The sequence below is a fragment of the Syngnathus typhle genome, linkage group LG1 (assembly GCF_033458585.1).
Source record: "Syngnathus typhle isolate RoL2023-S1 ecotype Sweden linkage group LG1, RoL_Styp_1.0, whole genome shotgun sequence".
In the NCBI taxonomy this organism is placed as follows: Eukaryota; Metazoa; Chordata; class Actinopteri; order Syngnathiformes; family Syngnathidae; genus Syngnathus; species Syngnathus typhle.
Genome location: NC_083738.1, coordinates 26,745,185 through 27,308,029, shown reverse-complemented (window position 1 = coordinate 27,308,029; position 562,845 = coordinate 26,745,185). Strand labels below are relative to the sequence as shown.

The window sequence follows — 562,845 nt, the reverse complement described above, 5'->3', positions numbered from 1 at the left end:
GCGAAGATGTTTCTGTGCGAAATTGCTCGTTTCTTTTCAAGACGAGTGACCTTTTGCGCCATTTCTCGGGAACTGTGCACATCGGTTGCGAGATTGAGAAGAACATTTCGGCGACAAATAAGACGCTTCGGATGCTGTGCAGCCATGGAAGGCAGTCGTGGGAAAAAGAGTTGACAGAGGTTGTTGTGGCGTCCCACTAGAGAGCGTGAGCCGCCGCCGGCTGTCCCAACGCCCTTCAATAATCTCATTTGGCCGGCTAGTGCTTCAAAGTTGGGAAATATTGACCTCAGGGTTCCCCTTTGAGTCCCCAAACAAGCAAAGTTGATATGGTCCTCCACCATGTTTGGTGACCTGAGATGGAAGAGGCCTAAAGAACAGCGGCGAAGCGGGGCGGGGTCGCTCTTGGCCGTTCTGTGCCTTCTTTGTTGAGCAAGGTAGGAAAAACTTCAGCCCCCCTCGCAACGCCGCCGCTGCCCCCGTTTCCTGCCTGATGATTTTTGGCAGAAGGACAAGCAGGTAGGGGGGAAGTCAAAGAGAATGTCAGGAACACAAGTGTAGAAGAGGAGGATGAGCCCCATTTTTTTTTTCGAGCCGGGGGTCGTTTTTAAGGGAACGCGGCCATGTCCTCCGTGACGCCCGCCGCTTCCTCAAAGTCCTTCTTCTTCATTTCCAGACCCACATGTGGAACACTCTGAAAACGGATGCTTAAATTTCAGAGTTTTTTTTTTGGGGGGGGGTTAGTGCGTCTGTAATTTACCGTAATTTTCGGACTTTAAATCGCGGTTTTTTTTCACAGTTTGGGTGGGGGGGGCGACTTATACTCAGGAGCGACTTATATAGCACATTGGGCATTTTATGGCTGGTGCGATTTATACTCCGGTGCGATTTATAGTCCGAAAATTACGGTAATCTTTAATCTTTTTAATCTTAATGCGGTTCTGGGTTCAAATCTCCTCCATTTGAAGATGATGCAGATGAAATGATTTGGTTCGCAAAATGTCGAGCCGTACCTGCCGGACGCTCGTTTGTTTTTGGGACTAAACACATTCAATGCACACACTTAAAAATCCAAATTGGTTGAGGCAGAGGTGATCCAGCTCATACAGAAGAGCTGAGATGAGAGCCCACTGTGAGGGGAGGGCTAATTATCGGACATGTACGTAACGCGGGGGCCCTCGAGAACAACGCGCCACTTGTTCCCGCTGGCGTTTTCAGTTAGCACCGTTGCAACAATCCCAGTGTTGTTTTGCCGTTAGCGTGATATGAATAGGGATGGGGCGGCGGCTTTGTGGAGGGACCTCCGCCAACACACACACACGAAGCCCCGGTCCTTCCCACAAGGGCCACGAGCTCTCGCGCAACATCTTGGACTGCATCCGAGGCCTAAAAATCTGTTTCCATATTTTTGGAAAAGCATTTTGAGAAGAGGCGTTGTTATTTTGTAAACTTTTCCTTTTGCTTTCTTATTATACAATATTCATAAAACCAATCACAACGTGTGTGAGAAACGCGACTCGGGCGACGATGCGCTTTGCGTAAAGTCCGGAAGTATCTGCCAACTGAGTGGCCGACTTTTTGAAAACAATAATACTCATCCTTCTTTCTCGTCCGACAGTCCTGGTACCTGGGCGAGCTTAGTTCCATTCCAAGTGCCGAACGGGACGCCGATTCTGCCAACAAATGTCCACCAGAACTACAGCATAAGCATCATTGGTGAGCCGCTGGTGCCCGCCGAGACCGGGAACTGAGGCTGGAGCGCTGCTTCGGAGGAGGTGTGCTTTTGGCTTTGGGCTTTTTTTTTTGCCGGGGGGGGGGCTGAAACCAGCAAATGCAGCAGCAGCTGTACAATCTTAACACTCTTCCCAAACGACCCCCTCGCCCGCTTTTGCCTGGGCCGTGATGGATGCTGAAGGAAGGAAAGAAGCTTCAGGTGCCCCCCCCCTCCTTCCCCCCCCCCCCTCCTACACTCACATCACACACACACACACACACATACAGTATACACGCACCAGCCAGTTGTTGTTTGCAGAACTTTGCGATGCATTCAAATACTGTGATGTACAGATGCCTTAATGTTCTACTGCATGACACTCAAAACGTGTGCTTGGGATGACAAAACAAAACTTTCAGAGTGCTTCGTGGTGGAGCCGGGAGAGAAGCAAAGTGTCCATTTGTTCTTTTTCTTCCAACCGTGACGAGCGTTAACTACTTGAGATTGGAGCCCTCGCTAAAAAAGAAAAAACAAAACAAAAAAAAAAAGATGTTTGAGCCCTTTCAAAAAGGAAGAGCGATTTCCATGGAGGCAAGTGCAATTGAATTTTTTTTTTGAAGGGAAGTTATCAGTCTGTCCGCCCTCAGACTCTAAAGGAAAGGGGGAGAAACATGCGACGGTTGTAGGAGCAAAATGTTGCTTTTTTTTTTCTTTTCTTTCACAATTTGAGTTCAGTCCCATGCAATCCCAGCAGCAACACCAGCACTTGTTTTTTTTTTTTTTTTAATTCCGTGCCCCTCCCCAATTGTACAGGGACACATTGCATTGTTTAGCCTTTTCTTATTTATATCTTGGAAAAGGGGAGACGAGCCCTTAGAGAATGAAATGAACACATATACTGTGTTTACAAAACAAACAAAAAAAAAAACACACATTTTGGACGGTTGGCTTTGAAAGCGAATGTTTACAAGAGGAAGAAACCCGTACATTGACGGAAAAGTCCGGAGAAATTGTCAATCAGTCAGGCGGTGGCAAAAAAAAAGAAAAAAGTGGCGCTGACGGCCATCTTCACTTCATTTGCACGACGATACGTGACGTCCACATGACGTGCCTTTTTGCATATCTCCCCATACACACGCACACACACACACATTTTGCTCTTTCATCATGGTAGGAACACACAGAGTTGACATTTGAACGATTTTGTACTTACGTTTTTTTTTCCCCGTTCCACCGCATAACCCGGCTGTGTATAGTCACGTTTGTAATCGCTTTGGGTTGTTGTTGTTATTTTTTTTTTTTTTTTAAATGTTTTTCATCCCTCCAGTATTCCCCCAACGGCTTTTCTAATAACCTATCATCTTTCTCTCCCCTTTCGGCGCTCATTGTCCTTGAATTGAGAATGATGACAATTATGCAATACCAAGTTTTGCCTATGTAGGTAGTGCTTATAGACGACGTCAAATATTAGAGGCTAGTTTGGAGATAGACGCTATTGTAATGCATTTATTTTCTTGATCTACTTGTTGATGTTGTTGTTGTTGTGGGTCGTTTGGCCATTCTTTTTTTTGGGGTGGGGGGGGGGCTGCTGTCTATGCAGTGTACGACAAGCTCTTCTCTTCTAGCTTAGCTTCAGAACATTTTGATTCCTTCACGTCACGCACGTCCGTGCTGTTCCTTCAGCTGCAAAGTCAGTCACTTGTCATTTTTCTATTCGCTTCCGGAGAGACAACTCGACTTGAGGCCAGGACAATCACACTAAGACATCACACACACACACACACACACTGGTCATTTGGATGCAATTCCCGAGTAGATGCCTTAGCGGTGGCGAGCCGCGGCCATGCCACCTGCGCAACAATCACTCACAGCGACCAATCCTGGCGAGGGCCCGTCTCGATGGGTGTCCGTCGACTGTACAGACGTACGTCGTCCGTGCACGACCTGCGCCGGGAAAGCAATTCCACTTCCGAGAAATGACGATTAATCACACTTGTGACAGTTTGTCCGCTTGATGAAAATCTGGACAAAGTTCCGGCTGTGTCGTTGATGCGCAAGTTTTGCCTTCATTTGGTGCTTTCATTCATGTTTGGTAACAAATGAAAAAAATCTAGGTCGGCATTTTTAGGATATTTCTGTCGGTGGTGTGAATGATTTTTTTTTTTTTCTCCAGTGGGAAATATGTGCCTTGGCTCAATCAAATTTGGGAAACACTGCTCACCGACATTTGGCCATCCTCCTCCTCCCGTCGAAGAAACATTTGGCACTTAAATAGCATCTGGGCAATCCCTCCTCGGTGTTTCCCAGCCAAATCTTTCGGGCCTTACGGGGCCCAAGTCAATCAGCGCAACGCCCGTTGACACCTTTTTGCACTCCTCCCCCTCCCAACTGCGAAAGCAGGACGACAAATCCTCAAGTCGAGCTGCATCTCCCCGACTTTTTTTTTTCTTTCTCCCAGTGACGGTCGTTTGTGTGTTTGTGTGTGCGAGTGAAGATGATGGTCTTCCTATAGACAAAAAAAGTTTGTACACTGTAATCCTTCCTGACAGTTGAACGCCCTTATTTGTAAATCTTCCAATCAGGGCGTAAAAAAATGTGTCAATTCCATTTTTGGAAAGGAAAAAAAATATCCCAGCCTGATTTGGAGTTAGAACTCCCTGGATGAATCCAATGTCAAGTATTGATGTCTTAGTGTCTGTAGTTTAACGTAAGGGGGTTCTGATCGTATAGACCACAGGTGTCAAACTCAAGGCCCGGGGGCCAGATACAGCCCGCCACATGATTTTGTGACAAATTGTGCATAATATTCGTGTGTCATGACTAGAATTGCAAATTGTCTGCGCTTTTAAAAATCTCTTTTTTTTTTTTTTTAAATATTTGACCAGTTTTGACTCGTCTGATTTGAAAACGAGTTATTTGTCAGTTTGTTTTAGAGCTTATACTGTATATAATACGAGGTGCTCATACATTTATTTGGGTTGACAGTCATAAAGGAACTATGAGTACAATGCGGCCCGCGAAAAAAAATTGTTTGACACCCCTGGTATAGACGATGAGCCCCTGACTCTTGCCGAGTTACTGACCCCCCCCTCCCAATAAAAAAAAAAAAACCATGAAATAAATGCCACGTGGTGGCGATAAAGCAACTTCAACTAACTTCCTTGGCACCAAGAGAGTGGCAAAGCACTCTTTTGGTCCAAATGAAACTCCTCAACTGATACGAACATAGTTCCTTGGTACTATAATGCCACAAGATGGCGGCAAAGCCCTATCTTTGACGAAGCGAAGCTCCTCAATTTCATGGCAACAGTTGTAAACTGTGAATACGAGCTGGGGTTCACTGTATCAAACGACAATGAAGTTTTTCTCGAATGACGATTTTTTTTTTTTCAACTTGCTTAATGCTGGTCGATCTTTCAGTGTAAGAATTGTTCATTCCTGTGGGTGTGATGTGTTTCTTTTATCATGGGGGGAAAAAAGGGTGCGATTTCTTATCCGACCAGACGGCGGCGTGGGTGTGTTACCAGCTCCCCCCCCCCACCCCCACAAGATTGTACGAAAAGCAGGGTAAAAAGTAAATCAAACGTCCTACTATCAAATAGTTGCCGATGTTTTGTTTTTACGGAATCGGTGCGATTTCCCCATTGGCTCTTGACAATGTTCCTTTTTTTCCGACTCGCCGGCCCGCCGCCGCCGCCTGCCCCTCCTCTTTCCCGTGATGCACTTTTTTTGCGAGAGTGAAAGCATGACCGCAAGGTAGCGTCCTTTCCGGTTCTTTGGAGTTGCCGGGCAGGGTCTGAATGTTGATCAGTGTTCAGTGGCAACCTTTCAAGTATTAACACGTTGGCCGCCGTAACTTTTTTTTTTTTATGCAAAACACGTGCAATCGCCCTCATCCAACTTTCAAGCCACGGCAAGGGCTTGTACCTGCAGGAAGTCTTTCTCTCTCTCTCTATCTTTCTCTCTTTGCGCTCTCTCATCAACCAGCATTTTCTTTTTACCGCCAAATCAAGACGAGCAATGCAGTGCCTGTTCCAGCTGTGCGACTTGTACATACATGTAAAATGTGACATTGATTTTCTTTTTTGGGCGGAGCTTCTTCATGTCCAAGCATGTCAGCGCACATGAAGCTTGCTTTTAGTTTTGAAATGAGAACAAAGTTTTGTTTTTTTTTTTGTCATTTTGGTAGTTGTTTGGGGCATTCTTTTGAAATGCAGGGCAGGACTTGTGGCACTTTTACCCCCCTCCCCCGCCCCGCTGGCCCCGCCGGCCCCGCCCCGCCCCACTGGCCCCGCCCCCTCTTGTGCGCACGCAACAACAACAACACCAACGAGGCGTTCCGTATTCCTATGTATTGATCGTAATTTCGCTGCGAGTGTGCGCAAAAGGTCTTTGTATGTATCTGAATGTACGTTTTAGAGGACTTTTTTTTTTTTGCCCTTGTTTCATTGTAGGAACCACAAGGTGTCCGTTGTGAACTGTACAGGCCTTGATGCCTCCCTTATCTTTTTATTGATTTTTTTTTTTTTTTTTTTTGGAAGCGACGCCTTTCGGTCGGTTACATTTGGTGCAGGGGTTAAAATTGCCACAAGATTAAAAATCAGTGTAAATAAAGGCTCAACTTTTTTTCTTTTTTTTTTGTGATTGTTACTGTTATATCCAGCCTATACTGCTAGCAGCTGTTCTTACTGCAGTCAATTACTGGAAGTGGATATATTTCCTATGCAAAAACTGTTTAAACAATAAAAATGAGCTATGCTACAACAAGGAATTGTCTGCGTCGTATCTTCTGGCATGCTTTATTTTTTTTGTAATGTCATTTCAGTGCACGGATGATTTTTAAAATGAACGAAAATGAGATCAATATTCAAATAAAACGCCGTTTGTTTTGTGGACGCATTTTTCTTGTCCCTAATATTTTACGAGTTACCAACGGGCCCATTATTTAATGAGCAATTCAATTGTGATCATATGACGTCTTAGTCAAGTGTGGCCCTCTGATGCTCATCTTTGATCAAATCAAATCAGCTTCGTTCGGCCTGACGGAGATGTCGAAAATAACGCTTATAATAATTCATGGAATCATCTAAAATATCAAATTAATTACACAGCATACTCCAAGTAGATGTCTTTTTCTTTTAAATCCAAAATGCCTTTTTGAAGATGCCTTCGCTGATGACGTCTCCCGCTAATCGGATTTCATGGCTTCTCCGAATTGCGTCTGGTTTTCCCCTGAGAGCGGGCGTGGTTTTACTTTGCTAATCTAGCGTAATGCGTCAATGCCGCATAGCTGGCTGAGCATCTCAGGCGGCACGTTGTCTCTCGCTCGCTCTCTCTCTCGGTCAGGTGGCTTGAGGTGAAGTCCATGTGGGTCACGGTGTCAAGTTGAGCCAGCTCTGATCTCGTAAGCCTTCTTAATGGGATGAAGGCGGCAAAAGTCCGTCTAAAGCGCCAATTAAGGCTCATTACGCCATGGCCTGGGATGCACCGACGGCTCGCCCCGACGGGCCTCCGATGGCGATATCGAGCGACCCCAACTTGACTGGCGCTCGTTCGGCATCTGGCTTCAATAGGACTCGGCGAAAGTCTTGGCACCCGCTTGTCTCCGCCATATTTTCCCCCCCTTCTTCATCGAGGACTGCTGCTGTCAGTGAGTTAAGGAGGCCAAATAGATGATGATTTGCTCCTATTATGTTTCGCAAAGAGGATTTGTTGATTGCCTTTGTGCCCCTCCCCCTTCCTTCTCTCCCCATATGGATCCACACAAGGGTGTGTGTGCGTGTGTGTTTCGTGCACACTACTTTCACACGCAGCGGTAAGTGCAGAAGTTGGACTGGACCCGCGCCAGTGCCGAAACACAAAGAACTGCGCCAGCTGCTTTTTGTGTATCTTGTTGAAAATGTATGTCGAGTAGTTAAGAGGTCCCGAAACTCCGTTGCCAGCTTCGCGGTCCACATGAAATGAGCTGGGCGTTAGAATTGAACGCAAGAACAGAAAGTCAGCCATTTTGGTTCGAAGCAACCACTTTGGGTCCACTTTGCCACGGAAATCGGGCCTCAGAGAAAACGAGCACTTTCTCCAGTCGTGCTCAAATTGGACACACCGAAAAGGAACAGGAAGTCGGCCATTTTGGTCTGAAGCAAAATGGCCGAATCCCAAGAAGAAGAGGCTTGGGAAGTTTGTGAGGGTTGGGGAATCCCTTTCAGCGATCAGTCCCAAGGAGCCATGCCCTGTGATTGAACCGTTTTGCTTGAAAGCAGCCATTTTGGGTGAGTTCCAGGCTGCCACTTTGAACTCCTTGACAAGACATTTGTTGGCATTTTGCACACTCGGCCCGCCGTTGATGAAAGCAAAAAGACACAACAAGCTCTTTTGCAACTCAAGAGGTGCCGAGGGGGGAAAAGGCCTTAAATGGTCTTCTCACCGCCGTGTATTCCCACACGCATTTGCATACATTTCATAGTCTTAAATCGCAGATTGGGACGGGAGCGTTATTAGTCCGCGTTGAGGTGGCGCTACCAGCCCGCCGCCGCACTGAGGCTCCTTGTTATCGCGCTGAAAGCACGAGCCGGGTCTTAAGATCGTGGGATTTGTTCCCATATTAAAAGCCACGGGATGGGCTGGAAAAAAAGAAACAGGTGTTGGCTGTTTGTGCGGCCGTCCGTAGGTTGCAAAAAAACACGCTGTTCATCTGTTGTGTGTGTGTGTGTGTGTGTACATGTGACAGAGGGGCTTCGCGAGGGAAGGGGGGCTTTATTGAAAAGTGCGCCTCTCCTCCCCTGTTCAACATGCTGGATTAGCACCAGCAGTTTCCCATGGAGCAGCCCCCCCCCCCACACACACACACACACAACGCCCCCCCCCCTGCCCCCACAACACCCCCCTGGACATTTGCATAAGGCGCAGACAGGCAGAGATGTGACAAACAATCGTGGCACACACACACACACACACGAGTGGCCGCCCGAGAGTAGCTCCTCCAAAAGGGCCACCTTACGACATCTTTTACCGGAGCTCTACAGCTCGGCTCTCTGCGCCGCCGTCCGGCCGCCAAGTTCCCATCAGGCGGCTGATTTATGGCGCTGGATGCATTCCTCAGGCCGCCCCAGCTGAAATATGAGCCGAGATGCCGAGAGGATATTCGTTCTGCGGCTGGCGCAGCCTCGCCTCGCCTTGCTCTCACACGAGAACGCTCAACGCGGCCGTTATTCTGTCGACGGCCTTCCCTGGGCTTCCAAAATGGCTGCTTGGAGCAAAGTAAAATGGCTGATTCATTTTGGGATTAGATCCTGGGATGATATCTTGACATTTTTCATGGCCTACCCAATGCATCCTTAAGACTTTATGTGACCTGTAAAGACTTTCCCGTTACCCGGTGAAACTGGTGATAAAGAAGTTTTTTTTTTTTTAAACGAAATGGCCGACTTTTGGGCTATGACAGACAGGTCCGCCCAATTTTGCCAGCAGTTTGGTCAAGTTTATTGGAAAATACAAAACAATCCCATTGCTTGTCATCAAACGCTCAGTAAAATGAGTGAGATCCTTTTAAATAAACAAGTGAGTCGATTCAAGTAAATACGACAACATGTATTTTATCATCTTATTTTGATGTTGTTTGTATTTCATTTTGCTCATGCCTGTAAGTTGAAAACATTCTTCTACTGGCAGTGTTAATCTACCAATCAGAAATTTGTAGGCGGAGTCAAACCCCTCATACTAAACCTTCTCTAGCCACCATGAGGTTGAGAAAGTGAGTGACAAGCTCATTGACCTCAGGTAAGTTTGCTCATTGACCTCAGGTAAGTTTTCTCTTATTTCTCATCTTTTCATAATGTTTGTGTCCCCCCCCCCTTTTACTCATGTCATCACAAAAAGACGCATTATTGAAGTATTTCTCTTGACAGTATATCGACGCTCATTACCGTTAGCAGTTAGCATAGTAGCCAACACAGCTGGCGAAAACAAACATTTATTCATTTGCAACATTTCACTGTAATTACAGTAACGTGGAATGAGTATTCAAAGTCACCCAATGTCTTTTTAAAGGATTTACTGTAGCTAGTCTTTTCAAAATGCTGCTTTAGTATCTGTAACAGGGTCGAACCAAACAGCAAAATTCAACGATACCACAAAATGTCATCAAACGTTGCCCCGGTGGAGCCCAGCCTGTTTTTCTTGGAATTCACAAAAAGAAGTAGTCCGTCTTCCTGGAGGGAGCGCGTGAAATGTCTTGTCATTGTGGAATGACCTGCGTGTTTGCTTGAAATAGCTTGAGGTAGATGTGTGAAGGAGATGTTGGGGCACAATTTATCGCAATGGCACATGTCGGCTGAAACATCGCGTTGGTGCCATCTTTTCGTGGAATACTGCATGTGTGTGTTCTTTGCAGTGTTGACACCCAGCTGATGTTTGAGCAAGCAATTCGGCAACCCCCGACATGAAGGCCTTTTTTGTGCCTGGGCTCTCCTACGCTTCGGGTTGCCGGGCGGAGGGAGAGTCCGGCGGCCTCGGAGCGGGCGGCGCCTTTTAGGCCCCCGGGAGGTGGGTGGGAGGGCTGCCGCTTTATTGGCGTGCTGATTTTAAAATAGCCACGCAGTCAGATAGATTGCTCAAAAAAATATATATATATCGATGAATGAATTAAAAATAATAAATGTTCAGATAAATTGAAATATAAATGAATACATAAAAATGATACATTTTCAGATGAATAAATAAATAAATAAATAAATAAATAAATAAGATGCTAATACATCGTGTTTAAAAATAATAATAATAAAAGCACATTTAAACACTTCATTCTTTCAGGTTGCACAAGTTTTGTTGTCAGATAGATTGCACCAAAAAATATATATGTATGAAGGAATTAAAAATAATAAATGTTCAGATAAATTGAAATATAAATGAATACATAAAAATGATAAATGTTCAGATGAATAAATAAATAAATAAATAGATAGATCGATAAATAAATAAATAAATCAGATGCTAATACATCGTGTTTAAAAAAATAATAATAAAAGCACATTTAAACACTTCATTCTTTCAGGTTTCCCAAGTTTTGTTGTAAAGCAGATTCATTTTCTCTCATTTTGTGCTCTGCTTCCACAGTCAACTGGGGCAGCTATATTTCCCAGCCAAAAAAATACTTGTCTGAGGAGACAAGACAATTTGGTTCAGCCAATCAGAGGACAGAAAAAAGGAAAATCTTCCCTAAACATTTTTCATAAAACTGCTGGAGATTATGTGTGCAACAGTGCAGCTAATTTAGCAAACTAGTGACTTGGAGGCCAGGCCGGGGAAGATCCACCACTTTCAAGCCACGCTTAGAAAACAATTTATAAGTAATTCAGGTGTCTTCCCGAGTCATTTCCCAGACAATTTCCGAGTGCCGAGATTCGGCGCACATCTGCAAGCGCGTCGAGCCATTTGAGGCTCGCTGCCGTGGCACTTTGGCACCTGCGTGCCATTAAAACGCTAAAGGCTCCCATAATAAGCTGCAGGTGCAGCCCTGTCATAGGCCAGAACGGGATAGGAGTGTGCGTACGTGCCTGCGTGCGTGTGAGTTTAAATTCTGTAAACCTGTGTCCGTCAAAGCCAGCCATCTGCGACACCGTCGATACGTATTGACGTCAATTAGCATGACGATTTGTTTACGCAGTTGCTGTGTTGGCATGTATGGTGCTCTCGCCCCCCCCCCCCCCCCCCTTCGCTGGCCCCGCCCCCACGTCCACCTGCCAAAGAGTGGAAGCGGCAGCCAATAAGGAGGCAATCTTCTTGCGGCAAATCTAATGAACTGATGAATGGCGCCATGTATGAAGCGTGGCAGCGTAATATGGCACGCCCACCTGCCAAAATACACGCTAGAATAATTGTTTGCGTTTTGTCACCGCTCGGCCGCCGCCTCGGAGTAGCTTCCCGCAAACGGAAGCCTTGGAAAATTTGCTGACTCAGCGCATTTTTTCCAGAGTTGCAGAAGATTGATGATCGAAATTGGCATCTTTAAAGAGTTGGGATCGTTCACCTGCGGAGCATTTGCGTGTCTGTCAAGCATTTCTACATTTCACTGGCCGCTTCTTTTCTTTGAAAATGGCCGACATGCACGTCACAATTGAGGCGACTTCTCTTCATTCCTTGTTTCTCTTACGGGAGAGCCACAGATTCTTCGCGGAACGATTGGATGGGCTCCAGCGGGAGTCCGATTCGATTCGTTCGGGCACGCCTCATGATGCAACGAAATGTGGCTTTTTGTTTAGGGTCGTATCCATAAATTCATGTCAACCCAATTATTCACTTTTGACTCTTGCCAAATGAGTGCACGAATCCCTTGGAGGTCAACGTTCAAGACGGCGTTTGCATTGGGGCGGCAGCGAGCAGGTGAAGATGGAGGCACATATGGCTGGTGCCATCAAAGAGATCAACGGTGATTTGTGGCAAACAGGATGGACCGCCCACAACCCCCCAAAACAGTGAATAAGTATAACCTTCACTTTCATGTGCCCATGGGAGTGAGCAAAACAAGAAGGGGCTTATTTTTTTTTTTTTTTTATTCCTTTCGTTGACTGGTACACTTTCCCCCATATGGCGCACGGATCTGGGATGCAAGGATGCGGCTGCTAAAAAAAAAAAAAAAAAAAAGAGAGAGACAGAAGAAAAAGGAGTCCCATATGCGCGTCTGTTTCTCTTCATTAGCTGGCGGCCGGAACAGAAGTCGCTCCTTGTCGGCTTGACTGAAACGACTGGCGATGAATCGGTTCCAACAAGGACCGGACGCCATGGAGATCTGACATTCCCTCGAGGGCCGTGCTTGAGCTGCACCGACGTTGCCTTGAAACCAGGAACAGATGATGATGATGATGACGATGATGATGAGACTTTGGGGTTCTTCTCATCCCCCAATGTGAGACCATCCGTGCCTCGGCTCTGCTTAACTTTTGGTTTGACGTGATAACAGCCAGGGGGAAGCCACTCTGACAATTTGGAGACAAGCAAAATCTTTTTTTTCCCCCGAATTTGTCCCTCTAAGTGCAACAAATGCTAACATACCAACACTGCCTTTTTTTTTTTTTTATCAAGCAAAAAGCGCAGACCCCCCTGCCCCCTCCTCAACTCCTCCTTGGGCCAAGAGGCGAGGAATAAACTGATCCCGTGTCAGACGTTCCCAGGATAGTACAGTGTAGCCAGCAGCGCTATTCAGGTTAAAGAGCATTCTGGAGCGCTTGGAAAGGGGGGGGGGGTGATGTAGCTGTGAGGAAGTGATGCCGGCGGAAGAGCGGCGGAGGGGGGGCAACCGTGCGCCCCTAGCCACCCTTCTCCGACTGCCATCTGATGTGAGCTAACATGTGAGGGCGAGCATCCATCTGTCTGCGCTATACGCTAGCAGAAGGTGCGGCTAATGAGGCTTGATTTGCCGCTGCACCTGCCTCCAATCTGGGAAGGGGGGGGGGCGGGGGGGGCGACTGTGTACGCATGTGTGTTTGCGTGCCAGGGATGGTGCGGCTCGACAGCCGCCCTTCAACCCACGGAGAGCTCCATCTCCAACCCCTCCCCCACCTCACCTCCTCCCTCAAGGTGTAATCATTGCTAAGCTGGTACGGGAACGCCTGCAGGTGGACGCGGCCTGGGAATTCATTAGGAAGTAGGTGAGACCCCGGCCTGACCCGCCTCCCGAACATCCTCGTCTTCTAAAAGCAGCGGACGGATTCCCAAAAGAAAAAACAAAAATGTGAGAACGTGTCCGTCGTTCACATTCCGAAGAAAGAAGAAAGTCAAGATTGAGAAAAGCGCTGGCGTAACAAAAAAGAAATTGAAGGGCTGTTTTTTTCGCCTTATAGGTCCCCGAGATCTCAGTCATGGTCGAGCTCAACGGCGCTTGACTTTATCGCTCTCGATTTGCCTTTTTGACTTGGCGGCAGTGGTCGGACAAGATTGTGAGTGAGCAAAGAGTCGAAATGACACGTTAGCGCAAAAGCCTTTGCCCGACATATTCCAGTAACAAAGTACCGTTTTTTTCCATGTATAATGCGCCCCCATGTATAATACGCCCCCTAAAAAAGGCATGTTGATGCTGGAAAAAAGCCTGTACCCATGTATAATACGCACCCAATATTTTGACTCCTACTTAAGTCCGTCAACGTAAAATTATTTCAGAAAAAAGATCATCTTTGGGAACAACCGGATGTTATTCTGCCGGTCAGTATCACTGCGCATGCGCTAGCAAACTCGAGAGCGAAGAAATGTTTCGGATTTGTGTCGGGTACATTGTGACAGCAAACGAGCAGGTGATCGAGCAAGCCTTGTCTGATACCAGAGCATTGTGTTTGAAGTGAACAGCAGAGAAGAAAGAAAGCGTATCTGTAATGGCGGCCTCCGTATCATATCCGGATTAAAAAATATATATATATTGTATCCATGTATAATGCGCACCCCAGATTTTAGGACATTAAATTAGTTGAATTTTGCGCATTATACATGGAAAAAAACGGTATTTGTTCCGTGTTACTTGTCCACGTGTTAAATGCGTCGTGCATCATCCCCCGCCCCTCGGCTCTGCACCCGCTCACAGATAGCGTTTGACATAAGAGCTCTTCGGGGGCCAGTTATTCCGGACCATTGAATCCAGATCAAAACCAGCCCATTGGTGTTCCCCCGTCTGCTTCTGTCTGCAAACCGAAACCCCGCCCGAATGGTCCACCGTGAATATGAGCCAAGTTATTATCGTCTGCGGTGAGACGCACTCAAGAGGAGGAGCTGAAATTAAAATCAAGGCGGCAGACAAAAGAACGGATTGGCGGGGGACTGTACACCGCCATGAGGACTTCAGAATTTAGCAGTCTTGTGCGGGACAAACTGGATTTTCAAAATTTCAGGCAGCTCTATTGACCAAGAGGTAAAAATGAATGACGGTGTCACCCCCAAATAAATCATGATGCGGTGCCACGGGAAACGGAAGCGGCGTGAACTTTGAGAAGGCCGATCGTCCTAGCAGACTCATCCCTTTGCTTTTCTGTAGCCAATAACACTGAAGCTGAAGATCAGGAAGCTTCTGGTGCGGGGACCCCGATCAGCTGGCCGCGGTGGGTGAACGAACATCTGCCACTTTGATTGTTCTTCTTCTTTGAACGGATTTGAATTAAAACAAAGAAGACGGTTGTAGGCAGGCAAAGGGAGATGAGCGTAGACCAGGGAGTGATCATCAACTGGCGGCCCCGGGGCTGAATCCGGCCCACCGTACCGTCCGGTCCGATCCGACCCGCGACTGGATTCCATGACTCAGCCTGACTCATAAAGGCTAAAAATGAATTTGTTCTGATATCAAATAACAACGGTCTCCCCCACCCCATTTGTGTTTGAGGGTCCGGCCCCCAAGACGACTGTCAGTTAAAATTCCGGCCCGCTGACAAACATGAAGTCAACATCGAAGCTTCTCACTTGAGACGGCACGCTGCCCTCTTCTGGTGCTCCCTCGCCTTTGACTGTCTGCGCCTCCCGCCAGCGATGCCGGTGACGTGATCTCAATTGCCATTGTTTTTGCCGTCCCAGTCAAGACACTTAACGAGCGCCGTAAATGGTTGGTTGGAGCGACGTGTGAATGCCATATGCTGGGAGGCCAGCTCTCTCTCGTGTGTGAAGGTGCTCCTCCGCGGCTGACGTGGGTCAAATCTCCAGGCAGGTGGCCGGGAAATGCGGGCAGATGGGCCCAGTGGGCCCGCCTGCCGAATCTGTGAACCCCCTCTCTCTCTCTCTCTCCAGTTTCAAGCGGCACTGATGGGCCCTTGAATTATTACCGGGCCCCCCATTCATAATTACCCCGGGCCTGGTGGGGACCAAAGCCCCACTAATGACGCCTTTGTTGCCGCTGATCAACGGCACACAATCAACCAGAGAGGACGTATGACTGAGAGAAGCATTGAGCGCTAAACGTGCCTCGAGGGCAGCCTCTCCAAAACAATCACGCATGCTTTCTTTTCGCTCCCCTCGTTAAAGAGCGCTGTTCACAGGGAGCGTGAGACTCGCTGCGTGTCGTGCGTGCGCTCGTGCGTGCGCTCGTGAGGGCCTCCGATAGGCCGCTTCCCACAGGCAGCATCCAGCGTGTTGTTCGGAAGATGCCTTCCAATTGTCCGGTGAACTCGCACGGAGTGTATCCAAAACAAGTAAACGACCTTCCTTGAAGAATGCCCCCGCTAGCTTAATGCTAATATATAATGGAAAAGGATTAGCTTCAACCATTGTGCGGTTTGCAGCCATATTCTTTATCCTCTGCGACTGGATTATACTGCCCCCGGTGGTCAAGAATAAAATCTTGAACTGTTTAACTCTTTAGATTCTGTTTTATCGAAATGGAGCATTGCTACACTAGCGCAAATACTTTGGCCTAGCACGATAGCTTAGCGTCGTTTGCGACAGGCCGTCGTCAGCGTATGGCTTGCGTGTGAGTTTGGCTTTAGAAGATGTCTCGATTCGATGGCGGAAATCAGACGGAGGTCCCGGCAGAGCTGGGATTCCAGAGGATTCAAGGGTTTGCGGTTTGGAAAGCCAAGTGGAATTGATGGCGACAACGTTTTGGTTTTCCAACCCAAGCTTTGGGTTCGACGTGGCGTTAGAGGTTAGGGGTTTGCTCTAAGTTGTCGTTTCAAAGGATGAGAAGGACCAAGATGAAATGCACCTGCTGTCCTTTCTTCTTCAGCGCTTTTGAGATGCTCACCAACGGTTTGCGAGTCACCCTTTGGCAGATCGGCCTCGTCTTGGCGGCAACGTGGCCGCGCGAGAGCATGTGTTTTTCGAAGACAGGAGGGAGAGGATTTATTGAGCGCTTTGCTGGAACCTACAGAATGTTTCTCGGCCATCATGCGTCTGCCTCAGAAAGACTTGACGGTTAGCTCCCTGCCGGTGCGTGGGCGGACATCGATCTAAGATGGGTGGATCCCGGAGTCGGGAACTTGGCTCCTTTTCAAATGAAAAGTGGATCCGCGCATTTTTATTGGGCTGCTTTGACAGCTTCGCTCCCCCGCCCACCCGCTAAGTCACACGCGCGGGGTGGGGGGGGGGGGGGGGGGGCGTTCTCCGCAGCAACAATTGAGGCTACGACTCTTGCGACAATCCCACGATGCGAAAAAATAAAAAATACAAAAAAGGTGTTTGTATTAAAGAGTTCCGATGGTCTGCCCTGTTAACACGCAGCAACAAACTCAAAAAAAAACCAAATAAGGTGTTTTGATTGAAGGGTTCTGATATTGTTTGCTGACAATAGACAAATTCTGTTTCTGTTTTTTTTTTTAAGTACGGCTTGAGTCTTGGGCAGCCACCACCCGCAGCCGCTCACATTTTGAATTCGCGATCGTCCTTTTCAAGCCAAAATGATTTCCCAAATACAATTTCCTCCTCCTAACAGGACATTCAGGACACAAATGACTCTTCCTCTTCTCCATTCTGGGAACGCCGCCACGCAAGTTCCCCAGCGCAGCTGCCGGAGCTACCCAAAATTCGGGTGAGGAAGAAGGCTCCCGCGGTCGCCTAGCAACGCGCGCGTGCACGTTCGGCGGATGTGCGGCCTTCTGCTGCCAGAGGCGGGACGGGGGGGCGCCTGGCTGCAGCTCACCGGCAGATGACATTGAGCCAAACCTGCCGTTGGGAGATTAGAGGATCAGATCCTCGCAGTCATGCGAAATGGAAAAATGTGTGCTGGGGGGGGGGGGGGCAGATGTACACAGACGCGGCCCGTGCGCCAACATTGCGCCAAGTCCCCGCCTTCCGTCAACACTTGCAGGAAGATGGCGGCGAGTGCCAGATATGCCACCATTGTCGCCCTTTGGTCCCGGACGGTGTACCTGGACATGGAGCGAACCAGGGTAGAAAAAAAAACAAAGGGAGGTGGCGACTGACACTCGCACATTGAGCTTCTTTTAGGGCCGCCATAAGAGATATCACGGAAGAAGACGTTTTCTTCAGAGCGAAGACTTGAGGTGGGAATAAAAGAAGCATGGACCATATTGAGAGTCAATAACAGGCGCTGCAATTCCAAACGAGAGCGCTAATCCGCTTTTGTACGGGCGTTGCTTGTTCCTGAAGGTTTGAGATGACTTTGAGTAAAATTATGAATGAGAAGAATTGAGACAGTTTGGCATTTTGCAGAAATGCCACGACGGCCGTGTTAGCCTGTCGTTCATTGCGTTATGTGTTACTAATAAGCTAGTGGGGGCGTTTTGCTAGCTATGAACACCCATGGTGCTGAATGCGGAAATAAAGCCGCAATCAACAATTCGACGTGAAAGCGCTCCGTTGAGCCAAAAATAAAAAGGTTAGAGACCGCCGGCGCCGCCGCCTCGAGACAATCCGGAGGGCTGGTCGGCCCATAACCCCGGGACGTGTCCTTCATCTCAAAAAGGCTCGAGCGTTTCACCGGACCCCCTCGCCAGGGGGATTAGGGCGGGAAAAGGGCAAGTGGGACGACTCGGAGAGCGGAGCCCAAGCGGCGGCATAGTTGGGATTCCCGATATGTGTCCGGGGAATCTGTAGCGAGACCAGATGGCACGGGGCTGCCGGTCTTTGGGAACAGCAGCAGAAGGCAGCGGGAAACGGCGGCGGGGTCAGCTCTTGATGTCGAGCGCTCCCCGCGGCGCTTCCTTCCATCCCTTTGAACAAGAAGGAACGTCTCGGAGCCGCAACTGTTGTGCCCGTTCCCCACTCGGCAACGCGGCCGGCGCGGCTCCACTTCAAAAGCCGGCCCCCTATTCCCTCCTGCCCCGAGCCTCGCCAGTTCCCAACATATGTTCCTGGCAGGCCCCAGCGCGCCAGCCGAGAGCTCGCTCGCTCGCTCGCTCGCACCGACATATTGTGCTCCTGTTGCCGCTTTCATCTGATTCCGGTCCGCTCGCAAAGCACGACGCGGCGGCGGCGGTCGGCCAATTATATCGCCGGGCACTCGGAGGCAGATGTCCGACGTAACCTGGTTAGCCCTAATCGACGGCGTTTTGAAAGCCGAGCAATTATTCAGCATTCAGGCGGCGCGAAAAGATACGGGATGCGCGTGACAGGTGTTTGCCCTCTTCGGCCACCCGATAACAACGCTTTGCAGCGCCGCGGAAAGAACCTGGACCATCTTCCTCCATTTTGGTCCGAATGGCAGCTTTTGAAAGGTGCCATCTAGACAAAGAGCCCCCCGTTCTTCTCATTAATCCTCCATCTGGCCCGTTGGCAGAAGCTCACCCTGACCGAGCGCCGCGACATTCAAGGGGCATCATCCCGATGAAAGTGGACGGAATCGTGGATTTTTTTTTTTTTTTAGCCTGATTAGCCTGCAATTGTCTTCAGCATTTCGATGAGTTGGACATTTTTGGGTTGGTTTGACAAAAAGAGAGAGAGATGCTAATGCTCACTTTGGGGGGCTTACTCGCTGAACATTTTAAGTTTTTGGTGAACTGGTGGAGACCCTGAAACTGAACAACAAGAACAAGATGCTGCATCTGTTCTCAACGCGATTGTGCCGCTCTGGCCTTCTAACAGATGCCAAGAATTGCTTCATTTTGGATGCTTATTTCAAAAACATCTTTCCTTTGTTGCTAGCACATCACATTTTGGAGATATTTTCCATTTTTTAGTATTATGACTATGTTGGATTTTACAATTAAAACATTTTTTAGCATGCGTTGTCATTTATACTTGTGACTTTTCAGAAAAGAATTCCACCTGTTCCTGAAGCCTATCTCTGAATATTGCTCAATATATTTTTGTAGGACATATTATGATTATGAAAACCTGATGTGCTATATTCATTTAAAAAATGCAAGTGCAGATTTGGAATCAGTCCAAAAACAATTCACCTAAACAACCTTACTTGGCTCTCTGATTGGAAAAAAAAGATTATAAGTGTTGGCCAGTGTAATTTGGACATTAAATGTTATGTACATAGATAATATTTATCCAAAAAGCTGGGTCGTTTTCCTAACCCCGGCTGTGGAAACAGTTTTTAACTTTGTGTCTGCACAATTTATTCCAATTAGATTTCACAGAGATGATTAAATAAAAATATAAACCACATAATACAATCTAAAAATGATTTCCATCTCCTACCAGCTTCAAGTCTACATGCACAATTTGATGAGAACAACTTGATTGAATTCATTGAAAATCCATGTGTGATTTTTTTTATTAGCATGAATCAATTCAGATTTTTGTTTGTTTAAATTAATGAATTTCCTCAATTACACTTTTTTCAAATTCATGTCATTGTGTACACAAAATTTGTGCATACTGTGCTTGCCTCTTAAAAAAAACGACATTGTGTGTGTGTGTGTGTGTGTACAATTTTAATTGTTTAATTTTAATTTAATTACCATGAATAATTATTGGATAAATTATATTTTCATACGACAATAAGGGTACAGATAATGGATGGATGGATGAACAAATTATTTGTATGTTTATTGATGCATATTTATGTTTATATATATTATGAGTGTGTATATGTACATTTATGTAGATACATATGTGTAGATATATATACATTTACATATCATTTAATTTTTTTGATTTTGTAGTATCCACACACTTTATTATACTATTTTAAAATCCACTGCATATGAAAAGGTGGTTGTGTCTCGAATGAGCGTGTATAGTGTTTGTGTTTGTGTTGTGTGAGGGTGAGTGAGAACTGGCACATTGTCGCCACTGGGCTGCGTTCCAACTGCATGACGGGACGGGACGGGACGTGACGTGACCCTCTAACAGAGAATCCAAACTATCTTGTTCCGATCACTATCCCAAAAAAATGAAAATGAAACCTACGTCTATTCATTTTCCTTCCCATGCCAAATATTTTGCAAGCGCGCGCACACAAAAAGCTTAAAACAGCACATTTGTCGCAATGTTAAAAAAATATATAAAAAAAAATGGCGGTACGAGACGAAGCAGAATGCATTTCTCCATCCATCTTGTGCAAATCAATGAATGGACTCCCATTTGCATTTGGTGACTGGGCTCGCTACTGATCGTACAATTTGTCTCGAGGGGCGACCGGGCCCATTGATTTCCTTTGCGCAAATAAAGTGCAATGGAAATCAAAGATAATTAAGCTGCGAATAAAGCCCCCCGCTCGCCATGCAGGACTCGTGACTCAGCCAAAGCGGCCAGATTATACTTTGAAACGAGAATGGATTTTGGTGTTGTCGTTTGAAATAGAAAGATGTGCGCCGCCATGCAATCGAGGAAGCCATCTGACCAATAGCCAAATGCAAACTAGCTTCCTCCGATTTCTTGTTTTGCGCCCTTCGTGGAGCCATGGAGCACATTTAACACGAGAAAAAAAAATCTCGTCTCGCTCGGGCCCATACAAGGACATGGCCTTTTCTGGAAAGACGCCCTTCGTCTTTGCTATAGCTAAAAATGCACAAAGCGCCTTTTGCTGCTCTTCTTCAAAAACAAAAGCGTGGGGAACAGGAGAAATGGCTCCGTCCGCCGGCGTCGCCATGTTGGTTTCCAGCGGCCGACACAAGATGGATTCTCAGGGTTTTGTCAAATCGAGAAAAGTCTGCTTGCAGACGAGGTTAGTCACAATGAGAAACACACGAAAGTTTTAAAATCTGTGAATCGGTGTGTTTTTATTTATTTATTTTAAATTGCTGTATTGCTGACCAAAGGATGTGATCCTCATAATTATGGAATCCAGTCGCGGGATGGATTGGCCAGTCAACGATCACCCGCTAAAAGTTTGACAAAGTCCAGTAAGATAGCTGGGAAGCGTTTTAGATTGTAAAATAAAGCTCGAGCTGGACACTCGGGCCAATCCGAAGTCGTCCTCAGTTCAACGTTCCGTTACGCAATCAGACGCTCACGCGCCGCTCACGTCTTATCTCGCCACTCAGACCACACAAACATGAAAGCGCCGCACGCACGCGCAATATCGGCATGTGGGACACAGCGCAGCACCTTAATTGATTTGTTCCAAATCTGCTCTATATGCCCCGAGATAAATTTAGAGGCGGGGGCCGGGCCGTGCCGGGCCGTGCCGTGCTGGGGGTTGTTTATTTGGTTTCGCTTTGAAGACAATCCAGCGATTCTGTTTGGTATCTGCGGACCGACGCCATTGTTTGCGGAATTTGGGGTCGGAGCCAGAGTCCCTCACGGATGATTTATGTGTTGAGCCGGGATGAGGGGCGGGTGGGCGAAGCGGGCGAATATCATCTGGCTGGAGAAAGGCACCGCCCAGCAGGGCGAGAAGAGGCTTAAACGGGAGCAGGACGGCTGCCAGGTCTTCTCCTCCACCATTGTTGCTTTCATTAACCTACATTGGAGCTGATTGCCTAAATGTGCTGCCATAGATAACCGCATGGTTGATTTATTTACTGCGCATGCACACTGGCGATTTCCACAACACTCCAAACGGCCCCGCAACCTGCGCTCGCTCGCGTGACCGGATGGTCTTGCAATCGGAGGCGCATCCTCTCTCGACCACTTGCGGGAGGGGAGGACGCGCAAATAAACTTGATGAGGCTCTTTAAAAAATCTCCTCTCCTTCATCACCAGACGTGGATTTTCATATAGTGAACCTCTGGGGCAGGAATAATTCTGTACTTGTTATATAATGTCCAAATGAAACTCTTCAATGTCCTAGACTGCCACAAGATGGCAGCAAAGTAAGCTAGACGCAAAATGAACTTGTGTTTGTCTTGATCATGTTGCTGCTTGTGTGCATTGTGGAATAGATACTTTGAATCGGACATGATTCCCAAAACAGCCCTGAGAGTAGAAACGTGTCCATTCGTCAGCTCAACTAGGCAAACGAGAGCGAGGCTTTCCTTTCTTTGTCGAGCATCGTTGCGCGCGCTCCACCTGCGCCTCTCGGATACATGCGCAGCCGGCAACCATCCTCGCGGATCGCCAGTTGCCATGGCGACGCTGGAAGCCATCACCAAAAATGGGTGAGGGGCGCTGGAGGTTTGGCTGTAAATCTCCACTTTTTGTTGTTTTGTTTTCATTTAGGAAATTGGCAAAGGAAGTGCAGAAAATGAATCCCTGCTAATAATAATTTGCATATGTGACAAAAACATCATTAGGCCGCTGTTTTGGCTACAGGCGAGGTGCGGGATCTCATCTCAGAAAAGTGTGCAAAATCCTATCTGGTCTAACATGACGCATGGAGGCATCAACATTATGATGTCGGCTCACGCAAAAACTTGACGAGATGTCCTCGGAGACTGAATTTTAGCTCACCTTGTGTTGTTTTGCCATAAAAAGTCGAACAGAGGTGAGCAGCCCAACTCTCCCGCTGCTTTTAATAACCCATGGCCACTGTCCAACTTCAGGCCAACGCCAGGATTGGCTGAGCCCTTCGCACTCTGGACCGGGGGGGAGAGAGAGCGTGCGCGTGCGCGCGTGTGAAGCCAGCCTGTTATTGGCGGCTGCACCACTGGAGGCGCGACACGGCGCCAATCAAAGGCCCTCACCTGCAACAGAGTGAGAAGCAAAAATCCTTCCATGGCCGCCGGCCAAGCAGCCCTTGCATACGTTTATTAAAAACTTCTTTCATGTGATGAAACACTAAAACGGTAAAGCTGCCGTCCTGCAAGATTGCCCCCACACCGCCGAGCGCCCCCCCAAGCCTGTTTGCGTATGATTAGCAGGCGCCGCTGCGGAGCGGCTGCGCAAATACGATATGCGTGTTTGCACGAGCGTTGTCGTACACTTCGGGATTAATCCATCATCTAAACGAAGACGGACGCGCGTTTGATTGCTCAGCTGTGGTTGGAGGAGTCAGCGGGGTGTTCATCGTAAAGCTTTGGGTCAAAACATTAGCATCGGGGCAAGTTATTCCGCCAGAGTCAAAGTAAGGAAAGGGATTTTTACCGACATTGTTTCTAGGTAAGCGCAAACTCGACAATTCAACAACTTTGTCATCAGAAGGCTCACACTAACACAAAACCGCCGTGTTAAAACTTGCGTGTAGAATACTGCCCCTGGTGGCTAGAACGGGCACAGCAGAGGGAGCACAACAAATTGAGTTGGAGCATTAAATCCTTGAGTAACCTCACATTAAACCCTCACATGAATTCAAAAAAACTTGAAGGGAAAAACACAAAATTGTCATAATCTGCAAATGCAGTTTTAGCAACAAAAAAATAAATAATTAAATATGGCGCCTTGTTAACTAGCCATTGTCTACATTTGTCCACTTTGTCTTCTTGGTGTTAGCATGTCATCCAAGTGATGATACCCTCAGTTTGAGCTGAGCTCAATTTGGGATTGGTGCGATGACAGCAGGCCGCTCCGCTCACTGTGAAATTGCTTTTTTTTTTTTTTTTTTTTGTTAGCCCTACGGCTGTATACAACCTGCCGGTGGCGCTCAACTTTAAACGCGCTAATCCACCGGACTCGTTTTACACTCGCTTCTTCACCTCCCGACGCCTTCCGAGAGAGAGGCCCTCCCTTACTACTTAAGAGGCGTGTCCTAAAAGCAACGACTGGATAATCTGCCTTCACCACCATTTGAACCAATTTAATCCCAGTTGGATGCGCAGATTAAAAAAGAGAGATTGTGTTCTGAAGGTTTATCTGTTGAGTTTCGAGGCACTGCATTTTCACATTTGCGCGTCGTAGACTCGTAGCTGCGTGAAGACTTTATGGAACTGTTGCGAAACGACGCTCTTTGGCCCAAAAAGCAAGAAAACAAAAGCGCCACTGGGTTTTGCCATTCACCTGAAAAATAGCATTCTTGGTCGTGCCTTGGTTTCCATTTCACTCACGAGATCACGATGGCATAGCAGGCTTTGAAAAGCGGCCAATCTTTGATGCCACCCAAGCGCTGGCATCATTTGCATATAGCGCGCGTGAGGCCTCCCTTCAGCCAGCCAAATCGACTCGGCAGGTGACGGCCAAGCATATGCCTTCAAATGCCACGGGGTCCTGAAGCGGGATCATCTCCAAAGGCACTTGCGGTTTTTGGCACGGCATTTTTTTGATGTCACGTTGGGGGGCGCATGAAGGAAAAAAAAGGTGGTGGGATCAATCCCCAAGCTTGGTGATCACGACCAAGAGTCCTTGAGCAAGACACTGAGGTTTGTTTTTCTCCAGGTAAGCAGCAGCCGTTGACTTTTCCTGTGTCTCCACAGGGTGTTTCCACCAAATTTAAATCGGTTGCCCCCCTCACCAGGTAAATTCTAACAGCAGCCCTATTCGTCAACACGTCGAAATTTTCAGATTCCTAGCCATCAGTTTTTCGAAAGAATGGTGATTCAAGCCAGATAGTATCGTTTCACAGAGTGCTTTTGTGATAGAGAGATAGACTCCCACTTTGAAGGTGGTGGGTACAATTCCCTAGGTTGGTGATCACATTGAAGTGTCCTTGGGGAAGAAGCTGAACTTCATTGAGCTCCCAGTATGACTTGGTAGCGCCATTCATGGCAGCATCAATTTACTTGTTCTGGTAGGAACTCCTAGTTGGAAACCCTAGCCCCAGTTGAAATCCCTAGACTTCAAATGTGAAGGTGATGAGTTCAATCCTCAAGACTGATGATCATTGAGGCTTGTTTTTCTCATGGCAGCATCGATTTACTTTTCTCTATCTTCTTGGGGTGTTTGTAGCAAATCTGAGCAGGTTTACCCCTCCCCAAGCCAAGTCACAAGAAGGAATTACGACCCGTAACACTTTCTTTAACTTTTCTAATGAAATGCGAGCTATTACGGGATTGCATTGCTTTGCTGCTAGTGGATTTCCTGTCCTTCGATGGTAATCAATAAAGCACAATATTGTTGAAGTGTATTGCGGCAGTTTGGACGGTCTGAGCACATTGTGTCCCACTGTTGTCACCGTACGATCCGATGGCGCCGTCTGCTGGATACAAGAGGAAGTACTGAGTCAAACTGCTAGAATCAGCCTTTTCCAAACTAAGGCGGATATTTTACATGAGACAAAAAATTCACGGCACCAGTTACGCCCATTTTACTTTCTAAAACCGTTGATGTAACTTGAATGATTCTCGCGGCGTTTTCACGTTGTTTTTTATTTTTTTTTTTGTCTCTTAGGCATAAATGCCACCGTGTGTGGTTGTTCCAGTCCTTTTGGGGGAAGAAGCGTTACATGCAAATTTCTTTGGTAAGAATATGATTTTGAATTTCGTCCAAAAGGTAGCTATTAGTGTTGGCTCGCGAGTGAACGATCCGTTCAAAAAAACGAATATTTTCAGTGAACGAATCACAGTCATGTGAACGTTCTTTTTTCAGTTCATATGACTTCAACCAGTAGGTGTCGGTCATGCGCATTGAAGCTGGTGCCACCTCGCCGTAAAACAAAACGAAGAAGAAAATGACGTCACTTCCTGTTCACGAAGGAGTCGTGAATTGCATTTTCCGTTGACCAACGGAACGGAGCTGTGGGTGAACGAGTCAGTCATTTGCATTTCCAGTTCATCGCGAGAACGGATCAGTGAGGGAACGAATCCTGACTTTCCCGTTCGCGAACGAGTCATTGGGTCAACTGGGTTCCGTCCCGTGCATCAACGGATCAGTCAGGGAACGTGTTGCGTCTCCCTCCTGGCGTGAACTATGGAAGCCAGAATGTAGATTTACGAGTTGCCATGGAAAGGAAGAACCACTCACTAAAACACTTTTATGCACGTTTACTCCAAGCTAACTGCTAACTTTATTGCGCCGTTATGCAACAACGGAGAGATGATGCTTCTCTTTGGGTAATCTTGATTTTATAACACTTATAGTAGTTTTTAAATAACGTGTATGCATATATATGCCTAAATATTGTTATCTAATATATCTACTGCAATTTCACATTAGATTGCTGGTTTGAAATTTACTTTTATTATTATAATTATTATTTTAATAAACATTTATGTTAAAACTTGTCTGGTGCTTTACTCCTTGTTTTTATATTCGCCAATCAAAACATAAAACTCAGACATTTGGTTAACTGCTTTATATGACAATATGTATGTGTTTTACGTTGGTATATGAGTTGGTGTTCCCCAAGATAACAAATGTCGGCATAACGAATTTTTTTTTCAACCTTTTATTCAAACACAAACACATTCGGTATAATAACTTCATCAACCGCAATCCAACAAATGCAAAATTAAAACATCAATGTCGGCATAACGTGTGTCGGCTGGCATAGCAGCAATGCTATCTGTCACTCAGGAATCTTCGTGAACGAACCTGAAAATGGTGGTGTACCTAATAGAGTGTCCGAATGACGTCACAGATCAAACAGCCAATTAGAAAGTGGGGGTGAGAGCGGGTGTGGCACTTTTCACTTGAGCTTTTTCCCTAATAAATTGGCCTGTATAGGAACACCTGAAAATGGCGGTGTACCTAATGGAGTGTCCGAGTGACGTCACAGCTCAAACAACCAATCAGAAAGTCGGGGTGAGGGCGGGTGTGGCACTTTTCACTTCAACCAGGGGTGTCGACCTCCAGTCATCGAGGGGCCGCGTTCCAATATGTTTTCCAAGTTACCCTCGTTAAACACACCTGCGTGAAAAGATTTTGGTCATTTTCACGTGCTACAGGAGCTAAAACTTTTCACGCAGGTGCACTTAATGAGGGAATCTTGGAAAACATGTTGGAATGCGGCCCCGAGGACTACAGCTTGACACCTGTGACCTTTGACCATGATATTTCCCTAATAAAATGCCCTGTTATTAGGTACGCTTGAAAATGGCGGTGTACCTAATGGAGTGTCCGGGTGATTCCCTCGTTAAGTGCACCTGCGTGAAAAGTTTTAGCTCCTGCAGAACGTGAAAATGACCAAAATCTTTTCACGCAGGTGTGTTTAACGAGGGTAACTTAAAAAACATATTGGAACGCGGCCCCGAGGACTACAGCTTGACACCTGTGACCTTTGACCATGATATTTCCCTAATAAAATGCCCTGTTATTAGGTACGCTTGAAAATGGCGGTGTACCTAATGGAGTGTCCGGGTGACTCCCTCGTTAAGTGCACCTGCGTGAAAAGTTTTAGCTCCTGCAGAACGTGAAAATGACCAAAATCTTTTCACGCAGGTGTGTTTAACGAGGGTAACTTGAAAAACATATTGGAACGCGGCCCCGAGGACTACAGCTTGACACCTGTGACCTTTGACCATGATATTTCCCTAATAAAATGGCCTGTTATTAGGTACGCTTGAAAATGGCGGTGTACCTAATGGAGTGTCCGTGTGACTCCCTCGTTAAGTGCACCTGCGTGAAAAGTTTTAGCTCCTGCAGAACGTGAAAATGACCAAAATCTTTTCACGCAGGTGTGTTTAACGAGGGTAACTTGAAAAACATATTGGAACGCGGCCCCGAGGACTACAGCTTGACACCTGTGACCTTTGACCATGATATTTCCCTAATAAAATGGCCTGTTATTAGGTACACTTGAAAATGCCGGTGTACCTAATGGAGTGTCATTTGACGTCACAGATCAAACAACCAATCAGAAAGTGTGGGTGAGGGCGGGTGTGGCACTTCACTTTCCGTGTTGTTTGGACCATGATTTTTGATTATTTGATGTATAAAAAAAAAAAAAAAGGATCAGTGTGTGTGCGGGTGGGGCTACGATTCATTGAACGATTCGTTAGAACGATTCGTTTGAACGGATTTTTTTGAGTGAACTGATTCTAAAGATTCAGTTCACTTAATAGTTGCTCTTATTTATTCCTTGCTCTTATTTATTCAATGTATGTGCCTTCTTATTTTTACTTTTTTGTATTGTTTACTTGAATGTGTAATATGTCACCGTGGAATAGTAGGCAACGCAATTTCGTTCTTTTTGGATGTCTTGACATGTGAATAAATTGACAATAAAGCAGACTTTGACTACTAGCTATTCGAGTGCATCTTGTTGTCATGGGCAACGTAAGATGGCTTCCCTCTGACTTCATCGCGCCGCGCTGCACTGATCCCGTCGGCGGATAGCGTCATCTTGTGGCCAGATGTCACATGTTCCTCTTTTTCAAACGACCAATTGAAAAAACAAGACTATGTATAGAAAAGTGTCCAAGGGTATAATAAGACTTTTTGTGAAAAAAAAAATATATATAAATATCGACCTGTGCGACATCGAGTTAATCTCTATGACCCTTGATCACAGTAGCAAAATATGACAACACAACAGACACACAAAACACAGCATTCTATATATAATCCTTTAATTCAACTTTTTTTCATTTTTCTTTTTAAATTAAATAAGAATATGAACAGCTTGTAAGCGGGTCTCGGACCGTTCATTCCCTTGAAAATTTCAATCACAGCAGGAATTCAGTTGAAGTGCTTCAAGTGGCAATCTCTAGTGCCAATACAGACTGAAGAGCAACAAAAACAGCCTAAACAGTAGGCCCGCACACACACGCACACACACACACACACGCGCACACACACACAACCACACACACAAACAGTGCACCGTACAACTTAACTTAAGACTTAACAGCACCAAATATCCCCAAAATAGGATTGTTGCGACAATAATACTAAGCTTGACATTCCTCTTTGAAATCGGTGGTTTTGCATCGTGCGACGACTTTTCATGCTGGACAGGTCAGATGGGGAGGAGGCGGAAGGGGGGGTGGGGGGTCTGGTTTACCATCGACCCAGCAGAGGGCGGCAGGCAAGCAAAACCCAAGCAAAGACCCGAGCCCATGTGGAAGCATTCTGGTGTCAAGGAAATTTCGACAGAGCTTAGACACCATCTTGTGGCATCTGGATGCAATTGCTGGGGTTACATCAATTTGGGGGGGGGGGGATTTTTACTGGCGGGGTTTACAGATTTAGGCTTGAAAATTGCAACGCTTCCATGGAAATTAATAGAATAAAGCAGAAACTTAACAACACAGAAAAAAATCATGGTAGAAACGCTAAACGTGACACTTAAAATGACTTAATTCCCATGCAAAGTTTACAATTTGAAATTCAAATGGTTGCCGTAAATGTATGGAAAGGTCTCCACCCTTCTGCAACCTTCCACTTTATATTGCTGCATTAAAATCTGTGCAAATTCCAAAGGTGCCTGCTGCCTTCATTCGGGCTCCCGGTGGGCGGCGCCGGCCGGCGAGGGCGAGGCCGGCAGACTCTTGGGACACAGCAGCCCACGGGAAGCGGTGCGGTCCCTGTTCAGGTTCTTGTAGACATTCCGGTGCGGCGTGCGGAGACACGCCGAAGGGAAGCGAAGGCCCGCCAGGCAGCACGCCGGACACGAGATGGCCTCGTCGTGGTCCAGGGACTGGGCGTCGGCCTCGCTGGGAGGTGAGCAGCAACCGTTGTTGTTGATTCCGGCGGGGGCGGCGCTCCAGACCAAAGGTCCGCTCAGGATCACTTTGCTGTTGTCCAAACGCGGCCACCCGTTAGCGAAGGTCTGGGAAGGGGTGGAGGTGCGAGTCGGGGGGGAGGACAGTTTGGAGTACGAAGACGAGCTGTCCAGAGTATCCGGCGAGCTGGTGCAGTCCATCGGCACAATCTCGCCCTTCTCTTGATCCGGGGACAGGGGTTCCGCACACTGAGGAAGCCCAGAGTCGCACTCGCTGTGCATCTCCCAGTCGCACGGGCGGGCCAAAAGGTAGGGCTGGGGGGTGCACAGCAGCGAGTGGTAGGGCTGCGGCGTGCACGGCAGCGAGTGGCAGCGCCGCTGGCGACCTGGCACCAGCTCACAGCAGAGTCGCGGGTCAGGCGGCGGGGGCAAGGCGAAAGTGAGGGAGATGACAGACTTGCTGGGGGTGTCGTACAGCTTGATCTTGCCGCCTTTGAGGTCGTCGCGGCGCGAGAAGGGGTTGACCCGCATGGGCGTCGACTCGGCGGCGGGTCCTAGCATGTCCGACTTGCTGCGGGAGAGCCGGACGTCCGGCGACGGGACCGAGGAGCGCCTGCGCGGGGGGCCGGCGGCCGGCGAGCGCTCGGCGGTCGGCGCGGCGTCCGTTCGCTCCAGGTCGACGGCGATCTGGGAGAAAGACGGACGCAGCTTGGGGCTCATCTGGTGGGACGGACAAAAACAGAGTCAGAGCCGGTCAGGCCCGGGACGGCGAGAGTGTCGCCTTTGCGTACATTACAGCAGACGATGGCCAGATTTAAGAAGTGGGCGGGGCAGTCGCTGACCAGCTGCGTGAAAGCCTCCACGTGCAGGCCAAAGTCCTGCGGGGAGAAAAAAGAAAAAAAAATCAAAATAATCCAGAATTTTCAACTCCAGTAGAAACAGACGTCGTTAAAAACAACTCATGAGGAAATGACTGTACCTCGGTGCGTGGTAAGAAGTCAGGGTCTGCCTTTATCCTGGCAATGACCTCACACAAAATGATGCCGTACGCAAACACGTCCACCTACACAGGCCAACAAAGCACTTTTAAAATAAAAATAAAAAAGCAACAAAACAAATTCTCCCTACATATGTATCCCGTATTTCCTAGACTATGAGCCGCTACTTTTTGCACGAGTTTATCGTCCAGTGTGGCTTATTATGGTTTTTTTTTATGATTTAAGTGACATTGTTGATTTGTTTAGGTAATACAGGTAATTATAGAGGTAAGGTTATTGGTATACTGTTTGGTACTTACTTATAATTCCCAACCGGAACCCTAGTTTGAAACCCTAGCTTTAATTTGAAACACCCCGTTCGGAAAAAAAAATCTCAAAAATTCAATACATTTTCAAATAAATTTAAATGTTTTTTTTTTTCTCTAAAAATTTTTTTTTAAATAAATTAACCTTTTTTTAAAAATAAATTCAAATAGTTTTTTAAAATAAATTTTTGATATTTACCTTCTCATCGTACAGCTCACCGTGGAGTACCTCTGGTGCCATCCAGTAGGGGGAACCCACCACAGCCAAAGGTTCCTGGTTTGAGTCTCCACTATGCCCAAACAAAACAAAAAAAAGTTCAAGACAAAGCTGGGAATGAAAAAAAAACCCCGTTTTTGGGTCATTCTGTGAGAACACTGCGCAACTGCGAGCTTAAGAAATAGGGAAGGAAAAACACTGGCGACAAACAAGCAATTTCTCGGCACTTCACTTTTTGCCACACAAAAGAACCCCTCGTGGCGCTCGTTGCAACGGCCATGTCATTCTCGACTGTTTTTTTTTTAGTTCACTTTCATTTGGGCAAAATCAGAATAAAGTGGGGGAAAAAAGCTGTGACCATTTTCTCCATCGCTCTTGGTGCCACTTCTGAAAGCTTCCATCAACAGGAGTAGTAAGGAGCCACAAGAGGCAGACTGCCATACTTTGACCTTATTTGGAGTCATTAGATTCCACGTCCCCTCCCACGCAAACATGCCAGCCGCGTCAACAGCTGAGGTCCGAAGTGGTCCCACAGTATGTGTGTGTGCTTGTGAATTTTTTTTTTTTTTAAATGACACATTTACTGCACATTTAGAAGTTCACTTCCTTGTTTAGTGGGGGGGGTCAACAGGCACGTGAAGATAGGCAAGATAAGAAGGACGTAAATGACTACACTTTTATGGAGGGCAAGGTTTGGACCATTCACACACGTTACACTCACACTCAAGTCAACACACACACACAGTCACTCTCCATCAGCCGTACCTGTAATCGGGTATTTTCTCGGCCAAGCCAAAGTCTCCCACCACGGCGGAGCAGACGCCGCCTTCCCAGCGCACCAGGCAGTTCTGAAAGAAGCCAAATCGGAGCGGCTGCCTTTGAGAAGACGGCCGCGTCGGCACTCACCTTGGAGGTGAGGTCTCGGTGGAAGATGCCCTTGGCGTGCAGGTAGCGCAGGCCGCGGGCGATGTCCAGCGCCAGGGCCAGCCGCGCGCCCCACGGAAGCGGCACGTCGCTGTCCAGCAGCTGCTCCAGGTTGCCGCCGTTGATGTACTGCAGCAGAGGAGGACGCGAGCCCTGAGCTCCCATCCAAAGAGTGGCGAGCGCACGCGCCCGGCCGCTTTCCTACCTCGGTCAGCGCGTGGAGTTGACCCTCGTGGACGCACACGCCGATGAACCTGAGGGGGAAGGCGGCGTGGCGTCAGGCAAGCGCCGTGGAAAAAGCTGCAGAGTCGACGAGAATCACCTGAGGATGTTGGGGTGCGACAGTCTGTTCATCAGCTGGACCTCCCTGAGCATGTTGGCCCGGTTGCTGGCCAGGATGTTCATCTTGAGCGCCATCACCTGGCCAGACACGCAATGCTGCACCTGCGCGTCGGCATTTTGCACACGTTAGAGCGCTGGCAAAGTGAACCCAAATACGCACACCTTGCTCGCACACACGTACGACACAACACGTCTCGCACACTCGCACAATTGTGACACAATTGCAACACTTCACAAAAGCACACTGTGGGGTTCCCCAGGGGTCAATCCTGGAACCCTTGCTGTTCAATCTGGACGTGCTTCTTAAATCCAGACGTACAGTTTCAGCAGCGCAGTGTTGGGATTAGTACTTTTTTAAAAGTGCATTTAGCTTGTATTTATCCTCAATAGTCGAACCGGGCCAGTTATTTTTGTTAGCTTGACGTGAGGGAGCGCCTTTCCCAGAAATCGAGCCTATACGTCACCCGGGTCAAAATGATAGACCGCAGGCTTTGACGACACGCAACGGGGCAAATATTGCAAGATTGTAAATAGCGACACCTCGTGCGCTCGCCTTCGCCGCTCGGTCTGCCAGTGAAGGCGCTGCTGACATTTGCCTGTTCGTTTTGCTATTCGAAGATGAGCAACGCTTGAGGGACTGGGCCTCTGTAATGGGGTCTGTCTAATGGCACATCCTTTAGAGGTCAATTGCATGGCGAGTCATCCATCCGTTCCTCTTCTATCGGGCTTGGACTCGACCGGGTCGCCCCTGTGCTGTAGCCTTCCCCGGCTGACTTTGGCAACTCGAATCGTGCTTGCAGTTTGCATGGGCTAGTTCCAAATGCTGCTTGCATGGTTACCATGGCCTTACCTTGAACACCTCAGAAAAGTACCCGGCGCCGATCTTCTCGCAGCTGAAGTCGTCCAACCGGGCCAGGCTGGACACGGCGCTGCGCAGGGCCCGGTAGGAGGATGGCCGAGTCCGGTTGGAGCCGTGCACGCTGTGCATGGGCGGCTCCGTTTCAGCCTCCGGTTCTGCTTCCGGCTCCATCCTCTCCATCGTAGGACAGAAGCAGGAGTGCGGTTTCACAATTTGGTTGGGCTCAGGTTAAGACGCGCCATGACAGCTGCCCTCTGCGGTTGCGGCCCGGTCCAGTGGAGTGCTGCAAGACGTAAAAGTCGGTCAACTGAACGACATGAAACATCAGATCAAGTGGGCATCTTGACATCAAGCGCTAGTTTTGTTTATAAGGTGCATACAAGTATCCTCCATTTCCCATCTCAATGAAAATCAACAATGAAAATCAACATTCGCATGAAGATGCCAGCAAAGATGGCAGCAAATACAAGCCGCAGAACTCACTTAAACATAGCGATTGGGCTCCAAGATCCCACAAAGTGGTGGTAAAGCACTAGTTTTGTCCAAATGAAGCTCCTCAGCATTTGATCCAGTCTTAGTTTCACAACTGGGAAACATTAATTTAGCACCCCGCCTTGCCCCTTGAACAAATAGTCATCTCATTAAATAATTGCTTATAGTTATTCACGTAAACACTGCACAATACTAACATTTGAAAAATGCTACGGTGCTCTTAAATATTTCCCTCCATTTGCTTTCAACATCCGTGGAACATTTCACATATGTATACTGGACAGTATTAAAAGAAAAGAAGAAGAAAAAAAAAAGCGATTGTGTAGTCGCTGTTATCTGCACTCTGCAGATTGTTAGCAGCGGCCGCATTCGGCGCGCATGCGCAGATACAGACACACTTTCAAATTGATCCAAATCGGTGAGGGTGATCGGATTGATTGGACGAAGCAGCACCTTCGTTCTAACCAACAACGCCCCCCCTCCCCCGCCCCCCTTCCGAATGGCTAGTCAATTGCGTAGCCCGGTCAACGTAAACTGCGACGGAAACGGCCTGAAGTCAGAGAGGCGGCGCGGGCATGGAACGTACCCCACTTACCCGCAAGAAAATCAATTCCAAGGACGTCGTTGCACCGATGTTAGCTCACGGCAGTGTCCCCGTCCCTTGCTGTCGTCCATGCGAAGGCCACGGAGGTCGCTCGGCCCCGCTTGGTGTGGCGTCGTTTGCACACGAGGAGGGGAGCGCCGGCTTTTACGGAGGGGGTGGAGCTGCTGCTCACGTGACCCTCACACCCCCTCAAAGTTAATGTTACCTGCACGCTTGAATTGCAACACGTCGGTCGGAAATGCGTTAAAAGCAAATTAAATTAGTATTTCTGCCACGGCGCTTGTTTGTATATGAAGGCGCTTAGTGTGTTTGCTTTGGTGCCACTTCCGGGTAGGAGAGCTGCTGATCACGTGATCACATACGGGTAAGAACGGAACGGTCTATTTTTACGTTCCTTTACGATATTTAATAATGATATAAAAATGTTGTTTTTCTTACATTTTTTTGGGAGGGCTGTTTTCATTTCTGTATACATATATAGTTTTTTTCCATGATGGATATTAAAAAAAAAAGAGCAATTAAAATTATTTTTTGCCGGTTGTATCCATTTTGGGGGGGGAATTTAATTTTTTTAACGATAAAACTTTTTTTAGGTTTAGATTTTTCAAACAAAAAATTGGACGGGAAAAAAAATCCATGCTGCTATCTTGTGGCATTTGGGAGGATTGGTACGATGTTGAGGGTTAAAACGTTTCATTCAGACATAAATAGTGCTTTGCCACATCTTGTGTCATCTCGGAGCCAAGCAAATATGTTGAAGCGAGAAGCTTCGGTTAGGCAAAAATTGTGCTCTGCCGCCATCTATACTTTTAATTTTGATTGGGCAAAAGCGCATATTTTCTCATGAACTTCCTCCCATCTCGTGGAAAAGCCTTAAATTGTTGGTTAAATATTTGTACAACTTGGCAATCGGTTGGCGACGAGACAAGTCCATCTTAACCTTGAATTTTGATTGCCACTTGCCCAAAGTCATCTGATAAGCTCCAGCACTTCGAAACCAGCAGCAGATATTTTAATTTGTAAACGCGACAACTGTATTTTAGTTGCGCTGTTTCCGGTGTCACCGAGCGACGCTACGCTGACGTCACAAGCCATAAGCAACGCTCAACGCTGATTGGCTCGTTAATTCGATTCTAAACGTGCTGCTGAGTATGCGTCCGTCCAGCCGGTCTTACTGGACTCAGTTGACAGCATGACTCTGAGTACAACCGAACGGCTCCAGAAATGGCTCTTCGACGCCTTATTGATCTTCTGCTTCGCTTTATATCGCTTCGTGTATTCCCGAACCACCGAGACTAGGAGGAGGGTCCCGCCGATCAATAACCCGCTCCTTTGCGTGTCAGCGACGCAACTGGCTGGGAGAATTCGACGACGAGAGGTAAACACTGAGTGGGTTCAAGTCTCGGTTCTGGTGGTGGATGACAATTGATCCATCAGTCCAAATGTCATACGAAATCTGGCCTGGTCTTAAAACTGTGAGATTAATTTCCCATAAACCCGAACGCATCTTTGTGCGTACAGGTGTCCAGTGTGGAGGTGGTGCAGGCTTACGTCGACCGCATCCAGCAAGTCAACCCATTGGTGAACGCTGTGGTCAAAGACAGGTAGGGTTCTTCAAACACCTCTCCCAAGGAGCTACGCATGTCTTTGCTAAATCCCGATTTAGGCATGGAATAGATTCCGTCAACATGCACGGGTCGGGTCGGGCGGACTGAAGTTTCGATAACTGATTAACTTCATCTTCCATCCCCGAAAGTTAATTCAAACTCTTATGAATAACATGAGTTTTTCTTTGGTATGCTTAACACTTACAATAAAAAGATGAATTGGATGCAGAACATTTGACTGTTTTAAAACATTTTCTGTAGGGAAGGAAATGTTCGAATGCCATTGTTGTGTCATCCGATGACTCAATCGGGATCAATTCATAAAGTTTGATTCCACTATAAAAAAAATTTTTTTTTCAATTTCACCATCCAGGTTCTCTGCCGCGCTCCAGGAAGCGGCGCAAGTTGACAAACTGATTGATGAGGAACCGGGAGGTGAGGAGGTGCTGGCCGATCGGCTGCCTTTCCTCGGCGTGCCGCTCTCGGTCAAAGGGTCCTTCGGTCTCCAAGGTAACGTGTTTTAATCCCTGAAAGAAATGTTCAGGTTAAAAAAACATGTTCTACCTAGATTTTTTATTTATTTATTTTTACATCAATGTGTTTCATCTACAATTAGCTTAAAAATTAGCGGCAAGAACAAACAAGAAGGGAAAACGCTTAGATTGTAAAACAAATATTGTTCTTTCTTCACTGTTTATTTTTGCTTTAATCCTTCATGCGTAATATAACTCACTGTGCTGTCATGAATGTTTGACTTATTACGGTAATCTTCGCTCCGGGCTCAAAGGCATGCCCCACAACACCGGCATCGTGTGCATGCGAGGAAGGGTGGCGGCGGCCGACGCGCCGCCCGTGGCGTTTCTCAAGCGGGCGGGCGCCATCCCGCTGGGCGTCACCAACACCAGCGAGGGCTCCATGTGGTCCGAGTCGCATAACCACCTCTACGGCATCACTCGCAACCCCTACGACCTGGAGAGGATCCCGGGGGGGAGCTCCGGTCGGTGGCCTTTTTATTTTCCTCAAATTTCGAGCGCACCTTCGCCAGGCTCGGGTTTTATATTTGCACGAGTTAACGCTGAAAGAGTTTTCCATCCGGTCGCAATCGATTACAATTCCAGTGCCGTACTTACGCTGTATTCAATTCCGCTCAAATCATCTCACAAAAATGTCTATTCGATGTTCAAAAGGTGGCGAGGGCAGCTTGCTGGGCGCCGCCGGCGCCGTTATCGGCCTGGGCTCCGACATCGGCGGCAGCATCCGCATGCCGTGCTTCTTCAACGGGATATTCGGCCACAAACCCACACCAGGTAAGACGAGGCTCTCTGAAGCTCCCGTCCATTTGGATTTAATTGTGCGGCTCACGATGGTCTCACCTCACTCACAGGTGTGGTGTCCAACGATAACCAGTACCCGCCGTACACGGGCAGACACGAAGAGTACGCCAGCTCGGGGCCTATGTGCCGCTACGCCGAGGACCTGCTGCCTATGCTGAAAATCATGGCGGGTCCAAACGCAGCTATGTGAGCTGCCGAACCGGAGCGCTGGCAACCGGTGTCGGGCCCGCTAGCTCGCTGACATCTTTCGCGGCAGGTTGTCCCTGAACGAGAAGGTGGAGCTGAAAAAACTGCGTTATTTTACCACCCCTGACGACGGCGGTTCTCCTCTGACGTTCCCCGTCAGCCAAGAACTCCGACAAATCCAGAAGCAGGCGAGTCAAAACGTCCGCGTCGTGAAGATCGATATCTCGCCTCGACTTCAATGCGGACACGTCTCACCTCTGTTCTCTGTCAGGTGGTGGAGCGTCTCAAAGCGGAACTCGGGGTGTCTGTCCAAGAAGTACGCTTCCCCGAGCTGCGCTACAGCTTTCGCATCTGGGACGCCTTCATGGCTCTTCCCGACAAAGAGGGCAAGGTGCGAGGAGATACCGGCCGGCCGCCCGTGCATGTCGCATGGCCCGCCCGCCGAATTACCGCCATTCTCTCCCGCAGCCGCCGGTTCCGTTCGCCGACGAGTTGGGAGAGCCGGGTCGGCCGATATGGCCCATATGGGAGGCGGTGAAAAGCCTCGTGGGAAAATCCGACCACACCGTGGCCGCCATTGGTGAGCGTCAACAACTGCTGAGGTGCTTCCGAACTGCAACTCAAAATGTTGACCTGTGCAGGTCTGGCCATTTTCGAGAAGATGTCTTCGCCCACACCGTCCCCGTTCCTTGTGGGCTTGAAGGAGAAGCTACAGAAGGACGTGGACCAGCTGTTGGGAAGCGACGGTGTGCTTCTTTACCCGACGCATCCCAGGGTGGCCCCAAAACATCACCACGCGCTCTTTCAACCGCTTGACTTCGCCTACACCGGTACGCAGTGACGCCGACGATCCGTCGCGTCGCCTAACTTCGCCTTTGCCTCCTTCCTCAGGCATCTTCAATATTCTGGGCCTGCCGGTCACCCAGTGCCCCTTGGGTCTGAACGAGGAGGGTCTCCCCATGGGCGTGCAGGTAGTGAGCGGGAAGCTGCAGGATCGGCTGCCGCTGGCCTTGGCGCTCTACCTGGAGAAGGCCTTCGGAGGCTGGAGAGAGCCTCCCTCCAACATCCGCCGGATGAAGATGATCTAGGCCCTGGTTGCCAGGGACGCTCGGGGAAAACAGATTTGACATTTCCCCTCCACTAGTTTTAGAAATGTTCAGAGATCAGGGTGGACTGAAACAGTGGACAGGGACTGCAACTAGTAGGAAGCTAGAGGAGGGAGCAGCTTTATTAGCGCTTAGCCTGGTTAGCGCAAATTGCGGACGTCACCGCCGGTTGGGTAGGTATGAAAAATCAACCCGTTTCATTTGAAGAGGAACCTAAACGAGATGATGCTTGGGAGTCGGTGGTTGCTTTATATTGACATTTTTTAGGGGGAGCGATTCGGCAAAAATTTCTGGCTTGGGCTGTTTTCTATCCTTTTTAACATTTGAGACCTTTTAAGCGATTGTAGCGCTGACAGTTCCAAGTTAAACTGTCATGTTAACACAAGACCTTTTGTGTAAATTTCTGCCAAATGTTCAAACAGATCTCAAGTGACAAATTTACAGAGGTGGTGACTAACTTTAATCTGCTTAGCTCTTTACACATGAGCTCATCTTTGTGTCAATTTCCTCAGAGCGTGTGCGCAGTGAGTTCTTCTGTTCTCGGAACACAGATTGAGCGCTATATCTGGGTTTTTCTTTCCGTTAAGGTGTCAAACTGGATCTGTTGCCTTCGTAATCCGTTTTATGATGTTTGCGTGAATGTTAAACAACCATCGGGACTTGTGTGCCACAAATCAAACAAATGAAAAGATTTCAAAACCAAGGTCTTAACAGTCGGTGTCATTCTATTTTATTTCCTTTAGTCTGGGGGGGGGGGAAAAAAAAATGGGGGTGGGGCGACGATAAACGGCACCATCGTTATCCGCTAGGCGCGTTGCGAAAAAGTCCCGCTGTGACCAAAACTGAACGAGAAGGCCAAACGAATGAAACTATATTCTGCACGTGCGCAGGAGGAACCACCTTCTCTCCCCGGGTGTTCGTTTCGGCCCAAACGGCAACTTGTGAATGTGATCGAGTGGAGTCCAACTGTGGCGCCTCTCAGGAGGTGTTGGTGATGGGCTTGTACTTTTTCAGTCGGGTCCATTGACCTGTGGAGTAGTTCATTTCGAAAACGGTGTCCACCAGCATGGTGGTGCTGCCCGTGCCGTCCGCTTTGGGCAAGACCTCGGTGTGCTCGCTCAGCTTGATCTGGATGACGTCCCCCTGCTCCGGGCATGGGTTCTCTACAAGACAAAAGATTTCATAAACAGTGAATATTTATTGCCACACACACACTTTCAACATTCAAACATTGCTAGTAGGAAAGCAATGACAGTCTTGGTAAGCGCCGTGCGCTGGGACTACCAATAGATGGCAGTAGAGTGCAGAGTTCCATACTCATGTACTAATTGTGTTTCATGTTTTCACAAATGTTAATAAGACCATCAGAATCCCCATAATTTTTTAGCATACAGTATTTTGCTAGATCAACAAAGTTGGACAAAATTAAACACTCTGATTCGATTTCTTTATCATGACAGTGATAAATAAAGCACGTAGGCTTTCGAGACAAATATAAAAAAATGAAAAACGGACTTATGAGACCCCTCGGTTGCGTCCGACAGCAACAACGTTTCGAGAAAACTCACAAACTTTCTGTTTTAGCATCACAAAGGCCTAAATGCGTCAGAGGAATTATTAAGTCAATCTGGTTAATTAACCACAAGCAGAAAAAACACCTGTAGCCAGTAGGTGGCGCTACCACCACGCAGAACTTTAATTGGCCACCTTCCTGTTAGTTTTAACATATGGCGATGGAAACCGCGGGATGTTATATATAGCCAACACATTTTTTTCGATTGAGGTGAAAGGTACAACCAGGGCTGCTTTTTTTTTTTTTTTTTTTTGGCACCAAGGCCAACCAACAACCAACCAACGTACCTCTGGATCCCGCCATGAATCCCAAGATAAGGGCCTTCTCTGGTCTGGTCACCTTGTTGGCCGTCTTGAACATCTCCTGAGCTGCATACATCTGGTCCCTCTGTAAAATAGCAACTTTGCTTCAATATGCGAGTCGGAGTCAACACACAAGTGACGGCCGTACCGTCAGCGAGAGATTCTTCTTGGGCTGAGGTTGCAGAGGCGTGGGCGTCTGAGGCGCGGCTGGGTGCTGAGCGGGAGTCTCGGGTTGGCCGGCGGTGGCGGCGGCCGCCGGCCCGTTGCTGGCCGGCGTGGAGGCCGGTGTGCTGGGAGAGGCGGGGGTGGCCGGGTTGGCCGCCGTGCCGGCATTGTACATGGGCGTCCTCTGCTTGTACTGAGCCGGGAGCGCGGCGGCGGGGGCGCCTGCGCCCGCCGCCGCCGGCTCCTCGGGCTGTCGAGCCGACTGCAGCGCGTCCCAGCCGGACCCGGCCGCGTTCGCTTTGGGCGAGATCGGACAGCACGGTGAGCGAGGGTACTGGTTCGGCGAAAGAAGCATCGCTCACCTGGCTGAGCCTCGGAGCTGGGAATGTAGGAGGAGGAAGGAACCATGCTGGGCGTGGCCGGGAGGTAGCTGGTCGACGGCAGCGGGTTCTCGTTCAGCGCCCCGAGTTTCTGCGAAAGAAAATGACCTTGATGGCTACCTCTTTTGATTCACACAATCAGATTATTTTAGCTGTGCACCAAAATGGCCGTTCCTCTGCAGCAGTCTCGACGATCAACCAAGCATCGGCGTCTGTCTGCGGAAAAACCGCAAGTACCTGTGCGGAGACGAGGCCCGCGGCATAATCGGGTGTCGTGTTCTCCACCACCGCTTCTTCTTTGGCCGCTTTCTCTTCTGCTTCCGCGTCTACAAAAAAAAAGGAACGCGTGAGGCACCAGCCGTTCCAGTCCGGTGAAACTTGACTCGGACTGCGGCGCTTACCCAAAGTTTTCCGACGCCTTTTGGCTTCCCTTCCGGCTCCCACCATGTTGAGCTCTTTGATGTCCAGCAGCTGCAAAGCAGAATGCAATGAGGCCTTGAACTACGGAGCCCGACCTCGATGTGAACAATAGGTGCTCGGCAACGACGGTAGCGAGATACCTTGACCCCGCGCTCCTTACGCAGGGGCGTGCGCACTGGTGCGATGGCCGCTCGGTTGCTGGGGGGGCTGAACATGCTCGGAGCCGTGGGGCTGCGAAATGGGGCCTTGGGAATCCCCTTGAGAGGGGCTACAATGAATTCAAACAAATCAATGAGTCCCAGTAGGTGGCCGAGGGATATTTGCTTTTTGGATTCCCAACAACCCAAATGGCCCAGAGCGAGGCAACACACTTACTGGTAGTGTCAATCTTTTTGACCAAGCCTCTCCCTTTGGCGTGGAAAGGCACCCCGGCAGTCTTCTTCAGCTGCTGTGCCGTCTCTGTGGCTGGAAAAGACAAAAGCAGTTTGGCGCCACCGCGCTTTGGCAAGCGAGAAAAGACGACTTACATTTCTGCAACAGCTCGGCTCGGAGGGTGGCGCTCTTGGGCTTCCTCTTCAGCTGGAAATGCTTCACGGGGGGCGTGAGGGGTCCTACCAGCGTGGTCAGCGCGCTCTTGTTCAGGTACTGGCATTCCAAGGGAAGCATGGCGGACGCCTCGCACTCCGCAACTACGCCCAAGAGAGAGACATTCAACCCAAAAATATCGAACAAAAGAAATCTTGCAGCAAAAAAATCCATTTGCAAGCAAGCCTTTCTCTTACCTTTCTCCCTGAGCTCGCCAAGGATGTCTTGCACGTTTGGATTCTGTTCCTCCAAATCCAGATTGAGGGAGCCTGTCTCCGGGAAGGACTTGAGAATGTCTGCGACCATCAGCACCCACGGCTCAGAGTCCACCGTGGCCAGCTGGATTATCTCGGAGAGAGCCTCCTTCATCTGGCAAGCGCAAAAAAAAAAAAAACATTTAGACTTGGTCGTTTTATCAGACAGAAGCTTCTTTCATCAACTCACTCAATATTGGAAAAAAATTCTAGTGGCGTACACGTAACATGAGCAACATTTAGTATTGTAGTGACATGAAATCTACTGTGAATGATACGCGACGACGTGGAATTACCGTAATTTTCGGAGTATAAATCGCACCGGAGTATAAATCGCACCAGCCATAAAATGCCCAAAAAAGTGAAAAAAAAACCATATATATGTATATAAGTCGCTCCTGAGTACAAGTCGCCCCCCCCCCCCAAACTATGAAAAAGAAACGCGATTTATAGTCCGAAAATTACGGTATTTTCGACGGAGTTCTTGTTCTTCCTGAAACAAAACATCGTCCAATTTTCAATATCGCTTGTGTGCTTGGTACTCCGGTTGAAGCGACCATTCCAAACAGTCTGGGCATTGGGGAGAAAGTTCAGATCAACTTTCAAACTCTTTGCGTGTCTTGGCATGTGAAGAAATTGACAATAAAGTAGATTTGGATTTTTTGAAATACTGAAAGCAAAGTTTGAAAAGAAACTTCAAAAGAAAAGAAGCAGGCGTGAGATGACACTCATTTAAAAAACGCGTGCCTCGGCGCAATAAAGGCTGGGAAACAAGATTCCAGGGTCGGTACCGCCCCCTCGGTTCTGTTTTTCCCCCCCAGTCCGTGAATATGTCTGAACGAGAACCGCAGACGTTCGGTGATAAAACGCCCACAACTGGTGGATGGGGTCGACCTCAGGAGTGCGGAAAGTACCGGCTGCCTCAGGAAGAGAAGGACGCGTCGCGTTTTCGGTTTAAATTCGCTGGTTCTCGTCATCGTCCTCTGTGTCGGAAGCTAGCGTGCTAATGCTAAAGCAGCCGACTAGTGTTTTTGCAGCGCGCCGAAGGACAATAGCGACGACGCGTTCGGGAGACGAAAAGAAGGTAGAGCAGCTTCTTCTCCTTGGAAGACAACTTGGCCGAGGATAAGTGCGAGCGAAGGGTGTACGAGATGTTGCTGGAGGTCGCCCACCTCGTCCACGGTCCGCCGGGGGAGATGCAGCATCCCGAGGAGCAACTTGAGCTTGACGGGCGGCGACAAAGTCGAGAAGCAAAGGCGAATGTTGTCGATGACGGACACGGTGAGGAGCGAGGCGATGCTCGGCGGCGTCCACAGCTCGTCCGTAGAGCCCAGTTTGTTGTGAAGCCACAGGCCAGTGTCGCTGTCCTTCATCGACGCCATCTTGGAAAAAGAAGTGTTTTGAGTTCGGGCATTTTAATGGACTACTAAGAGAACGACAGTCAGGACCCCGCCCACGTCTGCGTGGAGGCCGTTGAACAGCATTGAAAGAAAGATAAAATTGGGAAAAAAATATATAAAGATCAAAATATATATGTTTGCACTATTTCTCTTTATTGTTATGTTACAACGTGTCGGGAAACTTCACTTTATTTAATATCATTAATGTATGTGTGTGCGTGCGTGCGCGTGAACACATTTAAAGTGCGTGTGTGTGCGTGCGTCTATTGATAGACAGATATTTAAGAAATTTTAATTTTGCACTTGTAATTTTCGAATTTACTTGAATCAGTACTTCGACTTTTAGCAATGTTATTTTTACAAGCATCTTTTAGTTATTTGCTATTTGCCTTTCTTTACATTAGAACAGAATGGATCATTGTGTGTTTTTTTCCTCACCGTTTCTCGATGGACGGTGTTGATTCACAGGTCCGATCATCTCAATTTTTAGTCTGAGTTCCTGCGGTTTTGCCCTCTAGCCGAGCCATGCGCATGCGCACGGCTCGCCTCATCAATAACATCTCCGCGAGCATTTGGCACTGACCTGGTGTTCCTAAAAACAAAACGTCGACAGATTCGGGGTAGGTCAACGGAGCTCGCGTTATCGTTGGCTGCGTGCAAAGAATAAACAAAATCCACACGCGTAGGTATTGGATGATGGCATCTGGAGGTATGAGGCAGGCAGCGATGCTCCTGTTGGTGGCCCAGCTCGTCCTCTGCCGCGGCGGTGCTGCGGATGCGGACCGGGAGACGGGGACAGTCATCCCCGCGGAAAGTAAGTGCCCGATCTATTTGGGTCCCGATGGCGAGTTCCGACAAATAACCCTTAACGACGGATTTCCGTTCATACAACGACGTCATAAACCGTATTTTTTTTTTATTTTACGTAACGTAAGTCGGAAGGCGCCGTCGTCCATGTCACTAAGTTAGGTCCTGATTACAATTAAATATCGATTTAGATCTGTGAAAAGCAACAGATAAATCAAAAGACGCGGTACGCTGATTGACAGCGCGCGCCTGCTTTTGCCTTGCAACGACGTCATTTTTAGCTGCCACTTACCTAGGCCAATGCAGTGGTCTCATGTCACTTATGTACGCCCCCCTCCCCCAAAGCAACATGTCAGTGATTTAGCTGATGACTATTGAGGACGAGCTAAATGTGTGAATAATGAAGGGATGGCGTCTTTTTTTGCAGGTCGCCCTTGCGTCGACTGCCATGCGTTTGAGTTCATGCAGAGAGCCCTGCAGGATCTCAAAAAGACTGCTTTCAACCTGGACGCCAGGGTATGGGGGCTATTTTCATTCCTGCCTTGAGATTGCTTCAGTGACCAACGCTTTTTAGGGAAATGAGCTACGAGTGAGCACAAGCGGCAAAAGTATTGACAGTAGAACAACCGGTAAAAGTTGAAGCACTGATTCAACTTCTGGCTCATTTCAAGCCACGCACATTCAAAGCCACAGACAGTGTAGAATGCGAAGACGGCAACCCCGACTGGACAAAATTACACCTGCGCATTTTTTATTGGTATTATCCTTTACGTAAATTTGTGATATTTATCCAACCACCCGACAGGTAAAAGAATTTGTAATATATTTAATAGTTATCGCACAACACTTGATACGCAATGAGTGATCACATTGAGTGTCAGGTGAAAGGTAAGCTAGCTAGCGTTAGCTTGCTTATGCTATCAGAAAAACGCAGCTCCGCTTACTGCGCGTGTGCTGTTTTTGCGGCGCAGACCGAGTCGCTGGTGCTGAGGGCGGAGAGGAGGGCGCTTTGTGACTGCATGCCCAGCTCGCTTCGCTGAATCCTCAGAAGGTCCACGACTCTTTCAAAACAGCAACTTTTGACTCCCAAGCCGCGGACACTTTATTTTAAGCTCTTCCCATATCCATAGACCAGTTTGCTTGGAAATCTGAAACACAAAAGGTGGATATGAATGAGCAGTTTGTGTTTGTTTTCAGTGAGAAGACTTGAGAGAATCCACTCATATTTGTTGGGCTTTTTTTTAGCACAGTACTGTAGCATGAAATCACAGCACCTTTTTGTAAGCGTAAAGTGTATGGATAGAATTTTAGGTGACGTAAATATTGACAAGCATTTATCCACAAATGTGACAAGTGAATAAGTTCTTGGTGGTGTATACAGAAGGGGGGGGGGGGGGTCGGAAAAATAAAATGTGCGTACCTACTGTTTTGCATTTGAATGTTTTATATTCGTGGGCGAGAAGTGTTATTTGAAGAAATAGACTGGCAGAAATAAACTCTGTCAGAGATGACCTCTAGTGGCCGGAAGAAACCTCGACATTTTTCATCACCATCAGAATCGATTTAATTGTCGTTGTACACAGTACATCGAAATTTGAGCGCTGCTCTCTTTGGTGGAAAAAAAAAGAAAAAGCGAATTAAATAAAAATTTAAAAAAAGCATTTAGAGCACGTAAGTTAAAATGTAAAAAGGATATAAAATTTACCGTTTTTTTCCATGTATAATGCGCCCCCATGTATAATACGCACCCTAAAAATGGCATCTTGATACTGGAAAAAAGCCTGTACCCATGTATAATACACACCCAAATTTTGACTCCTACTTAAGTCTGTGAACGTAAAATTATTTCAGAAAAAAGATCATCTTTGGGAACAACCGGATGTTATTCTGCCGGTCAGTATCACTGCGCATGCGCTAGCAAACTCAATAGCGAAGGCATTTTTCGGATTTGTGTAGGGTACATTGTGACAGCAAACGAGTAGGTGATCGAGCAAGCGTCTGATACCAGAGCATTGTGTTTGAAGTGAACAGCAGAGAAGAAAGCGCATCTGTAATGGCGGCCTCCGTATCATATCCGGATAAAAAAAAAAAAATTACCCATGTATAATGCGCACCCCAGATTTTAGGACAATAAATTAGTTACATTTTGCGCATTATACATGGAAAAAAACGGTACTGTAAGAATGGCTTGAGCACTGCATGCATAGATTAATTGTTATGTGATCGTTCTTGTCCTGCGCTAATATGTCCTCCTGGTGGGAGGACTCAAAAGAAGAGCGTCCCGGTCAAATGCGCCAACGGCTGTGCGTGTGTGTGTCTGGTTGTGTGTGTCTGGTTGTGTGTGTCTGCGCTTGCTTCTGTGTGAAACATTCTTTGAGAGAGAGAAAAAAAAAAAGTGATTTTAGTGAGTTGGCCTTGAATCACATGGATCTCTCCCACACACGCACATACATGCTGTCGTAGGCGGTGCTTGCCTGGGTTGCTGTCTGTGGGCTGTGTTCGGTTCTCATCAGAACTTTGAGGTCGTCATGAAGTCCGTGTTGTTTCTGTTGCGTTGGGCTCCGCTCGCCTTTGTGCTGTGCGTCCGGGCGGCTCGGGAGTGCGGACCGTGCGAGCCAGCCCAATGTGCGCCTCTGCCGGCCACGGGATGCGCCGTGGGTTCGGTCATGGACGCGTGCGGCTGTTGCACGTTGTGTCTGGCTGCGGAGGGTGAGCGCTGCGCAGGCGGCAGAGGTGGCACGCCACGCTGCGGCGCCGGCATGGAGTGCGTGCGCGGCGACAAGAAGAACAAAGTGGGTGTGTGCGCGTGCAAAAGCCAAGATGAAGTGTGCGGCAGCAACGGCGTCACGTACGCGCACGTTTGTGCGCTCAAGAGCGCCGACGCGCAAGCGCAGCGAGAAGGACGGCCGCAAGTCGCCGTGCTCAACAAAGGGCGATGCGCCGCAGGTGAGGAGACTTCAACTCCTGCTCAGCAAATAACATGGAAAACGTCAATAGCATCAAAAACAAATCAACATTTCATTTTCTTGCTGTTGTTAATGCTAAGCGAATAGTTTGGGGTAAAAAAAAATAAAAAATCATGGTTATGCTACAAGGGCGGGGTTGGGATGGCTAACCCAAGTCGACCAGGGGAAAAAAAAAAAAATCTGTCGGAACTAACCCTTAAAACGGTAATTAATCAAATTATTCAACAGGGCAATCAACTCCAAAAAGATCAATTTGTGACAGCCCAACAGGCCACATTTGCAAATACCGTTTTTTTCCATGTATAATGCGCCCCCATGTATAATACGCACCCTAAAAATGGCATGCTGGAAAAAAGCCTGTACCCATGTATAATACGCACCCAAATTTTGACTCCTACTTAAGTCGGTCAACGTAAAATTATTTCAGAAAAGAGATCATCTTTGGGAACAACCGCATGTTATTCTGCCGGTCAGTATCACTGCGCATGCGCTAGCAAACTCGATAGCGAAGAAATGTTTCGGATTTGTGTAGGGTACATTGTGACAGCAAACGAGCAGGTGACCGAGCAAGCGTCTGATACCAGAGCATTGTGTTCGAAGTGAACACCAGAGAAGAAAGCGCATCTGTAATGGCGGCCGCCGTATGATATCCGGATAAAATAAAAAAATAAAAAAAAATTACCCATGTATAATGCGCACTCCAGATTTTAGGACAATAAATTAGTTAAATTTTGCACATTATACATGGAAAAAAAACGGTACATTAAAAATGTTCAGTTGTCTTCTGGTATGTCTGCAAACATTTCAGCTGAAGTGATTAAGCCTCACAAAATCTAGTTATGGTGACAGCTTCACCAAACAACATTTTTGTGGTGGTCACGCTACACTCCGCTCTCCCACAGTTGAAGAAGACCAAACACAGATTTTTTTTTTTTATCTTTATCTGACACGTTTGCTCATGCAAAGCTAGCAACTAGTTTGAGCGTGCACATGCTCACAGTTGACATAGCGGCTTTATCATCCTGATCCACCCGCCTCTGGCCCAAACACGGAATTCCTGAGCCAGCCAGCCAGCCAGCCAGCCAACCCAAACAGAATTCCTCTTCTTGTCTCGGCAGCTCCCGTCATTGTTACCCCTCCCGCTCGCGTTTTTAACGTAAGCGGCGCTCAGGTTTTCCTCAGCTGCGAGGCCATTGGCGTGCCCACACCCGTGCTTACTTGGAGGAAGGTAGGACCAAAAAAAATAAAATCGAGCAGCACTAACCATGAAGAAGATGACGATGCCGTTCTCCCGCAGGTGATTGGGGGCAGGAAGAGGTTTTCCCTCCTTCCTGGGGACCGGGACAACCTGGCCGTCCAGACCAGAGGAGGCCCGGAGAAACATCAAGTGACAGGCTGGGTTCTGGTCAGTAGCAGCGAGTGAACACGGACCATCCTTAGAAAAAAAACTCATATTTGTTATCACCTTCCTCTCTTTTCAGATCTCTCCGCTGACTAAAGACGAAGCGGGCACCTACGAGTGTCATGCCGCCAACGCCAAAGGCGACGCCTCGGCCGTTGGTGAAATCCGCCTGGTGGATGATATCCGCGACGTCAAGGTGGAGGTCATTGGGGATGTCATGATCAAAGAAGGTAAGCGCCCATTGGCTTCCCGCGCTTCAAAATAAAAACCTCCCACTAACGATGTCATTTCCCGTCAGCGACGATGGAGGAAGAACTGTGAGGCGCCGATTGGCCGCCGCGGGAGCCCCGTATTGGACCTTTTGCTCATGCTGACCTTTCACCTTGACGTATCCCAAGCATGCTTTTCTCTGTCGCTTCGGCTTTAATGGTAGAAAATAGTCGGTGCTCGCAAAAAGTTTCTTAAGTGCGAGATGGCAATAAAGCTCACCTGCAGCGTGTCATTGTGTGATGACGTCACTTTTATTGTGTACAAAACAAAGATAAATGAAAACATCTCGAGGGGGTGGGGCCGATACGCTCGGGCTACGCCGTCATCATCCGGGGAGCGATGCTCATTGACATCAACTCCTGGAAGAGAAGCTTGCACGCGTACGGCATACGCACCAACGAGATCTGAAAAGAACACACGAGGCCCATCACGCATCATCAAAAAGGGTTTGAGGCCTATTCTGCTATGTTGGACAGAAAAAAAAAAGAAAAGCCACCGAAATGTGAATTGCAGGCAGAACATTTGACATGTTTGCATTTATTAAACTCTCTGCCTCCCTCTAGTGGACGAAAGGCGCAAGTACATTCCGAACGATTGCAACACGGAGCAGCGCTTACCGCTTCTTCGCAAACTACGAGCAATACGCTGATCGTGTTTCACCGGCACAATCGTGAAAGTGTGGCTTTTACGGTACCTGCGTCTTGTTCCGGCAGCCGCGACACTCGTACGTGTGAGTGCGTGTGTTGGCGATGGCCATGAGTCCGCACAGGTTGCACACGTGCACCTGGTAGGGATCGGACGCCTCGAAGAGACGCTCGCGAAGGAACTGAGCGGCGCCGTGAGCGATCTGGCAGTCACGCTCCATCTCGCCGAAACGAAGGCCGCCGTCACTGAAAATCACCCGGCGGGCGACAAGGCGAAATATTTTTTCTTCTTTCAGGTGGGATGATGCAAAACAAACGGCACCATCCGCAAGACTCACCGCGATCGTCCCTCCATGGGCTGCCTGTTGAGGATCTGCACGGGTCCGCGAGCCCTGGAGTGGATCTTGTCGTCCACCATGTGCTTGAGCCGCTGGTAGTACGTTGGCCCGATGAAGATCTGCGACGTCAGCTTGCGGCCCGTGAAGCCGTTGTACAGAACCTGAACGCCGGCCGCCCGTCAATGAAGTCAAAGGAGAGGCGGCGGCGGGCAACGGGAAGCGGCGCTCACCTCATTTCCCCTCAGGTGGTAGCCGTACTCCGAGAGCAGGTTGGAGACCTTCTGCACGTTGACGGCGTCGTTGAAGGGCGTGGCGTCGCCGATCTCGCCTTTGTTGGCCGAAACCTGCAGGGGGAGGGGGAGGGGGAGGAAGCGGCGCCACCATGTCTAGAGCGTGAGGCAGCGGGACATGCCGGAGGAACCCGCGGCCAAAGTACCACACTCACCTTGCCCTGCAGGCACTCGATAAGATGGCCGACAGTCATTCTGGACGGGATGGCGTGTGGGTTGATGATGATGTCAGGCGTGATGCCCTCACACGTGAACGGCATGTCCTGCCAAAGAAAAGCAGCGTGACGAGGACGCCAGCTCACCGCCCGGCGTCTCCCACCCGCCGGCCGCCCCTTTACCTCCTGCCTGTACTGGATTCCGCAGGTTCCTTTCTGTCCGTGCCTGCTGGCAAACTTGTCTCCAATTTGAGGGATCCTCACCGAACGGACCTGCCGTCAAAAAAGACGCGCCGGGCGTCAGGCGGCGCTTTTGGGCCGTGGCGCGGCGTCAGGAGTTACCCGTATTTTGCAGAACTTGTAGCCCTCCTGGTTGAGCGTGACCATGACCTGGTCCACGATGCCGGTCTCGCTGGTGCGGAGGAAGGTGCTGCAGTCGCGCTTGGTGTAGCGTCGGTTGCTGCTATCCAGCTCGTCGTCGTTGTCGGGCAGCGTCACCGTCTTGCCGATGATCACGTCCTCGCCCGACACGCGCACGCCCGGGGCGATCAGCCCGTCGTCGTCCAGTTTGTCGTAGATGGCGTGGCGCATCCCTGCGGACCGTGACGCGTGACATTCACGGGCCACGTGACAAAACGGTGTCGGAGGAAAGTGGCGAGTCAGCGCTCACCCTGGCAGGTCTCCTTGGTGGGCTTCTCGAAGACCTCCTCCTGGTCGAAGCCCTTCTTGGACTCCTGCTCCTTGTAGGAGCGATAAAAGACGGACCTGAAGAAGCCTCGGTCCACAGCTGAGCGATTCATGATGACCGAGTCCTCCTGGTTGTAACCCGTGTACGAGGCGATGGCCACGATGGAGTTGATGCCTAGAGACGGTGAGCGGCTGTTAGCGTGTACGGCCACGGCGAAAGCGGGCGGGCGTGCGTACCTGCCGGCAGCTCTCTGAAGCGCAGGTACTCCATGGAGCGTGTGGTGACCAGCGGCTTCTGAGGGTAGTACAGGACGTGCGCCAGCGTGTCCATGCGAACGTGGAAGTTGGTGATGTAGACGCCCATGGCCTGCTTGCCCATAGCCGACTGGTACGTGTTCCTGGGGGACTGAACACACACACACACAAAAAAAAAAAGTAAATCCCACGCGCCGAGAAATGTTCTATTCTCTCTGTGAGCCGACCCAGACCCACCTGGTTGTGATCGGGGAAGGGGATGATGGAGGCGCACACCCCCAGGATCATGGAAGGGTGGATCTCACAGTGGGTGTAGGTGGAGCAGTAGGCCACGCCTTTCTCCTGAAGGTCATCGGGGGTCATGGCCAGCATCACCGTCTCCTCCTCCAGCGTGTCGATGTACTCCACCACGCCGCTTGCCACCAAATCCTGCCAGCTGAACGCCAGCCAGAGCAAGATGAAGCCTCAAGTCGTTTCCCATCATTTCAATGATATGGAAATGAGCCCGTGCGCGGGATGTCAAATTGCTCCGCCCCCTTTCCCGGTCACCTGTAATTGTTGTACTCTCTCTCCTTGAGCTGGTCAATGTGACGTCTCTTGAGCAAGAGTTTCTGCTTCTCGACAATCAGAAGCGGTCGGCAGATGCGCCCGGCGTCCGTGTAGATCCGGATCTCGCGCTCTCGGATGTCTCTGATCATAGACACCTGCGAGAGGGAAGGGCGGACCAAAGGGCGAATGGCGAGGAGCGAATCGGCAAGGGATAAGCGGCCTCCCGCCATGCCGGCGACCCACCTCGGACACAATGATGTCCATCTGGCGCCGAAGCTTCCGCAGCGTGTTCATCAGCTGCTCCGGATCCTTATGGATTCCGACCCAGCAGCCGTTCACGAAGATCTTGGTGGCACTGCCGTGTCAATAACATGTCACAAACTGTGGCGTCGAGATAAGTTGGCAAGAACGACTCCGACAGGTACGATATATCCCAAAAATAACTGAGTGAGTGTGTGAGACTGACTCAGCAATGGCGGCAGGGGAGATCTCTTCCAGGTTCTCCATGCTCCACTCCTCTAAGAACTCCAGGATGGGAGAAGGCTGCGATCCCACCGAGATGTAAGCCATCAGGGCCAGGTTCTTGACCAGGCCCACAGCGTGACCCTGAGGAGCGCACGGAATCAGTCAATTGGGTCAGTCTGGCGGCAAAGGTTGGGCGTGGCGGCGAGGAGCACCGACCTCGGGGGTCTCGGCGGGGCACACCATCCCCCACAGCGTGTTGTGCAGCTGTCTGGGCTTGGCCAGTTTGCCGTCGCGCCCGATGGGGGAGTTGACGCGGCGCAGGTGAGACAGGGTGGAGGCGAAGGTGAGACGGTTCAGCACCTGTCGAGTGACAAAAGCGGCCGCTTGATCAGGCCTGAAGGAAAAGAACGCTATAGCAGGCGCGTGACGGACCCACCTGGGACACGCCGGCCCGGGCTTGGTGGGCCTTTTTGACGTCGCCCCAGTTGCCGGTAGCCAGCGAGTACTTGAGTCCGTCCGAGATGATCCTGGTCTTGATGGCCAGCTCCAGGTTGAAGTCTTTGCTTTTGTCGATGAACTTCTGCGCGTAGATGCGGATCTCCTTCAGCAGGTTCTTAAACATCCTGACGCGAAAACGGGAAGCTCAAGCGCGGGCCGACAACGGGCAACGCGGACCGGGCGGCGAGACCGACCCTCGGAAGAGGAAGGCCAGGAGGGGCCCGGCCAGGTCCAGCCTCTTGTTGCCGTAGTGATCTCTGTCGTCCAGCTCTCGTCTGCCCAGAGCAGCGAGCAGTAGCCGGTGGACCATGTACCTGAAAACGAGGCACAAAGCGAAACCCAGTCGTGAAAAAGGTCATCATCATCATCTTGAGGGAGGCGGTGGATAATTGCCTCCCTCAAGATGATGATGATGACCTTTTGCTTTGCTCACCCGAGGAAGTAAGCCTTCTTGGTTTCGCAGAAGTCGCTGACGCCGACGTGCGGCAGCATTTCCTTCTGCAGGACTTCCTTCGCATACTTGATCCTGCGCTCTTTGGTGACCCCCGGTTTGGCTCCCCTGGACCCGATAAAGTTCAAGGCCACGTTTTGCTCTTGGATGACAAAGGCTTCGTCCAGCGATGGCTTGACCTGAGCGAGCGCAAGCGCGTGAGTCACGAGACGGCGCCGTGCGGAACGCCCGGAAGGCACGGCACGCACCATCTCCATCATCTCGGGGTCGTCAAAGTCGTAGATGATGTGCTCCAGGATGTCACGGTCCGACACGAAGCCCAACGCTCGGAACACGATGATGATGGGGACTTCCTGGCGAATGTACGGTAGCGTGGACACGATCCTCTGGCCGATGGCGCTCTTCTTTACGCCCTGAGACACAAAAACACATCGTCTGTGGCTTGTCGGCGGTCGCTTACGCTGCCTGAAAGGTGTCATGGCAACCAATCATGAAAATCAAATGTCCCTGAGTCTCACACTCGAGGAGCGTGGGAAACAAGGGGCTTGCTTTTGACCGACCTGTCCTCCTCGCGCCATCATGCTGACCCAGATGGTGCTGGTGGGACGCGAGGAGTTCTCCAAGCAGGAGCGGCACTCGCCCGTGAAGGCGTACTTGGAGTCCTTCTTGGCGAACACGTACACCGTGTTGGTGGCCATCTTCTCCTGGGCGATCAGCACCTGAGCACGAGCACACGTCACGTCAACATTTGGAGTTATCATTGGAAGGACACAAAATGACAGAAAACCATCTTCAATGCGAAACAAAAAAAAATCTTCTTAAAGAAAAAAAAAAAAAACTTTTAACAAGTAGCGCGTGGGAACATTTTACAAGGGCCGCAACTCGCCCAGGCACCTTTTCGGAGCCGTTGATGATGAAGTAGCCGCCGGGGTCCAGCGGGCATTCGTTGAGCTCGCACAGGTCACGATCAGTCAGGCCGCTGAGCAAGCAGTAGGTGGAACGCAGCATGATGGGAATCTTCCCGATGAAGGTCTTCTGGTGCTGCGTCTGAAGCTGCTCCTCGCCCTCCTTGATGATGGTCTTGGTGATGTCCACGTACAGAGGGGCCGAGTATCTGGGGAAGGGAGGGGGTGGGGTTGTGAGCGGCCGGCCGGTGGAGGAGATGGTACAGCGGCGGCGGAGAACCTACGTGAGGTTTCGCAGTCGGGCCTCGTTTGGCATCATGGGGGAGGGGGCGCCGTCTCGCTCCCAGTGGGTGGGCTTGGACAAGTAGATCTGCTCAAACTTCAGCAGGTAACGCGGCTGCAACGCACCACAAGTCACAGTTAAGCTTGCTTGTCGTGTCATGAAACCAGATGCCCCAATCTTTTTTTTTTTTTTAGAAAATATCAAGCTCCACTTGGTCACTTGGCTGCTGACAGAACAACTTACAGGCTCCTCCACCTCTCCGGAGGTGTGCTGGGCTTCGGCCTGAAGGTCGATGGGCGGCGCGTCTTCCACGATCCTCTGGACCGACATCTGGATGAACTCGTCAAAAGAATCCAGCTGCTGCCGAACCAAACCCTTCTCGTCAAAATAGGAGCTGGAATCAGATGATGCGCATCCATCCACACGGTTTAGAGGACAACGCAAGCTATGGGAGTTCCCACGACAGCCAACAAAACCTTGACCAGAACACACCTGATGACGATCCAGCAGGCTTCCTGCCACAGATCCGGCGTGATTTCGTCGTCGTCCTCATCATACTGGTTATCTGTGCACACACACAGGAGAGTGAGGAGCTGGACTTGCTTGACAGATGGCTTAACCAAACACTACCTTCAGTCTCCAACTCATAGTCGTATTGTGATCTACTTGAAAACGACACGGAACATTTCACTTCTTCTTTGACTGCACTTGATTGTCTTTGATTTGAAAAAGTTTACAAAGCGTTGGTTCACCTGCCTGCTTGGGAAGATGCTAATCCTAACTAAGCTAACGCGGTTAGCAGGGGGGACGCTATTGTGTTGATTGTCAAGAGGCTAACGTTAGCTTTCTAGTTAAAACGCGTGCGACCCGATCAAATGTTCAAGTTGAGGAGCTCACCTTCGTCCTGGTCGTACATTGGAAGTCTCAACTCAGGAAAAAGACGACCAAATCGAGATTTGATACAGACGACAATGCGACTGCGCGCTTCTTCTTTTTTCTTCTTCTTCTGCCTCAGTTCTCTTCTACTCCAGGGGAGCTGCTTATTATGCGACAGCGCTACCTATGGACAGAATATGAACTGCACCTACATTTTGTTTTTTCCCCCCCTACTACTTCTACAGGTGGCAGGCAGATACACCGGGGCCCCTTCAGCAACCTGTGTACAGTCGCCCCAATGAACTCCCCCAGAATTATATTTAATATTCTGGAATATCTTTATAGAACGCTAGCACAATTTCACAATATATTTCAGGAAATATTAGTTAAGCCTTTAGAACTGCAGATTTATTCGGGATGAGCAGCAGCAGTTTGATGCTCTTCTGAGAGAATCCAGTCAGACCGTTCGAATGCTTATATATGTTTTCCATTTAGCTCCAGTGTTTTCAAAATGACGGTTTGTTTTTTTGTTCTTTTTCTCCATGTCTCTCTGAGAGCATCTCAGTTGAGACCATCTGGTTTGGGAATACGAAGGACTTTTTGTTGTTGCTAACGAATCCAACTGGACGTGACGCCTTCGCAAATGCGACCTTCCAAAGATGATACCGATGTCTTCCCATGATGTGGTTGGAGTGGTTTGTTCCAAATACCGCTGTTCCGTGGATTTGTTTGATTTGAATATTTTCAGTAACAGTTTGATGTTTGTTTGTTTTTTAAGAGAAAAACACAACACTGACGTAATTTCAAACATTTTCTTTTTTAAAAAAATCAACAACACTTTGATTGGCAGTCTAACAAAGATAAATAAAATAAACGACTCTGATTTGAAATGATTTGGAATCTTCGACATCGTTCCGTGGCGGCCGCACGCTGGCACCGCTTCAAGTTTTTTTCTTCCGCCGTTCGGCGAGGCCAAGCCCACCCACCGCCGGCGGCGGAAATAAATTTGCATTGCGTGGCGACGAGCGTCCGCTTAGCCCGTCGCGTGGACGGGTATCAAATAGCAAGTCACGTGATCCCTCTCCTGATGCGGTCACATGATGCTCTCTTTGCTGGGGTCCGCATGAGAAAGGTCCACGCGAACTGCGTTTCCGGCCCGGCGCCGCTTCGTTGAGGAGGAAGACGAGGGAGCATCTTTCAAGTGATAGTCGTCGCTTTGGTCCTTAGCGAAGTTCACGAACACCTAACAGGTAAAACCGTAAGCATGTCATGCCCATCTGTGTGTGTCCGTGTGTGTGTGTACCTGGTCGAGTGTAGTCTGCGTGACGGAGTAGTCTTCAATCTTGAGCGTGTGTTTGTTGTTGGCGAGGGTGAAGAAGATGTGCGTGAGCGAGCATCGTGACGACGGCAGCTGGTATTGGAGCATGTTTCGGTGTTTCTCCTTCAGCGTGCTTCCGCTCAGCTCGCTCTCGATGAACTTCATGACGGGGACGAGATCGGGGTCGGGGCCCGCCACGCGCAGGATGATGGTGTAGCCGTCGCCGAACCTGCACCGAAACTCATGTTTAGCCAATCCTGCAGGGAGAGTCTAAATATTTTTGAATGCCCAACAAATCCAATACGAGCTGGTGATTGTTTTAATATTTTCCGAGGTTGACGTGGGCAAAAGATGTGAATTTTGGTGGCCATTTTGGTGTGTGCGTGCACGCTGTCGTACCTGCTCTTCAAATGTTGCACGCTGCCGAGACATTTGAACCTGCCGTTCACCATGATGGCCATGCGGGTGCACAATGCTTCACACTCCTCCATGCTGACACACAAATAGGGCACATAGTTTAGAAACAGGAGGACGAGGAACGACTTGACGGACGACGATACGAAGGATAGCGGCAGGCACCTGTGCGAGGTGAGCACCACCGAGCGTCCCTCCTTGATGACGCCGAGGATGCAGTTCCAGAGGGCTCGTCGAGCTTTGGGGTCCATCCCCGTGGTCGGCTCGTCCTGTTACCACAGCGACAGCCAGGGTTAGCTCCGCCCACAGGCGCAACAGGAAGCAAAGACAGAAGGCCGCGAGGACCAGGACAAGTGGCATCCTCGCCGCGGCAATTCAAATGAGTCCTCCGTGTTGCCTAACCCAAAGCTTCGCACCGATTGGCCCCGCGGGTTGCTAAATCTCTTGTGTAACCTCAAAAAATCTGATTAGCAGCTTCTTGTAGATTAATTGATCACGAGTTGATCAACAACAGCAATGGAGCCCCACGCGTAAACGACCTCGCATTAGCAATCGCCTCCAAATATAGGAAAGCTTCAAGCAGGACTTTGTGGAAGAAACTTTTTTTTGGAACACACTAAGGTACAACAACAAAAATCTCAGTGCTCTCCATTTCAGCAGGCCTTCAACTTCTAAATGTTCCTCTACCAGCAGATCAAAATTTCATCCAGTTTCCAAAGCTCATCTGTCAGCCATTGGAAAGACAAAGGGACTCAAAGGGGATCCCTGATGCACTCCCACCTCCCGTCTTGCCTTCATTTGTGTCCTGTACTATCCCAACCTTAATTTAATTTAATTTAATTTAATTTAATTTAATTTAATTTAATTTAATTTAATTTAATTTAATTTAATTTAATTTAATTTAATTTAATTTAATTTAATTTAATTTAATTTAAAGCTGCGGCAATGTGGCTAAAGGGATGCTAATGTAGTAGCTAAGGTTAGCTTGATGCATCTCCCCGCATTGCCTCACTCACCAGGAAGACGACGGGCGGTGCTCCGATGAGCGCCATGGCGGTAGAAAGTTTGCGCATATTGCCACCGCTGTAACTTCCTGCGGCTTTGTCGGCGTACTTGAGCAGGCCCAACCTCCTGATGCCCCACTCGGCCACCTGTGGATCACATGGTCACCGTCTTCTCAGAACTCAAATGTCTCAGGAGGACGCCTGGCAGGCCCGTCACTCACGTCGCAGACTTCCTTGCCGGGAACCCCTCTGAGGATGGCGTACAGCTCCAGATGTTCTCTTCCTGTCAGCAGTTCGTTGATGGCATCAAACTGGGGGCAGTAGCCCATGTTCTGGTGGACCTGATCCAGCTCCCGCAGGATGCTAACGAGCAGTTAGCTTGTTAGTATGACAGCGCGGGACCTTAACAAGTACCATCAACTTTGACCTCACCTCTTTCCAGCCAGGAAGGCCTCCCCGCTGGTTACCATGGTGTCGCCCGTTAGCATTTTGAAGGTCGTTGTCTTTCCGGCTCCATTCACGCCCAGCAGACCGAAGCACTGACCAAACATGCACACTTAACACTCACACACTTGTGCGTGTGTGTGTACGAAACAAACCTCGCCAGGAGGAATTCCAACACAAAGTCGATCGACTGCCGGCTTCTGTTTCCTTTTGAACACCTGCGGGGCGGAAAGGAGCAAGTGAGGACAACCGCAACTTTATTGAAACATCACTGCTGCGCACAAACACACAAAAACGATAACCTTGGTGAGTTGTCGGAGCTCCAGGATGTGTCCTTGTCCGAGTCCATGTACGATGCGCTGCCTCTCCCGAGCCACGTCTTCGTCCTCCTCTCCCAGAACTCCCAGTTTGGTCATGTGACTCACTGGCCTGATATGAAATTGTGTGAGCGAGCGCACACGCGTGTGTGTGTGTGTGTGTGTGTGCGTGTGCATTTCACCTGGGTTTGACACAGAATCTGTATTGTATGAGGACAGTGATGATGAAGAAGACGGCGCCCTCCACCGCCATGGCGAACAAATTCTTTCCCACCATGTCCCATTCCAGAGGTGAACGCAACCTGTTCTCTCCTGACACACGCACACAACCCGTCACATTCTGATGTCACACTGGCGTGTGTGTGCGCGTGTTACCGAATCTCTGCAGCGCGTCGGCCATGGCCTGGTTTTTCACCATGTCGATGAGGCCTCGCCCCAAGCAGAAGTGAGGGAAGATGAGCAGGACGTTCTTCAGGATGTCGTTGATGCCTCCGATCTCCTGTGGCCGTGTCAGCACGTTAGCACGCTAGCAACGCGGCGGCGGTTGGCGAACGTACGCTCGCTCACATGATCCCCGAAGAGCTCCATGACGAAGGTGGAGATGCTGCCGTTGATGCCGATGAGGATGTTGACGCTGGTGAGGACCACGTAGGCCGTGCTGGGGATGCTGAAGAGGAACGACGCCGGGTACATCAGCGGCGTGATGGACCACCTGAGCACACGCGACACCGCCGCACCCGCGTCACCGCGCGTGCGCAACCGCATGAAGTCGTCCTCACGTGTGTGTCGTGCGTGCGTGTACCCGTAGAGCAGAAGAAGCAGCGCAAGCACGGGCAGGTTTGTGGAGGAGACGTAAGCTTTTTGTTGGAAACACACGAAGATGAGAACGACCAGCGTCGCCGGGACGATGTAGTTGCACTGCGGGGACGCAACGTGGCTTAGTTAGCCGGCGCTAGTTAGCCGGCGCACGGACGGAAGGGCAGACGCAGACGCACCATGTCCCAGATGAAGTTGGTGGTCCAGTAGAGGAGTGGGTGGACGCCGCTGATGAAGTGCATGTGCTTAGCCTTACTCACGCGCTCCTGAATGAGGAAGACCACAAAGCTGGCCGGGACGAAGGACATGGCAAAGATCACGCAGATGGACACCAGCACGTCCACTGAGGTCGTGACCCTGGAGAGCAATCATTGATCGTTGACGCGTGGGACAAGCCGTGCGTGCGTGCATGCGTGCTTGCTCGCTCACTCACAGCGCCACCTGGGACAGCTGCTCCTTGGTCAAATTAAGTGGATGGTTGAAAGCTCGGATTCCGAAGCGGCTGGCGTCTTCGCCGGGAGGGAGGTTGGCCCTCAGGATGGCGTTGCTCATCACGTTAATGAAGGAGCCCATGCTGTGCCAGCCTTTGTTGTTGAACCAGATCTGATCCCCCCCGCCACGCTCCAATCAATCCGTCCATTAATCATTCAAGTGTGTGTGTGTTGCTCACCTTGACGTTATTTTTGGTGTCCAAACCGTTGATGAAGCCCGACAAATTGTCAAGAAAGCGATCGGCGGCGCCTCCCTGTTGAGTAACATTCAAAGGTCGGCTCATCGTCACACCTTCAAGATGACTCGTAAAAATAAGCGCACGTCGGGTTGACCGGGTTGCAACAAAAAGGATGAGAGCATACCGTAATTTTCGGACTATAAGTTGCGTTTTTTTTTATAGTTTGGGTGGGGGGGGCGACTTATACTCAGGAGCGACTTATATACATATATATGTTTTTTTTCACTTTTTTGGGCATTTTATGGCTGGTGCGACTTATACTCCGGTGCGACTTATAGTCCGAAAATTACGGTAATAACAAACAAAAAAATAAATATATAAATAAATAAACGACTGGGAGAAGACAATTTTTGTCGAGTGATGTCTGACAGCTCGGTTTTCTCATGTCAAATTCAGTTTTAATCGACATAAAAAACAAAACCCAATTTTTTATTTCTTTTTTTAATTTGTCTCCCAGTGTAACGACTCGGAGGGAAACGAACCTTGGCGAGTTCAAAGATTTTCCGGATGCGCTCGATGGCGTCGTCGACCTCGCCGGCCGGCGGGAGGACCTGAGTGCTCCTGGCACCCAACGAGAAGCCTCCGTACCTATCGGTCAAGGGACGGCCGGGTCAGTATGGATTGAAAACATCGCCGGCGATCACGCAAACTCACCTGAACTCGTTGACCCAAACTTTGTTCTTCAAACTGAGGATGACACAAACGCAAAGTTTTGTGCGCGGCTTGTACTTGCCGTGTGCATCGCGCGCCCGCTACCTCTTGCCGATGATCTGCGCGTACGTTTTGACCAGATAGTCGGAGATGTTCCGCCCCGTCAGGTTCTGCAGTGTGTCGGTGGAACTCAACTTCATCTGAACACAAAGCGCACGTCACCGACTCCGCCCCCGCGAGGGCACGGCGGCGACGTCACGGCTAACCTCGGGCGGGGGCATCCCTCCGGCGCCGGCGGGGCAATCGGGCAACATTTTCTTCTTGCCGTCGCAGCTGCAGGAACAGGCCGGGGACGGGTCTTCCATGGTCCAGTTTCCGAAAGAGAACAGCTGCCTGACGCTGTCGGGGACTTCCGGAACACTCCAGTCGTCGTCCCCCATCGTGCACGGCGCCTCTCTGAGATGGCGGGAAAATGCCAAGACAAATGAGAGGAGCGAAGACGGGAAGAAGACGACGAGTCGGGGCGGGATCTTACGGGACAGGATGTCCCAACATGCAACGCGTCCCCAGTCCCGGCGGATCCAAAAGGGAAGCCAGCAACTTCTGCATGGTGGCGTCTCCCGGCGCGTCGTCACTGCGAGGCGAGTAACAAACGTGTTTGGCGTTTTCAGGAGAAGCTCAGAACGTTTTGCCGCAAGTACCTGAAGAAAGTGACCTGGTCTTCGTACATCCAGGGCTGCAGTTCCAAACTGGGATATTTCCCAAAAGGGGGGACGATGAGACTGAAGACGAGCGCGATGCAGACAAAGACGGCGGGGAGGACGATCTGCGAGACACCGCCACGTCATGGACGGAGAGTTCTTGAGGAAAAAACAGCAGCCGACGGGAGCCCACCTGAGCGAAGAATCCTTTGCGGGAGCGCCGGGCGTAAAGGAATCTCTTCCACATGAGCGCCACAAACTGTTGTTTCCTCAGATTCCAGCCACTCGCTTTGGCCGATCCTTTCCCACCGACGCAATTCAACCTGTCCGTTTCCCGACTCTCTGGAAAGCCACACACCCGTACGGACGGTTTGAGCACACGCGTAAACTCGTGGTCATCATCCGAGCGTACCGAAATCGCTGTCGGACCCGTCGTCGTCGTCCCGCTCGTCCGTCAGAGGCCTCAGGCAGCTCTGAGGGTCGCCTCCTCCGAAGGCGTGAGTCCGCCGTCGTCGCCGGACGGGGAGCGTTCCATCTGCACACGCCGAGGAGTCGGCGGTTGAAGCGGCTCGAGTACGAAACGCATCAGGCGTGTCGACGACGGGACGTTACCTGAGGGCACGTCCGTGTCCACGCCGTTATCTTCGGCCACTTTCAGGAAAATCTGCCAGAAAAAAAAATGGTTGAAAATGATGGGATGAGTGCAAAATGGTTCTTTAGACCTTTTGCACACATAAACGAACGATACATCATCGGAAGAATTGGTTGCGGGTCGGAGAACATCTCACCTCCTCCAAGGTGGTGTCGGACACGCCGTAACTGGAGATGTTCAAGTCGCTCAGCTTGTCGTCCATTTCTCGGAAAAGCTCCACGAAGGCTCCGTCCTTGGCGGCCGAGTAAGGCAGGACGAAGGTCAGCTCGTGCCCGAGGTCCTCCACCATGCGGGCGGCGGGGATGTGGCGCAGGATCAGTCCGGTCACCTGGGAGGTGTCAACCGGGGGGAGCGGCGCGTCGCAGACCGACGCTGCCTGACCGTTTTCTAAATCAGGAGACAAAAGATGAAGCGTGATTCTGGAGCAAAGCCAAGAAGGCGGGGCGAAGCGGGGTGCTGCTCACCAATGGTGGTGGCCTCACTCTCCTGCTCGCTGCCCAGTCCGGCGTCACTGCTGCTGACGGAACCGTTCTCGTCCTGTAGCGGAGACAAAGTGAGCCCTGGGAGATTTGATATCATTCTGTGAGCGTGGTGCTACGGGACCTTCTTGGTGAGGGAGACGGTGCTGGATGAGTTCCTGTAGGAGTTGAGCGAGGGTTCGGGGTCTTTCTTGACCAGGGTCAGGTAGTAGCCCGTCCCCAGCTGGTTTTTGAGGTAGAGCGACGAGCCAACGCAGCATAATTTCCCGTGCGAGATGATGGCGATGCGGTCGCCCAGGATGTCGGCCTCGTCCATGTGGTGCGTGGACAGGATGATGGTGCGACCTGAGGGACATATCTCTCAAATGACGCCTGGTCCTTTTGGACAGCGTCAACAACAAGAAACTCACCCTGGCGGTATTTCAGCAGCAGATCCCAGATGCCTCTTCGGGCGTAAGGATCGACTCCAGCCGTGGGCTCATCCAAGATGACGACCTTTGAACCCCCGACAAAGGCCAAAGCGACGGATAGCTTCCTCTGCATGCCGCCGGAGAGCGTGCTGGTCTTGGATTTGCGCTTGTGCGGCAGGCCCGTGTCGTGGAGGATCTGCTCGATCTCGCCTTTCACCTGCTCCTTCGACAGGCCTTTGAGTCGAGCGTAGAACCAGATGTGCTCTTCCACCGTCAACCTACAGGGGGCGCCAGGGAACTGTCAGCGGCGACCGCGGAGAGGTAGAAAGCGGCCGAGCGCTTACATGCTGAAGAGGACGTTGTGTTGAGGGCAGACGCCCAGACTTTGCCGGATGGCGCTCAGGTCCGTGCGGATGTCTCGGCCCAGAATGTAGGCGGTACCGGAGGTGGGTGGGAACAGACCGGTTAGGATGGACCTGTAACGATAAACAGCTGAGCCGCTCCAACTTCCAAATTCTCTCCAAATCTAGGTTGCGGTTGTCCGACTCACATGGTGGTCGTCTTCCCGGCACCATTGTGTCCCAAGAAGGAGGTGATCTGTCCCTCGTAAAAGCCCAGAGTCAGTCCGTCCACCGCCGGCTTCTTTCCGTGTCGGTAGACTTTCACCAGATTCTCGATGTAGACGCCGGGCTCAATATGAGCGGGTTCCTCTTCCATGCACACGGCTGCATGGCAACGCCGCAGACGTGAACATTCTCAAGATCGCTTTATTTTATTTGTCGAGTATGTTTCTTTGCATTCTCACCAACAGGGTTGCCTCTGTGGTTCAGAGGGATTTTGTTGGACTTGTCCTGGTCTCCGAGCCAGTAGGACTTGGTGAAGGGGAAGTACCACGGCCGAGGAATGCCGTATTGGCCTGCCGCGCAAAATCAAGTCACGACCAGAGTCTCATTTGGTGAATGGAAATGATGTCACGGGCCGGTTGCCGTAGCAACAAAAGCGTTCCTTTTCCCCACCTGGAAAGACGGCTTCGATGTACCAGGTCAGGAGTCCGTACAGGAAGGAGTCAAAGTACATGATGATGATGGCAGTGCGCAGGCTGAAGTCGTCTTCCTCCAGGGGACTCGCCACCAGGTTCTTCCATTGGATGCCGACGCCCTGCTCTTCAAACAGAGCAAAGTACTCGCAGCCAAACCCGAAGGCCACGGGGGACAGGAGACTCTGCAGGAGTTAGCGAGGCAGACTTGGTGATTCCATCTGTGAAGAAGTCACCCCAAATGCGTTCTTACCGCAAAGACTTTGGCGGCAAAGCCGATGTGGTCCTGCCAGGCCACGCAAAGTACGTAAGGCAAGTACAGCGTGAAGTAGATGATTCCTCCGCAGGCTGCGGCCAAATTGGCTCGAGCAAATGCCGTACTGATGAGAAAGCACTGCATGATGGTCACCACGGCAAAGGAGGCCAGGAAGAGGAAGACCACACCGGTGTCGCTGTACGGCAGCAAGTTTCCTTTCTGGGAATGGGATTGATGAGCGTAAACATTGGCCCGCTGACTGCTGCGAAAACAAATCGCCGGACCTTGAGCATCAGAACCAGCAGCCCGGCGCTGATGAGCAGCGGAATCAGGCTGCTGATGAACCAACTGAACCACAGGATGCCGTTGTCCAATCCCATGATCCTCATGGTCTCCTTCAGACGCGCCTCCTTCTCGTACACCACGCTCTTCAGGATGATGGAGACGGAGAACATCCAGGCCAGCGTCATGAAGAGCGGCATGGAGCGGCTCATCACACGCAGGAAGCTGAAGGGTTGGGACAACGAGACCCGGTGAGCACACTTTTCGGCGCCCTGCCCGGCGAGGGTCGACCGGCGGCACACTGTACATGTCATCCACGTAGCACGGGTAGGGCATCTGCTGAATGTAGACGCCCATTTTCTCCTTGGTGCCCGTCATGGCTCGGACCAGGGCCTGCTCAATGACATCTTGCAGGTAGGAGAACCCGCCCCAAATATAGCGCATGTCCTCAAAGGGGTCGGCACGAGGACCTGGGTCCCAGTACCTGAGAAGAACCAGACCAACCAGAGCGAAGGTCTCATCACACGTTCTACACGTCGCAGCTCGGGTGCGGCCTTACGCGTCTTTGATCTTATTGGTCCGCTCCACGTTGTCGATGTCCATGCGGATTTTGTAGCTGACGTTGGAGGGAAGCTCAGTGGCATTGGCGCCAACGTCTAGGAAGACGATCCCGGCCCAGAACTTCCTGTCCTCCAGCAGAACCATGGAGTCGTTGATCATGTGCTCCTCAGTGGGGACGGGCTCCAGCTTGTCCAGATTCACACACTGAAACGGATCATCGTCATGTGACGCTGAAGTTAGCGTTTGAGCCTTTGCGTGTTTTAACCTCACCTCCATGAAGCGAGCGATGCCAGTGACGGCCTGGTCCGTCTCATTGAAGACGTCCCTCCAGGTAATGGCGCCGCTGGTGGCTCGCCGCTCGTCGGCGTGCCTGGACAGGAAGTTGGAGACGTCGGCCACCGTCCAGTCGGTGTCGGCCAAGTGAGCGTGGAAGTATCTGGCGGTCACGTTGTTTTTCAGCAGGGACTGCAATCCAGGCGACATTTATTGGATTCCCATCTCCAGAAAATCAATCGTGTGCCGTTCGTTGAGCCCGAGCGACGGCTTACCCGGATCAGGTTAATCTGTTCACTGTTCTCCAGGAAGTTCCAAACTTTGGGTCTCATCTCTTCCCACATTCCTTCCAAGTCCCTGAACACGCCTAGCTCCTGAAATGTCCGGTTCACCTACGAGAAAACGCACGTCTTTGGGACGCGCCTCGTCCAACGCATTGGGGGACTGGAAACCGGACTCACCTCGTGGATGACCCGGCGAGTGGCGGGCGTGTCGGGAGTGTAGAGAATCTTCCCCATCAGCAGCGGCTTCACGGCCTCCCAGATCATTCTGGACATGGGATTGGAATCCATGTCCCTCACCAGACTGTTGCAGAAAGGAGCTGTGCGCACACACGAGCAAACGCAATATTTCGAACACGACGCGAAAGATTTCCAAGATGACAAATGCGAAAGTGTATTTTCAAAATGGCGCCCGCGTTGTCAGGAATGCACGTTTTTCCCAAGACGCTGCCACTGGAAGTCAATTTCAGACTACCGTAATTTTCGGACTATAAGTCGCACCGGAGTACAAGTCGCACCAGCCATAAAATGCCCAAAAAAGGGAAAAAAAAACATATATATGTATATAAGTCGCTCTTGCGTATAAGTCGCCCCCCCACCCAAACTATGAAAAAACCCGCGACTTATAGTCCGAAAATTACGGTAGTCGAGCACTTTGGCGGCCATTTTGGACAGTAACGGAGTGTTGCCGATCGGAGAGGAAGCAGCGTGATGCAAACAGGACGAGAAGCTTCGTCGCGTGGACTTGACAGGAAGCGCAACGAGAAGGTAGGACAGGACAGGAGGCGGTGGCGTGAAGACATGAAGCTGGCACTGACTGGAGGAGTTGTCGTAGTGCTGCGCGGCGTCGTCCTCGCTGCTGTTGTGGTTCCCGAAGAGCGCCTTGTAGTTGCTGTCCTCGTACCAGTTGAGGGATTTGATCTGCAAGCCGCCGCCCTCGGGATGGCCGCAGGCGATGCGCGACACGGCTTGGTACATGGCGCTGGGCGAGGACGTGGCGTTGCGCGTCAGGAAGATGATCTCGTTCCTCAGATCCATCCAGCTCTTCATGCCGGCCAACTGCCACACACGTACAAAAGCGCAAACTTGAGACTTCCATCGGTGTCCTTCCCTCGTTTTTCAGCCTCGCCATTTTGCATTTGCGTTATTATTACGGGCCAGGCTGTGTAATAGAAAATATAGGCCCGCGTCATAATGTCCGCTGCGGCGCTTCCAGATGTTTCTGCCGACTGTACAAGTCAACGAGGGCGAGACAGCTGGTGGCGCGCGCAAACCGACCGCGTGTTTGTTGGTTCTGATTCTTTGTTCAGCTGGGACGTCGGGTGTCCCGACTGTGAAGGGGATAAAATGATTTGTCACGTTTTGCTTCAGTCTCACTCTCGCAACCCAACGACCTTTGGTGCGAAGCGAAAATCAGGACGACGGACCGCAAGACAGGACTGAGTATGTGGTGACATCCAGGGGAAGTGTCTTACCTCCACAGCCAGGGAGCTGAGACTGTCCAGCAGTTTATTGGTTGCCACGGAAACATCCTGAATGGCTTCAGGGTCTGATCTGACGTCCCTCTGTGACAAAAACAGACATTGGCTGTGTCAAGAGTTTGATCTTGCAGATCTAGGTGGTGCGTGTTGAAAATACCTTTGCAGCAATTAAGGAATCAGGAATGAGTGAAAGATTGCAAACACGACCTTTCGTCACTCACAGCTCCCTGATCGCAAGACTCAGTGGGATATTTATATGTACCGTAATTTTCGGACTATAAGTCGCGTTTTTTTTCATAGTTTGGGTGGGGGGCGACTTATACTCAGGAGCGACTTATAGTCCGAAAATTACGGTATGTATAAAATTGATTTAGAATTGATTATTTAAAAAAAGCACACCATGCTTTACACTTCCCACGGCAAGCTCTCCCACGCTCATGTGCCTTGGACACCAAGTGCTGACTGCTCATAAAGCTCCAAAGCTCGTTTTTTTTTGTTCCCGTCATTGTTTGGCTAGCCCTAGCACGTTGCTATGGAAATGAGCATTCGAGAAGGCAGTGAGCGAGCACGTGGAGGACCCGGGTTCACACACGTGGACCCGGGTTCACACGCTCGGGCCGCGCCCACTCGCTTCCCGTTTCGTAGGAAAGGAAAAGAAAGAAAGAACCCTCGGGCGACACAAAAAGAGACTGTTGACAGAAGAAAAAAAATGTGTCGCAACACGCCTGCAACACGCACCCCCCCAGTTGAGCGAGGCGTGTGCGGGTCTTACCACGATAGGTTTGAGGAAGTCCACGTTGTCCAAGAAGTTGCGCTCGGCGTGGTCGAGCCACACGGTCGGGGCACCGCACACCACTGCCTGCACCATCATGGCGGCTTGGGGGTCCGTGATGTTGACAAACTCGTGCACGCTGCGGCCGCCTGGCCTGTGAGGACAGGCGTCACGCAGGTGGACGCCGAAGCCTTTCAGGAGGACCTGAACACACGGATGGATGGATGGATGGATGGATGGATGGATGGATGGATGGATGGATGGATGGATGGATGGATGGATGGATGGATGGACGGACGGATGGACGGTGTGACGCTGACCTTCTCCAGGTCGACATCAGCCTCCAGGATGTTAGCCACCACAGGCGGAGAGAAGGACACGTTCCTGTTCCTCAACAGGAAGCTGGACAAAGTCTCATCATCTCGCAGGAAGTGTTTTAACTTGAAACCTGAGAAACGCACACCCACGCACAACCAAGTCACATCAGGTGATGTGTAGCTCGCTTGATGATGTCACAGCCTCAAGTTGTCACTTGTCCGGGGCTCTTGCACAAGCGGTCCACCGCCGACCAACTATATATTTTGATCAACTATACGAAGGTTGGGTGAGCAGCGATACCAACCACGTAGGATGATTTCAAGGTATGCGTGAAGCTAGTCGATGATATCGGCCACCGATCGTGAAGCCAAAAGAATGGTTACCGTGGTAACCATCTGCCATTACACCTCGCCACCGTAGCGGGTCAACGCCAGCTACTATGCTAATATCCTGCCGCCCTGGCAACAACAATGTTTGTTGCCAACTTTGAACAAGTGAGGAAAAAAGTTGGCCTTCAGAATGCTAATTGGCTCGCCCACTCCAAATATTCATTCTTGAATTCAGAAGTTCTCAGTCGGAGAGGTCACCTGAGCGGGCGCGTTCCCGCCACAATGAAAGCAGGTCAGAGCAGGTTGGAAACTCAACACGTTGAAAGACAAAGCAGCGAATTCCATTTGTTCAACGGGCAAGAGGACAAAAAAAAAAAAAGGGCAGGACAAGGACAAATGTTCTCCATTCACAAGCACATCAGCCAGCGTGCCAAGTTTGCCAAGAGTCCAAAGCTTGCACCCATTTTCCTCGGTATAAAGACAAAAAAAGAAATTGCCGATTGCTACATTCCGATGAGCCATTGGACTTTTTTTTTAATGGACTTAAGTGGATTGGATGATGGTGTGTTGCGGGCACCTGTTCTGCTGCTCTGAAGCTTTCGGAGGGCTCGCGCGAGCTCCTTGAAGCCCTCCAAGTTCTTGTCATTCTGACTGTACAGAAGAATCTTCTTGGCGTCGGAGAACAGACGAGAGATTCTGCGGGCATAAAACCTGGTCAGGATGCTCAGGCGGGCAAAACGGAGAGCCCGAACCAAGCGTGGCGCCTCACATGGAGTCGTTGAAGTTGCCGACCACGCCCGGCGACTCGCCCGGCGTGGGTCCGCGGAAGCACGGGTTGTTGGCGTTGCAGAGGATGCCCTGAATCCACGGCAAGGTGCCCGCCGACGGCATGGCCTTGTTGGGGAAGTGACCTGCGGACGGCAAATAAGAAGTCAGGCGGGCGCGGCGGGAGCGGCGCCGAGCGACCTTGACCCAAAGCCAAGGAAGCCGTTTATGGCGGCTGATTAGAATCAAACGACAACAAGGTGACCTCGGTCGTCTTGACATCTCTCGTTTCTTTTCTCTCAACTGAACGCTGACGATAAAACCGAGAGAGACTTTGATTCTCCTCAGCGAAGATGAAAATGGGACGGGATGGCGGCAATTTCTCGCAAGGACAAAATGAAGAGCGTAGCCGTAGCACGTTTTGCCGCGGGCTCGCAATTTTGGAGCGCGGCTGGCTTGTCAGCGACAAGTTGCGACAGGTTGCAAAGCTACAAGTCGCTGAATCACCGCGCTGCGCATTCCTCAAATCACCACACACACACACACACACACAGACACACACATTATTGAGCATTTAGATGGCCCTGATGATTGCAAGCTGGCACACTGGAGATCACTAGATAGCGATTGCGGCACTTCCCGACTCCCTCCTCACTGTTTTCTCCTTGTTGATGACCATTTTTTTTTTTCTTTTGAGGCCCCACCCCTGACTTTTGCCACTTTATTCATATTCTCCACAATCGCCATTCGTATTTTTCATTTTTATTGCATTTGTGCTTACTGGAAAGTTGACATTGCGCAATATCGCCGGATCTTATGAGCCTTGAATCGTCCGATTTTTTTTCTTTTTACATTAACTAGTCAAGTAGACAAAGTGCATGTACAGCGACTTCGTATTTCATGATTAGGAATTAAGTTGCGCAAGAAAACGAGGAAGTTCCTTTTGCTTTCCTCTTCTTTTTTTGCAGTCAAGTGGCCTACTCAACTCGATAAAAGGAGCAAAGAAGAACGAAAAGCCAACCACCGTCAATCGCATCCGAGGACTCCGACTCGTGGCGGCCGAGACCGGGCCGACCTTCGGCAGCTGACATCACCCGATTATGACGCCCATAAAGACAGATAAAACGTGAAGAAAAAGATAAAAAACACGAGGAGGGACTCACATTGGTGCTGCTCGTACGGCGGGTAGCTGAGGCGCACTCCGATCAGGATGAAGAAGATGAGCAGCGGCCAAACGATCTCGACCAGCAGCTGGAGCTGAAAGGCAAACAAAAAAGACGTCGACAACTTGATTTCACCTGGCGTCAGCAAGTTCCACAAGAACGTATTTTCCTTCCCAACTTCCTCATCCTTTCAAAGGGATTTTAGTGGAGCTATAGCCGAGTCAATACCATTTTAGGCAGAACTTTTCATTTGTTGGAAAATTTGCCACAGTGACAAATTTAGAAAAGGTCAAATGAAGGTGACCTATATTTGGGGTCCATGCTAAAATGCCACCCAAACGTCCAAGACCCCCAAAACAAGCCTTGGGAGTCTAATATTGGCTCTTTCAAAAATAATCCCAACTCAAAGCCGCTGTAGTTTCCGTTTCTCTTGAAACTGTTCAGCACTGAATGACGATTGGTCCACAAGAGGGCGCTCTGCCGTTAACAAGCTGAGATGACTGCTTCTCACCGTCGGCAAAAGTGAGGAACGCGTCTGGCCCCCATCGAATAATGTTTTTTTCTCACGTCCTCGAGTCTTTCTCGACCAAACGCCAGCTCTTAAGCGATGACAAAAACGAGGGCGCCTCTCACCTTCTGCCTACGACGGTACGTCAAGTTCTTCCAGAGCAGCAAGGCCAGCTGCGACCACTGGGACATGGCGGCGGCGGCGGCGACCACCTGACGGGAAGGACGCTCAGGAAAGGCGGCGAGCCTCGACGACTCTCCGGGATGCGCCAACGCACGTCTCAAAGGGGAAAGGTCAACACAGCGTCAGTCAGTCAGATAGCGAAGGTGCTGATCACGCACACACTATCATCACCCCGGCCACTCACTTTATTAGAAACACCTGATAATCTTCCGCTGATCGCTAATCAATAACCAGTGTTGACCTGAAAACGCTTCCTAATATTCTGTCCTTCAGGCCAAAGCGATTTCCACATCATAAGGAATGTGAATAAACATCAATAAACCACGTTCTTGACTCTTCACGTTGGGAAGGTCCAACTTTTGGCCAGCTCACAAAAAACACACTCACTCGCGCACACTAAACATTAATTTGCATATTGATGCGTGTGTCATAGCTAAACAAATGATACATGCTCACATGTTATAGTAGATATTGATTAGCGTGTGCATTTCCAATGCTGAGATAAAATATTGATTACCCATTGACGTAGGTCATGTTAGAAATTGACAGATAGATAGATAGATAGATAGATAGATAGATAGATAGATAGATAGATAGATAGATAGATAGATAGATAGATAGATAGATAGATAGATAGATAGATAGATAGATAGATAGATAGATAGATAGATAGATAGATAGATAGATAGATAGATAGCATTAAATGAAATCGGTCAAAAACAATCATCATTAAAAACGTAATTAGATCAGGAGCAAATCAATCAACAGGTTGTCAATCATTGACAGACTTGATCGGAGAACTTATTTTGTGTTTTTATGAATCTGAGAAAATGAGATCAGTACACACACCGCAAAATGATGAGGAGCTGATCGATGGATAGACTGATTGCATGACCGTGTCAATCAACTGCATCAACCTAGTCCTTCTCATTTTTGTTGTCATGTGTCAACTTTGGGAAACTTTAGGAAATGACGGACTTTCCGAAGCCCACCTGAGGGCAGGCCAAAATACGTCACGAAAAAGTTCACTTACCGTCAAGTTGTTCTTCGTCTTCAAGTCGTTGTTGTCTTTGCGGTTGTGGTTGCTGTCGTCGTGGTCGTCGAGCGTTTCTGCGTCGGAGCGCTTTTCGTCCCTGCGGCCAGTGAGTGAGGCAGAGCTCCGCTGAAAAAGTCTCGGAATTCCAGAGCGTACCGGGAGAAGTAAGGAAACAAGGTGCTTCCGTTCAAACTTCAAAATAAAGGTCGAATTCGCCCGCCTCCAACTTTTGCTTAACATACATAGCATAAAAAAAAAAAAGTCAAATTGACAGCAAAATAAGGCACAACACAGAATGTCAATGTTGCCATGAGTAGTAAGAAAAGTAGTAAAATACGTACCGACAAAGAACTATGGCTATTACTTTGTAAAATCATTCTTGCTCACTTTACTTTCGGTCATACACAATTGATTTCCGGTGTCCTTCAGAATTAGAGCTTTTGCACAAAACAAGTACAATTTCTGCTTGGACTTAGACACGGACGACACGGAACACAACAGCACCAACAACAACAACTCCCAGTATTAACTTCTGCACTTTTTGGTCCTAACTATTGTTACTTCAATTGCTCAAAGTACTAATACACAAACTACGTGTAACTTTAGACAAAGTGTGGAGATAAGATCAATATGACAAGATAAGATAGCTGGACTAATATGACAGCTTGACATTAGATACAACGGGCACCGATATACTCAGCGCGTGACTACTTCACAAATACATGTCATTTGGTACACGTAGGAACTTACTGAACTCGATTCTGTGCAAGAAAAAGTACGACACTACAGAATATACAGCCAAGAAAAGGACAATAAAAAACAACAACACCAATTTGGGAATTTAATCCTACTTGGAAACTCCGGGGAAGAATCCTTGAATGGATACTTGGAACAAAAAGGACTTTTTTAAAATGTGGAATCTGACTCAATGGCATATGGAGTCCCTCAAAGGTCCACTTTTGGGACCTCTTTTTAAATATAGGCCACTTCGCCCAGTCAGCTGGAGAACAGACTTGAAAGCTCCGCTACTGGTCTCCAACTTACTTTTGGTCTCTGGACCGATTGAGGAATTGCTAGACTGAGCGATATAAACCACGACAAGTCCACACTTAGTGGAGTTTGGAGTTCTGCATCGTAATCGATGTATCGAAATTGGTGAGAACTCAAGATTGCATACTTGCATTGGTTTGCTTCTGGGGAAAAAAGTGCTCCTGAACATCCCTCGTATGATTTCTTCAGTCATGCTTTGCTAGTCAAGTTCTAATTTGAAACAGGAGCGCTTCAAGGGTTGAATGCGTTGACAATCGACGACTGTGTAGTTGAAGTTCTCTGTATTGGCCACAGTCACTGAGAGCGAAGGCCCGAGGCGGATTCACATTCGCCTGGCAACAAAATACAAGCTGAAATCGGACTGGACCCAAAACGAAACGTCCTCATCCAGCATGAGGACAGTGCGTGACTCTACTCACTCCCACGCTACGTACTCGAGTGAAGTGGCTGACCGCTGTGACGACAGTGTCAAAGTTCATCCACAGAGCCGGTAGAGGTCGCGCTCGCCAAAGTTTTCGACCATTCATGAATTGGAAGCTGAAAACAAACCACAATCACTTCAACGTACGAGTTACGACGAACATGATTCATTTTATTCGACATTTACTTCAGTTGCTTCCCATTTACATTTTGAAGATAAAGCGTGCTCATCGAATAAATCAATGAACTGTTTGTCTCGTGTGCACACATTCTCTCACACGCAAACACACACACAGCCTGGTACAACAGTAAACAAAAGGACAAAAGACATCTGTGTGCACATCAGCGCAGAACTCCTTCTCTCGTGACCGACCAGATCGTCTGAGACCTTCCAAGTCGCTCCAGGACCTTCCAAATCCTTCAAAGTTTGGCTACAACCAGCTTTTTCGAGTCACTCCAGGGGCTTACGACTCTCCAACCCACCGGGAGGATCTGCGGCCTTCCGAAATTTACCGAGACCTTCGAAGTCTCCTCGGGACCTTCTGTGTGTCTGAAGGCACAGCCATCACGATGGAGGCCAGTCGTCCGGAGGACCAACCTCACTACAGGTTGAAGGTAGAGAAAATCCGAATTGAGGACATAACATTGCAAAGATGGCGTGATGTTTATTCTTTGTGTCATTACAATGACCATTTGGCTTGACCTCTGCCTTCGCTACCCGCTTGTGATTTTTGAAACCTTCCTAGTTGAAGACATCGCTCCATGACACGCGGCCACCATCTTGTTTTGCGACATGATCACGTCACGTGGTGTCATATTGTATAGTGTACACTCATGTGATGACATCATATTGTACACACTGGTGACATCATTATTCACATATACTCACATCAAATGTACTTTTTTTTTGTATTGCTGATCTTTAAAATTGCATGATAGAGCCGTGTGTAGCTAATCCCTGGGATGCACCATGACGATGACATCATACTCTAGAGTGTGGACTCAGTCTCCATGATGAGATCACAGTCCCCTTTACCATGGTGACCTCATCACAGTTTTGGTATGTGGAGACATTTGCATACTAGGCGCGACGTCGCCGGGAGCATATTTTCTTTTTATTATTACATTCAAAATCGTGTTAGCGTCTTCAAGCAAAAGGCTCATTTGAAAATGGCTTCATCTTCTCCGCTCAATCTTCTGATGGTTGATTTAGTGAAGAGTCCAGCAGACAGCCTTGGAAGACAGCCGCCTTGGTGCGCGCGAGGAGTCCCTCTTGTGGCGGCGTCGAGTATTGCGTCGCGTCGATAAGCGCCTGAGCGGGCTTTGTTGTTGTGGGAGCGCGCATGCGCAGTGACATGAATGGCCGCTGCGCTGACAGTCCACCAGGAAGTGAGGCGGCGACCAATCGTCCGACGTTTGAACGACCAGGCAGGCAGGGACAGACGGCGGCCATCGGCCCGGATTGCACCCGCTTCCGCTTCCGGCTTCGGCCTTTTAATGCGGGCCGAATAACCCGCCGCCGCCGCCTGGCCCCCCACTCCCCCACCCCCGGCCGTCGGTGCCGCTCGGTTCGAGCTCCGTCACATCGCGCGCACGTCCTCCCCCCCACCCAGGGATGAGATGGGATGCTGCGGGAGCGCGGAGGTGAGCTCGGCCCGGTTCGGTTCTGCTCGCTGCGCGTCTGCAGCGTCGAGTGATTCCATCCCATAATCCAACAATACTGCTCATGGTCGCTCTTCATCCTATTAGCCGCCGGGTCACTCGGCCTGCTAACGGTGCGCGCGGTTGCGTGCGCGCGCATATTGACGTGTGCCTTGTCTACGTGCGCGCGTGTTGCAGAGGACAAAGAGAGAATGGAGACCACTGGAGGATCGAAGCTGCACTGACCTGCCCTGGTTCCTGCTCTTCATCATCTTCTGTGTCGGCATGGTAACGGTCCTCATCTTCACCATCCTAGATCCCGCTAACCTGGAACAGGGGTGTCAAACATGTGGCCCGCGGGAAGTCAGATCCGGCTTGTGGGGGGATAAAACAGTTCATTTGTCGAGTGTAGAAAGAGGTGTGGCTAATTTTGTCCACCGGAGGGCGCACCGACAACCACGGCAGTTTGTATGCCGCCATGAGTCGCTTGTGGTTGATTTCCACAATGCTAAAAAAATTCTCGATCTGAACAAAAAAAAAAAGGGACCCCCACGACATGGCCCCTGATCGCCGATGACACCCCTGACCCAGAAGTTCTATGCGCCGCAAGTGCTAATTGTTGCGGTGGCGTCCCTCAGGGCAGCGTGTGCGCCTTCACGGTGGTGTCGGGGGGCGCGGCCCGGCTGGTCCTGGGCTACGACAGCTACGGCAACACGTGCGGACAACGGAACCCACCCTTGGAGGGCGTCCGGCTCAGTGGTCTGGACCACACGGAAAGGAAGTCGGTGCTCGTTCACTCGTTCACTGGCGCCCGCGTTTTCCGTGACTAACGTGTTGTGGCGTCCGTCCTCTCAGGTTCGTCTTCTTCTTGGATCCTTGCAACATCGACATCGTTCAGAGGAAGATGAAATCAGTGGCGCTCTGCGTGGCCCTCTGCCCCCCGCACGTCCTCCACACGTACAATGACCTCACGACGTTTGCCACGCTCAATGGTGACAGCAGCCCGCCCACCCGTGCATGCACACACACTTGGACGGCCTGTGGTTTTCAATGTCATTTTGACGGAGACACGACATTATGCTAGCAAAAGAAATGCTAGGAAAAAGCTTTTGCTGTTCATCCAAACTAGAACATTGGTTGGTTTCACCAAAATCACAACATTGTGACCAAAAAGCAGAGAAAACGAGCATCTGTGCAATGAAACATGTCAAGTAGAACAGTGACTTGAAGATTTTTTTTTTGTGTAGAGTTGCTACAATTAATCAGATAAAACCCTTTATCTTTTGCGCCATCTATAGGGGTCTGTTGGTAATTACAACGGTTAACATGTGACAGCACACGTGATGAAAAAAATGAACTGCAGATGAGCAACAAACGCGTTGGAAACGAAGCAAATGTTCGCTACAGTAGCAACAATGAAGAAGCGGAGCTAGCATGAAAAGCTAGGCTAACATCCGCTGGAAAAGACAACAAAGGAGAGCCATCGTGATGACAAAAGTCTGCGTGTGTCTTTCAGGTTCCGAGTTGTGTTCCTACGAGTTAGCGGGTCACAAGTACCCCAGTCTACCCGAGAGGTTCACCAAGTGTCCCAAACTACCTGTCCCGCCTAGGTAATCACAAGCGCAATCTTGAGAAGTCGTCAAGCATGTCCAAGACCTTGTCCAAGACCTTGTCCAAGACCTTGTCCAAGACCTTGTCCAAGACCTTGTCCAAGACCTTGTCCAAGACCTTGTCCAAGACCTTGTCCAAGACCTTGTCCAAGACCTTGTCCAAGACCTTGTCCTCTGACCTGCGACTGTTCTCCGCATGCCCAGCAAGCCTTTGCCGCTCTTCAACCGCTGCACGCCCGTGGACATCTCGTGTTACTCCAAGTTCGCCGAAGCCGTGGTGACCTTCGTCGGCGACGACTCCTTCCTACACCGAGTCATCGCCGGCGTGGCGGCCAGCAAAGAAGTCATCGTAGGACTTTGTCTCCTTGCGCTGGGTCAGTTCCCAAACGCTTCCCCAAAGTCCGCCAACGTCTACGACTCCCTAACCTCCGTGTGCGTGTGTCTTAGTGTTGTCGATGACGCTGACGGTGATCATTCGCTACATCTCGGCGGTACTGGTGTGGATCCTCACCTCGGTGGCGGTGCTCGGCTCTCTAGGTGAGCTCATTTCCCGCCGGCCTTGTTTTCAAAGTCGGAGCATTGGCGTGACGAGTGTGTTGTCTCAGCGGGGACCAGCATCCTGTGGTGGTTCTACGTGGACCACCGTCTCCACAGAAACGACACAAACGCCGAGCCGGCCGAAGAGGAAGAACCGGGTCAGGACGACGACCAGACGCTGCTGGTCTACGCCATCGCCGCCTCTGTCTTCACGGTACAGAGACCGTTAGTAGTACTTGGTGGTGTTGGGATTTTGTTGCGAGCTTTTGTCGCCCTCAGGTGATCCTACTGCTGTTGATGCTGTTCATGAGGAAGCGCGTGGCACTTGCCATCGCCTTGTTCCACGTGGCCGGAAAAGTTTTCATCCACCTGCCGCTGCTGGTGCTGCAGCCCTTCGTGACCTTCCTCGTGCTGCTCCTCTTCTGGATCTACTGGGTCCTCGTTCTGCTCTTCCTGGGAACCAGCGGTATGCGCAACAAACATCTTGCCAGCGCTCGGGCAAACGCGTGTCACGTCACGGGCGGGTGCTCGTCAATAGGCCGTACTCGCTAACGCTAGCTAGCCTCAGAGTGAGCTGGTGTCTGCCGCCGCAGGGGAGGTGGTGCACAATGAGGAGTCGGGCCTGACCGAGTTCCGTCTGACGGGTCGCTTGGAGTACCTGACGTGGTTCCACGCCGTGGGCCTGCTGTGGATCACCGAGTTCATCTTGGCCTGCCAGCAGATGACGGTGGCGGGCGCCGTGGTCACTTACTATTTCACCAGGTCAGTTTAGCAACCGGACGTAGCGCTAGCGTCAACACGCCACTATGATTAGTCCGTCGTTCTTCGCAGAAGATAAAGAATGCGGTATGTGAAGGCACCTGCGAGGATCGTGACTATTGTGACTATGCGATGGCGCCTTTGCAGGGACAAGAAGCGCCTTCCGGCGTGGCCCATCGTGCGTGCGGCCTTGCGGCTGCTGAGGTATCACGTGGGCACGGTGGCCAAAGGCTCCTTCATCATCACGCTGGTCAAGATCCCCAGACTCCTCCTCATCTACGTGCACAAGCAGCTCAAAGGGAAGGTAACGGCAGCGACGGTGGCGTCATCTCGAGGCCCGGCGAGCTCAGTTAACGCGTGCGCCTTGTGTTTCAGGAGAACGCGTGCGCTCGCTGCGCGCTCAAGTCGTGCATCTGCTGCTTGTGGTGTTTGGAGAAGTGCCTCAATTATCTCAATCAGGTGACTTCTTTCAGACAGGCAAATCTTGGGACACCTTGGATAATCAAATCTAACACCGTAATTTTCGGACTATAAGTCGCGTTTTTTTCCATAGTTTGGGTGGGGGGGGGGCGACTTATACTCAGGAGCGACTTATATACATATACATGTTTTTTTTACTTTTTTGGGCATTTTATGGCTGGTGCGACTTATACTCCGGTGCGACTTATAGTCCGAAAATTACCGTAATAATAATATCACAGAACATCTCACATAGTCTTGTCGGAATACAAAAGGCCACGGCTCATTGGTTGTTCGGTTGTTGTCGTCAAAAATCCAAAAGACGAATCAAAGTTTTTGCCCTTGGCCAGAACGCGTACGCAGCCACGGCCATCAACAGTACGGGCTTCTGCACGTCGGCGCGAGACGCTTTTGTCCTGCTGGTGGAGAACGCCCTGCGAGTGGCCACGGTCAACGCCATAGGGGACTTTGTGCTCTTCCTGGGGAAGGTGAGCGCTGGCGGACTTGATGCCGTCCAGATACGGGCTAAGCTCCTCTTCCTCCACCAGATCCTGATCGTCACCACCACGGCGTTCGCCGGCGTGGTGCTGCTCAATGCGCGGCGGGATTACGCCGAGTGGGTGCTGCCCCTGGTCATCGTTTGTCTGTTCGCCTTCCTGGTGGCGCACTGCTTCCTGTCTGTCTTCGAGATGGTGGTAGACGTACTCTTCCTTTGCTTCGCCATCGACACCAAGTACAACGACGGCACGCCGGGAAAGGAGTTCTTCATGGACAAAGCTCTCATGGTGAGTGCCGTTCAAAAAGAATTTGCCGCTTCTTTGTGGCTACATTTCCAATGTGGCGGCTTGCGCGCAGGAACTGGTGGAGCGCAGCCGGCGCACCGAGCGGGTGGTTGGCCGGGGGCGGAGCCGAGTCAAGGAGGCGCCGTCGGAGGGGGCGGAGATGAAACCCATGGTGAGTGCGGGAGGTGATCCAGGGGGTGGGGCCAGCATCAGCGTGTATGTGGAGTGGGAGGAGCTGGAGGAGTTCCAGGTCTACTACCTCCTGGTGGCCGTCTTCCTGGACTGCGCGTTGACGCCACACGCCGACTTCCTGTTGTGCCTCAGCCACGACGTCTTCCTTTTCCTGTGCGTCTATCTGCCCACCTCCTCCCTCTTCCTCTTCGGACGCCTGCTGGGCGAGCCCGCCAGCTCCGCCCCTCCCATACCGACTGGCTCCGCCAGCTAATCGCAGTGCGCTGACGGAACCGACCGCAAGCACTGATGTGCACGAGCTAACGGCTACGTGCTAACTGCCTTATCGTCATCTTCATCATCATTGCCATGGTCATCATTACCGTCATCTTCATTGGGGGTGTTCGATACCAGTTTTTGTCAGCCTTGATACCATTTTGCCCATATATCAATCGTGAGTACCGAGGAGGACTTACTCAATTTTTGCCTTAAGTATCGGCTTCTGGTATCGGAACATGGGCTGTATCGTCTCAAGAATGACACCTGGTATCGCTGCTCTCCCATCGTTTTTCATCATCATCAATTCATTTGATCCTTTTTGTGGTTTTCCATCACTACCTCTTCATCATCATCATCGCAACACCTTGCCGGTATGCCACGTAGCCGCTAGCTAGTCCACGATTAGCCACAATGTTCGCGTTTCACCGCGTCTTTCTCGTTTCAGGCTCCCGGGACGAGTTCGGCTTGACCAATGGAAAAGCAGCCAGTGGGACTTGTTGAAAGAAAAAAATTATTTTTTAGCAACGTGTAACTTGTTTACTGTCTTTTCACTCCAGGAAAACAATATTTTAATAACAATAAGTCGACGTAACAAGCACTTTATAAGGAAGCACTGCTCCTTTGTTCTTGGTTTGATCCTTCTTTTGTGAGACTGACGTATCTTCACTTCAAGGACACTTGTTGGTTTGTTTGTATTTTCTTGATTTGGACATCGAGACGCTTAACCATCTGACTGACGATGATGATGTCATCGGGGACTCCGGTTGCGACGCAAATGTGATGAGTGGCGGGGGCGACGGCAATAAAAAAAACTAAAAAAGGCTTCCTATTGGAGACGCTAACTTCTCAGGAAGTTCAAGTGTTACCAGGAAGTGCCGTCGTTTGTGCTGATGACGCTCGCTAGTGATCGTAAGACAACCACCAACAAACGGGACAGGAAGTTCAACTTCTTCGGATCACTCCACCTGTAAAAGCGGAACCCTTCTACAGCGTCCACTTTCGATTTGACGCCAGGATCGTTGAAAACATTTGACGAGGCCATGTGCTGGTTGGCAAAATTGTGACATCACAGCACACTCCCAACAGGTCGGCAGGAAACAGGCATGCTGTCATCTTCGTCGTCATGGCCGTCGTGGAAGTCATGTGACTCGAGCGAGCGTTTTGGCTCACTCAACTTTTCTGTTCCTGGAGGTTTTTTTGATATTTATGCTTTCTTATATTCTGTTTTTTTTTGTTTTTTTTTTTAAGAAAAATAGTCGAATAAAAATCATCACCCGTGGATTGTCATCCTCTACCTTTAATCATTGTGACACGGACCGTTTTAGTCATTTTTCTTTCCCGGGGCAAAAGGTGGGTTACACTGACAAATACGGGGGCTGAGAAATTATTTCGGAAAATATTTGGTTCAGATGATGAATATTTTACAAATAGAAAATATGTTGGATTTAAATGGGGGTACAATAACAACAAATATGATCATCTATATATTATATATATTGCATAATATAAAAAATATATTTTTTAGAAATCATGTATAATAGAGCTTGTGAAATGCGTTTGGGGAAAAATTTAAAACAATTTAAATACCCCAAATTCTTTCACAGAAAGATTGATGGGCAATATACATTTACAGAAGAGAAATTGCTCAATTTTCCACAGTGGGTGCAACTGAGTTTTTTTTTTTTAAAATCATTCTAGACACCCCAAATATACATCCATATATATATGCAGGAAAAAAATGGAACTGAAAATGCCATGATCATGCGACATACAAATAAAGTAAAGTTGATCAACATTCATTTTACTTACATACAGAATTTGTTCTGAAGAGGCTTCTCATTAAATGACGTGCAAATTCAAGGCTATAAGGCCTATCTTTAATTTAATTTGGCATTTGTACATTCAGTCGTTTTTCCAAACTTTCGCCTCATAGAACTTTTTATGAGCAACCACGAATCTTTTGAACGGACCATGCCAAACCTTTTGTTGTTTTAAGTGGAATTTAAAAATGTTGACTATCTTACCTTCAGTGATCTCCAAAGTCTTCAAAAGTGGCGCAAAACTGGCGTCACATCAGGTACCATCGAGATTAGAACCTTGTCGGCAAATAGACGTCTAGCTGCCCAGAAATTTTTGCGCTCCTTCATTCCCAACCATTTAAGAGCAAGTCAGACTCTCTTGACTACATCAGCTGGACAAATTCAAAGTGAACAACATGACTCCCAAGCTAACGGCTAGCTAGCCAGGTGTATGCCGAGAAGAAGAACCCGCGAGCTCTCGTACGCCCCCTTTGGTGTGGCTGCCCTCTTTGTCTGCCACATTTTATACACACACAGCAAAAGAAAATGTGCTGTATGACAGAGAAAATATTCAACACATGAGCCGGACTATGGAAAATCAGAATGCGTACCGTTTTTTTCCATGTATAATGCGCCCCCATGTATAATACGCACCCTAAAAATGCCATGTTGATGCTGGAAAAAAGCCTGTACCCATGTATAATACACACCCAAATTTTGACTCCTACTTAAGTCCGTGAACGTAAAATTATTTCAGAAAAAAGATCATCTTTGGGAACAACCGGATGTTATTCTGCCGGTCAGTATCACTGCGCATGCGCTCGCATACTCAATAGCGGGTAGGGTACATTGTGACAGCAAACGAGCAGGTGATCTAGCAAGCGTCTGATACGAGAGCATTGTGTTCGTATGGAGTGTGTTTGAAGTGAAAAGCATCTATAATGGCGGCCTCCGTATGATATCCGGATTTGGAAAAAAAATTAATATTTTTTTTTTTTTTTTTTGTAACCATGTATAATGCGCACCCCAGATTTTAGGACAATAAATTAGTTAAATTTTGCGCATTATACATGGAAAAAAACGGTACTTAAGATGTGAGGCTCGCCAACTGTTGCAGTACACTAGATGGCGCTGTTGCACTGTGCCAGTATATTTCTTTGTGTGCCAATAAGTGCAAAGAGGCACTTCCTGTCTCACCATCTTTTGGAACAGCAAAGAACCGCAAAGAAACGGCAGAAGTCCCGAAGTCATGGACATGATTGGATTCAAAAAGAAAGTCATTGTAAAGAACAGGCTAGACAAGTGAAATTGGAAGACAATTTTATGTAAACATTAGAACACATTCCGCTTTTAGCTCCAAAACTAGCCTGGGTATTGACAAACTTTTAACCATTACCCGTCAGCATTTTATTGATAATAAACCCGCTTTTGGTGAGCTAAAGTTAGGCGTCAATGAGGCTTGTGTGTCTTTTTGTCAGATATCGTTGTTGTTGGCTCTTATCCATCATGAGGGCACTGCCCCCCCCCCCCCTTCCCGAAATATGACGCTGGCCAGATTACAGTGACTGGCTTTAACTCATCTCCTCGTCATCCTCGCTGGCCACATTGTCCATCTGGTTGTCCTGCTGCTGCGAGCAGTCGCCGCTGAGCGCCGCAAAAGCCTTCTGCTGCTCCTCCAGCTCTCGCAGTTCCCTTTGCAAGCGTTCCAGATGAAGCGCCCGTCGGTTCTTCAGCAGGCGGCCGGGGAACGGGTTCATGTCGGCGAAGGCCATTCCCATCAGCTTCCTGCACGCATGCACACGCGCAAACCCATCGGACCAATGCCAACACGAGTCAGTCAAAACACAATCAGCGGTGGTCATAACACGCCAGTAGAGGGCGCCCTTCTTGCACAGCGCTCAGAGAAACAGTGTTGACCATAGGTTGAGAACAAAACGACTCTGCTCCACTGGCCAAGATGCCACCAAACTCCGCCTCCTCTCTCATCTCGCAGCATTATGTCGCCTCAAGACCGACAGGTGGATGTTCATTAGACGATAGCGAGTTTGACGATTAAAACCGACCAGGGTTGTTGGACCTCCTTGCTTCGGTTTCCCTTTCATAAGAGGTTAAGTGTGACCGGTGCAGGTGGTCCCAGTACCTGGCATCTGTGATGGTCTTGGTAAAGAAGCGAAGGTACTGGTAGATGTCCACGCTGTCGTGGATCTTCAGGATGTCGTCTTCTTTGTATTTGAAGAGAGCCAAAGCGTACCTGAACATCACCTGTAGCGCAAGAAGACTTATCGATGAGTGTGCGTGAGAGAGCGTTGCGCCTCCGTACCTTGGTGCCCTCGTACAAAAAGGCATCCCAGAGAGGCAGCAGGATATCACTGGGAAGACTCTCCACAAAAACCACCAGGAACCAGTTGAAGGAGACCAGAGACACGTCAGTGCCGTGAAGGTCAAAGTGGGCCGCCAGTCGGGGAAGCTTCTCCACCAGGAAGTCCTTCAGGACATGCTGGTCCGCCTGGAAGTGGGGAACTTGATCGGTCAAGCCGCTCCGCGCTCTACAAAGTGAGATCATTGCGGACCTGCGCAGCCAGCAGGTTCTTGGTGTAGTAATCCTGAGGCATGATGGTATCCACCACGGCCACCACGCACCAAAAGGCGTCCTCCTCACTCTGGAGGACCAGAAGAGCAATGGCGGCCAACCTGGGACATGCGTCACAGCGAGTCAAGCTGATTCTCCACGAAACGAGGCGTACGGAAGGTGTATCGCGGTATTTCTGGAGCGGGCGTACCTGTTGAGACCCTGGCAGTAGCCGATGGAGGGATTCTGCCAAGAGAAGGCCAATAGGATGCGCTGCAGCTGCTGGTGGGCGGGGCTAGACGGGGAGGAGAAATTGCGGTTGCTGGTTAGGGTTCGGTGAAGGTCCAACTGGATCTGCCTGGAGGCGGGATGAGGACACGTGTGACTCTTGTCACACAACTGGAGACACACAGGAAGGACGTCAGTCAGACCCAACGTGAACGTGACAGTTCGCGAATGGGCGGGGCCTACCTCCTGGTATCGCTGCGGGTGGCGCTCTCTGGCAACCCTGGTCCTGATTCGGACCAAGCAGCGCCAGACGCGCTGCCGGTACTCTGGAGGTATGCCGGCTCGTAGAAGACCTTTGAGTTCCGGCGAAGGGAAAAAGTCATCATCGGACCTGCCGGCAAGGTACTGAGCCCAGCGGCTCAATAGGGGGCGCTCTCGACCCTCCTGCAACAAAGACGGGATGAAGTTTGGTCCAGTAGACCAGAGGCCGGTGTCAGGTCAGACCTGTCGCCGCAGGTTATGCGAGCGGATCTCCAGCGCTTGTATCTTGGCCAGAAGCTTCACGTCTTCAACCTCGTAGTCGGGGACGATCTTGAATCCGTACTCGTCATGGAGGCTGTTTGTGGAGGTTTTGATGTTCTTCGCCTCCCCCTGCAGAGCGTCCTCTACCATCTTTTGAATCGTCCGCTGTTGGTCCGGATCCAGACTTCGGTTCTCCTGGAGCTTCCGCAAAACTCCCAGATAGCGACTCTCGGCCTGGCACTGCCACGCCTCTAGGTAGGCACACTGCGGCGGGAAAAAACGTCAGTCGGCCGAGACACAGAAGAAGCTGGCCTGACAATCCCGCCGACCCACCTTGACCATCAGACTTCGCTCCTGCTCCGAGCTCTTCCTCCACAGTTTGGTTAGCTGGAAGATCTCAGAGTTGAGAAACTGGTTCTGCGTCTTGTAGGCTTCGATGTCGTCCTGAAGTAGACGCAAACAAAGGTGACTTTGTCAGCCCGACATGTCGGCGACCTCTCGAGAACATTTTCCTGACCTTCAGGTCCTCCACGCGCTGCTTGATTTGTCTGAGCGAGTCCGGAGCGCAGGTGGGTGCGGTCCAACTCGGTGGAGCGGCCACGCATGCGGCCACGTGCTCCGACAGCTTGATGATCACCTAAGCAGGCATCAGACGGGTTTGCTCCCTCGGTTCAAAAGAACAACGGGAAATTGGACACAGGAACTCAGCTCACCTCCCGCTTGGCTCGGTTCTCCTCGGTCAGCTTCCTGATCTCGTCCTGCAATTGCGTCACCTGCAGGTCTCTCTGGTCCAGATCGCGTCTGGTAGCCTCCGCCGCCGCCTGCGCTCGCTCGACGCGTCCCAGCAGGTCGGCCGCCTGGCGCTCACGATGCCGCAGGAGTTCCAGCCGTTCCTGCTCGCCCTCCGCCGCCATGAAGTCCGCGCACGTTCGTTTTTCTCGCTGGGCCGCCTCCAAGGTTTTGTGGAGGAGCCACACGAGCTCCTGTGGAAAAAAAAAAAAGTGCCGCGGGTGTTTTGTGCACGATATCGTGCAAGCTGAGCCTCCCGACCTTCTGAGCTTTAACTTCCTCCGCCAGCATCTCCTTCTCCCGCCGGAGACAGGACACGGTCTCCGAGGACATGGCCGCCGTCCTCGTCGAGGAGCTCAAATTCTTCTTCCTCCGTGGGGAATCCAGCGGAGCTGCGCCGGCTCCATCCTCCGCCGCTCGTCCGACCAGCCCGGCAGGAGACATCGATGCGGTAGCTGGAAGAAATGACTGAGGGTGTTCTAGTTCGGGACAATTCATCCAGGAGACCAAGAGCACATCTGCAGCACTTTCAGATAATCCTACATCCCTCTCACAGGAACCCAGCCCAGTGGCAAATAAAAGAAACGTGGCAAAATATCGTCAGGGAATAATTTGGACTTAAGAAATGACGAGGTGGGTTTTTTTCATTTGGGGGCGGGGCTTTTCAGGGAAGCTGATCTTTCAGTCTCATAGCAACAGGTACATACCGGTGCCATTGGCGGCGGAGGCCCCTCCGGCTGGAGCTTGCACGTAGAAGACACTTTGGGGCCACTCTTGAGATGACCTCTTCCGAAAACTGTGGACCGTGTTCCTGCCATAGGACACAAAACAGTTGTCGGCGAATCTCGCTTCCTCACTTCCTTCTCTCCATCCTCACTCTTTGAATGGAAAAGGAGACTCACTGGATCTGGATGAAAGGATGTTTGATGGACATGTTGGCGAGCGGCGTCCTTTGAGGCGACTCGCTGGCGGCCTCCTCCCCCACCAGTCCTGCGGGACTCTTCAGCATGGGCAGGAAGTCATCTGCGGCCACAAGCAGCCGATTAGTCACAAGCGCTTTCGCACTAGGGGGCGCTCTCATTCATTTTCACATGCCTCGATAGAAGTAGAGGACAAAAAGCCACAATTGAACTCGTTTTGTATTTTTCATAAATTAGGAAGAATACATTGCCTGTGTGTATACAAAAATACTCCCAAGTGTGATGTCATAAAAAAAAAAAAAACTTGAACTTGACTGGGCTGTGACTACTTGCGTAACGTCTGCGAGACGGGAGGGTGAAACTTTTCGATGCTCGGGCAAGTTACGACAGAAGCTGGATTCCTGATGAACAGGTCAAATCGTGACGGGGCAAAACACACAAACACACACTTATATTATATATAATATTGTGTATTGTGTATATACTGTCCATATTTTTTAATTATAAATATCTTTTACTTTTTTAAATCTTTTACCCCCTTCCCCGCATGCGTGTGTGTGTGTGTGTGTGTGTATATGTTAAGTGTACTGCTGCTAACACAGGAATTTCCCCATTGAGGGAATAATAAAGGATTATCTAATCTAATCTAATCTAATCTAATCTAATCTAATCTAATCTAATCTAATCTAATCTAATCTAATAACGCCATACTGTAACTACTAAGAGGATGGGGGGTCCTGATTGTGGTTTATTTCGCTAATGATGTCACCAAAGAGGGGTCCTCAGCAACAACAGGAAGCTCCTGAACAAGTCACTTCCTGCTTCCTGCCACCCCGCCCAGCTGCACAACATTCCTTCCCCACACCAGCTGACCTTCACCGCTGCTCACGGCGCTACAAACACCGGAAAGCACGGAAGTCACTGTCGGACGACCCACCTGTGCTCGTGGCATCGGGGCAGGCGTTTGTCTGGTTATGTCGGTGTTGCCAGCGTTTGAGCTGCAGCTGCTGCAGCCAGTACAGCATCAGATCTTGCGTCACCGCCTGAGGAGGGCAGAGCAGAACGCGGGTAGAGTGGCGGGACGGGATGTTTGCGACGGGTCTGTGCTGTCAGAGTTGTACTTTTAACGTGTAGGTACGCTCGGGCGTCTCGATGTGGAAGGTGCCCATCTCGGCTTTGAGCGGGTAGGTGAAGGTGGCGGAGCTGAGGTCCACCCGGCCCAGCGGAGTCACGTCCTGAGGGGTGCGGTAGTAGAACATCTGGTTCTGCTTCTCCTCATAGGTGAACCAGCGCCGCTTCCAGGCCCGCAGAGGGCCCCCCTGCTTTTGCAGGAAACCGCAAAGTTTGGGCTCTTCAGAACTACCTGGAAAGTCCGAGTGAACAGGAATCTGATGGGGGGCCAGGTGAGCGGGTGGAGGAGCCTGATGGGGGTCATCAAGATTGGCAGGTGGAGGAGTCTGTGCAGGGGTAGGAGTGGGATGGAGGTCCAGGTGAGGAGAAAGAGGAACCAGTTGGGGGTCAAGGTGAACAAGTGGAGAAGCTTGAATGAGGTCCGGGTGAGCAAGCACTAGCGTCTGATTGGGGTCTGGGTGAGCAGGGGTAGGATTGTTGTAAGGGTCCAGTTGAGCAGTGACAGGAGCCTGATGAGGGTCCAAGTGAGCAGTCTGACAGTGGTTTAATTGAATGGAAGGCTGAAGGTCAAGGTGAGCTATGGGAGGAGTCTTACAGGGGTCCAGGCAAGCAGGGTAGTCTAGGTGAACAGGCGTATGAGTCTGCTGAGGATCCAGGTGAGCAGAGGTAGAAATCTGATGGGGGTCCAGGTCAGTAAGAGTAGGAGTCTGACGGAGGTCCATGTGAGCAGGATGAGGAGCCGGATGAGGGTCCAGGTGAGCAGGAAGAAACGCCTGCTGATGGTCAAGTTCAGCAGGAGCCGGGGGTTCATTGTGAGCAGGGGCAGGAGTCTCGTGGGGGTATGGGAGAGCAGAGGTAGAAGTCTGATGGGGGTTCGGGTCAGTAAGAGTCTGAGGGAGGTCCAAGTGAGCAGGAAGCTGGGGTTCAAGGTGAGTAGAGGTCTGATTGGGGTCCGGGTGAACAGGAGGCTCGAGGTCTCGGTGAGCAGTGGTAGGAGTCTGCTGAAGGTCCGGGTGAGCAAGAAGAGGCGCCTGATTGGGGTCCTGGTGAGCAGGAAGTTGGGAGTTCAGGTGAGCAGGTGAAGGAGCTTGATGGGGGTCCAGGTGAGTAGAACTCTGACTGGGGTCCAAGTAAGCAGAAGCAGCATTCTGAAGGTCGCCCAGGTGACCAAGAAGAGGGATCTGATGGGGGTCCAGCTGAACAGGAAGCGAGCAGTCCAGCTGCCCAACAGAAGGAGTGTTCTGAGGGTCCAGCTGAGCAGGGGTAGAAGGCTGATTGGTGTTCAGGGAAGGAGGAGGAGTCTGAACGGGTGAAGGTCGATGTGAATCATTATCCTCTTCCATCGTCAAATCCAGGTCTGGTTCTGGTGGTAACCCTTGGCTTTGCTGGATGAAGTTTTATCAAGATGGCAGGTTTGTTTTCCAGGATTCCGAGGGCTCTCTTGAGAACTTCGCTGGGAACGTTGCGTGTGGATCCCTGCAGGACTGTCCGAAGCTTCTGGTGGGTCTCTGAACGACTCAGGAGGACTCCGATGAGTCTATCCTGTAGTATGGTTGGTCTTATGCGTCTCGAGAAGACTCCGGAAGGTCTCTGGTAAACTGTGGCGGAACACAGATCGGTAGATTTGGTAGTGGCGGTCTGACGATGACATCACAGCACGTTGATGCAATCTGAGCTCGGCAGGAAGTGACACGGCGGATGAGGCGGTGATGTCATTTCCCGTTAAGTGCTTTGCGCCTATCCTGAAGAAAGCACAAACAATTGCTTTGAGTGCAGATGCTGATATCAGATCATGCTGAGAAGCTTCTTGACAGGAAATCACTCACTAAAAAAAATAAATAAAAATGAACGCAGCCGAGGAGAAAAGAACAATGTAGACGCAATGGCTGACTTTATGTTCACCTGCCAGGAGCATTTGGAGAGGCGTCAAAATGGCGCCGTGAATTAGCGGGACATCTTTTCCCAAACGAAATGTTCATCTTCGGAGGTTACGGCCAAATTTCAGCTCACCCACGTTCAAAAAAAGTTTGGATGTGTCAAGAGTTTTACGCTTACCCTTAGATTCCAGTCAAGTGCACTGGTACACTTTGTGAGTATTCTAATAAACTCGAATATTTCTAATGATCACACTAGTGTACTTTGAGTACTGCACTAAGTGTCACTTCTGTAGTAAACTCGGTTGGAAGAAATATAAAGTTTTGACTCCAAAGCAAAAGCGTCTGTGAACTCACCGTGGGGCGTGGCCTGAACACACCTGGATCCCGTTTGATTGACAGCTGTGGTAAACGCACCAGGAAGTGGCGTGACTTCTTTGGTTTCTTTTGGTTTTACTTCTTCTGACGGTTAGATCCGCTTCTTCTTCTGTGTCTAATTGTGTTTGAGAGTCTCAGACGTTCTCATTTCAGATTGTTCCTTCGCTTTTTTTTTTTTCCCTGTCGTCTGTTCTGTCCCGCCTACAAGGTTAAACCAGTAACTTCCTCGTTGGACTATCAAAATAATTGTCATTGGGTTAGTTCAAAATAAAATAGTCTTCAATTTGATCACTTCAAAGTTGAGTACAAATACTTGTCGTGTAAAACTAAAACAAATACTTTCATTTCACCAGAAGTGGGATTTGTTTAAAAGTTCGTATTTCTGCCAGGAGATGGCAGCACACCCACACGGAGAAGGACACACACACCGACGCACACACGAACACAAAGAAGAGCGGGGCCTCGGGGTCTCCAAAAGGCTGATTGGTTGGGAATGTCTAAAAATAGCCTCACCATCATCACGTCAATTTTCCCCAATCACCCATTTTTTATCATCTTCTTCACGACTATAGGTTATCAGAACATATATATTGTCGTCTTCGTCATTTTCATCATCTTCCTCACTACCATCTTCAGTACCGTCCAAATTTGAGCGGTATCGTTGTCGTCCCTCCAAACTTGTCATCATTGCAGTCTTCGTCACAATCATTGTCATCATCATCTTTGCTGTTTTCATCTTCAGCTTCATGACCCCGACTATCATCATCTTCCTCATGATCTTCTTTCTTGACGGCTTGTCGTCGCCATGGTCACATGCACGACTACTTCCAAGTCCCATCAAACTTTTCCTTTCTATTACTCTCATATCAATGTCAACAATTTTATCGTGTGCGTGTGTCGTCACTTTTGTCAAACTGAGACTGTGCAGCCATAAAAAAAAAAGCCCCCCCCCCCACACACACACACACAGTGCCACCCCCACCTTTCAGATGCAAAGTAAGCAGACATATGGAGAGGAGGTGTGGCGGGGTCCTAAAGATTCTGATTGTATGACAAATCACGTCCGAGGACAGCGTCCCCCCCCCCTTCCCCACCCCCTCCCCCCTCACGGCCGCCCTCGGACAACAGCTTCATTAGGCTGAAAGAAAGTTTTTGCAGCTTTGTCAAGTCAAGACTCACAGCTCCTCGGCTCCTTTTCACCGCTTCTTTTGTTGCCACCAATTCAAGTTATTGCTCTCAAAAACAGCCCCAGAGACACCCCCCCCCCCCACCCCGCACCCCCTCAGCCATAACACACACATACACACGCGCAGTCCATTGTGGGTCCGTGATCTGCAAGCACGTTTGCAGTCCAAGCGGCAGCGTGTCTTATTTTTTTCCCTGATATTGAAAAAGGGAAAACTGAGCCACCCAAATTGGGGACAGTTAACTTGGATGGGCATCTGTGTGCTTGCGTTAGCTAAAAATCATACGAGCCGGGGTTGATTCTTTACTGGTGGAGAAGGAGAACTAAAACCAGTCTGGACATCGATACCAATGATGGCCTTGCATTTTTGCCAGACAGCTGGACCTACCAACCGTTTTGTCTAAGCTTAGCCAACTGTCAAGTTAGCGCAGCTTACCTGTTTGTTTTTTAGTGGCCTTTCTAATGACGGCTCGAGTCAGAGTCGTACTAGCAAAGTTTGTATGTGGCTCTTTTGCTATCAAAACCGGAATCCTCATCTGAATCGTTGAAACTCGCTCGTGAGATGATCTTCGCCACGCACATTTCGTCAGTAAAGTCAGTCGGGCTGTTCTGGTTTCAATGTCGCGTCTTTCTGAGCGAGGACATTAAACAAAGGACTGTCTTACGTCTCATCAGATAATACCGTATTTTTCCATGTATAATGCGCCCCCATGTATAATACCGCATTTTTCCATGTATAATGCGCCCCCATGTATAAGACGCACCCTAAAAATGGCATGTTGATGCTGGAAAAAAGCCTGTACCCATGTATAATACGCACCCAAATTTTGACTCCTACTTAAGTCCGTCAACGTAAACTTATTTCAGAAAAAAGATCATCTTTGGGAACAACCGGATGTTATTCTGCCGGTCAGTGTCACTGCGCATGCGCTAGCAAACTCGATAGCGAAGAAATGTTTCGGATTTGCGTAGGGGTACATTGTGACAGCAAACGAGCAGGTGATCCAGCAAGCCTTGTCTGATACCAGAGCATTGTGTTCGAAGTGAACAGCAGAGAAGAAAGAAAGCGCATCTGTAATGGCGGCCTCCGTATCATATCCGGATTAAAAAATAAAAAAACAAAAATGTACCCATGTATAATGTGCACCCCAGATTTTAGGACAATAAATTAGTTAAATTTTGCGCATTATACACGGGAAAAAAACTGTATTTTTGATCTGAGGTTTATTAAGGCCGCACTTGTCCCCTTGATCGGATCCAAAAAAGGTCAGGCTGACAATTTGAAATAATCAAATTTCCCACCAAAAATCTTCATGTCCTTTTCAGAAACAAGCGTGAGTGTAAGATCTTCTCGCCTTTTGTTTGGTTTAATGATGCAAGATTTCAACCTGAGAGGACACACAGCACGACAAAAGCTGTTTCGCTTTAACATAAGCGCTCTTTCCAAAATTGAAGATACGTGCCCATGTCAAATAAAGTCTTTGACAAGCTTTAGATTGACTCGCCGTCGCCAATCGTAAAAAAAAGTGCGTCAACAAAATGACGCTCGTCCCTCATTTGGGACAAACCTTGGCGGCGCTCTGGCGGCGTCCATCACGGCATCTTTCGCGGCCCCTCGCCATTGTTGCCTTGTTGCCCAGGAAGGTTTTAATGTAATGGTGTCCGTCGTCAATCACAGCGCTGAATGCGCGGACGCGCACGGCCACCGCCTCTTCATCAATCTGCTATTGCATTCTGGGAGCCGCTCCCTTTTCACTTGTCGCTCGCTGTTTGCTCGTCTGATAATTTAGCTCAGGACGAGCGGCGCCGTGGAAACGCGGACGCCACCCGCCCGTACCTCGCGTGACGGCGGCAACCAGATCGTGGTCCAGGTGTGGGAGCTTCTTCCAAAAAAGTGTCTTGCTCGTGAGCACTGCTTGCATGCGCCAACACAAGCGCTGTCATTGCTGGCAACCTGCTCGCTGAATTTTACAGACTTCCCTCTTCAGTGACTTAAAAAAACAGTCTTGCCAAGAAATAGATGCAATGAGCTGAATGGCTTTCGCTTTGTGCGCACAAAAATAAAATAAAATGAAAACTGGATGTGTTTTAAATGATTTAAATCAGTGGCCCCCAACCTTTTTTGCGCCACGGACCGGTTACATGTCAGAAATATTTTCGCGGACCGGCATTTATATAAATAAATAATACATTTATATAAATAAATAAATAAATAAATAAATAAATAAATAAATAAATAATACATTTATAATAAATATATAGTAAATACGATGAAATTAAATGATACGACTGACATAAAAACAAGTACAAATGACAAAAATAAAACTCACTATTACGTTGAATTATTGGGAGCGCTGAGTTTGTTTCTCAGAAACGAGCCGGTCCCATCTAGACGTAATCGGAGACAATGACACCCGAAGTGATTCAGGTTTGTCTTTTATTGCAGGATGCTTGGTCTCCATGTGTTGAAGCAGTTTTGAATGCTTCATTGCCTGGTTAGTTAGCCTGTCGCTACATATTAGCTTTGCGGCCTCGACTGGGGAAACATGTCACGTGACCGGGACGAGTGTCTTGACCTGAATTAATTGATTAATTGATATATATATATTTTTTCTGTGCGGCTTGGCGGCCCAAGTGACCCACGGACCGGTACCGGTCCGCGGCCCGGTGGTCGGGGACCGCTGATTTAAATGATCGATTCTAACGTAATAATTTATATACCGTGTATATATAGTGTGTTTAAATATTGCATATTTTGTAATATTTATTGTGACTCGTGTAAAAAAATTAGGTTCAACAAGTACTTCGAATTAATTGAAACAAGCCAATGATTTCAAGTGGTCCTAAATAGAGCTGATAAAATTGTCCTTCATGCAGTCTCGCCTGTATTTTTTTTTAACTTCTTGTAAACCGCATTTGGATCTGCGGAGCAGCTATCACGTTTCACTTTACATTGCGGTAAAGTTATAAAAAGAGACAACCATCTCCGTAAAAGATAGAACGGTTTTTTAACAATTGCAGTAAAAAAAAAAAACGTTGTGTTTTCTTGCGCTTTTGCCTCCTCTGCAAATTTGCACCTTCCAATTGCGTCTCCAACGTGCTGGCCTGCTTCACGTTCGCCCCACAAATTAGCATAAGGCTTCATTTTACAAGTTGAGGGCGCAAACATGATTTGCGGCAGCGCCTCACTCGTGCGTAAACTGCCGACGAGAAGTTGGGGGGGGGAGGTGGGGTCTCGTGTCTTAATCCCGCCCAAGCTGCTCTCCACACACCTCTCACTCCAGCGCTTTTCTCTTTCACTTGTTTTCTTCTTTTCGTCTTTTCTTTCGCTCCTCTTCATGGGGGGCGCTTTTAAGGGGGGGGGGGGGGCGGTGTTATCATCAAGTGTACACAAAGCAAATGAAAACGTCCACAAGGCAGCAAAGGCTGAAGAAGGAAAGCTGAAAAAAGGAGAAAGAACACATAGCGGCATATCAGCATTTTCACTCATCTCAATGTTTACACTGATGGGACCAAAACAAGCCAACGATGCCCAGACAATTTTCAACCCAGCAATTTTAAGACTTCGCTTGAGTTTCAAAAGCACGCTAGGGCACCCACGTCACGTGACGCTGACCGTTGTCGCCAGGCAAGACCAGGCCTGGTCAGGCACACTTATTAATGACTGTCGTCGCGTGTGCGTGGTTGTGCGCGTGTGCCACCCACTTTTAAAATGCACTTTTACGTGCACGAAGACAATCTGCTCCCACACTTTGAAGTCAACATGCCGTAAAAGAAAAAGAAAAAAAACTCATAAACTCCTCCCTCTTGTAAAACAGCCCACTTGTGCCCCCCCCCCCCCTCCCCTCCCCGCGCAACTAATTGTATCAATCCATACAGGTGCATCTCGTGAAATGAGAGATTTAAAAAAGTTATTTTGCACTAGCGTGGACCGACCTGAGAATTATGGACGCTGCTTGGTGCATAAAAGTGCGGAAGTGTGCAAGTGAATAATTCAAGCAAACATCAACCACTTCGAAGAAGGGAGAAAGATATTGCGCAATGCGCATCTAAATAAAAATGTCAACAAGACAGCAAAACATGGAGAAACAAAAATCCGGCGACTTTTATAAGTTGATTTATCAAAGCGCATTTCACTTATGTTGCCAATGAGTTCCGAATATTTTGAGATCGGGAAGCTTTAAGCAACACAAAATAATGAAGACAATGAAAAGAGGGATGTTGAGCTCGAAGGGTTTTCTTCTTCTTCGGCCATGTTCTCTTAATAATGCACACACTTGGTTGGTTGATTACTTTGCCCGTTTATTTTATTGTCCGCAACACAGGAGGGTGAACATATTCGCACATCGCGATTTGTATGCAGTTTTCGCTACATAACCCGGAACAGGAAGTGAAGTCTTCCATGACCACAAAACAAAATCACCTCCAAAATAAAACGACAATTAAGAAGAACATCTTTCCACAACAAAAGATAAACCAACACATTCACACAGGAGAACATAAATCCAACACCCCCCCTTGTTCTCATGCTGTTAACCCATAGCATCTTGTGCATTTCCAAAGAACCATTTTTGAAACTTTTTGAGTCTCACTTTTGTAACTGGTTTTGTTAGTATGTCTGCAGCCATTTCTTCTGATGGACAGTATTCAGTGTGGATTTTTCCTTCATTCAACGCTTCCCGAATGAAGTGATACTTCACATCAATGTGTTTCGACCTCTGTCGGTTCACTGGATTTTTACTCAAAGCAATGGCCCCTTGGTTGTCCCCAAACAGTTTGACACACGTGTACCTTTTTCTGTCCATCCCGTTTAACAGTTGGATTAAGTACATGCATTCTTGAGTAGTGGTTGCAAGACCAATGTATTCGGCTTCACATGTCGAGAGTGCCACTGTAGGCTGTTTCTTTGACTTCCAGGATATTACTGGTCCCTCTTTAGTAAGTGCAAAACAGTACCCTGTTGTACTGCGTCTATCTTTTACAGAGGATGCCCAGTCAGAGTCACTGTAAGCAATTAGATCTAGATCCTCACTGCTTTTCTTAAAGATCAGTTCAAAATCATTTGTACCTTTTAGGTATCTGAGGACTTGTTTTGCTGTTACTAAGTCCTCTCTCGTGGGTTGAGCTAGTGTTTGAGATAGTCTGCTAACAACCCAGCTTATATCTGGTCTCGTACACGTCATGGCATATATCAGACTGCCCACTATTTCTCTATACTCCCTTGGGTTAACTGTCCCATTTGTATCACTTCCTCTACATATAGTAGTGTCAGTTTTTAATTCACACGGTGTGGATCTGGGTTTACATTCTGACATCCCAAAACGTTCCAACATTCTTTGAATGTACCTCTTCTGACTCATCCTGATTTCAGCCCCTTTTTGTATAAACTGGATACCAAGAAAACTGGATATTTTCCCCAGGTCTTTCATGTTAAACTTTGACCTCATTGTTTCTTTGAATATGTTCAACATGTTAATATTGCTAGCCGCAATGATCAAGTCATCTACCCAGATGATAACCAGCAGAGTTTCATGGTCAATGTCTTTCCTGTATACACAGTGATCAGAAAGGTTTCTTTCAAAGTCATTTTGTTCAAGGTAGTCATTCAAGAGTTTGTACCAATTTCTCCCTGATTGTTTTAACCCGTAAAGGGATTTCTTTAATTTGTACACCAAATTTTCTCCTGACTCTGTTTGCTCAAAACCTTCTGGTTGGTCCATGTATATTTCTTCCTCAATGGGAGCATGCAAATATGCAGTTTTAACATCCATTTGGTGGATAATAAGATCATTCTGGACTGATATTTGCATTAGGGTTCGTACAGATGTCATGTTTGCTGTTGGTGCAAATGTCTCTTGGTAGTCTATTCCTTGTGTTTGGTTGTAACCTTTTGCTACAAACCTGGCTTTAAATATTTGTCCTTGTTCATTTTCTTTGAGGGCGTAGACCCATTTTCCTCCAATGGTATTTCTACCAGTAGGTAAAGTAGTCAGTTCAAATGTGTCATTCTCTTTCAGAGATTTGATTTCTTCTGTCATTGCCTGTTTCCACCTTGTTGCCTCTGGTGACATCAGTGCCTCTTTATAGGTTTGGGGAATTCCACATGTTGCTCTGTAACAATAATCAACACTTAAAGAATTTACATTATCTAGCACTCTGCAGTTAGATATGTAATCCTCTAAATATTTAGGAGGTTTTCTTTCTCTGTTAGGGTATCGTTCAGTTTGGTTTTGATCATCACCCTCATTTCTTTCTGTGTCAAGGTTTGGTTCATTTGTGTTGATTTCTTCCTCTCGAGGAGTTCTATTCTCTGCTGCATTTTCATTTTGCTGTTCTGTACTTTCCTTTGAAGGCACTACATGCTCATAAGTCTGAATTTCTGTGTCACATTCATCAGTCTGTGTTTGTTGTTCAACCGTGTTCTTTTTGATAAATCTCACGAGTCTGTGTTTTGACACTTTTCCGGTGTGGGGGTAATAAACCAGGTATGCTGGGCTATTTTTACTATACCCCACAAATATTCCTTTTCCACATCTGGGATCAAGTTTCTTGTGATCATGTATGTATGCATAACAGTCTGACCCAAATATCCATAGTTTTGAGAGATCTGGTCTTTTCCCTGTTAACATCTGATATGGTGTACTTTTAGTCCTGTTACTGTAGCATCGGTTGCGAGTGTGTGCTGCATTTTGAATGGCATAAGGCCATAGTTCTTTTGGCAGCCCCTTTTCTAGTAAAAGACACCTCCCCATTTCAAAGAGAGTTCTCCATTGTCTCTCAGCTGTGCCATTCTGATGAGGAGAATATGGTGCAGATGTCTCATGCTTTATACCTTTTTCCCTTAAAAGAGACTGGAAGGAACTGCTTGTGAATTCAGTGCCATTGTCAGATCTAATGCATTTAACATTGCCATATGGTGCACAGTCAGCTAGAAACTTTGCTGTGGCCTCTGTGGTGTCACTTTTCTGTTTTAGAAAGTAAACTGACACTGCCCCTGAATAATCATCTGTGAATATTATAGCATATTTGTGACCACTTTGGCCAATTGGTTCAATGGGGCCGGCTAGATCAGTGTGCACCAACTGTAATGGCACACTCGCTTTTGGGTCACTTTTTCTGTTTCTGTCGTTAGTGAATTTCCCTTCTGTGCACACATTACAATCTAACATGTCACTGCCTGTGATTTTCATGCCCTTCACAACATCAGGTAGCTTTAACACATCTCTAACATTACAATGTCCTAAAATTTCATGCCATGTTTTCACATCACAAGTCAGATTAACAGTGTCACAGGACATCATGTCATTGAATGATGTTTCATTATTTACCGTTTTCAAATAGTAGAGTCTGTTGTATTCTTCGATGTAGAAGACTGTCCCATCTTTGTTCACCAGTTCACTCTGTCCCTTCTTGAAGATCACCTGTGCTCCATAGGTTGTAGCTGCCTTCACTGAAAATATGCTCTGAGGGTAGGATGGGATGAACAGAGCATCTCTCAACGTGATGGTGGTATAGTGTCCTTGTACGTCCTGTAGAGAGACGTTGGCATCTCCCCTCTTGAGTGCGACGTTATTTGTCCTGGATCCATCAGCAAGCTCCATGTAGTGTTTCTCAGGATCAAAAGTCTCATCAAACTTTATGAACTTGTTCTTCTCCGTAATGATGTGTGAAGTAGCACCACAGTCCACCATTAGTCCTTCTCTTATTATGTCATTAGGCAGAAGTCTTTGACTAACTTTAAATACAAAAGTCTGCTCTTCTTTCTTGTCCTCTTGTTTTTCTACAGTTAGTTTTGCATCATCTGTGTACTTGGTTTTTCTTCTACATGTTTCATCACTGTGTGTCGAGCTTCTATGGTAGCTACACCATTTAGGTGTTCCCTTTTGGCGACAATCTTTTACAAAATGTCCTCGGTTTCCACATCCATGACAGACGATTGAGGTTAAATTAACCTTCATCACATTATCTGTTTTTACTTTGTTGTCGAATTTCTCGGTTTCCTCATAACTTCGCAGGTTGCTTTTGAACTGTGTGAATGTTAAATCTTCACTGCTTTGAGTTGTGTGAATAGCAAATGGCTTGTAAGCTTCAGGAAGCCCCTTTAAAATCATAGCGATAATAAGTCCATCACTGATGACTTCTTTTGCATTTCTTAGGGAGGTCACTGCTTTTTCAGCTCGGATAACATAATCTATCACTGTCTCCTCAGGTTTCTTTTGTAAAGACGTTAGCTCTGTGTACAGTGCGATGATTCTAGGTTTGCCTTTACTATCGTAGTGGTCTCGGAGTATTTTTAAAGCTTTTCTTCCGTCGTCAGTTGCATCTCTCATTACCAGTGAAAGGCTTTTATCATCAAGGAACTGAATCAGTTCAGCGTAGCATTCAGCATTCTTCTCTGCATCTGGATTAGTGTCCGATAATATAGTGTCCTTTAGGCCAATTATCCGCATGTGGCCTAGCAACTTTGTCTCCCAGAGTTCGTAACCGTTTTCGTCTCCGTTGAACACTAACCTCTGCCATCTTCCTCCTGTTGTGTCACGCCTGGGCCCATAACCTGTTGAGCTCGAAGGGTTTTCTTCTTCTTCGGCCATGTTCTCTTAATAATGCACACACTTGGTTGGTTGATTACTTTGCCCGTTTATTTTATTGTCCGCAACACAGGAGGGTGAACATATTCGCACATCGCGATTTGTATGCAGTTTTCGCTACATAACCCGGAACAGGAAGTGAAGTCTTCCATGACCACAAAACAAAATCACCTCCAAAATAAAACGACAATTAAGAAGAACATCTTTCCACAACAAAAGATAAACCAACACATTCACACAGGAGAACATAAATCCAACAAGGGAATTTTCAAGAATATAACAAGTCGCACACGTCCCAATTGGAGGCCGGTTGGTGTCGCGCACGTGCGCTGCGCGTGCATTACAATGAGAAAAGCCGCAGCAGCAGCAGCAGCAAAAGAAAGAAAAGCAACACAAAGCGTGAAAAGAAGTGCACGGCGCGCGCACACAATGGTGCTATTCACCTTTGATATATTGCGCGCGCACGCGCACAGTCTCATGATTTCTTAATGACGACACAACGAGCGCACGCACACGCGGATTGTGTCTAGTGTGACGGACTTTTTAGCGTCACGTGACCTGGGGTAGAAACGGAGGGAGGGGGGGGGGGGGGAGACTCGCGCGTGGCTAGCCTGTGATTGGTTGGCCGTGATTGGTGGCACGCTCCTCGTGCCCGCGGGCTGGTTATGCAAATGAGCAGCTCCCGCGGCACGGGGCAGCCTTCATTCATCTTCTTCATCCTCCCCAGGGGGGCAAAGGATCGGGGGGGCACGGCAGGGACCTGGGGGGCGAGGGGGGGGTCCATCCATTGTGTGCGTGCAGTATAAAAGGCGGGCTGAGGTCGGTCGTGTGCCACACTCGCACGATCTCGCTCGTCCTGAGCCCTCACGCACGCACACGCACGCACGCACGCGCTCGCTCGCTCACCTGAGCCCAGCCGCCGCACACATGGACGCGTACGCCATGCACGACTTTTTCCAGCTGAGCGACGACGACGATGACTCGCGCGCCAGCACGCGCTCCTCGTCGCCACCGCCTCCGCCACCGACGCAGAAGAAGCGGCGGCGGGGGCGCGCGCGCAACGAGGCCACCGTACGCGTGGTCCGGAAGAGCCGCCGGCTGAAGGCCAACGATCGCGAGCGGAACCGGATGCATAACCTCAACGGCGCTTTGGAAGAGCTGCGCCGCGTGCTTCCGGCGCTACCAGACGAGACGAAGCTGACCAAGATCGAGACCCTGCGTATGGCGCACAACTACATCTGGGCCTTGGCCGAGACACTGCGGATGGCCGACCGCGGCGGACCCCCCCGCGACGGTGCCCTCGGCGACGGCCCCGGTTCGGGCTGGTTCTCCTGCTGCACAAGCTCGCCGTCCTCCTCGCCGTCTTCATCATCTTCCTCCTCCTCCTCCTCGCCCGCCTACAGCCCGGGCAGCCCGCTCGAACACGCGCACGAGCACGCGCTCTTTGGCCGCCCGCGGGGGCTCTTCTGACCGTTGGAGTGAACCCCCCACCCTCGCCTTCACGGACCTCCCGGCGCGAGCGCGAGTACAGGTGCTTCTCGCACTCCGATGGAGCCCTGCATGCGCGTGCACGAGCGCCCAAGCCAAGTCGAAAGGTCAACTCTCCAATTAGTTGTGTGAAATTTCACACTCAAGACTCATTCATTATTCATGAAGACTTGGCTTTATTTATTTTTGAAATGTTTTGGAACTATTTGTACATACAGAAAGATTTTATCCTATTTCCTCACTGACACTTTTCAGCACAATAAAGTTTTTACTTTTATACAAAAAATACAACTTTGTGTGTCTCGCATACAAGCACAGAATGGGGGAGTGGGGGCTTGACGAATGATCACATTGTAACTGCATGTTCCGTGTATGTTGTGTGTGTGTGTGTGTGTGTATCCTCATGCTTCAATCAGGGTTAGGATTCTAAGCATGATTGTGTATTTATTTAAAATATGTAATGTTGAAATCTTCGACATCAAGCTCGTGAAGGTAGCAAAAGTTAACACGCGACGGGAACAATGACTCAAAGTGATCACATTATCATTTCCAATCAATCAGCTTTTTTGCAAATAAAAAAAAGAATGCAAAATGAATCTTCTCATCTGCCAGACCTTTCAAAGCAACCAGAATATTTTGAAATCTTCTGCTCCGAGATAAAGTATTTGTTTTGAGCACAATGCGACTTTAAAAAAAAAATTAATAAAAAAGCCTTGTCAGAATTCTCCCAATCAACGACGAGAATTCTTGATGATGCCTTCTCAACAGCTCGTCCGACTTCAAGCAGCAATTAGCTGGCGGCTAAGCTTCTGTTTTTGCAACAAGTCTTTCGTCTGGAGGGGGCGGAGCCGACATCTGCTGCTCACTTGACACCTTAACGCTTCACGCTACGCGTTCACAGCAGGGGAACTCCTGGACGCAAGTAAATCGGACAAAAACTATTTGCAGGGCTGAGGTGGGAAGATGAGATGTGGAGACGGAAGAGCAGCCAAGGAAAGCGGAAAAAGTCCACAAAATGCCAGGGGGGGGCGGAGCCTGAGTCAGAAGGTCTTCATTGACACAAGTAACCTCTAGAGTTCAAAGGTCAGGGGGTCGACAGGTAGAAGTGTGTGCTTGAGGCCTCTTGAGCACGCACACGCACGTTTTTACTGCCGTGCGAGTGTCTCTATGCCATAGTCCAACAATCAAGAGTGATCGAGACGAGACAAAAGTCCTATTCTGCAAAACGACCCATTTGAACGAGTCATCAGCCCAAACTGTTTCAAAAAAGACAAAAAGTCACAAGGCTACTGACGCTCACAAAGACAACACACAAAAATACACACGACATACTCGATGGTCTTGTACCTCACACACGCACACACACACGCACACACACACGGCCTCAGGGGTGATTGGGGCCCGCCCACTAAGTGACAGGAAAGTGTCAATCAAGAGAGCACCCATGCAATATGAAAACACACCCGCACATTGCTTTTCCCAGCATTGAGATGGAAGTGAACATTGTAGAAGTTCATGTGGAGGCCTTGCATGGGGGTGGGGGGGTGTCGGCGGTCTGATAGGATCATGAAAAGTGAAGCAGATGGAAGTTCTGTGCCCTCTGCTCCTCCAGATAACCTCTGACTCCTCCCCTGGGACCCCCACACTCCACCTTGTGCCACTGATTGCACCTGTAACCCCCCCCCCAGACACACACACACACACGCACACCTCAGGGCAGTCCTGACTAATTTGTTGAACTATCTGAACCGGCTGCTGGCTGACAGGAAGTGAAGCGGTCATATGACAACGACAAGCGCGTCTCGTTTTGCGGATGAATGGAAATTCAGAGGGACATCCGGAAATTCATCTGCTCAATGTTGTCTATGCTAACGAATCGCTAGCTGAGAATTAGCGCCCACCCAAAAAAGGTGGTTGACCCTCGTCTATACGATGGCCGACTATGCAACGTCATCGCAGTGCACATTTTCAGTTCTCGCTCCAGTTTGCCGAGACGTCGTCACGGTAACCGGCATCCTCCTAGTTGCGATGAGCTCGTCATCTTTAGCGGACCGTCTGCCCTGTCGCTTGGCGGTCGCTCAACAATTAGCATGAAATTTATAACGAGCGGCGCAAAAGTCATCCAGAGGCCGAGGGGCTCCTGGCTGTGACGTCGACCCCCGAGCGGGACCCCCCGCACCCCACGGCCCATCGTATCCTCGCCGAACTCTGACCTCCTCAAAGACTCGAGCAATTTCCACAGCAATAAAGTGTTTCCACGGCGACCGGACCACCGAGGTCCATGACACCCGAACGTCTTGAGCTCCGACGCTGCGGCGCGGGGGACGAACGCTCCCGTTCTGAGCTCTCCGGTCCGACGTAGGTCTCGGGAGGGGTCGGTCCCGGTCCAGACGGAATAATGAAGAACTTGTACGGCTTTGAGAGGACATTGAAAAGCTTGCGACGCGGCTTGAAGGAAAGGATAAATCAGGCGGGAAATACAATGGCAGTGAGGTTTTGGGGGGGGGGCAGCTGGGGGGGGGGGCTAAGGAGCAAGCAGGGGTGCAAGGGAGCAGGAGAGCGCCCCGATGTAAAATAGTTAAAAGCTTATTAGAGGCTCTTTCAGGCTTTTGCTGCTTTGGACTTTGTTTGGGGGACACCCTGAGCTCCTTTCAAGTGATTGTGAAGGGGCCCATTCAAAGGGGGGCTGTATGTGTGTGTGTGTGTGTGTGGTGGTGGTGGGGGGGTGGATGGATTGGGTTGGGTTCTCTGAAAGCCCTTTTAGAAGCTGGCCAACTCCCCACAGGCGCATGCCCTTTAGCTCCGTTACTGATTGACCACAAACGCCCCCTTCTGTCGCCTTTGTCCAGCTGACCTTGCTGGGACCACAACCGGGACCAGGACCGGGACCGGGACACTGACCGACACCGGCAGCCCAGCTTGAATGGAGCCGTTAAAAAAAAATAAATAAAATGTCCGGGCGTGAGGGTGTGTGTCGGGCGGGCTGTGGGGGGCGAGGGAGGGGGGGGGGGCTGTTAAACACGGCCGGTCTGAATGAGGCGGGCCCGCCGATAGAAAAGGTGGAGGCCTGATCCCTTCTCTCTTTTCTTTCTCTTTCTTTGCCCCCCTCCCTCCCCCGCCCCCACCCTCCATTCACATAAAGAGGAGAACAAAATTCCAAGTGGGCCTATTGGTGCCGTACTTAGATTAATTAGAGGCTCCTTTAGAGCCCATTCAGAGCCCCTCTCATACGGGGGTCCGGCTCTAAACTTCTCACATCCATTTGCATTTGTTTGTGTGTCGGGGAGGGGGGGCAGGCAAAATATTCTTTTAATGGCTTTTTCACGACGTTACGCTTTTTACTTTTTTCTTTGGCCGGCTTTTTCACGACGTTCCGCTTTTTAGGCCACTTTTTCTGCCGCTTTCAACAAGATGCGTCAGCGGCGCACCCGCTGCGCACCACAACAACACAACACTTGTGTGCGTGTTGAAATGTTGATTGAAATTCCCTCACCGGCATGAATGTTGACGATGATGACGAGGATGTGTAGTTTTTGTGACCTTTAACCCTGAAAAAAAGTCGTATTTAAAACATCATAACACATTTCACAAATTCAATCAAGTCCAATGCGGAAACACTAAGTGATTGTGTCAACGTGCACAGGACACACACATAGGACACACACACACACCCATAAGAGCAGGTGGTGCACACTTTTATCATTAAACAAACTGACCTGAGAGCAGCTTTACGTTGCTGTTCCTGCCGCACCTGTGTGTGCACGCGTGTGTGTTTGTGTGCTTGCAGATATGTTGAGATAAACAAAAGAAAGTGTCTGCCAAAGTGTGCTCCTCCTAATGTAGTTTGCAGTTGAGTCTGATGAGCTTTGTTTACTTGTCAGCAGCACGGTGGGAAAGTGGAGAGCGACTCTGCCTTGCAGCCGGAAGGTTCCGGAAAGTACTTGTATAATCTATCAGCATCAGTGTTGTTTCGACTAGAGGGTGATTATGTGTATTTTGTTGGCCGCTTGTCGGTTGATGACGACAGTTTTCACAAAAATAAATACCGTAATTTCCGGACTATAAGTCGCCTTTTTTTTCATAGTTTGGGTGGGGGGGGCGACTTATACTCAGGAGCGACTTATATATTTATATATATATATACATGTTTTTTTCACTTTTTTGGGCATTTTATGGCTGGTGCGACTTATACTCCGGTGCGACTTATAGTCCGAAAATTACGGTAAATAAATAATTTTCTGCATTTCTTCCAGCAGCACCTTCGCAGATTTGCGCTTGTCCATTTTCAATAACTGGATGACATTTTGGATCTTGTCTTTGAAGGCTCTGGAGCAGCCTGTCTGGTCAAAGGTCAAGCCAACCACTGGCGGCGGTCGTGCCGCTTTGACCTCTGACCTCTTCTGAAGATCAGCTTTCCCTCTCATTTCATCTTCTGGCTCCGCTCTCGTTTCCTTTCTTTCTCTTGTCGTCAATTTTACTCTCTGCTCCAAGACGTTTCAAAATGCGCCAAGTGACCTGCTGGGGACAAAAGAGAGGGAAACATGACGGAAGCACACGTCGAAATCGATTGAAGTTTTTGTCCGTCGACCGCACCGCACCTCCGTGGGCTTGACCTTGGATTTTCTTCTGTCCTATTGCCGCAGCCATCTTCCGCTTCCGTCAATCGGCAGACAAAATGTCCAGAGAAACGTTTTCAATTGTCATTTCCCGCGGAAGGAAGTGATGCGTCCAGGCCCCGAAGTAGCAAAGCAGCCCTAATTTAGTAAATGTCAACCCTGAAATTTTTTGATGTTTGCTACCTCCCCACATCCATTCCTTTTGCTTGACGTCTCACCTTGACTGGACTCTCTTAGCTCTTCGAGAGGTTTTATTCTTTTATGGTGTGTCCAACAAAATGATGTGCTCGGCCACCATTTTATTTCGAGCTCGTTTCAAAGTCGTTGCATACTTTTCCACAACTATATAAAAATAAGAAGTGGAAATGGGCACGCACAGAAAATAAATGTAGTAAATGATGTGTTTGTCTGTAATTAGGGTTGCAAGAAAGGGGCGTGGCCCAAGACCAGACCCGTAACTGGAGCCGTCGGCGGTGCCGCCTTCCGAGACCTTCCCAGACCTTCCGAGACTTTCTTTTGTTTCGCTTTTTGTTTTATTTTTACTTTTTTTTTTTTTGTGGGCAGATTATGTTGAAACGAGGCCACGGGGTACTAGGGGCTGGCCTTGCGGTTGCCATGGTTACCTGAACAAGACCATGCCTGGCACCTCTTGCACTTTCATCCTTTCTAATGGAGGGCGGGGCGGGGACCCGCGGATATTTCCGGCCTCCTCGCAGGCTCACCTTGTTTTACCTTCAGCTGCCGCGCACACACGCACTCACACAAGGTCATCTAGCCTTGTTCCAAAAGTGTGATGTCATCGGGTCAGCACCACCTTGCTATCACTTCATCACATAGAGAAATATTCATCTGCAGGTGACCCAAAACATGCACCTCACTCCACTTGAGTGCGTGAGAGGTGACGACACCGATCATCAAAAGACACACACCCGACATTTTGAATGGCGTGTCAATCACTTGAGTGGTCTCGTGCGTAATCCTCCCTCAATGGTAGCCAAGGCCCGCCCGCCTCGCTGGCCCTGGCGCTCCTTTTGAGGATCAGCCAGGATTTTGCAAGTTGACATCGTGACTCTACACACACGCTGACACCCATGAGCACGCGAGTTGAGCTTTCCTCACACGTTCGCCGCCGATGAGTCCACGCCTCAACAATGGCGAGCAAGTGTTTATCTGCAGATGTCTGAGCTCTAGCGTTACATTGTCCAATCAGATGTCGGCGTGTATGCGTTGCCATGTCAATGTAATCTGCCTTCAGCATCATCGTGCGGACCCGTCGGCGAGGGCCGCTGCTCGAGTGTCAATTTGACGACTTGGAATTTCGTTTTTCTATTTAGAGAAATGCAAAATGTCATCTCACTTGCGTCTTTGCGGCGCGTCAGCAGAGGAAGATCCGCCGGTGCTGTGATAAGAAAAGAGGAGAAGGTCTTTGTCCTGATCACAATGGCGTCTGAGGGACACTCGGGGCTGTCACGAGACAAAAAGAGCAAATGACAAAAGACAAAAAGCATCTCTTGAGAGTCCAACATCAATCACCGAGTCCACTGAAGGAATTCTGGCAAGGTTTTCATCGCAAGCCAAATACCAAACGTGGCTGCGATGATGTCGCAATGATGTCACATGACCGTCAGGACGACGTCTACCGACGTTGACGGTCATCCGGCGAAGACAACGTCTTGGCTGCCCTCGTATTTCGTTTCCATCACGTTCCATTATATTCTCTTGAGTTGTCGAGGGGCGCCGTCTAATTAATCGACAACTCGTTTGAAAATCGATTCATCATTCCGAGAAGTGCTGTCATTTTAAATGGTCCAAAATTTTTAGAAAATGTTGTGCAATGATTTCTACAACAGATTAGAGAGACGTTGGCAGATGAACGATCAATGCAATCGAGTGTCGTGATCAATCGGTGCTGAGTTGTGCTAACGCTGCTAACCGATAAAAGTGCGTGTGCAAGCCCGGCTTCCCTCAACCCATCTGTCCTGTCCCGGCTTTCTGGGCTTCTTTGCTAACGGGACCCCGCGGCCCCCAAACACTGAGCTGGGGGGGGGGGGGGTGCACATGGCCCCCACCCGTCGGCACTCAATTGTGTCTGTGCACGGCAAGGCAAAGCAAAGCACTCTTCTATAGCTTTTTGATTGGCTTTCAATCCTCTGACACCCACACCGTTCTGCATGGCAGCTCTGTGTGTGTGAGCGTGTGTGTGCGGCTTAGTGAGGAGATTTAGTGGGGGGGGGGGGCACAGAGGTGATTTTTCACGGGGAAGTAAAACGGGGCCAGATGGGGCTGATTGTTGCTTTCTACGCAAATTAAAAAGAGACATCTGCACTGAGATGGACGACACAGGCAGTTAACACACACACACACACACACGATAGTAACAAGTGTGTGTGTGTGTGACAGACTTGAGCATGCAGACATCCAGCCAGGTCCACATTACAAAGACTCGTGCGTGTGCATGTGTGTGTGCGAATGAGATGACACATTTGGCAAAGTGAAGTCAAAGTTGAAGACGGAAAAAGAAAAAGAGGACAATTCACAGCTTCAGCCGAGGTCAGAGGTCATTGCATAGAAGAGCACAATGAAGGATTTCATGTGAGGAACCCCTCGACCCCGCCCCCCCCCCCCCTCAATACATATACACTCACACACCAAAAGACCTCGTGTGAGAAAGCAAGGTCAATATGAGTATTAATTCACTATGAATGTTTTTTGCTTCTTACAAAGACTTGAGATCAGCTGAGTCCATCGTCGTAATAGACGAGAACCAAATGTTGGTTTATATTCAATATTTTTCAAAAGTAGATGACCAACAAACGGAATCTCAACCGATACAAAGTGTTTGTGTGCACGTGTGTATCACCCTGAGGGCATTCAGTCACTTAGAGACAGATTTGAGTGGTTTCAGTTTTCCTGCAAAGGGTCTGCTTTTTTTTGTGAAGAGGGGAAGGGGGGGGGGGGGGCAGTCACATAAAGAGGTCACATCCAAACGTCCACTCAGTGCCAGGTGTCCGACCTGTAAAACCCGATGTGACCCCAATTCCCGCACGTCCTTAACTCCAAGCCAGAGCAGTCTCACGATTCACCTGGACAAGTGTCAATACAGGAAGTTGGAGACACACAGGAAGTCAGGAAGAAAAGTCAGGAGAGCTCATGTCAATCATTGGTGGCAACAATACCTGTGTGTCGGTGTGTGCTTGTGCTGCCACCTGCTGCTGGCTCTGAGAATTGCAGCCTGCAAAAGCTTCTTGTCCCCCCCCCCCAAAAGAGGGGAAAAAAACGCAGATTGGAATCATCAAATATTTAGAGCATTCGAACCTTTGATCACCATAGAAATGATCGTCGCCATGACAACCGTGCAAAACAGCCAAAGGACAACATAAAGATTCTTTGGTTCAAACAATAAAAGTTTTTAGTTGTTTTGTTAGCAAGGTATCAACAAAAATCTTTTACTGTCTGAACAAAAGAATCTGTCTACCGTAATTTTCGGACTATAAGTCGCACCGGAGTACAAGTTGCACCAGCCATAAAATGCCCAAAAAAGTGAAAAAACATATATATGTATACAAGTCGCTCCTGAGTATAAGTCGCCCCCCCCCCACCCAAACTATGAAAGAAAACGCGACATATAGTCCGAAAATTACCGTATATTCATGAAGTAGAATCTCATCGAAATAAGCCTAAGGACAACTTGTGCATGAGTTCGACAGCCGCAACATTTATTATGCAATTTATGAAGTGTCAACTTCTGACAGACAATGTTGCCTTCATCCAAAACAGTCCCCATGATGAGTGTGTGTGTGTGTGTGCCTCACATTCCACAGGTCGTGTACATTAAGAGTGCAGCAATGCCCTCTGCTGGCCACCTTCTGCCATCACAGCCGTTGATATGTTTCTGGTGTCAGTCAAATGACTCTGAGCTCCTCCTCTCGTTGCTCCTCCCCTTCATTTTGGTCGGCGTTCCTCGCGAACGCCGACGTCATTTCCTGCAGCAGGAGCTCTTGAGACGGCGTGCAGCCGGCCTGCGGGCAAGACGCCGTTTGCGCGTCGGCGACTCCGCGAGGGGCCGGAAGCGGCCGGACCTCCGGCGTGTCCCGGGGCTCCTGCTTGTGGCCGTCGCCGCTGGACAGGAAGCTGTTTTCCAGGGATTTGAGCACCTGCAGCCCAAAGTCGCCCACCTCCTCGTAGAGCGGCTCCGGCGAATCAGAACGCTCCTCGGCGCTGTCCTGCTGGACCTTCATGGGCTGCGGACGCAAGCGCGCTAGAGTCAAGAGGGCTCGAGCCGCAGTGTCGGTTGAGTCAGAAGTTGGGGAGAGACTCACAAAGTACATGGAGAGCGTCCTGCGGTCGTGAAGTTTCCTCTGCGGACAGCCAAAAAATTCAGCTCAAAGCCGAGCGAAGGGATTTTAAAGTCGGAAGCCGCTTACTAGTGTCTGATTGGCCGAGAGCATGCCATGGTTGCTGTCATCTCCTCGAATGGGCACCAGCGGCATCGTGCCGAACTTCTGCTTGGCGATGTCGGACGAAGAGTGGCGGCGCAGGACGGGAGGGCCCGGCTCGTCGTTCTGCCCCGAGGCACAGAGGTGGGAGGTGACCACGGGGCGGCGGCGGTCCGTCGTCGCGGCGATAGAAGCGGGAAAAACTGACCTGAGCTTTGAGGAAGCTGCCCACCCAGTCCCACAAGTCGGCCTCACTCTGGCAACAAAGGAACCTGCGCGCAGGACACACGTCCATATGTTCATCCGCCGGCGCAAATAGGCCCGGGCCGGGCGCTAAACGTGCAACTTACAGTTGATTTTTGTGTGACATCACGGTGAAGCCCCATCTATGAGCGCAATCAAATGTTAGCCGAACTTTGCATGAAAAAAAAAAAAAAAAAAAAAAAAAAAAAAAATGGATCCGCGCGTCGCCAGTCACCTTGTTGGCGCTTTGAGTTTCCTGCGGACCCCCATGTAGACCTTCATGGTCTTCAGCGGCCACTCCTTCTCCGCTTTGAAGCTCTGAAGTCCAAAAGTGAGGCGACAACACGTTGGGCCTCACTCAAACGTCCCTCAGTCGGGTTATTCGGTACCTTCTTGTCTTTGAGCAACAGTAGTTTGTTGTTCTTGATCTGGAAGCTTCTCTCCTGGAATTTGTTTCCCTGAAGCAGTTTGGGGGTCTCCTCGCGACACCTCAGCACGCCGACCTTCGTCAGGTCGCTCTTGTAGGCTAAAGGTCACGCAAGGAGGTCAGAGCCGTGCCGCTTTCGTGCATGCGCGTGTTGACGTGTGCGCCGCCTACAGGTGAGGATGTCGATGCCGTCCCGTTTCGGGACCCTCTTCGCCACAAAATAGGCGGAGCTGGGGTCGTCCATCTTGCACCACTGCAGCGCCTGCTCCAGAACTTTCTCTTTGGGATGCAACGGACGCTCTGTGGAAGCAAAAAAAAAAAAAAAAAAAAAAAGACACCTCAGACACAAGCATGCACGTGTTTTTTTTTTCGTGTTTTGAGGACGCACCCAGCTCTCCATCCTCGATAACCTCAAATGTCATCCAGACATCTTTGTCACCAGGTGGGACGTTCCTCATATAGAGAACCTGATTGGTCAGCTCCTCTGCACACATGCTGGGCGACACCTGAAGCGACAGCGGAGTTAAAGGACGGCTGTTACCGTGGCAACAGGATATCCGTGTACGCGTTACTTTAAGGGTGATGCAGCTGTCGGGCATCTTCGTCTCCAGGTAGACCTCGATGATCAGATCTCCCGCCTGAGACAACTGAACACACAAGGAGCACATTGACTCATCCCGCTTTACGACCGACTCCGCCCACCCCGAGAAGCCATTGAGCTACTTGAGTGTCCTTCCAGGAAGTGATGAGACTGATCTCCAACTCCATCTGATTCTGGTGCTCTTCATCGATCTGACGAGAAGCAACGAGTCCAATCAGCTGCGCACTCCGAAAGCGGGACATTTGGACATAGGGCCTACTCACGTCAAAAACATACAAGTAGTTGTCAATGAGATCTTCCATGATCTTCACTTCGTGCTCTCCTTTGCCGTCCGTTTGGAAGAGGCTGGGAGCAAAGAGCAGCGACAGGTTCTTGGTGCACATCTGGTTCAGGTCGGCGCATTTCTGGACCCTGGCGGGAGCGACCGATCGTGATTCCGTGACGCAGGTGACACGCCACGCTGGGCCAATCGGGACTCACCTATAGAGGTGGCTCACCAGGGCAGCCAGGGTCATCCGGTTGACCCGTGGAAGGGTCCGGATGATCTCCTTGTAGCGCTCTAACCTGGAAACCTTCAACTGGGTTTCTGAGGGGCAAACAGGAGAGTTTGCAGATGCCGGCGGCTCTTCCACGCGAGGCGGGAAGTCGACTCACTGGCGGCTTCCTGCCACAGCGGGTGGAGGTCGGCCATGAAGACGGGGTCGTCGATCTCCCTGAAGAAGCGCTTGAGGACGTCGGTCACGTCCTCGATAAAGTGGTCTCCGATGCGCAGTTTCACGTTGCGAGCATCTTTCCGGAACTGCTCCATGAGCAGTTTGATCCTGGACTTGGCTCCGTTCTTGCGGTAGATCCCTTCGTGGCTCAGACCTGCGGACGTCCACACCGTGGTTGGAGACGCCGAGCCCCGCCCCCAAACGGACGCCAGCCTACTGACCGTACTGCGTGATGAAGGCGATGCAGCTGTCCACAATTATGGGGATGTCGTTCCTGCTCAGCTGCTGCTCTCGCAGAGCGTTTCCTTTCCCGCCGCCGGCCCGCTGGATGTCCGAATACCACAAGCTGAAGTCGGTGCGGCCCACGCCCCGCAAGTGGAACGTCCTGACACAACGGCAACATCAGAGCTCCCGAGAGCAGCTGAAAGAGGAGCAGCTGATGCCAAAGGTCCGCTCACCTGCCCTTCTCCACCAAAACCAGAATTTCTTTCTTCTCGTGGCTCTGGCCTTCCGAAGCGACACCTTCAAAAGAAAGGATCGGAATCTGGACCTGGTCTCTGGAAGACTGTTCTCATAGACACCTAACTCAGCTCCTGGAGACGCTTGAGGTTGATGATGTCTTCTGCGGCGCCGTCGTTTTGCGGACAGATGAAGAGGTTGGACTTCTGCAGGACAAAGTAGGCCTCCTTCCACTGCTGAGGGTCCAACATGGCTCGGTACTGCAAGCGTCCGATGCGTTCAAACTCCCGGGTCAGCAGGCAGTGACAGCTGAGCGGCGTCGCGGCCTGGAGAGCAAACACGACACGGCGCTTCTATCTTCGGCCCATTCCGTTTTTGGCCGAGGCAACATCAAACCTTCCCGATGGCACTGGTCCAGGTGTGCAGAACCTCGGCCGTCTCCACACCAAACTGATGGACTTTGTCCGAGGTTAAATATAACTCAAAGGTGTACCGGAACCTGAGCGGGAAAAGCGGTCCGTTGATCGCGGGTTAAGTTCTGTGCCACGCGGCGCCGACCGAACCTGTCCACAAAGCCGTTGTTGTTGTTGCTGCTGTTGGACGAGTCGGGTCGGCCCACTCCCAAACACACGACGTCCTTCAGGTTGAACTCCACGCACGGCTCTGCCGATCGCGACGTCTGGTACAGGAACAGCGACTGATCCACCGAGCACCAGAACTTCTGAAAGTCTGCGGAAGTCCAGAGGACAGGATGTGAAGGGAACAAAGAGCTGCGGAGGAACATGGTTCCGTCAGGACGACAAGGCCAACCTTCTCGAGAACGGCGAGACAGCGTCCCTCTGCTGGTGCAATTGGATTTGAAAAGGTAGCCCGAATGAAGGATGGTCTTCATGATCTCGTCGTAGACGCCTGGATCTGGGACCAGACCATAGGAAGTTCTATTGGCCATCTCTGTTCTACAACACTGCATTGTAGTAGTATTAGTAGTAGGACAAGTCTGACCCGATGCGGGGTAGTGATCAGGTAGATCTCTTGTTGGTTGCTGTCCGTGTGCTGTGGCTGTCAGGTAAATGGATCGGGCCTCAGAGAAGATATGAGTGACAGTTTTGAGGAGTGTGTGCTCAGAGACCGCCGAACACAGAACCTGAAGGGAGACGCAAAAAAAGCACGGTAAGGAACACATAGCGTTGCCAAGGACTTGCTATCGTCACCCACATACATCTCCATTTGACATGATTCCATTTCACGCGACTTTCTGTCTAACGCGGTTTAGTCGTGGACCCCCTTTCTTTTGGGGGGAAGAGTCATAAATATCGTTTTAAGGTAAATGGATGATATAAGGACCATACAAAGATGAACGGCTGGATGTAGGTAGATGGGTAGATGGGTAGATGGGTAGATGGGTAGATGGGTAGATGGGTGGGTGGGTAGGTGGGTAGGTGGGTAGGTGGGTAGGTGGGTAGGTGGGTGGATAGATGGGTGGATAGATGGGTGGATAGATGGGTGGATAGATGGGTAGATGGGTAGATGGGTAGATGGGTGGGTGGGTAGGTGGGTAGGTGGGTAGGTGGGTAGGTGGGTAGGTGGGTGGATAGATGGGTGGATAGATGGGTGGATAGATGGGTGGATAGATGGGTGGATAGATAGATAGATAGATAGATGGGTGGATAGATAGATAGATAGATAGATGGGTGGATAGATAGATAGATAGATAGATGGGTGGATAGATGGGTGGATAGATAGATAGATAGATAGATAGATAGATAGATAGATAGATAGATAGATAGATAGATAGATAGATAGATAGATAGATAGATAGATAGATAGATAGATAGATAGATAGATAGATAGATAGATAGATAGATAGATAGATAGATAGATAGATAGATAGATAGATAGATAGATAGATAGATAGATAGATAGATAGATAGATAGATAGATAGATAGATAGATAGATAGATAGATAGATAGATAGATAGATAGATAGATAGATAGATAGATAGATAGATAGATAGATAGATAGATAGATAGATAGATAGATAGATAGATAGATAGATAGATAGATAGATAGATAGATAGATAGATAGATAGATAGATAGATAGATAGATAGATGGATGGATGGATGGATGGATAGATGGATAGATGGATAGATGGATAGATAGATCTGCATTCGTACCGCAGTGTGTATGTATTTAAAAAACATCCAGATGACACGACTTAACAGGCTCAGAGAAAACTCCAAATGAAAGCTATGTGTGTCAAACGATATCAAAAGCAAAGCAACAAAGAAAGTACGCTGTGTTAACCAAGGAAAGAATCCCGCTGCCAACCAGCGCTGGTAATTTGATGAATTTCCCTGACCAATTTAAAGGTGTTTGACAGATCTTTATGACCACTTTATATTAGAGGTAGCTACGATTGGGGTTCGCAGAAGCGTCTCATCCACCCTTTTTTTTTTCCCCTCCTCTCTTCCACACCGATCGCATGGAAACGACTTACTCAGTCCGCCTGACATTGTCTTGTGCGTATTGCTTCTCTTTTACTACAACGTCAACAGACATTCACGGTGACTGACGGCAAACGGATGACCAGCGGTCACGGTGACTGATGGCCCCCTTCGGCTGCCCAACAACACGCCTGACCGAAATTAAAAAACACCAAAGGAACCCTTCAGCTGCCTTAAAAACATGCCTTACTAAAAAAAAACACAAAACTTTCTATACAATGGACTTTTGGGGTTAACGCGATCCCCAAATTCTGGACCCCAAAATCTGCCTAGAATCGAGATTTACTGTCAAAAGAACGCCAGCTGAAATATTCCCGTGGTTTCCAAATGCGCACCTTGAGCAGCTGTTCCTGGCTGCTGAAAGCGGGATGGGCCAGTCGGAAGCGTCCTTCCCGGTACTTCTGACCGATGAAATCTCGCCGCTGACTCGGCGACGCGTCGCAGTCCAGCTCGTCGGACTGGGACAAGTGGGCGGCCCAGAACTCGTTGGCGCGATCGTTACCCAGCATGATGAAGAGCTGCCACGCGAACAACGAGTACATAAAAGACGAGTCAAACGGATTCCGGTCGTTTCAGGTCTTGAGCCGATTCAAGACTTACTTGCACAATCTGGTTGCTCCACACGCTGGTGTCCAGTTTCAGACTCTGGACTTTGGAAACCATGGTGCCCAAACCTCTGTGCTGACCTGCACTTGAGAATTGAATGACATCATTATGAAAGTCCACCATACCAACATGCTAGCATGTCGCTAATGCGGGCGTACCGGCACAATTCTTGCAGATGACCACACACAAGTTGATGGAAGCCCAGTCGGGGTTGACGGCCTGGCAATCGGCACACGTGCGGTTGGAGCGGTTGGACCAGATCTTCTCCGCCACCTCGTAATCCGACAGGGTCTCGGCGATGGCCTCCTGCAGCGCCTCCATCCAGTCCCGCTTCTCCCGGTCCGAGTCGGCCGTGAAGCTGGAGAGGCAGAGAGTTGATGGCAGGTCGCCGTGGCAACGGACCAGCGAAGGTGACAAAGGTGGTACCTGAAAGTTCTGTAGGGAGTGATGAGGTCGAAACTCTTGTTTTTCCCATCTCGGATCGTGGCGCCGCGGGCCTCGATCACCGTGATGCCGATCCCGGTACGAAAACACTGAAACCGACCAAAAACAGATATCACACACACAGCTGGAAGACACGGGAAGTTGCGTGCAGAAACGTGTCGGCATTGCGTGTGGAAAAACATCTAGGTTCCGCACGGCCCAGATGCTAACGGGTAGCGTCTGTGGTGCTACGGTGTTAGCCTGTTGTGCTAACATCACCTGCTGGCTTTTGTGGAGCCAAATCTGCTCTGTGTTGAGAGCGACGTAAACTTTCGACTTGGTTCCTTTCAGCTCCAGGAAGCCGTGTTTCTGACAGTGGGGACCGGGACCCAACCAGCGCCGCCCGAATACCAGCTGGTCTCGGACGTGGTCCTGCAGCGTGGACACCCAACGGCGCCTCAGCACTGACGCGGGCACATCAACACAGTTGGTGCAAAGTCAACAATGAATCGCTTCCCCCCCCCCCCGTGCACGTGCGTACCTTCGTTATCGGCCTTAAAAACAAAAATCCGCTGACTTGTCACAATTTCAAATTTGTTGTCTTTGGAGGGGCGGGCCATCTGGATGGCAGCCAACGGGACAACTCCTTTGGGGTACGCGTCCTGCCACAGATGACGATGACGATGACAATGGCGGCAACGTCGCGGATGGACTCCGACCTCACCTTCTCGTTTCCAAAATACATGAGATTTTTGCCGTCAAACTTGACGAAGCGCTTCTGGAAAACGTAGTTCCTGGAATGAAGCACAAGTTGGGCATGGTCAGGCGAGCGGGACAAAGTTGCGCAACGTGGGGGGAAAAAAGAGAAAGACACACACACCCAGTCAAGAAGGAAGAGGAGAAGGACGAAGACGACGACGACACACAGGACAGGACCACAATGACGACACGCACGACGAGAGTGCGTGCGGAACTTTCAAGCCTGACACACACACACGCGCGCACGTTTAACGTGTGCAAAAGCGACCACGTCGTCATCGCCCCAGCTGGACCCGCCCGCCGCTTCGATCAAAAAAGTCTCTTCTACTTGCCGTTCCCAGCGACATAAACCAAACGCACCCCTGCGGCGACAGCTTGTCCAGCCATCCACTGATGACGGGCGTGGCGGCCCTGTCGCTGAGGGAGGTGTAGCTGGCGTACGGCGAGATGGTCTGGTCCTCGTCGCCGTCTGGGGCGCACCTGCAAAGGGGACGATTATGGTCTCGCGGCACTCGGCTGACACGTCAGGTGACGCCCGCTTTACCCATGGTGCTCGGCAAATTCCCCCTCCCGCCTCCTGCTTTCGCCGTCTCGTCTGATGTCGATCTGAGTAAGAAAACAAACACATGAGATCACGCGTGGGCGCCGACATCGAAACGGCGGCGCGGCGGACTCACTTCGCTGCCAAACGTGTTGACTCCGCCTCTTTGGAAAAGAGTTTCACAGTAGGGACTGATGACGTCGTCAAGGTCGACAGGGTCGTCTGTCGACACAACCGTGTCTTAATGGCTTATGACATCACACATGACGTCATCGCGTGATGACATCGCATATGTTGTCATCGCGTGATGACATCACACATGATAGAATAAAGTGATGACGTCACCTTGCACGCTCACCTCGGACCGATTCTGACGAGTTGTTGCTTGAAGTGCCGCCACTGCCAACGGGATTCAAATGAATTGATCATTGATTGACTGATGGACGAATTGATTCGTTGTCCAAACCTGTTTCTCTGCTCCCTACGGTTCTTGTCAGCTGCGTGTCGAGGCGGCGTCGGAGGGGCAGACCCCACGGTGCCCCAGTAGATGTCATTGGAGATCATCTCCATCCTGCTCGAGCCGGACCACCGCGAGGATAAGGACGTCCTGCCATCGTCATGGCAACCAAGAGACGTAGGTGAAGAGGAAGCGGGGCGCGGTCGGTTGTCGTGCGCTTGTGTGGGAGGAGAGGGCAACGGGGGCGGAACCGGACGGACGACCCTCGGGGGAACGGGCGGCAGGGAAACGCCCGATCTGCCGACGGGCGTCGACTCGGACAAAGGTGAGTTGATGCCGTCTAAAAGCGGAAAGCAGACGGACTCTTGGGAGAGTCTCCTGTGCGGCGACAGGACGACGTCAGGCGCAGGGGGGTGAAAGTGAACCGGCGCAGTGCGCCTCCGGTTAAAAACCGTTCTGGGTTTGGGCACCGGCTTCAGCATGGCGGACAGATCCGGAGCTGAGTAGTTCCTAAACGCTTCCAAGCCGTAGGTCGTGTGCGACGATGGGGGCGGAGAAGACGAGGGCAGGTCCGTCGCGGAATGGTGTCGCTCAGGCGCCGCTCTCTGATTGGCTCCCTGAGCTAACCGCCTCTGGACTTGCGATAGAAGTCTCAGGATCCGTTTGCGATGTCCGGTGGCCGTGATTCCCAGGCTGACCAGCGCGTCGTGATCCAAGTGGGCCACATCGGCGGCCAATAGGAGCCCGGCTCTCTGGAAGGAGGCGTGGTACCTGTGAGGAACGACATGGACGCAAGAAGTGGGCAAATGATCGTAAAACGGCCCCTGCGTTGCTTTGTGCATCGGGTGACTTCTGACCTCTCCAAATGGATGGCGGCCAGAAGCGTTTCCACCGCCGTGTTAGCATCTAGCGTCGCCATGACCACCATCGCCAGCGCCATCTCCTGACGCCATCACGCGGCCATCACCGGTCACAGCGGCCCATCGGTAACAGACCTTCAACAAAATTAATTACCGTTTTTTTGCATGTATAATGCGCCCCCATGTATAATACGCACCCTAAAAATGGCATGTTGATGCTGGAAAAAAGCCTGTACCCATGTATAATACGCACCCAAATTTTGACTCCTACTTAAGTCCGTAAACGTAAAATTATTTCAGAAAAGAGATCATCTTTGGGAACAACCGGATGTTATTCTCCCGGTCAGTATCACTGCGCATGCGCTAGCAAACTCAATAGCGAAAAAATGTTTCGGATTTGTGTCGGGTACATTGTGACAGCAAACGAGCAGGTGATCGAGCAAGCGTCTGATACGAAAGCATTGTGTTCGTATGGAGCGTGTTTGAAGTGAATTTTTTTTTTTGTACCCATGTATAATGCGCACCCCAGATTTTAGGACAATAAATTAGTTAAATTTTGCGGATTATACATGGCAAAAAACGGTAATTCATTCATGGCATATATTAATGTCAGGAAATGCCCCCCCCCCCCCCGCCCAAAACAAAAATGCTGCTACTATGATAGTGTAGGAGGAAGTTAACTAATGCTAGCATGTTAGCATAGCAAGAAGTGACGAAACTATATTGCTTATATGTGAAGTGAAGTCTTCAAAATATTTAATAAACATGTTAGCGTGTTCAAATGACAGGTCTCCAACGTGTCAGCATCGCAACAAGCAGTATTATTATTATTATTTTTTCATCTGCATATGCACCAAAGTGTATGTACTTTTATAGAACAGCCTATTTTGGACATGTTTTTTTCAAACTTCCACATCCATTTGGAAAGATTGACAACCTCGAGTGACTCATCGCAGCATACCAATGCCAGTGGGAACTTTTCAAAAAGATGTCTCAGTCTGCCATGTAAACTCATTCTCTTCACATAGCTCGACATTTTCATGCAAGCGTCATCTTCATGGTGTGAAGATGCCACAATCTTCACAAGTTGGCCTCAGCGACAGCCACTTTGATTGTGTCATAAAAGTGGACGTCAGTGCGCCTCCTAGCGGACAAAATGGGCAACAACACTTACTTTTACAGAACCTGTTCTCCGCTGGGACTGGAGGCCCTGAGCGGCCCAAGCGACTTGGCACAGTTAGCATAGCAGCAAACGACCACCAAAGCTAACACGCAAGCATCTCAGGAAGAACTGGGAGTGGCCCAACAGGAACACGTTTGTGATCCTCTGCAGGGAGTGACCGCAACATGTTGCTAACAACATGTTAGCATAGCAGCAAGTAATGGAAATAAGAGGCCAAGTTGCTCTTTGAAGGCCTAATTGATGTTTTATTCATCACAGTCGAAGCAGATGATCGGGCTGCATTGATTGCAACGGATGATGACTTCATGCAGGCGAGCACAAGACGACTATTGTTACACGCACACAAGCGAAGCGTTGTTATTCAGCATGTGCGTCGGGCTGACCTCGGCCCTCCCGAGGACGACGAGGGGGCGCGTTCCCAAACAAAAGGAGTTGTGTTCCTTTCTGTTCCATTCCGGTCTGTTCTGCTGGGCTCTGCCCGAGAACGGCTCGGCCTCGTTTGGTCCGAACGCTCACGTTTCGCCGCCGGCTCAACACGTTACCGTAGCGACGGCGGACAAACGACACCGCCAATCGGTGCAGAACAGGTCATGTGACTTAGCCGGACCCAAACACACCCAAACTTCCTACATGCACAAGTGTGTGTTTGCACGTGTGCAAAAGAATAAAATGTGTGTGGGTGGGTGTGTGTTTCCTCAACAGTCCTGCGTGTGCGTGTGTGTGTTATGTGATCGGTCAAGTGGACTTGGAAGCTGCACATCCGGTTGTTTGCCCCATGAGAACTTGACGCTGGACAAATTGCATCCACCCCCGAATTTGAAGGTACCGTAATTTTTGGACTATAAGTCGCACCAGCCATGAAATGCCCAAAAAAGTGAAAAGAAAACGCGACTTATAGTCCGAAAATTACGGTACTCAGAGCGTTTGAACATGCCATGCTAATTGCATGTCACGTTTGCCCGAAGAAGCCAGCAGAGCAGCACGGGTAGTCGCATGAGTGCTACTGATGAAGTCCCATGATGGAGTCCAACTCCAAGCCATGATGATGTGCTGACTCACGCTACAAAATGACGTGCAGATGATGTCATCACGCTGTGATGTCATGCTGTGGTGCTACGCAACAGATGTGAGGCCGCGACCCCCGTGCACACGCAGCGAGCCTTGAGGAAGCGGCCAGAGGAAAGGAAGGGCCCAGCGAATGGCCGTGACATCACAACAGGAAGTTTTCAACAGGAACATGCCGCCTGACAACATCCTCTTTGTATGTGCGTCTTTGTTCGACAGGACGACGGCGCCCCAAGGTCAGAAAGGAAACAAACACCTCCTTTTCCTTGACTAACACACGCACACACATTTCTACAAACGAGAAAGGAGCAGATAGTGATACCAGGCATCGCCCTTCTTTCAAAGTATCGGGAAGGCTGCCAATACCGGCCACCGATACTTAAGGCGAAGAGGGGCAACCATGAGCAGTGATATTTGATGCTCAACAGCTACCAAATCAACAAAAGACATTTGACAAAAAAATAAAAATTCTATGAGTCTGCTACACATGGGCTCCCTCTGGTGGTATGCAAAAGAATTACTGAATTCGATACAACAATGCACATTTACAGCATGACTTCAATCCAACATACCGTAGTTTTCAGACTATAAGTCGCGTTTTTTTTCATAGTTTGGGTAGGGGGGCGACTTATACTCAGGAGCGACTTATATACATATATATGTTTTTTTTTTTCACTTTTCTGGGCATTTTATGGCTGGTGCGACTTATACTCCGGTGCGACTTATAGTCCGAAAATTACGGTAAGTGAAGCTAGATGAAAATACATTTTGTGCCTCTTAGGACTGAAGTTTGTATTTTAATATCAACTATTAACCATGAAAAGTCAATTTATAGCTTTTTTGTTGTTGAGAGGTGTGTCAAAGTCCCACGGTGTCCTACCTCCATGATGTCCAAAACAAAACAACATCAAGAAATCCATCAGTAGAAATTAGACGCAGAACCATCATGACAGACGTGAAAACCAGGTCAGGTGCACGAGAACTGCTTTCTGCGTCACAGCAACTTTGGGGGTAAAATTTAGGAGGAGACGTTGCTCGTCAGAGTTTGGATTTGCAATTGAGCCAAAATTGCATGAATTTTGACCAACTGGACCAAGCCCACAACCACAAACCAGAAGAACCAATAAATGCTCATGGGAAACTTACCAATGAAAAAGCAAAACAGCTAGAACCAGTCCGACCAGAGGAACCGGCAAAACAAGCAGAAGCGGTAGAACTACTAAAACCAGTAGAACCAGATGGACTAGCAAAACCAGTACGCAGACCTGCCAGACCAGTCAAGCAGGACGAGAACAAACGGTACGTGCGTGTGTTTCCGGTTGGGTCCAATCCTGACAGAACCGAACCGCGACCGAAACAATTTGACCCGTTGCGGTCACTCACTTGACTCGTGCTCCGGTTCCTTTTCCTCCCCGGTTCGGTTCGGTTGGGCTGACAAAATCCGCACGCAGTCCGGGACCGTAAGCAAACCCACATCCACTCTGTGCTGAGACTTGTGAGAGTTGCGCGAGTTCTGTTGGATTGCAGACGTTCAACACGCCCGACGTTCACAGTGTCAAGGCACAGCAAGAACAACGGATACAACTTCCGGGTTGCTGTATTTCAAAACAAAAGTTCCAAAAGTCCCGATTTCCTGTTGTAGACTGACGCGACATTCTATGTTAAAATCAATATTTAATGTTATTAATAAACACGCAAGATATTAAAATACGCAAAGCAGATTCGCAATTTAAATATTTGCTTTTTTTTTCCAAAAGAATTATGATTTAATCATTATCATCACATGCTACTCATTTTATTAAATATGTATTTGGAGTTTAAATATGAACATTAAATAGATCATTATCATATCGTATACTTTTATTTTATTTATTATATTATACTGATTTGGTTTTAATCGTGATGTATAATTGGGGGGGTGCGTCTCTCCAATAAAAACATTCCATTTAAGTAGGATTTATTTTAAAGTTGGATAGCAATTTGATTCAAAAAGTTCAAGACCGTATCATGCAATGAGTTGCTTGTTGTCATTTTACAACAATATAAATGAACCTGTGTCCGGTTGCATGCGTTCATTAGCATACTGTAAATGACAGAAAAAGAAATGTCATGATGCGTTCATGTCCGAGGTGATGAGGGAAGGAGTAAGGTTTTAGCTTTTGCTGAGCTACCGCTGCTGCTATGCGGACAGGAAGCAAGCGCCTCGGCGGGTGCCCGGGCGCTGGTGGAGTTTCCTCTGCTCTGCTTTCCTTTCCTTGTCCTTGCCGCTAAAGACAATCAGAAGCCAGCAGACAGGAAACAGGAAGCATCTGAGACAATATGGAGGCGGACATCAAAACAAAGTGAGGAAGTCCACTTGACCGGATGCCTTCGCGCTGACACCTCGGCGTGGTGTTAGCCCCACCTCAGCAACATGTTAGCATGAGCGTAGTTTCACGTGAGAATTGCTTTAGTATCAGGTTGGCAACTTGTCAGTACCATATTATCTAAAGTTAGCATCATGTTAACTTTACTTGAAGTCTATGGTAACATCACCTCACCTTGACATTTGCATCATATTAGCATCATTCTTTGCATCACATTAGCATCACTTCGCACTATACGGTAAATCAATAACAGTAGAGATCTAGGCCGCTGAATTTCCTTGAAGATATTACCGTTTTTTTCCATGTATAATGCGCAACATTTTACTAATTTATTGTCCTAAAATCTGGGGTGCGCATTATACATGGGTACAATTTATTTATTTATTTATTTTTTAATCCAGATATCATACGGAGGCTGCCATTACATTTATTCTCTGCTGTTCACTTCAAACACGCTCCATAGGAACACAATGCTCTGGTATCAGACGCTTGCTCGATCACCTGCTCGTTTGCTGTCACAATGTACCCAACACAAATCCGAAACATTTCTTCGCTATTGAGTTTGCTAGCGCATGCGCAGTGATACTGACCGGCAGAATAACATCCGGTTGTTCCCAAAGATGATCTTTTTTCTGAAATAATTTTACGTTTACGGACTTAAGTAGGAGTCAAAATTTGGGTGCGTATTATACATGGGTACAGGCTTTTTTCCAGCATGCCATTTTTAGGGTGCGTATTATACAGGTTGGCGCATTATACATGGAAGAAAACGGTAATCAAACAATCCAAATGTTGGCAGTTATCATGCCAAATACTGTTATTGTTTCTTAGAACATAAGCACATTTAAGAAATAATTTTCACACTTTTATTGCCGAAATGTCCGTTATGTGTCCCAAATGAAATGAAAGCAACAGGTCAGCATGCTAGCATGACGTCATCAAGCATGCAGCTAACACATTAGCAAGGCAGAAAGTGAGTGCAATGCATCAGCATGTTCACATGACTTTATCAATCATGCGCATAAGATGTTAGCATAGCAGAAAGTGGGCTCAACACGTTGCCTTGTTGACATGATGTTTATTTCATTGGAGTACAATTTGTCAAGTTAATATTCACTCTTTTTGTTCGTCTTCTTGCACACGTAATGAGAAAAAGCTGGCAGAAAAGTCGCTGCTCTGATTTAAAGGAACGCCATGAAAAAATAGACAAACGTGTGCACGTGTGAGTAGTCCGTGAAAAAACACACAAAGATGTAATGTCATCAGCAGGGGCCATCCTTAGTGATCACAATGTCCAACTTCTTCTCCCTGCACACACATACACACACACACACACACACACAAACAAATACATGAGGTCACATGACCGTGAGAATGCTGCGTGTTTGTGCGTGCGTTGAGGTGTAGACCAGAATGTTCTCCAGCAGGCTTAGTATAGTTTGACTTTTTTTTATATTTTCAGATTTTTGTTTTGTTTTTAAATTGTGTTTTTTTCTTCTTCTTTTTTTTTTTTTTTTTTTTTTAAATTCTTAAATATTTTCTGGAACGTGTTTGGAAAACATTTTTTAGTTTAGCTATTTATTTGTGTATACATTTTGGGAAGTATTTGTGGACTGCAATTAACATAACATAACACAACAAAAGGTCACTAAATATTGTCAAATAGAAAGTAAAGTGCAATAGCCAAACAACTGATATAGATATATATATATATATGATGTTTGCAGAACGTCTACAAATATAAAACATAATTTTACATACCGTAATTTTCGGACTATAAGTCACGTTTTTTTTCATAGTTTGGGTGGGGGGGGGCGACTTATACTCAGGAGCTTATATACATATATATGTTTTTTTCACTTTTTTGGGCATTTTATGGCTGGTGCGACTTATACTCCGGTGCGACTTATAGTCCGAAAATTACGGTAGTCGTTTTTTTTTTTGTTTTCTTAAAGCGTCATTAAATTTCATCCAGTTTGTTCATTAATTCTAATCACCAGTGTAAAAACAGTGCTGTCGCTGCACCCTTAGAAATTCTTAAAGCACCGCGACAAAGATGCTAATTAGCATTAACATTAAACAAGCTGACCTGAAAAGAAAGGTTTTGTCTTTCTTTACTGTATTGTACTGATATAAAAATCAGATTGCAGACTCTTTTCGGGAGAGGTTTTCTCAATTTTCCAACGCGCTGCTCACGTCCGCTTCCAAGATATTTTGCCTTGCGCGTACTCACAGTCGATGGATGCAAAGAGCGCATTCGTTGGGGTAGGTGACGCCGTCGCTGCCGCACACGGGCGAGTAGTTGAGCGGACACGCTCGGGTCGGAGTGGTGCCGCTGCACTGGGGCTGCCAATGAAACACAAACCGACAAACGTCACCAGGTGCTGAGAAGCAAACGCAAGGCCACATTCTCGCGATCATACCCTCCTGAAGGTCCTGGCTTGGTCCTCAGCATCTGAAAAGATGAAGCATCTTTAATGATGAGCAAGGCCAGGGATGTTTTTTGTGTATGAAGGGCAACTCACTTGCATAGAGGACAAGCGTCACGCAGATGAAAAGCAGCCATGCGCGCAACATGCCGTCCGCCAGAGCCATCCTGGAAGTGGGTCACGTACACACGACATGTATACATATAGGCTCCCGCCCGCACTACGCACACGTCCACCACGCGCACTCATGTTGTGACGGCGCCTTTGTCCGCGTCTAATCTCGGGATCAACGCCGCTCGCAGACTCCGCTGTGTCAGCGTAAAAAGGCGACAACAACGGCCGCAGGGACAAAAGACGCTGCCGCCGCCGCGCGTCGTCGGCTGCGTGTTGACCGGCTTTCAACTTGAGTGTGCGTGCATGTGTGTGGAAAGGGCAACAGTTCATCTACCGTTTTTTTCCATGTATAATGCGCCCCCATGTATAATACGCACCCTAAAAATGGCATGCTGGAAAAAAGCCTGTACCCATGTATAATACGCACCCAATATTTTGACTCCTACTTAAGTCCGTCAACGTAAAATTATTTCAGAAAAAAGATCATCTTTGGGAACAACCGGATGTTATTCTGCCGGTCAGTATCACTGCGCATGCACTAGAAAACTCAATAGCAAAGAAATGTTTCGGATTTGTGTAGGGTACATTGTGACAGCAAACGAGCAGGTGATCGAGCAAGCGTCTGATACCAGAGCATTGTGTTCGTATGAGCGTGTTTGAAGTGAACAGCAGAGAAAAAAGAAAGCGCATCTGTAATGGCGGCCCCCGTATCATATCCGGATAAATTATAAAGAATTTTTTTTTTGCACCCATGTTTAATGCGCACCCCAGATTTAGGTAGGACAATAAATTAGTTAAATTTTGCGCATTATACATGGAAAAAAACAGTATTTTTTGTCAGTAACTTTTGCTTTTGTTTGTAATATTGCCTGATGACAGAATGGTTAATGTCAGCACATATGCACAAACTTTATTCCAGAAGTTTATTATTTGGAAGCAAAAAAAAAAAAGTGTCCTGGTGGTGACAGCACTACACGACTTGGGATCGACGGCTCAATTTTCTGACAACCCGTCAGGAAATCACTTGAGCGGCGAGAAGGAACACGGGAACATCACTTTGGTCTTCCGGGACTCCACCAGGCTCAATCCGCGGCCCGCTAAAAGACACGTTTAGATGGCACTCACCAATTGAGCTCCGTTTTAAAATCATGATGATCTCATGGCCTGCCGGCGAGCTCTCACCTTTTGCTTCATTTTCCACTAGCCGACGCTCGTCGGCGCTCTTGAACCAACGCAGGGCGTAAACTGGCGAGGAAAATGACGTCACGTGTATTGACAAACACACCGGCGTACCCACATTGCACTGACCTGTATCCATCTGGCCAATGTCGCTTTGGAAAGCACCGATTAAGTGACTTGGTCCGCATGAGTCACGGGAGGCGACGGCGTCCTGAAGAGACGCAGACAAAACTGAGGCGGCGCCCACACGAGTCCTGAAGGAGGCCAGTTCAAAGACCCCTGAAAAACACGCCTAATGTCACGGGTTTACAAAGATATAAGACACCCGGACCTCACGTCATGAATTATTGGTTTGACATGTCATAGAAATTAGGTCACTGTTGAAGAGCACTGGCGGAGCTGGAGGGGGGGCCGCAGGGCACCCCTCCCAAATATACCGTAATTTTCGGACTATAAGTCGCACCGGAGTATAAGTCGCACCAGCCATAAAATGCCCAAAAAAGTGAAAAAAAAAACATATATATGTATATACTAAGTCGCTCCTGAGTATAAGTCGCCCCCCTACCCAAACTATGAAAAAAAACGCGACTTATAGTCAGAAAATTACGGTATTTGAAACCAACACGTGCCAGGCCAGACTTTTGGGTATTTCTGATTACTCCAGATTTTTTTTCACCATTCCCATGAGTCCCCGGCATCAGACAGGCCTGATGTGGCGTGGCATGCTTGATGTGACGTGGCGTGACAAAACACGACATGGCGGCATGACGTAAAACAAGGTGATGCCGCGTGACTGACCTCCCTGGTGCGGTGGCGAGCTGATGCGACTCCAGGGCAGCAGGACGGCGACGTGGTTGTCTTGACACATTAGCATGGGCATGGCCTTGCTGATGTACTCAGCGATCCAGCGCTCGTCCTGAGCTAGGGCCGCACGCACCGCCGCGCGATGGCCGAAGGAGTCTGGAGCGAAGGGATGGGCGGAGCTTATTCATCAGTCCCAGAGGTGCGGGACCCCTGCGACAAATGGACCGAGACTCCTCACCGTATTTCCAAATATGTAAGACCTGATTAATGGCCCCATACTCGACATTCCAGTAACCAATGAGCTCTGAGTGGGCGGTCCTGAGGTGGATCTTCTCATTGGTTAACTTCAGGAAGGCGGAGCTTTGGTCCGGACGAATTTGGTAGGTGCGGAACTCGTACAACGCTTCACCTCCTTGAGTTCCTGTTGAGAGGCCTGCCAAGCGCTGATCACAAAAAAAAAACACACACACATTTGCATTCTTAATCCTGAAAAAACATCTTGAGATGTTTTTTTGCGTGTTCCTAATGTGCTTTTGAAGAAAAAAATATTTTAAATCTGTACTGTTTGTTCCCACAGGGATCGCCAGCCGTCATGGTGACTTGGTTAATTTTCAACCTGAAACATTCCACTCCATCTTGTCCAAAGATCAACTGAGTGTGCGTGTATGTGCATCTGTCGCTTCCCCCGAACTGTTCCAGAGAACTGTTCCAGAGTATGTTTTAATTGAAAAATCAAACGTTGCAAATCGATTGTCAGCTGGACCGTACGTGACACAGGTTGCCATGTGTGAACACACAATGTCACGTGATGCGAGGAGCACACAAAAGTACACAATGAAGATTACTTTTAAAAAAAGTGTCAAGTGTCAAGTTCGGTTGGGTTTGGTGAACTCACTTGAGGTTCCGGCGAGTGACGTAAACGGGCCAGCAGGCGTGAAAAGCGGATCATTTTTTCAAAACGTGAAGTGGACGAGGGCGTAAACCAAAAATCCTGCGATGGAGTTTTTCTGACGTCATCAGGCAGCGTGGAGGTCACGTGTTTTATTTTGCGCTTGTTTTTCTTTTTTTGGGGGGGGGGGGACTTGACATTTCAAGATTCAAGAATTTTTATTCGCCATGTTTGACCGTGCCAAACAAGGAATTTGACTTTGGTACATCACAGCCTCTGTTCAACATTTAAGTGACTAACAACACTCAGGACGTGTGAAAAATATTCTCAAACATCTTGACCGCATCCTAGCTGTGACGTCAGTCATTTAGATTTCCAACTAAATCTCTAAGGACAACTGGAATACACGCAATAATTATTCTATACTAGAAATAGTATACCCGTTTTTCCCAAAAGACATTGCAGTTACCATGGCTGACCATTAGGTGGCAGTATTTCACTGCTTACGTTCACAAACCGCTGTTACACGCAGCAAGAAGAAGAGCAACAGCACTTCGGTGCAGAAAAACAAAGTGACGTCACGCCGTACAAGAAGTATGTTGAATGTGCGGCGCGTGGCCACGAGGTTGGGGCTAGCGCTTCGGCGGACGACTCAATGGACCGTGTCACTTCCATGTTCGTCAAGACGCGTCTCGAGCGGCGACACTCGCGGCAGACGCTTGCGTGAACTCGAACGGAGTTGCACCGTGGACCCCGGCCAGGAAGAACGCTTCTGGTTCGAAGAGCTCACAGGTCAGCACTGCGCATGCGCGGTTGTTATAATGTCCTCTATCGATCGGTCTAAAAATAAAAGTCCAATCTAAATAAAAAATATAAATAAAGCTCCCAATTTTTGATTATGCCTGGCTTTGAACCCTCCCGGCAGTTTTCTTGCATCAGCTTCTTCTTGAAGCGGTCTCGTGTCTTTTTCAGATCCGGAGGAGGAACCAGCTTTGACAGATGTTGGTCCACAACACACTTCAGCTCATCCTGCGCCTCCTCCTCGTGCTTCTCAGCAGCAGACTCACGGCAGCTCCCTTCAGCGTCATTTAAAGGATGCAAACGGACCGGGCCTCGAAGCAAAATCCCTCATTCAGTTGGAATCGCTCATTCAGTTCCACGACGCGGATTTCCCGCTGGTCCCGAGCGTTGTGGCTTCCAAGAAGAAAAAGACGGCGGCGCTGAAGAATGAGCACAAGATCTACGGGACACCAGATTCAAAGGAACCCGTTAGTGAGAGTCACTGCTCGGGCTGCGGCGCCATCTTGCACTGTGCTGACATCGCTTACCCGGGGTACCTGCCCAGCGAAAAGTACAAGGTTCTGCTCCAGGAGGACCGCCTCAACAGCGCCACCTGCCAGCGTTGTCATTTGCTGCGCCACCATCAAAAAGCTCTCCGCCTGAGAGTGTCCAAGGACGAGTTTCGCAACGTGGTGCAGAAGATCCGCTCCCAAAAAGCGCTCGTGCTCCTAATCGTGGACCTCCTGGATGTCCCCGACTCGATTGTACCGGATCTTCCGGACTTGGTGGGTAGCAACAAACACGTGGTGGTTCTGGGCAACAAGATTGACCTCCTTCCCGCCGACTCGCCCAACTACTTGCAACGAATCCGACGGCAGCTGGATAGCTTCTGTCGGGATGCCGGCTTGGGGGATCAGGTGAGCGACATCCACCTGATCAGCGCCAAGACCGGCTACGGCGTTGAGGGTCTGATCTCCAGCCTGCAAAGCGCTTGGAAGTACAAAGGTGACGTGTACCTGGTGGGAAGCGCCAACGCGGGAAAGTCCACACTCTTCAATACGCTGCTCCAGTCCGACTACTGCAAGTCCAGAGCCTCCGACGTCATCGGCAAAGCCACCATCTCCCCGTGGCCCGGTGAGCTCGTCGCAAACGGCGCGACCGGTCACCATCCCGCTTGACTGCGCCATCTTGTCCGCAGGGACCACTCTGAACCTGCTCAAGTTCCCCATCATCAACCCCACGCCGTACCGGATGTTTCGACGACATAAGCGTCTGGAGGAATGTCGCCGGCAGACGGAAGACGAGCTGTCGCCCGACGAGGCCAAGAGGCTCAAAGACCTCCGCCGGCGGGGATACTTAGTAGGTATGTGGCGGCGGGCGGGGCCACACACACACACACACACACACGTCGGACGGCGACGACTCTGCTTTTTGTGCTCAGGTCGTGTGGGTCGAACATTCCTACCGAATGGCGGCGAACAAGGAACCATCGACTTTGATCCCGACACTTTAGCCTTTGAAGAGTACGACGGCAAAGGGAGCGCGACGACGGGTGAGAAACTTGATTGGTGACTCGGCGACGGTCTCGCTCGGTTTTCACAACCGAGTTTTGACAGGAAAACGAAACGACTCGCCTGGCGAGTTGACGTACAACGAGCTCAAAGATGCGCATTGGCTGTTTGACACGCCGGGAATCACCAAGGAACACGACGTGAGTGCCCGCTCGGCCGTTCAGTCGCGTTTTCCCGAATTGAAGCAAAAGTCGACCGGTGTCCGCAGATCCTCGGCCTGCTCAACGAACAGGAAGTGAAAGCCGTGGTCCCCACGCAGGCTATTGTTCCTCGCACGTTTGTCCTGAAGGCCGGAATGAGTCTCTTTGTCGGCGCTCTGGCCAGGATCGACCTCCTGGAGGTCAGTTCGAGTGGAGAAGTTGTCGAGGAGAAACACTGCGTGTCCATTCGAGGGCGTTTAACCTCATTCGGAACATATTCCAGGGGGAGAAGTCCTGCTGGTTTTCCGTCATCGCTTCCGCTCATGTTCCGGTTCACATCTGCAGTGTTGAGAAAGCCGACTCAGTGTATCAGAAACACGCCGGACGTGAGCTGCTTGGGGTGAGCGGTCGGTCACCTTCGCTTCCGTGGAGACAAAGGCGGTGATGGCGTTCTTGTGGTTTTTGCCGCAGGTGCCAGCGGGAGGAGCGGAGCGCATGAAGAACTTCCCGGCGTTGGTGCCTCAGGAATTCCGGCTGGAGGGTCGAGGTCATCTGGAGGCCGCCGCCGACATCAAGTTGTCGTCCGCAGGTACGCCGCCCGCCGGCCTGGGTTTTACGGTGACAGAACCGTCGACTGTTTCCAGGTTGGGTGGCGGTGACGGTGTTGGAGGGCGAGGTGCCGCTGCTGAGGCTTCACGGGCCACCCTCGGCGGCTTTCGGCCTGAGAACGCCCCCACTTCTCCCTCACGTGGTTTCACTGAAGGGAGCGCGCGTGCCCAAGTCGGTCGCCTACAAAACGATGACGCCGAGGGTGCTGCCGGACGTCCGCCTGAAGAGCGCCAAGGTGAAGAAGAAAGCGCCTGGGCACCGATGAAGACTCAACAACATCACATCAAGACAGCTTTATTTCACCAACGTCGAATTTCTGTAAGGGTCCACATGTCGGGAAGCTACAATATCCGGCGAGCGTTCATTTATCGTTGCCGATTTCATAATATTCATCTAAGCAGCCGCAGGATCGGGAACGCAATGTATTTCTAATATGTTGACGTAATCCATATATAATATTAAACCATGATCTATTTAAAAGTGACTGTCAAATATTGTAAAAACTGATAGAAGAGCTGAAGTGAGTTGCCGTAACCCAAATGACATCACGAAGATCAATATTGCACACGGAAAAAAAAATGTTGAGTTTGCTGAAGATGATCAAGAAACGGATTGTCAAACGCTGCAGGGAAAGCCAGGAAGAACCTTCCGCCCCATCTCTTAACGGGTCCTTGCTTGACGAACGGCTGGAATTGTCTGACGGCTCGCTCAGTCTGGCAGCGGCTCGCCATCAGTTGCTCTCCGGCGCGGCGTCCATGTAGTACACGTTGACGAGATGGCGGTTGAGATGGCGGCGATATTCGGCCTCCTTGGAAAAATAGCGGTCGCAGAAGATGCACATGTGACTTTTGAGCTCAGTGGGAGTGGGAACTTCACAGGTGGGCGTCTCCGGGTTGTCTGGATTTTTGCCGGCAAGGTTTCCGTTGAGTCCAGAGTCATCGCTGCCTTCGGAGGCGCCGTCGCTGACATCGCCGCCGCTTCCTTCGTGGCTGCTGTGGACGCCTTCGTCATCGTCGTCGGGGTCAGAGGCTTTGCCGCACCGCTTGGGAATCGGCGCTGGCGCCACGGAGGCGGGTTCAGCCGGGGGCGCCGGAGCGGGTTGCGTGTTTTCCGCCCGCTCGGAGGACTCCGCCGGAGGCGACACCACCTGCACGGGAGTTGGCTGCTCCGGACGGGCAGATTTTTCCAGTACGTCCGGAGTGCCTGATCGGCCTTTCGCTGGAGGTGGCGAAGACTTCCTGTTGGACCTTCTGGCCCTCTTGGCGGGCGAGCTGGACTGGAGACTGTCACCTGTTCGGGTCCGGCGGGCCTTGGAGGCGGGCAGGAGCGAAAGGTCGAGCGCTTGTGCCGTTTTGCTCTTTTTAGATTTTTCTTTGCCGTCTTCTTGAAGTCCTTCGGGGACGCCGATGCTCCCGGCGAGTTCTTCTTGTTCTGACTTGCCGGATCTTCGTGGCTTTCTGATCTTGTTGCCATCTCGCTGAGCAGTTGTTTCGGCCGCTTGCGACTTCTCTCTCTGGTCCTTTATCAGTTGTGGGTCATGTGGTCCGTCGTCTGTCATCTTCTTGACTCTTCTCTTGGCCTTGGTGGCATTGGCCGTCTCCTCCGGTTTCTCCTTGGGCTTCTTTTGTCTGGTTGTGATGGTTTTCTCCTGCTCGCCGTTCTCCGCCGAGCCATGCCGTTTCCTGGGACTCTCCTCTGGCTCCTTGTCCCCCGGTGGCGCTTTAGCGCTCTTTGCGAGCGACAGATTGATGGGGCCGGACGGCTTGTCACCGGGTGGCTGCTCCTCTTTGACCTCCCGCTCGTTGATGTCCTCCTCCACGTTGGCTTTGGAAGGCTGGTTGGGTTTTTTGACTCTGAGTTTGACTTTGGAGACGTCGACGGCGACGTTGCAGCCCAAGTGTCGAGATTTGATGTGGTACTGCAGGTTGCACTTCTTGGAGGCGGCGTACTTGCACAACGGGCAGAGGAACTGGCGAGGGTTGAGGTGCAGCTCCACGTGCTTCTTGAAGTTGCTGCGGTCGGCCGTCTTGTATTCGCAGTAAGGACACGCCAGCGGTTTGGGACCGTTGTGGACCTGGCGGGCGTGCCGGGTCACCTCGTGCTGGTTGGCCGCCAGGTAGTTGCAGCTGTCACACTTAAAAGGCCGCTCACCTGCACACAAAGTCCAATCCGGCCGCAAGGTCAAGCAAACGCATGAATTGAACGTTTGCACAAAACAAACTGTTGTTGCCAATTTTGCCCACTGGAGGTCGCACTGAGATAATATAATATACAACTTGGATGTATTTGAAGGTTTACATTTACAAGGCAGGCAGACAACCAAGTCTACAAAACACAAAGAGAAACACACACACAGACACACACTGAGTTTACCGTGTTGCTGCGCCATTCGAATGCTTTCGTGGACAAACAAAAGTCACAACAATGAAACCTTGTCAACGCCCGCTCATTGTTAGCATTTCGATGACAACGGCGACGACTTGGCCTTGACTGATTTCGCTCCAGAGAATACACAAGTGACACTACCGTATTTTCCGGACTATAAGGCGCACCTAAAATTTTCTCAAAAGCGGACAGTGCGCCTTATAGTCCGGTGCGCCTTATATATGGACCAAATTCCTAAATTGAAACTGGCCCGAAGCATTGTCTCATGAAATCAATCATAAGTGGCCCGCTGAAGACTATGAATCATGAATCAAAAAGACTATGGATCATTATTTTGTGATTACAAAGTAATTGGTTGCGTCTGAAGTTGAAATAAAAAAGATAAAATGGAGAACGATTTGATTTGGATTAAAAATCTGACATGATGCATTAATGGTGCGCCTTATAGTCCGGTGCGCCTTATATAAGGACAACGTTTTAAAATGGGCCATTCATTGAAGGTGCGCCTTATAGTCCGGTGCGCCTTATAGTCCGGAAAATGCGGTACTCACCCGAGTGCGTGCGCATGTGTCTGGTCAGATGGGTCTTCTGGGAGCTGGAGTAGTCGCAGTACGGGCACCGGAAAGGACGCACACCTGCGAGACGGACACGCACGATGACAACACGTGGTGCACAGGGCGGGCAGAAGACACGCCCTCGGCCGGGCGGCTCTCACCCGTGTGCGTGCGGATGTGCTGGATGTAGTTGCTCTTGCGGTCGGTGAAGTAGGAACAATACGTGCACGTGTGCAGTTTGCTGGGAAAGTGATTGCGCAGGTGTTTCCTCCAATGGTATTGACTGACAGTGCTGTACGCGCACAACGTGCACTTGAACACCCTGCAAAAGGACACACACGCGTCAAGGCGTCTGCCTACGGCGGCAATCGTGAAGGAAGGTGCGCGTGGCGGCGGCGGCGGCGGCTGACCTGTTGTCGTCGCCCTCCTTGTTGTGATGCTTGAGGTGCGCCACGTAGTGGTCGTATCGGTTGGTGTTGTAACCACAGCGCTCGCATCGAATCAGGCCTTTGGCGTCCCCCGATGCCGCTTCGGCCTCGCCTTCCTCGGCCGTGTCGGCCTCTTTGGCCTTGCTGCGACCCTCCACGTGGTTGACCACCACCATCTTGCTGACAGCGTGCGTTCTCAGGTGCTCCACAAAATCTTTCTCGTCATGAGCCAGGAAGTGACACGGCTTGCAGTGGAAAGGCTTCTTCTTCTTGCCGCCGTTGGCCGGGACGGCAGTCGGCGCCTCTCTGCGCGGAGGCGACAATGGCGGCGAGGGGCCGCTCGAGTTCGGAAGCGGGATTTCGCAGCTGGCGTTCCGTCCGCCATTTTGCACGAGCCCCGACGACTCAGGGAAGTCGACGATGTCGTCGGCGCTGTTGTCGTAATCGTAGCTGCGGGGGAACGACGGGTTAACGTCAAGCTCAGGGCAGGCGGCTCCGGCACGCGTCGTTCACCTGATGGCGCCCTCGTCGTCGTTGTCCGAGTAGCCGCACGGCACCGTCTGCAGCTCCATCATCTCTTTGTCGTCCGCCACGCTGCCCTCAGCAGCGTCCGCTGCCGCCACGGCTGCCACGTTGGCCAGCATCACCAGTTGAGGGGCCGGCGAACTGCGGATGTCGTCATCCATCAGCGGAAAAGGCTCCATGGAGAACACGGATGCGGCCGCCATGTTGTCTTCCTGCCCAGAACACATTTTCCCTGGTTCTTTAAGCTTGACAAGAACAGAGCTGTAGCGATGCCCGCTCCAAATATCAGAACAATCGTCCCCAATATTTGGGATTGTATAATCGATTATTTGGTCTATTTTTACACTGATCATGTGACCCTGCTCCTTTAGTGGATTTGAACCCAAAGGTAAAAAAAAAAAGATCAAGACCTCTGTGGTTTGCAATCATTTTCTGCTAGTTAGTGTGAACCGCATAACGTCATTGTTGCGCGAAGAATGCGCTCGTGAGAGAAAGTTGGCCAACTTCGGGAAAGGCCAGTCGGCCATTTTGAAACAGCACCAACCTAGTCGACAGCGCCCGCATCGCGTCCGCGGAAAAAAGAGAAAAAAACTCATAAAACAACAACCACAAAGCAGTCGCAGAGCACATCCAAGTTTAGACACACTCACGCCATTGCTCATCGTTATTTTCAAGTCTTCCGGTGTCGAGCACAAAGTTTTGTTCAAATTCCACAAACTACTTTCGATATTTTGGCGACACATCAGTTTTCCGAACACATGTTCGCTTCAAAGCAGAACGTCGACCGATCAACGAACGCGTTGTGATTTTTTTTCTCTTTTTTTTTTTTTTTTGCTGGGCCACCATTTCACTTTTCTGAGCAACTTAGCGGAAGCCAAAAGAAGCCGCGAGCGAGAAAGCTTAACGATCCGTCAAAGTGGCCCAAAAGTGGCAACGAGGCCACGGAAGAACGAACGAAGGCAAAAAGTCTGCCTGGCAAAGTGTTAGCCATGGTCCTGAATCGTGATCAGCGGCGGACAGCGCCTGGGCGGCTCGTCCGTAGGTCTTGTCGTCTTGTGCGGGCCGCCTCCATTTTCCAAAGTTTGCTCGGACCAGGCGACGCCGAGTTGATTCGGAGCTCCGCCAAAGTAACCCGCTGTCCCGTTCGCACTCACCCGCTGTCCTGCGGCACCGACTCGTCAGGCGATGCACCGTCTTTTTGCAGAAAAACTCGTGAAAGCGTCGTCGAGGCCAAACCCGAGGAGAAAGAAGGAAAAGTTTGCGCACATTCCTCCACAGCCAACGCTGAAACGCATCGGCGGCGTGACGTCATCACGTTGGCCACGCCAAAAACATTTTTTTTTCCGACTTACTCTTCTTTCCTTTGTCTTTCTTCACTTTTTGCCGATTTGTTCATATGATAGAAATCACTTTTTGTTATATATTGCAAGAGATCTTTTTTTTGTAATTTGATTTTCAAAAAAAAATCGACTACAGCAGCTCATATTAGTTTATCCTACGTTTTTGCACTATGAAGCATTTTGAAATCTCTTTTTTTTTTAATGTCACTATACTACGTTGTTTTACTGCAGTATTTGTAATGTATCACGGTATAATCAACGTCACTTTCCACATGCTTTCATGTGGGTCACCACCTCTGGGCGCCTTCTTTTTCTTTTTTCCTTTTCAAACATTTTGTTTAAGTATATTCTTGGCAGTTGTAATGATGAGCCATCTTGAGGTGGCACATTTATTTGTTTTAACACTTTTACTATCGCCTTCTGCTGGGAACTTGTGGCACTGCACCCAACTCCAAACATTTCTATATGGAGGTCGTTCTTTGATCCCAAATTTTGAACCAAAATCAGTCTATAAATTAAAGGATGGTTTAATTTGTGAATGCGTTAAGAAAATCAGGAAACAATGGCTAATTGAATACCAACCCAGTCGATCTCCGAGCTCTGCTGTCAATTAGTGGAGCCCAAAGTTCAAAGCAAAACCGGGGATGCAGAGTTTAGCTGTTATGCTGCACACAAACGGAATCAGCTGCCACCAGAAGACAAGTCTGCCCCAAATGTGAACATCAAACATGCGCTGGCAACTCCTCAAAGTCCAAACGTCTAAGGTCATCATCTCCTGTGTCACTTCCTCTTTCCAACCAGCGTCCATCCATCTTTGTCTTCATGAGGAGGAGGAGGAGGAGGAGGAGGATTTGTTGTGTTGACTGATGCACTTTCCAACTCCATCTCCTAAAAACACCAACACACACTTATAATAGGCCATTTGCAAAAGCTCGTGTAAACGAAGACCGGCTAGTGACACAGCGGAATATCGCGCGTGAGCTACCTCACCTGAGTTTCGCCATCACTGTCCGAGTCTGACGGCTGGGCCGTGACCTTTGCTCTGGACGTCTGGTTCAGGGTCAGCAATCGGATGGAGTCAGACAATTGCTGTAGCGCCCCCTGCTGCCACTGACTGAACATCTGCATCAGTCGGACGCACACCTGAGGACGCGCTCAAAGTTAGCTAATGCATCTTAGCAGGATGCAATACTTGTCAACAACTAAATAATATTCACCATTTTTTCTTTTTCTTGTGGTACTCTTTGTATATTTAACGTGACAAATACTCTGCGTGTAACGGTCAAATTTCCAAAGCTTCCGTATTCAATTGATACGCGGTGATCTCGTCCAAAACAGAACCAGTACTGCCATCTGCTGGCCATAGTTAACATTTGTACATCATTTATTATACGGCGTACACACGACACGACAGCTTTCGCCGTGAGGTGGCCAACACTTTTCTCAACCCATTCCCATGAATAAACGCCGTCAAGTCAAACTATTCATTGTCCTGTATGAAATATTAGGGTTTTTTTAATTAAAATTATTTTTTTTCAAATTCATTAGATGTGTTGATTTGATTGAAGAGTTTGTCTTTAATGACTTGAGACATCAGGCCGTGAATGGCTTCGATGGTCGTCTTACAACTGTCCCGGGCTAGGCTTAGGGCTCTTTTCATTTTGTTTTGTTTCTGTGTTATTGTTTTTTTTTGTGTTTTTTTTTTTTTTTTCACCTTCTGTGGATACTTTTGTACTGAATATGATGCATATTCAAGATTCAAGAGTTTTTTTATTCGCCATGTTTGAGCGTGCCAAACAAGGAATTTGACTTCGGTAAATCAAAAATCAAATCAAAAATATATTTTGTTGATCGAAATAAACTAAACTAAAAAAAAAGTATTAAGTTGTACTCCAGCATGGGTTCATATTTGCAACAATTACAGGTGCGTGTAATGAAAAATAATAATAACAGCGACAACAACTGAGAAGTTGGTGAAGATGGCAAAAGTGTGCGCACCTGGGGTAAACTTCCATCGTCCACCACAGTCTGAAACTCTTGATCCATGAGGGTGCTGATGAAATCTTCCACTTCATCTTGCGCCAGGTCATCTGATGGCATGAGAAACAAAATACGAAACAGCTAAGGTGTTATGTTGCTTGGATTGGTTTGATTCTGTCAAAAGGTTGTTGTCCAGTGGTTGACAGGAAAACTCATTCACCGTTGTCATGGAAATACTGCTGGACAACATCCACCAGCCAATCAGCTTTCTGTTGCCCGTACAAACCTCCAAAACCGTTATCCACTGCAATCTGAAAGCATCATGTTGTTTGTCAGTCGCATAATTACACAACGAAAAAAAAAAAGAACTTGAAAAGACAAGTAAAGGAAAACTTACATGCACACAAATCTTTGAAACATAGTCGAATTTCCTCACCTACTATTTTTTAAAATCAATTAAACGCCATGTTTGATGGCGGGAGGAGCCCCGCCCCCCTCCTCAAATTGTTCCGGTCTTGCTGGTTGCATTGAAAAGCAAAAGACTTCAGGAATCAATACAACTTCGATTATTTCGCCTGACAATTTTATTTAGCGTCTTCCACTGTTGCATGTATAAGTCTTTCGCGAAAAAGTTTTAGAACGCCCAAGAAGCTGCTGTCCTCGATCGTCTCGAAAGAGAGCCGCAGATTCGTCTCTTCTTGATGACAATGCGCTCCCACGTTCACGATTTCATAAAATACGCACATAAGGACTAAAGTTAGCTAACGTGAACAGAAACATTTCAAGACGATAACGAGCCAAGTGGCGGCTCATCTCACTCGTCGCTCAAACAGCGATCGAGTTCGTCTTGACGTCATCGACGGTATATTACGCATCCCCGTTGAAGTGTATTCTGTATGCACGGAATGTACCCGGTATAAAAAAAAAAAATTAAAATACCTGCAGAACCGGCCAAGTGTGCAGGACCGCTCTCACTCCGTCGGTGAAAAGCGCACGCGAATCTGCGGACGCCGCCATGTTGGTTCGACAGACATCATCAGTCGATCTCGACGCGTTGATTTGGCTCAGACATAAAAAGTCGATCATTGCAAACCCATCTGAACGCGCGATCAGTGCCATCGATCGAATAATTCTCATTTTATTGGAGTGCTTCAAGATAGAAAACGAGCCGATTTATTTGGATAATAATGATTCAAATAACTTTCAAATGTTGTTGTTTTTTCTCCACTCACACAAACCGAAAAGGCAAAAGCCACGATAAAGCGTGGACACGATCAAGTCTCGTCGTCGTCATCGCTGTGCTTGCTCTTCTCCTCGCTCAGGCCGCTCTCGTCGATGTTCTCTAACGAATCGGCGCGTTGCAGGGTCAGCTCGGACAAGCTGATGCACGGCAAGGCGTTCTGCTCCGGAAACGTCCACGGCTTCAAGTGAGGGTTGTGCTTACGCTTCCATTCGGGATACTTCTGAGAAGCCTTGTAGATCTTCTTCATGGCCTGAGAAGCCAAACGTCACACTTGGTTCAACCCTAAAACATGTTCACCATTCTATACTGGACTACTAAAGAGTCCGTCACGTTCCCGTAAACTTTCATTTCACCTTGGGCGCCACAAACTGAGAGACTCTGTTCACCACCCACTTTGGTAAGGAACCTGGAGACACAATCAAAGCCTTCAACCCCCAGCTCGGTCCTCACACGTTTTCTGGAAATTGCGATTCGGATGTTTGGGTTGTCACCTCGAGGGTCCAGCTGAGTGAGGTAGTACAGAGACGAGCCGTCGGCTCCGCTAGACTGGACAAAGTACCCGGTCAGCAGGGACACTGCGCGGACAAAGTCCTTCTTCGGGGGATGTTCCTGCCGACACAAATCCATCATTGAAGACATGACACGAGCTTCTACGTTTGGATATTTACCGGGTGTTTGACAGAATAGTTGATGATCAGGTAGTCGCTGCCCAGAGGGAGCCACGACCTCAAGGTCACAAAGTCTCGATTCTTCAGTGGACTGGGACACCTCCCTTCGATCGAGAACAATCGGATTCATTGATTAGTCATCAACCGGCCATCCGTTTCCAAAAGTCTTCGAGCTGGAGTTGAGCTTTAAGCTAAGATTCGACAGGGACGGATTGTGCAGCTCACAGGAATAATAGCCCACGTCGGCGTTGACGGTCAGTCTGCCGATGTCGTACGTGTCGATCATGCTGGTGTCCCACTTCCTGCGGTAGCTGGTGTCGTGGAGGACGTCGTACAGCGTCTCGGCGCTCACGCCCTTGCAGACGATTTTCATCTGCGAGCGTCACAGCGAGAAGGCGATACGCGTTTTCCATCCGGCGTGAAACTCGAAACCGCGGCTTCATTCAAAATTGACGAGTGAGCGTCGCGGCGTGCGCTTGGCTCGCTGTCTGCGTTTCAGTGCGTTTGTGTTGGTTCGAAACCAAATTAATGGGGGTTCTTTGACCTGAAGTACCACATGGCCAACAGTAGAGGGCGCAATTGAGTGGATTTGCCGATTATATTACGCTAAGCGAAAGTATCATTGCAAAAAAAATAAATAACCGTGCGCTTTGTCGATCGTCAAACTAATTCGGCGCGGCCGTTTGCGTGTGCTGAAATGATCACCTTGATCTTCTGAACGTTGTCGCTGTCGTCGGGGCGGCACCACACGGTGACCCCTCCCTTGTGGTAGCGCCTGGACCAGCCTTGGGTGCCGAGGCACTGATCTTTGAAGGAAGAGAAGTCCGAGTCGTCGGGAATCTGAACGGCCATCTCGCACGGAGCCGGGAGGAACGCCTCTGCGGAGGTTTTCCGCGCGGCGCTTGGCGAGCAGGTGTCGCTTTCAGGTGCGTTTCAGGTGACCTGACGTCACGGCCCAACGTGATCCTTCGTCCCGCCAATCCGCTCGCCCGACAACAAAACCCAACGGGTGGATCGAGGACTTTGGTTGCCGGGGAGACTTCAAACTTGACAGCCATTTTGTCACCTCCCTGTCAAATATACGAAATAGGCGAGGCGCCAGCTGGAGCCGACCAGCGAGAAGGATGGTCATTGGACACGTGCACACGATGTTTAGTTGTTTGTTTCCACCATGATGATGACGTAGTACTCGAGTAAGGAGGTTTGGCGTGTTCCTGTTAGGGCCACGCCCTGGTCATGTGACACCTGTGCTTCAGGTGAGCTGTTGGGCGGAGTCAAATGGATCTTTAGGGGTCTAAATTTGAACTCGTGTTGGCAAATCAAATGGCCACTAGGTGACGCCATAGGCAACTGCGGCCCGGTTTTCATATGGGACAAGCTGATGCTGCAAGACAGGACTGCTGATGTGTGTGTGTGTCAGGTAGATTGCAAATTCTTACAGGTCAAAAGTCACGCAAAAGATCCTATCCGGCCCGCGGGACCATTTCACCAGGTTGTGTGAAGAGTCGACACGCACGCACGAGAGCAGCCGCTAAGTGGGTTAGCGTCGGAAATTCACTTTCATTGCACGTCTTCCTTGCGTCGATATAACGCCTCGTCAGTGTTGCTATGGCAACATCTCATTTTGATATAATCCGATTAATAACGGTAAAGACGCTTTACTTTCTTTTTTCTACTTTTGTCGTTTTTATCCTGCCGCCTTAATGCTGAAAAAGCCAGGTGCTATATTTTAAAAGTTTTTGACGATTTCAAATTTGATGTTGTACGCACAGCCACCCCTCACGGAAATGTTTCTAGCTACGCCCCTGGAATTGCGAGTCCCTTCTGTGGATGCTCGTGCTTACTACCATGACACACTTAATTGTCCTCACATTCGTAATAACATTTTCGACACGCTCAGAAATTCATACGTACATAGTTGAGATTGCAAGTATATCGTGAGCATGAACGTGAAAGATGCCACGCGGGACTACCGTTTTTTTCCATGTATAATGCGCAAAATTTAACTAGTTTATTGTCCTAAAATCTGGGGTGCGCATTATACATGGGTACAATTTTTTTTAATATTTTTTTTTAATCCGGATATGATACGGAGGCCGCCATTACAGATGCGCTTTCTTCTCTGCTGTTCACTTCAAACACAATGCTCTGGTATCAGACGCTCGCTCGATCACCTGCTCGTTTGCTGTCACAATGTACCCTACACAAATCCGAAACATTTCTTCGCTATTGAGTTTGCTAGCGCATGCGCAGTGATACTGACCGGCAGAATAACATCCGGTTGTTCCCAAAGATGATCTTTTTTCTGAAATAATTTTACGTTGACCGACTTAAGTAGGAGTCAAAATTTGGGTGCGTATTATACATGGGTACAGGCTTTTTTCCAGCATGCCATTTTTAGGGTGCGTATTATACATGGGGGCGCATTATACATGGAAAAAAACGGTAAAAGCGAAGCAAAAGAACGCCAGTTGTTTGAATATTTCGAGAGGTTGAATGGGCCTGAGTTGTCATGCACGTGAAATTTGGTGAGCAGTTTTCCCAGATGAAGCGACGTAACATTTTTCCGTCCATGAAACGTTTGAGACTGTCCCCTTTCTGGGAGTATTTCAGAGAAATTTGCCACCTGTGGAGGGATTTGGATTTTTCAGATCTGCTTTCAGCATGCGCACAGGACGTGTGTTGAAAGGGCTCAAGATGGGGTCAGCAGGAGACTTGTTGACTTTTCCTCAACACCGCCGCCTTGTGCGGCTTCGCGCATGTGAATGTTGGAAAAAGTGCAAGTGTGCTCAAGCACGAACCTCAACTCGCGCCAGGAAATTCGTCAAGACTCCTCCATCATTTCTCCACATGTCGCCTTGCTCGCGTGACGTCATCAGGCGCTTCAGCGAACAAAGCCAGCAGAAAAGTTAAACAGGAGACGGCGTGTGTGTGTGTGTACGTGTTGTTGTCATTCGCTTGGATGACGTCATCACCCATTGACCATACAGGTTGACCCATTTCTAAATGAACTTCAACCGAATGAAACAAGCAAACATATTGATGGTGACGAATGAAACGAATAAAGAACGCTCTTTTCTCGCTCGATGCATTAGCGCAAGTCTCCGCCCAGTGAGCTGCAGACCCCCTAAGCCCCCCCACCCCCGCCCTCTCTGGCATAAAAGTGAGCAAGCAGAAGCCGTGCAAGCGCAAGAAAGACAGAAAGAAGCAGCCAACGAAAGCGTGAGAAGGGAAATCGAGAAATTACGCAAGGATGAAGTCCCGTTGGCCGCTCGCCTTCTTCTTCTTTTTATTCTGGGGGAGTCCGAGCGCCGCCCGCTCGCCGTACCAGGCCGTCCTGCAGCACAGCCGCGTCCGGGGACGCCAGCAAGGGTGACAAACAGTGAACACTTCTCGTCTCGTGCAAACTAACCGCTCACTGCTCGCCTGGCTTCACTGACTAACACGTTCCTGTTCTGAGCCACAAACCTCTCGCATGATGCTCAAAGGCTCTTCGGACTGTCTCTAAATGAAAAGTGTCGGCCAGGGAAGCAAATGTCACTGAAAGTTGGTCAACGAAGCAAAAGTGGACAAAAAGCCCGTCGAATATTACTGCAACAGCGACGACTTCGTCCACGTGTGTGTTTCTTTAGAAAAGAAACGCTGCCCAAATGACATGAAATGCTGTTTTGTGTGTCGCCCCCTGCAGGCCTAACGTGTGCGCCATGCAGCAGCCGCGAGGCAGCGACAAGAAATATTTCGCCAACTGCAAGCAGTGGTACCATCGCAAGATTTGCAACCAGCCCACGTGAGTAGCCACGCCCCCTGGGAGGCATGCCGTGCTGTCAAATGGCGACGACTGTCCTTCATTTACAAAATCAGAATTACAAAAACGCAAAAGGGGGACATTCCCGTGGTTCTCAAAGACTTTACCATCAGTTAGCACGCCAAAATTATTTAGCACTCCAGGTAGCACCATGACGACCGACATTTGAAAACGGTAGCATAGTAGACCCAAGTGTTCACGAAAAGAATCTGTAAAATCGAGGTTTCGATCCGAAAGAAAAAATTCGAGTCCCTTTGCAACTGTCGTCATCATTTCTATTTGAACCACATCCATATGTGGCCAAATGAAGTAAAGTTTGAAAAAAAACAACAGAAAAAGCTGCTGGCTCTCCTTGTGCTCATGACGGCCCCCTGGTGGTGACCTCTGGTATTTTAGTTCTTATTCCAAGTGGCCGTCTGGAAAAATCATTTTGATTGGCTGCGTTTTTGGTGGACGAGGTCAAGTGAGTGCGGCGTCTGTCACGTCTTGGTTTGCATCCGACCCTATCTGGGTCTGTCATCACGCGCACACACACACACACACACACTTTTTGCGCACTTTTTGTAGCCTTTGTTTTCTTTTGTGGCCGTGCGGTTTTGCTTTCATGAAAGACAAATTGAGATTTTCGCACCGCAGTTGCTGGAAAACAAGTCGGACTTCCTGTGGGGAAGTGCCGGAATGTTCCAAAACCCAGAGGAACGTGTCGCGGGTCTGACACAAAGGCTTCAACAAGGCTTCACTCGCTTGAGCCGGAAATGAAGACGGAAAAATGTCTTTTCTTTTCAAAAGGCTGTCAAATCTTCAAGATTTTCCTTTTCTTGGATTTTTTTTTTTTAATGTGCCGAGTCTCTCCAAGGATAAGAACTTCATGAGGCTCATTTATGATGGAAATCTCAACAGGAAGTCAAGAGCCAAGCTTTCAGGCCCGGTGTCAGCTCTGGCAGCTGGATCCGATCTTTGCGCTGATCCGCTTCCCTTGTAAAGTGCTCGCTTGCGTTGGTCTCCTCACTACACACACACGCACACACACACAGGCGTGCACACAAAAGGCCGACTCTTATTTACTAACAATGTGGAGGGGAAAAGTACACACGTAAAAAAAACATTTACAAACAACTTTTACGAGAAGACAAGAATTTCCGCATCTGCTAAGCTCGATGAGGTGGTCCAGTGGAAAAAATGTTGTTTATATGGATCAAGGCATTCCCACCTCAACTTGCATTTCCACCAACAATCCAATTTGAAGGGCAGCGAGTAGAGGCTGGTTCTGATTGCATGGAGCATTAGTCATGTGACGTAATGTCACCGAGGTGATGATGTGTGACCCGGCGCAGGGTGGTGACATACGAGTGCTGTCCGGGTTATGAGAAGATTCCTGGAGAGAGAGGCTGCCCTGCAGGTATGATCTTTGACCTCTGACACCAAATGCAAGTGAGTTTTCCTTTTTGGTCGTCGAGCTTCCCAGGGTTGAGGTTCTTGTCGTGTTTACAGCGCTGCCTCTGGTCAACATCTACAACACGGTGGGGGCGGTGGGCGCGTCCACCACCAAGATGTACGCCGACAGAGCCCAACTCAGGGAGGAGATCGAAGGTCCCGGAAGCTTCACCTTCTTCGCTCCCAGCAACGAGGCCTGGGCCGCGCTGCCCACGGTCGGTCCTTTCGGGAACCTTCTTCTTCCCTTTTCGTTTTGACCAAGCGGACTTTCCATCCCCAACTTTGATGGTGCGTGCAGGAGATCTTGGACGCGCTGGTGAGCAACGTGAACATCGAGCTGCTCAACGCTCTCCACTATCACATGATCAACCGCCGCCTGACGTCAGAAGAGCTCAAGCACGGCTCCTCCTTCGCCTCCATGTATCAGGACTTCCACGTGCACGTGCACCACTACTCCAACGGGGTAACAACGCACACGCTAGCGCGCACGTGCACACACACACGTGGAAAAAAATTAATATTTTTTTCGCGTTCAGATCATAACGGTGAACTGCGCCCGTCTGATAAAACCGGACCAGCACGCCACCAACGGCATCGTGCACGTGGTGGACCGCGTCATTACCGCCATATCCAACAACGTGCACATGCTCATGGACGTGGACGACGACCTCGAGACGCTGCGCGTGAGTGCCGCCCGGCCGGCTCTCGCTCCGTGATCCGACGGTGCGTCACGCTGACGAGAGCGAACCGTTTCCTTCCAGACGGCCATCGCCGCCGCCGGCCTCACCAACCTTTTGGAGAGCGAGGGTCAGTATACCATCTTTGCTCCGACCAACGAGGCCTTCCAGAAGATCCCGACAGAGACCCTGAACCGAATTCTGGGAGATCCCGTGTCTCTTCGAGGTAGAGGGACGCCACGTCTGAAGGTTCCGCTGTTCGCATGCCGGCCTCGCTGACGTTGTGGCTTTCAGACCTGCTCAACTACCACATCCTGAAGAACATGCGCTGCGCCGAGTCCATCGTGTCGGGAACGCCGATGGAGACGCTGCAGGGCACGGTGCTGGAAGTGGGATGCGACAAAGATCGGCTGACGGTCAACGGGAAAGCTGTGGTGGTTAAGAAGGACCAGCTGGGCACTAACGGCGTCATCCACTACATCGACGAACTGCTCATCCCCGACTCGGGTACGCTGGAAACTAGTGCTCGACAGCACTGCTAGCTAGAAACTAGTCAAAGTGGAGCACTGAAGAAGCTAAAACTTCCAAATGAGCAAAACAAGTCAAAAGCAAAAAAAAAAATGTCGTGCAGCCAAAACTCTGCTGGAGCTGGCCGAAGGCTCCAACGTGGCGACGGCGATCCGAATGTTTGTGGAGGCGGGCCTGAGCCACCACCTGAAGGGCTCCGAAGCGCTCACCATGCTGGCCCCATTGGACGACGCCTTCAGAGGTGAGGAACCGGTCAACGACCTTTGTCGGGCCCGCTCTTGACCCGCGTGCCGTTGACAGGGAGCGTGAGCGGCGACACGCGGAGGGTGATGAGCAATCACGTCGTCAAGGAACAGCTGTCGTCCATGTCCTTGTATCACAATCAGGAACTGGAGACGCTCTCGGGTGTCAAACTCCGAGTCTTGGTCTACAGAAACGTAACGTCTCAACTTTCCTTCCCGCTGATTCTTTTCTCACTTCCTGCGCCGTCAGTTCGGCTTCACGGGTTTTTATCCCGCCGGCGTAGAACTTGTGCATCGAGAACGCCTGCCTGGCCGCCCACGACAAGACGGGACGCTACGGCACCATGTTCACCGTGGACAGCGTTCTCACGCCCCCAACGGGAACCGTCATGGACGTGTTGAAGGCGGACGATCGCTTCAGGTGAGTCCGGTGCCGTCGAGACTCGGGGCCGAACCGCCACGGCGAGCCTCTCGTGCGCTCTTTTCAGCGTTCTGGTTGGCGTCATCCAAGTGGCCGGGCTGACGGAGCTGCTGAACCGACCGGGCGCGCTGACTTTCTTCGCTCCCACCGACGCCGCTTTCCACGCTATGACGCAGCCGGAAGTGGGCAAGCTGATGCGTGAGTGACGCCTTTTGTTGGCAGCGAGCAACCTTTTTCAGCATTTGCCGGGCCACGACGTGTTGACTCGACTCGCTGATTTAAACGACAAACATTTGCACTGCGCCGCTTCCAACGGGACAAATATTTACGGCGTGGAAGTAAATGTCAACCGCTGCTCTTCAGGAAACCGCCAGGAGCTGGCAGCTTTGCTCAAATACCACCTTGGTGAGGGGATGGTGGTCCGCGGCGGCGTGGGATCTCACACCAGACTCAAGCCCCTGCTGGGCGACAAGCTGGAGCTGGGCGTGGTCAGTGCTCGCGACTCCCTCGCGCTTTGCGTTCCCCTTAACGTCTGCCACCCGCAGAGGAACAACACGATCTTCGTCAACCGAGTGCCGGTGGCAATCGGCGACCTGATGGCCACCAACGGCGTCGTGCACGGCGTCGACAGCATCGTCAAACCGCTGCGTGAGTCCATCCGAGTTGCTCGGTTTTGTCGCGCCCGGTAAAGACGCCCGTCTGTCTGCTCGTAGCTCCCAAGGTGGACCGAGAGCAAGCTGACGGCCCGCTGGGTTCCCTCAGGTCTTCGTTTTCTTCCGCTACCTCTTCCATGGTGAGAATCGATGACATCACAAGTCCCATGACAAAGAGTCTCAACATACCGAGTTGACTTCCGAGCACCATCAGCACGAACGAGGCTGTTTTTTGCTCATTTCAAGAGTCCACTAGGCAACGAAACGGAACTACCGTAATTTTCGGACTATAAGACGCACCGGAGTATAAGTCGCACCAGCCATAAAATGCCCAAAAAAGTGAAAAAAAACATATATATATATATAAGTGGCTCCTGAGTATAAGTCGCCCCCCCACCCAAACTATGAAAAAAAACGCGACATAGTCCGAAAATTACGGTAAGTGAAGCCCAATTAATGATTGAGGAGAAACCACCACGAGCTACCAGGCGATTACATCCAGGCGTGGCCGAGCATCCGCGGTGCGCCCACCAACATTTTCGGAGGCCCGACGTGCCGATGTGCGGCCGATTATCGGCTCGGTGTGTTGATGGCGTTTGTCAATTTGCTCTGACGTCGTTCGTGTTTTTGTCTTCTGCCCAGAGCTCAGATTCTAGGAGCTTCAGGAACGGTAAGTTGATTTTTTTTTTTCTATTCTAAGCAGACCTCATACGCTGGACGACGCCCTGATTTTCCTCTTCTTTTTTCAGACGAACTTTTCAAGAAGGTCATTCAAAGTCGCTCCAGCAGGACAATGAATGCCTCTCAGTGATGTCACAATTTTCTCGTGAAACATTTGCAATGTTTTTTTTTTTCTTCTTTAAACTAGTGGCTCACATGCTCCCTGTTGGCAGCCACCGGCCGGCACGCCATCAAACAAAGAATTGAGCTTTAAAATCCTGAATAGCGCTTCAAAACCAAAATTTGAAAGCAGTCCAAATTGGAGGAAGCTTTCCTTGCTTCTTAGCATTGTTGCTAAATGCTAACTAGCTTATTATCATTGCTAACTAGCTAGCCAACGCTTGCTCTCCGCTAGTTCGTTCACTAACAAAAGCAGATCGCCACAAATCAATCGTCCGCTTTTGGACGTGGCCAATGTTGCATGGTGGGAAACGGAACCGGCCCGCAATTCAATCAAGACACTGTTGATGATGACGTTTTTCGAATCATGGTCACGAAGTCGACCAGTATGTTTTTGTAAAATAAAGCTCCGGAGTGGCGAGTGTGTGTGTGTAAGTTGTTGCACACCAAGCTTTTGAAAATTTGTTTCACTCATGTTTTATAAAATGTGTCACATTGATCCCAAGTTTTATGTTGGAAGGGAAAATAGAATTTCACATTAAAAACAATTGTGCAATTACTGTGAAACTGAAATTGTTTGGTATTCTGAACACTTCAAATGGATCCAACGCAAACACCTCAAGACTAATCAACGTTTCTCACCAGGATTATCAAAATACATCCAACACACACACGCGCACGCACATCGGCGTGATTAAAGCTGATCAACGCAGGATCCAATTTGAGATGACTTGGACAAAAAAAAAAAAAAAAAAACTCCAGCAAAATACAAAAACAAGGTCAAAGATTGATTGATTGATTGATTGAGGGGACCCAGTAATGAAGAAAAGCAAAGTCCAGCATAGCAAAAAGCAGCCAGGGTGAGCGAGCGCACAGCCGGCTGCTCGTCACGGTTTTCCGATGTCGACCGTGATCTTGGTGTAAAGCGGCAATCTTTCCTTGGAAACCACCTTGTAGGACAGAGACTTGATGCCATCCTTGTTCATCGTCTCCCGGGTGTGAGCGATGCGGTCGAACCTGGCGATGTGGAAAGCAAAAAAAAAAAAAAAAAGAGCGGGCGGTCAGTATTCCCGAGAGACCAGAGCAAGAATTGAGCGAGCAGGGAGAGCAAAAAAAAAAAAAGCAGGCAAGTAGAGAGAGAGGTAGAGGTGGAGAGAGGTAGAGAGAGAGAGGTAGAGGTGGAGAGAGGTAGAGAGAGGTAGAGGTGGAGAGAGGTAGAGAGAGGTAGAGGTAGAGGTGGAGAGAGGTAGAGAGAGGTAGAGGTAGAGGTGGAGAGAGGTAGAGAGAGGTAGAGGTAGAGAGAGGTAGAGGTAGAGAGAGGTAGAGAGAGGTAGAGGTAGAGAGAGGTAGAGAGAGGTAGAGGTAGAGAGAGGTAGAGAGATGTAGAGGTAGAGAGAGGTAGAGAGATGTAGAGGTAGAGAGAGAGAGGTAGAGGTAGAGAGAGAGGTAGAGAGAGAGGTAGAGAGAGAGGTAGAGAGAGAGGTAGAGGTAGAGAGAGAGAGAGAGAGAGAAAGAGAGAGAGAAAGAGATAGAGAGAGAGAGAGAAAGAGAGAGAGAGAAAGAAGCTGACAAGGGAGAACAGAAAAGGCGAGCAAATGGGACAAGAGAGAGACAGGGCAGCTACAAGAAAGCGCTAGCGACAGAAGCTAAACATCCAGCCACCTACTCGCCACCGCAACTGCCAGTTCAAGTTTTCTAGAAAGACGGGGAGGAGAAAGGATCTTCCGGCCGAGGAAAAGCGAGAAACGCGGAAGGAATGACGACACTGGACGCTTCCCGAAGACTGGAGCGAGATCATCGCACGGTGAAATATTTTGCGTGCGACTCTGAGAGCGAGCGAGTTGGTTGCGATAAAGGCGCGGTGAGGGAACGCTCGGTGGGGCGGACGCGCGGCCGGCAAAAAGTCAGCAAGCCGATCTTCTGCAGCAGTGGGAGAATTCACGAGAGGAACCAAACATCGCACCTTGAAATACATTTCATCTTGAAATAAAAACTCTTCCATCGGTCGCTGTAGCATCGAGACTCGGGAGTTCCGGAAAAAAATCCTGCTCCTTTTCTTTCCGATTGTCACAATTTTTGTTGGCGTATGTTTCGTACTTGAGCTTTTTCTTCTTATACATGCGTGAAATTATTCATTCATCCACGACTGTAATGGATTACCGTTTTTTTCCATGTATAATGCGCCCCCATGTATAATACGCACCCTAAAAATGGCATGTTGATGCTGGAAAAAAGCCCGTACCCATGTATAATACGCACCCAAATTTTTACTCCTACTTAAGTCCGTAAATGTAAAATTATTTCAGAAAAAAGATCATCTTTGGGAACAAGCGGATGTTATTCTGCCGGTCAGTACCACTGCGCATGCGCTAGCAAACTCGATAGCGAAGAAATGTTTCGGATTTGTGTAGGGTATACATTGTGACAGCAAACGAGCAGGTGATCGAGCAAGCGTCTGATACCAGAGCATTGTGTTTGAAGTGAACAGCAGAGAAGAAAGCGCATCTGTAATGGCGGCCTCCGTATCATCTCCGGATAAAAAAAATAAATAAATAAAAAATTTTTTTTTGTACCCATGTATAATGCGCACCCCAGATTTTAGGACAATAAATTTGTTAAATTTTGCGCATTATACATGGAAAAAAACGGTACTTTGCGAGCCAAAGCGCTGTGTCGGCGAGAAGAGCAGAGAGAGACGAAGTGAGACGGAGGAGGGAAGGAAGGGGCGTGTTACCGTACCGCTGAGGGTTGGGTTCGTTCTGTTTGTCTCTCTCGTGGCGGATCATGCGACATTTACCCACATCGCCGCTGGGCCTGGAGATGGTCATCCCTTTGGACGCCAGCCTGGCAAAAGACCAAAGTTACAAACATCTCCCCCACCTTCACTCTTGTTTTTTCAACAGTGATGGTTGATATCAGCGAATAATGCCGACCTGTTGTAGATGTCGTCGTCCTCCCCCCCCCAGCCCCAGTAATTGTTGGGGAAGCCGTTGATCCTCAGGTACTGCTCCTTCATCATGGACGACACGCCACCAAAGTACTGATTGTACGGCAACCTGCACACCAGAGTGCGAGTGTGTGTGACTTCTACAAGCGACCGATGCACAATTCTGTGCAGGGAACGGGAAGCCTGTCGCTCCCTCGCAGGAAAGAGGAAATGCTGATCGTGATAGTTTTGACAGCGCATCACTTTCCTCTCAGCCGTCACTGTTGCACAAATACACACACGCGAGGTCTGAAACTGTGAAAAGATTGGATTGCGGCTCAGGTACCGTATTTTCCGGACTATAAGGCGCACCTAAAAACCTCAAATTTTCTCAAAAGCCGACAGTGCGCCTTATAGTCCGGTGCGCCTTATATATGGACCAAATGGAGAATGATGGATGGATGGATGGAACTTTACCTTTTTAAGTTTACTGATCTGACTGTTTTGTACTTATTAAAGTAAGCTTTACATGTTTATTTTGTGTGTTGTGTGATATTACCATTATTGATATATGCTTATTGTTTTCACTATTTTAAGTTATTATATTGTGATTGCATTAATGGTGCGCCTTAATAGTCCGGTGCGCCTTATGTATGGACAAAGTTTTAAAATGGGCCATTCATTGAAGGTGCGCCTTACAGTCCGGTGCGCCTTATAGTCCAGAAAATACGGTAACCCTCTTCTTCCAATCGAGCTTCGGTGCAATATTGTCTATTTACAAACTTGACGCAAAATGACAACATAGCATGAAAACCTTAAAAGGGTTTGGGAGTCGCTGATGGTGTAGGGCAGGGGTCTGAAACTCCAGTCCTGGGGGGCCGCATTCCGACATGTTTTCCGAGTTTCCCTCGTTAAAACACACCCGATTCAAATGATCGGTTCATCCTGACGTTCTGCAGGAGCCCGATAATTGCGGCCCCCGAGGACTGGAGTTTCAGACCCCTGGTGTAGAAACCCCAACCTTAAAGGGTCTGCTATTTTCACGCAATTAATTCCAGGCATATAAGCGATGCGACTTATTTTGGTGCTAGTAGTCGGACGACAAATCTCCTTAAAAAACCCCGCCGCCGCTGAACTCTCGCACGTTTCTTCAACGCATGATACTTTCAGTGACCGCTCCCAAAGTAGGACATGTCAAAAGTCGACAACGCCAAATCGCTTGCTCCGAGATCCGCTCCCGATTTTGGATTGCCAAAAGATTCGTCGTTCAGCGCCGTACGTGTGCGTCTGACCTGAAGCCGAACTTGTCCATGGACACGGACAAGTGTCGTGGCTGGCTGAAGCACTTGTAGATGTTGCGGTCGTCCATGGGGATTAAGTCTACGTCACTGAAGACAAAACAGTCGTAGTCGTACTCCTTCATGGCCTCGGCGTAGCCCACGTTCAACAGTTTGGCCCGGTTGAAGATCTCATCGCCATCCTGGTGCGCGGGCACACACACACACACACACACACATACGAACAAGGAGCTAAGATGGCGTCCGGTTTCATCAGCCGTGTCGATCCTCAGTGCTATTGTGGCGTGTCACCTGACCACTAGAGGGGGTCGTTTACAATGCTGTCGTCACAGATTTTCCATTCGGACAAAAGTAGTACCTGGTGTACCTTTGATAAATATTTCCTTGCACTTTAAAGTCTAGCCCTACATGGGAACTGGACCTTTGCCATCGGCTGGATTTGGGCTACTGAGCTGGAACAAATATTCCTCTGAGGTTTCCATCGTGAGTTTGTATCTGGGGGAGAAAACAACTTTGATTTTGCCAAGAGGGCAAGGCAAGCTCACCTGCCACCACCGGCCATACAAAAGCGTGCCGCGACTTTACAGGAAGAATGCGAAAGAGAAGCAGAAGAACAAGAAGGAGGCGTAGTTCTTTGGACAGCCACGATGAGCTGCTATTGGTTCACACCAAGCGGAGGGGGCGTGTCTGAGCACCTCCAGAGAGAACAGCCTGTCTTGTCGGGGGTTTGGGTTAAAAAGAGCGAGAAGGAGGACACAACAAGAAAGACGGTTAGAACTGTTCATGCCAAGATGCAAAATCAACATTCGAAAAGCAGAGTTATTGGTTTGCAAACATGTTAGGAACGGCAACGGACGTAAACATTTGCTCACTTTCGGCGTAATGGACAACATCGAGAGATCCTTAAAGGGGAAGTCAACCCCAAAATTCTCTTGACAATCACATGGTGGATGTGCTAGTGTCAACACAGCATTCTGATTACCGTAATTTTCGGACTATAAGTCGCTCCGGAGTATAAGTCGCACCAGCCATAAAATGCCCAAAAATGTGAAAAAAAACAAAAACATATATAAGTCGCTCCGGAGTATAAGTTGCATTTTGGGGGGCAATTTATTCGACAAAATCCAATACCAAGAACAGACATGAACGAGCAACAAAAGGCTAAACGATACGGTATGCTAACGTGACAAACACAAACGAGGAGCTGAGAACGGGCCTGACCTAACATTCAGTTATTTAAAAAAAACTATTACATAAATAACACGTTTATAAAACCATCTGTGTCACTCCAATTCATTAAATCTATCGATCGTCCTTTGTCAACAATGCCGTGTGCCGCGCCGCAGTTCAAATTATTCCACAGGCCCATACAACGATATATAAACTATATTTTAAATAACGATCACATAAACAACAATATTACCAAACCATTTGTGTCACAACAAATCATTAAATCCATCGATCAAATTTCTCGTCCTTTATGTCATTCTGGTGACAGAGGACATGTCCAGAGGATATGGCGCTTTAAAGTGTTAATTACTTGATTTGGGTTTCTCTCTCTATTTTTCATGTTTTGAATATGTTCAAGATAAAGCATGTGACGTGATCAACTATACTAAAAATAACATGTGAAGTGGTCAACGAAACTTGTAAGTGATGTGTTAATGATCAAGTAAAAATTTGTGAAAAAAAAAACATATATAAGTCGCTCCTGAGTATAAGTCGCCAACCCCCCCCCACCCAAACTATGAAAAAAAACCCGCGACTTATAGTCCGAAAATTACGGTAATATTGCGTCTGTGGACGATGCGCTAATCAGCATCATTCACCTGTTTTTAGCCATCTCGGGGATTGGCCATTTTGTCACCTGCTGTCAACTAATGATGACATCATAGTTGCCAGCGCTCAGGTCTCAACCAATCAGGGCTCAGCGCTAGAAAACTGGTGAGCTGTGATTGGCTGCCACCTGAGACCTGGCAACCGTGCTGTCATTTGCACTCAATAGCAAGTGGCAATATGGCCGCCCACTGACATGGATAAAAACAGGTGGATTTTACTCGTTTTATTCATATTCTACAGAGCGAACATTAATTGGAAAAAAGGTTTGTTTGGGGTTCCATCATTAGAAAATGGGGTGAGCAGTTACCAAATGGCTTAGTTGAAATCTCTTTGCCACAGCCACAATTTGATGAGTCAAAGCCATGCACGCGATACTGAGGTTTGGGTCGCGCAGTCGCGGAGTGACAGGTCGCCGCTGCGTCGACGACGACTACCTGGTTGATGACGTAGACGCCGTAGTCCAGCTGCTGGCGCTGCAGGATGGGGTGCAAGTAGTACAGCCAGAACTTGAGGTGCTCGTCTCGCTTGCGGAAGGGGATGATGATGGCCACCTTCTGCAGCGCCGCACAGTCCTTGGGCTTGTAGCGGCCACCCGGCCCCACGTTGGGGTTGGTCTCCTCCACCTCGTCCAGGCTCACCGGAATGTTAAACTCCACCCGCAGAGGACCCACTGGAACGAGAGTATTCCAACATAATCATACAATCAAGATCAAGATTGTGTTTTGCTTCTCATTCTGTCATGCTTTAAATGTTTTAAATTGTCTTTTTTTTTTTTGGTATGGCGCCGTTGTGAGTGGCAGCCTCCCGGCAGTGTTCTCTCTTTTCCGCTTTATTTCCTTCTTTTCTCCTTTTTCTTTCTATTTGTCCATTCGGCAATACTGGTGCCTTCTACCGCAACGCGGCGTGGGCTTCGGATCGGATGTTTTTTTTTTCCCCCTGGGAGCCGGCCGGGATGGCTGCCCACATCGGTCGGGACCGGCGTGACTCTACGACAGCCGTTCTGCTCATCCGGCCGGGTCCCTCGCCTTGGCCTCGCAGCCGCGAACCCTGTGGGACGTCCGCTCCCTCGTGCTCGTCGGAACCAACGACCTTCGCCGTGCCTGCCCCATCTTCACGTGCCCCGACTGGGTGCCCAGGACGCTGCTCACACGTTTGCCTGTTCTGTGATGTTTTACCGATTCAAGACCACGGTCCATTGGGCGCCGTTTAACTTGACTGCCCTTACACCTGTTTAAGGACCCCGTGGAGGCTATTTTGTGTGTTTTGAGGTGTTCTTTGGTATTGAGGGGGGCTGGTTGGACGCTGTTACTTTTTTCCTTTGTCTTGTTGCTTTGGCTTTCTTTGTGGCGCCGTTGTGTGGCAGCTTTATAGGAGCCTCTTGAGTTGTGTGTGTGTTTTATATACCGTAATTTTCAGACTATAAATCGCACTGGAGTATAAGTCTCACCAGCCATAAAATGCCCCAAAAAGTGAAAAAAAAAAAAAAACACATGTATATAAGTCGCCCCCCCCCCCCCCACCCAAACTATGAAAAAAAAAACGAGACTTATAGTTCGAAAATTACGGTACCTGCTCTGTAAGTGTGAATACTGCTGTGGCCTGAATTACCCCACCCCGGGGATCAATCAAGTTTCAATCAATCAAATGTGCTATACAAACAAACTTGCCTTGCCTTGCGTCGGCATCTGGTGGAGGTCACAGCTGAGGAAACACGACGCGCAGAGGTTGGTGCTCAAACACGCCACGACAGAGGTCAAGTGTCAGAATAGTTTGGGATTTTTATTCTCACTCATATTTTGGGGGTTTGTTGTTTATGTTGGCATTTTAACTTTTGGTTTTCCGAATTCTGATTTTTGTGTTTAAGAGCAGTATTTCATAATTCATCATTTTTACGAAAATGCTTTGCTTTAGTCAATTCTATATGCTGTGTTTTGCAAGTATGAAATTAAAAAAGGTCATATATTATATATATATTATACTGTAAAAACTGAAAATACAGAATACACACAAAAAAAACAAGTTCAACTGATGAAATAAAAAAAAAATCTCAACAAGTCAAACAAAAAAGAGAAACTGAAAGAGAAACAAAAAAAGCAACAGAACTAACTTTAGAACTAGCGAGCAGGTTCAGAAAAGGGGGAAAGAGTTAAGGAAAGAAGAGTGTCATGAAAAACTACCAAGTTTGCTAGTGTTGTTAATAGATGCAGAAAATAACCGTGTCTGACCGAGGAGGGGTGAAGTCTGTGGACATTTCTTCAAGCTTTTGCCTGCCGCAAGCTCATCTTCTGGTTCTGCGGCTGCTTTGGCTTCCAGGTGCAGCTTGGCGGCCTCGGTGCTTCCCGTGGTGCCAATGGGTCCCGTGATGCCGGCGCGGGTCTGCTGGTTCTGGACGAAGGAGAAGGGAATGTCCAGAGAGCGGACGTAGAAGAAGACGGTGACAGAGATGTGCAGGAAGCAGAGCAGAACGACGAGCTTGCAAGTCCGGTGAAGGACGTTAAAGTTGACCGTCGGCTCGGCAGAGGCCATCGTGACCTCACTCTCACTTCCGTTTTTTTTGACCCTGCTAGCTGCTGACGAGAACCTCCATCTTCTCTCAGGTGGATCAGACGAAGCAAGCCAGAAGACGACCCGACACTAGTGACGTCAGGAACTCCAGAGTTCTCGCACTTAGCATTAGCCACGTTAGCTTTAGTTCTGTTAGCCTTTCTCACGAGCGTTCACAAGAGTTGGTCCCGTTCAAACACTTCTTCAAATTCAAAGAACTGGCTCAGAAAAACCTCACGTCTACGTCACAGGTCCTAAGAGGATTAACGTCACGCGCGGCCATCAAAACTACTTGACAGGAACTTTCGAAGTCTAAAATGTTCGACGGGCCCCCCTCCCCCCACCCCCCAAGTCAAACACGCGCACAGCTGTTTCCATTTATACATTTCGAAATAAAACAACATTACGTTTTTTACGCTTGTTGTATTTATTTTCCCCTCAAACAATAATTTGTTACTATTTGTAATGGATTTTCCCTGAAACTGTAATTTGTTATTACTTGTGCTAATTAGTTTTCTGAAATGGTAATTTCCGCTTACATTAATTTGAAATTCTAGTTAGATGTAGTAGGAAGTGACGTACATCCTGGCGGCCATCTTATCGAGGCTAACGTGCCGACATAACGGCCATATTGGTGTAGGCAATATCGGCGATATATGGCATTGAAAATGAATCATGTCTTTCTAATTTTGCAATAAATTTTCACCGTTCTCTGTTGTCACTGTTTTAGTATCTTACCAACTCATTCCTACTTCCTTTGTGGCTTCTGCATAAGTGATTCCCTGTGTTACACGAATCCTCTGTATTTCTACTGCTTTCAAGTACACCTCACAAACCCGTTAAGCTGAAGCATGCCCCCCCCCTGCCCCCTTGCGCGATTTCTCGATCCATTTGAAAATAAAAAAACACATAAAAAAAACAAGTGTCCTCATTTGAGAATAATAGTACAGATCTATTGTCAAAATGAAATTGGGAATTTAATTTAAAATCGGAGCACAAACCAATATTATGGTTGATGATATTGTGCTTTACTACTGTTAGGATACGGATTTTAGCTATTGATCTGACTCCAAATTGTGATCAACACTTAACACAAGAATTGCTATGTTCTAATCCACACACTGGCGCACCTAACAATTTTGCGAGTTCGTTCTGTCAAAGAGAAGACCAGTAGATCAATCAGACCGAATTTACCAATTGTTTAATCTTGACAAAGCAAGCTAATACAGGCGCCTGGGTCTTTGGGTCCTTAACACAAAAACTCGTGTGCCTTCGTGGCCAGAAAGACGACACATTCTTCCGGGTTGCCCAGTTTTAAAGAAACACAATATGAATATTCAAACATGCAAAAGATTGTGTGGTGATTGGTCGATGGTCTGTGGTCATCTCCTCCTCGTTTGGGTTTTCCCCTGCTCAGCACAGGTGTCTGGACCACAAAGACGAGTTGTTTTTCGCGTTCCCATCGGCCTTGAGATATGCTCCCTTTCCGGACCTCCTGTTCCACAATACTTTGAAGAAAACAAATTCATGTAGCCTGCACATTCCTTTCCACTTATTAAGCAACCACACTACTACTAGAAATTATATTGATATGGTTATATGTGTCTAACGGAGCCTTAATCAAATGTGTTTGTAAACTGCCGAAAGTACATTTCCCTTTATTCCCTCTCATGACCTCATTTATGAGGTCATCACCCGTTACTCTAGCAAGCAGCGACCAGCATGCTGTCGGTCCTTTCTTCCCGCCTGGGCCAGTCGGCCCCCTGGCGCTGTGTTGTTGGGGATGAAAGTACAACATGCATCACCAAACATTCCGCACACACCATGTTCCTTAGCCAATAGCATGTCCAACGCAATTCTATTTTGGAACGACATCAATGCCAATTGTTCATGGACCGCTGTAAATGATACATTTTTATTGGGGGTGATCCATAGGAAAATGCTTTTGAATCCCGAGGACACTTGATTAACGAATTCATACTTATCTGGCACACCTATGGCGTCAATATATGTTGGATCGTTGTCGCTCAACCATGGGGGCAAAACGTCTCTTTTGGCTCACTTCAGGAGCCCCGCCAGTGGGGACTCCATGTTCCAATTGAGATTCTGTGTTTCAATGGGGACAACCACTACAGGCATTATAGTGGTTATGAGGCACAAAAGACACGAGGGCACAGATACCCTATGCATCCTTTGGCAAGCCATGCTATAATTTGTTGTCACCACACCACAACCAGTTGTCACTGGTCTTCCTCTGCTCCTTCCATCACTGCTAGTTGAATTCTGGCATGTCCTGTTAAAGCTTAAAAACAAGTGGATTTGGAAAAAAATTTTGGATATCAAAATTACAAATTGAAACCTACTCACCCATTTGTATTTTACAACCTACTCACCCAATTCTATCTTACCACATACTCACCCATTTCTATTTTACCACTCCCCCTTTTGACACATTCACCCAATGTGTCATTATGTATCAAAAGGAACCTGCTAAGCATCCCCTCTCATCACCACACTCATTGTAGCCAGGCCTGCGGAACCTCTAGCTCGTCCACCACACGCTCGGCAACACAAACAAAAATCATCGCACTCCTGTCAGTGAGCTTATAGCCCTGCTGATAGCGGACATTTGTACACACAAAAACATACATCAAGTATCAAAATAAAAACAGTCATAAAATGAATCCTGGCGCCCGCGGATCATGTCCTGAAAACCATGTCATCAACAAGTTCATCATAAAAACCAAAAGGGCAAAGGTTAACATATTCATGTAAATTCAATACAAATTTTCCACGAACGCAATTGACAACCTGCAAGAACGAAAACAAGTTACGCAAGCAGCGCGCAATCCGCTCCTTGGCTGGTGGCTGTTGCTGCTGCTGCAAAAAAATTAAGTCACACAGAAAAACAAAGCAGAGCGTGCACTTGTCGCAAGCAAGCTCAAGCGTCAAACATTTGGTCACTGTCCACCTAGTCCGTCACCCCGTCGGGTGAGCTCAAAGTTGTCACACGTCAAATCGTCCAAAGTCTTAACGTTCAATACCAGTTCTGTCTTGTCTAACCATATTACTGAAATGGGCCTTCTCCATCGCACTGTTTTGTTGTCGATGGTGCCCCTGAGTAATCCTAAACCCATATTTAGTCCAAAATTAGTCCTGATCAATTGTGCTTTTTCAAATCTGTAGTATCTTTATATTTTTCAGGTGAGAGGAATGTTATCCTCTGCTGTGATCACATCACCCCAACTTTGAATCATGTCAACCATTCACAATACACAAACACCACACCACAAGCACAGACTTGACATTCATACACCATTACAAACAAACTGTCATTCCACAACACACACATAAAAACATACAATATTAAATTGTAAAAAACAACCGTCCCTACGCAAAATTTTCTCCTCAATTAAAATTTCCCTTTTTTATTTTAAATCCAAAGTTAATATCTAATTGTCTGGTTTCCTGTCCTCTCATCGTTTGCCAATATGCATAATGCTGGAACATGATTTAACTCCCCATTTAGTTTGCTCACATCTCACACTTAGACTATTTGACACTTTGTGACGAGCTGTAATATTTCCACATTCCCATATTTCTTCCACTAAACAGTTCCATTTGGCTTTCAGTTTAAATTCATCCCTCCAAATAACTACCTCTGGCAAAGAACCAACAATTTATAGAGCACTCCCTTTTTTACTGTTACCTTGTTCCCTCAGTCATCTTCTCACAAGCATAACTGACCCTCCTAAAAAATAATGATACCAAAAATAATGTTTAAAAACAATATACACAGCTTCCTCCTGCCACTTACGCTATCACCTTGAAGATTATCGTTCTCATTTTTGTTGATGCTAATTCTTAAAATTAAATGCTTACTTTTGATAATGGAGTCACGCTATATCACAAAGTTTGAAAACCTTCCACGCTCCCCCTTTCTACCTATCAAAACCAATTAGGAATATTTTTGCTGTCATGATCATCATTGTGGCCCTCACACTTATTGTTCCTGTACTTTAAATTGTCAATTTTTGTACATTTGAAGCCCTTTGAGACTTGCTTGTGGGCTATATAAATAAACTTGCCTTGCCTTGACTTTATCATTATTCAACTTCTTCTGCATTCTTCTGCCTCTTTTTCATTTATTCATTTTTTAACTTAACTACTTCTACGAATTCATCTGATTCACCTCATTCCACTTTTAACACATTCCAAATATTCATGCCAAATATTCTAAATATTTACGATTTTTGAGAAATTTATACATTTTAAGCCAATATTTCACCATTCATTCTTCATGGCACATTCAATATTTCTCATTTTCTTCTACATAATTCCTCCAATTAACCTTCTTTCACTTTCCAATTCACCTTCTCTCACTTTCTAGCTTGAAATTTCACATTTTCACTCTCAACATTGCAGTAACATTTTGCAACATTCCCTTTTTCCCTTCTAATTTCTAATTATTCTTTCACTGACTCAACCCTTTTCAATTTCTTTTAACTATTCATCTTATGCCTACCTATTCCAAAACTTCCCACTTGTGAAAAATTTCAAATTTTCAACTTTAAAATTCACGCCCAATTTTACAAAATTCTTTCGGTATTTTCATCGATTTTCTGACCAATTCAACACATTCTAATTTTAAACATAATCTTGTAGCATTCCCCGAATTTGTATTCAGCCTCTTCGCCTTCACACACAATTTCTCCAAAAATTACAAATTCTAATTATTATTGTGAATCCTCCGTGACCCTCGTAAGGACAAGCCGCACCAGTAATGGATGGATGGATGGATGGATGGATTGTTAACCCTAACCATAAATGCCTATCATAAAGTGTCATTTAAATCAATTGTCGCAATTGATGTATAATTAAATTCTGTCGTTTTGATAAATTTAATTTCTATCGATCAATATCCACTTTGCAAAGTTTCTGATCACGCTGTCGTATGATTTGTTATTATTAGTGCATCTTCGCTGTCCATATCTATGTATTTTGTTGTTATCCCCGTTTCAGTGTCAATAAGCAGCCTTATTATTCCCTCTTTTATCAAAACTCCTCAGATATGTCCGCCCCAGCACCCAAACACACTTCCATCCCTTTTGTCCCACACTCCACCAACTTTGTAATGCTTCAGCAGTCTTTAGCAATGTGTCCAGTTTGACTTCATGTGACTCATGCAAGTCTTTAGCAGCCTCTCCTCTTAAATTCTCATGATGATGATTCAGGGCTGGATCGTCCGCCACTCTCAAATGCGTCCATCTTGTCTTTGTTCTTTCAGTCCATTTTCTTTTCTGATCTGCAACTGTGTGTATTCCACCAACTGTATGGTTCTTGTCCTGTGAAAAGCTGTGCTTGCCCCCTTCAAGCATGATAGCAGTTTCTGTTGTTCTCCCAAAGGTCAAAGGTGTCTCATGACCAGGGACAGTCCTCTGTTGATTTTGAGACAGCCAGTGGAGTAAGAGGACTCAGTTCAGGAATCGTGCCACGCGCTAGGGAAGAACACACTGGGACACAAATTTAACAAAACTATCTTTGTGTTATCAGTCTTCCTGTGTAGTATTTGTTTCTTACACCCCAAATCTTCCTACTAACATTTTGTATCCTATCAGTTGCGCACACTCATCATCTTACTATCAAGCTGCCCTTATCAAATGCTTTTTTCTTCTGAGCAATCCATCCACCCTACCCATTAACACGGCTAAAATCCTCGTTCCAGTGTTTATCATCAAATAAAGTTCCGAAATCTTTTGTAATAAACTGTAATATAATTTAACAATTCACAACATATGCGGTGAATGTTATTGTTCAATCTATAGGTCATACAGCGCCTGTGTTCCAACTATGACATTCCTCCTTGATTTACCATCTCATAAATTATTGTTGTCAGCAGCGCTAAATGGCTCGAAAGTGAATGCCTTATCGCCCAATTTAAAACACATGCCACATTTGAGCTAGTATTTATTCATTTATTTATTTGCCATCCTCATGTTAGCTGCCATATGTCAAAATTAAAATGTAATTTTGCTTTCGATTTTAAGTCTTTCAAAACTGCTATATCCTTACTGCACCGAAATAAACTGTTAAATATATCTTTAAAAACAACCAAAACAATCTATGCTCCTGCACAGACTCTTAAAAGTGGCACCCAAATGCCAGATTACAAATCAAACCTCCTCCTTCACTCTCACATTTTTTGATAAAACAATCTACTTATCTAAACACTGTCATCACCAACTAAATTAATGGCCTGCAAATACAATGTTGTTGCTGTGGTCCCTCAAAACATGTGACTAAAATTTGGATAATTATTAACCCCCATCAATTGAGCAATTATCTCATCACTATTTACAAGTTAGCCCCCCTCTCTTCTCTCACTTCTCCTCAACATTGTATCAATGTTGACGTCACAATCTGGCCAGGCCCGCATGTCCTGCTGGCCCCCACCCTTGCCGGTATGAGCCGAACGGGCCCCCTCCTTCTTGAACATTCTCTGATCCATCCCATCTTCCTCCTCACACGCCCGCAACCACACATGTACACATAAACGCACACACAGCGAGCGCGCACACAACCGCACATACACACACGCATCCGCACGGCACGCACGCCAATACACAAAGTGCTCGCGCAGAGCTCAGACGAACGACGATAGACTGACACAAACTTTTACAGAGATTACGCACATACACAGAACACACAGACAAAGGGATTCGAATCCATCTCTCATGTAGCTCACAATTTGCACTTCCAGCATACATTCCTCTCAATCTCACTCCATTCATTCCTCTCATCACACACACACTCCCCCCAATTTGGTTGCACATTTTGGATATTTTAGCGGTCTGGTCTCTCACAGGAGGAACTGTTACCACCGGATACTTTTTGAGGAGGCCTCACTTCTCCTCGGGGATCTCACAAGCACCCCAGCTATTTGAATGCGATCGTCACCGCACCCTTGTCCGCCACGACGAAGCAAAACAGAGGAGTCCGCCCTCCCACCACGGAATTTAACTGTTTCTCAAAGAACAGAGGAGCCCGCCCTCCCACCACGGAATTTAACTGTTTCTAAAAGAACAGAGGAGCCCGCCCTCCCACCACGGAATTTAACTGTTTTTAAAAGCTTGCACACCTTATTTGATCTGAACGACAGTCTCCTCTTAAATTTCCTCTTTCAATTTGCAGAATTTCGACATATAGTAACAGGTATTCTGCTTACCTTATCATTGATGAGCTCAGGGTTTAGGAGACGTCGTACCAGCTCAACGTTGTGCGCTTATTCCTTATTCAAACGGTACGCCGACCGGGAGACAGCTGTCCCAGACTAACTGTCCGATGACTTGGACACAGACCACGAGTTTGTCAATTACCCTTCTCTTGACATCACGTCGGGGTCACCAAGAAACTGTTAGGATACGGATTTTAGCTATTGATCTGACTCCAAATTGTGATCAACACTTAACACAAGAATTGCTATGTTCTAATCCACACACTGGCGCACCTAACAATTTTGCGAGTTCGTTCTGTCAAAGAGAAGACCAGTAGATCAATCAGACCGAATTTACCAATTGTTTAATCTTGACAAAGCAAGCTAATACAGGCGCCTGGGTCTTTGGGTCCTTAACACAAAAACTCGTGTGCCTTCGTGGCCAGAAAGACGACACATTCTTCCGGGTTGCCCAGTTTTAAAGAAACACAATATGAATATTCAAACATGCAAAAGATTGTGTGGTGATTGGTCGATGGTCTGTGGTCATCTCCTCCTCGTTTGGGTTTTCCCCTGCTCAGCACAGGTGTCTGGACCACAAAGACGAGTTGTTTTTCGCGTTCCCATCGGCCTTGAGATATGCTCCCTTTCCGGACCTCCTGTTCCACAATACTTTGAAGAAAACAAATTCATGTAGCCTGCACATTCCTTTCCACTTATTAAGCAACCACACTACTACTAGAAATTATATTGATATGGTTATATGTGTCTAACGGAGCCTTAATCAAATGTGTTTGTAAACTGCCGAAAGTACATTTCCCTTTACTACCCGCTTAAAAAACAATTAAAAATTATCAAATCAATTTTCATTTTTTTCCAAAATGCCCGTGGCTAAAAAAGATGGCATTACGAAACTAAAATGATAGAAAAAACATCCCAACTATCGCCACTAGATGTCCCAGTTGGTTGCTGGGCCCCCAACCTTTTTTGGCTTGAGTCTTTGCTTCCAAAGAGAAGGCCCTCCAGACTGCTGCAGGTACAGCTAAAACACTTTTGCACCACTGCAGGAAAGAAGGACACTCAAGCAATGGAGAAAAAAAAAATCTGCACGGGTTTAAATTAATTGTATGTTTTATTTTAACAATTGAACCTGTCTCCCTGAAGTTCTTGAAAATGCAATAGGTGCAAACTTGCACGCTGCTAAAAACATCCTTGTTAGGCCCTTTTTGTGCGAAGCAATGATGGCTGCGTGTGTTTCATCGCAGGTAACCACGGCTGACAGATGAGGAACGCTAGCGGCAGGCACCGTCTTCCTCTTAACGTGTCCAGTCACTCAAACGTGACATCTTGTTCTCCAGCCTCGTTGTCATCAACACCCACACCAATTTGCAACACCTGTTTGCCATTGACCTTCTGACCTTTTGTGGCAGGGCTGAAATGCAGTGGTATCTTTTATATTGTTGTTGTGAGTTCATTTTAAAGGCCAATAAAGGACTTTGCAATTAAGCAGCAGCTGAGCTGGGCACTCCTCATTCTATTCTGGCACAAAAAGAAGGAAAGAAAAATTCAAATCTATTCAGCAAACGTCTGTTCCCAAATTGATACAAAAAGAAATTCAAATCTTTTCAGGAAACGTCGGTTCCCAAATTGATACAAAAAAGAAATTCAAATCTATTCAGGAAACATCTGTTCCCAAATTGATACTTGTTTTGTGCCTGGTGGCAATGTAGCTTTGGTATTTGCTTGTTCCCAACTGATGCCATCTTGCAGGTGCCACGTAAAAGTGAGCCGGGCCGTCGTTTCGGTGTTCCCGTGAATGAGTGAGTGGATGTCATTGAAAAGAACAATTGTGGACTCACAGAGAGTCAAATTTCTAGTGGAGGAAGGTTCAGGACGGTGCTGGCCCGGCGGCGGTGCGGCAACTTTTGATAACCTTGAATGAGACCAAGACACCATGAGAGTGCTGCAAATAGAAACATTTGTTACCAGCAGCATCCTGTCAGAAATATGTCCGGAACAAATTTAGGCTCCGACAAAAGGGAGATAAGAAAACGAAACCTAACTCACACACACACACACACACACACACTCACGTACACACACGTGCACATACACACACAGTCAGTCACTTAGGTGCTCTCGTGAATGAGTGAGCGTATGTCACTGAAAAAGACAATGGTGGAATCACAGAGAGTAAAATTCTAATTGATGAAGATTCAGGACAGCAAGGAAACGGTGCACCACTGAATGACCTTCAACTAAGACGGCCTGAACATCATGTACTGGAAACAAGGGAGGAGAGCAGAGACAAGAAAGCGAAACCTAACTCACAGGCAAACCGATACATATTAAGGAAACGTGTGCTCCCAAATTGATACTTGTCTTGTGCCTGGTGGAAAAGTACATACTGTACTGGCCCAAATATAAGACAACCCCGTGTGTCAAAGTCAAAGAAATCGAAATAACCTTCCCACTATCCCACGGTGACAAGATACATACAAGTAAACAACACAAAAAAATACAAACAATGAATAAATAAGAGTGATGAATAAATAATAAATCCATTTTTTGGGGGATCCTGAGACACCCCCAATAGCATGCTGGCTAATCGGGAGAGACGAGGGCCGCTGCCATGTGGGGGGGCCATCATTTGATCGGCTACAAATGAATGACATTTTAATCTAGCTTTTAATTCAATGCATTTACAATTTCACCATATTCGGAACTACAACACTCATTTTGCATCGCAGTTCTCTTCCCGGTGTCTCAAGTTGGGCGATACCACCCAGGCTGTGATGTACCGAAGTCAAATTCCTTGTTTGGCACGCTCAAACGTGACGAATAAAAAAATCTTGAACATAAAACATAATTCAACTGCTACAGTAGCCTACCGTTTTTTTCCGTGTATAGTGCGCAAAATTTTACTAATTTATTGTCCTAAAATCCGGGGTGCGCATTATACATGGGTACAAAAAAAAAAATTAAATTTTTTTTTTTTTTTTTTTAATTTTTTTTTTTTTTTTTTTTTAAGTCCCAATGATCGTCACACACGCAGGGAGGCAATGGGTCCCATTTTTATAGTCTTTGGTATGGTCTTAACTAGGCTGGATGTAATTTTTTTTGTTGGCGTTGATTTCTCCGACTGCCCGTAAACGCACCACCGCGCTTCGTGCGCGCACGGGACAGCAAACGAGCAGGTGATCGAGCAAGCGTCTGATACGAGAGCATTGCGGTCGCATGGAGCGTGTTTGAAGTGAACAGCAGAGAAGAAAGGCAAAGTGTTGTGAAATAAAATGCACAGAACGGATGCGCAAGACACGTCAGCTATATAAAGAGCGAGAGTTGTTTTCTTCCTATTAGTTTCAATTCACAGTTTAATTAGCAGTTTCAATCAGCAAATAACAAAATGCGTATTACAGGTAATATTTTATTTCACAACACTTTGCCTTGTTCCTTTGGTCTCTGCTGTTCATCCTAAAACACAAATGCGCTCTTTAAGCAATGCGACAGTGAGCGCCCGGCGCGCTGCGGTTGCGCGACCGCACCAAATTAAGCTCCCTGCGCAGTGCGCACTGAGGTCCACTTAAATTTTAGAAAGTACATCAGGACTTTAAAAATATCTTCTAAATTTCAGCGACGGCTCTGTCACACTAATCGACCAGCCCGGTGCAGTTGGGCGGTCGGCGGCGCGCTACGGTTGAGCGTTCTCTCGCACGCTTTCTCTCTCGCTCTCTCTCGCTCTCGCACACACGCAAACCGGATATCATACGGAGGCCGCCATTACAGATGCGCAGAACGGATGAGCAAGACACGTCAGCTATATAAAGAGCGAGAGTTCAGTTCTCTACCTAAATCCGTATTACAGGTAATATTTTATTTCACAACACTTTGCCTTGTTCCTTTCTTCTCTGCTGTTCACTTCAAACACGCTCCATGCGCACGGAGCGCGGTGGTGCGTTTATGGGCAGTCGGAGAAATCAACGCCAACAAAAAAAATTACATCCAGCCTAGTTAAGACCATACCAAAGACTATAAAAATGGGACCCATTGCCTCCCTGCGTGTGTGACGATCATTGGGACTTAAAAAAAAAAAAAAAAAAAAAAAAAAATTAATTTTTTTTTTTTTAAAAATTCATAAAAATTGGGTGCGTATTATACATGGGTACAAGCTTTTTTCCAGCATCAGCATGCCATTTTTAGGGGTGCGTACTATACATGGGGGCGCACTATACACGGAAAAAAACGGTACTATATACACCAGCTTAACTACGGAAATTAGTTAATATAGCCACAGTGTTTGAACACAAACAGCGACATAAAGACAGAGAGCAGTTCTAACTGCATAGCGGCATAGCCTGTCAACATAGGCAGCCGTGTCATTACGCAATCCTCAGAGGAGGCTAGACCGGAAGTTGGCTCCTCCGAGCGAACCGTCTTCGGTTTTAAAATAACTATAAAGATTCAGCGATTTTGGTTCAGAATGATACAAAACTATTCAAATTAGAAGGAAAATGACTTTATAATAAAAACTATTGAATTAGTTTTCCCCCGTAGCCTCTTCTGACCGCACGTCCCTGTATATATATATATATATATATATATATATATATATATATATATATATATATATATATATATATATATATATATATATATATATATATATATATATACCGTATTTTCCGCCCTATAAGGCGCACCTAAAAACCTAAAATTTTCTCAAAAATCAACAGTGCGCCTTATAGTCCGGTGCGCCTTATATATGGACCAAATTCCTAAATTCAAACTGGCCCGAAGTATTGTGTCATGAAATCAATCATAAGTGGCCCGCTGAAGACTATGAATCATGACTCAAAAAGACTATGGATCATTATTTTATGATTAGAAAGTAACTTGTTCCGTCTAAAGTTGAAATAAAAAAGATAAAATGGAGAATGATTTGATTTGGATTAAAAATCTGACATGATGCATTATTGGTGCGCCTTATAGTCCGGTGCGCCTTATATAAGGATAAAGTTTTAAAATGGGCCATTCATTGAAGGTGCGCCTTATAGTCCGGTGCGCCTTATAGGCCGGAAAATACGGTATATATATATATATATACACACACACACACACACACACACACACACACACACACACACACACACACACACACACACACACACACACATACAGAGGTAGGGATTCTGGTGGTACCTCAAACATCTTGTCATTTATCTTGGAAAATTTGCAACATAGTAGCTTGTGTGCTGCCCCATAAAACGGCTAGGGTTAGGTTTAGGGCTAGGGTTAAGGTTAGACTTAGAGCTAGGGTTAGGGCTGGGGTTAGGGTTAAGGTTAGGGTTCGGAATGCTCCTTGTTTCGCTTTCTTTGGCAACACTTTCAGCCGCGTAATTAGCTGCTAAGCCTCTTGGATAGAAAGAGGTCAAGGCGCCAAAGACACGACATCAGAGAGAGCAGGAAAGGAGGAACAACTCTGGACACAGTCCTGCTTCATTTTCTCACCCTGCGGGGGACACATAAAGGTAAGGACATTGTAGAAAAGTTCAAGCTCCAAGGGACATATTCCATACCTCTCTTTTTTATTTCAGCATGTCCAAGGTAGGAGAACGAACAACATCAACGACTTCTGCAGACTCCACTTCAACCGATGGGTATGTTTCATTTGCGTCTTAATCACTGAATGGGAAATGACAATGTTCAAATAACGTGCACATACAAAAACCTGAGCGCTCATCCACGTACGTCGGGTACAGCAAAAGTGGACCGGCCTCGTCTCAGGCCTCTCCATCGGGCTCGGTGTCTGAGACGCCAAAGAAGTCATCCAAAAAGTCGAAGAAGAACAACGAAAGCATGAACAAGGTCTACAACTCTGTGCTGAACAGCGTCTTCGGGGCTGTGAGTACACAAAGTTAACTTTCTTTTCACACACACACACACACACACACACATAAAGGATTGATTATTTTCAAGCGTTTTGAGCATTTGCACAGTAGTGGGAAGTAGAAAACATTTTGGCGAAAGTAAAATATTGATGCCTAAAAAAAATAGGATCTATTATTGTACTTTGTTAAAATTGGCACATTGGTTAGCAGATTATATCGTGTATAAAAAAAAATAAAAATTCTGTTGTTTTCATGCGCTAAATTGGCTTTTTTTTTGTCAGTTTACATTCAGAAAGCTACATCTTGATAGCATCAAAGTTGCGTTGACGTTAGCTTATGGCTAATTGCATGCTAGAAAACGAAAATGGATCTTAAAAAAACACCCACAAATAAATAATTTATGATAACAAATAGGTCTTATAGTAATGCAAGATTTCTATTATCACATTTTCTGGGTTATGGTTAGGGTTTTTCTTTCACAGATTATATTTATTATGTAGGCTGCTATTAACCACTCATGCTGACGCTTAATAAATGCCCAAAAAAAAAAAAATCTTTAACAACTACTCCACCTGCTTGCGAACATCAGACATCATAGTGGCGTCAAGCAGCACACGGACTGATCCCGTAAGACTGCCGCGTGTGCGTTAAACCCCAGATTAACTGCCGCTTAACGCCACACTTGGTTAGCTTCAGCAAAGGTGATTTCCGTCAGCTTCTGTCTGTGTGCCTGATGGATCTAGCTGGATGCTATGTGCACAAAACCAAAGCTTTGACATGAAAAATGACCTTGTTGTCTTTCAACAGGACAGAGAATTAGCACAAGGGGAATTAGACGGTAAGTCTCGCCAATCAAAACAATCGTTTGGGTATTTTGGTAGCCTAATTCAAATTGGAACAGCGCTAATCCAATTCTGGAAACGCTCTCAAGGTTGTTGCCTTTTTTTTTTTTTTTTTTTTACAGAGCTGCAGGAAGCCTTCAAGGAGTTTGACTATGACCAGGACGGCTACTTGAACTACAAAGATGTGGCTGAATGCATGAGGACCATGGGCTACATGCCCACCGAGATGGAACTGCTGGAGATCGTGCAGCAGATCAAAATGAGGAGTGAGGCCTCAAACCAGATGTAGAATACTGTTACGATTTCAATGAATGAAACTTTATTCTTCACACCTTCATTAATCTTTCACTTGACATTTTAATAGTGTGAGGAAAAAGGTCCCCAAGTATAAGCTTAGATAATATAACGGGGCCTGGATGGACAGACAGACAGACTCATTATACACACAGACACAGCTAACTATGGAAAGGTGGATTTAATTATAGGGTTGTAAAAGATAGTGAAAATGATGTTGTTGTTTTTTTAAATTAGAGATAGAGGGCATGACCTTTAAGGCTTCATCCATTTTGTTCCAAATCTGAGGTCTGAAGAAATTGCAAAGCCTATATAAATGATCCTCTATCCAAAGCCAGCAACAAAAGCTTTGAAGCAAAACAAGGATATTGATTTTTTTTTTTTTAACCACATAAGTAGTCACAGCAGTGAACACTCAAGAAAGACATCTGCCATCAAGTGGTGGCTTGTGATATTACAACAAAAGTTGACAGCTGCAGTTTCACAGATTTTTTTTTCCAATTTGCTTCCATATTTTGCTCTATATATATATATAGAGAGAGAGAGAGAGAGAGAGAGAGAGAGAGAGAGAGAGAGAGAGAGAGAGAGAGAGAGAGAGAGAGAGAGAGAGAGAGAGAGAGAGAGAGAGAGAGAGAGAGAGAGAGAGAGAGAGAGAGAGAGAGAGAGAGAGAGAGAGAGAGAGAGAGAGAGAGAGAGAGAGAGAGAGAGAGAGAGAGAGAGAGAGAGAGAGAGAGAGAGAGAGAGAGAGAGAGAGAGAGAGAGAGAGAGAGAGAGAGATTTTCATGTGACCTTTCACACTGTGTCACACTGATGAGAACTTGCAATTGATCCTGCTCATGTTGCAATTCTTCCCTCCCTAGTGGGCGGGCTGATGGACTTTGAAGACTTTACTGAGCTGATGGGCCCCAGAATGATGGGCGAAACAGCAGACATGCTGGGACTGAAAGAGCTCCAGTCGGCATTCCTCCAGGTGGGCTTCTGTTTGACACTACCATCTTAGATAAACGCACACGCACCTTAAAGTCATCTTTGTCATGCCAAGTTTGACTTGGACGGAGATGGGAAGATCACGCAGGACGAGATGAAGGAGGCGGCCAAGAGCCTGCTGGGCGAGAAGCTGAAGAAAGGAGAGCTGGAGGAGATCTTGAAGGAGTTGGACATCAACGCAGATGGAAATATTGACTTTGAAGGTGAAAATGGCCAAAGCTGACTGATTTTTTGTTTTTGTGTCATTGACATCAAGTTGTTGTGTCTCTTCTCTGCTCCTCATTTCAGAGTTTGTGATGATGCTCTCCATCCGCTAGCCGCCAGCACTGCAACGATAACTGAGCAAAAGTTTGTAGTTCAACATATACGACATTGTGTGCCTAAGTGTCATAACTGAAAAAATAGTCAATTTAGCGTAACATGTAAAGAAAATTGAGTATGTTTTGCTACTTTAATAAAGAAATCCAAAACCGCTTTTTTTCTGGTACCGTTTTTTTCCATGTATAATGCGCCCCCATGTATAATACGCACCCTAAAAATGGCATGTTGATGCTGGAAAAAAGCCTGTACCCATGTATAATACGCACCCAAATTTTGACTCCTACTTAAGTCGATTAACGTAAAATTATTTCAGAAAAAATATCTTTGGGAACAACCGGATGTTATTCTGCCGGTCAGTATCACTGCGCATGCGCTAGCAAACGCGATAGCAAAGAAATGTTTCGGATTTGTGTAGGGCACATTGTGACAGCAAACAAGCAGATGATCGAGCAAGCGTCTGATACCAGAGCATTGTGTTTGAAGTGAACAGCAGAGAAGAAAGCGCATCTGTAATGGCGGCCTCCGTATCATATCCGGATTAAAAAAAAAAAAATTGTACCCATGTATAATGCGCACCCCAGACTTTAGGACAATAAATTTGTTAAATTTTGCGCCTTATACATGGAAAAAAAAAACGGTACTTTTACAGGGGAAAAGGACACAAGAATTTTCTGTCACATTGACTTTATTCCACAAGTCAATATCTTATTGTTAAATAAAATGCAAGATTCCAGGCAATAATAAATTAGTCAACAGTGCAGCTCAGAGCTTTCAACAGCATTTAAAAAATAAATGGAATGTGGCGCATTCATTTGAAACCGACATGCGTTGGTTAATTTCTAATGATCTCTGCGTATTATTTGGAAAGGGTGCAAATAATTGCCATCGCGACTCAAACGGCGTAGCTCGGCCGTGTTTGACACTATTTCCGCGGCACTGCACTCACGCAATCAAGTTCTAGATGTAGTCTCAAAAACGGCCACCGGGGGGCGATATTTTACTCCACTTAACCTTCAGTCTCTTATTTCCATTCTTTTCAGTCCCGGGAATTGTTTGAAAAATGTCTCAGCTCTTGTCGGAGACCAAGGAGCAAAGCTGAGATTGTCCACAGTGTTATTCATCGGGGAGTTTGTCCACAAACTCGGCCATGATGTCGTGCACCCAGATGTCGCAATCCTGCTGCGAGGTGTCCACCAGGAAAACGATCAGCTTCCTGTCCCAGGAGTTTGCCGCCTCCTGTGCGGCCTCCAGCTGGGCCACGAGGGGCTTCTTCTCCACGTGGTTTCTGAAGACGATGGAAGCTTCCTCGGACCACTGCCTCGTCTTCACTCCTGAGGGCCGAGACGGGTGAAAAGGAAGGTGCCTTGGTTGGGTTTTGGATGCGGAACTTACCGGCTAGCTGAGCGGTGATTCCCTGGAAGGGCAGCTGTCTGAACTCCTTGTGAAGAGCTCGCAGCTGCGTGCAGCTGACCACCTCGTGCTTTCCGTAGTCCAGCTCGTAAACGGACACCAGCCCATTGCTGAGAACGCCCTTCACTAAAACGCGGTACCAGCTGCACGGAGAGAAGGAGGAGTGCACACGTTCAGAAGTTCCGTGATGTTGACTTGGGAAGTGCTTCACTCACTTGTTCTCCACCTTGGCGGCGTAGATGTGATTCTTGTGCACGCTCAGAGGTCTGTCGTCCGTTTGGTTGTAAAAGAGGATCATCTCCCCCATCAGCACCACCAGCTTGTACATATCCCTCCAGGGCTGGAGGACAAAGTGGCCCGGATGGCACGCCACTGATACGTACACGTCCATATTGTTCCCTGGACGTGACCCCCCCCCCCAAAAAAGTCAGGTCATGTACAGACAGAAATGACAGGAATGGAGATCCTGACCTGCAGGGGGCAGCGTTAGCAACGGTGGCAGCTGGAAAGCGGATGAAGGGCCTGACTGAGCCCCAGGTGGGCTGCCGGCAGGTCCTTTGGGTCCGGCCGGAATTTTTCTGAGGTAAGTCTTGGTTGCCACCGACTTAGGACTGCCGTTGGTGATGTCGCCATCGCTCGAAATCTTGCTGGGTGCGGCGAGTGTGGAGATCTTGATGGGACTATGACAAAAATGACAAGGAATGACAAAGTGGAGGGGGGAAATGGTCAGAGGTGTCGTTCCAAAGCGTTCAAGGCACCTGTGGCTGGTCAGATAGACATCAGGTTGCTCTTTGAACAGGTCCGAGCGGGCCATCCGGTGGTTGAGACTACAAGCTGGGTCGTGGAAGTTCTTGTCGGTGAAGAGGTGAACGTAGACGCACTGTTTGCTTTTGTCCACCTTGGCCACCTTCAGGTGCAAATTTCACATATGATGAACATTTTCACTCTGCGTCGTCAGGGGAAAAAAAAAAAAACGTGAGTACTGAATGACCTTCATGCTGCAGTCAGTGGTGTTGAGAACTTTCTCCCGAAGCCACTGGACAGTATCTGGACTCCAGGATCCTACGCTGACAGAAAGGTCTGCCAGGCGGCACTTGACAGCCTAGACACGGGTCGATGACAGACCAAACTTGCTGTTTGTTTGATTTTTTTTTTTTTTTTTTTGTCATGCCAACCTGCGGTGGGATGGCCACGAGGTCACGGAGGAACTTGTGTGGAATCTCCCTGAGCTCAAAGACTTCTACGGAAGCCTGGACTCCCACGTCAAGGAAGAGGATGTCCAACACTCTGCTGCCGTGCAGATTTGTGATCTAAATAAGAAATAGAAAATGGTCAATTTGTCATTTGGGCATTTTGTTTCTTTTCACGCACTCTTACTTCCACGCGGGCCCATCTGCCTTTGTATCGAGCCACGCATCCTTTGCCGCAGAATGGCCTGGAGACCAGAAACTCTGACGTTACCTGGGAGCAAAATTAATTTCATGAGTCCGAAATGAGGCGGTGTGAGATTTCCTCTGCAATGCGTCGACTTGCCACGTCGTTTCCGTAAACATCCACGTAAAGCTTTAAAGGAGAGCGGTGAGGCCGTGCTGCTCACACCCTAAGTGGCTTGGCCGAGGATCTAATCCAGATTATCAACCTAATCTCAATCCAGCCGCTAATTTCAGACACCAGCGACACATTCACAAAAGACTCTTCAGAGGCTGAAACGTCAGACAAAATCAACGACACGCTCCATGAGTGTATTTAAAGTCACCTGCGTGTGGAAGTAGGTCTCGATGTTGTCGAGGATCTCGTTGAGTTTGGCCAGACCTCTGGAGGGGAGCTGACAGTAGATGGTCCCATCAGAGCAGACGCTGGTGACGGTCACATTCATATAAGCGCTGTTAACCTGAGGAAAAGGAAAAATAGAAAAGATTTTATAGATTGGAAATCCTGAGAAGGCGGGCAGCAGTTGGCCCCTCCCCCTTTTGACCTGCAAGGGACTGACGAGGTTCTTGTCCTGCAGAGCTTTCATGCAGGCGGCGTTGATGTTAACGTCGTCATCCTGCGACGTGTCGTACAAGACCATCAAAGGGGTCTGCCCCCTCTGCAGGATTTCGGCCAATAGGATGCGGCCGCTCGCCATGGCCTCCAAAGTCTTCAGCACAGCGGGCTCCTGACTGAAGGGCTCCAGACCTGGACACAGAAAACTCCAGAATAGATGCCGAAGGAAACGTCGGCATTTTCCCTCTCACCTGCCAGTTTGCTCTTGGTGGCTTGGAAAGGTAGTTTCAAGAACTTTTCGTCCAGCTCGAAAAGTTTGCCTTTGCTAACCACTTCGGAGAAACCATGATCCACAAAGTACACCTGGAAAGCCGCAGGGGCAATTTGAAATTCTTCAAGAAGAAGAAAAAAAAATTGGGCAGGTGTTTGAAATCAAAGCCTCCTAACCTCTCACCTTCACCTTATCCACCAAGAGCTCGCACACCTGAGCTCTCAGAACTTCCTCCTCCTCGGTTTTGACGGCTACGAGTTGGCCCGACGGCGGCGCTGAGCGAAGCGTCAACTTGCCCGGGCTGTAAAATTCCCTCATTTCATCCTCCAAACGCTCCTGAGCCTGCGAGTAGTTCTCACCGATGTACCTTCAAACCAAGAAGAACACGGTGAGATGGAGCCACCTCATCCGCTTCAAAACATCTCATGTACCTCAAAACGACTTTGTTGGTGTTTGTGGCTTCCACCACCAGCACGGAGGGATATTCCTCTTTGGGGATCTGCAGAGGAGGCACCGAGCGCTCGCACGGTCTCGCCTTCACTTTCTGCTCCTCCTCACTGGCCGACGAGCTTCTCCTGTTACAGTTCTCGTCTCCTCCTCCTGTGTTCCTCCGATACAAGATGGCCCTCTTGGGGTTGTCGGGCATCGGGTAGTCGACGGTGCAGATGTCGGAGAGGAGGTGAAGGTTATCCAGGACGTGCGCAGGCAGTTTGGTCTGATTCGAGAAAAGAGAAAACATTCAAGCGCACCACCACACGGGAATGAGATGTTTTGTGGTTGTTGTTTTTTTTCCCATTCTGACTTTATAAGTGTCCTGGAAGAGCTTCGGCAGCGCGTGGGCCCACAGCCCGCTGGAATATTTGAGCAGAAGTTCCTCCAGTTTCTGCTTCAGCTCGGGGCTAAGGGAAGCTGGCGACGAGGGCGGGCTGGGGGACGACAAAGACGAAGGAGGCTGTGAGCCGGATTCTTTTAATCGTTGGTCGGGGTACTGCGAGGGCTTGTCGGGTGGGGAGCTGGAAGAAGAAACACAAGCTGAAGGAGGAACGGATCCGCTCGTCCGCTCCTTGGCCGGGTAGAGAAGCAGCTCAGACGGGTTACTGCTGCATGTTCGCTCGATCTGGAGAGACAAAAAAATAAATAAATCCAAAAGACGCTGATTACGTGCCACCTCGGGATGACATTCCCAAAGAACTTACGGTGCAGATGTGCTTCCAGGTCTCCAGGTCTCGGATGGCCTCGCTTGGCAGGTCCTGTTTGTAGAGCTCTTTGTAGATCTGAGGCAGCTTGGACACCCAGAAACCGTTGCTGTACAGGGACAGGATGTCCTTGATGCAGTTCTGGACCTGCTGAGGGTTGTACACTTTGCTTTTGCCCGAGTCCAAATTCTCATTCAAATGGGAAGTTTCTGGAGTTGAGATCCAGACAAAGATCAGGACGAGATTGAAGATTTATTTGAATAACGACTCGGGAGACGAAACGGAGACTTACGACAAGTGTGTTGGGTGTTTCTGGAAATGTGAGCCTGTACCTCCTTCTGAAAGCGTGACGGGAGCGTCATCCTCCTTTCCGACCTGGACACGGGACCTTAGTCTTAGTTTTCCAAGAAATTGCTAGTACTGGCTCCGTCTCACATGGTGAGGAGCCCAAACCTAATAGTCAGTCCTGTCTTAGCAAACAAAATTTCATTGGACAGGGCCAGAACGGCATTTTTTTTGTTTTTGTTTCCATGGTGATGAATTGACGACTTCCTGCCAAACAACCAAATGGAGGTTTGCGCGATAGAACCCGACGGCTGTCAACATAAAAGCTCCAGAGGGCTCCGTTGGATGTGCTGATTCACTCTAGTTTGGTTTACATGGGTTAATCTAGCAGAGAATAGAAGGATTAGGAAGGTTTGCGCCCCATTGTACCGCCGCGGGACGATGATGATGATGTCACTGGGTTGTTTTCCGAGTCAACTGTGGCTGGCCAAAGAGTCGCGGGTTTATTTACCTGCCGGGTGTGGTCTGGTTGGCCATCTTGGACCTGCCCTCCGACTGTCCATCCTTCACCTCCCGGGATTGTCTGTGGTCTCCATGTCCGGAGCCCCGGCCGCCGCCGCCGCCGCCTCCTCTGGCGCCGCTTCGTCCGCGGTGGCTCGGCTGCCTCAGGGAGGTTTGAGGTTTTGCTGCATCGAAGCACACGTACACGCTGAGAGGTTGCGGTATCGAATTAGACGGCACGTGTCACACAGGAGACCGCACATACTTTGATCAATGACACAGCCACGCGTACCTACAGCGAATGTTAAAACCAGCAGACGAGCGTCACGTCGGCAAACTCGCAGTCCGATCGAGGTCTGACTCTCCCTGAATATTAAAATTGCGGGTGGTTGTAGAGGCTGATGCATGAATCAGCCGCTGTTGTCTCGCGGCCAATTCTCAGCGTGGCTCGCTGTCATTCTTGCTCGATAGCTCTTACACGAGCATTGTGCTGCCTTTCGTTTTCTTCCCCTATAGTGCTGTCTCTTCCACCTACAAGACCCCCCCACCCACCCCCACCCACCAAGAATATTCTGCAGAATCACACTCTCTAGTGGAGGCACGGCAAACGTTAGGACCAAACTAAGAAGGGTCTGGGCGGTATGTGAGCAGCAACTCTATGATGACCTCATATTAGATCATTTACAAAGACTCGTGCCTTTGAACGCTGCCCGTAAATATTGTGGATTTTATAGATTTTCGCCTCACCGCAATATAAAAAGCTCCGTCGTTCTCATTTTGTCAATCTAACCGTGACGCTCCCAAAAACCGAGTGTACCGTTGAAGACAAGCAAGGCCGTTGGCTTGACCCTCATCTGGGTGTTCACCACGTGGGGCCGCCCGGTTTTCTTGGAACCGCGCTGGCGAGCCATCACCTTGGCAACGTGGGCCGTCTCTTTATCCGCAGAGGCAAAGTACACCAACTGGAGACATACCACCAAAAAAAAAAAAAATGCCGTTATTAGATGGCTGGCGGTTTGTATCAATGAGGATGTGACTGATCGGCGAGGCTCAGTTTTCTAAATCTCCTTCAACCGGATTAGACTGTTTGCAAGGACGCTCGCACCTCTCCAGAGCGGCTGCGGTCCACGCGGACGACCGAGGGCATGCTGGCCAGCAAAGTGTCCAGATGGTTGTGTCCCATCTGCTTATGTGGAATCTGTTCACCGGTCAGCTCCTTGTACTCGGACTGCAGGCGGGACAGCGATAGTCCTCCCTTGTTGGCTTGGAGGATGACCCTTAGCATTTTCTTGATCAGCTCTCCGTCAGACATGGTCTAAACAGCAAATACGTGAGCAGAAAACATTCAGATGAGGCAATGAATTGGATGAGTGTGGCCTTACAGACACATTAAGAATGATATATTTCAGAAATGTATATGTAAATGACACAATATCTTGCCGAAATTTTGTGAGGCAGCAAAGTCAATGCATTCCTCCTCCCAAAAGAAAAGAAATTTGCCAAACCGCCAAAACATCCTTAAAATACCAAACAATGCACAAGTTAAATCGTAACTGGGTCTCGACACGTATTGGAGATTTATAATATATAATAAGCTGAATTGATGTGGTGGGACACTTTAGACAGACCTTTTTTTTTAATTATTATCATTATCGTCATTTGGTGTAAATCGTGAGCTGGGAGCCAATTTATTTTGACGCTGATTATAAATGCCTCTAACGGAATAATATCGAGCAACTGCACAAACTAATAAGTGACTGCACGAAATACGCTTGGGGTTTTTGAAAGACTTCGATCACTGCTGTGTGCAGACTAGAAATGAAACCGAAATGACGTAACGTGTCACAATTCAGATCCACGCCCTTGATTCGACACCAAACTATTTGGAAGAGTTTTCACAAGTTTTGTCTTTGCGAAAGTAAATCGACTTAAATTCGTCGCAAATATTTGTTTGCACCGATTTGCTGACAATACGCATTGCAATCATACCGGAGCGTTTAAATGACAAGGAATTTAAAATCATCCTGCCACAAATACGACACCAGCAAGTTACCTGGGGAGTTAACAGCAAAGCCGGAACATAGTCCAAAAGTCTTTTCATATAAAACGCGAGAGTGCCCCAAATTTCTTCTTGATTTCGATGGTAATAATTTTATTTTGCAAGAAAGACCCGGAAATCCGATTCGAACTCGGTGAGCTTGGAAAAAAAAAAAACGTCCCAAGCTCGAAAAGGAAAAACAAAACAACGCAAAGTTTTGTTAAAGTCACCGTTAATCACCTTGAACGCGTTTCCACCTTCCTCTCAGAAGTTCCAAGTTTGACAGGCGCTGTCTTGACGCGCTTGTCACCACACCACGGAACGGCGCGGCCGGATCTGTCTGGAGCTGTGGAAGCCGGTGTGTGTGGCTTCCAACCGGGACACGGCACCACCTCTCCTCCGCAGCCTGATTGGTCAATTCAGCCTGGGCCTCTAGATCATGACAAGCCGGGCATAGCGCACGAAACTGACAAAAACAATTTAGTATAGTTTCAGTTTAGGAAAACACGATCACAATTATAATGCTCAGTCAGTTTGACAGATTCGTGCATATTTACTCAACCTGTGACCCAAATAAAGCTAATAGTGAAGTGGGATAAACGGGACAGAATAATATTTACTCTGGCATTGAACATAATTACAAGACAAAAATGCCATAAATGCGCGTAATGCATCGGCTCGTTGTAAGGGGCGCTGTTTCAAATCAACCTTTGTGCATGTCAGACCACCGGAAGTGAGGAGACCGTACCTGGTCAAACAAACAAACAAACAAACAAACAAACAAACAAACAAACAAACAAACAAACAAATAAATAAATAAATACATATATACAGAAATAAATAAATATTTTATAATTTGTGTGAATATTTTGTGGAAATACACTACAAAAATGATAGTAATTGTGTATCTTATTTGAGTAATACGGCGCTCACAAAAGATAAACTACTGTAGTGTAAATTTCCTTGATTGAGATTCCACACCACAAGGTGGCGGTAGTGCACAAGAAAGGCAACAGAAGAAAAGGAGCAGGGTCGCGACCAAGGAAAACAAGGAGGAAAGATAGCAACAATAACTTGAAATCCACATTCCAAGGTGATACACCAAAAGGTTGTATTTTAAGCGTGAGTTTGAAAAGTCGTGATTTTAAACCGCGAGTGTCTCGGGTGCTCTTGTTATATGAAAAAATAAAAGGTGCAGCGTTACATTGGTTATGCTGACATTAGCTTAAACAGAAACTGACAGAGGGGAAAAAAAGCTATGATGGAATTGTGCTGCTGATCGACATCAGTCATGGAAGCCTTGTGTTAGCAGATGACAGTTGGGGTTGAGTTCAATTTAAAAAGAATAAACCGCAAGATCACTTTGGTTATGGAGGGTGAATAACACCCTTGACAATCTAGCTCGGCTAAAACGAACCTCTATATCACTTAGGTGAAAGGGTGAGGCAGTCGGACTTAACAGGACAGGGAAACCACACTAAATCCACTGCGCATGTATGAGCAGGACAGAACGGGAGTGACAAGTTAATACAGCTCATCACCATAAATTGTTGTTGGTGATTTTGTCTCACTTCCGTTCCCCTGCAGCGTCAACGAACATTTTCAACAGCTGTTTCAATGTTGACATGGGAAAAAATATTTCGCCCTCCCTTTCCCCATTCGTCTCAGTAGTGACGTTTAGTGATGCGCCACTTGGGCCACTCCTCTAAATGCTTGGAAAGGGAAAGCATCATGAACAAAAAAACAACACTTGAGTTGAGTCGTTTGAGCATTTGGATCTACCTTGTATTTTTAATTTGAATTGCCATGGCTATGAATAGGAGGCATTCTTACACACCCCAGGTAAGTAACTAGAAAGACAGCATAATAGTCCTGACTAAAACCCCACACTTAATACTTTGATGGGGGGAACAAAAAAAAGTTTCCATTTGAAAGACTCACCTCATTTCAGAAGTGTGAGTTACCTCGGATTATCTTGCGTCTCCATCTTGATGAAAAGAGACAAATTAAACGACTTTTACCAAAGTGTAATTCATACAAGTTTATAAAAACCGATTCTTGCTCCTGCTTGTATGATGAAAAGTCTTTTCCATCCCGTTTCTCCCCTGTGGTTCAAAGCATTAGGCGACATGAGTTAGCATGACCTGCTTCGTTTTGAATGGGGGTCTTTGTGCGAGCTGGGGCAATTCAAGAGACAAGATTTGAAGCAGCCTACTGTGGTCTGCCACATGTGACTGGCAAATGATATCAGCTCTTTTGCTGAGCCAACATTTTAAGAAAAGTCATCCAAAAGAATTTCAAAATGACCACCATCGCTCGTCTCATCTTACGTAAGGATGTATAATAACTATATTGTTTTTCTGTCCTCCATTTCCACAATCCACCAGCTAACGAGCCCATTGATCAGCAGAATGAGCAGCGGGGGAACTGTGGAAAGTGGGAAAGCTCCAAAGGTCATTTGCAGACATTGATGGAAAAAATGAAGGCTTCAGTTCATCCAAATACCTGCCCTGTTCGTTCCTCCTAGATTGGTTCTGTGGTGGAAGTGATCGGAAAAGGCCAGCGTGGCACCGTCGCCTTCATTGGAGCGACCCTGTTTGCCTCTGGCAAATGGGTGGGTGTCATCCTCAACGAGCCCAAAGGCAAGAACGACGGCACCGTGCAGGGGAAGCGCTACTTCACCTGCGAGGAGAACCATGGAATATTTGTCAGACAGACTCAGGTTTGTAAGATGGACGGCGTTAAGCGCTCATGAGGCAATGTGTGTGTTTCGAACCTAATATTTGTCATGCGTCGCTCCGTATGCAGATCCAGGTGGTGGATGACGGCTCCAGTGCGACATCTCCCGACACTCCCGAGTCTGGTGGCTCCAGGATCCTCAGACAAAAAGGTGGACATTTTGTGTCTTACATTGATAAACTTTTAAAAGTTACAAGGAATCAATTTCATGAAATATGACTTTGCTCCAGCAGATATCCCAGAGATTCCCAAAACAAGTAAACAGGTATGCAATCATCATTTAGCGTATGATTTATTGATCAAACACAAGTTGTTGTTTTTTTTTTCCCCCAAAAAAATATTTTCCAGGCACCCGTAAGCGCCAAGAAGGTAGAAATGTTTCTAGGTCTTTTTGTGTGTGTGTGTTTTGCTTTATGTTAACGCCACTCATTTAACAATTGATAGTGTCAAACTCCTCCCTTAAAAAATAAAAATAAAAAATGCATCGGCACAAGGCCGAAAAAAAATTTCTTTTTTTTTGGGCCACTCAGACTTGCACATTGATTTTGCACGTACACTTTGTGTTGGGTGGAAGCATGCACACGTTGTTTTGTGCAAGCTTGTGAGGTCCTTTGACACAGTTGCATGAAGTGACATGTTGCTTTTTTTTTTTTGCGCCCCGAGTGGAGATTTTCTTTTTTTTTTTTAATTAACTTGAAACAATCAAGATAACACTCACCTGGTTTGCTATTCCTTTGTCGCTAATCTCTTACCTTGTTTCGTGTGCGCATTCCTCCTCTCCTCCAGTCCTCTACCCGCCGTTCTATCAAGGTGAGATCATGGTCAAAGTTCCTCTTGTCATATGAAGGATTTTGTTTTGAGGGCGGAACGGACGGCGATTTTCACTTCCACGTAGTAACACGGTGTTTGTGCTCGTACCGTGGCAGTGGCGCACGCCAAAGCGTCTGGCGCCCGCCACCTCGCTCCCCTCCCTCTTGCTACGTCCCCCGAGCCGCTCCGGCCTGCCGCTGATGGTATGCTCCGCCACGTCACGTATCACGGGAAGTGGTGAAGCGCGACAGTGGACACGGGTGCATTTGGCTCGTTTGGCTCAAAGATGGGATTTACTTGATGAACTTAAAGTGCACGCAGAGCTTGCTCTAGCCAAATCAAATGAATGGTGAAATAATATATCCGCCACCTTCTTTTGTCAGGCCTCTCGTGAGAATCTGTCATCTGGTGATGTCAGCGAGGTGGGCCTGTCCCCCCACCAGGGTGCTCCACTCATGCCTCACATCGGAACTTCTGCTCCAGCTACTCCGAGTAAGGTGGGTCGCTAATGGATTATAGAATTATGCTGGTGAGTAAATTAAATGTAAACAATTTCAATTCCACGTATTTGTATTGCGGTTAATGGGAAAGGATACCAAAGAGAGAAAAAAAGATCTATTCCCAACAATTTATTTACAATATTTATATAATAATATTAATTATATGATAATTTCTTACAATTTATTTCTTGGGGTGTAAGAATCGGTCCAACCTGTGTCCTGTGCTACTCCCAGGAGGAAGAATCACTGCGGGCTCAGGTGAAGGATCTGGAGGAGAAGCTGGAGACGCTGAAAGCCAAGCGCACGGAAGACAAGGCCAAACTGAAGGAGCTGGAGAAGCACAAGATCCAACTGGAGCAGCTGCATGAGTGGAAGAGCAAAATGCAGGAGCAGCAGGCCGAGCTACAAAAAAATCTCAAAGAAGCCAAGAGGGTAATATCGATTACGACATCAAAATGTGGATTTTTTTTCCCAACCTGAAGCTCACGTTGTTCCTCCAGGAAGCCCGCGACGCTCAAGAGGCTAAGGACCGCTACATGGAGGAGATGTCCGACACAGCGGATGCCATCGAAATGGCCACCCTGGATAAAGAGATGGCTGAAGAGCGAGCAGAGTCGCTACAGGTGGAGGTGGAAACGTTGAAGGAGAAAGTGGAGGAGTTGTCCATGGACCTGGAGATCCTTCGGCACGACATTTCAGAGAAAGGTCTGTCCTCTGCACGCTCGTTTCACAAATGTCCCATTGTGGAATCGACTCAAAGGTAATTTGCGTCTTTGTTCCTCCCGCAGGCTCAGATGGCGCCGCCTCCACTTACCATGTGAAACAGCTCGAGGAGCAGAACAGCAAACTGAAGGAGGCCTTAGTCAGGTAAATAGGTTGAAGAACCAATCTGAGGTAGCGCTTTTGACTACTCCCTTTCACCGAAACAAATTCTTCTCCTCAGGATGCGCGACCTGTCTGCCTCTGAGAAACAGGAGCACGTGAAACTGCAGAAGCAGATGGAGAAGAAGAACGCCGAGATGGAGACCCTGAGGACTCAGAAGGAAAAACTGCAGGAGGAGCTCAAGCAGGCCGAAGGCACAGTCGACGAACTGAAAGAGCAGGTGAAGCTCGGACCCGCGTTCCAAAACGTGCTCCGTGTCTGAGCGTTTTGTGTGTCAGGTGGACGCCGCCCTGGGATCAGAGGAGATGGTTGAGACTCTAACGGAGAGGAACCTCGACTTAGAAGAGAAAGTCAGGGAGCTGAGAGAAACCGTCAGCGATCTGGTCAGTCGGGCTTTACGGATATCGTCCACAGCCAAGGTCAGTCAGTGACGAGCCAACTTTCTTTGCTTCAACAGGAGGCCATCAATGAAATGAACGACGAGCTCCAGGAGAACGCCAGGGAGACGGAAATGGAGCTGAGGGAGCAGCTGGACATGAGCGGCGCAAAGGTCCGCGAGGCGGACAAGAGGGTGGAGGCCGCCCAGGAGACGGTGGCCGATTACCAGCAGACCATCAACAAATACAGAGAGCTCACCAACAGATTGCAGGTGGGTGCGCGTCCCGGACGGCGGGGGCCGCCCTTGCCGCGCCCTGACGCTCCGAGCGCCGTTTGTTTTTGCACGCCAGGAGGCCAACAAAGAGCTGACGATGCAGCAGAGTGAAAGTAGCGAAGTGCAACAGCCGCCCGCAGAGCTGTTTGACTTCAAGATCAAGTTTGCAGAGACAAAGGCGTACGCCAAGGTAGGTCAAGGACGGCGGTGATTCAAAGTCCACGGCGCTGAAGACTGCCGCGCGTCCGTCCACCAGGCCATCGAGATGGAACTGAGGAAAATGGAAGTGGCTCAGCTCAACCGGGAGGTGGCGCTGCTCACCTCCTTCATGCCGGACTCCTTCCTTCGTCACGGCGGGGACCACGACTGCATACTGGTGCTCCTGCTCATCCCCAGGATCATTTGCAAGGTGGGAGGCCGTCGAAAGCGGAGGCCGTCGGCCGCCTCCGTCCCGTTTGTGTAGCATTCCCGCTCGTCCCTCATAGGCTGAGCTGATCAGCAAACAAGCGCAGGAGAAGTTCGATCTGAACGGCAACCTGGCCCTAGGCAGCGCTCTCAAAGGGCCTCCAGGAGAACAACGCAGTTTTGCCTCTGGACTCGTGTACTCGTTGAGTTTGCTTCAGGCCACCTTGCACAAATATGAACAGTAAGTTGTCAATGTCGTAAATCTCCGCATCAGCAAAATAAATAAACGAAGAAATAAACTGGTTGCAGGGCTTTGAGTATGTGCTCGGTGGAGGTTTTTAAGCGCATGGGCACGCTCTACTCGGAAATGAGCTTTCACGAGCGCTCTCTGGATTACTTCATTGACCTGCTGCACAAAGACCAGTTGGACGAGACTGTTCAGGTGGAACCGCTGACCAAGGCCATCAAGTATTACCAGGTAACAGAAGCTGCTCCACACTTCCTCGGCAGTAGAAACCTACTCAGCAATTTTCACTCTGGCTTCTAGCAATTGTACAGTGTTCATCTGGCAGAACACAAAGAGGACTGTACCGTGCAGCTATCTGACCACATTAAGGTACCGGTCTCTTTTTGGCGGTGCATGTTTAGGACGTGAACCTCGCAGGAATTTCGCAAGGGATTTAATTGGCCCTCTGATCCTCAGTTTACTCAAAGTGCCCTGGACTGTATGGGAGTGGAGGTGGCCCGTCTGCGTGGGTTCCTCGCGACAGGTCAGCAGAACTCCACGCTGGCTGTCCTCCTGAAGGACTTGGACACGTCCTGCTCGGACATCAAGCAGTTTTGCAAAAAGATCCGCCGCCGAATGCCCGGAACCGATGCCGTCGGGGCCCCGGCCGCTCTCAATTTCGGACCACAGGTAAGGACGCGTGGGCAGTCAACCCAAATGAAGCTCCATTGCAAGAAACGATGAAGCAGAAGTGGCCGTGGTTTGCCGTCAGGTGTCCGAGGGGCTGACCGAGTGCAGACGGCAGCTGACCCGCGTGGTGGCGGTGCTTCAAGAGGTGGCGGCGGCCGGAGCTCAGATGTCAGCGCCGCTGACTGAGCAGGAAGGACTGAATGCGCTCAAATTGGAGGACACGGCGTGTCAGGCCGTGGAGCAGGTAAGGAATTGTCAGGGAAATTTAGGGCAGACGCAAGCAGGTTGAGGCTTCAAAGGAGGTTTTCGTCCCTCGCGCAGGTCTACGGCTCTCACGCGCTTAATGGCACCGAGTGCCTGCGTCAGTCCTGCAGCGCCATTGTTGCTACGATGAACAAGATGGCCACCGCCATGCAGGAAGGAGAGTACGACGCGGACAAACCACAGGGAAAGGTATGCACTCGTGTGTCCTGGTGGGTCTCTAATGACCCGAGACTTTGTGGTCACTTTGGGATTCTTCCCTCAGAGTCCTCCCGTGGAATTGAGAGCAGCCACGGTCCGAGCCGAGATGACTGATGCCGAGGGCCTCGGAGTGAAGCTGGAGGACAGAGAAGCAGCCATCAAGGAGTTCAAGAAGTCCCTCAAGATCAAGGTTGGGCAAGGTCCAAAAGGTTTTACTTGGTGCGCAAGTTCAAGAATCATTTTGGTTTTGTTTTGTCTCGTAGGGAGAAGAGCTGAGTGAGGCCAATGTCCGTCTGAGCCTGCTGGAGAAGAAGCTGGACACATCCACCAAGGATGCGGATGAGCGTGTGGAGAAGATCCAGACCAAATTGGACAAGAACCTAGACTTGCTGAAGAAGAAAGAAAAGTGAGAGGATCATTTGTCGAGTGGGCCACCCCCGTGCTGGCGCGCTCAGTGTCTCACTCGCGCTCCTTTCGCCAGGGAATTCGAGGAGACAATGGATGCCCTGCAAGCAGACATCGACCAGCTGGAAGCGGAGAAAGCTGAGCTGAAACAGCGCATCCATAATCAATCCAAGATGACCATCGAGGGCTTGCGAGGTGTGCCTGCTTCCGGAATGGCTTCCGCCGTTCAGGGACCAGCAGGAGGTACATTTTTAAAGAAGCTGAGAAGCCTGGATGATTTCAAGCTTACTTGATATCCTCCCTCAGTAGCTATGTCGCAATCGCTGGCAGGACCATTGCAAGTGGTGGACTCTCCTCTCCTCCAGCAGCAGCTTGAAGCTCAGAGACTGGGCATCAAGCGGCTCAAGACGGAAAACATCAGACTTAAGGTGTCCTTGGGAGAATGGAGATGAGTTTTTCTCGAGGGGGTTGGAGCTTCTATTTGCTTCAGCAAGAGTGTGTTTACCATCCAGGCAGAGAAGATGAGTGCCCAGCTGGCCTCGCTGCCTCCACTGTGCCCAGCCAAACTGCCCCAAGTGACCAAGGAGAGCTCGGTGCCACCAGAAGGACTGAATATGGGCATCTACCGCCGCACAGACCAGCTGCTGGCTACGCTTCTGAAGCTGAGCGCAGAAGTCAAAGTGGTCGACATCACCGGGAAGACGTCAGGTGTGTGGACGCATCTGGTGGCCACTCCCTACCACTCCAACGCTGACATTGTCTCCCTCCATCTTCCTCTAGTGAGCGCCAGCGCCCAGCTGCTGGAGCAGACCACCAGACTCCACAACCTCAGCAACGCTCTAGCCAAACTCAAGGTTGATGGATGGATGGATGGATGGATGGATGGATGGATTCAAGTGCATCTGAATGCTTGTTTTCTCTCCAGGGTGAAGTCGCTGAACACGTTGTGTCCAATCAACCGGGAGCAAAAGCCCCTTCCGACTTTGCGACCTTCCCAGTCTCTTCTTTCGTCAAGGTGAGATCAAAATCCACACACTCTCACAAATGAACAAACGGTGGTGTTTTGTAACCTCAGGCAAAGGGAGAGAAGACGGACGGGACAGTGTTTGTGGGTCGTGTCGCCATTCCGTGCACTCGCGGACAGGAGCAAGTCCACCGTCTGGTCCTGTCGCAGCAGCAACTGCAACAAGTGCATCGCCTCCTCATGGTCTGAGGCAGCTTACTTTCCCCTTTTTTTCATCTGGTTACAACAACCAAATGAGGCGTCAACACTTTTCCACTCTTTCACTTTACAGGGGAAATTAGCTCATTTTTGCATTTATACTCTACCAAATGCACTCCCTGTGTTTTATGTACAATTTCTCTAATAAAATGCAACCACTTATTGAATGAACTAAACTGAATGAATACTTTGTAAAAAATTCAAATCACTTGGTAGAATTTGTGTTTTATAAATATTCGTACATGTAACCTGTAAGAATGTAATAGTACTACACTTAAGGCTAAATTTCATCTTTAAAGCCAGAACGTCTTTTAAAATCAAGTACCGTATTTTCCGGCCTATAAGGCGCACCGGCCTATAAGGCGCACCTTCAATGAATGGCCCATTTTAAATCTTTATCCTTATATAAGGCGCACCGGACTATAAGGCGCACCATTAATGCATCATGTCAGATTTTTAATCCAAATCAAATCATTCTCCATTTTATCTTTTTTATTTCAACTTCAGACGGAAACAAATTACTTTATAATCATAAAATAATGATCCATAGTCTTTTTGATTCATGATTCATAGTCTTCAGCGGGCCACTTATGATTGATTTCATGACACAATGCTTTGGGCCAGTTTAAATTTAGGAATTTGGTCCATATATAAGGCGCACCGGGCTATAAGGCGCACTGTTGGTTTTTGAGAAAAATTTAGGTTTTTAGGTGCGCCTTATAGGGCGGAAAATACGGTATGTATTTTATCAGAGTAATTAATAATAATAATAATAATAATAATTCATTTGTATAGCGCTTTTCAAAAACCCAAAGATGCTTACAGGGAACAAGGCAAAGACATACATGAGGGGAGGGGGACGGGGAAGAAACAATCGGATAAAATTAAGAAGAGGAAACCAGTTATGGGTAGGGAAGGTCATGAGCTTGGGAGAAGAGGTACGTTTTTAGACGGGACTAAAATATGGGGAGTGTGGGTGAGTCACAGACAGACTGATTAACATATTATTGATATATGATAATTAATATTCAAAATGCAATAGTTTATTTTTCAAAGGTCCCCTTAGAACATTGTTCCAATATTTATCTTTTTTTTTTGTTGGTTTTCTGCTTTGCAAGGTAATTTGGGATGGAAGTGAGCAGGATGCACCCTTCCATCTTTAACGGTCTGCTTTCTCAATAGTCAGTATGTAGAGAAGATGAAATAAGATCACTTTACTATATTTACCAAACTTTACCCTGATCAGGAAGAATTCCCCCAGACATAATAAGCACAAAAATAAAAAGGCTTACTTTGCCGGAAAGGAACCTTTAATATGAAACGCGCATTTAAAAAGTATTCAACAATCTAGAAAATATAAAACTGGCTCCTAAAATTTGATAGAGGTGGAGCATGTGTTGAGAACTGAGCACACGTTCCTGTATGTGCAGAAACATTTTTAACATAAGAATAAAGTCCAGACCTTGTTGAAGTCTAGTAGTGCTGATGAGGCCTGTGATGGGTGTAAGGCATGTACTGGTACCTGGCGCGCCTGGTCCTCATCACCAACGGCTCGTCGTAATCTGCAACAAGTAGAACGCGGGTCGTTGAGCGGACGACGCACCTGCACGTCCGTCATGGTGAGACTTTACGCACATGCCGGGGGCCAGCCATGATGAGAGTAAGGTGCGTAGTCAACGGCATAATGGAGGGCGTACGCCGAAGGGTCCGCGTAAAAGTTGTTAAAGTCACCGAGGGGGGGACGAGGCGACCAGTTGATTCTCGGCGGCCTCACTGCGGAACGGAACCACGGCAAAGTTGCGTTTTAGAAAACGGGTAAACAACTGATTTGGCGTCGATGAGTGTCTTACCGACGCGCCGCTCACTTTCCAAGCCTGGCAGTAGATGGGCAACGGAAACGTCCGCTAAAAGAACAAAGTGGATTGAGTCAGCATGAATACGACCAGCCGTTTCTTTTTGGCGATACTCCGTCGTCACCGAGAGAGTTGAGCGGCAGGTCCACGCCCCAGGCGTCTGCGGCGTGTAGCACCAGCAGGGTGCTTATTCGGCGGTGGGCCAGGGCGTTCCAGTGGACGCCGTCGGCGGCGCGATGCCGGAGAGAGTGGCGGAAGTGGAAGTGGAGGTCCAGCACGTCCAACTTGCAGTCTTGAGCCAGGAGTCCGCTGTAGAAATTGGCTTCGATCACATCGTGGCGTAGATGAGCCGCCTTGTGCGAGATCTGTTTCGGAGCAGAGCGCCAAGAAACCGCCCGCCCTCTCTCATTTACACAGAAGATCGGATTTGATCCCCTGTAAGCAGTTTTACTGCTCTGAATGTACCTCAGGAACCAGGAACCCCCCTTTGATGCGCTCTCCAAGGGGCATGGTGAGGTTCCAGATGACCAAGCTTTCTTCTGGCAGGATGCAAAGCAGTTCTTCAAAAAACTTTAGGAGGTTGTCCTTGTACCCGGCCTCCCATTTTGAATTGTACCTACAATGAGGTTGGGTTAAAGCGAGTAGCACGACTGAGATGTATGAAGAAGAAGGCAAAATAAAAGCACCATAACTTTATGACTTACCTTGAAATGTCCCAAACGCAGGAGTTGACGATGACCAAATCTGGTTTCAACCCATGGCAGAAGTCCTCCATGATGCTCTTCATGTAGTCGGAGTAGACACGTGTAACAAAGTAAAAACGGACCAGGTGGTGGGGGGACTGGTACTGCCGGACCTCCCTGTATCCCGTCCCATTGTGCATGAAGTTGAGGCAACCTCCTTCCATCAGGCGGTCCTGTTCGAAGCTCATCTCACCCTGCAGACAGTTGAGAGAGGAATCGGAGCCAAGACACGTTAATTGTACACACGCTAAACCGGAATCTCGCCATCGTGATCACTTGCCTTTCTTTTAAGTTGTGCTTGGTGGAGGTATTCATCTTTCTGTAAAAGCAAGACAAGGTCTTTGTAGACAGAGCGCTGAACTGGAGATAGATGAACATTAATTAGGGTCACAAATGGACATTACGGTAGATTGAAATTTTAGGCTGAAGGTCGCCCGGTTTTTGGGCTTTTTCATGACTTACTGGAGTCTCCCAACACCACAATGAACTTGTTATGGAAAAGCTGGCTGACCTGCTGGTGACGCACGAACTTCATTTCCTCCTTCTTGAGAGTCATAAAACAACACACACACCCGTTTTCTCTTTCAATAAAATGTCTTATGATATTTTTGTATATTCAAGTTCATCATTACAGGCAGAGCTATAAAGAAAAATGCTAAACAGACCGTTAGCATCGATGCTATCGTTACATACCATAATGGAAACGGTGGAGGGGGGAAAAAAGCTAACGTGAGCGTTTGTTAGCTTCGTAGTTTCTTCTGTCCCGTTTTAGGTTATCCGACAAGAGACGAGAGTTTTGTGTCGTAACACCCTAAAATTGAAGATGACTTCAGTGGAAAAACACACAATCCTGCCTATGCGACTTTTTTGTTGTTTTTTAAATTGGTCAACAACCACAAGTGCGGTTGTGATTGGAAAATTGGGCTGCGAGGCCTTCAGGGGTCGTCGGAAATCACGCAATGTCATGTCATCGCCATTGTGTCGTTTGATCCTTTTTTATCATATTCACTATAACAAGTTATAACCACAGCCACAGAATGCATAGAAGAATGAAAGTCATTAAAAACAAGTCAGTTTTTTATTTTCCTTAGCTCTGGAAACTGTGGGATTAAAGCGTCAACATTAACAGTGAAGTGACCATCGTTCAGTCTCATGTACACTAACCACCAAGAATAAAAATGGCACACACAGGGTTTAAAAATAATCTGAAATGTTGTTGTTTTTAAAAATCACTGTCATCTTCTTCTATCACTTTAATGTTATTTTTCTCCTTCTGCTCTTCTTCATGCTCGCTGACTTCCTCAGTATCTTCTGGCTGGTGAAACTCTTCATAAATACCGCTCAGGGTTTTGGCGGCCTCCAGCGACACTTTTAAGAATCCAATCACCTCCTGCTCTTCATCCACACGCACAACTGGAGCAAACACGCCAATGTCAAACATCATCACAGCAGCGAGATAAAATACCCAAGAAGCGCCTACTGTCAATTTGCCGTTCAATGACGTCACTCCCCGTCAGCAGCAGCTCCTGCAGATCCAAAAAAGCGTAACCGACATCCACGCATTCCTCCTCCTCGTCCATCGGCTCGCTGACGACTGTGAACTTTAACCTGCGCACGCATTGGATTGGAATTTGGGTGACGGAATCGTGAAGAAAATTGGCAGTTTTCAAACAACGTCTGATACGTTACCGCCGCTTCTTGGGGTCGTTGCCCTCCAACATGGTGTACAGAGACCGTCTGAGTGGAGAAGACATGGAACCGTCCACGTAGATGACTTGCAGAGCAACAGAGCGACGTGACAATCAGCAAACTATGACGCAACACATAGACTCCGCCCCCTTCCCTGCTCACACCTCGAGTGAAGTTATAGTGAATCTCCTCCCCCGCCCTGGGCTTGCGGAGGGACACGGGCGTCTCGGTGGTCTCCATGGGGACGCCCAGCAGCCGGTATTCCACGTAGACGCGCTGCACCGAATCGTCCAGCGCCACGTGCGAAGAGGGTTCAAAGGTCAAGGACAAGATCTCCACTCTCAGTTTGTTACCCTGAATGGAGGGAAACGGATTTTACGCCGAGAGGCTTTTAAAATGTCTTTTCGAATGAAATGTATTTTACCCGTCTTTTCTTTGGTTTGGATGGCACGATCAGAAGGTCGCTGGTTGAGGTATGCGAAGATTCTGACAGTTCTTCCGCGGCTCCACAGTAAAAGCACAATCAAAATCGTGATTTCCACCATTGCGTTGATGAAAGTCGTCAGAGTGATCTTACCACTCTCGCTCCTCTCCTCATTTTTCTCTTCCTCCAGCTCCTCCACTTCATCCACTGACACCACATCCACAGAGGGAATATTCTGAAAATCCGAACACAGTGCAGACATTTTTTTTTTTTTTAGCCGCCGTAGTTACAGTCGAGTCAATTCTTGCCGGTTCCTACCAGAGTACCACCTTCACTGGCAGAGCTTTTTCTTAGCGGCGACTCTCTGGAAGATGTTTCTGGACATCTGCAGGGTTGCGTGTTATGTTCAATTGTCCATATACTTGCATTTGGCGTAACTTACATTGTCGGCGGTGAATCGGGAGACGCGGTCAGCGCAATGTCACGTAGGACGGGTGACCTCTCGTCCGGTCGCTTGGTTCCGACTGGTTTTACGTCCTCGGGCGCGGGCTGTCGACACAAAGCAGTTGTGATGTGAGCGCTAGCCGGCTAGCGTAGCCAGGCGTCGCGTTTCGGAAACCTCACACAAGCTTTTGTCCTCCTCTGTCTTGTTTTGGGCTCTGCTGGCCCAAATTGCTGCGTCTGAAATTACGGAATAGCCATTTGGTCAAGTTAGTCGAAAGAAATGTGATATCCGTACCTTGACTCTGGGCTTGGCTATGGGCCGCTGTGACCCTTGCCCTTCTTCCCGCCACCGCTCGCTGCCTCCGATGGCATCCCCCGGAGGTTGAAAGGGATATTTCCACTTCATTAGAACCCGGACCGTACCCCGCGGACCGCCGGCGGGATCACGTAGCACGTAGTCGCCTAGAGATGAAAAAAAACTTTTATCATAGGCCCCGACCGATATGGACGTTTGGAGCCTGATGCCGATTCCCATATTTATCGGAATGGCACCAATTTATTAAAAACATATTTCATTCTTTTTTTTTTTTTGCCCTTTCATGTTTACAGAGCATGAGACCATTTTAGAAAATCTTTTGGAATTTACAATAGATAAAAAAAAATCTGCCATCTTTGTCTTCTGAAAGTATTAAAAAGAACAACTGAATCCATTTGCCTAGCAAAAATAAAACAAAAGTCGATGATTAAAATGGAAAAATCGGACATGACTAAAAAAAACGTAGCGTGCAGAATTGATTTGTCTTGGCTCATCAGTGCGGCAACGATACAAGTCGTTCTTCACAGAGAATAAAGACTGGATGCATGTTTGTCTTAAGCTATCCGGCGCTAACAGAGGACAACATTGCAGCTAATTGTCGGCTTTTATCGCTAAAGACGCACACCTGTGATCTCCTTGCCCGTCGCCAGCGCTCTCAGCGGGATGGGTGTTTTCGCCAAGTAGGCCGGTGGAATCTGCTCATCGCTCCCATCAAACACATACACCCAAAGACTGTTCGACCTGCGGCCACAAAAGAACAAACGTAGACTTTTGACGCGCCGCCTAAAAGCCATCTGTAACGTTGTTCTGGCCGCCTACCGCAGGTAGCGCAGCACATCTGTTGTGACTGCTAGCGGGTAGCTAGCGCTGTCGCGGAATACCGGGTCTGCGGTGGCCGCGATCGTTTTGGACACGTGAGGCGGCAGGTCGTATAGCCTGTAGGTCAGGTATGCGTCTGGAACTAGTCCGGGCCATCGCCCGCTGAGACCCTCGCAACGGTCCAGGAGCAGCAGCAGCTCGTTAGGGATCCCGCCGCCGTAGTCGTACAAGTCCTGCCAACGAGTCACAAATGAGACTTTTTTAAAAATTTCTATTCAAAGGTTAACATTCTGATTTACTGCGTGGCCGTCTTCTCGCCAGCCCAAGGTGGTGTGAGTTGGTACTGTCTGCGTGGCTGTGATCCCGGCACCGTCTTTCAGCGACACGTCCTCCGTGGGCTCCGCGGGGGGGAACAAACGGGCCCAGAAATCCACAACACCGACGACTTCCCCCTCAGAGCCTTAAGACAAGAACAGATTAGCGAAAATGTTCACTTCTTGTTATTTTTGTTGCGTACCTGTGATGTTGACACGGCCATTGTCGCGCTCCCCTCTCCTCTGCATGGCCCCCAGGAGGGACAAGTGTCCGCTCCCGTGCGTGACAAAGCGGACACCTCCTATGGCCTGGTGGACCTCCACTCGGACCCTGGCGCCCTGGCTCCGCAGCTTCAGCAGATCTCGGGGCGTCAAAGCGTACTGGGAGGTGAAGCCGTAAGTGGGCTGGCCGCCCGCTACCAACGGCGTGGAGTGAACTTCAAAGTCCAAAAGGCCGTAGGTGCAGAAGGTCACCGTGTCCGCTTGAAGGTCGCCCATGTGCCGAAGACCTTCTGGGGTGAAGGTGGCCGCCTCAAGTAGAAAGACGGCAGATGAGAAACACAGCGCAGCCGTTCATGTTTTCAATGTCATCTTTTACTACCTTAAGGTGGAGTTCCAATAAGGACTCTCCGAGCCTCAAAGGAGCGCAGGGAATGTCTTCCTGGACGGTCTGGACTACTTCCTGGTTTCCGGCGGGCAACGTGTACTGCAGCGGCACGGTCCCTTTTTGACTCTTGGCAGCGTACGCAAGGGCTTTCAACTGGCCTTCAGACCACAAAAAGCCAGAATGAATTTTGCTTTCTATGAAACGAAGGTTTGAAGATGACACACCTTGTAATGTCCTGATCTGAAGAGCTCGTTTGGATAAAACTTTGTCTTTCTCTGCCATGGCCGTCCTCAGCTTGCTCCTCTCCATCTCCAGCATTTCCTTGACCGTGTGAAGCTCCTCCTTCGGGTAGAAAGGCGTTTGCTTAAAAAGGGGCGGGGCCCAACGTTGTGAGCACGTGAAGGCACCTGAAGGTCTTTACTGATGCGGTGCTCCAGCAGAAGGAGGCTCCTGGCTTTCTGCAACTCCAGCACGGTGTCGGCGTGCGACGCTTGGACGTCGGGCGGCTGGGGTTCCTCCTTCCCGTTGTCGGGCCGCAGGAAACGTAAACCCTCCCTGCTCTCCTGCTGCATCCTGAAGGCCTGAAACATGTGAGGAGATAAGAATGATTCTGGAAATTTTCGGGGGAACCAGACTTTGTTTGCTTCCCCCACCTTGATTTGTAAAAGCGTTTCGCTCAGGTCTTCAACGCTCATGTCGAACTCCTGGACGACGAGATAGAGAAGGCATCATCTCAAAGACTTTGAACGTGTTGCGCCGTGCGTCATTCGTTTCTCCGTTTAGGAACCTTGGTGACCGAGTCCAGTCTGCTCCGCAGGCGGGATATCTCCTCCTTGTACTGAAGAATCTCCTCCTCCAGATGTTTTACTTTGGCTAAAACCCAAGACGCTCTGCAGTAAGAGGTGGGCTTCCATTTGCTATCAGCGCTCATCTTACCGTCACGTTGGCTCTCCAGCATCTCCTTCTCTTGATTGAGCTTCCCCACCTCTGACTGCAATAGGCCTTTCTCCTCCTTCTCAGTTTGCAGCGTTGCCACCAGGATCTGGATGTCCATCCTGCCGACGTGCTCCTCCGGTTCTTCGGTCTGCACGTCTACCTCCATGCGTGTGTCCACGTGGCTGTTGTAGGTCGATAAAGTTCTGGGTGAAGGGAAAGAAACGTGATGAAGCGTCGTCATTACGCTGAAGATCTTTTGTGGTCCCACCTCTCCAGTAGGGAGTCGTAGTTTTCTTTTATCCGATCCTTCTCTCCTTCTAGGTCTGCAAGATGCTCTTGAAGCTGGAAGGGAAAAATTGGCGCCATTGAACGGCTCCTCCGATGAAGATCTTCACGCTGGCTCCAGACCTTGTCCAGGTTCTGAAGAGACAGGCTGGCGGTCGTCAGCTCAGCCTCCAGTCTCAGCGCTCTGTGACGCTCCTGCTTCAGCTCTTCACTCAGTTCTTCCACTTTCTCCAGAAGAAGAGTCTGACTTTCACGGAGGGACTTCTGACTCTGCAAAAAAAAAAAAAAAAGCTCAAACGATAAATGCAATTCGGCAGCGAGATATTGTAAGCGTGTGCGTTGACCTCCTCCAGTTGCTTCTCATAGGCCTGCGAAGAAAGAAGATGCGTGTTGCTATGGCAACGGATGTTGTGGCCGACAGAGTGACGGGCAGGCACCTGTTGCAGATCAGCGATCTTCTCCTGCGTGACCCTCAGGGTGGCGCTCTTCTCAGAAAGCTCCTTTTGCAGACAGATGACGTCAACGTTCTCTCTGATGTTGATCCTGAGCAGAGAAGTACCAAAAAGTTTTTTTTTTCCTCACTCCTCGTAGTTTTCCCGCAATTCAACATTTTCAACCAACAATTAGCCACTCTGAGTGCGACGTTGATGATGCCATCACCTGTGCCTTTCCGCCTGTTGCCTCTTTATTTCCCTGACGGTTCCCTCCATCTCTTTCTCTTTAACTCGGAGTGTGTCGCGAAGGGTCCGGGCGCTCACCTCGAGCTCCATCATCTTCATCTGCTCGCTCACACTACTGAGAAGAGGGAGGAGGGGGTATGGGATGAGTATATGGGGCTGCAAAATCTTATTTCATTCCCCACTCACAATTTGTCCATGTCTCCTCTGGTGTCTTCCATCGGGGGACAATATCGGGGCGGGGCTGTGTGAGCCGCCCTTCCGACTCCGCCATCCACATCTGTACATTTTGCAGCTTTGAGGAGGAGAAAAAGTGAGAAAGCTCAGTGTCCTTGGATTTAGTGGAAGGACGGTCAACCGGTGGTGCGTGGCCCTCTAGTGATCTGTAGCGGTATTGCAGGTGGTCCGCGAAATAGGAAATGGAACACTATTGTAAAATACCGTTTTTTACCATGTATAATGCGCAAAAATTTCCTAATTTATTGTCCTAAAATCTGGGGTGCGCATTATATATGGGTACAATTATTTTTTTTTTTTTATCCGGATATGATACGGAGGCCGCCATTTCCGATGCGCTTTCTTCTCTGCTGTTCACTTCAAACACGCTCCATACGAACACAATGCTCTCGTATCAGACGCTCGCTCGATCACCTGCTCGTTTGTACCCTACACAAATCCGAAACATTTCTTCGCTATCGAGTTTGCTAGCGCATGCGCAGTGATACTGACCGGCAGAATAACATCCGGTTGTTCCCAAAGATGATCTTTTTTTCTGAAATAATTTTACGTTTACCGACTTAAGTAGGAGTCAAAATTTGGGTGCGTATTATACATGGGTACAGGCTTTTTTCCAGCATCAACATGCCATTTTTAGGGTGCGTATTATACATGGGGGCGCATTATACATGGACAAAAACGGTAATAATAATATTGATTTATAATCATATTGATTTATTATTTAGACTTGATTAATTTGTTTATTTTTGGAATATTTTTTTTCTTTCTTTCTTTTTTTCCCAGCTAATTTTGTGATTCATTTACCCATCCAAATGATGTTAAATGTAGACATACGTAGAGACGCAAATAAATAGTCTGTCTATCTTCTTTCAGTGCAAAATATAATGATATTCCGTCAAAGCAGTGGTCCATGAGTCGCTTCTTGGTTATAACGGCCGGTGGTCCCTATAGGGAAAAAAAGCCCCGTCGTAGAGAGGACAGCAGCTTACCTTTGCTGACCCTGTAAGGCGTGCGACCCCGCAAGTCCAGAATGTGCTGCTTGGCCAAACTGAGTTTATTTTGCAATATCACTTTCTGGCTCTCCAGCGTGTCCACGCGACTTTCCAACCCCTGCAGCGTGTCCTCCATGTCCTTCTCCTTGGCGCCGCCGGAGCCGGGCCCCGCCTGACGGAGACGCATCAGTCTGGTGGACATCCTTTGAGGAGCAAAACCAACAAGTCGGTCATTTTAAGATTTTTGTTTCCAATACTTTTTTTGGGCGACCACCTGCGCATCTTCTGCTCCTGCGCTCGTGTGTGCTTTCTCAGCACAACGTTTTCTTCTTGGATGTTAAGGCAAAGATCCTCCAGTTGCTCTCTGGGGAGACGAAATAGCCGCTGCGGATCTGGAAGGACGAGAGAAGGCAACATTCAATAAAAGCTTCTGAAAAAAAATATATATATTGTGGCCTCACCTTTTGTAATCATGATGTGATGCTTCTTCCACGGCTTCACCGAATCACATACGGCATCTGTTCAGACGAGACACTTTCATAAATGCGGTAATGGCAACCTCGTAACTTTAGACGAGTGGAAACAAACCTGGCATTGACAGACCAACGTCCCGTACTGGGAGATCCCCCGCAGTCTCGTCCACCATGGGCGACATCACACCAGCTTTCCTCAATCACAACCCGGGACGAGGTTTGGAATGAAAACACCTTCACGACTGTGCTGACGTTACAAAAAGAAGCAAACGCAAAAGTGGCTACATCGGAACTCACCAAGCTTGCTGAACAATTCCGAGACGTGTGCGTTTTAATCCATCTTCATCCTGCTCTCATTGGCTCAAAGCTAACTTGGTGATCACCTCAAGGCTCCATCTGCTTCTGGGGAGGGGGGGGGGGTAATCCTGCCTGTGCACTAATCAGATTACATGGCGTGCTCCGGGATCAGTTTGGCGGCAGCGAGACGAAATATTTTAGAGTGGCGGGCTGTTCTGGGGTCTGTTTTCATGGTGACACTTTTTGCAAATGGGTTTGATTGGACGGGACCACAAAAGACGGACGGGCATTCCAATTGTAATATAAACTGGAAATAAACACCAAAGTCAATGACATTAAATTAAATTAAGATGAAATAAAAAGTCAACGCTATAGGAGTAATCATGACTTCAAATGAATTATTACATAATTCCACAACGTCATTCTTTTTTTTTTTTTTTTTGTGCAGTTAGGGAGCATAAGGATGGGAAAAGAATGGCACTAGCGGTGTCAAAATAAATCAATGAATCAACAGGTAAACGATAATCAAATTCATCGACAGCTACCGTAATTTTCGGACTATAAATCGCTCCGGAGTATAAATCGCACCAGCCATAAAATGCCCAAAAATGTGAAAAAAAACATATATAAGTCGCTCCTGAGTATAAGTCGCCCCCCCACCCAAACTATGAAAAAAAAACGCGACTTATAGTCCGAAAATTACGGTACTTTGAATAATAACTCTGATAAACTGATTTCAGCCTCACAACAGTATTTATTTTCTAATTTCGGTAGTCCTCCACAAAAGAGTTTGTGTATCATCAACATAAAATTTTGTTTTTAGATATTATAGATGAATAAATAAAGTGTGTTGACATTATATGGTGACGTTGTCTAAACTGGCGCTTCCTTCAACAGGCCGGATGACGAGCGGCGAGGCGTTCCTTCCGTTGTCACTCACATCTGGGTTGAAAAGCGGAAACACGGCCTCTGCGAAGCTAATGTGCGTAAAGGAATAGATGTGCGACTTGGCCTCGGCGTCGTGGAACGACACCGTCCCGTCGGTCACGTCCAAAAACACCCCGACAACCTTTGGCCTCCGGGGCAGATACAAAAGGTGTGCTTGTGCCGCGCAGGCCCGATACTCGGTGGCCCGTCTCAAACACACAGCCCAGAATCCGTCTTGCGGGCTGAGTGTCACCAAGCCCTTCCGCTTGACGGATGCCCGGGCCACGCCCAGATCCCACGACGTCTTGTCCCCCACCTCCACCTCCCAATAGTGCCTCCCGGTGGTGAAACCCTGCGTGAACAGACAGATTGCCTCCCGGACTTCTTGCGTCCCGCTCTTTGCGTTCCGTCTCGAGTTACCTCGGTGGCCAGCACGCACGGAGCGGTGTCAAAGCGTTCAGGCAGGTCCGGCAGGTCCCGCTCAACGTCTCCATCCTGAACCCGTCTCCCGTCTTCGGACAGAACCAGCCACGGGTTGGCTGTCCTGGGGTCCAGATAAACATCAACTACAAAGGAGCACCTTAACTGTCATTAACATCCTTCGGAGATAGGTTGGGTCATCACATCTGCTCACCTGCATACTGCAACATCATGTCATGCTCTGGATGAAAAACAAATATAGTTGGAGGACGAAAGACGAGTTCCCCTGAGAAACGTGAACATTTCCTGACCTTGAATGGAAAGTGTTTTTAAAAAATAGCACAGTTGTTGATCAACGTGGTCCAAAGCTCTCCTCACGATCCCCGCACACGTGTCTGAGTGGACCACGTCGTCATGACGAGACTTAGAAGACAACGTTGAAGATCCCTGAGACACACACAAATTGAGGCATAGAAAAGAATAAATAAAGAGCAAACCAATTCCGACCGGGATCGCCGCCGACCTGCAGAAGGAGGTGGTCGTCGGTGTGCGGGAGCTGCTTCATCTCGCTCCTTCTCCTCTCCAGCTCGCTGATCTCCAGCTCCAGCTGTGCCATGAGCCTCTGGGCCGAGCGCTCCATTGCAACTTGCCGCCTCTCAATGGTCTCCAGCAGCTCAGACCAGCTTCTCTCCAGGGCCCGGGTCAGAGAAGAAAAGATCTCTGCGCTCCGCTCTAGTTCCAACTTGGCCTTTTCCTGGAGACATAAATGAAAGTTGAAGTTGTCCACTATTCAAAAATCAAACCAGGAGAACTTCAGATAGTTTAGCCATGCCAATGCTAATGTTTACACGTAATACTCACTTTGGTGAGCTCCACGCAGTTTTTGATCTCCTCCACCTTCTGACGTCTGTCTCGGATCATCTCCTGGACCCCTGAGTCCACCGGCTTCCTTCTGGCTCGGACGCGCTCGGACATTTCCCTGGCGAAAGAGTTCTCGCATAGCTCCGGCCGGGTAGCGAAAAGCGTGTCACATTTGGGACAGCTGGAGGCGGCGCCGTGCTCCCAGCGGGATGTGATGCAGTTGAAGCAGAAGCTGTGACCGCAGGGAATGGATACGGGCTCGGAGAAAACATCCTGACAGATGCCGCACTGGAGCAGCGCCTCTGACAAGATAGTGCTGGGAGAGGCCATGACCTTGACAAATGTCAACGTACAACAGCAAATCAAATCCGTGCACCTGAAAAATAACACTCACAATAAAAATAAATAAATAAATAAATAAATAAATAAATAAATAAATAAATAAATAAATAAATAAATAAAAAGATACAGGGGAAAAGAAAGATGTGCTCACATTTATGAGGAGTGCTCGGGTGTCACGTGAGAACGAGAAACGCAATCTGTTCCCAAAGATGATCTTTTTTCTGAAATAATTTTACGTTTACGGACTTAAGTAGGAGTCAAAATTTGGCCGCGTATTATACATGGGTACAGGCTTTTTTCCAGCATTAACATGCCATTTTTAGGGTGCGTATTATACATGGGGGCGCATTATACATGGAAAAAAACGGTAGTTACCGAAAGGTCAACCTGTATGCATTCACCGAGTTACAAAACGCAACTTCCTTGTCACTGACTAACATTCAAAGTTGTTCAAAGTCCAGCATGCTGGCACGGATGACAAATGTTGCGAACGTTTGCTCTACTGTGTTACATTTCACCTGCTTGTGTTGGTATATCAGGCGCGTATTTTGACTCGCCTCTAGCTTGGATATTTGGAAATAAACTTTTGCATTGGTCCTACCTTGACGTTTAAAAGGAAATTGTCCCCGTTAGGCAATCCAAGCAAATATTTGCAGGACCTCGGAAAGTCGTGCACTTCTCCACCTCACAGTCAAGCCACGCCCACCGAAGGCCAGACTTTGTCGACTCAAGGGGAGGAGTCAAGTAATGACGTCAGAATTCCTTTTCGTTAACAATCTCTATTATAACGGGTATTCATTTTACAGTGTGTGCGTTGAGATGCAAAAAGAATCACGCGTGGAAACGCGCAGCAAGCAAGGCGACTACGGGCGTAGGAAAGAACGAGCTTTTGTTGAGCACCTGAACGCGTCACCGAGATCCAGTGGCGAGCGCGACGACAGTGAGGAAAGGAGCATGAAGGAGGAGGAAGAAGAAGAAGCGTGAAGCGTTCAAGCGTTAATTCGGCGGCTTCCCTGCTGGCCTCGGACGCGGGAAGGGAGGCAGGATGGAGGAGAAGCAGCGCTTTCTTTGCGGCGTGGTGGAAGGTGAGCGCCATGGTCTTCAGCATCCCTCCCATCATATGCTTGACTGCTCTCTTCCCCTTCTCCATCCGTTTGACCTACATTTTGTGTGTCGCTCCCTTGACTCCGCATGCAGTCCTGCACCAAGACATGGCATGATCGTCCCACCTGACCTGTGATAGTATGTGGAAGGTTTTCGCCTGAAAAGGCGCTGGTAGCCATGGATAAAATACAAAGAGGGATAGTGATGATGCAAATGCATTGAAGTGCTATTGACGAAGATGTTGTACATTCCAAGACGATTAGTGTTGGCCATTTAGTTACGCGTGCAAAAAAAAAAAAAGGTCTCAGTAGGATGGAGGTGCACAAATGCACCACAAACTGATCACTAGGTTTCTGCACGTAGCGAATAGTAGCAATACTATCCTTTGTGGCGTGTCTCATACTGTCAGTAATTAGGCCTGCACATGCATGCACATTACACACAGCTCACAGATTTCCCGCTCCCCTCCATGGAACTTCCGGAGGAAAGGTAATATCAGCAGCGCAGTATTGTGTGGTCAACACTGCGCGTTCACACTCCTACTGTACCTATTCCGACATCACAAAGAGAGGAGAGAAACACCGGAGATGCTCCCGTTTCTAAAAATAGCAGACGTGATGAAGAGCGTAGCCAGAGATGAATAATGGCTTTGGTAAACATGGGACGAGAGGATGGATGAGAACCTTGAAACATTTAGATCAGGGGTGTCAAACTCATTTTTTTCACGGGCCGCATTGTAGTCATAGCTTCTTTCGGAGGCCCATTATGACTGTCAACCCAAATAAATACATGAGCACCTCATATTATATACAGTAAAAGCTACAAAACAAACAACCCTTTTTTTCAAATCAGACGAGTAAAAACTGGTCGAATATTTTTTTTAAAAAAAGATCAATGAAGTGAAGACAATTTGCAATTCGATTAATCGATATAATGCTCTACGATTTGTTGGCATCGATGCTAAACGTAAACATTGACTTTATTTTGAAATCCAGTTCATTGGTGCTTGCTTCCTCATTCCGGGAGCAGTGCGCGGCGTGTTGTGTTGTGAGCAGAGCAGGCACGTGAAAGGGGAGCCGACAACTACCCGGCTCCTGGGCTGGTGCTATGGCTAGCGTCCAAGAAGACGAGGAAATTCGCTCCCCTTTGGGCTTCAAGTCATTCGTTTGGAAGCACTTTGTAATTTCCTAAATAAAGAGGTTGCAGTACCTTGTTGATTTTGCGTATGAATTATTATAAATCAGGATATTGTTCTATATCGATTGTAGAGCACTGTATCGTGATGTGTCGTGAATGAATCACAGCAGGCTTTAAGATATCGGGAAATATCGTATCGTGGTTCTTTGTATCGATATGATATCGTATCGTTACAAAACCCGCGATTTACACCCCTAATAATTTGTCTTCGCGGGCCCTATCTGGCCCCCGGGCCTTGAGTTTGACACCTGCGATTTAGATGGAATTGCTCATTTAGATGGAATTGCTCATTTGCTATCGTGAGTAATAGCAAAGCTGCACGCTATGATGGTGTGAAATGATGTTTCACTGACTGTGCAAAAATGAGACTTGATAATACTGTCAAGGGATCAAAACAAACAGAAATGACAATTTGATGTACGTATGTATACTTGCAGGCATACTGGGTATTGTATGAGGCCAATACTGCCCATGTTTTGAGGTATCGGGTACTCATGGACGCTGCCGATACAAGCCACCGACACTTAAAGCAAAACGTCACGTCGGCAGTATTTGGCGCTAGGGCAGTATCATTGATTGATATTTAATGCGCCTGAAGAAGTTACATATTTATCTAATGGAAAAAAATACTTGGGGGGCGGTCCTAATTCTTTGCAATGACCCTATATCAGGGGTGTCCAAACTTATTGCAAGGAGGGCCAGATTTGATAAAGTGTAGGGGCCCGGGGGCCAATAGTTTTTTCGGACATTTTTTAACTCCAAAAATGTCATGCAAATACACACAAATTTCATTGTCACAATTGTCTTTATTTTTCAAATGACAAAATAAGAAGAATTCTCCACGTTATTTATGTTATTCAGCCATGCTTTGATTTGAGGTAGTGTGATTTATTTTGAAGGCCGTTTGTCAAGCGATACCACTTCCTTTTTTACGTTCTTGTACATATGTCGGTTACAGTGGTACAGGAGTCATTGGCGATGTAAGTGTGTCGCCTAACAAGAGAAATGAATGATCACATGTGTCTAACCTTTAGGACAATGTAGTATTGCTCCAAATGTTCGTTTAATTTCCTTTAGAGGTCCGTTTGCGCGTGTTAACACGATCGCGAATTAGCATCTTTCCGCTAACTCATTAGCCTGCCCAGTAACTGGCCCGCGGGCCGTAGTTTGGACACCCCTGCCCTATATAATAAACAACGAATGGAAGTCTGTTCACATTTTTTGTCAGTGTTAAATCCTATATCAAAAGTTCTGGAGGTATCGGTCCTTGGTATCGGTACTCAGAAGAGTGAATACAAGTGGTATACTGACTGATATGGTGGTATCCAGAATGAATACTGTGTGGAAATAAATGTTTCATCTTCTACAGGTTTCTACGGAAGGCCATGGTCTATGGACCAGAGAAGATTTCTCTTTCAGTGGTAAGTGGAACGCCACGCTGTACGCATAATCACGTCTCTCGCTACATTTTCCATTTCTTCTACTTAAAGCCGTGAATATGTGTTTGCCGGCCGTCGCTTGGAAAGTCTCCCGGCGGCCGGGCGTGGAGTGTGGGCTGTGCGGTTATTTATAGATCCAATTCTTTAGGCTCAAACGGAGGAGCTACTCTGGGTTGCGTAAGTTTGCCTCAGCGGGGACTGCGCAATCAGAGCATCTGTTCAGGAAGTGAGATCCACCTACAACAGAAACAGTTTGTGTGAATGTTTTCCATGCTATTTCTTATTCAGGAGGTCATTTGCAGTAAATTAGCCCATGATCAATACAGTGGTGGTGCTAGGTGGGGGCCATGGCCACCCGCGGCCACCCTACATCTAGGGGGAAGTTTTAATACCTGTGACAACAATTCATTTTTATGTAAAGAGTATACCGTTTTTTTCCATGTATAATGCGCCCCCATGTATAATCCGCACCCTAAAAATGGCATGTTGATGCTGGAAAAAAGGCCTGTACCCATGTATAATACGCACCCAAATTTTGACTCCTACTTAAGTCCGTAAACGTAAAATCTTTTTGGAAAAAAGATCATCTTTGGGAACAAGCGGATGTTATTCTGCCGGTCAGTATCACTGCGCATGCGCTAGCAAACTCGATCGTCTGTTCGTATGGAGCGTGTTTGAAGTGAACAGCAGAGAAGAAAGCGCCTCTGTAATGGCGGCCTCCGTATGATATCCGGATTAAAAAAATAATAATAATTTGTACCCATGTATAATGCGCACCCCAGATTTTAGGACAATAAATTAGGTAAATTTTGCGGATTATACATGGAAAAAAACGGTATGTTCAATTCTGAACACAGACTCCAAAAAGAATCTGTTTATAGTAAAGAACATTGGATTGGACAATCAACATTGTTATTTTCACAATTTGAGGGACATGTTTAGATATAATCTGAAAGAATGCGCCATCAATTGCAGTATGCAAAACTGCCATCGGTGACTGTAACTGGCTAGCAACTCGATACATGAGATAAAAGTAATATACAAGCTAGCACACACAACTAATGCAAATAAAATGTCCTTATGGAGCAAATAAAGCGCAACAAAATGGGGCTTTTTTTTGGGTCGAGCAAGGTGCTGGCCCATAGTGATGGTAAAATGAAGCTTCCTGAACCAGTTGGGGTTTTTTTTTTTTTACTCCTCTAGATGGCGCACCCAATTCAACATTGGGCTGAAAGTACATTGACTTCTCAATACCTCATTGTTTAAATCAACCGTGCCATTTAGAGGATTCAAAAAATATAGCAACTAGTCCATGAAGCAGATTTGAAGCTTCATTTTACCGTCACAATTGCTGGGTACATTTCATTCCATGAATCCTAGACGACGGGTGGCATGATAAACGACTTCCCAATGTGCGCGAGTCCCTCATGGTAAAAAACAACAACAACATCCTTCGCTTTCTCTGTGCTAGGATGCAGAATTGGGGTTTGAACACTTACCTGTATGGTCCAAAAGATGACCTGAAGCACAGACTGTTGTGGAGGGAAGTCTATTCACCTGAAGAGGAAGGTACAAAAGAGAGATCTCCCGTTGCGCTAAGTATCCCGTCTCGCTTCTTCTTCTTCATGTTGAAAAGCTGTCCTCGCAGGACAATTGCTCACTCTGATCACGGAGGCCCACTCCAGAGGCCTGAGATTCATTTACGCCCTGTCCCCGGGTCAGGACATCGTCTTCTCGTCCCCGTGTGACCTGACCCTCCTGAAACGCAAACTGAAACAAGTAAGTCACGCTTCAGTCTTGACGATGCTTCACACGCTTTGACTCCGCCCACTTACGTTCTCTCCAGGTGTCCGACCTGGGTTGCCAGGCCTTTGCCATCCTTTTTGACGACATCGATCACTCGTTGTGTCAGGCCGACAGCGAGGCCTTCTCTTCGTTCGCGCACGCTCAAGTCAGCGTCACCAACGAGCTCTATCGGTTCTTGGGGGAGCCGCCTGTCTTCCTGTTCTGCCCCACCGGTACGCATCCTGACGTAAACTCTTTACGAGCTTCGCTGGCCGGGAATGAACTTCCTCTCGCTCTTTCAGAATACTGCGGTTCTCTGTGTTCCCCCAGCGTGCAGAAGTCTCCTTACCTGCAAACAGTTGGGGAGGATTTGCTTCCCGACATTACAGTCATATGGACAGGTGAGGCACCTTTTGAAGGTATCTCATTCAGGACCAGGTGACCCCTCAGAGTCCCGACCCAAGCTCCCCTCTGTGGCTCACAGGTAATAAGGTCATCTCAAAGAAACTATCCGTGGACCGTCTGGCCGAGGTGGAGTCGGTGCTTCAGCGGCCGCCGCTCATCTGGGACAACCTTCACGCCAACGACTACGACTCCCGCCGGCTCTTCTTGGGTCCTTTCAAGGGCCGCGAGCCTTGGCTTAGGGGCCACCTGAGGGGACTCCTCCTCAATCCCAACTGCGAGTTCGAGGCCAACTACATCCCGCTGCACACGCTGGCAAACTGGTACAGGACTGGAAGCCAGGAGAGAAAAGGTGACACAAGGCAACAACCGGCCAGCGAGGAACCTGTAGACTAACGCTGACGTTTTTATTCTTCAGATGAGGAGACAGACTATTGTCCTGACAGAGCTTTGTCTGCAGCATTGCATGACTGGATGGAAGAACTCAACCAGCCTCTCCAAGCAGGTCAATATTCGACAGCGCGTACGATTCAAATAACGGAACGTCATTTTTAGGAAGGTTTTTCGACAATGTATGATGTTCTCAGGTCGGCAGAGCGCACGATCAGATCAGCGCTGCTCTAGATCCAAAACCCCGGACAGATCCCACTGCACGTCCACCTTTCGAGGGAGCGCCGTGGTGGCTAAACTCCCTGTCTTCCCTCTCAACTCAAGCTCCCCCCCACCCTCACCCACCAAGGCCAAAGGGGAAAGCGAGGTACGAGAAGGCGGGAAAAGGCAACCCGCTCAAGGCGGCCAGCAGGTTCCGGCGTCCAGACCCGCAGCTCCTTCAGGACCTAAGGCCCGGGGTCGAGGCCTCTGCGGTGGGAAGGGCCTGCTGAGCGAGGCCCAGGTGCGGCTGCTGGTGGGCCTCCATTATCTGCCTCACGAGCACGGCCCGTCGGCCCAGAAACTTATCCAAGATCTGACTTGGCTCAAGAGCAACTGCCACGTGGTCAGCGCCAACGGCAAGAAGAGCTCACCTCACAAGGTCCGAAAACCTTCGACAGTTGCCGTGTCTCTATGTAGAAAAGCTCATAGTTTGGACGTCTTCTGTTCTGATCCTGTCTGTGATGGTGGCGCCCACAAGGTTGACGAATGGCGCCAACGGGCCTCCGGGTTCCTGTCTCTGTGTGAGGACATCGCCCAGCTGCACTGTAGCGTGGTGGGCGGGGCTAACCGGGCTGTGCTCTATGACCTTTACCCTTACGTCTGGGACCTGAGGAACATGGCACTTGTGGCCAAGGCCTTCGTATGCTGGCTGGGTGAGGAACGAACATCGTAAATATACACTGGTGCCTTGAGATGTAAATACAGTAAAGTGGGGTTCAGCGTGATGACAATAATAATTCTCATTATACCGTATTGGCCCGAAGATAAGATGAGGTTTTTCTCATTGAAATAAAAGTGGAGGGGGGGCCCGTCTTACATTCGGGGTCTAGACAAAGGCTTTTTTCAAACTTGAGTCTTGAAAAAGAAGGAGGCGTCTTATAATCGAGGTCGTCTTATATTCGGGCCAATACGGTAATAGCTGCTCTCATACGCCCCTTAGATGGTCGTATTCTGAATGATAGCGCCACCTTGGCTTCCTGGAGGAATTGCTTCCAACGTGAGTAATCGTCCCGTTCAATTATTACGATCATCGATCGGCATTGTCTTACCATTGATTTGAGACAGTGTGCGGGAAGACGGCAGGAACGGAGCTGCTGGGGGAGGAGTCGGAGCCGTGGGCGTTCAAAGGGGGCGTATCCGGTGAAGTGCAGGTCGGGCGTCCGTTTCCTCTCACGATGACTCGCTTGGCTCGGGTCACTCAGCTCACGTGTTGTGCATGTCGTGCGTGAGCGCAGATGCTCCTCCCCGGAGGCGGCGGCAGCAGCGGCGAACTCTTCACTCACCCGCCTCCTCTCTTCCCAACATCGCGTCTCTACAACATCAGGCCCTACCACAGTAAGGACAAGGTAAGGAACTTCTTTTTTGGTTCCCTTAATACTTATGACAATAGTGATATCAAATTAAGGCAAAATATTTGACTATTTGGCAATTTGATCTATTTCCGTCACTGTACAACAAAGTGATGAATTGACAAAAAATTGCCAATTTCATGGGGGGGGGGAATGAATGGATTCATTTTGATCTTATTTTGTAAAATGTTAATGTGTAAACTAAATAACTAAATTAATAATAATACCGTTTTTTTCCGTGTATAGTGCGCCCCCATGTATAGTACGCACCCCTAAAAATGGCATGCTGATGCTGGAAAAAAGCTTGTACCCATGTATAATACGCACCCAATTTTTATGAATTTTTTAAACAAAAAAATTTAGTTTTTTTTTTTTTTTTTTTTTAAAGTCCCAATGATGGTCACACACGCAGGGAGGCAATGGGTCCCATTTTTATAGTCTTTGGTATGGTCTTAACTAGGCTGGATGTAATTTTTTTTGTTGGCGTTGATTTCTCCGACTGCCCGTAAACGCACCACCGCGCTCCGTGCGCGTGGAGCGTGTTTGAAGTGAACAGCAGAGAAGAAAGGAACAAGGCAAAGTGTTGTGAAATAAAATATTACCTGTAATACGGATTTAGGTAGAGAACTGAACTCTCGCTCTTTATATAGCTGACGTGTCTTGCTCATCCGTTCTGCGCATCTGTAATGGCGGCCTCCGTATGATATCCGGTTTGCGTGTGTGCGAGAGCGAGAGAGAGCGAGAGAGAGAGCGTGCGAGAGAACGCTCAACCGTAGCGCGCCGCCGACCGCCCAACTGCACCGGGCTGGTCGATTATTGTGACAGAGCCGTCGCTGAAATTTAGAAGATATTTTTAAAGTCCTGATGTACTTTCTAAAATTTAAGTGGACCTCAGTGCGCACTGCGCAGGGAGCTTAATTTGGTGCAGCGCGCCGGGCGCTCACTGTCGCATTGCTTAAAGAGCGCCTTTGTGTTTTAGGATGAACAGCAGAGACCAAAGGAACAAGGCAAAGTGTTGTGAAATAAAATATTACCTGTAATACGCATTTTGTTATTTGCTGATTGAAACTGCTAATTAAACTGTGAATTGAAACTAATAGGTGGAGAACTGAACTCTCGCTCTTAATATAGCTGACGTGTCTTGCGCATCCGTTCTGTGCATTTTATTTCACAACACTTTGCCTTTCTTCTCTGCTGTTCACTTCAAACACACTCCATGCGACCGCAATGCTCTCGTATCAGACGCTTGCTCGATCACCTGCTCGTTTGCTGTCCCGTGCGCGCACGAAGCGCGGTGGTGCGTTTACGGGCAGTCGGAGAAATCAACGCCAACAAAAAAAATTACATCCAGCCTAGTTAAGACCATACCAAAGACTATAAAAATGGGACCCATTGCCTCCCTGCGTGTGTGGCGATCATTGGGACTTAAAAAAAAAAAAAAAAAATTAAAAAAAAAAATTTTTTTTTTTTTTTTTTGTACCCATGTATAATGCGCACCCCAGATTTTAGGACAATAAATTAGTTAAATTTTGCGCACTATACACGGAAACAAACGGTAATAATAATAATATCTAATACCGTATTGGCCCGAATATAAGACGACCCTGATTATAAGACGACCCCCTCTATTTCAAGACTCAAGTTTGAAAAAAGCCTTGTCTTATATTCGGGCCAATATGGTAATAGATAGAAAATTATAATAATGAATATAATAAATAATAAAAAGAATAAATAAAAGATATATAATAAATATGCAACTATAATGAATAGAAAGACAAATATAATAAATAATACAAATATCAAATAATAATAATCTGATCTTTGCCAGTTATGAAAGAGCTATTCAAATGGCTGGTGGATTAATCGACACGAATTTTCACATGCAGGTATTAGTTAGATTGTTTACAAACAGCACGGTTTGGTCTTTAACAGGTGGAGTTGTACCGTATGGTCCGGCAGCTTCACATAAGGTCTCAGTGCGGCCAAGATTTCAGCGCGTCTCATCCGGATGTCGTAGGGGACAGGTGCGTGTCAAAAGTTCCGAATCTCATCAGACGCAGAACCTTCATGGAGCCGCCATTTTGCTTGCTCAGGTGTCTCGGACCGTGCCTGGCCTTGTGCCCCGAGTACAGCTTCATCTTGGAGGACGAGCTGGGCGTGTGCGGTTGTATTATGGGCATCGTGGACGTGCGTTCTTTTGCCAAGAGGTGTCAGGCTAGCTGGTTGCCCGCCATGAGGGATAAGTACCTTGCCAATGGGGGCAACGCCAGCACACAGGTACATGAATAGCGTAACTTATTCGTAATGGAGAATGTATGACGTTCAAGGTTTCTTTATTAATATAAGATATTAATATCTTAATATAGGTACATTTGGTTAGACATGTACTATGAATTAAAAATCAAAACAAGATGTACTTCCCTGTTGAATGTTGCTGATATGCTAGCAACATTCAACAGGGAATATATATATATATATATATATGTATATTTTTTTTTTTTCATATTCAGACAAATGCTTGAGAAATCATTGGACGGCGCTCCACGGTCCAGATGACCCAAAGCATACCGGAAAAACTAAAAGTAGTTTGTAGGGCAAGAAAGTGGAGCAACACATGTAGACAGACAGTATGACAACAGTCACAGACATAGTATTTATTCCCAATGAAAAATGGTCTCTGAAAAAACAATTCTAATTGAACCAAGTAAAGTATTTCCCGGTTGTGTTTGTATTTTTTTTTTCCCCTCACAGGACTTAATCAAGCTGATGGAGGAGGACCAGGGAGAGTATCCAGACTCGCTCCTCTATCACTTCCCCTCCCAGCTGCGTCTGGACACCCTGCCCGAGCTGGTGGACGTCAGCGTCAGCCGCACGCTGCTCGTCGCCCTCCTGGTGGCCCTCAAGGCCAACGGTGAGGACGAACGGACGCACGGCTGTTCCAATTTTGTCAAAGCCTCCCCTCACTAACTCGGGTGGATTTGTGCAGGCTCTCAAGGTGTGTTCTGCGAGGTTCAGCCAACAGACAGCCAGAGGTTGGAGTTCTTGACGAAACTGGGCTTCCTGGAGATCCTCCGAGGGGAAGCCCGGAGCAGAGAGGGGGTGGTGATGGCCAGGTTGCTTTGAGGACATCCTCAATGGCAGGCACACGCCGAACAAAATCACCTTCAAACACACTCACACGCACAGCGACTCGTAACATTTGCACCAATGCAGACACACCGAGGCACCGCACAACAGATACATTTGAAAAGGTGAAATTGACAAAAATCTAATATTGCAGAATGTTTTCATCTTTCGACGAGGCAGAGCGTAAAGGTGGTCCAAGAGGGTTTGGATTGAAAATTGCTTTAATTACACCAATTCCTGCAACCAAAATAGGTTATCTGCAACTCCTGGAGAAGATAAAACGCGCTTAGTTTAGATGGGTGTTTTCATGCATGAAACGTTTGTGGCTATTAATGAAAAGAAAAAAAAAGCTTTATGTAGTAATGTAGTTTTAGGAGAAAACACACTACAAACGCATTATATATATATATATATATATATATATATATATATATATATATATATATATATATATATTATATATACACTTGTGTGTGTGTGTATATATATATATATATATATATATATATATATATATATACACACACATATGTATATATACACGCAAGTATATATAGAGACAGAGATACACACACTATATATATATATATATATATATATATATATATATATATACACACACAATATACACACAAGTGTATATATATATACAAATATATACATATATATACATACACACAAGTATATATATATATACACAAGTGTCTATATATATATATATATATATATATATATATATATATATATAATTTGTATATAGATAGATAAATATACACACGCAAGCACGCACGCACCCACACAAAATGTGTGTGTGTGCGTGTGCATGTGTAGAGATTCAATCTTGACATTTCATTTCATCACCGACCAAATGTTCTGCCGTTCGTCCGGCCTTTCTCGTGAAATGTAACATAAGAAGTTAATCAAATGAGCAAAAACATGCGACAAGAAGCACAACAGCACTCACACGTCACCCTTCAACTTTCAGTTGGAAGTACACGCCTAGAATGTTCATTCAAGAGACAAAACGTTTGTGCAAGCATTTTGTATTTCTATACTCTTTTTCTTGTTTTTTTGTTTCGTTTTTTTACAATTGACACTCAACCAATCAATTCATGACATTCTGAGAATCACTTTTGTATGTTTCTTATGATCAACTCAAGTCTCGCACCTTGTTGATTCACAAAAATGAAAAAGGTCATTGGCATGGTCACACAAGCAATTAAAAATGTTGGGATATGTATTGCAAATCAACCACAATGGTAACCTTGTGTAAACACACACACACACACACACACACAATTATTCCTTCACTTGTGCAAAGTCATAATAAAAGTTGCCTTCAGTTGTCACCTGGGAGTTGTCTTCACCGTATCCGTGCAATCGGGCCCGGGGACCAGACTGGCAAATGTCGGGAGCTAGACGTCGGTGCTGCCCCTTTCGACGGTGCTGGCAGCTTGCCATTGGGCGTTGGAGCGCAGGTTCCGCTCAGGGGCCTTGACCTGAGCCAGGGGGATCCGGTGGGCCGAAAAACTGCCCGGCAGCAGCAGCAGCAACGTGACGCTCAGTGTGGCTGCCCAACTGCACGCCGGCAGGCCCATCTAAAAAAAATATACCGTTTTTTTCCATGTATAATGCGCCCCCATGTATAATACGCACCCTAAAAATGGCATGCTGGAAAAAAGGCTGTACCCATGTATAATACGCACCCAAATTTTGACTCCTACTTAAGTCGGTCGACGTAAAATGATTTCAGAAAAAAGATCATCTTTGGGAACAACCGGATGTTATTCTGCCGGTCAGTATCATTGCGCATGCGCTACCAAACCCGATAGCGAAGAAATGTTTCGGATTTGTGTAGGGTACATTGTGACAGCAAACGAGCAGGTGATCGAGCAAGCGTCTGATACCAGAGCATTGTGTTTGAAGTGAACAGCAGAGAAGAAAGCGCATCTGTAATGGCGGCCTCTATATCATATCATAATTTTTTTTTTTTTTGTACCCATGTATAATGCGCACCCCAGACTTTAGGACAATAAATTAGTTAAATTTTGCGCATTATACATGGAAAAAATGGTATATACTTTTTGTCTGATTGAGTGTTTTCTTATGTGCGTAACTTTGGTGAGAGGGAGAAATTTTTGGTGTGAGATTTTTTTTTTGTGGAGAGAGCGTGAGTTTTAGGCGTCACAAAATTTTTGTGGTGGGGAGCATTATTTTTTTTTTCTGGTCCGTGATAACTTTGACTGAGAAAATGAAAATGACTGAGATTCTTTTTAGCATGACAGTAGTTAGGTGAAGAAGTTTTGGGGGGTTTTCTTTTTGTGTGGATGAGTTTTCTGTGTGGAAATTTTGGTATAAATGAGAGTTTTTTGTGAGGGCTATATAGGTTAGGTTAGTTAATGCTTCCAACATTCAATGTTCACATGTACACGACGAAACAAACATGCACGCACACGTGCTGATTTTTAACAATACAACCATCAATTTCGGGGTCTCGTTACTTAAGATGTTCAAAATCAGCGCATATATTCGTGTACATTATGCTGGAAGCCTTCTAAGACACTTTAAAAACGTGTTCGGTACTTACAGCTCCCAGCAGATTGCTCAAAGCGATGTCGACGAAAGCAGAGAGGAACGCTGAGGAACACACAGCACACGGAGGTCTCAAGAGAACTTTGGCCACATCAGGCAGGTTCCAAGGCCTTCTTAGCATACACTTGTGAGCGGCTTACCGCAAGCGATGGCCAGCAGGTGAGTCTTCCAGCTGAAGGTGAAGAAAAGTCCTCCCACAGCCATGCAGCCAAGAGCGCCATTAAAACCAGACAGACCAGTGTATAGGAACTCGTGGCGCACTGCCATGGATAAGCCTGCACCAACATGGCACACAACATCAATTGATTGTGAGTACTCGAACAATCCACACGGTGGCACTGTTCCGCTCCCAAGTCGGCTTTGACTATTTTGCCAGCTGACACTCACCAGCCAGCGTTCCAACTGCCGAGCCCAGCAGAGAGTGGACGGCAAGCAGGGGGGAGTAAAGGCAGAGTCCGCCCACGATGAGCAGCGAGGGACCCAAGGAATCACAGGCGAAGATCTGGCCCACCCCGAGGGGGATGCCTTGCAACACCTGTGCGCCACAGAGCATCAATGTCAACTAGAGGAGGGAGCTTGAAATTCCTCAGATCAAAATCGAGGAACAAATCATGTTAGTGTAGTCCAGGGGTCGGCAACCTTTTTTACTCAAAGAGCCATTTGGGAACGCCCCCCAATGAAAAGAAAGCACCCGGAGCCACAACCCATTTTGACATCATTATATATATTATGCATGTACGTATAAATTATGCTATGTACAAAAAACGATTGCATTTATGAAAATGAAATCAACGAACACAGAATTTTATTTCTGCATGTTACCAAAAACATTTTACACTTAGTTGATGCTTAATTTCAAATCAAATACCCGGTGTCTATTTGAGTCCTCGTATTTAAGAAATAAAAATCCTAACTTACCCAACCCACTGAACCAAAAATGCAAACAGCCTGCAGTCACCTGTCCTCTTATTTATGAGATAAAAATCCAAAGTTATCCAAATATTATCCACCAGAACTGAACAAACAATGCAAAACAAAAAAATGCGCAGTCTGCTTCTGTCCCATCGCGTGTACTGGAGTGTGCAGCCAGTTGTCCTCCTGAATTAAAAAAAAGGACTACTTCACTTAATATAGTAAAGTTATCACGCTGGTAGTGTGCTGGAAAAACGCCGGCTGCCAGACGTGGGGGACGCCAGGAATTCGAATGTGACGCATTTTTGGGCAGTAAAAATATTAAAAACGTTTAATTTTAATGTATTCAGAATTATATTTTAAAATGAACAAACTAAAATAAAATTGTATTTTCATAAAATACTCATTCTTTTCCAAAGTCACAGGGAGCCACAAGAGAAGGATGAAAGAGCCACACGTGGCTCCGGAGCCATGGGTTGCCGACCCCTGGTGTAGTCGCATTCTCTGATGTGAGAAAAAAAAACGATACCTGGGCCGCACTGAGTGCGGTGACGTTGTGCGGCACGGAGTTGGGCGGGACGGCGAGGCGGTGCGGGAAGTAGGGGTTATCCGGGCCGGTGCACAGGAAGTAGAGGACGATGACCATGTTGAAGGGGAAGACCGCAACTGGCAAGTCCCAGCGGTCCAGAATTGGCGAGAGACCGCTGAAGAAGAAGACGCTAAGGGGGCGGGGGAGTAGACCAAAGAAGTGATTTGGCCATTTGACCCCATGTCTCGTTAAAACTAGTCATGCGTTTGATTGAATTGGATTCAACGTAGCATCCACCTTGTGGCCGAAGCCAAACAAACCGGCAGCAGCAGCCACCAGTACCAGTCTCCGGCGCTGTTGAACACGCCTATTAGCAGAGAAACCAACATCCCGTTGAAGCCGCGGAGTCCTCCCCGCACTTCTGCGCTGCGAGCACACACGACGACGTTTCATGAGCAAAGGTCTCTCAATAAAAGTGTCAGTGGGTGCGGCTTGAACCTGTCCTGTCCCAAGATGACGGCCACGAGCGTGGAGGTCAGCAGGCCCAGTGTTCCCAGCAGACCTTGCCAGGGGGAGGCCCAGTAGAGCGCCAGCAGCATGACAGCACCGCTCAGCGGGTTGTTGGCTAGAATCACCCGGGTCACCCCTCGCAGGGCCCACACGGCCAGCCGCAGCACAAACCACTTGTCTGGGAAACATTACAACACAATGGACTCGAGACTTGCTGGCTTTTCTCGGGATCTTTGTCAATTCGTTTTGGCTGGTGACATCAAAAGTGGTAGATACAGATATTTGTTTCCCAATAGAGACGTACCGGGAATAAAATTCTGCTGGGGAATATTCGTTGACATTGGGGGCTGCGAAAGTTAATCAACGACCGCTGTCAGGCGGTTTGACCGACAATAGACCGGCTGTTTGGAAAAATCCTGCAATTTTTTTAAATACCCGTCGCCCACCCAGCTGACATTACACGCAGGAAGACGATTGCTAAAAAAATGTCCCCGTAGTAAACTATTTTTTTCATCATTTCAGTTTTCTTGATGTGGTTCAACGAGGGTTGAGCTTTGATGACCGAGAATCAATTAGAATCGGGAAAAACGTTCCAGTTCTCCCAGAATTGTTCAAATATAAATGTCGATGCAAAATTTCAAAGCTGTGTGTCCGGTCCTCGAGGGTTTTATATTATAAAAGATCCAGTATCAAATGTATCCGTACATCTCCTTCCTCCAACACACCTGATCGCTGATGATCTGCAGAAGTTGGACAACAATCTGTTGGAGGAGGTAGACTTATAAAACATAGCGGCCCCTCGAGGACCGGAGTCACCCACCTCGGATTCTAATGCCAACACTGAGCCAACAGGTTCAACTAGGAACTAACTAGTGAGTCAACAAGACACAAATGTAAAGGGGCCAGCTAATATTTACTTCAATGTATACCAGCATCCAGGATATGGTTCCGCAGACTGCTTGGAAATATCTTTTCCTCAAATGCTGATTATTTTCTTGGTCATTCAAAGCTTTGCACTTTTGTTTTCCACTTCATACTCATTAAAGCCACATCCAAGTTTCCCTACCTTGTATGTGCTTATCCAAGTACAACATGTCCCCAGTCAGCGCCACGAGACGGTTGACGACACGGACGCGACCGACGTCACTGGCTCGTTTCTCGCCGCCGTCCCGCGCGTCCGTCCACATGGCTGTTGAGACGTTGAAGTCTTCTCATCTGCGTTCAATCTGCAAGCGGTTCAGCCTCCGAGTGCCCGCCTACATCTTTCCATCCATCCCCTCTCCTCCCATTGCGGCCCAGCTGATGACTTATAAACCGGTAGACCGGGTAACGCATTGACTCCGCTTTGGATGAGCCAGACAGGAGCAAAGTTCAAGCCGCCCGAGAAGGAAGATGCGTGTCACAATCACCTCGTCACTTATTGCTTATCTAGGCTACTCATCCACTTTTTTGTTAGCACCAATGTTTGTCTTTTCGGATCATTTCCAACGCTATTAGCATGAAATGTTTATTCAAAAGCTGTACGCCTTTTGCTTCCGCTTCGCCTGGCGACAAGGAGACGGACGTTTGACTTTGTTTGCACGGCAACGAACTCAAACTACCTCTTGTTTTATGTGAGGGAAGGTTTTTGGCCATCCCCGGCGACATTTTTAAGTCACAGAGAGTGGCAGAATGTTAATATTAGCCAACATAGCAAACATCCGGAATACATCATGTTGTTTACTTGAGTGCACATTGAAAGAAAAGACAAAAAAACTTGCCAGACATATTTACTCTTTTCAACACACAAATTTGCAAAGTTCACAAAATTCCTCCTCGGCCCAATCACATGGCGTACACTGCAGCCAGAAAATAAAAAGGCCTTTCAAAAAGAAACTTCCCCAGCTGACTAATAAATTATGCTGGAGACAGAGGGCCGCCATTGAGCTGGGCTGACCAATGGAACCACACTAAGGCTTGAAAGGCAATTAAAAAAAAGTGGTGGAATGCGCTTCCACAAGAGGTTACTTCCAACAGGAAAGCCTAACGCTTGTTTGATCATTTCGACAAATGGGACTGAGTCATAATTGATTTTTTTTTTCCAGATGGATTAAAATATACAGACTAGGGGTGTAACGATTCATCGATACACATCGATTAATCGATATAATGCTCGACGATTTATTGGCATCGATGCTAAACGTAAACATCGATTTATATCGCCGTGTTTGACCTCGGACATTAGACGCGACTTTATTTTGAAATCCAGTTCATTGTTGCTTGCTTCCTCTTTCCGGGAGCAGTGCGCGGTGTGTTGTGAGCAGAGCAGGCACGTGAAAGGGGAGTCAACAACTAGTACGCGGCTCCTGGGCTGGTGCTATGGCTAGTGTCCAAAAAGACGAGGAAATTTGCTCCCCTTTAGGCTTCAAGTCATTTGTTTGGAAGCACTTTGGATTCTAGTGCTGGCTCAACGGACAAGACACGTGCAGTTTGTAAATCCTGCCATGCAGTGATCACCAATCTCGCCGCACATTTAAAGAAAAAACACGACATCAAAGTTCAGTGTTAAAATAAGCACTTTGTATACTACAATACTCTTGTCATTTCCTAAATAAAGAGTTTGCAGTACCTTGTTGATTTTGCGTATGAATTGTTATAAATCAGGATATTGTTCTATATTTTTTATTTAAAAAAAAAAACATCGATCGTAGAGCACTATATCGCGATGTATCGTGAATGAATCGCGGCAGGCTTTAAGATATCGGCAAATATCGTATCGTGAGCCTTTGTATCAATATGATATCGTATCGTGACAAAACCCGCGATTTACACCCCTAATATGTATATATTCAACCAAATGCATAGAGAGTTCATTTTTAAAAAAAAAGTGCCTTTTGTTTTTAAATTTAGCAAATATTTGTGGCAAGGATGAACTGAACAGTCTAGTTGCCACTGTTTTTGAATCAGTCAAAAAATGATGGGGAAAAAAAAAACCTGAATCGTAATCGCTCGCTTTTATTTTGAAATTTTTACAACAACAGTGGAAACCAACATTTTTGTGACAGAAGTGATTGATTAAAATACTGCAATCAGTAATCAAAAATTCAATAACTGGATATAAATCGACATAATATACAATGAATTGTAGATGCGGTAACGTGGCGTAGAAATAACGACAGTGAAAAACAACATTTTTCTAACCAAGCGATCGAGTCAAAAACTGCAATCGGTAATCAAAAATGCGATAACTGAATATAAATTGACAGTGAATTATTGATGCTGTAACAGACCACAGAAAATGATGGAAAATACTGGATTACCCTTCCAGAGACATTTCTACAGTCGCAGACATCATTGGCAGTAACATAGCGCTCTAGTGATTCAAAATTCATGATTCGTAATCATACATTCTATAGAAGCTTTTCTTTCAAACAAAAAGCTCCCAAGTCCTGGCTCGCTTTTTAAAGGCAATGAGGACAAGACAACATGACAGGAATAAAAACAAAACCATGAACGATAGCAATAACCGACTTTGGACTTTCATTGCAGCCTCGAGACTATTCTCGTCTCTCCCGTTCTTACGATTGGGCTCTTTGAAAGCGCTGGAATTTCTGTACAATGTGTTTTGCTCTTTGAGTCAGTAAATTTACGAAAAGGCAGTCAAAGTTAAGTCAAGCGGGCAAAAAAAACTAAAAAGGACAAACCAAGTAGAGTCGAGTGTTAGTGAACATAGCACGCTCGTTCACATTGCATCTGGACACGACATCTAGTTGGTTGATAACAGCGAAGCTAAATGCTAAAAACACTTATGATGAGATAAGTTCTCTCTCCAGGCCTTCGGATATGTTGTCGGCCTGAGCTAGTGATATTTTTTGTCTTTTTTTGGTTTTGTTACAATGGTGATACTATTTCTTTGGAGCACAGTAGGAAGGGCATTCAATCTTTGTCTTCGATGATGACTTGCTTGCATTGTCAATTTTCTCCATGGGCTCTTGGGCCGTTGGGAACTGACACAGCCAGACGGACTCTACGGCGCCACCTGTGGCTCCGGTGAGGCAATTGGAAAATGCGCTGTGGGCATTTTGCACATGAAGCTGTTGACTTGGGCGCAGGACATTCGCTTCCATCTCCCAGTCTGAAAGAAAACAATCCATTTCAGTGGAGCCCAAAGCTCTTCTTCTTTCCAAAGCTCATTTGAGGACGCACCTGCCGTAACACAGCCACGCAGTGTTTGTCGAGGCCGACGCGCTGGATGGGTTCTCCCGCGGCCCAGTGGGTGAAGGTCACCTCGTGGCGGTCCGACCACACCAACGTGCCGGGAAGCGCCAGGTCGTTCAGTCCGGTCCACATGTCGCTGGTTTCTGATGGGAGGGAACAGAGCTCTCATCCGGTTCTCCGATGTTGACGGGGACTGTTAATTAACGGTCGGGATGCGCACCAAGGTGGGAGACATTTTTCACTGACGCCTGCTCCATCTCGCTGCGGATGGACACCAGTTCGGCACCAAGACTACGGCAGACGAGTTGCGCATCATCCCATTTCTTTTTTCCCTCAAATGTTTTGTAGCAGAACCCGGCAAACTCCTCCCAGTCAGGCGCCGCGCATCTGGGCTCTGCAGGCGAGACCCCGTGTGAGTTGTCGTCGTCATGACAGTTAGCGTGAGATAAACAACTGGTTTTGGAACTCACCCCCGTCCGCAAACGTGTGAGACACACCCAGCGGGTCGTTCAAACTGCAAATAGTAAAGCGCTAATTAGCCGGTGGCTCTTCATGGGACTTTTCCGTGAAGGTCGGCCACTCACTGTCCGGAGGTGATCCCGTTCCCGGTGGAGCCCGTGTAGACTTGCTGTTTGGGAGCTCTCATCACAATACAATCTCCTCCAATGTCGTTCCGGATGACGCCGGCGTGAATGGCGGCCGCGCAGATGTGCGAGTCCTGCATTTACACAAAGTTGCAGTCACAGACGAGACGTCGACCGGTGGGTGGGCTCAGGCAATCCCCTACCTCCGAGTAGACCAATGTTCCAGCGACAAAGTATTTGGCACAGCCCGGTGGACAGTAGAAGCTGGAGAAGGTAGGTGCAAGTTGTGAAATTGACGACTGGCCGTCATGGTCATGAAACATCGTGTCAGGTGTGACTCACGTTATCCAATCGGTGATGCGGAGGCTGTTGAACTTTCTGGCACAGGTGGTCTTATCTGTCGGAAAAAAGGCGAGAGTTTGTGGCATGTTTGGGGTTGTTATTTTGGGCAACCAAAGCGGTCGCGGATTGCGTTGCTCACCTTCATGTGGGCATCCCAAGATGTCGAAGCGGAGGCCAAATTCTGGACGATTCTCCAGCAGCAGGATGCGGACGTACTGAGCGAACCCGGGCGTCTCAAGCAGATGAGTCCCACCGCCGATGAACTAGAAATCGAATGTTTCCTTATTTGTTGTGACAAGATTGGAGAATAAGGTCGCGGTTGACTCCATTGGCTCACCTTCCCGTCCGGGTGTTTGTTCCACTTCTTCTTATCAACACTCAGTCTCATCTCAAGTGGGATGTCCCAGGAGCGAGTATCGGTGCTATTACAGCCCTGGGTCACGATCGCAGTCACTTTTCTCGTGTAGCCGAGGTTCACCAGGATCCAGCTGCCGAGGGCTGGAGGGGGGCGGACAAAAGAACGCTCAGGAGGAGACCAAAGTGCCAAGCGGTCAATTTTCTACGCACCATTTTTTGACGGCTTCCAGCAGGACTCCCCGTTGAGGCGGGCTTTTTCTGGGGTGGCGTCTTCCATTGAGGAGGAGGCTTTGAAGGAAGAGTCTGCGACGCTGCCGTCGGCGATGCCCAGACTGTCGAGACACACTGAGGACAGCCAAAAGTCATTTGAATTCGGAACGGATGCGTAAAATAAAAATCTGGCCATGGAGCCCCTTGTGGGACTCCTTGCATTGTTTTTCTGGGAATGTGAAGAGTCCTAGATTCAGTGCAGAGCGGAAGATCGCGAGGCGTGAATCCCACCTTTCTGTTCACAGCTATAGACCATCTGCAGATAGTTGGAGGGGGCAGGGCAGGACTTGTCCTCCAAAACCTCAATGTGGCATTTTTGCTGGCTGTTGCACATTTTCCTGTAGCGAGGGACGATGCCTTCCACTGAGCAGGTGTCCTCTGCAAGTTACAACACATTGGTGAGTATGAGCATTGATGCACTGGAATGAGGAACCAAACGAGCATCTGAACGGTTTGTAAGCATTGCTTCATTTTCATGAAGTTTCGTAGCAGGCCAAAGTTGTTTGGAGACTTTCAGGAGAAAACCAAGCGAAACGCTTCAGAGGTAGGCGGACAAATGCCTTCGTTGGCAAATGGTGGATTCTCAGCTCTTACCGTTTTCCAATGAGTTGTCGTCGTCGAATGAGTGGTCGTTGAATGAGTCGCCGTCCTCCTGGCAAACGTCGTCACTCCGCCGACCGTAAAAAGCGGACTGGATGCTGATGCGGCTTTCCTTCTGACCCTCAGCCTCACACACGAGGTCAGCAGAATGCTTGTTGCAGACAAGGATCTCCTTAAAGCCTGCCAAAGCATCGTCGTGTCATTTTATGTCTCGCCTCCCTTGAAGCCAACGTTCAAGGAGACTTACCATCATGAGGCCGCGGCGCTTTTGGCGTGTTTCCTGCAAGACAAAAGAAATAGGAGCGAGTCGGCACGTTGTGAGGATCGGCTGAGCGTCGCCGCGTCTTACCTCGTTTCTTGCACATGTAGCCTCTCTTCTTCTGGCAATTGTCAAACTTCCAGCGCCCGTTGCTTGTGAGTAAGGAAAGACAAGACGCACTAGAGAGGTCGCCGGGATCACCTGGAAGGAGACGACAGATACTCAGCTTCATTCCTCCGCAACATCGCAGACAAACATCGATTGGGTTTTTGAGCCACCTCCGTCCATGACGACGTAACCCAACGGGGATCCGTCAGTCCACCCGCTGCCGTCTTTCGTGATGTTGTTGCTGACGCCCAACCACAGAGAGAGAGCGCTCGGCAGAAAAGTGTCCAGACCTTTGGAGGTAAATGGTCAAATGTGGAACAAGAGATTGAAACAGTGCACGTTGGGGGAATTCAACAGCCCTGATCGCGACCAGACAGACGGACAGCCTACTTTGTATAAATGCCTGTTCTTGTGAGTCGGTGATGCTGAGCAGGTCTCCTCCGCGGCGGAGGCAGTCATCTCGCGCCTCCGTCCAGGCCTTGGCGTGCCAGCGTTGGATCAGGTAGCAGAAGTCGGAGGAGGGTCGCTCCAGCCACCAGCCGCACTTTGCACTCCGGCCTGCAAGCGAGAGTCGAGTCACTTTAGGGCAAACGGGCGACGAACGAACACACGTCGACTGGCGGATGGGAAGCCCACCTGGAGGCGGAGGAAGAAGAAAGTCTCGGACCTTGGCTGTAAGGAAAAGAGAAGACACATTAGCATTCTTAGCTTTGCCTTAAAATGTAAAGTGCTTTTCATATATATATATATATATATATATATATATATATATATATATATATATATATATATATATATATATATATATATATATATATATATATATATATATATATATATATATATATATATATATATATATATATTTATTTATTTATTTATTTATTTATTTATTTATTATCATTATCATCATTATTATTGAGAAGTGCAAAGTGAGTGGTCGTCATTTGCTGACCTTCTTTACAGATGAATGGCTGAATATTGGTGCAGGGCCAGTCCTCAAGTTTTCCAGTCTGCGACAAGGAAGCGCAGTCTCCACGTCCTGCCGGCCTGTCTGGGACCCACTCGATCTTGCCCTGCGGACGACACGCCAGACGTGACTTTGGCGCGTTTGGTCTCGCTCGCCACCACCGCATTTGCTCCAAAATGATGAGTCCTTTTTTCCTCCTACTAATCAACCCTTTCCCAGAGTATGACTTGAATTCATTGGACAATTTCCATCCACTTAAATCACAACTTGAGTTTCAGACTCAATTTTATATTCTCAGAAATGAGCGACTTTGCACTTCAACCATATGTGATTTATTTTTTCACTTCATTCCAATTTATTCTTATCATTTCACAACTTTGTCCTTGTTAATGCCCCATCTGATTAACACCTTCAATGTTTATCTCTTCTTGGCACATGACGAGCATTCTTGCCAAAGTCGAACTTTTGACTACTTTTGTAGGCCGCTCTAAACGTTTGGCTTACTGCAGGTGTTGCGTCGCTCCACTCAAAGTTGCCCTTGTTCTTCTTGAGTCCCACCCAAGATTGCAATCCTCCTACATACGGCGCGTGAGCTGGAGGAAATCACAAAAAGCGAGAAGAGCATTCAAACGTGTCAGACATTGGGAAACGCTGGGGGGTGGGGGGGGGGGGGGGGGTGGCGATAGCTGGCATCGGCAGTTTGACCCGGGCGCTCACCAGCCAAGAATTTGCCCTCGTCCCATGAGAGGACGCTGGCCAGGTGACCTTTCGATTCTTGGCAGAACTTCTCGGCATCGTTCCAAGTGCGCTCCATCCTCCCAAAGTGATAGCAAGAGCCCTTGTACAGGAAGTCGCCAGGGTCACAGTAGGAAGCTGAAGCCGGCAAGAAACATGGATTACAAAACCACAAGGGGGCGCTGCAGGTGTGAAAGGAAAGAAGAAGCATCACTGCCACTCACTCTCCATGCGATGGTAGTCCATTACGTAGTCTTTGTAGGAACACATCTGTCCCTCCGGGCAGTCTGCAGGAGGACGACGTGATTGCATTTTTTCCTCCTTTCAGCGTTAACATCGACACGGACGTGCACACTTACCGTCGGGCGACCGCTTGCACATGTACGCCAGTGAGGATCCGCACGAGCCATGTCTCCACTTGCCGGGCTGACTGGAGGAGTGCACACCTTGGTTGACGTACGCGCAGGCCTCAATGTTGGAGCTGTGGAGAAAAGTCATAAAAAAAAAACATACACACCCGAGAAACAGTTTTCCCTCCCTTCTCTGTGCCCCGCCTGACAATGAAAGAACGCAAAGAGGTGACCTTCCGTCTTGACGCGAGTCCCTGTTGGCGTAGCCCGGGATCATACCGGTGTCGGACCAAGTCAGCTTCTTTTCCCCCTCTTCAAAAAACTGACACCAGTCCTTGTTGCAGTCCTGCCGAAACCAATCCCGGTTGTCAGTCAACTACCGGTAGCGAGCCAACAGCAGCCTGCGCTTGCGTCTCACCAGATTGGAGAGTCCGATCCAGAAGGGCCGGTCGCCCATTTGCTTCTTCACAAAGCTTTCCTCGGAGATTGAGGAGATGGAGACCAGGTCGCCGCCCTCCCAGAGGCAGTCCTGACGAGCCCCCAGCCAACCGTTGTACGTCTCCATATTCTTGTAGCAGTTGGAGCCGTGAGGATTCCATCCGTTTTTGGCGTCACATGATGCCTTGGGATCGATTAATGCTGATAAAACAGCAAAGTTGCCTTGGTCAATTTTCAACGTTTGGTGAAAAGCAGAAATTCAGCAAACAGCTAACAATGCAGTCGGTCGACCCAATTCAGTTTTTGCCAAATTGCGTCGCCTGCTTGACTGGCAATCCACAACTGACAAGTCTTTAGAAGGACACGGGCATTGAAGGCTATTAGCCTGAAAAAATACAGTCACAATAGTAGATAAACAAGGCCAGTTTTTTTCAGAAGAAAATCATCAACCGGTTTCAAGATGCTGAATGATCTCAAAGAACCAACTCGGGCTGCCACAAATGATTATTTAGCTCATGGTCTAGTCACCCATGCTATAGCCACTATTGAACGGCGAGCAGCTGATCGTGCATAACCTTTGTTCGCTTACAACCTGAATTCTTTACGCTAGGAAAATAAAAAAAGAAGAAGAGCGTCGTCATGTCATTTTTGTCTCGTTTGAAGTCACCGTTCAAGGAGACGTACCGTCATGAGGCTGCTGCAGCGGTTCTAGAATGTTTCCTGCAAGACAAAAGCCAAAGAAGCGAGTCAGCACGTTGTGAGAATCGGCCGGGCGTCGCCGCGTCTTACCTCTTTTCTTGCAGATGTAGCCTGTCTTCTTCCGGCAATCGTCAAACTTCCAGCGGCCGTTGCTTGTGAGCAAGGAAAGACAGGACGCACCAGAGAGGTCACCGGGGTCATCTGGAAGGAGACGACAGATGCTCAGCTCCATTTTTCGCAGACCAACATCGATTGGGTTTTCGAGCCACCTTCGTCCATGACGACGTAACCCAACGGGGATCCGTCAGTCCACCCGCTGCCGTCTTTCGTGATGTTGTTGTTGATGCCCAACCACAGAGAGGGAGCGCTCGGCAGAAAAGTGTACAGACCTTTGGAGGTAAATGGTCAAATGAGTTTGAAACAGTCCACGTTGAAGGAATTCAACAGCTCTGATCACGACCGGACAGACAGACAGACAGACAGACAGACAGACAGACTAACAGAAGGACAGACAGACAGACTAACAGAAGGACAGACAGACGACCGACCAGCCAGCCAGCCAGCCAGCCAGCCAGCCAGCCAGCCGACCAGCCAGCCAGCCGACCAGCCAGCCAGCCAGCCTACTTTGTATGAAGGCCTGTTCACGTGAGTCGGCGATACTGAGCAGGTCGCCTCCATGGCGAAGGCAGTCATCTCGCGCCTCCTTCCAGGACTTGGTTGGCCTGTGTTGGATCAGGTAGCAGAAGTCGGAGGAGGGTCGGTCCTGCCACCGGCCGCACTTTGCACTCCGGCCTGCAAGTCAGAGTGGAGTCACTTGAGGGCAAACGGGCGACGAGAGACCACCGCACGCCGACTGCCGAGTGGGACGCCCACCTGGCGGCGGAGGAAGAAGAAAGTCTTGGACCTTGGCTGCAAGGAAGGAAAAGAGAGGACACATTAGCACTCTTCAATTTGCCGTGAAGTGCATTATATATCAAAGGTATAATTATGATGATGAGAGAGCACGTGGTCATCATCACTTGCTGACCTTTTTTACAGATGAATGGCTGAATATCGGTGCAGGGCCAGTCCTCAAGTTTTCCAGTCAGCGACAAGGCAGCGCAGTCACCCCGTCCAATCGGCCCGTGTGGGACCCACTCGATGTTGACCTGTGGACGACACGCCAGATCAATATTTTCTCACACTAGATGTATCGTTTTAGCTGTATCCTTCATTCTGGGCCAGTGACAACTTTTGCAGACGGCTCCAAACGTTTGGCTTACTGCAGGTGTTGCGTCGCTCCACTCAAACATGTCGTGTTTCTTGAGTCCCACCCAGGATTGCAATCTTGCTTTGTAGGGCATGTGACCTTGAGGAAATCAGAAAACGCAACTGAGCACAAGACGAGCATCCAAACTTGACAGATGTTGTGAAGTGCTGTGAGACGATTGCCGGCATCGGCGGTTTGTTTTGAAGCTCACCAGCCAAGAATTGGCCTTCTTCCAGTGAGTGGACGCTAGCCAGGTGACCTTTCGATTCTCGGCAGAACTTCTCGGCGTTCTTCCAATTTTTTTTCTTCTCCCAAAAGTGATAGCAAGAGCCCTTGTACAGGAAGTCGCCAGGGTCGCAGGGGGAAGCTGAAGCTGCCGAGACACACGGATTACAAAACCACAAGCGGACGCTGCAGGTGTGAAAAGAAAGAAGAAGCGTTGCTGCCACTCACTCTCCACTCGATTGTAGGCGAATCCGTAGTCTTTGTAGGAACACAGCCGTCCCTCCGGGCAGTCTGCAGGAGGACGACGCAATTGCATTTTTGCCTCCTTTCAGCGTCAACATGGCAAGGGACGTGCACACTTACCGTCGGGCGACCGCTTGCACATGTACGCCAAGGAGGATCCGCACGAGCCATGTCTCCACTTGCCAGGCTGACTGGCGGGGTGCACACCTTGGTTGACGTAGGCGCAGGACTGAAGGTTGGCACTGTCGGGAGAAGACACACACGTGAAAAACGTGCCAATTTGGAGGCTTTTCCTTGCTTTTTCCTTGACACGTGTGCTCTCTCAAATTTTGCAAACGGGTTCCATAATCTCGCTGCGTGTCCCTCATGGACGCAAAAAGGTGACATGAGCTCCTTACCTTCCGTATTGACCTGAGTGCCAGTTGACGTAGTTCAGCGTCACAGCGGTGTTGGACCAAGTCAGCTTCTGTTGTCCCGCTTCAAAAAACTGACACCAGGCCTTGTCGCAGTTCTGGAGAGTTCAAACCCGTCCGTCGTCAGTGGCGTGACAACAGCGAGCCAACAGACGCTTGCTTGCGCTTGCGTCTCACCAGATTGGAGAGTCCGATCCAGAAGGGCTTGTCGCCCATTTGCTCCGTCACAAAGCTTTGCTCGTAGGGCGAGGTGATGGAAACCAGGTCGCCGCCCTCCCAGACGCAGTCGTAACGAGCCCCCAGCCAACCGTTGGTGGTCTCCATCTTCTTGTAGCAGTTGGAGCCGAGGCGTTGCCACCCTTTGTTTGTTTCACATGTCTGAACGACTGAGGACAGACGGACACATTTTGGGATTATTCCGACGTCACAGCGCCACGTTTTTTGCATTCTTCAGCAAAATTAAGACATGCGACAAACAAGGGGACCACGACTGCATCAATACCGACATCAGACAAAAATCACTTTGGTCTAATGCAGTGCTTCTCAAATAGTGGGGCGCGCCCCCCAGGGGGGGCGCGGTGCTATTCCTGGGGGGGCGCGTGTGACCCTGGGGAACAGGCTTTTTTTTTGGCAGTACTAGAATAAAGTGTAATTGCGGGTTTACTACAGCAGGGGGCAGTGGCGCTCTCATTGTTACTTCTGTCACGTTTGCGACAGTGCAACATTTTACGACTTACAAGACAAGTTAGGATAGTCACGGTGGGGAGGGGGGGCGCGAATAGATTTCTTCTTGCTAGGAGGGGGGCGTAACAGAAAATAATTGAGAAGCACTGGTCTAATGACACGCGTTGGGTAGAATGGACCGAGCACCTTGTCTTACCTCGTCTCTTGCAGACGTAGCCGCGCTTCTTCTCGCAATCGCCGACTTCCCGGCCGCCCTCGACACCGGGTAAGGCGTTGCAGCGTCGGCCGGAGGGGTCACTGGGGTTACCTGGAAGGGGACGGCAGATGCTCAGCGCTCCTTCACGGAAATGGACATTTTCCGGCCAGGTTTTCGACCCACCTGCGGCGGCCAACTGGACGGAATTGGGTGAGGATTGGGCCGACTGCTCGCTGCCGTCTTCAACCGTGGTGTCCAACCACACAGAGGAAGCCTTTGGCAGAAGACCTTTGGGTCAAAGGTAAACACTGTTGAAACATCTCACAGGTGCGTGTGCGAAACGCTTAACCGTAATGAAGCGCGGATGACGTCTGGCTCGTGTCCTTGTCGCTGGGGGCCACAAGCTTTTCTTTGCAACGTCGTCTTTCATCAAGCACATTACGCGGTGGACAGCCTACCTTGGATGAAGGCGTGTTCCTGCGAGTCGGCGAAGCCGAGCAGGTTGCCGCTGAGGCGGGCGCACTTGTCTCGCGCCTCCTTCCAGGTCTTGGTGGGCTTGGAGTTGATCAGGTAGCAGAAGTTGTTGGCGGGGTTTTCCTGCCACCAGCCGCACTTTGCGCTCTCGCCTGCAAGCGAGACTCGGGTCACTCGAGAGCAAATGGTATTTTGCATGTGGGCTGCAGGGCAGGACGCCCGCCCACCTGATGCTGATGTCGGCGTCAGAAGAAGCGGAAGAGGTTCTCTGGCCTTGCCTGCAAGGATGTGAGAGGGATCAAACATGAGAGCGCGCCAAGAAGACAAAGGGCAAATGAGAGGTCGTGACTTTCGGACCTTTTCGACAGATGGATGGACGAAAGTCTTCGCATTTGGTCAGGTGAACGTTACCATCAAGTACCAATTTGGAGCACTCAGATGGTCTGTATGAACTATACCACGGGACATCATCCTGCGGAGGGAGGACACAGCGGGTGGGCGTGACTTGAGTGTGTTAGTTGTTGCAGTTGTTCCGATGGCCTCCCAGCAAATCCCTTCAAAGTCACTTTATTGATTCAAATCTCTCCAATTCATTTTCATAACCTCTTTCTCACAATCAGATGAAATAAAAAAATGTTGCCCCGCAATATGAGCTTTGATTCGATTGATCACCATTTGAATCCTCATCAAATGAAAAAACACGTTTGTCTTGCAACACCACACAAGGCAAGTCCAATTCAAATCAAACCATTTGACAGGCAGAGCGAGCGAGCGAGCGAGCGAGCATGCTTGTCCGATTTGTCCTCCTAATTCAAAACAACTATGCTCTGCTAAAATCACACTTTTTAACATGACGGCTTCATTCTGGCCAATTGACAACTTTTTGGACTTCGACCTGTTGCACACAGATAGGTCACTTACTGCACATGATGTGTCGCTCCACTCAAAGTTGCCATTGTTCTTCCTGAGTCCCAACCAAGCCAACCATCCTTGTCCATCTCGTCGCACGTGAGCTTGAGGAGAGCGGAACAAACACTTGTTGTGAAACATTGCGGCTCGATTGCTGGCCTGCTCACTCATTTTGCCTTGGCGCTCGCTCACCAAACAAAAATTGTCCGACAACCAGTGAGTGGAGGCTGGCCAGGTGACCTCCCTTCTTCTTGCAGAAATCCTCAGCCGCTGGCCAGGTTTTACGTGTCCCCTCAAAATGGTAACAAGAGTCCTTGTACAGGAACTCGCCAGAGTCGCAGAAGGAAGCTGAAAACCAAAGTCAGACAGACTTAGAAAAGCACAAGAAGACGCTGCGGGTGGAGACAGAAGAAGCGTGGCTGCCACTCACTCTCAACTCGATTGTAACGGTAACCCGAGTCTTTGTAGGAACACGGCCATCCGTCCGGGCAGTCTGCAGGAGGACGACGTGATTGCAATTTTCCTCCTTTCAGCATCAACATCCCAAGAAGAGACAGACTCACCGTCGGGCGACCACTCGCACATGTACGCCAAGGAGGATTGGCACGAGCCATGTCTCCACTTTCCAGGCTGACTGTAGAGGTCCACACCTTGGTTGACGTAGGCGCAGGACTCAACGTTGGAGCTGTCGCAGAAAGGTGGGGGAAAATGAGACACACGACAAGCCAAATTGGAGTTGATTTTCCTCTTTTCGGATCAAAAGAAAACACAAGCTGTTTTTGAACCTGCTCACACATTTTTGGAAAGGGTTCCAAAATGTTCCTGTGCATCTTGCAGGACACAGAACGCAAAGAGGTGACCTTCTTACCTTCCCTTTTGACGCGTGTCCCAATTGGTGTAGTCCGGCATCATACTGGTGCTGGACCAAGTCAGGTTCTTTGCTCCCGCTTCAAAAAACCAACACCCCTCGTCGTTGCAGTTCTGCCGAAACCAATTGCGGTTGTCAGTCAACTGCCGGTAGCTAGCCAACAGCCGCTAGCTAGCGCTTTGGTCTTACCAGGTTGGAGAGCCCGATCCAGAAGGGCTGGTCGCCCATCTGCCGCTTCACAAAGTCTTCCTCGTCCGTGGAGGTGATGGACACAAGGTCGCCGCCCTCCCAGAGGCAGTCGTGACGAGCCCCCAGCCAACCGTTGGTTGTGTCCATCTTCTTGTAACAGTGGGAGCCGTGAAGAGTCCATCCCCTTTTTGCGTCACATTTCTTGATTGATCCTGATGAAACAGCAATGTCGCCTTGGTCATTTGTCAGCGTTTGGTGAAAAACACAAATTGAGCAGACAGGCAAGAAGGAAGTCGGCCGAATTCCCTTTTGGCCAAATTGCGTCACCTGCATGACTGACAATAATACAATATGAGAACTTAAGCCTTGCACAGAGGCTGAGATCAACCGGAGTCAAATTGCCTGTTTGCCGTGCACAACGTTGGTCAATTAAGCCATTTCTGATTTTGGAATCATCTATCCACAAAAAATCGACAAGGCCCTTTTTGTTTTTTCTCACGATAATCATCAACCCTTTTGAAGATGTTTTTTTTTTCATTTGTTTTTTCTTTTTCATGTGTCAAATGTTCACATAATCCAATTGATTACATGTGGATAAGTAGTAGTATTATTTGGATGAGTGAAAGGCAATTCATTTGGAAGCAGTTGTGCGGCCTTGGAATCCCCCCCGCCACCCTCCCTTTGCTTTTCCTCCCCGGCCTCTGCTGTCCCCCCCCCCTGGCGGGCGGGCGGTAGGAGAGAGAGGGCTGCTCTTCTGACACGCACGCACGAAGAACCAACGAAAGAACCCCGACACGACACGACACCACTCTCAGCAGCAAATCGACATCACGTGACAGACAATAAGGGCGCCGCAGTGCCCATCCAACCAATTTGAGATGAAAGTGACTGAGCTAGGAAACGGGCCATTTTTTCTTTCTTGAGAGTGCTTGTGCGGCTCCACGTGTATTGCGCCCTGAGCGGTCGCCCAAGCTCCCACCTGATGCTGATGTCGTCACCGGAAGATACTGGAATAAATCTCTGGCCTTGCCTGTAGGGATGTAAGAGGATCAAATATGAGAGAGCAACCAGAAGACAAAGGGCAAATGAGAGGTCGCGACTTTCTGACCTTTTTGACAGATGGGTGGGTAAACCTGACTGCAAGGATACATGGCAACTCGACCATACAAAGGGTAATGCAATTGGGCGCAGTCACTATATTTGCCAGTTGGATGCCATGGGACGTCATTCTGTGGAGGAAGGACACAGCGGGTGGGCGTGACTTGAGCGTGTTAGGTGTTGCAGCTGCTCAGATGGCTTTCCAGCAAATTCCTTCAAAGTCACTTTATTGATTCAAATCTCTCCAATTCATTTTCATAACCTCTTTCTCATGATCAGAATTGTTGCCATATTCAGACTGGAACTTTTCAATGAACAAATGTTTACTTTGAAAATGAAAGGTGCACTTTGATTCGACTGATCATTTAATTGTTTTTTCCTTCTAAACGATCATTTGAATCCTCATCAAATGAAAAAACCCGTTTGTCTTGTAACACGACTCAAGGCAAGTCAAATTCAAATCAAACCATTTGACAGGGAGAGCATTCTTGTCAGATTTGTCCTCCTAATTCAGCACAACTTTGTTCTGCTCAAATGACACTTTTTAACCTTTGCCCTCTAACATGACGGCTTCATTCTGGGAGAAAGTTTTTTGGACCTCGATCTGTTGCACACTTGTCACTTACTGTCATTGATCCATCGCTCCACTCATATTTGCCATTGTTCCTCTTGAGTCCCAGCCAATTCCAAGTAGTTCGCACGTGAGCTTGAGGAGAGCAGAACAAAGACTTGTTGTGAAACATTGCGGCTCGATTGCTGGCCTGCTCATTCTGCCTTGGTGCTCGCTCACCAGACAAAAATTCTCCGTCAACCTGTGAGTGGACGCTGGCCAGGTGACCTCCCTTGTTCTTACAGAAATCCTCAGCCGGTTGCCAGGTTGACCAGGGCCCCTCAAAATAGTAACAAGATTTCTTGTACAGGAAGTGGCCAGAGTCGCACAAGGAAGCTGAAACCCAAAAGAACCTCGTTCGAAAAACACAAAAAGATGGTGCGGTGTGAAAAGAAGCGCCGCTGCCACTTACTCTCCAGTCGATAGTAAATGGAAGCAGATGCTTTGCGGGAACAGGTACGTCCATTCGAGCAGGCTGCGGAAAGATGACGTAATTGCGCTTTTCTTCTTTCAGCGTCAACATTACAACGGGGGTTCAGACTTACCGTCGAGCGGCCGCTTGCACATGTACGCCAAGGAGGATTGGCACGAGCCATGTCTCCACTTGCCAGGCTGACCGTAGTAGTACACACCTTGGTTGACGTAGGCGCAGGACTCAACGTTGGAGCTGTCGCAGAAAGGTGGGGGAAAATGAGACACACGACAAGCCAAATTGGACTTGATTTTCCTCTTTTTTGATCAAAAGAAAACACAAGCTGTTTTTGAACCTGCTCACACATTTTTGGAAAGGGTTCCAAAATGTTCCTGTGCATCTTCCCGGACACAGAACGCAAAGAGGTGACCATCTTACCTTGCACTTTGATCCGTGTTCCAATTGGTGTAGTCCGGCGTCATACTGGTGCTGGACCAAGTCAGCTCCTTTTCTCCCGCTTCAAAAAACCAACACCCCTCGTCGTTGCAGTTCTGCCGAAACCAATTGCGGTTGTCAGTCAACTACCTGTAGCTAGCCAACAGCCGCTAGCTAGCACTTTGGTCTTACCAGATTGGAGAGCCCGATCCAGAACGGCTTGTCGCCCATCTGCCTCTTCACAAAGTCTTGCTCGTTCTCGTCGGTGAAGGAGACAAGGTCGGCGCCCTCTAAGACGCAGTCGTAACGAGCCCCCACCCAACCGTTGTACGTCTCCATCTTCTTGTAGCAGTGGGAGCCGTGAAGAGTCCATCCGTTGTCACATGTTGGCCCAGAATTGGTTGATCCTAATGAAACAGCAAAGTTGCCTTGGTTTGGTGAAAAGCAGAAATTCAGCAAACAGACAAGAATGAAGTCGGCCGAATTCACTTTTTGCCAAACTGCGTCACCTGCATGACTGACTTGGGCATTAAAAGCCAATTAGCCTGAGAAGATAAACATGGCATTGTTTTCCATGAGATAACCATCAAACGGTTTCAAGATGCTGATTCATTTCAGGGACTGTTACACATGTCTAAAAACGGAGGAAATTCAGTCCTCGTGCTACCACTTGGCCAGGCAAGCTTGTTTTTTTTACTCAAGTGCGGCCCACGTCAAAAGAGTCCACATTCGACTTTTTTTTATTTATTTTCATCTATCGCCAAAAGATACAAACTAAAATATTATATTCACCCAAAAAATCAACAAGACACATTTTTGTCACGAGATAACAGTTTCAGGAACCTGAAGGATTTCAAGGACTGTTGCACGTGTCTAAAAAGGGAAGAAATACAGTCCACTTCTGTCATTCTCCCGCCACTCGGGGAGAGAAAAAGATTTTTGTTTTTTTTTAACTCAACTCCTGCCCACATGGTGGCGCTAGAAGTCAACAAATTCCACTTCCAACTTTTTCTTTTTTCTTTTCATCAATTACCAAAAGATACTTTGACAATATATGCAAAGGAAGACGTGTTGGAATTTCACGCCTCTTGTAACAAATCTTCGTGACTATCACTTCCTTTGCCCCACCGCCCACACACGCTCCAGTGCAACGTATTTGCCCTTTTTTGGGGGGGGGGGGCTAAGAAGAACGCAATGTATGGTTGCAAATATTAAAGCCAATAGTGGTGCAGTTGTGTTGCTAAGTTACGCGTGTGCACGTCGCTACATACGTAGACAGTAGCCCGTATGAGGTTTTTGTTGATTTTGTTTGTTTGGAGGGATGGACAAACAAGTGCCACGTTAACATCAAATGATATATTCGCTCCTCTAATTGTGTCGGTTGCATGTCCTATTCGATATGAAACATTGTTTGGTGGTAAAACGTGAGCAGGGAGGGCTCTGGATGCACTCCATCACTATTCAAATGATTATTTGATCACTTATGCTGAGCGCCACATTAAATAAACGACTTTTGTTGCAGACCGGACGGACATCGTCATTACGCGTAAGTACAACCTTTGCTTATTTCCGAGACAGTATGTGAGGAGAAAAACGGAGTTTGCCTTTCCAACAAAGTGATACACCGTTTTGTCCTCACTGGGGCTCTTTTACTCCCCAAACATATTTGATGTATGTCTATGTTGAGGACTTGCTGTGATATTGGGGTTCTCGCATGTTCATATTTGACAATTACAATAATTTTTTTCTGCTCTGTCACTTGAGTTCCGGAATCATTCTAAGATTCGTTTCCTCGCAAACTTCTTTCTCTCGAGTTGCCGTGCGCATTTGGGTGAGGGAGGGGGGGAGTGGGGTTGGAATGTGCCATTGCGTCTCGCAATCAATGTCAGCTTGTTGAAGAGGCATAAAAACAGGTAAAAAAGACTCTTTGCACTCACAACACAAAGTTTACGTGCACAAAAGCAAGCGCTGTTACATCCATTTGAAAAGAACTCCATTTGGGTCCAAAAGGTGGACCAAATTTGGGTTGAAAATCAAGCCAAACTCTTTTGCGCAGAAAATGGACTGATTTTGTACAAAAACTCCTCAAATGCCATAACGCCCCATAGTTGAGACCAATTAACCCAGCTTCCTAAGTCGGTCCAATTTTGAACCCGGCGGCGGATCCGCACTGCCATCCGAACCACACACGTTCTTCTAAAGTTATCATTAAGTTGTACATTTTGGGCGATGGACTCACCGTCTGCGCAGGTGTACAACGTCCATACAACACAAGACAGAAGAACCAGCGCCAGGCGCGCGGCAGGGGGGGTCTTCATGGCCTCGAGGCTATTGAACGCAGAAATCCCGGTGTGGTGCACGCACTCGTTCCGCTCGAAACAAGGACAGCCGCCCGCTCGACAGGCGCTCGCTCGCTCGCTCACTCGCTCGGCTGCTGCTGCTTCGGCTGCTGCTCGGCCCCCACCTTCGCGAGTATCGCACCCTTGGAAGAGCGCGTTCCCGCGGAGACGCTCTGTACGTGTGCGCGTCTTTGAGCAATGGAACGCGATATCATTTTGGCCACCTTTGTCCAGACTTTGGACACCACTTTGATTTTATTCGCTATGGGAAAGAGGGGACGCAAGCAAAAAAGGGGGGACAACCTTTGGGGTCACCTCAACCTACGTTCGTTTTAAAGTGAAGCCAAGTCATGTGTAAAAGTATTTTTTATTTTATTTTTTACTCGACATCAGTCAAAGTGGAATGAGCTCATGACAACGTCGACTGACTGAAAGATCAAAAACATTGGCTCACTCAATCAGCCGACATTTTCTCATCACATCAGGGGGGTTGCTTGCGGAAAAAAAAAAGGCAAATGAGCAGGTTGTCATGTAGCAGGAAGGATGGCTTCCTAAAAGGCACCGGTGGTTTTTTAACCAAGCGCTTGGGGTGTCCAGTGGCGTGCTGGGACCATTTTGCAGCCCGGGAGTTTCAAATCCAACCGGCCCAATGGCAGGCGCACAGAATAGTGGAATACCGCCGCGTCCACTATATTTAAGCGCTGACCATGGGTGACTATAACAGAAAATAAAAGATGATACATCATTAAAATATATAACAAATAGGCTACTGTAGCAGTTGAATTATGTTTTATGTTCAAGATTTTTTTATTCGTCACATTTGAGCGTGCCAAACAAGGAATTTGACTTCGGTACATCACAGCCTGGGTGGTATCGCCCAACTTGAGACACCGGGAAGAGAACTGCGATGCAAAATGAGTGTTGTAGTTCCGAATATGGTGAAATTGAAAATGCATTGAATTAAAAGTTAGATTAAAATGTCATTCATTTGTAGCCGATCAAATGATGGCCCCCCACATGGCAGCGGCCCTCGTCTCTCCCGATTAGCCAGCATGCTATTGGGGGTGTCTCAGGATCCCCCCACCCCAAAAAAATGGATTTATTTATTCATCACTCTTATTTATTCATTGTTTGTATTTTTTTGTGTTGTTTACTTGTATGTATCTTGTCACCGTGGGATAGTGGAAAGGTTATTTCGATTTCTTTGACTTTGACACACGGGGGGGGTTGTCTTATATTTGGGCCAGTACAGTATGTACTTTTCCACCAGGCACAAGACAAGTATCAATTTGGGAGCACACGTTTCCTTAATATGTATCGGTTTGCCTGTGAGTTAGGTTTCGCTTTCTTGTCTCTGCTCTCCTCCCTTGTTTCCAGTACATGATGTTCAGGCCGTCTTAGTTATATTGAAGGTCATTCAGTGGTGCACCGTTTCCTTGGTGTCCTGAATCTTCATCAATTGGAATTTTACTCTCTGTGATTCCACCATTGTCTTTTTCAGTGACATACGTTCACTCATTCACGAGAGCACCTAAGTGACTGATTGTGTGTGCATGTGCACGTGTGTGTACGTGTGTGTGTGTGTGTGTGTGTGTGTGTGTGTGTGTGTGAGTTAGGTTTCGTTTTCTTATCTCCCTTTTCTCAGAACCTAAATTTGTTCCGGACATATTTCTGACAGGAGGCTGCTGGTAACAAATGTTTCTATTTGCAGCACTCTCATGGTGTCTTGGTCTCATTCAAGGTTTTCAAAAGTTGCCGCGCCGCCGCCGGGCCAGCACCGTCCTGAACCTTCCTCCACTAGAAATTGTACTCTCTGTGAGTCCACAATTGTTATTTTCTATGACATCCACTCACTCATTCACGGGAACACCGAAACGACGGCCCGGCTCACTTTTACGTGGCACCTGCAAGATGGCATCAGTTATCAATTGCTATCAATTTGGGAACAGACGTTTCCCGAATGGATTTGAATTTTCTTTTTCTTCTTTTTGTGCCAGAATGGAATGAGGAGTGCCCATCTCAGCTGCTGCTTAATTGCAAAGTCCTTTATTGGCCTTTAAAATGAACTCACAACAACAATAAGAAAGATAGCACTGCATTTCAGCCCTGCCACAAAAGGTCAGAAGGTCAATGGCAAACATGTCGCAAATTGGTGTGGGTGTTGATGACAACGAGGCTGGAGATCAAGATGTCATGTTTGAGTGACTGGACACGTTAAGAGGAAGAACCCGCCCAGCTTTTTTTTTCCCCATTGCTTGAGTGTCCCTCTTTCCTTCAGTGGTGCAAAAGTGTTTTAGCTGTGCCTGCAGCAGTCTGGAGGGCCTTCTCTTTGGAAGCAAAGACTCCAGCCAAAAAAGGTTGGGAGCCTAGCAACTAACTGGGACATCTAGTGGCGATCGTTGGGAGGTTTTTTTTCTATCATTTTAGTTTTGTAATGACATCTTTTTTAGCCACGGGCATTTTGGAAAATAATGAAAATTGATTTGATAATTTTTGATTGTTTTTTAAGCGGGTGGTAAATCACAATGTCATCAACCATAATATTAGTTTCTGCTCCGATTTAAAATTAAATCCCCAATTTCTTTTTGCCAACAAATCTGTGCGATGATTCTCAAAGGAATACACTTGTTTTTTTTGTTTTCCGTTTTTTTCCATGTATAATGCGCAAAATGTAACAAATTTATTGTCCTAAAATCTGGGGTGCGCATTATACATGGGTACTATTTGTATTTTTTTTATCCGGATATGATACGGAGGCCGCCATTACAGATGCGCTTTCTTCTCTGCTGTTCACTTCAAACACAATTCTCTCGTATCAGACGCTTGCTCGATCACCTGCTCGTTTGCGGTCACAATGTACCCGACACAAATCCGAAACATTTCTTCGCTATTGAGTTTGCTAGCGCATGCGCAGTGATACTAAACGGCAGAATAACATCCGGTTGTTCCCAAAGATGATCTTTTTTCTGAAATAATTTTACGTTGACGGACTTAAGTAGGAGTCAAAATTTGGGTGCGTATTATACATGGGTACAGGCTTTTTTCCAGCATCAACATGCCATTTTTAGGGTGCGTATTATACATGGGGGCGCATTATACATGGAAAAAAACGGTATTTTCAAATGGATCGAGAAGTAGCGCAAGGGGGCGGGGGAGCATGCTTCAGCTTAACGGGGTCGTAAGGTGTACAAGAAAGCCAAACTGCTAACCATTACACAATGAAATATGCATAACGTGAAATGTCGAGAGTGCTAGCCCAAATCCCAGTCTGAACCCAAGCCCTAAACCTAGCCCTAGCCCCTAACCCAGGGGTGGGCAATTCTGGTCCTCAAGGGCCGGTGTCCTGCATGTTTTACGGGTCTCCCTGCTGCAACACACCTAATTCAAATCATCAGGATTGTTATCCAGCTTCTGCAGACCTTGCTAATTATCTGACCATTTGAATCAGGTGTGTTGCAAAAGGGTGACATAGAAAACATGCAGGACACCACCGGGCCTCGAGGACCCACGCCTGCCCTAACCCCTATAAACCCTAGCTCAACTTGAGTGTTTCTAATTTATGGTACCCTAACCCAAATCACATTACAAAAACATACTTAACATACAGTCATAATCAAAATAAGGGTTTTCATTCAACCTTTATTTCGGTTGGTTTTTTTGTTTTTGTTTGTGTGAGCGTGAGTGTGAGGTCGTGTTTTTGTTTCTGTTGTTCTTTTTAATCGGTTTTGTTTTTATACTGTTTTTAATTTTCTAAAACATCTATCATCTTATTTATTTTTTTGTTCGGGTCACTGCCAACAGTCCATACTATACCTTTTTTTTTTTAAAGCCATTTTTTTTCTTTCTTGTTGTTGTTGCCCAAGTCCTACTTTGAAACCCTAACCCTGGTGTATGGATTTTCTTTCTGTAATATTCAGTGGCCATATAAATTCTGTTCTGTACCAGGAGAGGGCAGTCTTATCCTATAAAACCAAACCTTTACATTTTAGCTGTGGCTTGTTAAAATGGATTTTGTGGGCACACAGATTTTCTAGTTTGCAAGCAGCGTGCAGTTATTATATTTTTGTACGGAGTCATTTTCACGTGTCCAATTTGCTACTTGGATGCAATAAAGGACGAATCAACGTATCTTTTGTGTGGACTTAATTCACACGTATATTTACTCAAAAGTGAGCACCTAAAGTTTTCATACAGTCTCATTGTACTCGTAAAAAAATGATTCTCAAGACGTAACGGCGTTTTATAAACTAGACATAAACAGCCATTGATGCTGCTTTAGCTTGAATAATACGTCAATCGCGCCACCATATTGGACGTGTCAACGTGGAGCATTGGGTGATCACTAATTTCCAATGTTGCGACCCTAACCATAAACCACATCCCATCAGCTTCGGAAAGTTACTTACCGTAATAATTACGTCTGTCTTTGCTTACATCCAAAACGCTCTCATGAGAACCAGGATGGTGGTGGCCATGGTAACTAGGCCCAAATTTTTTGGGAAGGATGATCAAGACGGGAACCCTCGTTTTTTTTCCCTCCTGCTTTGAAAACTACCCACGCCCATTCTTACACATGTCGCCGGCAAGCACATATTGTTCCTTCGGCTTCCTGCCTTGCATCCTTTTTGATTCCTCACCTGATCTGCAAGCCTCTCCTTCTGCATATGCTTCATAAGAGATTTTGCCGATGCAAAATATGTTGTTTGAAAGCGTCAAAAGATATCGTATGTCACTTTAACTGAAAAATCAGATAGATCTTAGGTTTGCTAAAAAGACTTTTTGAACTTGTCCAGAGCAGTTACAACCTACAAGCCCCTCCAAAAATCTAGACATTTATCTGCCGTCCCAATACTTTTGAAAGGCACTCGACATTTATAGCTACCGTATTTTCCGCCCTATAAGGCGCACCTAAAAACCTAAAATTCTCTCAAAAACCAACAGTGCGCCTTATACTCCGGTGCGCCTTATATATGGACCAAATTCCTAAATTTAAACTGGCCCAAAGCATTGTGTCATGAAATCAATCATAAGTGGCCCGCTGAAGACTATGAATCATGACTCAAAAAGACTATGGATCATTATTTTATGATTATAAAGTAATTTGTTCCGTCTGAAGTTGAAATAAAAAAGATAAAATGGAGAATGATTTGATTTGGATTAAAAATCGGACATGATGCATTAATGGTGCGCCTTATAGTCCGGTGCGCCTTATATAAGGATAAAGTTTTAAAATGGGCCATTCATTGAAGGTGCGCCTTATAGTCCGGTGCGCCTTATAGGCCGGAAAATACGGTATTTATTCATTTATAAGTATTGCGGTGAATAGAAAAACAGACCACAGCACACAGGGAGTAAGAAGTATATAACCAAGTGTATTCCCTCTGTTAATGTACACATATTTGGAGTCATCTCACTGTAACACTTTACAATAACATTTAGAAAGAACAGGGAGATGTTGGGGAGGGTGTGTGTGTGTGTGTGGGGTAGAGTAACAGAAAAGGAAATGTGGCAGCAAGTCTGTCAGGACACAGACGCAAAGAGATAGAAAAAGCAATCAATGAAAAACAGTCAGGTGGGTAAAAGTGACATACGATCTGCCATACAGAAAAAAAAAAAGGACAAAACATAAATTTGATGAACAAGCACATACCCCAATTTGACCAAAGGCAAACCGATAACAAAAGAGCTTTTCCTCATTGCCCAGGATTTTTTTTTTCGTCTAGCAAACAGGAATGATGGTTAGGAGGGAACACGGTTCTCTTTGTGATGGCAAATATTGAGACATTTCACAAACTTTTTTTTTTTTCTTATCATGGTACATTTGTCTTCTTTTAATAGAGCTGAGAAAATTGGAACACTAGAGTACTTGGGAACTCTCGTCTTCCAAGGGAGTCGACAAAGAACCACAAAGGCTGCTCTTCAGTCCAGTCCGCTGCAGAATTCCCATTCTGTCCTTTTTGCAAAGCGAGAAGAGTGACGGCCGCACGGTTCCTGATGCTTCGGACGTCAACAGAGTCATAGCTACACTGTCTCGGCCAAGTCCCCGTCGTTAGCATCATACAGAGCAGAGGTCGACCGGTTGGCGAGCTTTTTTCCTGCTTTGACGGTGGGCATAGAGACAGTTTCTCCGTTGGCCCACCAGGGGGCACCAGAAACACGACACAGACCATCCAAAGGTGAATTTGGCCAACCGTTAGTCTGGAGTCTTCTGCGTTGATATCGCACGTAAAATTGCTACTAATGTTTTAGTGGTGGTGTTTTTTTTTCTTCTTCTTCTCAGAACTCCACGTAAAGAAAAAAGTTGATGTCTTTGTCCTCGATGAATACTACATGCTTGAAACACGGCACAGTTCGCGTGGCGCCAGCCGCCGAGCATCGTAGACATGGCACGAGTGCGAGCGAGAGAGAGGAGAGAGATGGCGAGGACGTGGCACTGGATACTGCTTTCGTGGATACTGGTGGTGCTTCTGTACAGGACTGAAGAAAGAAGTGAACCCAATCAGTTGTTGGCACAGGAAGTAGCGAGAAGTGACTTCCCGGCAATGCTAAAGGTTAGCTTTGCCGTCTCCCTCGAGGAGGGTGGGGATGGCTGGCACTAATGTCACGTTTCCCGCCTCTCTCGTTCTCTCTCTCCCAAACGCGAGCTGCCGCCGTGCGTCGTGGCGGCGCTCCCTCAAACGTAGTACTCTTTGTCTTTGTTCTTCTTGTTCTTGGGCGCCGTCTTGGTGGCGCTCGGCGGCTTCTCCTTCACCAGGGTGCCGTTGGGCTGCGTGGCCGAGTTGCTTATGTAGTTGCGACTCTGGTCCACCTGGTACGAGCCCTCGTCTCGGTTGCGGTACTTGTACATGGCGTAGAGAAGGATGAGGATGCAGAGGGCGGCGGCCGCTACGATGCCCACCACCATGCCCGTGGTGCTGCTGGACTGCTGCACCTCCACGGCGCCCGGGAGGCCTCTCTCGGGGGACGTCGGGTCTAGAGTGGGAACGTGCGGGAAATCGGGAGGGTAGGTTATTCCCGACGCCCTGCGGTGGCCGGGGTCCGACGAGGGCTGGGCCGGCGGCAGCAGCACCTGATCCCGAGTGTTCATTTTTCCGGCCGGGATGTTGTTGCTGCCGCCGCCTCCGCCGGCCGCCCCCTTGCCGCGGGGGCTGAGCTGATCGGGGTCGGCCGTGGGGGCGGAGGACGCGGGCGGGCGGTGGTCGTAAGGGAGGCGCGAGAAATGGCGATCTCGGGGGTTTTGGCCCTCGGCTCCAGGGGGAGGGGGGAGGACGGTCCTGTCGGTGACCAGGGGGGAGTTTTTGTAATAGTCCTCGTCGTCCGACTCGGTCATCTCGCCCGAGCCGTACGCGGACGCCTCCACGTTTTCCTCGCAGTCCTCCTGGTCCATTGGGCAGGGGGGGCGCATGTTGGGCAAGGGGAGGGACTCTTTGGTGGTTTCGAGTAAGGTGAGGAAGGGGCGATAAGTGGTGGGGGGTGCGGGGATTACTGGGTAGCGGGTGGCCATGGAGGGGGGGTCTATTGAGTCCACCGTTATAATGGGCAAGACTATGTCACCTCCTAGGACAAGAAAGAGAGAGCGGAGGGGGCAAGGGGTCAGAAGTCGACACACAACTTGAACATGCCATGAAAACAAAGCATTAGTAGTACAGCACTACAGGTTGACATGATGTTAGTTCTACTCAGTCGGTCTAAGCTAGCTCACAAGTTCTTAAGCACTAACTGCCGACTGAGGTAAACTACTACAAGATGCTAGGACATTGGCTAACCTAAACCTGGCTAACGCTACATGCTATGTCAGTTAAACAAGTCAAAAGGCAGACTACAAGTTAAACTGAACAAACATCAAAATGCACTGCTAATCTAGCAACTAAGCTGAGCTAGCACTTCTGATGTGTGTCTGCTGTGATTGGTTGAGAAAGATAGCAAACCACAAGGTTCAGGTCACTTACATCAACAAATTGGCCGCATGATTTTTGCATGAAACAAAACAAATTACAAAAAGAAAGCTGTGTAAGATTGTTCTTGGATAGTGATCAACATCCCCCCTCCCTTCTTTTACCTTCAAACAAATAGCAACCCTCCACGCGTCTTTCTGCCAAATCGACGTCGCTAATGTGGCTCATCTTGAATTAGCTTAATTTAGAGCTATAGGAGACTTCCAAATAATCAATAGCGTACTAATGACAGCCCCATTCGTCCCTCCCAGAAGCACACGTAAAACAGGTCAATGAGATTCTTAATTAGCAATCGCTAATAGCACTTTTCTAATGATCCAATTTATGATCAAGCCACTCTTTGGTCATTTGACTTTCGCTAGCCACGGGATGACCGTTCAAGCTCGTTTGGTGTCAAATAAAGGAAGCCAATATGGTTAGAACACAACATGAGAGCAGCACATTTTGGGGGGGAAGGGGGAAGGGGGGGTTGGTCATGTCATAGCAACACATGATCAGAAGAAGAAGAAAAAGCATCAAATCACAATTTGCACGGCTTGTTTTTGTTGTGGGGTTTTTTTTTTTTTACTTGGGGTGAATCGGGGGGTCACTCAGAAGGGGAGAAGGGGATGATGGGAAGCCCGCCCGCTTCGGCTCAGCTCAGCTCAGCCCCCCGCCCGAAAACAAACATTTTTCAAATCAGGAAATGCTTTTGTTATCAAGGTTGATGCATTCACAGAAATGTCAGCACACAAACCCACCCCACCCCCCAAAAGGCCTTGTAGAGAAGAGACATGTGAGAGCTGTGAAAGAAACAAACTTCAAGCATATTCTCCTCTCATACTTTACACTTGCGGGAAAAAGGCTCGTTCCCATGGCAACGACGTTCATTTCCGCCCGTTTGTATTCCCTGGCTCTTGTGTGTTTGCGGGCTGCGTTTCACCTTGACGCCTGAGAGGACGGCCCATCACCTCGGAGGAACAAAAAGACGAGCTGCGCAAAGTACAAGTTGCTCAGGTTACTTTATATATATATATTTTATTTTTTTATTTTTTTTGGTGGCGTGGCGCCGAGTCAGATGGTGTTTCCCGAACGAGACGGTGCCGCTTCGCTTTGGAAAGACTTCCGGATCTGGTGACTCCGCCCTCAAACACACTGAGAGCCCCTCTTCCCCTGTGACCCAAACCCACTGCGCCTGAGGGCGATTCGGGCCCTCGTTACGCAGCTCAGACAGGCCGGGAAACCTGACGGCGGACTTTCCATCCAAACTTGTAATGGCGCGCATAAACCTACGCTACACGTAAAGAATAATAATGTCTCTCCACCGTTAGCGATGAAACGGGAGAGACTGTGGGGTATTCCGCCTGATTGATTGGGCTCGACTCTCATGATTGGACTTCGGTGGATCCGCACGTTAAGCCGGCATGATGAGACATCTTCTTTATCTGCAGCACGGGCGGTGAAGAGTCACCCACGCTTCTATTTACTCAGAGCAGATGGGCGCTGAGCCGATGCGGCCACGTCGTCCTCCTGACAAACATCGTTAGCGCGCCCGTCGCGCTGGGGCCGTTTCAAATATTTACAGCCAAAAGGTTGTCGGGAGTGCGAGGCCTTTGGGTGATTTGGCTGCGATTGGGCCGTAAATGGAAAAATTGAGCACAGCTGGACACCGTCTCGATGACGGCGCTCGTCAGGAGATGTTTACAAATGGCCGCCCACGTGGATGAATGACAGAGCGCAGGGACGTGCGGTCAGGGCAGGCAGATCGTAATAAGTCAGTGTGCCACTTTATTGAGGAGATTCTCAGAGTTGGTCTCCTCCCATCACGCATGCTGAGACGTCGGTAAACGCTCATGGTCTTCATCTTGAATTCCAAGTGCGTGCCCCCCCACCACCCTCCCTCCCGCTCATTATCATTAGTGGGGGTTCCTAGCCGAGGTTTAATTGGCCGACGTAATTACAGCTGGCCAACAAAGTCAAAGTTGAATTAACCTGCCGGGGACGGCGGGAATTTCACTCTCCGTTCCTGTATTCTATCCCGAGCCACACCACTTGGCACTTAATGAGGTTTAGTGGTTCACAACGCAGCGCTTTCCCCGATTCTCCTCTGCGTCGGTGGCTTCAACGTATTAGCATCCGCTACGCTGCTTTTTTTTCCTCCGGTAGAACCTTTCTCTTAGCTTCGGCAGCTCCCGCCACGCAATGGACTGCGCAAATGTTGAGCTGTCCCTAAATTATTCACTGGGACCGATTGTCAAATGGCGGCGATACATACAATACATTGAAAAAAGGCGGTTTCGGCCCGATACCTGGTACAGGTACTACGTGGGTAAATTCCCATGCTGATATGATCTGAGGCACACTTTCAATCTCAGTGTTTTTGCCTGGCTGACATGGATTTTGTCGCCTGCAGGGTGCGATAGGGAGCACGTTTGGTATTTGGCCACTAGAACTTCCAAACACCTACAAAGGGATCATGAAAGAGAGAGACAAGCAGCGTAACTTAGCAGCCTGTCTGCTGCCAATCACGACTTGTGTGGGCATATCAGAGAGTTACTTGAGCTTCTCCATGGGAGATTAAGCCCCGGCGTAGCAAACAGCTCCGAAAGGAAAAAGAAAATCATTCCAGACTTCAATAAGGAGAGAATCGAAGTCTCTATTTCGGTCTCAGACACCTACGGAGCCACCTTGGAGAACGTTACACTCTGAGCTTCCCGGATCTCGTTACCCTTCGTACAAGGGCAAGATGCAAGAAGAGGCGGATGTTGAGTATGCACGGACCGAGCTGCAGAAACCATCGTCTTTATTTGGAACGGGGATTATGGACTGTGTTGGGTTTTCTATTTTCAAAAGCTGGAGAGGTTACTAAATTAAAAGGAAAAGCGAAATGAATGAGTCAGGTTAAGGTAAAGTCAACGAACCTGACGGGTTCCACATTCGTCCAGTCCGAGGTGCGTAGCGAGGGTAGCGCAGTCAAGTACAAGAACCCCCAAGCCGTACAACCTCACTCGACAGAACGAGCATCAGAACCCCCCGCCGAGTCGACTCACCGTTTCCGGGCTCGCACTCCTCTAAATCTTCGTCATCGCTCGGACACTCGGCGGAAGCTACCAAAACGTCATCCGCATTCTGCACAAATACCAAGAAAAAAGAATTTGATCTTTTCCAACAAAAAAATCCGTGACTTTCTTCAGAAACTGGTTCTAGTGTCTTGCTAGTTTCTTAACAAGAACTTTAGCAAAAAAAATCACGCAGTCCTCTTAAAACACATTGAATTGGATTTGTAATTCCTTTTGTCACAAATGTTTGCCTCCAAAAGCTTTTATGACATTTACCGTTTTTTTCCATGTATAATGCGCAAAATTTAACTAATTTATCGTCCTAAAATCTGGGGTGCGCATTATACATGGGTACAATTTTTATTAATTTTTTTTAATCCGGATATCATACGGAGGCCTCCATTACAGATGCGCTTCCTTCTCCGCTGTTCACTTCAAACACGCTCCATACGAACGCAATGCTCTCGTATCGGACGCTTGCTCGATCACCTGCTCGTTTGCTGTCACAATGTACCCTACACAAATCCGAAACATTTCTTCTCTATCGAGTTTGCTAGCGCATGCGCAGTGATACTGACCGGCAGAAAAACATCCGGTTGTTCCTAAAGATGATCTTTTTTCTAAAATAATTTTGGGAGTCAAAATTTGGGTGCGTATTATACATGGGTACAGGCTTTTTTCCAGCATCAACATGCCATTTTTAGGGTGCGTATTATACATGGGGGCGCATTATACATGGAAAAAACGGTATGTCATTTAGACATGATTCTAAGTCCTACAAGGTTCTGACAGCATATCTAGATATCACTTATCTCTCAATTTTTGTCAAAAGGTATTCTTCACCTGGGATCAAAGCTAACAGGGCGGAGAGCAGCTCAGAGCTCGGGTGGGAATTGAAATCTGGGTGTGCTCTGCATAAGCCTACACTTGCTGTATCAGCAAAAAAACAAGGCTGAATATAAATTTGAACACAACCAAGTGCATTTATCAAAATCCAATCATGATAGCAACACACGAGAAGACTAATTACTAGGGGTGTCACGATTCATCGATACACATCGATTAATCGATATAATGCTCTACGATTTATTGGCATCGATGCTAAACGTAAACATCGATTTATATCGCCGTGTTTCATTGTTGCTCGCTTCCTCTTTCCGGGAGCAGTGCGCGGCGTTGTTGTGTTGTGAGCAGAGCAGGCACGTGAAAGGGGAGTCGACAACTAGTACGCGGCTCCTGGGCTGGTGCTATGGCTAGTGTCCAAAAAGACGAGGAAATTTGCTCCCCTTTAGGCTTCAAGTCATTTGTTTGGAAGCACTTTGGATTCTAGTGCTGGCTCAACGGACAAGACACGTGCAGTTTGTAAATCCTGCCATGCGGTGATCAAATATTCAGGGAGCACAAATCTCGCCGCACATTTAAAGAAAAAACACGAAATCAAAGTTCATTGTTAAAATAAGCACTTTGTATACTACAATACTCTTGTAATTTCCTAAATAAAGAGTTTGCAGTACCTTGTTGATTTTGCGTATGAATTGTTATAAATCAGGATATTGTTCTATATTTTTTATTTTAAAAAAAAATATATCGATCGTAGAGCACTATATCGTGATATATCGTGAATGAATCGCAGCAGGCTTTAAGATATCGGCAAATATCGTATCGTAGTTTGTTGCATCGATATGATATCGTATCGTGACAAAACCCGCGATTTACACCCCTACTAATTACTGCACCCAAATTTTTACCAATTGCCAGGTTAGCTATACAATACCGAATGTATTTCTTGTTACTATTTTTTGGAAGTCCGGATCAATTGGATTTAGGTGATTTCCTGTGGGAAATCATGTTTTGGATTATGAAATTCTCCGGCAGCATGACCCACCTGCGTGACACTGTCCCGGATGGTGGGCGAGCGCTGTTTCCGGGTGGTGGTGGTGGCCATGGTGGTGGTAGTCTCCATAATGGTGGTGGACATGTCCGCCAGCGGCGTGGTAGAAGTGGTATCGGTGGCGAGCACCGAGGGCACGTCGCCCACCAAGCGCAGGCTTCCCTGCGTCTGCACGTTGGGGTCGCCCTCGGCAGCCAATTTGAGCACCTGCAGCCCGTTGTAGTACAGGCCCGAGATCTGGCCCTGGAAGTGGCGGCCTTTATCGCCGCCGCCGATTTTGATAAAGGCTTGGCTGTTAAAAATGGTCAGCTGGCGACCTGAGAGGTTGTGCGGAGAACGGAGGAAGTGAAAGTGGAGGGAATGGACATGACCGAGAGAGAGGAGGGAATGTCGAGAAAGGAGAGCACCAATAAGTCACGAGCACGTCAAGTGGAAAACACACTCAACAGCAAAGACAAAAACTCTTCCACCAAGCAGCATCTTCTATGTACATTAAATTAACTTCATTATTAGCTAGCAGAGGACTTGAGCAGAACTGGACTGCTTGGTGGAAAGGTGGCAAGTCGAGGTTCCGTACAAACAGACAGGGCGGAGGGGGGAGGTCACGGGGGGCTTTCTTGGGAGCAATTTAGGACCACCGTATGGTGCTCGCTGGCTGGACAGTCCACTTGGATTAAGGCGGGGGCGTCGCGGGTCGACCTTGACACTCCAAAGCACACGTGGGGATGGATCTTGTCAGAGCCCAGATGGAATATATTAGAACAGCTCCAGCTTGCTGTTATTGACCTCCAATGCACCGGAGCCGCGCGATGATAAAGCACCTCTGCCACGGAGGGGGGGGGGGGAGGGGGATGGTTGTAGCTAATGTTTAATTCAGCAGGGTTTGCTCATTAGCCTTAATCGGGATGGATGGCCGAAGAGGGAAGGAGCCCGCCTGACTGCTTAACCGGGCACTGGCACCGGGGAAGAGGTGAGACCAAATTGTCCCTAGCATACCATTCAAATATGGGAGGATGGATAATGGAGGAGGGTTTTAAAAAAAAAAAATAAAAATAAATAACGTGATGAGGTAATTATAGACGACGAGCCGCGGGGCTTTCTCGTGAAATCAATCCACGTGAGGGAAGAGCGAAAGGCATCCAATCGCAATGAGAGGCTGTCATATTTATAGATGACGCAGACTGTGAAATGAGAGAAGCTCGGAGCCCGCCGTCATTTGACATCCCGTGCAGTGCAGTCGGCTCACATTAGCATTTAATAAAGACTAATTTGTCGTCTAAACACACTTGCGATATTGCTTCCTGGTGGCGTTGGAAGAACCCGCCCGCCCGACCGCAAGGTAACGCCGGGGTTCAATAAGCGCTGCTATTAAACCATCTACTGCTGATTACTAATAGACGGAAAACTGTAGATAGAAATGCTCTATCGATTACCGTTCAATGAGAAAGACAAACTGATTGATAGAGATTTTGATTTGAGCTTCGGTACATCTAGACTGAAAAAGAGGTAGAGCAAAATATCATATGAAATATTATTGCGCATAAAGTAGTTCCAACTTTTTTTTTTTTTTTTAATCGAGTCCCGGTCTCTGTGGGGATGACCTACTTACTCCCACGTCACGGAACGCACTTGATGACTCTGGAATTGACTGGCTGAGAACAGTGTTTGTTTTGAGCGAGGCTCGGATGAAGTGATCCTTTTATGGCGCAAGTCAAAAATGGAATGAGAGCATTACGAAGCAATTTGGGCTTCGCTCGGCGCATTACGTCGCTAAAAAAACGCCAATGCCATGACCTTTTGTGTGGAATATTTGCCCTTTGCGACGTAATATTTATTTACACCTTTACTTTTGTGTCGCGCGCAAACAATTTGATTTTGGGCAATCGATCCTTGCCTCCCCCCTCCCTCCCAGATCTTCGCCAGCAGCTTTCATTAGAGCCGACATCCAAATGGTCTCTTGGTTAAAAAAATAAATAATAAAACAAACATCTGACTTAAAAAAAAATAAAAAAATAATAAAATATATATATATATAAATATAAAAATTAAAAATTAAAAATCTATTAAATCTATGGTTTATATTTTTGCCTGTAGTTTGCAGTGCTAATATTTTGGCAGCTCACCAAAGAGCCTAATGAGGTCCAAATTGAGATGTAAAGGCTCTAGTTAGCCAATCGCGCGTAGAGGACAAACTAGCTTGCGTCCGTATAGCAAGGAAAGGACAGCTAACAATTTGAGAGCAACCAAAAGTCCTGCTTCCCATTTTCATGCGTGGATTCTGAATGAAGCCCCCGAAGCGTGTCGGAATAATGACATACTTCACCTTGGGGAAATTGCAGGATTGCCATCTTGTAAAGGCTTTTTACATTCAGAACACGAGCTAGCCACAATATTAGCTACACAAGACTTGCATCGGGGAAGAATGCTCAGTCGGACTTAGTGGGGCAGGCCGAGGCCGGGGGCCGAACGGGCCCGGCTAATGCATAGATGGCTTTTGCGAGAAGGTCCGATACCGGGCGCCGAGGTACGCTTGATACTTTTAGCCCTCCACAATCTGCCACGAGGGATTATTGGTGGGAGCGGGGAGATTGGGCGCTTGTCTAACTGGAGAGGTCAGGGAAAAGAAAAAAAAAAACATCTGGAGGGCGCCTCACTCCCTCTTTCCTTCCCATATGCTAGCGAGGAGGCTTTGACTCTTGAAAGTTGGCCCCGTACTTAATGGCTTTGTGTTTACTCGTAACACTGCAGCCTGAAGGCTTCCATATAAACAAACGCCAACTTCCTCCTCAGATGAAAAAGTCAGTCAGTAGAGAGTACCACGACGGAGGCGGGCGGGCGGGCTTCTGACAAAATCCATTACCGACTCTTTTGCCAAGATATTCCCAAAGCACGCCACTCTGTTTTGTAATTAAGAGTGGGACTTTCTTTTTCTTTTTTTGGGTGGGTCTTTCTTGTTACTCGGATTTTCTAGTCGAGCACGGCGGATAAATTGTGTCTGACGACCGAGACAAGCGGCTCAACACAGTATCAAGTTAAGAGCGAGAACCCGGGCGAAGCGAAAGAACCTGAGGGTGCCGCCAATCTCATAAAGTGGGAGGAGCTATTTACTCCTGCAATTTATTTGGTCAGCTTTTAACTTTTTTGAGATACTTGCTCGTTTTTATCTCCCGAAATGATGTCATGGCATCATCTCAAAGCACTTCTGTCATCCCCGAGCTTCCGTTCGGCTTTCATATAGACACAATTCGTAAAAGAATGCCAATTATTTGCTATTATTGTACCACCCCCCTCGCCCCTTCCCCCTACTGAAACCATACCGGGAGCCAAGTTGCTTTTGTCTGAGAGGATGTGAGGAGAAAACGCAGAGGGCAGATGAGGATGACTGATCGCTAGCGCAAAGAGGAGAGCACTGAAAGTTTCTGACGGAACTTTGGAGACTCTGATTTGTTCCCTTCATTACTTCCCCGGAATGGCTGCCGCTTTGGATTTAGTCAGCTGGCAGGGAATAGGAAGGAGACGCTCGGCACGATCTGGATCAGGCCGGACAGGGATGAGATTGGGACTCGGGTCATTTTTTTTTTTCTCAAATGTGCTAATGCTGTGCTAATGCTCTGAGGCACCCGGGGTCGGTCAAAAGGTCGAGGCGCTGATATCATGACGACAAAGCCGGTTGGTAGCAAAAACCTGGACCATTTGGTAATGATCCAAGCTCCTCACCACACTAAGAATCAAAACATTGACACACAAAAACATGCTCCATTTGCTCAGCGGTGAAAACAATAAATGTTAAAGGGACAGCAGTCGAAAATTAGGAGCTGCTTTTCTTTGTTTTGTTTAACCCTCTGAAGACCAAGCACGTCGCTTCTTGGAGGTCTTTTAGAGTCAGTTAGAACTTTGTTAGCTTTTCCTCGAGCCATGGCTCCAATGGGCTTTAGAAGAATTTATAATCGGGTTAAAACTGAGGGCTCAAATCGCTCCGACTTGTCACTGGAGAAGCCCTCAGTGGTTAGTTTGTTAGGTTGGTTAGATTGCGCTTTCATAATTAACCCTTTGAGCTCCGACGTGTTGCCCCGCCCCCTCCCGTCGTATTCAATCGAGTTCACAAATAAGCAAACACCTCCAGCGAGATGCGGCGCGAAAGAAGGGGGGCGGGGCCATTGGTTTATTCCTCAACGCTCTCCTCTGAAGATGAAAGGGAATCATGCATGCACGTTTGGTGGCACGCACAAATCTTTCGGGGAAGCGGGCGAGTCATCTCTTATTGATCCGCCGTTTCGCTCCACTTTCATCTCCCGCGCCGCTCCTGATTGGGATTTGTGTCGGAAGCGGAGGCAACGGCGGGGCCGACAAAGGCTCGCTTTTGTTTCCGTGAAATAAACATGCGGGGCCTTCATCCTGTTTTGCGTGACGCGGAAGGAAGGCGGGAGGGAGCGATTGTTTGCTTCATTCCGGATGGTTCGCCACTCAAAGGGTTAAACGAGCATCACTTTGAACGGTCCCTTTAACTTTTAGTGACTTTCTGGAGTCATTTGTTCCCTGCGTTCTGTTAATCGTCACATTCATCCAACAAAAGACACAAGGGTGACACAAAGAGTCTTTTTTGTTTTTGAGTGTGGCAGAGGGATTATGTCAGGTTATTTGGGGGTTAGTTCTCCGAAGAGATGCAGTCCAAGTTTAAGGATGCGCTCACAGTGTGACTTTGAATCCCGATTGAATCATTTCGGAAGACTTAAAAGTTGACTCATTGGTTGGATATACTAAGTATGGGAGAAAGGGGGCGGAGCTGCGCAGTCACATGGTTCTGCATCTCTTCCAGAGCGGCGGTTAGCGGTAGATCATTAGTGGAAGTTAAAGTGATTTTATTACCTTTGTCGAGTAGCCACTCGTCAACTACCCGACCGAGGCGGTATGGGATTCTTTGTCTAGCAATAGCCAGGCGCTCATTATCAAAGTTCCCTTTAAGAAATTTGGAGAAAGATTAGGAAAGGTTACAAATAATAATAATAATGAGACAAAGAAAATCTGGAAGTTAAAAAAAAGGTTAGAGGTTAGAAGGGCAACATGGCAAACGTTTAGCATCAAAGTTATGTGCGTTCAAGCTTTGAGTTAGGGCAGCAAGAGCTTGAGGAATTTTTCGGGGCTGCTTGCTTCATAAGACGCTAGTTAGCATTAATTTATATGCTTTTCACTCACGGAAGACAGTTTTTTCTTTTATAAATGATTTAGACAGATTGGATTTATAGAAGTGCCCAAGTCTTAAAGCTGTCCCACGTTTAGTACACTTAAATGCATTGGCAGTCACGGCCAGGCCATCGTTAGCATAGCATAGCATAGCATAGCATAGCATAGCATAGCATAGCATAGCAACATCATTGCAGGAAAAGTGAAAAAAAGTGGAAAGTCAACATTCAGCAAGAAAATAGCTTTCATGGTTGTTTCAAGGAAGACATTTTGTTAGTTCAACAGCTCGCGGACGCCCGCCGCCCCTTCTTGAAACGAAGTGAGCGCTTCTGCTCGGCAATTAGCGCCTCTCGACAACTCTTCTTTTTACTTCTTTTTATCCCTCGACGTGCTTCAAGAAACCGCCACATGTGGCCACCGGGTCAGATGTCTTAACCGGAGTTGCTGTAAATAATTAAGAATTGTGTGAATGCTAACCAGCACAGCTTCATTTGATATTCTGCCATGTTTTTTTTTTTTTAAACTCCACAAAATGATCCAAGCCCTTCAAACGTCTCACAGCATTTCACTTTAGCATGTGCAATTTCTTCAGAAATCACATCCTCTTGCCCCCCCCAAGGAAATTTCAAATCAATCAAAACATCCTCTAATTCTCGCTAACGGTTGTTGATCAAGAAGCGACTAATTTTCCTTTTCAAGTTTATTTATTTGTATAGCCCTAAATCACAAGCAGTCTCAAAGGGCTTCACATAGACAGAAATTGACAATTATTCTCAAAGCATCCCCTGATCTTAAGCTCCCTTTTCCGCAAACACCGAGTAGCCCACCCACCCTCCGCTGAAAAATTGCCGCAGTGATCCAAAGTCAGCTGGCTCCCCATCCTGCACTACCCTCTTTTGCTCCCCAGGGGGCTCTCTACCCCCGCCAGCACCATCTGACGGCAAGCCTGCGTCTGTGAGCTCACACGTTGTGAAGAGAAGAATGAAAATTAATGTGGGAAGGAAGGCGGAGGGAGGCGCACAGGTGGTGGGCTACACGGGACGTGATATGAAGCTCTGGAAATTGTTACAGGCTCTTCCTAAGGATCCAGTTCCCATTCAGACGGTAAACTAATTGGGCATGAATTAATTGTGCCGCCTGTTGGGTTTCTGCCAGTTAAAAAAATAAGATGGCAGTGGGGTTGAACTGCTGCAACAATTTCCAGGTAACGTCCTTAAAGAGCAAGTCAACTTCCAAATTGTCTTTGTAGTAATCTATTCTGTGCAGCCCAGCTCGTTTTAGGATTAATGTTTGGATTGTGGAATATGAATTAAACAGGCACCTGTTTTTATACTTTCTAAAGGGGGCGGCCATTTTGGGGCTTGTTGTCGATTGAAGATGACGCTACAGTGGCCAGAGGTCCCAACCAATCACGGCTCATCGGTTTTCAGAAACTGAGTTGTGATTGGTTGTGACCTGAGACCTGGCAACTGTGATGTCATCGTCAGTCGACAGCAAGTGTCAAAATGGCCGCCCCCCTGAGATGGATAAAAACATGTACATTTTGCTGCTGAACTCATATTTTGCATAAAAAATATTAAAAAAGACTAGTGGTGGCAGTTACAACATATTATTGTGTTGATTTCCACTTTAACAATGTCTCCTTGGGAAATTTGATATTTAAATCTCCCTTCTCGATCCAAAACATCTAACAGAGGATATACGGCTTAAATCCTGGACTTGTCCTTTTTCAGCTAAATTGCACTTCTCCAAATCCTTTTGCCTTTGTCCTGCTGATCCATTCTTTCTTGCTTTCGTCCTTGTCCTTGCCTCATCCCACCAATCTGTCCTTATTCCTCTTCTTTTTCGACGTCATTTAACCTGGCTCCTCTGTTTTCTTACAGTCATGAATCATCACAAAGCCAAGGGTGCGAGTGTTTGAGGAACAAGTCCTTCTGCCATCTCCACTTTAGGAGCCAGAGGAATAACTCGCCCCTTCCCTGGCAATCTGCCTTCTGTTGGCCGCCCAGAGGAATGGCAGGATTTACCGCCGTGATGGGAGCCATGCTGGGCCCGCATCCCGGCTGCGGATGCTGAGGGGCAGGGCAAGGGCATGCTGATTGACTGGAAAGCACAAAACCAGGTGAAGGACAGAGAGGAGACGACGCAGAAATTGCTTTTCTGGGATCCGAGCCTTAACGGTCTTGCGAATACAGTGGTACGTTCAGATCTGAAAGCGAACGTCCTCCTCGTTCTCAAATTCACTTTCCATATCCTTTCAATGCCCCAGAAGATGCCACGGGTGCGCTGGGGTTCTCTCCGAGGAGCCGGCCGTATATCATGTAGCTCTGCAGGCAGCCAGGTGTCCTTGCGCAGGACACCCACATCGGAAATCCATCAAGCAGGGCGGAGATTACATTGTAGACCGTTGGCCGGCGGCCATCCGGTGGGCTGTCACGGCGGCGGCGGCGGCCTCCCTCCTTGTCAGGCTGGCCTCATTGCCTTCTTGATTTTGGTAACTTTAGATGGATCGCTTTCATCCTCGTGACAGGAATAGAGCAGAGGCTCCGGTGCAAACAAAATGATTCTGGAGCACGGGAAATTTGCCTTTCAGGGTTGAAAATGGATGAAAAGGTTCCAGGCGAGGCAGCGGTTTGTAAACACTCCGCCCACACCAGCTACGCCCGTACGCTTGCCTTCCGCGAACGCACGCCTCTCCTTCCTTAACGACGTGCTCATCTTTCATCTGCGCCGCGCCTCTCAAGCCCACGGCGTGTTTCGATTTATCCATTTATTTTTTCTTCAACGGCATCCTCGCCACCTTTCATCTCTGTCTCCTCTGGCGGCACCCCCGCAACTCGTCTAATTTGACCCAAAGCTAGCGCTTCCGCCCTCCATGCCACCTGCCGGTCGTCGTGTCTCCCCATCATCTCGGAACCACGGGCCGGTAATTGGACAAATCTTTCAAGTCCGTAGTTGCAGAGCACCAGAAAGTGGAAGCAACCAACTCCATGTTTGTCTCCCTTGTACAAACTTAGAGGTCCATTTTGTGTCCCTGAAGACGAAAAAAAAACCTCACCATGTTATTTATCATTTAAGCTGCACCGCTGAGTGCTTTTATGTTTTTTTTTTTCCAAGACAGGAAGTACGTATATCCTCAGGCTTGCCTGCACGTCCCCTTAGAAGGCCGATGGATAGCCGGCCCCCCCCCCCTCCCCCGAAAAAAAGCAGAGACCAGTTGAGTACATCGCAGGGTTTGAAGAAGTCAAGATTTAAAGCGCTGACACCGAGAGTCTGCTTCTGTCACTTTGTCTTTGCAGGAGGTTTAAAAAAAAAAAAAGAGCTGGTGAGGGAGCCACCAGTGACACCTGACACACTGGATTAACTGACCGGCTGCTCCTGTGACACTTTTTGTCTGTTCTCTGGCCACAGATGAACTTTGACGCGTCGCGGGGGGAGAAGCGTCGCTTTGACCTGACTTGAGGCGACCGACTACGTTGACCCGCTGTCGCTCCGAATCAGCACCTCGGAGCAATCTTCAAAATATTTGGGATTAGAGTGCAGGTTAGGCTGAGTGGCAGGAGGGAGGGGGGGGGGGGGAAGACCTTGTCAGCGTCTTTCTTGTGAAGGATAACAGAAGTACTACCCCCCCCCCCCCCCTCGGGAGCTTGTACAGCTCTTAGAATGTGGCCTGCGAAAGGAAAAGAATCCCAAAAGTGACTTTCTGAGAGCGGGCTCACGGTTGTAAAGACATCCCGATGAGAAAACCTTCAGCGGGTCGGACGAGACCGCGGGGGAAAGGCAAATTCACTACTTTTGTTTTAGATTGATGGGAACAATCATTCCTCATGGCGCTATCTTGCGCTCCATCTGGCAACATGGACATTTTGATTTGGGTGTTCCACGAGGAGAGAAAAAAAAAAATGCAATCCTGATAACGATGGAAATCAAATAGTTGCGCGTGTGCTCCCAAAAGTGTCGGCGTGGAGTGTTTTGTTCCACTTAGAGAATCAAATGATGCGATGTGGGTCACAGGAACTGGTTTGATTCGCTTTCCCGTTTCAGCGAGGGAGTCGAGTCTTCATCCGCCGCCCCCCCTTGAGGTGTTTGTTCCCCGAATTCTGCTTCTCCTGCAACGGCCCGGAAATAGATTGGAGCTTTTCCTTTCCTTGCATCTTCCGGAAACTTCGTGGGCGGGCCGCGGCCTCCAAAGGGCTCACTTTTTGAGTCGCTCCGCAGAGAAGCGATTGACAACAACAGCAAAAGGCTAATGCTAACGCTAACGGTTGATACGTTCCAGACATCGATTTGGATCCTCTGGTGTGTGTTTTTACGTGCGCGACTAAATCCAACCCAAAAACGAGTGAGCTCTCTCCGTCTTCCTGCAGCCCCGACGTGATGGATGAGCGAGGCGAAACACTTTTGTCCACGTCGAAACAAAAGTTTAAAAATACAGGATCGATCGCTGGCGTGACCGCAGTCCCGCTACAACAACTGAATCGAGGCGATCGAGAAAAGTGCAGAACGCAGCCGGTTGACCATTTTGCAAATGTTTTCAAACGGCTAACCTCCCCATCCCCTTGTCCTTTTTTTCTATTGATAACGTCGGGACACCTAACGCGTCTTCCTTTGAACAACCAAGCAAGCGGCGGCGGTAAACACAATTGCCAGAGAAATGCAGCGTGCGCCCAAAATAGCCTCGCAAGTGAGGCCTAAATAGAATCGTGCTGCTCGTCGTGACTCATCAAGGATGAGAAATGATTTGCTTTTATCTTTCGGAGCAGGCATGTGCTAAAAGCATTAAGTGCACTTTCCTTTGCGAGTGCGTAAAATGGCGGGCACTCGCACGTTTCGGCTGACCGGGATTCGGGTTTCAAGAGAGTCGGTCGGGAGCGATATAGACACGGGCAGGCTTCTTTTTATAAACTCACAATCCAATCGTGGCAAACATCTCGTCAGCATCATCAATAGATTTCTCCTGCTCACTTAAGAAATGTAACCATGAGTCATAAGAATAAAAAAAAAAGATTTGAAGAATCAGCTTAAACACCTCGTCGAAGTGGGCCAGCGATCGAATCGGGCAAACTGTTGCATTTCTCCCGCCATTGCGTGCCAAGTCAACGCGTTCCATTCACGTGTAATCTTTGATAAGGCACGACGGGGAACGCCGCTCACCTGACGGGAAGCGCTCAATGACGGGCTGGTTGTCCACCTGTAGCGTGGCGTTCCCGCCGCTGCGCGTGAAGCGCACCACGTGGTACTTGCCGTCGCTCACCATCACCGCGCTCTCCTCGATGGCGATGTCGTCCGTTCCCACGTTGAAGATCACGCCGACCCTTCCTCTCTCCTGCGGACAGAAGACGATGATCCGGTTTCACCAAAAAAAAAATCGTCCAGCCCAGTTAAAATGGATCTTTGACGTCTATAGCCGTCAACGGCGGTGAAAGAGTTGTATCGGCTTTATTTTCAAACAAGCGGACCTTGAGTCGTGTGACTTTGCTTTAGGTACTGACACCAATTTGTCTTGAAAATCAGAGCTCAAATCGGATCCAGAAATAGTGTGTCAATTGGATTTGTTGCATCGGCACATCAGCTTGATATCCGATTTGAGAATTGTTGAGAGTATTCTTCAGGTGGCTGAGGCATGCCCTAACCTTTGCCATCTATTAGCTGCTCGCTGCTTTGAGTCTCTCGTAACTCTCTGCTCACCCCCCACCCACAAACAATTCCATCCCCTCGCCATTTCCTGCCATGATTCGGACCAAAGGTCAAAGCCATTTAGGGAGCTGCGGAAGCGGAACGCCGTCTCGGTTGCACTGGTGTAAAGATTATGAGCCATATTAGCACACGGAAGGTCAAACTCATTTACAAAAGGGGAGGGGTGGGTACTCCGGAAGCGTTGCGACACCATCGATTCCGTGTAGCATGTACATTTTCCGCCTTCCATATTCTCACATTTCTTACGAGACGGTTCCCTTGCCGCGCTGCCCCTTTATTCACGGATTAGTAGCTATTAAAATTTTAAAAAAGCGTGATGCTAACGGAACCATAACGAGCACGTTAATTGAGTAAATAAGCACAGAGGTTGTACAGTACGTTAATGGACGGTGACATCACAAGCGCAATTACGGGCATCTTAATCCCTATTTGCAGATAAAAGTGTTTATTATTCCGCCGTCAGCTCTGGTTGGGAACCACGCCGACACATTCGCGGAATGCTTCCGGGACATTTTCCGGTTCAAGACTTGGCGAGCTTGTCGGGGCCCGTCGACGTCCGCATCTCGCGGATCAATGGTCACTGGTCCTTTATAGCTCGAGAGAGGCAAATATTTAATAATCTTTTGTTTTACTCCCATCTCAAATAGTTGGATAAATTTCTCACACGGCACGACTCCAAGTATTGATTGATTGATTGTAACCATTTGCCTATGCCATCGGGTCGATGTTAAATATAACTCTAGGGGCTTTTGGGTTATCCAGAAACTTTGCTGCTGTATTTTAATAGTGGGGAGAGATGGCGAAGTGATCTATCTCGCCCATATCAAGCAGTAGACACTGGGTCCATTTTTCCACCGTAGGATGAAAGCCCACCAAGATGGCTCTCGGTTTAGCAGCGCTTGACGGACACAAATGATCTCAGTCCGTGATGAGGGCCGAACATCTCAAATGGCAAAGTGCTACTTCGGTTACAGTCGGGAGCCACTTAATCAATAGACTTATGTTATGAACTACCCCGGCCGCAGTCTCGCTGAAACTCAATACCCATCCCGGGACATGAATATAAATATGACCAGAAGGGGGAGGGGTTGGAGTAGCGAGACACGCGGATTCTAAATTGAATGGCAGCTATTGATACCTTTTAGCTGCAAGAATAGAAAAAAAAAATCCTTGATGCGGGATCATCTCCATTAGCGCCCTTCACGCTTAGGCAGCTTAGAAGAATCACAACACCTTTGGCAGGAGAATTAATTCAATCCGCGCTATTAAAACTGTAAATATCAGTCAAACTCGCTCTTCCGTCAGCTTTGTGGCAGATGAGCGTTTGAGTTCTGCAACATTAGCATTCTTCCTAGCGTGATAGCGCCGGTGTCGGGAATATTCCGACGGAGGCGAGCCGGAGCTTTTCTGAGACGGCCCAGCGCTACGTAAGCGTCTCGACGCCGTTTGATGGGCCGGAGGTGTCTACGAGGAATAGCTACATCCAAATCCGAATGAAATGAAAAAGCGGTCGTGCCGCGAGGGGATTCCGCAATGTTCCTTACGTGGTTTCCCGTCAAAAAAGTTCCAATATGACCTTGCACAAAAACAGTGTTAAGGATGGAATAAGAATGAGCAAGCTACGGGCTTTTGTGTGCGTCCTCAGAGATTTCGCAACGATTGTGCAAAGCAGGAAGAGAAATAGTCCGAGGGTTAGACGGAAACATGTTCTGATTAAAAGGAGCTTCAGAAACCTTGATGATCCTTCGGGGATTTTTTGGAGGCGCTGCCGTACCTCCGTTTCTCGCAAGGACTAAAAGAAGAAATTTTCGGACGTGATTGATTTCTGGTTTGGTTTAGCGAGGACGCGATTTTTTTTCCGGCCTGATTAAATCTGACGGATTGCCACCACAATTCAATTCGGTAAGTGAAGATGTTGGCAGGTTGACCTCAACCAAAACAACCGAAGAGGAAAGAGCCGCCGCGTTCATCAGCCGACGGCGCAAGCTAGCTCACTAACGCCAGTTGTCTGCTTTAAGGCTATTCTTAGTTTAGGGATTAATATTTTTGTCAGAACTGCCAAGTGCACTCAGTGAACCTGATGTCTCGGTGTCTTATCGTTTCCCCGCATCTCCTCGGCGAGGGTAATTCTGGCCCGCCGCATCTTATCATCCTGTCAGTACGCAGCCGCCGTGCCTCCCGGCGCACAACAGCCGAGGCGTCGGCTGCCGGCAGAACGGCATCGGGCTAATCTTCCATTCCGGAACGGCGCCGTTACGTAAGGAAGCAAAGAGACCATGTCGCGACGATCGGCTGATTGGAAAAATGACGATGTCTCGTGGCAGGCATGGAGACCGGAGCGCTTGCTTTCTCTCTCCGCCAACTCATTTGTGTGTTTTGCCATGTGTGCCAGTCACCTTGACGCCGGCCCATATCTCTGCATCTTAATAGCGCGTTATCCATCTGCCTGCCTTCCGTCCCGCGGCTCTGCACCGGACCACTCTCGCAACTCGTCATAAGGTTCTGTGCTAAGTTCGGAAAATGGCGGCAGCAAAGACAACACGAAATACAAATAAATCGAGGTGAGATCGGTCAGTCATCGGTGTTTACTAAACACACATGGCCACCAGGGGGCGCCAGAGAGATGGATACATTTTACAATGTCAAATTCACATGGACATCTGTATGGACGTCTCAACTCGTTTTAGCGGGTGTTGGCTCCTCGCAGAGGATAAAGAATGTGCGTAAACAACTACCGTAATTTTCGGACTATAAATCGCGTTATTTTTCATAGTTTGGGTGGGGGGGCGATTTATACTCAGGAGCGATTTATATATATGTTTTTTTTTGGGCATTTTATGGCTGGTGCGACTTATACTCCGGTGCGACTTATAGTCCGAAAATTACGGTACTTCAATTTGTCACGCACCAGTGAAATGAGACACGCCCCCTAGAGTCCTCTCGTTATTGTCTCCGTAATCCCTTGTAATTAATTTGCAGCTCCGAATTTAACAGCCTCAGCCAGTATTCCCAAATTCCGTTTTCCGAGTCGTCGCTATCTTCCGGTTGTGTACAATCTCTTCGTAAATAATTAGCAGGCGCTCGCTTTCACTATTTCCGCGCGTGGCGTTTGTGTGCGCGCAATTCACAGGTGTCTCGTGGGAGTCGACACGAGACGACGACGAAGGCGCTTTGATTGCCAAAACAGTGGCGCTATTTTGTTTTGGGGAGCGCGGCACATGTGGAGATGAAGCCCGCTTCCTTGTCATCTTTCATCTCCGGTTTGCACGTTGCGTTTGTCAGGCTAGCGGAACCTCGTTGAGAGAAGAAAAAAAAAGAAAAAAAACCCACAACAAACTCAAATGGGAGATGACTTCTTGTTTTCACTTTTTTTTTTTTTTTCCTTTTGATGTTTTTACACTTTGATGGCGTAACAGTGCAGGTAGCTTAGGGCCAGCCGTGCGTTTTCAACTCTGTCGTGTGGCTGAAATGGAAAGGAATGACTGTGACCTTTGCAGGAAATCAAGAGGAAAGTGTTTTCTGTCTCCATTGTTTTCCGCTCCCTGCCTCATTTCCCTTCGCCTGCTCCATCTGCCTTCCTGTCACTCTGCCGCGGAAACAAAAACAACAGCCCGGAATCCTTTTAAACTTGAAAAACTTTCCTCTCTGCCGTATCTGAGCTTTACTTAATAAAAAGTTTACCAAAGTGCTTGCATCGAAACTCATCTCACGAACGAAGATCATTTGGACGGAACTTTCCTCGTCGCGGTGAGGCTCAGTGGGGAGACGGCCGAATGAAAAGGAGCTAATATTTGCGCCGCGCTAAACTGAGCAAACATGGATAAGGAGAACACAATGGCTGGCTGCCTGCTGTGTTGTTCTTTCATTTCTCATCACACCTCCACAAAGGGTGGCAGATATATATATATATACCGTTTTTTTCCATGTATAATGTAGGTAATGCGCAAAATTTAACTAATTTATTGTCCTAAAATCTGGGGTGCGCATTATACATGGGTATAATTTTATTTATTTTTTTATCCGGATATGATACGGAGGCCGCCATTTCCGATGCGCTTTCTTCTCTGCTGTTCACTTCAAACACAATGCTCTGGTATCAGACGCTTGCTCGATCACCTGCTCGTTTGCTGTCACAATGTACCCTACACATATCCGAAACATTTCTTCGCTATTGAGTTTGCTAGGGCATGCGCAGTGATACTGACCGGCAGAATAACATCCGGTTGTTCCCAAAGATGATCTTTTTTCTGAAATAATTTTACGTTTACCGACTTAAGTAGGAGTCAAAATTTGGGTGCGTATTATACATGGGTACAGGCTTTTTTCCAGCATCAACATGCCATTTTTAGGGTGCGTATTATACATGGGGGCGCATTATACATGGAAAAAAACGGTAGATATATATCCATACATATATATACACTACCGTTCAAAAGTTTGGGGTCACAAAATTGTTTGGGTGACCCCAAACTTTTGAACGGTAGTGTAAATAATATAATAAAATATTATGAATTAAATATTATAAATTATATCTTATATTTGTATAAGATCATATATAATCTATGAATATATACATATATATTATAAGATTTTTTACACAGAAGATTATATATATAATCTATAAATAATTATCTAAATAAATATATACAATACCGTTCAAAAGTTTGGGGTCACCCAAACAATTTTGTGACCCCAAACTTTTGAACGATAGTGTATATATATACATATATATATATATATATATATATATATATATATATATATATATATATATATATATACACACACACCATCCACACAACACCTGCGTCTCACGCAACCACCCGCTGACGCTGAAACAAAACAGGTTGTTTTGTTTAATCCATATGTCGCAGGAATCACACACACAGAGAAAGTTGACGAGAAAGTCGGCCAAATGCTAATAATGTTGGCGTTAATTAGCTGCCAATGTGCTTGAGTTGTAAAGGTTAGCACCTGACAAAGATCACAGTCACGCAGTTGACGCCCAATTGCATTCTGGGTAACAATAAAGCTAATTGGAGCGCGTGTCAGGATGTCGTCGTGGAAAAAATGTCAACAGAGGACGCGAGTAGCGGAGGAAGACTGCCACCGTCCTCAGCCAGAAAAGAACAACAAACTTCCCCTGGGCCAAGTTCATTATTCACTTAATTAGAGCGCAGGAGGACTCTCAAATTGGCGTGTCTCAATTTCGCCGCCGTTTTCTTAGCCTGCGTCTCTGCGCGGACGCCAACGCTCATGTCAATAAGTGCCTCATTTGCATATTTGACTCAAACAGTACAAATGAAGGAATTGGCCTGGCGCGGTCATCTGCAATTAATTGGCAAATGAAAGCTCCCCCGACGCGGGGTCACATTGCAGCTGTCGAAACGACGACACGACGACAACTAATTGTTTTGCTGTCAATGAATGACTCAAAAGGTCTCACTTTCTTCATTTTCATAATTGCAAAGCCCAATTAGCATAAATAATAACCCAGCTGGCCCCCGTTGATTGTTATCGTCCGTCCCGTCTGCCTTTCGGCTCGCGTTTAGCTTTTTGCGTCCTCCCCGCTCGCCGCCGCATCAAGACGGATGACATCCTGTTTGGGTGTATAAATAACAGCGCTGCTCGCTTAATGGCTCTTCATGTGGCAGATAAACGGCGACATTTATATTCATCGCGCTCGGTCTTTGTGTGTCAACGTGCATCGCACGGCAACAAGCTAGCTCATCGAGGACCACGTGAAAATGCTAACAGTACACAGCGAGTTGGGACGAGGAATGGGGAAATATTGAATTGCCAAGCTTTTTTTTTTTTTTTTAAAAAGAGGACATTTTGAGTGGCAGGCAATTTTCAGCATTCGGACTACATTATTTACTATATTTATTTTTTTCTTCTTTATTCCTTTTTTTAAAGTGAGCAGCAGTACAACATGAGTTAGTTTCACCCAAATAACCTATTTTGGGCCAAACGCAATTAATATTTTAATTGATGCCGTTTTGGTTTATGACACCATTTTAATGTTTGTGGAGTGTAATATTTGACATTTTAGAGCATCTGAAAATGTATTTGTTTTGTTCTATGGAACTTTATGAAGTTTCTTAAATACTTCTGTTAAATGAATATGGAATGAGCCCAAATTGAAGTTTCTAGTCATGAAATGCTCCCAACTGCAAAATGTTTTTGCCCTTTTTGTTTGTGATGCTTGTGTTTGACAGTTTTTAGTTCATTTCTATTACTTTTTATTTTTAAATTTACACATTTTATTTTATTTATTTATACGACTTTTTTATTTTTAACTCAATCCATACATTTTGTTTTATTGATTTTAATTACTTTTTATTTAGTTTAATTTATACATTTTATTTATTTATTCAACCTGTCCAGGGACTACAGATGACAATTAGCCATTGGCTACAATCTGGTATATTTACCTACGTTACATTTGTTCATTCAGTACCGTCCCTAATGTCAATTGTCACTGTTGGCTTCCCTTGTTGGGATTGCCGTTGGCGATATTTCACGTCAGCGGTGCTCAGAGTGTTAAGACACCCGCACACAATAGAAACGTGTGTGTGTGTGTGTGTGTGCTATTATTCCCCATATCAATATCAAACATTATGAAGCCAGACCCAAGCAACAGACAAGGATCTGTAGGAGTTAATGGTCCATGGACCCGCTCAGCGTTGAGCCTCCGGGCTGCCAGAACGAGCTCACGGGGGGGGCTCATTGTGATCACGCCAGTGAAGAGGAACAATTTGCAATGCGCGACAAATACGATCTGACAAGGCCATCCGTGTGCACGCCAACAAGACGACCATTCAAAATGGGGATGAGTCCATTTAACGCTCCTTTGTCGGCGTTAAAGGTCCGGACACCCCGTGGGTCGTGTTTAAGAAACGTACAAATGGGAAATTCCTTGCCGTGTCTGACTTCTTGGAAACGTAGCACATCAAAAGGATGCAAATGCAAACTAATTTGATTATCTTCTTCTTCCAGATTTGAGTGTTTCATAAAATGTAGATGTGGCCATTCCCACAGGTGCCACATTACCGACGCTCAGCGAAACAAGGAAGACAAAAGGCACAGCAGGTCTCCCTGTAGACCTGATTGGCCATTAATGGGAAGATGGATGTTTTTTTTTCTTCCTCCCACCTCTCTCCGTCAACATTACGACTCTCGCGGGAGGGGCCCCAATCCGATGATACATGAACGCTCATCGGGGGAACATTAATGGCGAATGTAACTATTTTGCTGCCATTATTCTCCATAAAGCACAGGTCAGCGCGTCTCAAATGCTCGGCCCGCCGTGCGCCGCGCGGCCGTAAAAATCAGACCGCGGCGTCGTTAGCGCCGAGATGGACGAGAGGATGCCGTGTTCAAGGACCGCGCCGAAATACACCGCGCCGGGTGGGAGTGTCCGTTTTAGGCCGCCGGGGTCCTTTCCATCAGCGTCACATCAAGGCGTCAGATTGTTTCTCCTCCCGCCGCTCGGCCGATGCCGGCGATTGGAGTCCTGACCCGATGTGCGCAGAAGCGTCTCTATCTCACGCCGGCATCAGACAGCCCGTAATGAAAGCCGCGGAGGTCTTCATCTCCCCATTCCTACTTTTCTGACACGGCCTCGTACGTCTTCTTGGCTGTCTTGGCTCGTGTTTGCCGATCAGTCCGCCGGAACCCCGAGTGCAATCTTGCCCAAAGCGGACTCCGACTCGCTAAATCGTAGCCTCCTAACGAGCTGGCTGTGTGGCGGACAAGTGATGGAGGACATTATCAACACCGGTGGATGCTCTACTCCATTCCTGTCTACTTTGTGCACCGGAGATGGCGCCTAACCACCCCTTTTTTCCACCCTTCGATAAAATACACCAATAGGAGTCATAAATCTTGCCACGGTAATATTATGCGCAGACGGTTAGCTGACAAAAAAAAAAATCCACAGCGGGGCGAAGGATTCCCCTTGCGTTGTGCTGGCATCGAATGAGACGAGCTGGCGGGATTTGAGAAAAGACGGATCGCCTGTACACGTTGCGCACCTGTCCGTTCCGCAGCATGGAAATATAACTTGGAATATCATAAAGGGGTGAAAAGCAACCATGGGAGAGTTTGGCCTCCAGGAAGGTTGGAGTATGACCACACAATATCATCCTGCCCATCTCAATGGAAGTTCTGACAATGGTTGACTTCCCAAGTTGTTCCGAGTATGAATAAGACTCAAACTATGGTTATCGTGAATTTCCCCCTGGGGATCAATAAAGCACCTCTCTTTCTCTCTCCCCCTCATACCGTCTCTCACGCCCTTTCTAGCCAAACTATAAAACTTCGTACAAACTCTAATATTGGTCATTTTGGAGAAGAAGATGTGACTATTGTTATATTGTCCATGTTTTCCACCACTGGAGCTACTAATGCTAACCGTTAGCATGTCAACAACCTTTCCCATTCATGTTGGCATCGCTTCAATCATACTTGATCTTGAATTTTTTAGAAACCAATTTTCTCGGGCGCCACTCCAAGCTTATGTGTCTCGACAAAGTTTTTTTTTTTTTGGGAACCCGAGTACTTGCTTAGAAGTGGCGCGGGATTAAATGAAAGTGGATGCTGCAATGCGGCTCAAATAATCTCCCATAGCACCTTTTTCCTCTGGGCCTTTTTCTCAATATCGATGTCATCAATGATGCTACTAGCAATCTTCTTTGTCAAGTGGCTCGCCATTTTTCCCAAAAAGATACTTTTCATTTCGCATATATGTAAACAGTTGCTAATCGTTCACTAGCGTTGGTGGTGAAGAAAGAATATTCGATTTGCTAGCAGGGTCTATGTTTACAAGCGAGTCGTGTCGTCCCGGCGCGGGAAACGCGGCCATGTTAGCTTGGCCGCATTTCAACGTCACCTCTGCGTGACGGCGCCAAGTCTCCACTCGTGTTCAGCTTATGTAATAAGCTCCCGCCATCGCTCCAACGCCATCATCGCCGGAGCCCTGACGCTTAAAATCATTTCAAATGTGGGCAGGAGGAACCGTTTTGAAAAAAAAAAAAAAAAAAGAAGAAGAAAAAAAAAGCTTGTTTCTCTCGTTCTGCTGTTGTCCTACTTTTAGGGCGGGCGCGCCAGAGAGAAGGAAGAGCGAGACAGAGATGGGAGGAAGGAGAGATAGAGAAAGAAAAGGAGTGTCTGCGAGGATGCGATAATGACAGTTAATTCAGAAGGAGGCGGAGATAACGCCGCGAGCGGCGAGATGCAGTTGTCAGATTTTCTGCTCTGCATGGCTGTCATCCGGGCCGAGGGGTTCGGGACCCGAGCAGGACAGGAGCGACACTTTTAATTAAGGATGCAAAATAACGCTCAGTGGCTTTTTTTTTTTTCCAGGTCAACTTGTACTGCGTGGGAGATGTATAAGAGGAGCCTTGGTGGAGTGAAAGCTTTTCTGGTGCTCAAAACACAAGTACAACTTTTCACTGGGCTCCATTTTCTCTTCACGATTTTTGGATTTTTTTTCCCACTAGTTATGCAGAGTAAATTCATTCACGGGTTGCTCCTTCTAAATTGTGGGCTGCTTTCTTGGAGTAAAGCTGTGGACAATATTCATTTAATAACGGCCCCAAAAGACGCCAGCCACCCCCCGTTTGTCAGATAACCAGTCCTGGTCTTGGAAAGTTTTGATTTTGTAAACCTTAAGACCTGACAGGGCAAAAAAAAAAATCACATCCATTTCTCGGAACTGCCGAACTCACACACTGCGTTTTATTTCAGAGCTGTGCCTAAATACTGCACTTTCATCTTTGTTTTTTCCCCCCCCCCCATCTTTTTATCCGTCAAATCAGCGAGGCACGTGTCGTGTTCCTCAAACTGAATAAAAAAAAATATATAAAGTTAGAAAGTCTCTCAAATCGGGCCAGATCAATGGATAAGGCTTGGCAGGCAGAGTTAATGGAATGCAGCTCGTGGCCTAGATTAGGATATTTTTCTTTCTCACCGGGCTGTCCTCGCACCACTAGTTGGTATATCGCAAAAAGAAAAACAGACTCGTTATTATTATTATTTTTTTGCATACATGCTTACAATTGAAATGTACAGTGTTTCTCAAAAAAAGGAACGCTCAGCAGTTTGGTAGGAATCTCAAATTGTGCTCGTATGACGTCAGTCCAGGGACCCTTCACAGTCCTGACCTGCCATCGAGGACTCATCATAATCAAAGCCATTAAAAAGACGTCATGGAAATGTCAATGCGCTGTAATTGATCTTTAGCAGGCTCAGTGGCGGAGGCCATCGAAGCACCTTTTCAAGCTTACCGTCATTCATTTAATAGTCGGCATAACAAGTATGAAGCAAGACATCATCAAAATAATCGAAATAATTAAATCAAATAAAAAATAAATAAATAATAAAAATAATTCTTGGTCCGGTTAATGACCCAAAATTCAAGATAGCCATCTATAACTTTCCGTCAAATTGGGTTTCGAGTCAGATTTGGAGAAATTAATTCACGTCTACCACCGCCAGAAAAAAAGAAAAAAAGTAAGTTGGGGTGGGGCGCAAAAAGTGAGTAGCCAGTGTCAAGAAAATCAAGAAGAGAAAATTCCATTTTGGGAGCCCAAACACCGAGCAGCACTTTAAGAGATTAGCCGCTCAATTTGATCCCGAGACAGGACTTTATAAAGTGCACATGTACAATGGTGCCAATCAAAGAGCTCATTACCGACTATTAATCACAGTTAAGGGAAGTGGATTGCGTAGGTTGACGAGGCTAACGTAGCCGCAGTGACAGAGCACCGACGCTCACCGGAATGGACTTGACAGATCTGGTGCACGGAGATACAGGTTGGGCGGGAAAACGGAAAGAATGGAGTCAAATGGCACAGAACGCAGCGGAGTTGGCCGTCTGGCTTCAAAATGCATAGACGATAAGAAAGGCCATGTGTCATGTTAGCATTTGCTGTGTTGAATTGTGCTAAATGATTTTGTGCATGTAGGACAGTCTTATCTAGCTCTCACTGTATATTTATTGTTTTTAATGGCATTTTATTAATATTTATTCATTAATTACAAAAAGTAAACTCAAATTATGGCGAATTCAAATGGACGTTGCTTTAACTCTTCTTGGCTCATCAGCGCGGCACTAATATACCGTAATTTTCGGACTATAAGTCGCACCGGAGTACAAGTCGCACCAGCCATAAAATGCCCAAAAAGGTGAAAAAAAAACTATATATGTATATAAGTCGCTCCTGAGTATAAGTCGCCCCCCCCACCCAAACTATGAAAAAAAACGCGATTTATAATCCGAAAATTACGGTAGGCTGTTCTTCGCGGAGCAGAAAGAATACATGACTCCGCAACAGAAGACGGCATTTGGCGTTAGCATTCAGCTCGCGGACCGAAAAGCAAAACCAAAGAGTAAATCGAAGCTGACAAATTGCAATTCACTACTTCTGGCAATATTGACAAAATGTTTCCAGAAGCATTGCAGCTACTCCGACTTGTGTGCGCTCGTGTCATCAAAAGACACATGACATTTCTACTTAAGAATACGATTGCTAAATCCATCGAGTGAATGTTTGGGGAAACTCAATGAGAGCTCCATCGCCAGCACTTCCAGGCAGGATGTGCACTGTAAGCGTTCTTGGAAGCAATAAAGCTTCATCCATCATCTCAAACTCACTTTAGGCCCACGTTGCTTCTTCCTTTAACCCGCCGCACCTGCGGACTCGCGATCCGATCCGGATCGGGACATCGGCGATGCCTGCCTGCTGTCAGCTTTTATTCAAAGTGTGTGTTCTAAGCGCGGCGTCTATTAATAGTATCTTGTCCTCGACGTGCTGCTTTGACATTGCAACACTTGCCTTGCTGTGAGCAAACCTGAATTCTGCAGCGCACACACACACACACACAAACAGTATAAGCAATTTGTGCCACAAGCCGTCCAAAAATCCATTTATGACTCCACTCAAAGTGGCTCAAAAAGAAAGCTGGGATTAACTACAGCCCAATTAAAAAGTGGACTCGACCCTGTCTAAGTGGAACAAATAAGTGGACTTTAAGTGAACACGCTTGAGGCTCAACGACTTGGCATGGAGGACATGCTTTGAAACGGCTCAATGTGGTGACCTCTCCAAAAGTGGAAGCTTTGCAGAAGCACAAAGGCAGCAGGACAGTTTCCTCGTTGGAGTTTACATGGAGTTAGTTGTCGAATTCGAAATATTTGGTGGGCGGACCTTTCCTGGAGGTCTGAATCGGATGTAGCAGATAAGCAAATCTGAAATTAAAGATAATTAACAAGAACCCATGTGATCTCCCGTGACCCGGATGTTGTCTGATAGCTTGTTGCTAAAGCTAACATGAACGCGGATTGTTTTGTCGATTCTGCCTCGGGCATCATAAAGCTTCTGAACGCTTTCACCTCAGCAACATTCGGCGCTGCCGGGCACGCTAACACACACAGAGCAGAATAAGATAAATTCATAAAAAAATAAATAAAAAAAGGCCCTGGGCTGAAGATTTATGAGAGCAATACAAGCGATGCTGCGAGTGAACATTATTTGCAGTAGGGCGAAAGGTTTAACATTAACGGAATTGCGCGACGTAACTCGCCATTGTAAACACGACTTCCATTCATGCATCACTAGCTCCAAAAAGAACAGCTTTGACAAAGAATTCAAAGATTTCGTTTTGAATGCCTGATAACCGTTTGTAAAGAATTACCGAAAAGACCGAGCGCTCACTTGCGAAGCTTTTCGTGTTTTGCTTTGCCTTCCACGGGGGGCATGTTTGGATTCATGCAGGTCTTGTTTATGACACGAAGAGCATATTGATCCAGAACCACTTTGCTTTCACGGGCTGTATCGAGACTTTGAGCAAGGACAAGCATCGAGCATCTCGTCAACCCAACGTGGAAGATGGATTCAGCAATTTAAAGGATCCTTAAAAGTATTTTGACAAATTGTAAGGGCATTATTTTTTTTCTGTCTTAGGTCTTCAGCAAAGCATTAATGAACTCACTGAAATCAAATCTTTGACGTCTATAATCGTCAATGGGAGTGAATGCTTGGATATGTATGCGGCACATTGTTGCTGCCCCTTTTTTAATCATGGTTTGGTGTCAACAATGCGGATTTCATTTCAAGGTAACATGAGGCCGAAATATTCTCAGCACGCTTTACAAAGGTGGTTGACTCATCTCAGTGCTCGTCCTTTTTACAAACTGGAAAGAGAATGTGTGTGGTAATCAGAACACGGTTGAGCATAAACGCTCAAATTGGAGATTTGCTAACAAACAAGCAAAGAAAAATGCTACGCAGGCGTAAAACTCAATAGAACCTTTTTTTCCACGCAGCAATAACGTCAGGCAGGCACTTTGGCTTTTTGCTGAAAATGACTGCTCGGTATGGCTCCAAATAGCGCCAGTGATTGTGCTATTAGAAAGCCTAATTGTATTACTGTTGAAAAAAATGGAAATAACAGCTAGTGACGCACTTCAGATTTTGATTTGTTTTTCGTTAGCTTCTTGCTCCACTCAAAATGAATGGACATAAAAACTAGTCACCAATCTACCGTTTGTTATATGATGAAGAAGGTGAAAACGCTCAATCAGGAGGCATTCGGCCATTATTTAAGGTTATGAGCAGGAAGTAGTCAGGCGTTCCTACGCGCTGGCCCATGAATGCAGACGAGACATCTAAACGGAACGACTGGCAAAGCGTGAGCGCCGCCGCCGCCCGCCTTCATTAGCGACAAACGTCGCAAAACATCAAGAAGCCAGAAAGCACCACGCCACTTTGCAAAGGGCGAGCGGAATGTGGCGCAAGCGCCTCAACTTTACGCAGCCCATCCATCATGCCCTTTCCAAAGTTTACGAGGGCTTCGTAAAGTGAACGACTGCCATATTTGCTTCTTGCATCAATGGCTCATCTCTTTATGCATAAAAAATAACCCGCATCGCCCGCCCTATTACTTGGTCTGGGAGTGAAAACAACTACCTAAATAAAACACTCCGTGTCAACAGTTCCCAGGCAAGTAGGAGTACTCGCGCTCATATTAAAAAGCCAGCATGGCCTATTTATTGCTTATAAGCCACAAAGCCACAAATAGGCCCCTCTAGTGTGGTATCGCCCGCATTGTAATAGTGCAGAGTTGTTTATAAACAGCAAGAGGGCTTCTCGTAACTTCCCCGGCGGGCCGGCGGGGAATCCAAAAGTCATAAAAAAGTAGCAGCATTTTTATTTTTCCAGGTTTTCGTTATGAAGTGTTTAAAACTAACGACAAATATGCTAACGCTAGAAGACAAATTTAAGTTTTGCTGGATGGTTTGCAATGGAGCAGGGTCGCTATGGTAACGATAAGGTGTCAAATAACACAATGTTGCTACGGTAACATATAGGCAACGGCTAAAATGTCGTATTTACTTATTGCTGCCAACACTGTAAAACGTTGTCATTAAAAGCAACGCAAAGTAATGAAATCGGGGATCTAAGCTATACCGCATTTCTGCGACTCACTAGCGCCCCTGGTAGCCGTCATCACCGTGCTCCACATGAGGACCATGAGAGTCCCAGTGTCAGGTAAATGGACGGTGATGGAAAGCGAGAGTGGCAGGAAAGAGGACAAAGATAAAGGAAGAGGAGCACATAATGGGAAACAGATAAGAAGAATTTCTATCGCGGTGGTGCGCTACTATCAGCTGCGCGCACCTGTGCTCATCTTTCTACCACAACGGGAAGGCATCCATCTTGGAGGTCGGGCATACTCTCCTGACTCGAAGTGGATTGCAGTCTATAGGCGTCACTGAAAGCCGAGAAGCACTTATGCGACTTGTCGTCGGACCGCGGCGATCAAAGTAATCGCTCTGTTACGGGCAGCCATGGCAACCTGGCTAGCTTGAGTCCAGTAGGCTAAAACCCGCTGTATGTTTCGGCCCACGGTTAAACACAGATGCCGGTACGTTCTTCGGACGTTCTCTCACCATTTTGTTTGGTCCACGGTGTCATAGCGTAAACGAAAACAAACTGTTTACTTTTGTAAAAATGTCCCCCTTCAAGGAGTTGACGCCGCACGCTAGCTAGCTAGTCTGTTAAAGCCAATGTCTACCGACGTTGGTGCTTTTAAAAGCCAAGCGCAGCATAATTAAGAGGACCCAAACACCCGGCGCCGGCTGAAAGGACTCATTTAGGGGGAATGGCTCAGGAGGAACGGCGGCAAATGAAACGTAATTGCGATGGGAGCGGAGGAGGCGGGCCGAGGCACTCGCCTGCGTGGAAAACTGAGCGGCGGGTAGAAACGAGGGGATAAATGAGCCTCTGACGTTTGACAGAGGACGAGCGCTTGTAAAACAGGAAGTCAGGTGAACTAATGACTAACGGGGGAAGATAAAAGTGGCAGCAGCTCAGCTATCCTTTCAGACGAGTTTTTTTTTTTTTCTTGTCCATACCAATCTGAAGATAAAGTTGTGTGCCAAACACAAGCAATAACTCACCTGAACGTCGGCTTTGCTCATTATGGTCTGTACTATTATTTACAAGTCGGAATTCAAATTGATGCTCCTATCAGGGGTCAAAGAGACAATCGAGGGGGGCGACGGTGCGTTTAATGCGACCGGCGTCTCTCCCTTTAATTGTCATTTCAAGTTGTCATTAGCGCTGCTTTTTAAATGACCTTTAAGCGTAACATATGAAAGCAATAAAGTCGGATGAACGAGACTAATCGCTGGGCATGGAACGAGGTGTTAATCAGCCTGGACCCTTGCCATGTCAGTGTTGCATATCAGGAATACATAAATACCACTGATACCTTTTTTTTTTTTTCTTTGCTTATCCATAGCAATTTTCACAGATTCGGTTTATCTGCAACGGATCATTTTGGTACGTAAAAAATGGCACAGAACTCAAATGGTGGGCAACAATTGTACATAAGGAACAAATATAAGCTTATTTGAAATATATAACAAACTTTTGAACGGTCGTGTAAATATTATTATAATAAAATATTATGAATTAAATATATAAATTATATCTTATATTTGTATAAGATTATATATAATCTATGAATATAAGTATACATATATATTATAAGATTTTTTACACAGAAGATTATATATAAAATCTATAAATAATTATCTAAATAAATATATACACTACCGTTCAAAAGTTTGGGGTCACCCAAACAATTTTGTGACCCCAAACGTTTTTAGACGCAGTATGTCTAAAAATATATATATATATAAAAATATAAGCTTATTTCAAACATTTGCAAAATCTTTTGGGCTTTTGCGTCAATTTAAGCCCCGCCCCCTCCAGCAATCCAAAAACGGAGACTTGTTCTTACCACGTGCAGCTCCAGGTAGTCGCCCAGTCCCTTGGCGCTTTCCACCCTGACCAAGATGGCCTCCTTCAGCTGCGTGCTGAAGCCCACCGCCAGCCGATCTGCCCGTGTGCTCGGCCGGTCATTGGGCGGCCACGTGTACGTGATGAGGGCCCCCCCTCTGCCAAAGATGTAAGTTGTCCCAGCTGTAACACACAGAGCGGGAACAGGAACGTTTACACGAGAGCAATGACGCACGTGGAAGGCAAGGGTCAATAATTGATGCTGACCTGTGATTGAAAAAACTCATTTCAGGAGGCTCAATAGCAAATCGTAACACTCGATTACACTTAATTAGTTTGCAGGAAAAATAGAATTTGAAAAAGCTTTGCACATCTTGGATAAGGAGTGCTTGGCAAACTTCAAGGTGATTTTTTTCTGCTTTGAATTTTCCTCACGGCCTTTGACTGGATCATGAGAGGAACAACTGAGAGTCACCAAACGAGAATCCAGTGGATCTAGTTGACAGCTAGAGGATCTGGATTTTATAGATGGATTTGCCAGGACAATTGAGGGCTCCTCCGGCAGCCCCTCGCTCTGACTTGGACATCCACTTTTTTTTCATTGATTTTCATATTATATATTATTTGTGCCCTCTCTGCATCCATTTCAACCTGGTGATCCTGAATGGGGGATCCTTCCATCTGTGGTCCCTTCTCAAGGTTTTTCATTTTCCCCTGGCAGAGTTTTTTTGAGTTTGCTTTGAGAATAATTGTCAAGTTCTGTCTATGAGAAGCCCTTTGAGACTGCTTGTGATTTAGGGCTATACAAATAAACTTGACTTGACTATAGACGATCCCGCACTGGTCCAGTCCAGTCCAGACAGGTGTTGGACTAAAACCTGAGAAACAGTGACGTTCTACAGCACAAAAAGTGAAGAACATCAACGTGAGCTAGCGAGAAGCTAAAGCCACCATCTCAGAAGAATGACATCTCCGTCCTCAAAAGGGTAAAGAGTCAAGTCGGCCTGCCGGATTTCAGGAGAGCAAGTCAGAACAGCAGCAATTGGAAAGCTCTGAAAATAATCCAAGGAGGAAAGGAAGCGCGTTCCATTAGCCTTGAAAATAAAATTCTGTCAAGATGATTTGATTTGTGGGAAACACGTGCATGTATGCACAAGACTCATCGAACAACCCGAGCTAAATTTATCTTCTAGCCTACACACAAAACTCATCTCAGTCAAGAAAGATCATTTCAACGCACTTCCTTGACACTTTTCTGTTTCGACAAGACTTTGAGGGCATCTACTGCACCTTAGGGCAGAAAGTGAAGAGAAAAATAAAAACACAAATAGGCGATGACGCGGCAGTGCAATATTCTGCACACAAATTTGATCGCAAGTCGATTTTGTCATCTGGCCACGCCGCCGCTGCCGGACTCGAGTTTTGTGCCGCAATCCGTTCTCGACGATGCCGTCGGTGAAACCGTCGCCACGCGTGTTCTTAGATCACGCCGTGAATGGAACTCCGCCTGAGTTTTCCGAATCCTGAGCCTTAAAAGCGCTCTGCACGCAGATTTCACACCGATTTAAAACGGCGCCACTGCTGCCGCGTTGTCGCCGCCACGGGCAGCGGCGTCACGGCACTATCCTCTGCAAAATCGGAAGACGGTTGACCGTTTCAACTACCGCTGACGCAAACAAGGATGGTTCCGCCTCGAATGCCGTTGGGAGTTCTCGGGGGGGTAAAAATAAGGTCCTCGACTTAACCACATAAAGGACACCGCACGCATCCTTGTTATCTCCTCGGAGGGCTGCAATCAGAGCTAGCCACGATAGCCGCAGAGCTAGCAAGGCATCAAACAACAGACACAGGAACGGGGAGCTACCTGACACTTTCATCATCCAGCATTGGTCGGATAACAATTTGAAACACGCTGACACTTCCGCCTCTCTCTGCGGAATGCTCCTCTTCCTCCTCCTCGTCTTCGTCGTCCTCCTTCATCCCGGAGTGGCTCAGCCCTTTGCTCGCCTCTTGTTATTCTCTGGCGGCTGTATTATTTCAGTGCTGACTAATTATCGCAGCAAGACAGTGGGGGGTTTGGGAGGCGGGGGGGCGCAGAGGAGGGCAGTCAGGAGAGGATGATGAAAGGCAACAAGGTGCGAAAACAGCTAGCGAGCGCTAACGTGACGACGCGGGAGCAAACAGCAGGAGGACGAGAGGCGGTGGCCCAAAAAAAAAAAAAACCCAGAAGAGATGAAAAGGGTCCAAAAGGGCTGACAAATAAAAGTGGCATTATTAGTGGCCAAATACCAAAGAGTCCATACTATACTCCCAGAACTCTTTATTTGTTCAACTCCGCCCATTTTTCTTTTTAACCTTTCAAATTTCTCAGCTGAGTCAAATTTGTTTCCGCGTTACAATTCAACACTTAAATATTTAGACAAATGTCGAAGAGTCGTCACTTCAAGAATTTACGCCTGTGAATATCGGCATATTGTCTGTCTGCAAGTGTTGCACCGCCATTTGTATTCAAATATCTGTCGCTTGAAAGGTTAGCACGCCACGGCGAGCAATGCTAATTCTCAGTCACTCAGTCACTCACTCACTCAGTCACTCACTCACTCAGTCACTCACTCACTCAGTCACTCACTCACTCAGTCACTCACTCACTCAGTCACTCACTCAGTCACTCACTCACTCACTCAGTCACTCACTCACTCACTCACTCACTCACTCACTCAGTCACTCAGTCACTCACTCACTCAGTCACTCACTCAGTCACTCACTCAGTCACTCACTCAGTCACTCACTCACTCAGTCACTCACTCAGTCACTCACTCAGTCACTCACTCACTCACTCACTCACTCACTCACTCACTCACTCACTCACTCACTCACTCACTCACTCACTCACTCACTCACTCACTCACTCACTCACTCACTCACTCACTCATTCGTATTTATTCAACTATACGTTAATATTAAGCTAGCAGGGGCGTTTGAAAGTTCTTTTAAACAAGACATTGAAATCTCTGACGCTATAATTTAGTTTGCCAGACAAAGTGCTACAATCTGCCCACTTTATCGTTGACGTCCACCCAAAGGTGTCGGTGAGCTGAAAGTCTGTCTTGTGCACATGTGCCTCGCACGTGCTGAGCACCGTCAGGGAAGTTAATTTTGTCAATTAACAACCTGCGTGCACGGCATCTGCCATATGTCCCGAGCCTGTCACACTTTCCGTTAGTGTGTGTGTGGTTCCCTCTTCAATTTGCTACAAGGGGAACGGGGAATTGGAATCCCATCGCCTCCCCGCGTCCAACCACCTGCTTTGTTGCGATGATTTTTGACTCCCTACTAGGTTCTGATCATATGTGTGCGTGTTCTCTCCCTAATGAAGCGTGGCGTCTCCGATGAGTAGCATCATCGTGGTGTCACTTTTCTCTCGCAGCTAAACACCTGCTGCTCGGCTTCTGACAACACCCACCTTAGCGCATGGAGGAGAAGGCGGAGACAAGGGAGAGGGGGGGTAAAGATCTTCATTCCACCAAAGAAATTCCCCGTGGTGCCAGAGCTAGATGATTTCAGAACAGAATTTCTCTGCGCTCTGGCTGCTTGTTAAACAAAGCGAGTTTCATAATTTGCGAGTCCCCCAACCGATAAAAGCAGGGATCTCGGCGCGGTACTCAATTAGCAATCAACGCTAATTCCACATTGAGGATGAAGACTGGTTTAGAAATAGCGGGGGGGACTCATTTCGTGGCAATTAGCCCGCATGACGTGCAAGGAAAACAAAGAGACTCTCATCATTTGTATTTAAAACAACCACAACGCTTACCCTTTAGCACGGTAGCTTAGTGCTAAGGCTAATACACGATGGGCACCACATATATAACTCTAAGCATCTGATGTTTGAACATAGGGCCGGTGAAGATATTTGTAATTCAAAACAAGGGCACTCACAGTCATTCATTCTTTATCCTCTGCAAGGAGCTAAGAGGAGCCGAGACAGACTGCCCCCTGGTGGCCAAGGAAAATGAAAAAGTAGAACATAACTAGGAGACCATACGTGCCTTGTTTAAGTCAAATCTAGAACAGAAATCTGCCTTTCTCCCCCACTGACCATTTTCATAATGAATTTGTGCTGCACGTCCTTGCAAATAAAGCAAGTATAGATCCGTCTGACCTTTAGTCTAACCACGCCGACCTTTTGCTAGAATAATGACGGCGATTTCACACCCACCACGACTCCAAGTGCCTCCACCCGCTAAAAAAGGGGGCGAAAATATTTATTGCTCAAGTTCAATTAGCTCCGGCGCCATAGGCCAGACCAATCAATGTGACCTGCTGTGCCGGAGGATGCTAGATTAATATTTTTATGATGATTTCCCTTCACAGACGTGGGGAAATTAAATGAATAGATAGAAGCAGCAGTTTAGACGAGGCCACAATCACTGCAGTGAGGAACTCACTATATTTTCCGTTTTTTTTCACTCAATTAATTGCCTTTCGTCCACCTGCTTTTAAGTTTTAGTTTTACACACTCCGGGGGATTTTGTTCCAAGTGCATGGTGTCCTGCTGAGCGCTGTTCTAATATCCCGTCCATCATGAAGCTAAGCCAACCAAAATATTAGAAACAAGCGCAACCTGTCGTACAGGCAGACGAGCTTTATATAGCTTGGCCTCATTTGCATTCTCTTTCAACGTGGATGCGAACCAACGTCTCTGCGTGGGTTGAAAGCCACTCGACGCCAACATGCCACTGGCGATGTATACGTGCCGAAGAAGGGGGCTCTCATATATGCAAGGTATGTGCAATTGCAAGCGACACACATTTGCAATTAACTCTTCCAATGACATGCGAGGCAAACGGGCCAGACTGACAACATCTGCATGAATATTTAAGCAGTACGTGATTAGATTAGTCATTAAGTCTTCTGGTTTCACATCACCATGCTGACCTGCCGCTGCATCCTACAAACGCTTGAGGAAAAAAAAAGAGATCTGGGACGGCAAAGTTCCCCATGGAGCAAATTAAGAGACGATACGATATAGGTGTCAAACTCAAGGCCTCGGGGCCAGACACGGCCCGCCACACCATTTTGTGTGGCCCGCGAAGACACATTTTGCATCACCATCGTGTCTTCATAAATCTTGTTCACTTTTTAAAAATGGAGATATTGCTAGCAATTTTTACTAATGTTCATCTGAACAGTTTTTTACTAATCTCTGATTTCAAAAGTAGTTATTCATCAGCTTGTTGTGTAGCCTGTACTGAAAATAATATAAGCCATTGATGGTCATAATGGCCCTCCGAGGGAAACTACGACTACAATGCGGCCGCCGACAAAAACTTATTTGACACCCCTGCCTTATATGCCTTGTAGGCTACACAACAAACTGACAAATAACTACCCATGTATAGCATTATACATGTTTTTTCCCATGTATAATGCGCCCCCATGTATAATCCGCACCCTAAAAATGGCATGTTGATGCTGGAAAAAAGCCTGTACCCATGTATAATACGCACCCAAATTTTGACTTCTACTTAAGTCCGTCAACGTAAAATTATTTCAGAAAAAAGATCATCTTTGGGAACAACCGGATGTTATTCTGCCGGTCAGTATCACTGCGCATGCGCTGGCAAACTCGATAACGAAGAAATGTTTCGGATTTGCGTAGGGTACATTGTGACAGCAAACGAGCAGGTGATCGAGCAAGTCTGATACCAGAGCATTGTGTTTGAAGTGAACAGCAGAGAAGAAAGCGCATCTGTAATGGCGGCCTCCGTATCATATCCGGATTAAAAAAAAAAAAAAATTGTATCCATGTATAATGCGCACCCCAGATTTTAGGACAATAAATTAGTTAAATGAGACGGACAACAGAAAATGCAAAGTGCCGTGTCGGATAGTCCTTGACGCGAAGCCTCTCCCGGCGAGCGAGAACCCGCGTGTCGTTTCGCAGGACTGTGGTCTTCCACATCAAAAAAAAAAAAAGCGGAGGCGGATCAAGTCGGGAGATGAAAGACGGAACATGTCTGTAGTGGATGTGCAAAGTGAATACATCACACGGCGCAGTGCAGTGTCGGATCAGTCCGGTCGGGATTCATGTTCTACCAGTCGACTGCCAACGGAATAGATCCAGTTCCTCGCCCATGACGGACTTGTAAGTTCAAAGAGCGCCAGGAGCGGTCCCGCTTCCTTTCACGCCGTTCTCGGCCTCGCTGGTCATTGTGCGGTCGACTGCTTCTCTAAAGTTGAAATATTTGGAAAATCAGATTGAATATGGAGCCTCGGCTTTTGTGAACACATCAAACTATACCGTAGCCACGAGTGTAAAATGAGTTTGTGCCTCAGTAGTCTGAAATGTCGCAATGAATCAACTCCAGTTGCTGCTTTTATCTCTCCTCAGCCCATTGCCGTGACCCCAAAGGGATTCCTGGATGGCGGTCTGGGTGGCCCGCCGCTGGGCTGCTATCTGGTAAAAGGGGGGGCAGGGAGAGGCCAGAGTCTAAATAAATGCTTTTTGGCTCAGCGCTCTCCGTTGAACCGCAAATCAAGCTGAAGCAATGATGTGAAGAGACAAAAACCCAAACACCAGACCAGAGCGGTAGATGTAGACCCCAAACCTTTTAGCCAAAGGCTACTTAGCGCGTGTAGGTTTCACTCGCCTCCCGCCACATTTCTCCACCCTTCTCTCACCCCCTTGAACCTTCCCTCCATCCTCTCTGGCCCGTCTTTCGCTTATCTGTTACGTAACCGACTGCTATGTCAGAGGTGCTGAGAGAGGGAGGGGTCCGCCGCCAGTGAGTGAGCTCGGTAAAAGGAGCCCGAATGAGCAGAAAATGAGAACCAACATAAGAAACATGCTGGTGGCACATGCCCCCATTTAAAGGGACAAGAAACTTGAAGATCAGAACGGCAGAATCTTATCAAGCTAGGTAGGATGTGAGCCGTGAAAAAGGCATGAGGCTTCTTAAATGGCATGACAGCTAAAGTTGTGGGTGGGAAGAGAATTTGATCAGGATTAAAAAAAAAAAAAAAGAGTCGCACAACTCGGCGGTGATGTAATGATCTGAAGGTTCATTCAAGGCACAAAAGAGCTACGACGCCTTCTCCAAGGACGATACGAAGGGTTACAAACGAGAGCTGAGCTTTGCTAAAAAGAAATGCTGCGAGATAAACAAAGTGGATTCATGTCTTGCCTTGTCAATGGTAGCGCATGAATGAAAGTTTCCTCATCGCACGTAAACATGGCAACCATTCAAAGACTGCTACACAAACGCCAATAGTTGTTAAGGCTAGCTCAACTTTGGTCACTATGTCTTCAGTACGCAGAACCAAAACTAACAACATCAAGCACTGTAGTACTTCCTCTTTCCCTTTTTTTTTGCCCCTGTCAACAAATTTAGAAAACTTTCACAGATGTCAAGAAGCATTAGCTTCTGGCGTGAGGCGATGAAGATGAAGGCAAAGACTTGCTAATCCCTCAACGCTCATTCGGAGCTTCCTCACTGGGCACGAGCCCCAATAAAATGCATCCGTGCAGGAGGCTGAACAAGAGCAGCAAAAACAGGTGAACATAGCATAGCATAGCATAGCATAGGACAGGATAGGACAGCATAGCATAGGTAGGATAGCATAGGTAGGATCCCATAGGACAGGAAAGCACTGAACAGAACAGGATAGAATAGGACAGCACAGGACAGGATAGGACAACATAGCATACGTAGGATAGGATAGGATAGGAGAGCACAGCACAGGACAGGACAGGATAGAATAGGACAGGATAGCATAGCATAGGTAGGATAGCACAGGACAAGACAGGACAGGATAGCATAGCATAGGTAAGATAGCATAGCGTAGCATAGGGTAGGTTAGCACAGGACAAGACAGGACAAAATAGGACAGGACAGAATAGAATGCTGATTTGAGGACTTGAAGTTGGGGGGGGGGACATAGGCTGCCATTGAGGCTGAAAGCTGAATGAAAATGACCAAACCCAAGATATTCATCTTCTTGCGTAGCGCATGGGGCGGGACGGATGACTTGACAGCAGGCGTGAAGCCGGCCTGTTGGGAGCGGCCTGACATTTTGCTCCTTATTTCCTCTCACAGCTGTTCCCGACAAGATGGAGAGCGGGAAAGACCGCGGGAACCCGAGCAAGTAATGGGGAGCTGAGAAAAAAGGAAATGGCAGATTGCCTGGCGCCAGCTTTGCGTCCTCTTTTTGCCCGTGTATTGCCTCACTGGCGTCCTCGCTGGACTTTGCCCAAGTGGACAGAGATGAGGCCATCAAAAGGAGCGAGCAGGAGGGATGGAGCTTTAAAAAAAGGTTGCAGTGGAGTAGAATGAGTCATCGAAAAATGAAGGACTGTCCTCGAATTTTTTTTTTTTTTTTTTTAAAGGTCGGGTAGAAATATATACCGTAATTTTCGGACTATAAATCGCACTGGAGTATAAGTCGTACCAGCCATAAAATGCCCAAAAAAGTGAAAAAAAAACATATATACGTATATAAGTCGCTCTTGAGTATAAGTCGCCCCCCCCCACCTAAACTATGAAAAAAAAACACGACTTATAGTCCGAAAATTACGGTATATATATATATATATATATATATATATATATATATATATATATATATATATTTTTTTTTAAATATATATTTAGTGTCGGAGACCAGATTGAGATTCTTATCTTATTTATACACAACAATTATGAATCAAAGGCTTTTTACCCGCACCACAAAATAGGTCATTCTGACACGCGGTACGGATGACTCCATTACGGGGGCACAGCAAAAACACAAGAGCTTACAAGACAGCAAACAGCAAAAACATCGCCTTAATCTCATTACTTGCTCCCGCCACGGTTACTTTAACCGGCAACTATGGCCTAACATGATAACATTTGAAAACGTCCCCGCAGCTTCAGCCTCGGCACGTCGTTTGAGATGTAAACACTGCGCGCAGAGGCCGACCGACACCAAGGAAAACAAAAACTCTGACACAACCTCATTGTAATGCAACAAGAGCATTTGCGATGCATCGAGAGGAAGCGGAGGTGGCAAAGCAATGACAAAAATTGGCCTTAATAAGAAACGCAAAATGTTGGCGCCCAGACATCGAACGGTGCAAAGACAACAAAAACAACCTTGACAAATCGGTCGGTAGCGGGATTATTAAGTACATCATATTTGGCTCATCTCAAAGCAGTGGCAGCCATTTTGTGGCGCTTCACTTCCTGCTTGTTCTCTGGCCCCGCCCCCATGGCTCCTTCTACCAGCGGGCAGACTTGAGGCATCATCACCAAACATGGAAACTTTCACTTGCAATTACGTCTGCTTTGACAACTTGTCGAAAAAGTAAAAATGCAAATGAGCACTTCATTGCTGCCGTAAGTAAACATGCCGCTCGCTGTCTGTGAAAGTACGCATGAAAGGATTTGGAGGAGGTAATAAAGTCATTTAAATTAAAAAAAAAAAAAAAGTGATGCATCCATGTCTGGTTAATGTTTCACTCAGCTGCGTCGTCCTATCAAAAGTTTCTGCACAAGGATAACTCTTCGGTGAAGTTAATTAAAAAAAAAATAAAAAATATGCCGGCCGCATTACATTTTTCTTCTCCACACGCCACCGGCAAAAAGTGAAAAGGCAGAGCGCTAATTTGAAGCTATTGGAGAGTAAGAGGATTGCACAGAGTGAGGCTCGCTCGAGGCTTAGTGCAGATTTCAGGCCAGTGTGTTCAGTGAGATAGAGAGAGAGGGGGGGGGGGGGGGGGGTTCGCCACCGGAACCGGCCGCCCGCTCAGGGCCCAACGGACCTCATCTACCCATCTCTGTTTTCCAAGAACAACGGAATGCTCCGAAAATGATTCTCAAAAATTGACACCACGCCTTGCGGTCCGTGTCAAGACGTTCGAGAAAATATGACCGTGCAACAGAAACGTGAGGGCGCCCTTGCCAACACAATGTGAGTGCAGACCTGAGATATGATAGAAAGATGCGAGGTTGCCATGACAACGGCGGCTCATTTCAGGAAAAAAAAAGATGGACAGTTACCACTTGAGCTTTGAAAATCTCAAAACGGCGGCATTGCGATGGTCGTATTCTTATATAAGGATGTTTTGAAAAGGTGAGCTGCGCGTCTGGTCGTAAAAAAAAAAAAAAAAATCACTTGCTGAAGACGTTCACGGAAGTACGAGAATGAGAAACTGTACTCTAATAAAAAGAGAAAAATCCATAATGTGATTAGATATAAATAGATGTAAGAGTCAATGCAATAATTGGAAGTGTAATATTTTTGGTGCACGATTTTTGGTACGCAATCCCTGATGTGCGTTTTTTTTGGTGTCGTAGTATTTTGACGAGTGCAAAATCCGTTTTTATATTCATCCCGTTTGCATTTGCGAGGTGAGGAAGAATGGAGTCCACATGTAGCTCTCAGCCTTCCCCCGCAATGCGATGACCTAGTTTGCCAGAACCGGGGCGCTTCCTCTACGTCCAAATATTCTATCCAAACATTTATCCTCGCTTTTCATTTTGTAGGTCAGCGATGGAGGACAATCGGAAGTAGGAGCCGCTGAATCCACGCGAGCTATACAGTTCGCTCGTTGTCGATTGACATTTCCATTTCTTTCCACTGTTCCCGACGACGTCCTTGCTTTTTTCGCCCACGAATGTCAGGTGGAGCCTCACGGCGAGTAATTGTGTTTTTAGTCCGAAGACATCATCATCATCGTAAAAGTACGGGCTATGGGGCTTTAAAAAAAATGGCGAGGCGTGCTGCTCTCTCGGGGCACTGGGAATACAATTAAATGCTGAATGGGAATAGCAAATGCGCAAATAATTTACAATCCTCGCCGAGCTCGGAGGGCTCGACAATACGAGGACCGCTGATGAGAGCCAATTATCCGAATAGTCTCGCTCGGGTTGCCCTCTTGTTTACCTTTGAAGTGAACAAAAGGACATTGTACTTTTCGAAATACTCTCTTTGGGTAGAATAAGTCAAATTGGAAGGAGCAGTTAAATTCTGTGATTTATTAAAATACGCTAGAAATCAGTCAAGCACGCAAATATATATTGCTGATGAAATTTATTGTTGTTTTGATAGTTACATCATTTTTTATTAAAGAGGATTATTTAAGATTTTGGGGTGGCCGACCGCCCATCATTCCACTAGATTAGATCCGCCCCTGCGTTAAATCCCGTCTCTAAATTAAAAATAAATAAAAAAATAAAAAATGATCATACATTTTTTTAATACATTGACTTAAAAGGGACTGTGATGTGTTCATAAATCGGACATGGACGCGGCAGAATGTAGACGAAACCATTTTTGCTTCTAAAATTGAATTATCTTCACTCAGCACCATTTTGAAGAGAAACGTGTGTTTTTCTTTTCGTCATAACGAGTTTATTGCTATCTTTGCACGTCTACAAAAGCTGTGAGGTGTGCAAACCAATTTATTAAGAGTAGTGACACCTCGTTTTTTCCACACCTTTCTTTCTCACTCTGCCCACCTCCTTCAATGTTTTTTTTTTGGGTGGGCTGTGTCAAATTCCAGTTTTAGTATACGCTGTGGTTTGGACCCGGCTGATCTACGCTACGCTCTGCAACCGATTTTGGGATGGGCTCCAGTCTCAACTTTATTTATAGAGCACTTTAACAGCAAGCGCGGTCTCTCGACCGGGATCTTTTTAAAATATATCATCCCTCTACTCTGGCTAAACAAGGTAATATTTGATTTTTACTCAATGTGGTACAGTGAAAATAAATGGTCAGAATGCATCATAACTGTGTTGTGATAATGACTCTGATGAATTGCACGTCCAGGAAAGGCGATTTCATGACGCTTTTATTTCAAGGCACCGTCATGTTCGGTGTGATCTGATCAGCGGGGGAACAAATAGATTTGATTGCCCCCCCCCCCCACCCCCCGACGCCACTGATGATCGCGATTAAAAAACACCGGCGAATCCCAGCGTGACTCCTCAGATGTATTTCTTGATGTTCCATTTGATCTACACGCCATCCCGTGCATTTCGCCGTAGGAAACATGTGAAGGAAGGAACACGCCGGGTTTTCATTAAACGGGCCGCTGACGGGAAATGACAAGATCAGGCTTGCTTTTTAATTTAGCAGCCACTGAGGGATGACAAGACAATTAATTGTGCTTTACCAGACAAACTCTTTGGGGAGCAGGATGGACTGGGGTTCTGCTGAGTTCGCTGTCTTTTTGGCTTTCAACTACTTCTACATTTCTCAACCGATTCAAATTATTCCAATTTGGGCTTATTTGATATTCAATTAGAATTATTACATTACATGTTTACAACATTTGCATAATAAAAAAAAAACAATGAATAATATGCATTTTTTTTGTTTATATAAGAAATACATACTTTATACATGACCAGCTTTTTAATGATGAACTTTTTTAATTATTATTTTTTTTTACATTTTTCTGGTCCAAAAGTAACTAGTGTTCTTTACATTTTTTACAATTGACTATTTTCTTGTTTTGTACTAAAAAATGATTTGAATAGTCGTGATTTAAATTAACAAAATAAATATATATATTTTTTTATATTCGAGCAGCCCTAATCCCAACTTCAATATACCGTATTTTCCGGCCTATAAGGCGCACCGGACTATAAGGCGCACCATTAATGCATCATGTCAGATTTTTAATCCAAATCAAATCATTCTCCATTTTATCTTTTTTATTTCAACTTCAGATGGAACAAATTACTTTATAATCAGAAAATAATGATCCATAGTCTTTTTGATTCATGATTCATAGTCTTCAGCGGGCCACTTATGCTTGATTTCATGACACAATGCTTTGGGCCAGTTTAAATTTAGGAATTTGGTCCATATATAAGGCGCACCGGACTATAAGGCGCACTGTTGGTTTTTGAGAAAATTTTAGGTTTTTAGGTGCGCCTTGTAGGGCGGAAAATACGGTAGTCCAAAAATTCACACCTTCTAGACTATTATTTATTTATATAATTATATTCTCTATTATTATAATTATATTCTATTACGTATTATTATAATTTCTAGCGTTCACCCCCCCCACACCCCCTCAAAAAAATCCCCATTCATTAATTCCCAATCAACAATTAATCGGTTCTGCGGTTAATTAAAAAACATGTAATCTGCGCATTCAATTCCGTAATTTGTCATTTAGCATTTCAGGATTCGCATGCATTTCCTCCAGAAATTGCTTCATCTCGTTCCCCCCCCCCCAATGAAACGATTTGAGTTTTGCTGCCGCTGCACCACCACAGGCCATTTTACATGCACCGTGCTTTGCGCCACCTTGTTCCCTGCTGCCTTCTCTGGCTCTGATCTCCACGCATAATCACAAATAATCTCACCTCTTCTCTCAATCACTGTGATCTGCTCCGTTTCGTTCGTGGTGAGACGAGCGCGAGCCCTCCCGTCACTCTTTGCCTTCCAATTTTCTTCCCCCTTCCCGCTCTGCTTGCTATCGCTCGCCGAGCATCTCCAGAGCGAGGTTCAAGTGCCCACTTCCTCTCTAAATTGTCACTCGTACGCTAGAGAGGGAGGAAAAAAAAAAAACTCCATCTGGGCTGACACGTTGCATTTCGGCACGCCGATAATAAACTGGGAGTGGAAGGAGATGGAATCGAGCAATGTCACTGATATTAAAATATCAAGCGAGAGCGTCAGAATGAAAGCAGCCGCGTCTGCTCTACATCAAAGGCCAAGACGGTCAATACGGCCCAAATCCCGCCCCGTTCGCCCCCACCCTGGGGCATCCATCCTCCACCAATCCCATCCCTTTCATCCCCAGGCCTCCCCAAAACAGAAAGCAAAGGCTTACTTCCAAAAGGGGAGCTGCTTAAAGCTCCGATGGGTGTAAAATAATTAAGGCGCGCGTGGCTGATAATGAGTTTCCAGCATCAGCGGCTGCGCGGTATTCCCCCGTCTTATCACCTTCTGCTGTCACTCACTAATGAAGTTGCTTTTTCCAATTACTGCTTCACATTGGAACCTTTTTTTTTTTTTTTTTTACTGTTTATTTGGAGTGCTGCCTACTTATAAAAACGATGTACCGTAATTTTCGGACTATAAGTTGCGTTTTGTTTCATAGTTTGGGTGGGGGGGCGACTTATACTCAGGAGCGACTTATATACATATATATGTTTTTTTTCACTTTTTTGGGCATTTTCTGGCTGGTGCGATTTATAATCCGAAAATTACGGTACACACACACGATTCACCATTAAAAAGAATGATGCCTTTTATTTGGAAGAAAAATGAGAAGAATGGTTTGGGAGGGACATATCAAGATCAAAATATTTCATATGGCTCAAACGTATATTTGACCGCGGCACCAAGATAAAATATGGAGATTTGATGAAAAAAAAAAAAAAAAGTACATTGTAGAAGAGTGAAGCAACTCATTTAGACTGAGACGTTGATGCTATTCGTTAGCCTGTCGATGGTGTTTTGTGTATTTGTTAGCATCAAGCTAACATCAGCAGTTTTTAATTTGATTCTAAACTTCAATTGTGAATGGCAACAAACGAGCAAGTGGTATTTGCTGTTTGGATTTTTGGTGTGGCGCATTTTTCCAAGTGTAGATGGACAGTATCAACGTCTGTCCCTGCCACGACGACAAACATGTCCAAAAATCACTCCACACTTACGATTCAGTCCATTCTTTTTCCTCAAACCCTTCCGCTGAGAGAGTTAAAAAAAAAAAACACAATGGTTCTATCTTGAGATGATATAGGATTATGATAATTACAGCAGCCAGCCTCCAGATAACAACATCAGAGGGGATGAGATTTACTAAAATGCCACATTAGATTAGCCGGTGGCCACTCGCGGCTCGTTTAATCGCCGCCGAGGCAACCACGTACGTCTTTGCCTTGTGCGTTACGAATCCAACACAAAGTTTTGTACATTTTTCAACTAAAACAAGAAACGCAACCATGCTATGCTAAAATTTGCTAACTGCTAGTTACCGCGCAGGCCATGTTAGCCTCTTATTTATTCTCACTCAGTGGGACTGATAATATTTTTTCGGTTTCATTTTCAGAGCAGTATCCTCCCTGTAGCTATCGATAAGAAATTCATAATCTCCAATCGTTTTGATTGCGTCATAATCAACGCTAGCCAGGTGAGCGTGCCGGAGCCCGCCACTACCGGTCCGCCGCTTTGGCTACATACACTTTGCGTGTCATAGTACAACGCGCCGAGAGACCCGATTTGTCAACAGGCGCCGGAAAGGTTCTGCCTCCTCCTTGGGGGCTTTCATTCATGGGCCAGTGGCTGCCCATAAATTACAGTTTGGATTAGAATGCAAACACTCGCTCTTATGGCCTTTAAGCTCCCCGGCATACATCGACATGATACAGCTGTAAAGGTTTGCTAATACACACGCTTGCAGCGTATCGTTTTCTTTTCTTTTTGCCAACAAAGCCACATTGATCAGTGATCGAATTAATATACACTCAGAGGGTGGAATTTCCTACCTGGGCCTTCAGCGGGGATTTACCGTCTTAATCCACCTGTTAATGCCGCCGTTATCATGTCAGTGCAAATATCCAATTACTGTTTTTTTCCATGTATAATGCGCCCCCATGTATAATACGCACCCTAAAAATGGCATGTTGATGCTGGAAAAAAGCCTGTACCCATGTATAATACGCACCCAAATTTTGACTCCTACTTAAGTCCGTAAACGTAAAATTATTTCAGAAAAAAGATCATCTTTGGGAACAAGCGGATGTTATTCTGCCGGTCAGTATCACTGCGCATGCGCTAGCAAACTCGATAGCGAAGAAATGTTTTGGATTTGCATAGGGTACATTGTGTGAGCAAACGAGAAGGTGATCGAGCAAGCGTCTGATACGAGAGCATGGTGTTCGAAGTGAACAGCAGAGAAGAAAGCCCATCTGTAATGGCGGCCTCCGTATCATATCCGGATAAAAAAAAAAAAATACCTTTGTATAATGCGCACCCCAGATTTTAGGACAATAAATAAATTTGTTAAATTTTGCGCATTATACATGGAAAAAAACGGTAAACGGCGAAATGGTTTACAGTCAATCTGATCACGTGATAAAAATATTATATTCATTCAAATTCCCCAGCAGGCTTTCCGGGGCACCGCTGCCTCGGGTAGCCTCCCAGCGACGGGCATGCGAGGTGAAGCGAAAGGCTCGTCTCGATTGTTGTCGTCTCAGAAGCGCTCAGCGCCGGCGATTAAAAATGTCCGCTGAGTGCATTCCAAAAGTTTTTTCTTAGTGTCACTGATGCCATCTAAACTAAAACTATAGGATGGATTGTGCCATTATAGCACACGCCAAATTTTGAGCGTACCCTCAAGCAAGGGGATGGGTTGGGGGGGGGGGGGCAGTCGGGTAAATAAATCATCCAGCTAGTTCGGTTCTGTTTGCGTTGACTCAGATGATATCAATCAGTAGGTGACGCAGCCGCGGATCGGGATATCACCAAAAAAAAAAAACAGACTGTCAGGTTCAAAATCAGCAAAAGGATCAGCAGACAAAACCAGTGAGGCAGAATGTTGAGTCTTTTCTCGCGAGGAGTGCATCCAGACTTACAGCAGTCCAAAATACACTAAAGATCTGTCACACCCCTCGCTCTTTTTATTTCGGGATGCCCTACCTACAATGTGAGACCAGCCCCTAACAGGTGGGGGGGAAAGCATGGCCTAGTCTCATGAGAAAAAAGGAGCGCAAGGACATAAACAAGTATTCTATGTGAAACAAGTAGTTACAGACAGGACGCCATGGGAAAGGAATGCAAGGACAGAATGCCATGTGCAGACATCAACAGAGTAGATTGAGCTATCAGCAACTTTCTTGGATTCCCAGAGGTGTAGAAGGTCAGGAAGCCCCAGACAGCATCGTATGACTTGTTGTGGACTGGTGGACGTCTGCAAGGCGAAACAGCAAGCATTCTGCGCAATAACTTATTAATAAGTACTCATTAGGGAACGCATGCTAACATATATATACAATTTATCTAACAATTCCCCCCTGTTTATCATAAGTTCCCGGAGACCAACCCATCACCCATATGGCCACTTCAAAAAGATTTTCAGCCAAGGGATCACATTTCGCAGGAACCAACTTACACACGGGAGGAAACTGAGTCACAATCGGCAAAGCCCGGGTCAGAAAACAAATCGGACAAGTTTACCACAACAGATTCGCTGACCGGGTCGTCAATAGAGAAGGAACCCCCGTCGACCGAAAGGTCATCCCTTAGGAGCAACGGGAAAGTCTCAGCTGGTGGAGAGATAGCAGCCGTAATTAGCCTGTTAATTAGGGATCGGAGACAAGGGATGCAACAACATCCACACAAGGTCAAAATGGCAGAGAAAACGGCAACGGAGACCAGGGCAGAGGAAACCAGGGTGCGGTACTTTCCGAACACGTTCAACCAGTTGGCCCAAACCTCCGTGTCCACTCCACTGTGCTCCTTCATCTTCCCGTTCAAGGCCCGCAGGCCCTCAAGGGCCTGGGACAGGCTTCCGTCGGCCGCAGTGTTATTTGGAACAAAAGTGCAACATTGCTCACCGAACATGGCGCAGACACCGCCCTCTCTTGAGAGTAGCATGTCAAGGGCCATTCGATTCTGGAAAGCCATGAGGGAAGTAGCGGCCAGTTGGGAGTGGACCGCCCTGAAACCCGCCTCGGTCCAGTTTCCAAGCCTCTGCACGTTGTAATGGACGTAGTTAATCCCGTCAACATTTTTGTTAAGAGTACACCACCAACACAGGGCGGATTCAAAACCAGCTGCTATCTGATTCACCAGCTTATACTCATCCGGCACTCCCCTAGGAACACCAATGGCGTCGATGTAGGTTGGATTAGCTGTGCCCCGCCATTCGGCGTCTCGTTTCGTTCTCGGCCAGAATTTGGGCACTACGGACTTAGCAAAAGACGTTAGATCATAAGAGGACATTGGTATCAAATGAACAGGTAGCAATAGGGTTACCAAAGCGCAAATTCCAGCGCTGTCGAAAGGCAACCTATCATAAAGTTTGTTACTATTACACCAAAACCAAATATCACAACGAGCAATGGGCAAAAAAGGGGCCGTGACCTCGGTCACGGACCCACACCACGGAGCAGGTATGGCGCCGAGCTTCACCCCGGTACCAGGCAATCTAATGCATGTAAAATTACCCTTAGCTACAACAGACGAAAAAAGGGGTTTATGCTTTGTCATAGGGGCAACAGGGTAAACCGTATCCCATCTAAAACAATCGTGAGTGGGTGAAATGGACGAGTCTAACATCAAAACGACAGCACACTTAGGGCCTATATTTGCAGGTATGATTTTCAAAAGAGGTCTGGGACCCATGCATGCAATGCAACTAGCGCCAGCCATCTTTGCGGCCTGCTCAGCCATAAGAAGCCAGTTGTTAGTATGACCGCTTATCCCTGTGGAGGCCACAAAATAGCTGTCTACATCAGTGAGGAGCGTACTCGTGATTTTTGCTCCCGCTGACAAGGTGTATCTATTTGTAACGGGACGGTCCGCGACCGACATTGTTCTATTAAGGCAAATAGCAATAGGAAAGCGAGGATCGGTTCCAGAGGACCAAGCCCACAGTTGAAAACCCCAACAAGAAGTGTTAAACAAGGTGGCATTTGGAGGACGAATATGACCGTCAGGGAGTGTAAGAGTCAAAAGGAGGCTTGTGCCCCGATTTATCAAAGTCACTCGTTTAGCAAAGAACACAGCCTCGTCACTGGAACCAGAGGGCCAATACCCCCGCATTTGCGTGGTGACAAGGGTGCCCCAGCCGGTGTTAACCGGGTGGCCAGTCAAATACCACCAATACCCGAGCCATCTATCTCCAGTAGTGGGGCGACCATTACGAAACCCCTTCAAACTTTTCAAAGGTAAAATAATAGAAGAAGATGTGTTAGGAGCCACAGTAAACATTAATGAGTCATTATAAGCCCAAGACAAAAGCCATGGTACACAGGTTGGAACACGGACGGCTCCTGGAACACAAACAACATGACCAAAAGGGGATTTAGTGTCGCGCTTATGTCTAGCAAGTTCTCCCCATGAGCCACATCGACTAGAATTAGCGTTAGCAGTCGCCTGAGAGAATAATGTGCGAGGCTCATGGCACTCTATCCCTCCAGATAAAGTAACCCCCGAAAAAAATATAATGGTAACACAAACCAGCAAAAACAACCAAAAGCACATGGTAGACTTCGCGCAGGCTACAGCCCGATTAAAGCACTCACCAAATGACTCTCTAATGCTCATGTTTTGGATCTCCCCAGAGTCAACACCCTGAGCTTCGGGTTGGTGTCTTGGAATTCTTCTGCTAGCTTTCGTGTCAACCCTGGATCTTGACACCAGAATCAGGCACTATTACCAGACTTTGCTCACCTTCCGTACTAAGGTTGGGTCTGCGGAGATCACTTTTTTACAATGAGTTAAATGAATCCACGTGTTGCGTTCGGCTATTTTTAAAGCATTAGGTGTCGTGAGTAGTACCAAAAAGGGACCTTCCCACTTGGGTGAATGCCAATTCTTCCTCTTGATACTCCTGATCAAAACCCAGTCTCCCGGTACCACTTTGGGGTCTTCCTGCAGAGAAATGGGTTCATCATCAGTGTTATTGGTTAGATTCTTTTGACGTTCCAACATTTTTCTCATGTAATCAGCTAACGTGGCTTCCTCGGGGATCTCCCATGTGTTTTTGAACTGAGGAAGCCTGTAAGGTCTCCCAAACATAGTTTCATAAGGAGTTAGCCCTGTTGTACTTGTAATATTTATGTACATTTTAACCAGGTCTAAACACTGAGTCCACGGTCGTTTTGTTTCTTCCATACATTTCTTTAATCTGTTTTTTATAGACTGGTTCGCTCTCTCAACCAGGCCAGCGGATTGCGGTCTGTATGAACAATGGTTCTTTACATTTATGTGGAACATTCTCCCAATGTTATGCACTATTTGATTTACAAAATGTGGACCATTGTCGCTATAAATTGTTTCTGGAATACCGTACCTTGGAATGATGTCTTTGCATAAGGCTTTTGCCACTGTGAGTGCATCTGCATGTTTGGTAGGAAATATTTCTACCTATTTAGAAAATGCGTCTATTATGACCAATCAATATTCTTTCCCTTCACATTTATGTAATTGGATATAATCCATATGTATTGTCTGAAACGGGTACAATGGAGTCGGGAATTTCCCTCTCTGAGGTCTTAAATTGCCTTGTGGGTTATGTTTAGCACAGATCAAACACGCTCTGCAAAATCGTTGTGAAAAAGCGGCAAAGCCGTATGTTGTATAAATAGCCTCGACTTGTTTCACCATACCTCCCGCCGAGACATGGGTGACCCCGTGACTTGAAATAGCAGCCCATTTGAACAAGCTACGAGGCAAGACAGGTTTGCCCAAAGGTCACACAAAAAGACCATCGGTGTTTTTAGTTGCACCCCGCTTTTCCCAAGAGAGTCGTTCCTGGGAGGGGCTCTGAGACTGCATGTCAAGCAACACATCAGGGGAGATGTGTGACATTGAATCATGAGCCGTGAGAGACGAGAGGACATGAAGCAGGCCTTCCGCAGCGGCCTTAGCGGATTTGTCAGCAAAAGCATTACCGAGAGAAACAGGATCAGAGCCCGCAGTGTGAGCAGCACACTTGCAAACCGCTACCTTCAAAGGCAGCTGGACAGCATCCAAAAGTTGAGTTAGTATAGCGGAATGGGAGACGGGCTTCCCTGTAGAAGTTATCATGCCACGGTTGCTCCACTGCTGAGCAAAAACATGCACTGTAGCAAAAGCATACTGACCATCAGTCCAGATAGTGACGGACTTGTTTGCAAACAATTTGCAGGCCCCAGTCAAAGCAATGAGCTCAGCGGCCTGTGCCGACATATTGGATGGCAGTTTAGCAGCCTCCAAAACCACGTCGGCAGTAACAATGGCATACCCAGTAAGGGTCACACCAGACTCATTCTTCTTAGAAGACCCATCAACAAAAACCACATGACCATCTGGCAGAGGCGTATCTTCCAAATCAGGCCGAGCCTTTGCAATCTGTTGGGCAGCATCGACACAATCATGGAATTCGCCATCGTCAGGAAGGGGAATGAGAGTGGCAGGATTGAGTGTCGTGCATCTTTCAACGGTCAGATGCGGCTGAGACAGCAACGTAGCCATGCAAGAAAGATGACGCGCAGGCGACAGAAAGGTCATATTAGTCTGTAGCAGAAGAGCCGAGACAGCATGAGGAACTTTCAGTGTTAAAGGATGAAATAACACAACACCAGCACTGCTCTCCACAGCCATGGAGGCTGCCACCACGGCCCTCACGCATGGTGGGAGAGCACATGCAACACTGTCCAGTTTAGAGGAATAAAAAGCAATAGGACGCAATTTTGAGCCATGTGATTGGAGCAAAACAGAGGTCATGTAATGACCTTTGCAGTCAACAGTCTGGACAAACACCTTATCATAGTTGGGTAAGGCTAGAGTGGAGCTGGAGACCAAAGCCTGTTTGATCAAAACAAAAGCATCCTCGGCTTCAGGAGTCCATTTTAAGTGAGCGGACATTGAGATGTCTTCCACATACATCAATTTGGACAGAGGAGCAACAATTTGGGCATAATCAAGTATCCAGTTTCTACAATAACCTGTGAGACCCAAAAAAGACATCATTTGCTTCTTGGTTAGTGGCTTAGGAGCTTGTAAAATAGAGGCTTTTCTGCTTTCAATTATGGATCGACCTTGGGAACTTAGATTGTGGCCTAGATACTTAATTTCAGCAGACCACAGTTGAAGCTTGTTCTTGCTGACCTTGTGGCCTTCACTTGCCAAGTGATGCAGCACTGCAAGCGTGTCTTTTTGGCAAGAGGCAAAATCAGGAGATGCTATCAAAATGTCATCAACATAAAGCAAGATCTGACTTCCCATTGGCGGGACAAATTTAGCCATGCTGGCTGCCATCACCTGGGAGTAAATTGTCGGGCTTTCACAGTACCCTTGTGGTAACCTTGAAAAGGTGTATCTTGAGCCAGCATATGTAAACGCAAACCAAAACTGACTCTCTTTTGCAATAGGGACAGAGAAAAAAGCATTGCTAATGTCAATCACTGTGAAGATTTTCGTATCAGGTGTCAATGAATTCAACAAAGTATGCGGGTCAGGGACACAAGGTGCTCTCTGAATAACAGCATTGTTTACAGCTTGCAAGTCTTGCACCATTCTCCACCCCACAGAAGGGGGTGCCTTCTTTACAGGGAAAATTGGGGTATTGCAAGGAGAATCCGGGCAAGGAACGATGACACCTGCTTTTAATAAATCAGAAATAACAGGTGCTATACCCTGTAAGGCATCAGGTTTTAAAGGATACTGCCTCACACAAGGGCGGTATTCAGTTTTAGGTCTTATGACAACAGGAAGCGCACCTTTCACTAAACCAACGTCAGAAGGACCCGCAGACCAAAGATGACTTGGGACCTCAGCGAGGATGTGCTCGTCATCGGACGTCAACACATAATCTCAAGATGAGGGCGTTTGCTCAACACCAGGATCAGCGTGGATTCCACTAATGAATGACAAGGCTTTAGTCATATTTTGTTTGAAGAGCTTGGTGGAAGGACTGTAAAAGGAGTCAGGATTAACCTGAGTCCAGTCAGAAGCTGCCAAGGCATCACCAGCCATAAATCCTAAACTCTGCCAGGCTGCGGTGTGAGGCCTGTAGAGAGAGATGTGGAGCGGAGTGGGAGACACGTGTAACTTCTGCACAGCAGGGGGAGCCGCTTGTATGACTACACAAGCACGGCTCTCACCATCGTGCAGAAGGAAAGAAGTTGTCAAGGTGGCAGGTGTAGCAGCCTCAGGTGACATTGGCCTTCAAGCGAGCCCGCGCTGACACTGTCTCATCATCCTCCTGCCTGTGCAACAACAAGTTCTTTTTTATCTTTCCTCCGTCTTCCTTATCTCTCAGCCTTTCTCTTATCTGCCCACATTTTCTCTTCTCAGCCTCCAATTCCCATTTTACTATTAGATGATATCCGTCGTTATTCCTCTTTACACCACATTTAGCATCAATTGATTGCTTTAGGTTATTCAACGAATTTGTTTTCAGCTGACCGTCAAATTTGTAATCGGTTATCCATTTGTCAAGATATTTTACATTTTCGGGGTCAACTTCTTCCATCAATGTCCAATCTTTGCATTTCAATTCATGTCGGGGCAGCGGCTTTTACTTGCTATTTGCTGTCCCCATGATTTATTTGTTTAGTTTACGGATTTGGCAATTTGAATGGCACCCGCAGTGTCCTAAAGCCAATTTAGTTCACAGGACAGTGGACAAATGTTCGATGTGTGGTGGGTCTCCGGAGGAAACGGAGAATCCTTGCTTTCGTCCACACAAAGCCACTGTTTACACTCCTGCGTGTTTATACAGAGGACTCAAACCTCAAATCAGAGCTCAAATGAGGTCACTCTCAGTCAAACCATACACACACACACACACACACAATGCGCATTCCTATCGTCTCACAGGCAAGCAGGGGAGCCCGCCCTCCAGTGGATTTTAACAACTCTTTAACCTTCCTATTGTGTAAGGAAAACTTATCTTTACCTTTTTCCCAAAGTAAATATAAAACCACGGAGAAAGAAGCCAAACCAGCTAAACAAGGGATAAGGAAAACCCACCACAGATGGCAGGGGACAACTAACACAGTAGGAAGGTTAGTGAGGAGGCCCCACCACACCTCAGCGGGATTTAACTGCTCCAACTACCTGTACTTCTTTATTTCTTTAGAAAACAGAGGAGTCTGCCCTCCTGTGGAATTTAACTGACGTTTACGTCAGGGGACTCCAGCATCCCATACAGAATTTAACTGTCTCTAAATATGCACTTGATAGGGTCTAGAATTGTCAAGGTTTCAAGTGACCTCTTGCCACTACACTTTCATTCCTTTCAACAGAATCAACATTCATACTCACAGTCCGCTGGGCCTTTCCCTCGGACGATCTCGTCAACCACTCCGGCGTCCAGCTGACTGATCGAGGCAGCCCCGTGAAAAGGGTTTCCTTTATATGCCTTGGCCAAGGACTTGTCCTGCGTCGAAAAGTCAGCCGGAACCCGAAGTCGGTCTATTGAGATCCCGGACGAGCCCCCAAAAATCTGTCAGGTTCAAAATCAGCAAAAGGATCAGCAGACAAAACCAGTGAGGCAGAATGTTGAGTCTTTTCTCGCGAGGAGTGCATCCAGACTTACAGCAGTCCAAAATACACTAAAGATCTGTCACACCCCTCGCTCTTTTTATTTCGGGATGCCCTACCTACAATGTGAGACCAGCCCCTAACAGGTGGGGGGGAAAGCATGGCCTAGTCTCATGAGAAAAAAGGAGCGCAAGGACATAAACAAGTATTCTATGTGAAACAAGTAGTTACAGACAGGACGCCATGGGAAAGGAATGCAAGGACAGAATGCCATGTGCAGACATCAACAGAGTAGATTGAGCTATCAGCAACTTTCTTGGATTCCCAGAGGTGTAGAAGGTCAGGAAGCCCCAGACAGCATCGTATGACTTGTTGTGGACTGGTGGACGTCTGCAAGGCGAAACAGCAAGCATTCTGCGCAATAACTTATTAATAAGTACTCATTAGGGAACGCATGCTAACATATATATACAATTTATCTAACACAGACATTCGAGAAAAATAAAATATCAGCCGAAGCTTTGGAAGTGTGTGATGTTCCCACTCGCGGTCAATTTGGTGTTACTTACTCCTGGTCGGACAGCGATAATAGAATCGTGGGCGTAGCCCTCGGATGAGATTACGGATGTCGGAATGCGCGCCGAGTCCCAACACAAAAGCTTATGCGGCCAATTACGGCCATTGACAGGCAATTTTTGGTGGAGCCGGCAGCCATTAGCGAGCCTTCGCCTCCCGTTAGCGAGTCGGCGACCCCGCCCACTTCACCCGGGGAGAGGGAGTCAGCGTACGATGACCTCTGGCACACTCAATTATGGAATCATAATCCAGGAAGCGGCGGGCACGCCTGACTAACTCCTAATTGTTGCTTTTTTTTATGTATGAGGTTGACTTAAAGATGGTGCGATGGCGCTTTGGGGAAATCAAGGCCCTTTGCCAGGCCTGTCACTCAAGCGCAATTGCTTCCAGCTGAATTCATTTCCATCTTTAAACAGACCGGGTCATTGCCGCGCATTTCCTCAAATTGCCCCTTCCGAATTTCACTAACAGGCACTGTCTGGCATCCGCATGAACTCATTCACTGCCATTGACGACGTCGAACGTCAAAAAATGATTTCAACACAGCTGGGAACGAATGAGTACACTTTGATTCGTCTGGCTCCAAACATGCGAGTGTTAATGTTTTTTTTACGGAGCACAGAAGGAGCAGCATCGAAAAGGTCAAGCTGTGCCATTTTGTGCAAGCCATTTTCATGAGCGTGTCGATCAAGGTGTCCAAGCTCAACCGTCGTTTCGGGGGTAGTCGCCGCCGGGGTATCCCCCTCTAAAACCTGACAGCCTGACAGACAGTAAACACCGTGATTCAAATCCGAGCAAGTGTCCTAATAAATATAAACTGCGGCATAATTCGGAGGAGGGGCGCAACGCGCAGAATGTCAGCTTCAATCAAATGTGAATGACAGCCTTCGGTGCTGCGATGAAAGCTTTCACCATCTACTCGAGTCTGCTGGCAAGAAAAATGCTCGCCACAGGTTATTTTCTTTTTCCTTCTAGTTTCGTCTTATACTCTTATTTTCCACTTTGCTACGGGCCAGCTTGAGTGTAGACACTGAATAATGTGTCAAGTGGCACTCGGCCACCAGAAACCAACCATCTACTACTCGACGATGGCCACTTCAAGCTCGGCTTTGCTGACGACGGCATCCCAACAGGGCGAAACAACGGCGGCGTTGACAAAGTTATACTACTCGTACGAGTGAAGAGACAACAAGAGATAATGGAGGTAGAGTTTTGAAAAGAAAAAATCGGAGGAAATGCTGTTTTGGCAGAACCCCTCCTAGAAGTCTGTTGGGTAAGTGGCTACACACACGCATAAATAAATTACCGTTTTTTTCCATGTATAATGCGCCCCCATGTATAATACGCACCCTAAAAAAGGCATGTTGATGCTGGAAAAAAGCCTGTACCCATGTATAATACGCACCCAAACTTTGACTCCTACTTAAGTCCGTAAACGTAAAATTATTTCAGAAAAAAGATCATCTTTGGGAACAACCGGATGTTATTCAGTATCACTGCGCATGCACTAGCAAACTCAATAGCGAAGAAATGTTTCGGATTTGTGTAGGGCACATTGTGACAGCAAACGAGCAGATGATCGAGCAAGCGTCTGATACGAGAGCATTGTGTTTGAATTGAACAGCAGAGAAGAAAGCGCATCTGTAATGGCGGCCTCTGTATCATATCCGGATTAAAAAAAAAAAATATTGTACCCATGTATAATGCGCACCCCAGATTTTAGGACAATAAATTAGTTAAATTTTGCACATTATACATGGAAAAAAACGGTAATTAAAAAAACAAACAAAAAAAAACATATCTATCTATCTATCTATCTATCTATCTATCTATCTATCTATCTATCTATCTATCTATCTATCTATCTATCTATCTATCTATCTATCTATCTATCTATCTATCTATCTATCTATCTATCTATCTATCTATCTATCTATCTATCTATCTATCTATCTATCTATCTATCTATCTATCTATCTATCTATCTATCTATCTATCTATCTATCTATCTATCTATCTATCTATCTATCTATCTATCTATCCATCTATCTATCATCAAAATGTATCATGCTTCCTCCCGTGATGTCACTTCTAAGAATGACCTGAATTACTGTTTCATTAGCAAGGCTTCTATTAGCCGGAGCAGCTTGTTTATCAAATAGCACGCTGTGCTAAATGACTCCAACTAGCGCAGCCTACAGGAAGCGAGCCCGGCATTAAGCCACAGGGGCGAGGCCTCCTCATCTGTCTTCAACGTGATGGATCTGGGTGAGGCTTAGCACTAAAATGGCCGTAAGAAAGCGCATCTTTGAGGACGCTGCTGCAAGTCGCCGCGCATTAAAGCTCGAAGGCTGGTGACGAGCACGGCCAAATGTGTAATTAAATGCGCCTTCGTGCAAAAGCATGAAGTCATCACTCTGCTCCTTGAAAACACGTCGCCTTGGGTTAGCCGCATATGCAAAGATGCAAAGTGTCCCAGATACAAACGCGGCTAGAAAGTCGACACACCCCCTGTTTCAATGGAAAATCTCAAAAGAAATCATTTTAAAACTATTGTTTTTCCACCATTTATATGACCTGCAGTTCAACTGATGGTGGGAAATAAACAAGTTGCAAAAGTGTGCACACCCTCTTCTATACCTGGGGATTTAGAATCAAGCAATTACATTTAAACTTGCTATTATAAGGACTTTTTTGGGGGTTGGGTTTTTATAATGATGTCTTGACAAAAACGTTTCACCAGAGGCGAGTTAACTTGTTTTTATAGCCAAAGTACAAGTCGGCAAAAATACAACGGCCCGCACAAGGACACGTCATGCACAATGGAGTACCAATATGCTGAGGTTAAACACTGTCAGCCATTATTTTTCTTTTCCCCATTCAGCCCGCATTGGGAATTACATTTTGATCCTTCAGAATAACATAATGACAAATAGCTCAACCAAGGAGGTTATCTTCATTTATGAGCCATTTTCTTGTTTGCGGAATGACTGATTGAAGGCAAAAAAAGGGTCACACCTGCCGGCCTGATTGCACGCCATTTCCGAACCATTTTGCAGGTTGGCACTAAGCGTAAAATAAAGTCTTAGCCGCACGGGGACAACGCGGTTGCCGAGGAGGCTGAATAATGGGCGCCGGAAAGTCGGCAGCGCTAAATGCTGCCGGGGGAGGGGATGAATCGAGGGCTTGATTTCATTCACCGCGGGGTGCCGCATAGGCCATTAGCTTTAGCAAGTGGCTGTTGCCCTCTGCATCCGTTACATCTCGTCAAGCCGACGGCCTCTCCGGGATGCCCGACGGTGTTCCCGCTGCTCTGCGTAAACTCGGTGCTGTTGTCCAGTCAAACATTTGTTTTCTCTAACTCGGCTCTCTCAATAAGGAACGTTGCTATCCAGCTAGCACTGGTGCAAAGCACAAGCGTAAACAAACACGCGTGTTCACTTAATGAAAGAACATTTACTTTTGCCCTGATGAATGCATAACGAGCGCACTTCATTAAAGTGTTGGAATAAGCATAATAAGTCGTGTGCATTACAGTCCATTAAAAATCCGTTACGGCGTTATGAGTTGCTTTTCAATGCATCTGATTTGAAAGATAGATTAACAACCGTGTCAGACAAATGGATGTTGTGTTTCTCGCGCAGGAGCACAATTGGCAGAAACGGCTACTCAAAGAACCTGTCAAGATGAATAAGAGCTTGCGTCACATGTTTGACGTGAAGAATTTTTGGCTAAAATGTGGCTTTAGAGTGCCTCGTTGGTAGCTGCGAGTGTACGCGTGTCATGCAGATTAATTGCAACTAACTAAAATGCAACTAATTTATTGTCCTAAAATCTGGGGTGCGCATTATACATGGGTACAATTTTTTATTTTTTTTAATCCGGATATGATACGGAGGCCGCCATTACAGATGCGCTTTCTTCTCTGCTGTTCACTTCGAACACAATGCTCTGGTATCAGACGCTTGCTCGATCACCTGCTCGTTTGCTGTCACAATGTACCCTACACAAATCCGAAACATTTCTTCGCTATCGAGTTTGCTAGCGCATGCGCAGTGATACTGACCGGCAGAATAACATCCGGTTGTTCTTTTTTCTGAAATAATTTTACGTTTACGGACTTAAGTAGGAGTCAAAATTTGGGTGCGAATTATACATGGGTACAGGCTTTTTTCCAACATCAACATGCCATTTTCAGGGTGCGTATTATACATGGGGGGGGGGGCATTATACATGGAAAAAAACGGTAAGTGCGACTTGACAGCCAGTGTATGGCGTGACCGCTTTCGAGCGCCTCGTTGTTGCGGCTTGGAAAACTCCGGCGATTAACCATTTTGTATTGTAAAATATATGCTTGGATTTACATATTTCCGCAACTCAAATTCCAAATTATGTGTGAAAAAACACAAAAACAAAACTAAAGTAGCATCCACTTTTCAAGCCTTATCCTTCAAACTCTATCGTGTGTCCCATTTATCAGATGTTTATTTTCACTTTACGGCGACTTTAAGACGAGGAGTTATACTTCATTTGCAATCATCACAATTGGCCGGCTTTCGTATTTGTCGACTCTCCGTGGTGCCTTCACTTCTTTCTTCCTCACAGTAATCACCTCCTGTCTTTGCGTCGTCGCCTTTCTTCGTTCCGCTCGATGCGGCGCCTCGCCGGCCTTTGGAATCTCATAAATATGCGAGCGTTGCCGCTACCGTAAAGACGTTAAGCGCAGCTCAGGAAGCCAACGGTCCCCGTGCGACGTAATCGTACCGAACTACTGTAATCGATGCTCGCGTGCCTCGACGTGCTTTGACGTGTTAAGCGGCGACTTCATTTTTTTTTTTGGAACGATGGAGCTAAAGAAAAACAATCACCCATCATTGCTTTTTAACTGGGCTGAAAGACCTTTAACGGTCCATAGACACCGCTCGGAAACCGATTTCGGTACTCTTGCACATGTCAGATACGTATAAGCCAATTGGAAGCTAATTTGTAGTGACACATTTGCTTAAAAACACAAGGACAAAAAAAAAAAATGCAAGAAGCAGCCTTCCGTTGGCCGACAAAAACGACAACGTAGGAGGAGGCTGGAACAAACAAGACTTGCTCCCATATGGATTCCTAATGCAAGAAGATTGGACCAAGATGTTTTGCCATCCAAAGCACTGAATTTTAAACACATCATCAATTGATGATATGATGTAAAAAATGGATCCAAATGATGCTTTGGGAGGAAGCATCACTCCTTTCCGAGTTCCTCGGTTTATCCCCACGAGAGTCTTTTGAGTCTGATGATTTATAGATTTTATCGTGAATAATTGCAACAGCGCCAATTTCCTCTCCGTTGCCAGCTTGTGGCTGCTTCCACGCCGTTTCCCCGCCGTGCTCCTCCAACCTTGTCTCCTCCGCCTACTTTCTGCTTCTTTATCTCCGCTTTCTAACCACATCTGTCGTTCTCTTAGCCAAGCCTGAAGAGCAACCTATCTTGGAGGAACAAGCAACATCACTTGGAGACGGAGCGGAAAAAAAAAGTCTAGAAAAAAAATCTGGCTTAAACATATTTTATTAAAAGCAACTTGCTATCCAAAGTTTGATTGATGGTTGCATCCATGACGAGCCTAGTTTAACTTCTTACTTATCCATTAAGGAAGTTAAATTCTCCAGTACAGTGAAGCGTTAATGACCGTCTGTCACAGCCTACCTTTGAAACGTGTGGGAAAAATGAGTTTTAAGACTTGGATAGCCAAATCCCACCTCACACAGGTTTGACAGGTTTTAACGTCGCCAACGTCAACGCCGCCTGCCGCTAAGAGGATCGGACGGCTTTGGAAGTCCCGCATGGGGGCCGAGACGCAAGCCGAGAAAGAACCTCAAACAGGTTGAAGGAGATAGGAAACCTGAAAAAACGATTTTCTACCATGAATATGTTCAAAGGTATCACTTCCTGGCTGTCTGGACAGAATCCTAAACTTTTGACCCCTACCTAATGAGTCATGCTGCTAAGCTAACATGTTAAGAGGTTGAACGAGACGGTTGGCTAGGGAAGCTCAAAAAACGATTTTCTACCACGAATACGTTCATGAGTATCACTTCTTGTCTGTCTGGACAGAATCCTAAAAGTGTCAGACTTGTGACCCCAAGCTAATGCGTTGTCCTACGCGCTGCTAAGCTAACATGTTAAGAGGTTGACCGAGATAGGAAATCTCAATTTACGATTTTCTACCACGAATATGTCCAACGACATCACTTCCTGTCTGTCTGGACAGAATCCTAAAATTGTCAGACTTGTGACCCCAAGCTAATGTGTTGTGTTACACGCTACTAAGCTAAAATTTTTGCACGGGCATCTTATAGTTTGCAACACCTGAGAATTGGCGTTAAAAATCTCCATTTTCATGTCTCGCTCCCGTATCATATCTCATCACATTGCGCAGGTGCACCTCAATTCACAAATCAAAGTTGTATTTGTTTGCCTGTCATACTCGAGACGTCTCCGCTCGGGCGCGAGAACTATTTCGGCAGAACGTTGGCGCCAAAGTTGCGATTACATCGTCAAGAGCGGCTGTCAACTGTCAGCGGCGGCAAACAACGACAAGCCCCGTCGAGCTAAAACAAGAGCTAGGCTCGTCAAATCGGCCAAAAGTAAATGCCATGTGAAAGAACACGCTTCAAATGTGTCCGTGAATAACCGGGGGTGGCTTTTGCGGCAAGCCCTAGGTCCATTTGTGGCCAAGCGTGCCCGTATTTATTATTCAAGAAAGAAAAAAAGAGAGTGGACACGAGGTCCGGAGATTTCTGCAGTGCGTTCCTCAACCTCCATCCAGCTCAGCTTTGCCTTCCGAGCGGGACGCATCCGTGCCGCACGGAAAATCCATTAACTGTTGGTCAGAATTATACTCCGGAGCTAGAAGCTAGCGCGAGAAGCTAACGGAGCTCATTATTTTCTTGACTGGCTAGAGGTTACTTCCTGTTATTTAAATGTATTTGCCCTGTGAACCAACTTGCCATTTGTTGGAATTGTATCATCAAAGTGGCCATGCATAGTCATCAGAACAAACATCTGGGCCGGGCTCTTTATGGTTTTGTCTCGCGGCAGCCCATTACAAGCGAGGTCGTCCAATGTTAATATGAAACTCATTGGAAATGCCAGGCAACCGGCGGCTATGGAAAAAACTAAAAAAAATATGAAGGAGTCCCGCGTCATCAACAAGCCGTGCATAGACGAGATGTTAAGTAACGCGGCTTTAAGTTCCATTCATGTTTACTTCCGATTAAATGGAGGAAGGGGAGGTCACTATTAAAACGAGGCCTTGCTGACTCCACAGCATCAAATTATAAAGTTGTAAAAGTGTGCCAGGGAGAGAGGGAGTCTCTCTGCGTTCTGCTGAGACACCATCATTATTTTTGTCATATTGGACCTACTTGAAATGTTATGAATTATTCCCCTGCCCATTTCATCTCCTATCAGCTCACGTTTCAATTAACAGCAGCGTGGAAACAAATCTTGCCGTGGTGGGGGGGGGGGTCCAGTTTTGTCTCAGCTGGCTCCATCGTCGGTTGCCATGGCAACCACTCGTAGGCTGCCAGTTGGAAGAAAGCTGCCTGTGTTATGAATGTGCGCTAGTCATTGTTCATGCAACGGAGAAACATGACGTTGAACTTTGACATCATCTAGACGGAGGCATTTTTGAAAAATTCTCAGCGCTGATACGCTCGCATCGCAAGGCAGGAGGGCTTGCAGAGTGCCTTCTCAGATGATGACATGGAGATATGGCCCACGAGCAGCGGCGCAGTTCCATTTCAAATGAAAGTTGACCTTCGGCGGTGCTCGGAGGTGAGCGAGAACACGGCAAGCACGTTGGTGCTGACACGCTACGTTACGCTCTCATGCGTCTCACGGGACGCTCTCTGACAGAGCACAAGGCACAAAGTGTGCGGCATGACACAGCCACACAAAGACATATGCACTTACATCCTGCAGATGTGCTCGCTCCCACCTCGGCGCTGACCGCTGCCTCAGGTCTGGCCTAACAAAAAAAAAAGGAAACTAAAGAAAAAAAACTAAAAAAATAAATAAATAAAATAAAAAAATAAGAATAATCAATAAAATTAATCAAAAAAATAATACAAAAAAACAGGATAAAAAAAAGTCTGGTCTAACAAATGCGGAGGTGCGATTTCAAGTACGGAGATGAATTAATTCTCGCAACTACAAAGTATCGCGTGGAGCCCAACAAACAATTTCTCACCATTAACTCGACTGCAAAAGGTCCTGGCGGAGACACGAGAGCAGGAACGCTCAAAGTTAATTGCGCGGCTCGATGGTCCACTTGAGAGAGGTTATTTAGCTGCTAGTGTTGACCTTGCAAGCTCTCATTTTCCTGCCAAACAACAAGGGCCTCCTAATTCCAAGAGGAAGAGGAATGGAGTCCGCTTCGTAAAGGGGGGGACGACAATCCTTTCTGGATGCCGCTGCGACACCCACGCTGCAGACATTCATCAAAAGGGAGGAATTGTTTTGTCTCCACACAAGGGCACAAAAAAATAAAACAACCCAGGCAAAGGGGGAGACGCACTTGGCGAGGCGGCGGGGGTTGGGCCGCTAATGTTGCGTGACATTCTCTTCATATCGCAGAGCTAGAGGTCACCTCCCCGCGCTGAGAGGAAACGGCGGGAGGGAAATGACGTTTCTCACTGCCAAGCATCAATTTATGCTCCCGTCCTCCTTTCCACCGGGCTCTCTTTGGGAAATGAGGTTGAAAACGTCAACTCACGGGCAGGAAGCGTGACGTGGATGCTTGCAGCTCAGCCGCGAGCATCACGGTGAATATTCAAGCAAACTCAATATTTTTTTTTTTTTAAACGGCACCTGATTGCCGGCGACGGCCGACGCGCATCCAGCACTTGTTGATTTGTGAGCTGCCTCGAAATTGGAGGAGATTGCGGCGCTCGGAATTCGGGTCGAAGATGGTACAAACGCGCTCGATATCGGACACGATGGGCAATATGTAGATGCTAGTGATAGACAAAGCGCAATAAAGGATCCATTAAGTTCCACTTAAGCGGCGGGAGCCAGTTCTTTATTACTCGTCAATAGCACTGACCTTTGCATTGTCTGAATGTCTGCTGGAGAAAAAGTGTTGCGAAGCGCCAAGCTATGACAGTGAAATACAATTATTACCTGGAGAACAGAGAGAGAGAGCGAGAGCGAGAGAGGGCATTCCAGAAAGGGAAATGGCGCTCCCATGGATGGAGGCGGACCAAGAGAGACCACTCAGCTGCCTCAGCGACCAGCAGAATTTGTCAATAAATTAACCCGTCCACTCTCAAACAAAAGCAATGGTGCAATGGAAGAGAAAAAAAATGAATAAAAGCCGGGGGAAGAAAAAAAATAAAAATCAACCTAAATTGGAACTCAAAATGTCAGGTTAGATAAAGTTGTCTCAGGCTTGACGGAATATTTTGTCTCTTAAATGAAGCGTATATAGTGCTGGTTGACGCTTGCACTCTCAGCGGGTGGCTGAGCTATTACACAAAGGCCACCAGATAAGCCCCGCCCCCCCTCGGTTGGCAGATAAAGGCCCCCCATGTTACGGTTATCATCGCAGACAGATTATACCACCCCGGCCGGCTTCAGCTTTCCCATCTGTAAATCCAAGAGCGGCGTTGGCGCAGGATCGTGCCTCCCTCTTTCGGTGCCGCCGCCATTAGAAATGCACCGGCCGCGCTGTGATCAATCTCGTTTACGGCCGCGCCGAGTTATCGCTCTCACTTGACTCCCTCTGAGCCGATATTGACCCGAGCGCTTCCTCAATCCTGAGATGGAACAGGCTGTGACCTTGTCCTCGCCAAACCCAAAGACTCGATTCCACGGATCTGATAACGACAATTGCAAAAATACGGAATATTTAACTCGGTTGTTGGCTCGGTTGAAGACGACGGAAGACACCCCTAAGAATTGTCTGCCAAACTCAACCGCACTGTCCAATGCTCTACAGAATCCTTGCGAGTACACAAGTGGTGCGCTGGTGCGCTACAAAGTCGAGTCATCAGCCACAACAATTACTTCCGAGGCCCGACTTCAAAATAAGGCATCGATAGCGGCCGTTTGACGACTTGGCTAGTTCTGGCGGCAACAACATTCGCGGCTCCAAAAATATGTCGTTGTGGTTGGCGGAGTGAAAAGCTAGCTAGCATATTCGCGGCGTTCTAATTATTTTCACCTCTCTGGTGCTGATTTGAGCATCACGCCAAGCTTAGCCTAATTGCGTCCTGAGCATGTGATCGTTGAGTGGCGCTATGAAGGCCGGATGTGTCCTTGGTCTGCTCCACTAAGCAAGCACGTAGCATGCTCTGGCACACACTTATCCCTGCAGTGAAATGATGAAAGGCTTCAGAGGAGATGGCAGCGGCGCACCATGGAGTGGAGCAGAGTGGCAAGTAGCAGGGGCTCGGTTTTTTTTTCTTCCGGGTTCCGTTCCAGTTATGCCTCGACTCATGTCTGCGGCGTCTTCAAAAAAACACCTGGGAGAATATTCAAGTGTACCATGGCAACATCAGTTTGGACCTCAACTTTGCCTTCACCCCAATTAATCGGATCTACTTTTTTTTTTATATACCGTAATTTTCGGACTATAAGTCGCGTTTTTTTCATAGTTTGGGTGGGGGGGCGACTTATACTCAGGAGCGACTTATATATGTTTTTTTTTTTACAGATTTTTACTTGATCATTAACACATTTTACCGCGGCACCATTGAGAGCGTCCTCTCCAGCTGTATTGCTGTTTGGGGTGGCGGCTGCACTGACTACAACTTGAAGGCCCTGCAGCGCATAGTGAACACTGCTGGTAAGATTGCTGGTGCTTCGCTCCCCTCCTTGAAGGACATTTACACCTCCCATCTCACCCGCAAGGCGACCACGATTGTGAGTGATGCGAGTCACCCCGCTCACTCTTTGTTCGAGCTTCTGCCCTCTGGGAAGAGGTACAGAAGCCTGCGCTCCCGCACCTCCAGACTCTCAAACAGCTTCATACTCCAGGCTGTTAGGATCCTGAACTCGCTCCCCCGTTCTGCGTAGCGTCCTGTACTTTTACTGTCTGGACTGTCTGACTGCACACTGGCTCTTATTATTTATTATTTGTTATTACTCTTATTTATTGTTTGTGCCTTTTTGTTTATGATGTTTTTTACTTTTGCGCTATGCTTGCTGGCTCCGTTATTTATTGTGTTATCTGTTTATTTATTATTTATTCATCACTCTTCCTATTGATTGTTAGAATTTTTGCCTTCTTGTTTTTATATTGTGTCGCGTACATGTATGTCTATCGTGTTATGTGTCTCGTCACCGTGGGATAGAGAAAAACGTAATTTCGGTCTCTTTGTGTGTTGTGACATGTGGAGAGATTGACAATAAAGCTGACTTTGACTTTGACTTTGACTTTGACACTTACAAGTATAGTTGACCAATTCACATGTTATTTTTCGTATAGTTGATCGCTTCACATGCTTTGATATCTTTATCTTGATCATATTCAAAACATGAAAAATAGAGAGGAAAAAATCAAATAAAGTAATTAACACTTTAAAGCGCCATATCCTCTAGACATGTCCACTGTCACCAGGATGACATAAAGGACGAGAAATTTGATCGATGGATTTAATGATTTGGAGTGACACAAATGGTTTGCATACCGTATCGTTTAGCCCGTTGTTGCTCGTTCATGTCTGTTCTTGGTGTTGGATTTCGTCGAATAAATTGCCCTCCAAAATGCGACTTATACTCCGGAGCGTCAACACTAGTAATCAAAACTCAAGTCGGGACACAGCGTCAATCTGTTCTCTCATAACGTCGCACAGGTGTTGGACGAGAAGGTAGCGTGACGGCAAATTGTAAATAAGAAAAAAAAAAAAGCAAGTCGCAAGTGTCCAGGACACCTGAGGCTTCCTTTTTTGCTGCTTGTCGGCTCGCAGGTGTCCGGGCTTGTGTGTGTGTGTGGGGGGGGGGGGGGGGGGGGGGGGCGGAATCATGAATACTAATGGCGCCCCGTGAAAGGCTCGGGCTGTGACTTGACTTCAAAAAGGAGACAGTTCGACGTCGACGCGCGCAAACAAACGGCAGCCGGGAGATAAAGCGGCCATTATCATAACGCCGCAGCTTGTCACGTACGCAGCAAACATCGTGAAGGAGGAACATTTGTGGATTTGAGGGCTGACGAGCGTCGGGGTTTTTATTTTCGGGATCAGGACGCGAACACGTGCGGGCGGCTGATGTCGTTAGCATTCATGCATGGTTGCGCTAAACAAACAAGACGCGGGGGCTCGCGAGCCCAAACGGTTCTCTCAAATGCGGCGAGCCGGGACGTGGCTTTAAAAGAGGACAAACAAAAGGCAGAGAAATGAAAAAGAAAAAAGGATTGCAACACCTGCAGAGGGAAATGAAAACAAGAGGTGAATAAAAGCACGACGGAACGCTTAGCATCTTGAACGCTGGCGATTTAGCTAATTGGTGTGAATCAACGTGAAAATACAATTTTTCTCCAATTACCTCGAGAGCATGCGGACGCGTTGCTATGACGACGGCAGCCGGCCCGTAATTAACATCAACGGCAAATATAGAAGCGGGATCATTTCAGAGCTCGGCTTGATGTGGATGAGTGGCTGTGGTTACTCTCTTGCGTTTACGTTTCATCTCAAAATACGACGTGTTAATGGCGTGATTATAGTCATTAAGCGTGGAACCGAGTTGTCGTTGCTTTTTTCTATTCTGTGTTTCTATTTTTGCTTTGACTCATCAAAACCCAGCCTCCAATTCAGAGCCAGGTTAGTTTGCTAATAACACGTTAGCTTGCGCGCTAATGTTGTGGATGTTGCCTTTACCCCCCACCACGACTACCAAGGACAAACCGACGCAGCCAGCAGTGAAATCCCTTGGAAGCGATCCATGGAACACATCAAAGATTTCCTGAATCCAAATGAGCTATTTAATCCCTTTGGTCCGATGCAGTGGGCCGTTCGGGTCGGATTACCTCGACACGGCAAACATTTCGCTCGCCATTTTCCAATTGGAAATTAGGGCGCAGAGTGCATCCGGGAAAGCATTCATGGTTTTTTTTTTAGGTTTAAATCTTATTCCACATCTAAGGTCCCACTGCGAAAGAAAATTGTCAGTAGAGCTCCGATAGAGGATTGCATCGCGGCTCGAATTTGACAAAGGGGACAGAGACATTTCTGTCGCTTTGACAGCGGCTCGATCACCTGGAAATAGTTTTGAACCAAGTTTTGACCAAGAAGCTGGTAGTCCACTTTGTCAAAGCTCCGGTGCTCTTCCATGGAGAGATGAGAACCTTCCAGAAAGACAGCTCTCTCTATAACCCATTGGCAATGGCCTTAACTTTGGTAATAGAATCATAACGAGCTCACCACTGCGTCTGGAAATGTCATGTCGACACCTGATATTGAGATACATTTCACGGTGATTTGGGCAAAGCTTATAAATAGACTTCACTCCAACACAATTGTTTGTGTGGTGGCGACGGCGTGGGCGTCCCGCTAATCACCGAGCAGACTCCCAGAAATGCCACAGTTCAGCGGTCGAGACTCTTCAATTAGCTGTAATCTGCGTGAGGCACTCGAAATAAACGGCTCAGTGGACAAAACAGTGTCAACATAACATTTGGCTGCAGTCCCGTTTTACCGCACGGGATTATATTCTTGTGAACTCGCAATTGGGTTTCTGATCATCAATTGGTTGTTGGAAATAAATTGTTGCCACTCGACAAATCTGACATTCCTGATATCTAGACCTGACATGGTAGCTACAGAACCGTTCAAAAAGGACAGGGGTCCTCACACGTCCGACATTCTGACGCTATCGACGCACAATCCGACCTCGTCAAAGGAGAATGATGACAGGTGTTGCTGCTTACGCGGCAACGCACACGACAGAAAGACGCTTGCAACCACTCACGTCCGTTCCCCGAGTCAAGTAGGACTCATTTGTGTGCGCCCTCACACAGCCGTTGGACTGGTGTAGAATATGAAACGCACGAATCTGATGCGGCAGTGGAAAACAGCCAAAGAGGTCACGCGCGCTGATGCTTCTCGCATCTCCCGTGACATGATTGGACAATAATGGGCATGAAATGATGCTGGAACAGGAACAGGAGTGCAGCAGGATGAGGGTGACCGGTGTATGTGGTCATGTCGCCCTTTTCGCCAGAGACAGTTTCTTGACGAGCAAATCGCAACCACGGGTCAAACTTGGTACCTAGCTGACGGACTGTTTGGATGGCAAAGAACGAAACGTTAGCCCTCCGGAAGCTAATGGGGCAACTTCGGCCTTCTCTCGGCTTTTGCAGAAAGATAGATCAATACACGGATGAAGCAATTGTCCGGGCTTATGTACTCAACGTGAAACTCATTGCAAACATACATCAAGCCTTTGAAGGCAATTAACTCCTCTCTGACCCGCTAAATCCACAGGGACAGGATTCTCTGAGCGAAGAACCGGTTTCAAAGCCCAAAATGGTCTTACCATGGCCCCCACGGGTCAAAAAGGGCATCCGGTTGATGGCGATGGGCACGGTGCCGTGCTTGTTGTGGAAGTGGTGGACGTGGTGGGTGGTGCTGAGGGAGGAGGAGACTCTGGCCGCCACGGCCGGGCACGGGAACACCAGCAGGGCCAGCGAGAGCACCAGCCGGAGCAGGAAGGCCGGACTGGCCCAGGCTCCGGGCGAAGCCGACCCGGGCCTGGGTACTGCCAAGAATCCTCCGTCCACCTGCACTTCCACCTCTTGCTCCATGAGGGCGGGGCCCGAGAAGAAGAGGAGGCCCCTCCCTCGTATACGACACAAACAAGGAAAGAACATCTCAAAGGAATCCGGGGCTCAACATCTCCTGCTCTTCAGCCTGGGCAGGTTGGGGAAAAAGCCCAAAAATTAAAAATATCCTTGCTTCAAAAAAAAAAAAAAAAAATCTCCAGTCTTGATATCCAAACGTCGTATCCCACCAATGTTGTTCCTAATTTAAATGATATCCAACATTGTTCTTAGAACTAAGCCTCCATTTTATATCCTTGGCAAATGTTATTTTCCGCCGTCTCCTCCGGCCACAAGTCAAGCCTCCATAATGAGGAGAAACATTCCTGTCATCCCTTCGCAACTTTTGTCCGCAGATTCGAACGCTGCTTGAATAACCTCGATGATGCTGCGACGCTTCTGTGGAAGCGCGTCGAGAATACAAAGAACCCAGATGTCGGCTTTTGAATCCCAGAAGAAGCTCAGAACCAGTCCGAGATTCAATATGGGAATTAAAAAAAAAAAAAAAAATCAGGACAAGATTCTCAGCTGCCTCCTTGTGCTGTGATTTTTTTTCTAACTGAAACAAAACCAATCAATCAATCTTAGTAACGGAACGCAAAGACCAAGAAAGGACGGTATCACCAGAGGAGTCGCATCAAAGCGCAATCGGCCAATCCTGAGTCTCGGGACGGAAGCTCCGTCCTTCCACTTGCCGAGGGAATAATCCCTGCGTTTGCGCTCCGTTTTTTTTTTTTTTTTCTCCACCCCCCCTCCTGCTCGCTGGAGCTCTCCAGACGACTCGAAGCTGGTGTTTGTCTCGCCGGAGCTCGCGCTTAGACTGCCGCATTTGCTGTGAAATTCATCCGATCCAAAGCTGCGACGGCGAGAGCATCCTTCCTTTTCCCGCTCTGCACACTTGTGCCATCTCTTTTTTTTTCCCACCCCCTTGCTCTTCTGGTCAGCTCATTCCCTTCCTCTCCCTTGACGGCTGATTTGCAGGCGGCTCTTCCGCACTGAGTCTGGGAAAGAAAGCGAGCCAAAGGTAGAAAGGGGGGGGCGGTCCGGGGAAGGCGGGCTCGGCGAGGTGAACACACTCTCAGCCTTTGAAAACACAAGCGATAACTGTCAGGGAGAGAGCGGTGTGTGCGAAGAGGAGAGGGAGGGCGGGAAGAGAGAGAGTGGCGATGGAGTGAAGAAGAACGGGAAGATGGGAGGCGCCCCTTCTTTAACATGCGTGGGACGAAACGTGAGGGACGCCTGCAGGTCCCGTACAAGCGAGGTCGCACTCAATTTGAAAGTTTCATATTGGAAAGGTGCTTCACAATGGAACCACTCGATAATTTGTTTTTTCCCCCCCTCATGTCGCTATTTGTCGAAATCTATGTGTGGATAACACGAGGAAACACTTTGAAAAAAAAATTGAGTTGAATTAGATTTTATGATGATTCAAATTGAAATTGGTATGATGATTCCAAAATTCGTTTTTTTTTTCCCCTAGAATGTCAAGTTATTTTTTTTATCAGTTTAGTCAAATCTCACTCATTAGATGTAGTACCGTAATTTTCGGACTATAAGTCGCGTTTTTTTTAATAGTTTGGGTGGGGGGGGCGACTTATACTCAGGAGCGACTTATATACATATATATGTTTTTTTTTTCACTTTTTTGGGTATTTTATGGCTGGTGCGACTTATACTCCGGTGCGACTTATAGTCTGAAAATTACGGTAGTAAAACTTGCTATCCGGTTACGATTGATTGATTGATTGATTATTGATTACGATTGGACGAGTCACATTTGAGATGCTGACGATAATATCTGAAATGAAACGGAAATGTGGAGCCTGTATTTTAAAAACTTGACCTGAGATCAGTTTTGGATTCTGCACCCAAAACTTTATTCTCTTAAACAGCTGTCATACATGACTCAATTCAAATTGTGTTTGTCAGTGCGATCAATATTTTAGGAACAGCTGGTAGGAGGTGTAGCTAGGATTCAATGTTTTTTTTTTTTTTAAAGCTTTGGACAGGCCACACTCCCTCATATTCTAGATTAGAGATATTTATCACAACAACAGACTTGTTCGAAATTCCTGCGGCTCCACGTACAAAAAAAAATAAAAAATTCCGACCCATTTTTTTTTTCTCTTTGTCAGTTGGGTAGTCAAGCGTCTCCTTCTCGGCAACGTCGCGCCATATATTTCATCCACTCTACCGTGTTCTATGATTTCATATTTAATACCCTGGAAATTATTTTGACTGATACCTCCAAACAGTTAAATCACTTTGATGCAGGAGTCATTTCAAAGTGAGGGACGAACAATGGATGCACAGAATAACGGCGATGTGGTGTAGAATGTCCATGTTTAAAAGATTAGTTATGGGATTTGAAGAGGAGCTAAAGTGTAAGTGAGCGGGAGTGCTGTGTGTGTGTGTGTGCGTGTGTGTGCGTGGGAGAGGGGGCCTTGCAGCAGAGCTGAGCGGAGATGGAGTGAGATTGCGTATCAGATGAATCATGGCCGATAGAGATCTCGGCTGAGACTTGGGAAGGAAGAGCAAAAGAGAGGAAAAATTGCCCCCAAACAGAATAATAAAAAAAAATAAAAAACGTCTGCAATGATGGAGGGAAGAGAGTCCGGAATACGAGTGATGGCAAGATGAAAGATCCCCAGGGGAGAACCCGAGGTGCGCTGGTTGCCATCAGGACGAACGTGAAGTGACACCCGAGGGCGCCGCATCGTCATTTCGCCGCGACGCTGAACTGCTGAACTCAGACAAGGGATTATAATATCTTAAAAAAAAATACGCACACGAGCTCACAGTACGCTGCAATTAAAAAAATATGTTGCAGAGTGCCTGCTCTGATTGAGCAACAAAACAAGGAATGAAATTCCAAATTTATGATCATATAAATACAAAATGATAAAATGCAAATGACGGCCTCAAGCCATGATTCAAACCCTTGAACATATTTTTAAGGGCCCGTTAAGTCAACCCAACGTAAGCTTCCCGGTAACAATCTGTAACACGAATCGGTGCGGGAAAAAAATATTTTTAAACGTTTCTTCAGAATACGCGCAAATTTACTGCGTTAGGCTGAAGGCGAATCCATTTTATGCAAAGTAGCTGACAATAAAGTATCTTATGTAAAACTGCTTCATAAAAACCGGGCTGTATTGCTTTTCATTAAACAGCGCCGGTATTATTTATATATATATATATATATATATATATATATATATATATATATATATATATATATATATATATATATAAATCTGCATGTTGCGTTCAGGGGACGGAGCGAACTGGGACCTCATTATTGGCGAGCTCAACACCTGCTGCCAAGAAGAAAAACAAGTAGCGCACACAGGAGCGGAGGTCCAAATGTGGAGGTCGTGTACACCAAATATTCCTTCAGGGACCCTTCAAAGTCCACCGGGAGAACGACAAGTCATCAAAAGAAGACATGATCCCAAAGTTTACGTCATTCCGCAATTTCCATTGTCGTTTTAGTTGGATGTAGCGCAAAGATGACACAATTGCCGTATTATGCCGCAATGGCGCTTAACCGTTAAGCGGGGATGAGCTAACCCTAACCAAACACAAAAAATGGAAGTCGTCAATTTTAAACTCCATTGAGAGGTGTCTGAAAATAAGATTTCCAAGACCTAAAGTCTCTGTTTGGAGAAAGACCGAGATCCAAGTGAATGGGTCGGTGTGGAGATAGACGGCGTGAGAGGCAAAGCTCTTCTCATGACCGTGCCACCTGGATCTAAATGGCACTGCCAATCTTCTGTCAGCTTGGGCGGCACCTCCCTAATTGTCTTTTGGGTAATTACACCAATCTGATACATGTCAGAGCGCAGTTTAGAACTGCTGAATGTTTAAAGAGGACGGACGGGCAGGTGGTGATTAAGATGCCTCATCAGCTCCTTTGCTCAGCCACGCTTGAAGTCGGGCGCTCGACAAGCAACAAAGTGCTTTCGTCGAGAGGTACAAGTGACACTCGTTCCCTTTCAGGATGTCTCCCTTGTCCAGAGTAACGGAGGGGTCCCATCCATCCATCCATCCATCCGTCCGTCCGTCCGTCCGTCCGTCCGTCCATCCATCCATCCATCCATCCATCCATCCATCCATCCATCCATCCATCCATCCATCCATCCATCCATCCATCCGTCCGTCCGTCCGTCCGTCCATCCATCCATCCATCCCTTAACCACAAGATCCTGACGCAGAATGAAAATGTCATCTCGGTGTTAAGTTTCTCCGTGTCGTGCGCAAAAAAAAAAAAAAGATTTCCACTTAGCCTGGGACCTGAGACCATTTCTTCTCACTTTCCATTGTGAAGGTAATAATCAGGATGAATGCTCAAAGGTGGGCGGGGAGGGAGCAGGCTTGCTTAAGCCATCCCATAATAATAGCGGTTTTACGGTAATCTCCTGCACGCAGGGAGACATTTTGACATGGATTGCAGGGTTCTAAATACAAAAACGATGCCGAGGAGAGCCGCTCACAAAACCGTGGAAGAAAATGAAAGAAATGATCGTATTTCTCAGGGAGATGGAGCAGCATTTATGAAAATAAAATATTGAATACAAGCAAAAAAACAAGACAAAGGGAGCCCGGTGTGTATTTGAAGACAATCTATTGTGGTGTCCTTTTAGATAAGCAGCGCCGAGGAACAACAATATGAATTTAGCAGGTCGCCCATTGGGAAGAAAATTGCCGTCATTCAATTAATCTGCAGACCGAATTTGTCAGGCCTTTTAAGAATAATCACAAGCTGCGCACAAAGTCGATTAAATAGATATTGTCTTACTTTCTCATGAAACAGCACATGCTGTTCCGTCCAAACATGTTTACAACCGCACCGAATCATGACCGCAATTTCAAAACATCCACAGATCGTTAATAAGAACGTAAAAAGGGTTTAAGATTGACCCCTGAGGAACACCGCAATTCGCTTTCATATGCAAACTGCGATCTGCTTATGTCAGTTGCGCCTTGATTCATTTACACCACGCGGCGTAAAATCTGACCGATGTTTTCGCCGACTTTGCCGATTCGACGCAAAATAAAACGCGCGCTACATCATTTTGGACAGCTAAACCAGTGTGCTTTTGTAAATCAATACGAACCTCTCCTCCGCCGCGACGTCCCAATACTCTCTTGATGTATATACGATTGGAATCCTCAAGGCTAACACAAACAGCAGCTTTGAAACCTCCAGACTTTATCATTCTCTACTTCTGGGAGGCACTTTTTGTCATAATCCCTTCTTTGGAGTGTCTGAGGCTTCTTCTTATGTCACGTCTTATCTATCGGAGAACACCCTTCGAAAACATTTTACGCCATCGGAGGAAAACATTCCCTCCACGTTCTTCCCTGATGTCGGTCCGTGTGGCTGGAATAGTGGACCGCAACCAGGATTTGGGAGTAAATGTAGCCAGTGACTGCTATCTCCTCAATGTGTCAGGATTCATTACACGGTGTGCACACACAAGACACCCTTCTGCTGGCAGGCAATATTGTCAAGTCACCCCAAATACGCAAGGGGGGGGCGCCAGAGTAGCACATCTGATGACAGCCTTGCACCTTTTTGTTCCCCGCTGAGCCGCTTTACACTCGTTCCCGATGACATTCCCACGTCCTCACTTTGTTCCGGTGTCTGGAGTTGAAAGAAAATCTTATGTGCATGTGGGGCCTTTTGTGAAGAAACCTCCGCGCTATTGACAGCTTGCAGTCAGCGGAGTGAGGCCGTTACAAAACCTCCGACTGGTTTTCTCATAGCAGTCATGAACGGTCACTATGAGTTTTTTTTTTCCCTTACTAGGATGAATCTTTTTTACTTTCTAACCGCCAGCCCAGATAAAATGGAGTTTTTACGTCTATAGCCGTCCGCGGTAGGGAAGGAGTTACCGTAATTTTCGGACTATAAGTCGCACCGGAGTCTAAATCGCACCAGCCATAAAATGCCCAAAAAAGTGAAAGAAAACATATATATGTATATAAGTCGCTCCTGAGTATAAATAAGCCCCCCCACCCAAACTATGAAAAAAAACGCGATTTATAGTCAGAAAATTACGGTAATTGCAACCTCGCAATACGCACGGTCCTAATTTATCCAAATGCAGCAAATTCAGCATACAGATTTCACACAGGGGAAATTAACTAGTCAAAATGTAAGGCTATTTACATAAACAAAAAAAACTTTTCCCTGTGTCGTAGTAAATAAAGGGATTAACGTCAATAAAGGCAATTTAAGCAAGACACTCAAAACAACTGTGACAAGGAAAGAGAGATATTTCAAAGAGTGCCTCATACATAAGTTAATGAAGAGTAAGCGTGTCGTGCGAGGAATGTGTCACTGCGGAAAAGCCCGCGTCACAAAGATAGGATGTTGGGAAGGACGTTTTTTTGGCACTTTTGAAGGCTGCCCAAGGCACCCGCCCGTTCGACTATTTTTAGTCCTTGTGGTTTATGTTATGTTTTTTCCTATCTCCATATAGTGTGACCCTTCCTTAAAAGAGCAAAGCTCGGGAGTTTTTATTTCCTGCGTTTTTCTTACATTTTTTTATTCATTTAGGAAAATTGGGCCGTTGAGAAGAGCCAGATGAGGTGGCTCGGGCATCTCATCAGGATGCCTCCTGGACGCCTCCCTGGGGAGGTGTTCCGGGCATGTCCCACCGGTAGGAGACCCCGGGGACGACCCAGGACGCGCTGGAGAGACTATGTCTCTCAGCTGGCCCGGGAACGCCTTGGGATTCCCCGGGATGAGCTAGATGAAGTGGCTGGGGAGAGGGAAGTCTGGGAGTCCCTCCTGAAGCTGCTGCCCCCGCGACCCGGCCCCGGATAAGCGGAAGAAGATGGATAGATGAATGGATGGATGGAATTGGGCCATTGTGTCAGGTTTTCTTTCAGGTTCGTTGCTTTGTACTAGCGCAAATGCAATAACAAGAACTTCAATTCCAGTCTATTCATTGCTACATCACTTTTGTCATTTTGTTCTTTCAGACTTTGAAGGTCAATAAATTACGTTTTGTTGAGTCGTTTATTTTCGGGAGTGCCGCTATGACCTTCTCGATTTGAAAACATCCTTTTTGGCTACGCCAACCCCATCATGCTATCGACTGCTCCGGCCAATCAGCAGCAAAATGCTACACTGCGCATTTTAAGTACCGTATTTTCCGCCCTATAAGGCGCACCTAAAAACCTAAGATTTTCTCAAAAACCAACAGTGCGCCTTATAGTCCGGTGCGCCTTATATATGGACCAAATTCCTAAATTTAAACTGGCCCAAAGCATTGTGTCATGAAATCAATCATAAGTGTCCCGCTGAAGACTATGAATCATGACTCAAAAAGACTATGGATCATTATTTTATGATTATTAAGTAATTTGTTCCGTCTGAAGTTGAAATAAAAAAGATAAAATGGAGAATGATTTGATTTGGATTAAAAATCTGACATGATGCATTAATGGTGCGCCTTATAGTCCGGTGCGCCTTATATAAGGATAAAGTTTTAAAATGGGCCATTCATTGAGGGTGCGCCTTATAGTCCAGTGCGCCTTATAGGCCGGAAAATACGGTATATTCCTTGGCTAATCTGGACATTAAATTAGGTACACTTGCTTATACGCCACTATTCAGCAAACTGACGATTTCCTCGCGGTATAGGCGGGTCGGAGTACAAATCGTTTAACTCGGTTGTGCGTTTGGATAAAACATGACGCGGACGGACGCGGGACTCTGCGAAAACACTTAGAGAACAACTCAAGCCCCACCCGTCATATTCTCTTACATGTGCCGTGCATGACACAACATCACTTATTGATGGGAGATGCTGGACAAGTAAACACATCACATGTACGTACACGCTCAATAATTTAGACGCACTAAGAGGGCTGCGTGAGCATTTTCAAGGTACGATTCATATTTGGGGATTAGCTTCGGTAAAGACATCCATCTCGGCTCCGAGGTGGAAGTCAAAATGGAGGATCAGTAATGGGACATGACTAGCGGAGACCAACACTTGAAATAATTGCGCGTGAAGAAAAGCCGGATGAAAAAGATGAGCGATGTGAAACGGTGCGGAATGGAACCAATCGATTAAAGTTGGTTTTAATTGGTTAAAAAAAAAGTAGAAAAGAAATACTTTTTAGCTTTTATTTTGGTTTAGAAAAAATCATTTTAGTTGAAATTTTAGTGGTGAAATCAGCGAATAAATGTTAAAAAAAAAGTCGCTTATGTAGAATTGTAAACATGGTGGGGCGAAAATAAAAAAAAAAGATAAATAAATAATAATAATAGAAATACTGTGATGAAAAAAATCTTGCTAATTCATCCTTGAGGTGAATATTTAAAATTTGCAAATGGAATGAATGTTCTGTCCTATGTCTCATTGGGGAGAATTTGGAATGGAGTGAATCGGATGACAGTCGATGGCGAGACAAAAAAGTGAAAGAACTAATATGGAGTTTATTAATAATAGATCAACTGAGGCTATCACACGATCAAAGTTGACATTTCAGCAGGATTTGAACACGGCTAAAACCTAAAAAAAAGTTGAAATTTTTTCATTTTGTTGACATCCGAGTCGACTTTGAATTTGTTGTCGGGCCACCTCGGAGGGGTCCGACTCTTGGTGCATATTAAATAAATCAATTGAGGCGACTGATCTGGCCTCTTCCTTCTCATTTGCTTATTTTTACTGCCTCAAGTCGCTATCTTTAAATTATTCCATTTGTGATACTGAACTTACTTGCTGCCTCCCTCTCAGTGAGATTTCTTTTCCCCCCGTAGCTCTCTCCGCTCATTAAAAAGACAACTTTGATTTGTTTTGGTCCAGACGTTGCCGAAATCTTCGAATAGGCTACAATTGAAAGCCGACGCCCTCGAAATGCAGCAAAAACTGAATCAGGCTATGTCTATTCGCTGGAGAGTCATTGTGGGAGGAGACTAACCAAGGACAAAGGGGCGGGAGCCGAATCACAGCATGGGTGATTTAGTGCTCCGGCGCCGGGCAGGGGTATTTTTATATCTCTGCAGCCTCATAGGTCAAAACAATGAATAAATCCATCTTCGATTCGTTGCATTAACGGCTACCGGACGGCGGCGTACGAAAAAGAAAAACAAGGACGTCAAGTTGAAGTCTGACGCGCCATCAACACCATGACGACCAATTAGCCGTAAGACGCCGGCAGGTGAAAGTGCATTATTACGCCTTTCCCATCGGCGACCAATCGGGCGAGGTTTTCCCTCCGAGGACCCGCCGACTCCCGCGAGTCGCCAGATGGCGTTTACGTCTCTGTTTGTCCGTTTGAGCGCGTCCGCCGGAGCTGCGGGGCTTTGGTACATGTGAGAGGACATGCTGGAACATGCCAGAAATTTCATGCTTGCAAACGCACACGATGCTCTCGTTAAGCGAGGTTCAATTACAGAAGCTAGCATTGGCAGATTCCCGTCGCGATTGGTCACCTGGAAGACAAGGTGAGATTTTAATGAGGACATTGGCAAAGCAAAATGAATGCTAATATTTAGCTCTGATCAAAGCCTGGTGGTCGCCGAGTGTAATTAAAGCGGCCTTGTGCCCTTGAGTGAGAGTTCCCCGCTATTTGTCCACCAGCAGTCATTATTGTTAATTTCCTAACATGTCCGAGGTTCCGCGAGTCATTTGAGGCATCGCTGGAGAACGATTAAAGGCAGCTTGTGAGAAGCACTTGCGGAGGTTCCGTTATTTCCCACTGTCGCGTTGCTTGCTGGCAATCTGCTACGATTTAAATTTGAGACGGAGCGGAACTCGAGTTAAATTCAGTCCGCCGTGGGACATCAAAGTCACGTTTGCATGAAGCGGGTCGGTCTAGTCAACGACGTCACATGGGTAGCGTTGGCCGCTACCAAATTAAAATGGTTGCTAAGTGATGCTTAAAGGTGCAGTGTGTAAAATGCAGCTGCCATCTTGTGGTTAACTAGTAGAATGCAACGACCCAAGACGGATATTTTTTCGCATATTATTTAAATAAATTCAAATCAGTGAATATTGAAAAATCTATACACCGTCTCTTTAAATAATAGATCACTGTAAGGCTTTGGTGCTTGGAAATGTGTCAGCCGCAAAGATTTATTGCGTCCAGATTTATTTCTACCAATTAATGATAACCTAATAAATTAATATATTTAATTTTACGAAATACATGTAATTTAAATGACTGAAATGAAATTAATTAGTTTAAATTTAATTTACCGTTTTTTTCCGTGTATAGTGCGCCCCCATGTATAATACGCACCCTAAAAATGGCATGTTGATGCTGGAAAAAAGCCTGTACCCATGTATAATACGCACCCAAATTTGGACTCCTACTTAAGTCCGTAAACGTAAAATTATTTCAGAGAAAAGATAATCTTTGGGAACAAGCGGATGTTATTCTGCCGGTCAGTATCACTGCGCATGCGCTAGCAAACTCAATAGCGAAGAAATGTTTCGGATTTGTGTAGGGTACATTGTGACGGCAAATGAGCAAGCGTCTGATACGAGAGCATTGTGTTCGAATGGAGCGTGTTTGAAGTGAACAGCAGAGAAGAAAGCGCATCTCTAATGGCGGCCTCCGTGTCATATCCGGATTTAAAAAAAAAAGAAAAAAAAAAAATTTGTACCCATGTATAATGCGCACCCCAGATTTTAGGACAATAAATTTGTTAAATTTTGCGCATTATACATGGAAAAAAACGGTAGTAAATTTCGTGCTTTAAATGAGCAAATAAAAATAATTTTGTAGCCGTGTACATGATAGCAAGAATAAAAAAATCCCAATTTGCAGTGTTTGGGTACTGAACCAATACAGAACTTTCTTAATTTCCCGGGAAGTAGTCCTTTCTGAAATTGCCAGGAAGATATGTAGCTTGTCACTGCGGAATATTTGTGAACTCTTTATGTGTAGCTTTGTAAAAAATAATAATAATAAAAAGGCGCATAATCAGGCAGAGCTGGTAAATAAAAAAAAACCCTAATCTCTTTGCTAGAAAATAAAAACCTCCAAATGCCAACAAGTCGTCAATGGATACGAGCCTTTCATTGCTGCCCGCTTCCTTGATTATTGCCGCTTGATCCCGGCGCCAACCCGAGACGGGTGAACCGAGAGCTCCCTCCTCATCGGGCAGACAGCGAAATCTGACTAAGCAGATACTTCCTCGAATGAATTATTCAGTGCAGAAGGAGAATACTGTGATTCACAGTCATAATAGGAGGTCCTGAAATGGCACACGGCGCAGCCTTATCTATATTTTAGAACTCTCATGGCCCTCTCATGCAAGAAAGCGCTGATGGGAAAAGCCCACGCCACGGAAAAACGTCTCAGTTTTTAACTGCAAAGCTAAAGTTCCTCTTGTCGGTCCCGACGGGGAGATTCATCTAATATGGAAATGACGGAAGGTGAGGAATGTCACGAGTTTGAAGAAAAATTACATCGGAAGCTTCTTGAGTGGAAGAGGAGAAGCGACTCTCGAGTGTAGCTCGCAAGTGGCGGCGACTATTGTCGGAGTGATACATCAGAAAGCAAAAGCTCGTCTTTTCCACCCACACGGCAAACACTCTCGGGCCTGTTAGCGTCTTCGCTCTCTCTCTCTCATTGCGCAGGAAGACCAAATTGTCACCGAGAGGTTTGCGGGAACAAGAGGGAACAAGATGTTGTCGCCGTCTGAGTGCCATCTTCCACTCTGCAACTTTGCCCGCTTGTTCGCGGATAATTGTCGTACGGAGCTCACCGGTCTTAACGAGCCAGAAAAGTTTGGGTATATTTGCGGGAATACTCAGTGGGCACAATAACAATAGCCGGGGGACAATTTTTTTTTTTTTTTTTTTTGCCTATATGGGGAATTTAGAATAACCATCTTCTGTTTTTTTTTTGTTTTATTTTGGCACCACGGACTTGCTCATTGAAGTGTTTTTATTTAAGGTTGGGGGGGCGGGGCTAATGAATTGCTATAACAATAAATGTAACATAAGGCTTTAATGCGCTCACCATAGTAACTCAATCATGTGACAAAGATAAAGTGCACGAACGAGCAACAAAAAAAAAACAAAAAACGTAGAGACACGTAGGAATAACAATAAATGCGTCAACAAAAGGGAGCACACAACTAATATAAAGTTCATGAAAATATACAACTCGCCATAACAATAAATCAACAGCCGCTCGCTGCAGAGCTGGCCTTGCGCGTGGTCTCTTATTTATTTATTTTTTTTCCCACCCATTTTGTCGGGTTAACATTCGCGTGACGACGAAATTAGCGTAGCATTTCGGCTGTCGCGCGGCCAGCCATTTGGGAGCCCTAGAGGATGCAGTCGAAGACAATGCGGCGGCGGGAGGGTGCCGGTGGTGCGTTTCCATGGTTACTACGCAGGGAGCATTTTGTCTGCCAGTCTATTCAGTGAGATTCAATCAGGTTTTGCCGCCGCTGCCGCCGCTCTCAGCCAGAAATGATTGTTTGTGATTAACACCTACGACTGCAGATGTGATCTGCGTTCCTCTTTAGCAACCTTCCAAATGGCGCGCGACTTAATTTGTCTTTGAGGCTTTGACTATTAGTCCGACGTAGTACATGTTGCCAGCTAATAGGGATTGATTCAAGAGAAGTCATTATCTCCGTGAGCCAGTTTAAGATTTATGAGGGGGGGGGGGGCTGGTAGTTTTCTGTTACGTCAAAAATTGTGAATTTACGTGTGTTATTAAAATTCACAACAGCGGAGATACTGCTCCCATCGCTCTCAGAGGTCATAATGAAATGGATCCAAATGGACTTTGACGGCAGTCTCACAATCGCAATCCATCGCGGTTTCATCCGCACTTTGATACACTTGTACTGGACCACAGAGTCGTTTCAGGAACTGCTCGATTGGATGCCTTCGTTGGATCCAGTCACGGTTCTGATCACTGGACTTCTCAAGATCCCAATTATGAGATCCATCATTTTATGAACGGGCTACATAAAAGGGGGACCTAGGAGAATGACTGATTTCAGAAGCGATTAATCGTATTCGATATCGTACTCTTGCAATTTTCCGTGATTAATTCTACAAAACTACCAAATCAAGTTAAGGTTTGTGATGTCATTAGATTTTTTTCCAAATACCGTAATTTTCGGACTATAAGTCGCACCGGAGTATATGTCGCACCAGCCATAAAATGCCCAAAAAAGTGAAAAAAAACCCATATATATGTATATAAGTCGCTCCAGAGTATAAATCGCCCCCCCCCCCCAAACTATGAAAAAAACGCGACTTATAGTCCGAAAATTACGGTAGACTAGAATTAAGATAAAGCTTCATTCTGGCGTGTTTTAATGCCAATTTTACTCCGCCCCTTCCGTGTTTGGAGAAGGGGGGAGGGCGGAGTTCGATGATGATTGCAGTGCAATAAAAATTCTGCATTGACCAACCGGGGCTTATTCCATGTTGGAGGCCTTGCTGGGGAGGGTTCACCATTGAGGGGGCGGCACTTCATTCCACTCTCTTGGTGGTTGAACTAACATTGGAAGGGCGGATTTTCAACTGCGGGCTTGCGATAGCCATTTTGACTTTTGCGATTAAGAGCTTTGAGCAAACTTGGCTTGAAAATAAACAACGCGCGTAAAGTACCGGACAGCACTAAAATGATCAGCGGGTAAATGAGACACGTTTCGTAACAGCACTTTCAAACATTTTACAGCCAGCTTAGTGGAAGACTAAAAAGTCGGTGTAATTATAAAACCTTTAAAAATGTGGGATCTAGGAACGCCCCCCCCCCCCCCCCCGCCTCACACACACACAAGCCAGCTGCTGAGGTTGCTAGGCAACAGGAGCAGCGCTTCGAACTGACCATCTTGCTCACCCCAGCTTGCTTTGACCGACCCTGACCAGAAGGAAAGACACAAGAGTCAAAACCTTCCAATGACACGGGCGGCTAAGCTTAGCGCAGCTTTTGCGAGGCAGACGCCCGATTTGTATTCCGAAAGAAAAGCAAAAGCTCGCGTCATTACACCGAGGCGGCGGCGCAGCTGCTATCACTCGCAGAGTGTTCATAACACTTCAGAGTGACAATTCTTCAATGACAGCCAGGTGCTGACATTGATGGAAGAGCTGTTAGCGCCTAAATAAATCCCATTAGCCATCCCGCGCATGACTCCGCCACTGACAAACATGTGACGGCAACACGAGATCCTAACTGACAGGAAATGTAAGCTGGTGGTTGGTTTTTTTTTGGTGGTGGTGGGGATATTTTAAAATTGAAAACCAAACCCTAACCCTTTTATCAGGGAGAAGAAGACGAGCAACGTTTCGGAAGCTAGCATAATGAGCCCATATTAGCCTCACTTCGGGGCACAATCAGCTAAATAGCGGCACGTCTCCAAGACGCCGTTCCGACACGGAATGGCAACGACTGCGGAATGGCTGAGCGACGGCCTCCGAGGGTCACCGATTGCTGACGCGCGGGAAAAGTGCCGTGGCATTAAAACGGATGCTGCTCGCCAGCTAGCGGGTCCAACTTATTATTTAGCCATTGATGGCGGGAGGGAAATCATTGGAAAACAAACAGTCGTGCTGAGAAGCTATTAGAGGATGGCAAGAGAAATTTGAATGTTTGAGTAAAATAGAGCGGGCCGCTTGCATAACGGTCGGCGGGCGAGCTATTTCGTGATAATGTTCTCAAATTTTTCCATCTTACTGCCGCGTCAGCCGTCAGCGATCGAGTTCATTGCGGTGTCGACACCAAAAAGAGATGATTAAAAACCAAGATGGCACTCTCGGAGCCGGAGGCTCTTCTGAGCTTAAGGCAGAGATTTATGATGTTGACATCCGACTCGGTTTAGGCCCTCGGTCACGTAGGAGTAAGTGGAAAAAGTTTCCGTGATAATGCTGTACATAACCAAATGGAAAGCTCTCGGGCAGTCAAAAGAGGGATTTGGAAGATCTTAACTCGGAACAACTTCATGAGAGAGCGTTGCCTTCAGTCAAACTGTCGCACAATCGCTTGTGCGTGGAAACGGGGGGGTAAAAAAAATCTATCCATTTTTGGCATGGAGTTAACATCCATTTTTTTTGTAGATACTGACTTTTGTTCGTAAAATGCGGAAAGAAGAAGGGGCAAATTGACTAGCACCTCAGCCCCCAACCTCCCTTCAAAGGAATAAGTCAAAGTCAGTCAAGCCGGAGCCTCGCTTATGACTAATGAAGTCATTACAGGAAGCCGTGGGAAAGGGAGATCCAGTTGGGCTTCTGCCAGCGAGCATCGACTCCTAATTTGTATCTCGGCGTATCAGTGACGGCGGGGACACGGCTCACGGCGGAACCCGTCGAGCCGTGACGGGCCGCTGAATGCTCGACAGCGCGAGGCTCTTCGGGCTGTTTTTGGAGTGAGCAAAATTCAAAAATAAAAAAGGCCTGGGCTGAATTGGTTTCACCGCAAGACTGAGTTCTGCCGCGGCGGCGCGGCAGCCAGGTGTGAACGGATACTCGGACTCTCCGCCGTCATTTGTCAAGCTGAGACGCTTTCGCCTCAACAAATTGACGGGCCAAACGGACGGGATCGTGCTGGGATGACGAATAAGTGAAAACAAGCGGGGACCGCGCCCGCTGACATGCTCCAAACGCGTTGATCCGAAAGTAAAGCCGTGAAGGGAGGTCAGGGAATCTTTGGGAGTGCTGATATTCCATCTGAAAACATCACGATGCCAGATAAGAAAAGCAAACACAGGCTAAATCTCTTCAACCTCAAGAAGCCTGGAGAACCTCGTCTTGGAAACTTGACACAACCTGAAGCGGCCACTCTTTTTGTGTATCGTGTTCCGATCGGTTAACGTTGGCCTGGTGGGGGGCCATCGATCCAAATCAGACAAATTGGAGGAGGGGGGGCGGAGAGTTTTGTGACCAGAAGTTGTAAAACATCTCAGGAACGTATGTATTTATGGGGAAGAAGCACATGCAGTGTTCGTTTTTTTTCATGAATGCATTCCGGGTCCTTTTTTCGAAGTAATCTCCAGAAAAATTCACGAACTTTAACAAAGGGTGACTTGAGTACAAACGGCAACCATGAATGCGAAAGGCAAACACCGAGGCATTTAGTTGCACGTCGCGTCGCCGGATTTTGTCAGTATTCCATCCGTGTGAGGAATAAAAGAATAGCGAATGCAGCGAGGGGGGGGGGGGGGGGTGTGCAACGTCTTCTTTCAACTGCGCGCAAATTGTCGAGTGCCCTCGCGTTTGCGGCGTCTCCTTCTCTCACGCTCGTCTTGTTTACTCCCTGACAGCCTAATTGGCATGCAATCAATGCCTTACCTGCGCCTCCACAACATACAAAGCCCCGGGAAAAATGAGCAGCGATCCAAGAACCCATTCGGAATCATCAGCTCACGACGGATGAGAATTAGATCCCGCCGGTTCTGGGAATGTTGTGTCGGCATGTCCGAGGTTGGGAGGAAAATATGTTTTTGTGAATTGCAACGAAGCTCAAGTGCAGGACAGATTCTGCAAACCCTGAATCGTGTTTGCATTGTATATTTTCCGACCAATACGATTTCGAGAATGAAAGGAACAAAGCTTGCATTTAAAACACACCTACCAATCAAACAGTCGCAGACTCCTGGACGCGAACCCATCAAGGTGCCGGGCCGTGACCGAGTGACGGATCAGCTAAGTGATGGGTGATTAGCGGGGCTCGGCCTGCTGTTGCCTGGGGGCGGATTGTGGGAACGCTGCGGAGGTACGTGCTTGTTGCCTAGTTAGCCTTCCAGCCAGCAACTGTCAGTATTTGATCTGACTGTTAATTACTCGTTACATGTCAGTCTTTGGATGATAAAATGGCACGGAGGGGGTAATTGGGATTTTATTGGATCCCAAGTTCCATCTCCAGGGAGGGAGGGAGGTAAAATGGCATATCGTGCAGCAGAAGGAAGAAAGCACGTAACGATAAGATGAACGGAAGGGTCAAGACAGATTTTAGAGAACCAAACAGTTTAATTAGGCAACGTGGTCCCATTACTTGCGTTTATGAAATGACTTTCGGGAGTTACTTCTGGGCGCAGAGAGCTCCGACTTACTTTGTTTTATTTATCTGATGCGATCGGACTTTTATTTGCCTCTAATTTACGATGCTTCATCTACAACCGCAAGGAGCTATCGTTTCCCACCCCCCCCCAGCATTCCCTCGGCAAACAATGAGGGAAATGAAGAAAGACAAGGGCGGGCATAAATAAATATATATAATAAATATATATTAAAATCTAAATATAAACAAATATAAATAAATACATTTTATATATATATACATGTACATGTATATATATATATATATATATGGATACATATATATATATATATATATATATATATATATATATATGGATACATATATATATATATATGTATTTATTTATATTTGTTTATATTTGGATTTTAATATATATATTTTTAAAATAGACTAAATAAATAACAAAATAAAACAAATTTTATATACATATATATTTGACTATTTATGAAAATACAATTTTGCCCATGAATATTATCGCAAATATATCGCAGTCGTAGTGGTAGTTGTCGTCATTATCCTAACGATATATTATTGTGTTTTATGTTCCGTCTCACAAACAGTACTTGGCTTCAGCGACGCTTGTTTTTCAACGCCCTCAATAAATTAATCGAGTTGAGTAAATACGTGAAAGGCAGCATTAAGAGCGCGGCTGCATGGTCGAGATGGTAAAAACAGAAAAACGCCCGCCTCTTGACACGTTCAAATGAGTGTGACGAGCTTCGGTAATTATTCTCCTCCGCTGTAGTTTTGTCAGCAGTCTTTTGTTGCCCCTAACTCTTGATTGTTTATCTAATTTAATGGGACAAAGTCATTTCACATTTGTAACCGTATCAAAAAGCAATTAGAGTGTGACGAGAAGCCGCTGAACAATGTCGGCCATCAATCACGGCTGAGGAAAAAAAGGCACGAAATGAGCAACGGGGACATTTTTTGCTTGCTTATTTCCCCGATGTGCTGCTCAGCTGATCATGTCATCAAGGTAATATTTGTAAAAAAAATATATTGCTAATTATCCGTCTTATTTACCAATTGAAAGTGGCGTTATTATGCACTCCTGCTCGCCACAGCAGCGCCCAAGGTGTCATTTTTATTTTCCATCGACTTTCCTTTCACGCAATCGAGATGAATGTGCGCCCACGCCGGCAACGTCTGAAAATTTAATTCATGTGCATGTAAGTGATTGATGGCTTCCACCTTGGGCACGTATTGACAAGCGTATAAAACGGCGGGGACGGTGATTTGGGCCATTATGACACTATGGAGCTACTTGGACCCCCAAAAAATATAAATAAGATGGGCTTCAAACGAGCCGCGTCGCATTTTCAAAAATGCAACACTTAACTTTGAAGCAACGACGACCCGAGGCTATTTTGGATCGATTTGAGAGGCAGGACACCGTGAAGAACGCATCAAGCGCCTCTCAATCTGCCTGCCCCGTCTGACATTTTCTCAGGTTAGGGCATGTATCAACACTCTATTTCCCTCTGCTATGCTTCCATCTTCTCTGTCTAGCATGTTATTGTACAGGCCATCACCAGGAGGGAGTTGGGGGTGGATGCCTCGGTGTCTTCTCAACATGGTGACACTCCCAAACTGCTTCTTTGAGATTCCAGGCACGAAAATATCGGCGTGTAGGGACAGGAGGGCAGGGAGGAGGTAGCCTGGGATTTACCCTGAGGGATTTCGGCCAGATCCGAGCTTTATGATGCGAAGGGGAAATGATAGATTCCGAAACATGAGGGTGGAGGTGCCCATGCAGCCTCCCTCCCCCTGCCGTGCTTCTGAACCTCGAGTTCCAGCATCTTGTCTCCTGGATGGTGAGCTTCATGGGAAGTGGCAAAGGCGGACATGCATTTTAAAATGCTGTCTCTTTTTTTTCAGATCGCTAGCTAGCTAGCTATAGCTTTAGCGATAGATAGATAGATAGATAGATAGATAGATAGATAGATAGATAGATAGATAGATAGATAGATAGATAGATAGATAGATAGATAGATAGATAGATAGATAGATAGATAGATAGATAGATAGATAGATAGATAGATAGATAGATAGATAGATAGATAGATAGATAGATAGATAGATAGATAGATAGATAGATCGGATGGATCGGATGGATCGGATGGATCGGATGGATCGGATGGATCGGATGGATCGGATGGATCGGATGGATGGGATGGATGGGATGGATGGGATGGATGGGATGGATGGGATGGATGGGATGGATGGGATGGATGGGATGGATGGATGGATGGATGGATGGATGGATGGATGGATGGATGGATGGATGGATGGGATGGATGGGTGGATGGAACGGATGGGATGGAAGGAATAGATGGGATGGAAGGAATAGATGGATGGATACTTTATTGATCACCGGGGAGGATATTATTCTTCCTCACCTTCGTTCATTTTTTTGGGGGGGGGGTTAAACGTAAGTGGCACAAGCCAGCGAGATGATGAAGTGAAGCAGCGCCAAGCACCGCGGCTCTCTCGGCAGACTTATTTATTATTCATATTTATTTATATGATATTGACGGGCAGCCATCTTGAGATTCTCTTTCAGGTTCAGGTTTCGCAGCTGGCCGTCTTCATTTGGAGCTGGAGCTCCAAACGTATTTTTGTAGCTCGGATTACCAATTTCGCTGTGCGCCAATGCTAATGTCTGTGCCATTAGAGCGGCTGTAAAGTGTTTTTAAAGCATGCTCATTATTCATGCTATGGCCGTTGCTCACTTTGGCTTCACTTCCCTGGACAGCGGCTCGGCCGTCCACCGTGAATGCGTACAATCAATATGCACCGGTTACTTTTTCCTCAGTTGACGCAATTCGCCGTCTCCACATGGGTTTGACTTTCCCAAGTCGCTCGTTCCTCTATCGCCGCGCCCCCCACGATTTTCTCCTTCTTTATAAATAAACAGCCCGCGTGAGCTAAAGCAACCGAAGCCGATGACTAGCAGTCGCCTTTAAGCCTATGATGAATAATTGAAAGGATTTTTGCCAGGCAGGCATTGGCATCCCGCTGCCACTTAACTGCCTCCAGGACTGATTGCCACACACAAATAAAGCCTCCCAGGAAGTTTCAAAATGTTTTCACACACCATAGTAAAGTATGCAACAATTAAAGAAGTATAGACGCAAAAGTGGAGACAAGTACCGTATTTTCCGGACTATAGGGCGCACCGGACTATAAGGCGCACCTTCAATGAATGGCCCATTTTAAAACGTTGTCTTTATATAAGGCGCACCGGACTACAAGGCGCACCATTAATGCATCATGTCAGATTTTTAATCCAAATCAAATCATTCTCCATTTCATCTTTTTTATTTCAACTTCAGACGCAACAAATGACTTTATAATCACAAAATAATGATCCATAGTCTTTTTGATTCATGATTCATAGTCTTCGGCGGGCCATGTATGATTGATTTCATGACACAATGCTTCGGGCTAGTTTAAATTTACTAGGAATTTGGTCCGTATATAAGGCGCACCGGACTATAAGGCGCACTGTTGGCTTTTGAATTTTTTTTAGGTTTTAGGTGCGCTATAGTCCAGAAAATACGGTAATTGTAAATTCCCTCTTGGTTTTGTAATTGGAGCTGAAGTGCTGGACTTTTCTTTCAAGGTACCACCGATACACGCTCTGTACGATTTACAAGAAACAATTTTCATTTATTTATTTGAATAGGGATTAATAATGAATATCGGAATAAAACCATTAGTAAATATGTCAGATTATAGCTAAAAAGTCCCTAGGCAGGTAAATACATAAAATATAATATTCATTTAAAATTTTAATACTTCACAAATATAATGCATCCTCTAGCCTGGTGTGCCTTGTATATAAAAAAATGTATTAAAAGAAAATAACACCATGAATCTAAAGGTTTGAAAAATGTCGTACTCAAAATAATTAACAAAATATGCTTGTGGAATTATGCACAGCAACAGGCGGGACCTGCGTCAGCTGGTCCGTGTGTTTTCAAGGACTAAGGTCCCCAATTAGTGCGGTGAAATAAGAAAGTGTGTACAAGTGGAATATGTAGAATATATGAACAGTTGTGACTCTGCTGTGGGCTGAAAACAGCGTGAATACTTTTTAAGAGCAATATACGTGAGGCAACTTTTTTTCCCTTCCTTATTTGGTCCTTGAGGGCCTAAATACCGTTAATGAAGAGCAAAGGGAAAAGCCGGACTCACCCCATTTTCTTCCTTCTCAAAAGTTTTCTTAGTAAACGTCAAGCGAGTGGTTGCACAAGGCGCTCTCGCCGACGGATCTTCGTCTCCCTTGCAAGATGTCTCAATTAACGCTTTTTTTTTTAAATGCAGCAGACAATCCCTAGCGTGTCAAAACTTCAAAAGGAGACGCTCCCTTCCAAAGGACGTCTCGTCTTTGTCTTCCCTCCTTTTCGTTGCCTTCCGACCAGATTGCAAGTACGGCCTCGCGATTGTTTTCACCGGCCTCAAATTAAAAGTCGGTTACTTGCGGCCAACTCGGATGAGATGAAGGCAGCCTTGTTTCATTACAACTTTATTGTCGAATTGATCCGAGCCGCGGCGGCCGTCGATGCGAGGCCAACACACACCAAACACGAGTCGGAAAAATTCTCAAGAAAGGCGCTTTTCTCTCAATTGAAGACAAGGACAAATTTAACATTTGAAACGAAGGCAGTTTGAAGTGACCTTCACGAAAACTCACTTACATGTAACAGACAACTGCGACTGTTGCAGTCCACCAATATAAACTTGACATTCTAATAAGATAAATCGATTGTTAATCAGTCCAGATCCAACCAAGATGGAAATCATTTTCTAACAAACACACCACTGGAGCCTACATGCTCTTTAGGGGGGTGACGGTCCCCATTAGATAGACCAAACAAGAATTTGTGTACAAGTGGAATACGTAGAGCAGGTGTCAAGCTTATTTTTGTCGCAGGCCGCGTTGTAGTCAGTTTCCTTTGGACCCAAATAAATGTATATTACGCCCATATTATTTATATATATATATATTTATATATATATTTTATATATATATATATATATATATATATATATATATATATATATATATATATATATATATATATATATATATATATATATATATAGTATAAGCTACAAAACAAACTGACAAATATCAGAAATCAGAATACTAAAAACTGTTCAAATATTTAAAAAAAGATGATTTTTAAAAGTGAGGACAATTTGCAATCTTAGTAATGACATGAATTTGATGCACAAATTGGTGAAGACTTGGTGATGCAGAGGAAGAATATATGAATACTTGTGACTCTGCTGAAAACAATTACAGACAATTAAATATGAAGATATTCAATCCCTTTGAGACGTCATCACAAGCAATCGACGCGACCCCCTTCCCTTCTCGTCCTCCCACACGCTTGCGACACACATGCTGATCAAAAGTGAAAAGCTAATGAGACGGAAGTGAAGCCGCCACCCCGCAAGAAGACAAGAGCCAGTGACACAATGGGACGATTGATCAAGCAGAGGGCGGTGAGGCTGCCGATACCGCCGCCTCTCCAGGGAGCATCGTGACAGAAAACACGGAAAGCAATATTAATTACGCACACAATTCATTTTCAATCTAAGCACGCGGAGTCCGTAAACATGTGTTCCTATGATATTTAAAATGTGCACGCCGATTCATCAAACCTAAAAAAAAGTCTCCTTCCTTTCGGCCTGGCTGATTTCCCAAAATGCCGTGACTACTAACGTTAACGACACAAGCGTGAAATGAAACTAATAAAAAAAAAATGCTGAGGGAATATAAAGCCAGTCGGGCTCGTGTTAATTAGTGGAACATGCAAACATGGTGAAGCAGCGTTTGGCTGTTATGCCGCACGCAAACATGGCATTGGACATTCTATTATTCATTTTAGTCATGCCCTACTTTTAAAACTCTTTTGCTTATTTAAATATTGTACTTTTACTTATGTGAAGCACATTGAGTAACGAAATGCACTCCATAGATAAATCGGCCCCGTCTTACGATCTCATCAGAGTAGCCGCGTTTTGATTGCAGCATTCCCCTTCTCCCTTCAGGATGTGCGACATGACTGGCAAAATTCATTAATCAAATGTGCATGGGGAAAGGCACTCAAATATAATATAATACAGTCATAAAATGCAGCGTATAAAAGAAAAGCCGTCTCCCTGTTGTGTTAGAGTGGAAGTGCTTTGGGGGTGGAGAAGAAGTCTGCCCTGACTTTTATGTTACAGTCGAACGTTCCTATAATGGATGAGGAAGAAAGTCTTCCACAGATACTCGAATGCATGTAGCATGTCAATCGTTAGCAAAAAAAAAAAAAGCTATTTGTTATTCTTCGAGGGTGAGGGGTACGTTCCTTCGCGGGGGTTAGGCGCCCGTGCACGGTCATGACACTATCTTATTTATTCATTTGCTCTATTTAATTATTAATAACTTTAATTTAATCAGATCTCTTCCTCTCTTTTGTTATTGTTTTTGTTGTGCCCAATGTTTATGTTGTCTATTTATGTATATGTTTATTTTTATATTGTTTATGTATTTGTGTATTTATTTATGTATTCAACTGCTGGCCTCTAAATTTCAATAAATCGAAATAATAATAAATCCATCCATCCATCCGTCCGTCCAGCTATCTATCTATGTATGTCGCATATCTATGTTGTATCTATGTATATTTGCTAAAGGTTGTTTCCAAACCCCTCCCTTCTCGGAGCACATCTCTCCCACCCCTTTTCTAATTTTCTTTCGATTCTGGTTCCAAAAGGTCAAAATTACCAACTGAATAGATCCAAACCCGCTGCAGTGAAAGGGGCGGAGCCGAGCAAACTGCAGTTTGCTGATTGGTGGCTAAAAACGGGAAGATGAGCAGTCCCACCTCGTTTACCGTGTCACGCTCCGAGGATAAGGTTGTATAATTCCGTCTGTGAGACTTAAGCCCAATAAAAGCCTTCCGAGGACACTCGAATCACCACAAGGACGAAACGCGCAAAATTCCACGCAGGGCTTTGCTAGAGGAATCTATTAGAACGACTCGGCGATGGGGAATGAAAGATTATCGCCCTCTTGGAAAGCCGCCATTTATCACCTCATTGGCCTCCGTGTTCACGCCCGCCTCGGCGCCGCCGTGCTCATGCTACGGAAAATCCATTACTGGTCTCGCTCGGCACAAGAGGCAAGATAGTTATAACAAGGAGGAAATATAGGGAGACTTGTGATTCCGTGCAGACAAAAATGGCCCTAAATATGAATACTTTCTACTAATTACTGTGAATCGTATTTTTTTTTTTTACACATTCACATGAGATCTCAAAACGTGAATCTCATTCTCAGCCATATAGATTTCATTTCTTTCTGCAAACCACGTTTAGAAAATGCCCGTTCTTTCGTGATCATGACTTTCTTTTTTTAAAACGAGCTAATGGACAAATGTCTGAGTGTGGATATTTTCACCACCATTTCAAGTTTCTTGGTAACGCAATCAATTTTGACATCTGGAAAGCGTCCAAGGCCACACTCAAGGGCGACGGAAAAGTCCGGGAGATGATAGGATTGCTTTGGAGAATCACTATCGATGCGTCAAGATTGTTCGTCGCTTATGAACGCGACGGAAAAGCTAACGTTAGCTGAAATGAGCTCAAATCAATTCAGGAATAAACAGGTGAGAAACTGTCAGCCATTTTAGGCTTGCCAAAGAAAACCCCCGATACCAACACTTCCTCCATTTTGTCTTCTTTCAGCACTCGCGAGAGAAATTACTACAGAGAATAGCAAAGAGCCAGAAGAGAACACGGTGACGTGGAGACTGCAAGATCGACTTTATCGGAATCTAAAGACCGATTCGACGGATAAGACACACCTGAGATATAATTCAAGCTTGATTATTTGACTGCTCTCCTCTCTTCCTCCCGTTCCAAAATGGAGCCCAGGGCTTTCATGACGTTTGCATTTGTCTCGAGTGGTCTCAAAGCAATTACCGAGCCTTGTTAGTTGTCCTTTAATGCACTTTGTGGCTTAAAAGCTATCCCCCTTCTTTAATTAAACCCAAGAAGGCACCGCCGCTCTGGATCGACAGCGAAGCAGAAACTCATCAAGAGCAAAGCAAAAAGTTTCGGGCGGGTGGATTCCGAGCCTGTCGAAGATAAAAGGAGCAACTGGGAAGGGAGTTTTTGGGCTAAGTCAACATTTCAGTCAACAGACGTGTCCTTTCTTTTGCGTGCTCAAGTGGATGCAAATTGCCAGATAGACGCCACCTCCTCAAAGTGCGCCTTCGTCGCCGCCCAACCGGTCGGCGTGCGAACGATAAAAGCATGCCAAGCAATTACGCGTGCACTCACGTCGGGTTGAGCCTAACGAGGCGGCCGGTAATTGCAGGGCCGCCTGGAAAACGGTGGCGAAGACGAAGTTGGAGGCGGGAGCATCGCTCGTCGGAAAACGCGCGGGAGAGCTCGGCTTGCCAGCAAGACGTGTGATTTATTTTGCCATTTGAATGATCCGCTTTGAGAGCGTAACCGCCCGTTCTTGTCTGGATTGGTGTGCCTAATATTGTGACCGGCCAAACGGCGTGCATAACGGTAATCAGCGATGGGAGGCGGGTACAAATATGGCCGACAGCTGACTTCACTAAATGCGTACTTGCCCTAGCAGACTCAAAGAAACTTGGTAAAAAATATGGGGAATCACCCAAATGATCTTTCCCCGTCTCCCTGGAGGCCTGCATCTCATCTTTGCATCTTCTGGCTCACGGGAAAACGTAAAAGAGAATCAAAGGTTCCAGAAGAATAAGACGCAACACCAAGGGGCTCACTTAGATAACTGCACGTAGACAAATGGATCACAGCAGGGTGCTATTGAATAACAATGGCTTCGCCGCATGTGTGGAAAAATCAAGACGTTCCTGATTTTTGCATATAACGGCCATTGCAGATACACTGAGCATTGATGACTGCATAAAGTCACAAAACTGCTGTTATTCCAATCAGATGAGTCAATTGCACTCATTTGCAACGCCGTGTTCTCTTCACGCAATAACCCGATACCAATAAATATGAGCCCCTCATCGGTAAGAGCCCACGCTATCTTTGAGTTTTCGTTTGTATTTTTCCCTGTCTGTTGCCAAGACAACACTACAAATGAAAATCTGTTCTTCACTGCTGGATAAAGGTGAAGACAAAATATATATACTGTTGACGGTGTAATACAAACAAGGTACCGTATTTTCCGGTCTATAAGGCGCACCTAAAAACCTAACATTTTCTCAAAAGCCGACAGTGCGCCTTATAGTCCGGTGCGCCTTATATATGGACCGAATTCCTAAATTTAAATTGGCCCAAAGTATTGTCATGAAATCAATCATAAGTGGCCCGCTGAAGACTATAAATCATGAATCAAAAAGAATATGGATCATTATTTTCTGATTATAAAGTAATTGGTTGCGTCTGAAGTTGAAATAAAAAAGATAAAATGGAGAATGATTTGATTTGGATTAAAAATCTGACATGATTAATTAATGGTGCGCCTTATATAGTAAGGACAACGTTTTAAAATGGGCCATTCATTGAAGGTGCACCTTATAGTCCGGTGCGCCTTATAGTCCGGAAAATACGGTACAAAGCAGAATTGTTGGTCATTAAAACTGCGAACGGGATTCTTCTCTGCGGTATGGCGGATTTAGAAGAGATTCAATTTGACTTTGAAAGGAGAAAGTCTTCATCTTGGCACTCATCATTTTGGACAAGCGGAAGCTCGCTCGTATCCTGTGCAGGGAGGGAGCTTCTGTGATTTATTTGGGCAGCCCTGCTTCCCTGCTTCTCTGCTCATGAACGACCACAAGCTCGGCGTGCAACCAACACTCTTTATTAAGTCATAAAGCACAACTTCTGTGTGCTTGCCTGCAGTAAGACAGCCAGAAATATGATTTTAGGCGGAATGCGCAAATAAGTGTTTCATAAGCGACAAATAGAATCGAGCTCCGAAACGTTCCCCACGTAACGCCGCTTGTCAGCAAAGACAAAGATGACTCAGAATCATCTGATTTGCGCTCGCTCGCTCGTAAATGTCACCACATTGAACATCCTACCTTGAGTTCCAGAGGACAAATCCCGGAGAGCGGGCCGACACAGACACAATTTGTCATGAGTCAGCCGTCGCCAAGGACAAAAGGCCGATGGTTAGGCGGGCAAAGCGAAGAAGGCCAGGAAGAAGAAAGAGCCGGCAATAAAGAGAGCAAAGCGATGGATTAACCCGGCTCCATTTTGGGGTCAAGTGGATGAAATATGCTTGTGAGGGATCCAAACTGGCAGGGTGGACGCCAAAAGACTCCAAAGCTGAGACGACCCCACGAGGAAGAAAATCTAATACACACCTGAAAAATCGTGTGTGTGTGTGCATTTTCGCGAATGACGCGACTTACCTGGGAGGCCCTCACGGGTCTTTTAACTTGCTTTCCACTTGTGCTTAAACCATTCATGCTATAAATCAGAATGTCAACGTTGCCTGTGGATGTTTATCGGAACCTAGCAAAGCACCAGTGGTACGACACATTCCCCGCAGGGCATTGACACAAACACGCAAGAAAAGGAAAAAAAAAAAGTGAGAGACTCACGGTCATTGCAAAATGAGCCTCCGTAGGACGTCATGCTGCAGTCGCAGTTGAAACCCTCCCATTGCTGGAGACAAACCCCTTGATGGTAGCAGGAGTCCTCCGTACAGGTGGTACTTGGTCCTGAAAAGGGAATAAATATATTAAAAAAAAAATCTCTTCCATCTTCTCTACGCACACTCGTGGCTGACAATGAGGCGCTCTAAAGCGCTTACACAGATTCTTAAATCAACACAAAAGCGTGACCTTTCTCTGTGGACTTACTTTGTTTTTCCGCCTCACAAAATCGTGCCCCAACACGAACGTTTGCTCTAAAAATAGAAGCTCGCTGGGCTGGGATTGTTGTGAAACGATCAACATTAAAAAAAAAAAAAAAAAGACGACGCACGCACGTATGCACATGCTTCAGTGCCAGAGTAATTGGCTAGCCAGTAGAACAGATATCATCCTGAAAATTCAATTAAAACACATCAATACATGATCCGGGAGATGTGTTCATGCGAGATACTTTATACTTAAAGGAAATTAGTTTCATTTTTTTTTTTTTTTTTTTAAACTGTGTGGCTGGCTAATTACTCGGCACACTAATAAAAGTTGCCCTTGGGGTGGTAATTAAACATTGTGTCATATTAAATGGAAATGGGGGGGGGGGGGGGGTTGACTATTGATCAGCCACCCGAAAAGTCGCAGTCGCAGTTTCGAGCACAACGTGGTAAATATAAATGTTTATGAAACACAAGGAGGAATAAACAAAATGGCAGTCCTGATAAAAATGGGCTGCTTTGGTACACTTATATACCGTAATTTTAGGACTATAAGTCGCGGTTTTTTTCATAGTTTGGGTGGGGGTGCGACTTATTCTCAGGAGCGATTTATATACATATATATGTTTTTTTTTTCATTTTTTTGGGCATTTTATGGCTGGTGCGACTTATACTCCGGTGCGACTTATAGTCCAAAAATTACGGTAATTACATTTTTATACTTTTAATTATACACTTATATTTTTATACTCTAAAAGCCTGTTGATTTTGAACGGCAACTGACAAAAGATAATCTCATGTACTTTCAAAACCCCTTGATCAAGAACTGTGTACAAGACTCGATGGCAAAGGACATTTTAAGGGAAAGGTTTTCCGTGCACAAAGCCAGCCTGATCTCTTTTGTTTTACCTTTGGCAAAGAAACAAAGTCGAAAGAGGACAACGTTGTTTGCATAGTAAGAGATGCGTTATCTTTATCAAGGCACCGCGCAGCTTGAGTTGGACTCGCTCCACAGACACGCACCGAATCTCGCCCAAGGCCCGTTTGTTGAAAAAACAGCGGTTCAGCTCTCTGGCACTGCCGCCCATGCGTTGATATTAGCATTTGTTAGCATTTAGTGGCTAGTGGGAGTTAGCTTTGTGGAGTTTTTAGATAAAGTCAAGTAAGGGCGATGTACTGTATACCTGTGGGCAGGTAATGAGAATGTCTGGCAGAAGTACCAACAGATAGAAAAAAAAAATGTTTGATCAGTGCCTAACTATATCAGCCAGTGTGAACCTGGGGGAAATCAAGACTGCGCTCTTTGACGCTTAGTACGAGACAGGGTGGAGGCATAAAAGACGGGCTAAAATCCAGCGAGGTATCCCAGATTTGAACCGGCCCGACTCGATGGACTGGAGATTGCGACGGAGGAAGTATGAGCAAAAGCAGAGGTAAACACGCAGGAAATGCAAGATTAATGAGGCGAGCGGCGAGGGGGGCGGCGGCGGCATGGCTGAGATTAGCTACTCGGAGAGATTCTTCGCTCATGCAGGTTTTATGGCGCAATAGAGGGGATTTACAGATGACAGGGGCTTAGACTGCAAAGGCTGCCCGCGGGTTAGGAGAGCATGGGCGTGGCCACGGGTGTATATCAGTAAATAACATCCGCACAAGCGCTCGCTGATGCCAGGCTCGCGGGATACGACTCGGGCAGGGGAAAAATAACATTTACTTGGAGTTAATCAGGATGGAATAGGACTGGGACGGTGATTTCAAACATATCAAATCACGCACGTCGTCTTTTATTTACGAAAAGGCAAGCCACTTACCTTCGCAGCCTCGATCCACCTGGCCCACCCTGTGGAGGGCATCTGCAATCATGTCGGGGAGTCTCCCGTTCAGGTCCACGGAGGCCAGGCAGCCCTGGTAGCCGTCCCGGGACGCAATTAGCTTGGGCAGATTACTGTACATGTTCTTGATCACGCCACCGATGTACAGCTCTCCTGCAAGACAAAGTACATCAACATATGCATAATTTGATACAAATTGAGATACATACATATGACATATAATATACATATATTTCTGACACGTTTCGTTGTCATGCTAATTGCTAAGCTAACCTAAAATTGACACAGTTAGCATGTCATGTTTAAGATCAGAACCGTGCTTGGATCATTGAGTCAACTTTTTACAGAAGTCTGGCTGGGAAAAAAATATATATATACCGTATTTTCCGGACTGTAAGGCGCACCGGACTATAAGGCGCACCATTATTGCATCATGTCAGATTTTTAATCCAAATCAAGGCATTCTCCATTTGATCTTTTTTATTTCAACTTCAGACGCAGCTATTTACTTTATAATCACAAAATAATGATCCATAGTCTTTTTGATTCATGATTCATAGTCTTCAGTGGGCCACTTATGATTGATTTCATGACACAGTGCTTCGGGCCAGTTTAAATTTAGGAATTTGGTCCATGTATAAGGCGCACCAGACTATAAGGCGCACTGTCAGCTTTTGAGAAAATATTAGGCTTTTAGGTGCGCCTTATAGTCCGGAAAATACGGTGTATATATATATATATAGACTTAGACAGACTTTATTGTCATTTTGTAAACACTCGGTGCACACAAAACGAAATTTCGTTGCATACGGCTCTCGACAAAGGAATGATATTTCGGCTGGATAAAAAGTGACATTTCTATATAAATATGAAATAAGATAAATAAGATAAATATAAAGCGCAGCCGTGAAGGAAACAAAAACAATATTTACAAAGTGCGCAGAGGAATGCTAAATTGACTGTTCAACAGTCTGACGACAGTAGGGAAAAAACTATTGAAACCTCTTCCCAGAGGGTAGCAGGGAGAACAGGCCTTGGTGGGGGTGTGATGGGTCACTAATAATATTTCGGGCTCGGGACACGCAGCGCTGGGATGACAAGTCCTGAACGGAGGGAAGAGGAGCCTCGATGATCCTCTCTGCTGTCCTCACCACTCTCCTTACGTTCTTCCAATCGGAGGCGCTGCAACCCCCACACCACACCGAGAGACAGCTCGTCAGGATGCTCTCTATGGTGCTTCGGTAGAACGTCCTCATGATGGGTGGGGGCAGGTGGGCTCTCCTCGTTCTCCGCAGGAAGTACAAGCGCTTCTGTGCCCTCTTGACCAGTGTCGTGGTGTTCCCAGTCCATAAGTGTAAATATATATATAATATAGATATAATATATATATGTCTATGTATGTATAAATTTGGTCAAGTCCTTCGAAATGCTCGCGGAAAAAAGCCGCATGCCAAACTTTCAACTTGCAGCCCCGAGGAAGCAATGAGCCAAAAGGTCAATTATACGCGGACTTTGTGTAATGGAATAAGTCAATGATGTTTGCAAACTTCTCTCCAGAATTAATGAGGACTTGACACTTCATGTTTCCCCGCCCGGGCCTTACAATCAATATAATGAATTCATTAGTCTGATAGAGTGATGCGGTAAACTCACAGCTGGGGGAACCATTTAGCAAATATGAAATGATCTGTATGGAGTTCATCTCCGAAGAGCAAACGGCGCGGGGCGCTTTGTTCCAGACGCCGCCGCTTGGCTGCACAAGAGGAGGAATTGGGCGAGGGAGTGCGAGCTACAAAAAAAAAAAAATCACTTTTGGCAAGCTACTTTGGTCTTTTTTTTTGTCAATTGCGCAACAAATTCCTTCAAAGCATCGTTCACTTACATCTAAGGCCCTCTTATACTCGGGGAAATTGCTGGAGAGCAATACGGATCCTTGGGTTTGTTTTGAAATGAAGGTTGTTTATAAAGTTAATATTTCATCTGAGCGGACCAACTTTGTGCTCCACGGTAAGAACTCTGCGTTACAGTGATGATTAACCACTTTCCCCGAGTGTCCCGGTCTGACTCCGCTGTCCGAGCGGTGATGAATGCTCGTGCTGCGGAATAGCGCAGAGCCATCCAAAAGGCACGAGCAATTATAGCCGCGCAGTCGTCGCCAGAGACCGAACACCTCCGCGTCTCCATGGTTACCGTAATGACCTCTCATGGGCCAGAGGAGGGAGTCGGGAATGCTAAGATTCAGAGCTCAAACAGGCCACCTCGTCTTTGAATGTGCTCGACGGGAATCGCCGTCATTAGTTACTAATTTTATGGGAATGGGCAAGTGTGGTTTGATCATGAAGTGATGACCTAATTCTTTACAAAGCAACACCGGAAATGGGAACAATTTAGATCGATATATTCACCTACCCGAGTATTCAATGACCGGAACGCCACGACCACATTGCGTGTTTTGCATTAACTACCGTCTTTGCATTCCGGGGATTTTGCACGACTAATTGGTTTCAAGTCTTCAACATGTGTACAAAATGAGCAGAATAGAGAGTGGAAATTAGATTGGCTCCTAATAGCTATTGATCACTTTGCTGTTTGCATTCAGTGAGCAGGAAGCAGTTTAAGGTTTGGACAGCAGAGGAATCTTGCAGTTACTGCTAAATAATGATTCACGTCTTCTTGGTCAAGAGGGTTGAGGCATGTGGGGAGAGAGAAAAAAAATTAATTGGATGGCATGCGGTGCTTATTTTGACATTAGTCAATCAAGTGGCTGGAACAATGACACCGTGGCAGGTTTTGTAAACATCCATTTTGTCATATTAAAATGCGGCTCCGGTTCCAGATTATGTTCCCAGCTGGTGCAAGCAAGGCTGAATTTATTCCTTTATTCATTTTTCTTTTTATTATTATTTCATTTCCGCCCATTCAGCGTAGGGTCAAAAGAGCCTTCGTTCTGTAGCGAGAGAAAAAAAAAAGTTCAAATGGACGTCTATGGCCGTCAATGGCAGTGAATGAGTTGATACAAGTGAAGGTTTTTTATTGGAACTTTTCAGTGAGTCTTTGAAAGGCTTCGAAATGTGTGCGTCAAAACACACTTTCATCAAGGTTAGTATTGTTAAGGAAAATTATCACTCAAATCGACCCAAAAAAATCATTCACAAAATAAAATAAAAATGAAATTTCAAAGAAAAAAAAGAAAGGAAAACTAACTGGAACTCCATCTTATGTTTAGAAGACTAATGACCATTAGTATAATGCGCACCCCAGATTTTAGGACAATAAATTAGTTAAATTTTGCGCATTATACATGGAAAAAAACGGTAATCCATATTAAAAAAAATTATAACCAATGCTGGAACTAACAAATATTACACTACAATAAAGGATTTAAAAAATTAAAAATACCGGTACTAACATACGTGCTCTAAAAGCGAATTACAGTCGAGTTTAAAAAATAAAAAAATAAAATAAACAAAAAGTGCACTTTGCTTCTTTGGCCAGTCGTTTCCATTTACTTTGCGCTTGCCCATATTTGCCCGTCATAGTTGACCTTGTCGTCGCACATTTCACACTTCACACGTTCCTCCACTCCATTCCTTTCCTACCACTTTTACAACCGGCATCGCGGCTCATTGGCGCTAAACCTCCCCCGGTAGATATAAAGTAGACCATAACTAATCTTCGCCACGAGTCCACTAAAAAAAAAACAAAAAAAAAAACCTCCGTCTGAACAATGATAGTCACATGTGGAATTACACACACCGTCACGTTTGCCCTATTATAAAAACGGCCTCGTCTCGCCCGCTGATTAACGCCGTGTGAGATCAAACCGAAATTGACGGCAGCACGTGAAATGAACGCCCGCCCGGCGCATCGTCTCGTCCCCGCCCGCAAAGTCTGCCGTGTTGGCTGGCTGGAGTTGAGACATTCATAGCATCTGACGGCAGGCGCTAATCCAGCTACGCGGCGTGCGATTTGTTTGGCCATTATCATGCAAATGCGTCGGGCGCTTTGACGGGGCTTCATTACAAAGCCTTCACCTCCGTCATTTGCGATAGCACGCCAGGTGCAAATTGAAGCGCTCGCTCTTCAAAAAGGAAATTATACACAGCTTGTATTACATATCCAGCGCAGGCATGTAATGCGTATTTACTCAGCCAGACGTAAACAGTCTTCTGTTATTTACCGTATTTTCCGGACTATAAGGCGCACCGGACTATAAGGCGCACCATTAATGCTTCATGTCAGATTTTTAATCCAAATCAAATCATTTTCGATTTTAACTTATTTATTTCAACTTCAGACGCAACAAAATAATGATCCATAGTCTTTTTGATTCATGATTCATAGTCTTCAGCGGGCCACTTATGATTGATTTCATAACACAATGCTTCGGGCCAGTTTAAATTTAGGAATTTGGTCTATATATAAAGGCACACCGGACTATAAGGCGCACTGTCGGCTTTTGAGAAAATTTTAGGTTTTTAGGTGCGCCTTGTAGTCCGGAAAATACGGTATTAGATTTTTTTTTGTAAATGAACGATTTATGTCATGCGTATGTTCGACACACGAGACTATCCGGTTATCTTTGGTGGCAGCGTTTTCTTCTTATAGCCTGTTCTTCCTTTTTTTTTTTGCTGACAAAAAAATGGCTGGAAGCTTATTTTTGTTTTTATTTCCCAAGCAATGAGAAACCTGGGATCACTCACGCACTCATACAAAAAGACACACACGTACACACACACACACACACACACACACACACACACACACGTATAAAGCGAGTCTCTACCGGCAAGATAAAACTGGGAGAATTGTTTCTCTTCCTTTGATACACAACATGCCAGGGAGATTGTGGGAATTGCTATATCTGTGTTTTATTCCCCAGACTGCCGAACGCATTCAGCATATTTCTAAAGATGTACAAAAGCGGGAGGTAAATTACTCGAATACGCGTCGATACATTTGTCAAGAGGATTCCTCGCTCCAGCTGTGTTTATTCCGGAGTACACTTGTCTGCCATTACAGCGGAGGTTAATATCGTTTTTTTTTTTTTTTTTTTTTAATGGCTTACCTTTGAGGTCCAGGTTGCGGGCTCCGCTGGAGTGCTGCGTCACGGTGCGCGAGTCGATCTTGAGCGTGTGCACGTTATTAGCGTCCCGGGACACCACCACATTATGCCACTGGTTGTCGTTGAGCGGCTTGTCCGAGTTGCCCTTCATTAGCGACGGGCCGTTGCCGAGGTCAAAGACGTAGTGGACGTACCTGGGGGAGGGAGATGATGATGATGACAACGATGATGTGTGTGCGAAGTCTTCCAAATATAATCTCGCTGCCGTCCTCCGTGCCCCTTCACGCCACACCGGTTTGTCTGGAGGTGCTTTAAGATGGATGACGCTTCAGTCTCAATGCCTAAAGGCTCCATATTTTCCATGTCACCCATTTGTTTGTCCTTCTTTTAAATTGCACATCAGCCGCTCTCACATGCGCTTCGGGGACTCAGCCTTGACATACAGCAAGTGTCATTCCGTCGCTCTCCGGCTGGCTGGAAATATTTCTGTTGGAGTCCTAGCCTTTCATCTTAACATAACTTTGCCAGTGGCGGCTTTCCGCAGGCCTATTTCGGGCCGAGGCAATTTGGGCCGTTGCATTCATGTCGACGCCAGCGCCAAATCCTCGCCTCTTTGTCTGCGTAACACGGCTAAATAGGGAACACGAGAAACTCAAAGCCTCTTCCCTGGTATCGTTCTAAAGAGCTTTTAGGGGGAGAAGAGCTTCCTGCTGAACGCGCACGCACGCACACTCACCCTTTGACCAGTTCCACCACGATGAAGTCGCTTCCATCGCCAGAGTTGAAGATCATCAAGCCGTCGGGCGTGGTGGTTTTGAATTGGAAAAAAAGGTGCATGGAGGCGTAGGCCTGCAGCGTGGCCAGCGCCAAGTAGCTGCCTTTGGTCCGGAAGGTGACCGGGTCGGCGATGATGTGGCGCATGCCGAAGCGGGCGTTGAGCTCGCAGTAGGAGATGTCGCCGTTTTTGCACTGGTCCAGGTACGGCACGCCGTTGAAGGCCAGGCCCTGCAGGTGGCCGATGAAGTTGGACGGCACGACGGAGATGAAGCGGCGCTCCGTCATGATGCCCGTCTCGATGTTGTGGAACTCCAGACGCGTGTGCGCGCCGGTCATCTGGCCTACAATGGATAAACATCATTCATTAACAGAAGGCAGATGATGCCGGCACGTTGCTCCGCTTCGGGCGGCGTCTGGGGAAATATTGAGCTTCGTGTTATGCGACATGAATTATACAAGTTCCATCGGGGTGAAAATTCAATATTGCTCAGAACAATATTTAGTCTCGTTCGCGGGGAAGGAAATGAGACAAACACCGCAGAATGCGGGGATGTGTTGATCGGTTCGCATTTAGTCAGATTAGCGGATTTTTCCGACTACGAGATGCACGAAAAATCATAATTATTGTTATCAGATGCGCTTTATGTATAGAAATTGCAGTTGAGTAAAGTTTTTATTTGCTGGAGTTAATGTGAAGCAATGCGTGGAATAACTTGCCAAAAAAGACTTTTTCTTTGAGACTGCACCTAATACCGTATTTTCCGGACTATAAGGCGCACCTTCGATGAATGGCCCATTTTAAAACTTTGTCCTTATATAAGGCGCACCGGACTATAAGGCGCACCATTAATGCATCATGTCAGATTTTTAATCTAAATCAAATCTTTCTCCATTTTATGTTTTTTATTTCAACTTCAGACGCAACCAATTACTTTAGAATCACAAAATAATGATCCATAGTCTTTTTGATTCATGATTCATAGTCTTCAGTGGGCCACTTATGATTGATTTCATGACACAATGCTTCGGGCCAGTTTAAATTTAGGAATTTGGTCCATATATAAGGCGCACGGGACTATAAGGCGCACATTTTGAGAAAATTTTAGGTTTTTAGGTGCGCCTTATAGTCCGGAAAATACGGTAATCAAAAAATGACGGTATATAGAGCTGTGGCGGCAGAGCAATTAAGTTTTTTTTCTTTTGCCTCATAAAGCAGGCAGACCTTGACAGGGTCATCCATTGCTCGCGGACGCGCCGCGCCCTGTTCCGATCCCGTACGTTATTTTCTTCGAGTCTGTCCTCTGCTTCAGTCCTTCGCCGAAGGCCACAATATGTGACTCGGCCTCATCTTTTCAACATTTCGTCCTTCCACTTGCTGTTTTGGTAGCGACTCTCCTGCCGAGTTTCCGGGACCGATTCCAAATGAAACATTTGCTCTCGGCCTTTTGCAAACGCGCAACCCACCTTCCACGGTGACGTTGTCGACGGAGAGCTGCAGGCTCTTGCCTCTTCGCACCACCTTCACCGTGTGCCACTCGTTATCGTTCAGCTTCTGGCCCGCAAACAGAGTCTCGGGTCCTTTGCCTGTGGATGAGTGATGGAGTGAAATTACGACATTGCAGGAATTGTGTGTGTGTGTGTGTATAGGTGTGTGTCTGTGTGTGTGTTGCATCAATAAACTGATGTTTTTTTTTCCTTTTCTGGCACAGTCGGTGACAAAGGAAGTAGAGAAAACTCAGACAGGTTCACACCAGTTTTACAACATACATAGTGGAACATACCAATTTTTTTTTTTTTTAAAGGCAATTTATAACACATAGGGAAACATACCAATTTAAAAAAAAAAGGAAATTGTGAAGCAAAAAAAATCTGACTTTAAAATGATAAAAAAACAAAATGGCCGCTACTTCCTCTCGTATGTTTACGTCTCCATGTTTATATCTGCTACTCAAGGCCGACGAGGTGGCGCTCGAAAGTGGCCTTCACTTAATCATTTCACCCATGACGGGAGTGAGAAACATCTCGACGTGCTCACCCGGATGATTTCAATGCAAGAAACCTTGAGTGACGTGCGTGCGCTCCATTGAACATATTGTCAAATAAATGTGGCAAATTTACAAAAGGGGGGCAGCCAGGCTGAGAGAAAAGATCACCGCTCGCCAATATGGAGGCGAGAAATCACAATGCCACTCAACAACACGAGCCCCGGGCACTACCTGGCGAGCCGTCACCGGCCGAGTGACTCACGGCCGCAAATGGCGGCAGCGGGAAGGCGACAACAACGGCGGCTGCGTCGACATTTATTTGTTCTGGTCACTCAAGCATATGCGAGCAACATGTCGAGAGCGGAGGAGTCACAGCGGGGGAGGGTGCGAAGAGCCAAGTCAAAACGTTGGCGTTTGCCTGGAGGGAGATGTTGATGCTGCTAAGCTAACAAGACAGTTTGGAGTTCAATCAAGAGTGTTGGACAGGCTAGAAAGAAGTTACCGTAATTTTCGGACTATAAGTCGCGGTTTTTTTCATAGTTTGGGTGGGGGGGCGACTTATACTCAGGAGCGACTTATATACATATATATGTTTTTTTTCACTTTTTTGGGCTTTTTATGGCTGATGCGGCTTATACTCCGGTGCGACTTATAGTCCGAAAATTACGGTAGCTCTACAAGTGGCTAAAAGATATGCTACTTTTTAGATCCTTTTAACGTGTTGCTTTCCAGGATAGCGAGAAAGCTACGAGGCTTCTTGTGCACTCTTCCCATCCACGTTTTAAAAGGCGCCATTCCACACATTCTACAAATGATCATTAATATTAACGATGACAGCCTGTCATATTCAGGGAAATGGCCTCCGGGCAGTCTCACCTTGTTTGTTGCGCATCGTCCTCATCACTACCTCCTGCAAATAAGCACGTGCTCCATCACTACCGCCCTCTAGTGGCGTCAAATGGTTGGCCCTGCTATGACGGCTCCCAAGTGCCAAGTCGACTTCTGGCAGATGGGCCGGTTCTGCATGATGTCACGCCGGGCGACCTGGCAAGCATGGCAGCCACATGCGCGCTCTACTACAATTGAGGAAGATTCCAACTGGAAGGGCAGACGGTGAGCGCAAGAGGTAGTTAATGGACGTTTAGTCCTCACAACCTTCACACGTGATTACGCCAGGTCGGCTGGGGGAGAGAAGGAGGCCAAAACATTCCGTCAGGCCAATCATGTCGACTCCTGAAGAAGTCTGTACGCGAGGCTGAAAGCTAGCGGAGAACGTACAGTGAGACGAATGAACACAATTTTTTTGGACTGACACTGCGATAGCAGCCATTTTATCCAGATTGCGTATTGCGCTGCGGCCGGCAAAATACAAAAATACAAGCTGCAGTTGTGATTGTCAGTCTTCGCGGAGGATCAAGAATCCATGCCTGTGCATGTTGTTGTATTATCCTCCATTTGACTTCAAATACTATTTGTTTCAAGCGTTAAAATAGCACAACACAAATAGTTAGCCCCGTCTTGTTAGCATCAAGCCAACCATGCTAACCGCCGTACAGCGCTCGCATCAGATTTTCGTTCACAAGTAAAAAAAAAATAAACGCCCAAGTGACAGCTTGACTGAAACAAAAACAAAGCAGCAAGTCATGAAAATCATTCAAAAAATAAAAACATACCTGCCTCTATGGATGGCAATCAAACACACGAACACACACACACACACACACACAAAACAACACTTAGGAAATTAAACGAGTCTCCTTGCAGGCAAACACCTGCTCGACGAAAACAGAGCGTCGGCACGGTCGATGAAAATAATTCGAAAACCTCCCCCGTGGTGGAATGTTTGCATTAATGGCTAGCCACTCTGTTAACTGACTGCCAGATTTGAATGTGCTCCGTTTAAAAAGCAGGACGGTTGGAAATTACACTCGAGTCAAGCTGGAAGCGACCACCGGATGGAGGCGAGAGCGCCGCCGCCATTACTGACCACATTTTTACCGACTTTTTACTGCTTTGAGAGAGTACACCCAAGTGACCCCTAAGGACTTGTTACATGTGTTTTTGTTGTTGTTGTTTTTTTCCCCCTTGCCACTAAAAGCAAAGACCCGCAATGGTTACGTAAGGCTGCACAAGTTAACGCGCTGTTGTCTTAACAAAAGATGGGATTTACCCTGCACGGCTCCAAGGCCTCCTTTTTGACGCTAATGCCATTTGGCTCCTATCTTAAGATATCACATTTGCCATCTCGGGCGCATGGCCGCCGGTCTAATGAAAAGCTCTTTGCTGAATTTGTGTGTGTGTGCGCAAAAAGCCATCCCCAAATCACTCTGTCAGTAAAGACACAAGAATTAAAAGTGTTTATCATTGTCAAGTCATTGTCATTGGAGACGATTGCCACTAGGGTAGTCCTGGGAAAAAGTGGGACAGGGGTGGTGATTGAATAGGAGGGGCTGCTGGCAACCAGAGTCGAGTTGGCATCCCTGGGCTAAATAACAGCCGCCCATATCTCCTGCATGCAAATGGCGCCCGCCGGAAGACGTTCTCGGTAGCGCTCAAAAAGCGGAGGGGGGTTAATCCTTCTTCACACACTGCGTGAATCCAACTTGCTTCATGATTTCAGATGTTCCCTCCGCCATCTTGTGAGATGCGATGGGCCGTGACAAAAATGGGCCGTGAAATAAATCAAACAATGCGCTAGCTAGCATGCTCGCGACGGATTGATTGAGTGACATGGCGGAACGTTCACATTTTTGTCACATTGTCCAAAAAACAAACATGGGGATGACTTCCATGGGAAGTCAAACATTTTTTTAAAACTCAATATTTGTACTGATTATATTTTAAAGTAGCAATCTTACGCGAGTACAATTTTTATCTGCGGTTGTACCTAATGAAGTGGCCAGGATAGTAAGGACGAAAACGGGACTATCTTTATCCTGCACGTCGGTTGTTGAAAATATTGATCTGAGTATCAGATGAGTGCTTTTCCAGTCATCGAGGGACCCGAGAGGCGGTAAATAGTGATAAAAAGCTCGTCTTACACTAACGCGTCGATGATCTTTGAGGCATTTTTGACCTTCATGCCAGAGTTGGAGCTTTTTAGTAGACTGCAGGTCAGGCTCAGAATTGTTTTGGATTTGTTAGTGTAGTTAGTTTTTATTTTGGTTCGACTGTTTTTAAGTTTTTAGTTTTTGTTTTCAATTTAAGGCAGGGGTGTCAAACTTACATCATAGTAATAGTTTGCTTCAACCCAAATAAATGTATGAACATCTCATATTGTATATATAGTATAGGCGACACAACAAACTGATGAATAACTAGTTTTCAAAACAGAGACTAATAAAAACTTTAAATATTTAAAAATGAAATATTGAAATTAAATAAAATATTTAAAAATAATCATTTTAAAAAATAAATGGTAATAATTGTTAACAATATATCTATTTTTTTTAAAAGTGAAAACAATTTGAAATTTGAGGCACAATTTGTTTTCGCGGGCTACCTAAAATGATGTGGCGGGCCCGCCGTATCTGGCCCCCGGGCCTTGACTTTGACACCTGTGATTTAAGGTGTATTAGTTTTCATTTATTAATAATTTATTTTTGTATATATTTTGTGAAATACAGTAGAGTAAGCTACAATTCTCAAAAATGATTTTTTAAACTCTTATTTCATTAGTTTTCCACGTGTGTGCCTCATGTCTCGAGTTTTACCGTTATCTTTAAATCAAATGACTACACAGTTTATTATATTGAGCCCGCTGATTATTTATGACATAAATCTTGCTATTTCCCAAAGGTTCAGTCTCCTCCGACGGCGCAATGATTCGAGAGTTATTATGCAAGGCGAATATTATCGGTGGACTCCATCGCATGTGGCCTGGAGTGTTGGTGAGATCAAATGAGCATTAAATAAAAAATGGCTGGCCTCCATCAGAGCGTTAAATTGCCTTAACAAATCAAAACCCAATTCGAGCGTCTCCGAAATAGAGCACACAAGTCGGACGCTGACACTTGAGCTCGGTGGAACTTTAGTACGTATTCGCCAAAGACTTCTATCGGATCATCGGATCTGTCCCCGGGGGAGATCGCCGGTTGCCGTGGCAACAAATTAAGCTCACTTCGAGCACAACTGTGACTTTCAAGCTTAGAAAAGCATCACATTGAATGCGAAAAGAAAATATGAAGTGAAAGCATGAGAATAAAATAAATCTTGATGAAACAGCAGCCACAACAAATGATATTTAAAAAAGCCGCATTACAATGCAAAAAGGCCGGTCGCCGAATGCAACAACACAGTGAATGAATGATACATGAACAGCGTTGCATGCATTCGAGGATTTGACTCGGCAGGTGGCGGAGGAACATCACACGGATACCGAGAAGGTGCAATCCATCGCACCTAGATTGCAACAAACTCTATTTTTGTGATCCACCCAATCCAGAAAATCGGACTTAATCCGTATAGAAGGAAATACAAAACAACATTTCCCAAGTGAAGCTTGTAAAAAAAGTATAACCCATGCTTTTATTTTGAAGGTCTAATTTTTGACAGAATGTGTTACACAGATTTTGTCCGAGTTTCGAGCGCAATTGTTTTGAGTTTCTGATAAAACCATAATTGTTGATTAAAGGCCAAGTCTCAATATATCTTAATAACCGGATTGTCCAGATACAAGCAGAGCTAGTACAAGGTGTTCTCTGTCATTGCCTGACATCTAGTGGTAACCACGAACATTGCACCCTTTGAGCAGCCCCATTTAGGGCCCTTAAAATGCAATTGGCTTCATCCAAGAGAACTTAAAAGAATAAAAACAGCCATTATGTATATGCAAAGACAAACAAGTGTCAAGTTTTTTTTTCTCCATTCTTGTCACCGAGCTGGCTACCGCCACCACTTACCTGCCAGGCCGCGTCCAATCGTGACACACGGAAAAAAAAAATCACTTTGCAATTATTCTGCCTGCCGAAAAACAATGCCCGAAAGACCCTTTAGCAGTGTGTGTGTGTGTGTGTGTGTGTGTGTGTGTGTTACATCTTGTACGATCGTGTCAAGTTGCCCTTTTCTGATAGAATGAGGGACGTGAAAGAATGAATTGAATCTATTCTAAAAATGATTAGTTCCAATTATATTTCTCTATCCATAATAGAAATGAGTCCACATGCAGTTGAGAAGAAAGTCCGCAGAGTTATTGCGCCATGTAAATGAGGTGTCACCGAGAATGGGGTCAAAGGGGAGCAGAAAAGGGCCACCACACTGAATTTGGATATGATGATACATTTGAGTCATAAAAATGGATAGAACAACTTACTGGGGCTACAGTCTATCCTGATACAATCTGGCGGGGAGAGAGAGCGCAATGGTGAGATCAAATCAAAAGAGCAAGAGAGAAAGAGAGAGCAAGAGAGAAAAGACATTTTACATCCTTCAAGGTACATTCTGCAGACAAGCAACGAGCGCTCTGGGCCACCATCCGGGGACGGCTCTGAGTCAGGATCACCCTTTCACTTCTTTAAGCCTCCGTTCCGCCTGCTCGTCGTTTCCGACAACCGACGCACAGCGGAAGGCAAGTTTGGTTTGGCCGCCCCCAAAGTCGGCTCGCCTCGTTTCTCACGAGGATGACAGCGGAGTGAACGAAAATGCCCGATTTTGTTCGTTCGTTCGTTCGTTCGTTCGTTCGTTCGTTCGTTCATTCATTCATTCATTCATTCATTCATTCATTCATTCATTCATTCATTCATTCATTCATATGTATATATATCTATATCTATATCTATATATATGTATATTTATTTATTAGGCGGTGAATACACGTTTATTTATTTATTTATTTATTTATTTATTTATTTATTTATTTATTTATTTATTTATTTATTTATTTATTTATTTATTTATTTATTTATTTATTTATTTATTTATTTATTTATTTATTTATTTATTTATTTATTTATTAGGCGGTGAATCTTAGGTAAAATCTTAGGTAGGCGGTGGTAAAAATAGAAAGTGCGTCACGGTAAGTACAGTAAAAAGTGTGTGGGCGATCGTAAGCAAAGATAGCGGAGTTTTTTGAGTGTGTAAAAAAAACTCGAGTTGCTCAGAGCGCCTTTCATAAAAAAAAAAAAAAAAGATGGCATTAAAAAAAAAAATTTGAGGTCAAATAACTGTTTTGAATCTTTCATTTCGGTTCGCATTTAACCATCATAAAGATTACATTTTAAAATCGCATCCCGCGGGATTTTGCCTCAAAATAGCTTTACAGTAGCCTTTTATAATTCACACATCTTTGTATTGTCGCAAGCCTGTGAATGGTTTCGAAATTTTCCGAATTTGGGTGTGACGTCACCCGCGTTCCCGTGTTAGCTCGTTGTCTTAGCGACCAGAAGTCTTGAGAATTCTTGCGCTTCTCAGAAGAGACCACCGTTTAGCACGCACGCCTCAAAGTATCTCAGAGGAAGAAGAGAAAAACTATGACAAGTGAACTTGGGTACTAAATCTCGCAGAATGCCGCTTTTAATTGACGCATTAAAAAAATCAAATTGTGGCTTGAGGTGTTTTCAGTCTTCTCCGGGTAAATGTACAAAAAAAAAAAAAAAAAAGTGGTGCACTTGCCTCCCGCAGCACGTTTGGAACGCCAGAGACGCAAACCCGACAAGAAAGGGTGATCTGCACATCCCAGCCACTTCATTGCACGCATCAGACAAAGCCAAACTTCATATTTAGCATTAGCCACGTTCCTTGTTTTGTAATGTTACAAAATAGCATCTGTCCATCGTGCGTGCAGGTGAAAGCGGCTGAGTTGTGGTCTCGAGCCGTCAACCGCGACAGAATAGTGGACGCAAACAGCCCGGGGACCAGCACCTCAGCAGGAAAGGGGCGGGGCTTAAATAAAAGTGAATAAAGGCCGTTTACAAATTACGCATTCGAATTTTCAGGAGGAGGACATCGCATCTCTATTTTGGAAGTACGATTTAACGAGCTGTGGGCAGGTCCCCCCGACAGTTTGATCCGAGGCCGCAGAAAAACAAGCCATTGAAGGGATGAAAAGTTTCGTGGATGGGGTGCAAATGGGCAGCAGGAAAGAAAAATGTAGAAGCCAAAAAAGGAATTTATACTTCTCCTCGATTGCTTCAACTTAAAAAGTTGCATTTTCACGAAAGAAACGGTGAGAACTTTGGGTAATATTAGCTTGCTGCGACGCTTTACAGCATCCGAAAAATTCTAATCCAAAATGGAAGGTCTGTGATGTCATAAGAGGAAGGAAAAATGAGAAGAGGTGAAAGTGGCCTGGACAGCTTTCCATCTGGAGAAGGCCAATAAATAGCTTCCATCAGACTGACAAGCTGATTTCTGTCGACATCTAGTGGTCAAAGGAGGGATTACTTCTTCCTCTCAAGTGAGCACTTGTGCCAGTAGAAAGAAAGGTTAGAAAGTAAAAGTCTTTTAAAGGTGACAAAATGAAGGATGGCAGGATGGGGACGAAGGGGCGGGGCAGATGACGGCGGCCTACCGAGGTTGACGGTGAGCTTGACGCGGCCGCCGTCCAGCTCCAGCCGCAACGTGTCAGCCGAGTCCTTGGACGTGCTGGCCACAAGCAGGCCGTAGGCGCGCTGGGACATGAAACGCAACGACACGTCCTCGGCCTCCGTGTGCATTGTGACGGGCATGATGATCTTCAGGTACATGCTGCCGTCATAGCTCAGCACCGTCGCCTCTGCGCGGGGAGGAAACCCAAATTAGTCTCTTGCAAAAAAAAATAAAAAGTGACAGCAAGACCCGCTAAGCAAGCGCTCGACCATGAAAGAAAATAAATAATTTAAAAGAACTCCCAAATGAACATTTCGATCCTTGATGCTGCAGTAACACATCCAACCACAGGGTGGCAGAAAAAGCTCACAAAGGAAAAACAAATCATCCCTGCAAGGATGAAGACGTTTCATCCTGATATGAAAAGAAAATCTTGCTCAACCCAATCATATCGCCGCTGATTGGACCTCAAACGTGCCATCACTATGCATGCGTGCTTATGTGTAACCTTTCTCTATAATTAGTATCGAAGTCGGCTGTTGATGGATGACAGAGGTCAAAGGTAAAATACGTACTGCAGGTAAATATAACCAGCAGTCAGTTTTTTTTTTTTTTTTTTTACTACAAATAATGTCTCCACTCATCTATGTCAGCATCAAATTACTTTAGTATCAGCCATTATTTGTGTGATAAAATGTTATCACTGTGTTTCATGTGATGTTTATTTGTTTTCGAATCGGGCCCGGGCTGATGTTAGATTCTGGCAGTATGATAAACGAGAGCAAAAATATTGTGGTGTGACGGTAAAAGACAAATGGTGTAAATAAAAGCAGCAATTATTCCCATGTAACACAAAATATTTCATTTGAAATAAAATATAAAATATTTGGCATCCATTTTTTGAAGCGCTTATCCTCACGGGGGTTGCGGCCATGCCGAGTTAAGTGTAAATAAATGGATAAATATTGGTGAGCTACTTTGAGAACAGACCTAGTACCCGCTGTCACCATTCAACAAATTAAAAACTTTTTTTTTTTGGGAAAATGTGCATTAATTAACAAAGAGGCATAGAGTGACTTTGTCCTGCTCCCTCCCTCCTCTTGTGATAAAACTTTTTGTGACATTTTTCTTTGCTGGAGGAATACGAGTTAAAAAAAAAAAACGTTTAGAGAGAAAAAAAAACAATTTTGGAACACACCTATCTCGCAGTTGGCGCCCAGGAATCCCGTGCTGGTGCAATCGCATATGTAGCGATTCCAGCCCTCTTTGCACAAGCCGCCATTGCCGCAGGGGGCGCTGCTGCATCGCTTCTGCTGCTCGCGGGTGCAGAAGCTGCTCACGCCCATTGCGCTCTGGATCTCGGCCAGGCGCCGAACATCTCGGCTCTTGCCGTCGATGAAGAGGTCGCGGACGCAGCCCACGTAGCCGTAGTTGAGCAGCGCCGTCCACACCTCGGGCGGCAGAATCAGTTCCGTCTTGGACTCGGGGAGGCCGCCGAGGTACATGTCGCTGTCCAGGTCCAGGATCTCGCTGCCTTCCGGCGAGCTGAAGGGCATACTTCGACTGTTGACCGAGATGGACCCTGAAACCGGACGAGCAGAAACAGGCAGCGAGCGTGAGACGGCGCATCTGTCTAATGTGTTGGTAAATGGAGGAGAAAGACAGCAGAATGCAGCGGGGGAGCGGGCCAAGAAAAGCCCCCCCCCCCCACCCCCACCAGCTCCCTTTCTGTGATTAACGGCTCTGTCTTCATTTTCTATTAAAAGCCAATTACGGCGGGAGCAGCGGCGAGATCACACGGCGCCAGACGCGCACGCTCCGTCACGCGCTTTCTCGTTTACTGCACGCCATTAGAAGGAAGACGGCGTGCGCGTCCCGCGCCGAACTGTTCATCAGTCACACATGCAGATGTTTGCCATTCCCGCCCGCAGACGGCACCGGGCTTCGCGAGACCGGCTCCAGGCGTGGAAAGAAACAAATAGACGCAGCCGGCGAGTCGCCCCAAGCGAGATTTGACAATACTTGGTATTTCCATTTGGAAATATTAATTAGGAGTCGCTTTAATTTTTAATCTACGCGAGCTAGCTGTTCCGTATTCAAGGTTAGTCGTCCGGGTATTGTAAATAACGTGCAGATTTATTCATCTGCGCAAAATGCTATTTGGATTAGCCTTTGAATTTGGCTTTTGAGTCAAATCCGCAAGAAAAACTATTAAATGTGATTTGAGATCAATGGAAATAAACGAAATACCGTTTTTTTCCATGTATAATGCACCCCCATGTATAATACGCACCCTAAAAATGGCATGTTGATGCTGGAAAAAAACCTGTACCCATTTTGACTCCTACTTAAGTCGGTAAACGTAAAATTATTTCAGAAAAAAGATCATCTTTGGGAACAACCAGATGTTATTCTGCCGGTCAGTATCACTGCGCATGCGCTAGCAAACTCGATAGCGAAGAAATGTTTCGGATTCGTGTAGGATACATTGTGATAGCAAACGAGCAGGTGATCGAGCAAGCGTCTGATACCAGAGCATTGTGTTTGAAGTGAACAGCAGAGAAGAAAGCGCATCTGTAATGGCGGTTCCGTATCATATCCGGATTAAAAAAAAAAAAATTGTACCCATGTATAATGCGCACCCCAGATTTTAGGACAATAAATTAGTGAAATTTTGCGCATTATACATGGTAAAAAACGGTAATTATTTAAAATAAATTAAAAAACAAGACATTTTTAATCACCCCCCCCCCAAAAATCCCATTCAAAAATTGGAAACGTTGCTCGTTACCTTTCCTGCCTTCTCTCTGGAAGTCCACGTGACACCATTCCCCGTCGTTGACCTTCTTGTTGCTGGCCTTCAGCTTAGTTTTGCCCGAGCCCATGTCGATCAGTAAGTACAAATAGCCGTCCAGCAGCTCCAAGGCAAAGTAATCGGTCTTTAGCTCCCTGCCGGGCTTCTGCTCTTTGGGCCCTTGAGGTCGGCCGTGGCTGAAGAGCAGCAAGCCGCTGGGCTCGGTCGTGCGGAAGTCGAAGGACACCGACCCCGTCTTTTTGGTGTTCCACTTGGGCAAGGAGATGAAAGACTCGGGGTTGTCAAAGGTGACCGGGTCCAGGGCGGCCACGTCTTCGCAGCGGAAGACCAGGTCGCCGTTCAGGGTGATTTTAGGGTCGCGCTGGATAGCCAAGCGGGAGAGCTCCAGCTTAAAGTCGTTATTCTTGTACACCACCTTGAGGAAGAGAGCGGAAAAAAAACAATTACTGTATTTTCCGCCCTATAAGGCGCACCTAAAAACCTAAAATTTTCTCAAAAACCAACAGTGCGCCTTATAGTCCGGTGCGCCTTATATATGGACCAAATTCCTAAATTCAAACTGGCCCGAAGTATTGTGTCATGAAATCAATCATAAGTGGCCTGCTGAAGACTATGAATCATGACTCAAAAAGACTATGGATCATTATTTTATGATTATAAAGTAATTTGTTCCGTCTGAAGTTGAAATAAAAAAGATAAAATGGAGAATGATTTGATTTGGATTAAAAATCTGACATGATGCATTAATGGTGCGCCTTATAGTCCGGTGCGCCTTATATAAGGATAAAGTTTTAAAATTGGCCATTCATTGAAGGTGCGCCTTATAGTCCGGTGCGCCTTATAGGCCGGAAAATACGGTACTTGAATTTAAAAGTAACTAACCGGACTACAGGTCAGATTAGTACTTCCTCAAAACGGCAGCCGTCTTTGACCTTGTGACGATTCGACGGGACAAGGTTAAAAATTCCACAATTTGCTCGACGTTGCCAAAATGATTTGCAGCAAACGCCCTTCACGCTTCGGACGACTTCCCACCTTCCCACTCGGGACGCCGGCGTAGCTCCAAGGGCCCGGTCAATAACGATGACAATAAGCGCACGGAGGCGAGGGGAAGAAAGGAAACAGCTAACAGGAACGTCGGCGCGTAATCGGCTTCTCGGCGACGTTCTCCAAACGTTGCTTGAGGCCTCGACGCAGGCAGCCTTTGATGAAAGGTGGCTCCATTGTTCCCACTCAAATTGTGTCTTTGCATTCATCGTGGAGTCGGAGCCACGGGCAAAGGAAATTATCCCCGCTTCGTCTTGTTTTCTTATATTTAGTCAACGGCTTGGAGACAGTGCCGGCTGTCCTCCAGGTAACGACGCGAGGCGGCTTTCGCACGTTTGTGCCACGTGTGGGTTTTCCTCTTGAGATGCTTCACAGACGCAACACACACATGCACACACACACACACACACACGATGGGCTAAGACATCACTGCATCTGCGTTTTCCCCAGCTGCCACAACTCTGATGTTGACAATATTAAAAAAGTGTTTTTTTTCTTAAAAATCTTGCTCTCGACAAATACGGCATAAACTAAAACTAACACAGACATTAGAAAAAAAGCGGAAACAATAATGAAAAAGTGAATTTAAACTCAAGGAAATAATATAATAATTTAAATTTCATAAATTTTGAAATTATTTTAAATTTAAACTAAGGGAATTAAATATAATTATTTCAATTTTGCGGATTTTAAAATTACTTTGAATTTTTATTTAAACAAACGGAATTAAATGCAATTATTTGAATTTAAACTAACGGAATTAAATACAATTACTTAAATTTCATAAATTTGAAAATTATTTCAATTTAAACTAACAGAATTAAATAGAATTAAGTTCGATCAATTTTAACATTATTTTACATTTAAATTCAAACTAACTGAATTCAATATAAAAATGCACTTTTATTATTCCGTTTCTAACAAAACTCTTACGTGGATTTTTGGGGTACCTAATAAAGTGTCCAACAAGTGGAAAACATGAAAGACTGAGGAATGACGGGATGTAGAGGGCCGAGGTGAACGTGACCCTAAAAAGATGTTAGCACACACACACACATTCATTTCAAAAAAAAGTGGAAGGAGCCTGTCGCCAGAACGTCAATATGAAGTCGAACGTCAGGGCGGGGTGGAGGCAGTCGGGGAGGTGAGCGAATTCATCCACTGTGAGGAATCAGTCAAAGAAATCAATTTTTAATTTAGGCCACAACCGGGATGGCAAAACCGGCGCGGTGACGGCAGCGCTTAGACTTAATTACACTAAAGTGGCCAAGAGAAAAGGCAAAAGATGAGTGATGGAGAGGTGGAACAAGGTAGCAAAAAAAAAAAAAAAAAAAGGGGAGAAATGAGAGATAGCAAGGTCACAGTCTCGGGCGGTGACTGCGGCAGATGGTGCTGAAAAAGAGAGCGAAATGAAAAAAAGAAAACACACACACACAGTGTAGTGTATCCATCTTTTCCACGGCATAGGAGACCGATCAGAACCTTGAACACTGACCCTGAGCGCCGCTTATCTTCACACTCTCAAAGTCACACGCACAAACACACATTATGAGTTCACGCTTTTTGTGCGCCGCGCACACACGCGCACACACATGAAAGGCGTTCAGCGCCCTCTTTTTCCGTGGGACCTCTGCAGCCCGCGGGGCGCCGCCCAAGCGTGTCAAAGGCGTTTGACCACGGCGGTTGCATGAAAGCCTCGCCGCGGGCCGGCATCGGCGATAAGACCAGCTGAAACACACGGACTGCCCCCCGCCCCCCCCCCACACACACCTCTTCCTCAATCCACACACAGTGATGTGTTTGTTAGAGCTTGACTAGACGTTGAGCCAGGATAGCCGCCTGGAAAAAAAACAAGGTCTGTGTCTCTACTACAAATTTTTAGACACCACTTTGAATTGGGTTTGCCGATTCTGAGTACCGATACCGCTCAAAATTTGCATGCGTACATCCCAAACAACAAATAAAAATATCTTTCTTGCTTTCTTTCTCTCACAACGATGGTATCAGCGCCTGGTATCGGCAGCCTTCACGATATCGATACCTGGTATTGGTCCTAACCCTAATTTCACCACTTGAGTCCAAAATATAGTTCCAATCCCAACCTTTTATTTGACTTGCTCATTTCAAATTCAACGACCGATCGTCTTTAATAGCCTCCGACATTGCTTCGGCTAAATCCTCCAGCGCCCCCTAGGGGAGGAGCCCGCCGACACGCAAGCCAAATGCTAAAAACGGCCTCTTCCGCAAGCGTAATGAAGTTAGCGAGGGCGATTACGACGGCGTCCATTAAAAGCGATGGCAAAAGTAATTACTTATTCAATCAGCGCGGCTTTATGAGAAAAGGCGGCGGCAGCGGCGGCGGCGGCATGTTGCCGTGCCGCTACACAAGTCATTACCTTTACAAGGGCGTATTACTTTCAACTGTGATTGTGCCTCTTGATAGCTTGTTAAACACAGATGTAAAATCTTGAAAGGGGGAAAAATACTTTAGATTCTTCTCGGTGAGTTTGCATATTCCGGCGGCACTCTTTTAAATGAATTGCAACAAGCGCACACTCGCGGCAGACAACGAGGCGCTCTAACACCAGGGGAAGATGAGTTCAAGCAGATCTTTTTTTGGGGGGTCTCGATTGAAGTGTAAGTTCTTTAGATTCTTGCGGCGGGGACTCACATCTTTTAGGCAGCCCATGAAGTTGTTACTGACGGGCGAGCCCGGAAGGTCGGCGGTGTTGGGGCTCCCGCCGATGTAGAAGAAGTCGTCCGAGCCGAGCATGGTGTAGTCCTCCTGCGTGTAACCGGTGGTGGTCAGGATGCCGTCCACCGAGATGGTTACCTGGCAACAGGTATGGCAGCAGAACAGATGAAGAAGCAGGAGGGGGGGGGGGGGGGGGTATGGAATAGACAGGAGAGGATTTAGAGTCATGAAGACATATATGTGGGGACGAACAGTTGAGTGGCTGGTTTGTGCCGGTCCATGCTTGTTTTGGAAAAAGGGTGTTTCCCTTTAGAGTGCAGCGTCTCTGTATTACGCTTGCTCAACGAGCTTGTTTATTTTATATTTATAGTTTCTTTCGCGCACGGTTGCATAGTGCGGCTTGCAATTTTTAATGCTGACATAGCAAAAAAAAAAAAAAGGCAGGTTGCTTTCTCCAACACTGCTTACATGATTCAGTTTGCCCGACAACTTGTTCGCCATGTACGATGACTGTTGTTTTGTTTTCTGCACTCTACAGGTCCTTCCCACCCAGCTGAAGGTCACATTTCTCGCTTGTTGTTGCTGCTGTACTTCCATTCGAAACAGAGCAACTCATTTTTATGTCTGCTGTTGCTCCCCCGGCGACTTGCATATATATATATATATATTTTTTTTTTTTTTTCCCGACCTCCTACATGGCTTTCTGAAGCCTGCGGTGAAAATTTGAGCTGTTTTGTTTGTGGTTGAGTCGCTGATTGATAAACTGCCAGACACCTATGAAGGCCTCCTCATGAGAAATACATTCAAGCAAAAAAAAAAAGTCAACGAAAAGGTGCAAAAACATTGCCGCTTGTCATTATGTCAACGAGGGTAAGGAGTTACAACACATTGTTTTTCAAAACAATAAATACAAGCACGTTTCAGTAAAGCCCGAAAATAATGGTTGAAACTCCACACCTGCAGGGGGAGCCAGTGGGCAAACTACATTTGTAATCAATGCATGAAAGAACAAGGTTTGGCTTACCCAAAAAGTTGGGTCAAATGAATAGCCCATAAACAAATATAATATATAATTAAAATGAAATCATTAAAATCAAACAATTAAAATAAATAATTAAATGAAATAATACAACGAAATAATTAAATAAATACTAAAATAATTAAATGAAATTGTTAAATTGAATAATTAAAATAAATAACTGAATAAATAACTGAATAAATAACTAAATAACTAACTAACTAACTAACTAACTAACTAACTAACTAACTAACTAACTAACTAACTAACTAACTAACTAACTAACTAACTAACTAACTAACTAACTAACTAACTAACTAACTAACTAACTAACTAACTAACTAAAGAAAGAAAGAAAGAAAGAAAGAAAGAAAGAAAGAAAGAAAGAAAGAAAGAAAGAAAGAAAGAAAGAAAGAAAGAAAGAAAGAAAGAAAGAAAGAAAGAAAGAAAGAAAGAAAGAACGAAAGAAAGAAAGAAAGAAAGAATGAATTACATAATAAATACAATTTGATGTTTTATGGGTTTTTTATTTGACCCAACTTTTTCTTTTTGAATCATAACCCTTCAAATTGGAATAAGTAAAAAAACAAACTTACCTTTGCTGGGAGCACATCTGCAAAGAAGCTTGTAGTCATACAAACGTCATCAGCAATTATTAAACAAAGACTCAGAATCCAAGAGCGAGCGAGAGTGGAGATTCATTCAATAGATGTCTGGCAGATAATAATTTTGTGGTGTATGTGTGTGTCAGCTCCACATGTGTGTTAGTAAAGGACCAAAGGGGAGGGGGCGGGTTAGGGTTTGTTTGCAATCGGTTAGTATTGTGGTCAGTAAGGGCAAGTCAGACACAAAAATGGCTGTTAGTACACTTGCAACAACGTACGTTAGATTTTTTTTTTTTGGTTGGTTGGGGGGGGGTTGGTTACAACTGTTATGAATTAGTCGATAAAATGGGTAACGGATTCTTCGCTCAAACCAAAGCCATGTTTTGGACTGGAGGTGTTTGATTTTCATCATAAACGTGTCGTAAAAGAATCCATTGAAAAGGAGATGCACAAGCCGTGCACTTAACATGGAAATATGCAGAAAGATGGCACCGGAGAGCACACGGGTGGCAGGAAGCATTCTTGAGGATGTGCACCACACGGAGACGCATGCAACCACCAATACAGGATGGGAACAATGTCATGGATGAACTCAACTATTTTTTTTTTTTTTTAAAGAAGGCGGGGGGGGGGGGGAGAAGGGACAGGAGCGAAAGAACATCACCGTCTATTTCACCACGCCAAATTATCTTTTACTAATGAAAGAACATGACAATTGCACTTATGCAACACATTGCAAAGTGGGGAGGGGTCAGTCCTACCTCCCCCAGCTCATAGCCCCCCCGCTCCTTTTATTTCCATGTGTGAGGTCATTGTTGCTTTTAGTTGGTTAATTTCAAACGGAACCAAACAAAAAGATTAAAAAAAAAAAACAGCACAGAGGGGGGGAAGGTTGCGGCTAACGTGTCGTGTGGCCGTATTGATTATATTAGAAGAATTGATATATGCATGTATATATGTTAGCCAGGATATATACATTAACATATATGCTCAATGTAATCTGGTCTTTTGAGAAAAGGGCGGAGTCATGCAGAAGTGCATGTTAGTGTTAGTATTAATGATGACTCGCTCGCTTGTTCGTTCGTTCGCACACAGTCCAGATTTTGCAGCTCAAGACACCAAAAATGCACTGATGGCAGCCCCAGTGAAACTATCTATCTATCTATCTATCTATCTATCTATCTATCTATCTATCTATCTATCTATCTATCTATCTATCTATCTATCTATCTATCTATCTATCTATCTATCTATCTATCTATCTATCTATCTATCTATCTATCTATCTATCTATCTATCTATCTATCTATCTATCTATCTATCTATCTATCCATCCATCTATCCATCTATCTATCCATCTATCCATCCATCTATCCATCTATCCATCTATCCATCTACCATCTATCACGTCTGCTTTAGAGTGCCTCGTTATTGGAAGTGTCCTCACATCACACGGAGAAAGGTGAAAGAGCAAGGTAAGTAAGTAAGTAAAGGAATAAAAAAAGTAAGTAAGTAAGTAAGTAAATAAATAAATAAATAATCCGTCACGTCTGCTTTAGAGGGCCTCGTTGTTGGAAGTGTCCTCACATCACACGGAGAAAGGTGAAAGCGCAAGGTAAGTAAGTAAAGAAAATGAATAAAAAAATAAATAAAAATAAAAACATTAAGTAAGTAAGTAAATATATAAATATATAATATGCATTACTGGCATACAGCCATTAGGAGTGGTGAATAATTTTCAGACCAATAGAATTTTTCTGGCGGCAAATGGATGGCTTGCCGTGACACAGCGTTTGGAAATCACTGCAATCGTTGATTTTTTTTTTTTTCCGAATGAATATATCAACGTGAGTGAATATTTGTGCTATGCTGACATTCACTGGAGGCGCCATCACAGGATGTTTGTTTAGCCGCTTTACAAGTCTGCTGCGTGCGCTCACGTCTCGGGGGTTTCTCTTGGAGAAACAAATCGGGAGGGGTGGGGGGGAACTCAAAAGGAAAAAAAGAACCCCAAAACAAAACACTTTTCTAAAGCTCAATTGCAATATACTGGTCTATAATTCCTTATTTCTTCAGAGGGATAGTTGGGAAAGTAAAGAACCAAAGGGGAGGAGGGAGATTTATAAAAAAAAAAAAAAACTAATTATATACATTTTTTTGTAGACCTCTTTTGATGCGTCTTTTCAAAGGTAGGGCAGTACTGGATGGCAATAAACAAAAACATGTTTCAAAATATAAAGGAGGCAGAGTTTGGCAGCTACCTGATGGCGGATTGAAACGTTGAAAAGCAAACAGAAGAGAAACAGGAAAAAAAAAAAAACGGAAGGAAAAACCAAACTAGAAGACAGTTAGAATGATAACTACCATATAATGCAGTTTGTTTACCATAGCGTGTCCGATGCCTGCGTGCTACGGGAGAAAACAGGGAAGGGGGGGAAAGGGGTGAAAAAAATAACCAACCGTAAACTCAGGAGAACACACTTTAAGCCCCGCCCCCCCCAAAAAGTGGAAGAAAAGCCATCTTCTCTCAAAAAAACTACACTACAGTACTGTTTAAAAAAAAAAAAAAAGAGTGTATCGAGTTGGCTAACGTGGTAATTAATATCCAAATCAAGAAATAAAGAAAGCAGTTGAACCACTAAGCTACAACTAGCGTAAATCTAGAAAAACAAAGGAAAAAAGGGAAACAAGGAGCACACATTTTGTTAGTAGTCACGTTGCAGGTTAAGTAGAATGGTTGACATTCCGTGGATGGCGCAGTGTTAGTTTGTGGAAATCATAACTGGGGAGAGGCCAAACCAAAGCACCAATGAACAGAATCAAACTGGAACAAATTTAGATTTTGTTGTTAGTAAAAAAAAGACAAGAGTTAGCAAAATTGTGCTGTATGTGTGTGTGTTTGTGTGTGTGTGTGTGTTGGGACTACGCACCGCTATATCATGACTTTTTTTTTTTTTAAATAGTAATTTCTAAGTGGATCCTTGATGTGAGGGACAATCATTTAATAATCAATCCAATCGGTAATATGACGATCAACGATTAAAATAAAGGCGTTATTTGCAGACCTCCTAAAAAAGAAAAAAGCCACTGTAGGAGAGTTAGCACGTTGACAGCATTCCCAGGTACCCTATAGGGAAAGATCATCAAAACACACATTGGCTATAAAAAGTCTACACACCCCTGAATGTTTTCCACCATTAAAGGGAACTCAATTAGACAAATTTTCCTGAATGTGTTTGGGAAATTGGAATTCTTGTGGTCTGGTGAAGGTCAAACCGTATAATGGCGCAAACGACACTGCTCGTTACCGAATGAACAGCATACAAACGGTAAAGAATAGCGATGGGAAGTTCTGAACAGAAAAAAAAAACTTCAAAAGTTCAGAAAAAGTCTACTAGAACATCTGAGCTTTATTTTGGGTGCTGACTCCTATTTAACATGAGTTAAATTGTGATTATTTCTGAGCAGCTGCCATTTTAAGAGGGTGTGCACACTTATGCAACTACGTTATCTCAGTTGTTTATCATTTTTAATTGAGTTGCACTGCTTATAGGCCACATTAACATTGGATTTTTTTTTTATTTCAACACACGTTTGAAGAGGGGTGTGTAGACTTGAAATCCAAATGCAATGGCAGCGATTATCGTTTGGTAGTGATTTCCTTCATCAACGACGAGATGTGTTTTTTACGCTGCAAAGAATTCGTTATCCGATCACACGTGTGCAAAATGCGAGCGGAAACGTCACGCAAAGGCGTCGATGGCGAGAAGGCGGGAAAGACGACGAGCCCTACAGTGAGTTCAGCCGCCTGTCTGCTCAGACGCTGGCTAAAAAGCGACTGGCCCAGTTCTGTCACTTGGATGTTGAATCTCCGGCTTGTAAAGTCACATCGGGGGATTACAAGTCGCCTCTGTTGTGTTTCGCTTAGATGAGGAACAAACTGTTGGCTCCCGTTTCCTCCTTTTGCTTTCGTCTCACATCCCGCCACTAAAACCGTCTCTTGTTCTCTCCGCTTCTCGTCAGAAAAGCAAACCACGCGTCCTCAAGCCAAAATTGCCTTTCCCATTTTCCTGTTTGGGGCTTTTGGTGTGGAAGAACAACCCCCCGGCATCATCACTTCACTTGCGCTTCACCCGGCCGCCACTAGGCGGCGCTCTGACCCCGTGGTCGTCTGGCAGACCTTCATTTGTTGCCCCTCCCTGCTGAGAGAGTCACCTAATTGCGTATTTTGCTGACAGCTACATCGTGCTTATGCAAAATAATTATTACAAAAACAGAGCAAAAGGCGGCTGATGACATTTCGGACGAGAATTAAGCGCTACGCGGGCATTTTTTTTCATCATTGGATGACACGAGCGACATACAGAAATATGTAAAGCAGATTAAAACATGCACGTGGAGACGAGTTAGGGTCAAAGGGCGCCTGGGCCATCTGCTAGAAATTATTTGCACACGTTGGCCGATCCAGTTTGTTAGTTCCGGCTCGCCCCCTCCCTCGCGGTTTGAAATGAAATTTATGTTCCAGGAAGATCGTCTTTTTAAATATTCCCTAGGCATTTTAAAAATACAAACACATTCAGCTCACAATGTACATCAATAATCAGACCTATGCACAATTCCGTCGGCGTAAAAAGCAGGATTAGAGTTTTCAACAATCGTCCTGTTTTATTGACAAAATACTGTGCCGCAATCTAGTGGTGGATTGTGGAATTTCAAGATCGTTCCGGCTCGCTAAAGCCATCGGAGTCGTCTCGCTACGCTGATCCAACATCGGCGCTGCACGTTTCGCCCGTAACCGGTCTCGAGTCCAGCGCGGATACTTCATCGAGTTTGCCGCAACTTCACTGTGTTTGTTTTTTTTAATACGCCCGTGCGAGTGGGCCTGTTTTGGCATTCGGAGCCGCCCGCGCCGGCCATTATTAGCTTTGACAAGCCATTCGTTCCAATTACAATTAGCCTCCAAAATGTGAGCTAGTAAGCACGGCGAGCGTAAGTGAAATTGATCGCGTCTCACGGCCGCGCTCGGCCAAGTGATGAGCTCAGCAGCTATTGGGTGTGTAAGCTACTTGCTACACACACGCCTGAAGGCCACAAAAGCTGGTGAATGCTCTCAAGCAATCTCTGTCATTTGGTAGAAGTTTGAAAAAGACGTCTAAAGTGCTACGCTGGCTGACAGCTCTCCTCGCTCGAATGAATTAGAATTGCTTACGTGATTGGAATACAGGAAAAAAAGTGGAATGTTTTGTATAAAAACAGAAGGAGAATATTAAGCTGCATTTAAAATTTTACTTGGAATCCTCCTCTAAAATTTTAATATTGTATACAAATGGATCGGCGACTGTGGCGCTCTGCAAGACAAAGCAAAAAATATTGACCCAAAGTCTCGAAATTCTTGGTACTCCAATCACGTTCTAAGAAGACATTCCAATCAGCGCCCTGAAGTGATCAAGAGCCTCGAATCTAAGAACTGTTGTTAGTTTGGCAAAGAGAACAATATAGTCAACCTTGCACAATAATGTAACTCATAGTGACAGATCAGACAAGCAGAGATAATCGTCGGCGGCAGACAGACGGAATTTTCCATTCCAAGCGCAGTCGGAAGCCAGCGATCCGAAAGCGACAGAATTTCCGGAGGGATTGCGTGTTTACCTGGCGCAGGTTGCGGGTGACGCGTACGTCGTGCCAGCCGTTGTCGTTGAACTTGCCGTTGACGGGCTCCACCAGGGCCTCGAAGGCCCCGGAGCCCAGGTTGATGACCAGCCAGACGGCGCCGCTCTTCAGCGACAGGTTGACGTAGTCGGCCGACTTGCCCGTGTGGAGCATGAGGCCGTTGCGCTGCAGCGTGCGGAAGGACAGCGTGATCTCGTCCGTGCTGCTCTGGATCGGCGTAAGCGACAGGTCGTAGCAGAAGAACTCGTTGCCCTTGAAGGTTGCTACCGACTCTTCCTTTCCTGGGGGGGAGGACAAGAAGGCAAGACATTCAAAACACCTCCAAGAAGAATAAAACCCAGAAATCTGAAGAAAATCAAAGTCATCGTCCAACATTAGCCTTCAAAACGTCTTACAGATGATTCGCTGTTCTCTGGGAGTCTCCATAACCGACTCCGATCGAATATCTCCAGATGAAACCAATTAGCTGCGCTGATCGACTGCCACGATGCAGCTCGTGTTAAAAATGTCTTCCGAATGATAAATCAGCGCGTTTCAAACACTTTGAGATGAATTGATTTGCATTACGGCAAGAAACAAAATGGGGTGAATAGACGATGAGCTTCCTTGAGGAACGTCTGAGCACTCAACCCAGACAGTTTGAGATGGCGGACTACCAAATCCGGTTCGTCCCGAACACCCGTATGGGTTTAAGATCCATTCTGGCAAAATCTCATCTGACAAACACCTCTTGAAGGTGTTGCCGCAAGCAGCTATGCCGGATGTCGTAGCTGCTCGCATTCACAACCTGTGATGAGACAACGTCATCGTTGCCTGGAGGGCAAGCCCGACACGCAAACATTTTAGCTTTTACCACGGCTGAGAAGAAGAAGCAGCTTCTTTAAAGTCCCGTTGTTTCTCTAAATTGACATTTTGAGCTACGCTAGTCAAGTGTGAATTGACGGAGAAAAGAGCCACGAGAGGAGGAACGGAAAGAGATGGATGGAACGGTGGATGGGAAGGAGGGAGGGTGCGGGGCGGGGAGGGGGGTGCCTGAAACAAATAAAAAGCAAAACCCCCTTGAGGGAAGCCTTGTGGCGATGTTGGCAGTGGAAAAGCAGCCATTTACAATCATAGACGAGCTAAGTATGTTAGCGGTTAGCGGCGTGCCATTTGCCTTCGTGAGCTGATTGCACATTTGCGCCTCTTTATTAAACTAGATAAGACGAAAAGGAGACCATGGCCATTCCGAACGCCGGGGAGGTTACGTCTCCATCGGCTATTGTTTGCTAACAGCGGCGAGGAGATGTCACTTCAGCTTTAGCTAAATTTAATTAGCGCCAACAATTACCACCACCCTCTTAGGTGTCTTTATATACATTGCGCGTTGACGTGGAGACTTAACGTGATAGCTTGATGGAAGTCAGGACCCGCACGAGAGACGGAGGCTAAAGTGCCACCGAGGTCTCAATTAAGCTCACAGTAAGCCTCGGCGACATGGAGGAAACTGTCCATTTGAAATGGAGCTACGCATAATAGCCTCTTTATTATTCATTTACTGTGCGCTGTCTGATTGCGGCGCCTTTGGGACATGGCAAGTCCGTTTAAGGAGGTGGCGAGGAGATGATTGCCTGCACACAATGGCTTCATGGAACCTACGTTGGAGATACTACCATGACAACCAGAAAAAGAAAATTCAGCTCCAGAGATTCAAAGCCTAGCGACAAGCGCTTCTGCTAGCTTATTTGTCGCTAAAGCGAGTATAAATGTAAACATTGGGTCTTGATCCTTTCTTGTAAATGTCCACTCTAGATGTGACTTTGTGTAACATCTTTTTACACGACAACACGCACTGGACAGTAAGGCCAAGAAAGCAGCGCCTGTCGCAGATGAGGATCCCGCCCGCCTCGCTAAGTTTGTCAAGGGCCACTTCACTTTCAAAGAGCCAAGATAGAGCGAAGGACAAAATGGCCGCCCACGTAGCGAACCTTTGATCAGTGACCCGTGCAAATACGCAGAAGCCGGTGGAAGCTGGCGGAAGTCGGCTCGTCTGTTGTGATCCGCGGGTATTGACAATGTGGTGTCAAGGTCTTCCAAAGTTACACCGGTGAATGTGCAACACGTCTTAGCTTGATTAGAACCCAGTGCGAGACCCGCTTTTGCGAAGATGTCCGTCAATGTTTATTTAGAAAAAGCATCGAAAGCTTTTTGTGTTATCGCAAAACCCAGCCGCACATATTTCACATGACGGAGTTTTGTGGTAGTGTTGTGTTATACTGATTATTTTGGTATCGCCGATACCAACGCCGATACTTTACAATAATTAAGGAAGATGCATCAAATTGCCAATTACCGTTTTTGTGACATTTGCCTTTGTATTATTAAACTGTTAAAAGCTAGGACATAGAACAATAATTATTGGTTAATGTAAAATTCGACCTTCTCTTCACACCTTATGTCTGCATTTAGTTAATTTTGTTAACTTTATTGTTTTCCCCTCTCTCGACTTGCGCATGATCCGCTCCCCCGATTTGCTAGCATCCTTTCTTAACAGTAAATATAAATCACCGAAGGACAAAACTTACGAAAAAGTGCGAATCCTTTCAAATCCAAGTTCACCTACGATTAAGGTCATCCAAAGCTTTTGTCGGCTCCGAATAAAGTCTTCATGTGATTGATGAATCTTTTTTGACGAGGTACAGTAGAGGCAGAGGCGGAGGCTTCCGATCAGGCGCCCGACTTAATTGCTAAAACTGAAGTCAACTGACAAAGCCGTGACTAAGTGCGGTGGTGGATGTGTTTCAAGAGCCCTTGAGTACTCTTGATTGGATTCCGTTTTTTATTTTATTTTTTATTTTCCCTCCTCCACCTTTTAATGTTGCTGCAGGTTACATTATGATTCCATCTGTTGATTGACAGCATTTGAAGGTCTTTGCGAGTAGCGAGATTGGCGGATTGGCTATTTCCAATGTCGACGATTAAAAAAAAAAAAAAAAAAAATCTATTTGACTAATCTTATCTTTCGTTTTTTTTTCACAAGTTTTGGCAGATAAGTGTGATGGCGTAGGTAACATATGGAAGAATAGTGTTATGTAAAGAAAGGTGTCTTGTCAAATATGCTCAGCGGTGTTTATAAATAAAAAAAAAAGAAAATGAAACGCAACCATTTGACAAACCTTTTCAACAACAGACATTTCATTTCAGTTACACACACAGCCTAATGCGAATGTACGAGGAATCTTAATGAAGACTGATTTAAAAACAATTAATAAATACAACAATACAAAAAAAAAAAAAAAGCAGCACAGTGACAGATCTGAGGATGCAGAGGAGAAAATTAAAGCAAAAATAACACAATGAGTAGTAGCGTGGAGCCCTTTGTTTAATACTCATTGTAGAGGTTACCATTCTTTTTGGGTTGTTTGCCTGCCTGTGAAAATCATGCTCAAAATATTACACAAGCACATCTGTGCTATGGTTTGAACAATATTTTACGGATGCAAAAGGAGCCGGGAAATAAATTAATCAATTAATTCAAAACACATATATACATACATATACACATACACCGTAATTTTCGGACTATAAGTTGCGTTTTTTTTCATAGTTTGGGTGGGGGTGGGCAACTTATACTCAGGAGCGACTTATATACATATATATGTTTTTTTTCCCTTTTTGGGCATTTTATGGCTGGTGCGACTTATACTCCGGTGCGACTTATAGTCCGAAAATTACGGTATATATATACACATACATACATAAATACATACACACATATATATATATATCAAATTGTTGAATTGTACATTTTAAAACAGTTATGATTGAAATATATATATATATATATATATATATATATATATATATATATATATATATATATATATATATATATATATATATATATATATATATATATATATATATATATATATATATATATATATATATATATATATACATTTTAAAACAGTTATGCTATATATCAATCATAACTGTTTTAAAATAAAATAATAAAAATAATAAATAAAATAAAAAAATAAAAATAAAATATATATACATTTTAAAACAGTTATGTTTTGAAATGTACAATTCAACAATTTGATTTCATTTTGTAAGCGTACGTAACTCGTCGCCACATAAAATCTTCACACTGTTTTGGGTTCTGGTACGTTGAGGTTCATTGCAACACCCCCCGACACAAACATACACACGCGCACAATGCGGCGATAACCGGCTGGCGTGATCGGACAAATGAGCTGTTAGTTGCTTACTCTCGGGGGTTATTGACAAGAGAAGCAGCAGTTGTGCCGGTGCACTGTTTGTCTAATAACCAAGGCTACGTTTCAATTTCACATCTCACTGAACAGCCTGCTTAGGCTCGTGAGATTGATATGACATCAGGCTCTGCGAGAGACTCTGTGTGTGTGTGTGTTGTGCGGTTGAGGAGGGACTCACACAGTCTCACAATCAAACGGGCTGAAATTGACAATACTCTGGCTCTCCGCTATTGAATTCCAAGTTCTCACTTTCAGCTGCAAGCTAAAGTTTGAATGTAAACAAACAGCTCGTCCAATAAGACGATAAGATATTACTTTATTTTGTCCCACAAGGGGGGGAACAGCTAAAAACGGTTATAATGCAATTTAGCTACCGTAATTTTCGGACTATAAGTCGCACCAGAGTATAAGTCGCACCGGCCATAAAATGCCCAAAAAAGTGAAAAAAAAACCATATATATGTATATAAGTCGCTCCTGAGTATAAGTCAAAACTATGACTGATTTAAAAAAAATAATAAAAAATTCAAACGGACCAGCTTGATGCAGAACTCGCAGTCAATTACAAAATCATTACTCACTCCAGAATGAATGGCACATTCCGCGTTTGAATTTTACAGAAGCGGCTGCCACGACAACAATAATCGAAAGATCCCATTTTAGGTCATTGGCACTGACGGTAGTATGTCGTGATGGGAAAAAAAATCGTTGCTTGCATCTGGAGATGACACATGGCAGCTCGTAGGATGGCGGAGGAGGAGGAGGAGACAATGTCACAGTGTCAGCCATTGCCTGCAACAAAGCTGGGCTGAAGAAGAGAGCAAAGTATGCTAACCTTCCATCACCGCTCGCTTCCTCTCATCCCAACGCCGAGCCTCACAATTCCCTCAAGAGGCATTTCCATCACTTTTCGACATCCCTCAACATGAATATTTGACAAGGGAGAGTCTCCACCTCACTACACACACAATTGATCCCAAGCATCCCCCGACAAGCACAATTAAAGAGTAACAGAAATGAACATTGACTGGATTTGCTTTGAACCCCTTCCGTGTTGTGATCTGATTCAATTAGAGCTCCCTCTCGTGACTCCGTCGAAAAAAAACCGGAAAATATTATCGCCACACACAAATAAATCGATTATATATAGATTGTATATATAGATTATATATATTTATATAAATTAGAAAAAATATATATAAACACATTTATATATATATGTTATATATTTTTTATATATTTTATATATATTTATTTTACTGAGAATTTTTGATTATATATAGGTTGTATATATAGATTATATATATTCATATAAATTAAAAAAAGATATATATATAAAAACACATTTATATATATTTTATATATTTAAATACATGTTTTATATATATTTTATTTTTATTTTTTTACCGAGAACATTTTTGATTGAAAATATTTTGTTGCATCGAATTGAACCGACACTTTTCATTCTATTTGATGTTTTTTTTACGATGAATTCCAAAATGTTACTTAAATATCTGTGGCAAGCTTCACAGACAAACGATTGTGATTAATTACAGAAAATTGTGCAGTTAACTGATCAAAAATTCAAATTGTTCTCTGGAGCACACGATGATTCATCAATGTGTCAAACGGCCGCGATGTAGCACCAACTACTGGCAAGGAAGTTTTAGTTGAGATTCTTTTCTTTTTTTTATTCGTATAAAGCAGCTGTCTCACGGGGTCCCTCCACATTGAATCGAGGCCAGCATCGGTTCACTACCGATCCCTGGATGTGTTGATCATCATTGATATGTTTTTCCCAATTCCTCCACAAAAGGTGCACCTAAAGTCAGCTCCCATTTGAAGGCCATTTGCTATCTTCAGTGTCCATTCGCAGCATCCTTGGTGCTCCCCCCTTGGCATGTAATCCTCCCCTCCAAGTTTGCCGCCCGCACCTCTGCACGCCATCGCGGCGCTACCTTTTCTCGGCGGCCCACTTTCCCCCTCCTGTCACAGCTCATTCTCTCCCTCCCACAGCAGCTGCGTGAAGAACAGGCCGGCCATGCCAAGCGCCATTTGATTAGCCTCGTTCTGGCAGCCGCAGTAATTGTGGGGACAAGTCCTCTCTTTCCCCCCCTCGTCCCCGCCCCCCCCCCCCCCGCCTCCCTTCGTCAATGTATCTCTGTCTTTTCTTCATCAACGCCGCCAGATGAGATGCATCCTCATCAGGCTGTTCTGCATTTGGGTTTTTGATTCCTATCCTCCCACATATTCCAGGATCACAGTTTTTAAAACACGCTCACTCACTCACTCACTCACTCACTCACTCACTCACTCACTCACTCACTCACTCACTCACTCACTCACTCACTCACTCACTCACTCACTCACTCACTCACTCACACACACACTCACTCACACATACACTCACTCACTCACACACACACTCACTCACACACACACACACTCACTCACTCACTCACTCACTCACTCACTCACTCACACGTACACAGGTACACACACTCACACACAAACACTCACTACAGAGACACACGCAAACACACTCACAAACACACACACACTCAAACACACACACACTCAAACACACACAAACACACAAACACACACCACCTCCATTTACATACTATTAATCCGACTCACTCACTCACTCACTCACTCACTCACTCACTCACTCACTCACTCACTCACTCACTCACTCACTCACTCACTCACTCACACGTACACAGATACACACACACTCACACACAAACACTCACTACAGAGACACACGCAAACACACTCACAAACACACACACACTCAAACACACACTCAAACACACACAAACACACAAACACACACCACCTCCATTTACATACTATTAATCCGACTCACTCACTCACTCATTCACACACTCACACACTCACACACTCACACACTCACACACTCACACACTCACACACTCACACACTCACTCACACATTCACACACTCACACACTCACACACTCACACACTCACACACTCACACACTCACACACTCACACACTCACACACTCACACACTCACACACTCACACACTCACACACTCACACACTCGTACACACGTACACACGTAGACACGTACACACGTACACACACACTCACACACAGACACTCACTACAGAGACACACGCAAACACACTCACAAACACACACTCAAACACTCACACACTCAAACACACACAAACACACAAACACACACCACCTCCATTTACATACTATTAGTCCGATTCCACACCCACGTGCACGTTTTCCTATTCTGCAGGGGACTTGTGAAACAACCCGAACCAACGGTCACCCTTCGTGCCGGTTAATGACTTTCATGCCCGGGCACGCATCACTTGGAACGAGCTTGAGTGACACGTGACATCAGTGGTCATGACAGCGTGGACTGTGAAGGGGGGCAGAAGGAAGTGACCTGGGGAGACACGCTGAGCACACTTCTTTTGTCGTCATCCTTCTCTTACTAATCCACAACCTTTTGTTCGTACAAAGCAGCAACATGAAGTGACCTCTGCCTTACGGGGCCGGACTCCTCCAGCAGAAAACATTTTCTTGGGCAAATATCGGATAAATAATTCAGGCTCGGCGAGAGTAACACGTCCGGCTCAAACAACTGAAGCCGTCACAGAAAACACAACACGACCTCTTTGGCGACGGGAAAACTTCACCCCATCCATTTTTCAAAGTGGGGCAAGGCGGACATTTCTTTTGTGTCCTCTGGGACATCCAAAATAAAAATCAATGCGTCTTGTCGCCCGATGCATTAGACGCCAAATCGATGAGTAATGTCACAGTCATTTTTCCTCATCGTCCGACCAATGGGATGCGACGAAAATACCTAGCGCCACCCGAGAGGTTGGAATTGAGACGACGGAGCGAGGCATGCTGGGATTCCTCACCGAAAATCAAAACAACCTCACACTTGCTATATTATCGCCTAGAAACACAAACAGCTAGTTAAAGAATTTTACCTGCTCATTATCATAATCAATCTTTGCAACTGAATAAAAAAAAAAAATCCCAAAGCTTCTCCACATCTAAATAATATTACCAAACAAACGTCCCGTATCCCGCCGCAAAATAATTTCTAATCCGATATAGTCTGAGTTCATAATTCTCAAACGGTGTCGAGAAATTGCGCGGTCGGAAAGATATTCAATCATTATAAAAAAAAAAAAAAAAAAAAGCGGCGCCCTGCAGGAATTCCCATCGACGGCATCGTGCACACTTTGAGGCCCGCACGTGCGGCGCCGGCCCGACAGAGGGATAAACCAAATCAGCCGCACGTATAAATTGGTAAAAATGTATGAGGGCATCCCTTCAAAGTGCTACAATCATAAAGCTCAAGCCTGTAATAATCCTCCACCCCTTCAATATTTATGGGCCAACGCTCACAATCTCCCACTTCTCTTTTATTATTTGTCAGCAGAGATGATTCAGCCTCCGGAGGCCAGCTATATACACACACACACACACACACACACACACACACACACACACACGCACACACATGGCGAGATTCGGGAAGCAAAAAAAAACATGGGCACGGCTCATCATCGCTTATTACACCGGCTGCATCTCTATCGCTCGCCTGGGGTCAACAAACATCTCAGGAAGTGTGGCAGAGGTTGGACGTGACGGCAGGTAAGCAGCTCTGGCAAACATCTTGTGTTGTGCTTTCATATCATTTGCCTGAGCTAATCATAACGCGGCGGATTGCGACACGGCGGAGATGATGGGTGACGACCGGCGAAAAACTGATTTGGGTTATTTGCACGTTTTGCGGCGGTGGCAGCAGCGTATCACTTTGGTCATGATGAGAAAAGTTGTGCGTGCATTTTCGACGGAGTCCGATGTAAACCTTTGATTCTTATCAAATGTCGCTGTCAGGAATAAATGAACTGTAGACAACACAGACAGACACACAGATCAGAAGTGTCACCCTTCAGGAAGATTGAAACCCAAACCGTAGTTTGAAACGCTAGTTTGAAACTCTAACCCTAGTTTAAAACCCTACTTTGAAAACCTAACCCTAGTTTTAAACCAGACGTTGAAACCCTGACCCTAGAATGAAATCCTAATTTGAAACTCTAATCCTAGTATGAAATCCTAATTTTAAACCCTAGTTTGAAACTCTAACCCCATTTCGAGACCTTAACACTAGCTTTAACCCCTATTTTGAAACCCTAACTCTAGGATGAAGCCCTACTTTGAAACCCTAACCCAAGTTTGAAACCCTAGTTTAAAACCCTAAGCCTGGTTTGAAACCCTAGTTTGAAACCCTAACCTTAGCTTTAAACCCTACTTTGAAACCCTAGTTTGAAACCATGATAGCTAGCTAGCTAGCTAGCTAGCTAGCTAGCTAGATAGCTAGATAGCTAGATAGCTAGCTAGCTAGATAGCTAGATAGATAGATAGATAGATAGATAGATAGATAGATAGATAGATAGATAGATAGATAGATAGATAGATAGATAGATAGATAGATAGATAGATAGATAGATAGATAGATAGATAGATAGATAGATAGATAGATAGATAGATAGATAGATAGATAGAGAGAGAGAAGAAATAAAAGATAAAGATAAAAACAGATACAGAGAGACAGGTGGCTTTACAGAGTAAACATGACTGACATCATGACACCATGCATCTACGCAAAGTCTGCAATCTAAAACGACGTCTCCTAAAGTGGCTCTGAGAGGAAATGCCTTTCAGAAATGAATGCGTGGCGGGAAGGGCGAAATTGAGGACCTGATTAAAACGCAAATGGAGGGGGGAAAAATGATTTCCTATTTGGAGGGCCTGCCATAATAGACAGAGAAGGTAATGGGGGGGAGGGACGGGGGGTGCTTGCATTGTTATTTGTCTGGTTGGGGCGTTAAGCTATAGCTCCGCATTATAGGACATTCCCAGGTTCTGCTCCACTATCTCCTTTTTGCCACCACAGACGGTGAGGACAGGGACTCCTCGACCAGATTACCAAAATGAAACAATCCTAATCTCTCTTCACAGCTAATTACACCCAGAAGAAAAAATTCCAACGCAACCGCATTCATCCCGTCGGCGGAATCAGCCAAATGACCTTGAAGCTCGTCAAGGAGACGAGCCCGCCGGCCGGCCGAGGCGGACTCACTTTTCACGCCAATCAAAGCTCCTTGCTGTGAACCTTGGTGAGTTCAACATTAACCCCGAGTCAGATGGTGAGCAGAAGGGTCACGCCCACGTTTGCTGCCCTCTCCTTGTCCTGCTCACTCATCACCTCCAAAGTCCCGACCCGCTCGCGGTGTTTATTCTGAGCCGCCCGGGAAGTGGATGGAATGTCACTCGCTTGACATCCATTAGGTCCGCGTCACCCGTAAATCCTCGCTCACATGCGAATGCTTTGCCAACGGCCACATAATTACATTTCAAAGACGCAGCTCGCGTTGACCTCCAGGAGGAGCTTGCCATCGTAAATAACGGGCGCCGTAAATCTTATGCACATGTATGCGCCGGTTGGAGACCCACATGTAGATTGAATCGAATCTCGGCGCGCAAATGTTATCACGAGGTCGGGCGGGGGCAAGGCCATTCGGGGCGCTCTTCTCCACCAATCAGATTCAAGATGGCGGCAACGTAGCGCCAAAATGGCTGCTCGCCATTCCGATCGAGTTTAATGAAGCAAACTCGAGGTGAGAAATGGCCTTGGTTAAGACTATGTTGAATTATTAACAAGTCTACAGGCGAGGTAAACAGATGTGAAAAGACAATAAATGGTGAGAGATCCCACCGGGGGAGGCCAGCATGTGCTTGGCCATATTTTTGTATGAAGGCCAAGCAAACGACTCTAGCCACCATCTTAGAATTTCGTCCGATTTTGGAACTCGGAGTAAATAGTCCCGGGTCTTCACTGGCTAATCCAGACCATCGCACATAATGAGAACCAGCATGTGAGTGATCGGAGTCTAATTAGTTCCCCTTTTGGGTCCATCGAGCGAGCCCATTTGTTGGCTCATAGGTTCTCGTCTCTGTTCCTCAACATTTGTTTTACTTACTAACATACTCTCGTCGAACAATTTTGCCATTTGTGGCCACTTGATTAATAGAAATACCGTTTTTTTCCGTGTATAGTGCGCCCCCATGTATAATACGCACCCTAAAAATGGCATGCTGATGCTGGAAAAAAGCCTGTACCCATGTATAATACGCACCCAATTTTTATGAATTTTGTTTTATGAATTTATTTTTATTTTTATTTTTTTTTAAGTCCCAATGATCGTCACACACGCAGGGAGGCAATGGGTCCCATTTTTATAGTCTTTGGTATGGTCTTAACTAGGCTGGATGTAATTTTTTTTGTTGGCGTTGATTTCTCCGACTGCCCATAAACGCACCACCGCGCTCCGTGCGCGCACGGGAAAGAGGCGTGCGGACGTGAAAAAGGCGGCTTTGTATGGGAGAGAGTAATAAAATAAAAACACCCTTGGAAACCAAAACTTGGTGATTTCAAGTTTCATTTCGAGGGACATTTGTCACGTCTCGTCCCCAGTTTTGCTATGTGTCTAGGTTGCCATAGTTTCTGTTCGCATCGCCCCTCTCTTCCTGTGTCACCTCAATCGATGTAACGTGTTTTGTATTTAAGTCCTGTCTGCCCCTCGCTCACCGTCGGATCATTGCATGTGTTACGGTTTGCTTTCTGTTCCTGTCTTTGGTAATGTCACCCTGTCTTTTTGTTCCACGACTTTGTCGGTCAGTCCTGTTGTTGGTTTTGTTTCCTAAAAAAAAAAATCAAAATAAATTTAAAAAAATAATAATGTTTGTACCCATGTATAATGCGCACCCCAGATTTTAGGACAATAAATTCGTTAAATTTTGCGCACTATACACGGAAAAAAACAGTAGTCCAATTGTATTTCCAGTTTCATACAGAAATCTGTCTCCATCTGTTCATCGCATCACTTTTCAAAAAGAGGCAAATACATCCAAGAATGGAATCAAAAATGGCAGCAGCTGCTAGCGCGGGCTAATGAGTGAAAAAGGGAACGAGACCTCTAATTGAGGACATGTTGTTTACCAGAGGATGCCACAATGATTGAAAAACATTTTTTTTTTCCCGCTGTCTCTTCTGCATCAAATTAGAAGCCCAGAAGACGTCCTGTGCCACTGGTTCTCGGCCATGGACTGAAAACGGAATCGTTTGATTGAACTAGCTTAAAACAACAGAGCTCACCAAAAAGCTGTGTTTTGAATCAAATCAAACATGCTGGCTCGAGCGAACGATGTTGACAAATTCCAAAATGGAAATATTCCAAGGGAATAAAAGGCAGGTGTTTGACACGTGTGATTTCAACACTTCACAAAAGTCCAAAAATCAAAAAGTTTCGCTTTCGTTTGGTGAGCAAAACATTGGCACCTGCAGAACTGGCTGCATCACTCCCACCGACCGAATAAAACGCGAGCCGATGCCAGGCGATGGCACCAACGCCGTATCACCATGGCGACTGGCTGAGCGGTAGCTCGTATCGCAGCCAGCGGCGGCGGGAAGCCAATGGGACGGACCTCGACCGGATCACAATGGACCCCACTGGGTCGTCCATTGAAGTTACGGAAGCTCAGCGCATTATAAAGCAAATTCCAAAACAACATCAAAGTTGAGATCCAACACGGAGACATTAGAATTTCAAAAACAGGAGCAAGTATTGATTTATCACCACCGAGGCTGCCACCAGAACCAGATTGGTACCATCGTTTATGTATACAGCATTCAAACATGATTGCACATTCCTAATTGCCGCCCCGCTGATCGCCATGGCAACAAAGGCTCCGAGCGTCACGTCAGAGTTGCCGTTCCGTTGTACAATCAATCTTTCCTCCCTCTTCGCTCTAATTTCCCTCATTAACTCTGAATCAGATATTGAAAAAAGTAAGTAATGCCCTCATTCATTTTTAATAACATTCATCTGAGATTGTCGTTACTCAAACCCCCCCTGCTTCGCTTTTTTTTTTTTTTTTTAATTCTTCTTTCCAAAACCTGCCACTGGGAAGGAGTTTGGAATCGAAGGCCGCCGCGTTGACGTTTTCAAACGAGCGGCTGCGTGAAAGTGTGACGGCGAACAAAACCATCCGCCATTCCGACATTCGACCTCGAAGGCGCGGCGGCTACGAAGGTTGCGGATCGTATATCGCCACATTAATCACAGAAGAGCTCAAGACAGCCTTGACTCATCTACCAGCTACAATAGGCCAAGTATGCCGCCATTTTCCCCAAGCTGGCGCACATACGAAAGCACTTGACGTTCGTCCTTGCTTACTTGACCTCTGCTTGACGTTAGCGAAAACGCCCCCCGCGTGAGGCCGTTCGGCCGACGTACAGTGTCGAGTCGATTAAAAGCGCGGCCGGAGTTCTCGCCGTCTTATCAGGCTCCCCGCAGCCTTCGTCCTCGCTAACGGTCAATAGTTGGAATCCATAAGTGAGCGTCTGACGCAGGCTGAGGTGTCAAGTCGTCCCGGTAGCGCTGGTTAGCAAGCGCTGGATGTTAAGTGTTTGGTGTAAGGGGTGTAGTCGTGATTCCAAGCAGCTGGCCGGCGCCACGCTGTGTTTCTCGGGAGGCGGCCCACTGAGCACGCCCGCCGCATGCGAGCGGCGTGTTGCAATACGTTTGTGCAAAGCACTCTCGGCTGCCCGGGTGATGGATACGCCTCTTTGTGGCACAGGTTAGAAGGCATCCTTGATGGGAGAGGCCAGCCGTTCATCACTCGCCGGCTCGCGCCACCTCCCAAAGCCGCCCCCCTGCCCCCACACAACTATCCATTCTCGCCATCTCATGACAAATTGCTTACACGAGAAATGTGTTCTTGGACTTTTGTGCCATTTTTCCTCCTTCTCCCCCCCCCAAGCCTTTCTTCGTCTTTTCACCTAATTGCTTCTTTTTCTTTCTCAGCCTTCGAGCTGACCATCTCTCATTGGAAGCGCGCTGGTTAACAATTTGCCAATGTTTTTCCATTTCCTTTCAATCTACGGCCATCTTTGCTGAAGTAAGCCCAACGCTAACCGTGTCACGAGCTACGCTAAGGTCGAAACTCAATGACAAATCACAACGCTGGCACCGCGGGGACGGTCATTGCGACGACGGCCCCCTCGGGGAACAAGACGACGACTTTGAAAATGTCCTGGAATACCATCGGTAGTAAAAATGAAGACGCTATCTCCTGCCTCCAAAATATGCTAATGCTAACGGTTAAGCATGGACCGTTGGCATTAGCATGTCCACAAGTGAGCCATTTGGGCAGTGCTGATTTAATCTTTGAAACTACCGGGACCATCAACTAGAGGTTCTCAGAACTGGCGGCTGGGACTTTGCCCGACAGCGTATGAAAACGGAATTTTCCACGCTTAACTACTTGACTTTAGCCGCGCCAGGCACGTGCAAACGCATTTCGGCAGCCTCATAAAGAAAGTAGGTGTTGATTATGTACACACACGTCCCCCTTATGAGTGGCTGCAAAATCATTTCTTCTTTGTTTACCCACAGCTGACAACGAATATACCCGGGGATTTATGCGCTTCCGTGCTTCGTCGCTCGGCGAGTAAGTGCTCCCTCCGCCGCAACTCATCCACTTATCTAGCTGACGAGATGTTAAGTGAAATACAAGCCGGCACCTCGCTGTCGCCGCCCATGCTCGCTATCCGCCGAGCAAAAGGAGCCAAATTAGCCTCCCTCGCAGGCAAAGCTAACGACGTCCGGGACGGGAAGCCGGTACCGCCGTCAATAAGCTCGTTAATGGGGCCAGCTTGATAAACGGAGTCATTCATCATCAATTTCCCCGGTAAGGCACGACGGGAACGAATTCTCTCCTCGTCAGGCTTAGGGAGGAGGCCGCCCCGTCCTTGATGATTAATTTGAATATACACAACGACGTCAACATTAATACTGATTGCTGATTAAGTTCCGATCCATTACGCTCGCTCAACCAAGACGCCGTGGCACCCCGGCCCACCCTTCCTCTTAATCCATTTATTCCTCTCCATTTTCCTTTTGTCTCATTTCTCCAGGCGCTTCTGAGATTGGTGTGCAGCCACCCGAGGGACTTGCTGACAGGCTTCCCTGGCGCCCGAGGTTAAAAAGTCACACACAAACAACAGTTAGCGCTATCATTTTCCTTGCCAATCATCTCCAAAGCAGACCTCCGTGTCATGTTCTGCGGGTTTATTGTCTGGTAACTATTTCAGGATCAGCGCTTAAACATTCTAGATGCGGAGTAAAGGTCACGAAATAATGGAACCTTTTCCCAACAGAGGAAACCGATAGACGGACCAATTAAATGGCATCCCTTATATCATCCTTGCTTGATCTTAATATCTTCAACTTTCCTTCGGGAGGATTTTGAATAGTAAGCATGTCGAGCGCATCGCTCACAACTCCCGTTCACGCGAGTGTGAGGGGTCATTTAAATCGAGCCGGCGAGAAGCATCGTCTGAGGTCCCTGTTTATCACGCTGTCACGCCGCAGCCATCACGAGGACCAAAACATGATCTCTTTGCGGCGCCGACGCTTCCAAAAGGGTTCTTCATCTCCGAGGTTAGCCCTCGCCGTGACAGCTCGGCTTTTTCCCGTGCATACAAATGGCCGCCCCGCTCTGCTCCCGTCCCATCAGGTAGACTCGCGGCAGCGCTCTCGCAGCTGGCTTGGCGGCTGCTGCTGACAAGTGGATAAAGAGCTTCGCGCGGGTCAAAGGATTCAGGATGGCGGATCTCGAGAGCGACATATCAAGCAGTGCGAGCGGAACATTTTTCCACTGTTGCTATGGCGATGATGGAGTCAACGATGAGCCGGACAGGTCAAAAAAGCCGTCGTAGGGAATGACTGACAACCTGCATGAGTTCATATGAAGAAGATGTGTTGGAGAAAAAGCCATCTGCTTCTTATCTGCTTGTGAAATTGCCCCTCAACTCAAATGGAGTCCAAAAAGTGTCAAGCTTTGACGTTAACGAGGCAGGTGGGATACGAGTTTACAGATTTGCCGGGAACTTGGAGAGCGCTACTGATCCCAGAGCCAGATCGCAAACTTAACATAGCCAGAATAACACACCTCCTGTCTGACGTTATGAATCTCCAACGTCTCGGTTTTGTGCACGCTCCTCGTGAAAAAAGATGCTCTTCAAGGTTCTATTCAACAGTTAATGGAAGGCAAAACCGTTAATGCTAAAGCTACTCCAGCAGTAATTACGCCGCATTGTGAGCCCTCTTCATTCAACCGAGCCGCTACGAGGGTTTCGTCTTCGCACTTCGGCGCAGGCTTTGAAGGAACATTTACGACCCGGACCGAGGTTTTTCATATGTCACTTGTCGCCTTAGATCGATAAGACGGAGACGTGATCGCCGCATTGCCGGCGTTTTCCACGTCCGTACCGCCGGCTAATTGAAGGCGGTGATAAATCTCTTTTCGCTCCAACTTTAATTAAGTTGCCTCTTTTAATCACTTCTGTAGACGACAGCAGCGCCTTTCTTTCTACTCCCAATTACTCAAAAAAAAAAAAATCCTGTGATGGTCTAAGATGGAATCCAAAGGGGATTCAGTCTTAGGGGAGAGTCACTGATGGTTTTGGAAACAGAAAAAAGTGCCTTTTGTTTGTTGCTGCCACCTGCGGATGAGAAAGCCAGCCGAAACTATTCTTCAAATCGCTCTCGCCTCAACGTGTTCTCGACGTCAAGCGTGCCCGCCGGGAGGCCTCATTAGTCCGGGAAACCTCGCGCCACGCATGGACGCACCGACGCCCGCGTAAAAGGCGTCACGCGTCCGCCGCTCTGACTGCGCCGCGTCCTAAACATTCGTTTACGGTTGACACAAGTTGAGTCAGGTGAGCTGAGAAAAGACACCAACAGATTGGTGGCGCCAAAGAGACAAAGCGGTGAGCACGCCGGGGAATGGCGGCAAGCCAAAGGAGCAGCTGCTTACGTGCCAAGCGGGGGCAGCATACCTGATGGGAAGCCGTTTGTTGCGAGTGTAGTCATGCTGACCTCGTTCTCATCATGACAAAAAAGAGCCAACAATCATCCACCACTCAACGGAACGGCCATTGTGTTCCCGCCGCCATGGTCACACCGAGGCAGTACGAAACCGGAACAATATAATATAGACGGCGCCTCTCAGCTGCTAGCAGAGGATAAATAAATGTGCTGCTGCGCTTCGATATGTGCTTCCAATCACCAATCAGAATTAGCATTGAGCTAGCAGGCTAAAGATGAAGAGCAGTTAGTTTTTGTTTGCTCAAAGATCTCTTATTAGCATTTGCATTAAGCTAGCAGGCTAAAGATAAAGTGCCGTACATTTTTGTTTGCTCAAAGCTCTGTTATTAGCATTAAGCTAGCAGGCTAAAGATAAAGAGCAATACGTTTTTGTTTGCTCAAACCTCTGTTATCAGCATTGAGCTAGCAGGCTAAAGATGAAGAGCAGTTAGTTTTCGTTTTCTCAAAGATCTGTTATTAGCATTTGCATTAAGCTAGCAGGCTTAAGATAAAGAGCAGTACATTTTTGTTTGCTCAAAGCTCTGTTATTAGCATTAAGCTAGCAGGCTAAAGATAAAGAGCAATACGTTTTTGTTTGCTCAAACCTCTGTTATCAGCATTGAGCTAGCAGGCTAACAAAGAGCAGTACGTCTTTGTTTGCTCAAAGCTCTGTTATTAAACACCAGGGGATACAAAAAAGTAATTTCCATCTGATTTGAACATGAAATGGCTGACAATTGGCATTTACCCGAAAAGAAAACTGCACCCCGCCGCCGCCCCTGCCGTCAGCAAACAAACACGCCCCGCCGACACATAGCAGCTCACACGGAGGCTTGTTTGCAGCATCACTTGTCGTGAATAGACTATCGCAAAGCAAATCACGGCGTTATTGTTGACTTGAAAATGACAATCAGCGCTGCATTGTCGGAGACCTCGTTGAGAATGGCGAAACAATAGCAGAAAGCCTTTTCCCTGAGCCACTGCTGACATAGTACAATACATTGTTTGGCATATTATACGTACTCGGGCATTTCTCCAATCGTATTTTTGAAGAAGACAAATTGTTACCAAGGGAAAGACAAGTCGTACCAGTTCACCAAACAATCAAATGTGATTCATTTTTCTTGCCAAGATGGCTCATCATCGTGACTCGAGCCGACACATTGAAGCTATTAAAATGAAGCACAAAAAACATCAATACCAAATTCTGATATGTAATGCACCAAAGTTGGCAGGCGTATGTTACTTGTCACTCATCAAAATGTGTACATACATACATGAAAAATAAATAAAATACATTCATACACACTTAGACATACACACACACACATATACATATAATAATATTACCGTTTTTTTCCATGGATAATGTGCCCCATGTATAATACGCACCCTAAAAATGGCATGTTGATGCTGGAAAAAAGCCTGTCCCCATGTATAATACGCACCCAAATTTTGACTTCTACTTAAGTCCGTAAACATAAAATTATTTCAGAAAAAAGATCACCTTTGGGAACAACCGGATGTTATTCTGCCGGTCAGTATCACTGCGCATGCGCTAGCAAACTCAATAGCGAAGAAAGCGCATCTGTAATGGCGGCCTCCGTTTGATATCCGGATAAAAAAAAAAAAAAATTGTTACCATGTATAATGCGCACCCCAGATTTTAGGACAATAAATTAGTTAAATTTTGCGCATTATACATGGAAATAAACTGTAATAATATATGCACGGACGGACGGACGCACACACACGTGCACACGCACATTATTATATATATACATATATATATATATGTATATATACATACACACACGCACACACACGCACACACACACACAGAAACACTAATACATACATACACACACACACATACATACACGTAGTACATATATTAGCCCTCCCCTGGCCATATAGCGCTTTCACTCAGCCCTGCTCTTCAAGGCTTCTCATGTCTGTTAAGTCGGCCTAATCGTACAACATCGACTCTGTATTGCGTCTCCTTACGAGTGGCGGGCATGGCAATCATCACACCCACTCTTCCTCCTTCAAGCGCCCGCTAACCTCAAATCCACATTAAGTCAAGCTCCTGAGTGTGAGCTCAAGACGGCTGCAAACTAAAAGCGCAATCATCAACGGGGTGTTACGTTAATGCCCAAAAGTGTGCTTCACGACCAGCTCCCGTGCATCCCTGCAGGTGTCCCTAATAAATAGGCCAGTCTATACTGTATTTACACACAAGACTAATTTTACACACTTGAGCAACACACAAACAACGTGCAGCGTGCATTTTGAGTCCCAGCACACGTGCGTGCAGATAAAGATAAGAATGCAATTCCCAAAAAAAGGGGGGGGGGGGAATATGGATTATGTCTCAGGAGGAAATCTGCATCCTACACACTGCAAAATGAAGCAACTTCCTGTCGCTGGGCAGGAATCACACATGAGGATTTGAACAATTTTCTGCCAATGACACTATCGCAAGCTATTTCCGGACACACGTTTTAATTAAATGTCGTGTTTGAATCGTGAAAAAAAAATGTAAGCGAACGCTTTCGTCACTCCGTGAATAAGTCTACACCCCCCCCCCCCTTGCTCAAATACTGTTTTTTGTGGCTTCAAGACCAAGATAAATCATTTGTAAATATTTTCCACCTAGTATAAATACTGCAGTGACTTTTGTGACATCACGAGTACACTAGTGGCAGTTAAAAGCGGCAAATCCTCCCCCGGAGAAAACGACGAGAAATTGTCTCCTCCCTCTTCACAAGTGACGGCGTGTCACAGTCTGCCACGCGATCTCATCTTCCACGGCGGAGCCTCTCGAGCTCCGGCGGCACGACGTCGGCAAATCAACAAGGGTGAGAGACACAATGAGGCTGAGATGAAGTTGAGGGTGTTACGTAACATTCGTCGGCGTCGTTAATTAGTGACATGACTGAACTCTTGCGAAAATAACACCATTAAACTTTGAACATGTTTTCCTTCCAAAGCATCAAGTTGACATTGCAGTGGAGATTTTTTTTTTTTTGACACTTTCCGTAATTTGTTGGGTTGACTGTCACTTTGCTCCTTCGCAGTATATGTGGAGCTGCACTTTATCGGTGACATTACGATGTCATCTGTCCTTTGGAACATATTGCACTTAATTGCTTGATGATCTCACAGTCGGCCATTTTTTTTTTTAACAAGCGCATATGTCAAGCACTTTAGCTCAGAGTAAAAAAAAAAAACAGTGTCCACCTGTTGTTGACAAATAAGTGACAATAACGTTTTTGTTTGCATCATAAATCTACAATCGTCATTACGCATGGGCCATAGAATCTAGTTAATGACTCACAATATGAGTGACGTGTCGTTAGCGCGAACTGTGTTCTACGAGGACCTGAAGACGAGAATCCCGATCTAACCGTGAGTGACCCTGACCTTGTGTCCTCCATGTTTGCGCTGATAACACTCGGGGTCCACCGGGCCTCATTAATCACCTCCCTGTGTACCAACTCGACATCTACACGGCAAGAACATGGGCGCGTAAAAAGAGATTTTCTCTAGTCCCGTGTGGAATCTTCTCATGGGAACACTGAAGCGGCGAATTTAATCAAAAACTCGAATATTTTTGGCTGTATGTAAGTTGAAGAGAAAGAATTTTAAAACTAAATACCAAAACTAAAAAAACTCAAATGAAATAGACGAGTTACAAACTTATACCCGCTTCAAATGAAACAAAGCAAAGATGAAATATATCAACGCGGCCTGTAGATGGCGCTACAGGTGGATTGCGAGTGCAAATAATGCCTTCAACCAGGGGTGTCAAACTTATTTTTGTCGCGGGCTGCATTGTAGTTCTAGTTATAGTTATCTTCTAAATACAGTATAGGCTACGAAACAAACCGGTGAATAACTAGTTTTGAAATCAGAGCCGAGTAAAAACTGCTCAAATATTTGAAAAAGACTAATGGTAATAAAAAGTGCAAGCAATATCGCTATCTCAATTTATACTTTTAGTAACGACATGCCAAATTCGTCTTCGCGGGCCAGATAAAATGATGCGGCGGGCCGTATCTGGCCCCCGGGCCTGGAGTTTGACACCTATGCCTTAAACGGTACGAATGAGCATCTCTTGAACGGCTTTTTGCCAGTGGGAGGGGTTGAGCGCTTGGACCGGACTCCTCCAACAGTAATTATCGCAGGTAGTTCATTAGCGCCCGCCACTACGGAGACGTGACCGCATGCTCGACGCTCGCCGGCCATTTGTTTGTGGCCCTTTCAATCAGGGCTGGCATTTGCATGATAAAGAGCTTTTTTTATGAGTCTGACTAAAGAGCGCGTTGTGATGATCAAGGTGATGAAAGCAGTTCATAAATGAGGAATGTTCAGATTCACAGCAGGGATGTTCCTCGCCGTGGCGTGTCTGTGTTAGCTCGGAATAAAGCCGCTTACAGAGCAGAATAATGAATTCCCCAACTGTGGATGAATGCATAATACCAGATGTCGGGACTTTTAAACAAACAGCTCCGAGCGCCGCCACTTTTTGTTTTTGAGGTTTGTCTGACTGTTGCCGTTCTGTAGGGAGAAGGCAGAGGAAAACAATGTGTTCTGCTAAGTGTTGCCCTCCGCCCGGCACGCCGCTCCCATCCCCCGCTTTCGCTTCCAAATTGCGGATGCGCGCCTCCACGAGCGTTCTCCCGGGGTGAGCGGGCCAATCCTATTGCGGCGCTCAAGCAACAGCGAAGGGGGGGGGGGGAGAAATAAAAGGCAAACGAGAGATGCTAATCGTCCACCGGGTGGAGAACGCTGTTTTGGGACGCTGAGACCGGCAGATGCAAGGAAAGATGTTTACATTGCTCTCTCAATGTCATTTGATGGCATCTAAAAGGCATGCAGATGAAGATCTCTGCTTTCAGCCTGCCTGACTAAACGTATTTAGCCCCATGAGCAAAAAAAAAAAGAGAAGACAACCCAAAGCTGCAATAGTCACGACAGTCACCAAAATGGCCGCCACAACTTTGAAGAGCAAAACTTTTAAAAGCGAAATAAATCCAAATTGATGCAAAGATTTTCTCGCCGGACTAATCCGGCATAACTTTGGGTATCCTCACGCGGCAGAGCTCTACATTTGCAACTTGTTTGGCAAACATGCCTTTGACAGCATGTAATATGCATAAATGAATGCTAGCTAATATCTACGTGCTGCGTATGACTTGTTGGCTCATTACGTGCAGCCAACTGCCTAAAGTTATACGATTATACATTCATAGGGACGATGCCCAAAAACCTAATTACTGAAAAAAGACGTAAGACTGACATCAGCAAAAAACAAAAAAAAAATGGAAGGGGGAATCGCCGCAGGCTGGACTTTTAAACTGAGCTCATCTTGTTTCCCCGCCATTTTGGAGCGAGGCGTCGATACGTTTCATTAGTCCGTCCGTCCCGGGCCTCTTCCTCGTCCGTGAATCCAACTAATAGAAAGCTAGTCCGGCGTGACGTGTCAGCACATATTCGCTAACGGCCTCAAATACAGTAAAACACGGGAGAGACGTTTGGTCTTCGCTTAGTAAAAGGCAGACACAGGCAGACAGGCAGTGTAATAACCTTGTAAACAAAATTAATGAAACACATAATGGCGGCGAGGCTCAGGCAGTGTGCGCCGCAGAAAATTTACATTTACATTGGAAAGCAATGCAGCTTTGGGCTGGAGGACATCGGGGGGATTTAACGTTGTCACGGTGCATAAAAAAAACGGTAAACACCCGCCGTGGCCGAGTGAATGGACCTCACCGGATAAGGGAAGAAAATTTCAAAAAAATAATTCGGAGGTCCAGCTAAGATGACCTGTCATCATATTGTATGTCATATTGTCTTTCTTATGTTTTTATATCTAAAGATGTATTTAATAAATAAAAATGAGTAATAATAATATAATATAATATAATATAATATAATATAATATAATATAATATAATATAATATAATATAATATAATATAATATAATATAATATAATATAATATAATATAATATAATATAATATAATATAATATAATATAATATACCCATCCATTTTTTATACTGATTATAATATAACATAACATAACATAATTCAATACCCATCCATTTTTTATACCGAATATAATATAATATAGTATAATATAACATAATATAATAAAGAAATAAATCATTGCCAAGGTACAGGCACATTTAAACAAGAAGTCAAAGATGGCTCGCGAATAGGAAATGAGTAGGAAATGAGTTGTCTTACCGCTTTGAGATGAGTCACCTGAAAGAGAAGAGAGAAAAGAAAGATGAGTATGTCACCTCAACAAAAAAAAACCAACAACAACTAAGGGAACATCAGATTCAAGGTGCTGCAACTTCCACACTGGAAACCACTCAAGGAGATGCCTTCAAAAGACCAAGAAAGCATATTTTCTGAGTCTATTTACATAAAAAAAATTAACATTCCTCACTTGTGCTCAACTACTAGACAACAAAATGAAATTATTTTCCTCCCTGAAAGAGAGACAGTATTTAATGGCATGGATAACGGTTAAATTATGACAAGCCCTAATTAGGAACGGGCAATTCAGAAGAGTAAATAAATCATCAACGTTAATTGCGCTCGGCCACACATCACGTCCGCATGCATTATTTCTCAGCGACTCTTTGAAATACCGACTGTCAGTCAAAGTGTCGCTCAAAGTGGAATTAGCATAGCCGCGCCGCGCGTCCGTTAAGACTTTTGCTGCACCCTTAACAAATCCTAAGGTCCGATGGCGTGCTGATCTCCGGGGGGGGGGGGGGGGGCTTAAGGTTAGGGCTAGGGTTAGAGGTGGCGGGGGTACTGAGCATAGTCCAAAGACCTGGAGCATCGGAATCCCACCCAGACCTGGCGTAGGATTAAGAGTGAATAATTGCCAACATTTGAGCTGACTCCAAGAAGATTTTGAAGGCTTCAAGTCAGAATTGAAGACTCTGTTTTAATCCAGGCTGTTTTAAATCATCCATCCATCCATCCATCCATCCATCCATCCATCCATCCATCCATCCATCCATCCATCCATCCATCCATCCATCCATCCATCCATCCATCCATCCCCAGAGTCGGGTCATGGGTTAAATGACCCCCACCCCCTCAAAAAAACTATTCACAAAAAAATATATATCACAAAGATGGAGTCCCTCCTAACTGCATAACAAGAGCGTAATTATCTATTTTTTCGTGGTTATTTACAACTTTGCTGCTGCAGCAAGAGGCGACGGGAGGAAGTGGCGTTGCCAGGTAACAGCCACAGAGGCGCAGCCTTGGCGGAGGCGCGCACCGTCCCACCGAGCGTTGCTTCCCGGCGAGCTTGAGTGGCTCTCGAGATGGAACGGCGAGGCGCCATCAAAACACCCGGCGCGGCTTTCATAAAACGAGTGCGGTTGGAGACAGAAAGGGCCAAACGGTGTCTTAAAGCCAAAAACCAGTCAAAATGGCGGATGGCGCTAAATGCTAACTGCTTACACCACAAAGCTTCGTGGACTCGGTAAGGTTAGGACCGGTTTATGGTTTTGCTGGGGGGGACGATACAACTTCCCGTCAATGGGTCGGTGACGTGACACAGCTCAACCGGGACCGATCGGGTTTCCTGTCCTCCCGCTAATCCCTTGGACTGGATGCTGAGGCTGCAGCCTGTTAATTTGCCAAATCCCCTTTTGCTGCTCTTTGCTCATCCCTCTCCTCTGATATCAAGTGGGTCGCAACAGGATGCCAAAGATGGAGGTGGTCCAAACTAGAATTTGTGTAAGCAGAATCCAACCAGTCTGTTTTAAATCTTTCCTCCATATTTGATTGCTTATTTTATGAAAAACCCTTTTGCGAAAAGTGCGGCAATTTGTGATTTGAGCCTGCCAGTGTGTGCCCGTCAAATGACACAACACTAAATGAGTTTTTTTCGAGACAACAAAATGGAGGTTGCAAAAGGATAAATAATCAAATGGCCCAAAAGCCGCGTCACTCGGGCTTTGCTATTAAAGTGTCAACCTTGTCATGTTTGTATGTCTGTGAGGACAAAAGCATTTAGAAGGGGACACTACATTTAGGTGCAAAGCTTCTAATGGAGGCTTGTTTAATCAGTGGCGAGTTGAAAGCTTCAAGATGGTGGAAATGAAAATTGGAAGTAGTCCCTGACGATGGCCGTCGGAGGCGCCGTCCAAATTTGCAGAGGTTTAACACTGCAGAGACAAAAAACTGTTTTGGGTGGAGCTAAAAACGCAATTTAAAATATAGATTATTGATGTTTTTTGGCAACAGTGTTGGCAAAGCAGGCAAAACCGTTTGTTTTTCCTTCCATTTTGAAATTGTGAGAACAATACAATGGACTTATTTTTTTGTTCTTAGAAAAATGCATGAAAGCCAATTTCCACTTCAAGAAAACTTAAAATGCCTCAATTGAAAAAAACTATTTTAAATATTTTTTAAAATTTCTTGAATTTATTTTCATTTAAATTTGTTTACTTTCTTGAAATTAATTTAATTTATTTTCATTAAATTTGTTTGCTTTCTTGAAATTATGAGCTTTTTTTTAAATACCTAATTAAGAATCTGTTGAGGGGAAAGTTAGGCGGAGCCAATAAAAACAACAGTTCCACCAAAGACTCTGGTCTGGGATTTTACCAAGACTTCATGTGCTGGATACATACTATGCAAAATTAACAACGCGTGGTTACAACGCCAACGCTTGATTAAATTATTCATTTGAGAGCAAAGCCGACAATTAATCAGCTGGGTCAACGGGATCAACTGGCTCTCGCAATGAAAGCCCCAGCATAGAGATGCACCGATCCGACTTTTTCAGTTCCGATACCGATACCGATGCCGTGGCTTTGCGTATCGGTCGATACCCGATACCGATCCGATATTATGGTTGACTTAACAAGCTACATAACTCTACATGTGGAACAGAAAAGACCAAAGGCAATGGCATCAGGCAGACTACACAGTTCTTTGCTCTAAATTAGGGGTGTCCAAACTAACGGTCCAGTTTTTATTGGCCCGCAGCAAATTCTGAAAACATAATTGAATATGGCCCGCACAAGAAGCTTGAGCTCAGCTTCTCAGTTTCCACACTAGATGGTGTAATGTATTTGGACTGTGTGGTTACCCGTACTGGGGGGTGGAGCTAGAGGTATGGCTAGGAGAGACTGCGGCTAAAAAGAAACGAACATCAATACATGATCGACTCACTGCTTCCCTAAAACCTGGTCGTCTTGTCAAGTTATTTCTCATGGTATAGAGAAACATTACAGATGGAACCCGCCACACAAAGCGTTTGACGTCCCATTAACACCCCCCCGGAATAGAAGCGAACACGCAGCGTTTGACATCCGATTAGCCGACCGCCCCCCCCCCCCCTTTCGGGAGAGAAGCGAACGCGCAGCCTTTGACGTCCCATTAGCAACCCGAAGAGAAGCGAACGCGCAGGGTTTGACGTCCGCTTAGCAACCCGGGGAAGAGAAGCGAACGTTCGCTCCATGTTTGCATTTGTTTAGAAAACTCTCGTGGCATGCGGCATACGTGCTGCTGACGTATGACGTAGCCCGCGTCCCAATAAATTAAGGAAAGTATCGGCTCACAGATCGGCTGCATTTTCCGATACCCGATCCATCTATTTTGTTGATATCGGGGCCGATATCCGATCCAGATATCGGATCGGTGCATCTCTACCCCAGCATGTTTGATTTTTTTGTATTTGTTTTGAAAAAGTGAAAAAGTTTCATCATGCATAACAATCCAAACTAATGCAGGTAATCTGCCCTCGCTATAGTGTTTTTTTTTTTTTTTTTTTTTTTTTAAAAGGCCATTGGCAATTTCCACAACTCTTTTGGGTCGAGTGAGACATTTACGGACGCGAAATGAAGACGCGAGCGCGGGACGGACACGGCGCTTCCCCGAGGCGTCGTCTTGTGCTACTTTATGAGTTTCCTCCGTCTCCACGTGGCGTATTTTTTTAATATGCTCGTCCTTCTGGAAATCTCTTTTATTCAATTAGAAGCGTCTAATTTGCGCCTCAACATATTTCATTAGGCCTTCCTCCTCCCTCACTGAGGGGATTAGCTTCTCCTTCCTTTTTATTTACGGCATGCCGAGACATCACATTCCTGCAGGAGGGTACAAGTCAGAGCAATTATTTTTCTGCGGGACTTTAACATCTCAGTCATCCCTCCCCCATAAGAGTGTTAAATGAGCGGACATTCCGTTCCCTCCGCAGCTATCAATTTAGCTGCAATCTAAATTTTCCATACCGAAGCTCTAAAATCCCGGCCGGGAATCGAGTATTCATGCAAATGGTGAATCAATGTGGCGCCAAAGCGCTCATTTTGAATTGTTTTGTAACTTCAAAACGCGTCTGTCCAATTTCTATTCGGTATTGACGGACGTTTGAGGTGTGCTTGAAGGTTTGTTTGGAAAATGGTTCCAATTAAGGAAGCGCCGTCTGGGAATCCGTGGCTGGATTTTGCTCTTTTTCTTTTCTTGTAAAGCAAATGCGGCATTTTTTTAAAATGTATTTTCGTGAGTCATTAGTCATCCCAACAGCTTTCCTCACCTCGCCGCCTTATCTGCTATATAGCGCCATTTGCTACTATATGTCACCCATCTCACGTGCCCCCCCTCCCCCCCCCCCCTTACCCTCCGGTGGCCTTAATTACAACTTGTAAAAACCCGACCTGGATCCAATTTCCACACTGCCCTCAAGATGAATGCCCCACTGGCCAAATTTGATTAAGTTCAGTTGAAATTACGCGTGTCAATGTGTGTGCGCGCGCCATTTTTAACATTTGGCAAAGGATGGGAGGAAATAGTCGAAACGGTGACTTTGATTGGCTGTTAGCTAGCTAACGCTAATCAGTTCATCTCCTGGCTACGGCAACTCCGATTGGACAAACTACATTACGCATACGGTCACTAAAAGTTTTAAAGTCGTCGACAGCTTAAGAAATTCTTAGAAGCAACGTTTACAATGCAGCTCAGTGAGATACGGGCTGAAAAGAAGATTCTGTTTATTGTATTATTTCTTCTTTATTCTTTCAGTTCACCTCAAACTTTTGTCTCCGTAAAGTAAAGAGAATTACAACTTTCTAAATTGTGTTTTGTTAATTAGGTCAAGGACAAAGATGTACTCGGGTCAGATTTGTCTTTGTCAATAGTTTGATAACACATTCCCTTTCTATCCATCTATTTCTTTTGTTAGAACAATTATTTTGTTTATTTATTTAGTTATTTGAAGAGGGACAATGCACAACAGTATAGATACAATTTTTTTTTTTAAATCAAATCTTTTTGATGATGATGATAATAATAAAGTTTTCAATCATTATTGTTTACTCCCACTACAGGGTTGAAACAGTAACACCACATTATAAAGTAGAAGATCCTCATTCGAGGTTCATTCTACCAAATTTCGGCAAATTCATTTGAAAATGTCAAAAGTTTTAATAAATCAATGAAACATTTTTTTTTGAATAACTTGAACGTAGGAACTTAAATGGTCGTCCGCAAGTTCTCAAAATCGGTACCAACAGTTCATTTGATTGAAAAATTGCAGTTTGAGCTCGACGCTACACCAATTAGCATACATTTGGCCGACAGTTGCAGCACTTTGCCAATGTGATTCAAAACTGCATGTAATTCATAAATGATGATGACGAGGTTGTTGTTGTTGTCTAGCGCAGCGGCCCAAAAGTGCTAAACGTTGACGTGATTGGCGCTGTCACTTTCTCCAAGCGAGGCCGCCAATAACGCCGCGCCCGTTTCCGCCTCACCTAAGAGCGGCGGACCGACGAAGCGGCAACGACCTTCACACACCTCGCCGCTCAAGGTCGCGCAGCGGCGCCGCCGTCCAGCCCTGTCAATCAGCATCAGCCCACCGACTGTAATTACGCCATTGGAATGGACCCGTCATCTCGCACCAGCCGCGATAATGAACTCTTGAGATTGGTGATTAGACCAGACGGAAAGGTAGAAACTTTTGAATTTGCTTTCATGTCTTCGTTTCGGGGCAAATTCTGTGAAATTCATTAGAAATGAACAAAGCGCTGGTGGATCCATCTTCCTTCACAAAGAGCCGCGGCCACACAAAGTCTAGAAAGTGCCCTCGGTGAGCTCCGAGTGAGATGGCTATCGTGACCTGGACCTAGTCCATTACATTGCGGGCGAGATACAAATCGGGCTCAATACTGCCTTCATTTTCCCGGCGCTATCTTCAAGGAGATCTACATTAGACCTGCTGGCGGACTATCTCCCAAGCCTCGCTTAATTGCGTTCTCACTATGCATCTACCTGACTTCAGAAATAGAACAAATTTTATGGAAACAAAATGGACCGTGGGTGAAAAAGAATCTGCAATACCAAACCTGAGATTTTAGAGCTTGTAAGATATATATTTTTTTATATATATATATTTTTTTTCATTATTATAAATGTATAAAAAAATATATATATAATATATATTATATATATATTATATATATATTTATAATATATGGTTTTTGGCTCAGTTTTCATTTTAAACTATCACCAATTAAATGAAAGTGGCATTACGTTTGTTGACATTAGCTGTTTTGACAATGCTGCATACACTAGCAGTTAAATAAAATATTTCCTTTTAATCTCAATTTAAAGAGTTTACAGTAATCAAAGCAAACTAAAACTCATTACCACTGTCAGGGCATCATGGTTATTTCTCTTTGTTCTATAAAAAAAAATAGAAAATAATAATGAAGATGATGATGATGCCAACGTAATCATGGCCTTATTGTATAAGCAATAACCGACTTGTTAATTTCAGAAATAGCTTCTGGGCGACTGTTGGAGGGGGACATAACCGCCTCGTAGTCTGCTAACTTTCCAAATACGATGAATGGCTGCTGAATTGGAAACATTAATTTTATATCGATGTGACTAAATCCACCCGCAGGCCGCTTCTTTCCATCTAAAATTTTACGCTAACCTCTTTGAGCCACATAAGCATGTTTAGGAAGCGTCTTTTTATTTTAGACGGAACTGTTGGCCGTTTAATGAAAACATGCTGCCTGCCCAGCATGCTGCGTCGGAAGCGCTCTTCCAGACGGCCAGATAAAGATCAGCGGTGACCAAGGCCTGGGGTTCGTCCTTGCATGCGGTGAAGGGCGGCCGCGGCTTTAAGGAGACTCGCCATTGATTTTTCCCCGGCCCTCTAATATGACGGCTGACGTGACGGCCTCGCGATCGTTAACGGCGGCCGCGGCCTCAGCTAAACACACGCCTGGCTACTTTTTCCGTCCGAGCGAAGCGAGGCCATGCAATCAGAAATATTTTCACAAGGGGGGGGAGGGGCAGCAGGTAATTTGCTAATGTGTCAGATGTTCTAAACAGCTTTATTGATTTCCCCCAGCCCCCCTTTTTGGTTCAAAGGAAAGCATATTAATCCTGGAAACAAGGTGATCGATAGAAACGGCCGACCGGGCAATGTTCGACGAATAATCGGCCGCTTTCCTCTGTAACTGATTTGTATTTGAATGCGTCCTTCGTCCGAGTTGATTTCACGGATCTCGTCCGAGTGGCTTAGGGACTCGACACGTTATGGGGAGGCTGGCGGCCTTGAAGTCTCGCTGGACCATTTGGATGAACTTATCTTTAACCGTACAGAAAATAGTTTGAAGGGCAAATTTTATTGGCATAGAGCAGTTTGACTGGTTTTGTTGGAATATTATTTCATTTTGCACCAAAGGATATTAGCTACATTTGACATCATTTGTATAACCATCCAAATTATTATTATTATTATTATATTAATAAATGATTCACAAAATTAGCTGGAAAATAAGTCAAGTCTAAATAATAAATACATTTTTAAAAATGTTAAATATTTCCCATTTCCATTTTTGGGCCACCTGCAATACCGCCACAGGCCACTAGATATATAATATATTCTATGTATCAATAAATGATTCATAAAATTAGCTGGAAAATAAATCAAGTCTAAATAATAAACACATTTGATTTAAAAAAATGATCCAAATATGTATTTTCCATTTCCAATTTTGGGCCACCTGCAATACTGGAATGGGCCACTAGAGGGCCGCGACCTACCGTTTGACAACCCCTGCCATAAAGGAAACGTGGTTTGATCAAACAGTCAAGTGCTTGGCGACATTCTACATCCAGCAAGTCCTTTTAACATGCCGTCGGACGTTTTCACGTCTCGATGCCGAAAGTTCGGACTTTGCCAACACCAATCACGCGCCGCCGTAATAGGAAAGGAAGCTTTTCTTTTTCTCTTTCCCTACAGCAGCAAAGGTCAGAGCACTCACTGACTCCTGCTCTTGTTCACTCCTTTCGATTTTATGAACTCAGCTTTGACGCTTGCCTTTTCCTTTTCCCGCGGACAATTTGGACTGAGCGTCCGGTGGCGTCAAAAGGTCAACAAATGAGGAGAGCAAAACTGAGAGAGGGAGACAGTCCTGACTTGGAGGCCAGCAGCACACAAATGTCAACACAGTGTAGCCAATGGGACCGGAGCACGACATTAAAAAACAGTTTGTGACAAACAGCAAATGAACTCGACATGAAAGCAGTTCTCGGAAACATCACGCCAACAGCGGGCGTTGTTTTACTTTCTTCTTTTCTCAAATCCACCAGCGAGCTATCGCGAGAACCTGAACGGGAGGGAGCCCTTTCAAAAGATTGCCAAACAAGAAGAATGTCAGCAGAGTGGTGAGAGAGGGAGGAAAAAAAACTCTGCACATTCCATATTGGATGTTGGTGGATGAGCAGCAAACAACGTTTCGTTTTGCCATCGCTGTTGAAGACGCAGACAAGAGTGTTACCTTCGGCCCCCGGGGTGAAGTCATCACGGTCAAAGTTGGTCAAGGGTGAAGGTCCAGGACGTTAGCCATAGGACGGGACAAGTGTGTGGGAGGGGCGGCACATTGGTGAAAAACACAACAGAGGGAGGGAGGAGGAGTGAGATGGTTGGAGAACATTTAAGGAAGATGTTTAGGGGGTGGGGAAGAAAAAAAAATATGGAGGCATTTGAATGGTACAGAGGAAAGGTCAGGGGGGAAAAAAAAATCTGTTCAAAGGGCTCAGGGCATCTTCGGGCAAGAAAAAGAGAACCCAAACAAAAAAAAGAAAATGAACCCATACCTTGGTCGTTTAACGTCAGGTGCGCCAGACCTTGAAAAGGGAACAAATAGACAAAAAGAACAGAAAGAGGAAGAAGAAGAAGAAAAAAGAAGGTCATAAAAGGCACGGGAAGAACAAAAGCATTGTCACAACGTTGGACTGCAGTTTGTGACAGACATCCTGGGGCAGACTTGGATGTCAGAGTTCAAACCAAAACAGAAAAAGAGCAGAGAGAGAGAGAGAGAGGGAGAGAGGGAGAGAGAGAAAGAGGGAGAATACCAACAGAAAACACTTTTTGAGTGAAGTGTGTGAAGGGTTTTGAAAGAAAAAAAAGCATTTTTTTTTATTTTTTTATTTGCCGCAACACCCGAAGGCTGTTGCGCTCACAAATGCTTTTTTTTTTTTCCCTCTGGAGTACTTATGGAACACAGAAAAAAAAAAACTGTTTGGCAGAGAAGGAAGACTTCAGCTAGATTTGCACTCAAATGATTGGAAGAAGAAAACCAACACGACGAGAAGGTCAGATGCGCTATCTGGTAGAAGTCAAAGATTATCCACACGCAGATAATGGCCGCCGCCTAAAATGGAGGCGGCGGCGGCGGCAGCGGCTCGCCAGATAAGCGTTGGCGTCCATCCATAAAGCTCAAACTGCCAAACTAGCTTAGCTTTCTAAAACCACATCTGGGATCAAAACAAAAATACCTTCAATCTACTCCAGGTCATTGTTCATAAGAACTAAAAAAATAAAAATAAACATGTAGACTGCAGCCCAAAAGCAAATACTGAATATTTGAAGCTATTTTGTGGACAAAAGGGAAAAATAAACAAACTCCAGGCAAAGGGGGAGGGGAAAAAAGCCCGTCCTGACGATTGGCTTGTCGGAATCTTAAATCTGACAAAAAGCAAACGCAACTCCCCAAACAAAGCGATTGGATTTGACTTGAGGCGAGACATACTTTCAAGAGTCGCTCGGGCAAGTCAACACCATTCGAGTCAACCCGTCTCGACTCGGTCGATAAATAAGACCGACAGCTCCCCAACTTAAAAAAAAATGTAATAGCAAGACCAGCAAGAGAACACAAAACCAAAACTGGCCTTTCTCTTGCTGCCAAAAATTGTCACCAAAGATTCTCAAGAACCACCAAAGAATTTTTTATGGACTGTCAGGGACTGACAAGAATCATCAAAGCATCGGAATCCAAGCGCCACCGCGGCTTCCGAAGCGTTTTTTCTTTATCTGATCGCCGACCAGTTTTCTGTTGGCCCTTGACAAAAAAACAAACAGTCATTCCACAACTTTTTGTTTTTAGCCCCTTGCTCATAATTAACTCATTCAGCGCCAGTGACGGTTATAGACGTCAAAGATATTAATTGGGCAAAACCTCCGACGAAAAAATGACAGTTTAGCTGAAAAAACACATCAAATATAATATTTATATATATATATATATATATATATATATATATATATATATATATATATATATATATATATATATATAAAATATATATGTATATATATATAAAAATACAATAATATAATATAATAAAATAAAGTAGAATGAAAATATAAAAAATATAATATAAAAAATATAATATAATTTAACAAGCTGTACGGTCCAAATGGCATCTATGTTGTCGCGACGAACCAATACGGAAAGTTCTTCAATGACCTTGTGACTTCAATGACCTCGTGACCTTGCGTGACGCAACAGATGTCTCACGGCGACGACGAGGCACTCTCGCCACCGCGTCCCGCAAGCCACGTCCGAGCCCGTCCCCGACAGCGGCGTGCTAAACAGCGGCATCCTCCAAGGGCTCTTTGCAGCATATGGCCGCCAAACTTGACATCCTCTCGCTTAATCTTCCTCTTTGTGCCCCGAATGGAAGGACGGCGCACCATTCACGATGCATTCCGCCATTCAAAGCGTGTGGCCGAAAGGCCGGCGACAGCAAGTTTGTAAAAGTCACATGGAATAACACAAGGAGGAGAAAAGGGAGAAGTTGCTGCACCCTCGGCGTGTTATAAAATCAAACAACATCTACAAATCAGCGGTTCTTACTCAGCCCGGGCACCGTTAAAGTTTCATCGCGTAATCATTGTCGTACGTCTGGCGGAAGCCAAAAGGTGCCGGCGGGGCCCAAGCGCCGTTTGTAAGACATTTGTTGAAACATGGTTCCCGTCCAAAGTGAATACAAATTCCTTTCAGCCAGCTCATTTATATTGCATATAGTGTCTTTTTGCAGCTTAAGTAATATGCAGACGGCTCAAATTTAAAGTGCTGTAATAATTCACAAGAGTGAGACAGCGAGAGGGGAAATATTGAGAGTTATAGAATCGTCTTAAAGGCTGCTTTGCGTGGCTCCCGCTTTTTTTTTTTTTTATAAATTATTAACAGAGTGCAACCACTTTCTAAAGTTGACTTCATAACTCTTCACATTTGCTAGTACACTTTATTGGTAAATACACACATGAGATTCACGAGCCAACCTAATTAACAAGCTCAAGGATGGAAAATTTGGAGCAATTTTTTTAAATTTTTTTTAAACGGCGTGAGTAGCAACGATGCTATTTGGTATATGGACAACATAAGTGCAAACCTGTAAAATACATACACTGCTCAATATTATGTGAAAGAACACATTTTATAAATTTTTACATATATATATATATATATATATATATATATATATATATATATATATATATATATATATATATATATATATATATATATATATATAAATTTATAATAATAATGAACAAAAATGTTATATACATAAATAAAAAATTTGGAATAATGAACTAAAATTTCCTGTTGAATATTGAAATAAAATTTTATAAATTCCAGACCGCTTTGGTGTAAACACGCATCGTATTTTCTGTGTGTTGCCTGAAATTCCAAGGGGGACTATTGACCCCCCCACACACCCCCACCTCGGAAAGACACTTAAGCTTGGGCGCGCGAGACATTAAATCTTTATGGTCACTTTCCACTTTATGCAGCAGCAACAGCCATCATCTGTCAGTTGTAATGCGCTAAGTTGTTTGGAAACCCTCTCAGCATATGCGCCGCTGGATTTAAAGCTTCCATTAGACGGCACCAGCACTGTGTAATTAACATTACATACGACGGAAACATACGACAAACATTCGAAATGTCAAAGCGGGGGGGGGGGATGGGCGTCATGTGACGAGGTTGAGGCCTAAACTCAAAGCGAACATTTCATCGGCTCCCACACATCTCCTAATTAAGCGCGTGACACCGAGTGAATCACTTTGACGCACGCATTTTGTTCATTAAAACACAGCTAATATGTCACAGGATCCGTCTGGAAAAATAAACCTCATCACCCGGAGACCGGCGAGAGGGAAGAGAAGCCAGCAGCTGCCTCTCGCCTCGTAATGAAGCGCTTCATAAATAAATAGGAGCTCCATATGTCGTGCCAGCCAGCGAGGGAAGACTCATTTCGGGTTTTAGCCGCTGGAAGCTAACGCTACGGGGATATTGATGATATCGTCACTTAGGCTAATTTACGGGAGGCAGACGGAAGATTCTCGGCGGAACTAACGGGTTAGCACATCCGGGAAATGAAGCACATGGATGTCATTAGAACCTGCGTGTGCTTTGTAGAAAAGACAATTTGTAGTTGGAACAACTTAAAAATGTAAATTAGCGACATTCACGGCGACAATGTCAGCTAGCGCGACAAAGCTAGCCAGGTGGGGCCTTGTTTTTTTTTTTTTTTTAGTTTGTTGGTGACAATTGCACGAAAGCCAATTTTTACCTCAGCAAAGACTTAAAATGCGAACCTAAAATTCTACTTTTGACTTTTTTTTTTCTTTTCGCAGGCCCGAGGAAGCTCCAGTTTATCTCTCAGAAAGCAATAAATTCCCCCCCTGACCTCCATTTTCCGTTCATTGATGAGGTCGCAGCTAATCATGCTTTCCCAAATGCGACTTGGCCAACACGAGCCACCTGCACTTTCCCTCCGTCCCGTTCCTAATTTTCCACGAACGGCAACAGGGCCGCCCTTTCCGCACAGGCAATTTCATGGACTGAATGCCTCTGATTGCCACTTCTGGAATGGCACTCATTAGTGGAGTCTGAAAGAGGCGAGTGGGCAACAAAATGCATCCTTCCAATGTCCATTTTCAGTTTTTTTGCCCTTTTTTGCTCCCCTGCAAGTGGTAATTGCGGTGTCAGACGTGATGGAGAGGCTGGCAGGGCAGTTAGCGGGGAGGACGTTCTTCACACTTTAAATACAAAAGCAATCAAAGCATTTCAACTCTGTATGAGCGGCAAGAAGGCAACCTTCATTATGCTCGCCGAGCTTTTACGGGATCCGAGCAGTCGCACCGCATGATGTCCGCGCCGAGTATTTATGCCATGTTGGATTTCGGTGCCATTAGTGGATTGAAAGCAAACGTTGCCTCGCCACGGATCTTTTCAATCCGACGCACCTACGCGGCGAAAGGCCGGCCAGCCAGCCGGCTGGCGCTCCTCTCATCCGTGCAAGCTCCAATCAGAAAGACACATTAGTGCACAACGACTCCTCGCCTTGAGCCGCTCTTGATGTTTCATGTTTCATTTTGACAACTCTCTCCCCACCCACAGCCGCTCGCGTTCCACTTCGCTAGCACTGACTAAAATCACGTCGGCGGCTTTCTCGGATATGCGGAACTGCCGTGAGCTTTGCGGATTTTTGTTTATTGATTTTTATTTTATTATTTTTTGTTTATCTATTTGTCTATTATTTTTTAATTCATTTATTTATTTATTCTTTTATTTATTTATTTTGATTTAATTAAATTTATTTGGATGCCGGGGAATGGTACGCGCTGGATAATGATGAGAATGACACGTAATGGAAAATTAATGTCTTCCAGCTGGGACAATGCGATCGGATTTGTGGAGCTGCAGGAGAGCTTCATCCTCTGTGAGGAAATAATGAGTATGTATATTAACATGAAATGTATTTTCAAATGTATAAATATGAAGATTATGGTAGTCTCACATTTTTATATATTTTTTGGGTTGCATTTGACTCCCGGCTGGCAAATCATGGATGAAGCCAAGAAAAGAAGTTTCTAAAACATCTGTGTCCTACACTATGATATAAAATGAGGTGTTCATCCATTTATTTGGGTTGACAGTCATAACGACCCTCTGAAGGAAGCCACGACTACAAAGCGGCCCGCCACAAAAATGACACCCCTGTTCTAAAGCGATGAGAACATTTCACATCACACCGATGACAATCGCGTGTGAAAACGAAGGTGACAACTCCACGCTGACATTCAGAAGCCGAAAATCACCTCAACCAGGGGGAAAAAAAAAAAAATCATGCTTCTAATTGGCTCCTATTTTACACATGCTATAAAATGACGACAGATCCGCGATAATCATAATTGGCTGCAGATTGCCTTTAATCACACAAGAGACATTGATTTTTTTTTTTTATGCAATTAATCAATCTGCACATCAAATGTCACGTTGGCGGTTTGGGTTGTTAGCTGCCAAGCGCAAAACGCCCCGTTACTGGCCGTTCTTTGTTCATCTACCCTAATTAGTTTGGGAAGACGAGTGCTAAAAAAAAAAGGATGAAGAAGAAGGGGGGAAAAAAATTCCCGTGCATATATTCAGACAAACGGGGGCCCTGAATCGCAGCCAGCGGCGGCAAAGCACAGACGAGCGGGAGCCGATCAGGAGAAAATTAAACGGCACTGAACCTTGTAAACAAATATTCCGACAGCGCTCGACACAATGGCGGCGACGTCTGGTGCCGCTGTTGTGTGAAATAGGCCGGCTCTGTGCAGAATGGTTTTTCACGTATGACGGGAGCACAGGGAAAGCGGCGCCGGGAGAAAAAGAAGCAGACAAATCCACACTGTCAATTTGCGCGGGGATAACAATATAAAATGCTAGGAAGGAAAAATAAATTCTGAAAGGTTTAAAGTTACAATCACGGCAGCGGTAAGCTGAACCTTGTTGGCATGACGACAGGAATCAAAGAAATAATGCTTTTCACATTGCTGGCCTCATTTTAGTTTTCGACAAACTTCCCATTTATTCTGTTTTGTGCATATTTTTGTCTGACAAGAATGTCAGCATTAAATGCAGCGCTGCCTCAAAATGCCCCCACTAGCTTCATGCTAACACGTGCACGTTGTCACGCTAGCTCAGTGCTTCTCAATTATTTTCTGTTACGCCCCCCCCTAGCAAGAAGAAAACTATTCGCGCCCCCCCCCCTCCCCACCGTGACTATCCTAACTTGTCTTGTAAGTCGTAAAATGTTGCACTGTCGCAAACTTCACAGAAGTAACAATGAGAGCGCCACTGCCCCCTGCTGTGAAGATGCGCAATTACACTTTATTCTAGTACTGCCAAAAAAAAAGCCTGTTCCCCAGGGTCACACGCGCCCCCCCAGGTATAGCACCGCGCCAAGGGGGGCGCGCCCCACTATTTGAGAGGCACTGCGCTAGCTTAATAAGGAAAAGTCAGCCACACTCAAAGAAACTTCAAGTGTGATGTTTTCAGCTGGTCACTCCATCTGGTGTTTGGTTTCTCGCAATGGTCTCTCGCCATCAAAGTCATCCGTTTACCTTCCTGATCGCCCTCCTCCGCCACTTTTGGCAGGAGATGAGACGATTTCGAAACCGCCTTTCGTGAACTCGATGGCACCTGCAGCTGGACACCTCACACACACACACACACACACGCACGCATCTTAAAGCGGCCCATACTGGATTAGTGATGCTAAACGCACATGAGAGAGAAAGCAAAATCCGCCAAAAGACGGCAATTTACGCTCAAATATGAGATCATAAACTGAAGACGGGCCCGCACTTGCATGCTGATGATTCCATTTCGCTTTTAGTCACATTACAGAAGAGGGAAAAAAAGCTCAGTGACCGACCAGCATAACAATAAAAACACAATTATGAAGGAATAAAGTCTGCATGAGGATTAACTTTTTAATCCATGATGCTCCATGAATGCTAATATGGCGGCCCCCCCCCCCCCCTTTCGTCCCCCTTTCCTTTACTTATTAGACGCTATTATGTGGCAATATAAAAAGATTAATTACGGCCACAAGACAAGAGTTATTACTTTAGCTCTGCCCTAAACTCATAAATCCTCCTCCGAGCACGGGCGTAAAGTGTACATCAAAGTGTACATCCAAATCGATTCGATTCGTGATTCCATTGCGAGAAACGAGATTTTTTTTCGCCTTGACCGTCGACCTCAACTACCTCGCTCAGGAATCCCAGCCGTGTATAATTACAATGTGCCGAGAAGGCGTAGATTATAGTCAATCAATTCCCGCGGACGCTTTTTTTTTTTTTTTAATTAAAACTAATTGTCAGTTAAAGGTCGTAGCTGAAGGCGGGACAGAGATTAATAATAGCTATAGTTGAGAATACTCAAATCCCCGATCCATACGTCTTTTGGAATATTTCATCGCTATCAAATAAGGAGCTAATTGTAACTTTGATTTAACGAGCTGGCGGCTTTTCCGATGGATTTGCATTCATCGAGTGTTTTCCCCTCAAAGCGAGGACGCCCGGGGAGCGGGGTCGACATGACTTGATCGACCCCCCCCTTCACCGTCCTACAGATATGGCTAGTCGGCGTTTCTGAACGGGGCCCATCTGTTGCCGCCGCCGTTATTCTCCAGGCGGTGTGCCAAATAAAAAAATAAAAAGACCCAAAAATAAATAAAGTGGTAAGCGAGTGGGTATGGGGTGACGGGCGGGGGTCATGCATATGAATGAGCATCTGCGCTTGACAGAGAGCATTCTTGTCCAAATACTCGCACGCGGGAGTGCCACGCAACAGGTGTGTGTTTATGCTTGAGTGTGTGTGTGTGTGTGTGTGTGTGTGCTTCACGATAATGACTCCAAAGAGGATATCTGGGAGGAGAAGCTAACAACAATCTGATGTTGCAAAATGTGCAATGTGATGCAACCCAAGGCGGAGCGTGTTATCATGTCCAACTTAGCTTTAGCTTTAGCTTTCTGCAAACACTGTAAATTGTTTCACTGTCTGCAGTCGGTATTGGTACGAGTGAATGCCGGGATTAGGTTAAAAAGCAGAACAACAGTGCGATATCGACCCTCCCTCCCGATTCGTTTCTATTCCGCAACATGGCCGACGTGCACGTGAGACTGGGAGGGCGCTAGCGTGCACGTGGGCGGCCGGCCGGCCTCCCTTCGTCTTATCTCGCTCCGGCAGGCCACTCTGCCGACACGCACTCCAAAGAGCCCCCTCGTTGTCATTCATGGCTTCACACGTCTTCGCAAAATGTCACCGCCGGGGGAAGGGAAAGGCTGGCGGGTTCGAGGAGGAGTGGCAAAGCGCAAAACACACAAACTCCAAAGAGGAAAGGGTTCCGAGGCCCACGCAGCCGCCGGTTACCTCGGCGGGCTTTCGTTATCTCGCTGGCGACGATGTCCCACCGCCGCCGCCGGCGTCGGACACGTCAACGGCTACTGGAGAAGAAATGGGTTCATTACTCAAGTGCTCCAGTATATTATATATCCTTCATATCCTCTCTCCTGACTTTTTGGAGGCATGTTGTAATCGATCATGTCTTATAGTCATATAAGCTTAAATTCAATCTTTTCCTAAAATCATTCAGCACTAGTCTGCATCTTTAAAAAAAATAAAAAAAATAAAATTAAATAAATAAATAAATAAATAAATAAATAAATAAATAAATAAATAAATAAATAAATAAATAAATAAATAAATAAATAAATAAATAAATAATACAAAACATATTTGTTAGACCACAAACCTTACAAGCCCCACACCACTTGAGGAGCTTTGCTGAAACTATGCCGGAATATCCACCGTTGCCAACAAGTGCGCAAGCGCACAAGCGATTGAGCGCAGAGGAATCTATTTCTGTCCGTAACGTATTCCGGATCATTTGCACGCTCTTTCCAGCTCAGCCGAGGAATCCATCGGCTGTCCGAGCGGCGTTCCGTGCATTAGCGTCAGGTGGCGGCTGACAGCTCGCCCGGGCGGCAACAGGCAGCCGGAGTGGAGGCCATCATAAATAATGAGCGCCATCCATTGCGATACGTGCGCTGCCTCATAACAGGCCGAGAGGAAAAAAAAAAAAAGGCAGGAAATAACAGAAAAGAACCACAGAATGATGTATGAGCTTTTTTTAGGGAGGAGGCGAGGGGGGTTACCTTCAGCATGCTCTGACTAAAACACACTAAGTACTTAAAAGCCAAACTAGAAATGACAAAAGCTGTTTATAAAACAACTTCCATTATCACTTTTGGGACTAAAGTGATGCACCCGGCCGGCGCTGAGTAGACGGACTATTACTACGTGATTTTACGGTTGCCATGGCGCCCTCCGTGTAGGCTCTTTTTGTGCATCTCACGCATCATACATCGAGAGAAAAAAAATAATTACGATGTTAGGTTTCTACATCTGATTTTCCAGGAAGGTTATGGTGTTAAAATCAAAGCTGCATCCCTTTCATGCATTCAAGCCACCAAACAGGCTTTTTGAACATCAATCAAAAAATAAAAAATAATAAAATGGCAGCGCACGTCGTCAAGTAGGAGTCAACAGGAAGCGGCTACAGCGGGCTGATTGCAGGCCCGCTTTACGCAAACAATAAATCGGAACTCACGTGCGTGTCTCGAAGCGTCCGATGCCGACTGACTTGTTAATCAAAGAGCAGGCGGCCACCAGCAGGAGCCAGTGAAGCGGATTTGATTTAAAAGCGGGGCGCTTGATTGGGCACACGCTGCGTGTGCTCTTTACGCCGCTTTTGTATTAGTGCCCATTACGTATTGATTGGTCAGTGTGAGGGGAGGAAATCGAGAGCTACTTGGAATAAATGCTATGAGAGTCTTTAAGTGGCCTTTACGTGGGGAAAGTTTGAGGGGGCGTAGAAAAAAAAAAAAAAGCTGAAACAGATCCGAGCTCAAGCAAGACATTTGTAGAGTTTTTCAGTTGGGCGATCTTTTCGTATCTAATATTTATCGAGATGGTTATTTCATTTGCCTTTTTTTGAAAATAGATGCTTCTAAGCTACGCCCCGGGCCGTTTTGATGAGCGGAGGCCAAGCCTCGCCCATCTTGAGTCTGACTGGCTGAGGCAAAACGTTTCTGTTGCAAATCTTGGCAGCTTTAGAGCAAAGAGAAAAGAGAAATGTGTGGGTTGGAATTGGAGATGGCATTATTTTGGGACATGAATGCAGAATCTGGGGCAAAGAAATATTAATCAAGGAATTAAATACGCTCCACGCAGGAATCCGTTCAAATAATGTCCTTAATAGCAGAAGCACGTGTGGCGTACTTCGGCCGGTCAAAAATGGCGGTGCCCGTTATTTGCACAGGGTTAAAAGAGCGTCATCAAATATTTAATAGGTGTCTGATATCACTTCATGTCTGCTTGAAAGAGTGTCGAGGGAGCGGAAAAAAAAAAAATTGTTTGAATGATTTGCATCCCCTCACGGTAAATTTCGACGAGTTATTATTTAACAGGCAAATTCTAAATGACTTTTGAAACAATTGTTCAAGAAGGAGGCTTACTGTCAAACTAGAAGATGTGCATTTAAAGCATCTTAGCCTCTTAATGCTAAAGCTAACACACAATAGGAAACGCATATACAAGGCTTTACACAAACACAAGCAATGTCACATTACTGCAGTGCTTCTCAATTATTTTCTGTTACGCCCCCCCCAGCAAGAAGAAATCTATTCGCGCCCCCCCCCTCCCTACCGTGACTATCCTAACTTGTCTTGTAAGTCGTAAAATGTCGCACTGTCGCAAACGTAACAGAAGTAACAATGAGAGCGCCACTGCCCCCTGCTGTAGTAAACCCGCAATTACACTTTATTCTAGTACTGCCAAAAAAAAAGCCTGTTCCCCAGGGTCACACGCGCCCCCCCAGGTATAGCACTGCGCGCCCCACTATTTGAGAAGCACTGCTTTACACAAACACAAGCAATGTCACATTACTGGGATATATTCTTTATCCTCTGCAAAGAGCAGAGTGTGTCATCACCAGGGTTATAAGAGTTTAGGATTTTTCATTATAATTTGTTTTTATTTCGGTTTGATTCCCACCCCCCCCCCCTCTCCCTCACGGCCATTAAAAGGATTATTAAGGCAAGAGAAGCACAAAAAAAAAATGGAGCCCTGCAAAGTGTTTCTTCTTACTGATTGTCGCACGCACAGCTCCATAATTCAAAAGGGGAACTTTGGGCATCTAAAAGCAGCTGCAACTTTGATGACGCTCTCTGGCCGCATCTCCAGAGTCGACGACAAAGACAACGCACCCGACGGGCGAGATGCGACACCAGCTCGGAGGACCAGAGGTTGAAATTTCAAACTGTGGCTTGTTGTGGCTTTGGAGATTCCGCCACTTGGATGTGCTAATGGCTGCCGCCTGCGGGCAACGCCCTCTCGGTGGTACGACGTGGAAATGCAAAAGAGTTTGCTATGATGGAAATAATTGGCAGCTCAATCAGAGACCTTGAACTCGTTTAGTTTCTTGACGGCTTTCCGCCGAACTCTCGACCCGGCCTCTCCTTTGAACTCGACTGCCATGTTTTCCTCGTGGCCACGGTTTTAATGCATCGCCGTCGCCATCAGCCGTGGCACGCTACTCCCGGCGTCGCAAAAGCTCCACCGTGGGGGGGGGCGAAAAAAAACAAGTTCACAGACAGGACAGCAGAGGTTTGGGCGACCACATGAAAAGCGCACCTTTTTGCTTTGTTGCCGGCGAATGACAGATTGCACTTTTGCATAAAGAGCGTTTGGACTTTTATCCGCTCTCCCTAGCTGAGCGAAGCCAAAGGGGCCACTTGACAGCATATAATGAGATCGTTTGAGATTATTACGCAACGCCGCATCCTGCCTGGGACCGGCGAGAAAGCGGACTCGCGAGATCCCGTAAAGCGGGTCCACAAAACACCTTAATAGGCTTTCCGAACGCCGGATCGGGTACGAGTTTATTTGGAGAATGATGACAGACGTTCTCAGTGGAAGGAACCAATAACATTAGCTTAACAAATCAGGAAGCTGCCCAAGCAAGCCAAATGATTAAAAACAACAACAGGAAATCAGTCTTGTTATTACCTAATCAGAGGTCTCTTTATCGCATAGCTGTGGGGAAGTAACAGCACGGGGCGTGGAAGTGAGTAGGGAGGGGAGAGGGGGGGGTCAGGACGCATCAACCTGTTTCTATGCATGTATAAACACCACAATCTGGGTAAATAATTATTCAGAGAGTTTGTGAATGCTGATTACAAGCGTCCCCCGGTTGCGCGTAATGAGCGGCAGACATTGGCTCATCAAATATGGATGAAATGAACGTTGACGCTTTCCACCGTGGCACTCAATCACGGTCGCAGTCAACTAAAGGTGAGCGGCGCTTACGGGGAAAGCTGGCGAAGCAACAACTCGCTCAAGAAGAGTAACAAACGATAGATTGAACGGGGATGTACTTTCCGCTTAGCTTCCAAAACCAATTTTCTCCGGTGGCAACCAATCACGGCTCAGCGGTTTTCTGAAGTTGAGCCGTGATTGGTTGGGTTGTCATTTCAGTAAGTGACAAAATGGCCGCCCCCTGCGATGGACAAAATGAGTGAATTTTCTTTAATTCAAAAAATGAATCAAAACGCTAATCTGACTTCATATCTGAGCTTGGCAATCAAAAACAAGCAAACCCAAAGAGCGAGTAGATTTTACCTTGGACAAGTTGTGATTTAATTCAGTACTGAGATACGATTGCCAAGTTGAACCCGACGTGGGAATAAGACTTAAGAGCCGGCCAATCGTTTCCGGAACGTCCCGCGAAACATCAATGGAAATGAAAAAGCCTGGTGACTTGAATTTAGTTGAGAGGGAATTAAATGTGCTAGCAAACCATAGCGCTGCGTATATTACGCCGCGGGGAATACGTATTAGGAATCGGGGTTACCCCAGATACGCGATGACCTCATATATTCCTCGCCTGCTTCAGCACACGACGGAAACTCCAGGCTACGTTCTGAACTTGGCATGTTTTCCACGTGCGAGGCTCTGACAACTAATTTGCCCTAACATTTCAGCAAAAGGTCAAGACAAGTTTATGAATAGTGATGGAGGGAATAACGGAGGCAGGTAGAAGCTCTTTGGCCTCGGAGGCGCCCGTCAGTGTCCGGGTTGGAGTTGTCTGCATCGTCCGAGCCAACTAGTGAACTCGACCTTTGCTTAGTTGACTGAGCTGCAAACATTTTGAACGGTGGTCAAGAATCATCCCTACAAGCGAGGTCCTTAATTCACCTCAAAACGGTGGAGATGAGGATAAAGCTGTTTTGGCATCTGCTGAACAAGTCCGCCTCATTTCTGATTACTCATCAGAGGACAAGTGGAGGGAGAGTAAAAAAAAAATGCATGTGTATGGGAGTAAAATAGACAGTTCAGCATTTCATTTTCTCCGAAATGTCACCTTTTGTTTACATGAACTCGCGGCGAGGACGGCGGGAACCCATATCGGGCCGACCTTGAAATGAGCTAATGCGTGAAAATTGCAGAAAACAAAGCTGCACTTTTAGAGAAAAGCCGAGCGCCATGACGTCACACGCTGGAACATTCCATTCATTAATACCAGCTAAAATCCCCCAAATGAAAAGAGCGAGAGAAAGGGGGCCGAGTGTGAGACTGTCAAATAAGAACATCAGCAGGTGTGGGCGGCGCGAGTCTGGCATTTCCCTCAACCTTTGGGCTTCGCAGCGAGACAGAAGGCGAAGGGACGGGCGGGAGGATGAACTTTTTTTTACGCCGCCGCAATCTAGCCCTTGTGTCAAAGTCGAAAGCTTTGCAGTCGCTGGCATTTCATGGCATAATTGAATCTGGAAAAGGCCGCAGGTACACAAAAGCAATCGTCGAGCACTCACGGGTTACTCGGGGCGAGTTTAGTGTGCGTAAAAAAAAAAAAAAAATAAAAAACGAGGCGGCGATCCTCTGCATATCCTCATACCATTGACGGCTTTACACGTCAAAGGTTCATTTCGACTGGGCTGGCAGTGAATGGGTTAAAAGTTCCTCAAAGGAATATTTCGATGGAATGCATTCAAGTGAACATCTCTGATACTCAAAGTCACAACGAGCGTCACCGCTGTTGTTGTCCTCCAACATTTGGCTTGCAATGACGATTATCGACATGAGCACAATGTTCCGGAAACAAAAGGGAATTTGGGTTAATACGGCAACAACAAGAGTACATTTAATATCTTTGCTGCTCTGTTATCTCCTTCTCTTGCCTCCATGCCAAAAGTTTTGGCTTGACGTCGTTTCTTTCTCGCAGATAAAATAAGCAGAAAATCCTTCGTCTGTTTAAACAATCTCATTTAACTACAGGGCCCCACTCAATCCGTAATCCGCTATCTCCAGCCAACACTGACGGGGAGGGCTCCAGCGTAATGATAAACTGGTTACTGTCCTTCCCTGAGGACGGGATTAGGTTGGAGGTCTGATGACTGAGACAGAAAAGATCATTAGCCTTGATCAGATTGATTAAGATCAGCTCGGCAAGGCCGTGACATCCCTCAGCCCGACGTTAAATCAGCCACGCCGACCAGGGTCGCATTTAATCTGCCGTCGGCCAATCGGACGAGAGCTTTCGCTTGGCCTGCTCTCGCTCGGTCCGACCGTGGTCTGAAAAAAGGGGGAGGGAATGAAAAACAGCCTGCCTGTTTTAGCGCCTTTTAAAATGCATGAATCCCAATCAACTGAGGAAACGGTTAGCATGGCATTTGAATAATTGCAGCGGAAAAGTCCGATAAACCGTGCAGACAGCGGCGTGACTAGCGAGTGGGCGGTGAGGTCGCCGAGCCCTTTCCCGAAACGCCCGGCGAGCGTAAAGCGCTTTTCGGCCGAGTATGAGCTGTTTAAATATTGAGACGACATCATTGGAGGACGCAGATGGCTGCGCTCGCCTCGTTTGCCAACGAAAACGGGTCAGTGTCGCAGGAACATCATCAATCCGCACGGCCCAGCCATCACTTTTCCAAAACACCCTCGGGCCTCTCTACCTCGGCGTCATCAATCTCACGGCACCTTTGAACGTGTGGTCAGTAACTTTAATTAGCCGGAGCGGGTCGAAGGGGGGGAAGCCCTAAAAATAGAGACCAAAGCGTACGTCCAATTAATCGCCTTCATAAGCACGGCTTGCGCTGGACCGGTAAAATTCATTTATCGACTTTCCGTTTGGGAATTGTAAAAGTTGTTTACTTCTCTGGCTGAGTGTTTTCCTTTAAAAGTGAAAACGCCACATCACGTTTCACGCTCCGTGGAAAAGCCAGTTAGACACGCGGCGTACAAAGCCAGACAACTTCAATATAATCAATGACCGGCTCTTTCCAGAATGGCACAAAAGTCTCAAAGTATGACTCACACCAGACATTCCTACGCGATACAACTCGGTATATTTTTACAACGAAGCTGACGAAAAAAAAAAAACCTGCCTAGCTCTCCAAATGTTGGGTTCCTTGAACCCAGCTGACATAACTCCTACACACATGCAAAGAATGTAAAAACAGGAATCCATTTTTTCCCATGTCAGAACTAAATGAGAAATGTCAACTCCGACTTGCCTGAACTTTTTATACGCTAGCGAGCAGTATTCAAATGACCACAAGCAAACGGCCCGTTTTGAAAATGAAAACACACACACTTGGTGCGGGGAGCGAGAAATGGTGTTTCGCAATTTGACAGGCAATCCATCACCCGCAACTCAACGGGACTCAGACGCTCATTTAAGGCAAAGTATTTGCCACTCAAGCGCCGAGATCATATATTGTTGACGTGACCATGTTGTTTGGGACCGACAAGCGACACAAAATGGAGTCCGGTGCCAAGAAAGACACGAGTTATAGGCTAATAAAAGAGACTCAAAAGTAAATCCTGGAAGGAGAGAAAATAAACGGGAGTAGGGGCTGGAGAGTTTCCACTTGTGTCAGAAACGGGTCAATTTTGGAAGTCACTTCAAACCGCAGTCCACCGTGACAATGCACAAGAGCGTGCGTGAGCGAGCGGCCGCCATCGGCAGCTGCTCGACCGCACGGTCGAGGAAGCAAGCGTCAGTCTTACCTTCGACGACGTACTCCTCAGCTTCGGGGGGAAGAATCCAAAGAGGGAGCAGGGAGAAGAAAGGGGAAAAAAAATGGACGCATTAGTCACGTGTTTTACAGACATGTTTTACAAGCTGGCTAGCTTAGCTCTAATTTCAGTTAAATCACTTTTTGAAACAAACGCATTTTTTTACCGAGATCAAACACAGACATTAGCAGCTAAGTTAGCATTCAATCATTTTTTGAAACAATTTCCTTTTATCAAACAGAAGCTTTGCTCTGAACTTCATCACACTGTCAAAAACTTTTTCCTGGGTGAAAAGTTAATCCGTGAGCGACGGCCTTTACAGATTCCACATTAAATCTCTACGATAAAGGCAAAAAGAAAAGAAAAACCTGCGCCAGATAAATGGGCCTTTGCGGCTCAGACTTCCTTTTCCAGATAAAGAGAGAAATAAATAAATCAAGTGACTGATTTGGATCAGTGCAACGCAGCACATCCAGGATGAAAGGAGCCAAACGAGATGTGGGGTCAAACCAAGACGATGGCGCAGATGAGAGTGATACCGAGGCAGGCGCTTTTTGTCGTCGGGAAGGAATGTTCCGCTCGAGGAAAATGTTCAATAATTGAAAAATGAGCTGACTTTCACCTACGAGGACGTCAACGTACAGGGATTGGGAGAGGCCACCTGCAGCAGAATTTGGTCATATTTTGTCACCATTAGTGGTGGACAAGCCGGCTGCAGGAAATCCAGTCGAAATAGCTCCATTTGTAGTTTCTGTTGTGTTAGTTTTAGGGTTGCAGTCCGTCTTTTATTTTATTTTATTTTATTTGTTTACATTCTAAATTTGCTGATCGGTGGATGCCTGAACATTGCAAACAATCAGCACCTTTGGGGACGAGCAGAGTGATAAAGGCTGGAACGGTTATGGTGGGATTTAAAAATAATAAAAATAATACATCAATAAAATGATAAAATAATGAAATGATGAACGTGAAATAATAAAATAAAATAATAAAATAATGAAATAATGAACGTGAGATAATAAAATAATAATAAAATAATGAAATAATGAACGTGAAATAATAAAAGAATAAAGCAATTTTTAATGTACTTTACATTTAAAAAAATCTCAGAAAGAAAGAAAGACAGCAAGAAGGAAAGAAGGAAAGCAGGAAGAAAAGAAGGAAAGCAGGAAGAAAAGAAGGAAAGAAGGAAGGAAAGAAGGAAAGAAGGAAGGAAAGAAGGAAGGAAAGAAGGAAGGGAAGAAGAAAGGAAAGAAGGAAGGAAGGAAGGAAAGAAGGAAAGAAAGAAGGAAGGAAAGAAGGAAAGAAGGAAAGAAGGAAAGACGGAAAGAAGGAAAGAAAGAAAGGCAGCCCTTCTCCCAGAGTGTCAGATGATTGATGGCAAGCAACAGGCTCATAACAGACACGGCGGCCTGCAGTGATGTGGAAAAAGATCAAACTATATTTCATGAAAAATATTGAAAGGAATATTTTCACAAAGGCTTCCATTTGACTAAATTTGCCCCCGGGCCGGAGACTGTGGGCCAGATGGCCGCATCGCTCTGAAGGAAAAAGAAAGAAAGAAAAAATACCTTCTGGTAATCTCTTAAAAGGTTTTCACTGTGGGATTATGAGGACCCACCACCCCGAGATCAATCTGCGCCGACTTGTTGCAACTTGAAACGGATTCTCTTTCCCTTTCATCCTTCCCTTTCCTCGGCAGCCATTTACATTGGAGGAGCTTACGCGAGCCGTAATCAGATTTCCAAGAGTAAATTAATTCTCAGCGCTGTTATACATTTGAGACAAATGCTATTTCCACTGAGCTCCGTTTAAAGTGACCTACAAGCCCTGCTGAAATTTTGCTGAATTCATTTTCCAACGTGAGCGGGATCATGTTCTTTAGTCCTCTTAAATCCTCTTTCAGATCTTTCGCTAAGTAAAGCGAGCGAATCTCTACCGTCCGATTGTTTGTTGCCGTGGTTACTAATTTATGACATCTCCGGATTGGAGAGGAATGTTGTGCAGTGAAGGTCATGGCGGCGGGGGGGGGGGGGGGGGGAGCGTCGTGCGTCCAGTCTGGCAGTTTACTGATGATAGCAGCACATCGGTATCGACACCCGGCACTCACCTGGGACGGCGCATCTTATCGTTGCAAAACCCGGGGAAGACAGGAGAGATGGGGGAGTATGCGGGAGATAACGGAGGGGAGGAGGGGGAGGGGTAGATATGAGACGTTAAGCAGCGGCGCAGTTTGACACCTTGGCAAGACGACTTATCTCCCATCCGAGTGAGAGGCAGGGACGGGAATGCCGAAAGAAATGTCAGCCTCTCGCCTTATTTTTGGCTAACTGTCGCTTTATGTGGCGGGATGTTTCAAGGACGGCCTAATGGGGTTCGTGGCCACCACGTAAAGTCATCGGCCACCCAAGGTCAGGGCTAACCAAAAAGTACTGTCCCCGTCGAGACGCTAATGAGACATTCTTACACATTTGCTTCATGTGGTCCGGCTAGCAAATAAACAAACGACCTCCAAGAAAGCCTCTTTAATGATCCAACGCAAGTCGGCTAACGATGATGTCACACCCACGTTCATTTGTTGGATATTAACCGAAGCGGAGTCAAGGTGGTGAAACAAAAGTTTGATGCTGGAGTCGTAAGAAAAAAAAAAAAAAGAGCCTAGCGTAGCCGTGTAGCGCTATTAATCAATCCGAATCAATAAGGTTCTTGCTCTGACATGGACAAATAAGACCTCAAACAAATCTGATCGAGTCCCGTCCGTCGCTTGGCTCGGACACGTGTCGAGCAATTTGTTGTGAAGATAAGCCAACAAGAAGATCAACGGGCGCTCGGATAGAAGCCGAGGACAAAACAAACACTAAAAAAAAAAAAATAGAACACCTGACACATTTGTTGATCTCCCCTCTCGCTCTTCTCAGCTCTGTTTATTTGCCGGGTTTTTTTTGGACCCGGAGTCATCCGTCGATACCCCTCGTAAATTGCCTCCGTCGTCGCCGGCAAACAAAAGCCGATTCACTGGGAATGAATCGAGAGAGGAGCTAAAGACTAAAGGGGCAGATTTAGTGACGATTATCGACCGTCCCGATTGAGTTAGGACTGCTTGGCTCGGTGCGTCGACGATTCTATTGTGGAGAAGAGGAAGACACTCAATTCCCGTTTCTTGTTCTCGGGACTTGTGGACGGAACGAATGGAAACGATTCATGTAGGCAAGCAAGCCGTTGTAAACATTACACTTGAGTCAAATGAAACAATTGACAACATTTCGAAACTTTCCAGACAAAGCGAAGTTTCATAAGTTTTTACCGGAATGATCTTTCGTAACCGAGCCGCCGATGCTGCAAAAATCCAAGTACCGTTTTTTTCCATGTATAATGTGCCCCCGTGTATAATTCGCACCCAAATTTTGACTCCTACTTAAGTCGGTAAACATAAAATTATTTCAGAAAAAAGATCATCTTTGGGAACAAGCGGATGTTATTCTGCCGGTCAGTATCACTGCGCATGCGCTAGCAAACTCAATAGCGGAGAAATGTTTCGGATTTGTGTAGGGTACATTGTGACAGCAAACGAGCAGGTGATCGAGCAAGCGTCTGATACCAGAGCATTGTGTTTGAAGTGAACAGCAGAGACGAAAGCGCATCTGTAATGGCGGCCTCCGTATCATATCCGGTTTAAAAAAATAAATAAAAAATTGTACTCATGTATAATGCGCACCCCAGATTTTAGGACAATAAATTAGGTAAATTTTGCGCATTATACATGGAAAAAACGGTAAGTCCCGCTAAACGCTCGTCTGAATTTACGGTTGCAAAATTGATGCGAGGTCAAGAAGTATAAATACAAGGGGGTCAAACTTATTTTTGACGTGGGCCGCATCGGCCATGATGACACAACGAACCGATGAATAACTAGTTTTGAATCTTGAGACTAGTAAAAACTGCTCATATATTTAAAAAAAATGAACGGTGATAAAAATGACTCGCAACATGACGACAATTTGTAATTTTAGTATTGACAAATGAAACCGATGTACAATTTGTCTTCGCGGGCCACATAAACTGACATGGCGGGCCGTCCGGGCCTTGTGTTTGACACCATTGCGCTAATATAATACAACTGACTCTCAGAAAGGAAGAGGAGACCCCCGAAGCAGGTCGAGACCAGATTTGTTAGTAAAACATCAACGTAAGCGAGCAGAAACCTCGGGGAGACAAGCGAGACGAAATTATTGTTTTGTTTCATCACAGGCACATTCATTTTGGTTTTGTTTTGGAGCCAAACAAACCTTTTGATTTTCCTCTGCAAAAAAAATAATAATAATAACTTCCCACCTCTGCGGCGAATAACGGTTGCCGTTTTTTTTTTTTTTTGAAGTCTAATAAATGTTGCGGAGACTTTGGTTGCTTGTTGCGCAACCGCCGGGGTGACTGCTTTTGACGTTTGACTTTGAAATGACTGAACTTGACAAAAAGGGCCTTGGGATATTGTTTTCATGTTTTAAGTCATATACTTTCATAGTAATTCAATTTTTGGGGGTGTTTATAAAGTCAAAAGTTCATTTGGTGGCGCAAAAGTGCATCTAGTTTTAAATTTCAGAATATGAAACCAGGCCAGGAGTAACGGAGGGAAAGGCGAGACGTCGGCCAAAAGCGTGACAATGACACGCTGACCTTTTGGAGACGCGTCATCGCCTAAGAAGACACGCCGGTGACAGTTTCGAGCTCGTGACTTTAGAGTTGATTGGCGAGAGGAAAACAAAGAGACAAGACGATACGCTTGCGGCAGCCGCTGAGGCTTCAGCCCAGATGCCGAGGCTAAAAGAAAAAATAATTAATAAAAAAAATCTGCTCGTTGCTTTGTCCTGCTCGGATCGGGAAAAAGTGACAAACGATCGGCCTATTTTTGTCAACTGGACCTTGAGCTGTCAACTCTTTGCTTTGTGTGATAAAATAACGGGTTAGGGTTTTTGTTTTTAAAATAGAGTATATGTATTCAAACCCACTTGTGACTTTTATATTATAAAAAAAAGGATGGCATATAAAGTGGGTCATTCCCATAAAAGCCTTTGAAGCTCTTATCGTCAAATGTAATACACGGAGATGAAATGAGTAGCGCCACGAAGGGAAACACGTTTTTTTTTTTTTTTCACACAATGCACTCTTTCAACTGTTAAATTAGTCTTTACAATTCTGGCTCCTTTTTTTAATGAACTATTATTTCATTTCGACACCAACGCTGTGTACAGTACACTAACAAAAGCAAAACCAAACAGAGGGAATTGTTTTGGGCAGTAAGGAAAAAAAACGGAGTGCCGTGAGTAAACACTAAAGACTAAAGTCGGAAATCTTGTTTCGGATTCCGACTGCCCATCAAATCGGAAAAAGGTCTCCAGATAGAAGACTCGCGTGCTTCTGGCAGATCAGGAAAAGCTTATCCATGCTTTTATCGCTGCTCGACTTGATTGTTGCCATGCTATTCCGACTGGAATCCCTCAAAAGAGCAATATAAAGCTGGAGATCATTCGGAACGCTGCCGTTGGAGTTCCGACCACAGCAAAGACCATTCCAATCCTTACATTTCCCTTGTGTTACTTATATTCTATGAGTCTCATCTATTTATAGGTATGTCATATTTTCCTATTGGCCTGCCTGAGGAATAAGATAAGATAAGATAAAATAAGATAATCCTTTATTATTCCCTCAATGGGGAAACTCCTATTCCTAATACGAATGAAAACTAGCTTTGTAGCAATAATCCGGCAAATTTACGTTGGTTTTTATTCCGATGTTCATTTATTTGCATTGTCCTTATTCAAATAAATAAATTCAATGCATTAAATAAATAAATTAACTAAACTAGCTAAATTATATTAAACAAATTAAATAAATACAGAAGACAGAGCTTTCTAGCTTTGTAGCAATAATCCGGCAAATTTACGTTGGTTTTTATTCCGATGTTCATTTATTTGCATTTTCCTTATTCAAATGAATAAATTCAATGCATTAAATAAATAAATTAACTAAACTAGCTAAATTATATCAAACAAATTAAATAAATACAGAAGACAGAGCTTTCTAGCTTTGTAGCAATAATCCGGCAAATTTACGTTGGTTTTTATTCCGATGTTCATTTATTTGCATTGTCCTTATTCAAATATATAAATTCAATGCATTAAATAAATAAATTAACTAAATTAGCTAAATTATATTAAACAAATTAAATAAATACAGAAGACAGAAACAAATAATCAATAAATAACTGGCTCCCAGTCAGTTGTAGAATAGATTTTTAAAATACTGGTTTGTAAATTACTAAATGTCTTAGGTGTGGAAGATATACAAGAAAGGCCGCTAGAATATAAGCCCGAAAGCAGACCGGTTTTAATTAGTAGAGCACAGGGTTCAATGCAAACATGGTGAAGCAGCATTTAGCGGTTATGCTGTACGCAAGTAGAATAAAATAACAGAAGTCAATTTTGCCTCAGGTGTGTCCCAATGTTTGGTTGTTTTTTAGTTATAATGTGGAGCACAACTGCACAGTGTAAATAAAGCCGCCTTGGCTTGCCTTGACTGGAAGGATGCGGACAGCGAGATGTTTATTTCATGCGTTCCGTTTCGCAATCAGATTGCATCTTAATCTGATCCCAGTATGCAATCTGCGGCTGCAGTATTTCCATGAAGGAATCCGCTCATCAAGCTGTAATCTCGTCAAGCCCGGCATCAAATACGTTTAGGTTTTGCCGAAGACACGAAAGATACGCAAGGGTTCAACTGGGTACCAGCTATCAAGCAACATTTGTGATCTCTTCAGATTGACATGAAAAACCTGCATAGTCAGCAATTTTCTGGATTTGGCGGGGGGGGGGGTGAATTTTCTTAATCAATAGTTGCCATTACCGCTGGCTCCGCCCCCTTTTCGTCTCATGTTCATGAAGATGAAGCTGCAGGGTAAAATGGATTTCTTCTCCTTCACTCTCTCAAGCTGCCACATTTTCTTCATTATTTATGCAAAATTGCCTCCACTTTAATTAGCTCAGACCCCAAACATTATTTTTTCATGCTTTGATGGTTTTTGGACTCAAAATGGGCAAATGTGATACATTCTTTTCAGGCTGGACAAAATATACACGTAAGAAATCATACATGCTGATGATATGATGATTGGATTAGAAAATAATAAATACTCCAGAGAGCTTGTCTTTTCTTAGAACACGTCTGCAGTTTTACGACAGTGTGCATTCAGTCAGAGGCGCCTTGCAAACAGTTGTTCTGTTGACAGATGAACGCTTCCGTCGCTTGTACCTGCCAATTAAAATCTGTCCATCTGCCGTGCGGGATGACTGGCACTTTGTGGATTCAACACGAAGCGTCGGGACAGGCGCGGTCTTTGCGTCACATCCCGCACAGACAGCTGGCAATCCCGTCTTTCATTCACAGACCGGATTTTTCTTTTTCTTCAAAGACGGCCAGGTGAATAGTTTTCAAAGGCTTCCATCTTGATCTGAGAAGCGGCTCATCAGGCCACGAGCTAACACAAGCTTACATTTGAAAAAGGTCGGCAGAGAGTTGCTTGAGATGAGAGAAGGCATCATCTTTGACCCAGATAGCTGATAGCGTACATGCCGGACAAATAAAGGCGGCTGGCAAATGTCCACGGTGTCCCTGGAGCCCAGACCGATCGCTTGTAATATGCTGCCGCAGATGTAATGCAACAATTCGGGGGTTATTGCTTTCTAGTATCAGCTTCGGCGGTGACACACATGAAGGTCAAAGGCAGACACCCGAGCCGGGAGGTGATTCAATTGCCTCAGACTTGATTACGGTCTTACAGCACTCTTGCGACTGCATCATCAGGTGTCATCCATCATTCATGGAGCTGCCGCTCTGCTTAACGACAAACGCTGAAAGCTAAACTTGCACCCAGTCAATAATGGATGAGCGCGGAGGTGGCGTCCGCTCGTCTTGAGTGAAGCTTTGTCCGGATTAGCTTTGACCAAAGTCGAGCTACCGCGGCTAGCGTGCGTGTTGATGCGGCCAGCGTGTGTGCTAACGCAACTATCGTGCGCGGCTACCGTGCGTGCTACTGCGGCTACCGTGCGTGTTGATGCGGCTAGCGTGCGTGCTAGCGTGACCCCGGGATGACCCTAATCTGTGCTCTCTTTATCCTCATGCCAACCTTGAAAGGGCAGCTGCCAATATTGCACCGTTATTATTTTTTGGTTCCACCCCACAACTGTTTATTGTACTTTCATTAGCCGGGCTCCGTCATTCTAATTACGCCGACATCTTTTGCGGGGGATAAAAGTTAATGAGCTTTTATGAAATAATGACTTGACCTTTTTATTTATTCATTTCCACCGACGCTTCCCTCTCCCACGTCTCCGCCTCCCTCCATGTTTGGCGGAACTTCCCTGGCGGGGTCCGACTGGCAAACAGTCTGGATAACAATTCCGGTGATTTGTCCTCATAACTGATATAAATAAAATTTGAAATGTAATCGATGCACACTGCATTTCCTCATATCGTGAGCATTGATGGGAACAAAATGACGGGGCGGGCAAAGTCCGCCGGGTCTAAACATCTGGTCACCCTAACGTCGGTGCTGGGGTTCAAAAGATAGCGAGCTATGAATCGACCCATGAGCGCTCAATGTGCACAGTTCCGGTTTTGGCACGACGACTCAAAGAAAATGAACCAGATGTGACTGCAACCTAATCTCGTTCGTTAGCGTACAAGAAGCCATTTGACTCGGCTCGTTAAAGTTTGCGCTTGAGCACATCTTACACCCCGTAGAGGAGTGATGGTCACCGCTGCAAAAGCGGATGTGTCAGGAACCAATCGAGCTATTCCAAATCAAGCTCCTTCCCAAAACCCAAGATGGGAATGTGACCCGGGAGCAGACGTGCGCGTGCTCCGGTCACAAACAAGGTCCGCAGTGCAGCGTTGAGCCTGCGGCCGTGCCGTGGCACTGCGGCACTTTCTCGGGCTTGAGGCCGTTCATTCCGCTTGAGACGTACCCATGATCGACCTTAAGCAGTTCACATCTGGGCCCCCGACCCACCCAGCACGGTTCTGTTGCCCGTCAATCTGAGAGTACGTCTTTGCGGCTTCTCATCGAGACAGCGGCCGGCGAAGCAAAGAATACAGAAGGAGGGAATACAGAACCAAGGAGCCGGAAGGAGAGCTATAACGACCCGGCCACTTTTTTTTTTTTTCTCTCAGTCTGGTTCGCAAGAGTGAATGTGAAATGGGCTGTAGGCGTCATGCAAAGGGACAGCGTTCGGATGGGTCAGTGATTCGCCAAATAGGACGTTCCCGCAGAATGCGCTGCGGCACACATCCAGATGGGGGGGGGGGGGGGATTATTGGACCATTGTAACAACAGCAAGTGAAAAGGAAATCTTGCCGCTCTTCTCAAGACTTTCTGCAAGGTCTGACAGCTCAATTGTCTACATGTGACAAAGTTCATGACGTGTTCTGAATATTCCTTTTCAAGATTCGACTGAATATAAAATAGACGAGATGCGAAGCGAGACAAGAACACGTCGGGTTTCCTCACTTCACCTTTGCCATCGTTACCGGTGTCAATAATTTAGCTGGATCAAATGCTAGCTCCCTCCTCCCTGTGACACCAAATTTAGCGGGAACGGCGCTTTTGTTTTGACGGGTTGAGCTGATGGCGGGCTTTTCAGGAAGCGTACCCCCGCCTCTTCCTTCCTCCAAAATTTCTTTAAAGGAAAGCGGCGGCTCTGTGAGTGACGGATGTGTCACAGACTTTCACTGCAGTGAAAGTTGACTGGTCGGCGGCTTGCTGCCAAGTCGTAAAAAAAAAAGCCAAGAGGACCTTTGGAAGACACACAACAGAAGGGACTTGACTGGTCTGTCACACCACAGGAAGCTTGACGTCACTTAGATGAAGGTCAGGAAGAATCGGGTATGATGTTATTGTGTTTTAGCCAACAAAGCCTTCGAACGTGCCAGTCAGACTAAGATCAAATTTATTGTAATGTAGCCGCTCAAACACAAAAGACAAAAAAAAAAGATTTCCTCACAAAAATTTAGCGAGTGTCAAACTCATTTTTGTCCCAGGCCGCTGATGAACTAATTTTAAAATCAGAGACCAGTAAAAACTGCTCAAGTATTTTGAAAAGATGAAGAGTACCGTATTTTCCGGACTATAAGGCGCACCGGACTATAAGGCGCACCTTCAATGAATGGCCCATTTTAAAACTTTGTCCGTATATAAGGCGCACCGGACTATAAGGCGCACCATTAATGCATCATGTCAGATTTTTATTCCAAATCAAATCATTCTCCATTTTATCTTTTTTATTCCAACTTCAGATGGAACAAATTACTTTATAATCACAAAATAATGATCCATAGTCTTTTTGATTCATGATTCATAGTCTTCAGAAGGCCACTTATGATTGATTTCATGACACAATGCTTTGGGCCAGTTTAAATTTAGGAATTTGGTCCATATATAAGGCGCACTGGACTATTAGGCGCACTGTAGGCTTTTGAGAAAATTTGAGGTTTTTAGGTGCGCCTTATAGTCCGAAAAATACGGTAATCCAAATTGCTAAAAATATCTCTATTTTTTTTTTTTTAAAGTGAAGACAATTTGTAATTTTAGTATTGAAAAAAAGTCAATGCCACATGTATCTTTACGGACCGCATAAAATGTTGTGGCGGGCCATATCAAGCCCCCGAGCCTCGGGTTCGACACCAATTGATTCAAACACTGCTCATTTCCTCGATGTCCGTTTTTCTATGCTTGTGCAATAAGTGAAGACATCCCATGAAATTTTATGCGCGGGGGGTTACAAAAATGAACTAATTGTGTTTGTCTCTCTGTATTTGTTTGTTTACGTGCTCGTTTATTTCCCAGATTACGGCGTCGGCTGTCACATTTCACGCCGGGGCCCTTCGGAGCCACCGAGGAGTCCAGACTGTTATTTCCACCTCGGTGCTGTCTACCTGATTGCTGGCCCGCTTGTTTCCCTGCTGCCTGCCACCTGTGCCATGCTATGCTATGCGACACACACACAAACACACACGGTGAAAAGCAGGCCATCTCACAGTGGTGACTTGGCCGGGTAAACACTTCCATCTTTAGCGCTGAGGTGTCACGACCAGGGTTTAGTCTTCCGTTTGTTTTCGTGTGACAAACATGTTGCAGATGGCGATTCCGCAACCCGACTTAGTTCAACATTAACACCCCAACGGAGGAGGATAACAGGATAAAGCCAAGGTTGATCCTCCACGAGCGGCTTTGTGTGTTGTGGGATTTGTGTGTTATTGTCATGAAAAGCATCACGGCGGATTTCGTTTCGGCCGCTTCGCGGAGACCGAATGGAGTAAAAGCGCCACGACGCGATCGAAACCGCAGAGGAGGATTGCTCGGGAGGCCGAAGGTGGCGGGAAGTCGGGTCGACTTTTTTTTATTGATGGTTTTAGCCCTACAAAGCCGAAGATATCAACGTCAAGCAGTCCTGGCCGTTTAATATTGCGGCGAATCGCCGTGCGGGGATGATGCGGCTCCGAGTCCACCGGGAAAAATAATCCACTCCTTGTTCCCGCCGTCGCCCGCTTGATGGGTAATGAGATAGCGCCGTTTCATCACACGCCGGTCCGGCGTGATTGTCAGCGGCCGACGGAAATGAAACCACGGGGTCCGCTTGGTTTTGAAAATGAAAAAGAGGCCTCGTTTGACCGGAGGGAATTTTCGGGCTCGGAATTCTTTGTCACGAAAAATGTCTTCACTAAAAACATGATTTCCGAATATAATGACTGACTTTGTATGACTTTGTTACGATGACGGAGTTAATTTAATCCATGGCTGCACAACGAGCATTGTTTATTCCGACGCCGAGACGCGCGCCTTGTCTAGCGTTAATGCGCGGCTTAGCGTCACGTCGCGACAACAGCTGGCAGACGGAGGGAGCAGTGTCCATTGTTGAAGACAAAAAAAAAAACTTGGCACCGGCCCCGGGCATAACGAGATTAACCCTATTTTACCGTCAACGGCATTTACAGTGAAATGGTGTAATTCGCAGCATCGGGGATGACCTCGCCTCCCAGACGTATCGCCTGGCAACAAGCCCGCGTAGCTAGCCGGAGAATAAGACGAGAAAAGGCCGAGCATTGTCATCCAAAGCCAAAAATGCGTCAGTCTCAGTCCGGTTTGGCAAATAAAAGACTTTTGATGAAGAGACAGTCAATATTTACCTTTCCTGGCCAGGATAGGTGTCAATGTTTATGCTAATGTGTGATGAATTGCACTGGCTGTGAAATAAGATGGCGGCTGTAAAGAGAGAGAAATATTGTGGAAGGAAAGTTTTGGCAGCTTAGTTTCTGGAAAGTGATTTTTTTTTTTCCCTTAAATTTGAAAGCCTCCAGTAACTGTCATGTACGGCCTATATAAAATTGTCTTGAGGCTTTTACACACTGCAACAACGAGGCACTCTAAAGCCCCTGTCCCGACTGTCACGTTAGACTCCGCCCCCTCGCTCTACCAGCTCTCAGTCACACGCACACACTCGTGGCCGACGCGCTCTAAAGCAGCCCTCTAAAGTGCACGCACTCGTGGCCAACGACGAGGCGCTCTAACGCGGTCACGCTAGCAAACTATCCGAAGGGAAAGCGCATTTCTTTTGAGTGTGGGTATCAAATCGACAAAAAATTCTAAATTCTCTTGACAGTTTCTTGAAGAAACAAACTGCAAATGTTTACGCTGCCCTGAATGAACAACATTCATAATGAAGTTGTTTTTTTGGCGCTACTAGCATAACCAGCGTGGGATTTGAGTGACAGCAGCAGAAGCAGTTTGCGTTTTGGCAGTCGGTGCTCATTTCCTTTGTAATTTGGCGACTCTGGCGCCACATTAACACCATAGGCGGTCTTGTCACTCGCAAATCACATTGATTGAATAAACAAATCCGTCATCAGCTTTGATTCAGGAACCAGATCGGAATGCAAAAAGGCGCCGTCGCCACACGAGCGATGGCGACGACTTCCGCGGGTTTGCCAAGTTGGAGCGTCAAGTGGGTGTCAGGCCGGCGCCTCGCTCGCTCCTCCACGACTGACAGCGGGATTTAATTGTATCTGACAGACGCTCGCCCGGGCGGCCGTGCACCCCGGAGCCAACCGAGGTCTCACCTGACAGACTCGCGCGAGGGAAGCGCTGGGCTGGAAAACATTCGATTGACACCCTTGCTGGAGGCCACTCGTTTCCCGCATGGCCGGCGTCCTGCGCGGCGGAATTTTGTCGCATTTTATACAAATCGGGACGCTACCACGGTTGCCGTGAAAATGTAATTTACGGATTCAATGCGAGTTACATAACTGTTAGTCAAAGTGAGAACACGGTCTGGTATTTTTGGGACGCATGTACAAAGCACGTAGCGTAGCGATCGGCATGTAGCGGTAATCGTATCCCTTGGATAATAATCGTTTCCAAACGTTCATTTCATGCAGTTTGTATTCAAATAAATGTGAGATAAATCATGTCTGGCTTGAAGAAATGTGCGGAAGGCAAATGCGCGGAACAAAACAAACCAGAAGGTCAATTTCAGGATGACAAAACCACTGAAGGACAAAAATTCCCTGTTCGCAAATCTCAATTTGCGTATATCAGGCGAGACCTCGGTTGGCTCCCAAAAAAATCTGTCCGATCTGTCAATTTGAATCTAAGCACTCAGTGATCATCTATTAAATTCCGAATGAATTATATATTTATTCCTGCTGTCCACTTGTTTGTCGAAAACGAATAAATACATCACCGAACGGGCGGTCGGCCATAATGACCCAATTTACCAACGCCGAGCCAAGAACACGTCTGAAGAAAAATGAAGACGGAGCGAATGTTTTTTTGTTTGCTCCGCTGCTCCGTTTCCAAAGGACAAACGTTTCCCGCAGTCACTGAAGCGCCGCATTGCTATTCAGCTCTCAATTGAGCTTCTATCCGCCACGCGGCAATTTGACACGGAGCGCACAGACAGGCGGAGAGGAAGACGGAAAGTCGAGCAGCAGGAGGAGGCGGCGGGCGGGCTGGCTGGCTGGCTGGCTGGCTGGCTGGCTGGCGAGAGTACGGCGACTACGGCTAAGCAGCAGTGACATCATTTTGCGCGCTATCAAGGCTGCCTTGAACAACAGACGCGAGTGAATTAAGCAGCTTTTGTGAAGCTGCTGAAAGGTTGCTCAGCGCTTCCCACGTGGCAACTTGATCGCAATCAGGGCCGTGCCGTGATTACGTTCTGGCCACGAAGCAATCTGTCCAAAGTAAAGAGAGCAGTTGCTATTCAGAAAATAAGATATATGGGTGGAAATCACTCATTCATCCACCACTTTTATGTATTTATCGCTATAGGAAAGAATGTGTCTTAAAATGTTGTGAGTAAAAGTCTGAACGTATCTGACCGTTGCTGTACTTTTTTTTTTATATTAAGTTGCTTAAATATGCCAATGAGGGGCGAACATTTGCAACGGTTGGCAAAAGTAGCCAAAGCAAGTTCACGTCACGGTTTATTCACCAAACATTCGCCAACGGTTTTAGTGTTTTGTTTTTTTGTTGTCCTGAGGAAATTTTCAATGTGTTCAAAATTCCCTTGTTAAAAGAAAAGAACTGGTAGACCTGCTATAAAAACAAAAAACAAAAAGAGACTCTTAAAGATTTTTTGTTTTGTTTATCCCCCCAAATAAAAATAAATAAATTAAATAAAAATATCATATATAATATATATACATATAATAATAATAATAGTAAATGAATAAATAACGGTTGCAACGGTTGGCAAAAGTAGCCAAAACGAGTTCACGTCACGGTTTGTTCAAACATTCGCCAACGGTTTTAGGTTTTTTTTTGTTGTTGCGAGGAAATTTTGAATATGTTCAAAATTCCCTTGCAAGAAGAAAACTGGTGGACCTGCTATAAAAAAATAGAATAATTAGAAGAGAATCTTAAACGTTTTTTTTGTTTGGTTTATCCCCAAAATAAATAAATAAAAATATCATATATAACATATAAATATAATATTAATAATAATAATAATGAATAAATATAGTAGTGAGATGCGAGCATTTTTCTTTAGGTAGACTAACCGAGTATTTGTATTCCGTTACAAGACAGGGCTGATGGAAAGTGTGCCACCGAACTCCTGTCACATCATGCCAACGCTTCTACCCCCATTGTTAATCATTGGACTTGAGCAAAATCCATTTCAGAATTTGTCAGCGTGAAACAAATAGGTGGGGAGGGGAGCTAGATGTAAGCGCGGCGGGAGCCAAAGTGCTGACAGTGGTCAAAGGTAAAAAAAAAAAAAAAAAAAGAAGAGATAAGTGTGGGGGGGGAGAGAGAGAGAGAAAATGTCTTGTTGGGAGGTGAAGAAGAGATGGAGAACCCAGATAGCCTTGAGAGGAGTGGGGAGGGGCAGGGCCGGCGAGCTGGATGAATGTGCAGCCGAGGCACAAGCACAGAAGATATGGAAATGGGATGTGTCAGGGAGGGAGGAAGGAGGAGGTCGGAAAACGTAAGCGAGTTTGACACGAGCTGACAGCACAGGAGAACTTGAAGCAGCTAAAGAGACAAAAGGCCCGCAAAGAAAAGAAAACCAACAGTGTTTGATATCTCTAAACTCCGCCGTCTGCGCTCTTTCAAAGACTCATCGTGTCACATCTATTTCAACCATTCAATAAAAACGCCCCGTCGAAAAAAGATGTACTCCAAGAGAGTGAATCCTTCCTCTGGGCCAGTTGATGGCTTTAAATGGACTTTAACCTGGAGTCCATCTTATACTCCATTGGGCCACCTCACCCCGAGGAACTCAATCAAGTGCGGGATATCGTTGCAAAGCCAAGAAAATACCTCATACCGCTCGTGCCCGTTGGTTTTCTATAAGATCCCGCAAGGAGCTGAATAAAATATGACTTTTGGAAGTCGAGACCGAGACAAGATCAAGAACGTATATATCTGGGTGGAAAAATCACACACTGAGTAGGATCTTTTTTTTTGCCAACAAAAACTAATTCTGCTATGGCATTTGTGAAATAGTACGGTGAAACTGCACTCCAGGCAGAAGGAAGCCCAGGCTGCTACTTTTCTCACTGAAAACTAGTACAGGCCTGCTCAAGACCAAGCGAGAACTGGTACAGGCCTGATCCAGGACCAAGCGAGAACGAGTACAGGCCTGATGAAGACCAAGCGACAACTGGTACAGGCCTGATCGAGACTAGGCAAGAACTAGTACAGGCCTGATCAGGACCAAGAAAGAACTAGTACATGCCTGATCTCAACTAGTCTTAATAAAAAAAAAAAAAACCTCAGTCCTCATCCTGTCTAAGATTGAGACAGTCCTTCATTTTCAAAACAACCCAGACCCTTTAAAAGTGGCCTCGGGACCAAGATCAACCTCAAGAACTACATTATGAGGCCTTGCTACTCAGGTAGATCTACCAAGATGTTACATACTCATTAATCACCGCTATCCAACAAAACCCGAACAATATATGTACAATAATGTAACACTGAATGTAGAGTCTTGAAAACTGAGATTGGTTTCTGGAAGACGAACAATACTTTTCAAAGACAGGTTTGGTCACTTACCTTCCTTGCAGTATTTCCCCCTGAAGCGGGTGTGGGTGCAGTCGCATTGAACCTCTCCATATTGGATCGAGCAAAAGCCTCCATTGAAGCAGGGATTCTGTTTGGTACACAGGTACTCCAGGTCGCTCTGGATGCCCTGGCTGTTCAGCAGGGTGGGGGGTGTCTCTCCCACTTTCAGGTTGGAGATCAAGCCCATGAAGGGGGGCTCATACTTGACCGTGCTGGAGGTGAGCGCCGAGAGGCGTACGTCGGGCGGGATCCCGCCCACAAAGAGGTCGCTGACCACGGCCATCTCTTTGCGCTTGGACTTGACCTCCGCCACTTTGGTCTCGCCGTCCACCATCAGGAGGGTCTCCCGGTAGTTGCGGGTGAGCAAGACCATGTGCCAGCGGTCGTCGTTGACCCTCGTCTCCAGGTGTGAAACGGCCGGCTCGGCGCAGTGGATGGCGAAGCGCAGCTGGAGGCGTCCGCCGGCGATCAGCAGCTCCAGAAAGTCGCAGTTGCCGCCGTCGTCCAGGTAGAGCACGAGAGCTTTGCTGATGTTGCTCTTCAGGCTGAAGCTCAACTCGCCCACCGAGCCGGCTTCCCAGCGGCCGTAGCGGGCCCACTGGCCGGGCGCCCCCCCAAACTCCAGTGTCCTCGTTCTGGAGAGCAGGCTGACCAGGGCCAGTGCCAACAAGGGCCACCATGGGAATCTCAAGCCCCTTATCATGATTTAAGAGGTAGGATTTTTTTTTTCTGCTGAAGTCAATAAATTTGAAATGTGACTAATAATTATTCACTCTTGGGAGCTACGTGAGAAAAAGCCTAGTAGGGGTCTTTTTTTTTCTCCCTCTAAATTTCCTGACGACTCAGCAGTTCTTTCCAGATCTCCCTGATCTAATTCTTTGTCCTTATCCTAACTCTCCTTCGCCTCTCCATCAGTTGGTGCCTCTTGGATTCTGAGGAACGGAATGAAAAATAAGAGACGAGGAAGGGGAGGTTGGGGCGAGTTCTTCTTGGTCTCTCTCGGACCAAAGAGCTCCTGATTTCAGTGGACAGCCATTTTTATCTGGAGCGAGACGAATTAAGTGAGTCCCATTGTGATGGGGGCGAGGCAAGACCTAGGAAAGACAGAAAGAACAGTTTCAGGTATATTCAGTAAGTCCATGATGCAAATGAGTATTGTTTGGCCTTGACGGAACTCGGCCCATGGAAAGCGGATCTTAAGACGTGTGAATCACACGTCTATGCAGCTGGTCATTAGCAATAGCAAACATACGCGTAGCCTTGAATCCGACGCTAAAGTGCGAAAGTTGGCGGCAATATATTTCTGGCTTTCTTTGGGTGATGCTTATATTAATCGGGAAGAGAAGGCACAATCTTCTGCTTGGAATGGAATTTTTTCTTTTTTTTTAATTTGATGCCATGTGTGCCAGACTGAGCGCGCGACAAATGCGTGAGCGATCAAATCTGTTGTTTTGGTCTCAGTCCGTCTGTGTTTGCCGACAACGCAACCCTGTGACATCCGAAAGCTTTTCCAACGAACGGGCTCAAACTGAATATTTGACTTTCCCGTATTGCTGATTTTGCTGACAGGCAAAATTTAAGGACAGTGAAGACTGGGGGCATAACGGCGTCTCTGTGGATGAAGCTCATGACGCTTTGATTGTGCTTGCAGCCCTTACGGAGTCATTTCATTAGGGACTTGAATTCATACGAATATTTCAAATATTGTCGTTTGGATCAAACGAAAGGATTTCAGTCATCCGTCCAAAATGTAAAGGACTAAATCCAGCGCGTTCCGTTTTGAGCCCCAATGTGTCTCAGCTGTTGCCTTAAACAAAAAAAAATAAAGAAAAGACGGCTCTCTCAGTGGCATCACGAGAGGCAAGTTGAGTGAAAGAGCAGTCTACACACCCTGACCCGACTCCTTGTCAAATCGACGCCTCGAGACTGCTGCACGCTCATGTGAGCGAGAAGCGACCTATTTCCTCCCCCCCCCATCAACCCCGTGGGAGCCGTTGGCATCGGGATCACCCCACCCCTCCCCTCCCCCATCACTTGAGGACTCTATGGCGCAAACTGTCCCATTTCATATCTTGACATCATCACTTGTGGCAAAGTTAGACTTTGTAATATCTGACGTGTGTAACAAAGCATAAACACCTCCAGATTTTCCTTCAGACTCAACACAGGACACTGGAGTTATATATCCTCGCCACTCGGCGTTTACTTTGCGCCTCATTTCCCATTCTGACGTCTACAATGGCTTTGAAAAAGTCCTATTGTAATAACCCAGACAAAGACTAAAGGAACTATAGCTCAAACACATATTTACATATCCATCGGTGTGCACAGGCATCAGTGTGCGAGGATTATACGCATTTAATACACACTTACGACTCGAGCCAGACACACACACGCACGCACACACTCCGGCGCAGGCAGGAGTCATTAATCCTATCCTGTAAGAAGCTCAGCGGGGAAGCATCCGTCAGCATGAGGCCGCTGCTGCCGCGCTCTAATTAACCAGAGACTCACGTCGAGAAACTTTTAATATTCGGCATGGGCAGCGTGCAAAAAAAAAAAAAAAACATAAGTGGCGTCGGGCAAATTTAGGGTAAAAAAAAAGTGCCGCTTAGTCGTTTCAGAGGGAAGAAGTCCTGGCAAACAAGAAGGGGAAGATTGGAAGACGATGTTTTGTCTCAACGAAAACAAACAGGAATGTGAAACCTAAGGAAAAGAGCCCATCTTCCTTGGGGGAGGTAAGAAAGTGAAACGCCAAGATGGCTTTTGGAGCCCCTCCAGATGCGAGCGAGCTCCAACGGTTGCTTGGATGGGCCTCGTCATCTCTAAGCCGCCAGTAGAACGGCGCCGCTAACTGCTTTTATCCCTGTTGAGGAGATGCTAATGAAGCAGATCAAGAGCTTTAGCCTTGCCGTTAGCGCGGCAGATTAATCTCGACTTTGAGCCGCCGCGAGTCATCGTCGCTTCGCCGTTGTGGCGACGATACCTTGACGAGGTGACGGAATACGGTTGGATTGTCGTTTCGGGTGCTTTGACCCCAAGGCGTGCATGTTTAGGAACGCTAGTTTTCAAGATATAGAAATAGCTCCTCAACGTAGCGGGGACGTGACGGGTGAATCGCGATTGTTTGGGATTTTTCATTGGTGCTCATTTTTTATTTCGTTTTGACTTTTTTTTTTTTAATTCAGTTAGTTGTAATTCGATTTTTAGCTTTTTGGTGGGTTTTATTGAGGAAAATGCTTTATTTGAGTCTAGTTTTTATTAGTTTCAGTAATTGTTTTAACGTTCTTTTTTTATTTTTCCTTTCTTTTTTTCTTTTTTTTTTTCTTTATTATTTTATTATTCAGTTAGTTGTAATTTGATTTTAGAGCAATTTTCTTTAATTTTGGGTGTTTTTTATTGAGGAAAATGCTTTAAATAAGTTCAGTTTTTATTAGTTTCAGTATTAGTTTTAATGTTCTGTTTATTGAGTGCAAGTTAAAAAAAATATAAAAATAAAAAGCTGATTAAATATCAAGTAATAAAGTCAACTACGATAAACAACTGTATGGTCTTCCCTCTTCTGTTGGGAAGCACAGCAATAATAAAATAAAAGAAATAAAAATAATAAATAGAAAATAAATACATTTAAAATGAAAGCTCATGTTTGACATTAATTGACAAAGACAAAAAAAAAAGGGCATTTTCACCACAATTACCCAAAGTCATTTTCATTTGTATTTAATTTGGTTGAAAAAAAAACAAAACATTTTAGCTTTAGCTACTTTTCATTAACAGTAACAGCCATCCCTGGATGAAGCGAGGTAACATTTCATCGATTTCTGCCACATGGAGCGAGCTTTGCATGTGGAATGTTCAAGCGCCATCCAAGGCAGCTGGGGGGCAACTCCAGCTTGTTTACACGACGCAACTTTATCTCTCTGCGGAAGATACTCAACAACTTCCTGTTGCGATGTTGTGCATGCGTGAAATGCTCGCTGCGGGCGACCGGGGAATATGGCCGATTAGGTTGGAGTGCGTGGGTGGCGCCGTGCTTGCGTGTACGTGCGTGTGCGTGCGTGCCCGCCAGCACGCGTGTGGCTGTCCTGGTGCCCGGAGATGTTTTGGGTAGAAGAGCACAAGGCTCAGTGGTCAGGCCTTGAGACTCTCCCTCTTCCAATTAAGCAGCCCAGCAGCCTGCGGCTTCGCCGGCCTTATCTGAGCCAAAAAGAGGCGAGGGTTTCAGGGGTGACCGAGTGAGACAGCACGCGGCGAAAAAAGACAGAGAAGGCTGGCGTAGATAACAAGACGACGAACTGACAGAGGGGGGGGGGAGGAGTGGCGGGTGCCCTGGCGCCTTGCCTGCGCCATATCTTTTCAACTTCAAAAATGCTTTCTTTGGTTCCATCTGTTGAAAATAGCCACGGAGGTATTTTCATTCAACAGATGTTAAAATAAGTGCAAGGGCTTGAAGTGGCTCGCACTTCAAGTTCACAGCATAATCAATGTAAAACAAAAAGAATTAAGACAATCAAACTACCGTAATTTTCGGACTATAAGTCGCACCGGAGTATAAGTCGCACCAGCCATAAAATGCCCAAAAAAGTGAAAAAAAAAACATTTATGTATATAAGTCGCTCCTGAGTATAAGTCGCCCCCCCACACAAACTATGAAAAAAAAAAAACGCGACTTATAGTCCGAAAATTACGGTATTTAGCCTTTGGAATACTCCTCCTAGCGTAATGCTAACACACAATTGAATGGAATTTTTGTTGTATTTATAAACAGTGTCCATTAGAAACCTTGGGTTTTAACTTTACCACTATTATTTACCATTATCAATGACGCATCTCAATTAAAAAAAGTCACATTATAAATAATATACACTGTACTGTAGAAAAAATGAATTGATATGAAGTCGAGAAGGACTATTTTTTGAATAAAGACAAGCAGACATTTATGATCAGTGAAATACAGACTCATTTTTTCTTCAACAATATGTTTTATAAATTCACTTCCGAAAAAAATATTGGCCAAACCAGTCAGTTTTATGTTAAGTAGGGTTGTCGGCATTGGCTGAAAGTAACTAATAACTTGTGATCTAACTTGGTTCCTTTTAAAAATGAAATAATCAGTAAAGTCCATTCTAAAATGTTCAATAAGTTACTTCTAAAATCGAGTAATCCGTAAAGTAACTGCATTACTTTTTCCATTCTGAATATGCGCCCATTTATTCGAAGTCGAGACCGTTGCAGGCAGCACAGAATGGCATTTTCAGCAACATCTACCCGGGGAACGCAAATTGTCTTTATCTCTTGTCTCCTCAGAGGCCCCGAAGACAACGACGACAGGGCAAGCATTCATTTGCCAAAAAAAAAAAAAAAAACCCTCACATCGGACGATTGGTGACACTTTGCAGCGTCGGCAGAAGTCAAAAAGCAACGAGAGCAAACACGGCAGGCCTGTGAGGACCAATGACCCGGGGCCTCAATCGTGCAGCTTTGCGGCGTCCGCTCGGATTTCTGCACGGACACGAGACTGCAAGGTGGACAACATGTTCCTCGTCACCCCCCGCCCCGCAAGACGCTCAGCTCATTACGAGCCTTTCAATTCACTTAGTATCATTCTAACGGTGCCCTATTGATCCCCTCCGAGGCAGAACCTCACTGACACCTCTCTTGCATGCCTCCTCTGCTCCCATGAGGAGGCCACAAGCGAGGAGCGATGTGATGAAACACGCATGCCATGTCTCCACTCCCCGCTAAGCAAAAAAAAAATAAAAAATTCGTTCGCCTCTCCTTTGGCGGCCGCAGTTCTTAATCCGAGCGAGCGGGAGGGAACATGCACGGGCATGGCGGTGTCGCTTTGTGACTCACAAGAGGGAAGTAGCACGAAGGGAGCTTGAGAAGATGCGAGGTGACACGCAGCTTTGTGTGCGCACATACACATATGGACAGGGAAGACACAAATAGGCAACGATGAAAAACACGATGTGTGTGTGTGTGTTGTGTGCATAATGTGCGCATATTTGCGAGCCTCCGGGCAGACGACGTTGGAGAATAAAGAAATAGATTATGCAAGCAATGCTCACTCTTTCTGGATTTAAAAAAAAAAAAAAAAAAAAAAAAGGTAATGCGGGAGGAATTTTTTTGAGCAACCAACCTGAACAAATTGCTTCCACTTTGGGGATACCGACGATGGGAAAAAGCTGAATAGACAAAGAATGGAGAGGTGCCCTCAAGGGGTCTGCTTTGGTTGGCTATTTATACTTTGCGCTTGAGGCAAGGTTGTTAGAGTTGACAAATATAATGAACAATAAACTGCAATGATCATTTCAGAACTATTTTGCGTCCAATAATTATGTCACTGCTCCAAGGTGCTGACAAAGATACTTAAATTGTTTGTAGCACAAATGCTAACAGCGCTATATTTTTTTTATGCTACGTCAGACATCTAAAATGTCCCGTTTGCACGTTTTTGTCTTTAGTGTCACATCCAAAGTGTCACCGTCAAAGTGACTTTAAGAAGATGTCCGCCGATGGATTTCGGCTTGCAATGTGTCAGAACGGACGAGATTAGAGGCAGCTGTACCAAAAAAAAAAAAAAAAAGAACTGTCGCTCTCCATCTTGCATCTGTTCCTGTTCTCCGATTCGAAACTCATCATATTGTAACAGCAAAGCTTCCCACCCAATCGCGATCATTGTTGACGGTGAGAACAGAATAACGACGAGCATAGCCCGCGACGCCGTCGGCAAGGCGGAGAAGAACCGAGCCGGCCCGCCACATCCCGGCTCAGAGACCAAACACAAAGGCTTTCATTTACAGACACGTCTCAGGTGAAGGCTCGGGCTAATTCATGGTCTTGGAGAAAGCGATCAGTGAAGGCGATAGACCCAAAGGCGGTTAAGGGTACGACTTTTCTATACCAGCGGTTCCTTCAAGAACATTTTCTATTACGACGTAACATCAACCTTTAGTTTGGCTTCAAAGTAAGCAAAAGGAACATCGTTGGAACTGGAATGACTCCCAAAGGAAACGTAGTTTATCGTCATGTGGCCCCGACGCGGCGGGGTCGTAGCGGAACTACATGATGGTTTCGAATAAAATCCAAGTGGCTGATCGATACATCATGAAAATTGATTGGCTGGCCGGTGAGTGAGTGAGTGAGTGGTCCTCAAAATAGCCTTGTTGGTGGACAAACGCCGACGCGTGATCTCTTAGCTAATAGTTTACATCCATCTCCTGGTGTACATCACACGTGAATATTTCATGAAGCTCCTTGTCGCTGATTGATGATGTGGTTGCTTTTATCGAGACCTTGTCCGGGGAGATTGATTCCGCCGCTGTGGCTGCTATTTCAGGTGTAATTGCATTTTTATGGCAGACTTTATTTTTCCTCACCTCCGCCAAGGAGTGTGATGTTCTTATTACATATTGTTTGTTAGTGGGCAGGATTACGCAAGAGCTACTTTACAATAGGGTAGGACTAAGAGTTTACATGGGATTTTGACGGTCGCAATTACGTATCTGTGCGTTCCATTATCAACAAAACAAGCGCATTTACTTTTACGTAAGAGCTTCTCTCTTAAAGAGGAAGTCAACCCCCAAATTGTTTTTGAACTAATATGCTCTGTGCAGTCCAACTTGTCGAAACACATTGTTTGGATTAATGTTTAGTTTGTGACAGGGAAAAGTCACCTGTTTTTATAGGGGGCGGCCATTTTTGTACCTGCTAGCAACTGATGATGACATAGCTACGAGGTGACAACCGATCACAGCTCACCGGTTTTCAGAAACTGAGCCGTGATTGGTTGTGGCTCAGTTTGTGAAAACCTGTGAGCCGTGGTTGGTTGTGACTTGAAAGTCAACTGTGATGTCATCATCAGTCGACAGCAAGTGACAAAATGGCCGCCCCCTGTACATTTTGCTGCTTATAACTTATATTCCGCAAACATGATAATCAGAATGATTCGTTTAGACTCATGTGCGCACATACAACATATTATTGCAATGAAAGATTTCGGACTTCCTCTGCCAGCCCAGTTAAAATAGCCGTAGCTGTTAATGGTAGCAAGCAGTCAATAGCTTCCAGTCAATGAAGAAAGGACTTGCGATAAAACTCAGGAAGCTGCCGTCACCTGAACAAATAACATCAATGAGTGAATCATTCCTTTCGAACAGCAGAAGGTCACCGACAAAAGCCGCGTACACACAAATGCGTGCAGCAAGTGGAAGGAGGGGACTATGGTGACTTTTGCAGTCCTAGGTGAAGTGGCCCCCCCACTGGGATTGACCGGCGGCTGGGGCAAAGTCGGGAGAGGACGTCAGTGTCGGAGCTGGTTAAAAATGTATGGCCTGGCTCTCTGTGGCCAGACAATGAGTGTCCTCATTCCTCGCCTGTCACCACTGGGAAATTCACAGCAAGGCGAAGACGAGGGCGGGGCCCAGAATGTTAGCAGTTTGCCGAGTATGCTAGCACTAATTGGAGAGCGGGAAAAAGCCCTCTCCAAGGACACATACACGGCCTCTTCCACATGATAGGAAGGGAAAAGGGGACAAACAAGGTTTTTCTTGAAAAAAAATTGAAGCAACCCGGGGTGGGCTTGCCGATTAGACAATATAAGCTAATGCTAACGCTAATCATTAGCAATTGATGAGGACACAGCATGGGAAAATGAATGGATGGATTATCCAGGTGTTATTTTAGGAATTGGGGTTGACCTCATATTTTCCTCTAAACACTTTGGTTTAGCAGATGTAGCGTGGAGGGTAGGAACGGTTACGTGACGCACATTTCTTTCCGGACTGCGTTGTGACATATTTGTGGCAACGAGGCGTTATAGATCCAAATGTTGCTATTCCGCCGCTTCTCACTTCCTGGCGTCTTGCGCTGATTTGGCTGAGGTGAGGAAGAGTTCATCCGAGCAGAAGTTGATGCGCGTTAGTGCCTCCCGACTCCAACACACGGCCCCTTTTCAGATTTGTTCCCGTCTCACGCGCACACAAAAGACTCCCGCTCGACCGCGCGGAGGTTGTCGCCCCGTGACAAGCGCGACCCTTTCTCGATTCGGAATGCGTCCCGAAAGGCCACGCCAGCCGAGGAGCACTGCGGTGAATTCGCCAAACGGGGCCTTTGCGCTCAGGATTCATGTCGACTCATTATGCAAAAGCGACGAGAGGAATCATCTCTTGCGTGTCACGCAATTATCGGTGTGCCATCGAAATAACTTTCTGCCTATCAACGTACTGTGAGCCACGTAATGTGCGCAGGCATTGCTAATTTGTTAATTATGTCATTAATGTCTTCCCGGGAGATGTTTCCAACCAAATCCGAGACTGTCTGACGACTGATAATCAGACTCAAGGAAGCTGTTCTTTCTTTAAAAGGATTTCGGGCACTTTTCCCACATCCATAATATGTGTCAGATTTATCTCGAGAGGAGGCCAAAGGGGAGCAGTGTTGCATTCACCACAGCTCCAAAAGTGCAATTAGAAGTTCGATATGATATATGTGGCCAGGAGCGTTGTTGTATTGTCTGTCTACGCGTTGCTTCACCATTTGTGTTAAACTGTCTTTGGCTTAAAGCAGGGGTGTCAAACTCATTTTTGTCGTGTGCCGCATCATAATCATAGTTTCCTTTGCAGGGCCATTATGACTGTGTAGCCATACCTGATATACAGTATAGACTACACAACAAACTAATGGGAAATAAGTTTTGAAATCAGAGACGAGTATAAAAACGTTCAAATAATTTAAACAGATGCATGGTAATAAAAGTTGAGCAATAACAGGGAAGACAATTTGCAATTTTAGTATTGACACATGACAATTTGTCTCCGCGGGCCACGTAAAATGATGTGGTGGGCCGTATCTGACCCCCGGGCCTCGGGTTTGACACCTATGGAGGTTCATTAGCATTCAATGTAAAAAAAATAAATGAGTGCGGTCGAGGATAGGGCTGAAAGCAAGCCGCCAGAGGCAGTGGGAGGGAATTCAAGGTTATACGTTGGTTCTGACCCCGAGGGCATGTGGGTGAGGTCTTGACAACTCTGCCAGGGGGTCAAAGAAAAAGTGGAGGGAAAGTTTCATTGAATTCACTATGTTCTATATTTGAGCATGCTTCATTCAAAGCACTGCGAGGGAACGATTAGTGACGGCGGAGAGACGCTCGGTCAAGGTCTGACCATTACTGTTTCAAGCTTGTAATGGGCTCCATTCATTATTCAACAGGATATTTCAACGAGGTAAACTGAGTGAGAGCCGGGCGGCAATGCAACGCACGGGCAAGCTGCCAGAGGCGGGAGTCACGACTAAAATGAACGGCGTGCACTTTTTGGAGTGCGGGCAGGCGGTGTGGAAAACGTCGGGGTCAGCGCTTGTACGTGCAAACGTTTCATTAACCTTTGTCATCACGGAGAGCGATGCATTATGCGCCAAGCCGTCACTCCATACGGTTCAATGTTTAAAAAGGAAATAGATATGATGTCACCGGTCCCCATTAAAATGGAAATACTATAATTGTGTTTGATCGCTCTTGTGTAATAATAATAAATAATAATAAATTATATTTATAACGCACTTTATATTCGGAGGAATCTCAACGTGCTACAGGGCAAATAAAAACAAGAAAACAAAACAAGGACAAGTATAAAACAACTGGACGACAACCAGGATATGAGAGAATTTACGGAAATGCTAAGGTAAAGAGGTGAGTTTTAAGTCCAGTTTTGGATTGGGGTGCTCTTAAGTGGCCGGGGAGGGAGTTCTACAGTGTAGCGGCTGTACGGCAGAAGGCCCATGGTGCGCAGCTTGGTTTTCGGAACGTGGAGAAGGTGTGAATAGGATGAGCGGAGGCTTCGGGTGGCAGGTTTTGGGGCAAGGAGTTCTTTGAGGTATGGGGGAGCATGTCCGAGGATACAATGGTGAGTGAGGAGGGCGATCTTATAATCAATTCGGGATTTGATGGGGAGCCAGTGCAGAGAACGGAGGATGGGTGTGATGTGGTCGCTTTTCCGCACCCTCATCACGTATACACCCTCATGTGTTTCATACATCCGCCCGGCGACAACATAATACAGATGTAGCGACACACACGGAGGCGTTTCACGACGGATTCAGTAAGGATAAAATAAAATAAGATATTTACCTATGAGCACTAGTATATTGTCCGTCTATATGTTGCTTCACCATTTGTGTTGAACTGTCTTTTGGCTTAAAGTTTCGTTAGCATGACGATGGGGTTTGCCGTTGTTTGTTAGCATCGAGCTAAATTGAGAAACCAACGTGAAACTCTTTGTTTAATTTGACAGTAAACCTCAACTAGGAGTAACATTTGACATATTCAAGCCTCTTTTTTTGAAGTATTGTCTACGTTCTGGCTAACTGCTGCTTGTTGTGAAGAGAGTTGATTCCAATTCAAAGAAACAAAGTAAAAATAATAATCGCCAGAGAAATTTCACAGGTTGCGTCACTCGTATGTATCTCAAGGCAGCGCTTTGTGGATCCTAATCCTCCATCTTGATTGCGCCGAGAGCTAATTCAAATGTTATGACCTAAATATTGCAAAGGCGGAATAAATCAATTTTAAACACACTCCACAGATGTCGCTAATAAAGCGCCTATCTAAGTGGATCACGACGCCCCCCCCCAAAAAATAAATAAATAAAAATCAACGTACAATGGCCCGCGGGGCGGAAGTTGAGACGGCCTCAAACGGTCCGACGTGGGGGAATAAAGAGCGTTTCCTTGAACGTGAGGTTATTTATTTACGAGGGGTGAGTGGGCAATAAAAATGGGAGGGAGTGAATAGATGCAGCAATAATCCTGCAGCACGCTGTCAGTAACAGTTGGCACGGCTTTGTGAGTCCCTTGCCTCCCCTACCGGATTACGCACACAAGCACTCTGACGTCCTCGACTAACAATAGCACAATTTTCAATAATCCTTTTTTTTCGCCCGTTCCCTTTTTTGCTACGCTGCCTGACTCGGTCGGTTTTCTTTCACTCTGCCGCTTTGCTATCTCCCGGCTCTCCTTGTGTATTCCATTTTCTGGTCATATCTAAGACTCAATGATGCAGGTCCGTTCCGGGAAATGGATGTCAGACAAAGCGCGTGAAAAAAAAAAAAAGCAACAACAAAAAAAAAAACACAAGTGAGGAATCAATGTAATTGCCCGGCTAACAAAAGGGGTTTGTGTTTGGCTTTAATGGCAGACGGGCTTCTGAGGATAATGAAACCTTTTCACATGCTTTGCAAAACTTTAATTGCGGCGGGCCAGCTCAAGAAAAGCAAAAATAAAGCAAGAGTACTGGTAGGAGTCAATAAATGAAATGTTATTTCGGAGAACTTGTTCAGCAGAAAATAAGGAAAAGTACAAAGTTGCATTTAAGGTTTAGGACTTGTCACTATAGTGGTTGGCTGTTTTTGCTTTCTGTGCTTGTTTTGAAACGGTCTTAGAAGCACTTGGGATTTTTTGTTATAGTAACTCTTGTTTTTTTAAATTCTGTTTTTAATTTGATTTTGGAGGATTTTTTTTCTAAAAATTTCTGAAAATGTGTTAAATTTCTGAAAATTGATTTTGCTTGGTTTTTATTAGTTTTAGTTTTTTGTCATATTTGAAGTATTGATCATTTTCCCTTCATTCTTATTTTGTTAAAAAGCTTTTTTCAATTTGAGGTATTTTTTTTAAATAACTTTCCTTTAAAACATGCAACGCTTCATGATAGTTGTGTGACAAAAGGCTAATAAAAGTAGCAGGATTGATTTAACTCCTTTATCTGAACGAAAACGTAAAACTTTAGCACATTTTAGCTTCTACACGGTTTCACTAATAAAATGGCAGGAAATCAAACTTAAACAGTCTCCAATGTCCTTAAGTCAGTGCTTCTCAAATAGTGGGGCGCGCCCCCCTTGGGGGGCGCGGTGCTATTCCTGGGGGGGCGCGTGTGACCCTGGGGAACAGGCTTTTTTTTTGGCAGTACTAGAATAAAGTGTAATTGCAAATCTTCACAGCAGGGGGCAGTGGCGCTCTCATTGTTACTTCTGTGACGTTTGCGACAGTGCAACATTTTACGACTTACAAGACAAGTTAGGATAGTCACGGTGGGGAAGGGGGGGCGCGAATAGTTTTCTTCTTGCTGGGGGGGGCGTAACAGAAAATAATTGAGAAGCACTGCCTTAAGTACACAAGGATGTTTTGCTTTTTCTTAAGCAGTCAAATTTTAGTCGGATTTCATCTGATGCTGAAAAACCAAGCAAGTTTTTCAGTTGATTTGTATTCCGAGCCAGGCTGTTTGCTTTTGCGACTGCCAGAGGAGGATTGAACGCTTTTCACGCGGGCGACGACCATATGCTACTTGAAACTTGGAGATGAGTGCGATTTCACTCCTTGCCCCACTGAAGGATTAGCTAGCTAAAAATACGCCGGCGCTGGCGAGAAAAAGCAACGTTCGCCCACCTGCCCTCCCGTAACTTGAATATCTCGGCAACCGTGCCAAACGGCGGCGCCGAACTCAACGTTCAGCAAGAACGGAGCCCGAGGAGTCGGACCCCCTGCGGCTTTTCTCATCTCCATGCCGGGGAGGCGGGGGATTGATATGGAGAGGCCGGGAGACCCGCCGACCCCAGCTCGTCGCGACCCGAGTTGGAGCGAGCGAGCTAGCGAGCGTCTCTGGTCATGAATTATTCCCGCGTGCGGGCCTCCCAGAGAAGCTGAGGCAGAGTTGAGGAGCTTTGACTGACAAAGCCTTTGATCCGGCAACAGCTACGATCTCTATGATCAGAGTTTGCCTGAGACGCAACGCTCCCGACTCGCTCTCGCCCGAAGCTTTTTACCTCGATCCGTACCCGTGCTTTCGGTCCCGGCTACATTTGTTCGTGTCCTTGCGTTGGTTTAACACAAAAGGCAGGGACTTCCTTTTGTCAGGTGAACAGAGAAGAACTTTTTGAGGTCCCAAGGTGCTCGGAAAGGATCTTTGTAGCCCGAATATATATTGCATAGATCGTGGAGACGGACTCTCGGGGCTCGCTTTTCTGGGCCATGGTGTCAATGCCAGCAAGGATGCCGGTTTGGCAAATCGCTTCCTGTCGGGGTGTCTAAAGTTTTTCCTCTAATGGCTGCAAACAGAGAAATAGAAGGATGCAAGGAATTCTTCACTTGGGCAAGACTTGGGCAATAATGCTATTAGGTTAGTGACATTTTTATTTTTTTTTAATACTCACATCTTTTTAAATAAATAATGTAAAAATAATGGTGTGGGCCTGGCCAAATTTTATTTTCAATATATGCTGCGGGCCACTAAAAAAATGGAAGGCAGGCCCCCAGACCATAGATTGGCCAGTTTAGGATATGCGCCTGGTGAAGTCACAATTTGATAGCAGAAAGATGATTGACACCTTGGGCCTGGTCAGACCACGTCCAAGTGGTCTAGTAAAACTCGACGCATTTCATTTATGAAATATTCAATTGCAATTTTTTATTTTTTTTTAACTATGAGCGGGATTCCACTATGTCAAGACTCGATTGCGCGACTTAAAAAGAAGGCAAGGTGCTGCCGGTTGCGGCCACCCCCACAACGATGCAGACCTCCCTCCGATCTGCCGATTTACGCCTTCACAAAAATAGAGCCCTGAATTCAATCGGAAAACAACTAAGCATCCGTTCATCCAACACTACCTTCGCTGATCTTACGGCTGGAAGGGAAATGATTTTGCAACACTGTAAATTTGCATTTATTAGCTATACTGCTGTCTAAAGTGTTTTTCATGAAATCGTATTATGCAACTAACCAAGGGCAAGTGAGACCGACAAAAGAAAATATATATTTACAACAATACAGACATTTCCCCAAGTTGTTTTGGATCATATTAGGTCGTTTCCATAGACGTGGCAATGCGGAAGAGCGCTATAATAATGTTACAACACAAACTACAATCGCAATGAAATTTCCTTGTGGCGTTTATGAAGTCACAGCGCCTTTTATTAATTGACTTCATCACGCACGCAAAGGTTTGGCCACACATGAACGGGAAATGATGGTCTACATTTTGCAGATGAGAAAGGGTCAATTACGGTGTAATGCAGCATCGCTGTGGAGTTATTATGTTTATATTGCAAGTGATAAGTCAGGGCTGATGCTGTCGGCTTTTATGACTCCACACCCAGCAGTAGTAGCAAAGCAGTAATAAAACCTGCCCTTCTTTTCCGAGTGTCTTCCTACCCCGCGGGGGAAGCGGGGTGGGGAGAAGAAGAAGAAGAAGGAAAAAAAAAAAACAAAGTGCACGAAGAAGATTGGTCCCTAAATGCAGAGCAGCAACAACCTGAATAATTCATTCACTTGAAATTGAGCGAATATAATGTGCAGGATCGTCTGCTGTTGTTTGCGGCCGCGTTCAAAAACAAAATGGCTCCCGCCGGCGGCGTTCAAAGGGGGAAGCTCGCAGCGGGAACCCAGGGCAAAAGTGAGCTGGGATTACCACGCTTAACAGGCGCGGAGAAAGAAGACGGAAGAGTCGTGAGGTCGATCCGACGACCCCCCGCCCCTCCCAAGAGAGCGTTAAGCCTATTAGCTAATAAATCGGAAGCAAGGCACAGGTGGTCTAATCGGGCCGACCCGAGATGTCATGGCTTAAATAATTCATAATTTAGCGGTTAAACTCTCCGAGCTACCGGATACTTGACCGAGTACAGGCGACCTTGACGTTATATCGCGAGACACGCATCCGGAATTAAAAATGCTGAATTGCGCGGCGCGATAACGACGCGGCTATCGTGAAGCGATTATCCGTGAGCGGGGATGTCAGACGGCGAGGCGGGAGGCCGTTATGACTCAGCATAATTGATTTAAGTGTGAAGTCATGAAAGCATGACGTCAAGTCTATGCCAACATGTTGTGAAAAAAAAAGGGGGGGGAGGGGGTAATATGTCAGGTTGGATCTAGAACAGCACCTTGGCACTTGCAGTGAAAACTTACTGTAGCGGGAGGGAAGGGACAAAAAGCAAATTGGACTTTGTCACGACACTTTGGTACGAGGCGTGCTCGTGCCAGGGGAGGCGAACAACACTTGTCAGGGCGGCCGGCAGCCTTGTCAAATACACAAAACTGCAAGGGAAACCTCCAAAGCTGCTTAGCAGCGAGCCAGTTCTCCACAGCAGAACCTTAAAAAACGAAATGTGAATTTAGAAATGTCGTTTTTTTTACTGGTTCTTTTATCACAAACAAATGATTTAGGTTTCAATACCGGACATGTTTCGGCTATCACTTCCGCCTTCATCGGAGTCAACTCTATCAGAAAAATATCTTCAAAAATATCAGGAAAAAAAAAATGAAATGTAACGTGGACTCCTCGTGGATGCACACACATCATAATAATAATTATTGTTGTTGACATTATACGCTGATGAAGGCGGAAGTGATAGCCGAAACATCTCAGGTAATAAAACCTAAATTTAAAAGAACCAGTAAAATAATTGACAATTGAAAACAAGATGAACATAGTACGACGTTTGGAGATTTTTAATTGATTGATCCAGGCCTAGCTAAAACGACCGTATATTCCCGCGTCTCAAACATATAGGAATGTAACAAAACCCGATTTGAATCGGAACGTCGTTTTTAGAAGGTGTAACCGCGTCAAATCGATTTGTTCCACTTCAAAATACAGTTTTTTAAAATACGGATGGAATCAACTTTTAGTAGAGAAATAATTCCTGACACATCTACAGCACTGACAGGTTTGTTCATATCGAAATGAGTCAAACCGGACCGAATCTTAATCCCACCGAATCGAACCGAATCGTTTGGCCTCAAAATCGAACCGTCCATGAATGATAATCTATCGTACTTGCCAATTTTTTTCTAATCATTTAAATTTGCCGCAGTTGTGGGCAACCATTCAATGTGCCAAGGCTATTTTCACTTTAAAATATAAAAACAAGATCTTTGGCGACAGTATCGCAGTCACTGCCATTGACGACTTTAGACGTCAAACGTCTGTTTGAACTGAGCTGCCGCTGACTGAGGTATTATGAGGGCACAAGAATGTGTTTTAGATCTAAAAGTAGACACTTACACGTCCAAGTCCGAAAGGGGATACTTTAGAGTGCTACTAATTCTGGAGAGCAGGTACATGACTGGCCCATCGGAGAGGGACGAGAATTAAAAGTGGCACCCGACCTCAAGCAGAATGCTGGCCCATTTCACGCACGGGATGGGCGAAGGCACTCCGAGTTGCATATTTCAACAGGAGATTCTTTGGGCAGATGTCAGTGCCTTCAAAGCGGAGCCCCCCCCCCCCCCGTAACCATTTGAGACAAGGCCCTCGCCGCTTTGCAATCCGCTAATAATTCTCAATGAAACCAGAGCACGGCGATGAAAAAGGAAGGCTTTTTCGGGACGGTGATTGATTTGAAGTAGTCCCTTGAAAGCAGACGGTCGTGCAAAATTAACAAGGGTGTGTCTGTGGCGGACCGATCATCTATTATTTCAAGTGGAATGAAGGATTTTTCTAGCCACAGCTGGGAATGAATTATGGAGACGCCTGTTTCGGCATCTCCAGCCCCCCCCGGTCTGTTGAACGGCGCTCTGGCTGTTGTTTTTAAATGAAAACCAATCCATTCCACTGATGTGTCACCTCACGCAATCTCGGCCGCCGCCTTTTTGGAAGAGAACTTCAGCGAATGTCGGCTGCTGTTATCTGCCCACCTTTTATGCCAGCCAAAGTCTCCTCAAGGAGCGCCGAAAGCAGATGAAAAGGTACGCAGGATTCCGACATATTTTCCGAGGCCCCCGGAGGGAATTCGCGATTGGCTGCTTAGCGTGCTGAACTTGCCGTTCACAAACAGAGGGAGGCTCATCGTCCGCTCTTCCAACAACCGCAAACATCTTGATATCGTCGCAAGGTCGTCACCAGGGAACTGTCGCGTGTCAACACATCCCGGCCGATTATCCCGTCCAAGCCGGAGCCCGACTGATTCATATCGGTGCATTACAAACATTTATTTGATAACAGGGTTGGTCCAAGTGTCTCCAAGGTGTCCGGTCTACAGAACACACACACAGACAAGCTAGCTACCACGACGCATACTAAAACTACTTCTATTCCGATTTTGAGACGTGGAGAGATTTGGAAAAAAAAAAACGCAATTTAACTCACTTCACGACAAGTTTGGCAGATTGCCAACATTCCCTTAAATAGAAACTTCAAATTACGCGTTGCAACTTTTGCAAGTTTACGTATAAGGTGCTTAAATGTGCATTTAGCGTCATGCTAACAAACAAAAGGCTAAAAATTAGCATCCATGCTGCAGCATTAGAACCCTTGATGGATATTTGAACACGATTGGCGGAGCATAGATTCTTTATCTTCTACCAAGAATGATTATCATTGCCGCTTTGTGAGGAGTTTCCGGCTTGACTGTCGCCCATTTTGTTATTATGTTTCCATGTTTTGTAGCTGGCAGTCTGTCAGGCCTCAAACCTTTTCCCGCCGCAGTGGGACAGCCGCTCCCTCTTCGGCGTTTTGGCGATTCGCGGCGGGAAGGAGCGGCGACGGAAGAGAACTCGTCGGAGGCGTGGGGCCTCTGAACCGACGCTGATACGCGCCACGCTGAGCCACAGCAAGCATGTCTGATTGAATAAGACCCCAGAGTGCTATTTGGGACTTAACGCGCTCTGACGACAGCAGCTCACACTCTCGACCCACAAGAGTCCAAAGGAACAAAATCATTTTCACTACATGTAGGCGGAGCTGCAAAAAATTAACTCCGGTTGTATTGGAAACTATCGGTCCTTCAACGCAAGCTTGATTAAAGGTCACATTGGATGGCGGAGGCTGAGAAGGTGGAATAATATTCAGATGGATTCCCGCCCGACGCAACGGCGTGAAAGGCATAAATTCGAGTCGTTGAAATGTTAACCGAGCTAAACGTCTCTCCGTCATGGAGCGATCAATTCATTGAGTGCAAATGCTGATGCGGTGCAGTCGCAGCAATCGCGCTCCACTGATTCTTGTTTGGACTTTTAATGGGAAAGCATCTCGAGTGTCTTTCGATTACTTCTCTCGCATCTTCGCCGAGCAAGCGGTGGCGTAAGTGACTTCCTTCGTCTGATACTGGAGGGCGAGAAAGTGATTCCGAGGTCTGGCGTTTGAAATGACGCTCACGTCCGGCTCAATGTGTGCTATAAAGGCAGATCATTTCAGAGAGCAATTGTCCAATCATTAAAATTTAAGGATGCCTTGAAGAAAATTGAGCTAGGCCCACGTCAGCACAAATGGCAGATGACATGTGAGAAATTTCTGTGGAATGTTCTGGTTTATTATATGCTGAGTCAGCGCCTTTGAAAAAAGATTGAACTTCAAGAACATTGTGTTATTTACATGGACAAATGTTTAAATCACATGATTCTTTATCATTTACCCACGCGATACAAACATTGTAGCTAATAGTCGCCCCAAAAATACCGAAACAATAATTGAATTATAAATACAAAAAAATATTGTTGAGAAATCTTTTGATCATTATAAAATATATAAAGCAATGTGACTAAGTTGTGCAACAGAACCGTATTCAGAATTCTTTTGGTCGTTTTGCATCTTGTACGACAATTACTTTCAAACGGTAAAATGATTGATATAATAAAAATATTTTAAAAATTCAGATGAATTTTTCTCAAAGTACGTTTGTATTGGTTGGTGGCTCTTTGTCATGTCGAAACGGTTACGTGGAAATGTCATAATTTCTCCCATTACCGTAATTTTCGGACTTTAAATCGCGTTTTTTTTCATAGTTTGGGTGGGGGGGGGGGGGCGACTTATACTCAGGAGCGACTTATATACATATATATGTTTTTTTCACTTTTTTGGGCATTTTATGGCTTGTGCGATTTATACTCCGGTGCGACTTATAGTCCGAAAATTACGGTACTCAATTACGTAAAAAACATTTTCTGGAATTCACTCAAATACAAAATTATTATATTGTCATATTTTCATTGCTCAATAAATTCCTTGCGTTGGCTCCCTGGGATTAACCACCGAACAAAAAAAATTGTTTCTCAAAATTAAAAAGATGCTCTTCAAATAGAAGTCATTGATTTGCTCCTCAAAACCGCTGAAAATAAAAAAAGCAGTTTTCCCGAGCCTTGTATCACGGCACGACCTGGATTAAGACCTCGGGGTTTCATTACTGGGCCACATTTTTACGATGAGGACACCGGCGGCACTTTACAGCGATGGTCCCCCTGCTACTTCCACATGTACTTACAAACACAGACGATATTAAGGCCACATAGTTGACATTTGAAACGCGAAAATTCCATCGTGCCCAAACAATGCAAATGAGTCAGAGTGTGAGGGCAGCGCCAGCAGAAGCGGGGTCCAATAAGCATCCAATTAGGCCTTTTCCATCTGCACACGCAAAGCAACGCAGCCTACAGGCCAACGCCGGCTGCTTCCTGATTTTGGTCATTAGGAAAATGATCAACGTGCCCGGGGAGGACGTGCAGGAGGTTCTTGTTGCCAAGCAGCGTACCGAGCCGATAAACTTATCGGTCATTGACCAAAGCAAACAGACTCGGATGGCGAGTAGTCAGCTCGAAACTGGAGTGAGGCGCAAGTTAAGCTGTGGTCGGGATGTGACAAAATTCAAACCCGCCGGAGTCACAACACCCCTCGAGCGGCAGTCAACTGGGAGTGGGAGTGTAAAAACAAGTCCGGCGGGGGGGCTCGTGGGGGGGGGGGACAGGAGACAAAATTGATGTGGGAGGAAGGAGGATGTCTGGTGAAATCATGCCAGAGGCACATTTGGAAGCTTTTACATCCCATTCAAAAGAAAACCAAACCCATTTTCTTCCCAAGAGGGAGCACTCCGAAAGAATAATGGATCGTACTTGGTGTTAGCTTCGGGTTCTATGCTAGCTAACCTGACCTCACTCCAGCCAGGTATTCTCGGACCTCGATTGGGGGATGTCCAATCAGGACGCTGGATTTTGCCGCGTGTTTGTGCGCAGAGACGTCTCCGAGCGTGTCTCGTGTTTTAATCCTCATTACGCAGCCGGGTGCAGAACCGTCGTCGCGAGCCACGCTCTAGCAAAACCGATTAGCCAATGAGCACGTCGTTTTTTTAAGCGCGTTTGCTGCCACGCAACACTCGGAAATGGTAGAAAACGTTTTTGGAAGGAAATGAAGACGGGAATGAACGAGTGCCGATTTTTCCACACTCGCTCGGGATTACAGTGAATGCTAAGAAAGACGGGCTGGTTTCATCCAGATCCAGAACTTCGCCAGGATCCAAAACAGCAAATTACAAGATGATAGCAAAAGATTGGATCGAGATCGTGTCAGCTGGGACACAACCGCTGCCAAACACGCAGCTTGTATGTGATTGTCGTCATTCTCGTTTGGATTCCCAACAAACGGTAAAAATCTTTGAGCCCAAATTTTAATTATGTTAGCATTGCAGCTAACTGACCGCAATGGCACTAATGCACGCGGGCTACTCCGCCCCCCCCTCCGGTGCAAAAAGTGCATCCACGCGATCCGCTCCGCCGGATAAATGACGCCATTTATTTCCAGCTCTCTAAGTGCTCGGAGGGCCTGGCTTGATGGATGCGTCTGACAGCTGTTCAACTTTCTCCAGATTTACACGGCTCGTGATGAGGAGGCAATCATCGCCGCGTCCCGGGATGCGATCTAAATCAAGCGAGATAATGCAGATTGGATACATTTCGGTCTCGTGTGGGACTTGTGGGGGGGGGGGGGGGGGGGGCGTCTTTAACGCAAACGCATCTCCTTGACCTCAATTCCCCAGTAATGAGCAGAAAACAGTGTCGCGTTTGAACTCGACATCAGGCCGTAAGCTCGGGGTTAATTCAATTATGAAACCTTCACATACCATTGGGCAGAGGCTGTACAAAAGGCAGCTTAGAACATAATCTTGCCTTGTTTACACGGACGGGGTGTCTCAAAGGCCGGCCGGGATCCGCCATTGCTCCCTCGTGGCTGCGAGTAGGGAAAAATATCATCCAATAGCCGGGATCCATTTGGGGAATAGGACGAAGTTTAATCGTCCATGTATGTCGACGAAAGGAAAATCAGGAGAGTCTGACACTGAGAAAATAATGAAGGACGATCATCACTGGCGGAGGTAGAGGGGGGCCGCGGGAGGGCATCGTTTCCCCCCTTTAAATAACTCAAAAATAATTATAAAATATCTCAAATAATAAAAAACTATTTTTAGAGCACATGATTGACTTTTTTTAACTAGAACATTCTTTCTTTATTTCCACCAAAAGACCATATAATAAATGTTTATCAGCATTTTCTGAAGAATTTGTTTGGTTTGTAATTGTTGTTTTGCGGGCCCCCTGAGATAACCCCATGGCCCCCCCTAAAAACAAAACCCTAGATCCGCCACTGACAATCACCCACCATAGAGTATCATCCGTTTTGGAATGGAGACGCCTCGTCGATAGCATCGAGGGATTCTCCCTACTCACACGATTGCCATTTTTTCTCCACCTTTAATGCGGTCGTTGGGCCTAAGAATATTCGCCGCATTTGCATTTTCCTGAATCTGTGTACCGTAATTTTCGGACTATAAGTCGCACCGGAGTATAAGTCGCACCAGCCATAAAATGCCCAAAAAAGAGAAAAAAAAAAGATAGATATGTATATAAGTCGCTCCTGAGTATAAGTCACCCCCCAACCGAGACTATAAAAAAAAACGTGATCTATACTCCGAAAATTACGGTACTTGTATTGGATTCTTTTCCAATCTGTGGGAAAAAAAAAAAATCACACGGGAAAAAAGTCACGTGTTCGGCCTGCGGCGAGGGTCTCTGTGGCTCCGCCCACTTCTGGAGATCCACAATAGTGAGCCTCTGCAGTGAAACGTTTTGTTTCGCGTTGAGCGTGACACTGCAACTCGGCTGCCTGGTTCTCTCCTCGCCTTTGTCATTCGTTCACGGAGGTGTGTGTTTGCCCCCCCCGCACCCCTGGTACCTCTCTCTCTCTCTCTCTCTAATCAGAATGGATGATAGCTGCAGTGTCCTCGCGGCGTCATACCTCGTCCCACAAGTTTAACGCCTTCACCAACGTCTGGCTCAAAAGTATTGGGACGTCATCATTTAGCATTTGCAATGATGAGGAAAGAAGGCGTCTCACTTAAGCCGCCGTTGATGAATTTACTAATTAGCGGGTGTGTCCGTGCGAGCTCCCGAAATACATTGGGGGGGCTTGCTCATTTGCATACACCCAATGTCGAGCCACGTGAGCGGCGGGAAATAACATCTAGAGGTGAACGCTATTAGCTAGCAGCTTGCGCGCAAACAGCCACAATAGCATTAGCGTGCCCCGAAGGGCAATAAAGTTATTAAGCAGCGAGGGGACAGAAAAAAAGTAAAATGATGAGCACTCAAGGTGAGTCAATGTCAAAACATTTTTTGCTCAACTTTCTCTCTCTGGATTGGAGTCAAGAGGTGGAACCATTTTTTTTCCCCCCCATTGCAATCATTTTGCTCAGTCAGTCTCCTTTAATATTATTCACCTCCTCTTTTGGGCCAGAGCTAACTGATTGGAAGCAATACACGCTGCCGTCTTCAATTCACCCTGATGGATTGTTAGCTTAAATCGCTACTACTAAACTGCAGCGGACTTTAAAATCAAACCACAATAAATACTCCAAATATAAATAATATAAATATCAAATCAAATATTAAATATATCAAATATTCCAGGAACATAGCTGAGAAGCTATTATGGCCTGTTGACACAGGTGGAGTCCCGTTGCCTTGTCTCTGATTGGTTGCTTTTCCTCAGGCGCAGTGGTACGTTTACAAACGAGTTTAATTTGTTGCGTCACAATTGACTTTTTCTCGGAAAAAATGATCGGAAATGCCATTTATCCATCATAAAAAAAACATTGGAATGTGTTTTGAGTAAGGAAAAGACCTCTAAAAAAAAAAAAGGAATTTTACAGATTTTTTTTTGCTTCAATTCACTAGCAATTGCATCCTTCAGCGAATATTAGCCATTCTACCCAGAGGATAAAGAATATATTCCCGTGGCTACTGTTGTCTGCCTGTGTTGCTACACGCACCGCAACATAGATGCTATCCGTTAGCCCATTTGATTGATTGACTGACTTAAACTGACCGTGGGAATCCTGCAGCTTGATGAATCACATCTGAGAGAAGGACCTGATGCTAAAAAATTTCTCTCAGACAAAAAGCCCCTTTGTTTACCATCTTATAACCTTCCTCGCGCCTCTCTCGCTCTCTTTGTATGTAGCAGCTGTCTCGGCTCTGTGCCGCGGCCTATCAGGACCAAGGCGCTCAGCTAAGGTGACACCTCGGCTGCTGCATCAGCAAACAGACTTCATCCCGCTTCGTCCGACAGGTGGGGCCCCGGGGACACGTACTGGCCACTGCGCGCATGCATATGCATCGGGCTCCATCTCCAGAGTAGATTACCTCCACTCACGTTTTCCCGATGAGCTCCTAATATAGCTCCATGGAGCACCATCGTTTTTGATGTACTCAATGTCAAAACGACACACGTGACCCGGAGGTAAGAGGAGCGACCAAAACATCAAACAGCTCCACTCAGCACATTTTTCGCTTCCAGCCTAAATTCTTCGCCTCTCATGTCTAGCGCTTGATATCAAAAGAAAAAGGGGAGGAAAGCGAGGTGGGACCGGGGAAAGGTAGACGAGTGCGAGAAAGCGTGTGTGTGTGTGTGTGTGTGTGGGCTCGTCACAAGGAGGACTGTAAATCAGATATAATCGTCGTAGACTTGTCCTACATGGCCTGTAAGATCTTCCCACCGGCTTCACGAGAGTCAATAAAGAAATAGTGGGGGGGGGGATACAGCAGCTGCGTCTAGAGCGGGGAAAAAAAAAGAAAACAGCTCCACGTATAAGCCTTGATGCTGTCCGTGGTCCTGAAATCTGACACGACGGCAAAATAGGCAGCAGTCAACGCTTACAAGTGCCACTTGGAAATAAAAGCCGGCCAACGTTTGACACACGGCAACGAAAATACTTCATGGACCCTTTCCAGACCGAAATGAATGGCTACGCTAACTCCAGCGCGTTGCGAGTTTGATCAGAGCTCAATTGTCAAACATTTAGGTGACAGAGCAATTTCATATGCTGTCTGTGTTCTGATACGTTCCCGGGGATCCATTCTGTCAGAATGGGCCGGACGGAGCATATCTGCCGCTGACACCATCTGCGTAACACACACACACACAGCGTGGGCACCGTGTCAAAGCGCCGCATCATTCCAGGAGCTCACCAGGAGAATAGGAGGTGCGTGTCACCCATAGGTGCCAATCGCAAATCACTCTGGCCAAATGGTGCGTCACGGTGGCTTGGAGGAGGCGTTAAGTGCTGAAAAGAATCTTGGACTGCTCGTTCTTGGAACGGCAGGGTGGAAATACAAAGAGAAGAAGGGGGGGGGGGGGGGGGCGAGTTTGGAAACCTGCTACGTGCTAAAGCCCAACAATTAGTAGCATTGATTGGGAGCGTGGCTCTGAGCCCAACACAATTTGGGCTCATTTCATTTGCCAGCCATGAATTGCAAAGCGTGATCTTGTAACATTATCGCGCCATTGATTCTCGGCCACTGATTAACCAAATAAAACACGCCGACTCCAAAATTAGCTTTGTGTAGCATTATTTTTGAGCCTGATGATAAAACAAATCCACGCTGGACGCCACTGACGAGGAAGCTTTAACGCAGTCACATTTTCGCTTCCGGCAGACAAAGTAAAGTGGTGACTCAGCATGAATGTGGCTCGTTTGTCCCTGACAAACGGGGTTGGAGCATCAATAAAGACGCCGCCCGACACGCAAGATTGATGCCGCGGATTGGTTTGAAAAGAAACGTGGCCGTGGTCAGACTGGTGAGTTTGTCTGCATTTTGTACGGCGAGACGGTGTGTTTAAAATTCAGCCAGATTCTTTTTGAACGAATTGTTGAAATTTAAATAGATTTCTGAATTTCAAACACACGTACCGCACACTTGCGGCCAACAATGAGGCGCTCTAAAAGGGCCACGCCAACCCGAAGCTGATGGTTGTCACGTTGGAATTAAAGAAAAAAAATTATAAGAAATGACCTAAATGGCCTTCTCTTTCTGTGACGTGCATGCACGATAATAACTATAATAATTTCAATTTCAATTTTTTGTTTATGTCAATTGCTTTTTAAGTGTCTTCACATCTTTTTTGTAAATGGGTTTAAATGTCATCAATGTACATTCTTGGGTTCATTTTAATCATCTCTTCTCTTATTCATAATTCTATTATTTTTTATTATTATTATTTATTTTTTAAATGTAAATATTTCTTACTACCACATAATTGGGAGAAATCCACATTGGGGGTTCCATAAAAAAAAAAAAAAAACATGCTGCAATTTCTATCTTTGATAATTTACAATCAAAATATTCCACAATATGAAAAAAATAAATAAATAAACAGTGCCCGCATCCGTCCTTTGAGGAACAATGTCCGCTAATGGAGATAATTGTTTCACTCTTAAATCCCCCATTCTACTCGTTCCAAGTCTTCAAGTGCTTAAGATGTAAAGGTCAAGTGTCAACGTGATAAAAGTATTGAAAAGCAATTAGAGGGAAAATCATAGCTCTTTATGACTTTGCAGTTTCGATTCCGTTTGGTTCACTTTGTCAGCAAAACGGTGATGCAAACAAACGGTGCGGTGATGCAAAAATGGAAATTGCGCGGCTGAGCGATATCCCACAGCAACACTCGGATTAGTTTCAAACGCCCACGCCTCAATTATGAGCGTAAAACTCTTACGCGTGTCCCGTACTGCCGTTACACAACCTGCTCCACTTTGCACTCCAAAGCCAATCGCAGCTTCCGAATGTCTTTGCTCATGTCGGACCTGAGCTCCTGCCCTCCACGGAAAAGGGCCTTCCCGAAACTGGCACGGGAAAAAAAAAAAAATGCAAGCACAGAATATAGATCGAAATATCACGGAAAGATGGTTGTAGAGATGACTTCTGTTCTTATAAACACACTTTCTTCCTTAAATGTGCTTCCAAGAATTTTTCTCCCAAAAGCTGAGCAATAAGCTCCAGCAAATATTCCATCTCAGGCGATTGCTGGAGGCTACAAAGAGCGTCTTCATTAATTCATTGGCGGTGTGTGCTTTTTGCAGGGTTACTCAGAAACGGGAAGAGAAAAAAAGAAAAAAAAAACGGGGGTCTGAGATTACATATTTGAAGAGGGGAATAAAAAAAAAAAAAACTCATCAAACATTCAGATGTACTTGCGCGCCACGCTGAATTAATTCATGACCCAATCTTTGTGGAATACGCTAGGATGCAGAACCCGGGATTCTTCCGACGAGTCCCTCAACGGTTCCTCAATTAGGAAGACCAAAGGCGCATTATTAAAAGCGGCGCCGCGCTTTGAACTCAAGTGGCGCCATCACACAACGATTTTGCCAAATTTCCTTTGCGGCCCTCGAATGAGAGGAATAATGAGAGCTGGCTGTCAAGTGTCTGCCGAAGCAACAGGGGGCGCTGTAACCCTTAGCTGTGAGGCGGTTTAAAGACAAGCTGAAGTTAGCGGGTAGCCATCTTAAAGGAAAAACACGTGACACAAAATAATGAGAGGAATTACAATATTGTCAAGTTAGGCGGGATTGCTGATTGGCAACGCAAGATGGCCGCCACTGGCTTCACTTCTGACTAGGGCGAATTGGCGGCATTGCTAGTCGGTGGTAAAGAGCGTAAAACCAGCAGCAATTTTAAGGGAACGAATTTGATCAGGGTCAATAGAGGGCGCTAATTGATCCCCTCAAAGAAGTCGAAGAAAAAAAAGAATCAAGAAAATTTAAGCCATTTCAAAATTCATCTTTCCAGTCTGGAACGTCCCAAATTTTGACTCGTTAAAATAAGTGACTGGCAAATATGGGGCGTGATGACATTATTATTGCTCTTCAAAATATTGTAAATATGACCACGCAGTATCTGCTTTCCATGTGGACGAAAGGCCAACATCCAATGCAAAAGCAACCCTTGCTATAATGAACCCTAGATTTAACCTAAGCCGGAATTTTGCCGCCATGGCAACCCCCAGGAAGGGAAACCTGATCCAATCAATAAGTCCCCACTGAATCCTCGCCCTGGCTTTCTTTCCTCTCAGCCCCCCTCCTCCTCCTCCGCCGCCGCCGTTCTCCCTTCCAGATTCATGCACGCAATCATTCAGAAAACAACGAAAGGTCCTTCAGTGTGGATGATGGGCCTTCCTCGCCGTTTCATCAAAAGGAAAAGTGAGAAGACAAGTGCGGCGGGGGGGGAAGCTGGGCGGGCACGTTTTCCATCAAACGGCCAACGGAGAATGAGTGGAGTAAGGGGCGGGGGCGGGCAAGGGGTGGGGGGGATCCGTCATTTTCCTATTGTGTATATGCTCTCCTCTTTATGCAAGTGTGTGCCTTTATGACTCCCTTAAGAACCTTTAACCTCTCCTGGCTGGCAAGCCGGACAGATGAGCGGGGAAGATGGATGAGGGCCAGGCGGGGAGCGGCAGAGGAGAGAGTTAATGAGGCAGACCGCATGTCTCTCGGCCCGCCGTGCCAGGGATTACAGCGAGATTACCCAATTCCCATTCTCCGTTCCCTCCAATTTTCACACTCGCCATCGACGTGCCCGGATGATGAAAAGATGAGACGAGGCAGCCTCCATCAGGCCGAGGCTGCAACTTCCAAGCGTGCATGACTAATACTCAACACTGGAGACCACCGGGGCAGAGAGTCACGGGGGTGGTCAAATTATTAGGAACAGATCAATGATACAGGGGCAACTGCATACCGGCGTGTGCCTTCGGTGTCACGCAAATTATTTGTGATTATTCTTTTGGGTCTCAGAAGAAAAGGTGGGGGGGGGGGGGGGGGGTCAAGGGCAACACGATTTATTTATTTTGGAGGGGGGGGGGGGGTTGAAGGGGCGTGCGCAAAAGTTGTACGTAACGCGTGCGTAACTGCAACCAAGCAAACAATATGATTACAGTCCAATGAGGCAGAACCTGTTAGATTACTGGCGTGACAGCATACGTAAAAAATAAAAACACACACACAAAAGACACTTTTTTTTTTCCGGTATTGGGCACCGATAAATAACACACGTGACTTCGAAACAGATCCCGGCGTAGATAAACGCACAACGGTGCAGAAAGCGTCACGGTCCCTCCAATCCGACAGCCACCGTAGACCAATTACGCACCGTTTGCGTAATGGCAACCAAAACCAAATGTCGATGTAGCTCGCGCCTCTGTTTGCATTGTCTGCCTTTCCCCGACAACCTGTCCTCATTAAACCGCAGCAAAGAATCGAAAAGTCCTTACTTACGTTCCTGCTGCAGTCCGCGCCTGATTATTGTCCAATTTTTGAAGAAAAAAAAACACACACACAAACGTGGCAGTGTGTCACGCGTGTCTCCCCCGCGTCTTTATCCAGAGCAGATTTCCACAGCGCCCAGCATCAGCAGGCAGCGCAGCCGTCTGTCCTTCGAGACAGATGTGAACGCTCCTGGACGGGCGAAGCGCTCCACCTGCAGCGAGAACCGGATGTGCAGAAAGGACGCGAGTTGGCCGCTGCTTTCAAAATAAAAGCTTGGCAGCTCTTGGAGCTCCTGAGCACTTTTATTGTGTTGGCGCGCTGTTTCTTGGGGTGTCTGGTGCACTTCCATTTACTGCCAGGTGGAGGTGCACACGCGCGCCCCTCGCAGGCTGCTTGATGCTACTGCAGCTACTTATTTTTCTACCCCAAGAAAGATACATGATCAAAACGATCATTATTAGTAGTATTATCGGTTGTAATAATAATAATAAAAAAATATAATAATAATAATAATAATAATAATAATAATAATAATAATAATAATAATAATAATAATAATAATAATAATAATAATAATAGAAATAATCAAAATAGAAATAATTTGTTCATCTGCGATCTAATGAGGATGAAATAAAATGTGTTGTTTTGGTAGTATGAATATGTAAACAAACCTCACACAAATATTTATACTAGTTGGTTGGGCACATTTTAATCGTTTGTGAATTCAGAAGGGGGTGCATGAAGCATAACTTCATATAGATGACCTCGCCCAAAGAGAAATAATCGCCATCAGGGCTGGAAACATGCGATCGAACGGGTCTCGTGGTTTATCGTAGTTTTAAAAATTCAAGGTTTCAATTAAGTTAAGACAGCTTCGAGGCAGATGACAGCTGCCCGTTCATATGTTTATATATCAACTCGCCTAAGGAGGAAGAAATGAGCAGACATTTCTTCCTTAATATTTTTTTCCTTGACACCTTTTTTTGTCTGGAAAAAATAAATGTGACAAAGTCACATGCTCCTTTACCGGGCACATCAACAAACTAAATAAAAGGCTGCCTTCCACTTGACTGGATGGTCAATGGGTAGCATTGAACCCGCCTCCATTATTGATACGCGAGTCAATAGCGAGTCTTTGGAGAGCTTTTACATTGCGGCGCAAGCATGGCGGCCGGCGTCAGTGCTCAATGAACGTACGCAGGGGCCCGCCATCAATTATAGGAGGGTGTCAGAGACTCATTGCTTTTTCCAAACCTAAATACAATACAATCAATAGAGGGGCCGTTGCTATATTTCCACTCGGAGAACTCAGGCATACCGTTGATCTACATAACGTCTTTCAAAAAGACACCGGCTCATTTGTGCAGTGTTGAAGAAACATCTGATCGTCCGATATCATGTGGCAGGAACAGCAACAGCAAGCCATGCATTCCAACAAAAGCAAAAAAGATGAATGCGGCGGAAAGGCCACTCAGCGATGTGAAGTGTGGCAATGCGCTAAGAGCATTTCACAAACTAGAGACATTTAAAAGGAACGTGGATAAAGAAAAGAATATGATGAGAATTACGAGCAGAAGGTATGAGCGGAACGTAAGACGTAAATTCATTCATGAATCATTTTGAACTCGGTTTTAAAGCATCGGGGTTAACTTCAACTCCGCTTATCCCATTTACGGCATAACCGCCAAATGCTGCTTCACCATGTTTGCTTTGAACTCCAGGCGACACTACTTGACTCAAATCTGCCAAGCTCAAAAGGCTGCTTTCGTAGTTTTGTGCTTTTAAAGATGCTCCAAGTGCTTACTCTCAGCAATCCTCTTTTTTTTATTGACAACGGTAATTAGCCCAGTTTTGCTTTAATTGTAGGACATTTGGCTTCGAGCAGTTATTAAAGTTATTATTAAAAGACTACCATCCTGAAGGGCTGGTGATGATTAGATGATGCGGGATGATGGCTCCCAACATATTTGCCTTTCATGTGCACAGCGGTGCAAACATCAGCACATTTTGCAGAAAGCTGTTTGGTGGTGTGGCGGCGTACTTCCAGGTGAGTGCAAATAACATGATATTCCACTCCATGTTTGGGTTTGGGTTTTTTTTTTTACGCGTTTCACTCAGCCAGGTAGTCCCATCGGTTGTGAGAGAAGCATTCTTGAGCAAAGAGTGTTGTTATCGCCATCATCGCGGCGGCTGGCTGTTAGGAGACACTTATCGCGTGGTGTGAGGGTAAGCAATTACCCCTCCCAAGATGACAGGAGCACTCACAGCAGAGCGAACAAGCTCACAGTGCCGTCACAACATATTGAAATGACATGGGATGGATGATGCTCCTGACAGGAATTTGTTTTCACCGTCAAATGACGGCATTGATGCCTTGCAGAGGGAGGATAAAGAATATATGATCTGGATTGTTGTCTGCGTGTCAAATCGAAGTTGTTTTAGTTCATGAAAACGAAGAAGAATTAAAACTGAAATAGAAAAAGCAAATTTTGGTTGATAAGTGCATTTACAAAAAATGAAAACGAACTGAAACTATAACTAAAAGTACCTGTAATTAGAACAAAATTGTCTTTTATGTTAATTCATTACATTGGTAAACTTTTTGGGGTTTATGCCTTATTATTTTTGCCTTCAAAATCTCCAGATGTTGACCACTACTAAATTCAAGACTTACCGTAATTTTCGGACTATAAGTCGCACCGGAGTATAAGTCGCACCAGCCATAAAATGCCTAAAAAAGTGAAAAAAAAACATGTATATGTATATAAGTCGCTCCTGAGTATAAGTCGCCCCCCCACCCAAACTATGAAAAAAAAACGCGACTTATAGTCCGAAAATGACGGTACTATACTATAGCCTTTGTTTTTCTTGCGCTCAACAAATATATTGAATATCGAAAAATTTAAATTAAATCTGGTAAAAACTAAAAGCATTTAAAAAAAAAAAAAAAAAAATCAAATAACCAATGCACCGGCTCTAAGAATAAAATGAATTTAAAAAAAAAAAAAGTTGAAATCATCAAATCAAAAATCCCAAATTATTACAACCCTGACTCAAACACCAGTTGCTCGAAATGTTTTACATGTACTTTGTTTCCCAGTATTTGTCACCATTAGCCCTGAACTAACGAGCTAAACGCTAACAACAAAACTTTTTGTTTCCCTCGCAACAACTTAACGCATGAACTCTCCAGGGAGCGCGCTTTGCAAAGGGTTGACAACTAGACAATAAAATTGAAGAAGCACCCATGGCATGTTTCGTAAACGGCTCTGCCTCACTCGCCTAACGTGGCGGCGTTCTCTTTTTTGCGCCAGCACCTTCCTCAATTCCCTCGCATTAGGCTGGCTGGCTGCCACCGGCAAGTGCGCATTTATGTCAGGCGGGCATCTGCAAAGGAAAAGGATGCTTCGATCCCCGGGGGAAAACAAAGCTCTCAAGCGGCGGGGGGGGAAGGTATCACCATTGGAGCATTAAATAAGGCAGCGCTCAATGTGCCGTGTGACTTTCTTGGAGGGGAAATGACTGTCCTTTTTTTGCTGCCACCCAAAATGACTCCCCTCCGATAAGACTGGAAAGTGACGTGTCGCAATCGGTCAGCTTCTTAATTTTACACCGTTAAAAGCAAAGTACATTGGCACGAAAAATAGGATGGACATTTTCGCCACATTGGTTGCTGCAGTTCAACATACAGTACCTGGCCACTGGGGGCAGTATGGTGCAGCCGTTCGGATATGACGTACATGGAGAATGAATCGCTCTGTAAACTGCAATAATATTGGTTCGTCAAAGAAGATAGAGGGCTCCGACTATATAAAATTTTTAAGTTTCTCAAAAGGACAGACTCATTTTGTTCGGTACCTTATAATCTGAAAATACGGTATTAGTTGTATTTTTTTTTTTTGTGTGTCTGCATATGTTTCTCCGCTGTATCCATCCCTGTTCTCTTCCCCATCCATGGCCTTGTTAGTTAGCATTAAGCTAAACAGACTTGAATAGATTGCGTGGTCGTTTTCGAAAATACACCACGAGTAGCTCTCCTATTCGAAAAACCTCCCAAAAAAAAAAATTGTAACTCGGGAAAAGGAAGTAAAATATCCCTAAATAAATAAATAACTTTAAATGCAGCATTCAGTGCAGCCGCTGAGTCTTAATTATGTCTAAGGAAATAAAGATTTCCAGCGGTCTGTGAAAGAAAAATCAATTTAAGATGGCTGATAAAAACTCCCACACTGTGTGTGCGCGTGTGTGTGTGTGTGTGTTATAATGAATGCATCGAAACGCTCAGCAATGACTCACAAAACACGGCGCAACTTATTTAATCAGCTGTATCAATTTCTAGTATGACTCGGGAGAGAACTTAGCCCTAACACACATTTATAGAGATTCGCCCCCAGCTACAGTTGACATCAATCAAATCCGGATTGATATTGATACTGCGCAACAATCGTCACACATGCACATTACCGTCATTTTTTTCCCTCATTTCTTTTTTTTTCGTCTGCATGGCTTTGCGCATTTAATCAATAAATTTGCAATATTGAACTCGGCGTGCAATTTGTGTGCCCTGCCTTGCTATTTGCAAATATCATTTAATTTGTCCATTATTACCCAAACGCCATTTTCCTTTCTATCCAGCAGCTGGGGAGTAAATGAGAAGATGTTTATGTGAGACTGTCACTGGAAATCGCATCCCTATAATTGGATGCCGCGGAACGTTTATTTCTAATGGAAAAACTCAACATGTATGACAGTTGGATATTTATATTTTGTATCTCGATGGAGTGTTCTTTATCGTACTTGCGAGCCCACCTCACCTTGCCTTATCTGTGTAATGAAGCATTCGAGCGCAATTGCATTTCATTGATTACATTCTTCGTTTCATTGCATGCACGACCCATTGCGAGAAAATTTGTCACAACTTGCGGCTGGGAAGTGGAAATTAATCGCTAATTAACGACGGCGACAAAACTCGTACGTTTCCACACCGTTGAGGCGTTCCACAATACAAATAGTTGAAGAAAAAAAAAATAAAGTCGTGTTTCATGGTCCAATTTGCGGGAAAATAATGGCAAAAATGGTCTCACACCAAATGAAGAGAAGTTTCGGCAAAATTAAAAATAAATAATTCTCAATGCAAATTTCACGTTGCTTAATAATAATAATGAAATATTTGCAATCTTTATCATCCTAAAAGTCTCATAGTCCGACCACGGCACTTTTGTGAGATCTTATTTCATCTCAACACCTGAGGCGAGCTTGTTTAGCGCCGCCTCATCTTGCGGGTGCAGCTTTGTCTCGCTTCATCCGAGAGGATCACTGAGGATTGGGGTGATCGTTGAAGGCCAGCCAAAGACCTTCAAAGCTTCTGGGAAGTGCACGACATGCTTGCGTTCCCCCCTCTGAGTCTGCTCACCTTTTCCTGGGGGGGATTAGCCACGGAAGGCTTGTTTGGCAACTCGGCCTCCTCGGGAGGGGGGGGATTCCGACGCCTTGACGAGAGTCTAAAGGTGGACACAAGCTAATGCTAGTGAGCGCTATCTGCCTGTAGCAAGAGTCCTACTAGCGCAATTTTAAATTTGCCATATTTTTGTCCGAATTTTCAATAGCACTAGCTCACCTGAAGTGTAGGTGAGCGGTCTATGAAATGGACTATAAAAAAATTGGACTACAAAAAAAAATCATTCACTGTCATCTGAGCCTGCCCGGAAAACGTCAACATTTCAGCCTACAGGAACCGAGAAACAGAAACCGGGCGATCAACCAAATTATTTGGGTCAAAAGAAGAAGCCAAAAATTGGGTCAGTCCCTTTATGGTTGTTTTTTTGGCCTGTTTTTAATTTTACACCTGCCAGGACTGCAACAAACACAAAAAAACACAATTGCTTCCTTCCGAGATGATTTGTCGCCGCCGCCGCCTTACAGTGCGGCCACCGGAAGCCTGGGAAAGCTCGACGGCCCGCACGCTCATTGATCTCGCCAAGGCGACGGTCTGTGGCAGCCAATGTTTAGCCCGGGCGCTAATAGCCGTCCGCGGCGAGCCTTGGGAAATTAGCTGTGCAACCGAGCACGGTGAGGAAGAAGCGCCGGGAACCTCGGTCAGTGGAGGAAGAAGAGCAGTCACGCAGAGGTCAGAGGAATCAATGTCCTGCCAGGACCCCTGGGGGGCCTTGATGGAGCGTTAGAGTCTGTCTCACCTGCTCCAGTGGCTGCTGGGTAATAGCCAAGGAGGCAGGGGGGGGTGCGAAAGGATGCTAAAGGTCGTTCATAAGATGAGCATGAAAGGAAGTCATTTTTGTGCCATGTGTACCCGGTTTAAGATACAAAAAAAAAAATCTGCATTCTTGGGTTTTCGTGCTGGTTCCAGTAGCAGAAACAAAACCGAGCCGTCAGTCGCTGGTTTTGGCGTCATGTTGTTAATTTCCAGCCATGTTTCGGGAAGAAGCTCTCTCGCCTTAGCAACAACAAGAAATTTTCCCAAACGCCTCCGCTGAGAAACCTTCCCCCGAGCAAACGAGCAGGGTCGGATCGGGATGGGTCGCCCGGTCCAGAAACCCCGCCGAGACTGACCCCGCTCAGAAAAAGGGACGAGCGGTGAGTCAGGCCTCGCAGTCATAAACAGAAGGAGAACGTATTGAAGCTTTAATAGGAAGACTTTTTATAACGCTCCAAAGTGACCGCCCAACAATACGTTTAATGACGCTGACTGATTTGACTAAAACACACACACACAAAAAAAAAACATCCTTCCTTTTCCTGGCACTCAAGTCAGCCACGGGCCACGCTCGTTGCTCCGCTAACCGCGTCACGTTGTTGACATTGCTCCCACGGCGCGCCTCCTTTTTTACCTTTCGACGGACAATCACCCGTGTCACGCTCGTTTTGGCGCAAATGTCGCCATGATGAGCGGTTCCGCCGGCCGCCGATGGTCTTTTGGGAACCTGCGGCACCTTTGTTCTGACACGAGCCGTCTCTTCATATTATTTCGACGTGACCCAGACCGTTACTCTCAATTTGCCCTTCCACACACACGCATCACCTCTGACTCAACACTTTGCGTCTGACACACACACACACATGTAGAGACGACTACCCCGCCCCCGCCCGGCTGTCAATCACGGCCCCCGTGGGTGATTTGGCGCAGACCTAAAAACAGACTCACAAGGACATCGCGTCACAAACTGCAGTCAAACCGGCACTCGTATTAACTTGATTTATCCAAGCGCCTTTTAAAAAACACCGATTCGAAAGAAGCGGGAAAGTAAAATACAATCACGAGCATAAATATCGCAACAGATAGCAACCGTCATGATCCCGTATAAAAGTGATTGAGGAAGCAAACAGATGCGCGATTATCCCTCGGCGACTTCTCCGTCGTTGAATAATTTACACCGGGGTACGACGGAGGTATTGTACGCGATACATTTATGGAGTGCTAAAAACGAGAAGGCAACGCAATGTGAAATGAATACGACGATGCGATCGCACGTCGAAGTCCTACGTCTCCGAGGAACCGGACCGGACCGGACGCGTTAATCAAAACAGAGGTTTGACAGCAAAGCAAGAAACAAAATGGAGTCACTGTGATTGACGGGGACGCAGCTTGAAATGTCAACACCTCTTGTGTCAAGACAGAGTTGACATCAGTCCCACGTTCTCATTAGGCCCGAGACGTTTCATCCTGAGATGAAACTCAGGCGATGTCGTTCTATCGCTCAGGTCACATCTGCAAATGTATGGACGGATCGCAATTTATCGTAAGTACACCCCGACTATCATGTCCACAACTTGTGAGTTGATTTTCTCATCGCAAAGATGTTCTCTTGTGGTCTTTGAGTGTGACCCTCAAAGAGCAAACTGAAACTCTGATCATGCAACTGCGGACGGCTCACAGGCACGGCTCACATCTTTCCAGTTGTGCGTTTGTGCCACAGATTCAAAGCCAACTTTTGTGCAGGTCATTATTTCTTCATTTATTTATTTATTTATTTTTCCTCCAAGTGTGATATGGCAATTCTATCATTCGTCATTGAGTGGAAATTGGTAAATGAAAACCTTTGTATGCAGGGACAGTGAAGGCGAGTTGAGCTTTTTTACTTGCTGTAGTCTGAAGCGATGACCTTTGGATGAAAATGATGATTCTATCAAGTGGAGGGTTAAATTGCAAGGTAGTGTTAGCATTTAATCACCACTCTGGACTCAAATGAGGCATGAACTTTTCAAACACCCATATAGTTGACAATGGTTACAGATCGGCTAATTTTGGCAGAGGAAAAAAAATAAAAAAATCACTGGATATACATATATATATATATATATATATATATATATATATTTATATATATCTATTTTTAATATATATATCTATTTTTAATATATATATCTATTTTTAATATATATATCTATTTTTAATATATATATCTATTTTTAATATATATATATATATATATATAATAATATATATATACTAAGTATGCATATATATTCCGTTTTAAGGAATATTCATCCATGTGATCAAATCTTTCACACAAAAGAGGGGCGCAAGAAACCGTTGTCAAGGTGGAAACATAATCCCGGCCAGAATTTCCTGGTAATTTCTTGTTCGAACACGATGTAGTGTGACGGTCGTTTTTCTTATACTTCAAACGGCACAGGGAGGAAACGTGCGCAGTGTCTGTCTCATTACGCCCAAGCTGCTATTAGCTCACCACGCAGATCAATTTTCTGCTCGACCTAATCGGGTTTAAAGAGGTGCGACTCTCCTCTCAGTCCATTAGGCTCATTAGGAAATGAGTGAGAACGCAACGTGAGAAGGTAGTAACCTGAGAGAGCAGCTTGGCCTCGCTTTCTCGCTCTCTCGCTCTCTTCTCACGCGAGATACGAAGCCGCTTGATGACTTCAAGCATGCACTGCGTTCTTTTCATCTTGGCTGGCCGAGAGCGCCAGGCCACAATCCGTCTTTTCGGCATGCGTGGCAGAGTCCATGTTCAAGTCCTATCTGCGATTGCTTTAAATTTAGCACGGTGGGTTGCGGGGGGGGGGGGGTATGCAGCTGCGACGAAAAAGCCAGCCAGCCGTGTCATTACGTCGGAGCGTGAATTCCATTTAAAAAAGCATCAAAAGGGACTTAACACTCAGCGTTATTTTTGATCCATCTTTCAAAAACAACAGGCGACTTCTTAAATGTACGACAGAAAGGAGGGGGGAAAGTCCGAATGTAAAGCTCATTATTTCTTGACGTAGATTGCGTCTGAAATTCAGAACAGGATGTGATCAAAGTCCTTTTAAACGACCAAATTCAAATATGGTTTTGATAATTGCTTTGGTCTGGGATTGTGGCTTTGAATGCGAGTTTAATCAGCGCTGACAAAGAATAAAACAAGTCGCCGCTCGACATTAGGTCAAAGTCTGCTGCTGTGTTAGCGCTATTAAACGCGCAGAGGCGGTGGAGAAAAATGGTTGAAAAAAACGCTTGTTTGCAAGAGCGACATCATGCAACTAAAGGCGGGTCATAAACAAAGCGCGTGAAATTGCCAAGCAAGGCGACAATTCCGTTTGCGCGCGGCAAACGTTGCCGAGTGCTGCGTCATCGTGGCTCAAGGTTACATGGTGGAAACAAAAACAAGAGAGGTTTACCAACGTTGAGCTCATTTGTCAATAACGCTGCAAATACAGCACACCGATGAGGATCATATCAAAGCCATTTTGCCACAAAAGGATAGATAGCTAGTTAGCTAGCTAGCTAAACCGATTGAGAGCTAGATAAACGAATAGCTAGCTAGCTAGAGGGACAGAGTGCTAGATAGACAACTAGCTAGATAGCCAGCTAGCTGGATGGCTAGCTAGATTGATAGCTAGCTAGATAGCGAGCGAGAAAGATCAAAACTTTCCCTCATACTTTATCGCCCATTCATCCCTGCACATTGAACACTTTCTTTGAACACACTATTCTTTTTGTCAAATACAAAATGACCTTGTAAAACGTGAAATTCAAGCATTTTCATTTTCTACTTTGCAGCACACATCCAAAGAGTGACTAACCTTCTCTATCGTTTATTTAATCTTACTTTGATGTTCTATTTTTATTTTCACAAGTCTTGGGACTTACTGGGCTAACACAGGCCCTTGGGTAACGGATTTTGTGCTCATCATATGAAAATGTGTCCTGATATGACAAACGTTTTTAGAGACCCTACTTCGAATACACCTCGAACAACCAGAAAATTACTTCATGACAATATAGGAATGTACTACAATAATAGCAATAAAAATTGCATTTCAAATCAATTAAAATATTGAAGGAAGATCACTTCCCGGAAATCAAGCCTAATTTACCGTTGCCGATGGGATTTTATATTAACTGTCGCATGGAGTGAATAAATGTGCAATGTGTGTCTTTTTTTTTTTTTTTTAATGCTTTTAGTTTTATGCTAAACTTCAACTGGGGTGTTATTTAACGGTTTAAATCAGGCAGGGCGGAAACACACACGTGCAATGTTGAAATGTCAACTTCTAGACAGGCAGACAGATGCAATCACCTAAGCAGGTATCTCACAGCTACAGATGTTTCTGTAAACGTAGCAATCTTTGCGCCAGGTGAAAGCATTAACAGCGCATTTGCGAGATGGCCAGAGATGAAAGTATAATTGAAGCACATGGGCCGCGGGGGAGACCGATGGACAGAGAGGCGAGATGGAAAATTGGGAAGTAAAAGGCCCGACTACAAAAAGAGGGAGCAAGAATAGAACTTGAAAGCGGTCCAGAGAAAATGGGATTAGACTGAAACTGTGAGAACGCGAGATAAGGGCAACAGTAAGTAGATGAACTCAAAACAGTCGGACAAAGTCGGGAAGAAAGAGATAGCGGGATTTGTTGTGGTCCGGAAGCTCGCATGAGCCCACAGAAAAAAGTCGCACAGACTTTGAATGATGAGCGATAGTTACTCTTTTGGCTATTCAAATTGTTTGTTTTGTATAAAGCAACGGTGTGAAACCTGCAGAGACGGCTATTTTGCAATGAAAGCACCTGTTGTTACCAATCTGGTCCACTGGGGGCGCACTCACAAACACATACCACTTAATATGAACGTTGCAACACGTCAGTCGACGCGAGTTCAAAAAGGTTGGCTTAATCGTTCGTTATATTGTCGTTGGAGGAGGGGGGCGGCGTTTACACTCGGCCCGCTTATTATTGCTCAGCCGATCAACGTAAAACATTTAAATTGAGCCGGGAAAAACAAATTTACTCGCTGGGAGTTGGCGCGAGAGAGGAAACGGGGAAATTCGGTGGAGTGGAGAGGAGCAAGAGGACAGAGATAGCAGTGAAAGGCCTTTCCTCGCCCCGAGGAGGGAATGAGTCACCCAATCAAGCAAGTTGACTCACTGCGGCCCAGAAACAAATACGGCCGCAAGACGTTATTTGGTCACCGTGGTTACGGGGCGCCCAGGTTCCTCCAGGGGGAAGTGGAGTGGAAGCTCGTGGGGCCAGATTTACATGTATATGACAATGGCTGAGGAGAAGCACAGGCGCTGTAATTGCGCCACGACGAGCATTTATTTTCGATCTTTTCCCAGCGGCGAGCTACGCCGCTATTGACGGAGAGACGCTGAGTGACAACAAGGCCCTCCTCCCATCGTTCCCGGCCGTGTTTAATGAAATTCCTTAATGTTACAGTTGGGAGGGATCTGTTAAGAGATCTGCTGGGGCCAACAAAAATCAATGGCAGGCCGTTTCAGTGTGGGCCTAGCGCTTGTCGTGTATGCTCTTCGCTCGGCTAACGTGAATACTCAAAATTATTCGACCGACTAATGTCTGTCAAATATGTCGCGTCTCAAAATGTGCAATCGCACGCAAATGAACAATCCCGATTTTCGGAACTTCCAAAGAATATATGTTTAGAAATGCACCAAAACATCATTACGAAGAATTTTCTAATGCTCCATTATGACACGTGGACTCAATCAGACATCGTTGGACATTTAACGACCTTTTTCGCCATACACTTTCTATGCAAACTTTTAACGTAAGAATGGTCTTGACCCGTTTGATTGCGGGTCCAGATGAACTCCTTGAACTGGTATCAACTCGCAAACAGGCTGATTTGCAGCGCATGAATAATTAAGGGCGAACTCAGTTGCAGTGCTCTCATTTGAGGGAGAACAAATTATGTTCGACATGAATTTCTTACTAACAGGCATGCTCGTTATTGACACTGTCACCACGGGTTACAATTTGCGCACTTCGACTTAGCCACGGGATCAGACTTGTTGATGCAAACAAAATAAGTTGACCCGTTTTTTTTTTTTCCTCGGTCCTAAATTGGATGGACTTTGGTATTGTTATGATAAAGCTGCGATTCGCGCGACAGATTGTTTCTGTCCGTTTCTTGGCAAGAAACGTCCTTCAAAATCCATCGGGCCCATTTATTTGATTAATTTTCTCCAAGAACTCAATTTCTGCCAAAAGTAAGAATGGTGACCCCGCTTATCAGCGCAGAGGACTTGAAATGTATTTAATGCTATTCCATAACCTTCAAGTCTATCAGCGGTCACATACTGTCCATTGACTATATTTCTCGCCGAGCGTATTGTACGTCTATTACGATAAGAGCGACAAGTCAAGGCATTCTTTATTGGTCGCGGAAAAAGGGATGAGACTAAACTGATGTAAAAAGAGCAAAGGCCAAAAAGAAAACAAGAAAAATCATCAAACTGGTTTAGGGTAAGGGTTCGGCTGCTTAATTCTTTTTAAGAACCAATAGCCTAAAAGTTGTGTACTACTGTCACTGATGGTCTGTCCTGTCCTAGCCTAGCCTAGCCTGTCCATTTAACCAGCTAACAATGGCTACGTTTACATACAGTCAATAACAGTTTTAAATTTTGAATATTGGCAGTATTCAGGTTTTCAAAATACAAATAAACGCCCGCAGGAATCTGAACATGTCTATTGGGTTTTTGAAATTCCGAAGAAGACTCTGAATAACTCGGCTTGTAAACGTAATCGAGTTAGCGCCATCTACCTGCAATTGCTACTGCTCTATCTGCAAGGAATCTCCCACTTTGATTGAAGCCAAGCAAGCGGACACTGAGATTGAAAAATACCCCCAGAATTGCTAACATCTCGACCCATTCAGAAGCCATAAAACGGCTAAGCTCTAAATATCCAATCGAGACTTGATTGTGTCGGTTTTACAGAGGTTGTGTGACTTTCCCCGCCGACGTTCGTAAAGGAGGAATCCTCAAGCGTGGGGGAGGGGCGACACTCATCCATCAGCCTCACTGTGCTCCGTTCTTGCCGGCGGCCTGACATTGCAGCCGTACTTACAAATGGATGTGCCACTCTTGCCTCTGTTCTTCAAACCTCTCCCTTACCAGACTCCCCAAGTTGAAAGACTCAAAATACAGCTCACGCCGCGAGTTGAGATCTATTTTCAAATCTGCTGCTGCAGCAGGTAAAGAGACATGTGCTTTACCTTTTGTCGTTTGATATCCGGGTTTGGTTTCTAGCGTGAGGATTCCTCCTCTGAAGACGTCGCAGAGCGCCGTTTGAATCGCAACAGCGGAGGAACAAGCGAGTACAACAGTTGGATGATGGGAAATAGGATGGGGCTTTAAGAGAACCGCAAAGATCTGAAAAACATCATCGCCTCGCTCCACCGATTGTCTAGAATAACGACTCGCTTCTTCCCTCAGCACATGGATCTTTAAATTCTGTCCTACAACTAAATCCGTGCTTCTGTAACTTCCCTCTCCGGGGTTCTGCACTTCTGGTTGAACGCTACAGAGGGAATCTGGATCCCCGGCGGCGCCAGATGGTTTGCCAGTTCCTCGTCAGCTGTTCAAACAGCAGCCCCGATATGCAAGTGCGGTGGGCTCACGCGAGCCCCTCGGGCCCTTTTCAGACACTGTCAAAGGCAGCAGAGTGTAGCAAGTACGGTTAGCTTCCAATGGATCTCCAGCTATTTCATGATGTGCAAACAAAGGAGATCCGATGCTAATGCCGTCTTTACCAGAAGATCAAACTCAAGACAACTCCGGCAGAGCTGGAATCGTCTTGAAATTAAATCGACGGACATTGCTAGCCGTGAATATAGCAAGCGTCGCTTGCGGGCATAATGCACAGAACAGACAGCACGAGGCTCATCATCAAAAAACCTTCCAGATCCAGGGCTCCTCTCAGGAGAGACAAACCAATTAATACTGGCAGCTAAGTCTTATCTTGAGCACTGAGTACTTTTTTGCTATCTCGCTACCTCATTTTCCCTCCGATCGGCCGTCCGTCATTGGCCTCATTTGCGAGAGCCGGTCTGGTTTTAAGCGCCGGGGGTGAGGCTGGGTGGACGTCTTTTGTGTCTTTGTTGCTTGGGAGATTGAGTGTAATTGCGGCATTCTGTGCTAATTAACGGTCCCACGGAGATAAGCCGGCGAGACGGTCTGAGCTGTATCGGTGCGGATTTGCTGATGAAGGGACATTTGCAGGTGCGAGTGCGAAGCAACATGACAACCGGTCCGACTTTGGAACGCTACTTATATTATAATTAGAGACGTTCATTTTTTCGGGGGGGGAGGGGCAATGTGTCAACACTGCGAAGGTGAAATATTCCCACCAAAGCTATTGTTCGTTGAAAAGAAATCAGAATATCCCAAAATTCTCGTGGAATACCGAAGGATAATAATCGATAACTCCCAAGGGAATAGCGCTCGTTTGTCGGAGTCCGTACGTTCCCTCCCGGTCGTCACGACGTGGTTTCGGAGGCCCTTAACGAGAGAAAACGTACATGAAATTACGTAGCTCATTGGTGTCGACATCAAAGAACCGACAGATCAGAGCTTCTTAGATCTCCTTGACTCGTCAACAACACACAACGCCGCGCTCGAGTTCGCCGCTACGGCAGCCAGCAGCGCTCGCGCGCGGAATCAGAGAAGCTAATCCGCCGGTGACGACAGAGCCTTAATACGGAGGCCGAGGAGGCGAGGGACTGTGCGCCGAGGGATTATGGGTAAGCAGATGAGCAAACGTTAAAAACGCTATAACGGTAAACAATGCTGGCTCGAGCGTTGCCGAGGGAAGTCGCTTTTCTTTTCAGAAGGGAAAGTGAAAAGCTTGCAGATGTTTTTTCGCCAGACCCGGTTTTTGATAACGTTGCGTTGGCTGACGACCCGAGCCCGGCGGTCATTATCTGGCAAACTACAGCCCAATGTCGAGGCAATTTCCCGATAATCACCCGAGATAGATACTGCTCTTCTGATTTTTGCCGCTCCACTTTGAAACCAAAACGTCGAGCTCGCTCTTCTTGGGCAGCGGCGGCCATTATTGCTCACCTCCATCCCATCAAAAGATTCAATTCCGCAATCAGACTCTTGTACTTGAACAAAGATAAGCCTATTGCTTCTAGACCGCGGCTGTCTCCTTGGCTCGGATCCACTCTGCTGTTTGTACGTTGCCATAGAAGTCTTTGGGTTGTTTTGTCAGAGCCACCGCCCAAAGTGTCAGATGGATTTTGAGAAGCGTCTGTCAGGAGAAAAGTTTTTTTTCAAACTTCCTATCACGCTCTCAGGTCATCTAACAGCAAGGCCTCATTATCAGATGAGGGTGACAAAGCGTCGCTATTTGACAAGCCGTTGCCTCCACAGATTGTTGCGTGAAGAAAGACCACCGCACCGCCGCTGCCACCACACCTGACCGCCGCCCCCTCCTCCTCCCCTCCCCTGCGGCATTTGTGTTGACTTGTTCTGCGGCAACAGTTTCGCTTTGCTTTCCATCTCCTCGTTCCACTCGCACTCTTTCCGAGCCGCTGGCTGCGGCCTTTAATCGTCGGTGGCACCTGTCCCCACGAGCCATAATGTCCCCCATCCATCAGCAGGGGGGGGACGGCGGCTAGTATGGCTCCCAATTGCCTAAGCTCCCCCCCCCCCCCTCCCCTTGCCTCACCCATCACTGATCCAGGCAGGGGGAAAAGCTGCTCACGCTACCACACTAGAGAGATCGGGACGTGTCTGATGAAGAAGCAATTACACAATATTGATCTCGACCTATCTAGAGCGATCAAGACCCGATGGTTGAGCGGTCCACTAAGACCAGAACTACAAATCATGCGCTATTGTTACGAAAAGAGTCAAAGCATGGAAACCCAAACTTGTTTGTTTTTCAATTCTCTGTCAAGCATGTGAATAAATATTAAGGTGGTCGATAATGTAAATGCATTTGTGATTCTGTTGATGGAGTAGTTAATATTTTAAAATGATTTTATGGAAAACAAAAAACAGCTACAGAACGGGAGTTCGAGCGAATCGTTGTTTTGCAAATTTTAACGGGCAACGTAAACATTCCAGATATTGATAACAAATCGATAAATGTTCACCATTAGCCAACTTAAGATGGATCACATGCGTACTAAAAGAGGAAAAAAAATGATGTCAGAGTTGTGTATTAAAAAACTAAAAGATTTTTTCCCCCCAAAGCATCACGAATGCTAATCACGGTAAACGACGTGTTATTCGCCGCACTGGGTGTCATTAAATGTGTGGGAGGAAGAAAAAACAATGGCTGACAACGTGCCAGCGTGAGATGTTTCTCTCCGACAAGGTTTTTCCGATTCTTTTTAAAGGAACGTCTATATTTAGACAACAAAGGAAATGTTTGCAGGAGTCATTAAAAAGTTGACGCTTTCGTTTTACTCATTTTTAGTGTCAGCTGCATCTGTTTGGCCTTCACTCGGATTCCCGTTGTTATCAACTCCGTATCTCGAAACATTTCTTTCGGCATTTACTGGCGTCAAAAGACTACGACGATGGGCCGAGGGTCGGTTGAAGACAGCAAGGTCCCGGAGGTCAACTTCAAATCGATCCGGGCCTTTTGTGACCATGACTAAAGAATCGGGACATTTTTCCATCGTTGTCAAAACGGACCTGCCCTCAGAAGCGACATATGTGCTTACTCACACACACGGGCCGACCCACACACACACTTTGTTATCCCTAAGTGGTTGATTTTTTGGCCTGTGCATTTCAGGCACCCCCCCCCCCCCCCCCCATCACCACCACTACTGTGACCGCAACACGCCTTCGCCGCCGCACTGCGCCTTGTCTCATCTTATTCCTTTTGACAGCGGGGTATAAACACCGAGCCCGAGCTGGAGTAAATGGAAGTGAACGGCTCGCGCGGACTTGATCCTTCTGCGGAGTGCCCTGAAGCCGAAAAGATCCGAAACACTCCATCCATTAAGAAAAGGGATAGCTGGCCTGCAGGGGGCACACTTGCGTAGCTAATTAGTTAACGAATGAATGATGCGGTTATTTGTCCTCTGAGGAATTTCGGTTGCGGAGTCTCGTTAATTACGAGTCGGTGGGTGAAAATACGGCGTTGTCGGGGTCATTTGCTCGTTTTGTGGCCATCGTCCTCATTAGGTGACTATGCGGGAACATCAGTTTGCAGACGAATTTTTTTTTTTTTAAGAACTGAAGAAGCCTTGTGGATTAAAAAAAAAAAAGAATTATTAAAATCAAGAACAGTCCATTTGACATTCATGCAGATTGAACTTCATTCGAACATTTTGGTTCCTTGGAGGTTGTCATGTTAATTGGCAGTATGGGTCTCGCATTAAGACATTCACGTTAAATCACCGCCTTGATGGCTTGGGACCAAAAAAAAAAAATTGTTAAGCAGTCCCCGAAATCGAATGAGAATGTGTTCTCACAATTATGTATTATCATTTTGTACTTAACAAGGTGGAGTAAAACACCCAGCACGTGTCGAGCCGTACGACTCGATGAGAGGTTTGACTTTTGCAGCTTTTAAATGTCTTTCCGTTCCCGTCATTGGATCTCATTGAATTGCTGATGTCGCAAAGCGAGCTGCAATTTCGAGTGGGCCCCGGTCGAGACTGCAAATGCACCCTAAGTGGTGTTTTACTCTCGGGCTGGAGACACCTGCGGCTTCCTCACATTTCCAAATGGATTATTAAAGGCGGGCGAGACACGATGATTAAGAAAAGAGCGGCGAGCGACTGGCTGTTCTACATAATGTTGCCTTCAGTCAGGTCTGAACCTGCCGAACTGCTGATGAACCTTTGGTGCTCTCCAAAGCTCATCATCCAAAGCATTAAGACCTGAGACGCTTTCAATTGAAAGCATATTTCATATCCGGCACGTGTCGCATAGAAGCGTGCTGTTCTTTGGAATGTGCCCATCGGGCGTATTCGCACAAAATGAAATTCATTCTCGAAAGATATGTTGACTGCTTGCGTCACACAAAATAGGCAGCGTTGAGATGATTTGGGTTTGTAACACAAATGCTTCACTCAACAAAGCGCCCGAGTTTTGCTCCCGGGAAGAGCTTGATGAGGAACGGGCTCATTAAAGCGCCACCCGAAAGGGATGCCGTGAATTGCCTCGCTGCCCTCTGCCACTCGATGCCCGACCCTTGGACGAAGGACCGTAATAATAATCTCAATGTCCATAATGCCCAACTCAGCGGGGAGATGAACAAGAACGCCTAGGTAAAAAAATAAATAAAAGACTACCACCATAATTGAAGATTTAAAATGCAAAATTGGCATTTAGACAAAAGTGGAGCCGGTGGATGTGCTTTTCGTTGGGATGTCTCAACTCGTCGGTACGGCACTAATATTATTTCTTGTTGAAGGATCATAGCACTGAGGCACAAATGCTATTTAGCATTTAGCTCGGGGACAAAGAGCGAACTTGTGACGTTCGCAAGCGTGACATAACCTCATTTGACTTCATTGGAAAAATAAAAACGAGCTGTCTGCTTTGGCATTTGAGCTCTTCCAGTATGCGTTTGATTTTTTTTTTTTTTTTTGATTGACACTCTGAGAGGTATTAACTCAAGGGTATGCTTAATTACAGTATTAAGTTGTAACCTGTCAACGATATTGATAATCAGCCGCCAAGCGGTCGTCCATCGGATGTAGGCAGGCGGAAACATTTGGGAATAAATTGAGAGCGACCAAGCAGGAAAATAATCTGTTATGTGACATAATTTAAATGCTGCAAAAGGCAAAGGGGGGACGAGGACATCTTTGATTAAATAGTTCTGCGAGCCCGGTGAGATCATGATACTTTCTTCTTTTACCTCAATTTATTGTAACTGGGGCGCCAAAGCACAAATGTTGGATTTCTTTTTGGTCATTTTTTCTTTTTTTACTGTGTATGTGAAAGAAAAAAAAACAAAACTAGTTGACTTTTTATTTCCCCGCAGTAAAGCCCATCTGCCGTGATGCCTCCGCTTTCCAAAGGTTGAGCGCCGACTCGGGCACGCCACCGAGTCAATTGCGTGCCGAGGTAATCTTGTCAAAGTGGTGCACCTGCAAAGGATATTCCTTTTACCTGGCTTCCAGAATAATGCATAGCGGCGGTTTGCGTACGCACACCTCCCTCGTGGACTTAAAAAGGAGACATTTACTCCAGCGCTTTTCATCTTCAAAGTGAGAAATACAATAAAAATGGAAGCTGAAGAACTTTGGAGCAGCGCGGAGAATAGATGACACTTATTTAGAAGCGCCACGTCTCCTCCCGGTGGTCTTCGGACTGACTGGAACGTAATGAAGACAGTCCATCAGTCCGTCCTTTGCTTTATTTGGCCGTTTGTTTACATCTTGCCCTCTGTGTGCATGTTGAACCAGAAGCGCTGCTTCCTCATAGTGGACATTTATTTTGCTGCGAGAAAACCGCCGTCGTCAGTACACCACTTTGTGTTGAAAACAAACCGCTTTAGGAGACACCAAAAGCACTCGGAGCGTCTGTTTTGTGCCACGCTGACGTATCTGAACTGACTTTACTTTGCAAGCTCGGCACTTAGACGCAATGGCGTCTGTTTGCACATGAAAGCCTGCAGCACTCCAGGACAAAAAGGAAAAAAACATGAAGCCATCTAACACGAGCGCACGGGTTTGATCGTATTCGTGGTTTGTCGTACAATCGCTGCCTCGATTCCGACAAATTCTACTTGGACGTGTGATGAGCTGAGCGCCGAGACGACCAGCGTGGCGCAGTATTTATCGAGAAAGACAAAGGGAGGGAGAGACGTAATCTCCTTGATGGGCAGAGTGGCAACCCAAGTTGTTATTATAGATTATAGTTTGAGAGATTAGATCAGGGGTGTCAACCTCGTTTTTTTTTTTTCCACGGGCCGCATTGTAGTCATAGCTTCTTCCAGAGGGCCATTATGACTGTCAACCCAAATCAATGTTTGAGCACCTCATATTATATACAGTAAAAACTACAAAACAAACTCATAAATAACTCATTTTCAAATCAGATGAGTAAAAACTGGTCCAATATTTAAAAATATATATATATTATTAAAAGTGAAGACAATTTGCAACTCTAGTAATGACACACGAATTTGTCTTCGCGGGCCAGATAAAATGATGTGGCGGGCCGTATCTGGCCCCCGGGCCTTGAGTTTGACACCTGTGGATTAAATCAATTTGGTAAAACCTGAGTAGTGCCGGAGTAAAATCCCCTGTGACGACGTAGTCAGACTCCAGGCAATTCGCCACTTTGAGATGCTCAAAGTGATAGTTAAAAGTAGTATCCCGAGTTTCAAAAATGATTAAAAGGTTGGTGCCGGAGGATCTCAGAGCTCGCAAGGGTTCAAACGGCAAAGGGAGTTCTGAAAGATACGAAGGCCTGAGAACATTAAAGCTTTTAAAAAGCAGCAATAAAACTTGAGAAAAAAAAAAAGGGAGAAAGGATTTTAAAATTGATTTAATATCCTCCCACCTTCCAGTCTTAGTCAGGACACATTTTGCCCAATTCTGTAATTATTATAGACATGACATGCTCTTTTTAGAATGACCAGAAAAATAATGCAGGAGTGTAATCAATTTGGCTACGGATCAAAGCATCCATTAGCGTCTCCAATAATGAGTCCAAAATATCACCCGAGTTTTTCTCCTGTGATGAGGGATGTAAAGAATTAAAACTTTCACTGTCTGGGCCTCAGGAGGGATGATTAAAACTTTTGTACTGGTTAAGATGGAGAAAAATCTCTGACATCCAAGATTTGATGTCCACGATACAGTTAAAAATAGCATCCCAAAGAAAACAATAAAGGACCTCAAGTTGAACCTTGTGGCACACCGCCTGTATCACCATTAAATTACCATTAACTTTCTTTCAGCATCAGGGAGGCTCCAGATATTTTAGAACGCTGTCGTCTTGTGTGTCAAAAGCAGCGCTTACATCCAGCAATACCGACACTGTAAATTTGCAGTACTACTAAACTAATTTCAAATCTTTAGAGCAAATATTACAACGAAATTTAAAATAAATCAATTAAACTGAAAAAATTTAAAAACCAAATTAAAAATGACAAAATAAAAAAAAAAATTGTAAATATTTTCTTGAAAATCTAAATCTGGGCGGGAGTTGCTAAAATTGCTCAAATCTAAACAGCTCTTCAGAATTGGCTTCTCGCCAGTCTAAAATTGTTGTTTGAACTAAAGACAATTATTCATGTCAGTACTCTGGCAAATTAACTACTTGGTGTTGTTAGACAAAAGAAAAACGCACTTTAAACGCCAAGATAGTTTTTAGCCGCTCCACTTCAACCGAGAAATCGCTGAATAAAACAAATCAATCTGGCCGAGAGAAAGCGTCTCTATTTATCGCCGCGTGACAGAGACATATGTCAAGTGAAGGAAGAGTGCGCAAAAAAGTCATTACCATACGTCACATTAAGCGCGCCGATGGTGGCGGTCTGGTGGGAGGAATTGCAGCCCGTTAAAGAACGACGACGACTTTAAATGTCAAAAGAAAGCCACGGCGGCGAAGCCGAGTGGACTCGTGAATTGTTGTTTTCTTTGACGGACGCCTTTTGAGCGATGACAGCATGAGTGGTGAATTCGGGAACGTCTAAAAACGCCGCAGCAGCGTTTCCAGTCAGCTCTCAAGCAGACGACATCAACGAGGAGAGCGGGGCATTTGTCTCTCATGACGAGCCAATATTGACCACCTATTTTTGAGAAAACAAAAAGTAGTTTTTTTCGAAAAACGTCTCCCGTGGATTGTGGAAACATCGCTTAGGCCTGGGGTTCTTTTTTTTTCCCCATCCAAGTTATTTTTATTTCGCCGTGTGGTAACCCGTCAAACTGTTTTGTCGCCCCCTGTTGGTTATCGTTTTTCCTACCGAGCGTTCCAGTGTTAATTAAATGAATTTTGTCGCTCTGTACTTGTGACATGGCCAATGAAAATAAATTCAATTAGTCCGGTGGTCCTTAAGGAGAAAAAAAATCAAAAACAAAGTTGGGGAAATCGAAGTAAAATCAGAAGGGTAGGGCTGCGTTGGTGGTATTTGGATGTACGGGGGCGGTGGCGCATCAGCCACCCGAAAGTGCGGCACCGCATGCGGCAACGTCGACACTTAGGAGCCTTGATGAGCTGCGAAGCAATTCAAACCTCCCGGTGCTGCAAGTTGGCTGCGAAGGCCTCGACAAGCTCGGCTTGCGTGCACGTACGTGGTAGAAACTGTTCGGACGGGTGTCGCCGTTGCGTGTCAGTGGGACAAAGCGTCAACGTAACTGGAGTGACCCATCCCGCAGCGACATTTGGAACTCAGCAGTTTTTCATCTTCTTTTTGACAGGTGTTTTTTTTCCCCCCCTTCCTGATTCTCTCGACCAATCAATGAACCCGTGAGGTGTCTAGCTCCGCCCCATTGGTACCATAAGTTCTACTTGAGGTTTGTTATTGTTTTTTTACACTTTTGATGTACCATGCATACCGTAATTTTCGGACTATAAGTCACGTTTTTTTTCATAGTTTGGGTGGGGGGGCGACTTATACTCAGGAGCGACTTATGGTTTCTTTCACAAATTTTTACTTGATCATTAACACATCACTTTCAAGTATAGTTGACCACTTCGCATGTTATTTTTAGTATAGTTGATCACTTGTTAAGTCAGGCCCGTTCTCAGCTCCTCGTTTGTGTTTGTCACGTTAGCATACCGTATCGTTTAGCCTGTTGTTGCTCGTTCATGTCTGTTTTTGGTGTTGGATTTTGTCTAATAAATTGCCCCCCAAAATGCGATTTATACTCCCGAGCGACTTATATATGTTTTTTTTCACTTTTTTGGGCATTTTATGGCTGGTGCGACATACTCCGGAGCGACTTATAGTCCGAAAGTACGGTACATTTGCAGGAAATAAGACCGATAAACATCCTTGACTCTCCACTTTATCTTCTTCTGTCAAATACGCAGCAAATTGCTCTGCCTGTCAGCCTAATTGCTATTTACAGCAAAACATCAACATGCACACCAAAAAAAAAAAATAAATAAATATCCATCAGGGATTTGTGCGGCAGATTCTCTCTGAAAGTAAACCCGGCATTTTCTGAGGTTGAATTAAAGAAGTGCGGCATTAAGATGAAAAGCATTCGCTTTTTAGTCCTTTGTTAGTCATCAGCATGAATCATGGCCCGCTCGGAGGCGAAGGTTCGCGTTTTGCCCGAAAGCAGAAGAAGACCCTTGAAAAACGTCTGCAAACAGTCAAGGAGACGAGAAGATGTTGCAAAATGGAAAAATGCCAGCTGGGCTGCGCGATGTTTTTTTGTTTTGTTTTTTTCTTCTCAAAGCCGAACGAGCATATTTGCTCATTCATCTTGGTGTTTGGGGACGGCTTTTAGCTCATTAGCATGTATCACGCGTGTGTGTGTGTGTGCGCACGTGCTCAATTCTGCCACTCACCTATCTGTGGCAGATTTTCCACTTAACATGATAGAAAACGCCTTTGGCCATGAATAACACGTTCACTCACAACCTCAGGCGGAGTATTACATGATCATTTGGCTGTGCTGGAATATGATGATATAAAAAAAAAAAAGGTAAAATTACCCTTTGGGAAGTGGCGACGCGCTATGAATTTAAGGACTCTGAAGAGATAGAGAAACGGAGGAGGATCCAAAAAAAAAAAAAAAAAGAAGCTGCAGCAGTCAGTCGTGATTTGTGTTCCCTCCAGAATTGTGGTTGCCGGGAGCGAAGGGAGAGAGGAGCCTGTGCTTATCCTTGGGGGTGTGTGTGTGTGTGTGTCATATGCACGTCAAACTAATGGAGTGTCGCTTGCCCGGCAGTGAGCAGGCATCATTGTGAGATTGCAGCTGTGCATTGAAAGATCTCTAAAACCGAGAGACTCGTCAAGTCCTCGAGCTCCAGCAGCAAAGGAGACGCGGCGGTAAGCGTCGTCATCTGAGTCAAACGACGGCCGGCTGGCTCGCTGCGTCTCGCGAGCGTCATTTAGGCTGGAGTTAACAAAGTGGATGTTAAGAAGAGACTTTCCGAAGAAGCTCCCTCTCCCCGTGAGGAACCTCGCTCCTCGTGTTGCCTGGCGACAAGGTTGCCAGGGAGCAAAGTTTTGATGTAAAGTCAAGAGCACAATAGTGTAAGTCTTCTCTTCTCAGAAGGTTTCAGAAGGTTTTGTTGGATTGAAAATGGAGAGCATTGTAGTGGGGGAACACATCTAATGAGACAGAAGTTTGTTTTTTTAAAGAAGGTCCTGCGCTGATTCTTGAAAGCCAAGGCCAGATGGAGAAAAGCAGCACCAAAAGAAACCCGGTGATTTTTCATGTTTCGCAGGGGCTACGGTTTTGAGTTTGTGTATTTCTTTCCCCGTTGTGGCTTTCTCTTTGTTTCCTTGAAGGTGCTACCAGTTTCTTTGACGTCCAAACCGTTGGATTAGAAAAAAAACTAATTGGGTCAAAAAAAGAACAAACTTTTTATACTTACTTCTCTGGTTCTTCTATATCAAACAAATTTGTTTTAGGTTCATTTACCTGACATGTTTCGGTGGAATCTTCCGCCTTCATCAGAGTCTTTTTATACATTTGACCCAAAAAATTGGGTCCGTCGCCAAAACTTTGGAATTTTTTTTATAAATAATAAAAACAATAACTTTTAGAGGTTACAAAAAATTCAAATCCACTGTTTGACTAACACTCCATTTTCTGCATTGTTTTCAACTAAATGCCCTAATATTTAGTTTGAGAAAAAAAAAAAGAATAAATAAATAATTCTAATATTAAAATTATTTTTTTTAGTACAAAATGACCCAATTTTAAGGTTTGCTTTGTACCAAAAAAATTGTGTTAATTCGAATTTCGGCCCAACTAAACCCGAGTCTAGGCCGAATGAATAACAAATTAAACCAATTTGAGGGTTAAACGAACCCGAAAAAGTGAGTCAAATGATCCATTTTTAATACATAATTTGATCATCAAATTTTTAGAGTGTACTATTCCCAAGTTTGGATCCAATCCTATTATTTTTTTATCTTCACCCCATCACTACCTGCATTTTTAGCCTCAGAGACTGTAAATCAGGAAAAAATAATAATAATCAGCACGATAGATTTGCAGCCCGGACTCATTCAGCCGCACCGGGTTATATTCAAAGCATTTCCAATTCAAAGAGGAAATAGGCCGAGAAATTTCCTTCCTCGTGCCTCCGAGCGGATCGCCTGCTGCCTTGCTTCATAACGAACGGTGGCGCACTCAAGATCAAGCGTGGACTTAACAAGTAGGAAAAAGGCAGCGCCAAGGCTAATAGCCCACCCAGCAAGAGTACAGACTGTACGCTACTCAACTATTAATGGACAGCAATTGAAAAACTGCCGTTGCTGCTTTGAGGGATTAAAAAAACTATACATATTAGTATTGTTTTTTTTTGATAGCACTGTGGGCCAACTTTCCACATCCATCAAAAGTGGTTACAAGAACTCGACTGTCGCCGATGCCGCCGATCTTTCACATTTGATCCACCTCCATAACGCCAATTTAGCATTTCAACACCCCACCCTCCAGGAATCTAGCAAAAATAGTCCATTTGGAGCGGTACGCCCATCCCAGACATTCCATCCGCCTGTAGCAGCCAGAAGAGTTTGTTGCATACAGAGAGGTTGTTTTGCTAATGCCAGACGCTCCCGGGAGGCCTCGCAATTCAAACGGATGTTCCTCTTGTCTCCAAATCTGCATTTTTCATCTGCTGTAGGCCCCGCTGGATGATCCATAGCCGCCTTGCTCTTCCACTCTAACCGTATTTATTTCCCCTCCCTAGGCCAGACAGATGGGAGTGTTGGAGAATAAAAGCGTCACTATTTACTATATTATTTACTAGCCAGAGTGTTTGGCCCCTTTCGCAGGACAAAACACCTCGTCCTCCTCTTCCTCCTCTTTCTTCTCCTCAGCTTACCTGTGCCACTTAGGATTTACGGTCAACAGCTATCCCGTTAGAGACGTTTATGAGGTCGATCAAACAGGTGCGAGTGCCGCAATACATCACAACAGTCATAAAAGTGCGTTGAATGCTTGGACAGTTTTTTTTTTTTTACTGATACTGATCGTTCCATTGTGTCCTACAATATAAATTCGCCACTCAATTTGGTGCAATATGATGGTTTTTGAGGAAGGGGACCCCATTTGTCGAGATTTTATACACACAGACACACACGGACGGAGATTATATCTTCAATAGAGTAATCATGAAAAGGCAACGCATCTTTAATCATCAAGATGATCTGTATCAAGGCCCAAGAAGGCAGCGAGTGTTGTTTTATTTGCATGAGGTCAACTTTGTGTTTCTAAAGTGTGTGTAATTATAGGCAGATTAAGGGGGGGGGGGGGGCTTCCAGAAGAGTCTTTGATAGGATTAAGCACTCAATTCTTCCATTAATCTGTAACCGCCCTGTTTAGATTCAAAGATGCGAGTCAGAAGCGCAAACCATTTAAATTCTTTGCGTGTTAATTAATTGTTTTTGTTCCCGAAACAGCTTCTGCTTCATGAATGTCACCTGTATTAATTTTGGTGTTGGATTTGAAACTTTAGCTACAATTAAATATTCCGCACGAGACGCCTCCGTGTGTCAAATGGATGCGGTCGTACAAATTGGCGCAGCCGGGAGTTCTTCGCCGCTGCGATCTCCGGCACATCACGACGGCGAGAAAGTATCATTATCGAGCGGTGACTTTTTTTTTTAATTTGCTCTAATTGAGCCCTATTAGGAAAAAATGAAGTGGAGTTAGCAGGCAGGCCGCAGCGTGCGCCGCAACTATGGCAACCACTAGGGGGAAGAAAAAAAACAAAAAAAAACGCCGCACCTGAGTGGATATGTGCGGACGGCGGAATAATTTACAGTGGCAGAGTCATTTTTCAGTATACGCAGATTGTAATGTGAGCGGAAACAGGGAAGGAAAGGAGCGGGTGGCCGAGCCTGGCTCGTTCAAGGGTGGCCAATCATCCAATTATCTGGATAAAACAGGTGGCACTTGGTCGGGAAAGCTCATTAAATCGGCATTCAATCACGGCTCTTTGCCGTCACCGCCAATGAAAGCGCATTTGCCGCTTGCTCTGTTGAAATTCTTCAAATGGAGTCCGCCTCGAGGAGAAGCTTTTGCCTGACACGGAATAATTGGACGCTAGCATCTCACCCGGCTCGCCGTTTGCTCGTCGTTCCTTGCGCGGAACCGTCGGCGGACGGCGTAAATGGAGTCGGTCCGAGCTCGGTCAACAGAGCGCGACGTCCCATCTGTTCTGCCGCCGTCTTTTAATGTGCGTCTTTTCGTGCGGCTTACAAAATGGCATCGCCGCCATTGTGCTCGTTTATGATGTGTGAAAGTTCAGCGGGATTTTTATGGACAAAAAGGTAGGACCTGAACCTGAGGCTTGTTTTTTTTTTTTTTTTGGTGAGTGGGAATGATAGATAAAAACAAAGGTCGCTTTGTTGTTTTATCTTGTCAGGCACCATAAGTCATGAGAGCCGCCTGCTGTAGCGCAACGCTAATTTAGCTGCTACTCCCCTAAATGGCGTCGAAGCAGCTCGGTTCACGAAGAACAAAAATCGTCCGTTCGGAATAGATTTGAGGTTCGGGAACATTTGAATAACAATCAACGCCACTTCTTAAAGATCGTCATCAGCGTGTGAGGTTCACAACGGTTTCACTCGCATAAAGGCAGGAAGCGGGCGGGTCCTTTCCTTACGCCGGTAATTCTTCGCGACAGCAGCGAGCCGATGCCATCGCGGCCCGTCACAAACAATCTGCGCTTTTCCCGCTGAGGCCGTCGCTGCCCAAAGTAGATTCTCGCCCGAAAAATATCCGGCGCAGAGGAGTATACATGCAGAGACGGTTATCCGGGACAAATACTTGAGGTTATTTTATTTTAACCGTTTAAGAGGCTAGCAAAGTAGTAGTAATGATATCAGTCATTTTTCATTGAGGATAAAGAATATATGCTTGAGTGTACTTTTTTATTTTCTGTCTACATGTGTTGCACCATCATTTGTGTTTGAATATCTGTTGCTTTGTGAGTTATGAATCAAATTAATTAGCATGCTAATGGATTTTTCTTTTTGCATGTGGGCCAATCAGAATCACAGACATTGCTGTATATTTTTGTCCTGGAACTTTTCCAACAGCTCGTATCACTTTTTGCCCGCACTGAGCAGAAAATAAATGACAACTCGGGACCGATGCATTAAAGGCTGACATTGTTCCACATTTTCTCCTCGTGGTTAACATCTCTAACTCCCATTTGAAAATGCCATCAGATTGTGGCATCAAAATCCAGAAACTCTGTTAGGATTGGCTGTCAGGTTGGAACCAAGGAGAAAAATAGATCAATACTTAATTTTCTAGCCAGGAGATATGTTCAGGTGCTAATCGAGTGCGAGCGGGAAAGATGACGTGGAATAGCAAGCAGCTGTCAGCGCTGGCGGTCGTTTTTTTTTTTTTTTTTTTTTTTTTTTAAACAGCCGACCATCCGTCACTCGGCAGACGAGCGCATTGGCTCCAAAAGACGCTTGTCCCGGTGAGATTTTTTTTCAACAATGTCTGCCTTTCCGCAATGATGCAAACCAGAGAATAAGGTTACTCAAGGACGGCTCCGTCCGGGTGGCAAGCTAATCAAGCCGTCCGGTCGCCACTCGGGGAATGCGTGCGTGCGCAAATGCAAGCGGACGAGACGAGGTGAGACCCCCCCCGCCCCTCCCTCCTTCCCCCCTGCTTCTTACAGTCAAGTCAAAGCTCCACTCAGACACACGAGTGCATATGCAGCTCCTCCAAAGTGGGAATTAATTAATAGTGACACCGCAGCCAGTGCGCGTGCGAGGAGCGCGAGTGGTCATTAAATATTATGCAAAGCTTATACCCACACAGTCAACCCTATCTCCCTCTCAAAGTCACCTCGAAAATCTTAAGAAGCCCTCAATTATCTTATTCGCCGGAGCTTATGGGCGCTAATGAAGGAAGCATGAAGAGGAAATTAGCTTCGTGCTAGGAAATGGTGGAAAACGGCCAGAGATTTACGGGAGAGCGGTCAAAGGGCGGCGGCGACGTCTCTCGTCAAATTTTGCCGAGTCGTTTGTTTTAATAAAAGAAAATAAAAAAATGGAGTTTGTAGATCTGGAGTGGAGGTGATGCGAGGTCGGCATGGCAACGAGCGAGACGCGATTGTCCTCGAGTAACGGCGAGAGATTCCAGGCCGGCCTTGAACAGAGTGAACTTTCCTCCTCGTCGTGTTCCTCCGGCAGGCAGCAGCAGTCTTGAACAATGTGACGTGATGCTTCTAATTGGCTGCCCTATGCCACGGATCACATCACACAACCGACGCCGGGAGAGCTCCGGCCATCGCCCCCGTTCCACAAATCGCCCACGGGAGGGAGCAACGGACGCACAAAAGCGTCCGCGACTTGATAGTTGAGCAAATTGAGCCACCGAGCGCTAAAAAAAAAAGGTTAAAAGGTGAACATTAAGCGTCAAGTATTGCCGCCCCCTCCTCCCCCTCCCGTGCCGGCTTGTGTACATCAAGCCGATGAGATCGTTGGACCTGTGAGCAATTGACTCGAAATTGCACGGAGCAGTCAGACAATCCATCGACCCCCACCATTCCGCAGCAGGGGTCACGCTTGACGGGGTCTTTTATTACCTCAAATTAGGCCTGCGTGTGGCTCCCACAGAGGAGCACATCCATCTCTTTGTCCATTTGTTGCTCTCGTCCCGTTAATTGACTTATTTGGCTCGGCGGCGGATTGTTTGGACAGAGAGCGTTGCCTCCGGCAGGCCCGCAAATAACGTCGACTCTTATGCACGTTTGGTACGAATCACCAATTCGGGGTGAGGTCAGAAAACAGAAAATAAATCAGAGGGGCGAAAAATAAAGGGAGGTTATAGTGTCAAACACTGCTAGCAAAATTTCAATGTAGCCTTACTCTGCTAATATCCGGCCTTCCGCCATTCTCAAACATGGCCGTTCATGAGGGCTTCATGAAAGAGCGTAGTGCTAAACTGCGACAGTATACGCATATCCAGCTTCAACATAAATAACATGACGAGCAATAACCAGATTTGAATGTAGCCTCGCTTGGCTAATCCCCAGCCTTTCACCATTCTCAAACGTTACTAACCAGGCGGGAATTACAAAAGTGTGTCGTGATGAATTGTCACAGCAAACAATGACCTAGCTTCAACAAATTAGCCATTACCATTGTAAACAATGCAATGTTAGCAATGACTGCTAGTAGCGTGAGCTATTTGTAACGTGCCGTTTGTTACTATACAGAGCTAGCAAGTTGTTGCTGCTCTGAAACTGCAGAAAAATATAAATTATACATACACATTATAAATATTATAAGTATATATATGAATTGTACATACGCATGATATATAAATATACATATAGACACTTTTGGAGGGTTAAGATGAGCTAGCCAGGTCTACTGTATAGTTGGTTATTCTATCCTTACTATCTCCATTTTTGAAAAGTCTGCCTTGAAAATATATTTTAATATGGGCCAATCTTAATTTGGGGGAAATCTCACTGTTTTGTGCTTTTGTTTTTTTTTTCCCCATCACTATCATTTCACCTGGTTCTAGCAGGCCCCACCCATCTCCCGTTTCTTTGCTTCCTGCATCCGATTGTCAATTCAAGTCAGCACCACTGAGCTGGACTCATAAATGAAGTTCCACAGTTCTCTAATTTTGCTCCCTTCCCTTTGATGGCTCGTCAATAACCGCGGATAGATGTAATTCATCGCTCCATTAATAAGCCTGTAAATGCATTTATTGACAGACGGACATGACGCGGAGCTGCGAGGCAATGTGGGGTCAACTCAAAATGGATTTCAAGCGCCCGGCGGCTCATTTGCAACGATTGAGCGACAGTGACGATAGCGATAATGTAAAAAAATAGAATAAAAGAAAAAAAAAAGAACACTAGCCTAACAAGCCCCGCAGATGCAGTGTGTCAATTGCGGCCGTGCTCCGTCTCACTTCGCCGCTTGGGACACACAAATTACACAAATGAGACAGTGACAGAGGTATTAATCTTAAAATAGTTTTTTTTTTTGTTTTTTTACAAATCTGAAGCGAGCCGTAGTGTGTTTGTGCGTAGTGTTGGTCGGGACTGATGGCAGCTGACAGAAGCATGGAGGTCAGCGTCAGACAGAAAGAGCTCCTCTCGTCTGCTTATCTCGCTTTTCCCTCTCTGATAGCAAATCATAGTCCTTTCCTCAACTCAAGCGAAAGGAGGGGGGGTGGGGGGGGAGCCCGAAAGCTGAAAGCTGTCTTCATTCGCTACACACACTCTCTCTCGTCTGACTCGGGGGTGGGGGGGGCGGTTGCGCTGGCCTTTAGAAAGGCAAACTTGTAATCTGATAATTAACAATCTGCTAAATTTCTCAATGGGAAAACAGTCATGAGAAATGTCTGCCTCGTGCCCGTGAGTCGGCTGACCTTTTGCCGAGGCTTGCGATGGCAGGCGAGGCGACTCACTTAGAAGCATTTAATTAGCTCCGCTCACGGCTGTGTGCGCTGCCGACGAGCGGCGGCGGGAGATGCGGCGAGGAGATAAGCGGCGGCGGGAGGAGGAGGAGAGCAATCGTTGAAAAGTCTACAGTCAGTCACTCAAACTCCCCCCCTGCAAAACTGGAATCACTGGAAAGTGACAAATGAGAACGGCTTATCGCCATAGTAACCAACTGTCCTCATTAACGGTTTCCGAAATGCATATGGATATATACGCAAATATAAAGATGTATTGATATCTTCAAATAAATATCCCTATAACTATATACACACACACACACACAATAAAATCTACATTCTCATATTCTGACTCCCATATCACTCACCGGGCCAAGCCCAACCTTTTAAAGCCACACACATTGAAAGTGACAGATTCGAAAATAACGGCGGCAGCTACAGTTGGACAAATGAAAACACCTCGCATTGCTAACTTTATATTATGCAAAATATATTTTGCGAAAAATATTTGGTGAAAAATATTTGATAGGCCCAGCCCCTAAAGTTTGAGTATGGGGAAGATCATAAAGCTTTAGGATGTATATAAATAATAAAATTAAATTCTCATTTATCGCAAATCACCCACAATAAATGTCGACTTCATACTAATAAACGGCTGAAAGGTTTAATTGGATAATAAATCAAATAAAATAATTAAATAAACGATAAACTAATGTTTGCTACTTTGTAAATTTGCATTCCTCACAAATCGCGCACAATAAATGACAATCGACTTCATACTAATAAATGGTTGAAAGGTTCAATTGGATCTGCACTATGTTCTTTATTTGCACTGGAACGACAACAGGCTCATTGAACTTGAAGCGTCATTTCTCAACAATCCATAAAAAAAAAAAGGGCCAAAAGAATCAGCCGTGTCAATACAGCGTCATTAAATTGCCGCATTTGTGACGGACAAGCGGCGAAAGTTACGTCGGGCGCCATTTGTATGCAAATATGCGTTTAAGCGTGTCTGCCCTTGTGGGGAAGGTTTAATGAAGGAAGCAAGCTTAGGCAATAGGTGACATTCAGCCACTGCCTAACCTCGGCGGATAGCTTCCCTGACGCCATTTGCGAATGTTAATTGCTTTTCAGACTCCTCGCTCTCCACCCTTGCCCGAGCAGCGGCAAACAAGACGATCCCGTCGCTGAAATATCGCAGATGTTGCGCGACCGGCGATTGCGGGGGGATTAAAAAACGGCACAGGTATTCAATTGACTCAAGTGTGGCTGGTTTGAAAAGAAAAAGAAAAAGAAAAAAAACAAAAAGGCAGAATGATGTCTCGTCTGCCCATTTACCTTCTTTAGAGTCTCCTGGAGGGAAAAGCGCTGCCAGATTAGCATACCCAATCGGAGAGAAAGCTAATCCGTCCAAATATAATTTAGCAGGAGGGGATCCGGCGTGAAAGGCGACAACCTTGCCTTGCGTGAATTTGGATGAGGTGAGATGAATGAAGGAACGTCTGCGATAGACATCTCTTCTATTTCGGGCGGCCGCTTTGAATTGAGCTAATCCGACAAAGTGCGCAAATGAAAACCTTGTCGCTTATGAGAAATCTTAAATATTTGAAAAAAAAAAACACACACACAGATATAAAACGTTTTGATTTGGCCGTGGAAGGAGATTGGCCCGGATCAAAGAGATTAGCAGCAAGAGATTCGGATTATGTCTGACTTTCATGCTCAGTCACTCTCTTTCCCTCCACATCAGGATGTTAAGAACTCACAGTTTCGCACGCAAAAGGGGGAAGGGGGGGGGCAGATAAGATTTCGTCAAATCTACCTAAATTCGCTTTTGTTTCCCGGGCCTATTAGAAGGATTCCCATTTGCAAAAACGAAACGCTTCGGAGGGCCTCGACTTGACGAGCGATTACGGCTCCGACCGTCCGCGTGTTTTGGCGGCGATAGGATCTCGCGACCCCGTGATTGGCCCGAGGTGGCGATAAACCATTTATGACTGTTGTGAATGCGTGTTAACGCAAGAGGCCATTTAGCGGCGGAATGATGTTTAATGGCCTTTGCTAAGTGGACAACATTGCTTGGTCGCCTTCACGGCTATCAGCTGTTACAGCTAACACCCCCTTTCTCTGCTTTTATTAGGCTTTGCAGGCACTCTCTCGGCCACCGGCGAGCAAAAGCCATATAAATGCTAACAAAAGACCATTGATTTTGTTTTCCTCGGCGTGCGTGCGTGCGTGCGTGCGTGCGCGCGCTACATCAATCTCATTAACATGGTGTGCGCAGGGCAAATGCTGCCACCCAAATGGCCTCCTGTGCAAAATAAGGCAGAGTAGTGAACGCCGGTGTCCATGATATGCAATCATTCGAGCCTATTACAGTGCGAAAGCAAGACCCTCGTAAACAAAGCCAGGGGAGATGGCAAGAGCACACTTTACAATGTTCTAAACAAACGACGCCACCGGTTGAGGTCGAGAAGCCTATTAAAAGAAGTTTCTTTCGGGAATGTTACCATCCCGTGTCGTTAGCCTAATAGCGTAATTGCTGAAGGGTTGGGGTTTGTTTTTTTTCCTCCATAAAACATAGGGGATGTGGATAATATGTTCAAAAACAAGTTGCCTCCATTTAGCATTTTGCTTAGAGAAAAATACATCAATTCATAAAAATAATTTTTAAAAATAAATATTTAAAAAAATAGCTGGAATGAAATTCAAGAGAAATCAAAACAATGACCAGAGCAGAAGCTAGGACATGTTCGAAGATCTCTATAGACATGGCTTGGTAGCTATGGCTACCAAACTAGGAAGGATGTTAATCAATCCGTCCGATAAGCCTTTTTTTTTTTACACAAACCAGACTGAGTGATTGGCCGCATATCTGCTGATCCCATCCAGCTATCCATCCTCATTAGACAACCTTATCGCCGTTGCTCCACTGCCACGTGCGGCCATGATCAATTCCTCTATCACTTATCCAGGACTTGATCAATCTTGCCCTACCTTTTAAGTGTGTGCGTGTGTGTGTGTGTGTGTTTTACGACATCTAATTGGCCACATTGTCTGGCCATTATTCAGGAAGGTTTTGACTGAAGAAACAAATGCCATGGAGTCAGCTAGCGAGCGCTACCGCTAGCCATAGGCACCTTCGGAGCACAAAGCGGACATTACGGCCCGTGGAGCTATGAAAGCAAAACGGAACACCTTAAATGCTGACTCCTAAAACCAAAATCATTTTTTGTGTTGAAAAAGAAATAGTCTTAAAAAGTTTCCGACGAGGAATTAACATGCTATATGCCACTATGTCGCTAAGCTACTTTGAAGCGATAATTAGCATTTTGATGAGGGCTACTCAAGTGGATACACCTTTTGTAGCCTCTCGGCTGCCACGAAGAAAGTGAGGGAGGAAGACAAGGGAGGTTTTATTTATTAATAGTCAAGCTCCCCGAAGCTCTGTAAAACATCTTGTTGAGCTCCCCGCGGTGGGCGCTGCGCTTCAAAGCAATTAAAAGCAAGGCTGCCAGCATAGGGCGGCGGCTGGTAAAAGAGACGCAAGACCTGCGGACCGATCTCGCTTTATGAAGGTCCCGAGAAAGCCTGAGGATACGCATCTCGGGAGGCTTTAAGAGTAAATGTCCAGACTGGCGAGGTGCGGAGAAGAGAAGACACTTTCTCTGTCAGGATTGTTACGTTTGAACGAGCTCCGAGTCACAAAACGCCCATTTCTTTCTTTGGTAGTAAGTTTCAGGTCATTGTCCATCTGCACTGTCAAGTGCCACCTGAAGAGTCCTGAAGCATTTGGCTGAATATGAACAGATAACAGTGTTTGGTCCCGGGGCGCTTGTACGCGTGTCACCCTGGTGACTTGGGCCGCCTGGCGCCTTATCTTCAGCAAACAGTCTTCAAGTCGGGTTTTAAAATTGGACAGTGATTTTAAATCGGAGCGGCAAATTGTTATTGCATTTATTTTTTTTAGCATTTTATCTGCTGCCTAAAGTAAAGCTTGGCCTTTTGCAGCAGCACTTGGAAATTGTAACGCGCGTGTTTGTTACATCCCGGGTGGATTGCTAAATGTATTTTAATTTGGAGTACCCCGATCCTCCTCCAAGTGTCTCCAGTTGGTCCATAATGTTTGGGTCACACAACTAATTCTGGACTCCTTGCACATTTCAGACTTCATTTTCATTTGTCTTGCTATGGGCTCGCACCTCCCCGTGTCTCATCTCCTAACACTTAATAAAACTTTATTTAGCACATTTCAAAATCCGAAACCCCAAAGTCCTCCTCTGACCACAACCATGTGAGCATCTATCAAGAGTTTATTTCATCCAAGTAGGTTCTGTTTTCCATTTTTCTTTTCTCTCCCCGCCACGCATCATATGTGATGATGTTTGATCGGGGAAGAGGAAAAGGCCCGTTCGGATGACACCTGAGTGTGCCCGCCTTGAAATTGAGCCATTACGAGGCATCTCTTCGTTTCGCTGCTCGTCTGTGGCTGCCGCTGTCCAGGTGGGTTATGCAGATGAACGCAGAAATCTTCTTCTGGGTTTGTGAGGCTTTTGTACGCGACGACGTGAAAGCGACCCAAACGTGGGCAATGTCGCTTTAAGCATGTGCGTCATCTGCTTGTCCTCACAGGTCTTGTGTGAACGCCTTTATCAAGTTTGAAATTGAGCAAGGGATGAAGGTCAGTTGGACACAAAATCAGCAAAAAAAAAAAAAAAAGATTCCATTGTACAGTATTGAAAGCAAATATGAATGCAATTCGTGCAGCATGTTTGATTTCATAGACAAGTTATTTTCATCTGCATTGTGATGTGACTGAACACATACTGGTCCTCCTCCAGTGACTGGCACGGCTCAACATCGCCACCAAGTGGTCACTCTTACTCACAACCGCCAAAATGCAGGTGTTTTAGTCAGGGGTCAATAGGCCAAGGCTCTCGTTTTAAAACATTTCGTTTGAGTGCTTAAAATGTGCTGATTGTAACAAGTTTTTATTTTATCAGGTGACTGTATTACAATGTAATGCAAATAGATTGCAACAGAAAAATTGAGTTTGGCGACTAGAAGGCAGAGACAGTAAAAAAAAGATAAGAACTTTATAGCCGATTCAGTTTGAGTGGAAATATATTGCAAAGTGGTGGGGAAAAACAAGGGGCAAAAGAAAATAACCGGTTCAACAGATTCATGTACACAATCCCAGTCAACAACACAAATCGAGCAAATCGCTTGGCTATTGGTTTGGGGGTCGAGATATAACTACAGAATAAAAATCATCCCTCACGTAGCTGAGCAATTGTTATGAATTTATTTTTCATAGTAAATAGTACTTGGTAGAGATTAAAGTTTAAAACACACTGTTAAGTAAGTTTTCCCATTTTTTTGTTTTGACATTTTGAGGTTGACTTTTGTGGGAGAAGAAAGAAACAGGCAGCAGAGCCCTCCTACCAGACTATGGGCTGAAGTTGTTGACAGATAAGGGCATCCTTAGGCTCCTTGCCTTCATTGGCGTCTCAAAAATAGGACATCTGGCCTGCATGGACCAAACAGTATCATAAATCCATTTCAAGCCGAAGATAAAGATGCTAACAATAAGCTAGCACTTGCATTGTACAATTCTTACTTAACCTTCAGATGTTCCATTCCAAAGCACACGGTCATGTTTTGAATACACACATAACATGCTATTCATAAGCAGTTTAGTATAATTGAGATAAAAAAAGACAAAGATTATTTGATTTGGCATAAAGGGAAATTAAATAAAGCAATCAAGTCAACAATATCCTGGGAATACACATTATTGTTAGCGTATGTTAGCATTGTGGCTAACGAGTGTTCGGAAACTCACCAGTTCATTGGATTTAGGATTAGCATACATAAAAAGGTCTCCAGCACAAAAACAGTGCGATTCTAAAAGCTGTAAGAAAACAAAAAGTTTCAGTAGAAGCAGGCATTTTGGTGGGAATAGTCATAATATTTGCAACTGACCTGGTGGCGGGGTATCTTAGCTTCTCCCCCAAACAACACAGCTAATACATAGTGGCTAGCTGACAGGTGACAGCTAATTTAAATCATGTGTCAAGGTGCGTTCAGTTACTGGTGGGAGCGTGGGGTATATCAGTATTGTAGCCAAAAATTGATGATCCACACAAACGTTTGAAATACATTGTGCAGCAAATTTCTTTCTGATAGTCCACTTCCATGTGTTCAGCGGTCAAACGACACCTTTGCTTAAATGCATTGGCGCTATTAAGGTCAAAATCTTTCCTCGCAATCAAGGTCTCAGCCAGCGGCAGCTATCAATGTGAGGTTAGAAATAACCCGCTGTCATCAGGACGTAATTAGCCTGGCACGCTGTTCAATGTCACTTATTTCAAAAGCTTTTTTTTTTTTTTTTCCTGGATCGATAATACGCTGCAGGCTGTGAACGGCTGTGACGCAAGGTTGATGCAGTTGAATGGCGGCGGGGGAAGGAGGAGGATCGGAGGGCTATTAATCGAGGGGCTAAAGGAGATATTGGGTGTTTTCGTTGGAGGTGGCCGCACGGAGATCAAGCCAAACGAGTATTACCGTTTTTTTCCATGTATAATGCGCAAAATTTAACTAATTTATTGTCCTAAAATCTGGGGTGCGCATTATACATGGGTACAAATTTTTTTTTTTTTTTTTTTAATCCGGATATCATACGGAGGCCCCCATTACAGATGCGCTTTCTTCTCTGCTGTTCACTTCAAACACAATGCTCTGGTATCAGACGCTTGCTCGATCACCTGCTCGTTTGCTGTCACAATGTACCCTACACAAATCCGAAAAATTTCTTCGCTATTGAGTTTGCTAGCGCATGCGCAGTGATACTGACCGGCAGAATAACATCCAGTTGTTCCCAAAGATGATCTTTTTTCTGAAATAATTTTACGTTTACGGACTTAAGTAGGAGTCAAAATTTGGGTGCGTATTATACATGGGTACAGCCTTTTTCCAGCATCAACGTGCCATTTTTAGGGTGCGCATTATACATGGGGGCGCATTATACATGGAAAAAAACGGTAGGTCGGAGAGGCAGCTTTACAACATGCCTTCGCTTGTGAGGTCTTCATCATATCAACCCTCACGGAGAGGAAAACGCCCTCATTGATTTTGACATGTATATATTTAACGTGTGTAATTACAGAGGGAAAAAAAACAACCTGTTGTGATGACATCAGCGTTTCTTTTTATTCTTCTGCGCTAACGGGCAGTGGACAAACACCGTTGCACAGACAAGGAGGTGAACACACACAAAAAAAACTTGAATCTGATTTCTTATTAGGCTGAGGTTGCAGTGGAAGATAAATGAACAGAAATAGCCATTGCAAATATTCTTCATCAAGGCAGCAGCAGCTTTTGAAGCGATTCACAGAGGAAAGAGCAGAGCAGATGTTCACAATATGGCGCTTGATGGCTGAAAGCGTCTCTGTGGGGAAATAAAATGCTTCTTTTTTTTTTTTCCACAGAAAATGGACGTGCAACAACAAACACGCAGCAAATACGAGATGCATCAAAAAGTGTTTTCCGGTCCTTTTTTTTTTTTTTTTTTTTTCTGCAAACACGGGGATGTTGAGGGACACGTGACACAAATCTAACTTGGTTCGTGGGTCACACACTTGGGCCCCCGCACCGACAGTTTCCACTTGCGTTCCTCGAACACGAACTGGCATGTCTATATGGAGGCCAGTGAAGGTGGTGTTGCAAGTGTTGCAGTAGCGGTAAGCGACCACTGGGTGGGAGCAGTGAGTTCTGTCCTGTGACGTGCAAACTTCAAGATGCCTGCAAAGTAATGAGACAAACTTGAACATAAGGAAAATACTATTAAAGATTTTATTCAGTTATTATTGTTTATGGATTTAATGTGGATTTAATTTTTTTGTTTCTTGTCGGAAACCATACGTTTTTGTAACGAGAAAAATAATAGCCGTTTTTTTTTTAATTTTTGGAATACGTTAAAGTTGGAATGATGAGAATCAGTCAAGAAATACGAAGAAGCAAGTCAAACAAGTTAGCAGGATAAGATATAATAAAAGGTGTATTATCCCATGTATGCGTGCAGCATTCACACACTAAAATAAATACGAGAACACACACCGCAGTGTTCTTTCTAAAGGGGCGTGGCCTCCTGAGTGACATCAAGACCCTGCCTCCAGCTACGTTAGACGACTTCAGTGTTATGTGTGCTGATTCTGCGCTTGACAATTTGTCACATTCCATCCAACGAGGGTGACGTCGTCTCACCTGTTATAGGTGAACATCAAAAATGCCTTCTTCCACCGCCTCTAAATCCTCCTCGGCAATTGCTGGGCATGAAACAAAGAAGACAGAGCATAAAGACGAGGTTGAGTGCTTTATCAAATTGAGAAAAAAAGAAAGGCAGTGCATTGTGGGCCTTTTATGTGTTTATCTTGTCACTTTGTAGCGGTGGCCCGGCGGCGGCGCTTAACCCACCGACATAAAAGCCGCCAGCTGGCACGGCGTGCCAGAGACTTTGGCTTACGTCTGATGACAAAAAAAACACACGCATTGTGCGTTGGTGGCATCGCCGCAGTGAGCCAATTACATTTCCATTGCAAATGAAGCTCCATTGTGTTAAGGACTAGATCTTGCAAAGGCAACATATGCTGAGAGGGAGACTGAAGTGCTGTTGGTACCAGAGGACAGTCTGGACGTAGATGAATTTTACTTCAACTTTCGTAAGGGTGACAGTTCCACCTGTGACTGCTCCAGGTGGCGGTGGAGGTCTTACCGGTGTTCTGGAGGTTCGGTGGAGGGTTGGCAGGTGGCGGGAAGCTGTAAGATCTGGCCTGGAGAGCGGGCGGCGTCTCGTGGCTGATGCTCTTGGTTCTTTTGCGGCACTCGACGGCCAGACGGCTACGACAGGCCTTGTGGCAGTTGACCCCGCAGGCTGAGTCCATGGAGGGAAGGGACGGCGGCAGGGAGAGGTTTCGCAAGAGGAGCGTCGGGCGGGCCGTTGGGAGGAGAGGCAGGGAGAGGCGATGGCGACGAGTCCAGGGGAGGGGTAGAGAGAGAGGGTCAGACAGAGGGACGGGTGCCGACGGCAGGAAGTTATTGCGACACGTCATGCAGACGCAGGAGCAGGCACACAAACACACGGCCAGGCCCACCGGACCCGACAACAACTCCGCAAACGACGGGGAGGCTGACCCACGGATATTTGGGGATGGACATTTGGACATGTCCATCATGTGTTAAATGGAAAGCATTTGACATGTTGAACAAGTTGTTAATTTCAATGATGTCCCTGTAGAGGGCGCTAGAGAGCTCTGAGTGGTCAAATTGAACCAGTTGTATTTATTTACTCCTCTAGATGGCGCACCCAGTTCGACATTGGGCTAAAAGGACATTGACTTCTCAAATTTAAAACAGCGCCATCTAGAGGATTAGAAATATATAGCAACTAGTCCATGAAGCCGATTTGAAGCTTCATTTTACCATCACAACTTGGTGTTTCTGATTCACTTGTTTGTGTATATTTGTCAATCTTACCTTTACACTTGTAGCCTTGCTTGTAGAAGCCCCATATCTTCAAAAAAGAAGAAAATAAAGACATCTTAGAGTTTAAAACACGTCTCAAAGCTGCGTAATATGATCAGAATACAGACAGAAGAGTTCTTGTATTGGATCTTCTTAGTTTTGAGGTTAGGGACGCCATCTTGATATTCTGAATTAATGCAGCACGGTAAAACATAAGCACAGATTGAAGCCGAACATGAAAAAGGAGCTCGGTGGGACGGTCGGAGGCGGACGACATCAAGAGTGATGCCGTAGGGGAGGGGGGGGGACCGGCAGGGGGGACAATGACATGAAAGCAAGATCACACGCGGGCCCTGGAACATCTGAGGGGGCAGAAAATATCCTGACCTCTTCATACACTTTGACACACACACACACACAGTAGGCAACAAAGCGAGGACGGGTTAGCTTTGACCTTTAGCATCCGTGCACACCTACTTTTCCACATTAATTTCCCGTTGTAAAGAAATGGTTTCGCTCAATTTTTGTCTGTTGCCTTTTGCAGAGCAATGATAAGATGTTCTCCTCAACTGCTTCCGCCCAGCAAAGTGAAAATGATGTGTCATAATTATCATTGTTTGGTCGAAAGGAAAGCGGGGCAGAGGAGGATGCGCCGCTGACGTGTACTTGAGTCCTTATCTGGCTCGGCTTCTGTTTGGAGAAGTGCTGTCTCCTGCCAAATCCAAAACGTGCCCTTTTGGAATGCAATGCTCTTGTTAGAGCCCACTCGCTTGCACGGCAAATGTCAAGGGCCACAAATACGTTATCTTGCATACAATTAGCGCTCTAGCCAGGTTGTGAACTCAAAGAACTATTATTTATTATTTTTATTATTGTTGTTATTTATTTCTTACTTATGCAATGCATCTATTACTTTCATATATATATATATATATATATATATATACAAACATTATTTATTATAAAAAATAAATAAATAAACCATATATATATATATATATATATATATATATATTTATAGAAATAAATAAACCATATATATATATGGTTTATTTATTTATTTATTTATTTATTTTATTATTAATTATTAATGTATTTATTTATTTATTACGCTCATCTTTGCTTATTGTGTGCAATGTTCTCTTGAGTTTACGTCTGAAAAAAACTAACCGTTCCACATAATTGCAAAAAGCTACTGCACTTAATAAAAAATAATAATTGACCTGCAATTATCTTCTTTATTATTATTGGTACTCATTTCTTCCTTCCGATTCTTATCTATGTTATGCAATTTATTTATTACTCTCTTCTTTGTTTGTTATTTATGCGCAACGTTGACTTTTGTACTATTTTTGTAGGAGCGACTTGACCCAGAATCTCCTGAGGGAGCAATCGAAAGGGATGAATAAAGTTGACTCCAAGTCTAATTGGCACTGAGCTAAGAGGGCTGCCTTTTGGAAATCAATTTGAAAGCAGAGGTGTCAGGGAGTCATTTGAAATCAAGAAAAAAAAAAAAACTTACAAAGCCGGCGCAGTGCTCGCAGAAGGTGGGCTTGACGTAGGTGGCCTCTGCGAAGGTGTGGATGAAGCCCATCTTGCAGTTGAGGAGCGAGCTGGCCCTCATGAAGTAGTCGATCATCTCCTCTCGGCTGATTTTGCCGTCTCTGCGGATGGAGGCGGCGCTCGGATTAGCACAACTCGCTAATGTCAGGGAACCGACCAACGGCGCTCACTGGTTCTTATCCAGATCTCCAAATTTGCTGAGGTAGGGGAAATTGTTCCTGATGGCTTCAAACTCATCTCTGGATATGTGTCCGTCGCCGTCCGTGTCAAAGTTCTTGAAGACGGACTGCGGGGGGCGTGAAGGTTGGAGATGATCGAGCGAGCGATAAAGAAAGAGAAGCTATCCGATATTTCCCATTACCTCGACCATCTTCTCGATGTGCTTCTTGATGACTGTCGGGTCGGCGTTCGGCTTGACTGACACTGCCAACTCATCCATCAACGTGGACTTCGGGTCGGGAGCTGGAGCGGGGTTGGAGTTCTGCTGCAATGGCAAACATCCGTGTGACCTGTCCACCTTCTGGACCTCGAACTACCGTTGCTTACCGCTAACTTGCGAGGTTCCCTCTGCAATGACATTTGGTAGATCTCTTCTTCTGTGTGGTACTGGTCTAGAGACACCTGGGATCACGTGTGCTTATGAGAACCCGCTGAAGGCAAGATGGCGGCTTCGCATCTCCGGCAACCCACCGTCAACAGGTTGAGTAAATCCGTGTTGGCATCCACGTTGGGCGGCGTGTTCTGAATGGTGGCCAGTTCCTGCAGGATGACGTAGAGCTGTTGCGTTTTGGCCAGGTTGACCCGAGTCTTCTCCTTGTCGGTCCAGTCCGGCAGCGCCACGTGTACGGCGATCAGATCCTTCAAGTGAACGCCCAGGATGGGAAACCGGAAGCCGGAGCTTTCCGAGAAGCGTTTGCGGTATTGGCTGTAGTTGCCGCATGACGTCACCAGCTCGATGAGACCGTTGAAAACCTGAAAAGGAACATCTGTATAACCCCGTCGGAACCGGCGGAGAATTTCAGCACCTTGTTGGTTTCGGCGCTGACGTGCGCCTGCGTGTCTTTGAGGCGTGAAATCGAGCTGTTGCTCAGGCCGCCCACCACCGCCATTAACGTGTTGAAGTTCTGCAGCTGCAGCAGTTTCTGTTGACGAGAAAAAGTCAATGTTGCTTCTCCAGTGCGAGGTTCAAAGGGGGCAGGGTGACCAAAAAAAAAAAAAGGTTGGGCATTAATGGAGCGGCATCAAAGTCGTAACGGGTTGTGAATGGCTCGCCGCGGGGGCCCGTGATGCCCTTCAGCCTGCAAAATCAATCTCCTGGCAGCTGTGTGGGAGGTCCGCCCCACCCGAGAGAGGATCAACTCATTCGGGTCGCTCGTTTGCAAACAGAGCGGAAGGAGGTCCCGCCGTTTACCGAGCACCTTATCAACGAGATTCCGTTCCCGACAATTGCAGCCTTAGGGAAAGCTGAGAGAAATGTTCAGGCTCTCGTTTCCCTGCTCAAATGAAATCAACTCCAAAATCATTTTTGTCCCAGCGTGTGTTCCACCAAACCCGCTAATAGGCCACTGATTTTCAATTGGTGGTTCGTGGCCCTCTAGGTGTCCGTAGCGGTATTGCAGGTGGTCCGTGAAATTGGGAAATCATTGTTTCTAAAAAAAAGAACTTAAAAAAGAGAGATGATTGTTTTTAAAAAAAATCAAAACATATTCAATTCTAAATAAAATTGATTTATTATCAACTATTATTTACCGTTTTTTTCCATGTATAATGCGCAAAATTTAACTAATTTATTGTCCTAAAATCTGGGGTGCGCATTATACATGGGTACATTTTTTTTTTTTTAATCCGGATATCATACGGAGGCGGCCATTACAGATGCGCTTTCTTCTCTGCTGTTCACTTCAAACACAATGCTCTGGTATCAGACGCTTGCTCGATCACCTGCTCGTTTGCTGTCACAATGTACCCTAGACAAATCCGAAACATTTCTTCGCTATCGAGTTTGCTAGCGCATGCGCAATGATACTGACCGGCAGAATAACATCCGCTTGTTCCCAAAGATGATCTTTTTTCTGAAATAATTTTACGTTTACGGACTCGGGGTACAAGCTTTTTTCCAGCATCATGCCATTTGTAAGGTGCGTATTATACATGGGGGCGCATTATACATGGAAAAAAACGGTATTATTATAGACTTGATTAATTTCCCAGCGAATTTTGTGAATCATTCACCCATCCAAATGACATCAAATGTAGCTGATATTCCCAAAATAGACACGACTAGATGCAAATAAATAGCCTGTTATAGCTCTATCCTCCTTTGCTGCATAATCAAATAATATTCCGCCAAAGCAGTGGTCCCCGAGTTGCTTCTTGGTCATAATGGTCTTGGTCCCTTGGAAAAAAAACAGTCGAAAACCTCTTTAAACTGGAAGGCTTTTAACAACATGTGGGATCGTTCTGGAAGATTCTTAACGTCAGATGAAGAGGAAGACATACGAGCAGATGGCGAAACAGAATGACGAGACCGAAGGAAACGATAGCATCAGCTGGAGCCGTATCAACGACAGCAAAGCGAAGAGCTGAAAGGATGACGAGGCTCCGTCCAATCAGGAGCGCCGTATAAGGAGATGGGACTAAGATGATTTAGGACACGTGTACAAAAGGAGCTCGAGGGAAAATAAAAAGACGGACCTGTGCGACTCTGATAAAGTGCGAGATGACCGAGGCTCTCTGAGGCGCCGTGGGCTTGCTTAGGACCATGAGCTGGATCCACTGGGAGACGCTGTTGAAAAGCGTGATGAAACGTTCCAGCACGGGGTTGTCCACCGTGCAGCCGTGCATCACGAAGCTGTGGTAATCCTGAAACTAAAAAAAAAAGCACACCCGCGAATGAGATCAAACCGAGGTCGATTGCGCAATCCCACCTCATGACGACGGGGCTGACCAGAATCTTGCAGAAGGACTTGTACTCCAAGTAGGTCAAGTGCTCGGCTAGTTCACAGGAGTCGAGGTGGTCGAAGAGCAAGGACATTTTCCTCTTTTTGGACACGGACGGGACACGCTGGGTCACCTGACGCTTCCATTCGTAAGACGGCCTGAAGGCAAGCACAAGGATTTCATGTTGCCTGCTGTTTTATGCTCCAAGTTCCTTCGTGTAGACCGCTGGAGGGCCGCGGCAAATATTTTACGAGCTTTTACGAGCCGAGAACGATAAAAGAAAACCAGACAGAACATTTTCTGGCTTACACGCTCTCGATGTCAATGAGCTGGCTCTGGCGTTCGTTGCCCTCTGTGGTCAGGAGGTCTTTGAAGTCCTTCATCTGCTCGGTCAACTCGGGGTTCAGATTGAACTCGGCGGGGAACTCCGAGATCCAATACCTGTGGAGCGTAAACGGCGTGCTACTCTTTTGCGATCGGCGCAAACGAAAAATTGTTTCTCACTTGACAAGATGGCAAATTTTGCTTCGGTGCTCCGCTGTGCAGCCTTCCTCTTGAGACCTGGCAAAAGAGTCAAGGGGAAAACCTGCCATGCTTCAAGTTCGCTGGATATTTTGATAGGATACTTGTGCACCAACTTGCCGGCCATGTCAGTCGACGGGATGTACCAAGGGTGCATCATGAGGAACATACGCACCAGCGAAGGGTCCCCCAACGCCCCTTTCTCATCTAAAACAAAAACGAACGGAATGTTCTTGCATGTGATTTATTTTTTTATTAAATCAAAAATCAAATAAATTAAAAATAAAGAATAATAAAAAATAAATGATAATAAAAAAACCAAAGTCAATTAAAATTAAATTAAATACATAAATAATATACATAATAAGTAAATAAATAAATAAATAGATTTAAACGGCTGAAATGACAACCCAAAGGCTTGGATGCCCGCCTCCACCAGGGACAAACAAACAAATAAATAAATGGCTAAAATGACAAACCAAAGGCTCGGATGCATGCCTCCACCAGGTCGTCCACGGTGGTCGACTGCTCAGACGTGGCGGGCTCCATAACCGCCGCCCCCTCCCTCCTTCGCGTGTCACACTATACACACAATACAAAGTTAAATGGCTTCACTTTCTGACCACTCTCACAATATGAATTTCAGTATAAGCCAGGGGTGTCAAACTCATTCTTTTGCGGGCCGGATTGTAGCTATAGCTTCTTTCGGAGGTCCATTATGACTGTCAACCCAAATCAATGTATGAGCTCCTCATATTATATACAGTAAGAGCTACAAAGCAAACTGACAAATAACTCGTTTTCAAATCAGACGAGTAAAATCAAATATTTCCACCCCCCCCCCCAAAAAAAAAAAAAGATATTGATGGACGATTTGTCTTCGCGGGCCACACAAAATGATGTGGGGGGGCCGTACCTGGCCCCCAGGCCTTGAGTTTGACACCAGTGGTATACGCGAGCGAGCTCGATGCTACGTTGCAACGGTATGTTGGCGGCACAGGTCTGTGGGAACCATGGCAACTGCAGTGTCAATCCTGAAGATGCCCCCCTCCCCACCACCACCACCCCCACCCGGTGTCTGGCCATGTGTGGCGCAATGAAGCCTTCCACTGTGCCATCTTTGCTGCAGAGCAAGGGGAGGACACACTCAATTACAGGCTTCAGCGGCTTCCGAACGCACGCACGCACACACACACGCCTCTGCGGGCAAATCGCTAACAGGAGACAATAAACTCGTATTTCCCATACACCAACAAATGAATGCACAGATGGTATCTTTTTTTCAAATGAATGGTGCACAGGTTTGATCGGTAGATTATCATTACCGTAATTTTCGGACTATAAGTCGCACCGGAGTATAAATCGCACCAGCCATAACGTGCCCAAAAAAGTGAAAAAAAAACATATATATGTATATAAGTCGCTCCTGAGTATAAGTCGCCCCCCCAACTCAAACTATGAAAAAAAAACGCGACTTATAGTCCGGAAATTACGGTATGTCACAATTTCTTTTTAAAGTTAATAGAAGATGGCTGCAATGTGTCGATTATTGCGGCAACGGTGAGCTGAATTTAGTCAACCGTTTCTCAGAACAAACTGTGGCCAAGCTCCTTTTGCTCTTTGTCTTTGTGCAGCATTTGCCGTCCGACAGGTCGCACGCACCGGGGGAGTTTTTTTTTTGCGTCTTGCGCGGTTGCCTGGTGATGGCAAGTCAAGTCCTTCGATCCGGCAGATTATAGAGGGCGGTGGGATGGGGAGTAAAGGCATCTTGACAGGTCCGGTCTGGCTGTGCGCCATCTGCGACCCGGCTGGAAAATGTCACTTCAGCTCTGGATTTTCTGCACCGCCCCACTAAATACAAAATACTCATTTGATTTACTAAAGAGACCAACGAGTAACATGAGACAGATGGAAACCCGCTTCGGTTGATGGGCTCATTTAAATTCCGGTACGTAAAGACTTGACGTTCACGTGTGTGGCTATTGATTTGCCGCAGATCTTCTCGTAGGTGTTGGATGGCCAAGAGCTTCGGTATGTACCTGGTTCTGAAATAAAAGTCAGGCCTGGCCTGCTGAATGATGTGAACGAAGACGGATAAAGGGCTGACTAGGAGAGCTGTCGAAATGTACCGATTAATCGACTAGTAATCGATCATCAAATGAATCGACAACTAATTGAAGAAGCGAGTTATCGTTTAGAGCCGTTTTACCATAGGATTGTCCCAATCCTCTAATATCGGCTCAAAAGTAATTATTGATTTATTTATTTTATTCATTCATGCAAAAAAAAATTTATTAATTATCATTTGTGTTTAATCAAAAGAAGACATTTGCAAATATCTGCTTTTACTTTGTAAAACTACAACCATACCATTAGCCAGTTTTAAATGTTTGGTGATTCAGCCCTCTTATTTATTTTTTAATCATTAAACAATACAAATGCAATTTTAAGTCAAATAAAAATGTATGCGCTATTCGATTCATCGACGGAATAATGGATTCGTTGGCGAGAATAAGTTTGCTTTGTTTAAGCTGCTTTTTACAGATCTACCCGAACCGGCATGGAGCTCACGCCCGCGAATCCAAACTGTGAAGCCCGAGACGATGCGTTGCTAACAATGGCTGACTGTGTCAGGCTTTTGTTTTCCGCTTCCTGCTCAGACTTCTTTCCTTTGACTCTTTGCTCCACAACAAACACAGGAAAGGCGTGCCCTTGCGCCCGTGTGTGTGCATGTGCATGTGCGTGTTGACACGGGTAGTATGGATGCAATGTAAAAGACTTGCGTTCTCACTTCCTCTTTTTGATCACAACTTCCTTTGTGAAACTCCGACTGCACTTGGAGTTGTGTAGAAGAACAAATGTGAAATGTGCACATACAGTATGTTTTTTTTTTGTTCTTTTTTTTACTCTGTTCAAGATTTCAGTCGTTTTCTGCCTGCTCTGCACTGCTTAAGTCATAAAGGTCGCTTCCTGTTCCTGCTGGGATCCACAAATTGCACTCACAAACGTGAGAGGAAATGTTCACTGTTGCCTTTTTTTTGACAGCCATTAAGAGTTATGGATCCCAGGTGAATTGCAAAGCACGCTCGCCGTGGCTTTGCTTATTTAACTTTCTGTGTTTCTTCACCATTTTATGCTTGGATAAGCTCTTGTTGTCATCACAGGAGGATAAATCTCAGAATGACCTGGAAAGTGTTTTTTTTTTTTTTTTTTTTGGACTGAGCATGCACAGCCAATTCTGTTTTATGTTTTGCTGTATTTAAAAAATAAAATAAATGTGTTTTTTGGGCAGGAGGGCTTCTATTTTTTAATCAATAGTAATCATTTGTAGCAAATGTAGGAAATAAAAATATACATCATATTTAGCAGAACAGAAGTCAAATATATCATCTGCAGCAAATTTAATCAAAGGAAATATAAAACAGAAAAAGTCATTCAAAGCTAGTTTCGTTTGAATTCTGAGTTTCATTTCAGCCAACCCACCTGTTAGCTCCTGTTATTGTTCTTCAACCCTCAGAGCCATGCAAGAATTACAAGCCTTTCACATCTCAGAGTTCATTCAACTCATACTCATCACCTCATCCTCAAATTCCATCTCACTCGTACACTTTGTTCCACCTCGTCTTGTTGGCAGTGCTGCTAAACCAATTCCACAGCCGCTGCCCTTTTGACGAATGAAAGCCATAAGGTCAGCAAATGAGCTGATTGAGTCGTTTGCTCTCATTTGTCTCCGCTCTTCCCTCCTCCGCTTGTATTTTCTGGCAACAATGGAGCCAATTAGGACCCGAGACCCCGATAAGTGCAAAGCAAGGCGGCGCAGGTGGAGGCGGTAAGCCGGAGGTGATGTTAATATCACGGGCAGCCTCAAGTTATTGCACTGCAGCACTAGTCGGCAGGAAGAAAAAAAAAAGATGGCACCGCTTCACTTTTTGAATTTGACCATTTATGAATGACTCATTTTTGCTCAATAAGAGTGTCTTGTTAATCAAATGCACCCCAAAAAAAATGTGGTATGCTTCTTGCGGCTGCTAAGACTTTAAGACGAAAGATTAGCGCTTCAATCCTCTGACATCGGTGAGCGAAGATGTTGCAAGGGAAGAAATGGCACCCAAACGTTTTTAAAATCCCCCGCTGGGTCCTCATCACAACTGCAGTCTGCATGCAAGTGGTGCCGAATAAGTTACACACACATTCAAGTTACACACTTTCCACACGTATTCAAGTCACTGTGACGTCGATTTTACGGCCCGGCATTCCTCCATGCTCTCGGGTGTTTGTGTGGAATGTCGCCGTGACCGTGTAGTTCCAATCGGGCTGCTGAGCGAGACTAGTGGACTGCTCGAATTCAACCCGTAATTTATTCCCACGATCACTAATGCGGCGGTTTCAAGTGGCTAGATTGTCGTTTACTCCTAAAAGTCCATCTGGAAGTAAAAATAAATCAATTAAAAATCGCCTCTTACCTTTAGAAGAAGATAGTTCCCATGCCCTTCGTGTGCAGCCGGAACATTGATACCAACTGTGGAGTGAGCAGGGACATTCGCTCCTCCCCAAAGAAAAAGAAAAAAAAAATGACGATCTTTTCGCTAAAGGCGCTTGGAATTAAACTTATCAGAAGTGCCTGGAGCGTGTGGTTAGAAATGGCCAAAGCAATATGTATATATATTTTTTTATCGCATGTTGTCGTTTGGTGCAAAAAGCAGCGAGTTCACACGAGGATGCGTGTCAGCCGTTGCAGTCATCTAGTCAGCGTGCCAAGTCCTCTCCTCCAGCTGTGTAGTGTGTGTGCGTGTGTGTGCGCGTGCGTGTGTGTGCAGCTCGCATTGCAGCTCCGCGGTCCCGCCTCTTGGCGGCGTCACGTCAATACCGCCGCTGCGTGCTTGGGAGTCACGTGCAAGCCCGTCCAACTCATCAAATGAATCAATAACATGTTTAAAAGCCGTAACAGAAAACCTTTTAGTCGCAATGCGGGTTGACTTCTTTTTCAAACGCTACTAATATAATAATAGTCATATTTCTGATTTTCATGAACGTAGCAGACCAAAGTCCGCCTTTATCGCAAAGTGAAAGTGAAAGACGACTTGAAAACGTAGCTGGCAAAGTAAGCGTGGCGTGACGTTGACTTTTGAAAAAATGATTTTGTACAAGGCAAAGTATTTTCTTGATCACAAATGTTGATGCCTTCAGTGTGAATCAACAATTTTCATAGTTGTTAAAAAAAAGAAAACTCTGAACACACACACACGTCCTGTTCGGAAAAAATGCAAATTCATTCGTTCATTCGTTCATTCGTTCATTCGTTCATTCGTTCATCCGTCCGTCCATCCATCCATCCATCCATCCATCCATCCATCCATCCATCCATCCATCCATCCATCCATCCATCCATCCATCCATCCATCCATCCATCCATCCATCCATCCATTCATTCATTCATTCATCCATTCATTCATTCATTCATTCATTCATTCATCCATTCATCCATTCATTCATTCATTCATTCATTCATTCATTCATTCATCCATCCATCCATCCATCCATCCATCCATCCATCCATTCATTCATTCATTCATTCATTCATTCATTCATCCATTCATCCATCCATCCATCCATCCATCCATCCATCCAGTTCTGCTTATCCGGGGTTGGGTCGCAGGGGCAGCAGGTTCAGGAGGGACTCCCACACTTCCCTCTCCCCAGCCACTTCATCAATCTCATCCCAGGGGATCCCAAGACGTTCCCAGACCAGCTGAGAGACATAGTCTCTCCAGCGCGTCCTGGGTCGTCCACAGGGTCTCCTACCGGTGGGACATGCCCTGAACACCTCTCCAGAGAGGCGTCCAGGAGGCATCCTGGTGAGATGCCCGAGCCACCTCATCTGGCTCCTCTCAACGTGGAGGAGCAGCGGCTCTACTCCGAGTCTCTCCCGGATGACCAAGTTTCTCACCTTATCTCTAAGGGAGAGCCTGCGGAGGGAACTCATTTCGGACGCCTGTATTCGGGATCTCGCTCTTTCGGTCGCGACCCATAGCTCGTGACCATAGGTGAGGGTAGGCGCGTAGATGGAGCGGTAAATTGAGAGCTTTGCTTTTGGCTCAGCTCTCGATCTCGCGCTCCATACTGCCCTCACTCGTGAACAAGACCCCAAGATACTTAAACTCCTCCGCTTGGGGCAGGATCTCATTCCTGATTCCACCCTTTTCCGACCGAGGACCATGGACTCGGATTCGGACGTGCTGACCCTCATCCCGACCGCTTCCCACTCGGCTGCGAACGGCTCCTATGAAAGCTGAAGATCACGGCTTGGAGAAGCCAACAGCACTAAGTCGTCTGCAAAGAGCAGAGACGCGATGCTGAGGTCCCCAAACCGGACACCCTCAACGCCTCGGCCGCGCCTAGAAATTCTGTCCGGAAACATTATGAACAGAATCGGTGACAAAGGGCGGAGATTTACAATGGATTATATATGATTGAATTTCAGCATTGGGGAGGTTGGCAAACGTTTTGTTTGGACGCTCCGGGAGGTGGTCAACGCGACTACCGGGTGAATTTGATGGGGCAACTTTCATCGCATTGGAAGCGGTTGGCGCCGCCATCTGGTGGGACAATGCACTGCGGCACCACGTCACACAATAGATTGAGACGACGAGCAGAGATCGAATGGCCCGCCGCGATGGGAGAAACTCTCTTGCGTGCACTCTTCAATCAACTGGAAGGGACTTTTTTTCTTTGTGGCCAAAAGACAGGTGGGATTTGCATGGACCCTTTCTTGCATGCACTTCTCAATCAAATTGAAGAGGCTTTTTTTTTTTTCTTTTTTGCCAAACGACAGGTGGGATTTTTCTATCGACCTATGTTTCAGCCACTCACACCGTTTCAGAGGTCAAGACTTGGTGTGTGGGTTGAGAAGCTTGCGGAAGGCGCACAGAAGCTCTTGGCCCTTCTGGCCGCCGCTCGTAGCGTTGACAAACACCAGCAGGGGGCGCACGTCCTCACTGAGCTAGCTGAGCTGCAGTGGCATTTCAACAGCATCCCATAAGTCAGTGGTACCCAACCACCGGGTCACTTGGTACTGGGCCGCCAAGCCGCACAGAATTTTTTTTTTTTTTAATCGACGATCAATTAATTCAGGTCAAGACACTCGTCCCGGTCACGTGACATGTTTCCCCAGTCGAGCCCGCAAAGCTAATATGTGGCGGCGACAGGCTAACTAACCAGGCAATGAAGCATTCAAAACTGCTTCAACACATGGAGACCAAGCATCCTGCAATAAGAGACAAACCTTAATCACTTCGGGTGTCACTGTCTCCGATTACGTCTAGATGGGACCGGCTCGTTTCTGAGAAACAAACTCAGTGCTCCTACTAATTCAACGTAATGGTGAGTTTTATTTTTGTCATTTGTACTTGTTTTTATGTCAGTCGTATCATTTTATTTCATCGTATTTATATATTTATTATAAATGTATTATTTATTTATTTATATAAATGTATTATTTATTTATTTATTTATATAAATGTATTATTTATTTATATAAATGCCGGTCCGCAAAAATATTTACTGGTAATGGCCTTTGTTTTTTTTGTTTGTTTTTTTTTGTTCAATTAAAACTGGCACTGCTCTGGTCTGCCCAACGCATCAAGACGTGACGTTAAAGTTCTCACCGGACCGACACGGCTCAGGTGTCGTGTCGCTGTAATTCCCGTTTTGGCCACTAGAGGTCCCCCCCACTAGACTCAAAATTAGTGATGAGATCAGATCTGCTGTCAAAAAGAAATTAGGAATTTAAATTTCAATTGGAGCAAAAACTAATATGGTTGAAGATATTGTGATTTACCACCCGCTTAAAAAACCAAAACTGTAATTTAATTTTAAATTGGAGCAAAAACTAATATGGTTGAAGATATTGTGATTTACCACCCGCTTAAAAAACACAATTGAAACTGGAATTTAATTTTGAATTAGAGCAAAAACTATGGTTGAAGATATTATGATTTACCCCCCGCCTGAAAAAACATTTACAACTGATAAAATACATCTTGAAAGTGTATAAAATAAATAAAATATGTCATTATAAAGTAAAAATGACAGAAAAAAACAAAACAAATCCCAACTATTGCCACAAGATGTCCCAATTAGTTACTGGGTGTGCAGAGTTCCCAACCTTTTTTGGCTCGAGTCTTCACTTGCAAAGAGAAGGTCCTTCAGACTGCTGCAACCACAACTAAAATACTTTTGCACCACCGCAGGAAAGAGGGACACTCAAGCACTGGAGAGAAAAAAAAAAAAGGCTGCACGGGTTCAAATTGATTGCGTGTTTTGTTTTAACAATTGAACCTCTCTCCCTGAAGTTCTTGAAAATTCAATCGGTGCAAACGTACTCACTGCTAAAAACATCCTTGTTAGGCCCTTTTTGTGCGAAGCAATGCTGGCTGCGTGTGTTTCATTGCAGGTCACCACGGCTGACAGATGGGGAACGCTAGCGCCAGGCACCGTCTTCCTCTTAAAGTGTCCAGTCACTCAAACGTGACATCTTGTTCTCCAGCCTCGTTGTCATCAACACCCACACCAATTTGCGACACCTGTTTGCCATTGACCTTGTGACCTTTTGTGGCAGGGCTGAAATGCAGTGCTATCTTTCTTATTGTTGTTGTGAGTTCATTTTAAAGGCCAATAAAGGACTTTGCAATTAAGCAGCAGCAGTTGAGCTGGGCACTCCTCATTCCATTCTGGCACAAAAAGAAGAAAAAGAAAATTCAAATCTATTCAGGAAACGTCTGTTCCCAAATTGATAGCAATTGATAGCCATAGCCATCTTGCAGGTGCCACGTAAAAGTGAGCCGGGCCGTCGTTTTGGTGTTCCCGTGAATGAGTGAGTGGATGTCATTGAAAATAACAATTGTGGACTCACAGAGAGTACAATTTCTAATGGAGGAAGGTTCAGGACGGTGCTGGCCCAGCGGCGGCGCGGCAACTTTTGATAACCTTGAATGAGACCAAGACACCATGAGAGTGCTGCAAATAGAAACATTTGTTACCAGCAGGATCCTGTCAGAAATATGTCCGGAACAAATTTAGGTTCTGAGAAAAGGGAGATAAGAAAACGAAACCGAACTCACACACACACACACACACACACGTACACACACGTGCACATACACACACAATCAGTCACTTAGGTGCTCTCGTGAATGAGTGAACGTATGTCACTGAAAAAGACAATGGTGGAATCACAGAGAGTAAAATTCCAATTGATGAAGATTCAGGACAGCAAGGAAACGGTGCACCACTCAATGACCTTCAATATAACTAAGACGGCCTGAACATCATGTACTGGAAACAAGGGAGGAGAGCAGAGACAAGAAAGCGAAACCTAACTCACAGGCAAACCGATACATATTAAGGAAACGTGTGCTCCCAAATTGATACTTGTCTTGTGCCTGGTGGAAAAGTACATACTGTACTGGCCCAAATATAAGACAACCCCGTGTGTCAAAGTCAAAGAAATTGAAATAACCTTCCCACTATCCCACGGTGACAAGATACATACAAGTAAACAACACAAAAAAATACAAACAATGAATAAATAAGAGTGATGAATAAATAATAAATCCATTTTTTGGGGGTGGGGGGATCCTGAGACAGCCCCAATAGCATGCTGGCTAATCGGGAGAGACGAGGGCCGCTCCCATGTGAGGCCGGTGGGGGCCATCATTTGATCGGCTACAAATGAATGACATTTTAATCTAACTTTTAATTCAATGCATTTTCAATTTCACCATATTCGGAACTACAACACCCATTTTGCATCGCAGGTCTCTTCCCGGTGTCTCAAGTTGGGCGATACCACCCAGGCTGTGATGTACCGAAGTCAAATTCCTTGTTTGGCACGCTCAAACGTGACGAATAAAAAAATCTTGAACATAAAACATAATTCAACTGCTACAGTAGCCTATTTGTTATATATTTTAATGATGTATCATCTTTTATTTTCTGTTATAGTCACCCGTGGTCAGCGCTTAAATATAGTGGAGTCAAGTGACGCGGCGGTATTCCACTATTCTGTGCGCCTGCCATTGGGCCGGTTGGATTTGAAACTCCCGGGCTGCAAAATGGTCCCAGCACGCCACTGGACACCCCAACCGCTTGGTTAAAAAACGGCGGTGTCTTTTCAGAAGCCATCCTTCCTGCTACGTGACAATCTGCTCATTTGCCTTTTTTTTTCCGCAAGCAACCCCCCTGATGTGATGAGAAAATGTCGGCTGATTGAGTGAGCCAATGTTTTTGACCTTTCAGTCAGTCGACGTCGTCATGAGCTGCTTCCACTTTGACTGATGTCGAGTAAAAAAAAACAAAAAACTTTGACACATGACTTGGCTTCACTTTAAAACGTAGGTTGAGGTGACCCGAAAGGTTGTTCCCCTTTTTTTCTTGCGTCCCCTCTTTCCCATAGCGAATAAAATCAGTGGTGTCCAAAGTCTGGACAAAGGTGGCCAAAATGATATCGCGTTCCATCGCTCAAAGACGCGCACACGTACAGAGCGTCTCCGCGGGAACGCGCTCTTCCGAGGGTGCGTTACTCGCGAAGGTGGGGGCCGAGCAGCAGCCGCAGCAGCCGCAGCAGCCGCAGCCGAGCGAGTGAGCGAGCGAGCGCCTGTCAACCGGGCGGCTGTCCTTGTTTCGAGCGGAACGAGTGCGTGCACCACACCGAGATTTCTGCGTTCAATAGCCTCGAGGCCATGAAGACCCCGCCGGCCGCGCACCTGGCGCTGGTTCTTCTGTCTTGCGTTGTATGGATGTTGTACACCTGCGCAGACGGTGAGTCCATCGGCCAAAATGTACAACTTAATGACAACTTTGGAAGTGTGTGGTTCGGTTGGCAGTGCGGATCCACCGCCGGGTTCAAAATTGGACCGACTTAGGAAGCTGGGTTAATTGGTCTCAACTATGGGGCGTTATGGCATTTGAGGAGTTTTTGTACAAAATCAGTCCATTTTCTGCGCAAAAGAGTTTGGCTTGATTTTCAACCCAAATTTGGTCCACCTTTTGGACCCAAATGGAGTTCTTTTCAAATGGATGTAACAGCGCTTGCTTTTGTGCACGTAAACTTTGTGTTGTGAGTGCAAAGAGTCTTTTTTACCTGTTTTTATGCCTCTTCAACAAGCTGACATTGATTACGAGACCCAATGGCACATTCCAACCCCACTCCCCCCTCCCTCACCCAAATGCGCACGGCAACTCGAGAGAAAGAAGTTTGCGAGGAAACGAGAATGATTCCGGAACTCAAGTGACAGAGCAGAAGAAAATGATTGTACATGTTAAATATGAACATGCGAGATCCCCAATATCACAGGGAGGATGATATACAGCAAGTCCTCAACATAGACATACATCAAATATGTTTGGGGAGTAAAAGAGCCCCAGTGAGGACAAAACGGTGTATCGCTTTGTTGGAAAGGCAAACTCCGTTTTTCTCCTCGTCTCGGAAATATATTATAAGCAAAGGTTGTATTTACGAGTAATGACAATGTCCGTCCGGTCTGCAACATAAGTCGTTTAGTCAATAGTGATGGAGTGTATCCAGAGCCCTCCCTGCTCTCTTTTTACCACCAAACAAGTTTTCATATCGACATGCAACCTACACAATTAGAGGAGCGAATATATCATTTGATCCACTTTGATGTTAACGTGGCACTTGTTTGTCCGTCCCTCCAAACAAAATCAACGAAAACGTCATTCGGGCTACAATCTGTCTGCGTATATAGCGACGTGCACACGCGTAAGTTAGCAACACAACAGCACCACTATTGGTTTTAATATTTGCAACCGCACATTGCGTTTTTCTTATTCCCCCCAAAAAAACCCGACACAATTAGAGAACATTGCGTTCTTCTTAGGCCCCGCCCCCCCCCCCCCCCCAAAAAAAAGGGGGGCAAATACGTTGCACTGGAGCGTGTGTGGGCGGTGGGGCAAAGAAAGTGATAATCACGAAGATTTGTTACAAGAGGCGTAAAATTCCAACACGTCTTCCTGTGCATAGATTGTCAAAGTATCTTTTGGTAATTGATGAAAAGAAAAAAGAAAAAGCTGGAAGTGGAATTTGTTGACTTCTAGCGCCATCCTGTGGGCAGCAGTTGAGTTCAAAAAACAAAAATCTTTTTCTGTCACCCGAGTGGCGGCAGAATGACAGAAGTGGACTGTATTTCTTCCCTTTTCAGACATGTGCAACAGTCCTTGAAATCATTCAAAATGTGTCTTGTTGATTTTTTTGGGTGAATACATTATTTTAGTTTATTTCATATTTATTGTCAGTCATGCAGGTGACGCAATTTGAAAATAACTCATTTTGACTTCATTCTTGTCTGTTTGCTGAATTTCTCCTTTTCACCAAATGCTGAAAAATGACCAAGGCAACTTTGCTGTTTCATTAGGATCAACCAATTCTGGGCCAACATGTGACAACGGATGGACTCTTCACGGCTCCCACTGCTACAAGAAGGCCGGGACAACCAACGGTTGGCAGGGGGCTCGGTACGACTGCGCCTTAGAGGGCGGCGACCTTGTTTCCATCAATGACGAGACCGCGGAAGAGTTTGTGAAGAGGCAAATGGGCGACAAGCCCTTCTGGATCGGACTCTCCAATCTGGTAAGACCAAAGTGCTGCTGGCTCGCCCTTGGTACGCCATTGACAACCGGGATTGGTTTCGGCAGAACTGCGATGAGGATTGGTGTGGATTTTTCGGAACAACGGAGCTGACTTGGTCCAACACCAGTATGACGCTGGCCTACACCAATTGGAACACGCGTCAAAGTGCAAGGTAAGATGGTCACCTCTTTGCGTTCTGTGTCCGGCAAGATGCACAGGAACATTTTGGAACCCTTTCCAAAAATGTGTGAGCAGGTTCAAAAACAGCTTGTGTTTTCTTTTGATCAAAAAAGAGGAAAATCAACTCCAAATTGGCTTGTTGTGTGTTTTGTTTCTCCCCACTTTTCCCCGACAGCTCCGACGTTGAGTCCTGCGCCTACGTCAACCAAGGTGTGCGGTCCTACGGTGAGCCTGGCAAGTGGAGACATGGCTCGTGCCAATCCTCCTTGGCGTACATGTGCGAGCGGCCGCTCGACGGTAAGTTTGAACCCCCGTTGTAATGTTGACGCTGAAAGAAGAAAAACGCAATTACGTCATCTTTCCGCAGCCTGCTCGAATGGACGTACCTGTTCCCACAAAGAATCTGCTTCCATTTACTATCAACTGGAGAGTAAGTGGCAGCGGCGCTTCTTTTCACACCGCACCATCTTTTTGTGCTTTTCTAACGAGGTTCTTTTGGGTTTCAGCTTCCTTCTGTGACTCTGGCCACTTCCTGTACAAGGACTCGTGTTACCATTTTGGGGAGACACCTACAACCTGGCAACCGGCTGAGGATTTCTGCAAGAACAAGGGAGGTCACCTGGCCAGCGTCCACTCACAGGTTGACGGACAATTTTTGATTGGTGAGCGAGCGCCAAGGCAAAATGAGCAGGCCAGCAATCGAGCCGCAATGTTTCACAACAAGTCTTTGTTCTGCTCTCCTCAAGATCACATGCGAGGCTATTATAGTTGGCTGGGACTCAAGAGGAACAATGGCAAATATGAGTGGAGCGACAGATCAACCACAGTAAGTGACAAGTGTGCAACAGATCCAGGTCCAAAAAAAAGGGCAAAGGTTAAAAAGTGTCATTTGAGCAGAACAAAGTTGTGCTGAATTAGGAGGACAAATCTGACGAGAATGCTCTGCCTGTCAAATGGTTTGATTTGAATTTGACTTGCCTTGAGTTGTGTTACAAGACAAACTGGCTCTTTCATTTGATGAGGATTCAAATGATCATTTAGATGGAAAAACCAATGAAGTGATCAGTAGAATCGCAGTGCACCTTTCATTTTCAAGGGAAACATTTGTTCATTGAAAAGTTCCAGTCTGAATATGGCAACAATTCTGATCATGAGAAAGAGGTTATGAAAATGAATTGGAGAGATTTGAATCAATAAAGTGACTTTGAAGGAATTTGCTGGAAAGCCATCTGAGCAGCTGCAACACCTAACACGCTCAAGTCACGCCCACCCGCTGTGTCCTCCCTCCGCAGAATGATGTCCCGTGGTATCCAAATGGCAAAAATGGTGACTGCGCCCAATTGATTTCTAGTGGTCAAGTTTACATGGAAACATGCATTGAGCATAGGCAACCCATCTGTCAAAAAGGTCAGAAAGTCGCGACCTCTCATTTGCCCTTTGTCTTCTGGTTGCTCTCTCATATTTGATCCTCTCATGTCCTTACAGGCAAGGCCAGAGATTCCTTTGAGTATCGTTTGGCGCCGACATCAGAATCAGGTGGGAGTCCTACGCAGGGCCGCTTTTTGCTAAGAGTAATATGCGCGACCGCTCAGGGCGCCATACACGTGGGGCGGGGGGTTGGCACGAGCACTCTCAAAAAAAAAAAAAAAAATCTCTTCCATAGCTGACTCACTTCCATCTCAAATCCGTTCAATGGGCACTGGGGCGCCCTTATTGTCGCGTGATGTCAATTTGCTGCTGAGAGTGGTGTCGTGTTGGGGTTCTTTCGTTCGTTCTTCGTCTCCTCTCGCCCGCCCCTCTCTCCCCTGCTCCGTGCAGGCAATGGGGGTTGGGGGGGGACAGCAGAGGCCGGAGAGGAAAAGCAAAGGGAGGGTGGCGGGGGGGATTCCAAGGCCACACAACTGCTTCCAAATGAATTGCCTTTCACTCATCCAAATAATAATATTACTTATCCACATGTAATCAATTTGGTTATGCGAACATTTGACACACTAAAAGAAAAAATAAATGAAAAAAAACAGACATTGCACGCACTACGTTATGGCCGCATTACTGTTTGCGCCGAAAGCATGTCAGACAGAAGTGGACTGAATTTCCTCCCTCCTTTGACATGTCCTTGAAATTATTCAGCATCTTGAAAACAGTTGATGACGAAAAAAAGAAAAAAAGAAGTGCCTTGTTGATTTTTTGTGGATAGATGATTTCACACTCAGAATTGGCTTTATTGACCAACTTTGTGCACGGCCAACAGGCAATTTGACTCCGGCTGATCTCAGCCTCTGCCCAACGCTTAAGTTCCACTTGATTGAGCTCATATTGTCAGTCAGGCAGGTGACGCAATTTGGCAACAACTGAATTCGGCCGACTTCCTTCTTGTCTGTTTGCTCAATTTGTGTTTTTCCCCAAACGCTGACAAATGACCAAGGCAACTTTGCTCTTTCATCAGGACCAATCATTCCTGAGCCAACATGTTACGCAAAAGTCGGATGGACTCCTCACGGCTCCCACTGCTACAAGAAGATGGCGCCTACCAACGGTTGGCTGGGCGCTCGTTACGACTGCCTCTGGGAGGGCGGCGACCTTGTTTCCATCACCTCCAAGGACGAGGAAGACTTTGTGAAGAAGCAAATGGGCGACAAGCCGTTCTGGATGGGACTCTCCAATCTGGTAAGACCAAAGTGCTAGCGGCTGTTGGCTCGCTTTTGTTACGCCATTGACAACCGGGATTGGTTTCGGCAGAAGTGCGACGAGGACTGGTGTTGGTTTTTTGAAGCGGGAGCAAAGGAGCTGACGTGGTCCAACACCGGTGTGACGCCGGACTACACCAACTGGGACCCGCGTCAAGACGGACGGTAAGAAGGTCCCCCACTCTTTGCGTTCAGTGTCAGGAGAGATGCACGGGAACACTTTGGAAGCCCTTTCCAAAAATGTGTGAGCAGGTTAAAAACCAGCTTTTGTTTTCTTTTGATCCAAAAAGAGGAGAATCAACTCCAATTTGGCTTGTTGTGTGTCTCATTTTCCCCCACTTTTCCCCGACAGCTCCAACGTTGCGTCCTGCGCCTATGTCAACCAAGGTGTGTACCACCACAGTCAGCCTGGAAAGTGGAGACATGGATCGTGCCAATCCTCCTTGGCATACATGTGCAAGTGGTCGCCCGACGGTGAGTCTGTCTCTTCTTGGGATGTTGACGCTGAAAGGAGGAAAAATTGCAATCACGTCGTCCTCCTGCAGACTGCCCGGACGGATGGCCGTGTTCCTACAAAAACTTGGGTTACCGTTACAATCGAGTTGAGAGTGAGTGGCAGCCACGCTTCTTCTGTCTCCACCTGCAGCGTCTCCTTGTGCTTTTCGAACGAGGTTCTTTTGGGTTTCAGCTTCCTTCTGTGACTCTGGCGACTTCCTGTACAAGGACTCGTGTTACCATTTTGGGGAGACACCTACAACCTGGCAACCGGCTGAGGATTTCTGCAAGAACAAGGGAGGTCACCTGGCCAGCGTCCACTCACAGGTTGACGGGCAATTTTTGGCTGGTGAGCGAGCGCCAAGACAAACTGAGCAGGCCAGCAATCGAGCCGCAATGTTTCACAACAAGTCTTTGTTCTGCTCTCCTCAAGCTCACATGCGACCAGGATATTGGTCTTGGCTGGGACTCAGGCGGAACCAAGGCGACTTGGAGTGGTCCGACGGATCAACTACAGTAAGTGACACGTGTGCAACAGATCGAGGTCCAAAAAGTGGTCAATTGGCCAGAATGCAGCCGTCATGTTAGAATGCAAAAGTTAAAAAGTGTCCTTTGAGAAGAACAAAGTTGTGTTGAATTAGGAGGACAAATCTGACAAGAATGCTCTGCCTGTCAAATGGTTTGATTTGAATCCGACTTGCCTTGAGAGGTGTTCCGAGACAAACCGTCTTTTCCATTTGATGAGGATTCAAATGATCATTTAGATGGAAAAACCAATGAAGTGATCCGTAGAATCCAAGTGCACCTTTCATTTTCCAGGGAAACATTTGTTCATTGAAAAGTTTCGGTCTGAATATGGCAACAAGTCTGATTGTGAGAAAGCGGTTATGAAAATGAATTGGAGAGATTTAAATCAATAAAGTGACTTTGAAGGAATTTGCTGGGAGGCCATCTGAACAACTGCAACACCTAACACGCTCAAGCCCCGTCCGCTGTGTCCTCCCTCCGCAGTATGACGCCCCGTGGTATCGTCCGAAATTTCCATATGCCTGCTCCAAATTGACGACTGCTGCTGAAGTTTACATAGACACTTGCAATACCCTTCGTCCATCCATCTGTCAAAAAGGTCGGAAAGTCACGACCTCTCATTTGCCCTTTGTCTTCTGGGCGCTCCCTCATATTTGACCCTTTCACATCCTTGCAGGCAAGGCCAGAGATTCTCTTCCGCCTCTCCCAGCGCCGACATCAACATCAGGTGGGCTGGCGTCCAACCCTGCAGCCCACGTGCAAAATCCTCTTTGCTCTCAAGTGACCCGAGTCTCGCTTGCAGGCAAGAGCGCAAAGTGCGGCTGGTGGCAGGAAAACCCCGCCAACGACTTCTGCTACCTGATCGACTCCAAGCCCACCAAGACCTGGGAGGAGGCGCGAGACAAGTGCGCCCGCCTCAGCGGCAACCTGCTCGGCATCGCCGACTCCCAGGAACACGCCTTCGTCCAAGGTAGGCTGTTCAATGTGCTTGATGAAAGACGACATGCATTTTTGCCAAGTTTCTTACATTCCAAAGAAAAGCTTGTGGCCCCCAGCGACAAGGACACGAGCCAGACGTCATCCGCGCTTCATTACGGTTAAGTGTTTCGCACATGCACCTGTGAGATGTTTCAACGGTGTTTACCTTTGACCCAAAGGTCTTCTGCCAAAGGCTTCCTCTGTGTGGTTGGACACCACGGTTGAAGACGGCAGCGAGCCGTCGGCCCAATCCTCACCCAATTCCGTCCAGTCGGCCGCCGCAGGTGGGTGGCTCTAAAACCTGGCCGGGAAATGTCCATTTCCGTGGAGGAGCGCTGAGCATCCGCCGTCTCCTTCCAGATAACCCCGGTGACCCCTCCGGCCGACGCTGCAACTCCTTACTCGGTGGCGAGGGCGGCCGGGAAGTCGGCGATTGCGAGAAGAAGCGCGGCTACGTCTGCAAGAGACGAGGTAAGACAGGGTGCTCGGTCCATTCTGCCCAACGCTTGTCATCCTATCGGAGGACCGAAATGGCGATGCTTCGTTTTTTGGTCTGATGTCAGTGCTGATGCAGGTGATGCAATTGGCTGAAACGGAATAAAAGGCGAGCTCTGTCACAAAATGTTTTACATGTAACAATGATAATAAAGCTCTATTCTATTCTATTCTATTCTATTCTATTCTATTCTATTCTATTCTATTCTATTCTATTCTATTCTATCCTATTCTATTCCCAGTCATTCAGACATGTGATAGGACCAAAGGGTGGCGCCGCTTCGGCTCCAACTGCTACAAGAAGATGGAGACCACCAACGGTTGGCTGGGGGCTCGTTACGACTGCGTCTCGGAGGGAAGCGATCTGGTCTCCATCGTCTCGCCTTACGAGGAAATCTTTGTGAAGAAGCAAATGGGCGACAAGCCCTTCTGGATCGGACGCTCCAATCTGGTGAGGCGCACGCAAGGGGCAGTTGGCTGGCTACTGGTAGTTAGTTGACTGACAACGGGTTTGGACTCTGCAGAACTGCAACGAGACCTGGTGTCAGTTTTTTCAAGCGGGAGAAAAGAAGCTGACTAAGTCCGACACCGTTGTGATGCCGACCTACGCCAACTGGTACTCAGGTCAAGACAGAAGGTGAGAAGGTCACCTCTTTGTGTCCGTTCATTGACAGGCGGGCGGGGCACACGGCGAGATGATGGAACCCGTCTGCTAAACCTGAGCGAGCGCACAGGGAAGACGAGCAAGGAGCCTTCAAATTGGCCCCTTTGTGGGATGTGTCTCTCGCTTTTCACGGCTTCTCCCCGACAGCGCCGACGTTGCTTCCTGCGCGTACGTCAACCAAGGGGTGCACCTCTCCAGTCAGCCTGGCAAGTGGAGACATGGCTCGTGCGGATCCTCCTTGCCGTACATGTGCAAGCGGTCGCCCGACGGTAAGTGTGAACCTCCGTTGTGATGTTGACGCATGCTCAGAGGAGAAAAACACAATCGCCTCATTCTCCTGCAGCCTGCCCGGAGGGACGGCTGTGTTCCTACAAAGACTACGGACTCGGCGTCAGTCGAGTGGAGAGTGAGTGGCAGCGACCCTTCTTCTTTCTTTTCGCACCCGCCCCGTGTCGTGTGGTTGTGGTTTTCCAATTGGTTTTTCTTTTGCTTTCAGCTTCCTTCTGCGACTCTGGCGAGTTACTGTACAAGGACTCTTGCTATCACTTTGAGGGGAAGGAGCACACTTGGAAGGAGGCCGAGAAGTTCTGCCAAGACTGGAAAGGTCAACTGACCAGCATCCACTCACTGGTGGATGGCCAATTCTTGGCTGGTGAGCTTCGAGACAAACGGCCGATGCCAGCTATCGTCCCCCAACGTGTCACCATGTCTGCCGCGTTTGAACGCGCCTCTTGCGCTCAATTGCTTTTTGTCATTTCCTCCAGCTCACGCGCCATATGTAAGAGGATCGCAATCTTGGGTGGGACTCAGGAAGAACACGGACGAGTTTGAGTGGAGCGACGCAACACCTGCAGTAAGCGGAACGGTTTGGAGCCGTCTGCAAAGGTTGTCACTGGCCCAGAATGAAGGTGTCATATCGGAAGGCTCATTTTAGCGGAACAAATTTGGACTGAATTCGAAGGGAAAAAAAACGACATTTGGTCCCGTTAGAGGAATAGAAAAATGCTCAAGGTGTAAATCAGCTGGAGCATTCACGAGCACAACGTTGGGGTTCTTTGAAAATAATATAGTAGTCATTCACTGGAAAACATGAATGAGATCCTAAATGATCAAAGTGCAGAAGTTCACAGGTCAAAGTGGGACTTTTAGGAGAATAAAATGACAACGGTTTGAGTCTGAAACTCAAATTGTGCTTTAACTGGAAAATAGTTCTAAATTGACAACAATGAGATATATTTGCTTTGAGAAAATATTGACGAGTAGGAGGAAAAAGGACTTTGGGAAAAAATGTGCTCACGTCTGGCGTGTTGTCCGCAGGACAAGATCGAGTGGGTCCCAAACAAGCCGACCGGACGGGGTGACTGCGCTGCCTTGTCGGAGACTGGACAACTTGAGGCCTGGCCCTGCACCAAAAGTCAGCCATTCATCTGTAAAAAAGGTCCGCAAATGAGACGAGCGCTCACTTTGCACTTCACTTCCCTTTCATAATAATCACAAGAATATTAAAAATCATCATCACAAATAAATATAATCAATGACAACTAATAAATTAAGAAATGCACAAATCAATCAATCAATCAATCAATTGAACGGCCAAGCAAATAAAGAAGTAAATAAATTCATTTGTAATGCACTTTACATTTTAAGGCAAATCTAAGAGTGCTAATGTGTCTTCTCTTTTCCTTACAGCCAAGGTCCGAGACTTTCTTCTTCCTCCGCCTCCAGGTGGGCTTCCCATCCGCCAGTCGACGTGTGTTCGTTCGTCGCCCGTTTGCCCTCAAGTGACTCGACTCTCGCTTGCAGGCTGGAGTGCAAAGTGCGGCTGGTGGCGGGACCGACCCTCCTCCGACTTCTGCTACCTGATTCAACGCAAGCCCACCAAGACTTGGGAGGAGGCGCGAGAGGACTGCCTTCGCCACGGAAGCGACCTACTCAGCATCACCGACTCACACGAACAGGCATTCATACAACGTAGGCTGTCCGTCTGTCTGGTCGCAACCAGGGCTGTTGAATTCCCCCAACGTGGAGTGTTTCAAACTCTTGTTGCACACCAGTTACCTCCAAAGGTATCTACACTTCTCTGCCAAGCGCTCCCTCTCTGTGGTTGGGCGTCAACAACGTCACGAAAGACGGCAGCGGGTGGACTGACGGATCCCCGTTGGGTTACGTCGTCACGGACGGAGGTGGCTCGAAAACCCAATCGATGTTTGTCTGCGAGGAATGGAGCCAAGCATCTGTCGTCTCTTTCCAGTTGACCCCGGCGACCTCTCTGCTGCGTCCTGTCTTTCCTTTCTCACAAGCAACGGCCGCTGGAAGTTTGACGATTGCCAGAAGAAGAAAGGCTACATCTGCAAGAAAAGAGGTAAGAAGCGGCGACGCCTGGCCGATTCTCACAACGTGCTGACTCGCTTCTTTGGCTTTTGTCTTGCAGGAAACATTCCAGAACCGCCGCAGCAGCCTCATGACGGTACGTCTCCTTGAAGGGTGACTTCCAACGACGGGAGACAAAAATGACATGACGACGCTTGCCTTCTTCTTTTATTTTCCCAGCGTAAAGAATTGAGGCTGTAAGCTATCGAAGGTTATGCAAGATCAACCGCTCGTGGTTGAGCTATGTTGCGATTTAATGGCGACTACACCATGGGTGACTCGTCCATTCGCGAAATGATCACGTTGGCAAAAGCTGAATTCGGCCGACTGCATTCTTGTCTGTTTGCGGAATTTGTGTTTTTCACAAAAAGCTGTAAATTGACCAAGACAATTTTGCTGTTTCATCAGTATTAGCCAATCGTGAGTCACCATGTGACACAGTCAACGGATGGAGTTCTCACGGCTCCAAGTGCTACAAGAAGATGGAGAAAACCAACGGGTGGCTGGGGGCTCGTTACGACTGCCTCTGGGAGGGCGCCGACCTTGTTTCCATCACCTCCAAGGACCAGGAAGACTTTGTGAAGAAGCAAATGGGCGACAAGCCCTTCTGGATCGGACTCTCCAATCTGGTGAGACCAAAAGTGCTAGCGGCCGTTGGCTGGCTATTGCTACGCCATTGACAGCGGCTTTGGACTCTGCAGAACTGCGACGAGGTCTGGTGTCAGTTTTCCGAAGCAGGAGAAAAACTGCTGACTTGGTCCGACACCGGTGTGACGCCACCCTACACCAATAGGGACTCGCGTCAAGACGGAAGGTAAGAAGGTCACCTCTTTGTGTCCTTTCATTGTCAGTCAGGGCACATGGCGAGATGATGGAACCCATTTGCGAAATTTGAGAGAGCACATGTATTGACGTAAAATTGTCTTTTGCCGAGAAAGATGGGAAAAGCCTCCGATTTGGACCGTTTGTCAGAGGTGTGTCTCATTTTTCCCCACTTTTCCGCGACAGCTCCAACGTTGAGTCCTGCGCCTATGTCAACCAAGGTGTGCACTCCTCCAGTCAGCCTGGCAAGTGGAGACATGGATCGTGCGGATCCTCCTTGCCGTACATGTGCGAGAGGTCGCCCGATGGTAAGTGTGCACGACCGTTGTATTGTTGGCGGTGAAAATGCAATCACGTTGTCCTCCTGCAGACTGCCCGGAGGGACGGCTGTGTTCCTACAAAGACTACGGATTGGGCTACCATCGAGTGGAGAGTGAGTGGCAGCGACGCTTCTTCTTTCTTTTCACACCTGCAGCGTCCCCTTGTGGTTTTGTAATCCATGTTTCTTGCCGGCTTCAGCTTCCTACTGCGACACTGGCGACTTCCTGTACAAGGGCTCTTGCTATCACTTTGAGGGTGTGATGCAAACTTGGGAGGGGGCCGAGACATTCTGCGGAATATGGAAAGGTCACCTGGCCAGTGTCCTCTCATGGGACGAGGGCAAATTCTTGGCTGGTGAGCGCCAGGGTCAAACTGCCGATGCCAGCTATCACCCCCCCAGCGTTTCCCAACGTCTGACATGTTTGAATGCTCTTCTCGCTTTTTGTGATTTCCTCAAGCTCACGCGCCATATGCAGGAGGATACCAATCTTGGGTGGGACTCAAGAAGAACAAGGACAACTTTGAGTGGAGCGACGCAACACCTACAGTAAGCCAAACGTTTAGAGCAGTCTGCAAAAGTTGTCACTGGCCCAGAATGAAGGTGTCATATCAGAAGGCAAAACGTCCAAGTGAGGACAAAAGCCAAATTTTCGCAAAACAATTATCTAAGAGGAACAAAACTTCGACTTTGGCTAGAATGCTCATCATGTTGTTCCAAGATGAGATAAATATTGAAGGTGTTAATCAGATGGAGCAATAACAAGAATAAAGTTATGAGAATAAAATCGAATGAAGTGAAAAAATAAATCATATATGCTTGAAGTGCAGAATTTCACAGGTCAGTCGCTCCTTTCTGAGAATATAAAATTGAGTTTCAAACTCAAGTTGTGATTTAAGTGGAGGGAAATTGTCCAATGAATTCAAGTCATGCTGTGGGAAAGGGTTGATTCGTGGGAGGAAAAAAGGACTCATCATTTTGGAGCAAATGCGGTGGTGGCGAGCGAGGCCAAACGCGGCAAAGTCACGTCTGGCGTGTCGTCCGCAGGGCAAGATCGAGTGGCTCCCAGACAGGCCGGGAGGACGTGGCGACTGCGCTGCCTTGTCGCAGACTGGAAAACTTGAGGACCGGCCCTGCACCAATGCTCGGCCATTCATCTGTAAAAAAGGTCAGCAAATGACGACCACTTACTTTGCACTTCTCAATAATAATAATAATCATAATAATCATAATTAATAAATAAAATTAATTAATTAATTAAATTAATTAATTCATAATAAAAATTAAAAAACAAATAAACAAATAAATAAATGTATTTCAAATTTCGTTTGAAAAGCACTTTACATTTTAAGGCAAAGCTAAGAATGCTAACGTGTCCTCTCTTTTCCTTCCTTGCAGCCAAGGTCCAAGACTTTGTTCTTCCTCTGCCGGCAGGTGGGCATCCCACTCGTCAGTCGACATGTGGTCTCTCGTCGCCCGTTTGCCCTCAAATGACTCGACTCTCGCTTGCAGGCTGGAGTGCAAAGTGCGGCTGGTGGCGGGACCGACCCTCCTCCGACTTCTGCTACCTGATTCAACGCAAGCGCACCAAGACTTGGGAGGAGGCGCGAGACGACTGCCTTCACCGCGGAGGCGACCTGCTCAGCATCGCCGACTCACAAGAACACACCTTCATACAAGGTAGTGTGTCTGTCTGTCCGGTGGCGATCAGAGCTGTTGAATTCCCCCAACGTGGACTGTTTCAAACTCATTTGACCATTTACCTCCAAAGGTCTGCACACTTTTCTGCCGAGCGCTCCCTCTCTGTGGTTGGGCGTCAACAACAACATCACGAAATTCGGCAGCGGGTGGACTGACGGATCCCCGTTGGGTTACGTCGTCATGGACGGAGGTGGCTCAAAAACCCAATCGATGTTGGTCTGGAGGAATAGAGCTGAGCATCTGTCGTCTCCTTCCAGGTGACCCCTCTGGTGCGTCCTGTCTTTCCCTGCTCACAAGCAACGGCCGCTGGAAGTTTGACGATTGCCGGAACAAGCGAGGCTACATGTGCAAGAGAAGAGGTAAGACGCGGCGACGCCCGGCCGATTCTCACAACGTGCTGACTCGTGTCTTTTTCTTTTGTCTTGCAGGAAACATTCTAGAACCGTCGCAGCAGCCTCATGACGGTACGTCTCCTTGAACGGTGACTTCAAACGACACGAGACAAAAATGACATGACGACGCTTGTCTTCTTTTTTTTATTTTCCTAGCGTAAAGAATTCAGGTTGTAAGCGATTGAAGGTTATGCACGATCAGCTGCTCGCCATTCCATAGTGACTATACCATGGGTGACTAGCCCATGAGCTAAATAATCATTTGTGGCAGCCCGTGTTGGTTCTTTGAGATCATTCAGCATCTTGAAACTGGCCTTGTTTATCTCTTGTGACTGTATTCTTTCAGGCTAATAGCCTGTCAGTTGTGGATTGCCAGTCAAGCAGGCGACGCAATTTGGCAAAAAGTGAATTCGGCCGACTTCATTCTTGTCTGTTTGCTGAATTTCTGCTTTTCACCAAACGTTGAAAAATGACCAAGGCAACTAACTTTGCTGTTTTATCAGCATTAATCGATCCCAAGACATCATGTGACCCCAAAAACGGATGGAATCCTCACGGCTCCAACTGCTACAAGAAGATGGAGACCCACAACGGTTGGCTGGGGGCTCGTCAGGACTGCCTCTGGGAGGGCGGCGACCTGGTCTCCATCTCCTCGTTCTACGAGGAAAGCTTTGTGAAGAAGCAAATGGGCGACAAGCCCTTCTGGATCGGACTCTCCAATCTGGTGAGACGCAAGCGCAGGCTGCTGTTGGCTCGCTACCGGTAGTTGACTGACAACCGGGATTGGTTTCGGCAGGACTGCAACAAGGACTGGTGTCAGTTTTTTGAAGAGGGGGAAAAGAAGCTGACTTGGTCCGACACCGGTGTGATCCCGACCTACGACAACAGGGACTCGCGTCAAGACGGAAGGTAAGAAGGTCACCTCTTTGCGTTCTTTCATTGTCAGGCGGGGCACGGAGAAGGGAGGGGAAACTGTTTCTCGGGTGTGTATGTTTTTTTTTATGACCAATCTCTACAGCTCCAACCTTCAGTCCTGCGCGTACGTCAACCAAGGTGTGCACTCCTTCAGTCAGCCTGGCAAGTGGAGATATGGCTCATGCGGATCCTCCTTGCCGTACATGTGCAAGCGGTCGTCCGACGGTAAGTCTGAACCCCCATTGTCATGTTGACGCTGAAAGGAGGAAAAAATGCAATCAGGTCGTCCTCCTGCAGCCTGCCCGGTGGGTCGGCTGTGTTCCTACAAAGACTACGGATTGGGCTACCATCGAGCGGAGAGTGAGTGGCAGCGACGCTTCTTCTTTCTTTTCACACCGGCAGCGTCCCCTTGTGGTTTTGTAATCCATGTTTCTTGCCGGCTTCAGCTTCCTACTGCGACCCTGGCGACTTCCTGTACAAGGGCTCTTGCTATCACTTTGGGAGGATGGAGCGCACTTGGAACGATGCCGAGAAGTTCTGCCAAGAATCGAAAGGTCACCTGGCCAGCATCCTCTCATGGGATGAGGGCAAATTCTTGGCTGGTGAGCGCCAGGGTCAAACTGCCGATGCCAGCAATTGCCCCCCCAGCGTTTCCCAATGTCTGACACGTTTGAATGCTCTTGTCAGGTTTAATTCAATGACTGAATAACTATTAAGAGAAGAGCAACAGCAAACAACCCACAAGTGAGACCGAATATTAAGTCTTTTCTCGCGAGGAGTGCAGTACAGATAGCGTACAACAATCTCTACACACACTAAATATCCGTAGGCACTCCCGCTCTTTTTATTTGGATTTGCCCTCCCCACAGTGTGAGACATAAGCCACTAAAGGGGAGGAGGAAAGCATGTGGGCTTTGTCTCGTAAGGAAAAAATCACTAGGTGTTTACATACTGATAAGAACATCTGGGAAGAGGAGTTTGAGTGGACACGATACAGAAGAAAAAACCTTTGACCTCTAGTTAAAACATAGCAAGGGAAGTTTTACGACATTGTGTAGGATGCAACGAGCTAAGTTATTTATTACTGGTTATATACATTACCACCTAATCCTACGATAAAGATAGTTAGGAAAACCCTGACTTTAATGGTCACTTGGAGGTTCATCTGGGGTGCAAGACAGCAATGAGGCATGTTGTCTAACAAAGTGGTCTTTGTTAGAAAGGAACTGTCCTTCTGTGGTACATCATAAAAACAGCAAGCATATATTGCAGTAATATTGCGGTAAAGCAGGGGTCCCCAAACTTTTTCCTGTGAGGGCCACATAACCTTTCCCTTCTCTGATGGCGGGCCGGTGGCAGTTTGTAACAGAAAAAGTGTGACGATCGTAGGGGAGCTTAAAAAAATTATTGTTTTCCAGAAAGCCACACATAACCAAATAACGGTTATTTAATAACCCTTTCCAGGTTCTTTACAGAAAAAAAGTCAGGAAACAAATAATAACACTATTAATGAAATAAATAATAACTAAACCCTCTCTGAGTTCTTCACAGAAAAAACAGGAAATAAATAACTAAATAGCTCTCTCTGGGTTCTTCATAGAAAAAAAACCATGGAACATTAACTTTCTGTTGTGCCATGCACAATCTTAACAGATAAAAGTTCAGCTCAGTTGTCAGAGCAGAACCTCTCTGACACATATGAGCAGTCTCTTAAAGTTCTTGTGTTCCTTCCTTATAATCCTTTTGTAGGTTCCAGTAGGCTTGTAGATACTGCTGTCTTTTTTGTTAAAGTTTGATAGTGCGTCATAGTCTGGAGTAAAATTTGTTGTGGCAATTCTTAGGCGAGATCCGAGGTGTTGGTCCGTTTACCTCGATCTGTGACGGGTAGATGTTGACGTTCATGTGGCTGAACGTCACGTCGCGTACGTCGAGCCAAATTGGCAACTCTTTTAAACGCTCGGCACTGTTCACCCTGCTTTACTTGGGCGACATTTTAACGGAAGGATTCCAGGGGAAGGTTTGTGGGTGGCTTTAGCGCAAAACTGCATCTGAAAGCTCAGCGCGCAAATTACAAGAATGCTGTCGTCACAGCCCACGCTCTAAATTCGGGACTGATACAAATAGAGCGCGAGTGCGCCATGTCCGTACACGCACTTGTGAGTGTGCACCGAGCTTTCTGACACGGCTTCCGGTAGTAAATGCGCAGGCGAGCGCTTCCCCATCTACTGGGGAAACGCAGTCATTGCAGGCAAAATGAGCAAAAAAAAAAAAAAAAAAAAGTTTAATAATACAATTTATTCAGGGTTGGCGGGCCGGATTAAACGGTCCCGCGGGCCGTATCCGGCCCGCGGGCCGTAGTTTGGTGACCCCTGCGGTAAAGCATTGATTAGAGAACGCATGATAACCTATAGATACACATTTTTCTAACAGCTCTTCTCCCTTTTTGTGATTTCCCCAAGCTCACGCGCCATATATAGGAGGATTGCAATCTTGGGTGGGACTCCAGAAGAACAAGGGCAACTTTGAGTGGAGCGACGCAACACCTACAGTAAGCCAAACCTTTAGAGCAGTCTGCAAAAGTTGTCACTGGCCCAGAATGAAGGTGTCATATCAGAGGGCAAAAAGTCCAAGTGAGGGCAAAAGCCAAGTCGCTCATTTCTGAGAATATAAAATTGAGTCTGAAACTCAAGTTGTGATTTAAGTGGATGGAAATTGTCCAATGAATTCAAGTCATACTGTGGGAAAGTGTTGATTAGTGGGAGGAAAAAAGGACTCATCATTTTGGAGCAAATGTGGTGGTGGCGAGCGAGACCAAATGCGCCAAAGTCACGTCTGGCGTGTCGTCCGCAGGGCAACATCGAGTGGGTCCCAGACAGGCCGGCCGGACGTGGAGACTGCGCTGCCTTGTCGCAGACTGGAAAACTTGAGGACTGGCCCTGCACCAATATTCAGCCATTCATCTGTAAAAAAGGTCAGCAAGTGATGATGACCATGTGGTCTCTCATCATCATAATCATACCTTTGATATATAATGCACTTTACATTTTAAGCCAAATCGAAGAGTGCTAATGTGTCCTCTCTTTTCCTTCCTTGCAGCCAGGGTCCAAGACTTTCTTCTTCCTCCGCCGGCAGGTAGGCGTCCCACTCGGCAGTCGACGTGCGGTGGTCTCTCGTCGCCCGTTTGCCCTCAAGTGACTCGACTCTCGCTTGCAGGCTGGAGTGCAAAGTGCGGCTGGTGGCTGGAGCGACCCTCCTCCGACTTCTGCTACCTGATTCAACGCAAGCCCACCAACACTTGGGAGGAGGCGCGAGACGACTGCCTTCGCCGCGGAGGAGACCTGCTCAGTATCGCCGACTCACATGAACAGGCCTTCATACAGAGTAGGCTGTCTGTCCGGTCGCAATCAGAGCTGTTGAATTCCCCCAACGTGGACTGTTTCAAACTCATTTGACCATTTACCTCCAAAGGTCTGCACACTTTTCTGCCGAGCGCTCCCTCTCTGTGGTTGGGCGTCGACAACAACGTCACCAAAGACGTCAGCAAGTGGATTGACGGATCTCCGTTCGTTTACATCGTCATGGACAAAGGTGGCTCAAAAACCCAATCGATGTTTGTCTGCAAAAAATGGAGCTGAGCATCTGTCATCTCCTTCCAGATGACCCCGGTGATCTCTCTGGTGCGTCCTGTCTTTCCTTGCTCACAAGCAACGGCCGCTGGAAGTTTGACGATTGCCGGAAGAAGACAGGCTACATCTGCAAGAAACGAGGTAAGACGCGGCGACGCTCGGCCGATTCTCACAACGGTTTGACTCGTGTCTTTTGCTTTTGTCTTGCAGGAAACATTCCAAAACCGCCGCAGCAGCCTCATGACGGTACGTCTCCTTGAAGGGTGACTTCCGACGACGGGAGACAAAAATGACATGACGATGCTTGTCTTCTTTTTTTATTTTCCTAGCGTAAAGAATTGAGGCTGTAAGCTAATGAGGGTGATGCAAGATCAGCTGCTCGCGCTTCAGCTATGTTGCGATTTAATGGTGACTACACCATGGGTGACTAGTCCATTTGCGATATGATCACGTTGGCAAAAGCTCAATTCGGCCGACTGCATTCTTATCTGTTTGCTGAATTTGTGTTTTTCACAAAAAGCTGAAAATTGACCAAGACAATTTTGCTGTTTCATCAGTGTTAGCCGATCGTCAGTCACCATGTGACACAGTCAACGGATGGAGTTCTCACGGCTCCAAGTGCTACAAGAAGATGGAGAAAACCAACGGGTGGCTGGGGGCCCGTTACGACTGCATCTGGGAGGGCGGCAACCTTGTCTCCATCACCTCGTCTTACGAGGAAAGCTTTGTGAAGAAGCAAATGGGCGACAAGCCCTTCTGGATCGGACTCTCCAATCTGGTAAGACCAAAGCGCTAGCGGCCCTGGGCTGGCTATTGCTACGCCATTGACAGCGGCTTTGGACTCTGCAGAACTGCGACGAGGCCTGGTGTCAGTTTTCCGAAGCAGGAGAAAAACTGCTGACTTGGTCCGACACCGGTGTGACGCCGACCTACACCAACAGGGACTGGCGTCAAGACGGGAGGTAAGAAGGTCACCTCTTTGCGTCCTTTCATTGTCAGTCAGGGCACATTGCGAGATGATGGAACCCATTTGCGAAATTTGGGTGAGCACGTGTATTGACGTAAAATTGTCTTTTGCCGAGAAAGATGGGAAAAGCCTCCGATTTGGACCGTTTGTCAGAGGTGTGTCTCATTTTTCCCCACTTTTCCGCGACAGCCCCAACGTTGAGTCCTGCGCCTACGTCAACCAAGGTGTGCACTCCTCCAGTCAGCCTGGCAAGTGGAGACATGGATCGTGCGGATCCTCCTTGCCGTACATGTGCGAGAGGTCGCCCGATGGTAAGTGTGCACGACCGTTGTAATGTTGGCGGTGATAGGATGCAATCACGTCGTCCTCTTGCAGCCTGCCCGGTGGGTCAGCTGTGTTCCTACAAAGACTACGGATTGGGCTACCATCGAGTGGAGAGTGAGTGGCAGCGACGCTTCTTCTTTCTTTTCACACCTGCAGCGTCCCCTTGTGGTTTTGTAATCCATGTTTCTTGCCGGCTTCAGCTTCCTACTGCGACACTGGCGACTTCCTGTACAAGGGCTTTTGCTATCACTTTGAGGGAGTGATGCAAACTTGGGAGGGGGCCGAGACATTCTGCGGGATATGGAAGGGTCACCTCGCCAGTGTCCTCTCATCGGACGAGGGCAAATTCTTGGCTGGTGAGCGCCAGGGTCAAACAACCAATGCCAGCTATCGCCCCCCACCCCCCCCCCCAGCGTTTCCCAACGTCTGACACGTTTGAATGCTCTTCTCGCGTTTTGTGATTTCCTCCAGCTCACGCGCCATATGTAGGAGGATTCCAATCTTGGGTGGGACTCAAGAAGAACAAGGGCAACTTTGAGTGGAGCGACGCAACACCTACAGTAAGCCAAACCTTTAGAGCAGTCTGCAAAAGTTGTCACTGGCCCAGAATGAAGGTGTCATATCAGAAGGCAAAAAGTCCAAGTGAGGACAAAAGCCAAATTTTAGCAAAACAATTATCTAAGAGGAGCAAAATTTCGGCTTTGGCTAAAATGCTCATCATGCTGTTACAAGAAGAGATAAATATTGGAAGTGTTAATCAGCTGGAGCAATAACAAGGACAAAGTTGTCAAATTATGAGAATAAAATTGAATGAAGTGAAAAAATTAATCATATATGGTTAAAGTGCAGAATTTCACAAAGTCAAAGTCGCTCATTTCTGAGGATATAAAATTGAGTCTGAAACTCAAGTTGTGATATAAGTGGATGGAAATTGTCCAATGAATTCAAGTCATACTGTGGGAAAGGGTTGATTAGTGGGAGGAAAAAAGGACATCATTTTGGAGCAAATGCGGTGGTGGCGAGCGAGACCAAACGCGCCAAAGTCACGTCTGGCGTGTCGTCCGCAGGGCAAGATCGAGTGGGTCCCAGACAGGCCGGCAGGACGTGGAGACTGCGCTTCCTTGTCGCAGACTGGACAACTTGAGGACCGGCCCTGCACCAATGCTCGGCCATTCATCTGTAAAAAAGGTCAGCAAATGACGGCCACTTACTTTGCACATCTCAATAAAAATAAAAATAAAAATAAAAATAAAAATAAAAATAAAAATAAAAATAAAAATAAAAATAAAAATAAAAATAAAAATAAAAATAAAAATAAAAATAAAAATAAAAATAAAAAAATAAATAAATAAATAAATAAATAGTCAAATTTCATTTAAAAGCACTTTACATTTTAAGGCAAAGCTAAGAATGCTAACGTGTCCTCTCTTTTCCTTCCTTGCAGCCAAGGTCCAAGACTTTCTTCTTCCTCCGCCGGCAGGTGAGCGTCCCACTCGGCAGTCGACGTGCGGTGGTCTCTCGTTGCCCGTTTGCCCTCAAGTGACTCGACTCTCGCTTGCAGGCTGGAGTGCAAAGTGCGGCTGGTGGCTGGAGCGACCCTCCTCCGACTTCTGCTACCTGATTCAACGCAAGCCCACCAACACTTGGGAGGAGGCGCGAGACGACTGCCTTCGCCACGGCGGCGACCTGCTCAGTATCGCCGACTCACATGAACAGGCCTTCATACAAAGTAGGCTGGCTGGCTGGCTGGCTGGCTGGCTGGCTGGCCGGCCGTCCGTCCGTCTGTCCGGTCGCAATCAGAGCTGTTGAATTCCCCCAACGTGGACTGTTTCAAACTCATTTGACCATTTACCTCCAAAGGTCTGTACACTTTACTGCCGAGCGCTCCCTCTCTGTGGTTGGGCGTCAACAACAACATCGTGAAAGACGGCAGCGAGTGGACTGACGGATCCCCGTTGGGTTACGTCGTCATGGACGGAGGTGGCTCGAAAACCCAATCGATGTTTGTCTGCGAGGAATGGAGCTGAGCATCTGTCGTCTCCTTCCAGGTGACCCCGGCGACCTCTCTGGTGCGTCTTGTCTTTCCTTACTCACAAGCAACGGGCGCTGGAAGTTTGACAATTGCCAGAAGAAGAGAGGCTACATGTGCAAGAAACGAGGTAAGACGCGGCGACGCTCAGCCGATCCTCACAACGTGCCGACTCGCTCCTATGGCTTTTGTCTTGCAGGAAACACGCCAAAAGCGCCGCGACCTCATGACGGTAAGTCTCCTTGAACGTTGGCTTCAAGGGACGCGAGACATAAAATGACACGACGATGCTTTGGCAGGCTTTAAGGAGATCCTTGTTTGCAACAAGCATTCTGCTGACCTCGTGTGTGAGGCTGAGGGTCAGAAGCAAAGCCGCATCAGCATCCAGTCCGCCTTTTACGGTCGGCGGAGTGACGACGTTTGCCAGGAGGACGCCGACTCAAACAACGACTACTCATTCAACGACCACTCATTCGACGACGACGACTCATTGGAAAACGGTAAGAGCTGAGAATCCACCATTTGCCAATGAAGGCATTTGTCCGCCTACCTCTGAAGGCCCGTTCGACGCGTTTCGCTTGGTTTTCTCCTGAAAGTCTCCAAACAACTTTGGCCTGCTACGAAACTTCATGAAAATGAAGCAATGCTTACAAACCGTTCAGATGCTCGTTTGGTTCCTCATTCCAGTGCATCAATGCTCATACTCACCAATGTGTTGTAACTTGCAGAGGACACCTGCTCAGTGGAAGGCATCGTCCCTCGCTACAGGAAAATGTGCAACAGCCAGCAGAAATGCCACATTGAGGTTTTGGAGGACAAGTCCTGCCCTGCCCCCTCCAACTATCTGCAGATGGTCTATAGCTGTGAACAGAAAGGTGGGATTCACGCCTCGCGATCTTCCGCCCTGCACTGAATCTAGGACTCAGAAAAACAATGCAAGGAGTCCCACAAGGGGCTCCATGGCCAGAATTTTATTTTACGCATCCGTTCCGAATTCAAATGACCTTTGGCTGTCCTCAGTGTGTCTCGACAGTCTGGGCATCGCCGACGGCAGCATCGCAGACTCTTCCTTCAAAGCCTTCTCCTCAATGGAAGACGCCACCCCAGAAAAAGCCCGCCTCAACGGGGAGTCCTGCTGGAAGCCGTCAAAAAATGGTGCGTAGAAAATTGACCGCTTGGCACTTTGGTCTCCTCCTGAGCATTCTTTGGTCTGCCCCCCTCCAGCCCTCGGCAGCTGGATCCTGGTGAACCTCGGCTACACGAGAAAAGTGACTGCGATCGTGACCCAGGGCTGTAATAACACTGATACTCACTCCTGGGACATCCCACTTGAGATGAGACTGAGCGTTAATAGGAGGCAGTGGACCAAACACCCGGACGGGAAGGTGAGCCAATGGAGTCGACCGCGACCTCATCCTCCAGTCTTGTCACAACAAACAAGGAAACATTCGATTTCTAGTTCATCGGCGGTGGGACTCATCTGCTTGAGACGCCCGCGTTCGCTCAGTATGTCCTCATCCTGCCGCTGGAGAATCGTCCAGAATTTGGCCTCCGCTTTGACATCTTGGGATGCGCACATGAAGGTGAAATCCGCGTCCGCTTTGATTGCCCAAAACAACAACCCCAAAACATGCCACGAACTCTCGCCTTTTGTCCGACAGATGAGACGACCTGCGCCAGAAAGTTCAACAGCGTCCGCTTCACCGATTCGATGACGTGAGTCACGCCTGACACGATGTTTCATGACTGCCTGTTGTCAATTTCACAACATGTGTGTCTTCTGCAGTTTCTACTGTCCGCCCAGGTGTGGCAAAGAGGAACACTTTGTCGCTGGAACATTGGTCTACTCGGAGGTAGGGGATTGCCTGAGCCCACCCACCGGTCGACGTCTCGTCTGTGACTGCAACTTTGTGTAAATGCAGGACTCGCACATCTGCGCGGCCGCCATTCACGCCGGCGTCATCCGGAACCACATCGGAGGAGATTGTATTGTGATGAGAGCTCCCAAACAGCAAGTCTACACGGGCTCCACCGGGAACGGGATCACCTCCGGACAGTGAGTGGCCGACCTTCACGGAAAAGTCCCATGAAGAGCTACCGGCTAATTAGCGCTTTACTATTTGCAGTTTGAACGACCCGCTGGGTGTGTCTCACACGTTTGCGGACGGGGGTGAGTTCCAAAACCAGTTGTTTATCTCACGCTAACTGTCATGACGACGACAACTCACACGGGGTCTCGCCTGCAGAGCCCAGATGCGCAGCGCCTGACTGGGAGGAGTTTGCCGGGTTCTGCTACAAAACATTTGAGGGCAAAAAGAAATGGGATGATGCGCAACTCGTCTGCCGTAGTCTTGGTGCCGAACTGGTGTCCATCCGCACCGAGGTGGAGCAGGCGTGGGTGAAAAGTGCCTCCCACCTTGGTGCGCATCCCGACCGTTAATTAACAGTCCCCGTCAACATCTGAGAACCGCATGAGAGCTCTGTTCCCTCCCATCAGAAACCAGCGACATGTGGACCGGACTGAACGAGCTGGCGCTTCCCGGCACGTTGGTGTGGTCGGACCGCCACAAGGTGACCTTCACCCACTGGGCCGCGGGAGAACCCATCCAGCGCGTCGGCCTCGACCAACACTGCGTGGCTATGTTACGGCAGGTGCGTCCTCAAATGAGCATTGGGAAGAAGAAGAGCTTTGCGCTCCACTGAAATGGATTGTTTTCTTTCAGACTGGAAGATGGAAGCGAATGTCCTGCGCCCAAGTCAACAGCTTCATGTGCAAAATGCCCACAGCGCATTTTCCAATTGCCTCACCGGAGCCACAGGTGGCGCCGTAGAGTCCGCCTGGCTGTGTCAGTTCCCAACGGCCCAAGAGCCCATGGAGAAAATTGACAATGCAAGCAAGTCATCATCGAAGACAAAGATTGAATGCCCTTCCTGCTGTGCTCTAAAGAAATAGTATCACCATTGTAACAAAACCAAAAAAAGACAAAAAGACAATATCACTAGCTCAGGCCGACAACATATCCGAAGGTCTGGAGAGAGAACTTATCATAAGTGTTTTTAGCATTTAGCTTAGCTGTTGTCAACCAACTAGATGTCGTGTCCAGATGCAATGTGAACGAGCGAACTATGTTCACTTACACTACTTGGTTTGTCCTTTTCTCATTTTTTACGCGCTTGAATTAACTTTGACTGCCTTTTCGTAAAGTTACTGGCTCAAAGAGCAAAACACATTGTACACACATTCCAGTGCTTTCAAAGAGCCTACTCGTAAGAACGGGAGAGACGAGAATCGTCTCGAGGCTGGAATGAAAGTCCAAAGTCGGTTATTGCTATCTTTCATGGTTTTGTTTTTATTCGTGTCGTGTGGTCTTGTCCTCATCGCCTTTAAAAAGCGAGCCCGGACTTGGGAGCTTTTTGTTCGAAAGAAAAGCTTCTATAGAATGTATGATTAGAAATAATGAATTTTGAATCACTAGAGAGCTATGTTACTGCCAATGATGTCTCCAACTGTAGAAATGTCTCTGGGAGTATTTTCCATCATTTTCTATGGTCTCTTAGCGCATCTACAATTCACTGTCAATTTATATCCAGTTAGCGCATTTTGGATTACTGATTGCAATTTTCGACTCCATCGCTGCTGTCAGAAAAATGTTGGTTTTTACTGTCGTTCCCTCTACGCTACGTTACCGCATCTACAACTCACTGTATATCATGTCGATTTATATCCACTTTTTACATTTTTTAATTACTGATTGCAGTGTTTTAATTATTTTTTTTTAAATTAATTTAATTAGAATTGGTTTTCACTGCTGTTGTAGAAATTTCAAAATAAAAGCTATTGATTACGACTTTTTTTTCTACATTTTTCGATTGATTCAAACCGTGGCAACTCAACCGTTCAGTTCATTCTGCCACAAATTTTTGCTAAATTTAAAAACAAAAGGCACATTTTTAAATGAACTCTCAATGGATTTGGTTGAATGAATTTTTTGGGAACACTCACGCACGCCTGTCTGGGACTGTTTGATAAATCTGAACCAACTCGTATTTGAGACTTCCCTGTCTGGGACTGTTTGATAAATCTGAATAAACTCGTATTTGAGACTCTTGACATCAGTGGCTGGTTGACAAAACAAATACTCAACAGGCATCTATTTATACAAGTAATCACTTGGAAACACTTATTCCTGTGGCCTCTTGGAAAAAGAAAAATCATAAAATTGGTCCCTTCTGGCACTGACAAAGACACAAACAGTATTGATTGACATTAAATTTGCAGAGATAGGGCAAAAATGACACACATGATCTTGCTGTGTTTCCACATTGGGCAATCTTCATATTGTCAATGATTCTGCCTGCGGTTGGGCTGTTGCCGCACTTGAAATTGGATTTCTCCAAGTGCGTTCTTTCACACAAACTTGTCAAACTTGTATTTGACAACCCGCTTATGTTTGTTTTCTCCCAGTTTTAAAGAAATAGACTGGACGCCCTAAGTGAGAGTTTCGATGCCCCTCAGCAGTGATTGAAATCTTATGAAAGGAATCTAATGACATAACTTTTGCCATGCACCTTAATTTGCTAATTTCCTTAATTTAATTTCAGGAGGCTAGACAATGGTTTTTTTTCGGAAAGATTACCCACCACTTAATTGCCATTGCTGTGAAATGTTCATTATTAATTGCTAATACTCCCCTGTACAATATTTCATTCTTAAATTTAGGCTTAAAAGAAACACGTTCAAAATTCAGATATTTGTACTCAAGCACCTGCATTAACGTTAGACTTTTGGATTTGATTTGTTTTCAATTGATTGATTGATTGATTGATTTTTTTCGGAGATCGCAATGCTTGCTCCCTTACTGAGATATTTATTGTTTAAGATGTCAATATGAAATCTTATATTCTTAGATTGGCATTACTTATTTCCAGTGACGTGCGGTGAGGTTTGGGATTGGTGAGGCACTAACTCACAAGTCAGATTTACAAGTTATCCCATTCTTGATTCAGTTTAATAACATATTAAACACACCACTGTACATTTACCCACACCACTGCAGTATTCTTACCTTTACTTGTAAATGAAGTATTTTTTAGAGTACCAATCCTTTTGAAACAAACGTGTTGTAGTCCGTCCCGGGAGGCCCGTAGTTTGAATGAATCCTTGCAAATCTGGCGTTGGTCTTCCCTTACTTATGATTTCTTGCTTTGACTGAAAGTCAAGTTTTGAAAATGTTCTTATCTTCGAGATTATATCCTCCATTTTCAGGGAAAATAAAGCCAAATAGCAAGGCGTTAGCATCGAATGTTGCTTGGTTGCTTCTTAATTTACTCTCGCATTTACTCGTGTTGTGAACGATTAGCCGCAGGCTCACTATCGCACGTATTTTCCCGCTGACTGCAAGCACGCGCCGTTTGCACGCGCTCAGTACAGTGTGTGAGTGGTGCACACGCTCACACGCACGCCCTGAGAGGGAAATAAGTTATTTCCCTTAATGCCAGGGAGGTCACAGGCGCGTTTATGTGCAGCTCCGCGGTCCCGCCTCTTGGCGGCGTCACGTCAACACCTCGCGGCAAGCGGCGGCTGCGTGCTTGTGAGTCACGTCCAACTCATCAAATGAATCAATAACATGTTTAAAAGCCGTAACAAAAAAACTTTTAGTCGCAATGCGGGTTGACTTCTTTTTCAAACGCTATTAATATATGTGTATTCATATTTCTGATTTTCATGAACGTAGCATACCAAAGTCCGCCTTTATCATGACGTGAAAGTGAAAGACGACTTGAAAACGTAGCTGGTAAGGTAAGCGAGGTGTTGCATTAACTCAAGACTACTGCGAACGTGAGGTATGATGGCTTTCTGCGGACTGATTTTGCCAGAATGGCCCGACAGGACGGGGAGACTCGGAGTTTGCTGGAGAAATGCCTCAGGGCAGCAAACCCCCCCGCCACTCAAGTCACGGAAGCCGAGAGGCACATCTACTGCAGTGTCAGAGGTTCGAGACGAGATGGCGCTGTTGTGACAAGACTGATTTACACTTCTTGTCCCTCGTTTTGCAGATTCCTTGCGTGAGGAGTTGGCTTTGCTTCTCCAAGAGGCCGAAGAGATGAGATGGCCCTTTGTGCCCGAGAAGTGGCAGTACAAGCAGACCATCAGCTCCGACGACAAGAGCAACTTGAGCGAGCTCGTCGGCCAGCATCTACCTCAGCTCTTGGTGATGGCCACGCGCTGGTGGCGACGTGCCTGCGACCGCTCTGACACCTTTTGCTGTGTCACCAGAATATCCTGGAAGCCGCCATTGTGGCTCAGGAAGCCCACGCGGCGCTGGCGGTGATCTTTTTGGTGGATCGCTTTCTCTACTGGATCGACGAGTCTGGGCAATTGTTGAAGATCAGCAAGCTGCTTCACAAACGTTACCCGGACGTCCCCGTAGCCCCTCAGTTGGTCATACGGCAGGCCCGGGTCTACCTCAACTCAGGTATTTGAGGCTCGGGTCAATTCGCTTGGATGATTCGAATCACGTCTCGTCTCCTTTAGGCAAATTGCAGAAGGCCGAGTACATCCTGAGCCATCTTATTATCGACAGCGGGGCCACAGGTGAGTTGAATGTGCGAGCGTAAGCCGAATGAATCCCGTTTCTCGTGTTCTTTTGGACAGGATGTTGGCTGTACCGTTCGGAAAGCGACCGTGCTCTCGTGCAGTCTGTCAGCTTGCAAGTGCGCGGAATGGTTTTGCAAAAACTAGGTCCGATTTGTTTCCCCGTCACCATCGGAAGGTGCGTTTGCGTCATTTTGACACTTGTGTTGTGTAAATGTTCTCGTAGGGCTGTGGCTGGAGGCCGCGCAGCTCATCTGGGCTTCTCTGCTTGGTTTCTACACGTTGCCTCAGCCAGATAAAAAGGTGAGGGAGGGAGAGCTGGTTTGGGGACAATTCCGGATTCCAGCTCTTGTGGTGACCTCACAGGGTATCGGGACCTCTCTTGGCATCTTGGCTAACATCTTGCTGTCCATGAATGACGAAGACTTTCACGCCTTTAAGACCACCCCGGACATCGACTTAGTGAGTTTTGCTTTTCATGCTGCTTTTACTTACGTATTATATCGTAACTATTTTTTTTTTTTATTAATATCAATATTGTTTTAATTTGTAATCAGTATTATTTATTTATTAATAATAAATTAATAATAATTCAGATTTATTTTGTTTTTGTATGCAGTCGTTTCTCGGCGACGCAAGCCATCGTCTTCTCTCCGCGGCCAAGGCGGCCAAAAGGGCGGTGGCGTACAGCCGGTACACGTCGCTTTACGTGTTGACCAATGCGGTGTGTTTCATTGGCACAATAGTGCAGGTGTACCTAATGATGTGGCCACTGAGTCTTGCTCCTCTTCGTTTTATTGTAGACGGCTCAAGGGACCTGCTTGTTGTCGTACAGTTTCTCGCTGGCGTGCCTCCCCGCCAAGAGGACATTGTTCCTCTTAGAGGCCAAGGAGGCATTTGAAGTGGGCCTCCTCAGCAAAGCAGAAGGCGAGGTGGTCACCAGCAAGCAGGAGCTGCACACCTTCATCAAGGCAGCGTATTCGCTCCTTGTCACGCACAAATGGCTTTATGGAGCCTCTGAGGCCGTGACGCGGAGCACCAAAGTGTGCCAAGAAGCTTTAGCTCGTTTTTACCACTACTCCCACCCCGACGCTGTCGACAGAGACGGCTTTTGCGCCGAAATCATGCGTCATATATCTCGAGTCAAGCTGGAGTTGCGAGTGGAGCCGTTCGTCAATTCCGACAGCCGCTCTTTTATCCCCGACACCTTCCGGAATGTCAATGACGTCTTGGTCGGGTTCACTTCCGACGACTTCTCCAGTGTGCTGCAGAGATTTCACAAGTATCACTCGGCGCTCTGTACAACCGCTGACTTTAAGTCCAACGGCCAGCGGGTGGATGTAGATGGAGCAGGAATTTGCATCACGGCATTCGGGACCACGGTGGATGTTCTCGACCCTGAAAGCGTCGGCGAGGCCGGTAAACCTTCGAGCGAGTGCGCTTCTGATGTTTCGGAACTGCCCGACCGTAGCAGCAGTGTCACGAACGCAAAGAGCCTCAGCTCTTCCTGGAAGAGGCTCTCCTTGACGAGTTCCGGGTCAGGAAGAAGCGCCGTGGGCCATTTTTCCTCCAGTGTCTCCAGTCACGGGTCTGACAAGTTTGAAATAATACAAGCCGATATCCCAACGGCGGACTCGGAGGACGACGATCCAGATGGACTATCCTTATCCCAACTGATACTCAGCAGCTCACTCAGCAACAGTTTTGGCTCCAAGTCGTCATGGGAGCACATTTCGGCAAGCCTGGGTTCATCTCGGTCTGCGGGAATCCACGAGCGCGCCAAATCGTTCGAGTCCAGCGGGAGTGTTTTTCTCAAGACACCGCAAGATTGCGAAGATAACGACACCACTGGGTGGGAAGTTTTAGGCCTGCCCAAAGCGCTAGAGAACTTTAAAGGGGATGCTGGGAATTGTAGCTCCACAGAAACCTCTACGGACGATTGTCATGGGACAGCAGAGGAATCGATTGTTGGTCCTCAGACGTGGAACCTTGGGTGCAACAGTTGCCTCAAAATCCACAGCCTGTCTCATGTTGCTCCTGCGAGACAGTACTACTTGTCCCAGGAGGACTACCGCAGTCTCCTGGCTGGAGTCTGCCACCAATGTCTGCTGAAGAGACTGAGGAGCGAGAAAGTGAAGTTCAAACTCGAGCGCTACGGCACGACCCATAGTAAGTGTCAAGAGCGGCCGTCGGGCCGGGCCGTATCACTAACGGCAACCACTCTCGCCTCTCACCAGATGCTCTACATTTAAAGTTCTCCAAGGCATCGGGATTGTGGACCGCTCGGGAGACCTGTGTCCATATCGGCGAGTCAATGGGCTTGCAAGGCACGCACAGAACTGCCTTCTGGGTCCAGTTCTTACACCAGGAAGAAAGGCTGAGCAGGTCCGCAGAGAAAATGACACACTGATCGCCTCGGCAATATTTTCTGACTCTGCGACAATCCGCAGTTACGTCGGGAAGGACTACCGGAAGCCGACGCAGATTCAGTTTCACCTGAGAGATGTGGAGAGGCAGATGACGGCCCAGTATTACGTGACCGAATTCAACAAGAGCCTCTACGACAAGGAGGTCATGGCCCAGATGTTCTTTCTGCCCTCCGAGGCCCTGCTGGTAAGCCCAAATGATGCCCAGAAGACACGCAAGACAGAACAAACATTCTCGTCTAAGCAGATTCTGGACGGTGATGTCATCGCGGGCTGCATCACCGTGGAGCCTTTCATGCTGGGCCAATTTGTCAAACTCACCAACAACGTCAAAAAGAAGAACGACAAACTCCCTGCGACGGAATACGGCCTGGCTTTCGGACACTTCACCTACCTGCACTCCGAGTGCCAAGACGTCGTCGTGGACCTGCAAGGTGCCGCGTACAAAACCAGGAACGGGTGTCGTTATAAAATGACAAACACCTTTGCTGTCTTCACAGGGTGGGTGACGGCCAACGGTAAAGGGCTGACGTACCTCACCGACCCCCAGATACACTCCACCAGAACCCCTCGCGGCCCGTCCAACCTGGCTAGCAGCGGTATTGCTACCTTCCTGCGGGAGCAACACGGGCCAGAGTGCAACAGCGTTTGCCGACGACTCAACCTGCCGCCGGTACCCCAACAGTCGTCGTGAAGCCGCTGTCATCCAATCTTTTCTTTATGTTGTTTCTGAGTTGTTGACAATAATCAATGAAACCATTAAATAGATATGTAAATACACACGTAAATAAAAATATAATATATGAATAAATATGGCATCAATAAAAATGGTGATTACTCCGATGTGAGAACTACTTACCTCTGTGTTAGCCTCGCAAACAAACACATGACCGAGATGTCGTCTGACCGGTTTGAGACTGCAGGAATCTTCAGGCTGACTGAACAAAAGTCACCTGCAACGTGACCTGAATACACATCAGATGTACCGTATAACACACGCTCACAAGTCGTCATGTGATTTCTTTATCAGCGACCTCAGTGTTATGGTGTCACGCTTCTTGCTAGTCATGTGATTCCCCAACTCATAAAATGTTGACTCTGACTGCATGCTCATCTAGAACATCACAGGTGGTGTGAGGTGGAAAAAAACATCCCCTTAAACCTTACCAAATGTATGCAAGCTTTGAGCGCAATTCTATTTAGCACAGGGTGTCC

At 46.4% G+C, this 562,845-nt stretch overlaps 34 protein-coding genes and 1 long non-coding RNA gene across 64 annotated transcripts in view; 13 read left to right on the top strand and 22 right to left on the bottom strand.

Moving 5' to 3' along the window:
* The window catches only part of LOC133156750 (nuclear factor 1 B-type-like), a 43,516-nt gene extending 37,038 nt beyond the window's left edge, over window positions 1-6,478 (top strand). For all 8 annotated transcript variants that reach the window (XM_061282725.1, XM_061282698.1, XM_061282745.1 and 5 more), the window contains one exon: window positions 1,616-6,478. In XM_061282725.1, coding sequence (XP_061138709.1) covers window positions 1,616-1,748 — 133 coding nt within the window. In that variant the 3' untranslated portion in view covers window positions 1,749-6,478. The remainder of the gene's footprint in view (window positions 1-1,615) is intronic.
* A 22,350-nt stretch (window positions 6,479-28,828) lies between these two features.
* Window positions 28,829-35,003, bottom strand: tesk1b (testis associated actin remodelling kinase 1b). 2 transcript variants are annotated; one of them, XM_061287563.1, is made up of 10 exons: window positions 34,663-35,003; window positions 33,576-33,867; window positions 32,706-32,827; window positions 32,589-32,637; window positions 32,366-32,512; window positions 32,225-32,307; window positions 31,442-31,532; window positions 30,919-31,002; window positions 30,731-30,817; window positions 28,829-30,659 (listed from the first exon to the last, which is right to left on the bottom strand). In XM_061287563.1, the coding sequence occupies exons 2-10, from the start codon at window positions 33,762-33,764 to the stop codon at window positions 29,712-29,714; spliced, it is 1,800 nt and encodes a 599-aa protein (XP_061143547.1). In that variant the 5' UTR covers window positions 33,765-33,867; window positions 34,663-35,003; the 3' UTR covers window positions 28,829-29,711. The 2 variants fall into 2 exon arrangements, with proteins under 2 accessions (XP_061143547.1, XP_061143539.1); XM_061287555.1 differs by having other exon boundaries at window positions 34,672-35,002.
* An 802-nt stretch (window positions 35,004-35,805) lies between these two features.
* On the top strand, window positions 35,806-39,616 carry faah2b (fatty acid amide hydrolase 2b). The gene is made up of 11 exons (XM_061274616.1): window positions 35,806-36,058; window positions 36,202-36,284; window positions 36,661-36,797; window positions 37,075-37,284; window positions 37,475-37,594; window positions 37,672-37,807; window positions 37,878-37,995; window positions 38,079-38,198; window positions 38,276-38,387; window positions 38,449-38,637; window positions 38,699-39,616. The coding sequence occupies exons 1-11, from the start codon at window positions 35,873-35,875 to the stop codon at window positions 38,893-38,895; spliced, it is 1,608 nt and encodes a 535-aa protein (XP_061130600.1). The 5' UTR covers window positions 35,806-35,872; the 3' UTR covers window positions 38,896-39,616.
* A 4-nt stretch (window positions 39,617-39,620) lies between these two features.
* On the bottom strand, window positions 39,621-44,571 carry nelfa (negative elongation factor complex member A). Its single transcript, XM_061274605.1, has 12 exons — window positions 44,431-44,571; window positions 43,765-43,974; window positions 42,536-42,707; window positions 42,281-42,442; window positions 42,129-42,218; window positions 41,894-42,021; window positions 41,735-41,804; window positions 41,571-41,659; window positions 41,316-41,424; window positions 40,937-41,250; window positions 40,774-40,873; window positions 39,621-40,076 (listed from the first exon to the last, which is right to left on the bottom strand). The coding sequence occupies exons 2-12, from the start codon at window positions 43,972-43,974 to the stop codon at window positions 39,892-39,894; spliced, it is 1,629 nt and encodes a 542-aa protein (XP_061130589.1). The 5' UTR covers window positions 44,431-44,571; the 3' UTR covers window positions 39,621-39,891.
* Window positions 44,572-44,684: 113 nt separating this feature from the next.
* nicol1 (NELL2 interacting cell ontogeny regulator 1) lies at window positions 44,685-46,207 on the top strand. Its single transcript, XM_061274645.1, has 3 exons — window positions 44,685-44,806; window positions 45,227-45,315; window positions 45,771-46,207. Exons 1-3 carry the CDS (start codon window positions 44,686-44,688, stop codon window positions 45,837-45,839), a joined length of 279 nt encoding a protein of 92 aa, XP_061130629.1. The 5' UTR covers window position 44,685; the 3' UTR covers window positions 45,840-46,207.
* A 999-nt stretch (window positions 46,208-47,206) lies between these two features.
* On the top strand, window positions 47,207-49,666 carry igfbp7 (insulin-like growth factor binding protein 7). Its single transcript, XM_061274631.1, has 5 exons — window positions 47,207-47,745; window positions 48,884-48,993; window positions 49,063-49,170; window positions 49,247-49,397; window positions 49,466-49,666. Exons 1-5 carry the CDS (start codon window positions 47,328-47,330, stop codon window positions 49,486-49,488), a joined length of 810 nt encoding a protein of 269 aa, XP_061130615.1. The 5' UTR covers window positions 47,207-47,327; the 3' UTR covers window positions 49,489-49,666.
* polr2b (RNA polymerase II subunit B) lies at window positions 49,667-55,982 on the bottom strand. The gene is made up of 24 exons (XM_061274594.1): window positions 55,855-55,982; window positions 55,450-55,522; window positions 55,201-55,351; window positions 54,959-55,071; window positions 54,664-54,883; window positions 54,330-54,488; window positions 54,018-54,182; window positions 53,752-53,948; window positions 53,513-53,632; window positions 53,257-53,443; window positions 53,037-53,180; window positions 52,822-52,961; window positions 52,599-52,710; window positions 52,356-52,510; window positions 52,044-52,242; window positions 51,789-51,957; window positions 51,535-51,726; window positions 51,207-51,457; window positions 51,048-51,137; window positions 50,865-50,972; window positions 50,650-50,763; window positions 50,420-50,580; window positions 50,132-50,327; window positions 49,667-49,841 (listed from the first exon to the last, which is right to left on the bottom strand). Exons 1-24 carry the CDS (start codon window positions 55,871-55,873, stop codon window positions 49,752-49,754), a joined length of 3,525 nt encoding a protein of 1,174 aa, XP_061130578.1. The 5' UTR covers window positions 55,874-55,982; the 3' UTR covers window positions 49,667-49,751.
* A 649-nt stretch (window positions 55,983-56,631) lies between these two features.
* Window positions 56,632-73,173, bottom strand: abca1b (ATP-binding cassette, sub-family A (ABC1), member 1B). The gene is made up of 49 exons (XM_061291751.1): window positions 73,011-73,173; window positions 71,920-72,073; window positions 71,287-71,380; window positions 70,128-70,269; window positions 69,936-70,054; window positions 69,032-69,159; window positions 68,712-68,915; window positions 67,934-68,023; window positions 67,277-67,517; window positions 66,639-66,778; window positions 66,453-66,569; window positions 66,175-66,369; window positions 65,903-66,108; window positions 65,651-65,827; window positions 65,346-65,568; window positions 65,059-65,280; window positions 64,786-64,990; window positions 64,575-64,685; window positions 64,320-64,494; window positions 64,114-64,245; window positions 63,770-64,047; window positions 63,484-63,704; window positions 63,345-63,417; window positions 63,017-63,267; window positions 62,841-62,892; window positions 62,641-62,763; window positions 62,422-62,570; window positions 62,229-62,353; window positions 62,063-62,161; window positions 61,794-61,983; window positions 61,633-61,727; window positions 61,531-61,563; window positions 61,359-61,464; window positions 60,817-60,891; window positions 60,580-60,749; window positions 60,326-60,503; window positions 60,133-60,248; window positions 59,898-60,042; window positions 59,706-59,829; window positions 59,513-59,642; window positions 59,316-59,442; window positions 59,169-59,231; window positions 59,002-59,108; window positions 58,791-58,932; window positions 58,582-58,716; window positions 57,731-57,834; window positions 57,551-57,643; window positions 57,137-57,380; window positions 56,632-57,076 (listed from the first exon to the last, which is right to left on the bottom strand). The coding sequence occupies exons 2-49, from the start codon at window positions 71,983-71,985 to the stop codon at window positions 56,927-56,929; spliced, it is 6,885 nt and encodes a 2,294-aa protein (XP_061147735.1). The 5' UTR covers window positions 71,986-72,073; window positions 73,011-73,173; the 3' UTR covers window positions 56,632-56,926.
* Window positions 73,174-74,841: 1,668 nt separating this feature from the next.
* On the top strand, window positions 74,842-82,000 carry slc44a1b (solute carrier family 44 member 1b). Of its 2 annotated transcripts, none has more exons than XM_061291988.1 (16): window positions 74,842-75,098; window positions 76,323-76,412; window positions 76,763-76,905; window positions 76,980-77,116; window positions 77,641-77,734; window positions 77,939-78,108; window positions 78,182-78,271; window positions 78,340-78,485; window positions 78,551-78,737; window positions 78,865-79,033; window positions 79,178-79,334; window positions 79,406-79,489; window positions 79,840-79,977; window positions 80,038-80,274; window positions 80,345-80,443; window positions 81,167-82,000. In XM_061291988.1, exons 1-16 carry the CDS (start codon window positions 75,054-75,056, stop codon window positions 81,188-81,190), a joined length of 2,010 nt encoding a protein of 669 aa, XP_061147972.1. In that variant the 5' UTR covers window positions 74,842-75,053; the 3' UTR covers window positions 81,191-82,000. The 2 variants fall into 2 exon arrangements, with proteins under 2 accessions (XP_061147972.1, XP_061147982.1); XM_061291998.1 differs by lacking the exon at window positions 74,842-75,098 and adding an exon at window positions 75,988-76,127.
* On the bottom strand, window positions 75,129-82,961 carry LOC133162728 (uncharacterized). Its single transcript, XR_009716267.1, has 2 exons — window positions 82,746-82,961; window positions 75,129-76,451 (listed from the first exon to the last, which is right to left on the bottom strand). It is a non-coding gene; the product is annotated as an uncharacterized LOC133162728 (long non-coding RNA).
* An 862-nt stretch (window positions 82,962-83,823) lies between these two features.
* tbc1d2 (TBC1 domain family, member 2) lies at window positions 83,824-91,147 on the bottom strand. 2 transcript variants are annotated; one of them, XM_061291889.1, is made up of 16 exons: window positions 90,911-91,147; window positions 88,670-90,421; window positions 88,486-88,591; window positions 87,531-87,651; window positions 87,336-87,439; window positions 86,890-87,083; window positions 86,553-86,822; window positions 86,357-86,476; window positions 86,173-86,283; window positions 85,822-86,103; window positions 85,561-85,761; window positions 85,301-85,488; window positions 85,091-85,211; window positions 84,841-85,026; window positions 84,661-84,782; window positions 83,824-84,305 (listed from the first exon to the last, which is right to left on the bottom strand). In XM_061291889.1, exons 2-16 carry the CDS (start codon window positions 90,020-90,022, stop codon window positions 84,092-84,094), a joined length of 3,693 nt encoding a protein of 1,230 aa, XP_061147873.1. In that variant the 5' UTR covers window positions 90,023-90,421; window positions 90,911-91,147; the 3' UTR covers window positions 83,824-84,091. The 2 variants fall into 2 exon arrangements, with proteins under 2 accessions (XP_061147873.1, XP_061147881.1); XM_061291897.1 differs by lacking the exon at window positions 90,911-91,147 and adding an exon at window positions 90,735-90,900.
* A 10,485-nt stretch (window positions 91,148-101,632) lies between these two features.
* On the top strand, window positions 101,633-102,704 carry neurog1 (neurogenin 1). The gene has a single exon (XM_061283722.1). It carries the CDS (start codon window positions 101,633-101,635, stop codon window positions 102,173-102,175), a length of 543 nt encoding a protein of 180 aa, XP_061139706.1. The 3' UTR covers window positions 102,176-102,704.
* Window positions 102,705-110,504: 7,800 nt separating this feature from the next.
* arap3 (ArfGAP with RhoGAP domain, ankyrin repeat and PH domain 3) lies at window positions 110,505-123,650 on the bottom strand. Of its 3 annotated transcripts, XM_061291830.1 has the most exons (35): window positions 123,473-123,650; window positions 119,839-119,976; window positions 118,991-119,752; window positions 118,883-118,923; window positions 118,661-118,746; window positions 118,528-118,589; window positions 118,344-118,463; window positions 117,949-118,018; window positions 117,766-117,886; window positions 117,504-117,688; window positions 117,228-117,334; window positions 116,960-117,159; window positions 116,796-116,881; window positions 116,531-116,713; window positions 114,691-114,832; window positions 114,499-114,603; window positions 114,252-114,417; window positions 114,085-114,187; window positions 113,816-114,014; window positions 113,688-113,751; window positions 113,451-113,614; window positions 113,171-113,383; window positions 112,997-113,102; window positions 112,780-112,927; window positions 112,639-112,707; window positions 112,488-112,562; window positions 112,304-112,421; window positions 112,087-112,215; window positions 111,878-112,014; window positions 111,724-111,806; window positions 111,596-111,631; window positions 111,454-111,517; window positions 111,234-111,371; window positions 111,129-111,167; window positions 110,505-111,050 (listed from the first exon to the last, which is right to left on the bottom strand). In XM_061291830.1, the coding sequence occupies exons 2-35, from the start codon at window positions 119,919-119,921 to the stop codon at window positions 110,712-110,714; spliced, it is 4,743 nt and encodes a 1,580-aa protein (XP_061147814.1). In that variant the 5' UTR covers window positions 119,922-119,976; window positions 123,473-123,650; the 3' UTR covers window positions 110,505-110,711. The 3 variants fall into 3 exon arrangements, with proteins under 3 accessions (XP_061147814.1, XP_061147796.1, XP_061147805.1); XM_061291812.1 differs by having other exon boundaries at window positions 114,499-114,832; XM_061291821.1 differs by having other exon boundaries at window positions 112,780-112,861; window positions 114,499-114,832.
* A 1,692-nt stretch (window positions 123,651-125,342) lies between these two features.
* Window positions 125,343-127,111, bottom strand: LOC133162722 (probable pancreatic secretory proteinase inhibitor). The gene is made up of 4 exons (XM_061292121.1): window positions 126,981-127,111; window positions 126,879-126,910; window positions 126,689-126,801; window positions 125,343-125,763 (listed from the first exon to the last, which is right to left on the bottom strand). Exons 1-4 carry the CDS (start codon window positions 127,048-127,050, stop codon window positions 125,718-125,720), a joined length of 261 nt encoding a protein of 86 aa, XP_061148105.1. The 5' UTR covers window positions 127,051-127,111; the 3' UTR covers window positions 125,343-125,717.
* Window positions 127,112-127,955: 844 nt separating this feature from the next.
* Window positions 127,956-130,015, bottom strand: nipsnap3a (nipsnap homolog 3A (C. elegans)). The gene is made up of 6 exons (XM_061292086.1): window positions 129,877-130,015; window positions 129,220-129,424; window positions 128,976-129,137; window positions 128,307-128,456; window positions 128,181-128,243; window positions 127,956-128,095 (listed from the first exon to the last, which is right to left on the bottom strand). The coding sequence occupies exons 1-6, from the start codon at window positions 129,928-129,930 to the stop codon at window positions 128,019-128,021; spliced, it is 711 nt and encodes a 236-aa protein (XP_061148070.1). The 5' UTR covers window positions 129,931-130,015; the 3' UTR covers window positions 127,956-128,018.
* A 378-nt stretch (window positions 130,016-130,393) lies between these two features.
* On the top strand, window positions 130,394-133,450 carry noa1 (nitric oxide associated 1). The gene is made up of 9 exons (XM_061291975.1): window positions 130,394-130,662; window positions 130,843-131,784; window positions 131,849-132,013; window positions 132,092-132,202; window positions 132,267-132,361; window positions 132,430-132,561; window positions 132,645-132,761; window positions 132,833-132,950; window positions 133,006-133,450. Exons 1-9 carry the CDS (start codon window positions 130,467-130,469, stop codon window positions 133,233-133,235), a joined length of 2,106 nt encoding a protein of 701 aa, XP_061147959.1. The 5' UTR covers window positions 130,394-130,466; the 3' UTR covers window positions 133,236-133,450.
* Window positions 133,249-138,176, bottom strand: rest (RE1-silencing transcription factor). The gene is made up of 6 exons (XM_061291946.1): window positions 138,017-138,176; window positions 136,851-137,074; window positions 136,320-136,787; window positions 136,071-136,231; window positions 135,907-135,990; window positions 133,249-135,121 (listed from the first exon to the last, which is right to left on the bottom strand). Exons 2-6 carry the CDS (start codon window positions 137,063-137,065, stop codon window positions 133,701-133,703), a joined length of 2,349 nt encoding a protein of 782 aa, XP_061147930.1. The 5' UTR covers window positions 137,066-137,074; window positions 138,017-138,176; the 3' UTR covers window positions 133,249-133,700.
* Window positions 138,177-138,711: 535 nt separating this feature from the next.
* Window positions 138,712-141,228, bottom strand: tsr2 (TSR2 ribosome maturation factor). Its single transcript, XM_061292110.1, has 5 exons — window positions 141,122-141,228; window positions 140,403-140,493; window positions 140,201-140,292; window positions 139,193-139,345; window positions 138,712-139,090 (listed from the first exon to the last, which is right to left on the bottom strand). The coding sequence occupies exons 1-5, from the start codon at window positions 141,197-141,199 to the stop codon at window positions 138,983-138,985; spliced, it is 522 nt and encodes a 173-aa protein (XP_061148094.1). The 5' UTR covers window positions 141,200-141,228; the 3' UTR covers window positions 138,712-138,982.
* Window positions 141,229-141,332: 104 nt separating this feature from the next.
* stard15 (StAR-related lipid transfer (START) domain containing 15) lies at window positions 141,333-144,853 on the bottom strand. The gene is made up of 6 exons (XM_061292071.1): window positions 142,799-144,853; window positions 142,319-142,466; window positions 142,094-142,197; window positions 141,917-142,034; window positions 141,779-141,831; window positions 141,333-141,675 (listed from the first exon to the last, which is right to left on the bottom strand). The coding sequence occupies exons 1-6, from the start codon at window positions 142,943-142,945 to the stop codon at window positions 141,457-141,459; spliced, it is 789 nt and encodes a 262-aa protein (XP_061148055.1). The 5' UTR covers window positions 142,946-144,853; the 3' UTR covers window positions 141,333-141,456.
* Window positions 144,854-145,232: 379 nt separating this feature from the next.
* On the top strand, window positions 145,233-151,423 carry tgfbi (transforming growth factor, beta-induced). 2 transcript variants are annotated; one of them, XM_061291964.1, is made up of 17 exons: window positions 145,234-145,465; window positions 145,782-145,880; window positions 147,233-147,297; window positions 147,390-147,547; window positions 147,631-147,795; window positions 147,869-148,015; window positions 148,094-148,235; window positions 148,304-148,516; window positions 148,641-148,778; window positions 148,838-148,974; window positions 149,064-149,200; window positions 149,268-149,398; window positions 149,564-149,688; window positions 149,746-149,848; window positions 149,914-149,993; window positions 150,496-150,523; window positions 150,603-151,423. In XM_061291964.1, the coding sequence occupies exons 1-17, from the start codon at window positions 145,347-145,349 to the stop codon at window positions 150,662-150,664; spliced, it is 2,049 nt and encodes a 682-aa protein (XP_061147948.1). In that variant the 5' UTR covers window positions 145,234-145,346; the 3' UTR covers window positions 150,665-151,423. The 2 variants fall into 2 exon arrangements, with proteins under 2 accessions (XP_061147940.1, XP_061147948.1); XM_061291956.1 differs by having other exon boundaries at window positions 145,233-145,465; window positions 149,564-149,848.
* b4galt1l (DP-Gal:betaGlcNAc beta 1,4- galactosyltransferase, polypeptide 1, like) lies at window positions 151,155-159,667 on the bottom strand. The gene is made up of 6 exons (XM_061292060.1): window positions 158,982-159,667; window positions 157,191-157,426; window positions 154,912-155,099; window positions 153,627-153,749; window positions 153,433-153,537; window positions 151,155-151,710 (listed from the first exon to the last, which is right to left on the bottom strand). The coding sequence occupies exons 1-6, from the start codon at window positions 159,280-159,282 to the stop codon at window positions 151,581-151,583; spliced, it is 1,083 nt and encodes a 360-aa protein (XP_061148044.1). The 5' UTR covers window positions 159,283-159,667; the 3' UTR covers window positions 151,155-151,580.
* A 12,441-nt stretch (window positions 159,668-172,108) lies between these two features.
* Window positions 172,109-175,437, top strand: si:cabz01076231.1 (calcium-binding protein 2). Its single transcript, XM_061292099.1, has 7 exons — window positions 172,109-172,170; window positions 172,273-172,414; window positions 173,209-173,239; window positions 173,366-173,509; window positions 174,398-174,507; window positions 174,580-174,727; window positions 174,813-175,437. Exons 1-7 carry the CDS (start codon window positions 172,109-172,111, stop codon window positions 174,839-174,841), a joined length of 666 nt encoding a protein of 221 aa, XP_061148083.1. The 3' UTR covers window positions 174,842-175,437.
* A 75-nt stretch (window positions 175,438-175,512) lies between these two features.
* Window positions 175,513-182,934, bottom strand: tdrd7b (tudor domain containing 7 b). Its single transcript, XM_061291921.1, has 20 exons — window positions 182,773-182,934; window positions 181,600-181,809; window positions 181,312-181,456; window positions 180,505-180,679; window positions 180,001-180,083; window positions 179,709-179,917; window positions 179,315-179,629; window positions 178,944-179,227; window positions 178,696-178,879; window positions 178,493-178,604; window positions 178,231-178,433; window positions 178,012-178,146; window positions 177,633-177,716; window positions 177,431-177,565; window positions 177,247-177,357; window positions 177,014-177,162; window positions 176,727-176,935; window positions 176,471-176,654; window positions 176,238-176,398; window positions 175,513-176,176 (listed from the first exon to the last, which is right to left on the bottom strand). Exons 2-20 carry the CDS (start codon window positions 181,804-181,806, stop codon window positions 175,959-175,961), a joined length of 3,303 nt encoding a protein of 1,100 aa, XP_061147905.1. The 5' UTR covers window positions 181,807-181,809; window positions 182,773-182,934; the 3' UTR covers window positions 175,513-175,958.
* A 1,303-nt stretch (window positions 182,935-184,237) lies between these two features.
* LOC133162565 (dynactin subunit 1-like) lies at window positions 184,238-191,702 on the top strand. 5 transcript variants are annotated; one of them, XM_061291869.1, is made up of 31 exons: window positions 184,339-184,374; window positions 184,920-184,985; window positions 185,060-185,254; window positions 185,341-185,422; window positions 185,505-185,536; window positions 185,620-185,640; window positions 186,058-186,081; window positions 186,198-186,284; window positions 186,465-186,578; window positions 186,816-187,013; window positions 187,082-187,286; window positions 187,370-187,448; window positions 187,525-187,684; window positions 187,743-187,847; window positions 187,922-188,113; window positions 188,193-188,306; window positions 188,373-188,525; window positions 188,602-188,762; window positions 188,831-188,999; window positions 189,069-189,137; window positions 189,225-189,437; window positions 189,520-189,681; window positions 189,759-189,890; window positions 189,964-190,089; window positions 190,163-190,305; window positions 190,381-190,547; window positions 190,611-190,732; window positions 190,817-191,012; window positions 191,085-191,158; window positions 191,230-191,319; window positions 191,380-191,702. In XM_061291869.1, exons 1-31 carry the CDS (start codon window positions 184,339-184,341, stop codon window positions 191,515-191,517), a joined length of 3,825 nt encoding a protein of 1,274 aa, XP_061147853.1. In that variant the 3' UTR covers window positions 191,518-191,702. The 5 variants fall into 5 exon arrangements, with proteins under 5 accessions (XP_061147861.1, XP_061147844.1, XP_061147836.1 ...); XM_061291877.1 differs by lacking the exon at window positions 186,198-186,284 and having other exon boundaries at window positions 184,238-184,374; window positions 190,614-190,732; XM_061291860.1 differs by lacking the exon at window positions 186,198-186,284 and having other exon boundaries at window positions 184,238-184,374; window positions 185,502-185,536; window positions 190,635-190,732.
* A 1,297-nt stretch (window positions 191,703-192,999) lies between these two features.
* Window positions 193,000-194,678, bottom strand: fam113 (family with sequence similarity 113). The gene is made up of 8 exons (XM_061283606.1): window positions 194,585-194,678; window positions 194,403-194,482; window positions 194,084-194,169; window positions 193,845-193,995; window positions 193,504-193,744; window positions 193,377-193,430; window positions 193,162-193,299; window positions 193,000-193,088 (listed from the first exon to the last, which is right to left on the bottom strand). The coding sequence occupies exons 1-8, from the start codon at window positions 194,676-194,678 to the stop codon at window positions 193,000-193,002; spliced, it is 933 nt and encodes a 310-aa protein (XP_061139590.1).
* Window positions 194,679-195,261: 583 nt separating this feature from the next.
* rpgrip1 (RPGR interacting protein 1) lies at window positions 195,262-202,517 on the bottom strand. The gene is given in 29 exon segments (XM_061291908.1): window positions 195,262-195,535; window positions 195,603-195,730; window positions 195,812-195,896; window positions 195,976-196,165; window positions 196,236-196,297; window positions 196,389-196,470; window positions 196,554-196,620; window positions 196,678-196,784; window positions 196,860-196,916; window positions 196,975-197,141; window positions 197,621-197,736; window positions 197,815-198,274; window positions 198,332-198,659; window positions 198,730-198,893; window positions 198,960-199,077; window positions 199,143-199,316; window positions 199,389-199,439; window positions 199,523-199,608; window positions 199,672-199,874; window positions 199,940-200,013; window positions 200,080-200,226; window positions 200,301-200,324; window positions 200,394-200,499; window positions 200,617-200,751; window positions 200,823-200,928; window positions 201,860-202,065; window positions 202,137-202,254; window positions 202,324-202,380; window positions 202,430-202,517. Coding segments are annotated over 29 exon segments (3,897 nt in total). The 3' UTR covers window positions 195,262-195,344.
* Window positions 202,518-203,378: 861 nt separating this feature from the next.
* LOC133162669 (E3 ubiquitin-protein ligase TRIM39-like) lies at window positions 203,379-205,966 on the bottom strand. 2 transcript variants are annotated; one of them, XM_061292039.1, is made up of 7 exons: window positions 205,784-205,966; window positions 204,841-205,216; window positions 204,503-204,733; window positions 204,291-204,426; window positions 204,194-204,220; window positions 203,980-204,125; window positions 203,379-203,911 (listed from the first exon to the last, which is right to left on the bottom strand). In XM_061292039.1, exons 2-7 carry the CDS (start codon window positions 205,168-205,170, stop codon window positions 203,489-203,491), a joined length of 1,293 nt encoding a protein of 430 aa, XP_061148023.1. In that variant the 5' UTR covers window positions 205,171-205,216; window positions 205,784-205,966; the 3' UTR covers window positions 203,379-203,488. The 2 variants fall into 2 exon arrangements, with proteins under 2 accessions (XP_061148023.1, XP_061148033.1); XM_061292049.1 differs by having other exon boundaries at window positions 204,841-205,173.
* On the top strand, window positions 205,933-216,623 carry si:dkey-183c6.8 (protein O-GlcNAcase). Its single transcript, XM_061291936.1, has 17 exons — window positions 205,933-206,267; window positions 208,853-208,904; window positions 210,394-210,491; window positions 210,571-210,701; window positions 210,769-210,940; window positions 211,010-211,108; window positions 211,192-211,461; window positions 211,528-211,614; window positions 211,697-212,139; window positions 212,239-212,413; window positions 212,701-212,757; window positions 212,826-212,911; window positions 212,996-213,106; window positions 215,042-215,133; window positions 215,203-215,386; window positions 215,861-216,020; window positions 216,096-216,623. The coding sequence occupies exons 1-17, from the start codon at window positions 206,228-206,230 to the stop codon at window positions 216,230-216,232; spliced, it is 2,394 nt and encodes a 797-aa protein (XP_061147920.1). The 5' UTR covers window positions 205,933-206,227; the 3' UTR covers window positions 216,233-216,623.
* A 639-nt stretch (window positions 216,624-217,262) lies between these two features.
* Window positions 217,263-221,965, bottom strand: si:dkey-183c6.7 (urea transporter 1). The gene is made up of 8 exons (XM_061283485.1): window positions 221,845-221,965; window positions 220,767-220,956; window positions 220,566-220,694; window positions 220,269-220,458; window positions 219,215-219,362; window positions 218,968-219,102; window positions 218,823-218,872; window positions 217,263-217,833 (listed from the first exon to the last, which is right to left on the bottom strand). Exons 1-8 carry the CDS (start codon window positions 221,963-221,965, stop codon window positions 217,651-217,653), a joined length of 1,146 nt encoding a protein of 381 aa, XP_061139469.1. The 3' UTR covers window positions 217,263-217,650.
* A 1,786-nt stretch (window positions 221,966-223,751) lies between these two features.
* LOC133162019 (C-type mannose receptor 2-like) lies at window positions 223,752-238,458 on the bottom strand. Its single transcript, XM_061290894.1, has 53 exons — window positions 238,391-238,458; window positions 238,258-238,320; window positions 238,026-238,181; window positions 237,862-237,941; window positions 237,246-237,366; window positions 237,117-237,167; window positions 236,138-236,349; window positions 235,949-236,061; window positions 235,644-235,765; window positions 235,511-235,573; window positions 235,273-235,428; window positions 235,093-235,184; window positions 234,529-234,643; window positions 234,399-234,449; window positions 234,156-234,323; window positions 233,881-233,985; window positions 233,698-233,808; window positions 232,995-233,203; window positions 232,803-232,915; window positions 232,525-232,646; window positions 232,390-232,452; window positions 232,148-232,309; window positions 231,950-232,035; window positions 231,715-231,835; window positions 231,561-231,596; window positions 231,312-231,479; window positions 230,957-231,076; window positions 230,778-230,888; window positions 230,673-230,708; window positions 229,969-230,189; window positions 229,784-229,896; window positions 229,560-229,681; window positions 229,425-229,487; window positions 229,183-229,338; window positions 228,970-229,058; window positions 228,451-228,571; window positions 228,132-228,167; window positions 227,886-228,053; window positions 227,666-227,785; window positions 227,478-227,588; window positions 227,376-227,408; window positions 227,123-227,308; window positions 226,760-226,906; window positions 226,469-226,603; window positions 226,239-226,399; window positions 226,041-226,164; window positions 225,902-225,956; window positions 225,763-225,823; window positions 225,560-225,693; window positions 225,446-225,489; window positions 225,196-225,369; window positions 224,964-225,118; window positions 223,752-224,892 (listed from the first exon to the last, which is right to left on the bottom strand). Exons 1-53 carry the CDS (start codon window positions 238,410-238,412, stop codon window positions 224,785-224,787), a joined length of 5,985 nt encoding a protein of 1,994 aa, XP_061146878.1. The 5' UTR covers window positions 238,413-238,458; the 3' UTR covers window positions 223,752-224,784.
* Window positions 238,459-238,691: 233 nt separating this feature from the next.
* On the bottom strand, window positions 238,692-241,111 carry LOC133156822 (lactose-binding lectin l-2-like). The gene is made up of 3 exons (XM_061282869.1): window positions 240,932-241,111; window positions 238,885-239,099; window positions 238,692-238,808 (listed from the first exon to the last, which is right to left on the bottom strand). The coding sequence occupies exons 1-3, from the start codon at window positions 241,008-241,010 to the stop codon at window positions 238,692-238,694; spliced, it is 411 nt and encodes a 136-aa protein (XP_061138853.1). The 5' UTR covers window positions 241,011-241,111.
* Window positions 241,112-246,383: 5,272 nt separating this feature from the next.
* LOC133162526 (neurexin-1-like) lies at window positions 246,384-512,964 on the bottom strand. 5 transcript variants are annotated; one of them, XM_061291765.1, is made up of 23 exons: window positions 511,910-512,964; window positions 511,770-511,838; window positions 511,370-511,454; window positions 444,799-445,901; window positions 428,184-428,204; window positions 412,087-412,116; window positions 403,180-403,197; window positions 379,634-379,935; window positions 372,338-372,499; window positions 368,596-369,034; window positions 367,003-367,386; window positions 365,788-365,991; window positions 357,760-357,879; window positions 356,255-356,636; window positions 355,522-355,712; window positions 350,433-350,606; window positions 348,362-348,481; window positions 281,108-281,289; window positions 264,251-264,422; window positions 258,782-258,871; window positions 253,910-254,232; window positions 252,016-252,094; window positions 246,384-248,588 (listed from the first exon to the last, which is right to left on the bottom strand). In XM_061291765.1, exons 4-23 carry the CDS (start codon window positions 445,508-445,510, stop codon window positions 247,705-247,707), a joined length of 4,989 nt encoding a protein of 1,662 aa, XP_061147749.1. In that variant the 5' UTR covers window positions 445,511-445,901; window positions 511,370-511,454; window positions 511,770-511,838; window positions 511,910-512,964; the 3' UTR covers window positions 246,384-247,704. The 5 variants fall into 5 exon arrangements, with proteins under 5 accessions (XP_061147749.1, XP_061147777.1, XP_061147759.1 ...); XM_061291793.1 differs by lacking the exons at window positions 350,433-350,606; window positions 355,522-355,712; window positions 356,255-356,636; ... (11 more) ...; window positions 511,770-511,838; window positions 511,910-512,964 and adding an exon at window positions 348,623-348,656; XM_061291775.1 differs by lacking the exons at window positions 348,362-348,481; window positions 350,433-350,606; window positions 355,522-355,712; ... (12 more) ...; window positions 511,770-511,838; window positions 511,910-512,964 and adding an exon at window positions 320,420-321,802.
* Window positions 512,965-513,111: 147 nt separating this feature from the next.
* Window positions 513,112-525,265, bottom strand: LOC133162655 (RAS guanyl-releasing protein 2-like). 3 transcript variants are annotated; one of them, XM_061292009.1, is made up of 17 exons: window positions 524,935-525,265; window positions 520,951-521,053; window positions 520,576-520,678; window positions 520,454-520,510; window positions 520,259-520,390; window positions 519,957-520,107; window positions 519,704-519,877; window positions 518,035-518,151; window positions 517,700-517,981; window positions 517,556-517,630; window positions 517,371-517,493; window positions 517,180-517,295; window positions 516,969-517,110; window positions 515,459-515,495; window positions 514,698-514,856; window positions 514,190-514,251; window positions 513,112-513,727 (listed from the first exon to the last, which is right to left on the bottom strand). In XM_061292009.1, the coding sequence occupies exons 2-16, from the start codon at window positions 521,018-521,020 to the stop codon at window positions 514,193-514,195; spliced, it is 1,797 nt and encodes a 598-aa protein (XP_061147993.1). In that variant the 5' UTR covers window positions 521,021-521,053; window positions 524,935-525,265; the 3' UTR covers window positions 513,112-513,727; window positions 514,190-514,192. The 3 variants fall into 3 exon arrangements, with proteins under 3 accessions (XP_061147993.1, XP_061148011.1, XP_061148001.1); XM_061292027.1 differs by having other exon boundaries at window positions 517,371-517,490; XM_061292017.1 differs by lacking the exon at window positions 524,935-525,265 and adding an exon at window positions 523,955-524,155.
* Window positions 525,266-531,101: 5,836 nt separating this feature from the next.
* Window positions 531,102-556,457, top strand: LOC133156774 (uncharacterized). The gene is made up of 80 exons (XM_061282764.1): window positions 531,102-531,289; window positions 532,903-533,117; window positions 533,183-533,289; window positions 533,473-533,594; window positions 533,665-533,727; window positions 533,804-533,959; window positions 534,044-534,123; window positions 534,590-534,704; window positions 534,783-534,833; window positions 535,744-535,964; window positions 536,037-536,149; window positions 536,337-536,458; window positions 536,530-536,592; window positions 536,673-536,828; window positions 536,913-536,995; window positions 537,491-537,605; window positions 537,684-537,734; window positions 537,810-537,977; window positions 538,165-538,269; window positions 538,346-538,456; window positions 538,723-538,931; window positions 539,005-539,117; window positions 539,292-539,413; window positions 539,488-539,550; window positions 539,641-539,796; window positions 539,909-539,997; window positions 540,462-540,582; window positions 540,834-540,869; window positions 540,948-541,115; window positions 541,199-541,327; window positions 541,396-541,506; window positions 541,576-541,611; window positions 541,923-542,143; window positions 542,216-542,328; window positions 542,523-542,644; window positions 542,707-542,769; window positions 542,856-543,011; window positions 543,116-543,204; window positions 543,703-543,823; window positions 544,054-544,089; window positions 544,168-544,335; window positions 544,427-544,546; window positions 544,614-544,715; window positions 544,785-544,820; window positions 545,252-545,472; window positions 545,545-545,657; window positions 545,767-545,888; window positions 545,961-546,023; window positions 546,110-546,265; window positions 548,123-548,211; window positions 548,514-548,634; window positions 548,760-548,795; window positions 548,877-549,044; window positions 549,132-549,251; window positions 549,320-549,430; window positions 549,500-549,535; window positions 549,847-550,067; window positions 550,139-550,251; window positions 550,446-550,567; window positions 550,632-550,694; window positions 550,781-550,936; window positions 551,052-551,140; window positions 551,648-551,768; window positions 552,025-552,060; window positions 552,142-552,309; window positions 552,441-552,560; window positions 552,629-552,739; window positions 552,809-552,841; window positions 552,909-553,109; window positions 553,338-553,484; window positions 553,630-553,764; window positions 553,834-553,994; window positions 554,069-554,192; window positions 554,271-554,325; window positions 554,396-554,462; window positions 554,532-554,665; window positions 554,736-554,779; window positions 554,856-555,029; window positions 555,107-555,261; window positions 555,333-556,457. The coding sequence occupies exons 1-80, from the start codon at window positions 531,211-531,213 to the stop codon at window positions 555,438-555,440; spliced, it is 9,210 nt and encodes a 3,069-aa protein (XP_061138748.1). The 5' UTR covers window positions 531,102-531,210; the 3' UTR covers window positions 555,441-556,457.
* Window positions 556,458-558,122: 1,665 nt separating this feature from the next.
* alpk1 (alpha-kinase 1) lies at window positions 558,123-562,473 on the top strand. 6 transcript variants are annotated; one of them, XM_061276863.1, is made up of 14 exons: window positions 558,123-558,200; window positions 558,345-558,409; window positions 558,487-558,602; window positions 558,667-558,821; window positions 558,887-559,085; window positions 559,145-559,204; window positions 559,265-559,351; window positions 559,431-559,507; window positions 559,571-559,666; window positions 559,824-559,928; window positions 560,008-561,373; window positions 561,442-561,589; window positions 561,655-561,817; window positions 561,878-562,473. In XM_061276863.1, exons 3-14 carry the CDS (start codon window positions 558,488-558,490, stop codon window positions 562,322-562,324), a joined length of 3,018 nt encoding a protein of 1,005 aa, XP_061132847.1. In that variant the 5' UTR covers window positions 558,123-558,200; window positions 558,345-558,409; window position 558,487; the 3' UTR covers window positions 562,325-562,473. The 6 variants fall into 6 exon arrangements, with proteins under 6 accessions (XP_061132847.1, XP_061132863.1, XP_061132855.1 ...); XM_061276879.1 differs by having other exon boundaries at window positions 558,137-558,200; window positions 558,345-558,404; XM_061276871.1 differs by lacking the exon at window positions 558,123-558,200 and having other exon boundaries at window positions 558,264-558,409.
* The last annotated feature ends 372 nt before the right edge of the window (window positions 562,474-562,845 follow it).

Coding starts and splice junctions, on each gene's coding strand:
- LOC133162565 (XM_061291869.1), top strand. CDS start 184,339: ATGGCTATGAATAGGAGGCATTCTTACACACCCCAG. Junction 184,986..185,059: donor AAAGTGGGAAAGCTCCAAAG/GTCATTTGCAGA, acceptor CGTTCCTCCTAG/ATTGGTTCTGTGGTGGAAGT. Junction 188,526..188,601: donor TCCCCAGGATCATTTGCAAG/GTGGGAGGCCGT, acceptor CGTCCCTCATAG/GCTGAGCTGATCAGCAAACA.
- rest (XM_061291946.1), bottom strand. CDS start 137,065: ATGGCGGCCGCATCCGTGTTCTCCATGGAGCCTTTTCCGCTGATGGAT. Junction 136,232..136,319: donor AAGGAGGGCGACGACAACAG/GTCAGCCGCCGC, acceptor GTCCTTTTGCAG/GGTGTTCAAGTGCACGTTGT. Junction 135,991..136,070: donor GCACATCCGCACGCACACGG/GTGAGAGCCGCC, acceptor TCCGTCTCGCAG/GTGTGCGTCCTTTCCGGTGC.
- LOC133162526 (XM_061291765.1), bottom strand. CDS start 445,510: ATGATAAGGGGCTTGAGATTCCCATGGTGGCCCTTGTTGGCACTGGCC. Junction 350,607..355,521: donor CCGCAACCTGGACCTCAAAG/GTAAGCCATTAA, acceptor TTTGTCTTGCAG/GAGAGCTGTACATCGGTGGC. Junction 264,423..281,107: donor ACTACCTGGAGCTGCACGTG/GTAAGAACAAGT, acceptor TTCTGTCCGCAG/GAGAGAGGAAGGGTCGGCGT.
- nelfa (XM_061274605.1), bottom strand. CDS start 43,974: ATGGCGTCGATGAAGGACAGCGACACTGGCCTGTGGCTTCACAACAAA. Junction 42,219..42,280: donor AGCCGAGCTGTTGCAGAAAT/GTAAGTCGTCTT, acceptor TGTCTTTTCCAG/CCACAGAGACGGCACAGCAG. Junction 42,022..42,128: donor CAAAAAGATTGACACTACCA/GTAAGTGTGTTG, acceptor AATTCATTGTAG/CCCCTCTCAAGGGGATTCCC.
- si:dkey-183c6.7 (XM_061283485.1), bottom strand. CDS start 221,965: ATGTGGACGGACGCGCGGGACGGCGGCGAGAAACGAGCCAGTGACGTC. Junction 219,363..220,268: donor CCGCACTCAGTGCGGCCCAG/GTATCGTTTTTT, acceptor TGTGGCGCACAG/GTGTTGCAAGGCATCCCCCT. Junction 219,103..219,214: donor GGCAGTTGGAACGCTGGCTG/GTGAGTGTCAGC, acceptor ATGTTGGTGCAG/GCTTATCCATGGCAGTGCGC.
- noa1 (XM_061291975.1), top strand. CDS start 130,467: ATGTTGAATGTGCGGCGCGTGGCCACGAGGTTGGGGCTAGCGCTTCGG. Junction 132,203..132,266: donor CAAAGGGAGCGCGACGACGG/GTGAGAAACTTG, acceptor GAGTTTTGACAG/GAAAACGAAACGACTCGCCT. Junction 132,951..133,005: donor CATCAAGTTGTCGTCCGCAG/GTACGCCGCCCG, acceptor GACTGTTTCCAG/GTTGGGTGGCGGTGACGGTG.
- LOC133162669 (XM_061292039.1), bottom strand. CDS start 205,170: ATGGCCTCTCCCAGCACTATCTTGTCAGAGGCGCTGCTCCAGTGCGGC. Junction 204,221..204,290: donor AAAAACACTTTCCATTCAAG/GTCAGGAAATGT, acceptor TTTTTCATCCAG/AGCATGACATGATGTTGCAG. Junction 203,912..203,979: donor CGTGCGTGCTGGCCACCGAG/GTAACTCGAGAC, acceptor CTGTTCACGCAG/GGTTTCACCACCGGGAGGCA.
- b4galt1l (XM_061292060.1), bottom strand. CDS start 159,282: ATGGCCTCTGCCGAGCCGACGGTCAACTTTAACGTCCTTCACCGGACT. Junction 157,427..158,981: donor ACAGACTTCACCCCTCCTCG/GTCAGACACGGT, acceptor CTCTCGTTCCAG/TGGGTCCTCTGCGGGTGGAG. Junction 153,750..154,911: donor ATGGACAAGTTCGGCTTCAG/GTCAGACGCACA, acceptor TCTGGTGTGCAG/GTTGCCGTACAATCAGTACT.
- tdrd7b (XM_061291921.1), bottom strand. CDS start 181,806: ATGTCTGACGGAGAGCTGATCAAGAAAATGCTAAGGGTCATCCTCCAA. Junction 177,163..177,246: donor CCACTGACTGCAGCATGAAG/GTCATTCAGTAC, acceptor TTGCACCTGAAG/GTGGCCAAGGTGGACAAAAG. Junction 176,655..176,726: donor GCTAACGCTGCCCCCTGCAG/GTCAGGATCTCC, acceptor GGTCACGTCCAG/GGAACAATATGGACGTGTAC.
- igfbp7 (XM_061274631.1), top strand. CDS start 47,328: ATGAAGTCCGTGTTGTTTCTGTTGCGTTGGGCTCCGCTCGCCTTTGTG. Junction 48,994..49,062: donor CCGTGCTTACTTGGAGGAAG/GTAGGACCAAAA, acceptor GTTCTCCCGCAG/GTGATTGGGGGCAGGAAGAG. Junction 49,171..49,246: donor AAGTGACAGGCTGGGTTCTG/GTCAGTAGCAGC, acceptor CTCTCTTTTCAG/ATCTCTCCGCTGACTAAAGA.
- polr2b (XM_061274594.1), bottom strand. Junction 51,958..52,043: donor CCTTCCCCGATCACAACCAG/GTGGGTCTGGGT, acceptor GTGTGTGTTCAG/TCCCCCAGGAACACGTACCA. Junction 50,764..50,864: donor TCGAGTGCCTGCAGGGCAAG/GTGAGTGTGGTA, acceptor CTCCCCCTGCAG/GTTTCGGCCAACAAAGGCGA.
- tgfbi (XM_061291956.1), top strand. CDS start 145,347: ATGAAGTCCCGTTGGCCGCTCGCCTTCTTCTTCTTTTTATTCTGGGGG. Junction 148,016..148,093: donor ACGACCTCGAGACGCTGCGC/GTGAGTGCCGCC, acceptor GTTTCCTTCCAG/ACGGCCATCGCCGCCGCCGG. Junction 148,236..148,303: donor AGATCCCGTGTCTCTTCGAG/GTAGAGGGACGC, acceptor TGTGGCTTTCAG/ACCTGCTCAACTACCACATC.
- faah2b (XM_061274616.1), top strand. CDS start 35,873: ATGACTCTGAGTACAACCGAACGGCTCCAGAAATGGCTCTTCGACGCC. Junction 36,798..37,074: donor AGGGTCCTTCGGTCTCCAAG/GTAACGTGTTTT, acceptor CCGGGCTCAAAG/GCATGCCCCACAACACCGGC. Junction 38,388..38,448: donor CCACACCGTGGCCGCCATTG/GTGAGCGTCAAC, acceptor TGACCTGTGCAG/GTCTGGCCATTTTCGAGAAG.
- LOC133162655 (XM_061292009.1), bottom strand. CDS start 521,020: ATGGAGCCCGCCACGTCTGAGCAGTCGACCACCGTGGACGACCTGGTG. Junction 517,982..518,034: donor TCAGCGCCGAAACCAACAAG/GTGCTGAAATTC, acceptor GTTCCTTTTCAG/GTTTTCAACGGTCTCATCGA. Junction 515,496..516,968: donor GCGAGCACTGCGCCGGCTTT/GTAAGTTTTTTT, acceptor TCTTTTTTGAAG/ATATGGGGCTTCTACAAGCA.
- neurog1 (XM_061283722.1), top strand. CDS start 101,633: ATGGACGCGTACGCCATGCACGACTTTTTCCAGCTGAGCGACGACGAC.
- tesk1b (XM_061287563.1), bottom strand. CDS start 33,764: ATGGAGAGGATGGAGCCGGAAGCAGAACCGGAGGCTGAAACGGAGCCG. Junction 32,308..32,365: donor ACCGAGACCTCACCTCCAAG/GTGAGTGCCGAC, acceptor GGCTTCTTTCAG/AACTGCCTGGTGCGCTGGGA. Junction 31,003..31,441: donor GTGAGCTGTACGATGAGAAG/GTAAATATCAAA, acceptor TGGCCTGTGTAG/GTGGACGTGTTTGCGTACGG.
- nicol1 (XM_061274645.1), top strand. CDS start 44,686: ATGATGGCATCTGGAGGTATGAGGCAGGCAGCGATGCTCCTGTTGGTG. Junction 44,807..45,226: donor GACAGTCATCCCCGCGGAAA/GTAAGTGCCCGA, acceptor CTTTTTTTGCAG/GTCGCCCTTGCGTCGACTGC. Junction 45,316..45,770: donor CTTTCAACCTGGACGCCAGG/GTATGGGGGCTA, acceptor TTTGCGGCGCAG/ACCGAGTCGCTGGTGCTGAG.
- si:cabz01076231.1 (XM_061292099.1), top strand. CDS start 172,109: ATGTCCAAGGTAGGAGAACGAACAACATCAACGACTTCTGCAGACTCC. Junction 172,415..173,208: donor TGAACAGCGTCTTCGGGGCT/GTGAGTACACAA, acceptor GTCTTTCAACAG/GACAGAGAATTAGCACAAGG. Junction 174,508..174,579: donor TCCAGTCGGCATTCCTCCAG/GTGGGCTTCTGT, acceptor TGTCATGCCAAG/TTTGACTTGGACGGAGATGG.
- fam113 (XM_061283606.1), bottom strand. CDS start 194,678: ATGACTCTCAAGAAGGAGGAAATGAAGTTCGTGCGTCACCAGCAGGTC. Junction 194,170..194,402: donor AAGCACAACTTAAAAGAAAG/GCAAGTGATCAC, acceptor GTCTACTCCGAC/TACATGAAGAGCATCATGGA. Junction 193,089..193,161: donor TCATGGCTGGCCCCCGGCAT/GTGCGTAAAGTC, acceptor TACTTGTTGCAG/ATTACGACGAGCCGTTGGTG.
- slc44a1b (XM_061291988.1), top strand. CDS start 75,054: ATGGAGGCCAGTCGTCCGGAGGACCAACCTCACTACAGGTTGAAG. Junction 75,099..76,322: donor AACCTCACTACAGGTTGAAG/GTAGAGAAAATC, acceptor CGCGTGTTGCAG/AGGACAAAGAGAGAATGGAG. Junction 79,978..80,037: donor TTGTGCTCTTCCTGGGGAAG/GTGAGCGCTGGC, acceptor TTCCTCCACCAG/ATCCTGATCGTCACCACCAC.
- tbc1d2 (XM_061291889.1), bottom strand. CDS start 90,022: ATGGAAGAGGATAATGATTCACATCGACCTTCACCCGTTCAGACTCCT. Junction 86,104..86,172: donor AGCGAAGTCTGATGGTCAAG/GTGGGTCGGCGG, acceptor TTCCCGCCGCAG/TGTGCCTACCTAGAGGCGTG. Junction 84,306..84,660: donor AAGACCATCACAGATGCCAG/GTACTGGGACCA, acceptor GCATGCGTGCAG/GAAGCTGATGGGAATGGCCT.
- arap3 (XM_061291812.1), bottom strand. CDS start 119,921: ATGGCGCTGGCGATGGTGGTCATGGCGACGCTAGATGCTAACACGGCG. Junction 113,384..113,450: donor CGCCTTCATCACGCAGTACG/GTCAGTAGGCTG, acceptor GGACGTCCGCAG/GTCTGAGCCACGAAGGGATC. Junction 112,422..112,487: donor ACAGCTGCATCACCCTTAAA/GTAACGCGTACA, acceptor CTGTCGCTTCAG/GTGTCGCCCAGCATGTGTGC.
- LOC133156774 (XM_061282764.1), top strand. CDS start 531,211: ATGAAGACCCCGCCGGCCGCGCACCTGGCGCTGGTTCTTCTGTCTTGC. Junction 541,116..541,198: donor CGAACAGGCATTCATACAAC/GTAGGCTGTCCG, acceptor GTTGCACACCAG/TTACCTCCAAAGGTATCTAC. Junction 549,431..549,499: donor CTACATCTGCAAGAAACGAG/GTAAGACGCGGC, acceptor TTTGTCTTGCAG/GAAACATTCCAAAACCGCCG.
- tsr2 (XM_061292110.1), bottom strand. CDS start 141,199: ATGGCGGCGTCCGCAGATTCGCGTGCGCTTTTCACCGACGGAGTGAGA. Junction 140,293..140,402: donor GCAGTATTTCCATGACAACG/GTGAATGAGTTT, acceptor TCATGCCATCAG/ATGACCTGGCGCAAGATGAA. Junction 139,091..139,192: donor ACAGTGATGGCGAAACTCAG/GTGAGGTAGCTC, acceptor TGGTGTTTTTAG/GAGATGGAGTTGGAAAGTGC.
- LOC133162019 (XM_061290894.1), bottom strand. CDS start 238,412: ATGTGCAAGCGGCCGCTCGACG. Junction 236,350..237,116: donor GGTGACGACATCAGCATCAG/GTGGGAGCTTGG, acceptor CTGTTTCATCAG/GATCAATCAAGAAATGTGAC. Junction 229,897..229,968: donor GGATCGGACTCTCCAATCTG/GTGAGACGCAAG, acceptor TGGTTTCGGCAG/GACTGCAACAAGGACTGGTG.
- LOC133162722 (XM_061292121.1), bottom strand. CDS start 127,050: ATGGCTCTGGCGGACGGCATGTTGCGCGCATGGCTGCTTTTCATCTGC. Junction 126,911..126,980: donor GACGCTTGTCCTCTATGCAA/GTGAGTTGCCCT, acceptor TCATCTTTTCAG/ATGCTGAGGACCAAGCCAGG. Junction 126,802..126,878: donor AAGCCAGGACCTTCAGGAGG/GTATGATCGCGA, acceptor TTTCATTGGCAG/CCCCAGTGCAGCGGCACCAC.
- alpk1 (XM_061276863.1), top strand. CDS start 558,488: ATGGCCCGACAGGACGGGGAGACTCGGAGTTTGCTGGAGAAATGCCTC. Junction 559,929..560,007: donor TTTACGTGTTGACCAATGCG/GTGTGTTTCATT, acceptor GTTTTATTGTAG/ACGGCTCAAGGGACCTGCTT. Junction 561,590..561,654: donor CAGGAAGAAAGGCTGAGCAG/GTCCGCAGAGAA, acceptor GACAATCCGCAG/TTACGTCGGGAAGGACTACC.
- stard15 (XM_061292071.1), bottom strand. CDS start 142,945: ATGGCCGTTCAGATTCCCGACGACTCGGACTTCTCTTCCTTCAAAGAT. Junction 142,467..142,798: donor ACAACGTTCAGAAGATCAAG/GTGATCATTTCA, acceptor TGACGCTCGCAG/ATGAAAATCGTCTGCAAGGG. Junction 142,035..142,093: donor ACTATTCTGTCAAACACCCG/GTAAATATCCAA, acceptor TTGTGTCGGCAG/GAACATCCCCCGAAGAAGGA.
- nipsnap3a (XM_061292086.1), bottom strand. CDS start 129,930: ATGATCCGCTTTTCACGCCTGCTGGCCCGTTTACGTCACTCGCCGGAA. Junction 129,425..129,876: donor GTCACTCGCCGGAACCTCAA/GTGAGTTCACCA, acceptor TTTTGTGATCAG/CGCTTGGCAGGCCTCTCAAC. Junction 128,457..128,975: donor CTCGCCACCGCACCAGGGAG/GTCAGTCACGCG, acceptor CGTGTTTTTCAG/GGGTCTTTGAACTGGCCTCC.
- si:dkey-183c6.8 (XM_061291936.1), top strand. CDS start 206,228: ATGGAGGAGAAGCAGCGCTTTCTTTGCGGCGTGGTGGAAG. Junction 210,941..211,009: donor CTTCCTGTTCTGCCCCACCG/GTACGCATCCTG, acceptor TCGCTCTTTCAG/AATACTGCGGTTCTCTGTGT. Junction 211,109..211,191: donor CATTACAGTCATATGGACAG/GTGAGGCACCTT, acceptor TGTGGCTCACAG/GTAATAAGGTCATCTCAAAG.
- LOC133156822 (XM_061282869.1), bottom strand. CDS start 241,010: ATGAAGACCCCCCCTGCCGCGCGCCTGGCGCTGGTTCTTCTGTCTTGT. Junction 239,100..240,931: donor GTTGTACACCTGCGCAGACG/GTGAGTCCATCG, acceptor CTGTTTCATTAG/GATCAACCAATTCTGGGCCA. Junction 238,809..238,884: donor GGATCGGGCTCTCCAATCTG/GTAAGACCAAAG, acceptor TGGTTTCGGCAG/AACTGCAACGACGAGGGGTG.
- abca1b (XM_061291751.1), bottom strand. CDS start 71,985: ATGTCCCAGTGGTCGCAGCTGGCCTTGCTGCTCTGGAAGAACTTGACG. Junction 65,828..65,902: donor ACCAATAAGATCAAAGACGC/GTAAGGCCGCAC, acceptor GGTTCTTCTCAG/GTACTGGGACCCAGGTCCTC. Junction 64,495..64,574: donor CCACAGAGGCAACCCTGTTG/GTGAGAATGCAA, acceptor GTTGCCATGCAG/CCGTGTGCATGGAAGAGGAA.